Below are 529916 nucleotides of genomic sequence, written 5' to 3'. Positions count from 1 at the left end.
AGATGGCGCTGTGCCATCACTACATTGAGCTGGAGGACTTTGAGCAATGGAAAGAGAGGGTTCAGCACAAAAACTATGTGTCTCAACCCGGAGAGAGACATCAAGGGCAACCCAGCGGACTTTTCCGGTGTGTGTCGGCCATCGCAGGAGCACACCACCATGAACACGGTGAATTATTCATGCCTGCACTGACACGGGAACCTATATCAGGTGTACCCTGTCATACCGGTCCCCACAGCAACCAGGAATGTGGATGAGACTTCAGAGGCAGGGCCAAGATGGCATATATACACTTAGATATGCATATGAATACACATGCGCTGCAATAACCTTTCAGGAAATCAATGCCACCGATGTAGAATTAAGTATTTCCGCTAGCCTCCCAGAAAATAAAGAAACATTATCTTATCTATCTTTTGTTAGACTGTGTGCCAAGAAAGAGGAAGCAAATGTTGCCACGCAACCAAAAACATCCGCTGCCCGTCTGAACACAGGAGCCTGCTGATGCTCCAAGGAAACCCCATGCAGGTGCTATTAACCATTCCAAGAAAACAGTCACACACAAACACAGATAAAATCTATTGTGAGCGAATTACAATGATTTCAGGTTCTTTTTATATATATCTGTGCACTCCGCTCACTGGTGTGAGGTAGTATAATGAAGATAGATGTCCCGCATACACGCTGTGAAGACTTTGTGACTGTGCAGTTGCTCTCATACATTAGGAAGAGGCAGGACTGAGTGTTAGTGTGTGACTCGCCTCCTGGCTGCAGGCCATTATCACACATCCCTCCGACGCCCAGCAGCCAGAGAGGGAAGCGCCGAGATAGGAAAAATGGAAAGAGGAGTTTTAAAACCTAATCAGATTGTACATTGGTCCCCAACCCTATTATTGCCTGATGTTGGCCAACCCACCGCTCTGTCAGATTAACTCAAGCTCCATCATCGACGCCACCCATCATATTCAAAATGATGTCATAACACTATTTATTAGCCTAAATAAAAAATGTTGTTCTTTCTTACAAGTTAGAAGGTTACCCTAAGGTACAGCTTGAAATGGCAAAAGAATAACCATGTAGCTGATGATTTTAGCTTGCTATGTCAACCGTATATCCATAACTTTATGCTTTTGTTTAACCGTTTTACTTTAAACTATTTAGGCCCAAGCCGAGTCAGTGTGACCTCAGGCTTACCCAATCAAATAAGGGAATCTTTCTTCTACATTTATATCACCTGGATGCAAGATGGCACGGTCTGCTTCACAATCCGCCTCGTTAAGATAAAATCCTACAGAGTGATGAAGACTGTGGACGTCGGAGATGATGGTGAAGCAGTCACTGAAGGGGCACTAAATATAAGAGTGTTCTGTCTGCACGAGGACATGTGAGATTATAAACTGGTTGGCGAGTGTTTGTTTACTGGTTTGGTTTTCTTTGGCTTTGTTTCAGTCTGCAAGTTAATTATGTCTTTTTTTTCACAGTTGCGCCTGCCAAATGCATGGAAGAGCCGATTATGTAAAGCCAGTGCTCATGATTAGGGTTGGGTACCGAAACCCGGTGCCAATATGGTACCGGTTCCAATACAACCGGTATTACCCGGACCGAAACGCAACGCACATTTCGGTGCTTCTTTCCGGTGCCTGAGCCGATTGAAATTGAAAAAAACTATTGTTTTGAACTTCTCTGGTGACTCCGCCCTGTCAGCAGGTTACGAGCCTCTCATATTTAACTCTGACAGCGGAGGCTGCGCCGTGTGTGACGGCGTGAGCCCGTGTCGAGCACACCAGCGTCAGGCTGGACGCGACGGGGAGACCGTCACCGGTCCCCCTGAACACGGGGAGACCGATGATGACGAGCAGCCGGAACTCAGATTAGTACCGTATCGTTGATTGCAAGTCTTGCATTCATAAAAGTAGGCCAAGAAATAATAAATTAGCCATTATAACCATGCTTAAGCTAGCGCTAGCTCGTAGCTAACACGAGCTACGAGCGTGACAGTCTGCTCGCAGATGTGTTGATGTACAGCGGTCCCGGCTGTATACCCGGTGTTACCGGGAATATAATGACGGAGGAATAAAGACCGTGGGGCGTCACTTTGTTTCAGTGTAACTCTCGCTGTCAGAAGCAACACATTATTTGTCACGTGTCATCTTCAGTCCCTCTGATTGGTTGTTCTCTTTGCCCATCAACACAGTGACAGGATTAACCCTATAAGGTCTGCACATGACAATACATATCACATCATATAATGGAGAACATATATTGTGTATGTTAACAGTCTGATATCCGTTGTGTGTCGGTGCTCCATGATAACGGCTTCTACAGGGAATATGGCCGAAGAGGTTTTTAATGTCCTCATTGTGCGTTTTAAAAAAAAGTATCGGTTCAGGCACCGTTTAGGCACCGGTATCGTTTTAAAAGTACCGGTTTAGCACCGGTATCGGAAAAAACCCAAACGATACCCATCCCTACTCATGATATGGTAATAACTATTTCTGAAGTTTCTTCTGTTGTTTTTCTGGACTATGTAAATGATTTTTACCCGTCTAAACATCGATCAACTAAAGCTTTTTCATTCACCTTTTATTTTGAGCAATTTTAAACGTAATCTTTTTTTTTATTAGCTTCATTTTTTAATTGTTCTTCTATTACTTTTAGCTATCTGACTGCTACTTAGTTTATGGTACGTCTATCTATTTGACCAGTGTAATAGTTGTTTCAGCTGTCTGTCCACTACTTGTCTTAGATATATTCAACACATTAGATACTTATTTCAATTACTTTTAGGTAACTATTACTCTCAACTTTAACATCTGTTGTGGGCAACAGCTTTTAATATGAGGATACATTTCAGAAACAAAATCTTAACTTCCATTTTTTAAAGAGTTTCGATGTACCCTGTCGAGCTCCCCTGGGAATCTTTTTTTTTTTTTTTTTTAATAGTCCACCGAGGAAATCATAGCGTGATGAGCCATGTCAGTGTGCAGGAGATATGAATAGACCAGCGTCCTCCCAACTGGGTTTCATAATGAGGTGCCTGAAGAGTTGGCAGGAGACAACGGAATCATTTAGCGAGCATGAAACAGAAGGACTTTCCCCTGTTTTCACACAACACACATCATTATTTTCCTTCTCTCCCCTGTTTTGATCTCCATCTCCCATCTCTCTACGTCTCAGATTGCTCCATTCATCCATTTTGCCCATCTGTCCTTGTCCTGAGTGAAGGACTCGAGGAGCCCATGTTGGTTTCTGACAAGAAAATTATTTCCCATGAGGTTGCTTTTGTCAGATAGGCAAACTGAAATGTTCACAACAAATACACTACACTTATTTCCCACATGTATTTAGGGTGTTGATTCATGGCTAATGCGTAGTTTCCAGTACATATAGCATGTATTTGCTTTTGTAGAACTTTCCTTTGAGATTGATGGTAAAGGAAACTAAGTCATAAACAAGTACACCTGATGTGATAGCAACATGCATTATTGTTTTTAATAAAGCTTCCCACTCCATGCCAGTTAAGCTACGTTTACCCTTCTCTGAGCTCTCTGCTGTCTATGGAAAGATAGATTTACAGACAATCACAGATATTAAACGGTTAAATGTGTGCTCATCAGTTGGGTTATTAAAGAATGGGCTTATAATTCAGATTGAAAGTGGAGACGAGGGTTTTTAAGCATCACTTGATCATTTTAAAGATTAGTTTAGTAAACCATACCATTTAAATGACATTCTGTAAATATAATGTGCACATTCTAAGTAATTAAAAACGTCACTTTTCATCATTTTACTGAAGTAATTACAATAAAAGACATTGCACATTAGGTGACATGTTAAATATTTGGACAACATTGATCTCAGAAGGACAGATGTGCATGGACATATGTGGACATATGTGGTCCCTATGTGTCTTGTGTTATTGACCATAATTAAAAGGTAGAAAGTCTTATTAAAAGAGGTCGATGCCCACAGGGGCTGTTAATCATACTTGTATTTGGTCGTAGATAATTTGTCAAAGAGACTGTTGAAGTCACAGAAGGATAACCTATTGTGGCGTCTTACATAATAAGGAGTTAGCGTTTGATCTTTAATAAAGCTGTGTGTGTAATGGGGCACTAATACAACCAGCACAGGGGTTTGAATCTGGCTCGAGCCGCTGTGCTCACTGCTAGTATCGTAATGTGCTTTGGATAAGCTTCCACCAACTGCCCACATATCTGACCTGATTTGACCTCAAGCTGTCAACAGAGGGGCTTAGAGAGCAACCTGTGTAGCCGCTCTCTCCGAAAGTGGACTTTTCAGAGGGATTTAAACACTTGCAAATTAAATATATCTTTCTGAGTATTGCATCATATTTCATCATTCAACAATGGCGGGGTGCAAGTAAAGCGTGTTGCTTAACAATCATCTGTTTGTAAGGCAACTACTCGCCTCCTCATCTGCTCAGGTCAGTGTCTTGAGTACGATAACGCAGCTTTACTGCCATAAGATACTTTTCGGGCAGTGGCCATTTAAATCGATAAGACACATGATCCCATGAAATATATATAGAAGATAAATGCTATCTTCCCAGAAATGGCAACAGTCAGAACCCGAGCATCCCCTAACCAGTGTATGATAAAGTAGTGGGTGTCACGAATTCCCCACCTTCCGAGTTAAATTCATCCTGCTTTCATGTTTCATTAACTCTCCTGTCATTCCAGATCCTGTCATCCTCACCTGATTGTGCCTCATTCCCTTCACCTGGTCCTCACGCCCTTCTCACCTGCAGCCCATCACCTCATTAGTCCCTCACTATTTAGCTCCCTCACTTCCACTTGTCCTCTGCCAGATTGTCTTGTGTGTCACCGCCAAACCTTCCAGCGTTATTAGAGTTGCTTCCTGACCTGCCTGTTACGACCCTATTTGCCTGTTTACCCGACTCAAGATTTTGCCTCCCCCTTTTTGGATTTGTTGCCCTGTTGGACTGACTACCTGGTTTTGACCCTGCCTGAAACACACAGTAAACTGCCTCCTCCTGCATTCCGGTATTTGTCGTGCTTTTGGGTTCCAGTACCTATAACCCTTACAGTGGGATTGGTAAGCTACTAGCCGGCCTCTACATGAGCTGTGCTATTATTGTAATGCTAACGGTAATTCAATTCTATTCAGTTTATTTTGTATAGCACCATATCACAAATTACAAATTTGCTTAAAGGGCTTTACACAGCGGTCACTGAAAGAGTCCAACCGATAGATGCTGTGGGGAAAGACGAGGAGGGGGACTGATGAGAGGGCGTTCACGTTCATTCTTTTATTTCATGACATGGATTAGTACCAACCGGTCGCCTAAATCTCAGAATTGGCGTTGCAAGATTAGAACCAAATGAATACGACAGAGGAGTCTTAGAGCTATTTTCAGCGATGAAACTGTTTAATGTGTTTCATCAAAGCAAAGTCATATGATTACCTTTGCATTGAAAATGCGGAAGGTAATGTTTTGATCGGCATTTATTTATTTATTTATTTGTATGCGTGTTATTCGCGTAACAAAAAAAGTTGTAAACCGAATCGCATGAAATTTGGTGGGATGATTGGTTATTATCCGGGGACCATTTGATTAGACATTAATTCAATTACAGGTTTAACTAGTTGTTTTTTTTAACGCATTTAACGCATGCGCAGAATGAGCTTCCAATCCGTCTGTTGTTGGTCGTCGGGACGAAAAAAGTCACTTGCAAAATGAGCTTCCAATACACTACTTCAATCTGAACTCTGTCCGCTCTCATGCAGACGGTCTGTTCATCGGTAACGATCCTTCCGCAGGTTCACCTACGGAAACCTTGTTACGACTTTTACTTCCTGTAGATCAGGGTCTCAACACGTCGATCGCGACCTGCCAGTCGATCGCGGCGTAGTGTCGGTAGATCGCATGACATTAAAGAGATTGGCCCGCCCCCTGACACGTTCTCTAGAGCACGTCTTTGTTCTTTTATTAAACTAAACGTCTGTTGTTGATCGTATCTCCACAGCAGCATGTCATTTCTGTCTCTTCGCGTTGCGTTAACACTTATCGATCTCCGTCTCGCGCGCCACAGAGCTCCGTGCGCGCGCATCGGGACCGAGCAAAAAAAAAGTCACTTGTCAATCATTAAACATTGAATGGGGTCAAATTGACCCGAAAGGTAACAGGAGGGTTAAACATTCTGTTTAGGATGAAGATGTATTAATGTTCCATATGGAAGAAAACTGCTAAATAACTGCTGAGTTGCAGCACCATTGTATAGAAGAATGTATAAATGTATATATCCGTCTTTTGTCATAAATCTCTATGTTCTCACAAAATATACCGAGAATATCGGTAATATGTGATTAATCATGATTAATCCACAAAAACCTGTGATTAACCCGATTAAAAATGTTAATCGTTTCACAGCCCTAAAATATACATATATTTACATAATTCATTCCATAATTCATTTCATAAAATTTAGTTTTACGGAAATGTATGAGCTTCTGGATTAGCTAACTGCATAGGGATATCTATTTCTGGGGCATTTTGCAGGGTTTAAGGCCCCGGCTGAAATCTTCCAAGAAGAGATGCTTCCTGAGCCAAGAAGATGTGTTTAATTGGAACTCCCGAGGTTCCTATCAGTGTTTCTGACAACAAGGATGCAAATCTGAAGCTTTCATCTTTGAGGTCAGATACATTTTTCCTTTTTTTTCCTGCACTTTTGATTTAATCCTTCTATACTCCATTTCCTGTCTCCTCACTGCAGGATATTTGACGGTGGTAAAACCTTATTATGCAAAGAAATCAAAATATTTAATCTAGCCAACAGAGAGGGGAGAGATTTGCTGATTTGCTTGTAGGCGTCGATAAACGCAAACAGTTTATAAAAGCGTTTACACGTTATGTATGATAAAGTGAGAGTCTTGGTGGGAGCATCAGTCCTGGTAAACCCACAGCAGGCTGTTATTTTTTGACAGTGAGATTCCTCAGACCATGCTTGGAGGCACACACACACACGCTGATTAGATCAAATTCATGTTACTGTTAATGTGACAGGCCACTAATGGCTCAATGTGGGTTTAATGAATCAAATCCAGCAGAATCATCCATCTCAAAATCTGCAGGGAGCGTAGTTGGACAGTGAAAACATTTTTTTTTTTCAAACAGGAAGATACACGAGATGGGAGGTTTTCATAGATACACTTATATGAAATAAGAACAGATTTATTTTCTACTGTCAAGGAAATATGTTCAAAGGCATGCGCAAGTGGACGTCATCAGTGGAGTGTGAACCAATCGTGAACATGTCAGTTTTCATACAATCACAGATAATAGGTTATTATCAATAATGTTATCGTGTGGAATTGATTTCTGTAGCTGTCCGGATTTAAGGACACAGGAAACAGGACATAGTAATATCTCCTTTGCTTTCGAGACAGTGTGAAGCACACAGATAATTGATGGACTGTATAGCGACACTGCCTTCACATCATATGTTGCCTCTACTGACTCAGCCCATCCTCCCTCCACCTCCTGAAGATGTATTCTGCTTTCTGCAGAATTAATGTTCTTCTATATGCAGAACAGATGGCATGCAATGCATTTTACAATCTCAATCTCAGTGCATGTGGGAATTTTATCATGATACAGTTTTGGGGAATTTATCAACATATCATTATCCCCAGAAGGGTTCCTATCCATCCGAAATGTTCTCCAGTAAATCCCTGCTGGATTAAATGAGATGGTAAGAATGAATGAGTGTTGTTCTGTTGTGTCTAAAGCACAAGGTAAGGAGCCTTCGTTGACTTTAAAATAGTTTAACTTTGCCTGGAGACAGTGGTGCCGTGATCCATCTATAATGTATCGGTGAGACAAGTGCACCTTGCAGTCATACTCCAGGGATGTTGGGAGCACCCAGAGGTGGTGACCCAGAGTTCATGGCAACTTCTAAATAGGGCTCTGTACATCAGCAGGGAGAGGTGAGAAGAGAGGGGCTTCATTGTAAAAGATCAGAAGAAAATCTCTGCATGTTGATATTATGATGTTAATTATATTCTCACTCGCAAACACAAACACAAGGAAGAGACGAGCAGAACCTCGGGAGGAACGTCTTTCTCTGTGGGCCGTCGGATGACTTGGCAGGAGGCCTTTTAATAGTCCTCAGGGTGGAAAAAAAAAGCAAGCAGACAAACAAACAAGCAATAACAGTGAGTCTTTATTTCCATGAGACAACTCCACTGGAATGAAAAAGGTCACAGGGCTACCTGTTTTATGGAGGAAGACGATGGCAACAACCCTGCCCAGTATTGATTGGACATAAGCGTCGAACAATATTGTTGCTGGAAAATTTATTTTATGTGTTTTATGGACATTTAGACTATATACAAATGTAATGCTATTAATGCTACTGTAATGTTATTTTAATTTGTGTGTAATGATTCCTTCTGTACACATGAGATCTATTGCACCTGTCCATCCTGGAGAGGGATCCTCCTCTGTTGCTCTCCTAGAATCAGAATAGAATAGAATCAGCTTTAATGGCCATGTAGGTTTGCACATACATGGAATTTGACTCCGGTTTCACTTTGCTCTTCCGTACTTATACACACACACAATATACAATAAGCGGGATAAATATAAAAGACATTAAAGACAGTAGTCAAAAAGTGCAGATAGTGCAGATGGAAGAGTCTGATTAATTGTTCATCAGGGTGACGGCCAGTGGAAAGAAGCTATTTCTGTGTCTGGTGGTTTGGGCGTACAGTGCTCTGTAGCGCCTACCAGAGGGCAGGAGTTGGAACAGCTTGTGTCCAGGGTGTGAAGGGTCTGCAGTGATCTTTCCTGCCCGCTTCCTGACTCTGGCGGTGTACAAGTCCAGAATGGAGGGGAGGCTGGAACCAATGGTTCTTTCTGCAGACCTGACGATCCGCTGTAGTCTGACTCTGTCCTGTTTGGTGGCCGATCCAAACCACACAGTGATGGAAGAGCAGAGGACAGACTGGATGATGGCGGAGTAAAAAAGGATCAGCAGCTCCTGAGGCAGGTTGAACTTCCTGAGCTGGCGCAGAAAGTACAGCCTCTGCTGGGCCTTTTTGCGGATGGTGTTAATGTTGGAGGCCCACTTCAGGTCCCGGGAGATTGTGGATCCCAGAAACTTGAAGGTCTCCACCGCAGGAACAGTGCTATTTTGTATGGTGAGCGGGGGTAGTGTTGGGGGGCTCCTCCTGAAGTCCACTGTCATCTCCACAGACTTGAGCTTGTTCAGCTCCAGGTGGTTCTGTCCACACCAGAGGACCAGCCATTCAACCTCCCGTCTGTACGCAGACTCGTCACCGTTCCTGATGAGGCCGATGACCGTTGTGTCGTCTGCGAACTTCAAGAGCTTAACAGACGGGTCCTCTGAGGTGCAGTCGTTGGTGTAGAGGGAGAAGGCTTCTTCCCTTTTTTCCCGTGAAAGGGTTGTTTGGGAGTTTTTCCTGATCCGATGTGAGGTTCTGGGACAGGGATGTCTATGTGTACAGATTGTAAAGCACTCTGAGGCAAATTTGTAATTTGTAAGAATGGGCTATACAAATAAAATAAACTGAATTAATGCGTGAACTTTATTTGACTGGTTTGCACTTGAAAACCATCTGGCTGTGGATATCAAGGAATCGAGTGAACTTGTCATAGCAGTTTAATCCTCTCGGGCTTACAAAGCTGATCTGCTGTGAAGATCAATTCCCTGGGGTGCAAAGGCCATCACTGACCTTGATGTAATACAGTTTAGTAACCCACCTTGGTACAGTGTCATGATCCTGATCATGAGGAAATCAGTGGCACTTTTCTGAACCGTTGACAGTTTAAATTCCTGCTTTTTTTTTTATGTGTAAAAGCACTTTTTCTTTATAAATGTTATCTCTTCTATTGGTTCAGCATTCTTATCAGAGTATCCAAACACATGGCGTAACTCTTTGTTATGAAAAAGCTCCCCCCACAGTAAAACTTTTAACCCACCGGAGCCCCTTATCAATTCTGCGGGGATGTTATATTTGTGTAGGAAGTTAGCATTGAACTGGTTCTCCCAATAAAAAAGCCAATGGAATTGTTTCATTGTCTTTTTGTAATAATTTTGGATAGAAAATAAACTGTGGCAAACACAGGATTATGATATTTACAGGTTTTTTTAAGCAAGATAATCTTAATGAATGAACACCACTTTTATCATTTACTAAGCTTGTGCACGCGTCAGAGTTAAGTTAAGTGCCAACGTTAGGGAATAAACAAACTACACACAGTCACATGAGTGTGAGTACAAGACTGTAGTCTCATTCAACCATTTGTTTGCCTTTTTTAAGACACGCAAAAGCCCCAATATTATTGAAAGAGGTTTTTACTGATGTAATTTCTATCTTGTATGACAAAATTCTCTTAAAGTAACATGATGCAACAATTGTACCTTAAAATAACAGCTTGAAAAAAATTGTGCCGCTACAATGACCTTTTAATATGGCGATTTGCACCTCCGCTATTGCCATCGGGGGTCTGTGGGGAAATAACTCCGCTATGTAGGATTCTGGGGCCGCCCGATCCGGGGCGGATGTACTTCGACCTGCTTTCTGGCAGTGATTACGCAATGTCATATAGTGCCAGTCCACGCTCGCAGCTACAGTATAAGGGCGAAGCAAGCGAAGTCTCTTGTAATGAATTACACGTTCCAATGTAAATTATGAATATGTAGCTTTTTGGTGTTGTCAACAATATTTTATTCGATCACACGTACTCCACATTCAAACATTTAGAAAACAACGTATATAGGCTGAAAACGCGATCGGTATTTCATCTAAACTAAATGTTGTCATTCTTTTGGTTATGTTAGCATTCATCTCCGATATCACAATGAATAAAACTATGCAGTCATATTTATGTAAAATCTTTGAATATTCTTACCTTATCGGTTGACATCATTTCTTGGTTTCTGACTTCGTCTGGTCATCAATACAAGTGTATGCGAGGCTGCATCTATCGTAACTGGGTATTTACGACACTGAAGTAAACATTAAATACCTCCAAAACTGAAGGGGGCGCTAAAAGGGATAAACTCCATTCTGGGGCTTTAAGCTTGTTTTAACCATATACCTTATTTGAGTTGAAGGAACCGGAATTTTAAAAAATCTCACTAAACGCTATTAGTTTTGCAGTTATCATACACCAATCTATTGGCCAAATGGACATTTTGACCCGATGATGGTGCTACAATGAAAGATGTTTCCCATAAATGTCCCAAAGCTTAGCAACTGTAACGAGGACTCTCTTGTTTCTCCAAATGCAGAAGTACCCGACATTTGACTCAAGTAAGGGTGATACTTACTTAATAGGTGGCAATTTTGATAAAGAACCGGAAATATGTTTACACATCTAAACAGCCGGGGTCCGTGCAGTCTGCCCGGAGGTTTTGAGTCAGCGGATTTGGGATGGCCGCTTAGTTTGCATCAGTCAACCGGGGTGGACTGTGACTGTCCTTAACTAAATTGAATGGCAATACATCGTTGTCAAGACATTTGACTCAAAATCACAAATGTCAGCCTCATCGAGGCACACGAGGAAAGGTCAGACAAACCAATGTCATGAGGCTTCATCATCTGGGATTCATGTCTGTGCAATATTTTTTGACAATCAATCTAAATTAGAAGATGACGGTGAATTTGTACCTGTCGATGAAAAGTCAGGAGATCACCAGTCAAGCAGATTCATCCTCTGGGTACCATGAATATCTGTAAAGAAATGTCATCGCAATCTATCCAATAGTTGTAGTCCATTTCAATCTGGACCAAAGTAGGGGGCCGACAAACGAACATTACCATCCATAAAGCCACGCCTCCAGCAAATGTACTTTTCTAAATGGTTTATAAAATACAGATCAACATCTCAAAAAGTAAACAAAAAAAGCTGTGTTTCCATGTGACATAAGATATATCACGCCATGCTATTCCTTTTAAATTCAGAACTAAACCTTCAGGCTGTAGCACATATCGTATTTCTGGCCGTGTTTGTGTGCTTTCTCCTTTCTCCTCGTGCAGCCTAATGAGGGAGACCACGTAATGTGCCCGAGCAGTATGCGGCATAACGATGGGAGCCGTCTGCTGTTCTGTGATACACTTTGAAAGGAGTCAGGCTTGTTTGTGTCAGCTGCCTCGTAGCTAAAATGGCCGTGCAGTTAATTACAGTGAGCAGAAGCTGGGCAACTAAGACAAGAATCAAATGCCAATGTTCACTCAATTTATTTGGGTTCTATTTTTAACCAATTTCTGGATAAAATATACAGTATTTATGCAGGTGTTCGTTGCTCGTCGGATCTGATTCCCGCTGAGCTGAGACCAGTGGGAATCAGTCAATCTGCTCGCCTGGCTCTACATGGAGAAGGTCATCAAGCTGAGAAGGGAATAGATGTCGCCCAGCTCATTGTGGAGCGGTTGCTATTCATAGTTTGTCATCAGAATACAAGTCCCTCAGCTATCCCTGCAGAGTGTATGTCAATGCAATATATCGGATATAAGGCAGCAGCCACTTTTCATATGTGGCTCGAGGTGTTTGTCAAATCGTTGAATTTACATAGACTCTACACCAGTTCCACACATTTTTTATTTATTCAATGTACATTGATACACACAGTGACAGTACCATGCGGGTAATAAAAATGCCTCTGGGTGAAATATTCTGTTCAGAATGGAAAGCTCCGGGCTAAGTTTCCTTAAATACACCTTCAGTCCAACATCAGCGTTTGCTCCATCTAAACACACACACACACACACAGTATACGGGTGTTTCTGGGAAGCGTAGTCCTAAGCCTTTCAGAGAAAGATGTTGCAAGTAGAACTATTGAGGCTGGGATAAGTACAAAAACATATTCTAACACAAACACTAGCGAGACTTCATGATACACGGGACGGGACAGAAATCCAGTATTCTCTCTATCTGTTTCCGTTACTCATTTATTGATACAGCAGTCAAATAATAAATTATAGTAATTATAATAATAGGATAATGAAAATTCACAGACATGTTATATGATAAACAGGCTATTGCATTCTCTCCCCCCTCCCTCAACCCCATCACAACCCCTTGGAGTTTCAACAGGTATGAATTTGTTTACATGCAAATGTCACACCGTCGTCAGCGTCGCGGCGCTCACTAGGACTTCTCGACGCGCTTCTTCTTCTGGAACTTCCTAAACTGGGACTGAATGGCGACGGCCGCCTTCTCGGTCTCCGGGTTTTCCATGTCAATGTCAAAGTCCTCTGGGACGTCCATCTTGGACGCATCTGGAAGGAAAAAGGAAATGATGGGTGTCACTCGTGGTACTGTACACAGGGTCAAGTCCCGCCTCCCTTGGACAGCATTGTCCAATCACAGCTTGGCAACTGTAACAAAGCACTGCAGGCCTTTTAATTCATTCTTTGATTTCTCCAAATGTGGAAGTGGTGTGAATAGGACTCTGTCATATTCATTGAATGTGTTGTAACTCTGTAATGATTCCTTCTGGTCACATGACATCTATTGCATCTGTCCATCCTGTTGCTCTCCTGAAGGTTTCTTCCCTTTTTTCCCCGCAAAAAAAGGGTCCTGGGACAGGGATGCCGTATATTTACAGATTGTAACGCCCTCTGTAATTTGTGAGAATGGATTAGACAAAATAAAATGAATTGAATTGAATAGATTGTTACTAAATAAATAGTTAATACAGCATTTGGTGTATTGTCTTTTTTAGCCTTTCCAAATAATTCAATTCAATTCAGTTTATTTGTATAGCCCAATTTCACAAAATACAAATTTGTCTCGGAGTGCTTTACAATCTGTACACATAGACATCCCTGCCCCAAAACCTCACATCGGATCAGGAAAAACTCCCAAATAACCATTCAGGGGGAAAAAAGGGAAGAAACCTTCAAGAGAGCAACAGAGGAGGATCCCTCTCCAGGATGGCCAGGTGCAATAGATGTAATGTGTACAGAAGGACAATGAATACAATCATGTGTTTGTGTGCTCCAATGCAGTGGTGCTGCATTAATGCATTAAAGGTATTTATTTATGTATGTATGTGTTCCTAAACTGCATTGAAGCTCCTTCTGGTTGAGACTATGAGTGAGAAGCCTTTTGTTTTCTCTCAAATCTTCCAAATAACTATGAATTCAGAGATTTTTTATAGGCCACCAGTTTCATTGTAAATTGTATATGCGCTGTGCAGGAATGGAAATATTGGAAAAACATGGATTTGATTTCATGGAGTGCGATATTGTTCCATATATGGTTTTGTAACATCTATCACTACATCTACTCGGCCGGTGCTCTCGGAAAATTAATTGATCGCCATTCTGGACATTGATACTGTCACAGTAAACCACCAGCTCTTCATTGGTGAGTTTGTAAAACAGTAACATGATGCAGTGATCAGTAACAGTTGCTCGGAGCTCCTAAACCCCACCCCTCATCATAATAGTGAAGCAGAGTTCCCATGGGGGAGCCCGAGCAGTTGTCTCCCGGGTTAAAGGCCAAAGCATGATGATCACCAGTTCTTAATCCCCTCTGAAGCTCAGCCAGCGCTGACCAACAACACACCATTATAATCCGAGTAAAAAACGCAGGTTGGGGTGTTTTTAATCCGCTGGTCAATGAAGTCCTGAGGAATACTGAAACAATTACTGAAACAATTAGGTCAGTTCATGGCTAAATTCTCTTTTCTAAGGAAATGTTGGTTCAATTAATTATTTGATGTAGCACAGGAACGTGCTGCTGAAATTGGGGCAACAGAGCTGTAGTCTGTAATGAAGCGGGTTATTCAGGACATCGAAAGGCCTCCACAAGCCGACATTCACCTGAGCAGGTTTCCCTGTGGCTGGAACGTACGTCTGCTTACGTCGCCACAAGTAACAATCAGATGATTAAGTCACACCTGCGTTGTTTATATATACCCTGAAGCTAACATGGAAATCTTTTCATCGGTTTATTTTTATTTTTTTAAGCCACATACCAGTATGCAGTGGCTCTCCCACTGAGATGAAACCAAATCACCAGTTAGCTGTTTCGGCCTTTTTATTTTTTAGAGTAAGGCTCCAGACTGCGACCAAATGGTCGCATTTTGCGCCTAAAATTAGACACAGTGCGAGTAAATTTTTCATCAACTCGCGCATGCGCGACCAGTAAATTAGCAGATTTCTTTTTTTTGTTATTAAATATTTTTGTTGCTTACAAACTTGTTCTACACTTCAGCCCACTATAGTTAGCGGTAATGCCTGAATGACTGGTTTGCTAACCGACATTAACTCCAGAAGAAGAAGAAAGGAGACGAAAACCGAAGAAGAAGAAGGCTGGCCTGTGTGTGAGGGGGGGGCTAATGTGTGAAAAGAGGCGCACCGCAACGGAGACGCAACGAGGGCGAGGGCCGCAGAGTGAGAGGTCCACGAGGGGATCCTCACCACCGAGCGGCGTCCCCGTCCCCCGAGTTGAATCTCTGGGTCAACTCAGCCGACTCTCACATGTCTGAGCCCCTAGAGACTGATGCTCACGGTAAACACATTCCATCAGGAGCGCGCGAGGATTTTGATAAAGTTAGCGGAAGGATTTAAGTGACAACATCCGGTTTTGCAAAGTTAGCGGAAAGAACCACGTGAAACAACATCCGTTTATCAAAATAAGATGTCGACAAATCATACACGAACATATAAAAGTAAACAATGAACTGATGTATCTTTATAGATAGTTTCTGAGATTTAGCTTAAATTATGCTAACATTAAAACATTTTTACTGGACCAAGGAAGAGTTTATAAAAATTAGTCAGTCTTTTGTATGTTAAGAAAAGTCCTGTATATAGATTTCCCCAAGAGTTCCAGGAAATGAATAATGCAGATGTGTTCCATACATATCTGAAATCCCCTACAATAGCAATCAAACTATTTTAATGTATCAATTAGGACATCCTAAATGTTTAAAGAAATCGGTAATTTCTTTAATGTTTGAGTTGCTTTATATATGTATTTCCTCATAGTCCTAGGCAATAATGCTACACAATAAATAGAATGCTTCAATCAACACCGTGATCGGTGATTGGTATTATCGGATCGGCAGATACTGATTTCAGTGATCGGTATTATCGGTGATCGGCAGATACTGATTTCAGTGATCGGAAACACTGGAGTTGATAAGCGTGTCTTGTCTGATCAATACACAACAGTGAGGTGCGTGAATGGACCGAGCGGCCAGCTGCTGATCACGCACTCAATAGCTCGACTGCATGAATAGAAGGTGCGCGCATAGCGCGCAAAAATTTTTTTTGGGAGCACCCAAGACCCATTTTGACCCAGGAAAAAGTGCGCCCCTAAATTTTCTGCTTGCGCCCCTAACATTTTAAGTTAGGAGCGACTGTGCTCCTAGTTAAAAAAGTTAGTCTGGAGCCCTGGTAACGCATTTTCCTTCCAAAGAACAGCATGGGAGCCATTTAATTGTTCTACCTTGCAACACCCCTGTGAAGGCTTGACCTGTTTGAGTTGGATCAGCAGAACAGTACTGTAGATAAACACACATGAGAGAGGAGAGGGGGGGGGGACTCATGTATTGACTGTGCAGCTAATCCTCGGCTTCCCTCGGGGCTGAGCTGGAGTACTTCTCTCTTGCTGTTCAAGGAGGAAACACTAACTGCTGTGTCAAGCCGAGCTTTGAATCCCTCATTAATTGATATTGAATTTCCCGACGCTCTAATGCCTGCTGCTTTCGTCCCGGCCGCATGAGCTATTGAGCTGTACGGTCCGGACATGCTCATAATCTCTGTAAGACATGCTTTTGACATATTCTTTTTGGGGGGAAATGACACACACGCAGGATGTTATCCGGTGCGACCTTCATGTGTTCGAGGGAATATTGTAATTGTGATGACAGGTGTGCAGCTTTACAAATGAAATAAACAAATACCACCTTTACACCTTGCACTAAAATGCATCCTTGACCACATGAGTGTTAAAGGTGTAAATGCATCCAAAACACACTGATCCAATGCATCCTGGGATGCATCGTGACCACATTGAACATGAACGTAAACGCTATTGCATTTTCGATCCACAAACGACAGCGACGTAGGCCTCGATACAAAATCGCTCGCGTTCAAAACCAGCGACGGAGCAGCTAACTGCATTCGCCAAATAGTGATTGACAGATGGCAGCCATCTTTTTGTTTTTGACCCACGCAAATGAGGAAGGAAGTGATATTTGGTTGTTTGGATTGGACAGAGCGATCCGGTCCCAATGTGGACACCGAAAAGACGTATTAATAATACTAGAGGTGAATTGAATCACGTTGAATCAAATCTACAAAATGCTTTTTAATGCAACGAATAAAAGTAAATTTTTTTGTTTAGTTTTTTCTAGTCAGAGACCTTTCTGACCATCTCTAGCAAACAGTGATACAGTTAAGAGTCAGTGTGCTTCAACACAAACTGCTTGTCAAATCGCCAGAGCGTCGTCTGAAACAGTTTTTCCTTATCAAATGGTCAAACTTCATATTTTAAAACCTAGTTTGGTTTGAGAATATCCCGGCTTTTCAATTCTAAAGAAACGGTTCCGATCAGCAATAAAGAAATTCTGCAGTGAGGATGTAACTACGGTAAATGAACAATACATCTTACAGTAATTGAATTAACAATACCACAAAGGGGGGCGTGGAGGCCGCGGCGTCCCCGTTGGCCTGAGCGTATCAGCAGAGTAATAATGAGAAATGTGATTTATGGTCAGTGTTCACCGGCATCACTCGTCAGCTGGCAGCCACACAGCTAGCGAGCGATTGTGAAACATGAATGTTAATCAGCTTATGCAAGCGTGACTTAAACTAATGCCACTGCGTCTGGAGGGAAACATTTAGTCTTATCAGCACTAATATTCTTAGTTTTCTGAAATAATTCAATTTTTTGGATCTGACAATGCAGCACATAGTAACTTTGGATTTCACGAGTTAGTGAAGATACTGATTACTTTGGCATCGATATAGTTTATCGCCAGTCATGTACAACTGTCGAAGGTGATCACTTTTAAAGCGGCGTTTCCTTTACTAATCAAGTCCAGTTTATTATTTGGGTGGAATCATTCATCAAAAATATTCATGTCATCCTCTTGATGAAAGGCTGTGAGTCCTGAGGACAGATTTTCATCAATTTCTTCCAAGACAAGAGGCAGTGGCTGAATGTGACAATGACGGATCATTCTCCTCAGTTTGAGGATTCATCTCCTCATCGACACACACACACACACACAGATTACAAATCTATTACCTCTGGCAGCCCTTTCTGTGTCCCTGTCTACACCTAATGGAAGTGTTATATCTGCTGTCAGAGTGCCTGTCTGGTCATCTTTGCTGGGCGTTCAGTGAGGAGGAGAAATACATTATTTATTTACGTGTTGGTGTGTGGCAAATAACTGGAATAGAAGCATACATGCGTCTCGGTTGTAGTAGGTTCAATACATTTACTTTCTTCAGACATGGCTTTCCTGCATGTTGCCAACTTTATCTCTAGTTCAGATGGAATGGGTTCAAAAGTGACATGATAAGACCGTCCTTGTTTGGCTGTCTTTCGAAATGGCTTTTAAAATGGCTTTTAAAAGCCGTTCTGAAGCCCAGTGAACGCTGGGACGTCTTATTGATTTCACTTCTTAAAACCAGTTGAGCCGTGAGAGGGATTTGTGGAGGCGGAGAACGAGAGGCATTAAAGAAGAACTTTTAGACCTTGAGACCAGAAAGACAGATTGTGGAAAGTAAAGTGAGACTCGAATTTTAAAGGGTTTTACACAGTATATGTGGTTATGTTTTTGGGCTTAAAATACTGCAGAGCTGCAGGTATTTCTCACTAAAATGTCCCTTGCTAAGTACATTTAAGGTGCATAAATATGATCCTTTAGAGCAGCGGTCCCCAACCTTTTTTGAGCCACGGACCGGTTCCGTGTCAGAAATTATTTTCACGGACCGGCAATATAAATGACGTAATAAATATGACGTCATACAATTATACGAAGGGCATAAAGTGCCAAAACTACAACTCATCATTACGCCGAATTAGTGTGAGCTTGTTTACCTGCAACGAGCCGCTAATGGAGACGGCGACACAGACGTGTGTTTGGTCCGCTGCTCCTAACCGAGTTCTGGTCGCTGTCATTAGAACACCGGCAGAGTTGTTGTGTGAAATGTCCCTTAAGGCCACCGTCATTTGCATCTCGAACACATTTTTTTCTAGCTCGGACGGGCTCGATACACCGGGTGGGTTTGTTTACAAATGGGTTGCAGGTCTATTCTTTTGCAGTCGGGTCTTTTGTGGTTGGAGTACCGCTCAAACTCTTCCACTCGGTCAACGTCTGAAACATGTATAATATTCCGCTGTTCACTCGCCCACACAGCAGCGACTTTATCGGCCAACTTGAAAACAGTTGTCATTTCCCTGAAGTGACAGAATTCATTGAGCAGGTTGAATATGTTTTAAGATTCTTTGTCACTGAATCAGAATCAGAATCAGAATTGTATTTATTGCCACTGTGCCGCCAGCAGAGGGTTCGGCGCGTGAGACTCGCCTGCAACGATAAACCCGAACTTTAAGACTCCTGAACGCGGCTTAGACGTACACACGGGTGTATCCGCTCCTTTTTCAAAATAATATATTTTTCCGACTGATTTAAAAAAAAAAAAATTTAAACTTTGTTTATTCACTTTTTTTCCGCGACCCGGTTCCAACCAAGCCGTGGACCGGGGGTTGGGGACCCCTGCTTTAGAGAGCCAACATCTGCACCAACAATCTTGATTATCAAGGAATCTTTTCATTTATTTATGAACAGCTACTTAAAGTTCACTAAATAACTTGACTGACTTTGGGTTCATCCGACAAAGAAGCAATTTTAAAATATTGTTTTCGTTTCTGGTGATGGGAATTTGTCATTGTCAAATTTTAAATTTGTGATTTTGGGCTATACAAAATAAACTGAATTAAATTGAACTTATCCGGAGTGAGTCAGTGCTGTTAGTCCATAACATGTAAGAAAAACATCCACCATTCAAAGCCGGACGGTCTGGAGACAAAAGAGAGAGAGAGAGTGTGTGTGTGTGTGTGTGTGTGTGTGTGATGAGCCTGCCACTGTTTGAAAGTCAGTGTGTGAGAGTAAAGCCCCTCAGGCATTGAAACGAAACACCTGAGGGGCAGCAAAGCGTGAGAGAGAGACCACGGCGATCAATACACATGAAGGACCGGTTCTGTATCGATTAGCACTGGGTGTTCGGCTTTTCACTCCATGTCAACTTTGAAATTGTCCTTGTCGAGGGAGCTTCTGTGTGACCTACTTGGATGTGGTCACACACAAAAAAAATAAAAAGCGTAGAATGTTCAAAGGCCTACAGAGGAAATGTGTTCAGCTCTTTCTAGCACTGAATATATCTGAAACGGCGACGCCGTGTGCGTTCACTCACAATGCCAAGACACATTCAATACGGCTATAATTGAGTACAGTGGAGCTAATTAAAACGTGTGTATAAATTGGGTCATCTTCACTTTTGAGAGCTTCTCGCAAACTAATTATAAAAGGATGACTTTGATCTCTCAGGTGAGTCTATTTGTCCAGTGGCTGTTTGAAACAGGGGTGGAGGCGCTGATAGTGTTTCCACATTGTTCCTGAACAATTCTTCGAAAGCTTAACAATTAACCATTTTTATCTGCGAACAAGCAGATGATTATTTCAGATTATGAAGGCGTCATAGCCACAGATTACAGAGTGCTGTAATGATCCTGTCAGTGTGGTTTGTTTGTCCAGTGTGATGTTGGAGGAAGCCCGCGCTGCCCCAGCTGTTGTAGTGACGGGGACAGTCTGTGTTCATAAGGTCAGTGGACATATGGAGAATATGGCTCGCATGCACAAACATCTGGACTCCAATCGCGTCGGACCAGTGTCACAGGAGATTATTTTTTAGGGGGAAAAGGACCGAGCCAGAAAGGGAGTATTATCAGTTTTGGAACGTAACAAACACACAATCTCTGGTAGCATGTAAGGACTGTACTCTGTGCGTTTCTTGAGTATTTTCCTTTTTCTCTCAAATAATCTTACAAGGCCAGACGCTAATAGAGTGGTGGAGGAGTCCTCAAAAACACAAAGGGATTTAGCATTGTACCAAATTTGTTTTCTTTTAGTGCGATTTTGGTCGGATGCCTGAACACACAAGGGATCATATGGTTATCATGTGTTCCATGATATGAAATACATGCGGAAACGCCACAAATTTTTGCCTGTCTTAAAAAGAGGTTACTGTTAGCAAGCGGTTCAATGAGATGAAACAATGGCATCACAGCCTTGTGTACACACTGTGGTTCCTGGCATAACATTAGCTTTCTACTGCAGCCAATTGGATTTATGCTTCAAAAACCATAAAAGTGGCATTTATTTATGAAAATGATTTTGCTGAATAAAACTTGTCAGTATCATATAAAGGTTTGTTTTTTCCTCTGAGCTTATTTTCCGCAATAAACCCAAGTCAAATTGAAAAATCTCATTGGCTTTTTGTCGAGGGAGCCGCTGTAACGTCTGTTGTTGGCCCACATAAATTCCCCCCTGCAGCACTTATAAGTGGAGTGGGTACAAAAACATTGAAGTGTCTGCCCCACAGTCTTGCTTTTACTGAAGTAATGGATGGAAACGTTTAAACATTTTAAATAAACATCAGCAACTGAACGCCTTCTGGAAAAAAAGGATGCTTCAATTGTATCCACTTTGATAAACATTGAATCTTGAGCTGTTATCTTTGCGATAAACACTTCCGTCCTCCAGCTTCTCTCTGAGCACCGCTATCTGGCACACAGGCTTCACTGCATGGCAGAGGTGCATCACTGTGGCATGTACTTGGACCTACTCGGTTCAAAATGTCTCTATGTGGCTGTCCTTCAGCCTGCAAGAGGTTGTCTCGAAAGACTCTGTGCGCTGGGGGAATGCAGAGTGGGCGAGAGTCAATAGCGGCGTTACTCTCTCTTCGCCCACTCTTAAGAGCGCTCCCTCTCGCCACATTGAGAGCCACACTTCAGACACGCTGGGAAAGCAGATTTTCCAGGCATCAAATTAATTGTCAAGGTCAGACAACAAAGGAAAGAGCAGCCTGTGGGTGTGTGTGTGTGTGTGTGTACTTTCCTTCTCTAGTTGTATTAAGTGAATAGAAAGGTGGACCTGAATCCTAAAGGCAGTGACACATTAGTCTCTGTGTTTTAGCTGCAGTGGCTGTGTGGCTTATACAACTTTAGTTCTTTATTCACAAATAATGTGTCATTTCTTTTCTAACTTGCTATCCAGGCAGATTACTGCCTGTTAACGACATACGTCGCAGGATTATGTCTTACTCTTTAAGATAGACAACATGGTTATTAGAGGTTTTTTTTATTCTCTCGCAAAGCTATAACTTTATTCCCTTCTACATTACAATTTTGGCAACAGTATTTTACTCTTGTAAAATATATTCCATTAGCTGTATAATACTTTGAATCTCAAGACACCAAAGTGACCCTCACGGCTCAAGTCTTTGCAATAATAATTACAAAACAATCTTTTTACTCTGTGTTTCTGTCAGATAAGATTTCTGATCTTTATGGATCAAACACTTCTGTACATTTGTAGAGGACTCAATTTAACGCTCTAACACTTTACACCACTGACCCGTTTTCTTTTTCCACAAGCACATTACGTATTAATTTATTGAATAAATCACAGAGCACACTATTTTATAAAATCCAAATGGCTCATTCTCAAAACGGCGAGGTGCTGAGTCAACGCGGCGCACCAAATCACGGACATGATTTAGAAGAGGTGAAAGCAGGGGAGATATTAGTTCTCTCGTTGAAGCCTTTATTTGCTTCCCTATGAAGGTTTAATGACAGAAAGCTCAACAATAAACATGATTTGTAACGCACTTAGTGCACAGAGCGGATCTTCATTTCCCCCAGGACAGAAGGGATGCAGGCGATCTCTGTCAGCTCAGGGGGGCAACCGGGGAGTTTACAGAAGCTGATCTTTTCCGTTTTGTCTCCTGGAGTCTGTATTACTTCACCCTGCTGAGTCAGGGCGTTAAAGCTGAGCGCGATCAGCAGCATCGCCAATAGATTTATAAGAAACATGTAACGGTGTGCAGAACCCCTGTGAGACACCAAACTGTGAGCAATGTTGATGTGCTATAAGGCACGATGTCATGCATGCTGATAAAAATTCTCCATTGCATTGTTCCGAACCTGAGTCATGACTGATGAAAAACTATGTGTGCAAGTAGAATAATTCACACCGATTTAGAGCTCATGCTGTGCTGACTGGAGGGCATTACATGTGACGAAACTGTCAAAAACCCTGTAAACCGACACAAATATTATATTTGATGAAGACAAATAAAACTAATTTATGTGCCTGTAATGAAATGTTCTCCGTGTCATGTAAACGATCACAAGACACCCTGAACTTACGTCAGATCATGATGAGATATGACACGGAAAGCCCTGAGGGGGGGTGGTGAGGGGGGTAGGGGGTACTCTGTTGAAGCTGTCCTTCAGACCCCCTTACTGTCAATCATGTGACATTGCCTTTTAAAGCTCATCCTGCGTACGCGAGCCCACATGTACTGTAAGCTGTGGCCCACTTCCCCTCCCCCGCTCACTTCCTGTCTGCGCATCAATCATTCTCCGTCTCTCTTTCTGCCGCACTGTCAGTCGCCAAGTTGTTTTTATATGAGTAAATGGTGCAAAAATTTGAGTTTAAAAGCTTAATTTAGAGGCTGATGAAATGTTTTGAGAGTAATAGTCACAATATATGACGTAAAGTGTGTGTTAGTCAACGTTTTTTCTTCTTTTTTTACCTTGTTCAGCAGATGTCTTGTTGTTGCCAGCAGCTGCTCCAGATCCTTGTCTCTGCAATGCACAAAAAAACAACAGAAAAACATGAATGAGATCTTTCGTTCTTTTCAAAGCACTTCAAAGTCCAACAAACTTCAGCAAAACAAGAGAAGATTTCCCACAATCCTTCCATCATATCCAAATGAATTGAATACGCTGCTCCTTGACCTTTACTAATTAAGCCTCGTCCTTCTGGATGTTCTGACATCTTCTGGGGGCTGAGCTGCCCCCTAATCTGCTCGCACGCTCTCTGAAGTCTCCACTCCGGAGTATTTTAGCCCGTGGGGTCCCCTTGTTCTGACCACATGAGCTGGACAAAGGAAACCCTGCAGGCTGAGGGCCCTGTGACAGTAAACATGACCAGCAGTAAAACAATGCCAGAGGTGTTGCGGTTTACTACAGTTTGGTACTGTGACACTTCAGAGGTCGGAAAAATATGAACATAAGAACAAAGGAAATGACCTTTATATATATACACTACCGTTCAAAAGTTTAGGGTCACTTAGAAATGTCTTTATTTTTCAAAGAAAAGCACTGTTTTTTCAATAAAGATAACATTAATCAAAAATACACACTATACATTGTTAATGTGGTAAATGACTATTCTAGGTGGAAACGTCTGGTTTCTAATGAAATATCTCCATAGGTGTATAGAGGCCCATTTCCATCAACTATCACTCCAGTGTTCTAATGGTACATTGTGTTTGCTAATCGCCTTAGAAGACTAATATCTGATTAGAAAACCCTTGTGCAATTATGTTAGCACAGCTGAAAACAGTTATGCTGGTGATATAAGCTATATAACTGGCCTTCCTTTGAGCTTGAAGTTTGAAGAACAAAATTAATACTTCAAATATTAATCATTATTTCTAACCTTGTCAATTTCTTGACTATATTTTCTTTTCAATTTTCAATTCATTTGATAAATAAAAGTGAGTTTTCATGGAAGACACGAAATTGTCTGGATGACCCCAAACTTTTGAACGGTAGTGTATATATGTGCTTATTTTGCCAACTAGAAGGAAATGAATAGCTTTAAAGTCAGAGAGCTGTCACAGCTGTCAAATGCATGATGTGTTTTACACTGTTTACATAAAAAAAGATTTACGCTTATTTACTTTCAGGAAAATAGTCCTTAAACCATGCATACTGACAAATAATCTTTAGTTATAAAGCTTAACATTCAAAAAGATTATTGTCTTTCACAATACAATAAAAGCCACAGAATGAATCCTAGTGTACTTTAATGGAGCGTAAACTCCATCTTAAATCATTTAAACCCTGAAACAAAGTACCCGCTCGCATCAAAACACGACTAAATGCTACTAAAATAAATAATATACGTTGATATAATACCCCCACATTATGTCTATGTGAAGCGTTTTTTTCAAAAAACTACTTATAGTCATTTACACATTAGAGACTGAAAATTCGTACAGATTAGTGGTGGTTCTACTTGGCCATATGGTCATAATCACATTCACTCTTATTTAAATTCACTCCACATCACAAGATACACAAGAGGAGGAGGGGGGGGGGGGGGGCAGACTGATGCAAATGAGAAAACCTCCTCCTGTGGAACCAAAAATAAGCAAACATCTCCTGTCCACAGTGGGAACTCTCCCCAGGTATTGTGCACTCTTGCATGCGATGATGCATCACGGTACTTAGCCAATTTAACACAATCATTACACCCTTACATACTAATGCAGCGACATTTATCTAAATGTCAACTTGCATTTTCCTCCAGCCATTAATTCCCCTGGTCCTATTCTGTATTCCAAACACTTGCTTTCCTCACATTAAACTGCAAATAGGCACTGATCTCTGGAGAAATAACCCAGGGTGGTTGTGTTAATATGTCTGTCTCCATGTGAGTGTGTAGAAATACATTTAACGCGAGAAGGATGAATACATTTCACCTCTTAATTGGACGTCTACCGTCTGACCCTCCTTAAACGAATGTTACTTGTTGTTGTGTTTTTAGAGAAATAAAAAAAGTTGACATTAGAATTTTAAAAAACAGGTTATATAGCATGTTTGAAATGAAATCCCTCGACTCTGCAAGGTTCAGGCAGGAGCCGACAGCATCAGAGGTGTGAAAAGGGTAAAGAAGATATTGTGTTGGAGAGGAGAACAGGAGTGACAAACCCATCACAATGAGCAGATTAGGGAAAGCTATTCTTAGAACCCGACTGTAGTGCAGCGTTAAACATGCGGCACAGAAAGAGGGAGAAGAGATATCACAGGGAGTGATGAAGGAGCCAGAGGGAGTACCGGAAGAAGCAAGAATGGATCGAGGATGGAAAGTTAGAAGGAAGAGACGTCTTTTGTGTCTTGTTAATCACAGTTTTAAGGTCGCACTGGGGAGACATGTTCTTCTGAAAAATAAACTTTTATGCTGCATTTTATTATTGCATGTGTGCATGATGTGCTCAATGTCATAGTCAGTAGAAAACAATCCTTCATTCAATGAATGTGAACTCTCTGACATGGCTATAAAAGGCGTTCTTACATTTAACATTGTATTTGTTATTATTATATTTATTTGTCTTAAATTTCCATTTTGGAAATGACACTTTTGCTCTTTTGCTAAAAAGTTCTGACCACTCTAATGTCTGTCTGTAGGCAGGTTTCCTGGGAAACCCATGCAAAACAAGTGAAACAACTATTTCGAGGTAAATATGTAAATATTCCCATTGGTGCTTAGCAAACCTGAAGGCATTAAATGATCCGCTTGTTTGTTTGCTGCTCCTCCATCAGCCCATTGCTAATTAATTCAGCATTAGCTCCCCTCGTTATAATGGATGTCCCCTCGGCCGTCGTTTGCGGCCGCCTTGGAGGCCCATTTATCTTCCCAACCACAACCAAAGAGCATCGGGGATTCAGTGGAAAAGAAAAAGTGCAAAAACCTCCAAACTCCGACACTCGGTCACTGCCACAAACTAAACATCCAGTAAGCAACACCACCGAGGAAACGCTCCCCTCCGGAAACCTACCAAATCTGATCGTGAGTTGGAATTGATGTCGTTAATACAAAATTAATTTTTATGATTTCTGTCTGAAAACCACATGATATTAGAGGACGTTGAACACTTGAGGGTCCCTTACATCCCCAATGCGTGTCACTTTGAACCTGGCTGTGTTTGTGTGGGGAAAATGAAATCACATCATCACAGTGTCACTCTCCTTATCATCAACCTGCACCGCTTACTGCCATCTGGGAGGCAGGTTGTCAGCTCGTGTTTTTGTATGCGCAGCCTGGGTGGGAGCTGTGGAGATGGGATTTATTTCTTGTTAATCCGTAGAAGGAACGGAGGATGAAGAGAGGAGAGCAGGATCAATACCTCTCTCTGCAGTTATCACGTACTGATACAACATTGGCATAGGGAAGATTAATGACCAGAATCAACTCTCTGGCTGTGGGGAAAAAAAGAAAAGAAAAAGAAAATGGGGAGAAAGAGGGAGTTAGGACTGCAGCAGTTCAACTTCCTCTCAGTTTCTAGAGCTAGTCACTAAAACCCTGACAAGCAATAGTTTGACATTTTGAAAACATGCTTGTTCCCTTTTGCAAATAGTCACACATCCTAAAATGTTGACTACCTCCTTTATGAAGAGATAGCTGGATAGAATATAATATATATATTTTATATATTTCCTCTATCATGGCTGAAATAGGAACATTGTGTAATATTACTATTCATATTTGAATTATCTTGTTAAAGCTTTGTTTTGCACATATAATTTTGTCTATAAGAAAGAAAGTTAAACGGTTGTATTTCAACAAGCGTTTCATATGGATTGATTTTCACATTTAGAGGTAAAGCACTGGGGAGTTGGCATGGTAACAAAACAGAGCGAAGGAAATGGTTCCATTTAAGTAACGCCTTGGAGATTTAGCGCCAGCTACTTTCACTGCAACCTTTTTATTATTCGTTGGCTCAAAGGTTTCCCGTCTGGTCGTGTCAGAAGGGTTTCCGTGCTTCAACAGCGGAGGAGTCGAGAAGGCATCGTGCTCTGCGTCTTCTTTTCTTCTTTGATGCCGGGGGGTAGAGCGACGGGCGGTAAGGGGGTTTCAAAGCACACCAGGCCTTTTGGTGGAAGAAATGCCTAATTTGAGGATGGTCTTTGATGGAATTCTGACATTTGCATAAAAGGAACCACACTTGAAGTGTGTAAAATATAGTTAGTCATGCTACGCTACAGTTTATGTTTACCTGTCGAGCTAATCGGGAGGATACCTGTTCCCCTTTTGATTTGTCTGTCAGGAAGAAAGAAAGAAAAGCACTGACGTGAAACGACTTATCAAATTGTTTTGTGGTGTTTCACATTGCAGTCACACAGCCGGGTTCTCAGAGCACCGTTTAGTTTCTCCCTGTTACTAATCCCAGTTCAAAGAGGCGAGCTGAGTCTCTCCATCAGCCTCTTGTAATGGCCGTGAAATGAAGTGGCGCTGCTCCACTGCTACAGCACCAGCTGGGGGAGAGCAGGGAAACCAGTGTGTCCACGCTGCACTGCATCAGTACTCTCTGCAAGCTAAACTGACCTCAAGCTCATCGGGTTCACTTACTTATGTTTGCCTTTGGAGATGTTATGTTGATGTGAAATTGTAGCACTGTTGCAACAAGATTAATATTGTAATAAACACAGAGAACAGCTGCAAAGGTTGTATTGGCTTTTGAATGATTTAAACATTCCCAGAGGCCCAAAAGAAGATTAAAAGGCATGACAAACCAGCCTGGTCCATCTAGGCAGGCAAAAGATGCCTAGATTAGATGCTTTGATTATATTTCCATTGTTTTGGATCACGTGTATATGTGGTCTTTTATCTATCTATTCAAATCTAAACTTATTTGACTTTTACGTCAGTCTAGAGCAGGGATTCCCAAAGTGTGGTGCGCGCACCCCTGGGGGTGCGTGAGCTGCCTCTAGGGCAGACATGGGCAAACTACGGCCCGCGGGCCACATCCGGCCCGTTAGGCTTTTTAATCCGGCCCGCCGAATTTGTCCAAATCGCGACTTTGTTTACTTCCGGTGTGCGTTGGCGCGGAAAGTACTCGTCACACAAAACCCTTCACCATGATTTGTCAATCCGTTTGTCTGTCAACATTTTGCGAAAAAAAACAACCAATGAACACTCAGTAAATCACAAGGGACCCGCCCACCACACAGGTGGGGCTCATTTAGAAACAGCCGCAGTGATTTTGCTGAGCAGCACGGAGCCTGGAGGAGGAACACGCAGCCAGAAGAGAGCCACTTGGACCGGGTAAGAGTCTTTACTACACACACGTTACGTGTCACGGTGTCCGTCCCGGTGTCCGTAACTTGTGCGCGGTGCTGACTAGTCTTGTATTTTACAGAGAGGATTCACCAGCGCCTGCAGCTCCACCTGCCCGGCCAGCAGAGAGGTCTCGTGACACGATGACATGATGTTATTATAGTGAAGCCATATTGTAAATAGTCTGTCAATAGTTGTGTTCTGTTTTCTATTTCACAACATGTATATAATGTAGAATTTTTATTTTTAATGTACAATACATATTTATTTAAAAAAAAAATGAATGGTCATTTTTATTTGCACACACCCCATGCAACTTTATCTGCAATATGAAGTCATTTCTCAGTCCCATCTTTATCATTTTGGTGAATGTGTGTCATTTTTACTAAAAAAACGTTAATACAAAATTTGGTTTTCCTCATTTATTCATTTCAGTTTATTTGTAGAGCCCAATTTCACAAATTACAAATTTGTCTCCGAGTGCTTTACAATCTGTGCATATAGACATCCCTGACCTTTGACCTTTGACCTCACATCGGATCAGGAACAACAGGAGGATCCCTCTCCAGGATGGACAGGTGCAATTACATGTATCTAGCATTGTATTCAGATATTTCACTGCTTTTGTGAACCTATGACCTTTGGTAAACCAATTTCAAACACCAAAACAGTTCGTCCACATGAGTAAAGGTGTGTTTTCAGAAGAGATATGAATAATTTTTAAAAATCGAACTTCAATTGTCAGCTTTAGGGTCATATTTTCTCGAGTAAAGCGCTGTCGGTTTGTTTGTGACGGGGTTCATACACATGCTGACCAGATGACGCCGCACATCGCCCTCAATTTAAAGACCCCTTTCTAGTTTCTGCTGCAGGCAGGATATTTAATACAGTCTATCTCTCAGGACAATCCGTCCATTATTTTGCGGGGTTTAAAACAATTAGAAATTATTGAGCTTGAGTATTTCGTTGGGTAATAATTTGTTTTGAATGTTGAAAGTGAGCATTGATCTCTTTCCAGTAAATGTTGATTACTTTAACTTTGCACCTTAAGATAGATAGATATATACTTTATTAATCCCCAAGGGGAAATTTGTCGAGTCAGTAGCAGCAACACACAAGAATAAAAATAAAAAAAACACAAAATATAAGAAGGGTTAGGGTGATCTGGCAAGAGGTGAACTGTTGTAGAGCCTCATAGCCGTCGGCAGGAATGTTCTCCTGTATCTCTCCTTGTGGCAGCGGAGCGTGAGGAGACGTCTGGAGAAATTGAAATGTATAAAAAACAGACGCAATCTCCAGGTTTAATAAATTACATTGCGTGTCCAAATGCTCCTGGCCCGGCCCCTCTGTCACATTTTAGAACCGAATGTGGCCCGCAGGTCAAAAAGTTTGCCCACCCCTGCTCTAGGGGGTGCGCGAGAGGAAAAATGTAATGGCGGTCTAATGGTGTAATAATTAATATTAAACATTCTCAGGGCTCTCAAGTGTCACGCATTGAGCGTGAGACTCAGTGGCGTCCCTAGGCTAAAAAACCCGGGGCTAAAGCCCCGGATGTTTTTTAATTAGCCCCGAATGTTAATTTCAAAAAACAAAAACAAAAAGATTTGGCACACAAGTGGTTAACACTTCCAGGTCGCACGTGACGTCATTCACCCAAAACAGCGGAGTCAGGCTGGCAGCAGGCGCACGTAACAGCAAGCTGCTGTCTGAGAGTGTTTCTATGTCTACAAATTTCGCTGTATTCACTCCTCTGGGCTAAGCCCAGCGCCGCCGCTCCCATAACGCGCATCGCTCTGCCGTCATGTTCCTCTATCCTTACAATCCGTTCCACCGAATGTGCAATCATCCCTCATTTTAGTGTTGTTGTCCAATCACAGGTCATACTTCCGTTGTTTTGAGAAAATCTATCTTTCCCCAAAATATGTATTAAACTGAACATTTCTTTCTAGTTTATACTGTAATGTGGATAGAGGGGTGAATGACTTTGGATATAATGACTACGGTTGTAAAGCTCTATCCATCCATATTAAAAAAACAGAAGAGTTAGAAGTTTTAACACAACTTTAACACTGTCGATGTGGGCGCCGCTCGGCCGTGACAGTCACGATGCTACACTCAGAACTCTGCGGCGTTTAACTCGGCTTCAATGCAAGACGTGACTTGATGTCATTTTGTTTGTTGACCATGCTCTGCTCGGCGTAGGGGTGATGGGAAACTATAACACTCCCGAGGGCAGCGGTCAGAGGAGGAACCATCACGGCTGAGCAGCTCAGGGGCCGAGCCAAATGTAAACTGCAATAACAGCAGCTCGATGGGAGAGATTACTGGAGGGGGAAAGGGGAAAGACGCTATCCTCCCTCTGCAGATAAATGCACACATGAAAACACAAACGCTGGCCGACAAATCTGCACTTCTGTGGACACATCAGGACGTAGTGAAGTGAGCACGAACGCACCGCGAGAAGGAGGAACCAGTCGATAAGAAGCCGATCAAGCAGAAATAAAAACAGTAATTATAAGACGTTGAAACGGGAGATGGGGAGCAGAGACGCGTATGCTGTGCCTCTCATTAATCATGAACAGACTCCGGTACACAAGGTTAACAAACAGTGTTTTGAAGTGTGTGTGTGTGTGTGTGTGTGTGTGCCTATTTGGAAAATTACACACATAAACAGCAGAGCTACTGGAGAATACAACAAACAAAAAGGCAAACTCTTTTTGTGCCTCCAGGCTTTTCAATTTGGATACTAAGAAATAAACACACACACATAAATGTAGGCATACATCGTGAAGCAGAATAACAAAAGAGCACAGACTGTAAGCAGGTTGCAAATCGGAGAAATGTAAATATGTTTTTATCTCTGATTGGGCACATTCATGGGGGAGACGGAGAGGAGAGAGAGTGTGTGGAGGTTCAGAGAGAATCCTTGAAAACATCCACCTCCTTTTCATTCTGCTCAGAGAAAGCCTTTATTTCATTTATTCCAAGCCAAATCTCTTTATCTGCCCGACAGAATAAGTTGCTGGAAGCGAGCATTTTTATGTTGTGTGCTGTAAATAGTGACACAGATTAAACTAAAGTGTTCAGACTTCTTCTGTATCATTGGATGTCAAGAATAATGAGCATCCAAGCCCAAATATCAAGCCTGCACTCTCAAGTTCTGTCTCCATGTGGATATCCGCACAGACATGGAGCCTTATGCTGCTTTTCCATTTTAAATACAGATACATCTTATTTCTTATAGGTTTTTCTATGTTATGTTTCTTGAGCTTTGCACTGTTTTACATTACAAATACCTTCTATGTGCAAACCCACATGGCAATAAAACTAATTCCGATTCAGGTGCTTGTCTGCTTCTTCAACGATACTAGTGTTATCCTGCAATTAGCAATCAATGTAAAGAGTCAATGTTTATATAAGTAAACCTGTTAAGGAATAGTTAATTTTGAGAGATATTTATTGATGGTAACGACTTCCTGGAGTCTCTGCCGGTTTCCTGGGAAACTTGCAGTGCCGCCAAGACATTTTGCCGGTGGGCAGAATATATTTCCCCCCACGAGCAGTTCTTATACCAAAGCAAAGACAAAGTGTGACATATGTTCACCATAATATATAATATATGGTGAGCCACGCATGTGAGACATTGATTCTGTGGGAGATCCTCACAGTTAAAGTTAACATGCAGAACAAATGTCTTTGTTTGACTGATGCATACTGTAGCAGCATGTCAAGACCTATTGATTTAACTCCCTGAGGGATACATCATGCGGAGGCAAAGATGCCCTGTTTTCTTAACGGCGACTTCTTCGTATCATTTTAGGACAGCGCGTGCCTCTGCCGCCTCTGAGGCGACGTTCTGCTCTGTGGAAAAACCTGCACGGCTCACACTCAGTGCGTTTACATGATGGTATAATTCGAATCTTGCTTTAGTCGGACGATGCTATCTTTTGGGGGATCTGCTATTATCCCAATATACAGGACTGTCTCAGAAAATTAGAATATTAAAAGTAAGAAATTTCTTTTTTTTAAATAAAAAAAAAAAAAAAAATGTCATGCATTTCTGGATTCATACAAAAAAATCAAATATTGCAAGCCTTTTTTATTCTTTTTATTGCTGATTTTATATTACAGCTTAAGAAAACTTTAAAATCCTATCTCATAAAATTTGAATATTTCCTCAGACCAAGTTAAAAAAAAGATTTATAACAGCAAAACAAAATCAAACATTTGAAAATGTGTTTCCAGGTGTTTCGAGTTAATTAGGCGATTCAAGTGATTTGTTTAATACCCTACTAGTATACTTTTCATGATATTCTAATATTTAGAGATAGGATATTTGAGTTTTGTAAAGCCATAATCAGCAATATTAAAAGAAAAAAAAAAATAAATATTTCAGTTGATTTGTAATGAATCCAGAATGCATGACATTTTTTTTTTTTTATAATTTTATTGAAAATAAAGAACTTTATCACAATATTCTAATTTTCTGAGACAGTCCTGTACATGGCAGTGAGTAATTCGAATCATTGGCCGAAAGCATGTCATATCCGATACGATAGGTGGCGCTGTTTTCATTACAACTCGTGGTGATACAGCCATTTCCGCTTGACCTCTTCACCACTACCAACAACAAACAACAACAACAACATCAACATTTCGAGAAAAATGGCGAACAGAGAGCAAGGCGAAGCTACATCCCTCTATTATTCTGGTGTGGTGGCTCTTGTGTTCTCCATAGCGTTGTTTGTTTGTTTTCTGCCGGCCAGGCTCCCGGCAGTGACAACTTATCGTCTCTTTCGACTTCCGGGTCACGACATGGGAGGGAGGGAGGGAGGGAGGAGGGAGGAGGGCGGCGGGATCTCAAGCATGCACAAAGACGCAAAGTCCAGTTCCTAATCCAATTCACCGTTACATGCCGCGATAGTCGAATTATCAACTGGATCGGATCGAGTTATCCAGGGGTGTTAATCGGATCGTAGTCGGACCGCACATAGTCGAACAAAGGTGTTTACATGAAACGGATAATTCGATTTCAGTCCGACTCAGCCAGTTATTCGAATGCATGTAAACACGGTCATTGTTTCTCTTTTGCTCCTTTAACCTCCAGCTCTTCAGAAATCAGCCTGCTCATCCTCACCGTGCCGGCTGTGGGGATGTGTTTGTGTCTGTGTGTGCTCTTCACTACGAGTATTTCCGTGTGTACAGACCACTCATCTGTGTGAGCTCCATTGGCAGTTACATAAACCATACTGTCATAAAGGCTACAGGGCATACTAACACTAACACTGCCAAATCAGTTCTGGGTCAACAACTCACTGCTGCGAATTTTTTAGATTTTCTTTCGTTTGTTGGGTAGCCAGTACATGTCTGGGTACAAATGAAGAGAGAGACTCGTCTTGCCTTTGTAGTACAGGTCAGTAATTACCATGAAATATAATTCCTGAATTTCCTTTGGATGTTTTTTGTCCGACAAAACAGACAGTAGTTTGACCACAGTAATTCCAACATAAAGAAAGACAATTGAAAGGCCAATAGAAGCACGAATGAAGGTTAAATTGCATCTAAACTCCCAGTTTGGAAATGCATCTCCTTTGTATGCCAAATTCCATCGCTGCAGCCTCTGGCCCTGATGTGTTGCCACGCTAATGCTAATGCTAACGATGACACCATTCACAAAGTTAAGTTTGATTTTTTTCTCGATAAATCATTAATAAATGCTCTTGTCTTTTCCACAGTCTATTGAGGGGATGCACCTACTGTGGAACTTGTACAGAAATAATGCAGTGTTTCTGCACATGGCCCCTGTTAACCCCCATATGACGCCGGCATGAAACTGATGTGGTGTCTTTTACTTTCTCCAAGTCAAGTGCAGAGATATTTTCTCTCCTCAGCGGAGCCTTGGGGACACGTGGAGCGAATCAGCTGGGCGAGAGGAAGAGCAGCTGATTTGCCTGTCATAAACATCAGCTGTTTGACTGTGACTGGCGACGCTGCACCTTGGCACGGTCTTTGCCCGGCGAACCACGAGGCAGAGAAACTCAGCTGCACACTTCCAATTTCCTCTGTGGCAGCCATGACCCCTCCTGAGGTGAACAGTTGTCAGGCCTTGACGTTGAGGATCATACAAACACTTCTGCTTTCATAATACCTGTATTGTTGCAAAGCAGTTGCAGCTGTTTCTGTTTTCCTCAACCGTTATCAAGCCACCTCCACACGCCTGTCACTGTGCGAGACACGCTTCCAGTTGATCCGCTTCCTTTGATTTCCTTTGAGGCTCAGGGTGAGGAGGGCTTTTGGTAAAATGATGAGTTTCAAAAAAAGCAGGCCAGCTGTCATGCAACCAAGAAGTTGTCCCCAGGAAAGCTGTGATCAAACCACTCACACTAAACTCCTTTCCTCTTTTTTTAAATGTAACATTTTATTTGGGGGGATTTTTGCAATGCAGCAGTAAAACTCTCGGCTCACATAATGCGGTCGACACCAAGCCAAGAAGTACCGGTATACTAATGCCTTCATGTCCCAGAAAAGTCTGAAATCACAAAACTACAACAAGCCCCCGGAATGAAATCAAAAAACATTTGTTTCTTTTATATCAAAAAAGTAGGGGTGTCAGCGTTAACGCGTTAATCTATGAGATTAATTTGGCCGCGATTAACGCACTAAAATATTTTACCGCAATTAACGCAACTTTGTTTACTTCCGGTGTCGTTGAAGTTGTTGCACTCCTGTGAGTGTCAAGCCGCGGCAGTCCGCCTCCTTCCTCCCGTCTGCTCCTCCATATTCACAGAGAAGCAGAGGGCGACGTGTCGGTGACGCGGGGCGGAAGGTGCAGGTGACTTTTTTTTGTTGCTCCGCCCGATGCGCGCGCAGACACGCCGGCATGGAGCTCTGCGGCGCGCGAGACGGAGAGCCGAGAAGAGTGAACGACACGTGGAGACAGAATGACATGCTGCTGTAGAGACGATCAACAACAGACGTTTAGTTTAATAAAAGAACAAAGACGTCTTTAAGAAAATAACCTGACATTACTTCTGCTGTAATCTGGCGCTATCGAGAACATTACAGGGGGGCGGGGCCTCACCCTGATAGAATGGTGGGGGAAACACTGGGATGTGTCACATGCAAACGCCTTTAAAAGGTGAATTTACATTGTTTTGTAAAATCGAGAAAATGAGCCCAGCCTCCAGAGGGTTAACGTGACATTGTCAGTTAACAAGGCCACTGGTTCTGCTGTTCAATGTTAAAGATGCCAGGACCAATGGGGTCTCAAATACACCTTTGTTTACTAATCTGAATGTTTCACTGAAGAAACAATTTATCATCCACGATATTAAATACCTCGCTGGCACTTTATAGGTAGGAGCCTCTTTGAAAACACAGCTCTGTGTGAAGTTTTGTCTTTAAAAAAGAATACAATTAAACAAGTGTCTAAAATACACGCTGTCTGAAGGGATTACTCGTTCATTTAGAAGATTTAGTCTTTAGAAGAAAAAAAACTTTTAATCGCGATGAATGAATTTCAAAATGTGCGATTAATTAGTTAAATTTTTTTAATCGATTGACAGCCCTACTAAAAATACTTTGATGAACAGCTTTCTTCCACTGAGAGAAGCACTGAGGGGAAGAGAACGAGGAGGGAAGGGGGAAGAAACACATTACAGCTCCTCTTTAAATTATTTCTTCAAACTCTCGTCTGTTACACAATTTAATGAGCCTTGAAATTGGCGAGATTACGTTTGTTGGCGTTTCTTTCATTAGTGTGGGTGTCGCCAATCTCTGGGGATTGGTTTCCTCATTTTGGGATTGCTAAAGCGAGCTGCCACAGAATGCGTTGCAGTGATGAAAGGAGCAAAAAAAACTAGCCAGCAAGCCGGTAACTAGATGAGGGAGTTCCCAGTGATCAGCCGGTTCTGGTTCAATCAGCCAGCTGATTTACACAAGCTGTGCTGTGGGTGGCAGCGCTTCTAACGCTTAATCATGTGGTGAGAGCGAGAATCTGTTTGTCAATTAAATCACAATAAGAAACCATCAAGCCAACGAGTTGAGAGAGAAATGAAATAACGGTCGAGAGTATGCGTTGGAATGATACATCCAGGATGTCCAACTGATTCGGTAGTGAAAACAGGTTAAAAGATAAAGAAGCTGAAGCCTACAGATCCCAGTGTAAACATGAACCAGCACATCACCGAGAGATCGATACCAAGACAATGTCATTCAAATGAACACCGTTCCTGGAAAGCTGTGTAGGTCTTTGTTCATTGTTCCAATCATTTAAAAGCAAAAGCAGCATGTGAATCCATATAGTATAATATACTATATAGGTGGTAATATCATTATTGCTAATGTGTAAAACGTAACATTCTAGAAAAGTACATCTCCCTTCAACTTCTCCGGGTTACACGTCCCTCTATTATATAATGATTAACCACGTCATGCAGGAAAGACACAAAAGTATGGAACACAGATCATTGTTGGACCCTGGTCCGAGCTGGCAGATGCTACACTATGATTGGTCCATATGGGTTTGAGGGGCGGGACTTAGCGAAAGGTCAAAAAGTGTACAAAAATGAGTCGTACTCAACAGACTTCAAGCTTTTAGTTGATTTAAAGAAACAGTTAGACATTTTGCAGAGAGGTTGCCAGTAAGCAGCCCTTCGTTTATATTAATCTTATCTCAAAAACACTGGAACAAGGGGAAGAACATCTAGTTTGGCAGTGTCCAGAGGCATTGCTTGAGCCCAGTAAGACTCACATCGCGGCATCCTGGATCTGATTGTAGCCCGAAACCATCACTTTCATCGCTGCTGCAAAAATGTTTCTTCTTCTTCCTCATGAATAATTAGATTTCAATGCAAAAAAGGTGGAGTTGCTGTCCGGTGGCAGTTTCCTGTAGCTTCATGGCTTAATGGCTGCGTGGGATATTAAAGCCTCTCGCTATTCGTAGCAGATGAGAATGAGAAAATCAATATCATGTATCCTGAAAGCTTCTTACTTTGTTAATCTGTTATAGCTGATTCATAAGCATGACTGGCATAATGTGATGATTGACACTGACCGTTATTTAACTTGAAAGCTAAACCCAGAGAGACTCGTTTGTTTAGAGGCAGGCCAGCTTGTTGGCGGCCGACTCCGTTGCTCAGATCCAGTGCCGAGCAAACCATCATCTGAGAGGGGGGTCCACGTGATAGCGAGAGCCTTCGCTATACGTAACCAGGCGACCCAGATAACCTTCCAATGTGCATTTTGTGGGCCAAGCAGCAGGAGAGTAGCTTTGCAAATGAACTGAAAAAGACCACGGTGTTCAAATTTAGACCCTAATTATGAGGAATGATGAATCCGGCCCCGCGTGTGCTGTCCCACCGGAGACCGTCAAGTCGAAGGATCTCATTTCCAGGGAAGAGAAGAACCAAGCGTTTCTGATATGATAATAAAGTGAGAAATCAGCAGTGAATAGCTCAGTAATTTCACTGAAAGTAGAGTGGTGGAGGAAAATGAAGGGTAATAATAATACGGTTCATTAGTTCTTTTCTCGGGTTATTTTAAGACTTGGCAGTTTGCATAGTCCAAGAGTTCCATGACACACTCAATGGCCATTAGGAATTTTAAAAAGCCACAAATAACTGAAGCAGAAAGAACATAAGGCCAAACAGCCTCTTTCTGTTCTTCAAGCGTAGTACAAAGACAAATGAGTCACTGGTCTCTAAAACACCAGCTCATAGATGTTTAACAAACCGCGTTGATCCATGATCCGTACGGATCCCGCCCACGATTCGGTACTCATGTGAACCCTGTTTTAACTTCTCAATTTACCATTACAGTGTGAAATAAAGTTTCACTGCAGACCATTGTATAAATATGCGATCGGGAGATTGGCATTAATGCTTCTCGTCGCTCATCCCTGATAATGCTACATGGCGAACAACACATCTTTGCTGATATCAGCAGCACCAGAGCGAATAGCTCAATTACATGATGATGCACTCATGTTCTCATGCATTAATGCATTCATGTTCAATTCAGTCAAGGTAAGTATTGGGCGAAGGTAAATTGTTAATTATCATGATGTGTTTAATTGCAATCTTGTATAGTTGAGTTTTGGATGAGAAACTTGACTAAATATAGTTGTTAGAAAGATAATTTTTTCACAGCAGCATATCAATATAAGAGAGACTGGACGATGAGTTTGACTTCCTAACACTAGCTCTAAGCAGCTTATATAGAATACCATTAAAACTACAAATGCCAACATTTTGTTTTTCAATAAAATATAGATATATATATGATTTTAACAAAGTAAGAGGATAACCTATATAATTGTTGCCAGTTTGCACTGACTTTAGGGGCTGTGGTAATAATTAATATGTCTGCATCAGCCGATGTGGTTCAATTGTTCAAAACCGTGATGCAATATGAACTGTGAGTTTTGTGATACACATACCAGCTCAGGATCATGAACAGACCGTCAGGGTTTCACTGTAAGCTGCAGGAACACCATCAGACCGACTGCTCCAACTTCCCTCCACCTTTTCCTTTTTCTTATCAAACCATCGAACACAATTTTCCTGATAACGCCTCCTCTCGTGTTTGAATGTGGTTCTGAGGCACCGCCTTATGAAACCATTCCTCAAAAGCTGCTGTGAATTTCAAGTGACATCTGCAGAGGGCATGTGTTGGCTTTCAGCGTGTGCCCGCTCAGACGAGCGAGGTTTGTGACAGTCGCTTTGGGGAAATGCGTTGATTGAGAAGACCCGTGGGACATTAGGGTGCTGCAGCATCTGGGAAAGAAGAGTTTTGCTGATACTTTGAGCCGTAAATGAAACAACGTGTTCAATATTAGCTCAACATCTGTCCAAATACGCAGGTAAAGTTAAACTCGCAATGAACTGATTTGGAGTTTTTTGGTTTGTGTCTAAGTGTTTATCTGAAGTGGACCCAGAGGAGACATAAACAATAGCATGTATGGATCTAATGGGCACTCAGAGGGGAAGGTCAATCCCAAAGTTATCAAGATGCGACGACATATATGTTCGCTGCCAGGTCATGATTAATATCCGCTCCCTAAATCCATGTTTCACCTCGGTGCCAATTGCGACAAATCTCACAATGCCAGTTTGTCTCATTTTTGCCCCTTAGTTGAACATCCACAGAGACACTAACTTTAAGCAGCATGTGCTCTTTTCCACATTAGCTCCTTTTAGAAAAGGCGCACAGATGCTAGGCTCCATTTAGTCCCATAATGGGAAGGGCACAGAAAACCATCAATAACACTCCATCTTTTTATCCTCACCAGTCCAGCAACTGTTCCGATCTTTTCTGCGAGTGGCCATAAAATGAGATAAAGACCCCCCCCTGCCCACTGAGAGGAACATACTCGTGTTAAAATGAATGATGTCGTAATTTCAATTGGCTGATATGAGTTTTTATATCTAAATACCATCAATGTTTAAAGACCATAATTAAAAGCATTGATTGGTGCTACAAATGCTGAAAGTTTGCACAGGGCCTGTTCAAATTGGAGACACAATTGTACAAATCGAGAGCTCTAGCTTCTCCCTATTTCAGCTACTTCTACTTTGTGCTCTGCAGCCCATAATAGTCACTGACTGCATAAAGACACAGGACATAAAGCACCCAAATCTGCCAGGAGGAATGTTCACAATGTTCTGTGATGTCAAAGGCAGTTTGCTGATTTCAGACAACAGCCCTGCTGAAGAAGAAAGTCAACTGGAGCCTGTGTAAAATTGAGAATATAGAAGATTATTTAACCTGCAACTCTCCATTTCCAAGGGGGCCGTACAACTAACAATATATGTTCTTTGACATAAGAAACAGCTCCAAGGTAAAGATGTATCATGAGTTAGTAGAAAGCTAATTATTCATCATTCAGTCGATGCCAGTCTCCCGGTCTCTAACATCTGGTTGAATCTGTTTATTCTTGAGAGTAAGATATGGGCTTCTGCCACAATAACATCTCTACATGACCTTGGTTTAGGTATTACGCCGTATATGGCTGTGATTGTCAGCGCATCCCAAAAGCTGAAGGAGCAAATTGTCTTTTTGACTTACCAGAAAATATCACAAATAAGGCTCTACATCTCAGCTATGGTAACAAATCTCCGAGGAACAGTTTTGAATTTAATTTCCTTTCTTCAACACACGTGAATCTAAGAATAGACACTCCCTAACATTGTGATTCACCCTGAAAGCAGCTAAACGATAGATATATAAACAAAGGAAATATATATATACTACTGACTTAATTTTCAAAGAAACAATTTTTCAATAAATAAAATAAGATTAAATTAAATTACATTATCTCTACAACATTAATGTGTTAAAGTACGATTCTAGGGTGAGCGTCTGGTTGGTTTCTAAAATAATATCTAGGTGTAGAAGAGGCCCATTTACTATCACACCAGCAGTGTTGTTCATTGTGTTTTGTGTGTGCTCAGATCTTGACTAATATATGATAATAAAAACCCGATATTTATGTTACAGCACAGCAGAAAAGCTGGTGATTGGTGATATAAGCTCTACAACTGGCCTTCCTTTGAGTTTGAAGTTTTAGAACAAAATTAAAATACTAAAAATATTATTAATCATTTAACCAATTGTTGTGACTATATATATATTTATTCATTTGATAATAAAAAAAGTTTTTTTTGGAAGACACACGAAATTGTCTGGGTGATCCCAAACTTTTGAACGGTAGTGTACGAGCTCACTCCATGATATCTGAACCACTACTTTTTCAAAATCTAATACCATCCATACCATTTGTAAAATCCAATTTAACCAAAACAAATTAACAATAACAACACAGTCTAATTTAGAGCCTGATGGAGTGTATAGGGAGGGTAAAGTTACACATTTTAACAACTTTATAAAGGCTAACGATTGGCATGCAGACCCCCTGCAGTCCCCAGATCAGTTTGACAATGATATTGAGGGAGGTAAATTTGCAGCGTGCAGCAGGAACGTCGCTCTGCTAATTCCGCCCTTCCCCACCCATTCTGCTCGTAACACACACACACACACACGCTGGCACGCATCACTGTTGCTGAAGTGCATGATTTTCATGACGATGATGAGGCCTATTCTCACCGAGCAACGATGAGAAGGTGGGTTTAACACGGCGATGAGGCCTATTATCACATAATAACACGTTTTATGGTTGTCAAACTGTTCTTTCACATCCCAAACTGTTGTGGTACAATTTTTATGCTGATGTGAAGTATTAATGTTCAACAATAACATATAATGTTCGACCATTTTTTATTTATTTCAGTATGAATTGCCATTATTTTTTGCCCCTGAAAAGCCTAGACGGGAACTTAAAGAGGATTTTCTTCTCTTTTTTCTTGCATACACGTAGTTTAATCTGACATCAACTCATCCATCAACCACGGCATGAGCTCTGTAAACACCTTCCAAAAGCACTATCCTAAAGCAACATATTAAATACAGATCTCAATGTCTTTTATTGATACACCCAATGGCTATCCATGACACCTCGGATCAGGAACCTGTCATCCTTTTGTACACAGCTTGTGAATTTATGGCCGCATAATAATCAAGACGGCAACGACACATGCGTTAAAAAAAATGTTTTCATCCCATTCACTTAACCACCCAGTGTGTGATAGTTTCACTGTGCGTTCAGCACCAATCCAAGTGATTTATGAGGCTGCGGTGGAGTAAATTGCCATTTATATCTTGCTGTTGATAAAGATTGCGTTGGTTGATGGATTGTTTGTTGATTAGACTCACAAGGGAAACCTCATATGAATCAACAACAAGATAATAAACAGCTTAAAGTATTTTATTGCGGGTGTGATTGTTTTACAAAGGAACAAATGTAATTAATGTAACCGTTTAAGGTTGCTGTTAAAGCTTATTCTTTATCCAACGCGAGGGTCCAAGGAAAGAGGATGTCAAATTTGTGATATTTGGCTTTCGAAAAACATTGAATTCGAAATCGAATGTCTATATAAAATGTCTATATAAAATGTCATGGCATCCAATAGATGACTGTCCATCACATTAAAACTACTTTGACAGGACAAACATCTGTCGATGCATAATTCCATCAAAATGCCATTATTGCTCGTGCAGACGGTCCATTACAGTGACAGACTCACGGCAATAAAGCACAACTGGGTGAGTATTTATTTGTGCAAGTTGTAATCCTTTACAACGCCAAACCAATTGAACCCTGTGTACCATTAGGATGAGAAACAATCCCTTCGAGTGAGGTCCATCTGCCTGCTGGACAGCTAACAAGAATCTGGCTCAACAACATTGGAGGCTGCGATACAGCAGATCAACACAATCCACAATAGTCCCCTAATCCAGCAGTACATGCTCTAAAGCTGCTTAATATTTGATTTGAACGTAGGGACTAACCACTTCCTGTTGTAGGTTTACAAGCTGCAGAGAGCTGGACAGACTCATCATTTGACTTTTCGCAGCATGAATGCAGATTTCTACCTTCGGACACAACATACATTTCAGGGATTGAGCATCTCCTGCTATGTATGGTAAAAACCTGCTGAAGTCAGCTTTTGAATGGTATGGGGAACAAACTGAACGGTTAAGAGCGCACAGAGAGAAGAGAGCAAACAATTTCCATCGTCAACTCTCACATCTACCCCACATAATGACACCCAAATGAAAATGCATGCCCATTAAAAATGATGCATTCATCTGCAGTGGAGGATGCCTGAAGGCATTAAGATAGTAGATTTACTACAACGCCTCATGCATTTCCTGCCTAGTCTCATATAGCCAGACCTTCCTTTAGGGCTGTGTCAGCGCTAAAGGAAGGTCTGGCTCCACACATTATTATTCTGCTATAGGGGGAAAAACGCTCTGGCTTGTTTGTTTTTCTTTAAAGCACTCACTATCGTCTTGGACGTCACCAAGCAGAGGATGCAGCGACGGTGTCCTTGCTAAACGGCAAGCGTAAGAGGAGGAGAATGACGGATGAAATGGCGGCTAAAGCGGTTCAGATGAAGTGTTGAGTAGCATAAAACAATCCGTTCTGAGGACTGGGAAGGTGATGATGTGTGACGATGTCAGACCAGCATAAAGGAGACACTTGGAGGACAGATGGTCACTGCCTCAAAACATCTGATGGTATTTGCTGAAAGTCTTGTGTGAGGGGGAACATAATCATTTGCTCTCGAACAATAAACCCAAAGCGAGATCTATTGTGTTGAACTGAGTGAAGTTAGACTTTGCAAAGTAGACAAAGCTCTTTTAAACTATTCAGAGTTGCCTGATTTGTGCTAACTGTTAATGTGAGGATGACATCATCACATCACTAGTGGGGGTTATTTCAGTCTAAGTGCTTGGAGAAATTTCAATCTCTGCTTTAAAGTGGATTAACAGCTTTTCTTGTCAGATGTATGTTTCCTGTCCATGGGCTGTTGCATTTTAAAGTAAGGCATGGCTAATTCAGAATAGCTCCAATATTGCGTATGAATACTCACTGCAGTTACTGATATAACCAAAGGCCTTCTTTGTGGCATCCAAAGAAGCTGATACTTGTAGTTATGATCTGGCAGACCATCAAGGCTAGGTTTATGCAAATGTGTTAATTAAGCTAATTAACATTCCTATACATTCCCAGCTGGGGAAGCTTGTTCTAAAATGTTGCAGGTCATAAAGATTAATGGTGTGGAAAGAATTCCCATCGTTTCTCAAATGCAATGCACATACTCACAACTTTCTTTATATTAGCTGAAAAGACACCCACTACAATCAGTGTCGGTGCATTAAGTGGCCGCAGTACGTAACAATGCTCCTTTAATGTTAATTAGCACAGAGCAGAATATAGATCGGAGGTGTCGAGCTAAGGTCAATAATGTCTCAGAATATCTTGGACTTAATTCAGACATCATCTTCAAAGTTTGAACTGCTTCTTCTCCTGCTCAGCAACAATGCCGGAGCTGATGTGACCGTGACAGGAAACTAATTCTTGCCAAGAAACTGCAGTAACTAGTAATCCGCTGCTGTTGTATGAGCTTTTTGGGGCTTAAAAGCAGCTTAGTTGAGTCAGTGACTGAAGGTAAAAAAAACAGCCGGGTGTAGTTTTTGAGTCCTTTAACAAAATGTGAATTACCTGTGACCCCAAAGGAGGTCAAGCAAATGTCCCATGAAATGTGCAGTAACTCTTGACAGTGGCTTTTACAGTGCAACGTTACCTCACCTGTAGAAACCCCACTCACACCAACAGACAACTGTGAAACATCCGATGAGTTGTAGACTGGAAAATGTAAACCCTCACATTCATCTGGAGTGTTTTGAACAAATGACAGAATGTTGCCTCGTTGCAAAAGGTTGATGTTTCGGTAAGATTTACTTTGGGTTCGATTTACTTTTTTTTTTGAATGCTATGGGTCTTTTTAACAGCTGACATTTTGACATGTGTAACAAGTGTAATCAATATCATTAATCATTGCTGCATTACATTCAGGTGTGCCTTGTGGCTGGCTCACTGATCAGCCTCATGCTGCATTCATGTCATCAAAGTTAGACTCATTTTGAGCATCCGAATCAGAGGAAAAACCATCGGCCTCTGGCCTAGAATTGATATCTCGAGACCAATGACCATAGCCACGCCCACTTGGTGAAAAGAACAAGGGGCCGCAAACGACCAAAAGGCTAACAGCGGGGGTAACCATCTTGGAACATGTTTTTTTTCCGGTAACACTTTCCATTCTGTTGACATTGTGACATTACTTACACCTGTGTCAAGTATGTGAACGCAACACTACCGAGAAAAAGTGAAGACTGAAAGTCAAAAAAGTGAAGAGGACAGACTGTCATGATGGTTAGTAATCGTGTCAGTAGCTTAAACTCGACTGAGTTTTCAAAAAAAACTCACCAGATTCACCACCTGATAGTTTTTCATTCTCTCTTGTGCACTCGTTCATTGCTCCTCGACATGAACACAATGACCGCGATCGAAAGCTTTTGGGGACTTTGATTGTTCCTTTCTGAATTTTAAAGCTTTGGTTCATTTGCCTAGTGACAGATAAAGAAGCAGCAAAAGGTATTTAAAAAAAAGAGCTCAGATGAAGGGGTAAAACGGCGTGACAGTATTACCTTAGAGTCTTGTACTTGTTTTGAGCAGCTTTGTGTAGATAAAAAGAGGGACGAGGTGGAGGAGGGGAGAGTAAGGGCAGAGAGTGTGGTGTGGATGAGAGAGGGAACGCTGCAGTGCTGACCACTGCCAGACTCATCCATCCAGAACACGCTGAGCTGCTCTGCTTCAGTAACGGGCTTCAACTCAAGTTTGGCTCCCGAATTCTTTGATTGAGAACATCTTCACTCTGCACATTACTTGACATAACATAAACTAAGCAGAAAAATCATTGTACATCCTCTCCACTGCCTCCTCCTCCTCCTCACATCCGCACCGGGGCCATGTCCTCCTTACAATTACACCTCTTTTAATCAACAGGAGTTGGCAGCTTATCTTTACTTTGCACATTATTACCAAATAAAACAGCTCAGGTGGTTTTTCTGCCGTCAAGGGATTCAATTATTTAAAAGCCGTTGTGTGTGCACCCTGACTTCATCTTTTATTGAGGCGGCTGGTGAATGACTTGTTACAAACAGCTCACAGGGAAAGTACGCTGATGTCTGCCAGCGATCCATTTGAGGGAATGACAGACCGCATACCCACCAGACTGCAGGATAAAACTCAAACAGCGCTGCCTTTTTAACCTGAAGTCATTTAGATACTATCTTTTTATCCGGGTACCTGAGTTTGAAGTGCAAGGTCTGAGGAGGCTGGACGGCTGGAGCATACTGTACATGTACGCCTTAGTTTTCCCTACTTTATCACATGCACAGGGAAACACAAACCCAAATGTCCACCTACTCTTAAAAAGCTAATATCTAAATACGTGCACAAACAAGAATACTCCAACAACTGCAACTGCATTTAACGGCATGCTACTATTATAACGTGCAGAATACACTAGAAACTGCTTGGGCATCAAAGTAGAATTTATAGGCAAATTGAGTCATGTTCAATCTCCATTTTTTTCAAGATGCACAAGCAGTGGAAAGACTAAATGTAGCAGATTATGTTTTTATTTTAAAAAATGGATCACATTTGCTGAAAGGGCCGTTTGGCATTAGTTTCATTTACACTATTGTTAATAATTGAGATTGGATGTAAAGTGAATTTGAATTCACTCGCGTTACCTGACGATGTCCCACAATCTGCTGATCGTGCATCGCAAATATTTCAAACCCTGCCAACTGTCACTTGTAGGTGCAGACTCGTCTCAACCAACGTCTGTTGAGTAAAGACCAGAGCTTCATGCACTTTATAAAACATGGTCATTTGTTTTGGGTGCTCATATAAAAAGTCCCTCTATGGCGTGGATGACATTTTCTTAAACGTGCGTTATTAATGTCTTGCTCCCTCCACTTTCAACGCACAGAACTGTAACATATGTGACTGTACATGGCATCAGAGGGGAGCGAGCTGTGGGAAAACCTAACAACAGTTTTCCATTCCAAGCTGCCCCCCACCCCCCCTCCCCCTGTGGTCTTAGATCTCTGATTCTCTCTATTTATACTAGAATATAAACATCCACAAACAGGGTCCACTGTATGTATCCCTTCACTATATGATACTTTAAATAATTCACAAAGTAAAAAAGCTTCCCTTCTCTCACAATAGCTTCTAAACCCAAATATCGGCACATTGTTGCTGTCAAACCACGAAGAATAAAAATCCTTGATTGAACGTGAAGTATGTCTGGTACGCTGTAGTGGGGGAAAAAATACCGTTAGCTATCATAAATCTACTATAGTGCCACTTTAGGGGGAGGGGGAGAAGCCCGCGGCACATTGGTGCGCCCCTGGGGTTCCCAACACTTTGACCGAGCAGCTGAGCAGCATCTGACACTCTGTCATGATTTATATCCGCGCTGCAACAGTAAATGTCGGATCAGAAATCTCATCAGTTAACTCAAATCCGTCGGCAACAGCAGCTCGTCTGGTCGTTAAATCTCTCATAAATGATTTTTCCCTCCGCGCATTAGCGCGCGCATCGTGCGTAATTGGGTTAATCCCGACGAATTCTTTGTTTTTAAAAACACATACAATAATCCTACCTCGCTCATGATGGACGGTAGAGTGGAGGTTTTCTCGGCTGCTTCCAGTACGTGAGAGGCGGAGCGAGAAGTTTCAGCAACAGTGGTCTTTAAAAGAGTGGCTCGCCGCGGACTGAGAAGCTTTATAAAGTGTTAAGCCCAACTCCTCCGTGTCATCGCGTCACCAATAAACCAATAGGAGTGCCGTGGGCAAATGTGTCTCCCAAGTCACCACCCAACTCTTTCAAATATGCATACGCTGGGTAAACCCTTTTCATCAGAATCAGCCAAACGGAGCTCGTCTTCTCCGGTTGATGGGAGCGTTGGGAGGCATTTCTTTCACCAGTCATCATGCCATCATTATACATTCTTGTTTCACTAAGTGTACCATTGTGACTCCCACCTGAGTATGTGCACTAGTGCGTGGGTGTGCGCTTCATAACAAAAATCTCTAAATTAAAATGTGCTGCCTTTGTGTCTATTATTTCAAAAACGAGGATTTACAGTTTGCTTGTGGTGCATTACTATAGCATAATGTGCTTCTTTTAGTCCACTATAGTGTATATATAATGTGAATTACATTTTATTGCTATTTTAGTTCATGAAATGTGTTGTGATGTTTGCGAGTGCACTCCCCTCACATTTATTGTTAATTATATCAGTAAAGGTTGAAAGTGGTTTAATAAGCTAATTCGATTTTCTCTTGAGAATTCCCAAACAACAGCATGTTCAATGTATTGCATCAGAGAGACAGAGCGTTGCGTTATTTTTTGTACCTTTATTACATTTCTTACTATAAAGAAAAAGGGCTAGCCTTGTCAAATCTTGATGCTTCAATCTAACTGCATCCATTCCCTCATTGTCATCCCCTCCAACATCAATTTCACAAATTGAGGTAGCTAATTATCATTTGACCATAAATCCATTTGTAAAATTCAATACAAACGCAGTTTGTCAAATCGAGCATTCAAATCGCAAACGGCAACTTCACTCAAGCCAGAGAATCCTCCAACCGGTTCCTGCACGTCTGAATGGAAATGATTTCAGTCAAAGACGATCAGCACCAATATTCACAAAGCTCTGATGTGAATGTAACATGAAGGCTGCTCAGCTTCCTCACGGAGCGCCACTGGAGCATCAGTGAAGTCCCAAAGGATTCTGGGAGGAACCCGATTACAAATGAAGCCTAACTTCTCTGCTGCTCTGACCTGACCTCTGTGTCTCTGTCAATGCGCCTGACAAGCTGGAGCATATTTGCACTGAAAAACAGCTTCAGGGGTCCTGGATCTGAAAAAATAGTCCTTGTATCGCTCTGCTTAAGGAAGTTGTGTTGTTTTGCAGACCCTGCTGAAAGAGACGCAGCACAATATGTGATGCCTGCAGTGTAGCCAAGCGTACAGGACGACTGCAGGACAGGAACTGCAGAGAAGTTAGACACGCTGGTCAGCTCACACGTGAGGAAGTGGCTTGAACTCCTCCAGTGCCTCAATATTCAGGCATTGTGGCTGCACGCAATCAGGCGAGTCATTCTGGTGGCTATTTCCCTGACACTTGCACAGATTTGGAGTAGAAATATGTTTCCGTCTTTTTTCGCGGAAGAGACCTCTATGAATTTGGAAACTTCTTTCGTGGAGCGAAATTGTTCAATAGAGAATAGATTAGATGAGTCCATCTGGAGAAATGTGAGTTGGCTCGACCTTCGTTTGTAAAGTTGTAGCTTCAGGATGTTAATCGGGTCCATCTTGAGACGAGATGCTTGGCGACGAAACCAAACGCAACTAAAAGACTCATTGATCGGAGATGAGGAGATGGAAAAGAACGCAAGTGGTTTGGATCATGAGGTAGACGGCAGTGAAACATTTCAAACAGGCACATTGTCAGCCAGCAAGTGTCGGAGAGACACCAGACGGACATATTCGGGGAACAGCTGGTGATCCCACGGGAGACGGCGGATGCCACCTGAAGGCAAGACATGATGTTTAAGTCAGAGGAACAAATGATGGCACATAGAGGGGTCATGTAAAGGGGAATGTATGCTGGCAGTGCTCATGCATCATGCACCATGCCCATGCATGTATTCTAGAACAGCCAGCTGAATAAAAGAGTCCCCGATGAGATGACCCCGATGTAGACCAGCAGGCCTCTGCATCCAGGATCAGATAGAACAACTCTGCAGTCACTCATGTCAGGTTTGTCCACCATTCATGGGACCTGAACTGATAGGCTTAACGGCTACATGGAGTGTTACATTGCAGTCTCTTTTATGGTAAATGATGCAATTGTTTATTTTATTTTTACATAAAAATGCCGAATGGAAAATTAGCAAAATTCTGTAGTGGGTCTTGTAGGGCGCTCATTGCCTGTATGTGATTTTACAGTCTAAAAAAAGAAACTCAACATGCTGTGCAATGCATGTACAGCCTGTAGCTCTCCCTCCTGTGGCGTTGCAGCCAAGCCTCGCTCCACGCTGTGTAAACGCACAGCGACTGAGAGCTAAAGTCGTTATCGTCTTGATTTATTATATCGCACGGTTCTCTGCTCCTTTGATCTCTCTGCGAAATCTTTTCTGTCTGTGTCTTATGTCACATTCCACTGTGTATGTTTGGGATGACGTTTTGTTTTATTTCCATCAGGGTTGGGACTCGTGGATTATTCAGAAGAAACACCTTTATTCCGCTTTGTTGTGTCACTTGCGTTGAAGATACTCCTCCCTCAGAGAGTTGCACAGCATCTTCGTGTGTTTGAGTTGATGTGTTGCACACATGTATGTAAATGTATGCTAACTAGGCCTTTTGGAGACGTTTGCATAATATTTTTCAAAGATATACATTATTTAGCTGTTTCCTTTGAGACAGAGGAATCCATTTCATTGTAAATGTCACTATATTAACGATAGGCACCATATGTGATGTAATGCTGTCTAAAATTGCTTTTGCTCTTTTGTACTCAATGAACGCCTGGAGCCAAAACTGCTTTTTATTATTATTGATTTAAAATATTTCAACATAAACCCTTTGATAAGTACCGCCTTGTTTTACAGGGGGTCCCAAACTTCAAACTGCACTGAATACAAAGTACAAAAGTGGTGCCTCTGATCATAAAGATTCACATATTGTTATGCTTAATAATTATGAATGCTTGAAGTATTGAAATCAATGAGAAAGTGACCAGACTTCTCACTTGTTTTATTACCTCAGTAAACATTGTAAACATGATTTTATGTTCTCAATCTCTGTAGTTTAAAGTCTTCTTCGATACAGCAGATCGATTGTTCATTGTTCATTTCTAAGTTATGGTCCCATTTAGAGTAAAAAAAAGACCACTAAGTATGCTTTAGGCCGGGCTACCTTGTGATTGGCAGGTCGCTATCAGAGCCGTCTACAATATCACTCCTCCTCAGGCCAACCACTCCTTGTACAGTCTTTCGTCATAACATGAGGGGAGAGAGTGAGACAGATCCTGAAAGTGTGTTATCCTACAGCCAAAGCATGAAAGTTAACACACCTGGTGTTTGTTCAACAACATTACTATTCCATACCTCCTCAATAAAACATATTTATCAAAGGAGAACTGAAGTACATTTCAACCACAGATAGTTTTTCTTTTCATCTCTCGCTCTGCCTGAAGAAGCCAGCAGGTTGATTCGCAGGAACACAGAGAGTGACCCCCGTGGCGCTTCTTACCGCAGGGCAATGTGGATGGAAATAGAAGCCTTCACTGACCCAGTTGATACTGTATAAATATGAACAATATAGTTACCCAAAAGAATACACATTTATATCGCTTTCATCATCACTTTTATCATGACCATAATAGCACAAGCATTGTTTCACGATTTGAAGTAAAAAAAGTCGTCGGTGCTGTAGCTGAGCGTTTTTAAACACAAAGAGTGTATCACAGATATCAAAACCTGTATAGCTTGTTAATATATCAGATGCTATTTTTAAATTTGACAGTTACAGAAATGTATTGTAATTGCACTTTTACGGCATGGAAAATGTGTTTGACAGATAATATCTGACTATTTTATTTACCCTGAGGTGTATACTGTAAGTATATCAATTAAATTGCAATAAATTAACTATTAAAAATGATACGATCACGTATAATCTCATGCTTGAGCCGACTGAGATGGTCCGTTCATGAAGCCATTCTCTAATATAGTGACACGCTGACATAAGTCTCCCTCAGCACTGCGTCTGTTGGCCTCATAAGTCACAACAATTGTGCATCACTAGAATTTTCTAAAATAGTTGTACTGGAAAAGTTTCAGAGCCCGTTTTTTGTATTATTCACATCACATGCAGTCGGATTCCCCGTCGCCTTGAATCACTGAGTAGACTAGAGGCCCACACATTTGTCTTGGTGACACTGGTGCAGACTCGGTGACAGCCCGCTGAGTTTCCCAGCACACACAGCCGGAACAACAGGAGCTAAGTGTACAGTATAATTCACACTCACTGAGCACTGCAAGGGACAGATATCAGTGATGCACAGTCGAGCACTCGGGACAAAACCATCCACACATACACTTCCACCCTGCAGGACTACACAGCACTGTGTCCTAACGCAGTGTTCCATACAGTTAGATCATTTCTGCGGAGCGAAGTGATTTATCTTTTTATCCCTGTGATATTTCAGACTGCGCAGAAGGAAGCTGAGCATCAATTGCAGACTGCAGCCTGCAGTTACCCTGACCCCAGATATCTATCACACCAAGAAGAACATGCCCATGGTTTTCAAATACACACGGATAATATTGTTTTCTTTGACCGGCAACAATAAATAATATCCTTCCACATTAGCTTAAATATGTGCTGGATATTCTCTCCTCCACATTTTCCAGTCTTGTACATGTTGCCTTTGGGATTGGGATGAGCCAGATACCATCTGGGGAGAAGGAGATACTTTACAGCTTGGTCTAAGGGTTTCATGTGTGCAGCTAATTAAATGATTAACACATAAAAGTAAGAAATCTGCAAATGACGTTGGGGAGCGACGGACTTTGAGCTCGGTGCAATGTAATGACGGGTTGTTTACAACATTATGAAGAAGGGGAAAGGCAAAGAGAAGAGAACAATTGGTGCAAACAAGGTGACACTGAATGCAGTAAAGGAAACCAGCTTCCTCCAGGAACATGTCTGCACTCAGAAGGAGGAGAACAACCAGATCAGAGTGAGCAGATCAAAGATGCCTTTGAGAGGAAAGAAGTCCAGGTAGACTAGCAGGTGATGGGAGGAGGATAGTGAGCTACAGATCATATAGAATAGAGGAACAGGAGGAAGGGAATATGATGATTAGAAAGTCCAGGACTCAATGGGAGTATTGTGCAGAGGTGGACAGGTCTTGGTCAAACAGAGGACAGTGAGCTGCAGTTAGAAAGGAAAAATAAATGTGATTGACTGAGGATGAGGAGGACTTGGAGAGAAGAGGGAAAGTGAGTGCAGAAAGAGAAGAGTAAACTGGAAATGATGAGAAAGATGACAAGGTGAGCGCGGTTATAAGGAGAGCACAGCACTCAGGTGATCATTTTGCTCTTGGAATCTTGGTTCTTTGGACTTTGAAAACAACTTTCTTCAGAACTAGTACCTGAAAGTGAAATAAAATATAGTCTTTCTTTTTTCAAGAGCAAAATCCTCTGGAGCTTTTTCCTTTGCAAGACAAAGAGCAACAGTGGTGGTGGTTTTAGGTTGTAGGTTTTATTTACTTGTGTAGCTGAGACTGAACAAAAGAACTTAATTCTTCCCACAAACAACCCAGCATCTCTATGAATTACCTACATGTTAGCCAATGCTGTGCCAACGTTTAGTGCACATGCTGGTCGAAGAGTGTCCTATATGTGGTGCGGTTGATAGTAAAGGGGTGGAGATCGGGGTGGGTGATTAGTGGAGACTACGGAGTTCGCCTTCCGTCACTTAGGGGAGATAAATGTTCACGTTTTTATGATTAACCGTAACCATATTATCCTTTCCGAGGTGTATTATTTGCCTCATCCAAACCGTATGTTTGTCTTGGACGTAAAGATAGTTTTCATTGATCAAAATATGTGATTCTGAGGAATTGTCCGCAGTAGTTTGCAGAGCGTCACGATCCCACGTCCAGGTTCTGTTCCTTTAGCTTTTGTTCCACAATGTATTTTCTTTCTATAAAAAAACAAAGCTAAAGATGTTTCTACTTGTATACAGCTACCGAGCAGCATTGATTTTCAGAACTGTTTTATGTTTCTTCCTAACTTTGGGTCTGATAGTTTGTCTGGGAGCCGGGGGGCCTCTGCAGAGCGTGACGGTACAGAGGGGAGGAAGCCTCATTCCTCTTAGGTGTTTTGTTTGTAAGCCTGGAGCCGTCGGATCGCTCACATCCCTCTGCACGTTTGATTAAAGTACAACCACACAGCCGGCCCCATTCCAAGTGCTCTTATAATTCTGGTCAGGCATGGCCGGTTGTGTGGGTGCAATGTTAAAATGCTGCAATAGCACAAAGAAGTTTATGTGTAAAATTAATATACAGAGCATTCAAGGCGACAGTCCTTCCTCCGCCGCCTCCACCATCAAGGAGCGTGTCACACGTTGCTTCTCCGTGGTCTTTTAACTTTAATAAAAGGACAATAAATGTATGTAGCAATTGAAATTCAAACGGGCAAATGTGCTCAGTAATTGAGGGATGTTCTGCGAGGAAGTCTATACTTTTTGGACTCAGGCTACTAAGAGGCATGTTTTATAAAGAAGAAACTCCAGTTAAGCGGTAATAAAAGGTTCATGGGCTGCATTAATAGATCCGTGCGGTTGGGTTCAGTGTCTGGCTCAAGGACACTGCGACCTCCAGACAGGGAGTTTCTGCCCTCTTTCTGCCTCCTCTGTGCATTCAAGCATGACTACATACTATATGTGGCCTTCCATCACTGATTTGTGCGTAGCCCCCGCGCTCTTAAAACAAACAACGTGTCCAAAAAAAACTTGTTTTTCATAGCTGAGGTTGGCAACTTAATCAAATCCTGTGAGCACGGCCACCTCTGGAGAGACAGCGGCATAATGAAACCTCACAGGGAACACCTGACAGCTCCGCCTGCCTGTGATCCTCTTCTTTGTGCTCTGCAGCTATTGTCTCTCTCTCTCTCTCCTTCCTCCCTCTTTGTCTTCCTCTGTATGTCCTTGCTTTATAATCCCTTCCTCTGCTGGGCTCCCAACACGCTGTCACACTCGCTCGTCACTGTCCGTTCACGTGATGCTCATCGTCTCGGCGCAGCGGCATCTGCTGAGGCCGGGGTCCCGGAAACGCCGCTCCCCAGCAGGATGTGCCGAGCCATTTTTATAATAAGTGCTAGCTGCTGGGCATTGAAAGCCACGGAGCCAATCAGCCTCTCGACACACATCTCAGTGAAGACAAACGGGGGGAGAGCTAATGAGATGCATACTTTGTGTTTGTGAGAGGAGAAAACACGGATACACAAGATCAGTGCTGGAAGACATAAGGGACCAAAGAATGCTCTGTTATGGTAGATCACATAATTATTTTATTATTTATGTTCAAGACCAGAAAGAAAGAAAGTCTGAGTGTGCAGTTATATCCAACCAATATATATATATATATATATATATATATATATATATATATATATATATTCATATATATATATACATGACCGTTCAAAAGTTTGGGGTCATCCAGACAATTTTGTGTCTTCCATGAAAACTCACTTTTATTTATCAAATGAATTGAAAATTGAATAGAAAATATAGTCAAGACATTGACAAGGTTAGAAATAATGATTAATATTTGAAGTATTAATTTTGTTCTTCAAACTTCAAGCTCAAAGGAAGGCCAGTTGTATAGCTTATATCACCAGCATAACTGTTTTCAGCTGTGCTAACATAATTGCACAAGGGTTTTCTAATCAGACATTAGTCTTCTAAGGCGATTAGCAAACACAATGTACCATTAGAACACTGGAGTGATAGTTGATGGAAATGGGCCTCTATACACCTATGGAGATATTTCATTGGAAACCAGACGTTTCCACCTAGAATAGTCATTTACCACATTAACAATGTATTGTGTGTATTTTTGATTAATGTTATCTTTATTGAAAAAACAGTGCTTTTCTTTGAAAAATAAAGACATTTCTAAGTGACCCCAAACTTTTGAACGGTAGTGTATATATATATAGATATATATATATACAGTATATACTGTATGTATATATCTATATACTGTATATAGATATAGATATATATTCATGTTTGTAAGCCCATTTGCTTAGCTCAGCATTAACTCTGGAAAACAAGGAACCATGTCCAAAAGTGACAAAATGTAAGGCTCCCTAATAAATGCATTTTAATATGTTTGTTACATTTATAAAAAATAGAAAGAGACTGGGGTAGTGTGCTCGACTATTTCTTGGCTTCTTCCTTCAGCCCTCTTTTGGTTGTGCAATGGTTCCTTTGTGTCTTAGCACATAGAATTGCATCGTTAATGCGAGGCTTATAGGGAACCAATCCAAACATAAATGGGGTCATTATTCTATAGCTATTGCATTATGCAATCAACATGTACTTCATAATGATCTGTTAAGGTAAACACGTGTCCTTTTCCATTTGGAAGAAAAAAAAGCACCATCTGAGTATGAAAGTCTATTGTTACCTGATCCGACAACGTGGATGCTCAGGCGAAGTCACGTGGATATGAAGAAAAAACTGAACGCATGCGCATGTGCACACATGCTCACGTTGCTCCTTTCTTCACACACATGGGCCTGCACCTTCCTCGCCCTCTGCACATGCATTCTCCCGTCTGCGCAGCTCTCCAGATGCCATGCCCATTGGGGATCTCCAGCAGAGCGGAGACAGTTCATTGCATGTCTCAGCTCTGCACACTGCAGTTATTAGTGCCTGATACTAGGACTGTTGCCAGTCAAAGCATGATAGGCTGTCTTTGTGTCAGGCTCCAGCTGAACGTCGAACTGACTGACAGAGACAGCAAAGGAACTGGAACCCACTGACTCGATTGTCGTGGGAGGGAATTTAGCGTTATTTTGCATTTGGTGAGGTCTGGAGTCAATTTGTCATGCCTTGTCTGCGCTGCTGATCAATACCAACTGTTTTACATGCGCAGCGGGGCCAAACCAATGTGCACTGTCAGCACCTGCACTCAAAGAAATGACTCATTGGATGAACTCAATTAAATTGTTGGCATTACTGCTTTTTATTCATATTAGGGAGAAGCACATTGATGGTAATTGAAGTGATCTTCAACCAGTCCTTCTCATCATGAATATCAGCAGCAAATTAAGGAGGTTCGCGTTGTCATTTGATTTAAATGTATCAAACAATATTTAAATGTGTCACCTCTAAGAAGGGCTTGAATCGTTTTTTTGAGTGTAGAGAAAAGGATGAAGAGTCTGGAGAAGCCGAATGGGAGGGAAATCAAAATAACTAAGCATTAAAATTGCGGATTAAGCTAAAAAGACATATTCTTGGAATTAGTGAGCTTTATATGTGTTTGTTTAGGGTTTAGCTTCGAACATGCATAGCTAAGCTTTCCCCCTGTTTCCAGTGTGTATGCTAAGCTAAGCTAACCATCTTCTGTTGCTTCATTATTACCAGAAATAAGGTTGGTATTGATTTTCTCATCTCACTGTCAGCAAGAAAGAAAATGTATTTCTTCTTGTAGAAACTATTTCTTTAACTATTCGTAACATTTAATAAAATGTGTTATCCTCTTAAATGTTTGATCATAATTTGTGAGAATTGGTTCGGTTTTTCTTTCGTCTTCTAGTCACTTTTTTCTTTGCAGCAGTTAGCGAATGACTTTATGGATCTATATTAATTTCATAATTAAAGTAATTTCCATTTGGATTTATCATTGTTTATAACTGAGTCTGAGCCCGCCCAGTAATCAATAAAGCTGCTTGAATGCTTGAATTATGTCTGTTGCAGTTATTCACCTCTTTTTTTGTCTACTTTAATTATGTTTTTTCTGTAAACAAGTGTTGGTCAACATTTTCTGTTTTTAAATGGTCCGAAATATATTAATTGGTTTGACCGTCCGATTGAATCTGCAGCATGTAAATATGCCACAAATACACAAATAAGAAATATCTCAAATATTTCAAACAACATAATAAACTGGTGTTCGTTCTCAGTTTTTGCATTTTTCTGATCTATGGCTGTTGAATATATATATATAATATATATATATATTATATATATATATATACATACATATACAGTGCATCTGGAAAGTATTTGGATTAAATTCATTATTTTCCTCAACATTCTACACACAACACATAATGACAAAGAAAACTGTTTTTGCACATTTTTAAAGAACGAAAACATAACATGTACATAGTACATAGCACAGATGGGAGAAGAGGCTTTTAAAAGAGACAAGGGAGAAGCTTGATTGTTATTTATGCCTTCATCCTGTATAAATTACATAAAATATGACAGAGAGATATTGTCTCACCATATAGAGCAGTGACAAAGTCAATATCTCCAAAATAATTCGTGGAGCACTTTCATGCCAGGAACGTTTAAACACCTTTTACATTACGAGGACCACATTTATGGAGCTGTTAAAAGCAGCTGTTCCATTATGCAAAAGTATTTTTATCGTCTTCTCAGGCTGCACAAAAAACAGCAATTCTTTAAAATCCCAAACAACCAGAAACAGGCTGACAAACTGTAAACTGTTCCTTGATAAAGAAAAAAGATGTCAACTCCAAGCTGAGTCTGGAAATGTCAAGTTGAATTTGAAAGTAAAGTGACACATCGGAGGTAAAAACACACTCTGGTTTACTGCAGCTTTTATGTCACTTGAGAAGACAGATACAAAGTGTCTGCTAGCTCAGTGTTCCTTGGATAAAGGATGAGTCTCTGTTTATCGTATTTTCTCAACAGAGGGTGTAAAATCAAGCATGAAACATATATTTGTTATAGATCCAATCTGGAGGAGGTGTGCAATGACGTTGTTTCACACGGTCATCGGCTCAGCTGGGAAGGACAGAGATGCTGTTCTCTCATTAACTGTATAACGGAGAGAGAGAGAGAGAGATTTTTTAGATTTTTTAGAAAACCTTTATTCAAAAACTTTGAACCACAATAAACCAAATTATTTTCAACACACAAACATAAATGCAGCACCAATCCTGAAAAAAAAGAGAACGTCCATGATGCTCATGCTAGACACTAAACTAAAGTCCACTGAGGACAGGAAGTGCCTCCTGCCCTCCGTCTTGAGGCTGAAGCTCCTCCCAGTGCTGAGGCTCTGGCTCCAGGCTCTTTCTCTTCACTCAATCTCTCCTCTCGCCCTCCTCTCCTCGTCTTCCACCAGCAGCACCTTTCGGAGGTCGCACAGGATCTTTTTGAGCCTGTAGAACTCCTGTGGCGTGAAGGCTCCTCTCTCGTCCCTGCACGTCAGGAAAGTGGCGGACAGGAAGAACTTATCCCTGCAGAAGTGGTCCTCCACCTTGAAGTGGTCCTCCACCTTGACGTGCCACGTCTGCTTGGTCTTCCGGAGGAACTCTTTAATCTCCTCCACACTGTAGTGTGGATCAGAGTCGGAGTCTTCCTCCGAGCTGGACTCTGGCTCCGCCCCCTCTGTCCTGGACCTCCTTCTTCCCGCCGTCACCTTCTTTGCCTGTGGGTTCCCTCCGTCACCTCCTCCACACTTCCTCTTTAAACGGGGGACTCTGAGGCTCTCCTCCTCCGCCTCCATGTCCACCTCGCTGTCTGACAGCCTCACCTCCCTGACACCTGTCTCCCTCTCTCCCTCTGACTCCACCTTGTCTTCCTCTTCACCTTGTTGGGCCACCTCAGCCCCAGCCCCACCCTCTTCTCTCCTCTCTTCCTCACCCTGCTGTCCTGTGACCGTCTCTCCCTCGTCTCTCCTCTCCTCCTCACCTTCTTGGTCAGCACCAGCCCCTCCCTCTTCTCTCCTCCCTTCCTCTACCTCCTCACCCTGCTGGCCTGTGACCGTCTCCCCCTCTCCCTCCTCACCTTGCTGGACTGGACCAGTGCCCCCCTCCTCTTCCTCCTCCACAACCTGCTGGGCACCCCCCATCTCTGCCTGCTCTCTCCTCATCCTGCTGGGAGCCCCAGTTCCTGCCTGCTCCCTCTCCTCCCCTCTGGGTACCTGCAGTCCCTGGTTGTCCCCCCTGCTGTGCACCCCCCGTGCCCTCCGCCCCCCCCTGGCTCCGCCCCCGAGGAGCCGCCCTGCTGGTGTTCTGCTCAGCAGCTCTCCACCGGTGGCAGTCCCTGGCTATGTGCCCCTCTCGCCCACAAATGAAGCACCTCCCGTTCCCTGAGGAGATGTAGATGGGGTAGTTGTGCTCGGCCACCCTGATGAACACCCGGAGGCAGAGCTCTTCTCCCCTGTTGTTCAGGATCATAGAGAGATGCCTCCGGTGGGACCACACGTGCTTCATCCGGGAGGACTTCCACCCTGAGGGGATCTTCTTCAGCCGGGACACCACCTTCCCGTGCTTCACCAGCTCCTTTAAAAGCACCTCCTCTTTTATAAAAGGAGGCACGTTGGCCACAGTGACCCTGACCGACGGTGTGGCCAGCGGCGCCACCGGCACATACATGCCCCTGATCACCACCCCCAACACCACCACCTCGTTCACTTTTTCCACGCTGTCTAGGAACAGAACCACCGCTCCGTTCATACGGGCAGCGGACCTCACGCAGTCGTCTCCGACCACGTCGCCCACTGCCAGCCCCACCTCCTCCTCCGAGCACGGGAAACTCGGCGCCACCCTGATCCCGTGTGCCCGCGTGAGGAAGCTCAAGTCCTCCATGACTCTAGCTCCCCGCTAGCTGCCGGTTAGCTCGCCGCTAGCCGCACGCCACTAACGCGCACACAGACACACAAAACAACCTCTCCGTGAAAAACACACACTCACACAGACAGTCGGGTGAACCCACACACACTCACAACAAACATACCTGTTAACCCAGTCACTCTTTAGCGTGGAAAAAACCACCTTTAAACCAAACAACTCTCCTCTGCTCCGCAGCCACACGTCCTCTCACGCTGAGAGAGAGAGAGAGACCCAAATATGAAAAAAACTGAATTTTAGTGGTTTCTTCTGCAGCAAAGATGCAATCAGTGAAAAAAGTAGAGACAAGTATTTTAAATCAAATTAGTAGAATTGGATATACATGTCCAATGATATCAGAGAGAAGAAGGCAGGACTTTCCAGGAGAATAGATTTCCCAAGTCTCTCATTTGCTTTATTCAGATGTTTGAACTAGAATGCCACAGTGTGTAACTTCCCTAATTTACTGCTAAACTTACCACTGCTAAGGTTGCCACATGTTTTGGCAAGAAACCTCATATGGTCAATTTGTTCACCCTATCTCAGGGTGCATAGTCGACCTCGACTCACAGGGAGACTGAAAGTATGTCTCACGTTATACTGTAGACTAAAGAAAGCAAACTGAGTGGGTGTTAATATCTGATTAAGGTGCTGCACATTGTGTCTTATATCCTCCGAGATCCTTGAGTCTGCTTGTGTGTGATTTAGTTTCTCCCAATAAATCACGATGTGTCTTTATGAAGCTCCAGGAGATGTATAACCCCTAACCCCAGCACCCATCATCCATCACACACACACACACACATCCCTTCTTCTCACATGCAGCTGCTGTGGAAACATCTGTGGTCTTCGTTTTGTCTTGGCAGGCTCATGCGATGCTATTAGATCTGCAACGATTAGTCGGTGAATCGATCCTTAAAAAATGTATCGGCAACTATTTTGATAATCGATTTAGTTTTGAAAGGAATTCAATGGTAATCAAAGACGGAATCTTACTGCTTTTTCTTTTACATTTTGATTACATGTAATATACTCTCGATGGTATTTTCACGGTTATATTTCTTTTTTAAATGTTTTTATTGCTTAAAATAACCTGCAGATTGATGGATGATGAATTGCAAACGTTCCTAACTAGCAAGTGTTTGAAATAATGCAAATATCTGAAACGCCATCGTTTATTTCTATGGAGTGACATTAGCAATATTAGCATATGAGTTTCCTAACCCAGGAAATAAAGTTTAGTCCCCATGTAAAGAGGAATATCAATCCAACCGGTGCCATTGAGTGCATAAACCTAAAATACAATATCCAAAGAGAACAGTTCATTAATGAAAGAATGGAGCGGGCCCTCGGGCAAATGCTTTTCAGTTTTCAGCAAGTTTGTCAAACAAGTGCAAGATGCATGTCAAAAGCTGTTAGAGTGGAACATTAGCTGACTTTAAACAAATAGGGCTGCCACTGCAATATTCCCAAATGCCATCTGTTATGCAGTGAATACATTTGTCATGTTGCTGCCGTCGATCGGTGTGTTTTAAAAAGAGGAACCGCTCTATTGCCTCCTCATCGCCCACATGGTATGCACAATTTGATTTGATCATTGAAGAGAAAACAACAACAACACCACATTCATGAAGAGAAGAGAAAAGGAAAAGAAAAACGTCTCCTTGATTCATATTAAAACTAGAACGGGCACTCGGTAGAGCGCATACCTTCGCATATCACAAGATTGGGCATTAAATTATGAACATGTTGGCATTAGTTGCATGCCAATTGGATACAAATTGACCGTGCTAAGGTAAAAAGAAGATTTTGACCTTTTCATGACCTTGACCGTTGACCCGATCGATGCCAAAATCTAATCAAATGATCCCCGGATAATAACCAATCATCCCACCAAATTTCATGCGATTCGCTTTAATACTTTTTTAGTTATGCGAGGAACACGCATACAAATAAATAAATAAACTAGAATGGGCACTCGGTCGAGCGCATACCTTCGCATATCACAAGCTTGGGCATTGAATTATGAACATTTTGGCATTAGTTGCATGCCAATTGGACAAAAATGTATCGTGCTATGGTAAAAAAAAAAGATTTTGACCTTTCCTTGACCTTGACCTTTGACCCGATTGATCCCAAAATCTATCAAATGGTTCCCGGATAATAACCAATCATCCCACCAAATTTCATGTGATTCAAGAAGATTTTGACCTGTTCATGACCTTTGACCTTGACCGTTGACCCGATCGATCCCAAAATCTAATCAACTGGTCCCTGGATAATAACCAATCATCCCACCAAATTTCATGGGATTCGGTTCAATACTTTTTGAGTTCTGCGAATAACACGCATACAAATAAATAAATAAATACACGGCGATCAAAACATAACCTTCCGCATTTTCAATGCGAAGGTAATAAAACAATATGTTCATTCGTCAGGCACCCTGTGAGGCCGTTGGTCAGGATTATTTGATAATGACAGTCGAGATCTAAAGGGGATTTGCCTGCTTAAAGAAAATGAGTATGTCAGAAGTGAGAATGAAATAGATGAAACTATTAACACATTTAATGAAATTCTGTCAAATTACTTTTTGGGATCACATTATACGTCGAACACATCTTGAATGGCAATCTCAGTTTTATGGCTTACTCGAGGTTCCAGTCCTGACAGCAGAAAAACAGGCGTTCATGCAAAGCGCTACAAGCACTGCAGAGTCTGTGGGTGTTTAGAAACGATTAAACTTATCTGTGGGTTGGGGCAATGTTGAACTTCAGGACGTGGTGTCCAGGCAGAGGGCATTCAAGGGGATCATTCAGAAATGACTGCTGTGCCATTTGATAAAATGCTGCGGTGGACTAAGCTGTACGAGCATGTTGTGATGAAAGGAAAGCCTCTTGGGGGACCAACTTCATTCTCTATTTGCCCTTTCCCACCTGACACAGCCGCTCAGGAGCCAAACATACAACACGTGCAACAAACCTCAGCTCCATCCTCCTACTGTAAATGTGTCCCTCGAGACATATGTTTTAACAAATTATGCAATTAGCTTCTTCCGCATGTTCCTCGAGACATGCGAGCTAATTGCATAAATTGTTCAAACAATTCCAGGAAGTATTTCTAAATTGATGGCATGGAAATAGAACCCACACCTACACGCACACATGTGTGTGTGTGTGTGGGGGGGGGGGGCTGTGTGTCTTAGACACCATTGATGTTTGTTGCCTTTTACTATTTTGGGTGTAAGGCAGATGAAGTGTGGGCGGATTTCCTGCCCTTCATCTTCCCCTGCCCTCCCTAAGACCTCGCCAAGCAATCCAAAACAATGGCACTAACTACGAACATAGAGATAAAACAAAAGTAGAGCGACAAAGATAGATAGGTAGACAGAGAGAGAGAGAAAGACATTCAAAAAGGAAGATGTTTCCTGACCCTTAAGAAGACGTCGTTTGAATTTTTTAAGAACTCTTCAATTTAGTCGTAATGATCTGAAGTGTGTGGCATGCAAGTAAAAAGCTGTTTAGAATATTTAGCAGGGTTCATAAGTAAGCTGATTGTGCGAGGGACGCCCTGAACATGGCAGAAAAGAAGCCTCTGTGTTTCTGTGGGAATGCTTCACTGTACAGGTTGTCAGATTGAGCAACGAGTCAGTCCTGGATTTTACGAGCAGAGCTTTCTATCACAAGAGAGTTGGTGCGTAAGTCTTTTTGGGGGCCCGTTCAGTGACAGCTGGATATCATTCATCAGGACAGCACTATCAGGGGATGTGGTCTTGCAGAAGCGCTGACGTGCTGAACTGCTCGCCCCTCACTGCCAACGCTGTTGCCATCCGAGCACAGCCATGACAGATGGGCAGGTCTGGACACACACAAAAAATAGGGCCAGAAGAGTCAATGTCCCTTTGGGAGACACTCAAGGACTTTGTGTTGATTGGAAGTCTGACCTTATTCGGGACTGGTATCAATTCACCTTGCCACCTTGATCGAAACATCATTTATTTAGCGCCTCTCAGATAAGAGTTTCATCATTGTTTTAATCAGGTATATCAAACAGCAGGTTTGAGATTAGCTAATTGTTACTCCTGTAATTGACTTAACCCTTGTGTTGCCTTAGGGTCATTTTGACCCGAATCAATAATACACCCTCCCCCCGCTTTAGGATTAATTTGACCCCATTCAATGTTTAATGTCGGTGTTCTTTCGGTAGTCAACAAACAAACATAAAGTGCCTCACACTTAAACTTGGAAAACAATATTAATTCTAATAATTTTCTGGAGGTTTTTATTGCTGGCGTCAAATTGAACCCAAAGGGTAAAATATGTTAGTAAATATAAAGGTAACAGGAGGGTGAAACATTGAATCGGGTCAAAATGACCCAAAGGCGGGGGGAGGGTGTAATATTGATTCGGGTCAAAATGACCCTAAGGCAACACAAGGGTTAAGAGTCAAGATCTACCTTTTAAAATTCTATTCACTTTGAACATTTGTAGGAGAACATCATGGGGCAACACTTAATTGCTAATCATTTTCATATTTTCATATTTGCAACATTTGTTCCCGGTCAGCAAACTGAAATGCTAGATTTTTTTTTGTTGCAGATTTGAAAGGGGACACAGTGAGTAACACAATGAGTAACTGCATGGGATTAGAAATACCTCTGATAGATCCACTCAGCCAGGCGGCAGACTGTGGCCACCACTGATACCCACTTTCCATTTTCCTTTCTTTGTAATACTGACCAGTGAATAGCTCTTGGCGATGGTAATTAGTCCACCAATACCTTGCTGAGTTGCATTAAACAGCAAATAATAAAGGTTCCCTACACTAAAAAGGTTGTTTCAAGGACTTTAGCTTCAATTGCTGGTAATGACCCTCGACACATAATACAGTGGCACAGAGTTACTTTTGAAGGCCTTTAATTACGTGGGCGCCCCGTGGAACGGTGCTCTTGAAAGCATCGGTTTTCAATAATGCGAAGCCTCTTAATTTGGCATGACCAGGAGGGCCTATTCAATTCAAGTCAATCAACGCAGTGGCGTTCGGAAGCACATGAGCTTGTATGGTCTGCTATGCATTAATAGTTACATATTAATAAAGCCGATGATCAATTGCTCTCTTGTGTTCAATTATCGTATTCATGTTGCAGGAGGAACTGCAAAGTCCTTGTGCCTATGTGTATTCAGAAGCCAATGACAAGGGACGATTGTGTCGCCAAGTTTGTGTCGGCTCACTTGAGTCAAATGAGTCTTTAAGGTTTGATGTGCAGGACTCAAGAGCATTAATATAGCATCAATCAACCGTTTAAAATATACAAATATAAGAGTAGTATCTACTTGAGAAGAGAATGAAGTCGTTCGTCGTCTCTCTGTGTGTGTGTGTGTGGGTGTGTGTTGTGTGTTGTAATCTGAGCATCTCTATGCTTTATTTGCATAGCCGAGCCAGCTGTGTGTGTGTGTGTGTGTGTGTGTGTGTGTGTGTGTGTGTGTGTGTGTGTGTGTGTGTGTGTGTGTGTGTGTGTGTGTGTGTTCGTGCATGAGAGCCTTTCTGCTGCGCCTCATTGGCTAGCTAATGGCCACCACTCTGCCCTGCACTCATCAGGCACACCAACCCCACATCTTCGTCTCAGAGGCGTGGTGCCCACCCTCCGGTTGTTCCCCTCTAGTTAACTCTGTTAGCTGTGTTACCACTGTTGCCGTTGTTTAAACTATTAGCAGTGTTAGCTGCGGTCCGTTGGCTCAGCTGTCCCCATGTTGAGAGCCGCATGGATTAAAAAGATTTGCGATGAAGTCTTGAGCATCTTTAATCTAGAAACGAGCAAAAGAAGCCATGTCTTCGCCCATCCCTCCATTTAGCTTATATGTGGAACCACTAGGCTTATAACTATGAGCAACAGACAGATAAGGAAGTTGTGGTGGCTGGGGCGTGGTTACTCTCAGCTGCGGAGGGGAGTGGCTTAGGGAACAGGTGGCGGGAAGAGGCCGAATTGGTCTCATCTGCAGGGAATCAGATGATGTGTGTGTCTTCCCTACATTTGGTTTGATAGGGATATAGACAGGATACGAGAGAAACCCTAAATGTGCTTATCCTTTAGTGCTGGGTTGGGGAAACCCATATGAATTTGCCAGGAGCTTGTTACAGAAGTATAAAGAGTTTTGAAAGGTTTGGTCTTTTCATGGTGCAAAACATATATAACATTGCTGGCCTTTTTAACATATCTGTGAATATATGGTTTTCATTTCTTTTGAGGAGCAGACTCCTCTCTACTAGTTCAGTTACTGGACTGCTAATGGACCCTAACTAACGGGAAGTGGATAGCAGAATATAACAAGCCACTGGAGACACCATGCTGTACTCCAGAGGGCCATTAGGCAAAGTTTCCATTTATTTATCCATACACCACAAAAGAGTGCACAGGCTTCTTGCTAATTGCCAACTGAAAACTGTTGAGGAAGCTTGGGAGCTGCACCCTAGCAGCAGACTCTCATGTTGTCCCCGATGGTTGTGTTCCAATCTGTGATGCATGCGATGATGTCGGTAGGAGATACCCGGTGTTCTGACAGCTGGTCCCTTGCAGACCAAAGAAGTGTGTACATTGACGTAAGAGATCCTGAGATCCAGAGTGGCACTGGAGACTGATGTGAGGAGGAGATCGGCTTGTGACAGGCAGGAGAGGAGAAGAGAAGACAGCGACTGAGTGATAGGGACTCCAGAAGATTCAATTCAGTCTATTTTATATAGCCCAATATGACAAATTACGAATTTGCTTCAGAGGGCTTTTACCTTGCTGAGTTGCATTAAACAGTAAATAATAAGGGTTCCCTATACTAACAAGGTAACTTCAAGGATTTTAGCTTCAATTGCTGGTAATGGCCCTCGACTTTTAGAAGGCCTTTACTTAGATAGAAAGTCATTCCTCACTTTCACACCTTGATGGCTACAGCTGTGAAGGTGTGAAAGCGAGGACGCTTGTTTTGGCTTCGCTGTTGGAAAGACCGACACTGACTGGCCCTGGCTGGCTCTCTGAGCTTGAGATGCCTCCCAATGACAAGAGCGCACCGTTTTGTGGAGCGTCACTGACACCCATGGAGTGCCCTAAGTAACCCCCAGGGAAGGGGATGGTTAAACTGGAAAACAAAACACCAAAGAAGGTCATGTGATGGGCTTCTCGTTTTGCGCCTGTCTTTGTCAGGCCCACTGGAGGAAACCTAATTTATTTAATAGCCCGCTGCTTCGATGCCAGGCGTTTGGTGCATGAAAACAGAAGGCAGCACCGATGAACGCGTAGCGGGAGAGAGATAGAGGACAAACACTTTCCTCACATTCGCTGGCGTGATGTGAGTTCCAAAGTGAAGATCTGTGTCAGCCATCTGGTGAGAGAGAATAGTAGGAGACCATGTCAGCCAGCTATTTTCAATAATGCAAGCACACATGCTGTCGCCACATAGCTGACAATTCGAGGGAAGATTTCTGTGAAACGTCAACTTTTTGTGTGTTCTATTTTTATTTTATTTTTTTGTACCTGTAAATCTATTTATTTAGCCGGAGAGACAAGATAGAACTGGCTTCGACACAATGTCAGAACCAAAGCGAGCTTCGCATTTGAACGGCGCCTTGGTAAGTATTCAGTGTTAAATCCCTGTGAACAGCGGCACTAGTGTGGTGCACAAATGTGTCGTTTAACACATCAGTTTTCAGCCTGGTTCACAGCGCGGCTCTGTGGCATCAATCCACCACTTTGTTTCAGAATGAATAATGTCAACCACTATTTTGCACAGATTGCTGTGCAATTATGTACAGATACCACGAAGTTTTGAGTGAAAATTGGATCCACTTTCATGAAATTTGATACAGATTCATGTCCCTTCAGGATGAATTTCAATTCGGACATTTCCACCAGTCTCAACTGTACTCTGTCAGCATTGTACAATGCTACGATGATAACAAATGGTCCATGCTGAACATCAGCGCTTTAAAGTGCTCTGAGCATTTGGCTCAAAGCACTGTTGTCTACTTGGTTCTCAGTTGTCCTTGCAAGTTGTATTTTTCGCGATGACTAGTCTGGTAGTGGCTCATTATATCATATTCCTTAATAAATAGAACACTTTCCTACGTTGTGACAAGAAGGTGCGGCTGAAGCAAGTGATTGCATTTGTTCCTCTACGCCTCGTAACGTTACTCTACTGCTCGTTTTAGTCGCCGCTGCAAAACCTCACTTCGCCGAGGCCGCCGCTTGCCATTTAGAAGCTACAATGCTCGCCATGGCAACAGTACACATAAAAATGATTTGACCAGTTTCATTTGAATGGGAATGTCCGTGATCCTTCTTTTCTATTTTAATGATGACCTTTTGGCACGCTGATTTTGGCCCTCGGGCCTTATGTTTGACACCCCTACAGTAGACTCTGGTTTTGCTGGCTTCTGCCTGCATTTATTACTGAGCTTTGGCTCTGACCCCCCCCCCCCCCCCCCCCCCGTTGAGGGGATTAAGACAATTTCTCCTTCATACGTGGTTGTTTTTTATTATAAGAACATCTACAACTTCACAACTGAGTCCAGTGCAGACTGCGGTGGAAATGTATCATAAATGTAACTGAGCCACTGAACTCTGAAAGCAGAGTTCAGCTCATCTTGACCGAGCCTCAGCGGCTAAAATAGCTTGTCTTTATCTCTATCTCTGTCACCTCTCAGGGACGCCTGTCTGCAGGACGCCGGAAGGAAGGAGCAAGAGGTGGAGGGGGGATGAGGGGCAAACATTTCATCAATAATGATGACTGTATAAGACTATGTTGCACTATCTTTCTGGGTCCGACCTCCGACCCATTTGTGGAATGGAGCTCTGGTCATTCAATTGAATTATTCCAAGTTTCTGTTTAATAAATGCTTAAAGGCATTTAAGTGTTTCGACATCACACTTGTTTCCCCGAAGGCGATTGGAAAGGTCCATTCCCATTACACAGACGACTACATTCATTTTCAGCAGTGTTTGTATTTGCAGACATTTAACCGCCATGCCATTCTCTTATGGGCTTGGAGTCATATTCATCGAATCAAGGTTGCCGGCAGCATATATCACATCTAAAGCTGAAAGGGCGAATCAGACTTTGCATTGGCTTTCAGTAAAATGAAGGAGCATAAACTTCAGATTGCATGATTTTCCATTTCTTTTACAGCCGAGGTGACAAACAACACAAAAATAGAGTCACAGCCTCCTCCAGAAAAAGCTAGTTTTTTGTCAGATATTGTGACATTATGAAACAATGATAATAACCCCACGTTGTGAATAATTTAATAAACTTGCGTGGGATCAGCTCATTCACTGTCTGAAATGTGAAACACAATGCAAGGGTATTATTCTAAAACAACAGCAGTTTGTAAAAGAAAATCAAAATCTGGACATATTTCTTTCCCAGACACCAGCAATCGGCATGTCATCTTTTTAATGCATGCCAACTCCTTTTAATAACAGCGAGGCTGGTGAAACTATAGCGTCTCTGGCAGATTCATAAACCTCCATCTCCACTGCTCTACTCCCCTCCACCCTTTACGATTATAAAATGCAAATGTTATGTCACCCACTTCACACAGAGATAAATCTATTATTTCATGCATTACCGCAGAGAGCCTCACCACAACATCGTTCTCGTCGCAGCACCAATCACATCGTCTTAATTTACACCCCAGCCTATCCCATTGATACTCTATTTTATAACCATTTTCTTTCCATGGCTGGGAAATTCATTGTGTTTGAGATGCTTCCACATATTAAACATAAAAAGAGGCGTATCTGACATGGCTTTCCTGAACACAGGATTAGATTTTAATGATGTGAAATTTATATCAATCAACATGCCACAGCTCAGGGAGCACTTTAAATCATGCTTGTTTCTCCGACAATAATTATTGAGGAGACAAACCAAGAGTGCATTCGGTAACTGTCGGATTAAAACATTTTACAGCTTTCACACTTTCTAAATAATACTTTACATGAGAATTCTGGTTTATTACAACTTTTATCTTGTTTACTTCGTGGATAATATGTTATATATATATTAGGGCTGTCAGCGTTAACGCGTTAATCTATGCGATTAATTTGGCCGCGTTAACGCACTAAAATATTTTAACGCAATTAACGCTTTTTTTTTTTTTTTAAACCGCGGCAAACTGCGGTTTGACACTGTTTCCGTTTTTAAAACAATCATTTCTCCGCGAAAATAAGGAGCAGAAATCAGTTTAACTCGTGGATGAATCAGTTGGGTTTCCTCCTGCTCCTCCTTCCTCCCGTCTCCCCAGGGTTGCCAGGTCTGTGTGACAAAACCAGCCCAATGGCCAATCAAAACCAGCCCAAACCAGCCCAATGGCCAATAAAACAAGCCCAAAAAACAAGCCCAATATCAGAACTCAAAATATGCCTGTGCCAAACCATATACACTGCTTTTAAAGTCCAACAACATTGCTATCATTTCCAAATGTATTGTAATATCTACAAAGTAACAACAAATGGTTAGTATGCCAGCATTAAAAGCAGTTTTCCCGAAACAGTTATTTCACCTAGGTCCTAAAATGGCCTTGTGTAATTAGATACAGTATATTATCATAAATAAAATATAGCTCTGTGAAGGTGTAGACCAATTCACTGACGGACAAACTAACCTGTTGCTTTGTCTTGAGGCTTTCTCTTCCCTTTTCTCTCTTCCTCCCTGCCTGGACAACATGAATGTACTGTTTTTACTTCATATGCATTTACTGTAGTTAATGCAATACCTTATTTCAACTGAAACACCTTATGTTGCTTCACTATATTTTTATCATATACTTATAGTTCAACCAATGTACGCACTCGACAACTGGAGAACGGAGCAGCATTTCGAATGTGTTTCCCCGTTTTGCTGTGGTTTTGGAGATCACTGTGGTGCGCACGAATCTCGATTTTGCAGTACCGACAAAAAGCTTTGGTATCATCCCCAGCCACACGTTCTATCCATTCTTTAATTCCGTTTTCACTTTCCCATTCTTTCGTATAGTATTTAGCCCACTTACCGGGTGGCATGTTTCTCCAGTGTAGCTAGCTACACTAACTACCAGACCAGAGTTGGGATCGAGCGGGTCGCGGGAGACTGAGAGCGGCGAGAGCTTTAGGTGCGTGTGTGTATGTGGGCGTGTCCCATGTCCATGTGTGTACGTGCTGATCTGGAGTCAGTTTGGTAGGATTTGGGTAGAAATAAATTATTTCATTTAAAATATGGATTTTTATTTAAAGATATTCATGTAATTTGCATGCAAAATAGGTCTACCTGAACCAGCAGACAAGAAATTCAACCCGCGGCAACACTTCAAAAGTAGCCCAATTCCGCGGGAAAACCGCGGACCTGGCAACACTGCGTCTCCCCCTCTGATACACAGAGGAACGGAGGGGCGACGTGTCGGGTGACGCGGCGCGGAAAGAACGCGACACACGAAACCTTCAACGTGATTGGTCAATCCGTTTGTCTGTCAACATTTCGGGGGAAAAGAAACCAATGAACACTCAATCACAAAGGACCTCCCACCTCACAGGTCAGGCTCATTTAGCAGCCTGTCAGTCAGAGAACCAGAGAACACGGCGCGAGGACAATGAGGCTCATTTCGGAGCTGAGATTGTTCTGGAATGTTTGATGTATAACACGTGGGTATTTGTCACATGCAAAAGACTTTAAACAGTGAATTTAATTTATTTTGTCAAATGTATAAAATGCCCACAGCCTCCAGAGGGTTAACGTGACATATTTGAATGTCAGTCAGTTACCAAGGCCACTGGTTCTGCTGTGTTCAGTGTTAAAGATGACAGGACCAATGGGGTCTCAATATACTTCTTTTTTTTTTACTAATCTGATGTTTCACTGAAGAAACAATTTATCATCCACGATATTAAATACCTCGCTGGCATTGTATATGTAGGAGCCTCTTTGAAAACACAGCTCTGTGTGAAGTTTTGTCTTTAAAAGAATGAACTTTAACTTTTAACTTTTAATTGCGATTAACATGATTAATTAATCGCAATTTCAAAATGTGCGATTAATTAGTTAATTTTTAATCGATTGACAGCCCTAATATATATATATACAGTGTGGTGTAGTAACAAAGTAGAGTACTTCGTTACTACTTAAATAGTTTTTTGGGTATCTGTACTTTATTCTACTACTTATATTTCTGTTTACTTTACTTTTACTTCACTACATTTTGCAATGAAAACTTGTACTTTTACTCGATACATTTTGAAACAGTATCGTACTACGTTACGGAAAAAATAATCATGAGAAAGCACCAGGTTGGGGATCAGGGTCCCCTTGCCGTTTCTCTTCCCAGTGATGCCCAGGATGCTAGATGGCGAGGCGGCTACAGATACGACTCATTTCATGTGGAGCAGCAATGGGCTTCTCCGTTCAACACGGGGACCAAGATCAACGTCCGTGGCCATATTTGGCGAACTCTTTTCTTTTGAAAGTTTCTTCCACCGGATGAAGTGCCTCTGCCGCCGAAAAGCTACGGAGATACTGGCCTTCAAAAACACACCAACCTCAAGAAACACATTGAGGTAAATTAAGATGAATCCCATGAGCAACGTTAATGTTTAGTCATCATAAACCTGTTAAGATATCTAGCAGTGTTGTCCTCAGGATTGGAGTAAGTTATATCTTTGCAGAGGGGGAGGCAGGTGTCTGATTGTCCACGCATGTTGTATGTTAGGCTAACGTTCGCTAGCTATCGCCAATTAAAGAGACAATTGGCGTGAGTGGGGATCTCTAGAGAGTTAATGAGCTGAAGAAGTGTTGACAGTTGTGAGAATTTGTTGATTTGAGTCGTCTTAGCTATAATATAATGCTAATCATTACAGCATTATTATTATTATCATTATTTGTATTAATATTATAAGAGTGACGGTCCAGTAATGGCGACGATATTGATTTGGGACTGTTGTTGTGTTTAACTCCAGAGATACAAGTACATATTCACAAATCAACTCTGGATGCACGGACAGTGCATGAAACTAAATGTATAAACCTCAAATTAAAACAAACTATTTAGTACAAAACTGTTGGTTGGGGTCATGACATGTTAGGAAGTGTTATTAATTCTATCATGTCTATAATACTCTCACTTTATTTCAGGAATATTTCAAGCAGCACATGGAAGAACCCTCCTGCAGCTATGTGATGCCACCAGGTCCAGTTCATCTGATGAAGAGGACTTCTTCTCGTCATCTCAAGCGCATGACAGCAGCAAACAGCTGGATGGAGACGTGGATCATGTTGACTTGCTGAAATGCTTCCCAACTGTGTGCTGCTGTCTGTGAAGCTAGACACACTCTACCTGCACCATCAGGGCCTGTGAAGCTAGACACACTCTACCTGCATCAGGGCCTGTGAAGCTCTACCTGCATCAGGGCCTGTGAAGCTAGACACACTCTACCTGCATCAGGGCCTGTGAAGCCTGTGAAGCTAGACACACTCTACCTGCATCAGGGCCTGTGAAACCTGCACCAGGGCCTGTGAAGCTAGACACACTCTACCTGCATCAGGGCCTGTGAAGCTAGACACCTGTGAAGCTAGACACACTCTACCTGCACCATCAGGGTCTGTGAAGTAGACACACTCTACCTGCACCATCAGGGTCTGTGAAGCTAGACACACTCTACCTGCACCAGGGCGTGTGAAGCTAGACACACTCTACCTGCATCAGGTCAGACACAACACCTACCTCAATCAGGGCTGAAGCCAGACACACACTCCTGCTACCATGTGAACGGCTCTTCAGCATCAAGGGACCGCCTTTCAGCCCCAGAAGAGCCGAGACTGACATCTGTCCATTTGAAAATCAACTTCTTTGAAGATGAACAATACATTTTCACTTTAAAGTGATGATTTATATTTTGTAATTTCATAGTATTCATATATTGCTAAGTTCATCCATACTCCTTGTTCAAAACAAATAAACTTCTTAATTCTCAAAATTCTGACCCTTTGTTTTTTTTATTAACAGCATTTACTTTTACTTTTACTTTCAATACTTAAGTACATTTAATATCAGAAAATTACTTTTGATACTTAAGTACAAAAAAAATCAGATACTTTAATACTTTTACTCGAGTAGTATTCTCATAGGTGACTTTTACTTTTACTTGAGTAATTTTCCAGTCAAGTATCTTTACTTTTACTCAAGTATGACTTTTGGGTACTTTATACACCACTGTATATATATATATATATATATATATATAATGTATGTCTAGTTTTGGTCCAGATTACATGGCCTGCTCAAACTATATACTGTGTAGATGTAAGCCAAGAACATAAAGGAGCACACAACTTTATTGAACATTTTAAAAACAATGTTTACATTTTTTGAAGGATACATTAAAGTAAATATATTTTTGAAATAATGTGCTACATGCTTTTAGCTAATGTTATGTATAACATTAGCTAACAGTTTTACATACATGTAACACTGGTGAGGGGCCCCATCTGTAAATACTGAACTGTACAACAGTGTACATCATTGACACCATATTTTTATTTCAAACTGTGGTAATTCTCCTGACACTCTTGACGTTTTCCTCTGATAGACACACTTGGGGTGGGTCCTCACTGTGTGGAGACCGACTGCTGGTATACACGACATCAGGGACCTGGGACACACACCATTACATTTACGTTTTAGTGACGATACACAGAGATTCCTGTCCTGAAACCTTTCTCCAACAGCAGCAGTGACTTGTCCCTCCTCCATTCACTTGTGATACCAGGACATTAAACACATTATCAATACAGTATATATTCATAGCAATATAACAATATATTCCTCAGTTTCCTCCATGCCAGCATGAACTCCATGAGATCATCCCATTATTTAGACGATACAACACGATGATGATGATGAATGATGAAGGCGCCACTTTACTGCCCTATAAGCTAAAAATTAGTGTTGATGGCATTTTGTGGAGCTGTGCCAGAAAGCATGTTATTCCACATCCCTGTCTAACATCAAGCTGTCGACTGGGAGAACAGGGGAGGTGCAGCAGTATTACAGTGTGGCTTGTTCCCATCAATATGGGAGGATGTGAATGAATGGTTGCATTATTCAGCTGCAGTCAATATCTCTCTCTCTCTCCTATCTCTCTCTCCTATCTCTCTCTCCATCTCTCTCTCTCTCTCTCTCTCTTACCTTGTGAAAGCCGACAACATCCTCCTGCCTACGAGTTTCCACGATTAGCTCATTGATAACTGCATCTGCAGGGTGAAAAACAACAATTTAGCCTGATCTAACCTCGCAGTCCTCCTGACCAGCTACACATCCCACTTTGTACTTAAAGCTAACCTCAGCGAAAATAGAAAGAGCCGGTCAATTTAGTGTCTCATGGGTCTGTTACGTTTACCAAATAAATCCGGTGTCCAGAGTTTGAATCTATCTTTTGCTTCCGTCTGAAATAGAATAATTGCAAAAATGATTCTTCTTGATTTTGAAATCTGCATATTATCTAGTTCTTCGTTGCTCAACTGGCCATTTGCAAGCGCACCAAGTCTGCTGTGACTTAAAGGGATAGTCTTCATGTATACTTAAATATTACAGCTAACCGTTTTGCAATCCACGCTGCATGTTTTAGGGAACTTCATTTCGACTACTCCAGACATAATTTGGCTTCCTTACATTTCCAAAGAACATGAATATCCATTAACAGACTCTTGAATCGTGTAATCCATCACGGTGAACATGAAGCGTTACCTTTCGTCAAAGTAAATGATTGTTATGGAGAATCAATCTGCAGTGAAACGTCATTACAGGGCAATCATGATCTAACCTTGATAAAAGAATGAATACAGACTTTATGTTAAATGTGATGAATTACACAACTTTCACCACTTAGAATAGACGTTTGAAAGGGTATGAAAAACATATAGCAAAATGTGTTGAGTGATATTAAATAATGTATAACATGTACTGACCTCTATCAGAGATGTGTGTTATTGTCATGCCTCAGCTTGTCAGAATAAACTGAACTATTGCGTCTGTTCACTCAGACATTTGTGATGTGAGTAAACAGTAGTTGAGATGTACAATTATCATGGAGAACTATGTGTCCCTCTCTCACCTGTGGGGCCCTCACCAGAATATCCCACGTTGACCTTCCCTCCTGTCGCCTCAGCAACCGAGCTTCTCCCGCTCACTGATTGGTCGAACCTGCAAATGCTCAAACGAACGGTCCAATGGAAAAGATAACCTTTAGCTGAGAGAGGCTGTGCTTTTTGTGAACAGACAATTTTCTTTTCTCACAAAGCTGATGTACTATCGGGGGCCTCTGCATTGTTTTCATCATAACATACTTTGATGGATAACAAATGTACATCATCATTTTTCAGTGCATTTAGTTTGAGCCCACCAACATGCTCGGCTCTCACTTCAATGTGCTCAATGGGAAATGCTGACAACAGTAATGCGTAAAATATCTGCTTCTTAAATGACAACAATTTGAATCTTATTTAAGTTGTTACAAAATTTAATGACTATTTAATGCCTCTAATACATGCCTTCAATTTTATTTTATAATTAAAAACAGTAAAAGCCTATTTATTCTCAGTAAATAAATTGAAACATATTAATAAAGATTGCTGAGTCGTCATATTCGCTTATGCAAATTATAAATGGAGCTCAATACAGCCGTGACTCTACGTCTCTGCCTCTTTCCCAGATTATTGGCAGCTACTTTCTCCTCAAGCCGGTCACTCTCCTGGGATCTTAAAGTTATTTTTGTGAGTTTGGAAAGTGGAGAAAGTTCCAGGTTTTCATTGTTTGAAAACAGCCTTGTAAAGCAAGAGGTATTGAGAAAAAAAGAGCTCCTAAATCGTACCGTATTGCCTCCCGTGGGCTCGGTTCTGAAAGAAAATAAGGTTTACAGAATTATTATGAGCTGTTAGCCGCTGTTTTTATTATTGTCATTGACCACAGGACTATTGTGCTTGCTCACGACATCTGTATTGAGCTGTTAATGTCCCGCTGTTTATTATCTCTGGATTCTGCACTAATATCAGAGCCTCCAGTCACTTTGCTATTCAACGGTGAAAACTGGAGCTGAGTGCAGGGCTCCAGACTAACTTTTTTAACTAGGAGCACAGTGGCCCCTAACTTAAAATGTTAGGGGCGCAAGCAGAAAATTTAGGGGCGCACACAGGGTTTTCCTGGGTCCATCTATTCATGCAGTCGAGATATTGAGTGAGTGATCAGCAGCTGGCTGCTCTGCCATGATGCGCGCACACATCCGCGCACACGGGTAAGCACACTCCTCACTAGCACCCCCTCCCCCCGTTAACAACTCTTCTCGGCTCGCCCAAATTTTCTCTATGCAGGAAAAACCCTGCGCACAGTATAAATCGACTTGCAAAGTTTTCCCATCATTTCTACTGTATTACTGATACATAATTTCGACAATATACAATCTTATGCCTTTTTGCCTTCATGAACTGCAAAACATTCACAACAGAGAACTCTTCAGAAGTTACTGTATTGAGTTTAAACATATTTTAAGAAAAACATACCTTGAGCATGTGCATGTTGCACTTCGATGTGGCCAATCAAAACATTTGTTGGTTTCTAGAGATGCACCGATCAGGTTTTTGGTGCCGATCACCGATCACTGAAATCAGTATCTGCCGATCACAGATAATACCGATCACGGTGTCGATTGAAGCATTCTATTTTTTGTGTAGCATTATTGCTATGAGGACTATGAGGAAATACATATATAAAGCAACTCAAACATTAAAGAAATTACAGATTTCTTTAAACATTTAGGACTTTTACTTTGAAAAATGTCCTAATTGATACATTACAATTGTTTGATTGCTATTGTAGGGGATTTCAGATATGTATGGAACACATCTGCATCATTCATTTCCTGGAACTCTTGGGGAAATCTATATACAGGACTTTTCTTAACATACACAAGTCTGACTAATTTTTATAAACTCTTCCTTGGTCCAGTAAAAATGTTCTAATCTTAGCATATGTTAAGCTAAATCTCAGAAACGATCTCTAAAGATACAAAATCAGTTCATTGTTTACTTTTATATGTTCGTGTATGATTTGTCGACATCTTATTTTCAAAAACGGATGTTGTTTCACGTGGTTCTTTACGCTAACTTTGCAAAACCGGATGTTGTCACTTAAATCCTTCCGCTAACTTTCTCAAAACCCTCGCGCGCTCCCAATCGAATGTGTTTACCGTGAGCATCAGGCTCGAGTGGCAGACATGTGAGAGTCGGCTGAGTCGACCCAGAGATTCAACTCGGGGGACGGGGACGCCGCTCGGTGGTGAGGATCCCCTCTGACCTCTCACTCTGCGGCCAACGCCGGTCGCATTGTCTCCGTTGCGGTGCGCCTCTTTTCACACATTAGCCCCCCCCGCTCTCACACACAGGCCAGCCTTCTTCTTCGGTTTTCGTCTCCTTTCTTCTTCTTCTGGAGTTAATGTCGGTTAGCAAACCAGTCATTCAGGCATTATCGCTAACTGTAGTGGGCTGAAGTGTAGAACAAGTTTGTCAGCAACAAAAATATTTAATAACAAAAACAAAAAAAATCTGCTAATTTACTGGTCGCGCATGCGCGAGTTGATGAAAAATTTACTCGCACTGTGTCTAATTTTAGGCGCAAAATGCGACCATTTGGTCGCAGTCTGGAGCCCTGGAGTGTTAATGAGTTTTGTAACACTGCTTTGTGGTTGTCTTTGCCAAAGGTCCTGGCCACGGCGACAACACAACAATATAACCACGGTGCAGATGGCGCTCGCCTCAGGAGACATATAAACTGCTCATTTACAGGGAAAGAAATTGCCTTCGTCATTATATTTTAAATCCCTGCTGTCATGCTGGCCAAAGTCTCTGAGGGTGACTACATTAGATCCCCTATACTTTCCCCCCAAATTACAAAGCATGCATTACTCCCCATTGAGGTGGATTTCTCAAAGCAGAGCTTAGTGGCTTGGGGACATGCCACATCCCCTAACGCGTGCATCGCCCTCATGAAGTTAATTCAACTTATTTCCTCCATAAAAACTTTAAAGACGACGGTGAAGGCATCTTGAAGGCATCGCACGTTTCAGGTATACAAGATTGTCTGCCGGAGGAGAAAGGTCACACCTGCTTCTTGATAATCCTTTAGCTCTAAAACCATAGCCATGATTTGCAATAGTCCAGAATCAGTCAGGGGAATTACGTCGACTTCTAAACGAGTGATTTAGGGCCTCTTTTTGTTATCGCGCACAAACAGGCCTCTCCCGGCTGCGTGTTCTATAGAACGACGATCCCCTCGGCGATGGCGCTCCAGAAACCGCTCTGAAACATCCCTCGTTCCCTATTTTTATGACATCACACCACTTTACCTCCACAAATCTCTGCGGCGACACATATTATTATCATATTGCTTCATTTTGTACACATGCTATCTATTGCTTCTGGCCATCCGGGGAGAGGGGTCCTCCTCTGTTGCTCTCCTGAAGGTACGTTTTTTTCTATTTCTTGGGAGTTTTTCCTGATCCGATGTGAGATCCTGGGACAGGGATGTCGTATGTGTACAGACTGTAAAGCCCTCTGAGGCAAATTTGTAATTTGTGATATTGGGCTGTATAAAATAATCTGGATTGAATATTCCAGGTCAAGTTGTGAGCCCTAAAAAGAGTTGCTGTAAAACGGTGTGGTGGTTTAAAACCCTTATTACTGTAGATGGCTTTGTAGAATGTCCTAAACTATCCAATTCGTTACTGCCTTTGTCAACTTTAAACTTTAAAGACAAAAAATTTTAACACGTATGTCTTAAAGGAGTAGTTCCAACATTTTTCAAATTCTGTTACGTTGCAAATATTTAGCTCAATTTAGCAGTTCGCCTGGCTGTCTGAAGGTGACAAGATACGCCTGCTAACGCCCCGAAAGCTTATTGACCAACATGTATTGTCTCATTGGAATCAAAACTTAGGCGTAAAAAGGATAGATGAGATACAATATCTTAAATGAGTTTTGGAGGTATTCTAAACCCCCTTTCCCACTGGACAAAGAAAACCCTGACACCTACGAACGTCTGGCTTTTGTCTTTCGTGGGAAAGGTTGCAATCTGTATTCGTTCCCGGGACAAATGACTCTGCAGTAATTGCTCCAGCTCAGATCGACAGTGATGGAAACATTACACCTGGGAGGATATGCTAATGTTCACCCCTTTTCCAACTTATGCGACTCTTTGCTATGTCAGCCACAAATTATGTCCAAGCAGCGCTCAGACATCGTTCCACATTAGTCGGCACAAAGTTATGAAGAAAGGCTGAATAAGTGACCTAAGATCACATTAACATAATATTTTGACTGGCCGCCATGTTGCAAAATACTAAATTACATCCACTGAGCATATGTTATTGATGTTCCTGACCGTGAATAACTGTGACATGATGTTATACAGGGGTGTAATTATTTGGTGGCCCCAGAAAAACGCTGTCCTGCTTCACTGTTCATTCAATTTATTTCATAGAGCCAATATCACTTATTACGAAAAATCACCGCTTTACATCCTTTTTCTATTATTAGGAAAGTATACGTTTTGGCAGTGGCAGAAGAAGTGCCGACAACTTTCTTTCAGAAGTAAAGCTATTAACCTTTAATATTAAAACCATCAATATCGCACAGTAAAAGTCCTCAAATGTTTATTTGAAGAGTGACATAAAGGCATTATCAGCACAATGTTCTGTGAAGTAGTCTGTACACCACAGGCCGAGCATTCGGTCCATTCTGAAAGGGCTTGTTTTTGAACAGGCGCCTCACTAGTTTGTTTAAATCTACAGAACAAGCTGTGTCCAAAAGCTGAATGTGAAAACTGTGTAACATCTGGCAGGAACCAGGTGAGTCATAACCTTATGTTCCCCACGGCACAATACCTGCCAGTGCACCAACAGCTGTAATCCTTTACACACAGGTAGATAGCTTGTCCAAGGTCGCCACATTCCCTCTAAACAACTCAACAACTCTGCATGTCTCAATGGCCTTTTTCCATTGTTCCAGTCCTGGGTGTATGATAGAAACCCAGGACTGAATCATGGTCCCTTTATTCATCCAAGGGAGACTCGATTCAGTTACTTATTGTTTTTTTTCCCTATTGTCCTGCATCATCCTGCAACACTTTAATTAAATCCTGCAACAGTAGAGTAAAGACCACCAGTCCAGTAAAGTGGAAGTGCAGTTTCCTGGCTGGTATTTTATAGAAGACGTTATTGAAAGTACAATAGCACACAGGTCAAGCTTGATGAATATAATTCCTCCACGCCGGTGACAGCCATGGCCGGTCGTCGATCTGTGGGTACGGCCGTCCTATTTGTGCAAATGCAAAATTGCTGGATATGTCTGCTACGTCTAACAGAAATCTGAATTTGAGGGCCAAAGTCCACCGTAACCATATAAAACATTTTTGTCCAGAATACGAGAATGAATTTGCCAATTATGAAAATGTCCCACAATGGCTAATAGGAGGAAATGATGAAGCGATGACATTTTGGAAAGACGCGCGTGTAAAGGGCAACCTGAGGTGGTTATCCTAGTTCTATCCTCATTCGAAGAGCACAGGACAGATATGTATGTTGAAGCAGAAAGAAACATGCTACTTAATTTCAGTTAGACCCAGTAAAGTGACAGATGTATCTTCGCACTGTAAAACTGGTGAAATATCTGCTCAGACTCACCCCGGCAGTGTTTATTCTGGGTGAGCATGAATAGTCCTACTGACCAATGTGTCCCTTTTTTTCTGGGATTCAAACCCCCAACCTTGCAGTCATACAGTCCACATACTCTTGACAAGAAACGCTTTGTTGCTGACAACTAATGTTCTGCCTTTGTCATAAAATATATATATCGTGTGCCCTTGGGGAAGGCCAGCACGGGGCAGTGCCGAGTCACGGCGTGTAACCATCGTCTTCATTATGCTTTCATCACGCAGTTTCTGGACTGGAGAAGGTGCAGGGGGGGAGGTGACGATTGTCTTTCACCTGAAGCAATTTGAGGAAGCGAAAAGTGCATACTTGCTTGTCTCCTCTGTCTGAGCCAGAGGACGGTGGAGACGCAGAGCAGGAGGAGCAGCAGGAGAGCACAGAAGGAGGCCATTACTGCCACAGGGACCGTGCAGTCATCTCCCTCCTGCACCACCTCTGTAACTGAGGAGTAAAGGTCACGTCGGTGTTTTTGTAAAGAAGCGCTGAAGCAGTGTTGGTCCCTTGCAATTTAATTACAGCTTTGCAGACACAGTGTAAAGAAAGCTGTGTTCAATCTCCTGTTTTAATACGCCGCAGCATGCATGAGGGTGTTTGCCGAGGGAAGCTGCTCTGAGTGGATTTTCAAAAAAGAATATGTTAAAACTACGAATTGGAATTTTACAAAGAGGATAATGTAGTATTTCGGCGATGTGAGATGCAGTATTTTTCTGTTCCCCATAGCTCTTCGATATTAATGCTCAGTGATGATTCACGAGCTTCCCCCAAAAAGAGAAAGGAACCGAAAAAAACTAAAAGGAAAGAACAAAGTTAAACACAAAGAGAGAAAGATTTTAAAAAAGAGAGAGAGGAGGAATGTAGAGACAGATAAATAAACAAACACCTGTGCGTGTGTGTTATTTGATGTAAAACCTCTCACCCACTGTCAGACGGAGGCTGCTCCTCAGTGGTGTGGCGAGGGCCGACACAGAGGCTTGACAAGCCACATGAGAGCTCTTCACTGCCGTCACGCTGAGGTTGCTGGTTACGGTGAAGAGGCTCTTCCCGGGCTCTTCACTGCTGATGTTGTATTCCCCCTGGTTCACCTCCATGCCGATCCCCAGAGAGAGAGAGAGAGAGAGAGAGAGAGAGAGAGAGAGAGAGAGAGAGAGAGAGAGAGAAATATAATAATTCAGCTGCAAATATACCTTCTCTGCACAGGCACTACATGAGAGACTCTAATTCTTTTTCAGGGACACTTCCCTTCGGCAAAGCTTTGAGTTGTAAAGCTACGACGTGCGCTTGATGAGTGTTTTATTATATCAAATTATTTCCGCAGTTCTAAATAGTAAGAAGGTTGTATGCCCCTACCTTTTTGTCATTCACCTGCCATTGCAAAGTGGGTGGAGGGTACCATCCTGCTGCTTGGCATTCAAATAGGACCGACTGACCCTGAAAAGCCACCTTGTTATCCCCAAAGACTTTCACGCTGCCCGTTTCTGCAATCAGAATCACAAACTTTTTTTTATTTTGTATTATTTGTGCTTATGAATATTCCTGTACACATGCATGAGTCTGAGTACGTTTATGAACATCAACACCGGGTAGGAATCCATAAATTTCTATGCATGTTGTAGCATCTGCAATTCCCCCGCTCGATGACAAAAGAAGGATTTCATTCGTCCCGGGCGATTGATCGTGCGTCTCACAGTGTCAATTGACGAATCCTTCTCCTCTTTTCCCCTTCATCTCCTTCCCTGCCAGCCAAATAAGCCACTTACGGACCTGGGAGATACAGTATCTCATATGTGAAGTCCATTGTCTGGCAGAATGAAAGGAGCTGGATGCAACAGACAATTGCTACAGACAGAAAGATAATTACAGAGGCTTCGGTGCTTTGTCTCAGCGAATGACGTGTCTGTGCGGATTTAGGTTCAAATCCTCTGCTGTTTTGTTCGCATTATTGGTTCTCGCGTTTTACCCCGGGGCTTTTAAAAAAATTATTTGGTGTCATGAACATCGTACAATCCCATTCCAAAAAAGCGGACTACGGCTGTTCTAAGAGAATCTCTGTGCCATGGTATAAAGTTTGGCGAGGAACCAGCAGCCTCATTTGCACTGACGAATGAGGGGCTCCGAGCCATCGTGGCAGATTGATACATCTGAATAAAGAAAGGAACGACGTCAGCACTTTCTCCCAAAGATCCAATTTAAGTAATCCCTGAAATAAGGTTTCATAAGGTTGGTTAATCACTTTAGAGGAACTTTGAAGACTTTGGGCTGCTGTGTGAGGCCGAGAGCTTTCAGATAACTCTAATTCCAGTCATTTTTCAGCAGGGGTCCTCAGTGGGTAAATTACTGAGGGCCGTATTTACATGTCTGTCTGCAGGATTGCTGCGTAAGGACATGACTCTTGTCTTGCCTGAAAAGCATATCACACACATGTATGTGTGGGAGTGCATTCATTCCAACGAGGACCGGCTTCTTCTACTCTTCTGCTGTTCGCTCGCCTCTGATTTATATACAGCAGACTTTTCTGCAGCTCTAGCCTTCACTACAGACCCGTTGGTACTCAACAGTGCATGCAGCTGAATTGATTTGCTCAACTGAGAGGCGTGAGTGTGTGTGTATGTGTGTAGGTGTGTGTGTATCTGTGTGTGTGTGTGTGAGAGGAATAAGCTGAGAAGGAGCAGCGATAGAAAGCAGTATTGTCATATTTACATCATCTTCATATTGAACAATTAAAGCGGGCAGTGCGGATGATAATGGCGGACGGAGTCATCCAGTCCGCGGTGGATTTGTGGCTCCGTTCCAACAGTATAGTATATTTTAAACTGCAGTATACAAATCACAGGCAGAGTTGCTGACTGTTAACTGGGTGTGCCAGGATGTACAATTAATTCAGAGGCTGTGTCAGGCCATAGTGATCCTCTGCATCCCGCCTGCAGGGCCTGATTCACCATGCACTACTGTTAATGGCTGCATGTGTCGATGGGAATTTGTGGCGCTGGCAGCAATGGATGCTCTCTCCGTAATATATCGGAGGCGATGGGTCATTGGTTTTGTATCCTTGCGCTTTTTACAGAGAGAATGTTTACGCGCTGATTTCTTGTTTTTTTTGCTGAGTTTAGTTTGTGCATACTGCAGATGCAAACACGCTGAATGATGAGGTCACGAGAAGCACAGGTTTGCCGTGATAAGTTGTCGTCTCGTTTGAGGTGGGCCGCCTTCATGTGAGCAGAAACTGTGACTCGAGGGGTCAATATCTTCCCGGAGATGCATGCATGCGCCATTTTCCATCAAGCTGTCTTTAAACTTAAAACGGTTTGCTGGCTTTTCTGACCTCCCCAACAATCCTCAGATTTTTTTTTTTACATTCCTAATTAAAATGTTGGTGAATGGTATGGCCGATTTCAGTGAATTTGCTCTAACTTGCTTGTTTAGACATTTATTTAGTCCCACTTAGTCCAGATGCTACAGCTTGAGACATCAACATCATCAGAACTGCAGAGAGCCACTGATTCTTACAAAGTCCTGACTCTGAGGAGAGGAGCCAGCCTGTAAATCCTGACTGGCAGCCCTTTTGGTCCAATCAATTCCCATCCCGACACCACCCACACTGCCATCAACAATGTCACAGAGGCCATCAAACATTGGTTGACTGTACCCCTCCACACGGACCCAGAGCCCCCCTCCCCCCTTGATATACACCGTGATTGATCAGTGAGGCGCTTGTTCAGCTGCTTTTACAGAAAACTTTCATCCTTGAATCCCCACTTCAAGAAAATTCAAACAAAAGCGCTTCATTAGTGTCAACAACATTTTTGAGTAGAGACGACAATGTGTGTGTCTGCAGAATCAACGCACAAATACAACTTTAGTGTTGTCCCTTCATTTACCTCGTTTTTTCTTCTTTTTTTAAAACTCTCTTTTTTGCGTTGTCAAGGTTAAATTCAGTGTATTTCTGCACTCTCACACTGAAATAGTTGTATTTTAAACTTGCCATCTGCTTCCTCACCTTCACTGCTTTGTGTGTGTGTGTGTGTGTGTGTGTGTGTGTGTGTGTGTGTGTGTGTGTGTGTGTGTGTGTGTGTGTGTGTGTGTGGTGTGTGTGTGTGTGTGTGTGTGTGTGTGTGTGTACAAGATTCTGGTCTGCAACAATGGGAGTATTCCTTCCTACTGAGAGGTCTTGTGATGATCAAGGAAGAAGGAATCAAAGGAAGGAAGGAAGAAAGAAGGATCCTTCCTTCCATCCTTTGATTCCTTCTTTCCCTTGATTCCTTCCTTCCCTTGATTCCTTCCTATTCAAGGGAAGAAAGAAAGGAATGACTGAAGGGTCCCCGAGCTGGCTGCATAAAAAAAAACTTTTCAATTCTCTGCAGCAGAAAAAAACAGTTGCCTGCTCCCTTCCTGCCACACAATCTCACACACACACACACACACACACATGCATACCTTGTACAAACAGGCTTGCTGTTGTCCTGTCAATGCCCTGGAGGTCACAGGTCACTGGTCCCTGGTTGTGCCTCTCTGTGCTCTTCAGGACAAACACCCAGCTGTCTCCACGTGAGACGAGGCTTGTCTCGGCCGTCACATTCGGGTTGATGGAGGGCAGGACGCCAAACTCCTTGGAGATGGTGAGAACCGCCGTGCCGTTCAGCAGCCACAACATAACAGTCCACTGAGTGTCGGAGGTACTGCAGGTAAACCGGGCCTCGTCTCCTCGAAGGACGGTTAGTGTGCCGGGCGACAGCTTCATCAGACCTCTGACTACTGCAAGCCAAAGAAAGGCAGACATAAGTCACATCAGTCCCTTCCATGTGGAACTCAGTCTGAAACATATCAATAGTTTGAAATAGTTTGGCATGTTGGCAAAAGCGAATACTCGCTTTCTTGTTGAGGGTCCGATGAAATGATGGAAACTACTCTGACGCATAGTTATGCATTGAATATGGAGCTATGGAGCGAGCAGCCAGTTAGCTTAGCTTAGCACAAAGACTGGGGAAACGTGACAGAGTTCAAAGCTCTCTATAGTGAATTACATCCTGTTTGTTTAATTCATACAACAAAAATAACTGCGGATTATGAACTTCCTGGAGTCCCGTCGTCACTGTGAGGTTACCAGGCAACCAGCGGAGACTCAGTATTTCCAACAAACTAGTCCTTTAATGAAACCTAATAAGTTAAGTAGTATTAAAAAGCAATGTGAGGCCATTCAGAATTAAGATGCTGGCGATGGAAACTCACTCGTAGCACGGGAACACACAAGTGGTCTGTCATCCCGATTGACATTAGCACAAGAATGCAATTCTAGCAGGATAGGAAACATCACACACAAAGCACACAGATTCCTTCAAAAGTGATCTAAGACCAGATCAAACAAATGCATTTGAGACTTTTCATTTTACAGTCAGGGAGATGAATTGAAGTTGGTGCAGTAAAGCAAGCCCATAATTACGGTGGAAAATAAGTGATCAGTAAGTAGAGATAATCGCTTAGTTTGCACAAAGAACTCAAAACCTAGAGACCCCCAGTGTGTGTCACTTTCGAACACATTCCCCATTACATTTACGACATGGAGAGAGTGAGTAGTAAAAGAAGAAAGAAACAAAGAGAGAAAGAAAGAAAGCCTATGAGGCATGAAGAGATTTAAAAGCCTCCTTAAAACTGTTTCTTACTGTGCTGTCCAGATTGAAACGATGGTGGTTTGGACGGGGTGCATGGATGAGAGCAGACAGGATTTAGGGATGAATTACTCAGTAGGAGATTGTCAATGAATCTATGGCTGTTGGCAAAAAGCCACGGCATTATTCTGCAGGATAATCATTTCTACATGCAGAGAAGCCTAGAGGGCTTGATAAAACCACAGAGCATGCAGGATCCGACATTAAGCATCTGTATAGGACATTAGGCCTGAGAAATATGGAGGCCGGCCTCTGTGGCGCTTTCTTTTCATTGGAATTAGAGAATGGCAGTGTGAGGAGCATCATTCGTGCGTGCTCCTAATTGGGACCGTGAACCAGTAGCTCTGAACCCCCATGACCACTGTCTTCGTCTTAATGTTGACTCAGCGTTTTGTTACAAACAGATGCACAGCGCATCTGGTCTGCAGCATAAATAAATGTGTGTTGCAATTCTAATGCCACTGAAAAAAGATGTGATGTCCATATCAAGAAAACTAAACCAAACTAATCTGAAGACGAGAGATCATCAAGCCCTCTGCTATTAGGACCACCGCGGCACTGGAAGTGGCCGTTGTACACGCACATTACTGGCCTCTGTGACACGACTCCAATCGAACGAGCTGCTGTGTTTGTTTGCACTCTCACCTTGAATCCTGCATGAAAGTAGGAGCACGAGCAGATAAAAGAGGTCCATGTTTAATCAGTCGATCCAGTCAATCCATTGTTCAATGCTGAATGGACCGAAAACAAAAAATAATTGAATTATTTCCCACGGTTGATTATAATCTCAAGTCTTCAATGACGATGCTCCAGCTACTAAAGTCAGATTTTTTCCAAAAGAAAAACGTGTCAGAAAAATATACTTTCATTTTGTTAGATACAAATGATGTATTATTGCCTTCATTCTTAATTGTACTCATCCTTGTGTATTCATGTCATTTCAAACAACATTAAACTCAGTATTTGCTGACACCAAAATAAAGCAATGCAATAAAGTCCAACCAAGCTGAAGAGTGAAACTAAGTTACAGTAAATGTTATTGAATTGAGTTTGTTAATTAATTTGTCAATAGTTCTGCTGGGAGATCTGTGATTAAAAAGTTTTAAATGATAATCTTTTCCTTTCTCCCACTGTATGCATAACCCAGTTATATCGATGGCCAAGGTGCAAAACCTCCTATCTGCAAAATGATCCAGGGAAAATGGGGGGGAACCTTTTTTATTATGTATTGGGAATCCTTAACAAATATCATTCTGCAAGAAAACAAGGTTTCGTATTCTAAAAAAATATATTTTTTTCAGATAGGAGGTTTTGCCATTGATATATTGTATATAAGATGTGAAATAAAAAAACGTTCATATATTTTTTTGTATGCAACATGATCATCCATTTACTTTTTTCTTGTTTATTATAACCACCGGTGATAATAATACTAATAATATTAATAAACTTTATAAAACAATGCATTACATTGCAACTGTATTTTATCGTAGCCAGAGGTATGACATAATTTTTTGGTGTAACCCTGAATACAATTAATGAATTAAAACACAATTGAATTACTTTTGTAACTTGTTTTTCAAATAAAAAGCTCAGTCACTGGTTTGACATTTGTAGACAGTGAGACTTTAGAGGATGAAAAAGATTTGTTTTCATATAGCTGGAGATCATTTATCTATTGACAGACAGAATAATAAAAATAAGGAATTTACCTTGATAGGACAAGTTAATCCATGGAATTGACTCCCTGATCATTTTACAACAAATCATATTTTTGTCAAAGTAAAAGAGTTTCCGTTAAAATGTAATTCAGGTCAGAGTATGATTACTTGTTTAGAGACACAAAGTTACAGTCAAATCTCTGAGATCTTGAATGTGAATAACTTTCCACACTGCACCTGTCTCTCAACAATTTATTTCACAGCATAAAGCAGCTCCTGCTGAGTGAAGGTTAAATTGAATGAAATTTAAATTGTCATAAACGCCACAGTGTTTATCTGACTCACCTCGGTTTGGTGTCTCTATGCATCAGCGGCAAGTGTCCCACGCGGTGGATACATGTCAACAACGCTGCCTTTTTCTCATTCTCGCCGCTCAGCCATGTCACCCAAAACTGTCCTGTTAAATATTACCAAACGCAGTGCGAACTTTGCCCCCGTGCTACACACTGATATAAATATAGAGTGACTCAGACTGCAAACAATACCCCTTGAAAAGTCCCCAGTTCCCAGGGGGCCTCAGGCCTCCCTCCTCGTCAAATGGATGGCTTTGGGCGTGGGATGATGTCTCCGTGAGGTAAACATGCCCGATGGACAGTGTGAAGCTCTCCGTTTGCTTCAAGAACTTTTAGCCGTGCCAGCAGTGTGGCGCCGGGTGGCAATGTCTGTCTGTCCGTTATGTTTGTCAACCTCGTTGCTCCAGACTGAAATATCTCAACAACATTCATGTTCCACAGGAGATGAATCTGAATGACTGCATTGCTTCTAATGCAACTACGAGTTGACATTTTTGGCTTGTTTTAGTGAAATATTCTAATGAAACGGAATATGACATCTGAATGTCTTGTTGAATTGCTCAGACAAGGAGCACCCAGCCCACAAATAATCTTACTGGGTGGTCTTCTTTTAAACAGTTGATGCGGGAAATTAAATGTAGTGTAATGTCTTCATACACTCTGTCATCTTCATTGAATGTATTGTAACTGTAATGATTCCTTCTGTACACATGGCATCTATTGCTTCTGTCCATCCTGGAGAGGGATCCTCCTCTGTTGCTCTCCTGAAGCTTTCTTCCCTTTTTTCCCTGTGAAAGGGTTGTTTCTATTTCTTGGGAGTTTTTCCTGATCCGATGTGAGGTCAAAAGTCAGGGATGTCGTATGTGTACAGATTGTAAAACCCTCTGAGGCAAATTCATAATGTGTGATATTGGGCTATATAAAATAAACTGAATTGAATTAAAGTGCTTCATGCCCCTTACTCCCGTATCTGTCCATGTTGGATCTGTCCCCGTTGATTTATAAAGCTAAATACGGCATTAGCACGACAGCATCCAGCTAGCCAAACCTTCCGGATGTACCGATCTCTACAGAAGCTTCACGTAAGCGCTTCCCTTTTAGCCAATCTGTTGTCTTCTTGCGAGGTTGATCTGGGTCCAGCTGTAGTTTCTCCGCCAAAGCTCTTCTCTCAAACGGGTCTTGGAGGAAAGATGTTATCTGGTTTGGTATTCTTGGAAGAGAAGTGCTGGCGCTCGTACTCCCGTACTCTTGTCGCTAAAAAAAGCACCTGGCGAGAACACGCAGCTTTGGGCCAGACGACTTTGTCCCAAAGCTGAATCTATTTCAGGATGCTGATTGGCTGAATTGTATATCTTTAATCAGTATTCGGGTAAACTGCTTCTTAGACCCGCCTCTTCTGGGCCGAATCGATTCGACCCCAGCGCAGCTGAGACATCCAGACAGGCCGAGAGGACGTGCAGGATAAGAATATGTTTTTATAAATATTACTTGGTGTATTCCATGGGCTGCACGGTGGTGTAGTGGCTAGTACTGACGCCTCACAGCAAGAGGGCCATGGGTTCAATTCCCAGTCTGGGCGGTCCTTCTGTGTGGAGTTTGCATGTTCTCCTCGTGTCCGCGTGGGTTCTCTCCGGCTTCCTCCCACCGTCCAAAGAAATGCAGTCAGGTTAATTGATCTCTAAATTGCCTGTGTGAATGGTTGTCTGTCACTATGTGTACCCTGCGATGGACTGGCGGCCTGTCCAGGGTGTCCCCTGCCTTCGCCCTATGTCAGCTGGGACCGGCTCCAGCGCCCCGCGACCCCAATGAGGATCAGCGGGAATGGAATGTAAAAAAATATTCCATATGTCCAAAACACAATAAATACTGACAATTTGTATAATTTATTAAGATTATTATTATTTATTTATTTTAAGGTGGGGCCAGGCCCCGTGGCCCTCTATTGGCCAACTGCTGGTGTTAAAGCGCAGCTTCACAGAGTTGCCAGCATGACTTCAGACTCTTTGTCTTGTTTTAAGATTTTTTTGTCTTGTATGGCCTTTTACACTGTTTTCTTTTAATTTTGGAAATGAGGAACACAGATTTGTCAACACCAGTAAGCTGATTTTCTGTTCCCTGTTGAACTTTAATTGAATAAAGTCAATTCCCTCCTATTCTTGGTAACGCACAGCAGTGGTTAGATGACAGCCTATTGTACCCTGTTGACAATTCTTACATTGTAAAGTGCTCGCCAAATATATATTTCTATGGCGTCGTATGCCCCCCCCATCTTATTTTCCCGGGATTTCTTTGGGCAAGGCATTTGCTGTATGTTCCTGTTTGCCCCTGCGCTGCTCTCCCTTCACAATGATCCACTGATCTATAAATATGTCAACTATATGGACTTTAAAATGAAAATAGAACCACTGAGGTTTCGTTCTATACCAGTCTCGTTTATTGCATTTTCCATTGCATCCAAGACTTAGTCACATGTTTCACTCTTCATTCAACAAAGTGCATCGATTAGACAGCAGTATTGGCAGGAGTAAGGGCTGGTGGAGTAGTTTGCGGTCTGTGCGTTGTCTTTTCTCATGGGGCCATTAGAAGGCTTAATTTGCATTTATATATATTTACTTGGTGGAAGGAGTCAAGAAGGCACGACGTTGGTAAATCTGCTGAACACACTAGAGAGTGAGAAATAACCCTTGAATCTGAAGTAGGCCACAAGCCAAGGTATGCCAAGGTCATCTTTTTTGATAAGGGCGCTGTCTGTTTGAGTTAGACAACTAGAATCTCTAAAAGTAAAACATGAGAAATATGTTTGAGTCGAACAAAATAACAGTTTTGCCTTTTACAAAAGCTATTCATTACAAACAAACTGACACCACTATAGGCTACTCTGCACATTTTCATTGCAGTCTCTAAATGCGAAATATAAAAAGTAAGTCAACATTGCAGTCAAAGGGGAAGGAGGGTAGCGGGTAAGGGGGGGCGGGCAATGTGGGTTAGGACGTTTGGATGGCGCCTTCAAGCACATGACCGGCAGCAGTTTCCAGTGGGGTCCAGTGTGGCCTTGGGGAGAGGTGGAGGGGTTCAAGCGTCAGGGGTCAGGGGGAGACGTCGCGGGAGGCTCTTTCAGGCTGAAACGCAAGGCCAACAGGAAATCAAACGTGAGAAACAAGGTCACACATTTCCCAGTGGATAGTGGCAGAGACTGCCACCACGCCTGTGCCCGCTCCTCCTCCGGCACATCTGAAGCTCACTTAGCAGCTTCCTCTAACGCGGCGTGACAGGGGCTCGCAGGGGTGGGGACCTGAGAAACAAGGTCACACATTTCCAGCTGAGGGAGTAGGGAGACGAGGGTCTCCATTCCTTCAAAGCTCGCTCTGTGGCTCCTAATGCCCGACATGCAGAGAGGGACTAAAAGACACGCTTTGAAGATGAGGATTATTATTTTCATCCTCACCATCATCATCCCTGCCTCAGAGGAAGAACAAATAAAAGGGGGAATTGTGGAATGTTTTTGTTATGGCTCCAGATGATCCCCAGGCTTTTTGTGCGCTCACTGCAGATGGAGCCCGTAGTGGCCATAAATAAGCTGCTGCATTATTTGTTTTCCTCTGACTGAACACCTCAAAGTGCAAGTCACTGCGTTGCAATGAACACAATGCTTTAACGCTGCTTCATAGGCCTTTGATTTGATAGCAGGGTCAAAGAGGCACATAAAAGCAAAACACGGTTTAATTAATCTGAATTAAATGCCGAATAAAAAAGCAACACCAAGTGGACCTATTCGTGCTGTGCTACCAATTCACATAATGTGTCACTGCCCTCCAGTGGTAAAGCAAAAGCACCGACACAAAGCATTGAAGAAAGTGTCACGTTTTACCTGGATCGGAGCAAATCAGCATCAACGAGGTCACCTGGCTCTAACTACTCAGCCTCTTCCTCCTGGGTAAAAGAAAAAATCATGTATGAATAACAAATAGCAAAACAAATGACAGATGACACATGTAGAACATTCTCAAGAATTGTTTCAAATATATATGTTTTGAATTTCTTTCTGTAGAACTGCGACGTGATTATAGAGTCTCAAGCTTTATGAAAAATCTAATAATTCGGTACAACTTGGGGCAGCCTATGTCGCTTGTTGTGTCAATGTCTCGGGTCAGATCCATTGAGTGAATGCGGCTTTAAGGTCAGTGGATTTAAGAAAGAAATAAAAAAAGATTAAAGTTGGATCTGCTTAGTTTGTTGCACACATAAAAGAGACAATGATTCCTCTGAAAGATAATGTCATGATCTGGTGTTTTTGTGTCTTGTTTCCTGTCTTATTTTGAAGTCCCCGTCTCTCGTATCCTCTGTTTCCCTGCACTTCCTGTCCCTGTGATTGTCTGCCCTGTCGCTGATTGTTTCCTCCTGATTGCTAGCTCCACCTTCATTGTTTCCACCTGTGTCTCGTTCCCTTGTGTATTTAGTCTGTGTCTACCGCTTGTTCTTTGTCAGATAGTTTACGTCCCGTTGCCAGAGCAGTTTCATGGCAAAATATTTTTTTTTTAAATAAAAACCTTTTTGATTCTAACTTGAACTTTATTGAGAGTGCTGCTTTTGGGTCCGTGTTTTTTTCCTGAACACGACAGATGGTGTAAAAAGAAAAAAGCTTGTCTTTTCCCTTATTGCTCTCTAAGTTTTTTTTTTCCCCTGAAGGGTTATTTGGGAGTTTTTCCTGATCCGATGCGAGGTTTTGGGGCAGGGATGTCTATGTGTACAGATTGTAAAGCACTCCGAGACAAATTTGTAATTTGTGAAATTGGGCTATACAAATAAACTGAATTGAATTGAATTTAGTCGGAATAATCAAGACATCCTTTTAAAGGGTATTTGTGTCCCACACCGATCCATTCTCTTAAAGATGTTGGACTAAATGGATTTAACGGGTTGCAGTAATACTATGTGTTTCTTCCAAATCTTCTTCTTCCTCCTTTGACGTGTTGAGAAAAAAAAAGAGATGACAGGGGTCGTGTGAAGCCTCCCTCTGAACGAGGGCAAGGTGAGACTTCACGCGTTGGTGTTCGTAGGGAGGGTGAGTTAAAAATGGAGAAGAAGTAACCCGATTGAGGTGCGGCCGGCGGCACCGACAGCACGGGCGAGAGAAAGGGAGCTAATGACCAGACAAGCGTGGTGCTTAAGACGGCGCACCGTGAAAGATGATCTTTTTAAAATGTTTTATTTAAGTGTTATCCTCCTTGTGGCTTCAGGTCGATGCCTGCCCTCTTGAAGTAAACAACTCACAGGGACAAAGGGAGTCGAGTCATTTTCTATAGTCGGACGCCACAATCACTTAATTCCATCCCGTCGTACAAATTAAGATAGTGAGCCACAAACACTATCCCACAAACAGATCAGTGTGCCGCGGAAACTAATTAGGCTGCAGTTCATAGCCCTGTGGGTCATCTGATGTCACTAAATATCGTTCTTTTTTTTTTTTTTCTTCCCTCCTGGTGTTGCGAAACAACAAGAAGTGCTCCATCACATCCATCCTCTTTGGAACTTGTCGCATCCGCTTTGTTTCAACGTGTTCTTGGCAAAAAGAAACAAAAGGTATGACTTCTTCTTCAAAAAAAAAAAGGTCCCCCTGTCAGGTCAGGGTGTCTCCTCTCCGCACAGCATCACCAAACATGTCCACCTTATGCTCATGTGCAAACGGGCAGAGTTGAACAACGCATCAAATCTTTCCACCTGTTCTCAAGGCATCAAAACAAAAAGTAAAGACGTCTTGGCAGACTCTGAGACAAGGCCCAAATAAATGCTGTGTCCTTAATGCAACACTGAACTAACAACTACGACTGTGTGGTCAGATGCCGTTTGAAGTAACGCTCATCTGTGAGTCACATGTGCACTTGACTTCATGACATGCCTCGGATGGAGACAGCAGAATAGTTTGCCTCCACCTGTATTTTCTTTGTATGCAGTCCGATCGCACATATAAATATGATTCACACAATGCCAAACAGAATATATATACCTCTTGTACTTCAGCCTCTTCTTCTTCCTATGAAGGAAGTTTAGAAAATGAAACGTCACACAGAAAAAAGGAAGATCGACGTGATACGTAATGTGGAATACGCCGTCTGTATATGGACTTGTATTTTTGCTGCCAAACTAGATCCACATGTCATATTGCTCATGCTGCACACCACCAGGCACCTCCATGTAAAATAACCGACTAGATCCATGCAGCACACAGAGAGATAGAGAGAGAGACAAAATGAAGAGGAAGCAAAGTTCAAACCCTAAACTTGATACAGCCTAAAAAAAAATACAGGACGCGATGAACCACAGAAACAATCTCATTGCCTTGTTTGTCTTGCTCCTGCAAGAGAAGTGGGACGACAACCAAATAGATGGAAAGGTAAGGAGGAAAGAAGGCAAAGGCGAAGGAAAGAAGGCGAAGGAAAGAAGGCGAAGGAAAGCAGCTAAGCATACGTGACGGAAGATCAGGCAGAGGCTGGAATGTCTCAGAGAGGCGGAGCTCTTTTCACACAGCATATCAAACGGGGACATTTTATGATCTGGACATCTTTCTTTTTTTTAAATTCTGGAATCTGGTTAAGTCCGAAATTCTCTCGAAAAGTTAACCCAGAGTTTAAAGCAATACTGTGAGAAAAGTCGCTGAGTTGTTCACAAACTTAACCAAGAAACTTGCACGCTTAATACGCAGTGCGAGAAGTGATGTGTGATCCAATGCATATGTTTTGTTTCAGGAGTATGTGTTGCTTAATGGCCAACAAAGCCCTCACTGCTGCTTCTACAGCTGATTGCTGTGAGGACACTGTAAAAACAAATGAAGGCTCCAAAGAATCAATACTCTCTCATCCAGAGAGCATGGCGAGGCATTTAGCGAGTCAATCGAACTGAAACTGTAAAAGTGCGTGGGCGAAAAAACAGAGTGAAAGTAAAAAAAGAGTGAGAGACATATCTCCACAGCACCCCAAGAAGAGATGACATCCCCGTGTGTAAGTGCATGCCCAGATGTGTCTATGTGCTTGAGCTCGTGTGAATGCAAACAGGGATGCAGAAGAGGTGACACCTGTCAAGTCATGGCACACGGACTAGAATGCAGTATCAAGCTAATAGCGTATATATGAGTAAAGGAGCTTTAAATGAGTCAGTATATTGCATTTATTCTATTATTAGAATAACATTATTATCATAGTTTTCGAATGAAAGAGAACATTTGAAGGAATAGCTCGATAGTCTGGGAAGTGATGAAAGGAATCAATAAAGGAATGAGGATGGATTGGGGCAGGTTCAAGAAACATCACGTGAATCTACCTCAAGCTGTCGAAGCTCTTCTTCCTCCTAGAAGTAAATAACAGATAGCAGGTCAGCCGGCTGTGTGGGGAAGCAAAAGAGCACCACAGGCATGCGCTATAGAAAGGGTCTCATGATTTTAAATGGAGACTACACGGGATGGTTGAGGTTGTCAGGAGGCGGCTACAGAAACTGGGACGAAATGAGGAACAGGATGTAAGCAGAATGAGGGGGAAACCAATGGAGTAGAGTGACGAGGAGAGAGAAGATAGAAGGGGAAAGAAAAGGTGTATACAGATGAATGGGAACAGCAGGCCAAGCCAATCCCACCCAAAACCAGAGCAGCCTTCCCTGATCTCTGCCCCATCAAACCCACACTGCTGAGAACTATACGGAGGAGGAGAAAGAGGCGATCACCGACGCACAGTTACCTGTGACTGCAAATCCTCTTCCTCCTGAAGGGAGCAAACCAAGAGATGGACAAAAGGGCAAAGAAGGGGTCAAATGCCGTGCACGAGGAACAAGACTGCAGCAGGACCTCTGAAACGGATGCATCTACGTGAGTTGAGTGGATCGAGTGTGTCGATTTCAGTGGACCGGAACACAAACTGAAGAGACATGGCAATTCTTACATGCAGCTCCCTGGAGAAGAAGGGGGAGACTGTGTGTGACCTCAGTTCAAATCGGCAATAAGAACTCAATAAACCCCACATTACTAGGGCATATCAATCTGTAATGGTAAAGGCCAGGTGCCACACTGCTTTGTTAAAGTGGAATGTAGCATTGTTTTAAATGCAGACATGCCGCATAATAGTTGGTAAACCAAAGCCATAATGTCTTCTTTATATATTTTTGGTTGAGGCGGTTCAATTTGCTTGATGATCATGACGTGCATTCTCAACATGAGAGCCTGGCAAACAGCGGCTGAACTGAAGATATTAGTTTTTAGGGAATAAGAAAGAGTTTCAGGCATTCAAATGCTTGTGAACAGTCAGAGGGGTGCGTAAATAAGACACATTTAAAATATCTACTTCCCTTGTGAAGATAATGGGAGAGTTTACACTAAAAGCTGAGTATTATACAGTCATTTACAGTCAGTGGGTTTGAACCTCTGAATATGGCTAATCGTCTTCTATCTAACATCCTGGACATCAGAGGTTTGCATTGGATCAACTGAGACTAGCTCACATTGTAACAGTTTAGCTCCACGCCTTCCTATTTGTAATAGTTGTTTTCATCCTGTCACACCATCTCATCAATCCAACTCCCCTCACCTGCCTCTGATCACTCCCTCGTTAGTCCCTCATTACCTTCACCTGGTCCTCACGCCCTTCTCACCTGCAGCCCATCCCCTCATTAGTCCCTCACTATTTAGCTCCCTCACTTCCACTTATCCTCTGCCAGATTGTCTTGTATTTTCATGCCAAATTCTCCAGCGTTATTAGAGTATATTCCTGGCCTGCCTGTTCTGACCTCTGATTCTCTGCCCCGCCCCTTTTTGGACTTGTTTGCTTCTTCGACTGATCTCCCAGTTTTGACCCAGCCTGTTTCCAACCAAAGACAGTATTCTTTGTTACTCCTGTCTGAGTAGTGCTTTTGGGTCCACGCTAATAGCGTCATGACACACATTATTAAGGAAAGAGGATTAGATATTTCAAAAGATTTCACGGGAATATTATGAGTGTTAATAAGTTGGTTGTGAAATAATACAACTCATTTTGAAAACGGAAGAGAAACTCGCAGGAATTAACTCTTAAAGTCTCCGGTGAACATAAAATCGGCCCAATTTCTACTTTTTAATATCAAACTTGAGAAAATACTTTCACATTATTATTCATCCAGCTCCAGCAAATTCAAGTTAACAGACACCAAACAAATGCAGCTCATGTCAGTAATCATTATTTTAGCAACATTAACATCCACAGATCACTATAGAAGCAGACATCGGTGTGTAAACCTTTGATAGACCTACCTGTCCTTCGCCCTCCTCTTCTCGGGCCTGCTGATGGAAGAGATAAGGTGGTATTAGAGGGGTCAGACTGTGTCATATGGTAAATCCACACTACAACACAACAGCATCCACAGAGCAGGCTCATAGGACCAGAAACATGGGGTGTTTGCAGCACCCTGACAGACCTGGACCAGGACAGGTGACAGTGATATATGCAGTGAAATGTGGGGTGGAAGACAAAGTGGTGACGTCGTCAGCAAAAAACAAAGACGCATGGAGGAAAATAAACAACAAACTGGACAAATGGTTGCAGAGATAGAGCAGTGAAAGGGTAAATGGTCCCATGGTGCTGAATAAACGGTGAACAAGAAGAACGGTGAAGAGGAACGTTACACATTGTTGGACTGAACCCTGAGAGGGACTCGACAAGGAGATGCAGCACAAGGACGACAGGCACTCAAAAAAGAGGAAGAGAATGACATTAAAGGGACAGTAGAGATGCTGAGGGGAGGAGAAACAGAGCATTCCAGGAATGATGGGAAGGTGGAGGAGAAGACATTAAATTCATGGGGATGGAGGGAGAGGCCAAACTACGGGAGGTTGAATGGTAGCTGAGCGGCAATTACTGTGTCTTCTGTGACCTCGTCGGTTTCTTCCATCGTCTCCTCCTCCTCGTCTCCAAGGGCCTTTTCTCCTTCCGTGACTTCATCATCTCCTTCTGCTACCTCTTCCTCGCCACCCACGACTTCCTCCCCGTCCTCCTCCTCAGCTGCCTGCTCCTCCTCGCCGTGCGCATTCCCATTTCGCTCCTCCACCGGAACCTCCTTATTGTGAGGCAAGAACAACAACTGCTGGTCAAAACAAATGACTTGGGATGTTAATGGCACAGTTGTTCATGCACAGTCGTTCAGGCACTGGTTCGACGGTGGAAAGGACGTCCAGCTCGTCAGTTGGAGAGGTTCAGGAACTCAAAGGGTGGGTGTTAGTCAACCCTGGGAATAAAGGGGAGGAGGGGTAGAAGTGGGAGCAGTTAAAAGGTGGAGACCGGCGTGTCAGTGATTCCTTTACAAAAACATCAAGTTTGTTATGATCCATCGTGAATTGAAGAAAGCCTTTTTGTCACGTGGGAATCCGTCATTGCCTTAAAGGAATAGTTAGACAATACTTTGGTAGCGTGCCACAACTCTAGATGTGAGTTCAGAGAGCTTTTTAGGTCTTTGGAGAGAGCCAGGCTAGCTGTTTCCCCCTGTTTCCAGTCTTTGTGCTAAGCTACGCTAACCGGCTGATGGCTACAGCTTAACGTTTACCTTACAGACATGGGCAATAATATTCTCAGTCTCAGCGAATAAGTGCATTTCCCAAAATGTTGACCAGTAATAGAACCGGGCCAACATTCCTTCCTGCTGGGAAGAAAATGCACCTTTGTGGAATGTGCTGTGGAATAACAAAAGGCAGGTCATAGGTTCAGCTGAGCAAAACTCTTCAATTGTGTTTTTAGCGTTATCATACAAAAATATTCATCAATAACAAAATCTTCTTTAGTTACTTTAATTGACAAAGTAGAACATTATAAATATTGCGACTTATAATACTTAAATAGTATTCAATTTAAAATGGTTCATGCAGAATTTAGATTTAAATGAATGACGTATGTTCTTTGGTATCTTCAGAACTGGGCTCAAATTAAATTGTAGATATCTGAAATTGAAATTACAACATAGTGATGAGTCAGTTACTGTATCTGAAATATTGATATCAGTAATGAGAAACCCCATCTACATGAATGGCAAAAGTAGTTCAAAATGTAATTACAGATATCTAAAATTAAGTCGTGAGCAGTCAGAATATAGTTACAGATATCTTAAATTAGAGCTTTGCCTCGGCACATTGACATCGCAGGAACTGAGGACCAGCAGGGATTTTCATTTGGGAGGAAAATTGTTAATAAGTTACTAGAAATATAAAAAACACAGCATGCTTTTTTCTTTTTTTTAAGTACCAAACCACAATAATGAAACAAAAACGTCACACTTTACAAAGCAAATTAAACATACTCCACTCTGTTAAGTACTCATTGGCGACAGGAGTGTATAGGACCATGATGCTTCACACCTATGCGGCACAATGTCACAGCGATACGACAACTCAGCACTTTGTGTTATTGAGAAATAAAAATGCTCTCGCGTGCAGAACTCCAAAGGGTTATGAGTCAGTTGTGCCGACGGGGACGGCGAGAAGGAGGAGAGGAGATTAAGAGTGTGTTCAAATCGACAGGGATGGAGAGAAGTTACGCCGGGTGGAAAGGAAAAGTTGAGACACGGTGAAAAGAAACATGGGAATGGAAGTATCGAGGGCATTACTCTTGATTCATCAAGGCTCTTCTCTGCGTTAGTTTCCTCCGCATGGGTCCCGTTCTCCACAATGAGGGCCTTGCTGGCCTGTTCGGCCTCCTGTGTCAAGGAAATGATCAGGTTTTACAAAAGTGTATCACACAGAACCAGGACGTGAACTCTTTAGATCGGCAGCCAACATGTCCTCTCCGCTCAGAAAATAAAAGTCCACTGTATCAATCTCAACAAGTTTTAGGGTTCAATTTCAAACGCTTCATCAGTTACGGTACTTGTGCGTTTTGTTATAGGCATCAAGATCTGACAACATGATTGTGTACCTTACGTTATGCTTAAATTACTTCTGCTGTCTTGTAAGCCCATGTGGGCTTTATGCGTGATGTATGCGTGACATAGTAATAATACAAAAATCATCATCATATATATACACTGGTATTTTATATTAATTTCAACCCTGTCAGGCTTTAAAGTTGTTTAATTAGAAACTTTTTGGATATTCAATATATTGTTCAAGTGATTGATCAAGCAGAATTGCCAAATATATCACTGCAGTCAACATATTTCTGTCTTGTAGTGTTAGTTTGACAGGAAATTAAACATGAAGGCATCATTCTGAGCTCTGGGATATAGTGAAGGTCTATTTTTCACTATTTTCTTACAAATTAATTTAAACCTGTTGTATAATAATAACCTGATGATCGTTGGTTAATTCTGTTGATTGAATAGTTTTCGTGAGATTTTTTGCCAAATTGCCTCAATTGTTGTTGTTGTTCTCGTACTGACAATACAAAAATGTATATCTTTCTCTGACAGATGTCACATAATGTTGACTACAAACAGCTTGTGATGTATGGCACAAGGCCAAATTCTGTTCCACTCATTTTAAACCTGCTATTAAAAAAACAATATATAAGCTCTTTGATGAAACACACTGGATTTACAGTCTGGCACATGGGCAAATTCAATTTGATTATTTATGCCCAAAGAAGAGAAAAATGCAAATAGTTTCTAACCTTTGACCCGGGAGGAGGAGGCAGCCTTAGGAAGTCGTACACCATGTTGTCCTCTTTGGCGTCGAAGAATGTTTCATAATCCTGCGTGAAAACAAGAGAACGTTCTTTAAAAAACCCACAGCAGCATCTTAGTGGAGCAGGTATGTAATTACGAATACATTCAATCAATAGAATATTTTCTATGAGGACGTTTCTGTGTACACACCCCACAGTAGCTCTCTTCATTGAAGATCTGAGGGGGCAGCGGGATGCCGTTGGCGGGCTTCTTCTCCACGGGGACGTTCTGCCTCATCCACATGCGGTTCTCCTCGTTGCAGGCGATGTCCAGCTGAGTGTAGTCCACTTTGAGAGCCTCCAGGAAGCCGACCACATCTTGCTGCTTCTTCTTGATCTGGGGGAGGCACGAGAATGCATGAAAATCAACATCGACAACATGGCGGATGAGGAAAGGATGTAATATTAAACTTCAAAGATTGAAAGTTGGAGTGTTTCTGTTTTTATTAAGTGTGCACCACCTTTTCCGTTACCCTGTCCGACATAAAGCTAACTACAGTATATTTGATTAGTTGTTCAGGAACAAATGCCAAATATTTTGCCGCAGATTGGATATATTTGTATTTTGGACTGTTTGACAGGAAATTTAAAATAATAATAATAATGCATTTTATTTGTATGGCGCTTTAAAAGGTGCTCACGGCACTTAACATGGTAAAAACAGAAACAATAAAACCAATAACAAAATATAAACAAGAGGTTGCATAACAAGAAGAAACAAAACAAAAACATACGTAACTAGCAATATGAAGATATCATTTTGTTTTTTGGGATAAAACTATGGTCTAATTTTCATTATTTTCTCACAAATGAGACTAAACAATGAATCTACTAACTGTGTGGGGTCTGTATTTAGTAAGATACAAAGTAGACTAGATTGAGAGTGACATTTCTAGACAGAATATTGCACCTGGAAGAAAAAACAGACAAACATGAAGAGGACGAACCCCACGCAGCGTTTATTTACTGCGGTGAGACAGCACTGTTAGCCACCATGACATCCCTGAGCTGGTCCAAACTGCTTATTTAGCCGCTTATTTGTTTGCCAAAAGTAGATCTAGGATTAATCCACCCTCCCTGCTGTGGCCATAGAGTTTACCGCTTACAGCGAGGTACATCTCACCACAAACACTCCGGAAAAAGATCGTTTGTGAAGGTCAGAATCCACCCCAGTGCCGGTTATGTGGGCTGAAAGCGTCTCCATATCGGGGTCCGTGACAGAGAGAAAACTTTTGGGAGCCCATAATCTCCTCAATGCGCAAGCTCTGCGTGTGACTCACTTCGACTTGGGGGACAATTAAAAGTATTTAACCACCGCAGGGAGGGTAGAACAACTAAGCATCCATCATTTACGCATGCGAAAATAACACGCAAGTGACATTCATTTCGAGGTCCCGGCGCTCTTCGGTCACTGTGAGGGGGGTGTGGGGGGGAGTCCTGATCGGTGTTTAAGAAGTATCCCCAACCGAGGGAAAGTGGATAAGAACGGGGCGCGATACTCACCGCGGTGGATCCCGATGAAGAGGCGAGAAATACTTTGATAACCATGTTGTTGCAATGTGTTTCGTGGAGCAGGCTATTCAACTAGTATAGGCTCTTAAAGGAGCAGGCGGCCTCCTCTATTATTAGTGCTCACCCAGGACGGAGACATAGCACTGAGACACACACACACACACACGCCAACACACAAACAAACACACACCGCTGCGCCTATTTCGGTCTCCGGGCTCCATTAATGTTGGGTAGGCGGGTTGGCCCCTAGGGGCGCAGCGCCACACAGGCTGATTCAGCTGTCTGTCGGCGCAGGGGTCAGTGGAGTTCGCCCTCGGCTCCTCACTCAGTGCATATATGGACAGAATTAGCACTGGGCCCACAAAAATAGGCCTAATAAAAAAACTCATTATAATAATTATAATAATGCCGATATTATTTCAGTCTAGAAATATTAGGCCTTTTTAGCAGAAAAACAGGCAGGAACTAACTCCCGTCGTTAACACGTGGTGGTCGCGTCGCGCGTGATGCGCCGACACATCCATCCACACACAGGCGGGGGGGGGCATCAGAGGGAGGAGTTATGCTTGAACTCAACTGGTAGTTAGCGGCAGCATTGTTGTTGCAACCTGGCCGGCAGAAACAATTTATCGTCTCGACTTTCCGGTTCGGGGAGGGAGGAGGGAGAGGGAGGAGGAGGAGGAGGGGGCGGGCGGATCGGAGTATGCAGCAAAGACGCCGCAGTTGTTCAATTCAGGTCGAATTCAGTGCCGCGAGAGCGGAATATCAACTGATCGGACCGAGCTATCCAGGGGTGTGGACCGGGCGGACACTCGGACGCACAGTCGCGACTAAGGTGTTTGTAAAGCGGATAAATTTCAGTCAGAACTCGAAGGCAAATAACTGATTGCATGTAAACGCACTGACTGACCGGCACCACAGGCCGCCAGGCTTTGGTTTCCAAATGCAAGACCTCGGGCCCGTCTAGGGGGCCTGAGTGAGGGGCAAACATAAATTGTCTTTATTTTGTATATAAATATATATATAATCTAATATTATTTTGAAACTTTTCTGCAAGAATATTTTTTAAACCATTATTTCCGCTAGTTACCGTGACAACCGGTTTAAATAAAATAAAAAGGCCCCTCGTTGGTAAAATAATGAACCGTTAGCCTCATTAGCTCCTAGTTAACCTAGCTATTTGTACTGTTTCCACCGTCAGTGCACCAGGAGAGAAAGATTGTTTGCATTGAAGGTAGGCCTATCATACTCTACTTTTTCTCAGGAGACCAATTCGAAGTGTGTGGTGGTGAAAATGATCATCAAAGATACGTTTTCATTATCAAACTTTAAAACAGGAATTATGCATTGTTTTATTAAATGTAGCCTACTCAGAAAAAAACATTTAAGTTGGTTTATTACCACCCTCCACCCTACCCCCACCACAGCTTTGTTGGTTGTATAAACTGGTCAATGGTTTCCAACTTACATTTTCTTGTCTCTAAAATCACTGATTTCCTCAAATTGCTCGTCTTTTCTCAGAGCTGAGGAGCCCATAGACAAGCGATGCAGAGCCGGAGGCAGCAGGCCGTTGCTCACAAGGAGGAGGGGGACAGTGATGCTGCGAGATCCATAACTGACACATCCTGGTGGACCTCTCCATCCACACTGCGATGTGACTCGAACAGACCATACTACACATCTGACTCTGAAGACCAGGATGAGCGACTTAAAGACAAGGCCTCAGAAGGCCAGGCCTCAGACAAGTGGCCGGGATCGAACACACGGGGAAGAAAAAAAGGCATTTTATTTAACATGATTCACTACCTGTGTAATATATCTTGTGTTGTATATGTCTGAATAATATATGCATATATTGGATGCAATTCACAGAGTTTTTTCTTCTTCAGGTAAAAAAGCACAGAGGCCACAAAAGACAAACCACACTACAAACCGCCATATCCTGAAGCTGCCTCCCATCATCAAGCACCTGCAGGTTTCAGAGCCGAGGATCCTGTCGGCCGACCTGAACTGCATCCGGGAGCTGAAAAGCCAGGTGTGGGATCTGCAGCAGCAGCTGAGCGAAGCCAGGACTGAGAACAAGCTGTTGAAGAGGCTCCAGCATCGCCACACGATGGCACTGCAGCACTTCCAAGACTCAGAGGGCAGCGTCTCGCAGGTTGGTTGGTTTTTCTCTTTGCTAGAATCGAATTATTGCCACAAAAATGTCGATTTTAAAGTTAGATTGATATCATCTGTGTGAACCATTCATCCTACACCTGCTCTTGTTTGAGATCCAGATAAAAGCTGCTCATCGCTTCCTCTCTCCAGTCAGAAAATCTGTTTTTCACCCGTATTTCCAATTAATGTTTGTATTTTTATTTTGTTTAGCAATACAGCAATTATCTTATGATTCCTCTTCCCAGATCCTCACGAGCCACAGGAACGAGGCCCGAGTCCTGCAGGGGACGCTCCATGAGACCCGCAGCTGCCGCGACAATCTGGCAAGGCAGCTGAAAACCACAGAAAATAAGTTGCTCAGCATAAAGGACAGATACCTGCACCTACAGCTGCTCAGCCAGGATCACAGCCTGCTGGAGAGGGAGGACCTCACCTCAAGGCTGTGCAGGGCTTCTGCAGAGCTGGAACACAAGGACAAGAGGATACTGGTATGGAGCAACATGAGGGTGGGGAACTTGGGTAGTGGTGTTCAGAGTTCGATATGTGTGGGGTCGTCCGGTGAGACTCCAGATCTCCGAGCATCACCATCGGCCATAGCTTAGAAATACAGATTCAAACTCAACACTAATACATAAGGGCATATTAATGAGGAACAGAGATGTTTTTTATGATTTAATTCACATTGCTTCTTCTTGCACGCAATATTTTAGGACTTGGAGAGGTATCTTAAATTGTGCCAGGCCTCATTCCATCGTCAAATAGTCACTGAACAAAAGAAGATCAGCGAGGAGAGAAAGATATCCTGCAATCTGCAAGAGCACACCCATCAGCTGAACAGGGAAATTCAAGTAAGTTCAAGAGAGCTGTTGCCCAGGCGATGACCTTTACAGCATTAGACATACCCTAGTAGTCCTTGTTAATGTACAGTATTGCTCATTATGCAAGCTCCTGTGTGTGACGGTAGAAGCTCTGCAGTGGTGTGTATCCCATAATCACGATGTTTCGCATATTCCATTTGACATCAGAACCAAGCATTTGTTAAGATGTCTGGATCAATATTTTCCAGACGTCCACCTGTTAGTGAACCGCACTGGAGGCGTAATGCTCATTTTTGACGGTGTAATCCTCTTCAATGACACATGAAACCAAACGTTTTGAATTTTATTTTCCAGGCATATTTTGAAATACCTTAATGATTGCATTCGCTGCACATGTTGGAGAGAGATATTTCATACCAAACTTTAGAGTGTATATCTTTTGTTTCCCCTTTACAGGGGAGAGCGAGAGAACTGGAAACACACAATATTTACTCTCACAGGTTTTTAAAAGGACCTTCCAAAAAAGGTATACAAAACATAACACGCTACTCAAACTCAGTTTGGCTGTATCACATTGGTTGTGTCTCAGTTTTGTCCAAATTTTTTTTCCTTCTGATTTACAGTCCGTGAAAGCAAGATTGTTCAAACAGATGAATTAGTCCTTCTCCCCATTGTGGCCGTGAGTCATTTGGTGTTGGAACATACGGAGACTGAGGAGAAGCCGGAAGAGAGCTCCGTGAACTGGGTAGGATTTAAATATTAAGTTGTTTATTTTAAGTTTTATTTTACATCATACCATCTAACTCATTCTTCTACATTTACAAGAGGATAATTGTTGCCAAAGAACTGTGGGGTAACCTTTGACAACTACTGAGCACCAGACTAGAAATATCATTAAAGCTGCTTTTCATCAATTAAGAAATATCTCAAAGACGAGACATATGTTCAATTTGAACAAAACTGAAAAGAAAAATAAATCATTATACACACTCGTATATCATCACACCTGGATTACTGTAACCCGCTGTTTTACTTGATTTGAATCCCACAATTGCAATTGATCAAGAACTGCCCACTAAGTTTAGAAAACAATTTAACATTCTATTAATTATCACTGAGGTCATCTGTTTTCAAGCAAAAGATTATATGTATGCACTTCTAACTCCTTGCAGCACAGTCAGGCCCCTAAAATCAGCTGGCCTTTAGGTTCTTCCACTCAGCTCTGGAACAGCCTTCTTTCCGAGTGAGATCTGCAGATTAAAACTGCATCACATATTTCCTCTTTATGCTATTTGTATATTGTTTTATTTTAACTTGATTGGCATTACATGTTTGAATTGTTTTAATAGTTTTCATATGCACAGGACATTCTGATATTTGCATCCATATTTTAATACTTAATTAAATATTGACTTATTTCTGCATCCTTCCTTGTCACTTATGAATTGGTTTTATTATCCAAGTAGTGCAGGAATTTGCTCTCACTAATAGTCTGTATATCGTTTCAGTGTTGTTACAATCCAGTGCAGCAGTCTACGGTCATAGAACATCCAGAGAAAGAGGTTTCTGAAACCGCCTCATTAGAAGAGAATCTGCAAGAGGAAACAGGTGAGCATACAGACAAACGATGTGTGTGTCCTCAAACCACTTTCTCACACAAGACGACAAACACCATTGAGAGCACACTTAGTACGGGGTCTTTGTAATGTATTCAGTATTTATTCAAAGAAACTATAACAACAAATATGTTCTCAGACGCCGGTGAGCAGCGTAGTTGTTCAGAAGAGAGCCCAGAACATCAAACAGAGGGAGAGTGTGCCGGAAAAAAAGAGGCCCCAGAGGCGTTGGAAGAAGAGCAGAAACGAGAGGGACACGAGACGTCCTTCATTTCGGAACGGTCGCTGGATTTGGAGAGAACAGGACCCAAGCTCCCCAAAGACTCAATTACACCTCGACATCCACTCTAATGAGAACCTGCAGAGTGGAAGGCCTCTCTGCAGCAGTGCGGACTTTAAGTCCTTTTCAAAGTTCCGAGAGTCCAATCAAGATGGAGATCATAAGCAGTGGCATTCGTGAACTCCAGGAGAGGTGACGTAGGCAGCACTCGTGACGAGTAAAACATAGAAAGTGCGGGCTGATGAAGAGCCCTTTAGCTGAGTAAAGTCAATGATTTGGTGACATCAGAACTGAGGCCAATTATGTGAGATACACCTAAACTCTCCAGCTGCCACACAGGAAAAATGGAGAAGGACATTTCATCTGTCGTGTAATTCTCTAAATAAATGATCATTTGACCAAAAGCTACACACGGTACATTGTGATCCATCTACTTTGTTTTAGTGCGTCACAATTTTATGTCAAGTACAACTACCAGACTTGTTGCTTGCTTGTGAATTCCTAGATTAGTACATTACAATCTTTTCTTGATGTTTTATTTTCTTAAAAAAGGCATTTCAACATTTCAAAACCATTGTTTTGGTACAATTCAGTCAATATATTCTCAGAATTAACTTTAAATCGTCGTAACAAAAAGAACAAAAATGTTGCACTATGAATCAGCCGACGCCAAAATGCACTGCATTCTTACATGTTGACCTGAAATCAAACAACACAAAATGAAGCTTTCATCAACTGAATGTTGAGCAATAAGTTAGAGAACAAGTGTATTTAACTCGGCCGCAATTTCTAGCTGATGGCATGGAGACCCAGCGTAACCACTTTGTTGCAAACCACCAGCCAGCATGTGATTCCCACTCCACCTGAAATTAAAGAACAGTCAGTGAATTAATAGAGAAGGGAAAGTACAGCATACTGCAACCTATACACACAGAGAAAACAAAAACACCTACAACTAAAAAGGAAAGTAGTTTTATCATCAACACATACACAATTACTGTTAAAATATGAAAGGCAAACCGATTACCTGCAACGCCTGTTGGGAAGGCCACAAGGCGCTCAACTGGGGCAATCCATTTGCTTGGGACCACTGTCACTGGGTCAGCGTAATACTTCCATATCAAGGAGATCATCACAGCAGCCTAGCAAATAAAAGAAACATAATCAAGTATAAATAACTAAAGACTATTTGGTTAGCTTTTCTTCATCAGATACAATTTCCACTTTTAAAACTGTCAGGATTACGTACTTTGCAGTAAGTGACCTTCACTGGAGGTTTTGTATCAAATAGATGGTCCATGCTTACATGTCTGGTCCTAAAGTAGCTCTTTGAGTCTCTGTTACATTAGAATTATAATGTGCACCCACCTGCAGTATGTAGAAGACGATGTTCACCACCCATTTCATCTTCGCTTGTTGCGCTGTTCTTGATTTCACTGCAAACGTGAGGAAGGAACATAGCTGTTAAGACTTAAAAAACAGATTTTTGTGATGATGCATTCTTCTTTACGAGAAAGAGGAGGAATAATAACTCGTGTTGGAGAGGTGCCGACCACGGTGACAATGCAAGTGTAAAGGAAAATAGTTGCAAGATTTAATAGCCAATTGCTTAATTGTTTGATGTAAGCATTGAAATGTCAACATGACCATTCTGAATTTGTTTGACAATTTCCAGGAGCTCAATGAAATACAAAATGATGGATGAATGGAATGACAAACTGATCCGGCAGCTAATAGGGATGTTTTTTATTGAAATATTATTTCATGTAAATAGATGTTTAAATATATATATACACTATGAATTAAATCTTTTGGTCATTTTTAAGATTTCCTAAAAATACCTTTCTTTCAGTGGCGATCACCCCTTGATGAACACAAGTCGAGACTACAGGGATACTACGGTTTTGAGAGCCATAATCAGAGTAAAGCCATCATAAAATGGTGATGGTTTTCATTGTAGTCAATAAATGTACTCAATAAACATATACATTCCATTTTGTACTCACATAGAGTACAAAATGGAATGTATATTTTGGTGCTGGGAGATTTTTAAGTGTCAATGTAGAGTTAGGAGAAATACAATATAAAATCAGAAATGCCTTTGCTCTGCTGTCTCTGTCTATCATATTGAAATTCTGATTTTAGCCACTTCCTGTCTAGATAATCCTGAGGCTGCGTGTGAAGGACAGTACCAGGCGGCAGCTGTTCCCACTGAATACTCTGTATGTCATCCAGCGGCTGGTGATTTAGGTTCATCTGTGAACATTTATGGGGGTGGACTACATAGCAGGAACAGACACTAAACAAATGGCCCTAGCAATTAACACTTAGGTTATATCTAGTGTGTTGAGACCATCACAGAAATGTTGATTTATTGAGGTTCATATTTTGTAGTGTTGCTGTACATAGATGTCATGGATGTCTTTGTGTTCTTTTATTTTTATTCTGTGTCTCTCACCATGTGACTTCAGCTTGTCTGTCATCTTGTTGATTTTGCGCTCCAATCTGGCATATCTAGCAAACTCGTCCATCATGTTGATCGAGTCCTGCTCCTTCTTCATCTCCTGGACTTCAACCCTCATCTCACTCTCCTGCTCGGCATCTTTCTGCACCATCTTGGAGAGCTTGAAAGAAGGAACAAAAACATTATACTGAGTTAAATAAACTACCAGTTTAACTGGGGCGTGGGGCTACTATTCATGGGGTCAGAAACTCAGTCACACATTTCCTCAATGTTCCTGCAGGACAATTAATGGTTATTATGAGTGTATGTTTAACAACTAGAAAGCAGATTTCCATTGTGGTAAGGCATTGCTTTTTAGCAGTTAACGTTACACAGTTTCATTGGCTTTCTATCACCTTCCGAGGTTGGAAAAATGATAAAGCACACAATGTTCCCCTCTCATACGTATCAACTCAAACCAGGATCACGGTTAAACCCCACCCTCTTACTGTATTGTTTAAAGCTAACAGCTAGCTATAAGCTACAATAAGCTAAGCTGGCCAACAATAGTTGAGACTACACGACTCACACCAACACTCATGTCGGTTCTCAGTTTATAATGTGCCTTCAATGCGGACACTTAATATATTCAAAAATCCTACTTACGAGAGAGGATATGGTCGGCAGGAGGGTTTTCATGAGATTACACAGAAAAACCGAACCCAGCACAAGAAACCACGCATAGCCAGCCGCCATGTTTGTTCCTCCTCTGCTCCAGCCTCCTTGTTGCAGTTGCTGTACGAGGCTGAACAGTGATGTTGCATAATAATTAGGCAGTTCGGGTTATTCTATTTAATGGCTGTTTTTTTAAGCACGTCTGACGAACGCATTTGTTTGATGTTTGCGATGCAACGTTCGTTAGAACGGCGTGAAACCACAAATAAAAGAATGTGTGTTATGTTTGTTTGATATGTTTGTCATACGAGTTGGATGATTAAAAAAGGAAGCAGTGGTACAAACATGATTTGGTACGGTGTGATTCGTCTTCAGTGTATGTACAACTTGTATATGATGTCAGTGTGCATTGGGATTTATAAAAGAAAAGACACCACACACACAAACACACTTGGCATGCTTCTTTGAATATGTATTGTTTGTGCCTGTACCTTCTTACTTCGTATCTTTGTTGTCGTGCATTTGTCCTCTGGGACTGGGAACATTGCGATTAAAAAGTAAGAGCTGGTTTGGCCGACTGATTGGCACACGATCCTGCCCACACAGGTAAGATGTTGTGGTTCAAAAATGTGTTTCCTCGGTCCCAAAGCCAATCAGTGAAAGCGAGGGGCGGGGGATTGCTATCCCTGCTGGGTTGGTAGGATGAGGGATAAAATATACAGAGAGGGTCATCCAATCCGGTTAGAGCTAGTTCTAGTACTGGTCCGACGTTAATGTTAAGTTACAGACGACTCTGAAGGTGTAGGCTGAGGTGTACAGCTGACCCACATTTCATTTAGTTTTCCCAAACAGCGAAAGGCTGCGTTCTGTTATATAGATATATCTGTCTTTACAACCTCAGCAACAATGGGAAAGAAAAAAGTAAGTAAAAAAAACCCAGAACCGTGCACATTGTGTGAAACGTATTATATAACGCAACTGTATTATTTACAAATATTTTCAACTGCATTTCCGTGTTTTAAACAAAAGAAAGACGTATCTTTTTCACGGTGCATGCGCTTTAGTGTAACGTTATGAGTAATTGCTACATTGTGTCCATGTGCATGCATGAGGTCCGCCTTGTACTGTGGTCTCGTCTGTCGTGTCGACCCTGTTGATACAGGGAAGTGGCGCCTTTTTACTTAGTGCAGTGCAACGTTTTTTTTTTCATCGAACACTTTTGCATAAAAAACAAATGCGCCGTCTCTTCTAACGCGACGATTTAGCGGATGTTTTTCTAGGAACCCTAATCTGGTTTAGATTTAATAACATATTCGTCTGATATCAAACAAAGGGGTGTAACCACCGTCGATGAACAAGTTGCCATATCGAGGAAATGCTTTCCGTAGTTACCGCTGGATATACCGCACTCTCTGTATATGTTACTATTTCGGTACATGTAGAGGTGTTATCTTCATATTTGCAGATCACGCTTTTTGTATTTTTACTCTTAGCGAGTACTGTTAGGCTATTGCGCGTCACCCTTGAGTTGTCTTTATTTATTTATTTTCGCCACGGCCGCTAAAATTTCCTGAAAAAGACAGCGACACATCTGGTCGCTTTTAAAAAGAAAGCCCGTTTCTTAGGATTTTATTTAACAATTCTAAAGGTTTAGTCGAACTTGGCAACATAAATCGGTACCATTGCGTTTTTGGGTGTAATGGGAGCGCGCGTGGAGGTAGAGGAGGGGGTTCTTCCCGCTTCTCTCATCTATGATAAATTAGTACCTACAGCCACGCGCCTGCTCAAAAAGAATTCGGCCGTGCTTGGCGGGAAATAAACTATAAGCGGCAAAATATATAACGTAGAAACGTGTTATCGCTCCCCTCCCCACTTTAAGGTTGCATAATTTCTTTGTGGCTAGGGGAGAGAGGTGCCCATCCCCCCATGCGTTACACGCCCACATTAGCGCCGTCATGAATGGCTGTTGTTCATGCCTCTTTTTTTTTTTTACATATCTTTCTCTTCTTTCTTTCAGTCTGGCGCCACCGAAACGAGCACAGCGGTTAGTATCCACGTATTAACTCACACACTGAGACCATACTGGTCGTGACACAATGCATTAAGACAAAGAGATGGTCTCTGTTCCTACCGGGCGTCTTTGATATGACTCAGTGCAGCCAGTTTCAATCATGCAGACAGATTTTTAGGACTATAACGTCAATTAGTTGGTTTTAAATGGATTCAAAACCGCCTCAGTCTACGCGCTTCAAGGAGCTCCACCACCTCTAGGGGGCGCTAGTTATTTTAGAGCCCCCACAACCAATTGATCTCCTTCCAGTGCCCGGATTCTAAGTGAAAATTGCTCCTCACAAATTCTTTGGTGTCAACAATTCATAGTTGGCCTGTAGTATTTTGCGATAAAATCCCCCATTGCAATCTTTTACCTTTTGCCCCTGAGATGATGTTATACAGTTATGTGGCTTTACTGATGATTTCCCAGCATCTGAACTCCCAGTCAATCATGCACTATAAGGTGCCTTCTATGTACATGAGTGTATATAGTTTCATTAAGCTAATTTGCAAACACAATTTAACTTCATTAAAGCTGATGAATAAATGTTTATTCCCCCACATGCGCTGTCCTCATGCACCATAACTTCCCTCCTGTGTACATAGAGAAATATTAATTTAATCAAACATTTTATAAGGTGATGTGTATTTTTTAATTTTTTATTCTGTATCAAATGACCGAATTGTCTTGTTTGTATGTTCAGGAGCCACGGAGAAAATCCTTACGGTTGAAAGGGGTAAGTTCTGCCAAGACAATTTAATTGCCATCTGCATATTCTACGATTAATATGCTGACTTTTATGATGTAACACGTACCTAATTGTATGGTGTGTTTGTGTTACAGAGGGAAGACTCAGAAACTTTGCCAGAAAAGACAAAGGTAAGAAGATCATTATTTTTAAGGGCCCTGTAACCATCTGAAATGTTTACAATCTCTGAGCATTTGTCCGTGCGTTTTACACTGCTTGCGTTGTTGTTGTAGGCACCTTCCAAGGCGGCCACAAAAACGGCTAAAGCAGCAGCAAAGCCCAAGCCCAAGGGTAAAGCCAAGGCCGAGGAGAAGAAAGACGAACCCGAGGTTGAGAAGGAAGAGGCCGCTGCAGAAAACGGCGAGGAAAAATCTGAGAAGGTATTACCAGGCACTTGATTATGTATTACTGCCATGTGGAATTGGGACTAGAGCAATATTCAAAGATCATTTAAAAATGTTAATGTATGGTTTCTCCATTCTTCAGAAGGTTGTTGCAGCAGCAGAAGAGGCAGACGATGCTGAGGACAAGGCTGATGAGGACAACGAAGATGAAGAGGAGGAGGAAGATCAAGAAGCAGAGTAGTGACACCCCAACACACTCTTGCCAGGACTCCCTGTACCTCATTTCTTGTACAATGCAGAGAATATTTTTATCTACTATTTTCATAAGACAGTAATGTTTTTAGGCATCCGATTGCAAAAATCCACTTTTTTTTATACTACAAATTCCATTCAGTTTTATGGCTTCTCGGTCACTTTGTCGGTTTTTCTCTGTTCCGCGTTTCTCTGGCTTCTTATTTGGCCTCCTTAGTTTTTAGTTGTTCTGCATGACATGAAGTTGTGCTTATATCAGGAATTAAATGTTCAACTTCGGGGGAGTTTACCTGAGACATTTCCAAGGTGTCTTGAGGGATTTTGTAACCTGTACTGTTATGGAATTTAAAACATCGTAATACTATGTGTTTGATAGGGAATAGGATGATTACAAGTTTAAGAGTTGTGATCTATGCTAAGAAAGTCTTGTTCGCAATGCTCACTTCATGTTCACTAGTTCTGGACTTGTTTTGTTTTTATATGCTGTCAGTGATGGTACATCTGAGGATGGTTAGACTAATCCATGCTCTCTGTGCTCAAAACAAAATGCATTACAGAGCTTATCACTCTTTTTCTTCTCTTTTTTTTTTTTTGGATTACTGTATTTTCACCTCAGTCTACAAAATGTGTCCCACATATTTGTGGATATATACATTGCGGTTTTGGGATTTCTCTTCCAATGTACAGTTTCCTCGGTTTTTAAATAAGAAAAAATAAAATAAAAAAATGTTTTGTTTGTGAATCATAAAATGCCAATTAAAATGGGAATTCCTCTGACGTGCTTTTCTTAAATGATCCTGTGTCGTTTTATAGAGACTTGCTTGATTGTTGTTGAAGTGTTGCCACTTATAGCCATGTTGCGACAATCTGGGACCATTGTTGTGTTTGCATGTCCCCCCCACCTCTTGACTAATTTTCAGTCTCCGGGGTGAAAAAAGGTGCGCTATGACATTACATGTTTCATTTCCAGAATACTTTATAAGAGCACGACGGAAGACTGCTGTATTAGGTACATTAATATTGATTTTTTTTAAAAACTTTTATCGTGGACAAAATTAATAGGTTGACCAATGTGCAACATACAGTTTGCAATTTCACTGGTAGGTAAACTGAATTAGCAATATTTTAACTAATTTACTTGATTGTTAACATTGCCGAAATAAGGTGTTGAATGCATATTGTAATGAAGTAATATTAAACTCAACAATTCTGTGTTGGTTAAAGAAAAGATGTTGTCTTTAAAGCCATGAATTTGAGGGAACATGTTTCATAAATCCATGTGTAGCATCAACATTTTGGTTGAAATTAATGTACATGTGGCCCCATACGAAAATGTGTACCGTAACTTCGAATTAACTTTCCACTATTTTGTGCCGGGTATTTCATTGCAGAAACATTGGACCCAGGTTTGTTGTATGGTGTCTTGATTAAATACATTTAAAATGACTTAATTTAGGAGTATGCATCATGTAAGTTAATATTATATTATACAGTAAAGCTACGACCTTTGTGCCCTGCAGCAGGTCCTCGTTTCACCTGGTTGACCTGACTGCTTGGGATCTGCTGTCCTGGCCTATAGAATATCTGAAAACCAGTGGTGGAAGAAGTATTTGGATCAATTATATCGTAAAAGTAGCAATAGTTTGAACAAGTACTGTATGAAAATGTATGTACTCATAATGCAGAACTTCCTATTACAAAATAACACATTGTTTTGTCTGGATTCCAATTATTGATACATCACTTAAATATTACATCTGGTAGAGTTGGGGTTAATTTGTCTTCTGTTTCATATACTACCGGGTCATGTAAAAATATACAGCAGAATGTTTTGGTTGCCTTACATTTTATAATTAAGCACCCACAAAAGCGATTAAATAAAAATAGATCTATAAAGTATCATGAATGGGTACTCAAGTAAAGTAAAACTACCCCAAAAGTGTACTTTTACATAACTCGAGTAGTTATTTGCTTAGTTACATGTCACCAACAAAATAGGATTTAGGCAGTATAAATTCACCTTCGTGCTGATATTAAATAATTCACTCACTATTTAATTGTTGCTTTCACCCTTTGAATAGTGGTTTGATGATTTTACTAAATTTATAACGCTCATTTATCAATCAATAAATTTGAATAAAGAATTGGCAACCGTTGAGTATGACGTCATTTTCTGAACTCATTATCCTGGTAAAAAAAAAAGGGGCCGGCCGTTTGATCTGTGTACAATTGAAATTAAATTATTTTATTTTAAAGGTGGGATGTATACATCGTATCAACACTTGACTTCCATCAAATAATGTTATTATTGCGAGTCGTCGGGCCAACGTACACTTTTGTCTTTTGTTGAAAGTGCTCCTCCCTACCCCCTTTTTCCTGTGTTACTCCGCTGTGGCGGAAGTAAGTCGTATCGCTCGGGCCTCATCCTTCCAATGGCGACTGCAAACAGGCTGAATAGAAAGCGGGAGCAACCGTGGAGGGGGTCAGAGCTGTGTAACCGAAATTAAATAAATATATCATAGTCTCTGTAGTCACAAAGTTAGCCTAAAAAATTGTTTCGCCTCTCCAAATCACGGCCGATTCAATGGCCAAAAATCGGAACATTTCGCTCCTTGAGTCGGGTAAGCCGCAGAAAGTAAACCCGATTGATCGCTTGATTTCCAACGATATCGCTCGCGCTAATTGATACCCTAACTGCTTTTTCCTGACTGTTAACGTCTCCACTGTTCAATTTCAGAGCTCTATTACTTGATTTCTCGTTTCCTCACAACGGGTCCATGTCGGAGAGCGGCTGAGGTGAGCTGGTGGGCTTTTGACTAGCAACACTGCTATTTCAAAATAGTTAGACTTGCTAGTTTATAACGGAGTTAATAGAGGCAATCTAATCTGAATCTTGTAATCCACTGCAGGTTCTGGCGAGCGAACTACAGGACTATCAGGTGTGTATCCCGGCTGCCTCTGCTGCTGGTTAACCGCCAACGTTAGCCGATTTCCGTCGGTTTTGACTTAGTCTGGGCACAAAACTTGTCCACTTTTTTTTAAATACTTCTGGACGTCTCACTCTTTTGACAATATTTTTGTGTATCTTCTCGCTGTGTGTGCACGCTCGTGCTTTCTGTGGGGACTCCGCTTTACCAAACTGTGTTTTCGACAGCTCTTTCCCGGGAGATTGGACTGGCTGGGGAACCAGCACCCGAGAACATATGAAGATGTGGTGAGATTTAACTTTGTATCTGTTATTAGGCTCATTGTCAGCGGGTTGTTTTTGTCTTGTGACAGGGGGGACTCGGCGTCCATGCTCTGTTCTTGTTTACGGTCTTTGTTCTTTTTTCTGATGGACTACCGTTGGATTATCTTGATCTGGAGCGGTGGATGTGGTCGCAAGTCCTTCCCGCGGACTTAATTCGTCAGAGTGAACCGTGCGGTCGTTCAGAAAACTGAATTTGGATAGATGGTTTAATATTATTTAGCCCCGACTGTTGTACTGCAGAAAGGGTGGGTAGTTCGGCTCCTCGTTAGGTCGAGACAGCTCCACTGGCCAATCAGAGGCCGAGATGCGGTGTCTCTGCGTTATTTAGCTTGTGACCTGCACTGTGATTGGTCCATAAAAAGAGAATCCACGCCTCGGAATATGAGTCGAGAAGCACATGAAACAACCAAACTACCCTGTCCAACATATATTCGTACTAAACTGTTTAGGCCGTCTACAGTCCCTGCAATACTACCTACAACTAAAGACCACACCATGTCATATATATAGTAGAATTTAGCTACCTAGAATGATCTCAAATCAAGATGTTTTTTTGGTCGTTTTGCTATTTTTCATATGAAGAAAACTTAACCAGACTGATCAGGGCAGAATTCTACATTGCATAACATTCTGCAAAAAAAACATCTGCATTAGGGAGACTTTCAAATATTCTGGTTATTTATAAATATGTTTATTGAAATAAAATGCATCAGAAAGCAATGAGATATGTCGACCACAAGTTCTGACAGCCACAGATTACATCTTCAAAGTATTTGGATTTAAAAGAGGGCAGCAAATCCTTTCATTTAAGGTGGTTGTTTGAGATTTTAGTGACCTAATTGATTATCAAAATGGTTGTTTATTTGAACAATTGTTGTATTCAGTTTGATGTCACACCTTAGTGTTTTTTCTTCTTCTTTGACCTGTCAGGTCGCAGCCAACAGACATATTTCACCAGACCATTTGCTACAGATATGCAAGCAGATTGGACCAATCCTTGACAAAGAAGTGCCATCATGTGTCCCAGGTGTATACTCTCTCCTGGGGTCTGGAAAGCAGTCAATGCTTCGGACTGCAAAAGGTACCTCATCTTCAAGCCACATCCAAATATTATGTGGAATTTAAAATAAGCTTCTTTCCCCTCTCCATAGAAATGGACTATGTATTGGTAATTATACATGCTTCTTACACCGATAAACGATTTGTTTTGTCTCTCAGACTGCGGCACTGTGCGGTTTAATGCTTCGTCATATGCAGCCCTTCACCGGGGCAGACCACCAGAGAGGCCTTTCAGCTGCAAGAAACCTCCACACCTAGGTAAGTCTGGCCTCACTCAATATTCCTTTGGTGTGTATTTTTTTTTAAATAAATTAAATGGGCGTGCTGGAAACTGGTACATGTACTTGGCATGTAATTGCTCCCCCCAATTAACCCTCCATATTATGTGTGCTGATAAGTCTTGAGCGCATTCAAAATTCTGAATTCAAAATTGCTTTTCAAGGACTGTGGTCATACACTATGATTCACTGGGTATTTTTCTTTACCCTGACGGTTCAGTTTTAATTGGAAGGCATTTTTTGAGGCTGTCTTGATGCAGTCTGTTGCTCCCACATTGCTAGTTGTTATCATTTCAACAAGAGATTCGCAAGGAAATATTGGTATTTTTCCAATGCTTTAACTATACTTAAAAAGGTCTATTGAAAGACCATGCATTTACATGCTTGGTTAAGCCCAAGAATATATTTCCCGATATTCATTCCCATCACGTGATGATGATGATGCACCTTATCACATCAGATTAATTGTATCCCAAGCCCACATATATTTTTGTTGATTCCAGTCTTGTTGCACCCCTGTAATTTTCAACCCTATTTTCTGATGTTTGGCATCTTTTCATCAACAGTGAAGGTCCATCGAGGGAGAGAGCTTACAGGAGCGCAGCGCTTCAGCTCCATCAATCCTGTCAGCAACTATGAGCACATGCGGCTGCATAGGCGGATCCTAGGGCATCTGTCTGCAGTGTATTGTATCGCATTTGATCGCACCGGCCTCAGGATCTTCACAGTAAGATGGAACTTGTCAACATATCGCACTACTCGGGAAGAAACCGCTATTCAATGTGCAATGATGACAGTGTTTTTAACTTTGCCCTTGCTCTTCTGAAACACTGATTTGCACAGTGGGGAAAACGCAGAATTGTTAATACTGCACATTTATGAATTTGACCCTCAGCTGACTGTAACTGGACATACTTGATGTTATGATCAGATCCAAGTTATGTCATGGGGGAGTCCTCAAGTGCTTGCCACCATCTCCTTGATGTTTTCTAATATATCCTCAAGTAGAAATTGGTATTTTTCTTTGTCAGGGCTCAGATGACTGTCTGGTGAAGATTTGGTCTTCCTTTGATGGAAGGCTTCATTCGACACTGCGAGGACACTCTGCAGAGATCACGGACCTGGCGGTTAATTATGAGAACACACTAATTGCTGCGGGAAGCTGTGACAAGAGCATCCGTGTGTGGTGCCTTCGTACTTGTGCCCCTGTGGCTGTGCTGCAGGGGCACAGTGGATCCATTACCTCCCTACAGGTAAAGGGATCTCTTGTTTCTTTTTTTAATATACTGGCATTACTTAAAAGGCCAGTATATTATCATGACAAAGTTAACATGAATCAGGGACCATTACATCGGGTAATTCTGTGTAAATGTTTTTCAAAAGGTCCAATAAGATCATTATTTATTGTATCGCGCCTAAAAGATTGGGTCGCAGAATATGTTTTTGCTGCATTGACAATATTTGAAATAGCAGGAGTAGCAAAGTTGTTGTTTTATAGAAAAAAAATATGTTTTCATCAGTCTTTTATTCTTTCATTTTATTGCTATGACAACTTCCCATTCCCAAATCTTGACTGCAATATGCACATGATGCTGGGTGGATGGAAACATACTTCCTGTTACCATAGTCTACACTGTGGTCTCGTCGTCTGGTCAGGAAGGGTTCATATGTAACCCTCCCTGTAGAATCATGTTTTAAATTTAATATAATTTGTCGTTCAGATGGCTGATCTGTGACCGTCTTGTGTTCTCAGTTCGCGCCGTTTGCCAAGGGCTCAAAACGCTTCATGCTGTCCACTGGAACTGATGCCACCGTCTGCTTCTGGCAGTGGGACGTCAACAACTTCAACTTTAGGTGAGTGCTGCTTTTAATGTGATTTTGAAATGGTGACGTTCACAAATATTCAGCTGCAGTAATCAAGAAAATAAAAACCTCTGGAAAAACATGCACGGCGACGCAAATAAATATGTGTTCAGGTAAATTCATTTACATTGATCTGCTATTTTAAGGGAGCAAAGACTGATAATAGTGTATTCGTGATTTAAAGGAAACATTGACATTGCTGAGCAAACTGTTTCGCATGGTAAACTGAAGGTAAATGGTAGTTGTACATGGCAGTTCTTTTCATGGAAATGAGCAGTAGACCTCCTGCAAATGCTGGAAGACCAGTCAAACTGTATTGGTAGGATGACGGCATTCAAAGAGCCGGCTTTACTTTGACTTTCAAGCATATAGTTGTTTAGCAAGCAACCGGATAAACGTCTAAAACAAGTAGAATACTGACTTGACAGTTATCTTAAAGTTCCTTCAAGTGCGTTGATGAGTCACACCTGAAAAGGGAATGTGAGACGAGCCTCTTACCTGGCTGTTAGTCACTTCCGTCATCCTTAAATTGAAATGCCAGTTAGATGAGATGAGACGTACACTTTTTTATTTTTAGAATATGCCGGCAAGTTGAGACTAGATATAAAGGTGAGGGGTGGTGCTAGTGTTGTAAATGAATTTAACTGCTGGTTGCCATTGGACATGAATGGGCAAATGGTGCAGACAATTTTTGTAATTCTTTTTCAAGGACCACTGTACACAGATATTGTGTATTTTACTGTGCACTTTACTCTTTTAGTGAAATGTACTTTTCATGCCAGTAAAATATCGTCACTTGTCCAGTTCTGAATACAATTAGTAAAACATTTTATTTCTATCTTTCAAGTGATCGGCCACACAAATTCATAGAGCGGCCGAGACCAGGAGTTCAGACTGTGTGCTCCTCATTCAGTCCAGGTAATTACTAATTTTAGGTTGACTGATATGTTGAATACAAATACTGCGTTATTATTGTGATTATGTGTACTCTTTGTTTATTTAACCTGGATATTTGCTATTTCATGTATTAGAGCATACGTTTATAGAATTATCATCTAGCTAGCCACATTAACTACAAACACATCTTTTTTTCAGGTGGAATGTTCTTAGCAACAGGAAGTACTGATGACGTCATCCGAATATATTACTTGGGAGGCGGAAGTCCAGAGAAGATATCGGAGCTCCATGAGCACACGGTGAGAACCCTCTGAAAAGCCAAACATATACACAAACCTTCATCTGCATTATCTGATTAAAGGTATTAAAGATTCAACAATTACATGACACAGTTACTAATGATTACTCTCCCAATATTTCTGCTTTCTGTTCAGGACAAAGTTGATAGCATTCAATTCTGCCATTCGGGTGAAAGGTACAGTAAAATCATTCTTGATTTTTATTTATTTCTTTTCATAGTAGATATGCTGAATTACATTTCAACGGTGTATGAAGTGATGGTTCATAGTTTGGCGCTGTCCTGTCTCAGGTTTGTGAGTGGAAGCCGAGATGGAACGGCTCGGATCTGGAAGCTTCATCTGCGTCAGCAGTGGAGGTGCATCCTGCTCAACATGTCGGCCACTCTTCCAGGGTAAGGAGCAGTTTGCTGTCGTACACCAGTGTGCATTCTTAGTGTAGATTCCCCAATATCTGTGTCTCTTAAGAAGTAAGAGTGAGACAAGGATGGACACTTTCTCAGCAGCAGGATATGCAAGGACACGGTTCTCTGTAGGAAAGTATTTGGAAGATGTGCTGTATCATTTGCTCCATTGGTCGCCTCAAAGGGCTGTTGGAGCATGTACAAGTAAACCTGGTGCTCATGTAAGCTCAGGAATTCATTTTCCGAATGTTTTATTTATTCCCTTGTCAGATTGTATTAGTCTTAGCACAGGCGAGATGTCTCGCCTGTTTTGTCAAGCAGTTAATGGATTGTGAAGACATTTCTTCCTCCTATGGACTGAAATAGGTTTTTCTGCATGCAACATCATTATTTTTGGATTATTAAAAAAATGGCGATTGCTGAAAATCTTTGCCTGCTGATGTTAATAATTTAGTAAAATACAAAAATGTTGGACTAGTTTGCCATGATTTTTTAAAATTCATTAATCCCAGATTTAAATATACTTTTAGATAAATGGTTCAAATTAAGTGCCCTGGCTTTATATTTGTTTGGTCTGACAAAATGTAGAGCCTTTTTCTTACCTGGTTGTTGAATTTTAGGAAAATGAAGGCAGTGTGATCTGCCTGCTAAAACATTAAACTAACGAAATATATTTAAGCTGAGGATGGTGAAAATACTGGGAGGGGGTAACAAAATCATTTTAAAAACTATTTTGTTGGTACTCCCTGCTGTCGTGCTTCATGGACAAAATTGTATGCTGGATCCTCAACGTTGTATCTGTCTAGCAAAGCAATTTCCTGGACAAACATTGAGGCTTTATTTCAGTCAGTCATACAGAATCCGTATAAACATAATGTATTTGTGCAAATACAGTTCATTGATGAAATATAGATATCAGTCTAGCAATACTTTCAGCTACCGTCACTGTTTTTTAGAATGCAAGTCACCGAAATATTGTTTGCCGCCCAGAGCTTATCTGTCTGCCACGAGAGGAGCTAGAAAGGAGCCTCACTGGCAGTTTCTACAATTGGCTCGTCTGTCAAAAGCATTTTCACTGCCTTTCACATTTAATGGCCAGAAATACAAGCATGTATTCAGTTTGGTACCCTGTGTTAAATTAGCATCACATTGGTTTATTTGTTTGTATCGCGGAGGTCACATTCATATCATACTAAATGCTCCCTGTCTGGTCAAGTCAATTTTATTTATAAAGCCCATTATCACAAATGACAAATTAGCCTCAGGGTGCTTTACAATCTGTACAGTACACGGCACCCTCTGGTCTTTTCAACCCGGTCTTTGAAAAAAGAAAAACTCCCCAAACACACAACCTCAGGAAGAGAAACTGAGGAGAGATCCCTCTCCCAGGACGTACAGACGTAAAATGTTGTGTACGGAATAACCAAGATCATTAAAAGCACTAATCTAGACAATCCATATGACATATAAATACACAACTTCTTTTTTTTTTTTAAAAGGGATGGTTTCAAGGGAATGTCAAGCAACTTCTAATTGTTGCTAAGCATTTAGAGCCTGAACTACACAATCTCTGCTCCCCAAGTAGCCTGAAAAGAGAACAGGCTGCACACAACAATTAGAAACTATGTCAAGCACATCATTCACGCAGATGAGGAAATGAAACAAACGCACAGGGGGAGAGAGTCATCGGGAGAGACTGAATCTCCTGGAGGACGAGAACCAGATCCAGCATGTGGAATGAGACAGCGAGGAGAGAGGGAGGGGGAGGGAGATATCTCTGTGCAATGTTCGCGATTTGGATATTGTGAAAGAGAAAGTACATAAAATGGAAACAAAGAAAATTAATGGAAACATTAATTTAAATTAATTACATTTTAAATGCAGCATCAGATACAAGCAACTCATTATTGTCTTGTCATTTGGGTAATTAATCAACTGTAGCTCCATAAGGTGGTATGCTTTGAGATGTGCGTCAAATAGTGTGTAATATTTGATGTTTCTGTCTTTCAGTATTGAGCCAATGAGTGAAGAGGAAAGCTACTTCAAACCCAAAGTCACCATGGTGGCGTGGGATCGCCATGATATTACAGTCATCACGGCTGTTAACAACCATCTCCTCAAAGTGTGGAACTCCTACACAGGACAGCTGCTACATATCCTAAAAGTAATTGTGCACAGTGTTGTGTTTCTCATAGAGCAAAGTGGACATTGCAACCACAATATTTTACCTCCATTAATTGATTAATTTTCAAACCAGAGACTAACTTGAACATTGTTTTCAGGGCCATGAGGCTGAGGTGTTTGTCCTGGAGCCGCACCCTGTGGACCCGAGGATCATCCTGTCTGCCGGCCATGATGGGAACGTCTTCATATGGGATCTGCTGCGAGGGGCAAACACACAGCACTACTTCAACATGGTACACTGAGCACTATGGAAACATGGCATTTACAACAACAGTTCTGCAGCACGACGAACAAACAATTGGAGACCCACCATGACGCACATGTCAAAGATGGCAAAAAGCAATGCCGTTAAAAACAGACCTAGTTCAGTATTTGTCATCAGTTTACCCCGTTCTCAAAGTGTTTTTTCCTCATGAATCTTCTACTTCAGGCCTACAATATTTTGTATTTAAAAACCCCCACCTTCCATCCATTTCTGTACTGTTCAACTGCTGCATTTGTTTAGTTTCCCCTTCACAACGTGTGTTTTAAGGTCCTGCAGGATCTGAAAAGAAGAAAAAAAGCATTCAAGAAAGTTTCCCTGCCTAACGAGTTTCTGTACCTGGGGTGGTTTTGTGTTTCTCATCTAGATTGAGGGCCAGGGTCATGGAGCCGTTTTCGATTGCAAATTCACCCCTGATGGGCATCGTTTCGCTTGCACAGACTCCCATGGCCATCTGCTCATCTTCGGCTTCGGCAGTTCAAAGCCGTATGAGAAGGCAAGAGTACATCTCCGTTTAGATCTTGAGACAAACAATTGTAGCCAGATTAAATCTATTGTAATGCTGTTTTTGGGGATACCTGTTTTCAATTTAAATAGCATTAGCATTCTCCAGATTAAGACATTGTTATAGCCCTTGAATTTGAACTCTTTCAAATCTTGTATAGTCTAAAAACCTAACATTGGACATCCCAAAATAAGTGTCTAAATAATCCCACAAAATATGAAGATAACAAAAGCTGCAGGGTGAAGCCATAACTTGAACTTCCTCTGTCTCCCGGCCGCCACACAGCTTCCAGACCAGGTGTTCTTCCACACAGATTACCGACCGCTGATCCGGGACACAAACGGCTTTGTGCTAGACGAGCAGACGCAGCAGGCGCCCCATCTCATGCCCCCACCTTTCTTGGTGGATGTGGATGGAAACCCCCATCCACCAAGGTAGACATGATGACCTATCAGTTATACACCAGCTATTCAGTCTTCAGTTATTACGTACAGGTTTGGGTGTTCTAAATGTTTGTCCTCTGCAAATTCTCGATGCCTTAGGCCGTTCTGAAAAGCAATAGTAGGGTTGGGCAGGTAAAAAATGTTGGTTTGACTTGAAGCTAGTAACGATTAGAAATCTGTGGTCGATATAAATGCATGCAATGTTTCTCATGGTTAACATTGTTTAAATGTCTTTTCTTGATTTTCAGGTACCAGCGTTTAGTCCCGGGCCGAGAGAACATTGCTGCTCAACACCTGGTTCCTCAGCTGGGATACGTAGCCACCAGTAAGCAACCGGCCATAAGCAGGCCTTACATTGACTATAATAAGCTTGTTTAGTTTGCAGAGAAAAAAAAGAGGTCATTTTTTAATAAATAAATCACAAATGAATGTACTGGATTGAAGAACATCTGAACCGTATCTGTTGTGTCTTCAGAAGCCACAGTAAGTGTTTAACCTCTGCCACCATCACACTAATGCTCCCGGTATTGTTGTTTGTCGTCTTCAGGTGATGGCGAGGTCGTGGAGCAGGTGATCAGCCAGCAGACTGCAGAGCACGATGAAGTTTCGATACGGCGCAGCACCCTTTTGGACGAGGCCATCCGAAATCTGCAGCAACAACAAGACCGGCAGGGCACAGAGTTGGTAGTGGGAGCAGGACTAGAAGGGCAAGCTGAGGCACAGGGCCTTGCCTTGGCACCAGCACCGAGCACGCCACGTAGAGGTATCGATACGCCGCCAGTGTTTTTATCTCATTCTTTCGGGCATATTGATCCACGGAGCTGTTGGATGCTAGCTCTGTGATCTCTCGTTGCAGTGTCTGTGAATGATCGAGCGGACGTGCAGTCGCCCCCTAATGTGGGTCTGCGCCGCAGCGGACAGGTGGAGGGCGTCCGGCAGATGCACCAGAATGCTCCTCGCAGCCAGATGGCCACAGAGCGAGATCTGCAGGCCTGGAGACGCAGGGTGGTGGTGCCTGAGGTGGCACTCAGCAGCTACAGGTACCAGATATAACAATATCACCATCCTGAAGACGGGGCATGTGTATGCCTGGCAATGTCTGTACTGCTGTGGTGTTATATATTTAAGTAGAAATTGATTATTGTTCCCTCCATTTTAGATTGCATCAATATTTGAATTATACTCAATAGAATTCCAATTCATGTCATAAAAGCGTTTCCTCAAGCAACAGAGACTGGTTTACATACCTAATGAGATTTTACAGCATTTATTTTACTTGACATGTTGTGGCTGTTCCACTTCAATTTCATACAACATGGATCTCTTCGTCTTTTTTTTAGGATCCAGGAGCGACTTCGAGCAGCCAGAGGCGATGAGGAGGTGGTTCTGTATAATGCAAAGAAGAGGCGCATTATCTACAGCAGCTGTCGAGTAGGTTTCCATGTTGGACGTCTTCAATGGCAATTTGTGTATTGGGAATAATCATCAGGCAATGTGTACTGTATTTAGCAGGAAACGGCATATTCATTAAAAGTGTTGTGTAGGAATGTGTCAAAGTGATATCTATTACTGTGTCGGTTTTAAAAAGTGTTAATTTATTTATGTATAATCAAAGATCCACATAATTGCCGGTATTTTATTTTGTCTCTGTTCACAACTATTTCTGTACAAATCTCTGCACTGGTTTTGAGTTGGAATCTGTCCCTTTTTTAGGATGATTCAGACGACGAGCCTCACACTGCGAAGCGAGCACACGGCCGCAGTGACCCGCTGGAATTCTTTGACTTGTCATGCGAAGAGGGAGAGGAGACGGCAAGTTCAGAGGTACAAACTGAGATGTCACGTTCTTCGCTTTCCAGTGACGTTGCAAAATAAATTAAAATCCTTTACGAGTACCCGTGGTCTTTTCGGGGGGGATTGTAAGCAACTTCCTTTGTTGTTGATCTGTTCAGGACAATGAATTGGATGGCAGTGAAATGGATTCCTCCAATGATGAGGAAGAGTGGAAGAGTGACAGCTCAAGGTATATCGTCTTATAGACCGAGAATACTACTATTGGGGAGTCATCCTTAGAATTTGTTTTAACATGTTTTGAGTACCAGATAAAAAGGTTTTTCCTTAATCACAAAAATTATTATATAGATGGTAAAGTTTTTTTTCTTTCATGTTAAAATGTTGTATTACTCCTTTGTGTTGTCTTAGGTGGCAATCTCCACCCATCTGGTACCCCAAGCAGGTTAAAACAAATAATTTAAAAAACTATGTTTTTCTGCCTGTTTTCGTGTGTATCTAACTTAACATTGTAATCGCCACTTCTTTTTATTGGACAGCCACACGTCCAGCGAGTACTCGGACTGGACGGCAGATGCTGGTATCAACCTGAAGCCCTCCACCCCGTTGTCGTTACGGAAACGACTCCGAGTGCAGCGCAGAATCAGCAGCTCTGAAGATGAGGAGGAAGATAATGAGAATGAAGAGGAGGAGGAAGAGGATGAGAAGGAGAAGGAGAAGCAGCAGAGTGATGAAGAGAAAAAATCTGTCAAAAGCAAAGGGAAATCCAAGAAGGCAAAGTACAAGTTACCCAGGGTGAGTTATTGAACGCATTGTGTCCAGTACACACGGTAGCCGACCTCATCCTAACCTCTCGCTGTCTGAGTCCTAACTGGTCGATCATTTCCCAGACTTTGCTTCTGTCAGGGAGAAACATAGAGATGAATTTGGTCAGAAATATGATGAAACGGGCTCATAATTACCTTCAATGTTTTACAGCGTCCAAAAATCCGACCATCCATCAATAGAGAAGTGTCGAATGAGTTCAGACCTTCAACATGGATCACGGACGTCATTCACAGGAAGTCTCCTTTTGTTCCCCAAATGGGCGACGAGGTATGTACTTTACCTTGAGAGAGGCACTCTCCAAGAGCATAAAAGAGAAATTCCGCAAAGTTGGGGAATAATTTAGCCGTTAGAAATATTGACAGTTCAGATTGTTCTTTAATTTACAGCAGCTGTATCGGTCTATTGGTGGTTTAACACGATGTCAAGATCACGATTCTGTTTCTCATCTTGTAGAAAAGTTACTGTCTAAGCTCTGAATCTCTTGCCGTGTCAGGTGATCTACTTCCGGCAGGGACACGAGGCCTATGTGGATGCAGTGAACCGAAGTGAGCTTTACCCCATCAACGTCGACAAACAGCCCTGGAAGAAAATGGAGCTACGGGTAAGACTCGGGGCAAATACGAGGAGAATAACAAAAGTTTGTGTTCGAAGAGCTCGTAAAGCTTCAATGACGTCAAGAAAAAAGAACTCTTGGATACAGAATTTCAGTTGGTTTTGTTATTTAAACGTAGGTACCCATTATTTTGTGTTTTATGTTTTTCAAATGTCTTCTAGGACCAAGAGTTTGTGAAGATCACTGGGATCAAATACGAAGTCTGCCCTCCAACACTCTGCTGTCTGAAGCTGACTCTCATTGACCACGGCACTGGCAAAATATCAGACAAGTCGTTTTCTGTCAAGTAAGCAGCTCAGTTTTCACATATTGTTGCATTTATTAACCCAATTAGTACCCCAACACACTTAACCTGACTGCACATCATATGGAGATTATGATTCTGAAATGTATTCTAGTGAATGTCTTTATTTTTGTTGTGCCTTAGTGTTATGATCAGGACAAATATTTTGAGGATAAAAATCCGGTTCTGGCTTGACATGTTGGCTGAATTTCTGGTCCTGTAATTTGTTTGATCAAATCGATATCATTCATCTACATAATTTAGCATCTGTTTTACAAAGCCAACGTCTTAAAAATGTATTGCATTGTTCTCTTAAAGTGTGGTCCCGGTTTTATCGATCAATTCATTTAAATGTAGGACATTTTTACATCTCACATCTAGAATTTAACTATTATAATCTGCAAATATCTTTAATCGTATTACCAGGGCACCTCATGTAATAAGAACTTATTCTCCATGTGTCTCATGCACCATATTTGCACGGGGATAAGCAACGTCTGAATGTACTTTAATTTACTGAAATTATCCCTCAAATATGATATTAGCGCTCTTTGTAACATCCCAAAAAGCCAAACCAAATACGATGGACCTAAAAAAAATAGGCGATTGCAAATCTTTCTAAAGGACATGCATTGAGAACCTCTGGTTTAGTGTACTTCCGCATGAAAGTGATGTATATTTCTCCCCCAGGTATCACGACATGCCAGATGTGATAGATTTCCTCGTGTTGAGGCAAAGTTATGATGAGGCGCTTCGTAGAAACTGGCAACCAAGTAAGTTTGTGCATATTGTTAAAGATGGTAAATCCTAGCTTTAAAGACGAGTAGCATCCTCTTCATATCCATTTCAAACACAGAAGAAAGGTGCTACCAATTAGTAAATTTTTTATAACCGTCTACATTTCAAACTAATGAGTACATTTTACTCTCCAGATTTATTCTGAATTTCTGCATGTGTCTATGTATATATGTGTATATATATATAAATCGGTGAACATCTTCTCCTGTGCAGGTGACCGGTTTCGCTCCGTGATAGACGATGCCTGGTGGTTTGGTAGAATCGTCTGTCAGGAGCCCTACCAGGCGGAATACCCTGACAGTCTCTTCCAGTGCTTCAAAGTCAGGTGGGAAAACACACGTCATCATGATACAGGTCGCAAATATCAGCTAGTTTCTAGGACACACTGCTTTTGTCTGGGACTAGTCTGCCTGTCCCCTAGTGGTTATTAAGAGACATGACAGTTTATCATGTTTTTCACACTTTTCTTGTAATTACAGTAACATAATGTAATATTAGTTTTTAATTGAAAATAATCATCATATTTGAAGATTAATTGCACACTTAAACAAACACACTCTCTTGCGATGGGGAGGGAGGCGGAGGGCTGTAATTCTTCTGAGCAGTAGATCGATGAAATTGTGTGCCACATGCCATATTGCTATTTTTAAGCCACTTCGAGGCGTTTGTCATACGCGCAATATTGTTGGAAGTGTGATGGTTGACTTTGGTGTGCTTTCACCAGATGGGACAATGGGGAAACCGAAAAACTGAGTCCATGGGACGTCGAACCAATTCCAGATGATGGTAATTTAGACTTTCTTTTACCATCTTATTTATGTCACATGCATAATCACACAGACCTGTCCATTCACACAAAGTGGGGTTAATGGGGCCAATGCATATTGAATAAGTCTGTCTCTACCGTGCAGCTCAGCGGCCAGAGACGGAAGGAGGCGGTATCCCTGTGACTCCAGAGGAGACGAGCGAGCTGATGTACAAGCCTCTGCCTGGGGAGTGGGGGGAGAGGAGCCGAGACGCCGAGTGCGAGCGCATCGTCGCCGGCATCGACCAGCTCATCACCGTTGGTGTGTACGCACGTAAACAAGCTCTCTGTTGCTTGCTCTCAATCGCACACTTTCACACGTTTGGTCCCAATCCACTTGCATCATCTCCAGGTTTCCGTCAACAGCAAAATAATTTCTTCCCATCCATGCTTACCCACCTTCCCACTGTGTTTCTGCTATAGGAATTGCAGCTCCCTTCTCTGGTCCTGTGGACTTAGTCCAGTATCCCACTTACTGCACTGTAATCGCATATCCCACTGACCTGGGCACCATCAGCCTGCGACTCAGGAACAGATTTTACAGGTCAGTCCCACCAGTCTTTCCTCCTCCCTCCTTCCACCAAAGCAAAGGCAGTTTAAAGAAGAAATGTTGTTTGTGAAGACGCCGTGTATTTACTCGCCTCCATCCACAGGCACCTCTCGGCATTAATTTGGGATGCCAGGTATATTGCACATAACGCCCGCACTTTCAATGAGCCGAGGAGCAAGATTGCCCACTCTGCAAAGATCATCACGAATGTCCTCCAGAAATTTGTCAAGTACGTTTTACTCTGTAGAAACTAGTATTTTGTTTTGTGATCATCTAAATCATGTGAGACCCAAATAACAGGCACAGTGCCATTCAAATAGGTTGTCTTGCACAATAAATGGACACATTCTTCCTACTTTCCCCAGTAATCCCAGCTGCACAGATATCATGGAGATTTACAATGCTGTTGAGGAAATGGATGATGAGGATGAGGTAAGTCTAATTAAATCAGCTTGAGTCATTCTTATATTTGTTTGCTCTACCATGCATTTCTGTGAAATTACTATGTGTTAGTTTCAGGAAACTTAAATGAGTTAGTTGATTGTTAGAAATGAGTTTTTCCATTTTTAGTAATTCATCTTTGGTCCTCTTTGCAACTGAAAAAGTAATCTGGTTATTAATCAACCAAATAATACAAATTTGATTACTGCCTACAGGAAGAGGATACAGAAGCACCAGGAACATCCTCCAGACACAGACTGCGTCAGGTAAATAGACGAGATGCGAGAGAAAACATAACATAGGACTTTAACGTTCTTGATTAACATTCTTGATTAACATTGTTTTTTTTATTACATCAGTTTGAAACGCATGGTAAATGATTCAATAGCAGCAGATGGCATGATTTACATGTCATGATGATGTCCTCTCTTTCTCCTCTATCGCAGCGCACTGCAGAGGTGGTGCCTGACAGAGACGCCTGGAAGGAACAGTGCAAGTATCTGCTCAACTACATATTCGAGTGCGAGGACTCTGAACCGTTCAGGCAGCCTGTGAACCCTCAGAACTATCCAGTGAGTTAACACAACAAACTGAGGGCAACATCTTTATGTTTTGATGGAGTCTAAATCATGTTTTGTTTGCTTGTCCAGGACTACCATGACATCATTGATACACCAATGGACTTTGACACAGTAAAAAGAACCTTGTTTGAAGACCGCTATGAAAACCCTGTAGAGCTTTGCAAAGACACCCGGCTAATATTTGCAAACGCTAAAGCCTACACACCCAATAAACGTTCCAAGGTAAGTGGGCTTAATAGAAGAAGAAGAAGTAGTAGAAGAAATGCTTGTGGAAGAGATTTCACGATAACTGCTCTTTAATGTTTGACATTATCGTATAAATGTAATGTTTTGAATATGCTATTCTTGATTTTCTGTTTTTGTTATGTTTGAGTTTATCTTACTTACTTTTTCTCTTCTACTCTAGATTTACAGTATGACCTTGAGGATGTCTGCCTTCTTCGAGGAGAAAATCCGAACAATCATATCAGAGTACAAAACTGCCAACAAAAGCAGCGACAGGCTCCGCCGCAGTCAGAGATTCCGCAAGAAAATGCAGCAGCAGGATCCGTCTAATGCCTCATCAAGGTCTGTTTTGAGTTATGCTTCTTTTTTTTTTAGAACAATTGCTTACAATATTCTGATAGGAAATGTTTCCGGCGCCGTTGGAGCAGTCCGGGATGTTTAGAGTTTCCTGTTTATGTTGCGTTCTTTTTCTTTTTTTTCCACAAGTCAAAAGAAAGCTGCTGCAAAAACTCAGGAAAAAGTGGAGTCGACATCGGTGACCAAATCTACCTCAGCCAAAGTGTCTGTTCCTGAGAGAGCCAGGAGGAGTCGAAGGAGTCGAAGGGGCAGCTTAGGTCACAGCTCCTCTGACGATGACTCCGGCCCCAAAGCTGCTTCATCAACTCCAGGTACAAAGGAAACTTTGCCGCTTAGTCAGTTCCTTACAGTCGTCTCATCGTTACTGGGATTTCCATAACGAGTATAAAGCAGAAATAGTGGTTATTTCTTCCATGATGGATGGCGGAAAAGATAACCGTTTCCACGGAGTAAAGCCATGGAGATAAGCCCCTCTGAGGCGCGAATGACGCTCATGTGATTGGTTGAAAATGAGGGCGACATCTGATTGGCTACAGATAGGTCTACGTTGAAAAAAACGCATTTGCAAATCGAGCCACGGCAGGGGAGTCTCAAAAACTCGACAAACAAACACATTTTAATTTATTTATGTGTGCAATGAAATGTATTTGTGAAATTGTTCTGCGTGCATTTGTAAATTTAATATTTGTGACTTGTTCTGTGCACATTTGTGATAACCCCATAACGGCGCATACAAAACTTGGGAATCAATTAGTCTCGTTATTTCTGCTCTTTTTTTTTTCTCCAGCAAATCCGTAGTTCTCTAAAAATGCTGAGGGTTGTTTGTCCAATTATCTGGATTTGGTTTCTTCACTTATTGTATGTCACCTTGGATAAAGGCATCTGCCAACTGAATGTATGAAATGTATTTTAAAAAATGTATTTCAGAGTCTGACAGTGAGAGCGAGCTGAGTGAGTCAGAGGAGGAGAAAACTCCTGGATTCTTCAGGCACCGTCAACTCAGACGGAAAGCAAAGCTTACCAGAAGCAACCGTGCCAAGCAGAGGAAAAAAGGTCAGGAGTTACGCATTCCTGTTAAGATCCAGTTTTTAATCATGCTGTGTTTTACTGGGCCATTCTTAAGTTGTACATGTGGATTGTTGTTGCTAGTTGCAGAGAGCGACAGTGAAGAAGAGGAGGATAGTGAAGGTGAGATGTCCTCCCAGGCTTCACGTCGCCGCTACCCCAGCAGGGGCAAGAACAGCCGGAGCACACGGCTGATCAGAAACAGTGCCGGTGCGGACAGAAAGCGCACGGGTAAACACGACGACTGTCTTCAAAACATTACTCTGAGCAAACAAACATCACTCGACATCATTTTAAACATCTTTCCGCATTGGCTTGTTTTCAGTGGGCAGAGCCGAGATGAACGGTCACAGCGGCAGATCGTCTCGCAGAGAGAGACGTCGCCCCCGGGTCTCCGACAGAGCAACATCCCAGGGCTCTGACAGGGAAGATAAGATCACGGTTCGCAGGTCACTCAAGAGAAAGACGGCGAGCGCGGCTATGAATAAGATGAAACTCATTGAAGCATCGGATGAGGACTTTGAGGAGCAGGATGAGGAGGAAGAGCCCAGAAGGAGCAGCAGCCGCCTTCGCCACACTGGCAAACTCATTGAAGCATCGGATGAGGAGGAAGAGCCCAGAAGGAGCAGCAGCAGCCGCCTTTGGCACACTGGCAAACTCATTAAAGCATCGGATGAGGACTTCGAGGAGCAGGATGATGAGGAGGAAGAGCCCAGAAGGAGCAGCAGCTGCCTTCGCCACACCGGCAAACTCATTGAAGCATCGGATGAGGACTTCGAGGAGCAGGATGATGAGGAGCAGGATGATGAGGAGCAGGATGATGAGGAGGAAGAGCCCAGAAGGAGCAGCAGCCGCCTTCGGCAAACCGGCAAACTCATTGAAGCATCGGATGAGGACTTCGAGGAGCAGGATGATGAGGAGCAGGATGATGAGGAGGAAGAGCCCAGAAGGAGCAGCAGCCGCCTTCGCCACACTGGCAAACTCATTAAAGCATCGGATGAGGACTTCGAGGAGCAGGATGAGGAGGAAGAGCCCAAAAGGAGCAGCAGCCGCCTTCGCCACACCGGCAAGCGCACCGCAGTGATCCAGAGCAGCTCGGATTCTGATGACCAGCCATCAAGACGGGGTATGCAATTGCTGTTTTTAGTACTTTTATCATACAACACAAAATGTTAACCATGTTATTTAAATTCAGAAAGAGTTTAGGTAGCTTACAGGATACATTTTCTATATTCTGTCCTTGTTTCTCTAGGTTCTCGAACAACAAAGGAATCGGGAGGCGAGTCCAAGGACGGCGAGGATGGCAAAAGCAGTGATGCGTCATCCTCCTCCCAGAATCTGCAGAATGGAGACTCGGGGGCCAAAAAACAGAGGACGTTAAGACGAGCTGCTAAGAATAAGGGAAATGGTAAGAAATGTACCCATCGATCATAATTGGTTTTGAATTTCTTGTTGCCACTTGCTTGGAATTGTGATGAAGGATTCTCTAATAGTTTCCCTCCTCTTTTCCTCTGCAGATACTTTGTCCCATGTGAATGGACACAGTGTAAAACATCTCAAGTTTGACCACAACTCCGAGCAGGAGGAAGCTGCAGAGGAGAGTTCTGAAGAAGCTGAAGTTTCTGTGTCTCGGAAACCCTCCAGAAGCAGAGCAGCCACTCAAGCCAGAAAAAAGAGGATTACAAGTGAGGAGGAGGAGGAGGAGGAGGAGGAGGAGGAGGAGGAGGAGGAGGAGAAGAAAGAAGAGGAAGACGACGACGACACTGAACACAGGACCACGCGACACAAACTTCCCGTCAGCTCCGATGAAGAGGAGAAAGTCAGCTCTCAGAAACACCCACACCAAAATGGAAGCAATGTGGAGGATGCAATCCACAAGGACTCTAAGAAAAAGTGTAAAGTTTCACCGTCAAAAAGCCAAGACAAACAAAAATCTGCCTCAACTAATAAAGTGGATGTTGCTGAATCAGAGGAACTCGGTGATTCTCCAAAGAAATCCAGTCCGCGCAAGAAAAGACTGAAAAAAGCTGAAGTACGCAAAGCAGAAAGCCATCACTGGAGTGAGGAGTCGGAGGCTGAAATCAAGTCAACGAGGTCAACCAGAAACAAGACGACATCGAAAAGGCCTCGTGGCGTCACCTCCGCTTCAGAGAGTTCTGAGCAGGCCTGCAAACCCAAGAAGAAGAAGACGAGGAGGAAATGCTCCGCCGTCCCATCAGACGAAGGGTCGAATAAGTCCGACAATATATCAAACAGACGGCGGAATCTCCGAGCCCTCCCGAAAAAGAAATACAGCAGTGACAACTCTCTCTCTGAAGAAGAAGACTCTGCTTCTGCAAGCCAGCCTAAAGAGGGAAACGGGAACAAAACAGCCACAGCATCGAGGGAAGACCGGTACAAAACGAGGGAGTCGAACAGAACCTCACCTATTGAAGCCAGGAATCCGCTGTCTTCCACCAGAAAACGCATTTACACCTCCGATTCTGAAGATGAGAAGGTTGGAAAGAAAGAGCCAGTGTCCAAGAACCATAAAAACAGGAAGTCGGGCACCTCAAAGCGTCCCAAAAAGGAATCCAAACAAAAGGGTGGTAACCGCATCAAGGAAGACGCCTCGTTCCGGTCTGATTCTGGCGAGGGGGCCAAGCAGCAAGGCGTTGATCCTTTGAGGAGGAGGAAGAATGCGAAGAAGCCAAAACGTAAACGAAAGGAAAGCTACAGCAGCAGCAATCACAGTTCAGACTCGGAAAGCCAGCGTTCGTCTTCAGCCTCCGAGAACTCGTTTGCCAGCGGTCCAAAGAGGAGGAGTCGCAAGCGGTCCGGAGTTGGTGAGAGGACGGCGAGCCGCCGGCTCAAGCAACGCCGCCAGTGGTCCACTTCGGAAGAGGACGAGTACAGCAACAAGTTGTGCAGCAAGTCGCAGAAAAAGCGCGTGAACACTCGTAACCGGGGGAAGCGGACAGTAAGTTATCACGACAGCGAGTAAAGGACGTCGCAGCAGGACCTGGAGGAGGGACGGACATTAACTGGAGACCTTTAGAGACACTTGATGGCCACGTGATGGTAGTAGCACTGGAGTCCTCGAGAGCAAATGCTGTGAATCTGTTTCATTCAGGGATATTTATATTTTCTATGAAAAACATGTTTATAAATGTAATACAAATTCAAGCATTTGAAAAGCTGGTTTTCACAAGAATAAAGAGCAAAACACCACCTCCCACAGTGCTTGTTGTGATCTGGCCCACAGAGGCAACCATTCTGGGGAATCGTGTCCGCTTGGGTGCTCTTGAATATACCTCTGTTAAATGGCTTGCACTAAGATACACTGTAATGAGGTATTTAATACACTTTTGCATTAGAAACTCAGGGGTCAAATACGTTTACTGGAGTCTCAGACATGCAGTTGGTTTTTTGAACTTAAGGACAAGAGATAATTCCAGGTTGGCAGATGTCCAAGCACACTCACTGGGACAACGAATTCATGGTCAGACTTTGATTACAGAACTCCTTTGTAAATCCACACACTTAATGCTTTGACTGTATTTTAAGTTGATATGAGCCAAATGAACGAATATGTATTCTTTCCCCCCCCCCCCATACCATTTCTTTTTTCTTCTTTTATTGATTAGTTTTGTGTTGTTTTCTAGTGAATAGATGTAAATAGTTGATTGAAAATGACTGTGAAAGGTTTGCTGATCAGTCGGTATCAAAACGTTTATTTAAATTTGAGCTTTGTCATTTCTTTTTTGTTTGTACATTTAACTACATTGTCTTGCCAGATGTCACAAATTGGTACCTTTTTGCCAAGTACATGGGAACAAAAGTACTTACTGCGGAAAAACTGTGATTTCTCATATTGGGAAGACCTTTTTATTGTTATCCTGTGTTATCTACTTTCAGTATTAAATTGATTTTCAGAGATGACTTAAAGCATTTTGCCAGTCACATGGTTTAGTTTTTTAGGATGGGGAGGTTTCTAAATACAGTCGCTTTATGACATTTTGCTTAATGTTTTTCATACTACACCTTTAATAAATCGGGTTCACAGGAAAACTGTTAATGCAATGTGGTTGTGGAGTGCAATGAATGAGTTATTCCTCATATTAATAAAGACATCATTTCAAGGTGTATGATGAGTTTGGCTTTATTTTATCCAATGAATCCAATCATGTCTCATAGGGTCATTGGACCCTATGAGCAGGGATGGATTAACCAACGGGCCTACCGGGCCCAGGCCCAGGGGCCCATGAGCTCAGGGGGCCCCTGGGCCTGGGCCTCCGCGCGTGACGTCGCTGTGATTAACATTGTATTGATATGAATATGATGATATGACACGATGCGCCGTATGCCGGTATATGCTAGGCTTAAGTCATTCATGTCAGTAACAGGGCCCCAATAGTCCTACTGAGGGATGGATTACCGAACGAGCCTGCCGGCACCAGGGGCCCATGAGCTCAGGGGCCCCGTGAGCTCAGGGGGCCCATGAGCTCAGGGGCCCATGAGCTCAGACGTCACGCGCGGAGGCTCAGGCCCAGGGGCCCATGAGCTCAGGGGGCCCCTAAGCCAGAGCCTCTGCGTGAAGTAGCTGTTATTAACTTTGTATTGATATGATGATATGACACGATGCGCCATAGCCGGTATATGCTAGGCTTAAGTCATTCATGTCATGGTCATATAATTCGCGTTATGTTGTCTGCTCAGCTCCGGTATCGTTGTTCCATACGGACTGTTTTGTTAGCGATGTTTTTTTTAACAATTTTTTTTTGCGGGTGTGGGGGGGGGGGGGCCTTGACACGTCCAGGCCCAGGGGCCCGTGGTTTCTTAATCCGTCCATGCCTATGAGACGGCATAGATCCTATCTGCCTGATGGATCATCGAGGTCTGGGTCGTGGAATTCCTGCTGCCAACTACGCCACTGCCCTGTTGAGACTCCGCCCACTCCTCTACCTCCACCTGCCTGATAGATCGTGGAGGTCTCCATCGTGGAATATGCCTACTATGAACTATTCATACACTCTGTCATATTCATATGTACAAAGATAAGGCTGAGGCTCTCCTGTAAATGAGTCCATGGCAGCGCCCCGGTTTGAATGACTTCCGCATCCAGCGCCACGAGAGCAGCAGCAGCCAATTAGATCCAACAGCGGAGCAGCTCAGCGCTGATTGGCTCTCACAACGCAGCGTTCTGGTTCTGTGCTGTGACGTCGCTAGTGACGTCACAGAGCACCGTTGTATATAGAGCAGACTCGAGCGCTGTTTTGTGGTCTACTTGAGGATCTGGGAGAGTCCTGGGGACCAGAATATGGTAACCAGGATGTGTACCCTAGGTACTCGTAGACTGATTTAGAGCAGGCTCAAGCACATATATATATATGTGAATGTGATGTATACACATGTACATACATAACTACATGGTGAACTAATCTTACATCAGGTTGTTCAGCTGTAGTAAGACGACATTGAAGGCCTAGGTAGAAAATGCACGGCCCGCCACTGTATTCATTGAATGTATTTTAACCCTAAATCTGTCCTTCTGTACACATGACATCTATTGCACCTGTCCATCCTGGAGAGGGATCCTCCTCTGTTGCTCTCCTGAAGGTTGCTTCCCTTTTTTCCCCGTGAAGGGTTGTTTGGGAGTTTTTCCTGATCCGATGCGAGGTTTTGGGAAAGGGATGTCTATGTGTACAGATTGTAAAGCACTCCGAGGCAAATTTTTAACCCTTGTGTTGCCTTCGGGTCAATTTGACCCGATTCAATGTTTCACCCTCCTGTTACCTTTATATTTACTAACATGTTTTACCCTTGAGGTCAATATGACCCCAGCTATTAAAATCTCCAGAAAATTATTAGAATTAATATTGTTTTCCAAGTTTAAGTGTGAGGTACTTTATGTTTGTTTGTTGACTCCCGAAAGAACACCCACATTAAACATTGAATCGGGTCAAATTGACCCGAAGGCGACAGGAGGGTTAATTTGTGAAATTGGGCTATAGCCTACAAATAAACTGAATCGAATTGAATATTCAGTAAATAGATTCCATCTCTCTGTTGATTCATTCACAGGTATAAGCTTAAACGGTAAGAAAAGCAATAAAAGGTAATGGTATTATTTGTAAAACATGTCTAGTAGAGACATAATTCAATTGCGTCAAATTATTATCCAAGCTCAGGATGAAAATATTGTATTTTCTCCAAGGAGTTTGTCAAGAATCAAATAAATAGTTCACTATTTTGAGAAATATGCTTAAAGGCAGTATGCTTGTTCTCAATATAATATTTTTTTTTAAATGTATTCCAGATGAAGTAAAAGGCTATTGATTTCTTTATTTTACTTAATTTATCAGTGTCTCTTGTCATCTGAATATGCTGTGTTCATATATGTATTATACAGCATATAACTATCCAGGTAACAGTGAGATTTAATGCCGTATTTTTGATGCAAGCTATTAACCTGCTTTTATTGTGTCGGGGTTTCAATAATAAGTACCTACGGTCGCTTCTGTGTGACGCCATCACGTTAATAGTTTTCAGTCGCTGGTCGCACTTTCGACATACGTGACTTATCAATTTTGTAAATTATTGTGACTCATCAACATAACAAAAATGCAATACTGTTACAAATCATATAAACCGTGTCGGAATATTATATTTGGTATGAAGATGGCGTTTTTATTATTTATTTATAATTTTTAAAAATGACGAAAATACGTCCTGCGACAGTCACTTAGATTGTCTTAGATTATGCTAACATGTGAGCAGTTGTGTCAGTTGGCTTGACAGTTACACCTCTCAACAGCTCTTGGCACATAACAACAATTCAGTGAGGCTAAACATTAAAGAGAAACGTTTCGACCCGATTAACGTTCTTTGCATTAGTTTATTTTTATTTCCAGCTTTTGAAAAAAGTCTAACGTTTGAGCTACAGTTTAGCATGTCCTCTGTCCGCCACTGAGACTTCACCAGGAAAGCAGATTTAGTACAAAATGTCTGCGTGTAAACGGTTACTTCACTTTGTGAAGCACCGGAGCCTTTGGACGCATGTTCGGAGAAACGTCACAACATGGTCTCCCGTAGGAGCCGCTTTCAATGCCACACATCACAAACGACCGAACGTGTTGGAGAAAAACGTGGTTTGTAACCGTCTTAAATATCGTCTGCTAAGTTGCAACACCGCTACACGAGTGCGCATAGCTTCAATGAAATAATGTAAATAGAGACTGCATCGGTTCATGGTAAAAACAAAAAAACCGTCATCTCTGTGTGTGTTTGACCTCTGGCTGCAGGGTTTGTTTGGGGTGCCAGAGCTCAGCTGTCCTGAAGGCTTCCAGGCCGCCACCAAAACGGCTCTGAAGAACACAGCGCGTCTGGTGGAAAGAGCTTGCTCCTGTCCTCCAGGGGTCGAGACAGTCGAGTCCTTTGACCAACTCTCAGATGGTTTGTGTAAAGTGGCTGATCTGGTGAGTGCAACACCCCAAATGTGCCTTGTGCATGTTTAAAAGCATCTTAAACTGTGCTGCTCCTCGACTTCTGTGCTGAGCATCATGTGCTGAAATGCCTCCAGTGTTATCTGAAGAGCTGTAAGCCAGCAGTAAATGTTCTCGCTCTTACAGGCAGACTTCGTGAAAGTAGCACATCCAGATCCGGCGTTTCGCGAGGCTGCAGAGAAGGCCTGCATAGAGATCGGCACAGTTGTGGAGAAGTAAGTGGCACCTTAGCGAAAAGTCTTTCAAAGCAGCATTCGACCTCCTTTTCTCTACCTCCTTCTGTTTCATGGATTGTGGAGGTCTGGATCGTGGTCCATGCCTATTACGAATTATTCATACGTTCTGTCATATTCATTGAATGTGTCGTAACTCTGTAATGATTCCTTCAGTACACATGGCATATATTGATTCTGTCTATCTGGGGAGAGGGATCCTCCTCTGTTGCTCTCCTGATGGTTTCTTCCCTTTTTTCCCCCGTGAAAGTATTTTTTTCTATATTTTCTAGGAGTTTTTCCGATGTGAGGTCCTGGGACAGGGATGTCGTATGTGTACAGATTGTAAAAGCCCTCTGAGGCACATTTGGAATTTGTGATATTGGGCTGTATAAAATAAACTGAATTGAGTTGAATTTAATTACAATTAGGCACCCGCGCACATCTCTGTTGTGATCTAAAGGACAAACTTGTGCAACAGGAAGATAACGCTGGTCGTTAATACACATTGTTATGCAGTTGTCAGTTGAGACAGATACAGTTCATTTGATGATGTTTACGTTCTCGACATTTGTGTGTTTCAGGCTGAACACCAACGTTGAGCTTTGCAAGAGTCTGAAAATATTGCTGGAGAGCCCGGATATTGTGGCTCAGCTGGACCCCGATACGAGGTAATTTTACCGGCGTCTTATTCAGTATATGGTTGTAGGATTACTTGTTTATCTCTGTCCATAATTACACTAATGTTTATTGATAATATCCTGTAGCATGATGTCAAGTTATTGATTTTATTTCTGCCTTTTTTCAGACGAGTGGCAGAGCTGTTCATGTTCGACTTTAAAATCAGTGGAATTCATCTGGATGACAAACTGGTGAGATGGTTATGTTACGTGGGAACACACAAGTTATCAATCATGTGTGATGACGACATGTTTTAATATACCCCTCCCCTGTGCAGTGTAATTTAGTAAACTTGCTGCTTTTGTTTCTCTCTGCAGAGGAAAGAGGCCGTCGCCCTCCACGTAAAGCTGTTGGATCTAAACAACAAGTTTATCGTCGGCTCTCACCTGCCGAACAGAATTGCGAGCTCTGCTATTCCTGAGCATCTGCACTCGCACTTTGCAGAAGAAGGAAGCTTCGTCCAAATTGGGGGATTACATGCAGATTCCTCCAATGACCTGGTATGTGCTTCAGTTGGTCTGGGTCACCAGAACATGTCTTGCTTTTGCTCAGCAGGTGGCACTGTTGCCTTATATTAGATTAAGGGAATTTTGAAAATTGTTTTAGCCAATACTTTCTTGATTTAATAAGTAAAAAAAATATAGAAGCTTTCGAAATACACAAGAATTTAAAAGCATTTCTTTCATGAAATATCGGCTCCTCCCTCCTGTCAGTATTTGCCGGAGGTAGATCTACAATAACCTCTCGCTTAAAGTTACTAACTTTAATGTGAAAGATTTCCATATTTATATTTAGTTCAGATCTTTATGTTACAAAAATAGTCTTTATTCATGTTAACAGATTTTCTCTAATCTTAATATCATTTTAGTTATGTTTCTCATAAAGGAGGCTAAAAGCACCATCCAGACAAATAGAAGAGCGAGATGTGATACAGAAATATATTAAGTCCAAACACAGTCCAATGATCTCTGAACTGTAACTCTTGATGTGCAGATCGTGTTTGTCTTCTTCTCCACGTTTGTTTATATATTGCTTAATATTATGTCCCTTCATGAGTTTTGCTCTTTATTCTCATCCACTTGTAGGTGCGAGAAATTGCCTTCAGGATTTACCTTTATCCAAATGCAGATTTGATGGAGTGTCTGGACGAGCTGCTGAAATGCAGATACAAACTGGCCCAACTGGTGGGCTACGACTCCTACGGACACAGAGCCCTCAAGGGAACCATGGCCAAGACCCCCGGTTAATATGTCTCTTTGATTCAGCATCAGTAGAACTCATGAGTAGTCAGTGCTGCAACTGTGTGGTTGTCATTATTATTTCAGTATTCTCTATACAGTAATTGGTAATAATATTAATATGACGAGCTACAAAAGTTCACTTCATTTTTATTTCTGTTTGTAGAGACGGTGATGAGCTTTCTTCAGTTGTTAACAGACAAGCTGTCAGACAGGTACGGTTTTTGTCAAAGATGTGAAAAGATGCTTCCCTTTTATAATTCACTATATGATATGAGATGATATGATATGATATTCCTTTATTTGTCCCACAGTGGGGAAATTTCAAAAATCACAGCAGCGGTGCACATCAGAGCATCAATGAAAATAAATATAAAACACAAAACAAAATTCAAAATTCTAATACTAAATATACAGGGGTATATACAAATATAGTAGTATACTATATATACATACATATACTATGGTAGTATACACATATACCATATAACTATAAGTTGGGGCCTGACGCTCAGCAGTCCATGTTACCTGAACTGAGAGATCCACAGATGTATTCACTCTGGACGATATTGATTTGATTAGTTATTGTCACGTTTCCGCCGTTTATTCACATTCCTGTTCTATACATTCTGTGTGCTCCATGTGACACTGTCCTAGGCAACCTCATCACGCGCATGTGAGGATCCTCTGTTCTTGTTCTAGTTCACCCTTCCAGGCTGTAAAAGTTGTACTGGGTGCTTCATCTCTCCGGAGCTCTACTGTCCTACAGCTGTCACTTGTAAAAATGGAACAGTTTATCCACTAAAGAAATCGTAGTCGTCTGAGATCGAAACAACTGATTGGTTGACGTAAGAGTGGGCAGCTCACGTCTTTTGGTTTGGCACCTTCAACATCTCCACCCATCCATGCACCGCTTTCATTGCTGATCTACTTGGTTGGAGTTGGTGAGCTCGGGCTCTGTTGTGGCTTTCTGCATCTTCACTGCACATGTTCCAGTCCATCCGTTTGTGGGTGTGTACGCTTTTAGAATAATGTACATCAGCTCACACTGTAATGTACATCAGTCCTGTCTGAAGATGCTGATTTTGTGGGAGAATTTGGTTTGGTAGGTGAGGAGGAACCAGGAATCCTGTTGTATCTGCAGATTGGCAGCTTTGGTAGTCAGTGCTACAGCTCACGCTTTGTTTGGTTTCACGCCCTCTCAGTTTAATGGATTGTTTGGACTCCCTCTGTCACATTGTCTGAGTCGGCATGCGTAATCCTCAACAGCCCAAAAATATGCAAGTCGGGTGCACCTGAGACTCTAAACTACCCTCATGTACGAATGTGAGCCCGTGGGCGTGGTAGCCAGTCCATGGTGTTTCCCTGCCTTCAGCCAAATGCATGCTGGGATAGGTTTCTCCTCCCCACCCTTTGACCCTGAGTGGAGGTACATGGGTAAAGACTGGAATGAATGCCTCAAGCCAATCAGCTCTTAACTGTTTCTCTCTTTTATGTCACAGAACAGCCAAAGACTTTACGATGATGGGGAACATGAAGAAGAAACTCAACCCTCACAATTCTGTGAGTGATGTCTTTTATAAATTTTTTGGTTTTGGTTTCACAACATATTCTTCACAAACACGGATATTTTCTAGCAGATATTAGACAATTACTTTTATTATTTGCCAAATGATTTTAAGCTGGTTGTTGTTTTCCATTTTCTTCTCTTTTAGATTGACTGTAATTCAGTGTAGTTGATTCTCGGTGTAATTTGACATCGCATGTAAATAAAATACTAATTTCATAGGAGCTCATGCCATGGGATCATCCGTACCTCAGTGGCGTCTTGCGTGCTGAAAAGTGAGTAGTATCTTATGAAACTTACTATTCAGCCTGCTGTCATTTGATAAAGTAGTCTTGATCCTTATCTTTGGGATTGTTTTCAGATGTTTGTAATTCCATATTACACCGAGGCGTGAGCTGTTCTGGGGTCCCGGCTCATCCTCGGGTGTCTGATGTTACACAGGGTGTTAGGAGAGAAGTTTAGCCTGTTTTCTTTTTTAGTGTTTGTAGCTGTGGCAGTTTGGACCATTTAATGTTTATGCCCTGAATCCCAGTGTTTGTTTTGGGCTCAGCATTAAATTAGACACAGCGACATTATGACCACATTTGTCTTACTCTTTAGTCTGTAGCTAATTAGACTTTAATGACAACCAATGCACCAAATATGGTTATTGTAAAACTTAGCCTGTCCCCTTTTGTTTTTTAAAGAATCTTAAACATCTTAAAGTTACAGTAATAATAATAATAAAATAAAAATGGCATTTATTTAAATTCTTCTCTCTTTCCAAAAAATATGAATGTGACAAAATATTTTTTCCCAGAGTTCTCCAGCAGCACAAATTAAATATCTGAAGAAGTTTCGAAGTTTGGTCAATGGTGCTGGAACAGTACAATTAATGGTTTAGTCATTCTCGGGCTCCATCTGGATCAGTCAAAGAGTTGCAGCTGTTTCCAACAGCTGGTAATATGTCGTAATAGTTTTGCCCTTGGTACTGAAACGCTTATTTTTATGCCTTTTTTTTATATGAGAAAGATCCAATACAGAGATAACTCATTTGCACAGTGATCATCTTTGGCAGGGAAACTCCATCTTAAAACTCCAAGATGCCTTATTGCCATTGAGTGTCTCCAAGCCGAACAGATATCTCTGTTCCTTAATTAACCCCCCCACCGTCTCCGGAGACTAATAACACGACAGGCCAGACGTTCCGGAGAAGTTTTGAATAAATCTTTATTGCAGACATTATGGATCCCTCATGTGTCCTTTGGATTTAAGCGGCCAACAAATCGTCTGCGTAACCATGTGTCGGGGACTGTTCCCAGGGCTCCTGCAGGAGGGGATCTGCTCGCTTGTCCTCCCCTCGGCAACGCTGCCATACATCTCTAATCTTTTTGGACTCTGCTAGTTAGCAGAACATTCCTGAAGAAACTCAGGATTGCATGAAAAAGTGGTTTCTCCCTCTGAGCTGTTTCTGTTACACACAATGTTACACACACACACACACACACATACACACACATCAGCCCAAAAGCATAGGACTTTTAAACTATCTGGTTGTGTTTGTCACACAATTTCTTTGAATACAATCTGTTTGTTCTGGCTTGTTTTGCTCATGGCAGGTACAACACAGAGCCCAGTCTGTACAGTCCATATTTTTCTCTGGGCGCCTGTATGGAGGGGCTGAACAACCTCTTCTCTCAGCTCTACGGCGTCTCCCTGGTGTCCGAACACGCCAGTGCCGGAGAGGTCTGGAGCGAGGATGTCCGCAAACTGGTAAATCTCACTTATGGAACAAAATGGCTGTGATTAAACATCTGTTAAAACATAGACGGCTTTCAACCATTTGATACCCATGGGGTGTTTTTCAAAGATCAAAGTGTCTAATGTGTCTTTTATATATGTGTGTGTGTGTGTGTTCTCAGGCTGTGGTACACGAGACAGAGGGATTACTGGGATATATCTACTGTGACTTTTTCCAACGGCAGGATAAACCTCATCAGGTGTGTATACACACATCTACAATGTCTTTACAGATTGTTAATAATTTCTCCTCAGGAAATATTGATTTTTATTTTTTACAATTGATTCTGACAAAATGTAGTAGAAGGTTATCGGACAAATCAAACGTATAACTCAATATATTACATAATATTGATAGCTAAATAATTAAATAGATTTTTTGTTATTGGACGTCCAATTAGTTGATTTAAAATGTTAGATTTTTTCCCGTTGATCACAATACAAATGATCATTAAATGCCGGAAATGAAAAGACAATGTTGCAATCAGTATTATTTTCTTTATTAAATCAGTAATTAAATATGCAACTACATGATTAATTTTTCAAATCAATATAACCTCCTCCTCCTCCTCCTCCACCCAGGACTGTCACTTCACCATCCGCGGTGGCCGCCAGTGCCAGGAAACGGGTCAGTACCAGATCCCGGTCGTGGTGCTGATGTTGAGTCTGCCCCACCCGACCAAGAGAGCCCCCACCCTGCTCACCCCCGGCATGATGGAGAACCTCTTCCATGAGATGGGACACGCCATGCACTCCATGCTGGGACGCACTCGCTACCAGCATGTGACTGGTGAGCCCAGAGCAGTGACCATGTGCAACGTACTAACTTGTTCTTGAATTTACATCTAAATTATAAGTAGGATAAAAGAATATGGTGGTTGTACACGTGTATTTAAACTGGTTACCTGGCAGAGGATTTGGCATATTAAAAATAGAGGGTAAATCTGATAGCGTGAGCCCAGATGAGCGCTTTAGATTATGCTTGGCAAGCAACGCTGTCGGTCTGTTTCTCTTGTCGGATACAGATGATGGATTTCTTCTCCAGTAATTCAAGATCCCAAAGATATTTATTTGGCACTAATAGCGGTATCTTTTCGCACAACTTCAGGCTGTTTTCTTGATGGACACCATGTTTACAGATGTTTAGACAGGCGACTTCAATCACAATTCTGCATGTAAACTCACGGCGGTTCCATCACCTGTAACTTTAATCCTATCTGCTTCTTTTTTTGTTTGTGCCCTCTTTAAAGTTTTTTTTGTATTCCACTTGCTATTCCATTTAAACACCTGTTGATGGTTAAAATGACATACGGTACCGAGCACATTGGATTTGCGTGTCGGGTCGATTCGGTAATGACTTGGCCAGACGTCCCTTTTGTTTAAATGTTTGTTCTTGTCTCTAAGCTCTGACATCCTCTCCTCCAGGAACCAGATGTGCGACTGACTTCGCTGAAGTCCCGTCCATCCTCATGGAGTACTTTGCCACTGACTATAGAGTCATCGGCAAGTTCGCACGCCACTATGAAACTGGACAGGTACACCTCAACCCTCAGAATACAGATCGTCTTGAACCACTAAAATAGTACTCAATAGTTGGAGAAAGATGTGTTCCAATACATCGGGATTTTACTAATATATTACCGGCTTAATGTTTTGGCTTATAGCTGCGATATTATTTATGAGTCACATCTGCAGTTATCATGCCGACTTTGATCCATGACTGAAAGGATGGACTTGGATGAGATGAAAGGACGTCTTACTGTCTGTTTTGTTACTGTCTGTTTCATTGTCTGACAGTCTCTCCCTGAGAATATGGTGGCTCGCCTGTGTGAGTCAAAGAAGGTGTGCGGAGCCGCAGACACCCAGATGCAGGTATAATGGCCAAACACACATACACACACACACACACACACACACACACACCTGAAAGTCTGTTTCACTTTTACAAGACTACACAACTGCAGAAATACTGCGTGATCGATGATTCATCAAGTGCAAAAGCCTCCAGTCCGTTTTTGATGTAGTTTATCGCAAACATTTAACAGCATCTGCTTGTTTTTTCAACTTTGTATAATTAAAAAAATGATATTTTATTATTTATATTAATCATATTATATTATATTTATTCATTATTAAACCATATTACCTAAGTTTTCCTTATACGCTGCTGGTTTGACGAACAGGGATGACACTTAAACTACTTTAAATTATTGTCATTGATATGATAGTAATAATATAGAAAGTTGAAAAACAAATTTTTTGGCCCCTATTTGTATGGAAAACTCTATTTATTTTTCTTTTAATACTTGGTTTGTAGGTGCAGGACTGATTGTGTTTTTTTTCCTGGGCAGATCTTCTATGCTGTCTTGGACCAGATCTACCACAGCCAACCTCAGAACCACAGCACCACAGACATCCTGAAGGAGATGCAGCAGAAGTTCTACGGCTTGCCTTATACGGAAAATACGGTACATATCCTGCTGTCTCTGTGCCGTTTAACACACTGTCTTTAACAGTGTCTCTTTTAATACTGTGTCTTTAGATCCAATACAGTCTTTGAGGTTTGATAATTTGGGGAAAGTTCTGTGCGGTCCCTCCCCTCACTGCTCACTTGATCTCAGCACAGAAACAACACAAACGTGGTCCTTTTTAGCTCTCTTTCTCCTTCTCTTTCCTTTCTCTCTGGTTTTATATATCGTTTACCATCAGCGTTTATGGGATTAAAGCCTCTTTTTTTTTTTAAAGCCCTGCTAAAATAACAAAGCGGAGGTAAACTATGAATGAGCTCTCCCTGGGGGAAATATTTGAAACTCTTCCTTTAATGAAAGCTCTCCATTTCCCCCACTTTTGCAGCTGTGGCCGAGTGGGTGAGGCAAGGAGGGAGAAGTCATAATTTAGCCACGAATGGCCTTCATAAAGTCTTTATTCTGGGCTATAATTATGTGGGCTGCCATCAGGAATAGAGATTTCAGAACTGCTGTATATTCTCCCAAAAGTCCGAGTCACAGGGGCCCTCCCACTCTTCTGCTTGTCTCCTGCTTTGTAGCTCCCGCTCCAGAGATCTGGGTTCATGTCATATAGTCTCTTCAACTTTTCGAACCACACTGAAAGAGCTAACAGACACTTCGCCTCCGTGTGCACAGCTCACCACAGGCGGATCGGTTTCCTCATTTGAACTCGCAGAAACTGAGGATGATTAGGTCATCATTGGATCAGAGCAAGTGGAAGCAGATTTGTTTAGACCCGTCAATGACAGACTCTACTTAAAACCTGTTTCTCCAGCGGTCCTCATGGAAACACGGCTCAGGAGAAGTTTCCACAGCAAAGTGAACATTTGAGTGGCTAATAGGTTACGGAGAGCGCAGATTATAAACATTAGGGTGATGCTGACATGTGTATAGTTTATAGAGCAGGGCTATCATTTCCCAATGTGTGCCGAGAGAAAGAGGATCGCCTGTAAGTAACACAGACCACATGCTCACCCTTGAGCCGAAGATAATATTTGGAAATAAATGGCAGAAAGCAAGATGTTCTGCCTGCTGTGTTGACATTTCTTTAATCTCGCATGGTCTCATTTTTTAAATAAATGAGCAGTGTTTTTAAGTAGAAATGTGAATGCACCATGAACTAAACGCCACTAAAGTGTTTTATCTCACAGAGTTAGAAGCCTGCGCTGACTTTGTCTCCCTTTCTGAATGTCATGATCAAAGGGATATCTCGCTGACATGTCATCCACTCTCGCTCGGATGTTGACATTAATCATTTGATGTGAGGCAACGGGGTTGGGAACAGAAAGGAGCGTCTGAAAAACATCTCTGTGCAACGTTTGATGAAGTGTTTAAAGCGTCTCGTCAAAGACTCGAGACACGACACCAAACGGCTCTTCATCAGCGTTTTAAAATGTGTTTCCAGAATACGAGCGGCCACAAACCCGAGAAGTCAAAGAGTCTTCAAATGAAACGCTGGCTCTCGCATAGATTTCAAACTCGAGCCACAAAAAAGTCAAATTTCATTATTTTAGATTAACTTTAGACAAAAATATTTTTGTCACAGTGTGTAAATGAGCTTTAACACCGAAGGCACCGCATCGCTGCTGCGTCCAGCTGACGAAGCAAACTTTAACTTTGAGCTTGTCGGCGCTTTCCGGAGCCAGAACCGCCCCCAGGAGATCTTTTTACTCTAGTTAAAGTCCAGAGGAGCTCGTCAAGTCGACACTTCCAAGCGTAATCTTTTTTAATGCTGTCGGATCGCCCAGCTGTTTTTAAAATGTATGACACTTTCAAAGCCAGTCACATCATTTTGAAGGTGTTTATGTCACAGGAAAGTGTACGTTATATACAGAATCTTAAGTTTTCTTTTTCCTTCAAGCAGTTGGCTTTTTGTTTTTGGAAACGTTTTCCACTTAGTATTTTAATTTAGTCCTGGTTTCATCACAATGACTTTAAACTGCTTTATAGACACGGTTAATCCATTTTATCACGTTTTTATACAATAATAGCAGAATCATTTCAAGGATTCATTATATACCTCCTACCTCGGACGTATTTTATAATAAAAGATGACAATTTAACTATATTACCCTGTTGGTATAATCCAAAACTGATGAAACGGACCGTTGAGGATTTCTTCTTCATAATGTATGTATGCCATGACTTATAAAGTATGAACTCTGGTATGAACCTTGGAAATTAGATCTCAATGAGACTGCTATAGTACGTTTTTATAGTATCTATGGATCACGTATTAATTGAAAGGATTTTCTCATTCTTATGAGCCCACAGAGAATTATAACCTGACCCGGGTCCCCTCAGCTCTTTTTAAGGCCAGCAAAGTTACAGTTTGAGATCATCCAGCAGCTACAGAGCCGGATTCATGCGTCTGGAGATTAAATAAAGGATATTTATAATTGCAGAGTGAATATTGGACAAACAGGACTGAGAATAAATGCTAATGATATTTACAATCGACTGTACATTTGCAATCATTAAATAACAAGTTCGCCCTAGCGACTCGTTGATAATGTCACTGTGTGTGTGTGTGTGTGTGTGTGTGTGTGTGTGTGTGTGTGTGTGTGTGTGTGTGTGTGTGTGTGTGTGTGTGTGTGTGTGTGTGTGTGTGTGTGTGTGTGTGTGTGTGTGTGTGTGTGTGTGTGTGTGTGTGTGTGTGTGTGTGTGTGTGTGTGTGTGTGTGTGTGTGTGGTGTTTCTCGGCGTTTGAGTGTAAATCATAAACATGTGTGAGGTGGAGGGGGAGGAGTCTGCGATCTGTTATGATTTTGTTAACTATGGCAGCTGCTGTCTTTCCTGAATGTTTGAGTGGTTGCCAGTTGAATTCCCCCCGACGTCCCCGTGTGCTGAGATCATAAGAGGGCTCGTCTTTATAGATATGAGGAAGCCCCCTCAGGCAGAAGAGAGGAGACGGGGGCTTCCTCCCATTTAGAAATTTCCGTGTTTTGTCCTTTTTTTAAGAGAAGGAGCTGTCATGACGTGATTTATTGTTTTGTTATCGAGGTTTTTGGAGGAGAAGCTTTGTTTATTCCAACAATATAATGGCATCAATAAAGATGAAGAAGGCGGCTTAAAAGATGGAACTTGTGTTTGACCTATTTTTCAGCAGACATTTAATACTTGTGAGATTTATCTTTTGTTTATAATCTGCTTCGGTTTAGTTTTAGTGCCAACATAAAACTTGACAGAAGGTTGACATTCACAAATGTAAGGCTTTTAGTTTAGTTTTTATGTTTCAATCTTCGGAGATCAGGATATTTTGTTTTTGTCTTGTCTCAACCGTTTTTTACGAGCGGAAATATGTAACCCTTTAAAGGCCGCGATGTCGTCCTCTGCCACACTGCTGCCTCACCACACACACACACACACACACACTGCTGCCTCACCACACACACACACACACACACACACACACACACACACACACTGCTGCCTCACCACACACACACTGCTGCCTCACCACACACACACACACACACACACTGCTGCCTCACCACACACACACACACACTGCTGCCTCACCACACACACACTGCTGCCTCACCACACACACACACTGCTGCCTCACCACACACACACACACACACTGCTGCCTCACCACACACACACTGCTGCCTCACCACACACACACACACACACACACACACTGCTGCCTCACCACACACACACTGCTGCCTCACCACACACACACACTGCTGCCTCACCACACACACACTGCTGCCTCACCACACGCACCGCTACCTCAACACACACACACACACACACACACACACTGCTGCCTCACCACACGCACCGCTACCTCAACACACACACACACACACACACACACACTGCTGCCTCACCACACACACACTGCTGCCTCACCACACACACACACACTGCTGCCTCACCACACACACACACACACACTGCTGCCTCACCACACGCACCGCTACCTCAACACACACACACACACACTGCTGCCTCACCACACACACACACACACTGCTGCCTCACCACACACACACACACACTGCTGCCTCACCACACACACACACACACACACACACACACACTGCTGCCTCACCACACACACACTGCTGCCTCACCACACACAATGCTGCCTCACCACACACACACTGCTGCCTCACCACACACACCGCTACCTCAACACACACACACACACACACACTGCTGCCTCACCACACACAATGCTGCCTCACCACACACACACTGCTGCCTCACCACACACACCGCTACCTCAACACACACACACACACACACTGCTGCCTCACCACACACACCGCTACCTCAACACACACACACACACACACTGCTGCCTCACCACACGCACCGCTACCTCAACACACACACACACACACTGCTGCCTCCCCTCAGTAGTGCTTCATCCAGTTGGCTAGAAGTAGAACCTGTTGACATCTAGATTATTTTAAGATGCCCCGTCTGTAAAGTTGATAATGTTGAGGCTTAATTTGTCTACATTTTTTCCCTCCGTAGGCGTGGCAGCTGAGATTCAGCCACCTGATTGGCTACGGAGCCAAGTACTACTCCTACCTCATGTCCCGCGCCGTGGCCTCAATGGTGTGGAAACAGTGCTTCGTCCAGGATCCTTTAAATAGGTGAGACCGCAGAATATCAAATGTTCAACTTCACTCTAACACATGTGCTCATATCCTCAACGCAAATGGGGATTTTCTATCTAAATAACTGGTTCATCGTCTGAGATTTTGGTACGTTTGAGGCAAATTAAATGTATTCCTTAAAGAAATGTATTCAAACCGATTCTCCTGGCAAAGAAGACATAAATAATTGTAACCTAATAGCATTGGAGACTCTTTGAGATGAGCTTTAGCATTCAAAGAGGCGCAAAAGCATAATCCAGTATTGCATTTAGGGCGCTGAGACAAACGCCTTCGGTCACGCCGTCTCTTCCTGTATACGTTAAAGTCTCCGTCGTCTGACATCGACGTCATGATATGAAACTCACGCCGACTTGGCAGGTTTTCGATGTAATTCACAGACGTGTCTGCATCTGGACGAAGACAAACGAAGCCTCGGTCGACCCCCACTTTTCCGTCTCTCCGTCTTCCTGGCCTCCTTTTCCCCCTGACATTGTTTGAGTTCCACCTGTAGCTGTCAGCTCTCTGTTTCCTGTCACCTGTGTGTTGCGAACAGGCAGCTTAGGAGACGTGAACCCTGGGCTCCGAGTGGCCGTGGTGGAATTCAGGTGTCTGTAACCGTATCGCTTTCTCTCCCGTGTTTATGCTTGCTCTGCTCGCGTTCTCCTCCTCAGGGACATGGGTGAGCGTTACCGCCGGCAGATGCTGGCCCACGGAGGAGCCAAGGAGCCCATGCTGATGGTGGAAGGTAACTTACCATTTTTCTTTCACAAAATGTTTCAAGAATATTTTTTATATTTACCTGTAAATTCTACAACCCTCATTATTTTAATACCAGTTTATCTGAACATCACTTTTTTGGTCTCAGTTCTCCTTCTACCATTTTTCAGCTTTCTACTCACCTTTTGACCTCGTATAAGACACTTTCTCTTCTCCAGGAGAATTTAGCTAATTTGTAGCATCTTCAAAAAGTTTTAAAATTCCCCTGAGTGCATCTCCAGGTTTCCTTTTGGTTTAGGAATCAGTGTCAATCCGTTAACTTCCAGTATCAACACAAAAAAAGGTTTTGCATATTTAGTCTTACATGCTGTTGTATTTCGTTTGACAGCCTGGAGAGTCAACGGCTCTCTTGCCTCACGTGGGGTAGAAAAACATCCTTCAAAGACAACATACTAATTTACGAGATCACAATTTTAGTGGGAAACGCATAAAAAGTTCAATGAAAGTCATTTTTTGTTTGTTTACCAGTTCATTTTCAAATTTGTTATAAAATATAAAGAAATGACATGATACATTAATATTTGAAAAACGATACATGAAAACAGGAAATCTTGTTATATATTTGAGCACCATGAGAGAACCCTAGGAAGGATTATCAATCTCTAGCACAAACTAGTGCACACAAGTATTCATATATTAATAGTAAGATTGACATGGTTACATTATAGTCCTTAAACCTCCCCAGTAAAGATGCTATTGAGCATCACGTGAGGGAGTTGGAGCTTATTCATCCTACAGAAGAAGCTGTGAGTCCATTATTCAGGTTGTAGTTTTTTTTTCTCACTTGTTACCTTCGCATTGAAAATGCAGAAGGTAATGGTTTGATCGCCGTGTATTTGTATGCGTGCGTGCGTGCGTGTTATTCGCATCAGTCAAAAAGTATTAAACCGAATCGCATGAAATTTGGTGGGATGATTGGTTATTATCCGGGGACCATTTGATTAGATTTTGGGATCAATCGGGTCAAAGGTCAAGGTCTAGGTCAAGAAAAGGTCAAAATCTTCTTTTTACCATTTATATCCAATTGGCATGCAACTAATGCCAACATTTTCATAATTGAATGCCCAATCTTTTGATATGCGAAGGTATGCGTTCTACCGAGTGCCCGTTCTAGTTCACAGCTGTTTGACTCGCTCTGTGCTTGAGCCCCCACAATAGCACCTATTCACCAATTTGACATACCCAACGTTTATTATCTTTGTTTACAACAAGCAACCCAGAGACACAGCAGTCCTGCTGTTCTATAAATCGTTGATTCCGCTCCCTCTGGCAACCTCACGCTGCTCAAAGACAAAATGCTCCTTTTTAGATATATATTTTTTTTAGCACAGATAAACTCCAGAAGGCAGGAAATACAGACATGGATGATTATGGGTTCGAACCAAAACAACTGCTGACTGAGCAGGGTTAAAACCCAGACCGGGACATTCAACTTTGCGTTTAACCAACATCGTTCCGCCGTGCAAGCAGCGTGACCAGAGACGGCTTCGTCAGTCCGTTGGTCTACCACGTTGCTGCCAACGGAAACTTCTCAGCTATTAGATGTGCTGTGAATATTCTTTTTTATGTCCCAGCCTAAATTTGAATAACTTTGGCGTATCTTTTCAACCAGTGTGCTTTGCTCGGTTGCCAGTTAATAAACGCATAACAGACATTCAGGTATGCGCTCTACCGAGTGCCCGTTCTAGTTCAGTATGCTGTCATTGGGACACGTCTCATGTGAGGATGTAGTGCACAGCCGCTCAGCATGTCTGTAGACTGTTGATGCTGCGTCTGCTTGTCACCAGCTAACGGAAGTTCTTTAGGTTGTGTCATTTTAGCAGAAGCTGTAGTTTTCGTGGAATACTACGCATGACGGGCTAAACAAACTACTTCCTCCCGTCTCTCTTCCCTTCCTCCTCCCCTGCTCGAGCAGTCACTGTGGCATGTCTGGACAGGACAAAAGAGAAGGAGAGAGGAGAGGGATTAGTAATATCAGGTGACATTTGGGAGTGTACTGTAAATCTCCCTCAGGGTCACCTCCTCGCTCCTCCTTCACTGTCTCTGTGACGGCTCCAACCAGCTTCTGAAATTACAGCCTCCAACAGATCAAATCCTTGTTATTAGATCAACTTCCCAATTAACTGTTGTTGAACTGACACTATTTGTTTTTATGGCTCCCTTTTGAAGTGAATGCGACACTAATTATAGGCCAAGGCCCTGTGTGCAGAATAGTTATCAGGGTCATATTGATCCCTCCGGCTGTCATTCACAGTCATAAGTCATTTTACAAGCCTGCTATAAAAATGTCTGCTTGGGGGGAATAATACCTAACACAATAAGAACACAAAATGATTTCATTTTGCAACAGGAAATAGATCAAATTAAGAGCCTTGGAATTGTTACATGCTATTTCTAGTCTCACATTTTAGTCTACTCTACAAGTGCAATTGTGATAATCATTGGAAACCCATCTCTCTCTTTTTTTGTAATCATATTATATTTTCCATGTCTGGAGAAACGCTCAAACAAAGAATTTAAAAAACCTCATATTTTAAAAGAGACTGATCCAGCCGCCTCGCCATTCTGATGGTGACATGTGTCATCATAATTTACCTTTTAAGGTCATGAAAGCCGCAGTCAAGAGTTCCAAGAGGACATCAGTGCATGTGCTGAAAACATTTAGCTTTTCTCGCCACTTTTCCCTGCGGGGTTGAGAGGTTCATAGCAACCATCTTGAATTCCTATTGGGGGATGGAAAACGGTTTTGAATGGCAACAGCCCTTCTTTTTTTTATATTTCAAATGCATCTTTAGGCCAGAAGAGAGCAGAAGGCTCGGAGAAGGACTCAGAATCCAGATCCGACCCATTTCAAACAAAGACTCCTGTAGATGGAGGCGTGTGTCACACTGCGTTGCGACCCCCCCACTTCAGGCGTGGTGGCGGACGGGGAACCGGAGCGGACCCAGCAAGGCTAGTCAGAGGCCAGTCTTTATCCCCACTACTGGATGTTTCCCAGGAAACGTGGAAACCCGGCATTAAATCCAGAGCCGCGGCGTGAACTGCCTCGGTAAGGGCAGAACGAGACGAGAAAGGGAAGGAGGGAGTGAAAGGGGATCGACTGGCTGAACTGAACCTCGGCTCCGGCCACAGAGACGGCTTTCATGGCCCAGACTGTTCCCATAAGCAAGCCTCAGAAAATGGATCTGCTACGGCTCAGTAGCCGAGCTCTTTGTGTGAGGGCAGCGTGGCCGAGCGGCTCGAACGACCGCTCGCACAGCCGCTAATAAACCCCAAGAGCACGGTGGTCCGCACAGTCCCACGGGCACTCTGGGGACAATGATGTATCGTTCGGAGGAGGCCAGAGGAGAGAAACTTCACAGCTAAGATGTGAAGCTGCGAAATACACAATTTATAGCCCTTCCATAAAAGCTGACATGATTTGCGATGGAAATTATCCTCAGTGTCTCGTCCTTGATTTACTGATGGTGAGTTTGCCTTTTGATGACACCAGTGCTGTGAAGAACATAGCAATGCAGAGCGTTAAAGCCTTTTAAGGCGGTCATATCGTGAAAGACTCTCTTTTTGAATAGATTTGGGCATCTGGAGTGACGACCCACCCACAAACTGCGAAATGAGACAACCCGGTCCGTTTGGTTGTTTAGTTGTTGGCTTCCTTCATCAGAAAACATTCGACAAGCCATTCAGGTTTGGCTCTCCCTCCTCATGCGGGCTCATTAGAATACACAGCCCACGACCTGAGAACCACCTTTGCAGTGATGCTCTACATTCTTCTCGCATGAAATCAGAGCAAACGTGAACAATCGGCTTTTTATTTTACGAGGCTTCGAGAGGCGAGCGCTAAGGCTGAGCTTCTGAGCCGGGCCGGGTGCACGTTTATTCAGCTTTATGCATGTATATAGTCATAAATTTCAGTTTTTGGACCGAATCAAGTTTTGGCTTGAAGAGTCAGAGGAGAACATGAATATCTGAACCACATTTTATGGCAATGCATGAATCCAAAAGTTGTTGACATGTGTGACTTAAAACCACAAACGTGATACATCTCGAGGGAGCGGAGGGAATTCTGTACAGGCATCACCTAAATCAGTGGGATTAATCCTCTGGGGAAGATGATGTCAGCAATAAATTGGTGGACCGACCAACATTTTGCATAAACATCAAAAATCCAAGGTGCATACTTTTTCAATTGCGTTTCACAGATGTTGCATTTAGTTCCAGATTGATTTCCTGCATGTTTCAGTGGGAAACATTTTCTCACGTTAAGTTTTGTGCAGACTATCCTCCACAACATCGCAGGTTCTTTTTCTTCGGCGGAGGCACCCCCTCGACAAAGAGCCTCCTGTGCGGCGTTTGTCATCGCCCTTGTCTCGCTCACTCTCTGGACCCCGTCTTTAAGTGCCGTTTGTAGAAAAAGGCTTCCTGAACTTCAAAGGAGTAATTACAGGGGCGGCGAGCCCGAGTTTGCCTCCGGGTTTTGACAGAAGCAACCGCTCTCTTCACACCTCGACATGTTTGAAACGGTCAAAGCGGCAGCCGAACACCTTCGGAGGCAGCCGGCAACACGTTGGGCGACGTGTGAGCGTCGGCTCTCGAGCGACTTAAAGCCCCGCGCGGATTTGTTCATCGGCACGCGGAGGCCGTGACTCGTCACTGCACGCTGCCGCTCGCTCCCTTTGTGGTGTCCTGCTGCTCCCCGGCGAGTGGATTTAATAGGCCTGTAAAAGCAACCAATTAAATCATGAAAGAAGCGAAACGCGGCCGAGCCCAAGGGACTGGGATCGATCGTATAAAACTGCCGCTTTCAGCTCAGCCCTCCGATTGGTCGAAGACACTGAACAACTGTGCTGATCAGTGCTCTGATAGCAGAGCAGCAGAAATATATTGGTTTCTGTAGAAACTATTATTATTATTATTACTATTATAATATGTTGGTTTCTGCACTACTCCAAAGGGGGTGGTTGTTGTTGTTGTTTACTCTGAATGACTAATGATCCAAACCTTCAACCCATGTTCTAGATTCCCCCCCCCCCCTCAAATGGGTAAACTTTTTAGTGAATCTGTTCTTAGAAAAATGTATCTCAGCAGCCACTTTACCCCCATTTTCAGAAGAAGAAGAAAGCGAGCTGGGCGGTAACGCCGATGTTTGATGATTTCAAAGCAGCAGGAGCTGCAGGCTGGGCAACAATTTAGAAAGATCGGGACTGAATTCTTGTCCCCAGAGCCGTCATTACCGAGGCTCAGAGCTGGTCTTCGCTGGTCTACCTGTGCTGCAAGCTGCAGCGTCTTTTGAGGATTAGAGGGTAACGGTAACGGATTTAAATATTCACCCAAAATGCCCATGTCAAGTCGTTTTGCTATTAAAGCAGGTGGCAGGAGTGGGAAAGCCGAGAGGTACGTTTTCAACACGCCGACAATACAAAATGAGATTTAATTCCTCCGGTCTGTAGTGAGGGAATGGCTATTTGGGACGAGGAGAGGCCGTGAAAGTCGAGCCAAAAGAAAAGTGACTCTGTGACTCGACTGTTCCCACAGCCTGGAGCACGAGGCCGTCCAGAGGCCCGACTGCAGACCGCGGTGAAGAAAGGCCCGGTGTTTTTCTTTTAAACACTTTGTTTGTTTGCGCGTCTCTTCAACACCTGCCCAAACTCTGCCGGCCAAGTTGCCCCCCCCCCCGGCCCCGGGTTGACCGTAACGGGTAGAAGCCCGGTTCCTCAATGGCCGCGCCGCTGCCATTGTGAATGGAAATGGAAACTCTTAAATACGAGATGACTCACAAGGCAGAGCCTCTGTCCCGAGGCTCTGCGAACAATGGACACAAAGCGAAGCCTGTGTTTGGTTTGGCGCTGCGTTTCCTCGCCGCGTCGCCAAGAGTGAGTTTTATTGGTCTGCCCGCTGTCAACCGCTTCAGCATCGGAACTCAAAGAGACGGGAACTACTTCTCACCAAACGAGCTCTGTGGACCGTCCAGTGTGTTTTCTGGAAGAAACACATGGCTGTTGAATTAGTTCAAATGAATATCAAAAACCTTGAACGACCCGCTGTCTCGTCACACGGCATTCAGCTGCCTCAGAGCTCCATTTAGTGGGCCACGCAGGAACTAAAGTCATTAGATGTTACTTTAATATCCAAATGTGTTCATGAATTCTCATAAATACAAAAAAACTTCAACGCCAAATTGGAATCCATAATTTCGATAAGCTTTTGAAAATCCCCACGTCATCAAGTAGGGACACATGTTTTGCCACTAGTCGCTAATAGGGTAAGCAGAAGAATATGTTTATATCTGACAGAGGAATAACACTTAATACAGACCAGTATATATTTATTCAACTTTTTTTTCCCCCGTCATGTTATGTATAAAAAATGTTCTGTATCAGAAGTGAGCGCTCCGTTCCATAAAGTTGAGACGCCCTCGTGTCGTGGTCCCTCTGGACGGGCCGCTCCATCCGTTTACTTTAGCGCTCACCTTTCTTCTTCTTCTCCTGCTCCGTGTGCTGACGGGACCCCGGTGGTCTGTTATGTCTGACTTGGCCCCGCCTCCTTGTGTGCATCTCTAAAAAGAAAGCAGCTTCTCAGATCTCGGATCGCTCCTCCGCGGCGTTGTTGTGACGTTGAGGTTATCGCTGCATTCCTCTCCGACTCTCCCAGGGATGTGGGCTGAGAAAAGACTCACTCCTCACTCCTCGCCCGGCCATTGTCGCGCCTCTCTTCATCTCCCGCCGGTCGCCGGGTGAGACGCGGGCGCTGACACCAGAGCTGTTGGTGATGAGAAGCCGGCGAGGGCGCCATTGTTTACCTGACTAGCCCCTTTCATGATCGCACCTCCCTTTGGATCTCTAACTTTCTCTCTCTCTCTCTCTCTCTAGCTCTCTCTCTCTCTCTCTCTCTCTCTCTCTCTCTCTCTCTCTCTCTCTCTCTCTCTCCTCCCCCTCCGCCTCTCTCATCACTCCTGTCATGTTAACATTGCTTGTCAAACACAGTAACTTAGACCCCATTAGATCCCCCTGTGGACAAACAGTCAGGAAATGACATCTATGAGAGGAAGTGCCGGTGTGCGGCGAGTTCGATTTAGTGGCCGAGCATGATGTCGGAACGCGGTTGCCGTGGTTTCACTGGTTTGTGTGGTGGTGTAAACCAGTGAAACCACTGGGGAGATGGGCGCCATTCGATCCCTTTGTGCTTCAAAGACTGACCTCTGACCTTTGTGTCAAGTTTGGGGGGGGGGGGTATAAATGCAGGGATTAGTAAAAGATGTCACTGACATGTAATTATTCTCTTAATATTGACCAAGTAAAAAGCGGATCACATTAAATTTTCTTGATAATCGAGAGAATTGTTTTTCTTTTCGTGTCACATCACTGTCACGTAAATGTGTAACGTGAAAGTGATCACACTAGAAAGACATCACCTGAGCGTGTTGGTTTTATTACCTCACGGCTCTTTAATTGAAGGATTTTTTTTTTATGGCATACTAACTTATTTTACAATGTTTATTTATTTATTTGTATGACCGACTGTGCGACTGACATTTTTCTGGCATGCATGAAACCATTTTTCTTTTTACATTCTTCACAATTATTTATTGCATACGTTATTGACATTTATGTGACTTTTAATGACTTTTTATGGCATGCTTTGTATTTTGAGCACATTTATGACTTTGTATGGCATGCTATTCTTTATGATGTTCCTATGGCACACTTAGATATATTTTTTCTTGCACTTTTATGATCATTTTAATGAAGTGTTCATGGCAGAATAGATCATAAAGTCAGCCGTGGCTGCAGGCTTCATGTTCCGGGTCCATCCTGCTTTTTCTCGTGAACCTTTTCTTGTCTCAAGCCTGGAAGGGAATTTCTTCAAATTTGGCAAAGATGTCCGCCTGGACTCCAGGATGATGAGAACGTGATGGTCAGAGTTCACTGTGACCTCACACACACACACACACACATGTTTTGGGCCTTTACTCAATTATTGAGTGTGTTGATGGTGACAATTTCACACAAATGGCTAATAGTGTTTGTTTTTACTTTTCTTTACTGCTATATGCTATGACCTTTTTTCTATGGCATACATAGTTCATGTAACGGTCCAGTCCTATAATGGTCTAGTCCTATAATGGTCTAGTCCAGACATGGGCAAACTACGGCCCGCGGGCCACATCCGGCCCGTTAGGCTTTTTAATCCGGCCCGCCGAACTTGTCCAAATCGCAACTGTGTTTACTTCCGGTGTGCGTTGGCGCGGAAAGTACTCGTCACACAAAACCCTTCACCATGATTTGTCAATCAGTTTGTCTGTCAACATTTTTCGAAAATAACAACCAATGAACACTCAGTAAATCACAAGGGACCCGCCCACCACACAGGTGAGACTCATTTAGAAACAGCTGCAGTGATTTTGGCGAGCAGCGCAGAGCCTGGAGGAGGAGCTGCGGAGCCACGAGGAGGAACACGCAGCCAGAAGAGAGCCACTTGGACCGGGTAAGAGTCTTTACCACACGTTACGTGTCACGGTGTCCGTCCCGGTGTCCGTAACTTGTGCGCGGTGCTGACTAGTCTTGAATTTTACAGAGAGGATTCACCAGCGCCTGCAGCTCCACCTGCAGCTCCACCTGCAGCTCCACCTGCCCGGCCAGCAGAGAGGTCTCGTGACACGATGACATGATGTTATTATAGTGAAGCCATATTGTAAATAGTCTGTCAATAGTTGTGTTCTGTTGTCTATTTCACAACATGTATATAATGTGGATTTTTTTTTTTTATGTACTATACATATTTATAAAATAAAAAAATGTAATGGTCATTTTTTATTTGCACACACCCCATGAAACTTTATCTGCAATATGAAGTCATTTCTCAGTCCCATCTTTATCATTTTGGTGAATGTGTGACAGACCACATAATTTTTACTAAAAAAACGTTAATACAAAATTTGGTTTTCCTCATTTAATTCAATTCAGTTTATTTGTAATTACAAATTTGTCTCGGAGTGCTTTACAATCTGTACATATAGACATCCCTGACCTTTGACCTCACATCGGATCAGGAACAACTCCCAAATAACCCTTCAGGGGGAAAAGGGAAGAAACCTTCAGGAGAGAACAGAGGAGGATCCCTCTCCAGGATGGACAGGTGCAATTACATGTATCTAGCATTGTATTCAGATATTTCACTGCTTTTGTGAACCTATGACCTTTGGTAAACCAATTTCAAACACCAAAACAGTTCGTCCACATGAGTAAAGGTGTGTTTTCAGAAGAGATATGAATTTTTTTTTTAGATCGAACTTCAATTGTCAGCTTTAGGGTCATATTTTCTCGAGTAAAGCACTGTCAGTCTGTTTGTGACGGGTTCATACACATGCTGACCAGATGACGCTGCACATCGCCCTCAATTTAAAGACCCCTTTCTAGTTTCTGCTGCAGGCAGGATATTTAATACAGTCTGTCTCTTAGGACAATCCGTCCATTATTTTGCGGGGTTTAAAACAATTAGAAATTATTGAGCTTGAGTATTTCGTTGGGTAATAATTTGTTTTGAATGTTGAAAGTGATTCCATTGATCTCTTTCCAGTCAATGTTTTTACTTTAACTTTGCACCTTAAATTGAAATGTATAAAAAACAGACGCAATTTCCAGGTTTAATAAATTACATTGCATGTCCAAATGCTCCTGACCCGGCCCCTCTGTCACATTTTAGAACCGATTGTGGCCCGCAGGTCAAAAAGTTTGCCCACCCCTGGTCTAGTCCTATACTAGAATATAGAATATACACTAGAATAGAATATACACTTTTATTAATCCCCAAGGGGAAATTAGTTCTCTGCATTTAACCCATCCTTAGTTATTAAGGGAGAGTGCGCCGCGCGCCAACTGGGGTTCAGTGCCTTGCCTTGCTCACTCGACTTGCAACTACTTGGGGAGAATGGGGAGGAACCCACAACCCCCTGCGGTTGCAGGACGGCCCTCTTACCCCACTGAGCTAAAGCCGCCCCCCAAAAGAGGTGCAGCAGATACAGCGACACCTCCTGCAGCCCTTTGAATTAGAACGGCCGTTTATGGCTGGAAATCATCTGTGTGTGTGTGTGTGTGTGTATGTGTATGTGTATGTGTATGTGTGTGTGTCTGTGTCTGTGTCTGTGTGTGTGTGTGTGTGTGTGTGTGTGTGTGTGTGTGTGTGTGTACTGGTTTTATACACACACACACTGCAGAACTTCTACAATCCTCAAATTACTCTTTGTGTGTGTGTGTATTCATGCATGCCTGTGTGGACATGCTTGTGTTTGAGTGAGTGTGTGTGTGCGTTGGAGGTGACCCATGCAGGAAGGAGGGGGAGGGGCCTGTTTACATTGGCAGCTCCACAAGGGGAAATGAACGGAGTTCAAAGCGGCCGTGCAGCTGAATTGTAAAGCGAGCGAGGGAGTCCTCCACGCATGAGCTGGACACAGACGGGTCCTCAAAACACAGACGGACATTCCCAGCACTCGCTCACAGGCTGCACACACACATTTTGCTCTGCAGCACGAGTCATGGTGTAACCAGAGTGTGTGTGTGTGTGTGTGTGTGTGTGTGTATGTGTGTGCATCGCCCCTATAGAGCACTATGAAATGCACAGCATACCTTTTTGTTTTGTTTAAGGCTGAAATTGAAGATGTTGAGAACTTCCTCGCTGCTGCATGTCGGTTCACATCTCCATCTGTTGGAGAAACGAGCGGCGCCGATACCTTTTTGAATTTCTGTGCCGGTTTACACTTCTTCTTCTCGGTATCGGGAGAATGTACGAGAAGAAAAGCAAGAAGTCCCACATCTCTATGTATTCGATGTATTATTATACGTTGCGCTGATTGCACATCAAATATCGAGATCCGCACGTTAAGAATATAACCATCCTTAAAACGCATTGTGCGTGTGATGATGGCGTCGCAGAACCGGAGCACGAGTCTCCGGAGCGGCCGCCCGTATCCAAGAACTTAATTAGATTTGAGCTAAATTTGGGGATAAAAAAAAATAGCCCTTGCTTCAAAGGATTTTCTTTAAAATGTTGTTGTTTTTACTTCTAACTGCTCCCTTGAGTAAAGCCGCTGCAGTGACCTCAGCAGCTTGAATGTTGCAGAAAGCGGCACTTTTCCTGTCAGAATGAGGCGAGAGGAATGGAAAGAGAAAACCAGTTCATCACAGTGCCCCGCCAGGTTGTTTTTTCCTTCCCAGAGACAGATGTGCATTAGACACACACACACACACACAGACATGCACACACACTTACCTTTAAACCCTGCTGCTTGGTGTGTGTGTGTGACAGGGATGCTGCAGAGACAGCCCACCATGGAGGACTTTGTGGATGCGCTGGTGTCCGAGCTCAACCTGAACTTTGAAACCTTCCTCATGGACTCTGAGAGCTGAACGATGCCTCCTGGCGCCATGGAAACCGACTTGAAGCTCGACGAGGCAAAGACGTGAAACACTAGCGGAGCGCACGGACGGCGGACCGAGAGGACAACGATGTGGCAGTCGCGCGCATTCTTGCTCTTTATGTTGTCGGGGAATGAATTAACATTTTATAAATTGCTATTTTCTTGTTTTAAAGTCACATTGACTTGTTTTGATGTATTTGGTTAATTCTGATGTCAATATGAGATCATGTGGTGAGAATCCAAAAGTTTTGATAATCTTTGAATATTATTGCAGATTATAATGAACTGTGTTACATTCACAGACACGTTCCCGATGCTCTGGACTCTCTTGTGTCACTGTTCCTCTTGTTAAAAAAAACATCTTGAGTTTGCAAATTGTTTTCCTTATTTTTAGTCGCACTGAGCGTTGTTTGAAAATGAACAGAACCAATGAGCTCTGTAATGTAACAAGCTGCCATATTTTTCTCTTAGGTTCCCTAATTTTCTGGTTATCATTCATCTGCATTTATCTTATTAATTTCATGGCTAATATCCGGTCTTAGCCGGTTTCAGGAGTATTCTAATTTCTTGATTAAAGAGTGAGGAATAATACTTAATATGTTCTTCCTTTCATGTGGTCATTGTTTAGACTTTACATCAATACCGCTCTGTGAGGGTGAGGAGGAGGAGGAGGAGGAGGAAGAATGTTTGGCGTTCTTGAGGTCAGAGAGAAATTCAGCTTGTAAAATAATAAGAATAATAATAAAGCTTGTATTACAAACTCAGGGCATCAGTTTAAATCCAGGGTAGCTCTACAAAAGTCAAGGGATGCAATTAATAATTGCTTTTTTGATTGATCTTTTAAAAATATTTTTCCTGAATTAGCAATTATCAATTTTTCTGTTTATCCATTTATTGTTTCAGCTCTATATTTGCATCATGGCAAATAAAGCCAGGATATGTCAGGGCATTTATTGTGTTTTACATCCCCCCCCCCTACCTTATGAATTGCAATCCCAAATCGCTTGATTCAAAGAATGAATACAAACAGCAGTAGCAGCCATCTTTGAATCGAGCCTATTAATTAATCCTCAACCAAAATTACACTACACCTCATTTGAAAGCCTTGTTCTTAGTCTTTCACATCCAACCTGGAAAACACTACAGCCAATTCGATTTGTGATTCTGTACCGGCCACCAGGTCCATATTCAGAGTTTATATCTGAATTCTCAGAATTTATATCAAGTTTGGTTCTTAAAACCGATAAAGTTATTATTGTTGGAGATTTTAATATCCATGTGGATGTTGATAATGATTGCCTTAGTGCTGCATTCATCTCCTTGTTGGACTCGATTGGCTTCTGTCAGAGAGTACAGAAACCCACTCACAGCTTTGGCCACACGCTTGATCTTGTTCTTACTTATGGCGTTGACATTGAGCATTTGAACGTCTTCCCACAGAATCCTCTTCTGTCAGACCACAACCTCATAACTTTTGAATTTATACTACCGGAGTGTACTCCGTTAGTCAAAAGTTTTTACATTAGATGTCTAACTGATAGTGCTGTAGCTAAATTTAAAGCGATTCCTTCTGTATTTGATTCGATACCACGTCTCAATATAACAGAGGACTCCTGGTCTAACTTTAGTCCGTCCCAGATTGATCATCTTGTTGACAGTGCCATAGGCTCTCTGAGAATGACACTGGACTCGATAGCCCTCTGAAGAAGAAGACAGTGAGGAAGAGGAGGTTTGCTCCCTGGTATAACCCTCAGACCCGCAAACTGAAGCAAACGTCACGAAAGCTTGAACGCATATGGCGTTCAACTAATCTCGAAGAATCCCGCTTAGTTTGGCGAGATAGTCTTAAAACATATAAGAAGGCCCTCCGTAATGCCAGAGCAGCCTATTACTCATCAATAATAGAAAAAAATAAACACAACCCCAGGTTTCTCTTCAGCACTGTAGCCAGGCTGACAGAGAGTCACAACTCTGTGGAGCCGAGCATTCCTATAAACCTTAGTGGTAATGACTTTATGAACTTCTTTAATGAAAAGATTTTAACTATTAGGGACAAGATTAATAATCTCTTGCCCATAACCAGTGCCAATCTGTCCTCAAGTGGAATGGCCTTGGAAACCGCTGTATGCCCTGGTGTATATTTGAGGATTTTCTCCTATCAACCGTGACCAATTATTTTCAACGGTTTCTACTTGAACACGTCTACCTGTCTCTTGGACCCCATCCCGACGAGGCTGCTTAAAGACGTTTTGCCTTTAATTGGCGGCTCTCTATTAGATATTATCAATGTGTCTCTGCTAACAGGCCACGTACCACACTCCTTCAAGGTGGCTGTTATTAAACCTCTCCTGAAGAAGCCCACTCTGGATCCAGAGGTATTGGCTAACTACAGACCGATCTCTAACCTCCCTTCCTCTCCAAGATCCTTGAGAAAGTGGTCGCAAATCAGTTGTGCGACTTTCTACATCATAATAGTTTATTTGAGAAATTTCAATCAGGATTTAGAAAACACCACAGCACCGAGACGGCACTGGTGAAAATTACAAATGACCTCTTAATGGCAGCAGATAAAGGACTCCTCTCTGTCCTGGTCTTGTTAGACCTTAGTGCTGCATTCGACACCATTGACCATGACATCCTGTTACAGAGACTGGAGCAGTCGATTGGCATTTCAGGCACGGCATTAATTTGGTTTAAATCCTATTTATCAGATCGATCTCAGTTTGTATTTGTAAACGATGACGCCTCGATAACCACCAACGTTAATCACGGAGTTCCACAAGGTTCTGTGCTTGGACCAATTTTATTTACCTTATACATGCTTCCTTTGGGCAATATTATCAGGAAACACTCCATAAACTTTCATTGTTATGCAGATGACACTCAACTATATTTATCGATAAAACCAGAGGAGAGCAACCAACTCTGTAAAATTCAAGCATGTCTTAAAGACATAAAAACATGGATGACCTGCAACTTCTTGATGTTAAACTCAGACAAAACCGAAGTAATTTTAATCGGCCCTGAGCACCTCAGAGATCAATTATCTGGTGATGTGGATTCTGTAGACGGCATTGCCCTGGCATCCAACACCACTGTAAAGAATCTTGGCGTTATCTTTGATCGACTTGTCCTTTAACTCCCACGTAAAGCAAATCTCAAGGACTGCATTCTTTCATCTACGTAATATTTCAAAAATCAGGCACATCTTGTCTCAAAAGATGCAGAAAAATTGGTTCACGCGTTCGTTACTTGAGACTGGATTACTGCAACTCCTTATTAGCAGGCTGCTCTAATAAATCTCTTAGGTCCCTCCAGTTGATCCAGAATGCTGCAGCTCGTGTTCTCACTAAAACTAAGAAAAGAGATCACATCACTCCTGCACTAGCTGCTCTGCACTGGCTCCCAGTAAAATCAAGAATCACTTTTAAAATTCTTCTCTTAACCTACAAAGCCTTGATTGGTGATGCTCCATCATATCTTAAGGAGCTTGTCGTACCATATTGCCCCACTAGAGAGCTACGCTCACTAAATGCGGGACTACTTGTAGTTCCTAGAGTCTTAAAAGTAGAATGGGAGCCAGAGCCTTTAGTTATCAAGCTCCTCTTTTATGGAACCAGCTTCCAATTTCAGTCCGGGAGGCAGACACAGTCACCTCGTTTAAGAGTAGACTTAAGACCTTCCTCTTTGACAGAGCTTATAGTTAGGGCTGAATCAGGTTTGCCCTGGTCCAGCCCCTTGATATGCTGCTATAGGCTTATAGCTGCCGGGGGACGTTTTAGGATGCACTGAGTACCTATCTCCTCTTTTTCTCTCCTTAAGGATGAATTTTCATCTCTCAATCACACGTTACTAACTCTGCTTTCTCCCGGAAGTCCTTTTGACTTTACGTCTCATGGGGTCATCGGACCCTATGAGACGGCATAGATCCTATCTGCCTGATGGATCGTCTGGGTCGTGGAATTCCTGCTCATGACTACGCCACTGTCCTGTTGAGACTCCGCCCTCCTCCTCCCCACCGCCATCTGCCTGATGGATCGTGGAGGTCTCCATCGTGGAATATGCCTACTATGAACTATTCATACACTCTGTCATATTCATTGAATGTATTTTAACTCTAAATCTGTCCTTCTGTACACATTACATCTATTGCATCTGTCCATCCTAGGAGAGGGATCCTCCTCTGTTGCTCTCCTCCAGGTTTCTTCCCTTTTTTTCCCCCTGAAGGGTTATTTGGGAGTTTTTCCTGGTCCGATGTGAGGTTTTGGGGCAGGGATGTCTATGTGTACAGATTGTAAAGCACTCCGAGACAAATTTGTAATTTGTGAAATTGGGCTATACAAATAAACTGAATTGAATTGAAACACATTCCTGGATATGTAAACTTGTTCAAGTGGTTTAATTACAAAAACAATATTTGGAAGTGACCAATCACAACCAACAACACTTAACTGTGGAAAGTAAAGCAAACATACTGTCAGTCATGTCTATGTTACAAAAATATGTACCTATTTAATATTTTACAGTATCTACAACAAATCTATCACTGACGTTCCTGGTTTTAACTTGCTCCGTATGATCAAGATTGTCTTCAATGTGCAACATAATAACTTTTCTTCACACCTCCAACGTGTCACCTTTACACACAAAATCTTCATAACACCACCCGGTCGTTCAGTGGTGCGGTTCATGTTCTCCTCCATGTGCATATGAATATGAATATGAAGGACTTTCTGGAGGCAGAGGCTCACTTTGATTCACTTTGATTGACGGTGAAAAAAAGGGTGAACTTCATTGGATTTCACCCTCTGGGCCAGCGAGTTCACATTCTTTGTGTGTGTGTGTGTGTGCGTGTGCATGTTTGTGTATCTCCGTCCCCTTTGCCCTCGTGCTTTGATTTCCCTCAGCAGCGCTTTTTGTTTGCATTCATGCACATAATAATAATTCTATTCGGACCCCTCGACGCGAGACGCTGACGCCCCGCGGCGTTCTCAAAGAGGGCGGTGCGACCGCACACTTGAGAGAAGCTGCTGCTCATCTGAGGGAGCGGGGAGGGGGGGGGGGGTAGGAGAGTAATCTCATCTGGGATCTGGCCGCGGCTGTTTGTCGACTCCAGGGCGGAACATGAGCCGAAGAAATCCGTGTCATCCTGGAAAGAGAGCAGGAAGAGGATCGCCGACACGGCGATTAGTCACAAATCCATCGAGAGCCGAGCGGCTGAGAGCAGATAGTGTTGTGACATCAAAGTTGTGGCGTCTCTTGTTTCTTGGACCAGCTGCTCTTAAAAGCCACAGTGTGTGCGAACCAAATGCGATCGCAATACATACGAAGGTCCTCACTTCACGTGAAAATGACCAAAAAAATGCCGTCGCGGTTAAGAGTACGTCGTGAAGCAAGCGAGAATGTCAGAGAATAATACGTCATCATAAAAGAGTCAGAGGATGTCGCAAAGAAATGTGAAAGCATACTGTTCCATAAAAATGTAACACAAATATCCTAGGTGAGTGAATAAAGTGAGAAACGGCATAGAATAGTAGGTCGAGAAATGCCATAACAAAGTGATTAAAGTGTCAGTATAGTTTGTCGTAAAACATTTAATTGAATGTCATAGTATGCCACAACGAAATGTCATAAAATCATAAGAATGTCATGGGATAGTTGTATGGAATTCATTTCATAAATAGTCTTTTTTTGCGGTTTGCTCTCCTGCGTGACAAATTATCCGAGGATCGTTTATCAGTTCGCTTTGAGGCAGATCATTTGAAGTGCCAAGGGCGTGTCCTCGCACACTTAGCGTACTATTCATGAGCAAAACTGATTCATATCCACAGAAGTAATGAGCAAACTCAGGAGGAATGTGTGAAGTCCTCTTTCATTAATATCTAGTCATAGTTTTTTTGGGGGGGGGGGGGGGGGGGGTTTGCACAAGAGCAATATGACATCTCACCTTTCTGGCTCGATGCGTCTGTCACAGCTTCGCCGGAGCTCTTTCTGGTCATCTCGGGCGAAGGCGACCTTGACTTGCGACCCTCCCCTTCGTCGTCTTCTTCTTCCTCCGCCTCCGGTCTCCCGGCGGGCTCCGAGCTCTCCTCCTCATCGCGACGTGTGTTTCTGGGGAGCGTCACGGAGAAGGCTGCGGTGAGCGGCGTGCACGTGTGTTCGCGGCCACGCCCGCGTTTGTGCGCGGCGGCGCCCTCGGTGAGTTCTCGACGCTTCAAAGAATCTAATTAGCCACGATAAATTATGTCTCCGGCACCTAGAATTGCCAGAGGAATGAGAACGCTGTTGACGTGAAGTGCTTTCATCTTCCTTTTATGATCAGCCTATGAACACAAAGTGCGCGCCTTACTTTACATGTTGGTGCAGAATAATCCTCGACACACAATAATCATCTCCTATATGCTGAGCCATGTGTGACCACAGTGTGGTGCAGTAGATACACGTGTTCACATAACACTGTTATGCGCCTGTATTATGGAGTATGTCAACTGCAGCTGGTCAGTCGATGCTGGTGATTGTGCTCTTTGACCTCTGATCTCACCTCCCACTCCTCTTCAAATGAGAGAGAGAGAGAGCTTTAACATCTTTGAAATGTCCTTCGTTATGTTGATCTTAATGAGCGTGGATGTGTCCCTCACCGGTCACTGAGGCTCGTCTGGGACTGGAAGGGACTGGCGTCCAGGCTGCGGCCCAGACTGCAGCTCTCGTCACAGCACAGCGATGGGATCAGGTGGACCGGTCCTGAACATCACACACACACACACACACACACACACATGTACAATTTTACAAATAGTTCACCCACCTGCCATCACCTGCTAGTCTAACAGGCACAATGAGGCCACGATACAGTTTACCACCGACGTTATAATACAATGCTTTCCGTATTCTCGTCAGCCGTTTGATCGGCTTCGGCTGTCGTACAAAATGTCTTCAGTCCGAAGAAACAACGTACCGCAGGTGTGTCCGGGGCCGAGGCGACACTGGCAGCAGGCCCTCCTCTGGGGAAGGTCTTGGAGCCATCGGGGGTCCAGGCAGGACAGCTCTGCTCCCCCATAGGGACAGTCCTGGATCCTCAGAGAGGCAGCTGAGGAAACACGCTGCACGTTGACTCAACCCACTCAACATATAATATGAATAACCATGAATCAAGCCTTCACAAAGGATGAATGATTTATAAAAGCTTTATTAATGGTTATTAAATTGTTTATTTATGCTTAATAGAGCAGTTACACACCATGGTAAGGAATACATTTTGGGTTGCCAGGTTGTGAAAAATCCAGCATTTATAACTGCTTTATTACCAAGCAGAAGGGACAAAAACAGGGTTTTCACGACCTAAAAAAACACACCAAATGTGGCCATTTATAAAACGTGTCTTCATATAAGTTGGTTGAAACGCTCCACTCCTGTTAATAATAACAGAAACCAGCGTGTGTTTGTGTGTTTTTGTAATTGCTGCAGTTGAAATCCTCCCAGCTACTTTCTTTGACTAAACTTACATTCTCTCTCGTGTGTTGGGAAATAACTCGCTACCCTCGGGTCCATGAGGCCGATTAAAATTATTTTGTATAATTTTAAAAACGCAACTGTGTCGGCGTTTTCATGCAGCTTGGGTGAAGGGTACGGAGCATGTCGGGACTGAGTGAAAAATATTTAACTTGTGCATTCCCCTTACAGCGGTACGTTGAGAAGAAGCACACAACCGCGAACGCCTTAGTAACGCCTTAGTAACGCCCTGGTAACGCCATAGTAACGCCTTAGTAACGCCTTAGTAACTAACAAAGTACTCGTCGTTGTATGCGAGCTTGACGGGGGAACGTGATGTCATTATTTCTTTGCCCTGGGACGTTTCAAATACTCGAAAACGCTTTTGGCCTCCGGAATGATGCTCATTCTACAAGTTCCCACAAATATGCAACATCAGGGTTTAAGAAGGCTCAACACTGGTGATCACAACTGACACGAAGTGGCACTCTGTTTGTGTTGTAAACAAAAGAAGCGAATAAATCACGCTGGCCCAGCTATATATAAATCTTTTTAAGTGGCACTCATAATTTAACGTGCATATATTTAGCTCCTGCGCAACAGTCTACTAAAAAATGTACCGCTCAGTACATCTCAAAACACATTTGAACTTGTTATCACGATGTGTATCTTTTGGTCTTTCTAAGAACAGAATATGTTTCAAAATACATTTGTGGTAGTCCTGAAGAGAGAACAATTTGTATTCGAGATTCTGTGTCGCTGTGTATTAAATTACCAGCCCCTGAGGAGGAGGGTGGGGGATGGGGGTCAAAGTGCGATGCTCGCCGCATAGAACCACACGCAACCCCGGCTGGTGTCCAAAAAGTCTCAATAGTGTTTAAATGTGAATCTAAACCTTAGGGCCTCTGCATTGGTCCAAAGACGGCATACATTTGTTTCAAAGCACCACTCGCTGGTGAATTGTTTTAAAGAACCCCCTAAAGCTCTTCTCGGCGTCCACCAAACACACGGGGTTGATTCGTATGTGCAGATGTGTGGTGTTCTCACCGCTGGGCTTCTTCTCCAGCAGCTGTCTCTTGCAGTAGATGACACACAGGACCAGCAGGGCCAGCAGCACGGTGGCCAGCGCGCTGCAGATGACCGCGGCCAGGGCCATGTCCCGCAGGCTGGTCACCACCGAGGGCAGCGGCACCAAGTTCACGCGCCCGCTGCCTGTGGAGAAGACGGAGGGGGAGATGTGAAATACAGCTGTGGATGTAAAAAATATATATATGTTGATTGATTCTTTGACACGTGTGCACCTTATTTTGTGGTATTAGACCCCGAGCAATCACACAAACTCTCAAAATATCAGTTTGGCGACTTCGTATTATTCGGCGCCCCTCAGCCAATCAGAATCTGGTAACGTGAGACAAATGATTCCTTTTGGCGCCTCGAGCCCTTCACCTCTTTGCCGAAGCCTAATGAAATACGCAGAGGAGTTCAAAGAGAAAACGCCCGCGGTGGGTTTGCCCTTTATCTGCCTCTGTCTCGCTCCCCACAGAAGATGATTTACAGACATCCCCCAGGCTCCCTCACATGCGAGTCACACAGCCCTGAAATCAAGAGGCTGACATGCTAGTTAGGCTTCTAAAATGGTTTCGATAGCAGTGTGTGTGTGGGTGGGGGAGGGGAGGTGACGCTCCTGTGTGTCACTGTGTTTGTTGTGGTGAGTTACATGTATGTGCACGTGCACCAATTTCGGGATTCAGTTCTCGCTCTGCCCGAGGAGGAAACGGGACATCGCGGCGGGCTCCGCCTCCCGGACCCTCACATGATCACTCATGGAGAGACTCTTCATACAAGTTACCACAAATACAGAACATTGGGCTTTAATATCGCTTAACGCGGGATATAAACGAAAGACAGATGGAGGGGCTTTAAAAAATTGGCATTCGCAACATGTTTTTATTCTTTCTGTAACAGTTTAGCTCCATACCTTCCTTTTTTATCAGTTGTTTTCATCCTGTCTCACTAACGATCATATCATTCCAGATCCTGCTTCCCATCTCGTCAGTCCAACTCCCTTCACCTGCCTCTGATCACTCCCTCGTTAGTCCCTCATTACCTTCACCTGGTCTTCATGCCCATCTCACCTGTTGCCCATTCCCTCATTAGTCCCCGTCTACTTAAGTTCCCTCACTTGCACTTGTCCTCTGCCAGATTGTTTTGTGTTCTTCTTGACCAAGACCTCCAGCATTACTAAGTGTATTTATCTGTTCCCGTCTGTTTTGTTCCTGCCGGTACTTGGAGTAAAGTTAATTATTTTCCAGTTCTGTCTCCTGAGTCGTGCATTTGGGTCCACCTTAATGCTCCCGTGACACTTTCAAGCACTCGGATATAAAGGCCACAAATCTGTGTGATCCAAATCTTGTTCAGAAGTAGCAAAGTACAAATTAAACTTTCAATTGTTCGTTCACAAACTGGATGTAATTTTCTTGCACAGTGATGAACACAACTGAGTTACTTGCAATTTCAGACATCCTGTGCGATACCTGGAATATCAGGGCGCAGTGGGAGCCGCGTCGCTGCCATGGCGACCTCCACTCTGGTTTAAAGAGGGAGTTGGAGAAGAAACAGCAGCACACCTGAATTCTCAAGTTGAGTGACATTTCTCTCTGAGTTCATGTAGATGTAGATTAACATAACTGTCTATTATCAGCAATACAATAAAAATATTTCTTGATTAATGTCTGTATGATTGGGAGGGTTATTGGAGAGCAATGTGTGTGTGTGTGTGTTGAGGGATTGTTAATGAATAGAGCAAATATAATGAATTACTTTTTGTTTGAGAAAATCTTTTTCAGTAAGCGATGCTGATTGTTTTGTCAGAGCATGAATCACCTTTTCATATCCAAGAGCTCTTTGTTGTGCACGGTAAACATCACTTTAGCTTTGGGCAGTTTTTTTTAATTTCGCCAGATAGGGGATAAGGGTATTTTAACATTCCTTCTAATGGAAAAAAACTATTATTATAATAACTCAAAGCAGCACTTTGAAGCTTAGTTTGACCCAGCGAGCAAAATAAAGGATCATTTTTAAATAAGCACAAAGTACATAATGTCAAAAACATGACTTATTGCCAAATATCAGATCCTAAAAACTGTAACACAAGCTCAAATCACTGCTCCCAATCTCAATAATTATCTGTTTACATCAGAGCATTTGTATCGCTGTTAGTTTTTATGGGAATCCTACAAATCACACTGAACGACAAAGTATCATCTGTGAAAAATTAAATCACAGTAGAGACATAGAGGCCCCTTCTCACTATCAAAAATAATATACCGTATATAAAACAATTAATGTATTACAGCAAACAATATTTAATATCTTATGACAGTGTAATAACACAATATATTATTTTCAAGTGTGAGACTCATATGGAATTGTCATAGCAGAGATTACCATAATAATCGGCATGTGCAAAGACACTGCAGTGTATTGGTAATGTTTAAACAACATCGAACCATTGTGTTTACATTTGGTCTTCATTGTCAAGGTCAAACTCAACTCATCCAAGGTGAGCATCATCACTGGGCCAACACAAAGGCGGCCTGTTATCAGAGGCCCCGCAGCTGCAGCAAACACCGATAAACAGTGGTCCATTGAAGAGGCTTCACCTGCTGATTTTATCTCCACACAAAGCAGACCAATAAACCGCAGCCTTTCATGCTCTGCCTGCCTGTTGACTTAATGGGATGCCACATACTCCAAATAAAAGGGGCACTTCCTTACACCTCACAGGGATCTTTGACTTTAGTTGGTATAAACCCGTTCAAGAGGCTCTTTAGAAGAACTGCTCCCTTCTTTTCGCAGAACTCTGAATACAAGAATGAGAAAATAAATAAATATGTTTGCGTCGTCTGGTGCGCTTCACAGAGAAGAGCTACGGAAACAATGTTTTCTATTGACTTTAAAGACATTTATAATGGTTCAAACCAGCAATCGTGATATGAGAAACAATGACTCCTCTGAATCAGTATACATTACTGTGCATTAAGAGGCTTAAAATAGCTCTGCAGATGTGGCGTCTCTAGCCAGTTCTATTACAGTAACTTAGACATATTCCAAAATGTAATTCAGTCGATATGAAATTATGATAAACTGCTGCTGCCCACTACGTTTTTCTACGGATTACATTTGGAAATATAACAGCTTTGCTTGAATTTATGCCATCTCCAAAGCGTCTGATCACCTGTTATTCCCATTAATGTTTGATCATTAACACAGTTTATGTTATGAGTTCGAGAGTCTGTTTTAAATTGGCTTCTCTAGCTGCAAATATATTCTAGATAGGATCGTTTAGTGCATTTCTGGCAGTATTATTAAAGGAGGTACACCAGACAACATATTACATGACTATTTTAAAGTGTCTGCTGGAATGATTTACTATTGTTCAAAAGCATGACTCCCAAGGGGTTGTGTTTGTGGTAAAACATAATATTTCATCGCTTCTTGTAATGTGACAACATCGTATGTATTGATGTGAGGGGCTTTAATATTTGCCTAATAATGGCAAAACTGATCCACAATCAGATCATAATTCTCACTTCTGTCATCTGAGTACGATAGAATTGCTCGAGTTTGAATCGCTGGCAGGCGACTGTTGTAAGGAATGTGCTTTTTTCCTTCTGTGGTAAGAACTGATTGAATGAACCTCTGAAGTTAGTGAACATGCTGCAAGAGTGAGTACAGATGACGCCTTTCTTCATGTTAATTGATGGAGAGTTGAGGTTAGCAGAAGGGACAGAGGTTTATTGGATTATGTTCATGGTAAGCAGCAAATAACTGAATTTTTAAAAAACATTTCCTTTGAGGAAGAAGGGATATCCTGGATCAAATCTAACTGATGCTTTAAAACCACACTACTGTTTCTCTTTTAACTGAACAAAAAACGATAAGATGCCTATCTACTTTGTGTAGATCCAGTTGGAAATAGTAATAAGGACAATACAGGTATACGCTAAGTGTACGTGCAAATATCCCTCAATTTGGATCTCCACCAAGTCCCGAGGGAAATATCTGTCTCGTCAGCAGATAAAGGCTCCGCTGACGACCGATTCATCAAGCGAAAGTGAACCAAAACATTACAGCTGCGGGCCGTGAAACCAAAACAATATGCCGAAAGACAACACGATCTCCTGTATAGCTGAGGGGAAACTGCAAAGTCAGGTGATGCTTTTTTTTCCCCGCAGGTTTCGTCACCACGAGCAGATGAAACGCATTAAAGAGGCCGAAGGAATCCATAAAACACAATCTTGTTTTTCACTCGGTTCCAAAAAGCCACTGGGGGGAAGGAAGGGGGGGGGGGTTAAAATGTACAGTCCTCCCCAGACGGCGACTGCCTCCCCTGCACAGATGCACCGTCGCCCCGGGCCAGTGCGGCCTAATAGAATGAGCTCCCCTTCAAGTTTTCACCACCCTCCTCAAGATAACGCTGGCGGGAGGGAGCAGGACTTTCAGGCATTTGTAAACGCTCCACTGAGAGTCCCTTTAAGGGCCTAACTACCGGCTATGTTCTCAGACACAATGGCCATTTTGTTCCGCCTCCTCTCGTATCAAAAAGGGAAGCTGCGCTGATCGACCAATGAGGAGGCAGGCCGGTTGTCCCAAGGCCGGCGGTTCATCACACAACGCTGCAACAATGTACGATAAATATATAGAGATGGAAAAAATACACGAAATAAATAAACTATGGAAGATCTGACGCTCTGATGAAATCAGATTCTTTACATTTGGAGCGTGTGAGCGAACACATTTATTTTTATTTTTTAAATGGTCTGATATCCTCGAGCTGTCTCCATAACACAGAGGTGCTAACCCTGGCTGGGACTCCTCTGATGCACACGCTGCCAACAAGTCTCCTCAGAAACAGCTGCAGCCTCCTCCACCAGAAGGAAGTCACACTCAATTACTAAAGGTACAAGTTCACCCGCCTGTTGGTTTTATATACGTGGAAACCTGTGCTTAACTACTTCTAATGGCCGGAAGACGCGCGTTAATTGGATCTGTAGCCTACTGGAATGCGAGTCCTGCTTTGTGAGAAATACTGTAAAACACCTCCTCTCTCCTTTTTGCATAATGGATAATATCACGGTAATACTAATATTATGGGCAATGGGGGTTGGTGCAAACCAAAATCAATTGTGCTGCTTGAAAAGCATTTAACAGTTTACTCTGGTACTAAAACAAGTCGTGTTTCTAGTGTAAACAGGGCAGTTTTTTTACTATTGAGACGGGTTTTCTCCAGAAATATCAATAGAGGTATTGTTCGAGGAAGCCGGTTAATTTAATTCCAACTGAGTGCCAAAACTGATTGACATTATGAGCCATCATAATCCAGTGTTGGCAAATCCAGTATTATGTTAGTATCCATTTCAGCTTTTCAACTGCTCAGCTTGTAAATCCAACATTTATTTGCACATATAGCATTGCTGCTTGACTCCCTGGGACTTAGTGAATGAACTTTGGCTTGCTCCACCCTTTAAAGTCTGTAGTTCTGGTTACACCAAAGACCTTGTGCTGGCATGTCTTGTGTGTGTGTGTGTGTGTGTAGGCTTTGTTGTGGCACAGCAACCTGGCTTTTGGTTTTGATAGCATTTGGCTATGAGTTTAATAGTGTGCTGTAGCTGGTAATGTTTGCTTTTAGACTACTATTGTATCCCTCTTGTTTCATCTTAAAACATCACCTATTGTGGGCTGGGATGAATAGCCTGTATTCATGGAAACATTAAACAGAATGTCCCACTGATGTTTCGGCCAACTGTTCGAAGAGGTGAAAGAAAGGAAAGGTGCTTACAGTGAGGCTCATATGGAGGTGGAGGGTCCCCACAGGGTATGCACTCCATATCTTGAAAACCACTTAATTTTGTCTTCCTGTAATATCTGTTGAAGACACAAAATGACATGTTTTAACATTGAAAATGTCATAAAAAAAGGAGCAATAAAACCCAGTTCATCGCGTTGAGACATTTTAAAGTTATGACAACCCCTCCCCACCCCCCACCACAAAAAAAATATATGTGTGGTGGAGATGTGTCTGTACTCTCACCCCGACAGACAGTCGCCGCACACAGCGTTGCTGGTGGTGGAACAGTTGTCCTTCTGGAAGCGGTTGATGAGTCCACAGTCCAGACAGGGTTTGCATTTCTGCAGACTCCGATCCTCCTTGAAGCGACCGCTCCGGCAGGGCACGCACCGGGCATCCTCTCCATAACCAAAGCCACATTCCTGGGGGGATTAACAGGAGAAATACACCGGTTAAGAGGTGGGGTCGGTGGCTGGGAGAGATGTGCAGCTGGTGAAAAGAGGGCTTGAGTATGGACTACCGGGGGTCTGGAATTCAAGAATGATCTTGGCTCGCGGGATCAAAAGATAACAATGGCCGGCCTCTTTTGAGAGTCCATTTTACACTGGCAATAATCTCCCTGACTCTCTTAGTATGAATGAGCGGCCTTCCGCTGCGAGAGACAGAAAGGCCAGGCATTTGAATGATAAAGGCCGGAGGGGACACCCACTGTTGTATTATTGCAAGTTTATTGCTGCGTTTGTGTGCGACCCCCCCCCCCCCCCTCCAAGCAGACTCCTTGAGGGTCCCGTTGATTGAGAGGCTGGCAAGCAAAGGAAAGTGAGGGGGCGAGGATTATGGAGAGGTATCTGGAGAAAATAAGATGAATACTCTTTTTGTCACAGCTTCCTACGACCGTGTGACTGATCTAATGCTGGACCGTCTTTTGATGATTTATTCACCTGAAACCAGCAACAAAATAGAAAAATAGTGGTTTTTTATGTTTTCTTTGACTAAAATATAAAGTCTGGACAGAAGATGAAATATGTATTGTGTGTGTGTGAGTTATTTAGATTTCACACACAGATTAACTCTTTTTCACAATTGTTTTCATGTTATATACAGCAACTGTCAATGTAGCAGAAACCTGGTTTAGTCTAGAAGCATATTAAAAATAAATTAAAGGTATTAATAATGTAATTATGTATTGCCAATGTTAGTCATGTTTTGTCTCTTTCCTAATTGGTTCTCTGTGTTGCTATGTTGAAAAACTGGTGAGCTCAATGACAAAGTGATATTTGATTTACATGACAGCTGAGTGAAAAGACCCCAAAGGGATGACATCATACATTGATCATTCATTATCAGCTCCACAGCAGCTGCCCTCCTGTTGTTCAGCATTGCCCCACTGCAACCCAAAGCCAGAAGGATAGACAGGGAGGAGGGAGAGAGGGGAGGGGAGGGGGGGGGGGTGTACTCATATATCATTAAAGTGAAGGCCAGCTCCAAACAGGGCTTCTCTCTTCTCTTCTCTCATCGCCCGTGTCCCATTTCACTGCCGGGGCATGTGGTCCTGCTGGAATGTGGGCACAAGAGTCCGATATGGGGGTTGGGTTCTGGGGGAAGCAGGCTGGCAAGAAATAAAAAGGGAAAGGCAAAAGATGCGATCGTGTGATGGCACCACGGAGTCGGGGACAGAAGATGAGGATTTCAGTCCTTCCAGCCAAACACATGTGAGCCTGACACTGAACCCTCGGGCCAGGCCGGGCCCCGAGGTGGACAAGCTGGGGCTGGACTATTGCAGCTGTTGTTATGAACCCCCCCATAAAAGGCCTTACACTCCAGCAGAGCAGGCAACAGTGGAGGTGTGGGGGATGGGGGGGAGGGGGTGGACAGAGGGAGGGAAAGGAAGAGACAGAGGAAGAGTGAGAAACAGACAGGGGGTGGTTGGAAAAAAAAAATTTTTTTTAAAAGGGCAAAGGCGGAATAAAGAAGATTCGGCCTCCCACTGCTGCAAGCCACAGTATTGCCTGTCTGAGGGGAATGAAGCTCAGACTGAGCCATGGGAGGCTGGACAACGACCACTCTACCCCAATAGTCCTTAAGAAAGGGCGGTAGGCCCAGCCACTGCAGGGTACCTCACAGTAGTTCTGTGATCCACTTCCACATGAAGGAAGGGGCCCAGCGATGATTCGTATCCTCTGAGCCCAGCACTGGCACAAGCTCTGCCGGCGGGGCACCGCATGGCAGGATGGCGGCTGATGTCACGTAGACACGAGCAAAAAAAAAACGAAAGCAAACTAGAGGCAGCTTCTGCATCTTTGATCCAGGCAGCACAGATTATCAAGGAGGGATCTCTTTGTTTTTGTATCCCTGCTTAGAGAGCTGAACCGAGCTGACATCCTGCACCCACTGAGTCTACTGTCGCAGCAGAGAGAAAGACTGCTGTCTACAGGTCCGTGGTAATCTGTGATGTTTATGTTAATATTATATGAAAACACAATGTATAAAACTACAAACAATATAAAAAAAATAGGATATATTTGTTCGATATATGTGCATTAACCCTCCCTGAAAAGACAGTATATCCAGGGTGTGTAGAAGATGCAAGAATTACAAAAATATCACAAAACACACGCAGGCAAGTTAGTTCTCTACATCCATTTTTTTAAGATTATGTGTATATTATTCAGATGAATGGGATCCTACGAAAAATCGGTAGTATTTGAACATTCAAGTGTGCCGCTACCTCCATGTACTTTTACATTTATTTCGAGTCAAAGCCACCACCACCCCCCCCCCCCCCCCAAAAAGCAGAAGCATCCAAATTCCCTGCCCTATCTCCTGATCTAGTTTGGGTGAGACTGCCAAGCATAACAGCAGTGTGGAGGGGAGGGGGGTGGGGAGGGGAGCGGCGTGAGAAGGGAGAGCTGGCTGGGACCTGAAGCATGTTCAGACAGAGAGATATTTCTGAGATTAGGAGGGAATCACTAGGGGGGGGGGGGCGGCCAGTCATCTGATCTGCTCATGAAACAGCGCTGAAAATAATGCATGTTAGTTAAGGCTGTACTCTGTCTGGGGAAAAAGACTTAAAAGAGTCTTGCTCTCTCTACGACATTTTCTTTTTGTTTACTGCCTGGATTCTTTAGACACCAAAGATAGTGCAGCAGCCACTGATGTCTAGCAACTCTGCTGCTTATGCCCCTCCTTTGTCTCTCTTTAGCCAGGACCTTCCGTGAGCCCTTTGCCCCGGGAGTGTAGCCGAAGGAAATGTTACACTCTCGCTACATTCTTGACACATCAAAGTTGTGTTCCTGTCTCTTTGGTTTTTAATGCCGCTGGCAATTTGCCAGCATGTACTTGAAGGTAATTCACTCCTTCCCCTTCATGCTTGACAACACAAGAGACTATGAATGAAAACCTAGGATGAAACATGTCAAAAATAATAATAACTGGTTTTCAGTGCCATTCCCTCTGTGTGGGTGGTTATTTTAGCTACAGTTGGTGTGAAGGGGCTAATTGATGTTTGTCAGCTCGCCAAAGAGTGGCTTCCAGAGGCAAACTTCCAGAGCAAACTGGGTCACATTCCTCTGGGATCTCTATGGCAGCTGCACAGAGTGACTCCAAAAGTCTGCTTCCCTCCCAACATCCAACCAGAATATGGACAGATTGTCTTGGTTACGCAGCGCTCAGACCAGAAGTTGTTTCTCTGGGAAACTCTCTCTGAGTGCTGGCCTAGGCTGCCACTGTGAGCCGGCGTCCCGCTACCTTCAGAGAAAGAATGAGGCAGCCAATTATTAACCAGGACCCCAGGGTGGCCAGCAGCATTCATGCCTGTTGAGCTGGTTGAGGAACACAAGGACTACTGAAGCGTATTACCAACCACAGAGTGCATGTCTGTGTGCACTGAGATTAAAGGGAACTGGACTTAAATACATGTGTGCAACAGATGTCAGGTTTTTTTCATCAGTACTCAAAGATGTAGTGGAGTGTAAACCCAACGAAAGTCTGTTTACCAGCCTTTTGTATTCACGGAATAGTCAAAGCTTACTTACTGAAATTAGGTTATCAAAATCTCCTGCTAAAGCTGTTTAGCTTACAGTCTTTTCTTGTTTTCTTGGGCCCATCAATATTGTTTGACTATATAAATAGCAGGCATATCCTAATATGCATTTGGTTACTGGTTTATTAGGTACACCTAGTTAGTCGAATACAACAGCCCTGCTATAGATCGTACCTTATAATTTTCAGTATTCTTTAAACTGTTTTGGTTCAACTTCATGGTTGCTTTGTGGGCTGTTGAACCGTATTGCATGACATTGAAGTATGTCTCCAATATTTAGTCGACCATTATCGATATAAATGAGGTGTAACACCTCATTTATATCGATAATGGTCGACTGCTGCTCAGTGGTTGATGCTCTGTGTATTACTTCAACAATTTTGAAAGACCTGTCAATCACTTTGGGAGTAACGCCAGGTTCCAATCAGATGTTTTACATCTTGGTGAACGGGGTGATTACTTCCTGTGTGTGTGTGTGTGTGTGTGTGTGTGTGTGCCTTTAAACTTTTTAAAAAGAGAAGAAATCTGCCGAATTGCTGGATACTGTTTAACTTACCACCAATATAATTTAACTTGCGTGAGGAATGTTATGCAATCACGTCTTTTTGGACAGTGCAGAAGCGACGTGCCTGCTGGCGTTTACAAGACACTTTTATATACTGAAACAAGGAAAACTGCACGGGTAGAATTATCAAATCATTTTATGTAATAACATTTTGCTAACTGCTATATAATACACACATGTAATTGTTAGGTTTGAGAGCTTTTGTTGTGTAACATATTTACAGTTAAATGAATCATAAATGTGAAAGGGTTTCTGAGTTTGCTTGCCACAAACTGATTCAGTTGTGACACTCCGCTCACCTGTACATCAATGCCTACACATGCAAAAGGAGGTGCGTAGCTACTGCCTGCCAGAAGAAAGTCTTAGCGTGAACCATTGAGGCCTGTTTGTACAAAGCACACAAAAACCTGTGGCTAAGGTGGTGGAAAAAACGGTATTCCCAGTCAAAAGAGCAGCAAGCTTAGGCATGGCTTGCTTCAAACAGTGGAGACAATAAGTTGGACGGGTTTCAATGGGAAAAACAATGGCAGCCATTCAGCTGCAGAAGGTCAAAAGTATGGGTGTGACTGATTCAAGAGGGGTCGGTGTTTTACAAAAGCTAATAACGACTTGGCTGTCCTCTGCTTGAAAGAGAGGAAGTAATAAATAATGTTGGTTCCCTGAATAAAATACACTTTTCTAAACAGTGTCAATTTTTTTCACGCACGAACCCAACAGCTTTCTTTTTTTTGTTACCACAGGAATAACCCCCCAACGTGTTATGGATCCCTTGTGATACCACGCTTTCCTTTTCCTGCATAAACAAACCAACAATATTTTTTTTTCTTTTTCAACAGCTTCACGAAAACGATGCCCCTGAGAGAGCCCAGAACTTGAGAACGATCATCTCTTCTTTTCTTTTTTTGAACTAAAGGAAATTCATGCAAGTGAATAAAAAGACATGAAGTCCAAAACTATTCTGTTCCAACCTTTGATAGCTCCTTTCCGGCATCACACTGCTTGCAGGGTTTACAGTTCCCGAACCGGTCCCTGTACTCCTGTTCCCTGCATTCTCTGGTCTCCTCCTCGGCACCCACAGAAATCTGAGAAGGACAGGCATTTAGTGAAAGTTAGAGATTCTTCTATGTCATCACCGCTTTCATCTATGACAGAAAAAGCAGATTGAATCAACAGCTATGCGTCATAATCTCGATTGAAACTGTTAAAGGGGGATCAACCCATACCTCGGACTCTTCTTGAAAACAAGTCTGATACTGGTACTATTGGGATGAGATTAGATGAAACTTTAATGAGCACCATGGGTAAACAGCCCAGTTGCAGCAGCAGCATCTAAGTCACTAGCAACAATCCTGGGATTGCCAAATAAACAGACACAAGAACGTAGATAGCGAATATAATCAGTGCAGTGGACCGAGGTCAAATGACACTCGGCATTGTCAGAGTGTCACCAGCAAAGACTTCGCAGATCAAACAGTGAGCAGTTGCCATTTAAATACTGGCATGTGCCGTGCAGTTCAAGTTCATGTGTGCAAATTTGTGCAAAAATGAGTTTGCATCTGCAGCTCACTTTTGGAGAAGTTTTAGTTTTTTCCTTGGAGAGTTTTCTCAGTTTTCATAGAGAATGCGATGACATTCAGTTGAACGTTTTTAGGAAAAAGCCAGCAAGAGGAATTTTAGTTGAGACACTATTTCTTATTGGTCCAAAATAAACTAGAACAGTAGAACAGAGTCAGATTGAAATGGAGCATATAATGTACTTGCTTACCAGAGTTGAATATATGGCGTGCACAGTGAGTAGAAGTGGGAAGGTATGTCGAAGAATCCAGACCATTTTGAGGAGCCACTTTTTGCCTGCAGCTGAAAAAGACAGACATTTAGTATATTATGATTTCCTCGTCTCTATAATACACACTTAAAAACTAACCAACAAGCAAAAATATACTTGTTGTTTGGTACGTTTTTTTAAGTAAAACGATTTTGTTTGTTTTGATTATTCCTACCAATACAGGCAAGTTCACATTTGTTTAATTAACCTCTTAAACCTCACTGACTGGTGGGTCGGTCAATACGACCGCGCTGTGCAGCCAGTCTTTATTCAAACCCACCGAAATTATATTTCATATTCGAGTGCACCACAACGTTTCCGAAGAGATAAAACATGTCAGGCTGAAGGTTATGGAAAATGTGAAGAAAATGATTCACAACAGGTCTAAAACATTTCCATTTGGATGTCAAACCATTAAGTCATGGGTTGTACTTGTGCTAAGCCACTCACTGTCAACATCAATGTAGCTCGGGTGAAGATTTACAACAACCATATATACATATGAAATAGTGTGTATGTCACAGTGTGGAATAAGTTTCCAACAATAAAACTACCGTAGTTAAGGGTTATTAATAAATGAATGGGGGAGGTTAAACACATCTAAAAACAAATGTTTCTCAAATAAAGCATTATAGGCTGTGTGTTACTACTTAGATGTTTTTTTTTTAAAGCTACACGTGCAAAATTATAGCAGAGTTGCAGCAAGTTGATGCTGTTTGAATTAAAGTCACAACCGGAGCTGCGACCTTTCAGCACTTTGAAGCTCAGAAAGCTTTCATGGCTTTATGTGGGGACAACTTTCTCATTAGGAGCGTGACATAAAAGCGACTTAAAGTCTCAAACACCTATAATATTGTCACCATGTCATCTCAAAACATGCACATGTCCATGCAGCGACAGGCTGAGCGTTACGCGCAGAGAGTCGGCTGTCTGCAGTTTACCAACTCGTGACTTTAAAGCGACATCATTGTCAGTTTCTCTTTCTCTTGTACCACTGTGTAACGTAACTTCGAGACTAGAGGTGTAACGCCTTGTAACGTTATTCTGACATGAACCAGAGGCTTGTTCGTATTGTCAAGTGCGACAAAACGACAGTTAATGTTAGGTGTGAATGTCCAAAAAACTAACAAAAGCGCTTCTTACCTGCTCAAAAATATATCGAGAAAAAGAAGACAATTTAAAAATGTGAAAAAAGACCCAGTTCAATGAAGTACAGGTTGTTAAAAGTTGAAAAGCTTACCGGTGAGAGGTGTGGTGTGTGTTTCCCGCACCAGTCCGCTCACCATGTCAGCGCTGCAGCTCCAGCCCAACACAACACAGAGCGGCGGCGGCGGCGGCGGCAGCGCGAGGACTACAGAGCGGCCAGATCAAAGTCGGCATAGAGAGAGAGAGAGAGAGAGAGAGAGAGAGAGAGAGAGGGGGGATGGAGAAAGAGAGGGGGGTGGCCTTTATGGACCTGAAGCGCGTGTATCTGATCTGTGATCAGCCTGCCTACGTCAAAGAGCCGATATCCCACAGAGAGCCAAACGCACAACGCGGACTGAACTCCGTTTATAGCAGCGTTTCCTTTAAACTGGTTTAAATTGAGTCGATGGAAATGATGAAGTAGGTTGTTTTAGCAAATGTCGAATCGGAAGATGACGACTTTCTCTCTCTGTGGTTTATTTAATGGCTGTTTTAGTGCAGTCAGTCTTCTGAATGTTGAGCACCAGCCAAGTGGCTCCCAAACTGTGGTTTAGGGACTTTCAGATGGTCCTTCAGTGTCCCTGCCGGTCCCCACTGACAAGCTGAACCTCATCTGCTACTTTGAGTGACTGGACCAATAACGACACACAACAACTGCTCTAGAGTATATAGATATTCAAACTTTTCTCTTTGAAACGAAACTCCTCTTGACATGCGATGCCGGTTTGTACTCTAATCTTCCTGTCTATTTGGAGGTTGTCGACATTAAATTATTTGGGAAGCTTTCATCTCTGAACTGCAGATGTCATGACATCAGTGGGCCGCTCCAGGATTGGCTGAACCTCGCCTGACTTGTTAACCTATCTTCTGGGGAAGAGCAGGTTCAATGTCAAGTTACTGATTTTGTCTGCATGCTGGAAAATAGATACTTCATTCATGGATACAAATTATTCCATGCATTTGATTTTTTTGTTTTACCTCATCAATTTTTTGTGTTGTTTAATACAAATTGTATATATATATATATATATATATTAAAAATATATAAATAAAAATGTATGTATATATATACACATATATATATATCTATAATGTGTATTAAACAACGTACTATAAATCCCACAGAGTAAAATGTACTTAATAAATATATATTATATATATATACTATATATATGAAATATATACATTATTTAGAATTCAGTAAAACATCACTTTTCTTAGCAAAAATACTTTTAATATAAATGTACAAGAAAATGACAACATTATTCGACCTATATTATTATATTGAACTACCGTAAGTCTTTCTAACATTTAAGTTTCCGACAATTCTAAGATTTACTTAATTTTCTAAAAACATTAGTTGATATGACAATAATTTGAGAAGAAACTTCAACTTATTTGACAAAGGCCATGTTTACACAAAATGTACATGATCATATCCACCTCTTGCAGAGTGTGCAGTGTGCAAAACCTGTGTGTGTCGGCATCAAGGCAAAGACACAGAGGACAAAAGTTCAGCACTGCAGCAAAGGTGGCCAATTATGGTACATGTCTGGGCATGTTGTGTATATCAATTCCAGGAAATCAGTGTCTTTGGAAATGCAATTAGCTATTACTTTCTTGCCTATTTTGGAATATACATTTACCAAATGCTTAATGCGTCTGACGCAGCATGGCAGAAATATTTTAATAATTCACAAGCCTGAGTTAGTAGTCTGTCATACTTTTTTTAGCTCCTCTGTTATTTTTATTATTTTTTATGAAATCATTAAAAAAAATAGTTTCACATTGTAGCAGTCACTTGAGAATATTGTAAATGTATTCTTTTGATGTGTATTCTGTATGTATTAATGTCCACTGTGTTGAGGTTCAATCTGTAGACCATTGATCTGCATTTCACTGTGACATGAGTCCTCTAGTTGTGAGAGCTTTGTACTGCAGTCAAAGTGTGTAGCAGGAGACTCAAGCTTTGCTGTTGTCTCCATCTACTGGGATGTTGGTGTCATGGTTTAATAGTTCATATTTATTGCTGCTGAACGTTGTTTGTGTTTACTGACATGCTATAAAGGGTCTATTGAGCAATTTCCTCATTAACGAGCTTCTACGCATAATTGCCCCATATTCTTATGACACTTAGTTACAGCTACATATACTAAAGTCCCACCTTTGTATATATTTGACACTGCACATATGTTTTGCACTCTAACAGAAACATAGTGTAGTCCTATACTTATACCCATATATCTATTACTTGTATATAGAGCCAATATTTCTCACAGTAGTGTGCAACATCTAACAATAAATACAAATATATTATATATTTGAAGTATATAGTTTATTTGTATTACTGTTTTATACACGGTCAAGATTGCTACCCAATTTAGTTGTACTTTCAGCAACGCAAAACAAAGAGTGTTAGCAAGTGGAATTTAATTATATTCTATTATATTTATAGAATTTACAGTTTACTCATTGAGATAATATTTTATTCAAAAGTGTGATATCAGATTTTCTCACATGCCACATTCTATGAGAGTTCTTATTCTAGTCTATTCTACTGACTCCATTTAACTAAACTACAGTCTATAATTCCATTGTGTGCCCACTATATTTACTATCCAACATAAAACGTCTCCAATTTTCGATAAAGGAACAAAAAGAGAGTTCATGCATGAACCACTACACCAACTTTCTGCCAGCTATCCCACAATGCAATGCGGCTATTATTTTAAATGTGAAAGTTTCCATCGTGCGCCTCAACAGCTGTCATCGATGACGCAACAATGATAATTAAGTGTCCAAAATCTCAGTATGATGAATAAGTAAATAGTGGACAGTCATAAACTGCACACTGTGACTATATTATATATTATATTCTAATCGTGGACTGCACAAATCACTCGATGTGATTTAATAATAATAATACAAATAATAATAATAATACAAATAATGATAATAATAATGAAGATAATAATAATGAACTTTATTTGTAACGCACTTTTCATTCAAAGTAATCTAGGAGTGCCACATGGAGGCAGTATACATAAAACAAATTATAACAAATAAAAACATGACTGTTAAATTATAAAGTAGCCTATTATTTAACATGTGTGTGCACTTAACAACTATAATTGTCTTAGGGAAGTAGCGTTAAATTGTATTGGCCCATCCCATATTTGCTGGGGCATGTCCCGTCCGAGCTCTATACCGCAGCTGTCGCTTTAAGAGACCCGTGCGTTGAAACCTGCAGTATGAAACTGTCAAGCGGTGTTCACGACTGTTAACTATATCGCATCTCAAGACGTAATCCATTCAAACTACCACCTCGGTGCTGTTCGGGTCGGGTGCCGTGCAATTGATGCTGTCATTTGAAGGAACGTGGATGCGGTGCTGAGGACAGGACTGAGATGCTGCGCCAGCCTGCTGGTTTCCTCATGTAAGTATCCTCTCGCTCTCCAATGCGGCAGTAAGATGCAAGCTATACCGGGGTGATAGAGCAGTGGGAATGTTTCGATTTTTTTGTAATAATTATATTTTGAGAGTAAAAACAATGATTTTTGTAAGTTGGACGTATAGCCTTTTTTTTATTTGGGTGTTTTTGTGTTGTGTTCTGAAAATAGTCGCCTGATGGTGTGCTTCAGATCTTTGTGTGCAAAGGACAGTGCGTAGATTTGGGAAACCCAAGATGTCATTCAGAGCAGTTTATATTATAAGGTGCTGAGTCCTTGACTTTGAGGTGATGATGTCACTTTTCTCCATAATGCCCCCCCCCCCCCCCCCCCAAAAACGTGACATCACATTGAACGATGTTATCAAAACATTAGAGCTACTGTGTGCATTAGATAGCCAATGTCAGACCATCCTTTGAATAGCAGCTACCAACGCCACCCAACATGGACAGTGTGACTTAATACATTGTCTGATGCAGTGTGAATTGTTTTATTCGGATACAACCATAGGGCCTTCACAAAATGTGTCTGATGAGCTGAGATGTCGTTGTTGGATGAAGTTGATATGCGCATATTGGTCTGCAGTGTGCTGGCGTCTGACTACAAGTCCCAGAGTTCACTGGAATAAGCCGCTCAGGCTAATCAAAGTAATGCAGCTGCAAGCAATCACTTGTGGGGATATGTTATTTAGAAGTCACTTCATCACGCTTGACAACCTGCATTGTCATATTCACAGAGAGCAGGGATGTAGCCTACACTTGATGGTGTCTTTTACCCGTAATTACACATCAACAGCAAATGTAAAAGCAAAACAATAAAAGCCCTTAAACTGCTTCCATCTGCACACGCAACAGGAGTGCTGATGCAAGAACAGTATCAAATTCCCCTCAAGTGTTGTTGGTGAACAGTAAGGAACATTCTACATGTCCTCTGGATTTGTACATGTCAAACTGTTGCTGGCCAGTAATAATAATAATAATAATATATACTTTATGACAGTGATTTTCAGCCTATGAGTTATTCTGCCCTCAAGTGCTTTAAAAAGAATGAATTCATATTTGAACTCAATCAATCAACCTGACCTCTTCCGCACAGATGCTCATTGTTTTAACGAAGGGTTCCAGACGGCACACATTTTGGAAGAACTCCAACTGCCAGTCACTCACGTGTCAATAGTTTTACTTTCGGAACACCGGGCTATAGGACAGAGTGAGAGCTCTTTGACTCCTCGCAGTCTCTGTAGACGTGCCTTTAACTGAGCTCAAGATGAAATGGCACCACGTGCACGCTAGTGTGCAGACATATCTATATACACATTGATACATAAGTAAGCTATTGCGCATGCGCGAAATAAAATGCGATTAGTGTTACAGAAGTTGCAGAAGCCTATAAAATACGAAATAAACATCTCAACTAAACTATATTGGGTAGTTTCCGCGATAAAAAATAGCGGAAGGCAAAGAGTAGTTTCAGAAACAGACCGAGAGAGCCCGACGGGATTTCTGACGACCGGAAGTAAACCGGCAGGGAGTCCTCTCGCTGCATCTTTCGCTCTCAAGCGCATTGTAATTCATTATTATTAGAACATCGCCTTTGAAGGAGTTAGTATGTTGTTGGGAAGGGGGGTAATTAACCAAGTCGCTTTCTATTGTTGTTATTATTTCCAGGAACCCAGCCTGTCGTGATATGCATCAGCTTTTTGAGAGGACCGCTAACCGGCGCGCGCTGGGCAGACTCAAGTGAGTGGGGGTTTGTCCGTAAAGAAGCTAAACACCGGCGATACACGGTTAAAAGAAAGCCTCTTAGCACCACATTTAAAGCCACATATTGATGAGATTAGTCTTCTCGTATCGTATGCATCACCTAAGCAAGGATGTTATGTATGTATCACACAGTTGTACCGAACATGCAGGTGTTTTTGAGAAAAATAACGTTTTATTTTTTGCGACAGTCGTTGAAAGGGTGGAGTAGTCCTGCGCAGAAGATAGTCCAATGTGTGTGTATGTGCCGGGACACACCGCAGCAACGAGATGACCAGCTGTCCAGACCCATGGTGAGTAGGGCGTTCACTGTAAAATAAAAAAACTGGCAACATTACGCGCACGTTACACGTTTGCACACTTCAGGTTCTCCATAACAACATGGTCCATGCTCACTGATGTATTGTGTCAGTCTGTGTCTTCCATCACACCATAACTCACTGCTGGTCCAGTAGTGTTTAGTATGGGCTGCTTTTCAAACATCCTGGGCACACAGCTCAGTGAATGCACCACGGAGGACTTGGCTTTGTGAGTCCAGTGCCCTGCTGCTGAATAAGCAAGAATACTTTTGCTTTCTTGCTTTTACTAACTTGTGCATTTACCTTACTTAAGTAAAACATCTTTATTGTCGCATTAAATAGTGTAAAGGTCCATTTGGAGGGGGAGGTAGCCCAAGTAATGGTCAACAAAACGACCGAGGAAGGGCTACTGATGGGAAGCAGCACTGCTCTTTTGAGGGAATCAATGAACACATTTTAAAAGGATTTACCTCACCCTCTAGTTAGTACTTCAGTGTAGTGAGGTCCCTTTCGGTAAAGGTCTACATGTTAATGTTCTAAAAATGTAAATATAGAGCCTAATACAGAGCTTAAATGGCACTAATGGACCATTAACAGATGGACCTGGTGAGGGTTGAATTCTCACATTTCTTCCTAACCTGAACCTGGATCAATAATGACTGTAAGCAAGACTTTCACGTCCTCTGGAGTTTAGATCAAATTTGATCTTTGACCTGCCTTTCTCTGCTTTTAACCTACATTGATGTAGTCAATGCATGCATAATGGAGTGCTCTTAAAATACATTTAAAAAATCAAGGTGTTCCATTTCAATTTTGAGAAAAACCTTTAAAATCAATGTTTTACATGAACGGCTGACTGCATCTGCAGACTTTTAAACTAAAGTGCAAAAGCATTCAATCATTTGGGAGTCCTGGTAGCTTAGCGGTCAAGACACGTACCATAGAACTGCAACATCCCCTGTTGGGTTAAGGTTAGGCAACACTTGTTGTTACTAATTTCACAGCTCTACCTACACCTCAAACAAATGTATCATGACATTTCCTACAACATTTCTGGTTCTATTTTTTTTAGGTTGCCACGGGTGACAGTTCGTCATGAGTACATTGGCTTGAGGTCCTACCAGGTCTCTCCCCTCACATCTGTGGAAGATGTCAAACAGTTGCTGTACGAGGAAACAAACCTGCCTGTCAAAGAGCAACGACTGACCCACAATGGGAGACTGGTATGTTTTTTTTACCCTGTAACAACAGAGTAATATACTACTAACACATACTAAAATGTGCAGCTGATAGGTAGGAATGGCATAGCCAATTCATCACAACACAAATTAACCAAATGATCTCGCAAAATGGTTATTAGTTGATAATATTGAAAGATGTCATAAGTGGTCATAAGATGTGTGTGTGTGTGGGAGGCTAATGTTTTACATTTCTGGGCTACTTGTTCATTGTTTCAGTATGTACTGGAAGGCATTGCTAAACTTCTTAAGTCACAGAAATACTGCATGACGGTAGATCAAAGAATCACTTTGTAAAGTAGCGTTGCCTTTTAGTCCAAACCAAAGGCAAAACACAGAACTCTTGTTTTTCTAATTGACCATAATATAGTTTGTAGTTAAGTTGGGATCCTGTCCCAGTCAGTGATGGGTAAATGTTTTACATTGTTGTCATTCTTTGTTGCAAGAACATGTTATAAAACTGTATAATTTTAACTCTTCCAGTTTGTAGATTGTAATTATCACATTAATTACAATTCTTCTTGACTATTTGGTTTACTTGCTGTCCAAACAAAGAGAAAAACAACTTCTGAGGATTCTTTCTCTAATGGTAGATAATTGCCAGCAGCAGAAAACAGATGTATTTTAATGACCCCGTGCCATTAAGGCAGGACATTGACCTAAACCACTAACAGTGCCTCCATTGTTGAGACGCCACGAGCCGAGTTCCCCTTACATGTTTAATTTGTTGTTGCTGTAAACATTTAATGTAATCCTTTTGGTGTTGCTGAATCTTATGATTTGAGTTAAGTGATGGTCATAATTATCTATCTATCGATCCATCTTATCTCATCTTTACTGCAGTTTTGTGTTAGTTTCCTATAGAGTAACTAACTAAAAAACATTATCAACTCAAATGACTGCAGTCAAATGATCTGACTTCCACTGAAGGCGACATAACGAGGCGCCTCATCGTCCCAGTGTATAGAACAAAATGCCTTCTTAGCATAGAATCAAAAGCTAATATACATTTCAAGAGTAACTCTCAACATTTATGATTTATTATTACTCCTTCTACCCTAAAGTGGTATATTTGTAGAAATACAATAAAAAATACATGTCAATTCTTTATACTGTTTTATAAATTAGCATAAACTTGCTTACAATAAAAGTCTCATTTTGGATTAAACAGATTTAATTAATTAATTGTATTAATGTGTCACTTTTGTGCCAGATAAATGTTCTGCATATCAGTGTATGGCCTAACATCACGAATGTACCCCCTCTGTCTTGGGGATTAACAGCTGATGGAAAGTGCCAGGTGGTGGTTAGTGTTGTGCAGCCCCCTCTGAACTCATATGCAGAAATTAGCTGCAAGCCACACCCACACACTAATACCGCATGCCTTCCTGTCCGGCCTGATGCAATTGAAATGCTCAGGGGTCTGATGGAGGAGGCCCTGTGCCAGAAACTGTACTTAGCAGAGGAGTGGTAGACCTTTTAGGAGAAACATAAACGGAAATTGAGTTTATTATCTGTTTCAAAAGCATTCTTCAATGTAAATGCCTCTCTGGCAGTCCTGCCGAATTAAATAAAACATTCAGTACAGTTGCCAAATGAGGTAAAACACTACCATGCATTACGCTGCTATTTATTCAACCAAAGCACCCTGTTCTCTAGATGAACGCTGAATGCACTAAGCATAATCATTTGAATATTAAATGATATTACTGATTGATTCTAAGTCTGAGTATGTTCTGTGTGTGCACATTTCTGCTCATATTAATGTCTTTCTTGCACGTCTTTGACCAATTCAGACAAGACCACAGCTCCCCTTCTCTTACGTGTGAGCTCTCCGTTATCCCACATTAAATATTTGAACCCTGCATCCTTAAATGTACAAATGATCATTGCACAATGCAGGGACCATGATGAGGATGATGACAGAGATTTGCTCATGGGAAGCTCTGTTTGCCGGACGGCTGAGCGAGACTGCTGAGCGAGCGCAGTCAGGTCACAGTGTCACCTTGAAAAGCCTCAAACGGCAGCGGCAGCAGTATGATGCCCGGTGCCAGCTGTGGCTCCCTACTGCATCGATTCTGAATGATGCACCAGGCAAAGATCGTCTGTCACACTAACGTGTGCAATAATGACTGTTTGCTGGTTGGTGAGAGACTGATGATGTTGCATTCGTTTTTAAGAGAGGACAACTGTAAGACTGTTAATAGTTGTCGTCAAAAAATAGTCAGTTCCAGTAGGCTTTTTAATGAGGGCATTGAGTGATAAAATAGTTTATGGCAGATGTAATATGTTGATCATTCATTATATCTTTCAGAATAATATTTCTCTGAGACACAGTGAAGCAATGACACTGATTAAAGTGCTTTTAATTTAGTCTTTGTTGAGTCAGTACCTGACCTGCTGTGCCATTTTCTCCATTCCATAGACTAGACCATTCAAATGTTTTCCTCAATAAAACACATCTTTGTTGTTGTACATTAAATTATGCGTCGTCTCCACATCTCCCCTTCTTAGCTCGATGACAGCGTGCAGATCCGTAACTTGGTGCCTGCTGGAAGCCCAGAAGTATCTGTCACACTCGAGGGAAGAGGCCTTAAAGGGGGAGGTAGGACTAAAACCACCACATCTCTGCAAAAATAAACACATTTAACAGTAAGGCTTACCCAGCGTGGCTTTTTACAGGGAGATTTGGACAGACTACACCACCGCTAGTCGATTTTCTGAAAGATATTCTGAGCAGGTACCCTGAAGGTGGACAGATACTAAAAGTAAGTGTCATGCTACATTATATTTAACAGACATCAATTACATTTAGCATTAACTTGTGGATGTTAGCCTGATGCAATTCCCTCAAACAAGAAAAAACAATAGAGTTTTTATTCTTAGTACAATTGCCCACTTGTTGTTGTATTAACAGGATATGGTCGAGATTATCTCTCAGCAAAGGCGGAAGTCAATAACACTGATGTCATGTGATTTGTAGCAAGAATATTTCAAGCTTGTACAGAAATATTGGGCATAGTTTTATTTTGGCTTTACTTGCTGGTAGTATATAATAACATGCATTGTATAAATAGTGCCTGGGTGAAGGGCTTAGGTACCGCTGGGGCCATCCTCTAATAATGTGGTAATTTGACTGCAAGGTGTTTTGGATCAAATATCCATGAACGAATATGATGTCACTGCATATTACCTTTCTCAAAGAAGAAATGCCTTCCTAAATTCATATATTTGTTGTGTTCTATTTCGTAGGAGTTGATTCAAAATGCAGAGGATGCTGGAGCCACAGAAGTCAAGTTCATGTACGATGAGACAGAGTATGGAGTGGAGTCACTGTGGTCACCTGACATGGCTCAGCATCAAGGTTAGTAGTTACACTTTATACAGCCCTTAAATTGGCATGAATCGTTCCTGCTTACCATAAGTATCATTTAGCAGGTGCTCGGTAGATTATCCTCTGCACCAACCTCTATTCAATTAAATTAAATTCAGTTTATTTTGTATAGTCCTTTATCACAAAATACAAATTTGCCTCAGAGGGCTTTATAGTCTGTACACATACGGCATCCCTGTCCCAGGACCTCACATCGGATCAGGAAAAACTCCCAAGAAATAGAAAAAACCCTTTCACAGGGGAAAAAAAGGGAAGAAACCTTCAGGAGAGCAACAGAGGAGGATCCCTCTCCAGGATGGACCGAAGCAATAGATGTCATGTGTACAGAAGGAAGCCTCTCTGTACACAAAGAAAAGAACAGAAACACCGTTGTTACAGGGATTGTTTAAATACCCTTTACGCTGTACCTTTACTGTATATGTATTTTAGGTTGTTATGAAGGGGTTTTCACTCATCGTATTGCAGGGACGGCGTTGTATGTCTACAATGATGCCGTGTTCACCGTGGAAGACTGGAATGGAATTCAGGAAATTGCGAGGAGCAGGAAGAGAGAGGATCCTTTGAAAGTCGGACGATTTGGGATTGGCTTCAATTCTGTGTACCATATTACAGGCGAGTACTGAACAACGTTCTGCAAGATTACTGTCAAGATGCATTGTAATTTATCTCGAGTTTTACAACAGAATCAAATCAGAAAAAATGACAACCAGCAATTCTTCACATGATAGAAAAGACAGTAATAACAAGATTGTGAACGTTTCCAAGTCTTCTAAATATATTCCAAATTCAGAGCATATCTATTATTGACACAGCTCTCAAGATGTAGCAGCTGACGGAGTTAACTGTGTTACAGAGCTTACTGCCGAATGAGCCCAGTGTCCCAGTGTGATGGCCAGGATGTCTAGCGATAAGTTAGAAATTAAATCCTGGTGTACAATTACTTCAAGATATTAAAAAGAGACAACTTTTTGAAAGAAAGCTATTTTATTTGAAATGTTAAAATAAGGTAGGGATGCAACAGAGTATTATTTTTCCACTTGATAATTTGTTCTATGAAACATGACAAAAATATAATAATGGTCCATCACAATTTCATCACAAAGAGTCCAGGGTGACCTCTTCAAATGTCTTGTTTTTCCTCTCCAAAAAAATAGTGTTAAAATGATATAATACATACAAACAAGCACAAAATCCTTACATTGGAAAAGCTGGAACGGGTTTAATTTTTGTTTGAAAAATGACCTGAAATGACACTGTTAATCGGTGCAACTGGAAATGAAAAAGCGCTTGTATTTATATAGAATTAACAACATATGTAATTGCTATTTGTTATATTGATGTTTGTGATTGTTCTTCTTACTGCCTAGATGCTCCCAGCATATTCAGTGGGGACCAGATTGCCATGCTGGACCCTCATCAGACCCTGTTTGGTGTGCATGAGTCTGGGCAGTGTTGGAACTTGAAGACGGACATGAAGGAGGTCACAGAACTTGCTGACCAGTTCACTCCCTACATTGGGATGTTTGGGAGCTCTGAGAAAACCATTGAGGAAGGCAACTTTCCTGGAACATTGTTCCGCTTCCCGCTTCGCCTGAAACCTTCCCAGCTCAGTGCCAACATTTACAACAAAGAAAAGGTTTTGGAGCTCTTTGAGTCTTTCAAAGCAGACGCAGACACAGTGCTCCTCTTCCTCAAGAGTGTTCAGAAGATCTCCTTGCATGTGCGCGAGTCCGACGGTACAGAGCGCATGTTGTTTCAGGTCACAGCGACAGAGAATACAGATTTTAAGTTAGAAAGACCAAACGCACTGAAGACACTGGATCAGGCTATAGACGGCTACAGCAATGGGGTTCCCAGTTCTACCGTCACGTGTGTCACTTACCAGGTCAACATAGAGACTCAGGATGAAAAGGCTAAAGAGACTCAGAGAATGACGTGGCTGGTTTGTAATGGAGTTGGGGGCAGAGGAATGTGTACCGAGTTGGACTCTCTGGCCGATGATTTGAAGTTCATGCCATCCATTGGAATTGCTTTGCCTCTTACTGTGATCAACAAAGAAGACAAAGGTGCCACAGCAGGCTTCTCAGGACGAGCTTTTTGCTTCCTTCCGCTTCCCCCTGGCGAGGAGAGTGAGACGGGGCTTCCAGTGCATGTCAGTGGCTTCTTCGGCCTCACAGACAACCGCAGGAGTATCAAGTGGCGCGAGGTAGACCAGTGGAGGGATCCAGCGGCCTTGTGGAATGAGCTGCTAATAATCACCGTCATTCCTCAGGCTTACTTCACGCTCATCACCGAGGCCATCACAAGGGTACAGAAAAAGGACCACGACTTTCCATTGTCCCCGACAGGGACCTATGGGGCCTGGCCAGATCCGAAGCGGGTTAAGTCCCGCTGGAAACCCATCCTCCAGCCACTGTTTCATGACTTGCTCCAGCAGCAGGTCATCTATTCCCTCAGTGAGAGCTGGATTCGCGTGGACCAGGCTGTGTTCTCAGAGCTAGAAACAGACGAGGACATTTCAGACACTGTGATCAACTACCTCCAAAGCTCAGGAACGCAGGTGGCAAAGGTGCCCGCTGCCGCGGACTTTGTCTTGGCTGCCTGCATGACGGAGTCCACTGAAGTCAAGAAAGTGACTCCATCTTTTTTGCGGCAGGTGATCAGGAAGTACAAACACAAAGGTCCCGCACAGGAGAAGTTGCTGCTGCTGGAGTTTGCGCTTAGTGACGGCAATTACAGCGACCTCATTGGACTGGAGCTCCTGCCACTGCAAGATGAGACATTTACAATCTTTTCGTCTACTCTCAGTGAGAAAGATTCCATTTACATTGCATCTGAAGAATACCCCAGGTAGATTTCAAATGATAATGTATTTTCATGACCAAATTGTTGCAATTATTGTCTGAATATACTCAGCCTCTACTCAATGTACAATTATCGTGACTTGAAAAATAATTGTGTTAGGTGAAACATTGTATTTCTACTTGAAATGAAGAGCAGTTCATTTTTATATTTTGTCATTTAGGCTGGATTTAAACAGCTGCACCAGCCTGTAGGATTAGTTTTCCATCAAAGTCACAGTAGAAGTGTTAGTCATGCATCTCTCTATGTGAAGTGTAGATCACTGTAAATGGCTTTAGTGAGGTGACTGCAATTTACAAAGACCAGTTTTAAGATGAAACACGATGCAAATATGTGGAGGAATATTCAAGGTTGGGGCTGATTGGGTGATAAAGCTAGGGGCTGTGCTTCTGCTTTTTATAATCAGAGAATGATTACATGGACATTCAAACAGAAATTAAATGAGAGAAAAAGTGCAAAGTATGGAGTCGAATGATTAGATCAATGACAGCATCAAGTGTTGCATATGGAAAAGATTCAACATTAAAACCAATGTTCTCCTTTTTTCTCCTTTTGCTTCGTCCTAAGATCCCTGTATCCAGGACTTGAGGGTCGGTTCCTATTGGATAGTATTAAACCTTTAGTATTGGACACCTTGAAGGAAGCAGCCAAAAGCAGAGGTAATTTACCATACATTTTACACATTAATAACCTTGGTCCCAAACATTGATTATATTGGAAACATATTTTGAGCAAGTTATTTGTAATCTTAAAAATAGCAATATGGCATATATATATATATATATATATATGTATACAGTATGTCTTATGCATATATGTATATGTATGATTAGTTTGACAGATTTCTGGGGCCCTGTACCATGTCTAGTTTATAATGAAGCATAAACGTTATTGTGATGACTTTGCCATGTTGTAGCAACGCTTGATCACTTTACTCTCCTACAATGCTGAGTAACAGCTTTGTCCTTTAAAGATGTAATTTATCATTTACCGATAGTAATTTTGACTCCTATCCATTTTTGTACAGTTATTACCGGTGTCTACAGAAATCTTTAGTCTGCGGGCCACCCCTGTTGATTAACCCTTGTGTTGCCTTAGGGTCATTTTGACCCGAATCAATATTACACCCTCCCCCCGCCTTTGGGTCATTTTGACCCGATTCAATGTTTCGCCCTCCTGTTACCTTTATATTTACTAACATATTTTACCCTTTGGGTTCAATTTGACGCCAGCAATTAAAACCTCCAGAAAATTATTAGAATTAATATTGTTTTCCAAGTTTAAGTGTGAGGCACTTTATGTTTGTTTGTTGACTACCGAAAGAACACCAACATTAAACATTGAATGGGGTCAAATTAATCCTAAGGCGGGGGGAGGGTGTAATATTGATTCGGGTCAAAATGACCCTAAGGCAACACAAGGGTTAAGTAAAAGTAACACTTTGGACTTAATCAAATCCTCTGACCTCCCCCTCTCCACCCATGTGTCACTCTTTCATACTCACTCTCAGCAACAACTATTTTCCCAAACTGTACATTAGGTTGAGACAGGATAAAACAATACATCATTCTATGCTGATGCTGAAAGACATAATCATTTTTTGTATTCACATAAAACAGAGAAACAGATTAAATTAATCTCAGAACTCTAAGAAATGTGCCACTTTAATTACAGTACAACAATATCTTTGGGGGTGTTCAGGTAGGAATTTTGATTTGTGTCAAATATAACCTAATAACAACAACAATAGCCTTGACTAATGCATGACTGTAAATATGCACCACATGCAGTCAGAAAAACTCAGATTTACAGCATTTTATGACTTGCAGTGTTTTTCTAGGTATGCATGTTTTTGAGAAATGGTTTCCCCTAGTTTTAACAAAGTTAAGTATATTAAACATTGAACTGTGTGTGTGAGTGTATGTGTGTGTGTGTGTGTGTGTGTGTGTGTTTGTGTGTGTGTGGACAGAACAATATGTGTTGCAATATACGTCTTAACTTAAGTGAAACGTGAATTTGTTTCTGCAGTGTGCTCAGAAACTAATTTAGTGGACATCTTCAGAATGCTGCATCGTGCAAGAACAACAACAAAAAACGAACTTTGTCAGCTTTGATAGTTAACATTTGATTGTAAAATACTAACTGAGGCTAATTTAATTGTCCTTGTTCTTTGAACAGGAAGACCCTGCACCCAGCTACAAATGCTGAACTCTGAACGATCAGCTCGACTCATCAAGGAGATCCTATCGACAGCCTGGCCTACTAGAGACTTGATTGTCCAATGGGAACCTGGAAACAGAGAGTTGAAACATCCTCCAGTTTCCTGGCTGAAGTTGATTTGGAAGCATCTCTATATACATTTTGCTGATGACCTAAGTACCTTTGAAGACATGCCTTTGATCCCACTTGTGCCACTTGAGGAAAGCATGGACGTAGTTAAGCTTCTACGTCTCAAAACTCCATCCCCCATAATTCTTGTGGATGAGGAAGAGGTGCCCCTTTCTGAAAACCTTCTTGACATCATGGAAAGGCTTGGAGCAGTAGTGATTAAAAAGCTGGATTCATGTTTGCAGCACCCTCTGCTGAAGAAGTTCATCCATCCTTCCTCTCCTAGTCTGCTTCTGCAAATTATGGATAGATTACCAACACAACGATTATCTGGCCTAGTCTCTTCTTTCTCAGTCAAAGAGAAGATTTTGCTCAGAAACTTCCTTGCGGGACTGTCTGACATTACAGAGAGGGAAAAGTATACCCTGCTGGAGCTTTCCATCTTTGAGAAAGTGGGGACCTGCTCTGAAGGTACCTCAGCATTCACATCACTGAGAGGAGCTAGAGCTTTACATCACAGAGCAAAGTATCCACCAGATGTGAAATTATCCATAAATCTTGTGGGTTGCTGTGACGAAGAATCAATCCGCCTCATCAAGATGCTGAATGTACAACAACTGAAAACAACTGAATGTTTGAAGACGATTATTCAGGATATTGAGCGGGGGTTCTACACAACAGATGACATAACCACAGTCATGCTTTGGGCACTTAAACATCTGGCCTTTCTAAAAAATGAAAACTCAACTGTAATACGATGGCTTTCTGCTCTTACATTTATTCAGTTGCCTTGTGGAAAGTCAGTCAAAGCCTCAGATCTGTTTGATCCTGAGCTGGAGATTCTACAGAGTCTGTTCTACATGGAAGAGAAAATCAGGTTTCCCACAAGTACATTTACGTCGTCTCCTGATATTCTTCATTCACTCAGACAACTGGGACTAAGAAATGAAGTACAGCTCAGTGAAAAAGATGTACTCAAAGTGGCAAAGAAAATAGAGGAGTTACAAAGCAGCAAGGAGCCAGAATGGGAATTCCTAATCAAAAAGGCGAAAACACTCCTGCAAATACTTAACAAACAAACCAAGTTGGTCAAATCAGCTGATGCTCAGACGTCATTGCTAAAACTGAAATGGGTACCTGTCTGCAAAGAAAGACCTCTAACGTATCCAAAATCCCTTGCTTGGGTTGGGGATAATCTCAATATCTTCTATTTGTCAGAGATGTGCGACATATCCCATGCAGTGCTTGTGGGATCTTCAGTAGCACTGGTTGAACACACATCTGCAGGTATGAAGAAGGCATTGAAACTAACCATAGAGCCTCAGGTGGATCAAGTATTACAGCACCTTAAAGCAGTGAATGACTGGCATAAATCTCAAGCATTCACCACAGAGGATTGGTATCAATTCCAGCAGATCTTGTTTGAGATATACGGTTTCATGCAGGCTCATATTGAGGACGCAAGAGAAGCAATGAAATCACTTCCCTTTGATTGGGTCTGGACGGGGAAGACATTCTCATCACCTGGCCAGACAGTCCTAAAGCCCCTCCCTGATCTAGACTTACAGCCTTACCTGTACTCCTTGCCCAAGACAATAAGAAAGTTTCACAAGCTGTTCAAGTTTTGTGGTTCAGTTGAAGAAGTTGTGTCAAGCCATGTGTTTGAAGTAATCAGCACCATCCAAAAAAGATGTGAAGGAGAGATTTCCAAGGAGGAAAGCAAACATGATATTCTACTTTTAGTCAACATCCTGAGATGGCTGAACAACAATCAGATAACTGTAGATACTAACATGCATGTGCCGATTCTTTGTTACAAAGACCCAAGCAAATTAGTGTTGAAGCCCATTCATGAATGCACCTACTGTGACATCAAAGTTGATGATTTGAATGACTTACTTGAGGATGCATCAGAGCCTATTATATTAGTCCACGATGACATCCCGATGAAAACCGCTGAGTGGTTGAAGGTGCCATGTTTAAGCACAAGGTTGATAAATCCAGAAAACCTTGGCTTTGAACAATCAGGCCAACGAGAACCTCTAACAGTGAGGATAAAGAACATCTTGGAGGAATATCCATCTGTCGCAGACATTTTTAAAGAGCTCCTCCAGAATGCTGATGATGCAAGTGCAACAGAATGCAGTTTCCTGATTGACATGAGAACAAACGCTGATATTCGAGAGAATCTCCTTGACACCGGCATGAATGTTTGCCACGGCCCCTCCTTGTGGTCTTTCAACAGCTCTGTATTCTCAGACACTGACTTTCTGAACATCACAAGATTAGGTGGATCTTTGAAGAGATGTGAAGCGGATAAAGTGGGCAAGTTTGGCCTCGGCTTCAACTCAGTTTATCACATCACTGATATCCCCATCATAATGAGCAGAGAGTTCATGATCATGTTTGATCCGAACATCAATCACATCAGCAAGCACATCAGAGACAGTTCAAATCCAGGGATTAAAATCAACTGGAGCAAACAACAGAAAAGGCTGAGAAAATTTCCCAACCAGTTCAAACCTTTCATCAATGTCTTCAATTGCCAGCTTCCTCTAGCTCAGGACTCCCCATACAAGTACAACGGAACTCTGTTCAGACTCCCTTTCAGAACAGAGCAGGAAGCATCAGTAAGTGAAATCAGTAGTCTGTATTACAACATCACAGACATCTATTCCCTGGTTGATGAGTTCAGCATATGTGGCCATCGGTTCATTCTGTTTACTCAGCATGTTGGAAGTATGGTCTTGAAATACTTGAAATATGAGGAACCAAATCCAGCAGCAGCACAAGATGTCGTCACCATCAATAAAAGTGTGTGGACATCCAAATCCTCATACGGACCTCTGAGTATCCTAAAATCTGCAGCAAAAGTTATGAAGAAAGTTGCAAGCACCAACAGGGTCCCTGCGGATGTTCCCAAGTCTGGCTGCATCATACGCGTTTTGGTGGAGGAGTTTCACAACGTGTTCAAACGAATCGTCGATCTCCATTCACCACTGTTCAGAGGTTCGGAGGAAGATCCTAACCAGTACTTTGAGATGGCTGCTAAAGGACTTCAGACAAGACGACTCACAGAGGAAATGCCTGTAAAAGCAGTTGAGGTCACCAACTGGCTCATTTGCTCTTGCATGGATGTAACTGAGGCACTCAAGTTTTCCCTTAGTGATAGTGGAAAAAGACTCGGACTAGTGCCTTGTGGTGGAGTGGCTGTTCTGCTCTCAGAAGAGGAGAATCGCAAATGGAAAGTTAAGACAAATACCACATCAATTGGAGAAGTGTTTTGTTACTTACCTCTCAGAATCAAAACAGGCTTACCAGTCCACATTAATGGCTGCTTTGCTGTGACCTCTAACCGAAAAGAGATCTGGAAGACAGACATCAAAGGACAGTGGAACTCTGTGTTCATGAGACATGTTATTGTCCAGGCTTATTTAGCTGCCCTCACAATGCTACGTTCAATGGCTGAAAGTGGAGAACTGCTTGACTACAGCTATTATGCTGCATGGCCAGATCCAAGTCAGGTGCATGATGACTTCACACTGGTCAGCCAGGGTGTCTACCAAGAAATAGCCAAAGGAGGTGACGGCGAGCATGCAATGGTTTTCTCAGATGGCAACAACTGGGTGTCAATCAAATACGTCAGATTCCTTGATGATGCCTTACTCTGTAGGCCAGACATTGGTCCTGCTGCTTTCAAGATATTCTTGAAATATCTCAAGCAGAGTGGCTCAGAAGATCTCTGTGCTGTTGAGCTGCCTGACTGGGTGAATGAGGGATTCGATGATGCTGGATGTAGAGGAAAGTTGATGGAAAACACCCTGACTGAGAAGCAGTTCTTTTCAGATGTCTTTTTCCCTCACATCCAGGAAATCGACAGAGAGCTTCGAGATCCCCTGGTGCATTATGTCTTGAATGAAAAACTTGAAGATTTTGCCTCAATCCTCAAGGTTACTCCATGTATCCCATGCTGTGGCCCCAAGAAGGAACTGGTTTTACCTTCCAGACTCATTCACCCAGAGGGAAGAGTTGCTAAGCTCTACAACAATGATGATGGAAGATTTCCTGAAGGCACTTCTAAAGACTACCTAAACCCTGTGTGCTTAGTGAAGCTAGTGCAGTTAGGCATGGTCAAAGATGATCTGTCATGGGAGGACCTGATTGAACGTGCTCAATCTGTTATCCATCTTAATGAAAATGATCACACAGCTGCATGCTATCGTAGCAGTATAGTGTTGAGTCTCATTGATGAGAAACTGAAGATGAGTGATCCTGGAGCAGCTGAGCTCTTGGAAAAGCTACACGACACCAAATTCCTTCCATTCCTGACAAGACCTGCAGGCTTTTCACTGCCATGGCATGGGAACAACTTTTCCCCAACAACAATGTTCTCTGCTAAAGAACTTTTCACAACTGAACATCAGGAAACAGTGTGTCTGATGAAGCCTATCCTGAATGAGAATTCTCCATCTTTCAAAGGTTGTGGTGCCATGTCATTGGCTGTGAAAGACTGCCTTGGTCTGATAAGAAAGCCATCAGTTGAACTGGTCATCAGTCAACTCAATAAACTGTCTCAATCGTTTGATGGTGTCACATTGTATCAGGAGAACATAACAAATGCCTGTTACAAGTTCCTTCATGAGGAAATGCTACAAGATAAGAAGGCAAAAGACCAAATAACGGAGGAACTGAAAGAGTTCAATTCCATCTTGGTGGAGAACACATATGTCAATCCTTCCAAGGTTGCATTCCACCTGAATTTTGATGCAGCTCCACATCTTTATCAGCTCCCAAACAAATACAGAAACAGCTGCCGTGAGGTCTTTGAAAATGTTGGGGTACAGCCAAGCTTCACAGTCGAGGATTTCTCAACTGTTCTTGAAACCGTGAAGGAAGAATGTGGGAGAAGGGTACTCACCGAGGAGAACTTCCAGTTGTGTCGCAGAATAATTAGTGAGGGAATATGGAGCTTGATACGAGACAAAAACCAAGAGTACTGCCAAGCACATTTTGGTGGGATTCTATTACCCGACTCTAATATGACATTGCAGCCATCAAAATCGCTTTGCTACAATGACTGCCCTTGGATCAAAGTCAGAGACACTTCTGTGAAGTACTGTCACGGAGACATTCCAAGAGAGGTCGCTGTGAAATTAGGAGCAGTCCCAAAACGCCACAAAGCCTTGGAGAGGTATGCCTCAAATATCTGCTTCACTCCACTTGGGACTGAGTTTGGACAGAAAGAAAAACTCACAAGCAGAATCAAAAGCATTCTCAATGCTTATCCATCAGAAAAAGAAATGCTAAAAGAGCTGCTGCAAAATGCAGATGATGCCAAAGCTACTGAAATTTACTTTGTTTTTGATCCAAGGATACATCCCACAGACAGAATCTTTGATGATAAATGGATCCCAATGCAAGGCCCTGCCCTCTGTGTATATAACAACCAGCCTTTCACAGAGGATGATGTCAGAGGTATACAGAATCTCGGACGAGGAACAAAAGAGGCCAATCCAGGCAAAACCGGTCAATACGGGATAGGATTCAACTCTGTCTATCACATCACTGATTGCCCGTCATTCATCTCAAACAATGACATTCTGTGCATCTTTGATCCACATGCACAGTATGCACCTGGGGCTACATCCATGAGTCCTGGAAGAATGTTTAGAGACTTGGACTCTGATTTCAGATCTCAGTTTTCAGATGTTCTAAGTCTTTACTTGGGAGTCCATTTTAAGTTAGAACGCAGTACGATGTTCAGATTTCCCATCCGCTCTAAGGATATGACAAAGATATCAGAGATCAGTTCTGTCCCGGCGTCAGACAGAATGGTGCAAAACCTTCTGGACAAGCTAAAAACCGATGGTGCAGAGCTTCTGATGTTCCTCAATCACATGGAGAAAATATCAATCTGTGAAATTGATAATGCATCTGGAGCACTAAAAGTACTCTATTCTGTGACAGCTAAAATAACAGATGGTGATCGGCTGAAACGCAAACAGTTTCATGCTTCAGTCATTGATAGTGTGACCAAAAAGAAGCAGCTCACTGCTATCCCAGTTCAACAGATAACCTACACAATGGACATAGAGGACAATGATGGGAATTTGACCACATGGATGATCTGCAACCGATCTGGATTTCCCAACATTGAAAATGTCTCAAAAGCTGTGATCTCAGCTCACAAAAATGAAGACATAACTCTTTTTCCACGTGGAGGGGTAGCTGCATGTGTAAGCCACAACTACAAAAAACCCCACCGAGCTTTCTGCTTTCTGCCCCTTTCACTGGAGACTGGCTTGCCTTTTCATGTCAATGGGCACTTTGCCCTAGACTCTGCAAGAAGAAACCTGTGGAGAGATGACAATGGAGTGGGGGTTAGAAGTGACTGGAATAACAATTTGATGACATCACTGATAGCCCCTGCCTGTGTGGAATTGCTGATTCAGCTGAAGCGTCGATACTTCCCAGGTCCTGATCCCACCATAACTGTACTACAAGGAACACCGCTTCATGTTGTTAAAGATACATTGCGAAAATATCTGTTCTTCTTCCCAGTCAATAGACTTGATATACAGCCAGATTGGTACTGCCTGGTTAAAGCAGTTTACAACTGTATCCATGCTGACATGAAGCGTCTGCTACCAGTAGTCAGAGCAGCACACATGGACAACTCGGACATGCACTCTGTCGTTTACATTTCATGGGTGAATACATCCACTACAAACAAAGGCAGAGCCTTTTTTGATAATCTGCTTCAAGATGAACTTCAGCACTTGAAAAACACAGAGTACAACATCACCTCAAGGAAATCGGTGGCTGAAAATGTTTACAGGCTGAAAACCTTGCTTCTGGATATTGGTTTCAACCTGGTTCACAGCTGCGATGAGACAGCAAATCTCTACTTCTGTTTGGAAGATGCAGGGATACCAGTCAGTTATGTGACACCAGAGGATGTCCACAACTTTCTTCACACTTTCTCATCACCAGACACATTTTGCCATGTTGGAAAACTCCCCTGTCGTCTCCAACAGTCAAACTACAAGCTAGTTCATAACTTAAAGCTTCTAGTCGACTACTGCTTCAAAGATAGGGAAGTGGATGAAGTCACAATTGAGGGTTTGCCTCTGTTGATAACAATGGACACTATGCTTCAGGTGTTTGATTCCAAGAGACCAAAGTTCCTGACAACACACCATGAGCTGATCTCATCAAGAAAAGACATGTTCATGAATACACTGTACATCAGGTACAGCAACATCCTTTTGAAGGCAGGAGCTGCAAAGATATTTGACATCAGCTGCTTTGGTGAGCTACTAGGGTCTGTTCTTCCAAGAGAGTATCGAACAAAGATCCCTGTTAAGTGGAGAGACACATTTGCAAGTGAATCTTGGCTGAAAAGTGTGTGGAACTTTATCGGTGAAAATATCGCTGTTAAAGAGGATCAGCTGGACATCAAACCCAGTTTTGACACAGTACTTGACATTTTAAAAGAATGGGCTTTGCTACCTGGAATCAAATTCATGGCAAGAGACAAGATTGTTGTTCCTGAGCAGGATGTGCTTTTACCTTTGAGTTTGATGAACATAGCCATATTTCCACATGGCCAAAATGACAAAGTCTTTCACACCCTAATGAAAGCTGGGTGCATTCAGCTTGCCGTGAACAAAATTTGTGTCAAAGAGAATCCCATCATGCCTTTTCTGGCACAACACACGGCAAACATTGAAAATCCATCAAGTATTCTGAAGGCTGTAGAGTACATTATCCAGACATCTGCATTTAAAGCAGTAAACCTCACTGACAAGGACTTTGAGGCTCTTCTATTGTATTTCAACTGCAACCTATCTAACCTCACACACCAGGATGCACAGATCTTAAAACTCCTCCCATGTTTTAAATCAGTTAGTGGGAGATACATCAGCCTTGCAAACTATGGTACAAATTATGTCCTTGCAAAAAGCATCCCCACTGCTGACATCGAAAAATGGGCTCACACAGCCTCCTTGGCCTTTCTTGCTGACAATCAGCAGCTGAAAGACCTGTACACATTTCTTGGCTGCGTGCCAATTGATGACTTGGAAATCTACCTTCAACATCTCCTTCCAAAGTTTGAGAGTCTTTCCTATGATGCCAAAGTTGAACACATTGTCTACTTGAAAGAGAGACTTTTGTCAATGGAAGAATCATGCGAGATGAAAAGTCAGCTCTATGAGAAATTGGAGGGACTGTTGTTCATCTATGACTACTCAAACAGACTCCGGCCCACCAAGTTTTTCTATGATGAAACAGCGAAGGTGTTCGAAGTTATGCTACCCGCAAAGTCATTCATACCAAGTGACTTTTTTAAGAAAGTTGAGCAGGTGTCAAAACCCAAGAATGGGACATTGTTGCTCACCTCATGGATAACCTTTCTGCGGAATATTGGTCTCAAGCACGAGGTGTCACAGCAACAAGTTCTTCAGTTTTCAAAAGAGGTCAGCATCAAAGCCCAAACAGAGAGCTGGTCCAAAGAAAAAGTGCAAACCATTGTCGATGTACTCTTGAACCACATTTTCAAAGAGAGAACAGACCTGTTCCAGGGTACTTTTCTCAAGGAGCTCTCAATGATAGCATTCCTGTGTCCCGAGAGAGCCCCCAAAGAACTCATCAAGCTTCATTCGCAGTATCAAGAGATGAGTGGTACATTTCCTCTGATTCGTTTCAGTGGGTCCCAGGTAAATCCCAAATTCAAGCAAACAGATATCATGCACTTGCTTTGGACGTCTTGCCCAATTCTACCCGAGAAAGCTACACCATCAAGCATAAAGGACCAGGAGGAGAACACTCTCCCTGGACAGGAACAACTTGACCATGTGCTGAACATATTAGGAGTCAACTTGGATCCACCGTTGGAGAAAGTCTTAAGCAACTGCAAAAACATCTGCAACATATCCAATCCCGATGATGAAATGGTGAAAACAAGGAATAAAGTTTTAAGGTCCACCTACGAGTTTCTCAATGCAGATAAAAGAGATTTCCGTTACCAACTTCGTGGGGTGGCTGTTGTCATGGTTGAAGATGGCTGGAAATTGCTGAAACCTGAGGAGGTTGTTATTAATTTGGAAAATGAATCTGACTTCAAGCCATACTTGTACAAATTACCACTTGAACTTGGTATCTTTCATCAACTGTTCAAACTTCTTGGTACAGAAGACGTTGTGTCAATCAAACAGTATGTTGAAGTGCTGTGGAGAATTTTCAGGAGTTCAGAGGGCAAGCAGCTTGATCCAAATGAAATGAGAACTGTGAAGAGAGTTGTTTCAGGATTGTTCAAGTCCCTCCAAAATGATCCAGTTGAAATTTGCAAAGATCTCGAAGGTCTCAGAGATTTGACATTTTATATGCCAAGTCATGACGGTAGATTAGCAAAATCCAATAGCTTGGTGTTTGATGATGCCCCACACTACAAGAGCAGAATTCAGGGTAATGTTGGAGTTCAGATGCTTGTGGACATGAGCCAGTGCTATCTGGGCAAAGATCACTCCTTCCACACAAAGCTGATCATGCTACTCCCACAGAAACTAAGGCCTAGACTGTTGAGTAGCATTCTTGAAGAGCAACTTGATGAGGATTCTCCAAGAATGTGCCAGTTTGGAGCTCTTTGTTCTCTTCAAGGCCGCCTTCAGCTTTTGCTGTCATCAGAGCAGTTCATCACAGGACTGATCAGAATAATGAAACATGAGAATGACAATGCATACCTTGTGAATGAGGAAAAAGCCATACGCCTCTGCAAAGCTCTTTGTGAAGGGTTAAAGGTTTCTTGTTTTGAGAAACTCCAAACAACATTAAGAGTAAAAGGATGTAGCCCCATCCTAAACAGTCGCAGTGAAACACTTGCCTTCCTCAAGAGGTATGGTACAGCGGTGATTCACCTCTACATCCAGCATTCAGACAGCAAAGACATTAATTTCCTCCTGGCACTGGCAATGACATTGAAGACTGCTACAGACAATTTGATTTCTGACACATCCTATCTGATTGCCATGCTGGGTTGCAATGACATCTATAGAATCACAGAAAAGCTGGACAACCTTGGGGTTAAGTACGACTCAACAGAGCCTTCGAAACTTGAGCTGCCGCTACCTGGAACCCCCATACCAGCTGAGATACATCACACACTCCTCATGGATCCCATGAATGTATTTTATCCAGGAGAGTATGTGGGTTACCTTGTCGACTCCGAGGGTGGAGACATCTATGGGTCCTACAAGCCTACCTACACATATGCCATCATTGTTCAAGAAGTAGACAAAGATGAGGAAAACACAAGTTTCCTTGGAAAATGCTTCCAGATTGACATTGGTTACAGCGAGTACAAAATTGTGAGTTCCCTTGACTTGTACAAATTCTCGAGACAAGATGAAAGTAACCATACGCAAGACACCAGTGCCCCATCAACTCCTACAAGCCCAAACAGTCGTTCACCTGGCCCACGAATGGTCCCTCCTGCTTTTTCTGGAAAGGAAAACCTTCGACCCCCAACTCAGAAGCAGTCTCCAAAAAAGATCAAGCTTCATACATTGCCTGAGATCCTAAAAGAAGTGACCTTAGTAGTTGAACAAGCTTGGAAGCTTTCTGAGATTGAGAGAAAGAAGATAATCCGCCGATTGTATCTCAAGTGGCATCCAGACAAAAATTCTGAGAATTTAGACATTGCCACAGAAGTCTTCAAGCACTTGCAGAACGAGATCAACAGGATGGAGAAACAAACTTTGGCTGATCAGCAAAATACAGAGAGAGCTTCCAGGAGATCGTTCTCCACGTCATCATCCCGCTTCCAGTCAGAGAAGTTCTCATATCAAAGGTTTTATTCTTCGTGGAACCAAGAAGCAACAAATCACAAATCAGAAAGGCAACAGTTCAGGGAACATTATCCAAGCTATGCAGGTTCATCACATTCTCACCGTTTCTTTGTGCCTCCTACTTTCAAGACGGTTGGAAACCCAGTGGAAGCCCGCAGATGGCTGAGACAAGCAAGAGCAAACTACTCTGCTGCTCGGAATGATCTCCATAAAAATGCCAATGAGTGGGTCTGTTTCAAATGCTACCTAGCCACAAAACTTGCACTGATAGCTGCCGACTATGCAGTCAGAGGAAAGTCAGACAAAGATGTGAAACCAACTGCTGTGGCTCAAAAAGTGGAGGAGTACAACTCACAGTTGAAAGGCCTTACAAATGATGTTCAGATCCTGGAAGGATATGGTGTGGACAGCCTTAGAACCCGCTATCCCGATCTCCTGCCGTTTCCACAGATACCCAACGACAGATACACATCTGAGGTGGCAATGAGAGTGATGGAATGTACCGCACGGATCATCATAAAGCTCGAAACCTTTGTGCAGCAAAAAACATAATACTGGTGTTAAAGACAATGGAACTACAGTTTGCATATATCCTCTACTGAATAGAGGGCAGCAATGGTGGTGTGCAATTCAGATCAAGTTTATCATTTTGAATAAGATTGAAGTATCTAGCTGGCAGTTCATGGTACATATACAGTTTCTAAATGTGATCGTGCTGTGGCCCATTCACAGTAAATAAATGAATAGCTCCCATAACCTTTTAGGCCATCTCAATATACATTTGTTGTAATATGTGTCCAAATAAATCTGCATTTGCTGTAAATACAAATACATGTTGTTTACCAAAGTCACCACATTGAATATATTTGCTCTGAGTTAGATTAACACCTATGCTGCTTTTTTTAACTTTCTTTTATAAATATAAAATATATAAAGATATATTTTCTTGCCACAGAAAACAAGTTGAGTGTACTGAAAGGATGTGCTTATAATTAAATTAAATGTCAAATACTGTCATGCAACTAGTCAAATACTGTCATGCAACTAGTAATACTATTTGGAAGATCTCATCAAGGAAAGGAAATCGCAAACATGTTTGTAAATCTTTTTTTGTATTGTTATAGTGGATTTCATGTCATTTCTGTAAAAGGTTGTACATTTTCTGTGACATAACCAGTTGTGACATAACAGTTACAACTGTAGAGCACTGTCGAGTCACCCCGGCTACTCGGGAGATTCCAACTGTGAATGAAAACCTCTTTAAATGCAATATCTTTTTTTCTTTCATTGTCTTGTTATGGCTATGTTTCATGTCTGTTGTGCTCAAAACTAACATTTGATAACTGTTGATACATCAGTACCTGTTCATCTGAACTTTGTGTACTCTGGGACTCAAATCTGCTTTTTTCCCTACATTTTTGGAATCGGACAGTGAGCTCAGTTGCAGCTCAACTTTTTAGCAAGAATACACAGATACAAATACAGAGCCATATATGTGGGTATAACCATAAACAAGTTAACCTTTGCAAGCATGAACCCATGTTCATACATTTTCAGTCATTTTAACTTTTCCAGTTTAGGTAACAGCAGCAAAAATACTTGTGTGTCCAACTGCATCATTTGCTTGCTTTTTCCTTTGATTTGAAGAACTATACACAGACCACATATTGTAAATTACATTTTCCAACAAAATTAAAAATGTGCTTCTTGGTATTTGTTGTCCTATTACACTTTCAGCTCGAGGTGTCTCAGCTGAGGGTGTCTGTGTCCTTGAATAAACAGTTAAGAACCATGTGTATCACACATGTTGATGTCCACTGTGCCACAGGAAGGCTAAATAAATGACCCTTAAATAAATTGCGTCAGCTATTTTTTTCTAGGTTTATAAAAGACGGCACATTTTAATTTTGTCTAGAATTTAAGCAATTTTGGCACTTTTAAATTAGTGTCTCTTAAACATGACATGTTAGCTCAAGTTTGAAAGCAAAAGAGCCCCAAACATTTGTTCCTGTAAGTGGAGACATTTGAATTCAATATACTCTGATTAGTGTTATTGGCATGGGAAAGTCAAAGCTGCCCGTTGTTTTATTTTAGAAATGCAGTCCAGTTATGTAATGGTGTCGTTTTAGAGCCGAAACAAATATTTTTTAATGTTTCTTATTTTATATAGTCTGAACTATTTTAAGAAAACATTGGATTTGAAAATATTTGCATTGTTATACTGAAACAAAGGTAAAACCTGTGCTGCTATACTGGGATGCACTAATAATATCAGAATGCAGCTCTCTTGGAAGTCAATTTTGTGTATATAAAATAAACTGAATACTGTGGTACTGCAGGGCTTTTCCACTAGAGTGCATGAGAGAGCCTATAAACATGTTAAGAAATGATCAAAACTGTTTCCATCCCCACATTATAGCTTTAGTGCACAGAAGAACCCAAGAGTGGACATTATGAAAATGATAAAATATATTAAAAGCCAGCCAGTCGCTTGGTGCCTTTTTGTTCATAAGATTGAACACAAAACGTGAGACCAGTCCACAGAAAAACAAGTCTGAGAAAAAAAGAGCTCCGACAGATACATCATAGAATAGCACAAAGTTTATTCAACATACAAAAATAAATACACATTACACACTATCAAAAAATGCTAGAAAATGTGAGAATTGCAAATCATCTACTTAGAAATTGTAATAACAAAATTGTGAGATAATACTTATGCAGTCTTGCAGTTAAAATAATGAGAAATTCAATGCATCCATTAGACAATATTGCCTTCTTTGATGTAATGAAAAGAGAATCTTAAGCTCACGGACGCAAATGTAGTCCATCACCCTCATGCATATTGTGTAAAAAAATAAGGCATTTGACTTAAAAGCAACACTTAAATGCCACCATTGTTTTCAAATCAAACTACCAGAACAAAAACAGAATCATAAACTACCCATAATTACATTTAGTCCATGAGAAATGTTGAGTTTTTGCTTCCATGTTAAAGTTTCCGGTCATAGACCCTTGACTGTAAATGAGGTTACGCATGATCTAAGGCATGATTACATGCTTAAGTGGGGCTTAAAATTATAAAGGCCAAAACAAATATATGTGTAGTAAATAAAATCTAAATATACTTGCACACACACATTATACCGCACTAGAAACACTTCATGGTACCATAAACACTTTTTATTCTCAAATCTTAAAAAGTCTGAGGCCTCGTGTTTTACTCAAATAAAATAAGAAAACTCTGAAGTGACAATGACAAGATATTTACCAACATTTCACAAAATGTCCCCCCCCCCCCAATTAAATAAAGACATGCTGAACACCAAGACAAGCACAATCATACACACCAAGGGCTTGGACCCAGGAGGGCACAGGTAGACCAAAATAACATTCATCTGCATTTGAGAAAACGTGTCTTATTCCAAACCCTTGATATGAGTCAATTTATTTATTGCACCACAAGATAATATTGCATAGGATGTAAGCCGTTACCAGCTCCTCATTGCCCAGCCATGATACTGTGTGTGTGTAAAAAAAAACCTCTTTACAAAGCTCTGATGCTAATACATTTGGAAAGATGAGTTTCAGCTAAATGGTTAGAAGATCATAAATGCCACTAAAAGGATGCATTTCATGACATCTCCTACATGTACGCCAGCAGGCATTTGTATTTTTACAGGCCTCGATGTGCCAGTGGGATCTTATCTCTGCGATCATCAGAGACCCACTGTGGTATAAAGATTTTAAAAGGAAAAGAATCTCCAGGCCAAATATAAACAGTTGTGCTTGCTGCCTCCCAGAAGATCTACAGAGATGAAAAAAACGATGACCTCGTCACAGTCTTTTTAGCAGTCCTGATACTCGCTGCAAGTGGAGGTGACCCCAGCCTTAGACAGGAAGAGCTTGCCGCTGGGACAAACGCAGACCTCATGGAGACCATCAGCATTTCCAGAAACCCCTCCTTCGCTCTTGGGCAAGCTCGGCATGCGCACCGTCTCAGCATCCAGCACCAGCTGCACAGCGTGGCGGGCAAGGACAATACACACACACACACACAGATCAAAATAAATACTAAGGACAAGTTCAGTGCAGATTCAAAGCCAGTGTTCTTCCCTACTGCAAGAAAATAGCAAAGAGGTTGTTTTAATACCCCGTAATAAAATGGTCATAAATGCACCGCTTTAGGTCAAATCAGTGCCTGTGATACAAATGCTTTATTTTGCCACTATCCCCAAAACTCTCTAAACACGGAAACTACAAATCACGACACCACTCGCCGACCTACAGTGCTCAAAAGGTTAATGAGGTTCATAAAGAACTTCTCATGCACACAAATAAGATTGACTGAAAGCCTGACGTATAATGTCAGTGTGTTGAGCTCTCTCGGAGCAATCTGGAAGGTATTTTGGACCAAAAACGTCAAACAAATGGAAAATACAGAGCTACTGTCAAATTGCACTGGAGTGAGGCTCACTTGGATGAAAAGCTCCCAGGTGTGACTGATTGATTAGAGGAGCGTGAAGCAGCATAAAAGCATACTGTAGATATTCATTTGGTAATCCAAAAGAAAAGCCAAAAAAACAGAACTTGAAGTTGATATGTTGAAGACTGAGAAGAGAACATTGCTTTTCTTACCAGTCCTATAGTCGACTGCAGAATGACGTCCATGTTCGAAGCAGCTTCAATGTTGCCGGCCAGCGCTTTGAAATAAACTCCTTTTGGCGCCTCCAGAGTGAGCGAGCGAGTCGGAGACTCCAGCCTAAAACAAAACAGCTCAGCATTACAAGTACATGCTTAATGTTTATCTGTCCTCGTATATATTTATAAGACTACTAAAAATATCCTCTTTTAGTTTCATTTCACATGCAGCTCAGTCAAGACATGCTGAGAACGGTGAAATTATAGGCCGACGTATATGTGGAACATGGCTAGATGTATATTACTTCAGTGGATGTCATGCATAAAGGACTTGACTCCGTTCTGAATATCTTCCTTCAGAATTTTAGTCAAAATGCATTCTCCCGTAAGATGACACGTACAAGATGGCCACATTGCTCACCTCAGGTCTTTCAAAAGTTCAGATTTCAGCAGGGGCACCTCCACTGAATGCTGGAACAGAGCTCCTTCAGGCCCTGATGGAGAGAACGAGTGTATCAAGGTGTGTGAAAGAATCTCCTGCAGTCCGAGGGTCCGATGCACACACACACACACACCTGTAGACTGATTCTATAGCCGTGTCATATTTTAAATAAATACGCTCAGAGCTTTTCATTGCTGAAATGCACGTTGCCCTGCATTTCCAAAACACCACTTGTCTGCCATCTAGCATTTTAAAATAGACTCAAATATGTTCAACTCCTGAAGATTGGTATCTCATGAACAACACGCAAAGAATCTGCAGCATTTGAACGGTTACATTTCTGGTCCCGATAGAAGCGTGACCCCTCGGGATGTCGGTCAGTCCATCGCTTTGGTCCAGACGGAAATATCTGAACTATTAATTCATGGTCCCAAAAGGATGAATACTGATTTAAGGGACCCCCTGGTTTTAGATCAAGTCAGATATTTGGCTTTTAGTGAAATATCAACCACTGAATATGTGACGTACTTTGTGTTTTGTTATAAATTGTGACGTGTGGTTTAGATTAAAATCAGCATGTGAGCGTTGCCATTAAGCTCAAAGCCTCGCTGAGCATCAGTCCAGCTGCTAGGCAGGCTGCAGACTTGTTTCCACTGTGCGTTACTTCAATTTGTGAAGCCGTAAAAAAAAAAAAAAATGGCCTTGGGTATAATTTAGCAATCAGCTCACACTGGCGATGACATCCTTCAACATTAATCAGCCACACAGAGTGTGGTCAGTGACCCACAACATAATCATTACACACATACACACAAAGACAGTAGGAGGGAGCAGGACAGAGAGGACAATCAGGGGTGGCGCAGTGTGATAATCGCCTGTTATTCTTAACCATTAACACTTTATGTGTAATATTACAACACGTGTGTGGTACTGAGGTGTGAGATGTATTTTGTTGCTTCAAAATCGCACATGAAAAAAATATTTTTTAGGAGAATCTTAATGTGATGGATCTCACCAACAAGACATTAATGCATGCTCAGGTGTAGATAACCGAGCTCTTGACATTTCATTTATATGAAATTGTGCTTTTGAGTATATCTAGAGATATCCATGCAGTCAACAGAATGACATGAATGATTATGAAAATGGCTGCATCCGTCTTTGTCCTCCGTCGCTGGATTGTCTCACAGATATCCGCCATCGCACCACATTACTCCTATTGTGTTCAGATCTGTCGTCCATGTTGTTGTTTTTTCCAAATCTGAAAAAACATTTCCGCCAAGAGGAGTGCGATCTTTCCAAGGAAGAAGCAGCAGGTGTTTGTATACCTGTGACTCGTAGTTTGTCTGGTCCAATCACAGCCTGGTCGCCATCTGCGCTGAACAGCATGTCGTCATTGAGGGAGCTAATGAGCAGATTTCGAGTGTATCCCTGAGCCTCCGTTGGACCTGCAACAACAAAAACAAGCAAGCATACCTGAAGGGGTTTGGAAATATTACAATCCAAAATCATATCTCTCTCTCGCGCTCCTCCTCACACTCATCATATCTGCAGCGCTTAGAGAATATAATAAAGCAGAGTCAGGCATTGCTACGTGAAAATTTCAACCACCTCACAGACGGTGGGGGAAAAAAAGGGGGTAAACAACCACTTTATGAAAATAAATGTGGAATCCGTGTCACCACAGTACGGCTCAAACTGATGTAGTGAAGGGTTAAGTCGAATAACCTCGGACACATTAACGCTCTCAGCCCTGGGAGAGACCATTCTTAAGCAGGTCGATCAGTCAGTGAGATATTTAACTTCAGCACCTACAACTGTGAACCGGCATGTTCCCCTTTTCACGGCTTAATGATCAAAGACACGGAGCGGCACTGTGGAACGCCGCAATTAGGTGGGTCATTTGTTGGCCTTTTAATTATAACAAAAGACCCCAACATTGGCGAGACATAAAGGACACACAAATACGATCCTCTGAGTGTAATGTAGAACGACCCAGAAGCCACGGCAGAGAGACAGGAATTGTGCATTTAATGGATTTTAAATGGAAATCGAAGAGATTATAAATGGAAAGACTGCTTCTTGTCACTGTAAATGTTGGATGAGGAATCGTCGCAGGACAAGTGCATGAATGACTTTACTATTGCCCTCATACATCAATGGGATACTCTGGGAGGCCCGAGAGCTTCATGTGTCCTTGTGTGTACACGTGTCTTCTTTCAGGCTCTTACCCACAGATATCCTCCCTGTGACGTCACCGTTTTCATTGCGGGCGTTAAGCGAAACATTTTCCGATGAGTGCACGAGAAGCGAAGAGTCCTGAAAAAATAAAAAAATATACATTTTAGCATGGTTTGTTTATTCAACTGATACTGTACATTTACAACAAGACACTTTTTTTTCTTTACATGGAGCTTAATTATGTGAAAGAATAGGTAGAATTGGACAACTTTATACAAGTTTGATCAGAGTAACAATCACTTTTTGCTTTAACGTGAATAAAACTCATAATCATCACACTTGACACAAATATATCCTGCAAAACAAACCATGTACATTTATATGGTATGTGTTTTTTTAACAAACGTATGAAAAACCTTTAAAGAATCGTTTTTAAATGACATTAAAAAATAATTCACTGGTCCTATGCAGCTGTAAGGGAATTCCGTGAACAATGAAATCCTGAATCTCATTAGAACTCCATTGGCTACATTAGAGAAAGTGGCAGTCCATGAATGAGGAATACATTACCTTTTTAATGAGGCCTATAAAGAAAAAAGAATGCAAAAAAAATTGCTGCTAAAAGCAAGAAAAGACATAACATGTAAACAACTGCAGTAAAGTGTTCCCATCTGCTCCTAAGCGGGTAGACCGTAAACTACTTCCCACCGCTAATATCCCCGAGGTTAATGGGGAGCTCGCTGCACACCATGTGCGCCGAGTGGGAAAGCTAAATCCAGTTTGTTTTGACACATCTCCCAAAAAGAGTCGTCAGAAATATGCAATTCACTCACTACAGATGAATCATAAACGCTCGAATTACATTTAAACGCTGACCGTACGTTTACTCTGCACAGACCCAACTCACAATCAGGTTTGAATGTGGTAAACAGTGAGATGCAATAATGGGAAGGCTGTCAGGCTACTTGACAACCACAAGTGTGAGAATGAGCAGGAAAAAGATAGGCGGAGGAGAGCAGAGGGCAAACGGGGAAATGCAAAGTAGAATGTGGAGCAAAAAGAAAAGTGCAAATTCCTGATTATCCTACTTCTCTGGAGTGGATCTCCTGAGCGTAGACGGGGAAAAGAAACTCGGACTCGCCATCCTGCAGCTTGACCCCGTCCGGGTTCACCTGGAGGAGGCCCATCCCTTCCTACATCCAAAACAAAGAAACATGGATCCAGGTCAATGTTCAACAAGGCAGGTTAAAAAAAAAACACCCCCAAAAAAACAGGGAAATAAGAATGTGCAAGTGAAGCAGAAATATTGGCCGTAAATCAGCTGAACCGCTTTATCTGCCAAGTAAGAATCAAACATATGGCAGGTTAGGGTATTATAAGTTTAGATATTTTCATCCAACCACAATGTGAATTGGACTCAAATAGACCGTAGATTCAGCTGTGCAGGCAATTCAGGAATCCATGGTTTCCATCTGGACTTGACACAACATGAACTTCCTTGTTTCCAATTATCAGTTAATTATAGCTAATACTGCTGCTAATCTGAGATATCATGTTCAGGACCATTTGGGTCAATGTGATGGATACACAATAAAAATAAAAACAAAAATTGAAAGTGACGACATAAACACAGAAGATAAAAAGAGGTCTGGGCAGGAGATCGACATGAGAATAGATACCGTCTTATTTTTGGATATCGTAATATGGCAAGAGTGTTGCCTTTTCTTGGTTTTAAAGGCTGTATTACAGTAAAGTGATGTAATTTACTAAACCTCCAAGACTACCCTGATATTTACCTTTACGTCAACATTATTAATGGTTATTTATCGATAAATCTCATTGTGTAAATGTTTTGCGAAAGCACCAATAGTCAACCCTGCTATACAGTGGGTACGGAAAGTATTCAGACCCCTTTACATTCTTTGTTTTATTGCAGCCATTTGCTAAAATCAAAAAAGTTCATTTCATTTCTCATTAAAGTTCACTCAGCACCCCATCTTGACAGAAAAAAACAGAAATGTAGAAATTTACTAAAAAAAGAAAAAATGAAAATGTCTACCTTTCTGTTGAGTTACTGGGACAAAAATAGCGATATTTGATTTTCTCCATGTCGCCCAGTTCCAGAAGGAAAGGGGGAAAAAGAACGGAATGAAAGCTATTCGTAGTGCCGAGGCCCGTCATGCGTACCGTGTTGAACCGCATCACCCTGACGATCCAGATGGTGAGGGCAAAGTTCACCACCAGAATGATGATGAGCAGCAGGACAAACAGGTAGAGGCAGCGCTTCCTCCAGCCGTAGATGCCGATCTTGTAGACGTTGTCGGGCACCGGCCTGGGCGAGCTGCTGCCCTGGGTGGTGGTGACATACTGCTCCCGCACCATCTGCCGACTGGGCGCATCACATGGGGGTACACGGACAGCAGACGCAGATGTTAAAGACACACACGCTTCACTTTTTCAAGCTGTTCAGACAGATTGGAAAACAACACGTCACAGAGTTGGTGTTGTCTGGGGTCAGGGAAACGGCAACTATTAATACAGAAAATACGTAAGCTCTTACGTTGACGAAAACCAACACTGTATCTCAGTTAGAGCTGCAATCACTGCTTTTTCCAACACAGCAGGTACGGAACACGAGCATTTATACTTCACGTTTCCATCAACTCTTATGGGAAATATCAAAGTTGCTGAATGCTGCACTGTCTCCAGCAGCTTGTCAACTAAAATGTTAACGCCATGAGCCGGAAAAGCTAAAAATATTAGCTGAAAGTCATTTTCCCGATTGGAGGACAAGTCACAACACCACTTTGACTTCATTCATCGCTTCTTGCTTTCCAGTTGAAAGAGGTGCGTTTGTAGCCTATTACATAGCCATGAAAAATGGTTTTGAATATGGTTTTGAGCATTAATTCAGACAATATCTGAAATAAATTTGAAAAAGCAACTGATCTTTCCGATGATTTTGATCTGAGGTTGACTTCCATCTCTGACAAGCAGCTTTTACACATCCTGTACAATGTAAATGCACACATGTTCGGGTCAAGCCTTTCCTTTTAGTTGTGTACCTCCATCCATACAACGTCCAGTTCATCAATCATGAGCTCATGCACAGACCCGCTGGACATCTGGCTCTTTGCACCAATGGAAAACTTGACAGAACTTCCAGACGTTTTCTTTCGGAGGGAGTTTTCATTTTTCCTCGGAAAGGAAACTGCCACGTACTTTCTGGCTACGCAGCAGCAGGCCATCAGTGACACAAACCAAGGAGATGGAAGTGGGCATATTTCCCACCACAGCAAGTATTACAATTCAATTCAATTCAGTTTATTTGTATAGCCCAATTTCACAAATTACAAATTTGTCTCGGAGTGCTTTACAATCTGTACACATAGACATCCCTGCCCCAAAACCTCACATCGGACCAGGAAAAACTCCCAAATAACCCTTCAGGGGGAAAAAAAGGGAAGAAACCTGGAGGAGAGCAACAGAGGAGGATCCCTCTCCTAGGATGGACAGATGCAATAGATGTAATGTGTACAGAAGGACAGATTTAGAGTTAAAATACATTCAATGAATATGACAGAGTGTATGAATAGTTCATAGTAGGCATATTCCACGATGGAGACCTCCACGATCCATCAGGCAGATGGCGGTGGGGAGGAGGAGGGCGGAGTCTCAACAGGACAGTGGCGTAGTCATGAGCAGGAATTCCACGACCCAGACGATCCATCAGGCAGATAGGATCTATGCCGTCTCATAGGGTCCGAAGACCCCATGAGACGTAAAGTCAAAAGGACTTCCGTGGGGAAAGCAGAGTTAGTAACGTGTGAGTGAGAGATGAAAATTCATCCTTAAGGTGAGAAAAAGAGGAGATAGATACTCAGTGCATCCTAAAACGTCCCCCGACAGCTATAAGCCTATAGCAGCATATCAAGGGGCTGGACCAGGGCAAACCTGATTCAGCCCTAACTATAAGCTCTGTCAAAGAGGAAGGTCTTAAGTCTACTCTTAAACGAGGTGACTGTGTCTGCCTCCCGGACTGAAATTGGAAGCTGGTTCCATAAAAGAGGAGCTTGATAACTAAAGGCTCTGGCTCCCATTCTACTTTTTAAGACTCTAGGAACTACAAGTAGTCCCGCATTTAGTGAGCGAGCTCTAGTGGGGCAATATGGTACGACAAGCTCCTTAAGATATGATGGAGCATCACCAATCAAGGCTTTGTAGGTTAAGAGAAGAATTTTAAAAGTGATTCTTGATTTTACTGGGAGCCAGTGCAGAGCAGCTAGTGCAGGAGTGATGTGATCTCTTTCTTAGTTTTAGTGAGAACACGAGCTGCAGCATTCTGGATCAACTGAGGGACCTAAGAGATTTATTAGAGCAGCCTGCTAATAAGGAGTTGCAGTAATCCAGTCTCAAGTAACGAACGCTGAACCAATTTTTCTGCATCTTTTGAGACAAGATGTGCCTGATTTTTGAAATATTACGTAGATGAAAGAATGCAGTCCTTGAGATTTGCTTTACGTGGGAGTTAAAGGACAAGTCCCGATCAAAGATAACGCCAAGATTCTTTACAGTGGTGTTGGATGCCAGGGCAATGCCGTCTACAGAATCCACATCACCAGATAATTGATCTCTGAGGTGCTCAGGGCCGATTAAAATTACTTCGGTTTTGTCTGAGTTTAACATCAAGAAGTTGCAGGTCATCCATGTTTTTATGTCTTTAAGACATGCTTGAATTTTACAGAGTTGGTTGCTCTCCTCTGGTTTTATCGATAAATATAGTTGAGTGTCATCTGCATAACAATGAAAGTTTATGGAGTGTTTCCTGATAATATTGCCCAAAGGAAGCATGTATAAGGTAAATAAAATTGGTCCAAGCACAGAACCTTGTGGAACTCCGTGATTAACGTTGGTGGTTATCGAGGCGTCATCGTTTACAAATACAAACTGAGATCGATCTGATAAATAGGATTTAAACCAAATTAGTGCCGTGCCTGAAATGCCAATCGACTGCTCCAGTCTCTGTAACAGGATGTCATGGTCAATGGTGTCGAATGCAGCACTAAGGTCTAACAAGACCAGGACAGAGAGGAGTCCTTTATCTGCTGCCATTAAGAGGTCATTTGTAATTTTCACCAGTGCCGCCTCGGTGCTGTGGTGTTTTCTAAATCCTGATTGAAATTTCTCAAATAAACTATTATGATGTAGAAAGTCGCACAACTGATTTGCGACAACTTTCTCAAGGATCTTGGAGAGGAAGGGAGGTTAGAGATCGGTCTGTAGTTAGCCAATACCTCTGGATCCAGAGTGGGCTTCTTCAGGAGAGGTTTAATAACAGCCACCTTGAAGGAGTGTGGTACGTGGCCTGTTAGCAGAGACACATTGATAATATCTAATAGAGAGCCGCCAATTAAAGGCAAAACGTCTTTAAGCAGCCTCGACGGGATGGGGTCCAAGAGACAGGTAGACGTGTTCGAAGTAGAAACCGTTGAAAATAATTGGTCACGGTTGATAGGAGAAAATCCCTCCAAATATACACCAGGGCATACAGCGGTTTCCAAGGCCATTCCACTTGAGGACAGATTGGCACTGGTTATGGGCAAGAGATTATTAATCTTGTCCCTAATAGTTAAAATCTTTTCATTAAAGAAGTTCATAAAGTCATTACCACTAAGGTTTATAGGAATGCTCGGCTCCACAGAGCTGTGACTCTCTGTCAGCCTGGCTACAGTGCTGAAGAGAAACCTGGGGTTGTTTTTATTTTTTTCTATTATTGATGAGTAATAGGCTGCTCTGGCATTACGGAGATTTGTGTATTCAGCTCACGAGAGGGCAAGCGGAGCTCCGACTGCTGGAAAGCAGGACCCCTGAGCAAACCCCTTCGTCAGCACATTTAGACCATCTGACAACAAGGAACCTCAGGGACAGATTTCACAACGACACCGTTGGTGTGTGTGTGTGTGTGTGTGTGTGTGTGTCTGTGTGTACAGAGGAGAATAATCTGCATTAATAACCTGACACAAGATGCAGAGAAAGCTGCTTTTGTCCGAGGACAGGGCCTGGAGAAAATGCAGTCGGTTGAAGATTATTATGAGTTAATAGAAAAAACACCCTCAACCGGCAGAAGCAAAGACAGACTTCAGCTTTTCCAAGCAACAAACTCCTCTTCAATACTTAATACTTGCCACATATAAAAACGTCATAGGAAGAGTTATCCAAACAAAGCCGTGGAGGTCGTCTAAGCCGTGTTCATCCAGCAGCTGATTTACATATGAGACAGATGTTGCATCTTACTGCCACAGTAAAGGTGGTTTCCATCATGTTAAGGAGACACTTTTCAAACCATTTGACATTAACAGATGTTCAGCCGGGCGCATCATCACGCTGCGACTCTCATGTGAAGGGGCTGCAAGCTGGGGGGGAGGGGGGGGGGGGGCCCGACAGACTCCGCATACAGTATGAACAAACTGAAATAAGCTGCGTTTCTGGAAATAATGGAGGTAAATATTCCGCCCTCTCAGCAAGTGGTGATGAATATAAAAAGCCAACGTGCTCGCTGCTGGGGTCTGAGCTCCGGGAGATATTTTAGAGAGCTAGATCATAAAAAGCCTATAGTTTCCACAGCTCGTTGTGTTGCCGTAAACACAGGGAGGAGATGCGTTTTCATAAAACGGCTGAGTGTTTTTCTATGACCGAACCCGCCTCTCCACAGGACCCGTCACGCGGCCTGCAAGCCCAGCTGTGATGAATGGCCCTTATTTCACGACCAAACTAATTAAATTTCTCTGAATAAAGGAGATGGAGGGTGGTGAGGGGGGGATGACTGTGTCTTCTCCACAAGGGAGAGGAGATCAAAGGTTGCCGAGTAGTAAGTTATGTAAATGGTCATTTTCCCTCATTTAAATGTATCAAGCACACTGGAGTAGGAGTTATGATGACACATTGAACGGAGAAGAGAAAGAGTAAAGTAAAAGGTGTCCTCCATTGAGGCTCAAAAGAGGACCAAGACGAATTAGAGTCTGTTACATTGACCGATTCCAATATCCCCACACTAAACCCATTAACAACCACAGATCATTTGCATGTTAGCATGTTGATCAGCCCACTCTGCACTTTGGGCAAATGAGTGGTGAGGGTGGAAGAGCTCGGGGTTTCTTCATTATGGTGTTAATGGATTTAAATTAAACCCAGTCTAATGACTTCAAATGAAGGCACTAAATGGACGCTGTACTCCAGCGGCAGTGGGAAGAGGAAGCACTTTTGAAGCTCGCTCTTCAGAGGCGTCTTCCAGCTCCAGTTTCAGAGTAACCGCCGGCTCCTCAGCCACAAACTGCTCCTTCCATAGCAACCCAAATAAAAACACTCCCCGAACGGTCTCCCTGCTCACGTGCCAGGAATGCTCAATTTATGGACTTTGATCGGAAAGACGGTTCGACCTTCTCGAGGAAAACAGTTTTCATCGGGCCCGTGTCTTTTTCAGGGCTCCTGGTGAGAAACTGGTTGTTTTAAATGAGATCTCAAACAAATATGGATTCGATACCACGAGAGACTAAAATGCAAGTTTCCAAAAGACACTGCAGACCTCAAACGGAGTCCCTTGCTCCCGAAATCGAAGAGCACTTCTCACCCTTTCAATTAACCTTAAACAAGTGATGCTCCTTGCTTGGCTCGGTCTCCGCCCCTGACCTCTGAGAGGACGAGAGACCGGATCCACAGAGTCCGGCAGTAATTTAGAATCCAGGTTTCCCTCTAAGCAGAAACCAAATGCCAAAGGTTTCAGAGAGTTCGTAAAGCTCAAATTGTGGAGAGCGCTCCCCGAGGAATGCTCAGGAGTTGTGTGTGTGTGGAGCGAGGAGCGATGGAAAGCCGAGCACAGGGCTGAAGTTTGTGTCGAGAGGAGATGGCGTCGTGTCTCCACTTTGATGCCTTAACTTCTAAAAATAGGACTCGGCATTGTGAACTATATTTAAAAAGGCAGCACAGGACGGACACACACAAAGACACACACACACACACACTACATGGGTATAACCAAAGGAAAATGAGAAGACATTGTACTGCACACAAAGCATGAGTGAGGTGCTCTTTTGCGAAGGTTATTTTTGTATTCCAATCTTTCTGGCCATGTACGGTAAAACCGCAGACATCCGGCAACCTGAAACACTTTTCCCCTAAACTACAAAAGTGGTCCACGGCACATTGTGAGACACAAAGAAGAAGAAGAGAAAAAAGAAAACACATTGAGCGACCCAGTGCACTACAGTGAAAGGGTTTGCCTTTATAAAAAAAACATTAAGAGGAAGTTCTGAAAGAAACAAAATGACGGTATTTGTGAAAGAGTACTCACCGTTGTGTGAGCGTCTGGGCACAGCGGTCCTCTTTCCTACGGCAAGCGGAGCTCGAGCTGGTAAGAGCAGCTTGAGAAGCAGCAGCGCTTGAGCCACTCACTCGTCTGTCAGCCGCTCAACAGCTGCGTGCCATAAATCCAGCTCCCGGTGCAGCCCGGCTCATCGCCACGAGACGGCGCTCCCACCACGACTCCCTCTGCCTTTTCCAGTCTCCCTAAGAGAGAGATACAGAAACAGAGGAGAGAGGGAGTGTGTGGGGGGGGAAGTTAACCCATCAGTGGAGAGGTTCAATCTCTCTCATGCAGAAACCGTCCGTGATGAACACAGGCAGGTGTTTGCCATGCGGTCACTTTCTACTGGCCAACCCACGGTTCGGTGCGGTCTAATTTGAGACTTCAGTCATGGCTTTCAACATAAAGTTAAGCTGTTCTTTCAGATAGCTCCGCTGGGTGACAGGCGGCCGGATGGGGGGAGGGGGACCTTGAGGAGGGCAGTTGGTAATTCAGACTGGCAGAAGAGACCGGCAGCGAATACAGCATATTAATAGAAAGGAGGAGGCGGGGGGGATCAAGGGTCTGAGTTTTTTGCCGTCGCAAAATAGTGAATTTTCAGAACCGTTGATATGTATTCAAGGTAAAAGATTCAAGGTAATCATTTACTGCTTAAATAAATGTTTCATTCAATTATCAACTGACACAAACTAGCTCAGGGGTTGCGTCAGGAGGCGAGACGTCAGCTTCGAAAAAAAGGTCAACGCAAATAATGGAAACAAGCACGTCGGCAATGAAAAGAGAGAGTGTGGCATGCGTGTTGTGGAGGTGCAAAACAAATACGATGAAGAGTGGATGTCAAGTGCAGGAAGGAAGAGAGCGAACAAATTGACCCGATTGTTTAGCTCAAGGGCCCAGGCGACACTAATCAGCTGACAACCCTCACATGTCAGACAGCCGACTGCCGAGGTTGACCAAAACGAGGTTCCACCTTGAGATCTGAAAAACACCAACGGCAAGAATAGAAGACAGAAACAGCAAAACACACCTTTCTTACAGTCTCAAAATATAAATATATAGTTCCCTTTCCACTAGAACGGCGTTGAGACACATTCCCATATGGATAGTGACAACATACCTCCAGCATCCATCTTACCAGAACCGGTCCCCCACCCAGCAACCTCTGATCCAGTAAATTGGCAAATAATTTACCACATGACTGAAATAGTGGACGGCAAGTTTCCAAATGAACATTCAAAATACAAGAACTGCTCCCACCCGAAAAAGCCAGATGTGTTTTCACCAGTGCGTGCCTGGGTGGCATGTTTGCTGCGGATATGTTGACGGTGCAAAAAAATAAACTACAACAATGCAGAGCGGCTGTCAGCTGAAACACTTGAGTTCTTAGACCAGCTCTTACAGCTGAAGGGCCCAGGTGAGCCTAATCAGCTGACCACCCTGCTTGTCAGACAATTGATTGGTTGACCAGGACATCAGTGGGAGGGGCGTCACATATCATACTCCTGACTTCCCCTAATGTGGTCATTTGACAGGTAAAGTAATGTAAATATTAGCATGTATTCTCACTCAACTTAAAATATTAAAGTGTTCTGTTTAAGTGGCTCTATGGGGGTTCTATAAGGTAACTATGAAGAGGACACCCACCCATCCCCAGGAAAAGTTGCTTGATTGATCACATTGATGAAGACTTGCTAGACATTTGTTATTATTATTGTTATTTTAAATAACGAAGTTGTCCTGGGGATGACAGTCAGGACAATTTCCTTCCAGTCACTCCCGTGAACACCTCTTTATTCTTAATATTTAACATCTAATTTCACATGTCACATTAACACAGATTACACTTAAACACACACTTACAGTATGTTGTCCACAGCACTGTTATGTGTGTGCACTATATTTTATCTTATATTGTACATGTAATGGTTACATTATTGCACTATGTTGACTGTTGATTTTTTTTGTTTTGTTTGTCTATCTAATGTACACACCAGCCGCCAAGTCAAATTATTCGTGTGTCCAACACACGTAGCAAATAAATGTTTCTGATTCTGATTTATTGTTGGTGACAGGTGAAGGAGTCCATCAATTACATGATGATATTCCTCACTGAAGAGAGACACATATAGCTGAAAGAAAATGTATTGTAAGCCAAAGAACAGTAGCTGTAAAAAATATACTAATAATAATTCCTTCATATTTGGGGATACAATTATTATTCATATCTTTTGAACTTTTCACAATATGGAACATAAGAAGGCTGTACAGGTGTTTATTTGTTGTAATTAGCTGATTAGACTAATTCTTCTCAGGTTTAAATTGGGCAGAGCTATACTGTGAACATAGTATTTATTCTGCAGAAGAAATTGTCTCTATTTCAAATCGCATTAATTTTCTTTTTACTTTGAGTAAAATGAAGCAAACGAGCAAGTGCCAAACGATGCAGTTCTTCAAATGGCCACCAGGGGCTCAATCCCCTCAGACACCCACGTTTAAACAACACTACACAGCGTAAACAAACGTTTTTACAGCCTATTTTTTATCTTAATAGCTTATTTCCCTTTTCATGGTAACTGTTGAGTGGTTGAATTTGTGCATAACTTACCCGTTATTGTATTAAGGCTTCAAGTTCTGCATAATTACGGATACCTTGAGTGACGAGTGGCTGCGAACGAGGTCGCTAGCTGCTAGTCTGCGTCACCGTGAACTTTGACCCCGTTGCTCAGACGTAGGCTGTGCACAGGCGTGTTGGTCAGAGAAGCGAGAGAACCATGCTGGATATTTTCATGGCATAGACATGGATATCAATCACACCCGAGTTGGTCCTTGTATAACATGTCAACAGGTCTGCTGTGGGAAATCAGATATGGGTAGTTGACAAATAAGGGTGAAACAGTATTTCTTTTTAATAAATTCTGAGGATTACAGTTGTATGAAATTATAATGTTCAAATGCTGAATTTTTCTAAACTGCTAGTGTTCCGTTTTTGTTGTTGTATAATTTCATTCTTTTTGAAGCTTTTCTTATACAATTTGTCCTGCGGTGTGACATGTCACAAACATTTTACTATTATTGATTTCAAGTACAAATTAGGTACATTTAAAGTTTAAGAAGTACTCTTTCAGAATGTTCATTAGAATTCTGCATATGATTATTTTTCACAGCTATGCGTCACATTGTTCTATTAGTGTCCGTGTAAACCAGGACTGTCGCAGAGATGCAGCAAAACAAAATGACCTTAAAACAAGTAAATAAATTATTTCAGCCATCCATCTAATTAATTGCCAAAGCTCTGGACACCCAGTGACTCACACAGGTGATTTATTTGGTCTGATTGGATACCTTGTCAGGATTTAGATCATGGCCTGTACTTGGGATGATTGTTATCTGTTGGCTTTGTTGCACCTTTTAGAGCACGGTCCAGAAAATAACAGGCTTGCGTTAACCTTCCGTTCACTTCCCTTCTATGCAAGTGAAGGAGCGATATGAACCGCTGCTTCCTGTGGCAAAACAAACTAATTCAGTGTTTTCTGAGCCAGCCGGGCATCTTCATTGTGCAGTTTAAAGGGTTAAACGGATAGGGTGCAGCATGTACATGTACACGCACGGCCAATAAAAGGTGATTCTGAAATAAATCTACCACTAACTGATTAAAAGACAAACCAGAGCCCAGAAAATAGACACCTATAAATAACGTGTGACTGTTCTGCAAAAAAAGAATCTCCAAATAAAAACGGGCAATAATGTTTGTGTTCACACGGTGATGCTGGCGGAGCTGATGGGTGGCAGAGCCAACCGGTTGTTTTGCTGTAGTGCTGAGCATTGACAAAGGGCCGTCTGGCTGCATCAATCACAGGACCCCCGCGTTGCCCCGAGCAACCGTCTTAGTGTGGATAGCTTCACATCATATCTCATAACCTCTGCCCGCCCGTGGCTTTTAACGGACAAATGGTCGATGTTTGATAAATCGCTTGCGGCAAGCAAGACAATATCCAGTCTAGTGAAGACGTCGCCATGAACTTATTGGATGACAAACACGAGGTACATGCAGCAGAAATGACTTTCATTAGCAAATGAGGTGTGAACGCATTCCGTGTTATTCAGGAGTGTGATAGCCAGACACCAATTTTAAGCAATTGCCTAACCAGCTTTACGTTTTTTAAACATCCCAACCATTATTTTTGTATTCCGTTTCGGTTTCCACAAGGATATAAATTCCCAGGCACATTAAGGACACTCAACGTTAAAGTATGTACATTAAAAGGTTTGATCATAGAAGTTTCCAAAAATAAAGCCCTTTGATTTTTGTACATTATTGAAGCCACGTTTCAGAGAAAACAGTTCTCTACATTTTGGACAGCGCTTGGATCCAGAGCACCTGCTTTGTTTTACAAGCATTCTTTTCACGGCATGTTCTCAAATGCTACTTAATGTCACAAGAATTGTAACCCACCCTAAGATGCAGACAGAGCATCAGACCAAGGACCAGCTCCAGTTTAAGACCAGTACAAATACATACAATAGTACCGTATTCATGCCAGACATGCAACCTTCCAGATAGCTTTTCAGAGAAAGAACATTGCTGACTGGGGACCAAATGAAATAATAATTGTGCCGCGAGTGTTTTAACATCGAACCATTTTAAGTGTTATGTTAATCCAAATGTAGGTCATTTTCCTGGCTGAAACTTTAAACATCATTCTACACACAAATTCCTGAATTAATTTTGACCACGTAAAACACTTTGTTGTACAAATAACCAAACAGTTAATCCAGTTACTGACACATGAACAGCAGATGTGATTTCGTCTTTACAGTTTTTATTCACCTTTTATTACAAACAGCTCATCAGAAGAAACACAGGATAACCTGCAAGACAGAGAAGGACGCGGTCAGAGGATGCGAAAACAACCACAAAATGCAGGGGGGAAAACCTGCAGATCTTTGGTTTCTGGTGTACCTGATTATGCCTTTTCTGCCTTCTCGGCCTTCTCTGCTTTCTCTGCTTTGTCGGCCTTCTCTGGTTTCTCTGCTGCTTTCTCTGCTGCTGTTTTCTCTGCTCCCTCCTCATCTCCACCCTTGGTGTTACGGGTGTAAATAAGCTGTGCTCTGTGTTTGGACACCAGTTTGATCATACCTGGAAGACAACGCAGAACCATGTTATGCAAGAATATTCTCTTTAGTATGAAATGTTCATTTATTCGAGTTGCCCTGCAGTAGAACTCACTCGACCAGTCAATTTGTTCATACAGTAAAATTAAATAAAAGTATAAGTATCTAATGTATTTTGTTGATTTGAATACAAGCCATATGCATTTCAGCTACAGAGTTGATGCAACAACTATTATGACCACAGTCTCTAGAGACGACTGGAAAAGAACTCCTGCCGTTCAAGAACAAATTATTTTTGGCACCATACAGAGAAGTGTCAAATATTACTGTAGCTTCCCTGAAAATGATGTTGCCTTTTGTGTGGGACAATTAATATGCATTAAATTATCAGAACAAAGCCAGTCAGTGAAAACTTGTTTCTTTCACATAGATTAATGCAGTTTTCAACTCTTTATATAGCCTTCAAGCTGCGTAGATTTTGTGCCTGTGAGACAATGTCACTGAAACGCAATGGGTAACCCAATTCATTACAGATTGTAAAGTCCTGAGGCACATTTGTAATTTGTGAGAATGGGCTATACAAAATAAACTGAATTGAATTAAAATGTCCTTTTCCAATACATTTTGCAACACTGTACTTTTGAATTCCAACAGACAGCAAACCCTTATTGTGTTACAGGTTTCATATAGAAAAGACACTGAACCAAGTTTACCATGTTATCTCAAGGGGTTGCATGACGTTTGATGAGAAGCAAGAATGTTCTACATTCAATGTTGTGCCTTTTGCAATTTGTACTTTTACATCTCTCTTGAGCAGACGAGTGATGGATTTCATAAGAAATGACAAAAACAATGTTGGGGCTATGATTAGTGGTGTTAGCAGTAGACATCATTCATGTAAATCAGTCATTTGGGAACAAATGATTGAACTGCCAGAAAAATGCGTTAGCATGGATACGTAGTGCGAGTGCATTTATATATGTTAAGACAAAGCCAATGAGCAGCGCAGTCGACAGGGATATTGATGACATGAGCTTAATGTTGCGTCACAATATTGTAGATGACAAAAACATGTTATTGTTGCTTTTCAGACTTTCTGCATTTAAATCAGAAAACATTCTGGCAGATGAGATTAATAAAGAGGCTGAAGGAAGCAAGCTCAGCTCTAATGTTCAACTTCTCAGCTACTTTTCCACAATTAAGTTTTTACAGCGACAAAAAACATTTTTAACTTATGCAGACATTTAATAACTAAAATAATTTTGCTTGCCAAAAACTAAAACTCATCAAAACTTCCAGTAACAATGAAAGCAACTGCTTAAATGTTGCCGTTAGATTCTTCAACAACATGTGCAAGATTATTTTGACTTTTCCTAACCTTACATTGCCCTCATCACTCAGATGAGGATGGGTATTTAAGTTTTTATATCTAAAGAATAGCGATGCTGAAAGTGTAGGCATTGAAGTCTCTAAAAATGTCACCTATACGAAAACAGTAAGAACCATAAAGTAGAGTACGGTGCAAACAACACCTGAGACACGTATGACTTAAACAGCAATCAAGGCAATCTCTTAATATCTACAAACTTAATATATTATTTGGAAGGAGGTACTTGGTGTAGTCCAGTGTGCACTACAGCGGCAGAAACAATCATATTCACCTTTAGAAAGCAGCTCCTGGAGAGCGTTCCTGGCCAGAGAGCCACGGATCTTCAGCCTCTCAGACACAACAGCTGGGGTGATGAGCTTGTAGTTTGGGACTTCTTTGTACAACTTCTCGTAGGTTGCCTTGTCGAAGAGTACCAGGTTGTTGAGCTTATCCCTAACCTTTCCCTTGGACCACTTCTGCTCAAATCACACAAATAGTTTCATTGATTAGGAAAGCACTGTAGTATGCCTGATCAAGTTATTCAGATACATCACATGTAAAGCGACAATTCTATACGAGGAACCACTGCATTACCTTCTTCTTGGCTTTTCCTCCGGACTTGTTGACTGGGTCCTTGTCCTTTTTGGACTTCCCAGCGTCCTTCTTCTTATCCTGCTTGGGAGGCTAAAACAAAAACAAAAAAGCACGTTATTATCCCTTCACACCGTCTCACACTGGGGCTGATGTCACACGTGGAACATGTCAGCATAAGCTTAACATGTGTGAATTAAAACACAAGCATGCTTATGAGAGAAGAACTGCTCAGCTGATTGACAGAGCTAAGTCTGCGGTTAGCATTAACACTCCTAGCCGGCATTGGATGGCCTGGTCTCCGGCCTGAGAAAGCGTTACATGCTCGCAATTGTCATTGGTAGGTATCATTGTTCTAATAAGACACATTGTGTGTATTCATTGTAAACGACAACGGGGTAAATATATTTACATATTCAAAACTTAAGGGATTGTCAGCGATAACTGTGTCCGGCTCATTTTCACCAGTTTCACATGAAAGCATGGAGTTAGCACGCTAGCTAGCACACTAGCACACTAGCTAACCGCTAAATGAGTCTAAATCCGACACGTTAATCGTTGACTCGCGCGCTCTGGTTACATCGTATGGACGCAGAGTGCAATCGTTAAATAATCCGAATAACTACAACTCGACATTAGTGACGGAAATGTGGACCATTTTTTTATTTGCTTCTTCAAAAGGTGTAATAACCGTCCTCACCATGTTTCCTCGTCAAGATGTCGGTGCGAAAGGAAGTCCACCCGTGCAAGAGCCCCTTAGACAACCTGTACATGCGGAAATGGAAGAGGGAGTTATGGGAAACTGAGTTCTACCATGTTATATTGTTTGGGTTGTTATTAGCTCACCGTATTCAAATGTATAGTGTTACCGAGATGTTTGAGTTTAATAATTATTTAAAAGTAATAATAAAAAATAAAATAAGTATGATAATTTGTATTTTGTTGCTGTTCTTTCACGGCGTCAGGGTCACGTGAGACGTGTCAGTTCGGCAGGAAGTTGCCAAGATGGTGATCTTCAGTGTGTATGTGGTGAACAAGGCTGGAGGTTTAATTTACCAATACGATAATTATGTCCCGCGAGCGGAGGGCGAGAAGACGTTCAGCTACCCTCTGGACTTTGTGCTCAAGCATCACGACGAAAAGGTCGTCGTGTCTTTCGGACAGCGGGACGGAATCCGAGGTGACGTACTGTAGAGGAACGCTCGCTCAACTCCGTAGCTAACGTGACTTCAGCTCCGTTTACTCGAAGTGGTTCCCACTCGTTCAGCTTTTTACTGAGCTTCTGTTTGAACTGTATTTTCTGAAACGTCATGTGTGCGCGCGTTGTCTTTTCTCCAGTGGGCCACGCAGTGCTGTCCATCAATGGGGCCGATGTGATCGGCAAGAACACAGCAGATGGGAAGGACACCATGGAATATTTAAAGGATCCCGCAAACTATCCGGTGTCTATTCGCTTCGGGCGGGCACGCCTGAGCTCCAACGAGAAGCTGATGCTGGCATCCATGTTCCACTCGTAAGTAATATCCACGATGACCAGAGTTCTCTGCTTCTGGTGTGTTTCTGACACTGCCGAGTACCAATCACATCCCAGTGCTATTCCCTCCACCCTCCCCAAAAGATGAAGATCATTCCTCTATGTCTACAGCAACAGGGGACTATAACTACAGCTCATATCTATTAGTGGGGACGTTCAAAGAGCAACATCCTTTTTAGGCTTGTGCAAGTTTAAATTGAGGGAAAAAAGGCTCCACTTATTTTCAATTTAGTTTATTTTGTATAGCTCATCATCACAATTTACAAATTTGCCTCAGAGGGCTTTCCAAGCTGTACACATACGACATCCCTGTCCCAGGACCTCACGCCGGATCAGGAAAAACTCCCAAGATTTAACGTGCATGCTTCCGCATCTCTTCACCAAACCACTTCACCTCCAGTTTGCTCCATGCTTAAAACTGCTACTGGACCAGGTTGACCATTTATTGTGATGCATGAGGTCGATATTTGAGTCTGCTTACTGAAGATCATTTTGGCACCATTCGGTATCCGTGGTTCCCTGTCATGCATGACTTAGCCTCTCTGTGTTTTCCCCCAGGTTGTTTGCTATAGGTTCACAGCTGTCTCCTGACGTTGGCAGTTCAGGGATTGAGATGTTGGAAACGGATGTCTTCAAACTCCACTGCTTCCAGACTCTCACAGGTCAGTAGCGTGTTACTGGAGGTGAATTCAAGACCTGTGCAATGATTTTTGTTGTCAGTAAGCAGACAGTGAAATTAAGTCCCACTAAAAACATCTACCCACTCAGTATCCTATTTTTTTTTGACATTCGACAGTTATGTCAAATGGATATCTTTCTCATTGCTTTTTTCTCTGCTTTTCTTCCAGGGATAAAGTTTATCGTGTTGGTGGACCCTCGGCAATCTGGTATTGATGCGCTATTGAGGAAGATTTATGAGATCTATTCAGATTTTGCGCTCAAGAACCCGTTTTATTCTCTGGAAATGCCGATCAGGTAAATACGAGAGAATCAGGATGATGTCGCTTTCCATTCTTTTTTATATGTGTCTGTACTTGTTGCTTATCAAATGTCGAACACTCACACATCCTATTGCTTGCATCCTCTGATGTCACTCTAAATGTGTGATTTTCAGGTGTGAACTCTTTGACCAGCATCTGAAAGGTGCACTGGAGATCGCAGAGAAAGCGGGGAACTTTGGAGCCGGACCTTGAACCAGAGAAGACTAGATATAATGTGCGATTATTTCCAACCACAACACGGTCACTGACTTCATATGGACCCCCCAAAAAAAGTGGATTTTCTGTTTTTTTTCCCAAGTTGGTATCGGACTGTCAGTTAACACATTGTAAATACATTGTTCTGTAAATACTTGAAGATGAATTACATACTGTTTCACATATTTGTTTTTTTTGCTGCATCTATATTGACATAAGTGATTAAACTGTATTCTTTGCATTAAGCATAAATTATGAAACAACAAAGTTATCATTTATTCAAGAAATTGAATACAACACATTTTGCTTTCTATTTAAAATCTTACTCCGTTTTAAGATTGAATATAAGAAAGATTTTTTTTAAACACATTATATATTATACCAGTTTAAACCAGGATCCAGTTGTGTGCTCTTATAATTAGAATCCTTAAGTGTCTTAAAGAGAGGAGACCTTTCTCTAGATGTGTTGTTGCCACAAATATAATGTGCAGTAATTTACATTCTGTTATTGATGCCATGTCTGCAGGGTGTAAATACGGCACCTTTCAAACAATACATATATTTATTCATTTTCAAGAAAAGGCACTCAATGTCTCGGGGCTTAATTTCTGTTCATGTCATGTCAGAAAGTACAAAGGTAAAAAAAGGAAGATCAAGTTAGAACAATATTAAAATATAATAATGGCTTACGTATCTAGTTTTGGTCCGGGTGCAAAAAATGAGGTGTGATGCTTTATTCGGCCTTCTTGGACACGTGACCCATCTTGGAGGGGATGTTGCGCAGTAAGAAGAATCCAACCGTGGCGATGCCACAGGTGATCTCCGATACCCAGAAGGCCATTTCCCAGCCGTGGTGCTTGGCAATGGTGCTGAATGGAAGTCCAGACAGGAAGCCACCAACTGAGGAGAAGACGAGTATATCTTTCTTACTATATATAAACTAAACCAAGTCAACAGTATCACTGAGAAACTATTTGTATTGTATTATTAGTGTCACGGCCGTATTTCAGCCTCCACATGTGCAGTTGATGCACACTGTGATGATTCTGAAATGAATACCACTCAACTTACTGTTAGCCATCAGGGCCACAATGGCGTGTGACGTCCCGCAGTAGTTGGACGGAGCGCTCTCATTGGCTATAACTCCGAATAACGCTATGGGTCCATAAGCCGAGAAACCGAAAGTGGCGCCCAAGCAGAGTATCCACACCTGAACGTACAGACGAGAGGCACAGTCGGGAGGTTTATACGAGTTTAAGAATCTCTTCAGTCATTCCTTGTTGGGATGTCCGTGTTGGACCAGATACCTTGGAGCTGTCAGGAGTAACTGTGACTCTGAACAGGAACATGGACACACACATTCCAGCCATCATGCAGATCAGGATGAAATGGCGAGGGTTGCCATAGAGTCTCTTGCCTTGCTGTACAAGATAAGGAAAACAATTCTGGTTATACTGGTTTATCGTGTTGTTAAATTCCATTTCCACTCAATCATAAATTGGAGAGCCAAAAATCTGAGATCATTTATTGTCATTCATGGGGCTGAATGACAGAGATTCGATGTTGGCGAAGTCATCACACGTTTAGCCTCTGCGTGCTAAGTGTCAGTAAACCCCTTTTCACAGTCCTCCGTGCTTATCGGCGACATACGTGACATTATTTGTTTGTTGTGGAGGCCGAAAAGCGGATGCCCGATTGGCATCTTACAAAAATTAAACCGACAAGAAGATATATTGTAGAAATATGAGGGAAGACCAAGGCAAGCCAGGAATAATCAGCATGTCGGTTAGTTATCATCAACTTCCCTGACATGTCCACTACCTCCATAGACCTCCTTTTCTATTATCACCATTGTCTTTCTTGACCAGAGGGTACATTAGTAGTGGTGCACATAACTGAATGAACCCCTTAGGGCGGTAGGTGTATTTATAGGATAACCACATACATTTTTACATTAAAAAACAAATATGGGCCATATTGTGGGAAACGGTTTATAATCAATACCCTTTGCTTATGACAAAAAAAAGTATTGAAAAATGATTGATATCTGTCCTGTATGCCAACTCACTCTGGCCACCGCCTTGTCAGAAAGGTAACCTGCTGTGAGACTGCCCAACAGGCCTCCGAGCTCCAGCGCACTCATGTAGGAGCTGCCTATGAAAAAGAATATCGTGATTCGCAAGAAATAATATCATCTGACGAAAACTGAGTTGTGAGTATATTTCCCAGCATAAATTGGGGGGCGTCTACTCCACGCGATCGTCCATACCCATAAGTGTAGACTGGCCCTTGTCCTGAATGAGAAATAGCTGGGCCCAGTCGGTGCAGGCGGTCTTCACCCCGAACACCACCAGGTAGCACACGGACAGCAGCCACAGGTAGGGCGACAGCAGGAACTCGGACAGGGTGCTTTCATAACTGGAGGATCCTGAACAGGAAGCAGGCAGGGGACGGAGTATTATGCGACACCGAAGGATCTCCGCTGCTAATCGGGTGAATTAAACATTCAAACGTTGCCTCTTTCTCACATTGCCTGTGTACAAATGGCACAAGAGGGGCACACTGGGTACAGAGTCCACAGAGTCACAGCGACCTTTCGTCGCAACATAAGAGGCACATGCTGTGGTGCAAAAACACACACACACACACACACATGTGGGCAATGCACCGCCACGTATTAAGTATATGTTCTGCCCGTACAAAAATAATAAATAAATCAAAAGTTATTTTGAATCATTCAAGTAAAGTGTCACCTCCTTTGCTCTTCTTGGCTGCTGCCTCGATGTTGGGCAGGCCCACATCCCGAGGCTCATTCTTGATGAGCAGCAGGCAGAAAAAGGAGGCCACCACGCAAATCATCCCGGACACGAACAGGATCGCCCTCCAGCCGTAACTCTCGGCCAGCACCGTGGCAATGATGGGGCCCAAGCTGCCGGCCAGATTCATGCTGCAGGAGAGGATTGCCCACCATGTGCCGAACTGAGAAGGTTCGAACCACTGACGGCAGAGGAGAGGGAAGGAGGATGTGAAATATACAGGAGGGATGGAATTATTTAACCAGTGCAATCTTCTGAATTGACAGCAGGTAATAACTGCATGGCGGTCATGTGACACAGTTGCCATGTTGCACGATGGCGACAAAAGAAGTGAGGTCAAACGAGAGGAGGCGCTTCTCACTGTGCATACATTAGAGGACTGGTTTCACCGTGGCTTACAGGCATTGCAAACAACCTCTGGTAAATATTGAATATACACACAAAATGTATTGAGGTAAACATTATGAGTGTTTTCTTACAAAGAGAGCACAGCCCCTTAAAACACATTTTCTCAGTTCAATCCAATCAGGATATATAACACTCTTATGTTTGTGTATTTCATGCATCTGATGTGGAATGTGTTTCTGCCGATACTTGAACCCCATCATGGTGCCTGATTGTTTTGTTCCCTTCTAAATACAGGAGAAGAAAAAGAAACATCTCGAATCGGATGTCCGTATGCTGCGGCGCGGACACAGCGGCCCGATGCCGAGGTACCTTGCGCAGCACCCTGCCGCAGGGAGGCCAGCCGAGGCCTTGCCCCAGGCCGTTGAGAAACCACAGGCCAGAGAAGACGGCGACGGTGGAGGACCAGGAGAAGACCACGTTGATGCCTCCCACCATGCACAGGCCAATGGAGAAGAGCCAGCGGGCGCTGATCTGGTCCGAAAGCACGCCACTGATGAATTTACTGATCGCGTAGGCCAAAGACTGACTACTGGTGATCATGCCTAAGCAAAGGAAGAGCAGTGAGAGAGAAGTTTTACACGCTGCAGATTAAGACGTGATCAAAAAATATATTTCGGACAGGTATTGCTAGACCTCTGTAAAGCAGCCGTCTACCAAGAAACATCACTGGGCCATAGTGTGTGTGGATGAGTCCATGTCAACAGCATGTATGGAAGGGTTGTAATGTTGACATTTTGGGTGTGAATAATTCATCCATCTTGAGATTTTACAACATGTTTAAAATTTGTTCTCATTTTCATGAAAAATGCTTCCGTACAGCATTAATTATGACTGATATTCATTTGCATGTAGACAATGTGGAAAATATGCAACAATCAGGCATACGCATTGGTGATAAAGAGTCTCATACCCAGGTCATCCTTATCCAGCTTAATTTCTTGCATGAGTGTAGGCATCACAAAGGAGAACGTCTTTCTGTTGAAGTAGTACAGCGTGTAGCCGACAAACATGGCCAGAAATATAGTGCCTCGGTAGTATCCATAACTTGCTGTCGCCATGGCTGCAGATTTAGTCCCGTTAAAGAATATATATCTATATATATATATAATAGAGGACCAATCCAGAGAGAAAGGAGCAGGCTCCTGTCGTTTGACAGACTTCTTGACAGTGAACTTTGCGACAGGATCCACTGTTCAGACTCGGCTGCTTACAAGTGGAGATGTGCTCGCAATCAGTGAGAGGTTAATGGTCAACTTTTCTGACCCGGAGCTGATTTAATCTGGGTTGCTACCATGTGCTGCTGGCCAGCCAGAGGGACTGGAGAGGGACATCAATCCGATTGAGAGCTGTTGCTTTCTTCAGGCACCTATTTATAAAACAAAAAAAGGGGGTCCTTCTACTTGAACAATGACCCTGGAGTTCTTTTTTCATCCGTTGCCGTTTCTTCATCTGAGGATGTTGTGGAAGGAGTGCTCATATCGATGCGGTTAATGATTTACTGTGGAGTCCAATAGTCACAGCAGACCAGGGGTGTGTGAACTGTGGCGATCGTCAACAGGCAAAAGATCTATCAGAGAAATAGTGGGGTTGGAAAATGTGTAGAAAGTTGCATAAGAGGTACAAAGTCACTGGGATTAAGACATGACATATAACTGCACACATGAATACAATACTTGTCTGTCTAAAGTAAAGATAAAAACGACATAGTTACTGCATAGTTAGTGTGTCAAATACGAGGCGATCGAACTCCACCAAACCAGTCTCGAGTGGAAGCGAACAGCCCTCTGCCTCTGGAGGTCTGACACGTACCAAGTAACGTTGCCTCGGTTTTCATAAAAGTGATGTTTTTCTATGAAACAACAACCAAAAATAACATTTAACGTTACATACTGACTTGGCCAACTTTCCATCACGAGTACGTGCAACGTTGTTTTAGGTTCGTCATGGAACACGCGTTGTGCATGTGGTTCCATGTGACTACCCGTAGGCTGTTTTTTCATTCTTTTTATTTTATTCCACGTATTCGTTATAGAAGATCCTGTAAAGTTATTGTCATGATATACCATCTCATAATTATGACTTACTATCTTTTGAGATAGTAAGTCATTATTATCACGACAGTATCTTTATTTGTTTATCACGGTGTTAAAAATGCGCTTGCATAATTCTTAGACTGTGAGTCTAAGCTAGACAATTAATATGGTCAGACAGACATTCACAACTTTGTGAAGTGATGTTAATTAATTAAATACTATTTTTACTTTTTTTTTTTATTCTAACATATTATTTGTAGTACCGCTATCAGCAGGAATAGGGGTATCATAAATAGGTCTACTGCGAATTTACACTATTCTGAGTTTAGCTATTCTTGTCCAATCCTGTTATTCTTAGGTTATATGGAATATACACTATTTAATTCCGATGTACTGGATGATACTCGAGATGCTCGCGCGGGCATGTATCTCCATGGTAACAGACAACAAACATCTCCAAACTATCAACAAGAAGTCGTCCGGTTGACGAATAAGCTCGTTTTACAACAAAAACACGTGAAGCGTCGTCCGCTCCAACACCAACAACCGAGGACCATGGTACGTTTAAGGTCAATTTGGGAGTTCATTTAGGAGACCCATTTTTTTTTTTCAATTAATAGTGAACGGCTATGTATTCACGCATGTGTGGTAATGTCTCTCCCGGTTTAGAGGCGGGGATCCGACTCCACCAAGTCAAGGAGCAGCACTTATACCCGAGGCTACCGCAGGCTGGCCCCCACCTCCCAGGTGGATGAAACCCTGTTTGGGAGCCCAAAACCCGTGAGTTATAATATAATAGTGCTATGACCTCAGGATTATAGCTGATTTGTTAAACACCTGTTACTGAGTGTTATGTGTTGCAAGCACATATCCTGTAGGAATGTCCAGTGACAGGTGAGGGGGTCAGTTCAAGTTTTTGTGTGCCACTTCTGACATTTTTTTTATTGTATATGCGGAGTCAGTGGAACCAGATATTAGAAAGTATGGAAGAAATCGTGGAACCCTAACCACTGACTATATCTGGCAGGCTGCAGGTGCCAATTGTATTCCCTATTTGCAAGGCGTCAAAGATCAGAAGGTAAGCTTGGGGTGTTGAGAGATGATGCTAACAAAACTCTGTCCCCATATCAACACAGTTGGATAAACGTGAACACTCGGCCTCCAAGGCTTCAAAGAATCCATCCAGGACTATTCAAATAGTCACCAAAGATCTCATTCGCAACATCAGGTATAGGCTAACACTCACTGATGAACTCCAAACACTCAACTTGCCTTTGGGGCTATGGAACTCCTATGAAAAGATTAATGAATATTTAAGGAGCTACATTTAAATAAAAAATTATATTAAGAACATTTTAGGAGCTGGCCACTATGCTGAGCAAGTACTGTGTATTTACTTTCTAATGAATCCCTATAAAGCAGAGCTATTGTATATCACAGAGATAAATAATGAATGTCACATTGTAAAGGGGCTCACATTTCAGTGTTTATGTAGCAATCCCCCAAAAAACATAAACCAATTATTGTCACTATTACAGGATCCCATTGAAGGATCCTTCAGGGGATTCTGTCATTCTGCCATCAGCTGGGTTTCAGCGGATCACCTCAATGACTAAAGTTCTCACCAAGGAGGAGCAGCAGGGCCTGAGGGAGGCCCATCAGAGGAAGAAAGAGGAGGAAATGGTAGGAAGCACTCCAATCAATATTATTCTGAAACATTTGAATTCACTCTTTTTTAATTGTTTATATACCTCTCATCCAGAGAGCTGCAAAGGAAAGGAAGAGTAAAATCTATGAGGCCGACCTCTCACGTAAGGAGAATCAGGCCCTGACCGAGCTGGAGCTCGAGGCCCGGGACCGCGCGCAGCGCCTGGTGGAGCGGGCCAACGCCTTAAAGATGGAGGAAGAGATCGAGATCAAAAAGCTCAACAATGTAAGAAGCGGCTGTGGACATGAAAGGGGACCCGTCGACTCGGCGCTGCTGCCAATGAATCGTATTGATGTCGTCGAATACTTGTGTGTGATACCCTCAGCTGATCCTGGCCGCTCAGTGTCAAGCTACACGGGACGTCCAGATGGATGAGAAGAAACAGATCCAGGCCGAGCTGTCAGAGGAGGAGAAACGTGTGGATGCCATGATGGAAGTGGAGCGCCGCAGGGCCTTGGAGACCGTGGAGCAGATTGATGAGCTGCGCAGAAAGCAGCGGATCGGGTGAGGGGGAGCTCTACTGAGAGACGCAGACAAAATCATTCACGTTTGGATTTTTTTTAAAGACCCTTTTACCGCGCTGTAGTGAAGCGAAAGAGTGCTTTGAATTCCCTTGACCAATACAAATCACCCACTTCTATTTAATGAGTCCCATTCGTAATGGGCAGTAAAGGGAACAGAGCTTTAGTGAAGCTCTTGTGTCGTTGTGCCCGTGTTGCATCACAGGGGAATGCAGAACATTTGCAACCAGATCCAGCAACATCTGATTGATAAGCAAATGCAAGACGCAATGAAAGAGCAGGAGAAGGAGCAGGCGCAGGAGAAACAGGAGAAAATGAACCTGGAAGACCTCAAGGTGCGACCACAGCGCCGTGCGGCTAGAGAACCCCCAACGAGAGCATCCAGGAGTCAAACACCATCTGGACGGTACAGCTGGAGTCCGTTTCTTCTCCGACTGGTTGTCTTCTTCTTTCGCAGGCCATGGAGAACAAACGGGAGGAGCAGCAGCACCTGCATGAGGAGGTCATGCGCATCAACACCGAGACCATGCAGGCCAAGGAGCAGAGGAGAGAGGAGGAGAAGCTGGCCGACATGAGAAACATGGAATACATGCGAAACAAAATGGTGAGGAGGAAGGCCGGTGACCTCCATAGGTGGAGATAGTGGCAACTCTTCAGCGGCCAGCAGCGACGACAAATAGTCAAACAGGAATACACGGAGAGTTCATACCCATTAAGTTAATCTTTGATTTATTATGTCTTGTGTCTTTCACATGTCATGTATGACCTCGTGTGACCTCTGCAGAAGCGAGAGGCAGAATATGAGGCGGAGCAGAAGCGTGTCAAGGAGGAGAAGGAGTTGGAGATTGCCAGTCTGAGGACCCGGCAAGAAAAGGCGAAAGACTACAAGTCAGAGCAGGTGAGCAATAAAACAGCCTGCTGCCATAAGAAGGTGATGCCTGCTGAATATAATCCTATAAACGGATTATTAAAAAAAGGCACTTGTTGACATGTTGGTGCATTGAAGGATGACCTCCGCGTGAGAAGGAACCAAGAGGCCTCCGACCGGGAATGGAGGAGGAAAGAGAAAGAGCTCAGTGCAAAGAAAGCGCAGGAGAAAGAGACAATGAGGGCGGCTCGGACGGAGCAGGTCCACCGCAAGGAGCACCTGCTGTCGATGGAGGCCGGCCGGGAGAAGGCGGAGTTCGAGAGGGTGCTGAAGTGAGAAACTCATTTCCCCATCACCTCACAGAGTCCGAGCAAAAAGCAGAACGCCGCCGACCCGCAGTGAAGACGGTTCATCTTCTCCACCTTTCTCTCGGCGCAGGGTGCAGCACGACGCGATCGTCCGACAGGAGGAGGACGAGAAGAAGCAGCGGCAGAAGGCACGCAGCCACGCGGTCGCCATCCGAAGTCAGGTGGAGGAGCGGGAGCGGTCGGCCGAGGCCAAGCGCAGGGAGACCTTCAAGGAGGCCAACCAGTTCGTGGAGGAGGCGCGGCAGAGGAGAGTGCGCCTCGACGAGATCAAAGAGAAGAAGCTGAAGGAGCTCAAGTAAGTACCGGGGGGGGGGGTCAGTGGGCCGATATCATGACCGTCTTGAATTAATCTGAATAAGCGTGTGTTTGTCGACGCGCAGGGCGACGGGGCTCTCGGACAGATACTGCCGTGAGGTGGAGCGCAAGGCCTGCGCACTCTGATCCACTCCCAGGCTCTCATTTAAGCACGAAGAACATGCGTCATGTCCTAATGTAACAGAAGCATCAATAAAACAAAAGGTTTCCAATACACTTTGATGGCTTTGTACTCTTTTGATCATTGGTCCACGTTGGAGTAGTTGATGTTAAAGTGGAAACACTTTCCTACTTTCTCTCACACACCGATCAGGAGACAGGGTTCAGTTTTTAGTTTTTATTTCGGATAGTATTTCCCTTTCAGTTGAGTCATATTCTTCCACTTATCAATGACAGATCCCCTTAATTATTAATATGCATGACAACAGAAAGGAATTCAACTTATGTTAGGATGACACTTTACACACACAGCATGTAAGGAAGTTAAGTACATCAAGGTAAATACAGGTTCTTATTTCTGACCATTCTTGACTAAGAACTGGATGTACTGAGGCCGGATTTCTTCGTCATAACCATCTAAACACACAACCTACAGGAGTGTTCATGGATCGGATCAAGTTGTGATCAGGATGCCGAAAAGGTTCCACGGACCCGTCTTCGTCCTCCGCCTCCTCCTTTGTTCTCGCCACTACGCATCCACAGAGGAGGGAAACGGGACAGGAGAGTGGGTGGAGGACAGTATGGGCGGGGCATCCGTCTAAAAGGTTTCAATTCTTGTTCACATCTGTACACGCAGAAAAAGTAATGGTGACCGAGGGAAACACTACAACACCTGGCATACGCGGCCCTCACACGAGGAGGGTTCAGAGTAAACACACACAGGACGGTTAAGGGCCCTGGGGGGGGGGAGTCGGGGGGAGTCGTGGTCCCATCCTTACACAGATAGTCTCACACAAGCACTGTACACGGCACACAAGGTCACCTAAATACATGGAGCCGATGAAAGAGAGCTAACACCTAGGGGGGTGGAATGGAGAGTCCCGTACTGGCCGAGAGGGGGGTTAAAATTCTTATTTAGACAGTCAGGTCACACACACACACACACTAACACATTCGCACAAACACACCCTCATCCACACAGTGACATACGTCATTTCAAACTCCATAAAGCTACACGCCTTTGCAGAATATACTATCATTACTTAGTGTTGCTAGCTATAGCCATTGAAATGGCAATATATGTTCAAATATTATATGTAACCTTTTTTTCCTCCGAATATACAACGATGAAATGCATTATACAGACAAACGAGACACAGTTCACATGTTCAGTACATCAAAAAGTAAGAGCTTCTCTACATCAACTTCTTCACGAGTGCAAAATCCAATGCTCCTCCACCTACTTCAAAGGTTCGTCGCTGAGCTTTAGCAAGTCCACTTCTGCACAAACGATAAAAAAACACATGACAATAACAAACAGAAATATTTCTAAATAACTAATCATAAATATGGAATGTGAAAAAAACAACAACATGTGGTCCAATTTCTTTTCAAACGATACAAATAAACGTCCTTCAATGCAAGTTAAATGTTTTCTCTTATAACGGGACAACATAATACAAAAATAGTGCTCAGAACGAGAGAGTGGGCAGTTGCTTGCTTGTGGGCCCCAGTTGTGAGTAGAGGACCATAGGAAGCTGGTGAGGAACACAGAGAGTAGGACAGAAGGGAGGGAAGGGGTTGGGCCAGGTTGTGGTGGGGGTGTTCACATGCCGTAACCGAAGCTGGGCTGTGGGGGCTGGCTGTAGCCCGGTGCTGCGGGGTAGCCGTAGCTGTAGGGCTGCTGAGGGGGCACGGCCACGTTGGGCCCTGCCGTGAGCATCAGCTGGGATGCGCCTGCGACACAAGAATCGGGGAGTTCAACCAGCGACCGGCGGTCAAAGTATTCCCTCTCCCGTTTTCCATCACAGCAAACACAATACAATTTTACCGTAAACAATCGGTTGAGACTCGGTCTCCTGCTCCTCCTGTTTCCTCAGGGACTCGGAGGCTTCGAGTTTGTCGACCTATGGAAGACACAACAGCGGGGACGCGTCAGGCTTCAGGTACACCGTTGGAAGACGGGCAGAGGGGGGGGGGGCTGAGACACCCAGTTGGTAAAAAAAAAAAAAACTGACCTCTGGGTTATTTCACTGGCTGACGGATGGGACCATTCCTGACAGGCGAAGACGAATACAGTCCAGATTTAAATACAAACAGGCCTAATGTGTTGGGGAGGCCCTCTACAAGGCAACAGGGGCCACTACGACTAGAGAGCTACCGGCTACTCTATCGAGCGTGGCTACAGCAGCCTATCAGATAAGACGTCCACTTCTTTGTGGAACCAATGAGGGATTAGGAGGGGGAGACAAAACCACGACTGCGCAATAATGGTCCCACCATCCAGCCACCCAAATCATCTACTCGAACATGTTGGAAGTGCAGAGTATGTAGAGAACCAACCCCTCACCAGTACCAAGAGACCGACCCAGACCTCTGGGCAGAACAGCTGCACAGACCGAGACGCAACTTGGTTATTAACCTTCGGTAGCGATCACATATTGGCATTTCTCTTCCGAAATAATGATGACATAAACTGGAACGAAATCTACTCAATACTTGATTCTGAAAGTCCAAGCAGTAAATATTTCCATCCTTGATGCTAATGAAATATGAGTAAAACTTATTTTTCATGTGTGTTTGCTCTCTTATTTGTAGACTTTAATACAAATTAAACATTGATGCACACTTCACTCTCCTCCTTGGACATTCAAAGTACTCAAAGAAATGTTCATTTAAAAAGTGATTTTTTAAAATTGTTGTAGTACATGAATGTACACAAACAATATTTGAATGTATTTCTTGAAAATGCACTGAATTACATACATTTACCAAGTTTATACACTACAGTGTAAATAATTAATGTTTAAATATCATCTAATGATTATTTACATTATCGATTAATCGGACAACTAATTTGATCATTAATGGATTAACTATAGTCTACAGAAACTGGTGAAAAATGGCCATCAACATCCCGAGGCAGGCGATGTCATCAAAAAGCATGTTTTGTCCAAAAGTCTAAAAACCTACGTATTCAATGTATTATCACATAAGGAAAATAACAATGAATTAACTGATCAACCAAATAGCTGGCTAATTGTTTTGCCTGCAGAGCACTATAAAAAAAGACTTTACGGGGAAGAATAAACATTGTGCGAACGTTTGTTGTCCAGTTTGCTTATTCTATCATTTCCAACAGCTCTAGCCTACAGAATCAACTTGATAAAACCTTTTTGCTTTCCGTTGGTGTTTTAGTATTTGCAGAGCAGCCCAGAGGCAGACAGCGACGGGAGAAGGACTAAAAGACAATTTAAAAAAGTTATGCAGCCAGCAAAAAGCTTCAGATATTACCCCCCGGCTATTTCAGTGTGCAGCTTGAATAAAGATGAAATCAGTTCGGGACGACGCTAAATGATGCGCCCTTCCCTCAGACGGCGGTTTTGGGTTTGGTCCTCTACATACCGTCTGCTTTACTACGACAGTCAATCTGGTTAAGCAGGCTGTTTCGAGAAAAGCCAGGCTCTTGATTCGTTTCAGAGGAGGAGGGTCGAGAGACATGCTGAAGCGGCAGTCGAGTTATTTTCTTCTTGAGGAGAGTGCATGAGAGAAAAAGACAGAAGCAGAGAGCATCGTGGGGGGAGTGTGAAAAGAGGGGGGCGGGGATGGTTTTGGACAGCCAATTCAAGGTTTCCAAAAGCAGGCACAGCCAACAACAATGTCTCCTAGTCTGGCCCGAATGCTGTTAAGGCTGAGTCTACCACGGGAGGGGGGAAATGCATGCTTTTTGTTTTAAATATCGTTGTCCCCCTCCCCAAAAAACACAACTAAACAGATTAGCTCTCAAAAGCTCAAGCAGTTTGTTCCTTGAAGAGACCAAACTTTACAGTAGCAAAGGATACGCAGAGAGACCCAGAAAAATACCCCTCCTAATATGCCTGTGCTCATGTTGATGTTCCTATGACACGGAAATATATTCAATAGTACTGACAAATATGGAAAAGGTCTCAGACAGAACGGTTATTTCATTTAAATAAGAAAATATAAAAAACACTACATTACTCTTCTACTCATGAGATTGGGTTTTACACCGAGCTGCAGTCTACGGCTCAAATACAGACGCAAACATATCTTCGCTCCTCTTAAAAGAAAAAAAGACACAATCAAGAATTATGAATTAGATATGCCTAGACATGTCTCCAAGGTGAAAACATGCGCTTCCTGAAATGATCCGAGGCCAAGGCAGGACGGCGCTAGCGGCAGACTGCAGCCGAGCGCTGGAACGAGTTTAACGTTAGGATTTGTCTACAAGGTCTGGCGAGAGAAAAAAAGGACCCGACCGCCGCAGGTGAAGTTGTTATCCAGAGTGGCGCTCTTCACCCACTCCTGAGGAGAGCCGACGGGCATGCTGGCTTCAGTGGATGGCTCGGTGCGTTTAAAAAGGATAATGATTTAGGATGGCGCACAAGAATTATCACGGGACCCTGCTGTCCCCCCTCCTCCCCCCCACCCCTGGCTCTGTGGCATCTTTCAGCTCATCGTTTGGGTTTTTCTGGCTCGCAGCTTAGTGTCTCAGTTCACTCATAGCAGCTCTACTTCACCAGATAAACTTAGGAGGGGATGATGCTATGTCAGGGTTATGTTAAACGTTTGTTTCCTGCTGACGAAATATGAAAACTCTCGCTGCAAGCTTAACGGCCTCGCCAACGGCTCGTAGCTAAGGGCAAGTAAATAAATAACAATTAAAGTCTAACTGCATTTTTACTAGAAAAGTATAGGAACTGAGATCCTGAGCCAATGCTGGCGGACGGTTACTGTATTGACATGCATGACCCGGTTTGGGCACATGGCAGCAACATGCGCCCATTTGAACAAAAACTAAATGTTTACGGCGATCTCCAATTAAATTTCTCAGTGGGTGAATACGATCAGAATTTACTCCTGGTGACGTAGATGTAATGGAATAGTCCCATCCCTTTTGGAGAAGTGGATTTGCACACCACCTCATGCTACCCAGTTTGTCCCCATCTAATTCGACAACTGTTTGAATCCCTGACACCAGCAAAGCCAGCAGAGCCAGCAGGGCCCTGAGGGATGGGTGTGAAGAGCCCCGCTCCGGGTCGGTCGGTGGTCTAGTGGAGATGGGGGAGTTCACAATCAGAAGCAGCAGAGTGACATGGGGGAGAGGGGTCATGCAGTTTTGGCTAATTCCACTGCTCCAAACTACAGGCTACAGGACAGAGGAGAGGGGTCAAAAAGAATGATTAGAAAATGGATTCGACTTTCACCTTTTCCTTTATCGCATCAACCTGGAAAGGAAATTCAGAGAGGCAACTTAAGGAGGAAAAAAAACAAATGAAAGTCTCCCAAAATAGAACTTGACAGAGAGAGAAGAGCAAACACAGGGCTTGTCACTTCAAGAAAACACAAAAAAATCCAGAGAGACAGATGCAGGTCATAACGCCACTTTTGATACAAATGCAGACTTGAGATGGAGAAATCTCCCTTTGTTGCTTTTCTACAGAATAAAATAAATAAATACACGTTAACTAATCAGGCCCACAGTAAAGTTAACACTTAAACAATATGGACTACACAATGTATAGTATTTAATATATAAAACAAAAACTTGAGGGTGCAGTTTTAATCTGGTGGGGTTTTCCACCACAGGCACCAAAAAGTGGAACCCAACAGCTGATTTGACCAACTCATAAATTTGGTTTGTAAAACCCACCAACTTGGCATTTCAAGTCTTTTAAATAAATGCAACAAATATTTTACAAATGCTTCACTCAGGTCTGCTGCCTGTTACGAAAGCAATAGGTGGGTCATTTGTTTTGAATGCCATGTAACAGAGATCAATGGCAGAATGAGCAACACAGCAGTTATGAATCTCTCCTGGAACACATTTGTATGGAAAAGCAGCTTGAATGGAGGGAAACCCAAATGAAAAGGAAAACACCAGTGGTGAAGCATATGAAGAGGAACATGAATGGAGGAAAGAATAGGCAGTATTGGGAGGGGGTTTCTCTTCGATTTTGTCTGGAGGGAGAGGGGGGGGCAGTGTGACACTTCCTAAAGTTAAACAGTATTTGCAAACACACTTTAGCAACTTGTGGTGCCTTTTAGATGTGTGAAAACTGATCACTGGAAAATTGATTGAAAATTACATTTTTCATTTCTGTCTGTGTCACACAATCTGAAGGTCTCCACAGATACCTTTGCAAATACTTTATAAATATTCACACCTGACAGGAGAAAAAAAAATGAAAAGTCTAATCCTGCCCATCTACCTCCTAATGATCTTCTTGTCACTGTATAAACCTGCTCACAAAGCCATCTACCTTCTCTTGATACACCACACACACACTGGTTACCTACGGCCAACCCACCTTAGAGAGATACTCCCTCATGACCTGGATGAAGTATGGCATGGAGAAGTCCATGATGTTGTGTCGCCAGGCGGTCTCCAGCACCACGTCGGGCCGCAGCAGGTCGTAGCAGGTGAATAGGCAGGCCGCAAAACACTCCTTCTTGTCCTCATTCAGGAACCAAGCCAGAAGCTCCTCTGCCAGCTCGATGTCTTTGGACTCCGATGCGTACTGCATGGCATCCTGCAGAGAAGAAAGCACACGTGCGTTTCAATAAATTGACTCAGAACCACATCTGCCGTTTTTTCATTCGAGATTCATACGGCTCAGAAGAGCTGGCGTTTGTATTGAAAGTTATCATTTGTTTAAGTGGCCAAGCACCTTGTAGAGCTTGTCCTTCTTGCAGAGCTCCACACTCTGTTTCCAGCGGTTGTTGCCCTTGAAGAGGTAGGCGGCAATCCTCCTGAACTCAATCAAGTCGTGCTTCTCCAGGCCCTGGGCCAGTGAGATGTTGTCAAAGTTGTCATAGGCGTCGATGGAAGCTCGCAGTGCCTAGATAAAAGAGGGGGGGGGGGGGGGGGATTATAAAATGACACTGCTGGAAAAAAACTTATCCTGCCCGTAAAAATTAACTGCGATCTCAATGTAACCGACATCTAAAAACATAGATGACCATGCCATCTGCATGTTTATATTAAAATATCCTACCGCATAGTCTTCCTCGACGATGAAGAGGTTGTTCAGTGCCTCATTGACCGACTTGTTGTTGTGAGTCTGGACAGACCTCAGGTAAGGCTTAACCAGAGGCAGCTGTTTCACCTGAACAGAAAACCAGAAGAATAAATCGTCTTTGTCCATTTCTTTAGGTCACTATCATTTATCGTTCTCTCCCAAAACCAGGAACGACTTCAAAGGGGAACAGTCACTCGTAACTTTACACTACTGATACACAAAAGCATTCATTTCCATCGTCTGAAAATATTTCATAAATATATTCGATGCAACTCATTTATTTAGTATTTTAAAGAAAAAAAGATTGGACCAGAACCTTGCTGAAGAAGTTGACAGCGCGCGAGTGGTCAAGTCTTGGAGAGAGGACGATGAGCAGGTCGTTCAGTAACAATGGTTTGAACTCCAGGTAAAACTGAACGGCCTTGTAGTACAACTCCACATTGGCCACCTACAGAGAAAAGCACACGCATCCTGAAGTTGAACAGTTACAAATAAAAGATACGATAATAATAGCTCAGTATTGGGCTTTGGCTCTGTAGTTAATATAACTTGTTACCAGATAGAAAAACTGCCATCACTAATACTAATATTTGAATTGTTAATTATTGGTAAGTTTACCTTGGTGACAATGTCTTTGAACTGGCCCTCCTTCCAGGCATCAGATGGGTGGTTCATCATGGTGATGATGGCGTTGTCGTACTCCTCGTACTTTTCGTAGAGGAACACCAGCTCTCCCCAGAGGTGGGCCTGCTCTGCTGCCCTGAGGACCTGTTACACACACAAAACACATTTGAATATGAGTTTGTGAGGACATACATTTATGTTAGTTCTTAAAAACAGCCCATGCGGAGAGAGAGAGACCAATAAGCCAGTATCACAGCTAACGGTCACCATAAAGGCTGACGGACACAACCGTTGTCAAACGAAACAAGCCGTGCTTCTACAAAACAGTAGAAGGATGTCACACGTTTGAGTTGTATAAATGACAATAAAACGATGTCGCTGTTGTTCTCCTCGCCTACCTTTGGAATGTTGACGCGGGACCAGAAGAGCTCCAGGTGCTCCCTCATCTTCTGGGGCTTGAATTTGGAGTAGAGGATGGCCAGCTCGGTGAACATGCCCATGTGAGCACGCTCCAGTCCCAGGGCGGCCTCCAGCATGGTGATCAGCTCCTCAAAGTAACCGCGGTCCTGGAGGGTACAGATGGACTCTTTGAAATAATCACTTTATTTTAGAAATTTCAAATAAAGGAATATCAAATCAAATCAAATCTGATTCCACAGTGTACTTCCCCCAGTTACCTGGTAGTAGTTGATGAGTTCCTCCAGTTCATCGGCGTGGACGACGATGTGCAGCCCACACATTTGGGCAAGACGGAACTCTTTCCCATCTACACACGCAAAGCACACCTGGAAGAGAATAAATCAAACAAAGCGTTTAATAAAAGGCGTGTGGACAGTACACTTATCACAGTATGTCTTAAGCGTAGCGGTTTGCTTGAATTCAGTCCAACATGCAACATCTGACTCTTTACTATTCAAAAAGGACTTTCTCTCTGTGAAGAGTTGGAAAAGAAACGGCAGTGTCATCCCTCACCTCTTTCCAGGTGCGAGTGCTGTTGGCCTTGCGAGCTCCGTCCACAGCTGCTTGGTACTCTCCCAGGTGCACCAGCGTGGAGGCCAGACGGCCAAAGTTGGACACGTTGTTGTAAAGCAGTTTGGCCGCGTCGTACATCTTGTCGTCATAGCAACGATCACCCACCTGAAGGAAAATTGAAGGGAAAGAAAACCAGCGAGATCAGCAAAGTAGGAACTGTGAACCGATAAAAGAGAATTAAGTGGCAACAACTGTGTATGTGAGTGTGTGTTGTATGTCTGCATGATTGCCAGGACATACTTGCTGAATGTGAGCATTATTGGGTCCATTGATGAACTCTTCCAGCTCAGCCAAGCGGTTGGTCTTGGCCAGGGCAAAGATCAGCTCCGTTTCTACGTATGACTCACGGGCCTTCTTACGGGCCATCTGCAGAAACTTCACCAGGTCCTCCCAATTTCCTGCACACAACAATCAACTCTGATCAGTTTCATAAGCACATCTATCTACTGTTTATTTACCAAAACTATCAAACGTCTTTTTAAAATAATTTTTGGGGGGAATTTATTAAAAAAATGCTCTGATCTAAGCATCAAATGGGCTCAGACAATATACAGTTATTCTTACCACTTTGGGCTGCAGCTTGTCCCACCTCCATGTACGCAGAGGGGTCATCAGCCTTGATGTAAGAGTCAATGGCTTCTTTGACGAGGCCCTTCTGAAGCTGGGCCTTCGCCAGCTGACTCCACACCGGTGGCTCATTGCAGCGCTCAGCAAACTCATAAGCTCTGTCCAGGTTACCGATGTGCTCAATCAGAACCTGGACAGAATGAGACAATTCAGAACATGCAATGTCAAGCACAATAACACAATTCTGGCTTTTGCTCAAGGATGAGGCTCCTGAATAACAGGGCCAGCTTGAAACTGTACACCGACAATATTAAAGCTTTCGGGTTCATGTCTTGAGTTTTTAAAATGCCTGAAAGCCAAGCAGTGATCCACTGACCTGCACAGCAGAGGTGTTGACGTCAAATTTTTTGAAAATAGCAAAGGCCTCCTCAAAGAGCTCATTGCTGATGGCGATGTTTGCGATGTCTGGGGCATCGTAGTTGTCCAGACGGTTGATGTACTCCATGACACGAGTCCGGTCAGCTTTAATGGCCGTCAGGATGAGCAGATTCTGGAGGTTTCTGAAAAAACAACAAATAAAGTCTTATTTTCTATGTGGCAAAATAAACTAAATGCATTTCTAACTTGTGTTTTTTAAATTTATATTTCCACAATTAAAACAGCTTTTACACATTTTTAAAAAAGGACATATTTGGGATGTACAGGTAACATCAAGCCTCTCTCACCTGTGCTCGCTAAAGACAGAGTTATCCAGGACAATCTTCTCCAGAAGCTCGATGAGCTCATTGGGAAGGTCAGCGGTCATGAAGGCTTTGACTGTGACGGACACCTCCTCTGGATCCTGAGTCTCAGACAAGGCTGTCTGGACCACCTGCAACAGACATGATGCACTTCAGCTAATGTTTGAAATAAATGTTTCAAAAATATATAGTATATAACAAAACCGGTAGATGCGAAAAACAATGAAAACTACAAGATGAAAATTGTTAACTGGATACAATAGGAATGTTAGCTTTGTTTTACTGTATAATATGAAAGCGAAGTCTGCAATGCCAGCTGCTTTTTGGATCAAAGATTTAAGTACTTTTATTCATGTGGTATAATTTAATCTGAGTACAAGGGGCCGGACCTGGTCAATGAGTTGTCTTCTGTAATTGTTGGTCTCCAGCAGCACGCTCGCCCACAGCTCAGGGTTCTTGCGACGCACAAGGTAGCGGGACAGACTCTTGAACAGCGAGTTCTCATTGCACACCTGAAGCAGAATATAAAACAGAAATGTCTTGTAAACAGAAAGAGCAACAAAACACGCAACTTATTATATTCATCATGAAGCATGGCTAACCACAGTCGATAAGAATTAGCACAGTCATTTACAACGGAATCATCATACCTCACAAAACCACCCTTATAGTTGCTTTCCATGAAAGCATGATTTCAGTTCAACTCACATGAATCAGTTCCTGGTCACACTGTCCTCTTTCATAGGCCACGCAGGCCAGGTGGGGGTCTCTTTTCTCACAGTACTTGCCCACCACACGGCTGTCATAGAAGGGGTTCTCCCTCAGGAATCGCTCTGGGTTGTTGTTGCTGTCGATGTAGATCTTGGCCAGGGCATTGTGGGTAGCAGGCTCCTCACATCCTTCATGAATACGAGCCTCTAACCAAGGCAGCAGCAGCTTCAGTCTAGAGAAAGATACAGTTAGGGCTTCCCTGCACTCTAGTAAAGTGTGAAGACTCCATGTGACTCCCCTATAAAGTTCAATCAGTCCCTCTCTTCTTACCGATTTCTTTTCTCCACTTCAGCCACCAGTTCATCTGTGGAGAACTGCCCTCTAACCACCAGAATCAGGTTCTTAATCACATCCTCAGCACAATCCACATCCAGTAACCCACCAATGACTACCGGCAGACGGCTCGGGTTCACCTGGGGAAAAAACAACCAGAAAAGTTAAACATATTCAAGGATGCATAGCAATAGTTTGTTTCAAATGGAGTGAGGAGGCTCAATGTCTAAAGCATTCATTGCATCAGTATAACAAATATAGTGGAGAGAGGAACAAGATACAGTATGCAGTTATTACTAAGTGTAACCCTTTTAATGTAATTTGACTTAAATGTTTATTATTTTATTGTTCTGGATTTTATAACATTTCCACCAAGGTGAAATGTAATTAAGTACCTTCTGCACGTAGATCTCAATGTATTTCTGCAGGCTGTTGCGGTACAGGTACAGCACCAGATCATGGACAAAATCAAAGCGGTCACACACAATGATCAAAGGCAGCTGGTCAGTCAGCTTGGCTTCCTGTAGAGATAAACATTTAAAATGGTATTGTCTTATAAATGCTGGCTTTGTTGAACGACAGTCTGGATAAATTAGTGGTAGAAAGGCTAGATTATTTTAGAGTGAAATGTCTATTCTGGTCCACTTCTGACCTTGAGGAAGTTCTTCACACGTTCAGGGTCGTAGCAGTTACTTTCTCGACAGATCCTCTCCACCTCTTTGATCTGGCCTGTCTTGCAGGCGGCCTGGATATATTTGAAATGCACCTCTGGATCCTGGCTGAAGTTCACAATAGAACCCAAGAAATAGAACAAACCTGAAAGACAAAAAATAGATTTAAAATCAACCGGAGAAACTAACCAACTACTGTTTTTTTTATGTGCTTGGCTCTCAGTATATTCCCAGCTTACCCTCAAAGCTCTTGAATGACTCAAACAGTTCAGTGAGGGACTGAGTGGAGAGCTGTTCATGATACTTGGAGGCGACCTGCACACAGATCTGCAGGTTCTGGCGGATGTTAGCAGACAGCATGGCCCTCAGACACTCCAGAGAGTCTTCCACCGACAAGGAGCCAAAGAAATTCACCAACCACTGCAGAGACAAACAGAAAAACAAGTTTACGGTCACATTTTCGTTCGTACTAGTATTGTTATTGTGTTCGATGGTCTGCGTCGTACCTCTGGGTTAAGAAGGTGTGTGTGCACCACAGCACGCTTAATATCATACAGGTCAGTATAATGCTCCAGCGCCCTCTGCAGGAGACCGGCCTTCTCACACAGCTGTGCCACATGAGCACGATCATAGTGGGTGAACATCTGATTGCCCAGGATGGCATCTGCAACCTGCAAGACATGCCACAGAGTCAAGACATTTGGACATAGTTTGAAGCTATTGGGACTGGAAACATTGCACATAGGCAAAGGGAAATTAGATATTTGAGTAAAAGGGGAAAAATACACTTTTTTTAAAGAAGAAAGAAACCCTTCTGGGTTAGTTTCCAAAAGCATGAATTTAAAAAGTTTACAAAATATAACCGTACATATCATCGATTTGTAACCGAACAAAGTTGCATTCTGTTAGTGGACGTCTGTCTACCAAATTAAATTGTGGCGTTCCAATTCTAGAGCAGGTCAAATGTATGTACCTGTGGTGCGTGCACCAAATTCATCTCCAGCAGGCGTGTCTGCAGTGGTCCCTCCATGGGTCTGTTATTCTTGAGGGCATCTAGGAGGAAGGATGTGCACTGCTGGATCAGGTTGTACTCCATGAACACATCAACAATCTGGAGACACAAAAGAGAAACATGATCAGAGATAATAATAAATAATAATAATCATTTATTTTATATAGCGCTTCTCAAGGCATGCCGACATCCCGAAGTCGCTTTACAGAGTCCAGTAGTCACACACACAGTCATCCCGGTGGTGGTAAGCTACATCAGTAGCCACAGCTATTGAACTCCTCTCAAAAAGACTGTATGTTTGTTTGAAAGTTGGGTGTAGAGCAGTAGCTCCATTTCCTGTCACATCAGACCATTCTTTAAAGTGCAATTAGTGATCACAATGTTTGGACCTACTACACAAGACTACTGTTACTGTTACTCTTGGTGAAAACCACTTATTTGATATTTATTCCAATCTGACATATAGGTTATGTGCTTCTTTTTTACCTGTGTAATGTCCGCAAGTGGTTCTTCATCCTGAACCAGCATCTGAGAGAACTGAAGGCCCTGTTCTGGGCTGATCCGCATTACATTCCTAAGCAGAAAGATCCAGTCTGGAGTATAGCCCACCTACAGAGACAACAGATATTTAGGCATAAAGGTCCTTCATCTTTACAAAACACACAGATTACAACATGGCAAAATAGTATTTTGGAGGCTCAAACACTTTCTCTGTACCACAATAGCCTAATATATTAGAAGATAAACTAAGACAACAAAGTCAAACATTGTCACAAACCTTCTTGGCATAGAGGACGATCTTCTGGAATTGTCCAGTCTCTGCAAAGCACTGAATGACCTTATTGGGGACGTTGGCTCTGAGGTAGACACTGAGGGCAAGAGTAGGATCTACAGACTTCACCAAGTCTCCAAGCTCCTCAGAGCACTCCAGCTGTAAACAAACAACATTTTTTTAAATATCCCCATGTACATGATAAACATTAGGAACCTAGTTACAGTGTTCTTTTTGCGCAGGTGTTCATGACATGATGGGTGAAAAAGATCTGAAGATGAGAAAGATTTTCCACTGGACACATACCTTGTCCTCTTTCAACCATTTCTCTAGGAGTTGCTTGCGGCCCTGTTGGAGGACGGGCCTGCACAGCTCCAGAGACTCAAATTTGTTCAGTTGGCCTTGGTCCAGCAAGATGCCAAAGTATTGGAGCAAGGGAGACGTCTGGCCTGGTTGGGCAGGAACACTCTGGAAGCGACGGATGGTGTCTGGGGTCCGCAGGATACCCTAGACAAGAAGGTCGGACGGATAGACAACATAATGAAGAGACAGTGGGAAGATTCCATTTGAGAACATAATTGAGTGCAGTAAACACAAGATGTATAAACTTCAGAAGCACTGAAAGAGTGCATCCAAAAGAAATGTCAACTAACTTAGTATGCATATATAAAGTGAGTTTGTATTATTTATACAAGATGCTTATGTTCATAGTAAACGACATAAATCTGCTCAATCTTAACAGTCTACGCTTGGATTAATTCAGTGGTTCTCAAACAGTTTCTGCCACGCCCCACTTTGGAGGAAGAAAAATGTTCCCCAACAGAATTGTAAACAAATGTTCCATGCTGAATTTGTATTGAAGTAATGTTTTGTGATTCCTCCATCTGTGCTTCTATAAATAGGATTAAGAAAATTGCAATCACTCCATTAGACAAAAACAAATACAATATGCAATCACTTTATTAGATGCAATTAACCTGTTTTGAACCGAATATATTTTCAAGATAACAATAAAGTGCAACCTGTGAAAAACAAAAAAAGTTTTGTTAAAACGGGTTTGCAGGCTTTATACGGCCACTCTTCAGTCATACTCAATGTTGAGTTTAGATCTGTATTTTGCTTTGAACGTAAACAATTACACGAAGGTACAGGCATTTCGCCATGTGTTTATTAATGACTTAGTTTTATGACTGTGTACTTTTGTAATATGTGAAATTCTCAATATAGTTCTTGAAGTAAAAAAGAATTAGGTATTTTCCCCTGCGCCCCACCTGTAAAACAACTGCGCCCCACTAGAGGGGCGTGCTCAGTTTGAGAAATAAAGGATTCATTGAATAGTGAATAACGTCACTGTTTGACCCTGCTCCGAGTGCATGGTGGCACCCTGGCAGTACCTTGGGTGCATTGGCCGCCACCTTGGCAGCCTCGGAATAGTTTCCCGCTGCAAAGAGGGTGTTGAACTTGCGGGCAAACAGCTCCTCAGCACCGGCAAGGTTGTTGCGGACCGCCATGCGGAGGGCCAGGTCTGGGTTCTGGAGCACATTGGTGATGTAGGGAATGATGTTTTCCTCCTCCACGCACACGGACAACACCTAGAAAAGCACATTTGCATGCTTTATTAGCTGCACACAACAGAAAATACCAAATGGATTGGTTTTAAAACAATGCAGGGTCTATGTTACAGTTTTGTGTTTTTGATTCCTCAGTCCATTAAAAAAAAAACACTACGGCAAAGGAAACATACATGTACTCCATTCAAAGTGAATGGAAAAACTATACATTATCTGCAATAATTTGACACCTTCCTGTAAAGAGAGCCCTCATAATTGACAGTGAAATCTTGGCAGGTTCTTCGTACACATATGCTAATATACATGTATTACACCCCAAGACATGTACTTGTCATAATCTTAAATCACAGAGGGATTGGCGCATTTAGTGTTACATTTTGTATGCGTGTGTGTGCGCAAAGCACTGAGCTGTACAAAATAAACCTGAAGGTAAGAGCCAAGAGCAATAACAGGATTAGACTGTGTAGTCTGCTTGGCCAAGCTTAGCCCCCCTGCTGTGCGTGTCACATGCTGCCTTACACTGAAGATGCTGCTACAGCCGGTTATTTTCAGAGATTTCCTCAGTCAATATCACAAGACAACACCCAAGGACCCACGATGATAGAAAAAATTGCTCTCATAAAAAAAAGGGAAAGTGCATCACCAACAAATGTCTGCAATAGTGATCGGTACCAAAACCTGGTATTAAACCGGCATCGCTCCATTTCAGACCAGAGTACTGATAAGCGCAGACGTAGTGGCTCGGATTTCAGTACTTTGTATCGTTCTTGTGTAATTTATTACCACGCTGCAGCGCCTCTGGCTGAGCTACTTCACCTACAAACGTATTAACATGTTATAAACATGGAGGAAAGCGATATTTCAACCTGCTTTTTCCACAATCTCTCATCCACCACTAAATACTCAAGCGCCACACACTGGCTCGGACAATTGCAAATTGTTACAAAACATAAACTAAAACAAAAGCTGCCTGTATGCTGTCAAACTCGTTAGCTTAATTTCACATAGTCAAATTCTTGTAAATGTATATGCTGGCTGAGACAAGGCAGCCCCTGCCTCTACCTGCAGGCAGCAGAGGAAGTTTAAGAGAAATGACTGTCAATATTGCAATGTTTTATAAATATATAGAGGGCCAGAGTGTGTACATTAGAGTACCTGTCCTTTCCTGTTGACTCCAATGATACCAGCAGTGGGCTCATGGGGTGCAGTGACAAAAATGGTCTCCCCGCTGATCCTGTTCATGTAGATACAAGTTCCAGTCTCAAGGTCATACAGGTGGATGTAGCCATATTTGGTGATGAGAAAGACTACATCTTGCTTGGAACTGATCTAGAGTTACAGGAAGAGAAATATGGTTAGAACATGAAAATCAGCAAAAGGATAATTATCAAAATAGCCTTCAGCAAGACATCGAGTCAAAAGCTAATTAGGTATTACCAGAGCCCAGTCTGACAACGATGGGCAGTTAAATAGTCACATTTCAACACAGTGGGTGGGTACCAGGTCCATGTTTTAACTGCAGTTAAATAGTATCTCAAATCGTAAAGAATCTAATACAAGTTTAGAAAAATATTTTTGCAGACAATGGCAGTAATGACGCAAGTAGATAGTGTCGTTTCCCACCAGAGGAGGGAATCTTGTTTAGAGAACAAAGACAAAACAGGCTCGACATGTCTCTTCAGTAGTAGAAGTTGTACCTGCATAGCAACAGGGAAGTCATTTTGAGCTTCTGGGGGAAAGAAAACATCCACAGCTTTCTTTGGAAATGGCTGGTTCCCAGTCGGCGGAGTCCCCACTTCAATGATATGCAGCTAGAAGTAAAAAGACACTTCAGGTTACAAAAGCCTCTGGAAAGCTTTTTAAAAATCCAGTAAATGTAATTTAGATTCCACATGATCCAAAATGCTAATTGATTTCCATTTTTCAAATGAGTCTATCCTAAACATTATTTTTTACAGCTAGTAGCCAGAGACTTGGCAGTGCAAGTAAATCATACCTTTCCTCCCGCCTGTCCTCGCACAGCAAAGCAGAACAGGGTTGACTCTTCAGTGTTGCCCTCCATCTTGAACTGTGCAAAGCCAGCGGCATGTCCCTCAATGGGCTGAGACACCTTCCTGTCCACCGAGTACAGCTGCATGGCTCCGACGACGCGGTTTTGCTGAAGAGGAGAGACAACCCGCAAGTTAACAGTTGACAGCTTATGCTGGCAGCCAAGCTCGCTCAAACTGTGATTGGAGAAAAACGTGATTCAGCGCGAAACTTCCACGTCAGGATCAATTGAAAGAGACACAGCTACAGTCAATGGTCAAAGAAACTGGAGGGGTTAGCATTCAAATGTGTGCAGACTTAGAAAAATCCCAATTCAAATCTATTGAGTCTAGACACAGAGGAATGCAGATCACCGTAAAAAAAAATACGGCTTCCCAAAACACTTGGAGCCCAATTTTACCGCTGTGGTCACTTGAGCTTAAGCTTTTCTGGACTGGAACACGAATACAAAATTAAAGCGCCAACAGTATTCTCCCCTGTAGTGCAACATCAATAGAAGTTTTGATAATTATTTGTCTTTTGGGGGCAAAACGGTTTGAAATGTAAATAATGCATGTCATTATTGTAGAAAAGGACAAAAACATTAATATAATATGGATTCTACACTTTGTTTTATAAGGCATTATATTGACAAGATAATTCTTCTACTAAGTAAGACCATGTAGTAAGATTGTTGCAACGCTGTTTTTAAGTTTAATAAATGTTTCCTGACAGCCGGACAAATAGTGTGTTCACAATATTTTGTCAAACTAATTACCTGTGCTGAAATACCAATGAGCAGCAACCACTTCTGTTTGGCGTCAGTGCGGTAGTTTATGATCTGGCAGCCTGCCAGGCTGGAGTGACGGTCAAAGACTTTGATTGGCTGAGAGTCACCCTCCATGCTCCAATGGTAGACGGCATTGTCTGTGACCAAGGCAACGGTGTTGAGGGAGATCCACTTCCAGAAGGTCACGTCATCAGTCATTGTGTGAGCCTTCATCTTGCTCTTCATCTCGATGTTGAAGATCTGCAGGGTCTTTGCCGCTGAAAATTGACATCATATTTAACGCACAGTGACGTATATGAATGCTGCGACCCCCGCCCAAAAAAACCATTCAAAATAATAATAGTTGAACGAAAAGAGATCCAAAATCAGTTAGTGAATAAAGCTACCACACACACAGTACACATACCAACTTCCAATTGCTGGAGAACCGTTGGTAGTCAGGGTTTGGGTTGAGAAACACCAAAAGGACCAAACAAAAAGCCAACAAAAGTCTTAAGGCTGACCCAAATACTTTGAAGCTTCGACCGTAGCCTTGTGGTAATGGTTGTACAAATCAGTATTCGAATTAATCATGTTTTTGTAATTTTGTTTTTTTCTCTTGCTCACTCTGACCGGGTTTATTTTGGCACGCATGTGAACGAACCCCCAGATGAATTACAAATTTTAACCACCATAGCGTCAAGTAAGGTTTTCGGATGATATCCAGTAGAAATATGCGATGGGGAGATTGGCATTGAGGTGCGCATCCCTGGTAATGCTCCATGTGAACAACACTGTGTTGACATCGACAGAAGGTAAGCCAGTAACGATGGCAGCACTTGTGCTAAGAGCCAATATTGAGTTACAATATAGTTTGGAGCAAGAAACTTTAATGAATACAGTTCTTAGGAGATGTTTCCACAGCAATATGAAACTGATATTAGGAGAGGGAATTATGACCTCTTAAAACTAATCAGTTTAACTTGAACAGATTCACTTCATTTCTTTTTTTAAATAATCAATTAAAACTGTTTTTGTTTTCTAATCATTCGATCACGATAGATGACTTTAACAAAAAACATATTTTTTGATTCTTCACATGGACTTTGGAAGGGTTGAAATGATTTTTGGGATGGTGAATAAATACTCTAAAAAGGTTATACTTGCTGATCTGAGCCGCAGCTCAAAAACTGTAATACGTTTAGAACCGTGAGTTTTATGAACCGTCCCTAGTGTAGATGGTGTGTGTGTGTGTGTGTGTGTGTGCGTGTGTGTGTAGTCCCTGGTGCTGAAACACATCAGAGGAGATTAACAGCCAGACAGTCTCTCCAAAGCAACGACTTATATTTTCAGCCTGTCGGCCTTGGCTACGATATACATGTTAATTGCTACATATACAGGACTGTCTCAGAAAATTAGAATATTGTGATGAAGTTCTTTATTTTCTGTAATGCAATTAAAAAAACAAAAATGTCATGCATTCTGGATTCTTTACAAATCAACTGAAATATTGCAAGCCTTTTATTCTGATTTATTGCTGATTATGGCTTACAGCTTAAGAAAACTCAAATATCCTATCTCTAAATATTAGAATATCATGAAAAAGTATACTAGTAGGGTATTAAACAAATCACTTGAATTGTCTAATTAACTCAAAACACCTGCAAGGGTTTCCTGAGCCTTGACAAACACTCAGCTGTTATAAATCTTTTTTTTAACTTGGTCTGAGGAAATATTAAAATTTTATGAGATAGGATTTTAGAGTTTTCTTAAGCTGTAAGCCATAATCAGCAATATTAAAAGAATAAAAGGCTTGCAATATTTCAGTTGATTTGTAATGAATCCAGAATGCATGACATTTGTTTTTTTAATTGCATTAGAGAAAATAAAGAACTTTATCACAATATTCTAATTTTCTGAGACAGTCCTGTAGGTAAATCTTTCTTCTGGGCTATCGGTGTAATTTATGTGATGCGGTTATTGTACATTTTAGCGGTTTATGTTTCAATAAAGAAGTCTTGTCATCTCGAAAAACCAACAACAAAGTTAATGACTAAATCGTCCACGAGAAAAAAATACTCGATCGATCTGATTTTTCGTTTCTCTCACGAAATGAGTGACGGGTGAGACGCAAATGCTAATAAAGAGAAGTAGCTTCGAAACCTCAATGGTATCTGGGACAGCCCTAATCAGTGTCAAAACAAGAGGCAACACCAACAAAAGGGCAACCACTGTTGGATCTGCATTCAGTTAGGTCTGATGCAATAAACTATGAAATGAAACTCATTCAGTTGAGGCTGAATATGCAAACATTGTGTGATAATGTGAAGTGAAAACTCACATTACCAAGACTGTGTTCAGACTGAATGAGGCCACTGTGCTGACACAGTGAGGCAGGGCGGCAAAACAAGTTGTACGTGGCTCAACTTTTTCCACACTATGCAAGGTCATAAGGCCAGCACTACTTTGGCCGAGTCCAGGCGTTGCAGTGTTTTGCTGTCCGATTAGCCTTTAAACTCATGGATTGAATACTCAAACTCAATTTTGTGGATCTATTTTCATCCTCCCAGCAGCCAAAGGACGCCAGGATCAATAACGCAGTGCTATTTTAGGTCTGGATGTTTGTTTCTGAGAGATTTTACTACTACTAGGCTTTCTGTGCTTCTCAACTGGATCAACATTGACTTTCCATATTGTTTTGGTGCAATGGTCCAATGCTCGACTGATCATTCCAACCAAAACCAGGTCTATTAGGAACCAACGTCTGCAGAACAACATGGTTCCCAGTGAAAGTCTAAATGAGGCCTGTGCCCAGTCCTCCACCCACACTACCTACTGGAGAAATATAAAACTCCAGGCATGTTGTTATAGCTCTTAAGGGATTCACATCAAAATGTAATCCTAAAATGAGGGATGTGGGAATTTGGGTTGGGTCTGAATGCAGATTAGCATAAGACGACCACAAAGAACACAAACAGATGTGATGATGGGAAGGATGCTTAACGGATGTACTCACACCCAGCCTCATTGCTTTCTAGTCTCACTGAAGGAAACACACAGCAATTCATGGGCCCAAAACATATATTTAGATTAAATCAGGCCCAAGCTAGTCCCAACTAACCTAATCCCCATAGCTGTTAACACAGTGAAAATGTGGACAGGGACATTTCTCAACAAATACTTTGATAGGACTTGGAAAAAATACACGACCTGCCGACATGAAATACAGTGCACGTTACTTTGAGAATAAGCACACCGCACAAATACGACACTTGAAACACAACATATTCAATACATACTGAAGCACTTTTATAAGCCTACTCCTTTGACATATCGACCAAACACAGACAAAAGGAGGAAAGTAACCAAAAGAAAGCACCACATTTGGCCTATATCTCTGCGGTTTCCTGGGGCTAGTGGTAAGACTGGCCCTGACCCTGCGACTCTAGTTGCATGCTAAGCCATACAATGTAAAAGAACCAAATATAGCTCAGTTCTGGCTTAACCACTCTCAAGCTTGCTCGTTCTCTTTCTCTTATGGAAGCTGGAATATACCTAGGTACGGTAAACTATTAGGTTGTGCCTTTCCACTCGCTCTTTAATTGAAAAAGTATATATCATTTCCATTTACTCATGATAAGCAACTGTGCATCTCTCCTCATTATTCTGTTTTACTACACGCCACTGTGTCAAAACCATAAAAATAGTAATCACAACAAAGTCCAACGCTAGCTGAGCATATACTTGAAATAAGTAGAGAAACAAAAGAAAAAAAGGTAGGAATACGTTGTCCTCCGCTGACTGACATATTTCTCTAGACAGCAAATACATAACGACCTACTATTTATTAATTTGCTTGAATATACGATGGTTTAAATTACTATATATATTTTTTAAACATGTTTTAGCCCTTTTACGACATATATACATACTAGACATTACTACCAACCATTTTCCAACGCACATAATAATTTGTAAAATTTCTGAATATTCAAGTGGTTGCCATTAATGCCAGGATTTGTTGGTCATGGAATTCTAAAATTCAATTAATAAAAGACAATTTCTTTAAAAAGACACAATCCTGGCATAGATGTGTATTCTATGATTGTGACTGACTGAATTGTATTATTGAGAGCTTAAATGAAGAGGCAGTCAAGCCCTTCAGGTTTGCCGTTAGTCAGTCACCTTCTGGAAGGCTTTCACCTCCAAGTCAGTATATTCATTAAACGATGTGTCAGAAAAGGGTCAGATGTAATATAATGTACAGCAAATGGAACAAACACACACAGAAAAAAGAAAAAACACAAAAAGGAAAAAGATAGTCCTTTAAGCTGCCCTCTTAATTGTTCTAGGCTTGCTTGTGTTCTTATAAATCCAAACATACATTAAAATTGTTAACTGTGCAAACATTTAAAGACACTGCCAACAATAATACACTTTGACAACTCATGATATGTAAAATTCAACTCACCGTCTGCAAACATAAGAAAGCAGTAGGAAATGAAAAAAAGAGCAAAAACAAGCAAAATAGACAAAGCATTCATGACAGCATGACATTTTACTACCACCAGTACTACGGCTACCTTTCTTTAAAATATCAATTCCTTGTACATTTGAATTTGTTACACTGTACTTTAGTTACTCAACCTTTTTTTGACTAACAGAAATGGGGTGGTCTACATATGAACATCAAAATGAAAAGCAGACTGTGAAAGCTACATAACTGACTGACAACACAAACAAAATGTACACAAATGACCCAATATATTAGAAACGCCCCATAGCAAGGTATGTGACCGGCCAAACCTTTAACGGTTAAATCCTTCAGTCTTAGTGCTTTCAGAAACCTAGTGCCCTCCTCTCTATGTCACAAAAAGAACTATCTGCTGAAAGTGCTCGATATGCAGTTCAGCTCAAGCTTACCTTTAAGGGCAATAACTTTGCTGGCAGGGTTCATGATGGCGCTGTCTGCAGAGATAGGCCTGCGGATTGGATTGTTGGGGTCGGCCATATCGATGATGACGACCTGGGCCTGCTCCCCCACTTTCTCTCTTATGCAGATGAACTTGTCGGACTCCATGGTTAGAGTGCTGAATCCAATGTTGGCTGGGTTGATGCCCAGGTTCTGGAGCTGAGATAAGAACACATGACTTGTTTTAGTAGCAGCCCCTGGCCAACACGGTTTATACGACAAGAGAATGGCAAAGAAGAAACATTAAAGTGCAATACTTAGTTACATTGTGGTCTTTAATGTCTTTTTTATACGTTGCTTGTTTATTTGTATGTTATATGTACGAGGAGAGCAATGTGTAACCGTAGTAAAATTACATGTATGCGTACACACACATGGCCAATAAAGCCTGATAATGTATTGCGCACCGATATATAGGAGGAATCATCATCTATAAATCCTTTCAAGTCACACTTGGTAAATTACAGATAAAGAGGGGAAATAAAAATCAAACTAATTTTCTTATTACAAGTATGATGATAAGCTCAGGACTTTCAGTGTATTTGTTTCAAAGATGACGGTTACCGTTTTCTTTTCCGTTTTTTAAATATGCAATCAAAACACAACGTGTCGACAATGTAACATAAACAGTTGCTAGATTATTAGGCAACTATTAATTTTGTATTTATGTTGTACACTGCGTCTTCATCAGTTAGTGTAGGCTAAATAACAGACAACTCTGTAACATAATAAAGATACTTTTTGTTCTCATAATAATAAATCTGGAGCCCAGATGTACTAATGGAGATCGACTGAACAGACTAATCCGGCTCCAGATGTTTTAGAAAATCACAACGACACGCGTAAAGTGAGAGGGGACATTATGCAATTGTCAAAAGAACGGGAGGACCACCTGCTTCCCCTCCGTCAGCTGGACGAAGAGGCATCGTGTCACGGGCAGAACCCCCTCAGGGGTAACCGGAGTCTCTCCCTTTCGCTGTGATCGTGTCTCCCCGCAGCTGGCCGCGGACCGTAAGATGCTGGCGTTAGCTCGCCGGAGTGCATCCCCACGAGGGGCCGTGTGACATTATTCTACCGGAGTCACCCGGGGGATTCACGTTGATGTCAACCAGGTCGACTGAATACAAAGCTGACGTTGCGATTAACCAGATGACGCGACTCGCACATCCCTCACGACACAAACACATGATTAGCGTTAGCATGTAATGGCTGTTTGCTAACCTAAGTGAAGTTAATGCACAGGTCAACGGGACAAGAACCGGTCCCCACGGGTCAGGGAAGCGGTCTAATAAAAATAATACATGTACCCCCCCCCCCGGTCGTCGTTGACCGTTAACGTCGGGCAGACGACAGCATCCATGCAATGAATGAGTTCGCTCGGCTGCCGACTAAACGGGGGAGGGGAGGTCATTCATTCGCTGCGGGTCTTGACGTTCGCCGCTAGCTCGGTTAGCGAGCTGTCAAACGACCCGTTAGGGCGCCGGAGAGCCGCAAATAAAATGTGAATGTCGGTGTTCGCGCAGCCACAATGTTTGCCCACGTACCTGCAGGTGCTCCTGAAAGCGGATAGGTAGGATCTGCGCCATGGTGGTTTCCTCGAGGTTCTCCAGTTTCACGGAATCCTGAGCGGTGCAGCTAACGGCTAGCTAGCTAGGCAGTAGCACCGCGCTAGCTACGACCTCCTCAATGAACGTGTAGGTCGGAGCCAGTCGGTGAAAACACGAGGAAAAAAAACACGAGGACAAAAAGGTTATATGTGATGCTGTTAAGCGTGTTTCCGAAATCTGGCGTCAGCGGGAAATGTTCGTGGCGTTCTGCCTGCTGTACGGCATCGATGGATGGCAGTGGCTTCGGCTGATCTTCTGTCCAAAACCCGCAATGGCGGCGGAAACGGCTCAGAGCCTCTTCTCCATCCGGAAGCGCCAAACGAGCTCAGGAAGACACTGGCTGCCTGCGTCGAGGATGGGATTGATGAAGCCGAGTTTAAAACAATTAATTAACGAATTGTAGTAATTCTTCATTAAACCAAGCCCTAAACAGCCGGTGTACGTCAGTTCCGTCAAGTGTGTAAACCATAAATAAATAAAAAATAATGACAGCATATTGGTAAAGCTTTAGTGCAACTATTGACACAGCAGAGATAATGTTTGTTTGTGGTGCATACAAGCAACATGATGAAAGTTAATTGAACCATGCCATTCAAATGTTCGACTTCACATGGCAGATAGTCAGCTTGCAAATATTTATTGTCATATTCAGTCATGAACCACAGAGTTGAACATTTGGTCACTCAAATGTATTTCATAACATTTCGAAGCCAGTTTGTGCAAAATTTCATTCTGAATTCAAAGAAATCTTACAACAGAATGCAAAAAGATGACTCGAGACAAAGTAATGCATTTCTAGAGCAGCTGTATTCGACTATAAAGGCATTTCTAATCCAGTGTCTCTAAGCTGTTTTCTTTTTATTTCAGTGTAAAAAGCCTAGACTATTAGAAAAAAGAAACAGTAAACCCCAAATAACATCTCATAAGCAAACAATCATTGACAAAAAAAAAAGACAAATCCCCATTCACCAGTCATTTCAATTAAAATAGAAACACCATTTAATTTCCTGCTAACATTTTCCCTCAAAAGAAATATATATTTTTCCTTATGTATATATTTATATATTTATTCTCAAGGCAGTTGGTCATGGCCAAATTAATTGACCTCATCATGGCCATTTTTCTTGTTTCAAAGTTAGATAACATAGCTAGAATGGAAGAAATTAACTAGCAGAAGCACAGTGTAGGACCACTGCACTGGCAAATATCTAATTTTTGAGTGAGAGGGAATAGTCTGTCAAGGCAGTGTGGCACACAGACACACTTCCTCTGGAACAAGTGCAATGCAAAGAGAAAACATTTCTCACACATCATAAAACTACAACACACTCTCGTCTTTCACAGCACTCCGGTTGTCCATCAGATTCCCTTTGCTTGTCTCCTCTTCCTCGAACGTCTCCATCTTGCAACAGTGAAGGCTTGTGTTGTGCTGTTTTAGTTCTTAGCCATCGGAGCAGGAGCTGGATGTCCACTTGATGGAGCGACACTGCAGGCGTCGCGGAGTTCGGGTCCATCCGTGATCATTATTGTTTTTCCACATCCAACTAGCTTTAGAGACATAAACATACTAGCAGATGTCTAAATGCAACTATCTGTAGCAGTGTTTGAGGTCGAACAAGTTTTTGCCAACTGAGAAAAAGAGAAAAATGATCCCAGCATGCCAGCATCTTGCCATTACAGTAAAAATGTGACTAAATACATTGTCCCTGAATACTGAAGACTGCTCTATCAGTAAATGGTGCGTCTGATAGAAGGGAGAAGAGACAAGTAGCAGGATTTCTGCAGATAAGAGGGATATGATGAGTGTACACAATGACGAATTGGAAAAGCAACTGTGGCTGTAGCTTTGCGCTCCGAATTGGTTCAGACAAACATAACACAGAGGACACAAGGGGACGGGATGAATGAACAGGGAGGGGGACTGGATAGGTGGGATCACCGTCGCAATGTTTGGCCGTGATCGTCAAACGTGCCGGATGGCATGGGGAGGGTTACCATTTACATGAAGTGAATATGCATGATGTACACATAAGCACGTATGCTCACATGCATTTGTGTAAGAGAGGAAAGAAAAAAAGAGAAAATGTGTAGGAGAAAAAAGAAGAAGAAAATCCCTGGGCTACATGGGAGGGTGCAGTGGAAGAGAGGTCCCAACAGTCCTCAACGACCTCCATCTGTCTCCATCCCTCTGTTACACCTGACACTCGGCAGAACTATGTGCTTCTCTTTTGCAGCTCCTGAATGAAGGCTGTGGAAGGAGAAACAAGCGTCACATACCCCAAAATACTGTATACAAATTGTTTGGAATTTCGAAGAGAGCACAAAGAAATCTCACCTCCAATAATTTCCTCCTTAACTTTTTGTAGTTCTTTACGAACCTCTTCCAGAATCTCCTGCAGGATATTGATGGACAAATAGATCGTCAGTCATGGCGCAACAGGTAAACACTCTTACTACTCAGAACAGGTTTACTGAAATAATGTGGCTACTGTGAATCCATGCAGTAGATCTGGAAGATCAGATTTCTTTCCCACCCCTTATTTTAACCCGCTTACTGGACTAGAGCAAGCCGCCTGTAAATGCACTATCTCACTCATTCCGGTTCCACTCTTTTCATGAAAAATGTGTGTTGCCAGGCTGATGGGAAATTCACCTGTTTCATTTTCTCCAAATCCGAGTCTTCCATAACACCGGCATCGTTACCGTTGTTCCCTGCAGGCTTCGGCCTGTAAGAAGACAAGAAGCAGACGAATGCAGACAACTGTTCACGTTTGTTTTTCTTCGGCAGAAAAAAAAAAAGGCAAGAAGGTCCACGGCACTGCGTTGACAAGCCAACTGTCCACCAGTAGCAGAACCAGAGGGATGAAGGAATAGTCAGTAGAATGTTGCAGAAATATCCACAACACACCCAACGATCCAATGAAGTTAACACATCTAAGCTAATTACCTTTCTGAAGTGACGTCAACCTTTAGGATGTTAATGATTCAGAAAGAAATGTCACGGATATTAAAGTGGACAAGAGGACAGCATCAACCCCAGCGCACAGAGGTGACATTTAATAAGCATTGATCACACCGGCAGGCTTCTATCTTGTGATTCAGTTTTCAGAGGTAACACACCCGGCTGCTACACCTACAAGTCCCTTGGGTGCATGTCAATCTGATCCATTAGATGGTGCTGCTATCGACTGGAAAATATGCTACAGCAGTACGTAGGTTTGCAGCGGTGCTGCGCTAACCTGAAGAGAAAAGAAAAGGGGGACTAAGCTTGTGAGTGAACGGGGCAGCATGTATACCTGACACCTTGGGACAATGAGGGGGTGGAGTCCATGCTCTTGCGGATGGAGTTATTCCTGTTAGTGAGACACACACATACACCTTCCTCTTAGAATTGAAATGGAAGACATTCTCTCGCACGCACAACCTCACTGATGGAGAACCCCGGTTAGGGTGAGTTTTAACACGAGACACCAACACCTGAGGGGTAACTGATTTATTGATGACGGCCGCATGGCAATAACGGAATCCTGGATTACCTGGTCATAGTGGAGGATTTCTCCCACGGTCTTCTCAGGGTGTCTGAGAAGGAAAATTTATAAAAACATCAGTTGTTGAAGTTTACTTTGTGCTACGTAAACCTAATATCAGATTAAATGTCAGTGGCATGCAAGAGATGAAATTGTTCAGTTCTCACCGCCTTGACTTTGAGGCTCTGAATCATCCTGAGTTTAAAAGAAAGACAGAAACCTTGTAAGAGTGCGTCATTATCAACATAAATAATGTGATGGCAGATTCTTACATTCTCTTGTGTCTTCACAGAGGGCTTATCTCCAGTGTCTGTAACTTTTCTCCTGATGTATAGAGGAATCACTTTAAATTATACCACGTACACTTCAATAAATAGGGAATTTCTAAAAGTTGCACAATATATGCTGCACTTTAAATGTGAGTATTAGTCAAAGTAGAAAAGTCTTAAATGACGATAAAACCATAAGTAGTATATTGTGTCGTGTAATGGTGTATATTTCATCCTACTTTAAACTTTTGACGTCACACACCTTCGTGCCAAAATGGCACTCATTTCCCCCATCAAACCCCCTCCACCTCCTCCTCCTCCTCCTCCTCCTCCACTGGAGGAGGTACTGCTGCGGTTGGGGTCAGATCTGCCTATTGGAGTTGCAGGAGCTCCGTCCTCCTGCTGAGGGCAGCAAATAGCAAACACAGACTGAAGAGTTAAGCAGACATCTGTCGGCACCATGACTCAATAAACACTGACGGATGCAGGTTACATTGCTACAAGAGCAGGAGCAACTCCGAGATTGGATCGATAGAATTCTATTTGAGAACCACATAATGGATTTAACTAAAGTCCAGCTTACTTTGCCTTAAAAAGCAGTTACAAAGTAACAAGACTGTCCAAAACCCACTGGTGTATAACCCTGTTGGGTCATTTACTCACCTTTGATACTTTGCGAAGTTTAGCTCCTGCTATGGCAGCAGCCAGGCCCCCTCCTCCAAATCCCCCACTATCACCATCATCTCCTCCTCCTCCCCCTCCTCCTCCTCCTCCTCCTCCCCCTCCTCCACTACTACTAAGACTACTATTACTGCCACCTCCTACTCCCCCTTGGAGGGGGGGCGGGGGTGGGGCCGGAGGAGGCGGTGGTGCAGGTGGTGCAGGGATGCCACCAGACAGAGGAGGGGCAGGGGGTGGAGGAGGTGCAGGTGGAGCAGGTGGAGCAGGTGGAGGAGCAGGGCATTGAGGGGGCATTGGTGGAGGTGGAGGAACAGTAGAGACTAAAACACAGAAAGGGACCGTCAGTAAGCATTACCAAACTATTTATCAATAACAACGCGTCTAGGATGCTGCGATGCATGTGCGTCGTGTCAGTTAAGCTCTCAAACAGTTGACGATCTTGACTGATGAAATAGTCGACAATCCAAACAGTGGTCCTAAATTGTAAAAGGTGGCCGATTTAAAGTTCCAGAAACGGTCCGAATTTCTGGGCCAAATTGTCACAATGCGACTCGTGCCCCAATGTCTGGAAATGATGCAGAATCAACTGGCCAACAAAATGTAAAACTAAACATATATATATTAGATATTTGTTGTCTTCATTTACTTCGCAGCACAATGATAAACTAAGCCTTAATTGCATCTGACAAACTTTAAAATTGGTATCATGCAGTCAGACACAGATTAGTGATAAGGGGTCTGTAACGCCACTGTCAATGCAACGTAGGGGGGGGCTTAAGAAATGCAGTACACTTCACAATAACACTCAAAGACTGAGCTGTATCGTGGCGAAGTACAGTTATGTGGAGCAGCCCAGGTGCTTCCTGACCTGCAGCAGCTTGTCTTTCCCTCTCCAGTCTCTCTTTTTCCTGCCGCTCCCGCTCCTGTCTCTCTCTCTCCTGGCGCTCTCGTTCCTGCTGTTCCAGCTTCTGCTGCTCCAGCTTCTGCTGCTCCAACTTCTGCTGCTCCAACCTTCGCACAAACAAAAACACATCCGTCAGCGTCCAATATATGGAGACAAAATACAATCGTGTGGTGAACAGGACAGATAAACAAAGCAGACAGATACTATGTGTAATGTGGGTGTTGTGATGAGACAGGCTAAAACCATGAGATTGAGTGAATGATATAAGAGCAAGCATAATGGGCCAGCTCCCAGAACATTTCCCAAATTTATGCAGAAACATCTTGTAGATTATTTGATTAATTAAATATCCATTGTGTTCAAATAACTCAATCTAATTATAGTACGTGGCACTAGTGCAAAGAGCTATAAATCAGTATTTGTTTTCAAAATACCGGCTTCGGTAAAAGAATGAGAGGTGGAATTTCAGAGCTTCTGATTAGCCTATCACTGAAAAAGTCCACAGCTGGACACGGTGGCCTAATGCGAGTGGCCGCTCTCTCACCCCCCTCACATACAATGTGCACCAACTCAAACATGGTCCAAAAACACACACACAATGGGAGTGTCGCTGTGATTTAAAGCACAGCTGATCCACTTAGGCAGAGTGCCCAGGAAAAGGGGGGAAGGGAGATCACGTCCTTACGTTTTTCAGATTTCTTCGAGAGTCATTTGACACTGGTGAATAATATTGTGAATCTATCAGACTTGAAAGCATTAATGAAAAATAATATCTGTATTTCAAAGGGTTTAAAAGCTGCTGAATGTCATCAGCCACTGGGACAGCTTGTAACTTGACAGACAGTCCCTCTATCACAAGTCCTCCCCTACTGTGCAACATATTACCTTTTATACTCAAATGAGATTAAAAGCTTAATGCCTCGGCATGACACCACTAAGGGTCACGAGGGAGACGCAGATAGATGGATGCAGAGAAGCTGAGGTTGATGCGAGGTGTCCGCCTTGCTGTTTTTTTAACCTTTGACCTACAGGAGATGACGGAGGGTTGACTGTCAGGCTAATGCCATCAAATCCTCTATATCTGCGTGTGTTCAAACAGGACGACACCAAAGCCAAGACAGCTTGACTTGCTATTGAATGTTATGCAACTAAACCCAGAGGATAGTTTGTGTCCGTTCGAAACATAAAATTCACGTGACCTTACAGGGCAGCCAACTTGTCAACATGGGAAAATAACGTGAAAAGAAAATCTCCTTTTGAAACAAATGTTGACATGAATCCAGCCTGCAAACCCAGAAGAAACCGTGTCATGTTGTGAGGGCTAACAGCTGGATACATGACATTTTGGTTTCGCTGAAATCAGGCCCGAAAGACATTCAAGTTGATTCCTAATTAAATGTGGCAAGCGGATTATTAAAATCAGCAGAGAAAAATAAAAAGGCAGGTTCCAGTTAGAGGAAGCCTGAAGGTACCTTCTCTGTTGTTCGAGCTCTTCTGGAGTGGGTCCATTTGAAACTGAGCGGGGAAGGGTTGAATAGCCTGCCAAATCACAGCACAGAAAACATTTTTTAATGAAAATGAAAAAGATTAAAGAACGTGCATACATGGCTGGGAATTTTTAACACTCGATTTCTGATTTGCATTTTATGACACTCTTTGACTTGTAATGTAACTGTTCATGTGCTTTTATTGGTGTACACACCTTTTCTACCCCTTCAGTTGAGTGTGCAAAGTCTGAGTATGGTGTAGACAGACATACTACAGATGGACCAAAAAGGGTGATGTAACCAAGATATTTTATAGTCATTAATTTGCACTGTGTTTACCACGCTACAGCAGAGCTCTTAAAATGTTTATTTAGTTCATGGCGAAACAAACCAAAATATGTAAAGGATCAGATTTGATCGAAATAGCCAGCTGGTATTAACAAACAGAAAGCCTCAGACTAAAAAATTATATATATATTTTTTTTTTAAAGGAAAAAAAACATACCTATTCTTATTATGTTTTTGCCCAAATTAAATTCATCGAATTATTGCGGAATAATTATGGACCAGATTTAATCTTCATTAGTCGAGACCAAACTGTTTTGCAGCATAATACAAATGTATAAAACACCTTTCTAATCCCGGGAGCATTTTATTTGCCTTTTTTCATGGACTCGAAGTTGAATTTCAAGTCGCTACGGATTCTGATGGAACTGCGAATCTAGTGCGAACTCATTTACCTGCGTCTGCCATGGAGGTGAGCACATCCAGAGCATGAGCCATGCTACTGGCAAAGAGAGTGGCGTCCTCTTTGCTGCCAAAGTTGAGCCCCCACACCTGCCGGGCATCCCGCCACTGGTGGAAATTGTGTGTGGCCTGGTTATACTTGAGACCTTTCACAATTGGACAGTTTATAACCACCTGGGGAGCAAAGAGGACAGATGATCAATAAAAGGATTATTTTGGGAGCAAGGGGGAATTTGTACTTTTGTGGCTTTTTGTCCACATTCAAACAAACGGCATGAAGAAATAAAAAGGATAGTTTCTGGAAGCTTCAGAGAAAAAACAAACAAATCCACATCCCCATTTAATGAAAAATTATAGTGTCCGTCATATTGTGCACCCAGCAGGTGGCGTAAAGCCTATGAAGCACGAGGGGAAAGAATTTCCGCGTTTGAGCGCTGCCTGAATGTGCTGACGCGCCATTTCTCTATTTGTTTAACAGCCTCTGGATTCCACAGAGCAGAGAGGAGGAGAGGAGACCCTGTCAGGGTGAATATCATAGCAAGAGCAACATGCGCTGAAAAGAGAGGAGCGTTCAGCTGCCACTGCAGACAGTGTGGCATTCCTTAACTCTCCACAATCCTGTCTCAAAAAGGCAAGAAAAAGGTTATGGCCAGAAAAACTACAATTAGAAGGAAAAAAGTGAATTAAAAGCTGCATGTTTTAAAAAGGCTGAATGCTTGCAAAACAACCATAACACTACTATTCGCCTTTCAATTAAGTTAAATCATACAATTAGGCTGGGACACATAAAACTAATTGAAAAGATGAGCGTAAAAACAACTTAAAGTTACTCTCCATACAGGCAGACAGATAAGGAACATTAGGAGACATTGAAGGAAAGAGAGATAGAGGACACAGACATCCTAAATTCTCTCCTATTATCTTCTCATCAAGCACCACCCAAAACCACGTTGCATGTCTCCATTCGACACAAATATAGAGTCCTCATTGGGTGTCAGGCTTCTTCCTAAATTGTCACAGGAAATGGTTGAACGGGCTAACTCTCTCAGGAAACATCATCCCCTTTAAGACCCATCTCTGGGGAACACTTTGGAGTCCTGAATGTTTAAAGAAGGAGCGAGACACGGAGGCAGCAGGGAGAGCAGGGGCGTAGTCGGGAATAGACCCACCCAAACTCAGTTTACCCACCTTTATCCGGCGATATCTGGTGAGTCATAATCTGGTGATAACAACAAGGAAAGCCGCTTTGTTCTCCTTGTCCAACATGCCGATAGATTGTCAAGTCTGAAGAACCTCTTCTCACTAAGCCAACGTCCTTCCAAACTGTAACAGTAAATGTTCAGTACGTACTGTACGTCTTGATAGATTATTCGTAACGGTCCAACCATTCCTAATTAATGTCGTTAGTTTTTACACATATCAATATTATAATATAATTCAAACAAGCCAAGTAAACTGGATGTTGTATGAAACCAGGTTGTTGGTTAAATGGCAGCACAGTACTGCGTAGTTTCAAATGGCCAACACTGGAAATCATCACAGTACACATTCAAAACAAGAAGCTCATCTATAAGCTCTCTACCATTTTCCAGCTTCCTCTAAAGCATTTGCAGAATTGCTCTCATTTCAAAACGGCACAAAAAAACAAGACAGCAACAACCTCACTCTCCTTATATTCAAGGATCAAGGTAGTTTATTTGTGCCTAGACCAACAGTCCAGACACATTGGAATTGTTTTGCAGGGCTCTCCGAGTCAACAGAGGTACAAACACACTATAATAACAATAGTGTATTATAGTGTACTATATATAATAATAACATATTTTAAAATAAATAAATATTGAGATTAACATTTTAATTAAACGTACCAGTAGAGGTGATGTACCCCTGCCTCTGCTGAAACTGTGAAACCGTAAACTCTGGTGCGATAGTTCAGTCACCAGCTATTTGTAATATAGAGCTGGCCGTACATGCTCGAACAGCCTGAGCTGGAACACGGTCCAGGCCGTCATATATGCAGAATAAATGATTGCCAAAATAAATAAAAAATAATGAAGCTATAGAGAATAAGGCCTTCTTAGGTACGGCGGTTTAAATGATATGCAGAGTAAACGTTCTCTACCTGGTTACTAAACTATAACAGATGATGATGTGAATGAATGGGCACGTCCCAAGATAGACCGTCTCACACTTGCTTACTTACTCATATACCCCGAGGAACTTACAGGAGACCACAGACGCCCGCGAGCCACAGGGCAGACGCAGATAGATGAGCTACACGCACACGAAGCGACATAGACCGACACTTCAAGAGAAGCGAGCGGACGCACCTGCTGGTCCGTCTGCATCTTGCGTCCCACTATCCGGAAGGCATTGGTGGAAGGGTTGTGATAGATCTGGACTCTGCTGAAGGCCTGCGGTCCAGCGCCCGCCGGCAGCCACTTCTTATTGCCATCGTCATAGATCATCACAGTGGCCCGAGCCTGGCAAATACTCGACTCGCTGAAAGACAAAAAAGGGAGCCATACAAAAAGAGAACATTGATTATAATCAAGAAAAACAACATTTGAGAGGATAAAAGGTCACAATAAAAAACAAATCGCACTTGGGATGGTACGATTTATAATCTTTTTTTCCAAAAAGAAAAACGGTACTGGCAACCAAGTGTAACATTGAAGACAACAAACTTAAAAGACAAGTTCTTTGTAATAAAGGCTCCGAGACGTGCATCATTTTTGTCTGCCTGTCAAAGCCCACGCAACACAAAACATCCCCTGGAAGTAGCCTTGTAGAGGATGTGTTGGCACAAAAGAATGTACATCAGAACAGGAAGTACTGGCAACCGCAAAAAACATTGCCACAAAAATGAAACGGGAATTAGCAACAGTGACTCAGCTGACAAATGATATTGCCAACGATCTTTGTGGTCGCTAACACAAACATGGTTTTAAGGTTTACAGAGATTAAAAGAGCTCCACGGGTTATTATCTCATGTCTTTTCTATTTTGCCGCGAGAGAGGGACAAGTTACGACCTTGGATTGAAGTTTTAGGGAATACACTTGAGGGTAAAAGAGCTGCAACGATTGTGCCATTGTAACATTTAAAGTCACACAGATGACAGGCCAACCAAAGACGATGTAAAAAAACGTTTATTGGAAAGAGGAACCGCAAAAAAAGGAAACATACACCGGATGTATCACAGGAGTATAGTTTGTTAACATGTTGAGTGTTGCTGATGGCGAGTTTCTGAAAGTCATACCGGTTCTGACCATAGAGAACTACGCCACGCAAAGATTAGGGCCCCCTTTACCTTACCCTACCCAAAACAAAGTGAAAGACTGAGAGGGGTGTTTGAGAGGAGAAAGACGAGTTTGATGCCAAACAAGATGGAAGGCGAGACAACAATGGAGGCCGGCAAAGGCGGGAAGTTGTGCGGCGCTCCGTATAAAGAGACGACGCGTCGGCATCTTCCACCTGCTCTGCATCAACCTCCACCTCCACACTTCGCGAGAAAGCATAAGCGGTTTGATCGGTGACACGGCGTGAATTTATAGCTTTGTGCAGGCGGAATGCACACGAGTTACAGCACTTTCAGGAATGCAGATGCAAGTGAGCTCATACCTGTTTGCAACGAGATCTGAAAGATAAAAATCACCAAAACGGTCATTGTGGAGGAGAACACCACAAGTTACTCGACACCACCACAAACGGAGCCTAAACAAATTTCTCATACACGTACGAGTTATAAACAAATTTGGAACAAGTAGGGAGGCGGAGTGGAACACACGCACACAGTAACAAATGTCACTGGCGGTGTTTGTTTTTATAACCAATCCTCCCCTTCTTCTCCTTTCCCCCCCCCCAGTGCTCTAACCATTGTCCCTAATCCATCTATCTCCCCCCCCCCCCCCTCCATCTGTCTCGCCCTCGATACAATCTGCTACTTGGAGTGACAAAGCACCAAAGCCACAACCTACTTCCTGTTGCCAGCACTGCCAAATAAGGACCGCCACAGCCTGAACAATCGATATCGCGCCCGCACATATTAAGTCAGAATTTTTTTCTTTTTTACGTACTTCACATTTCACAACACTTCAGATAGCTCTGGGGTGGCTGTCAATCATAGAAGTGTATTATATGAACTTCAAAACATCTCCGCAATCGAGTCATGTGCCACACGTCTCCTAACTGAGCCCCAGTGAATGCTTTCAAAGTAACTTCCTCTGCTCTCTGCTTTCTTCACTGCGGCTAGAGATGGTTGCGGAAGTTCTGCACTTTATTTTTAAGTCTATGTGAAATGAGGTAGATGAGTTGGTTGGTTTCGGCCCATTGCCGATCTGTTGTATCTGCGCGTACGTTGCATCACAGAAATGGCAAAGAAATGTTTGGGATCATGTAGAACAACTTTGTCAACAACTTTTTTCCACACAATTATGATCTTTGATTCTCGGTCTGTCAAAGTCACATCCCAACGGGTGGTTACCGTTAATATCTCAGATATGTGGTTTTCAGATTTGAATGAACTTAAAGGACAGGGAACACAGACGGGAACTAAGGCACAATACTATTTTGACAAACGACGAATAAGAAATATATCTGCGAGGGAGAGAAAGCACTCTGGAAATGGGCTGAACATTGACAGTGGCCTTAAAGCAACACTTAAAAGCCATCAATCACCTTGAGCAGGCTGGAACCGCCTCAGGTTGGACGAATAAATAATGCAGCTTTCTCCGATCTCACCAAATCATCTGCATCGGGCCTGCTGTTCAAGTGCGGGGCAGCGAGGGCTTATCGGAACTGAGAGGGGACAGAGATTTCGGACTGGGAAGTGGATGCATATTTTATGGCCGAGAAAGCCAGTGCTCGGGAGCGAGCAGATGCATTATTGATAGAACTACGGACATCGAGGCGCTAAAAGCGTGCGGCACAAGACGAGAAATGGTCAACACAGGCACCCGTCAACCTGCAGGGTGTGTGTGCCTGTGTTGACCACCTCCACTGGGTATAACGTGGCTGCAGAAGACCCACCGGACTGAGTTTGAGCACTGGAATAAACCAGGGCGGGCGCGATTCCTGTCCTTCCCCAGATGAAGACCACCAGTTCAGTGGTGAAGACATGGACGCCGGCTGTGGAGCCAAGTCAACTGGTCGCTCAGTGGGCTTAAGAGGTTTTCTCTTAAGCACAAATGGGTCACTGGCTGATGCTCTGGGAGGGATCGGAGGCACCAGAAACCACACTAATAAAACAGAAGACTTCAGCAAAGGATTAACCAAGAAGATATATACAGGGTTCTTACACATTTTGACCAATGGATTTCCATGACTTTTCCAGGACTTTAAACCAAATTTCCACGACTCAACTGAAATCTCGGTATAAACAATTTAAAGAATTTTGTATTAAAAAAAAAGAGAATTCCAAAGCATACAGTTTACCTTAAATGAAACAAATGAATGAGACAATAGTTTGATTAAAAGAATAAACATTTCTATTCATGTTTATTCCTTTAAACACTAATATAAATGTTTATTCTTTATGTGCAAATCCATCTGTTTATATTAATTATTTCAAACTTGGCATAAATGAACATGTGAATATACCAACATTTCCATGACTTTTCCAGGCCTGGAAATTACCATTTTAAAATTCCATGACTTCCAGGTTTTCCATGACCGTACGAACCCTGTATATATATTTTTTCAAACACAAAGCAGACAGAACCCCCCCATCATCACAGGCAGAGTGAGTTCCTCATCCTTCTGTGGTTGCTCAGGGGTTAACAGGAAGCTGCAGTGAACAGCCGGGGCACACGCTCTCTTAGACATGTCTGTATAAGGCTGTGCTCTCAGAGCTTTTCCCCAAATGTGCTGGCAAGTAGTCAGGCCCAGTGGCTCCGTCTCTTTCCTCCTCCTCCATTTACCTGACCCTCCCACCACGCTACTCTGCCACTCTTCTCTACTTCCCTCACCATTCTCTCCAACTCATCTCAAATAATGTATGCAAGTTCCGCTCTCTGCCGAGGGATGTCTCTTTGGTGGCATTCTCACGGAGACACTCCAGTTCTCATCGCCCACGACATACAGTCATCAGCCCTGCAGACACACTGAAGTGACACGGAGTAGAGTGATATAATTTGTCGCTGCCTTCAATCCTGGCTCACTGTCCCTCCTGATTCCTCAGACTTCTCTCTCCTCCAGGAGTTCATAATACCTCTCTTTGAAAGACTTTTTTTTGTTTTGCCCTCACAACTACAAAGATTTTTTTTTTTTAATGATGTTCAGGTCTTGCCTCCAGGAATAAGTATCATTCTCTGTGTTAAAAAAGAAGAAAAAGACAGCAGGGATGACATAAAGCTGCAGGAGTAACTCATGCCCAACAATTGACAAGCAAGTGCAATAAACAATATCACGTCTCACCAACAGAAGGTTGGTTTTCCTCACAGCTTTCATCATTGACTCATGGCCAATGAAACGTAAGATGAGACATTTGAAATTAGTAAACTATCGATGAACAACCAGTGATTCATTCCATATTCTTCTGCTTCTCCTACGGTTCAACGCCATATTCAAACCAGACAGCGACTAACAATAAGTCACTTAATAGTCTGTGCTTAACCAGACCACTTCCCCCCCTCTCTTTCACAGCCTCTGAAAACAGAGACCACATTTTACAGGCAATAGTCAAACAAGCACCCATTTTATAGTGTGCTGAAGAACAATGTTTTTCCAGTAATAATATACAGGTAATTTCAGATGTCTTTTTGAAGGTTATGGTAACCTGAAAACTATTTACGAGCAGATAAAAACTAATCCGTCCTCTCTGAAGATGTTTTTCTCTGTATTTGAAACCTGAGCTTATATAAGATTGAAACTTGTTCTGGTGGTGTGTGTGTATGAGTATATCTAAATATATTTTTAGATTTTTTTAACTGAGAACGCATGTGAAACGTTCCCTTTCCACCACAGAACATGTCGACATATGCGGCTAAAGTCACGTTCCAGACAGAAACACAAACTGCAAACAGAAGTGAGAAAAGGAAGCGCTGCGTGTGCGTCGAGCGTGACATCGGAACATTTGCTCGTTAGTTACTTCCATGTTGCGAGAAACCAAACGTTCCTTTGAAATCAGGGCTTGGCTTTCTCATTGTGCAAACACGCCGGGCTGAGGTCATGATGTCGGTAAAGCACTCGACATCAGATGCCGAGTGGGACATAGAAGGACCGGACAACGGCCGGTTGACGTGGTCATCCGACAGTGCGCCGTCCAAAAAACCACCTTCACGGAACGTAAACAGACTCGGGGAGAGACTCTGAAATTAACCCCGGTGAACAACGTGCATCTCGTGAAACTTTTGTTCGTATCTCATGTCAATATTGAGTGGCTATCATTGACTGTAAAAGTAGGTATGAGATAAGCTTTCAAACTGCAAAGTGCAGTACCTGTCCAGCTGTCCCATAAATGTTAATATGTAGCCCGACGCCCAGATTCAAGAACATACTTCCCTTTGATGCAGCTTCTTTTCTTCAAATATAATAAACACAATATCTAAAACACAAATTCTTCTCACGGTTTTCTTCGAGCTGAAACACATAACAGTTTAAAACTGTATAACCTATAACAAGGAAATTAAAGAACTTAAAATCAGGGGTCAAGCAGGACTTTGAGGTGTGACTGAAATATATTCTTGAATTTTAGTCAGTGAGTTGTTTTCCTTGATCATCCTACCCATTACAGTAAAGGCTAAATAAAAGCATTTAGAGACTATGGTTCGAGCTAGCGTCGCCTTATTCCACTGTAAACGTCACCCCCCTCTTTTCTTTGTCGCTCTCCTCATGCCCGTTTCTTTTCACACATCCATCCATCCATCCACATCCGCTTATTCCGGGGTCGGGTCGCGGGGGCAGCAGACCCAGCAGGTTGACCCAGACTTCCCTCTCGCCCGCAACACTTTCCAGCTCATTCTGGGGGATCCCGAGGCGTTCCCAGGCCAGCCGGGAGATGTAATCTCTCCAGCGTGTCCTGGGTCTTCCGCGGGGTCTCCTCCCAGTAGGACGTGCCTGGAAAACCTCTAACGGGAGGCGTCCAGGAGGCATCCGAATCAGATGCCCGAACCACCTCAGCTGACTCCTTTCGATGCGAAGGAGTAGCGGCTCGACTCCAAGCTCCCTCCTGATGTCCGAGCTCCTTACCCTATCTCTAAGGCTGAGCCCGGCCACCCTACGGAGGAAACTCATTTCGGCCGCTTGTATTCGCAACCTCGTTCTTTCGGTCACTACCCAAAGTTCGTGACCATAGGTGAAGATTGGAACGTAGAACGACCAGTAAATTGAGAGCTTCGCCTTTTGGCTCAGCTCTCTCTTCGCCAAGACAGACCGGTCCAGCGCCTGTTTTACTGCTGCAGCCGCACCGATCCGCCTGTCGATCTCCCGCTCCATCTTACCCTCACTCGTGAACAAGACCCCGAGATACTTGAACTCCTTCGCTTGGGGCAGGCACTCTGTCCCCGCCTGGAGGGAGCAATCCACCGGTTTCCGGCAGAGCACCATGGCCTCAGATTTGGCGGTGCTGACTCTCATCCCTGCCGCTTCACACTCGGCAGCAAAACGCCCCAGTGAGTGCCGGAGGTCATGGTCTGAGGATGCTAACAGGACCACATCATCTGCAAACAGAAGAGAGGCGATCCCAAGACCCCCAAACCTGACCTGCTCCACCCCCCGGCTGCGCCTAGATATCCTGTCCATGAAAATCACAAACAGGACCGGTGATGAAGGGCAGCCCTGGCGGAGACCAACACCCACCGGGAACGTGTCTGACTTACTGCCGAGGATGCGAACACAGCTCCTACTGCAGGCGTACAGAGACCGGATAGCCCGTAGCAACAGGTCCGGAACCCCATACCCCCGCAGCACCCCCCACAACAATTCCCGAGGGACCGGTCGAAAGCTTTCTCCAAGTCTACAAAACACATGAAGACTGGTTGGGCAAACTCCCAGGACCCCTCGAGGACCCTTGCGAGGGTAAAGAGCTGGTCCACAGTTCCACGACCGGGACGGAATCCGCACTGCTGGTCTTGAATCCGAGGTTCGACCAGCTGTCGGAGCCTCCTTTCCAGTACCCTGGCATAAACTTTCCCAGGGAGGCTGAGAAGTGTGATTCCATGATAGTTCGAGCACACTCCAGGGTTTTTCCTGGGTCAAAATGGGTCTTCGGTGCTCCCAAAAAAATGTTTTGCGCGCTGTGCGCGCACCATCTATTCATGCACGTCGGGCTGTTTAGTGAGTGATCAGCAGCTGGCCGGCCGCTCTGTCATGTCGCGCACCTCACAGTTGCGTATTGATCAGACAAGAAGACACGCTTATCAACTCCAGTGTTTCCCCTACCATTATAACAGGGGGAAATCTGACCACCCGTCACCCTGTAATTTTCGTCTACCCCCCCCCCCCCTCCCAACACTTCTCGGCTCGCGCGACAGAGCGATGCGCGCGCCGGCATCGAAGCTCTGCCGTGATGCGCGCACATATCCGCACACACAGGTGAGCACACTCTCACTCGCGCCAGAGCTCCGATGCCGGCGCGCGCCTCGCTCAGCCGTGATGCGCGCAAACAGGTGAGCACACCTCAGTGTTAAATTAAGCTCAGGGCACCAACATGGCTAGCGGCACTAGTCCCGCCCCCCTGAAGCTGTAAACCTAGGGGAAACACTGAACCAGGGGCGTCTCTAGGATTTGGATACATCTGGGGCTTAGCCAATGCAGCTTAGATAGGAAAGTGACCCACGGCGAGCGTTGTCGACGGGGGGGGGGGGGGGAAGGGTTCTAGTGAGAGTGTGCTCACCTGTGTGCGCGGATGTGTCGGCGCGTATCACAGCAGAGCGATGCGCGTTATAGGAGCGGCGGCGCTGGGCTTAGCCCAGAGGAGTGAAGCAGCGAAATTTGTAGACATAGAAACACTCTCAGACAGCAGCTTGCTGTTACGTGCGCCTGCTGCCAGCCTGACTCCGCTGTTTTGGGTGAATGACGTCACGTGCGACCTGGAAGTGTTAACCACTTGTGTGCCAAATTTTTTTTTTTTTTGAAATTAGCCTAGGGACGCCACTGCACTGAACTCCATTACTATTGATCAAAACAGAACGAGGGTTCGGCTGTAGCCTCCTTGAAACATACTATTGAGAACATATTCGCTGACATGCACGTGATGAACACATTTGTTTTTGTTTTTTTCATCGCAGACTTTTTTTTGCCTTAGGCGCTCGGGATTTGTCATAGGCGCTCGGGAAAACGGCGTAGGCGCGCGCCCAAATTTTCTCTATGCAGGAAAAACCCTGCACTCTCCGGTCCCCCTTTTTAAAAATGGGAACCACCACCCCGGTCTGCCAGTCCAAGGGCACTGTTCCTGACCCCCACGCGACATTGAAGAGGCGTGTCAGCCAAGACAGCCCAACAATGTCCAGCGCCTTCAGCATCTCAGGGCGGATCTCATCCACCCCCAGCGCCTTGCCACCAAGGAGCTTTTTAACAACCTTAGCGGTACCAAGTCCACTTATGAGCCACCTTATGTTCGAACATGGTGTTCGTTACAGACAAGCCGTGGCTAGCACATAAGTCCAATAACAGAACACCGCTCGGGTTCAGATCGGGCAAGCCGTTCCTCCCAATCACTCTTTGTCATTGCCCACGTGAGCATTGAAGTCTCCCAGGAGAACTATGGAGTCGGCAGGCGGTGCCCTCTCCAGGACCCCTCCCACCGACTCCAAGAAGGCCGGATACTCTGAACTGCGGTTTGGTGCATAAGCACAAACCACAGTCAGAGCTTTACTCCCCGCAACCCGTAGGCGCAGGGAGGCGACCCTCTCGTTCTCCGGGGCAAACTCCAACACAGCAGCGCTCAGCCGGGGGCTTGTGAGTATCCCCACTCCCGCCCGGCGCCTCTCACCCTGGGCAACTCCAGAAAAAACACATATCTTTGTTTAAATAAAGTCAGACAGCTTCAGCTAAAACTCCACCACTAAGAAACAAAACCTCAGCATTCTTCGAGTGCTGACTCACGCTTTGTCTGGCATCGCTTATCCAGCATTGTGGAAAAGTTAAATAGACGGTTGGCCAAGAACCTTCATTTTGTTGTGCGACCACTTCGAGAGTGGAGATGAATTCCTTCCTGCTTCTGAGAGAGCACTACTGGTCCACTCAATGCCCATATTTGGAACCATCTCACCTCTGTCCTCCTCTCTGAGCTCAATTCCTTTTACAGGTTGGAGCACATCCTCCTCGACTTGGGCCGAGGAGGAGGCAGGCCCACTTTTCTCGAGAAGAACAATTCACTGAGGAAAATCGCTCTCTCACCCCCTCTCAGCTGTCCCGACTTGTACCGTTTTACATACACATTAGAGCCAAAATGTCTCAACTCGAGCCCAAAGATCATATTACCGGCCTCGCACTGACGTCGAGTGGCACGGGTGTGGATGTAGACCTGTCTACTTTGCAAATAGTGGCTACTTGGATGACAGTCGTACAATGTATTGCACCAACAAAGCCAAGTCCATCGGCAGAACACCAGGTTTTTGGGCTGAGCGCTTGTGAAGATTTAAAAAAAAGAAAAATTCTGTCTCTCAAAGCTTTGCCGCCATCAACAAATGAGGCCTGTTAATTGATATCTCAGCAACCCTCAGCTGATCCTTTTCACTAACAAGGCAAACAACAATGAAGACAGCCATATACATGTGTGCATGTATGTATACACGCATGCATAAAAAATAAACTGGCATATCAGTAACAATATGTATCCTGTTACTGACCAGAGGTGCGGAAACGTCTCAATCCGAAGATGCTTTGCAGACTAGAAGGACTCTGCATTGATGCAGTGACAAAACCTAATCAGGAGTTTGGTTTCACTTCAGCTCAGTGAGAGTCTTTAATGTGCTTAGCCGTCGTTTATTGTCTTTGACGCTTGCTTCACTCCTTTCTCTCGCTTCTTTCTCTGATCTCCCATTACACTGAGGGCGAGGCTTACACACACAAAAAACAACGGGCAAGCACGTTTTTTGTATGGTCTGGCTCACACAGATACCGGTACTGAAAAGATCCAGCATTTTATAATAAAGATCAAATAAAAAAGGGAGATAAGCTTTATCGGCTGGTATTAATTCTTTAAAAAGTAGCCGTGTCCAGTCGTATAGACTATAAAGGACTCGGTTGTTGAGATGCATCGTTGATAAGTGTCAGGATTGAATCGACTCGTGAGGAGAGCGAGGATTCACACCTCTATTTCTGACTGAAACTATGTACAAATAAAACATTTAAATAACATCCAATAAACATTCAGGATCATATTCACCAACGACTGAGCATTAACTTTGTTTTTAAACAGATAAATCTTTAATAAAAAGGGTTGTCTTCCTTTGGCCACTCGATTGACCTCAATACCAAGCCTCTGAATTTAACGTCATTCGAATAGACCAGACTGCCACCGGATTAAAGAGAGATGCAGAGGGAGCTTCACGAAGAATCCAGGAAAGCAGAAAACATTTCTATAAACCACATTTTATGCATCGCTAATCATGAAGAAAAAGAAGAAGAAAAAACAAGTGTCACCCATGCTGAAAATGTCTTCAGTCTTTTTAACTGAAGAACTCAAAACAGGTTCCCCTTTTAAGCCTGTCCTTTTCCGTTTGGTTATAAACAGAAAACCAGAGTGGAAGTGGTGCCTAATGATAATGTAAGTAAACTGCTGCCCAGCAAAGCATCTGCTGGATTTCCTCTAATACCGTTTTATCTAATACAGCCTTTGTGTATCGGCAATCGCCATCATAAAGTTAAGATCCGAGGACCTAATAGAGAGTAATGTTTAAGATATCTGACAGCATACAGCAGTTTTTATACAAACTGGCATCCATTACACTCCATTAAGCAGTGGACCCCTGATGGACTGGACATATCCCTGTGCCATTAGCGGTGCTGCTGACCATCCAATATATCACAACAGCATTTCTGCCCACAATAAGCTTTGGTTTCACTACGTTGTTAGACCCAGGCTCTCCATCAGCTGGGATGATGTCACTCAGTCTGGCTAATGCAAAAAGACCACAGGGTTCGCAGCCGTCTCTTTAACGTCATCAATGTAGAGCTGCGATTTCCGCTTGATTTCACACTGAAGACGGCTAGAAGTGAAGTCATACAGAAATATAAATGCTCATAATTATCCTGCTTTCAGACCTCTGAAACGGCTCTAATTTTTTGGGGCGAGTTTTATATCTGCTATTGTTCCCACTGAGGGAGACAATCATCCACTTAGAAAGGAAGAACTGTGAATTGTTGCTGCAGTCATAAAAATAATAAAAATTGTATCTGAAAAATGGATACAGGCGTGGATGAGATCAAGACAGTTGTATGTCAACTCACAGATACAACAACTCTTCAAATCAACAGATTTCTGAAGATAACGTTTTTAGTACCCGCTCCCAACGCTTCTGTTGTGACAGAAAGTGACCACAGCTGACAGAGACATTAGTTGCTCCAGTCAAGCAAAAATATTATTCTCTCACAACAATGGAGAAATCAGCATTAGACAGTTCACCTTCAACGGCAAAACCCCCTTAGCATTCGGCCCAGAATTACTTATTAAGGCCAGTTGGAATCACAACAAATATCCTGAGACTATGTGCTAAGAGTCAAGAAACATGACCATCAGGTATTGTATTTATTGCATCCGCCTTCACCACTCATTCCAATCAGGATATGTTATTCATGAAAGGTTGCTTGTGAGTTTCTGGGAAATGTAAAGCATCTTCCAATTGGCTGTTTGTCCGACTATCCGGAACTAAAAGTTTGTAAATACACAATTATGTAATATATAAAATTGATAAATTATAAAAATTGTTTTCACGGAATTTATTCAATTATACAAGCAAGCGATTTACACAATTTCCCCACCAAATAACTGAATTTCCTGCGACAAAAAAGATCAACATCCGTTTCAAACCACCGAGCTCAGTGAACAGCTACTTAATATGGGTGAGACAGGAACCGAGAAGCTAGTCGGGGTAAAGGTCAAGCTTAAAATAAGTGATCACAGTAGAAACAACACCATACATAGAGAGAACACAACAACCTAGCACAATTAAAGAAGAAGAAAAACGCCGGTAGCACAGAGGAAACTGGATTTGTCACCACGTAAACACTGGTAGGTTTTGTATGTTGCGCAACTCCTGTAGCAAAGCGTCTAATCCACAGGGCAGGCCGGCATAATGGCCTATTTATGAGTGCAAGGGGTGGGAGGAACCCGAGGGGTAAATTGGTTCTGGGGAGGGGGTTGCAGCGATTGGGTGCTGTGGGAGACAAACTCACAAGAACATTTCAATAATGTGTGCAGCGAGGCAGCATACGGGCTTTGTGATCATTTAGACACGCAGTCACACCAACTGTACACCGCTGTCCAAGTGCATATCAATATGCAACTCTTCACTGATGCATGACAATAAAAGTCATTATTCTTAATCCATTTATATATATATATATATAAGCATTCCGACAAGCACACCGCAATTACATCAGATTGTCATTGCGTGTGATGCGCGGGGTTAAGCGTGGATATTCGGAGCTCTTTGGATGAGGGCCGAACATAAAAAGGGCCGTTTTATTTCCACACTGAAAGTGCAAGAATTTCAGGTATGCACAATGTCTCCAGCGTTTTGGGCTACAGTTTGCCAAAAGAGAATGAAAGTGAAACAGGAACGTGTCTGACCAACGACCTTAGCAGTTTTACACAGCAGTATTTCTACGCTTAATATTTTGAATTTGAAAACAGATTCAAGGGAGTAATATTGACTTTGTACTCCGCACTGATATCAGACTTTAAAAAGAAAACATAGAAACCCTGAGCGTGCAAAGGATTTAGTACAACAAGTAGGAGCATGAATAATTAGCCTCTCACAACACCAGACCCACTGTAATGAACATTACGCAACACCACGGGCATGAAAGTGCTCCTATCGCAACACCAATGAGTTGCATCACGTTATCCTTACACGGACACACGCGCAATAACATTGCTAAATGCCTTAAATAACCGCTACCGGCCTGTTGGGACATGAGGTCAAGCCTGTGAACATTTGGTAAGAGGAGGAGGAAGAGATGACGGCAAAACTGCAAAGAGCAGCGTTCGAGCTGCATTCCTTTCCATTTACTGCCAAGAAGCTGGAGCCAAGACACAAAGGAGACATAGGGTGAGGTGGGGAGGGGAGGGGGGGGGGGGGAGGCCATTTCCCTGCTTTTAAGGCTGATCAATAAAAAGGCTCACGCATGAGTGGACGGAGAGGAGCGGAAGAGCTCAGTTCGGCATCGCTTCCAGACACAGCGAGCTTCCAAACTGAGCGCAGGGATCTCGTGAGAGTGCAAACAGCGCGGCGAGCAAAGTCGGTTCACCTGTCTGCTTGCGTCACACCCACTAATACTCGAGCCCGAGGCAGCATTACCGCTGGTGTCGAACAGGACGGGTCTTTCAGCCACAGAGACCCAGCCAGTGAGCCATGGTGGGAGTCGCCTCCGACAACAACAGTGAATCATTACGGTGATGGATGCACTTCCTGTGCCACCTAACAAAGGGTGAAGACAGCCTGAAGCGCTGATAGTGTTCGTAGCATCTATTTTCATTGTTCCACGAAGGTGGTTAGAGGAGATGTCGCAATTTCCCCAACTGGGTCAAACGGTTGAACTTTTGACTGCACTTTTGTGTCAACATTCTCATACCACAGGGATAAATGACAATGAACATGAGTGGGGCTGCATTCCATTCTTTAACTCTTATACAAGGCGACATTAGCCATTCACGCCACAATGGAGCAGAATATAGACAAAAGTAAAAACCTACAATTATCAAAACGCACGCCGCCCGTCAGAGAAGATGCACTTTGAAGTGCAGGATGAATATAGACAAAAAGGCTCTTCGCTTCAACATCGACACTGTTTGGTGCATTCTAGTCGCTGCAGTGGCTTGTGGTTGGCGAAGTTGTTCTTTTTTTAAGGGCAGCTAAGCAATACGACAATAAAGCAGTTTGCATATCTTGAGGGTTCACTGGTAATGTTGAAGATTAATGATTTCTGGTCTACTCGCCCCAAACCAATTTGCCCAAAGTCATTTATTACCACGATACAAATGGTTTAATCAAATGACCTCACATCTAAATAAATTGTCCTTTTGTATCCGTCATGCTTCTCAAACTTGGGGGGAAAATGGTTGAAGTTTGGCACATATATATATATATATGTTTGTGTCCTAAAATAACTAATGCTGAACATCCCAAAAGAAAAATAGATTCTACTTATTCTATTATTTAACTTTGCTCTGCCAGCCTAAATTTCATATACGCCCGCCTATGCATTCAGTAAAGTATGTCAACACGGTAATCTTTGCTGATCCTTGCAATAACTTAATTAACGGTCTCATCAGCAGGGAACTTTTTAATGCTTTACTGTGATTGTAGCCGGATTGCAGGCAGCTGAGGTGCCGCCTGTTCCTGCTGTAATCAAAGTGGCTATGCAGAAATATGTGCAAAACAAATACAAACACTGGACCAACCAATGTGCCGAGCTGAGATAAATTGTTTCAGAGCAGTAGGTTTGAGATAAAGAACTCGTCACACAGGTTATCAGCCCGGCACCAAAACATTCAAATGACAAAAAGTGAGCAACTTGATAAAAGTGTATCGCTGCTCCGTTTAAATGTGAAGCAGTGAGGACAAATGTATTTGTTTATTAAAAATCCCAGTGTGGAGCGGTGACTTCGATGCATGCAATTGCCAACTGCACAGGCTGTGACAGGATGTGGAATTTGTGGACAGGAGCTTTCCACTGAGAAAATGTGGTTCCCGGTGTGAACCTCTGTTCCTAAAGACAGAGAAATACAGCCGGAGTGGGCGACTGTGGAATGCAGGACATGATATATAAACAGCAAGTGCATTACGGGCAGCAGGGTGGCTGAGTGGTCATTGTACCTTTGAAGGAGCACCCACCCCCAAATATAGAGGAGAACTTCCGATGCCGAAGTGCCTTTGAACAAGATACTGAATTACTTTCTCGTTTTCAAAAAAAATCACCCTGACCTCTGACCTTAGGTACGAGTACACCGCTGTACACTTTTGTAGTTTTGTATCATCGGTACTTTTTGCTCGACAGTAGTTGCGTTTGGCCAAAAGAGTTAAAAACCCGTGTTTTGTTTTCGTCTAATCTGAACCGGCTCAACAGCCTCGGAAGCCACACTGTTCACCACGCGTATACTTTGAGTTATCCACCGGCAACGGTCCCGTAAAAACCTGCTACACGTCGTCATGTAGTTGAAACGACGCAACAACAAAACAGCCAGAAGCTCGAGTTATTTCAGAATGGGGGGTGGGGGGGGGGCACACACACACGATTCAATGTGTTGGAAACAACTGGCGGTTAAAGAGGTATTATTGGGTCCGGGTTGAACAGTCGCCTTTGTAAAAACCAGTGGCCGAAACACAAAATGTAGCCTGGGAACAAAATGCAGATGAAGGGATTTGAGCCGTGTTACCCACCTCATTGTTCGGCCAGAGTGGAGATGCTCTCCTCGTAGGCAAGTTTGGCCGACTTCAGGGCTGAGGCCCGGCGAAAAAAGTCAAACTAGTGGAATAAAAAACGAGGAAAATCGGCGGAAAAAAGGGCGCATCTACACCCGCAAACGGGGTAGCAACTAGCGGTGTAAAGAAAGCACACCTCGACGATTTCCTGGTTGAGTGAAGCGGGAGAGGAGGCGGAGGAGGAGGCGGAGGGGGAGTAGATATACAGTAGTGAAGCGGGCTTGTCAACTCCAATCACTGTCCCACATTGGTGTCTACGAGCTGAAGAGGGGAAGTCGAGAATAAGTAATCTACACACACAGACAAAAAGCTGAACTTCTCTTTTCACACTTTGCGTTGGTTTTGCGCGATGTTTCTGGAGGTTACACCCGTGTGTCTGCGCCCGACTTTTCTCCGCTCCCTCGCTCGGTCGGTAAGTCCGTGTGGATTCATTGGAGTCTGGCCCACCCCGCCAGGTTCAAAGTAGGATACAATCTCGTGGTGCATTCAAGGACGGCTCGTAAAAGCCAAACCTTCAGGAGCGTACAGAGAAGTTACAATCTGAAACGAGAAAAGTAACAAAAACTCAAACACTGTGCCGATCGATACAATGTTGTTTAGTCTGTTCTCTACCTGTTACTCTGTGACTACATTGCATAGAGGTGCTTTTTACGACTGACTTGTAGTCAGTAGTTGATCATTATCTTGAGGATGAACAGTTGAACAGTTTACATAGCCTGTAAACCAGTTTATAAACTATGGTCCATTGTTAAACTGCCTAATAATGCATCAAATAGTTCAAATGAACTTAATCTTGACCAGCCGCTACAATGAAATGATGCTGACACGTTAATGTATCTACAGCGATCCGACAAGGGCCATACTTTTTTAATTATCCTGCTTTATGTAACTGCCAGTACTTCCAATTAAGTAAAAGTGTGGATCTAGCACATTTACTTAGAATATAGGTTATCATTGAGATATTGCTACTTTTATAATGACTGGTAATAACAAAGTACTTTAATACTTTAATAACAATGCTAAATACATTCATGTTAACAAATGTAACATTAATTATTAAAGTGAGTTAAAGATTTGAGGACTGGATTACCCATTTAATCATGAAGTAGTTCCACATATTCTCATATTTTAGGCAACGTATCACATGTGATTTCTATTGATGTATAAGTACGTCAATAAACTATGCTTTGAGGGCAGATGTCATAGTGCTGGAGTCTATAATAATGAATAAATTACAAATGGCATCCAATAGATAATCAGCGTGTACAATGAAGCAAAAGTAAATCTTTTTTTGTTTTATGTTCTCGAGTCCAAAGTTAATACATCATCACCTCAAAGGCATGGGGTATTATTTTGGTTTGGATCCTGGAGCTAAATACAACAATAAGCCATATGCCAGAGAGGTCACATGAAACAGGCTCCTATTTTGCTCACTAAAAACAAAAACACTGCAAATCAGATAAAGTGGTATTTACAGTACTGTTCTAGTTCTTATCTTTGGTGGTTGTTATATTACATTTCCAATAGCACTTGAAGGCAGCATCTCATCCATGCCAGGGCCAAGCCCTCCACCTCACCCTACTGGCTGGCAGGGTAACGTCAGGTTTCTATTTAGGCCTTAGTAGTTATTCCATAAAGACTTTTTGAAGCATTTAATCCCTAATGTTTCTGTAATAACTACAAATAAACAGCTTTAAGTCAAAAGATTGAGAACAGAACAATATTTTATAGAAATATTTTATAAGCTATTTTAAAGTAATATTTTCTAATTTTATTAACAACGAAAGGAGAGTTTGATGCCTCTCTTGGCCCAGTTTTCAACACTGAGATAGTGCACACAATAAAAGCACTCCATCCTAATGGGGACAGAAGCGGAAGAGAGGATGAGAAAGGAATGCATTACATCTGCATGGCATGTGTAAACATCCAGAAAGCCAATATGCCTTTAGCCCCCCCACCCCTACACACACACACACACACACGGACATACACACTTAGACATACGAGCTGACAGCTCCGAGCAACTGTAAGTCTGGTATTTGTTTTTAGCCATGTGTTCCCTGTTAACTCTGCTGTCTACCAGAGCTCAAACAAGTAAACCTCCGTTTCCCCACTCATTGTTGTAGAAATTAACACCAGATCGTGTGTGAGCTTGTGCTCTAACATGTGTGGAGGTGCTTGTGTGATTCACTCTGTCTAAAAAGCTGGTCACGTTCCAAGAAAGTAACTCATAAAGAATTAGAAACATTCATGCAGTATTTGTAAGTTCCTCCTGTGCTCCTCGCCTGGAGGCCACAGCTTTATTTCCACAGCTTGACGTCAGTTTATTCAATGCTGTCCACAGCTTGCAGCCTAACCCAGGACCTGTTGAACATCATTGCCACTTGGAGAAACAATAGGCGTACAGGGGCACTGTTAAAGGTTTAAACTGCGTGAGAGATTGTGTTGCCAATTCAATTCAGTTTATTTTGTTTAGCCCATTCTCACAAATTACAAATTTGCCTCAGCGGGCTTTTACAATCTGTACATATAGACAATCTGTACGTATAAGTTGTAAGTGTGAGATGAAGAAACTGAACAATAGAAAAAGGGGGAACAAGCTGATGGCTAAGCACAAAGCAGCAAGATTTGGACAAAGTGCATATTTTTGGTTAACCAGGCTGAATTAGGTCTCCATATGTATCTCCCTGTGGGAGGCCATTAAACAGACTGCACTTCTCCTACATCTTACATCAGAGAGACTTGTTGAAGCATATACTGTCCCGAGGCAGCGTCTGAAAGACTCAGTCTCCACTGCAGGTTGAATGGCGGAGGAATAAAGAGAATTACTCAAATAAACTTCAATCGAGGGAACAAAGACGCAGTCTGAATCCTGAGGTTGGCAGCAGCTAGCCAGACAGGGATTAACAGTGATAAACAATTTTTCGAAGAGTCATTGTCTGCTCGTACTTTTTGTAGGGAACACAATGAGCACAGAGAACAAGTGTTACTCTGACTCTTTTCTCTCTCCATCTCTTTTTGAGAGCGAGGGCATGCGACTGGAGGAGGGTCAAATAAAGAAGCCAGACACAACTGTTCACTAAGAGGTCTGGGCTGGAGGCCAGTTTAGCAAAGGGCAGCAGAAGGATTTAAGAAAGAGTCTAAATTACATGACCTTGAATCTTGGCCCTGAACTCCTCATAGAGCAAATCAGAGCAGTAATGCACTGACGAATGAGGCTACATCGGGCGAAGGAAGTGTTCTTTATAGCCTTTACTTAACCCTTTGTTTATTTTTTTTTGACGAAACAATATTCCCTCCCCCGCCTTAGGATTAATTTGACCCCATTCAATGTTTAATGTCGGTGTTCTTCGGTAGTCAACAAACAAACATAAAGCCTCACTTTAAACTTGGAAAAAATAATAATTCTAATAATTTTCTTCTGGGTTTAATTGCTGGCGTCAAAATGAACCCAAAGGGTAAAATATGTTAGTAAATATAAAGGTAACAGGAAAGTGTGAATTCGGGTCAAATGAAACAAACCAAAGGAGGGGAGGGTGTATTGATGGGGGGTCAAAATGACCCTAAGGCAACACAAGGGTTAAGTAAAAGTTCTAATACCGCATACTCTTACAATTAAAATGTTACTCAACCTATGTGATTTTATCAGGTACAATATTTAATGTTGGATTTGGTTGAGGTGGAGCTTATTTTTAAACTATTTTGCATCAGGCTGCAAAGATTTATGAAAATTGTATTAAAAAAATAAATAGTGAAAACGGTGATGCATTTACCCAGAGCCCTGAGTGAAACTATCAAATACTGAAACCATTATTCAAATCATTAAATATAAATGTATATGTCAATCAATTAATAAGTCAATTAACTAATTGTTTCAGCTGTGTGGGTTACTTTCTTTTTTTAAGAAAACATCACGATTTCTAAGTTTGTTTTTGTCTGTGAACATTTGAATTGGTTGTCAAATATAAAAGGGTAATATTTCCACCTGAATTTTAGTCGATGTAGAGAATTCCATAAAATGTAAAATTCAAGTCAAGTAAAAATTCAAGTGAGGAATGCAACATTAAACACAATATTTTTCTGAATTCAGAACTTAAACTTCTGTTATAATTTCAGTATCCGAGCAATTTGCTTCATACATGGAAGACACATCTGCAAAATATCAAATTAAGAAAGCCCCTAGAGCTTATTTGCACGTTACATCAGATATCTTTATCTGCATCAGATTAGATGATGCTTTCAATATCCATTCAATGTGTTTCAGTTGTCAGGACAGGCTGTATGTTTAATTAAAATGGCTTGGCAGTGAAGCTCATGCTTGGTCTATGTTGGAAAATTATGTGCAATACCTTTTCCATCCACTAGGTGGCAATATGACCTTAATATAGCACACACAAACGTGTGTGGAACCATTTCTTCGAATTGTGCTGATATCTTGGCCAAGTCTCCCTGGAAAAGAGTCACATTAGATAAAATAATTAAAGATAACATTTAAAAAATAAAACAATTAAACGTTTTTTTGTATTGCTTATTAAAATATCAGCTGTGTTTGTTTCAAATCAGTCCCTTTTGGTATATATGAACATAAAAAAAAGAATTTCAAAAGAAAAATTGCATTATTCCATTGATGTGCACCAAGATCATGTTCTACCTAATAGCTTGAATATAGGGGTTCAGATAACATTACAAAACTGTACATTGTTATATGACACAATTCACACATTTTATACACGTCATTCAATTCAATTCAGTTGATAATTATTTTCACACACAGACACATGTGGTTTAATTTAAATATATTAGAGCTGTTCCCTAAGGATAATGGAAAGTTTAAACATCTCCAGTGTCATGACAGCTGAAAATAAATCCATCTGCTGATGAGATCCATGCAATGTAACGTCTTCAACAATGAACTGTCACGCTCAATGTTTTATTTCTTTTTATGTTTTTGAATTTAATAATAAAGGGATATAAAATGTACAGATTTGTAAAAATTAAATGTGGAATTTGCGTTTCAAAGAATATTTTTGAAAACATTTTAAGATAATAAAAGAAAAGTTAAAATAAGCTTGAACGTAGCTTAACAGCAGCCCTCTGCTTCAAAATACTGAGGATGGACCGAATGCAGAGGTCACATTTAATGTATTAGTATATATAGCTCGTAACAAAGTTTAAGTATAAAGTAAAATGTCTCATGTGTGGGGTTTTGCTGGATGTATGACCTATAAAAATCCTGACCTGACTCTGGCCCTGCAAGTCCTGGAGCATCACCAGACATATTAGATAGAAAAGAATAGATTAATGGAGCCTAAAAAAAATCCTCATCATATCCAGGTACATTTTTTATATGGAAATATAATATAAATGTAATTTTCCAAAAGCTGCAGGCTCGAGTTTGTCCCTCTTGTTTGTTAAATAGTCCCCGGGTCTACATGCAGCAGCCCATACACCTGATCCCTCTTGTTTTGGCTGCTCCGACTGTGTCCTTGCACTTGCTGTCATTCACACTTAAAGAGAGATGAGTGAAGGCACGCAGTGTTTGTGTGTTTACGGAGCTGATACCCTCTTTTCCTCCAACCTCTCGTCTTCTCTCCCCGCCTGCATGGCCTGGCGGCTTTGACACCCCGGACCGTGGCTCTGCTGAGAAAACAAACTGCGGCTGCTTCGGTTACCGGGGGCCCGGTCGATGCGCTGCAAAGGTGTCGCGTTGCCCGGAGGCTCGAGTATCGATGCATGGCCGATTGCTATCATAATCACACTTCCCCCCTCTTATCGCTTACCTACTGAATAAAACATCTGCCTTCCTGCTCGTGAATCCCTTCCCCTGCCCAAAATCTGGAGGAAAGAGACTTCTCGAAGTGTCTTTTGGGGGTGAGTTCCGTAACATGAGAAAAGTGCACGATGATACCCAACAAATGAGGTCCCCAAAGTTGTTTTTATCTCAGGCATCTCCAAATAGACCCAGCGGCTATTTGACAGGGCTTTGTCCCGGGATGCTTCAACTGTGACGGAAATCATTTGGAGATATGACTTCATCCAAAGTAACCGAAAGATAGATGGACTTTTCTTGAAGTCAAGAAAGCCTCATTTTGAAATTATACTAAACTCTCTTACACATCATCCATGAAACCTTTAAAAAACAATGTTACAGAGCCAAATCTTTATGTGGGCATCCTCTGGTGCTCAATTAGCTTGATATGCCTATCACTAAGTCTTTATAAAAAGGGCCTGATAAGTTGTCAACATGGTCCTGCACCACTATATTTGTAATTCAGCATTAATAGGTGGCTTTATTTTAAAGGCCTGAACGACAAAACACATCGCCATCCAAACTTTGGAGACATACGTACTGATTATATGTAGAATGGTTGCATAAATGTTGCACTGATTGTATATTTACACGACATGTCACCCAAAGGATCACTTTCCATAAGGAGTATGGATTTGTCTTCCAGCCAAAGGTCAGCCATATTCCCCTAAAGCAAGAGATCTTCAGCTTGTAACGGTAACATGCGGTTGAGGAGCACAATAATCGCCTCTTTCTTTGTTATAATGGGTGTCTACGCGTTTGTACTTTAATGTTAATTGCAACTGAATTGATGGAGTTTACATTTCACATTCTACATCATTAAAAAAAAGGCATCATGCAAATATGACTTTGCTGTGAGGACAGGCTGCTGCAAAAGATTGCAGAGGTTTTGTTCTGTAAAACATTCAACCACAAATAATATATAGTTTCTTATTGAATATTAATGTAAGTATGAGGTGTCTACATCTTTTACTGGGCAGAGAAATGACGATACATTGCGACATAAGTCGTGCTATTGTTTATCTCATAAAATCAGTCTGTAGAAACAAACTGTTACACGTTGAAAACAAATATAGACAAACGAGAAGCTGCGATTATAATTGCTAAATCTAGCCTGGACTTTACAGCTGGACAACATCTGGCTAACAGCAAGGAGGAGGAAGAACAGGCAGACTAACCATGTTCAGTAGATAGAAAGATTTTTTTAAAGAGCACACGCAATACAATATTTAGAGATTAAAATGACATCAATGTGTAAACTATAAGCAGTTGAGTCATCAGCAGCCGCTGCGTTTCTTCTCGCCTCGGGCTGCCAGTTTACACGTTGCAGTTTTCCGGTCGTTGCAACACGAGCTCTCCTAAACTTTTGATACAAATCCAGAATTGCCTGGAGCAGCCGTGCAATAGGTACCACTGTACGTTAGTCACAGAAGAGTCATACAAGTTCAGTGTTCACACATCCTCCTGATGTCTCACTCCTCGTCTCCCCCCCCCACACACATATATTTATATTAGAGCTATTCCCTTAAATTAGATTTTAAATAAGGGAATGTAAGATGCTTTTTGACACAAAGTATTGCAATTATATGACATGTATCTTTAAACCAATGGGGACTTTGATGTGGATTAAAAAAATACGAATCTGACATTATACACTTTTGTTGTTGTTGATGTACTCAAACAATCAAAATCCTGTCGATTTGAGAGCACCAAAGAGCGAGAGGTTAGGCGCCAACTGTTCGAGAGAAGTAAGGCGAGAATCTCCGTTAAGCTATTAAGACAATTAACAAAGTGGTCAGAAGGGGCTGAGCGGAGCGGCCGAGGGGAACGGCCTGAAATGGGAGCGAGACGAGGGTGTGAAGTGACAGTCAGCACATCTGGTCTCATCAATAATGCAGCGGGCCTTTAAACGGCAGTTTGTCGCATATTGAGCGCCGTGGACTGAAATCAAGCCCGACACCTAAGCTGCTGTCAGGGGAGAGTGAACGGGTGACAGCGGGAGGAGGGCAAGGATACCCAGGGACATTTCTCCAACACATTCAGCGGGCAATAGAGATAAAAAAAACTAAATCAAACCAGCCTGAAATGGGTTCAATGTAGGAGGAACTTGGAAGCCGAAAAAATAGATAACGTCACACTTGAATCTATCCAACACTTTTATTATTAAAATGAAAAAATGCAGGGGACTTCTGTTGACAACACAAAGGCAGGTATTCTTGTGACTAAATGCCCCTCTCCCCCCAAAAAACACACGGACATCATTTTTGACACACTTTGTATCTTACCCATTAGCGACTGCAGTGATCCATCAACAAAACAAACAGGTTTCCATTAGTTTGAGTCCACCATCTTCAAACCATTCAACAACAAATAAAGAAAAGAGGGCTCTGTGGCCGATCCAGCTGGACGCCCACAAAGAGTTTATTTTCCTGTGATCAGAGGATTTCTCAGCACGATGATGACAGAATCCCCTCTGAGGAACATTTTGGAAATGTAGCGGTCCTTATTCACAGGCTTAGACTTCTTCTTTCCCTTCCCGCTCTTGGGAACTTCCGTCCACATCTCCTTCACATTCTCCAAGACCATGTTGCAGTGCCTGAAACGACAGTGAGCATCGGGAAAACATTGAGACATAGTATTGCAGATTTTTTTTAAACATAAATAAACGGGCCTTTCGTGTAAAACACTCGCCTGAATGATGATTTAAGAGAAATGTTTTCTTGTTGGAAGCAGAGGGAACAAATTAAGAATGATTGATTTAAGAATCATTAATATTAAGGTAAATCTGAAATTTAAATATTTTACTGAAATACAGATGAAATATATATAACGTGTACAAACGTCATGGATACAATTATCATCATAAAGTGTCAATTTACTAAGAGAATTTTGTGTTTTTTCTACAGTGACGACGTTTTCTTCCACCAGCTGTCTCATGGTCTTTAAGTCGGTCCAGGATCCTCCTCTGGTGCTTTAAACAGTGTAACTTCATCTACTGTGCACTAACGGTGTTGACCTCCTCCCGTGTTCGTCCTTTACAAAGATGTTTTTTTGCGACTGACTTCATGCAAGGACCTCTCCAAATGTTCTGTCAAAGTAGAGCACAACTGATGACTCTTGGCTTGTGATGAAACAACTATTCAGATTAAAGAAACTCATGTGCTACTCCATTTTGAATAAGTGCCGTTCATCCAGCTGAAACTAGCAATTTATCCCAAGTTTACCCAGTTAAGAGCAGAAGGTGAATCCAACATGAAACACTCATTCGACCAAAACTCACATGAAATGAAAGATAATTGCAATGTATTTAACAACAAGGACTAGGGATGGGACGATATATTAATATAACTTTATAATTGATCACAATAAAAAACACACAATAAGTTGATCATGGTGAATTCTATTATTGAGAATATTGTCACTTTGGTGCCTTAAGAAGCTTTCTAGCTCACTTGCATGGTAGAGAAGTGAAAAATTCCACCCGAGTAAATAATTACAGGAATTATCATGAGACAATTGTTTTTATTTTGCAGGGGGACCTGGTGATATACGATTTCTTAATTAAAGATAATTAAAGACACTAAAAATAATCGTGATAAAAAATTATATAATATATTGTACGGTAAATTAATTTCAGTATGTTTAAGGCTATTGTATTTTTAAGCACATTTAATGATTTTTGTGATTTGGTAAATCACAATTATTTTAGCCAAGATAAAGGTGACATGGAACTTTCATATCTACTGTGCCTTAGAACGTGAGGTTTTTTCCTTTACTGTCGTTTTTATTGAGATGACAAGTATCCAATATTAACTGATCAGTTTTGATAGGCAACATTTCATGTTCATTTCTATCTCAAAGTATCTGATTTATTAAAAAAAGGACCATGAACATAACTGGTTTTGGGGAGCAGGGAAAAAAACAGAACATAAACGTGAATTATACAGTATTAATCTCATATCCCACTTGGAAAAAACAAATAAGCCAGTGACTGAGCTCCGTACCTGTCAAACGCCTTGACTCTTCCGAGCAGCTTCTTGTTGTTACGACAGTTAATGAGGACCTGAGTGTTGTTCTTGACGGACTGGGTCAGCACCGACAGGGGGCCGGTGTTGAACTCCTCTTCCTCTCGTTTCTGGAGCTCCTCAGGGGTCATCTCGGACTTGGGCTTGGTTAACAGACTCCTGAAAAAAAAAGATTTAAAAATATGAATGGTAGGCAAGCATCCGTTTTTGCTGTATCATTTTCTTGGAATTCATTGCCCGATAGTTTTCCCCCCTTTTATATCTAATAGGTTGTATGGCAGAACAAAATAAAACCAAAGTAAAATGCAAGTTAAACTTTATACAACATGTGTTGCCACAATTATCATATATTATCAGGCACGTGCACAGACATTTTGGGGGGCAGGTGCTCAAACCACAAAAAAAGGACACCCAATGCCAAAAAAAAATCTGACAGAGTTGAAGCATTAGCAGCAATACACTGATGATGCTGTCCTCGACCTGCGTTTCCTCTGGGCAGCATCAGACCGCTCGCTTACATTTTCTTTATGAATAAAGATGAATTATTATATAGCAACAACAGTACAAGCGTTCTGATTGGCTAATGGGTCGCCATGCCAGCCACGTATTGCCCTCCTCGCTGGTCTGATACGGATCCGTATTGCCCTCTTACGTCATTTTCAAAATGAGCGATATTGATAGACATCAACAGCCAAGAGCAGTGGTCCTCAAACTAAGGCCCGCGGGCCGGATACGGCCCGCCTCCACATTTGGCCCGGCCCTCTGAACAAGAGAGGCTGTATGATTTTTTTTCAGTCTGGCCACGCAAATCCTAGACTAGCCCGTTAAATAGAACGGAATAAGAATTCTCTCTCCCTCTCTCTTTTCTCTCTCTCTCCCTCTCTCTATTCCCTAAACATAACTAACGTCAGTAAACAGCTGGACGAGGCTTTGAAATCACGGAGTTGTTTGTTTATTTTTTTAGGAAACGTCGGACAAGCTGTGACGTCATGTTTTCAGCAGCGCTAATGTTGTGGTTGATTTATCACAAAACAACGTCAGGGGACAAACACCGTCATGACCTGTGTGTCTGGTGCTGCGCGTCAGAGGAGAAGGAGGTGCAGCCGTTTGGTTGGCGCGAGAAGCACTGCGCGGAGGAGGAAGTGAAGGAGGGAGGGGCGCGGCGGGGGGGGGGGGGCAGTGGAGGGGGGGCTCGTGAGCGCCGAGGAGCAGGTCGGGGCGAAATTCTCACAATAACTCAAATAAATGCCCCGTCGGAGATTAAAACACATTTTGGGGGACTTGATGACAGAACGAGTAACTTTTATTCTTAAATACGGATGAATAAAAAAAATGTGTCTCTAGCAAAAAGGGCACTTTACTCATCCAGGGCAAAGGGGCTGGTGCTTGAGCACCACGAGGGCTCTATCTGTGAACGTGCCTGTATATTAACATGAAAAACGTGTGACACATTAATTACGGAAATATTTCAATAAAACAATTGAACCGTTTATTTCCCTGCAATTAACTGTGGAAGTTATTTTACTTAATGGCGATATGGAACGCAGTATGTGTCTCAAGAATGAAAACAAGAAGATTAACGTCGCCTCTTCTAGACTTAAAATTCACTTTAAAGCGATAGCAAAATAACTGATGAAAAGCTAGACGGCGCATGCGCGAACACTGCAACGTTAGCGGTCGGTATTAGCATTTGGCTATGCTACCGATGCTATTCTGACGAGCTACTTTTATATTTCGATTCATAAGAGTGAAATAAAAGAACGGATTAGGCATTTTATTATTAAACTATGAGTAAGATAGTTGTGACACAGCTGGTCGGAAGTATGCTTGGTATCTAAAAGGCATACAAAGGGGGTTTCAACTCTAGCTAACTCTAAACATGCTAACATGCTGAGCAATTTAGCTCTCGAGCTTCTGGATGCTGCGACTCAGACTTCGGGCGTTGTGACTGAAAACCGACCACCGTCGCAACGACTGATTCATCATTAGAGATACTTACATGGTTGTTGATTTATAAAAACAAAAGTCTTCTGAGATCGTGTCGGGTTCGAGTCCACCGGGTGTCTTCACTTCGTATCTGCAACGATTCTGCTACACTCGCGTGGATAGAGCTACTTCCGGGTCAACGAGTACGCACTTCACAGTTTTGTAATAACTTCCGGGTTACGAAAGTCCACTGTACAATCAGGCCAACATCTGAACAGAATACTCCTGTAACCTTTTGAGGTACTTGTAGTCTAGTATATACACTTTATTCTACATTATAGTTCACGTAAAATTTCATAGACAAGGATTATAAATGTATGCCCAATTATAGCTTAAAATGCATTAATGCATCAGTTATAATAACCATAACGCAGAGTTGGTTCATCTGCTAACAATTTTCTTATAATGCGTAGACTACTTTTGTGTGTGTGTGTGTGTGTGTGTGTGTGTGTGTGTGTGTTTAATTACCTCTTACAGCAGGTGTGAAGAGGGAGGGACTGCTCTGCAGAATGAGATAGAAAAGAGGATCATATCCGCACTACATTTTTTAGGATTCTGATTGTGTATTGTGCTGTTTTAGGATGTGGTATTCATATCATGCAACATAAACCACAAAGGCTCTTACTGTTAAATTGTCACAGGGAAAGAGGCAGGGAGCAGCCAAAGTGAGACCAGACTCAAACAGATAACTCTTTGTTTAGTTTAACACAACGAGAACCAGGGGAAAGTGTGTGTGTGTGTGTGTGTGTGTGTGTGTGTGAGAGAGAGAGGGATGTATAGGCTACATTATCTACACAGCAGCAATGAGACATAAGATTGGCTTTCTGGCAAGAGACAGGCAGACGCCTGGGGGTGTATAACCCACCCCTTGTTTCATTGGCAGATACCTGTGGAAGCCGCTTGCTGCAGATAATGGCAGCCTGTGTTCTGTTGAGAAAGGTGAGTATGTAGGATTACTTTCCAGAGCTGTACTGCATCTTTATAAAGCACACCTTGCTCTGCCAAAAGATTAACAATCTCAAACTGTGGAGCAACGGGCCTGTAAAATAAGCAATGTTTGGCAATGGCCTGTGATGGGATTTTCCCAATTAGGAGAGCAGAGATTACAGTAATCTATACAACCAATAAAACAGACGGGGAAGAGATCGCTCAGAAAACACAGTGTGTAAGATTACATATACACTTTATTCGTATCATGGCCAAATATATTGCTTTCTTGAGTGACTGGAAATTGGCCAAGCAATCGATTGGCTCTGTTTGATTCTGTTTGATTCCGAATTTATTATTTCAGGTGCATTTTGACACATTTCACTGTTTTTTGTTTAGGATGTTAGAGTCTTCTATATGAAGATCGTTGTCTATTTCAATTTGCAAAACGTATTGGTCCTATAATCTGATTTTGATAAGCAATTATAAGAAAACAAATCCCTGATATAAAGAAAGGACTATCCTCTGACGAAATATATAACTTATTTTATATTATTATTTATTATTATGTCAAAATTACATTTAATCTTACAAGGGAATAATTCAATTAAATATAAATATCATTAAAAAAAGCCTTGATCTCCGACAACAATGCACTTCCTTTCAACTCATTTCAGTCACCTTTTTATTATAACGCAAACTGTTTCACTTTATTGGTGGCAATATTTCACGTAAACATGGGCTCAGTGAACACAATAAGACCAGAAACATGGTAAACGTCTTTCTTCATGATCAGATCCTAATCCAACTGTCAAGTGAAAGCATACTCTGTATTAGCAGGGTGATTTATCTCTGTTATCTGTAGAGCTGTCAAAAAAAGAGATGCTTATTTATTACAACAGCAAACATCTTCTCATTCCTGCCCCAGGGTACAACTCATCTTAGCATTATAAACCTGTTGATAGCTCTGCATGTCCTCTGTTTTCTGCGACCACAATTACTCATGCAAGTAATGAAAAATATTACTATCTTCGTATCTGGAGTGTGAGTTTTCCAGCATTGATGTTACCTGAACCTGATCCAGCCCATGCAGTCTGCATTAACCGCAGGCGGTTCGTGAATGTGACCGGTCCCAGTCCCGGGAAGGTGACGGGCTGTGTGGGGTCTCTACAGAGAGACTCTTTTGTCCCACGGAGGCAGCCGTCCAGAAAGCAGCTGTAATCTTTATCCGCATACATCTATTTCCTTATGAATGTACATATCTGGATGACTGCAGAGGTGAGGGAAAGTTGAACAGGAAGGGAAGTCAGCGGCGGGTGAAACACAAGAAAGATCAATAAGATCAGCGGGACTGTAAATGTCATGTCTGTTGAAGTTACATCACAGTCTGCGATTGCGAACAAGGAATGCTTCAGGTGCACATTTGAACTGATATACAAAAACATTAGCGGATCACAGCGTGTCCATGAAGAGACCTCCTTTTCCGACACTTCACAAATTATTCAAAATAATTGAACAAGTCCATCCTCCTTGGTGTGGGGGCTCCAATCTCCAGAGTGAAACATTTAATAATAGCACAACTAAGAACAATCAACCACAGTAGATTTTAATGAGGTGAAAATAGAACACAATTAGAAATGCATTATTTATCGTTTAATTACCTGTAGGCTAATTAAAATAGTAATGCCTTTTTTAAATCAAAGTTGAAGACAATAAATGCATTAGATTTAAACGTGTTTAAAAAAAATACATAATACCTTTATATATTTCAGAACGAGTTCACCTCAGTGGAATACAAATATTTGTAAGAAGTTTGCTGGAACTAAATCAGAACTTCATTAACAGTCTTGATCAACATGCTCGGGAATTAAATAAGACATAATGATGAATTTGTTTTTAATTTAATTTATTTCTAGAATGACATTTTATGGTATTTTGTTGGTAAATGATATTAGGCCTAAAACTCTGACATGCGCTCAAACATCACTCAATTTATATATTGGCAAGTGCATATATGTGGAAATAAATAATGAGTAAAGTTGACATCATTGTTTCTAAAACAGGAATAGTCTCAGTTAACAGTGGCAATTTATTACATAAAAAACAAGTTTCATTTGACCATGTCCTTAATACTGACTCATTTTAAAATAACAAACCAATGCGCAAATACATATTGTTACACAATTTTGGAAATGGCTTTGTGTGCGAGAAGCCTTTGTGAAAATATCAGCGTCTGTGAGACTCGAACTCGTTGTTTATGCTTCACACGCTTTGTGGCGATGAAGAGATAAACACTTCCAATTTCAATCAAGATACCTGTCAATGTAATACAAAGACATTCTTGGGGAAATATTGCGGGATTTATTTCACGAACCAGGCCTTTCATGAACTAAACAAATTCCAATCTGCAGCTTTTAACGCTCTGGCCTTTTATTCAACGTTTTTGATCTCAACTCAGACATCTTGTAAACTGCGCACTGTGACTGTTACTCTATTTTTCTGTATTCCAAGACGAAGGTGGGCTTGAACTGACTTGAGGGCAGTAATTTGGAAAGTCATGACAGAACCCCCCGAGGTCTGAGTGGCCGTACTTGGATAGGAATGGTCCCGGAGACGTCTTGAACGTGGCGCACTCCTCTTGGCACGGACTAAACGTCGCCGCACACGGTATTTGGTGAGAGTAAAAGTAGCTGGCCTGTCCGGAGATCATGTTAAAAGAGTACGGATCCGACAGCGGCAGGGTGCATGCAGGGATGGATGTGGAGAAAGCGGTGCAGGCGGTGCCAATCTGATGGCGTCGCGATTGCGCGCAACTGAGCCCGATGTAAGACATCTCCTGGTGCGTCTGCACGAACCGGTCGGCGTCTGCAACACGTGTCGCACTCAATCGGGACCGCTGTGAAACCATCGACGTGGCGTGGTTTGGGAAGCGAGGGTGAGCACTCAAATAAGTCCCTGCGCCAAGGTTAGTGCGCACTGGCGCTTGGAGAGGCAGAAACGGCGGCACCGGCCAGTAAAATGAACCCGCTGAGGCCAAGGTCACGCTGGTTGCAGTGCCGGAGGACATCAGACGACCTCCTCCCCTTTTTAGTGCATTCTTTGTTCTGGAGCCAGATGAGACCCTTCTCCGGAGTTTCCCTGATGTCCCGCCGATGAAGACGTCCTCACTGCAGGGGTCCAGCATCCAGTAGTTGCCTTTACCCGGGTCATCATAGTGGCGCGGCACTTTCACGAAACACTTGTTCAGACTCAAGTTGTGCCTTATTGAATTTTGCCACCCTTGTCTGTTCTGCCGGTAGTATGGGAAGTTGGCCATGATGAACTCGTAGATGCCGTTGAGCGTGAGCCGTCGTCCCGGGCTCTGGCGGATCGCCATCATGATGAGCGCGTTATAACTAAAAGGAGGTTTCTCAGGTTTTACGCTTTCTTCTGCTGCACCGCTTTTCTTTGATTCGCCATTATTGCCTTCTCGTTTTCCATTTGAAGTCACAGTTTTGATTTCTCCTTTGGTGCGCAGTTTGGGGGTTTCGGAGTTCTTTCCTTTGCCAGAGTTTGCCTCTGTACTGGTGTTCTCGGGATGTGCGGAGCGCAGTTTCTGGCACGGAGAAGTTGACGTGTCCCCCATCACTCCATCTCCTCTCAACAGCAGGCTGCTGATGCTGAATGAGGACTTGTGGAAAAAACGCTCCGAAGTTTTCAAGTCCTCCATCCTAAAAAGGTGGAAGCCACACGTAAAATCCTCAGAGGCGCCGCTGAGCAGAGCAGAGCGCGTCACGGAACTCACAGAGCGAAGATGCGCTGATTCAAAGGGGGGAAGAGCCAATATAGACGCACTGGCTGGACAGCGGGACAACAAATGCGCACGATCAGCTCAGCGCTTAGTTACCTACAACAAGTGGAGCATCACGTTGAAGGGAGGGGGGCGTGACAAAAGGCGTTTGAACCCGGGATGAAAAGCTGTCACTCCGAGTGACTGATGGGTGAACTCTCGGGTTTAATTATATCACATCCGTGACTCATGAAACTCAACTCTCCCACACGGGCCTTGCCCTCTGGGCGGACCTCACCTCTCGTTGTGTCTATTCTTCTCTGTGCACATCCGCTGACACCACCATTTGTCAAGAATGCTATGGAGTAAGAGGTGTAACGATCGTGTCGGTAAAAGGCCTAAAGCAACAGAGTGAAACGCGAGAACAGAACATGTTGGATATTTGTTGTTGTTGGGATAATCGGGAACGGGGATTCCACCTTACCTGTTATTGCCAAATACAAATGTGTCTCAATGCTGTGAAACACGTTGGCTGCTCTTATTTTGAAATCACTTGGGTAACTTCCCCAAATGAACTTGTTTCAAATTTCATTTAGGGATTTTCCATATAAATGCAAGCAAAGTGGATTCAGGATTATTATGAGTGTTGGTCTGTGTGGCTGAGAGAGAGAGGGAGAGAGAGAGACTTACTGAAGGGCAGTTAATACAAAGTGAATACTTAACAAGTAAAAAGACAACTAAAGATACACTCAGTGGCACTATACACACTTTACACTCAGGTGTCAGGAGTAACACTCCGGCTTATAACTGCACAATTGATAAAGGATCCGAAAGGGATGCAAACTGGCCTGCACTGTAAAATGTAATAGTAAAGTTTTCTTAAACAAATTAGTGAGCTTTACTCATTTCTGCTTACTTTGTTGACCTTACTTTAAGAAACTTAGTAAAGAACACTTTTTGGTGAGTGAAGTGATTACACTTATTATCTCAAGTAAGCTTTACTTTAAAAAAATGAGTGAGGCGGACTCGGAAGAAACTCGGGCGCACTCGGCAGCACTCGGCTCGAATACGCATGCGCAGTCGACCACTGAAGACGTTCTTTGGCGGAGACGGATTGGCGGCAGCGAGAAGGCAGTGCAGGTGTGCGAGTTACTTTAAGGTAAGTTTCAGCGTCTCAATAACGTTTTGCCGTTCATGTCCTTAGTAAACATCGTCGTATCTTCGCCATATTGTTCATATGTATATTCGTAGTTGAATGTTAACTTTACGAAGCGTTTAATGTGAGCTAGCTAGACCGTCAAAACCAGGGGTCCCCAAACTTTTTCCTAAGAGGGCCACATAACGTTTGCCTTGTCTGCTGGAGGGCCAGCCGGGGGGGAGGGGGGGGGGAGTTCAAGACCCAGAGGGGGAAAAGTGTCGCGACAGAAACTTGAATATCTGCAACAAGTCACACCTGGGGTAAGTTTCTCGAAGCAGTCATTTTTCTTTATGTGGTTAATAAAGTAGTGTCACAGCATTGCATGCAGAGCTGTCAAATGATTGTCCTTTAACACTTGTGAATTGTGTGTGTTTAAAATATTTTTTTAGAGTACAGATGTGACTGGGAGGTGAACAGCATCCTCCGTGGCTCAACCGTCATCCTTGGAGATGACAACGCAGACTTCTTCAAGAATTTGTAAGAAGACTTTAGTCAAAATTATTTAATTCCACACCACAGGATGCCCAATCTGTCTCATGTGTTCTGCCTGTTAATCTTTTGGTATTGGCTACTTCTCTTCCAATCAGTGCTTCTATACTTATTGATTCACTTATCCCTGATTGGGGCCCTTTTAGTGGGATCTCCCGTCTTTCCAGTCGGGTCCAGTTGCAGCTCTCTAGTCGCCCCATTCAAAACCCAAAGGCCTTCAAAATAAAGAATTACAAATCATATCACACCTAAATGGGTATCTGTACACCTTCACATGTCTGCATGATGGTAGAGGGGTTCTACTAATATCTCCTGTTACCAAAAAAGGGTTTTCACTTGTAACATTATCGCTATTTCTGTGTTGCTTTTGGGCAATATGCTCGCTCGACTGCCACAGGAGGTTCAGGAGCAGCCAATATGATGCAGGTGTGACGGCTGAAGATGGTAGGTACCTGTTCAGCCTCCTGTGGTAGGAGCACATTTCCCAGAAGCAGCAGTGACAAAGAAATGTGGATGTTTACCACGAATATGGTTGGTTGCCCACGTATTAAACTTTGGTCTTTCTTTATTGAAGGTGTGAGTTTAGGATGGCGTGAAGCTTCGACTTGACCCTATGGAAACACAGCAGATGCCACCAAAGGGTCCTGATCGGGGTTTGTTGTGATGCAACTGCATCAACCTGTTCTCAGGCCCTTCTACATTCTGTTGTTTACATTTGCTCTATTATTGTTGTTCCATTCCAATATCATCCCTATTTGTAAATATGATAATTCATATTCTTTATTATTAGCTTTTGCAATCATTCAGTGAATCACATGATCAATGAATTTATCATCGCACTCACTCCTGACCATCTTTCACTTGATTATCTAATAATATCAAAATCCAAGTAACCATTGTGTGTTCTACCATAGAAATGCAACGTGAAATTTGACATGTAATTGTGTTTTTTATGCTGCTCTTGTTATTAGGACTCTGATGACCTTCTGGACGTGTCCCACACCTCCATTGGGACCCTGACGGTGCTGAAGACATCGTGGCCTCCTCACTCACTGGACTTGGAGTCTTCAACTACTGCCATCGTTTTGGGAGGAACAGTCGTGATGGGTGACCGTGATAATCTTCCCCGTGCCGTGTGGCTACTCTTCGGACTTATTTACCCCTGAATTTAGAGTATCCTCAACGAGTGAGGAACACCTTCTGAATTTATTCATAGAGTGCTTCTCTCACTTGGACCAAAAACCCTAAAATACAATCACTCAAAAATCTACTGATGCCGTAATGGACTGTGTTCATGATGTGCAGTCAGGCCCGAGAACTTCACCCTTCTATCACCAATAGAACTCTTTTATAGAAAATGTCTATTTTTGTTGTTTTTCTGTAGTGAAATTGAGCAAATGCCGAAAACGCTGTGTTCATCATATTTCTGCGTTACAAAACCTAATCTGGCAACATGTTCAGCGTTTTAAGCACGTTGTTTGAGTTTTAAAACATGTGTTCTTCTAAATAAACTTTGTCTTCCATTGTAACTGTTCTCCTTCTTTTGTTTCAACAATTTAGTTTTTAGTTCAGCTTACTTGATCATTTTAAGGCAATCGGTTTCCTCACTATTTCTAAGTCGTGGGATCTCATTGACTCGTAAAGTTAACTAGTTCTTATTAGTACTGTTTACTTAATATAACCTGGATCTTTTAAATTGTCTTTTTTAAGTTAACCTAACTAATAATTGTTAAGTTAACTATACTAATGTTTACTGCAATTACATGAGTTGCCTAAACTTAGTTTCTTTTAGCTTTAAGAACTTAAAATTATTGAGCTACTTTACTTAGAAATGTTGAGGCAATCGGTTTCCTCACCTTTTTCAAGTAAAGTCAACTTATTACATACTTAAAGATTTTTAAGTTACCTTCACTCGTATCTTTTAAGTTGTCTGAACTGACATACGAGTTGATTTAACTTATGTTTACTCAGTTGCCGAAACTCATTTATTTTTAGTTTTAATTTAAGAACTTTATTATTGAGCTACTTTACTTAGAAAATTTGAGGCAATCGGTTTCCTCACCTTTTTCAAGTAAAGTTAACTTATTACATTTTACAGTGTGGGGAGGAGCCTTGTGTTGTTGCATTCTGTGACATGGCCTATATCAAAGCTCTCACACACTTATTTTCACCCAAAGCTTTTGAACACACTGGATTTGCTCCCTAATGCTGAAGCTAAATGTCTTCCCTTTCATCAACAGTGAGACAGCTGAAGGAAGAAATCAAACATTGCATCATACTGGGAGTAAATAGCTCGTTCATACGTTTCACTTAAATCTTTTATTTCCATTGATAGCTTTCTCAGGGATCCTGCAGCATATTGGTCATACTCAAATCGGAGGGAATAAAAAGGGAATATTCTGAGAATCTCTGGTAAATCAAAATTCACAAACATATTTTGATTATCTTGTATTTTTTTTAAAGGTCACTTTTATTGAAACATGTAGATTGCTTTCTGAGTGGTCAAAGAAGCAATCAGTCCATTTAATTTTTACATAAATAAAAAAAGAAAGAAAAAAACCTTCAAAATGAAGTAAACCCGGACATATATATCTAAACACATCAGCCATACTGCATCCTGACACTAACATATTGGCCTTCACCAGATAGTGAGTGGCATGTGCTCACATTTTCCCACATAGCACTTCTATCAAGATATGGACACTTCTTATCAATCAACTGTTACGCTGGGTCTTTTACAGTTCACATGCCAGACATCAGACGTGCCGACCGGAGCTGCACATATAATCTGTTATTATACCTTCTCTTAGTCTATCTGATAGGGGACTCCCTGCTAATCCCTGCTTTGCACAAGTGAGCACTTGTTGGGAATGTTTCAGGCACTGCAGAAAGCGTACATTGTTGTCTCAACACTTGTAATCCCCTTGGTTCTTCCTCTCGGTTTAATATTTGATATCATGTCTTTGGTTGTTATCACAGTGATTTTTCACTGAGGACATTTAGAAAACACGGGGCTTGCAAAGACACATTTGCAGGCCCACAGTTTAGCAAAGTATATTTCATCAATATCTGATGTAAGTAAGCAGCAAGCGCCACTCTAACGGAGTCCTCTGTGGGAGAGGATGAGCGAAAAAGAGAAATCATCACACCAGTAAAATAAAATAAATGGGATAGCCACAATATTGCTGATAACATTGCATTTATTAACAAAGCATCAGCACAGGGTTAAACCCATGTGAACGTGAAGCTTACACCCCTTGTCCATTAATACCAATATCATGCATATAGTATTCTTAAGTAAAATGTATTGCCAAACATATTAATATTGCACTTATAACTCAAGAGTAGCACGGTGACATATTGATAGAATGTAATCTAATAAGTAAGAGCTACTGGGACCATTTTTTACCTTAAGTGAATGTAAGTGCATTGACTTACATCCATTGTGCACTTCACCCCGTATGATGGCTCCCTCTGCTGGAACAGGCTGTGAAACTCCAAACCTTCCCCGAGTTCAGAGGACAGCCGAGATTTATTTTAAAAAATGTAAAAGAAATGAAAAGGTTAAAAGAAAAAATGTATTGGACCATTAGTTTTCAAGATATTAAGTTATTGTTCATCCTTTCATCCTGATTATTCCAAATCTGTGATTTGATTGAACTGGTGAAGGTTTGTGTGCCATCAAAGCATGGACGGATTAAGAAACCACGGGCCCCTGGGCCTGGACGTGTCAAGCCCCCCCCCCTGCAAAAAACAAACAAACATCGCTAACAAAACAGTCCGTATGGAACAACGATACCGGAGCTGAGCAGACAACATAACGCAAATTATATGATAGCAGGGACTTCGGTTATATGTATTCAACGAATAACTTTTGTAATCGTTACAACCACACGGCTCAAAGTGGAAATAACATCATAGGGAGACCACACCGAGTTAAGGTTTGAATTCAAAAGATAATTTATTAAATTCTTAAATTAACTATTTACAAAAATCTGTAACTGAGAAGCAAGAAAAGGTAAAGCTAAACATGTAGTGCAGATCAGCATAGTGTATGTGTAGTGCAAAAGCCCCCTGAGCTCACGGGCCCCTGGTGCCGGCAGGCTCGTTCGGTAATCCATCCCTCAGTAGGACTATTGGGGCCCTGTTACTGACATGAATGACTTAAGCCTAGCATATACCGGCTACGGCGCATCGTGTCATATCATCATATTCATATCAATACAATGTTAACTAGAACGGGCACTCGGTAGAGCGCATACCTTCGCATATCACAAGATTGGGCATTGAATTATGAACATTTTGGCATTAGTTGCATGCCAATTGGACAAAAATGTATCGTGCTATGGTAAAAAAAAGATTTTGACCTTTCCATGACCTTTGACCTTGACCTTTGACCCGATTGATCCCAAAATCTAATCAAATGGTCCCCGGATAATAACCAATCATCCCACCAAATTCCATGTGATTCAAGAAGATTTGACCTGTTCATGACCTTTGACCTTGACCTTTGACCCGATCGATCACAAAATCTAATCAACTGGTCCCCGGATAATAAACAATCATCCCACCAAATTTCATGCGATTCGGTTCAATACTTTTTGAGTTTTGCGAATAACACGCATACAAATAAATAAATAAATAAATACACGGCGATCAAAACATAACCTTCCGGCATTTTCAATGCGAAGGTAATAACAGCGACGTCACGCGCGGAGGCTCTGGCTTAGGGGCCCCCTGAGCTCATGGGCCCCTGGGCCTGGTAGGCCCGTTCGTTAATCCATCCCTGCATCAAAGCGATTGGCAACCCTTGAGCTGTGGCAGGGCAGCATACAGTTGACCTCCTGGACATTCCGTCCGGCCCACATCTCGGTGCCCAACCACGGAAAACTTTGGGATTAGAAAGCACTCACGAACTCCGGACTGCAGCAGCCGTTTGACAGACGACAGCGCCTCTGTGCTCGGCGTTTCAACTGAAAATAAAGCAACGTCACATTATCATATCGGACTCCATAACACCATTCTGAAGGTTTTTCTGATATTGCCTAGACATGTGATGCATGTGCTCTTCTTATTGCACAATAAAAAATGTTTGTTGCACATACCATTAAAATTACCCATGAAGGCAATCCCCACTGAGTCATGATTGCTGCCTTTGGCGTGTGCCCCTACCACACCCCAGCCGCGGCCCTCATACACTGTACCGTCTTCTCCGACAAGAAAACTGAAGCACACAGAAAGGATGGTTGAGGATCCTCTATCGAAGAACTAAATCCCCTCCAGTGCACGCACGTCCATCTCTTGAAACATGACATTCCCCGACTGTCCAAGCGACTCACTTATACCCGATGTCGTCGAAGCCTCTTTCCTTCACATGGGTTCTCTGAATGCTGGCAAGGCGGCTCTTGCACTCTTTCTCGTTGTTGCATCTTGGGAGGGCGGTGTGGTGTATGATAGCTCTCTGGGCAGAGCCCTTCAGGGTCTCCTTACTTTTAGGGGCAGTGGCTCCCCACTGCTGCCTTGAAACAATGTTCACTAAAAAGCAATTGAAGAAAAATCAAAAGCATAATTACAATGAATGACTTGGTGGACGCCATCAAATGTTACTTGCAGGGACAATTAAAACACGACTTGCAAGTGTAAAGTAATCAGTGTTTTCTTACCTGTTTGGGCCATATCTCCCAGGCACACAGGTGTCTTTGAATGCAGCGGACTGGGCTCCAACCTTATGTAGAAGCCTGTATCAGGAGGCGTGGTTACGGCAAGTACACCTTCCTTAATCTTCCATGTGGATGTATCAGCACACAGATTATGTGCCAACTAGTCATGTTGGCCAATAATAATCTACTTCCCAAAGGGGTTGTGTGGAATATACGCAGTTGAAAAAGAAGGAAGTGCAATCGACACGCTCAATATTCCACATTGAGACGGGAAACCGGTGACCTTTTCTTTCCCGCAAACGAGGCATGACTGCTTCATGTGAAGTTTTATGGTGGAAACCAGTTGCACCAGTTTTACATCATGTGTGTGTGTGTGTGTGTTTAGAGTGGGAGGAAACAAGGAGCGGTATAATCCTGTATACACGAGTCACAGAACAGATGGCCATGCTACCAAACGCATGGGTGTGTCTAATAATGTTAGTATTCATTAAATACTCAGTCATTTAAAACAACTAGTTCTTTTAATCTAACAAAACACATTTAAAAAAAGACAAATGCTATAAAAAAAAGTATTAATACATTATATTCACAAGATGGTGTCTGATCAACTGCAGGCAATCAAACAAAGACAATTTCAGGGTCGACAAAAATGAGCAGCTCTGCTGTTTGACAAAAGAAACCCACAGTCATAGTCAAGAAAGAACTCCATCTGAGCTGCAGCGTTTTGTGAACAGCAACACTGTCGAGGAAAATGTGAGCCCTCGTCATCATCACTGGCTTTACTCTGTCCATCTGTGTCCACAGTGAGGGGCCGTGCAGACGTAGTACAGTCTCATCGCGTCCTGTCAGGAGAAACACAATAACATATTAGAATTTAGATCTTCTATTCAGTTTCTTATAAATCAAGAAAAGGTATTTCCTCACTGAAAAAGCTTGTAATCATTTCCCTAGACAAACCACGTTAAAACTACAGGTCATGTATTGTATGTTGAAAAGATGACTGTAGTTACCTCAGCCTTCATACTGTGAGACTGGAAGAACACTGCCTCCTTGTGACCGCATCTGGGTGGACATGGTTGGAGAACATGGTTGGAAATCTATAACGCCTTATGTCACAACCCCTCATTACATAATCAGGGGTCAAGTCCAAAAGGACGTTTCCTGGCCCAGTTCAAGAAGGGAAAGTGCTGACGTGAATGTGTTGCTGGTGAAGAAAGTCGATCATCCATCTAGGCAAATTTTAAGAATTATTCTCAGAACATGGCTGGTGAAAAAAGGGGCAAAATTCCCACTAAATATTCAGAAAATAGTGAGAATGAGAAACCAGTTTCTCTCCGTTTCTGTAGTGGGATAGTTTGTTCGTACATTATGCACGATAAAGTTTATAAAAGCTTGTTGCAGTGAATTTCCAATGAAGGAGACATATTTTTGCTCTTTGGTGGTTCAAAAATTAAATAAAATCCACGAAAACAAAGTTGGCTTTCTGTCCCGAATACTGAATTTTGCGCCACTCTAACAACACAATAAATATTCACTTAAAATAAAAGATATGAACAATTAGGGGCCCCAGAGGTCGATTAACTCTGGGAAAACTTACTTGGGACAGGGGTGGTCCTCTGTCCTCGGAAGGGTTGGATCCTGAGATACATCAGCAATGATTTGTGTCAACTCACTGGAGAAAGAGAAAGAGAGAAGCAAGATACTGGATGACTTACCAACTATTAGCCGTCAAGTGACTGAGGTTACATACGGAAAATATGCAATGTAATGCTTTACTGTCTCGGGCATTACCAACGTTGACCTATTACAAATGTTTAGACCTCTGTGTTCTTACTCCACATTTATTTTGACCATTGTAAACGTCTGAATGTGCACAATTAAAATCAAGGGATTCTCTTTAAATTACTTAGGAAGATTCCATTAAATGTCAGGACATCCGTACTGGAAAAGTGTCTGGAGAATGCATTTAACTTGATGTGTAAGACCATGTTTGCATTGGTTGAGGGCTAAGAAGATGTCGTGGATGCAAAACAAGCAGGAAACACCACACACAAACTCCATCTTTTAAGCCTATTTCTCACAGAGAACACACCCAGAGTTAAGGACACAGCGTGCACCCAAAAATTAAGTCCTTAGTTCTTCATTCAGCCCTGTGTTGTCTTGTACTTACTCAACCTCGTGGGTGATCTTGTTGACATAGATGCAGCTGTTGTCCGCTTCTTGTTGGTAGTCACAGTTTCTGCACTGTGTGTTGAGTATAATAAAAAGACAACATGTTGTTATTATTATTAAACGGGAACAATGGGCATTTATGCTCATTGCCTCACTGCATCTATCTCAATAAAAGAAGCAACAATCCTATCACAGGACTGGGGTTTTGAGACTGTACAGGCATGTATAATATCACTACGGTAATCCATGTTTTCAGAGACACGAATTGCTGCAGTGGTCAACTTTGAGATTGAAGAAACTTCGTAACTTTTCATTTTTAATATGGTCAACCGTGGATGACCTCAGGTCCTGCTGTTACCCAGCTCAGGTCCCAGATACTTACCGCATAGAGCAGGATCCGGTTCTCCTTGTCTTCTTTCGGGTACAACATGTTGTTACTGGAAAACAATCTTTAGTTTAGTGGTACATCCAGACTTTCCCCCCCATTAAAATAACGTTGTGTTAACGTGCGTCAAGCTATCTAGCTCGTGTTACTTATAAATACCCTATTTGGCCGCAAACTCACCATTCTTGACAAAACCGTATCCCCACAAATCCAGGCTCGTATGCTGCAGTTTCTAAATCCATTGGGGTAAACAATATAGGTTGAAGATAAACGTGACAAATAATAAATGCGACACTTCTTCCCCCGCCGCTTCCTTCCACTCGTTTGAAAACAGACCGTTTGCGCATGCGTGTGCTAGAAAAATATATGACGGTTTCCGAGACAGCGCCACCAGGTGTGGGGAGGACTGACACAAAAAGCTTTGAGGCGCTCGTATTTCTATTTGCCATACAGTAGTCTATTATATTATTATTATTCATATTTAGTTCATTTTCAATAAGATATTTCATTTATTGATGAAAAACCACAAGGAAACATTAATTCTGATTCACCCAATAATACATACTCTGAAGTTGTATTGGCTTGTTGATATAGTGTTGATATTGTGTTGATATAGTGTTGATATGTGTTGATATTGTGATGATATAGTGTTGATATAGCGTTGATATAGTGTTGATATAGTGTTGATATTGTGATGAGATATTGATTCCTTCGACAATGATTAATAATACAGGTGCTTATGTGAGAGCTGTGATTATATTGGAGAGTGTTAAAATGCAGTGAGCGCTGGTTGAGTTCAAGGCGGTGCAGAATATATCTCATGCAAAGGGACTGGTGCTCTGCAGAATGACCTTTGACCTCAGACAAATGTGTTTTAACTCGATTGTCTGCAGCAAAAAGCTGAACGCCAACATTTGTCTTTACTTCTTTCCAGCAGCGCAGCCTCACTTACCTTTATCCCCAAGGCTGCTGATTCATCAGTATTATTATATGTTCCTGAACTTGTATTACCATCATCACAGAGAGTACCTTTACCAACCACTTCTTTGAAATGATTTGTATTATGTTCCCGTGGTTCAGTTCCACATGCAGGTTTTACCTGAACATTTCCATCACGTCAGCTTTTAATTCACTGAATCATACTGTAGCTTAGGTGTTTTTAGTCATTGGAAAAATGCCATTGAAAGCGTTAATCGCCATCAAGCGAGTACAGCACAGCATTATGCTGTAACAACAAATGCATTGGAGAAAACGCCAGTCAGCAGGCAAGGCACTGTCTAATTAAAATTCAGATTTTTATTTAAAAACTGGTAAAAGTTGTTTTTATATATATATTGGATATATATTATGATGTTACTGTATATTGGCATTTTAGCAGAAAATTTCTTAATCATTTATTTAATATTATTATTTATTTGGTGCAGAATACTGTTTTGTATTCAAACTAAGTTTGTATTACGGTTATTGTTTAAATCAGTTACACAAATGTTAATATATTTCCAATAAAGGTTTGATTTTACCGTCATGTATGTTGTGCATATCTTTAAGTTTAATACACGTGTTTTTAAACAAAATAATCAAGAGACAGGAAAATACTTTAGTGCAGGGAACAATTTAAGATTTATTGGACAGCCAATGGCTGATGTTCTTCCAATAAAATACATCCATCCATCCATCCATTAGGGTCGCGTGGACAAACAAATACAATTACAGGTAAATACAATACAATACAATACAATGACAGAAGAAAACAATACAATACAATACAATAAAATGGCAATGAATATGAAGTACAATACAGTGGAAGATCGTTTCATAATACAATAAAATGGAAGATGTATTTCAAATGCATCACAGTACAAGATTAAACCAAAAAATACAATACAATACAAGAGAAGATGCATTTGAAATACAATACAGTGAAAGATCTTTTACAATACAAAAAAATGGAAGATGTATTTCAAATTCAATGCCATATCACCACGGCCGATCACATACCATTCAGCCGGCCCCCGCTACATACCAGCACAGTTGCCACCACCACGCACAGACAATCACAGAGCGCCTATCCGACATACATTGTGGTTTAATGGACCATGTTAATGTGGCTAACCGGCATGGCTCACGTGGTCACTAACGGGACTGGTGCTAGCCTGCTAAAAGAGGGAAAGAAAAAAAAAAGCTACCAAACGTCGTTCAAGCACATCTACACGCCCATTCAAAAGAACCCATTCGGGAGTTCACGCCAGGCAATCAGATCAGAGCTCGTCTCCTCGGCCGTCGCGCCCGAAGACCACGCGAACATTTTTCTGTCCCGGTGGGAAGCGCGTATCGAGGGAGACGCCACAGGCGAGGACCGTGTCGGCGATCGGGGCTCTGATACAACCTCGTCTACACCTGAGCTGATCGCGGTCCATCCAGCAATGATGATCCATAGCAGATCCAGACGGACACTATCGCCCGGTAACGGAAGCAGCCCCATAGGTCTCCCAAACTAAAACCATATACCCACCAGTCCTAAAAGCATTTCATCCGTGGCAGATGATGTTGGTGGACTAATCCAATCCATCCGAACGCCTGCATTGCCGGTCCATGGAGTAAACAGGGTCTTGATAGTGGCAACAGGGAGGAAGTACAAGGCAGAGGTGGAGGGCGGTGGAGGAAGCCAAGGACCAGAGGAGCGCACAGCAGGTCCCCAGGGGGAGCACAGACCATCCACACACCAGGCGCCGCTGGGCTTATGGTGATCGCATTCCGCTATGAGCGGACCCTGCTTATTTATGCAGCGTGTTTGAGGTTAGCAACACAGCGCAGCTCGGCGGCTACAACAACAAGCGAAGGGCAGGCGGTGAGAGGAGCCCACCAAGACACCGCACAACACAAGTTCTGGTGTAGCACAGGATGAACACACACCACAACACAGTGAACACCGCAGACAGGGCAGGTTGAGGTGGCATATCAGGAAAGCTGCAGGTCCAGATGGTAAGCAGCTAGCACCTGAAGACCTTGTGCAATTCACCTGCCTCAGTGGTCTCGCGGGTCCCCGACGCCCTCCCGGCTGATCTCGTATTGTTGTCCTCTCAAGAAGCTGACACATGTATGACCAGTTCCCCCACCCTCTGCTCACCTCGTATCATGTGTATGAATTGAGAGGCTGGTGGCCCGCGCATACCTTGCCTGATTCCCCCTTAGGCTGATAAGGCTGGCCTTTCCTCCTTCCCTCCAACAGATCCGATCTGCAGTTTGCTTCCTCTCCCCACATCTGCACAGAATTTTCTCATCTGGACAGCACTAGGGGGGGGATCTTCAGAGCCCCCATGGGGGGCTGGAGATCAACACCATCACACCATAGTCCTCCAGAAACACCATAGCCCCTCTAGACTGGCCGGCAAGCTGATTGAGCTGGGACTCCTGACCCCTGTGTGCCCCAGGTGGTCCTCCTGACCGCCCACCACAAATCCTCATCCCTGACACACATGCACCAGGGTTGCGCCCTACCTCCACCCTGTCCCCCGGCTGCACATCCTCAGCCCCTCAGTCTGCTCTCCACCACACACAATGTTTGCGGATGACACAGTGGTGGTCACCATCAACAAGCTATGCGACAGTGTCCTGGGCCTGATCTCCCACAAATGATCTGATCTCAGGTGCTGGTGCCAGGACAACAGTCTCATCATGAATGCCACCACACAGCCCTCATCATTGTGTTTAGGAGGGTAGTGACACTGACGGACTCACCACTCAACACCAACGGGAGCGGAGTGACCACCAGGAGGGGTAAGGGGATAAATACCTGAGAGGGTGGTGTGACTACCTGATGAGAGCACATCAAACACAGACACTTGGAAAGGCAAGGCACACTCTGGTGAGAGAAAAAGCCAGGCAGCGCCTCACAACCCAGGCAGCTGAGGAGGATCCTTCAGTCCAGGACTCTGAGCTGTAGAGACACCTGACAGGGAAAGGGGCGTTTTGCTTCTTTGGCAAATCTGCAGGAAGGAGGGCTCAGGCTCCAGAGAGACAGGCTCTGCAGAGTGAGAGACTACACTCTGGCCTGCAGGATTCACACCACCCAGGACCAGGACACAGGCAACCAGAGACCAGAGGCAGAAAAGGATCCCAGGACAACAACAGACTGTTTCAGTAGACTGTTGTCAGGCAGCAGCTGCGGTCAGTCACTGTGGCAAGAACAGAGAGAGAGGAGAGAGAGAGAGACGAGTTTTTTCAGTCATCAGGACTGTGAACTCAGGACCCAGGACACCCCCCACATAGACCCCCCCTCTTAGGCACACACACACACACACACACACACACACACACACACAACAACTGTAAATTTGTTGTTGTTTTTTTTATTGTAAACTTGTTGCTTGTTAACATTCCCGTTGAGCATGAGCATTTGCCACTTTCATTTCACTGCACACCCTGTGTGTGTATGTGACAAATAAAACATCTTGAATCTTGAATCTTGAAATGTAAGATCTATTGCAAATACACTGGCTGATGTAATTGCAAGAACATACAATGGCAATGAATATGAAGTACAATACAGTGGAAGATCGTTTCATAATACAGTAAAATGGAAGATGTATTTCAAATACATCACAGTACAAGATTAAACAAGAACATACAATACAATACAAATACAAAACATTAAAATATAAACATCCGGTCCATCCTGGGAGTCGATGTTCCTTCTTGGGGCTCTCCTGTCAGGTCCTGGGCTGTTCGGGCTGTTGCATGAAACAAAAAGTAGTTTGAATCTTTGAATCTTGAGACTACCACAGTAAATCATTCATACAGGGAAGTGATGCACCACCTACCTTATATGAGACATCCTCCAAAGCCCTCTTCGTCTCACGTCGTGGCTAATGTGCAGAATGAGTCTGAAAGAGGGAATTTGTTGATACACTTACATAAAGCTAAATAACACGTACATTAAATGTATCATGTAGTTGAATCAAAGGATATTCAAATCCCAATGTGTAAAATGATAAACACTTAGTTAAATAATGTATGTTATTACTGCCCCTGATTTCAAATGAAGTGGCATTTATCTTGTTTTTGTGGAACACCTGAACACATTGCTACCATTGTACATTGTGTCTGTTAGCATACTGAATAGTTACATTGTTAGCTTTTACAGTTATGGAGAGGCTGAGAAAAAAGGCCGAGAGATGGATGACAATCACGGTTTGCATTTTTTTTTTAAACATCGGTTCAGGGCCGGTTTACGCACCTGTATGTTTTAAAAGTACCAGTTTAGCACCGGTATCGGAAACAAGTATCAACTGACTCTAATTTATATGTGAAATTAACCGTAAGTAAACATTAAAATGATTTTAAATGTACATTGTGAGCAGCAGTTTGACCATGACATTTTAGAAACTATTTCAATGAGTTTGTCCTTCGACAACAAATACATCCACACATTAATCAACATACCATTTGGGCTCTTAACTTCTGCAAGTTCAGCATCTTTATTCAGAATAGCGGTCTGAAGACGTGTGGTTGAGTGTCTTGGCTGGTGTCAAGGTCAAAGTGAAGTTAAATGTAAAGCGGTTTACATGAAGGAGTTTGATGGAACATGATGACATCACAAGGCTCTGGGACAGGGATGTCTATGTGTACATATTGTAAAGCCGTCTGAGGCTAATTTGTGAGAATGGGCTATACGAAATAAACTGAATTGGATTGAAAAGCATCACCTGTGGGACTCATATTCAATTGGAGAAAAAACAATTACACAAATAATCTAAATACAACCTTCAAAGACACAAATTGTCTTTAGTGAACATACCTGAGCAGGATTGTATTAAATATCAAGAAACCACTTGTTCACACTTTATAAAGTTTCCCCCAAAAATGTGATTTTGTGCAAAAAAGGGTTTATTTAATTATAAATGTAATAGTTCTTGGTGTATTCTGATTGCACCTCTCAGCCGGGCTGATAAAATAAAATGAATCAGCCTCCTAAGCAGGACTGGTTAATACAATGCTTAATTGTGGTGCTCATACTGTTGTTATTCAGCTAGTGTTTGTGTGTCTGGTGGAAACATGCTGCATTATATTTCACTTTTTTAAGTCAACACAATCAATTTGATGTTAAAATATTGTGGCAACACGGGGGACTTGGAGGCAAGATTTTGAACAAAATCAAGAGATCCAGAGACAGTGGTAGAGTAACATAAAGTGACCTTTAATAAAACGGAGAGGGAAAAGGGGGGATGGGTGTACAGAGTCAACAAACGGTTCCTCCTGGTCGGGGTCTTTGGCCTTCGGTCTCACGCCTGGCGTGACACGGCTCCTTTCTCCTGTGTGGGCCGAGCAGAGGAGAGTGTCCATCCTGGAGAGGGATCCTCCTCTGTTGCTCTCCTGAAGGTCCCTTCCCTTTTTTCCCTGTGAAATGTTTTTTCTATTTTTTTTCCTGATCCGATGTGAGAGGTCAAAGGTCAGGGATGTCGTATGTGAACAGACTGTAAAGGCCCTCTGAGGCAAATTTAGATTAATGCCACCAAAAAAGAAAAGCGATATCCAAAGTGTCTTCACCACCCAGAGGAGAGGCTACGTATAGCTATCAAGTAGCCCAGGTCGTTAGTTAACATTAGCTGGTAACGTCAGACGGCTAACTACCCACACAGTGCGTACCGGCGTCATTTTGAAATGCATTCAGGAAACTCATAAATCCAGAGCAGATGTAGTGGAAGCTGAGGAAGCAGCAGCTGGACCATCAGAACTTAAACTGATTGTGTTGACGTGTATCATCATGTCTGACGGTGTCATCATTGTCTACCTGCTTAATGTGAATTATTATGATGTTAAAACATGCATGTGCAGACGAGGTTAAGTTATCTTTGCTCTTTAGGGAGCAGTCAGTTTAAGCCACAGAGTGACTGTCATGAAGTGAGTGCAGCAGTGTCCTGGACATGGGGAGTGACCAGTACCAGCCTGATCCGAAGTTCATCCAAGTCCAGCGCCTTCAGCACAAGAAGTTACGCTTTCAGGCAAAGTGGTTCAGTCAGTATCTGTGGCTGCACTCCAGCCCTACATTGGAAAAGGTACTTTGTTTTGAGTGTGTCAAAGCATACACACCATCAAAAAGACCACTCTGGAGAAAAAGAAAGACCCAGCTTCTGCTTAAAGGGTACCTGTAGTGCCAAACAATATGTAGCCAGATCAAAAGATAATGTGTTTCTAAAGGTTATTCATGCACTGACGGTCCAGTATTCAATAACAATACGTAGTTTAGGCTGTTCAAAGTCCTCAACTCCGACATGCGACAGTGCACTGGAGCTTGAATATGTCGCGGGTGGTGTGACGTCAGATCGTTGATAGATCGACAGCCAGCCACAGCGGATGTGTTCAGATACCAATGTAAACAACGTTGAGCGCTCGCAAACAAATGCTGAGAGATTGATAATATGGACGATGAAAGATTGTCTGATTCAGCAACTGGATACTTGTTTGAACCTTTAAAAGCAGACTATCCCCATTTAGTGAATTGTGACAGCGATGATAGCGATGATTCTGATGAAGTTGATGCCAACGGACCGCCGGTCCAGATGCTTCACCGTGCGGACCGTGCACGCAAGTCGGCGGACGTTTGGTGCAGTTGTGGGAAATGTGTGCCACAAAAAACAGACATAGAGTGCATTTGTTGTAAAGAGCACGAACTTATGTCCGATGATATAGCAGGGCTCTCAAGTTTTGAAGACAGGCAAGCGTGAGATTTCCATCAGCACCCGATACAGCTGACTGTTGCGCGCGCCGGCATCGAGCCGAAAAGAGTTGTCGACGGGGGGGGGGGTGCTAGTGACTATTTCTACTCAACAATCGATCGGCGTATTGAGCACCCTGCATTCAAGCATTAAGTAGCCGAGAGGTTTTTTCAGCGTGAGGAATTAGATGTGGCGGGAGTGCGTGAGATAAGACCGAAATGCGTGAGTCTCACGCTCAATGCGTGAGACTTGAGAGCCCTGATATAGTGTCATTAGACCTCATCTGCTTCACACAAAAGAGTGAGCTTGATAGCTACATCGCGGATAAGCCAGCGCTGGAGATGTCTTTCATTGATGCAATGATCGGCCGACATGTTCGGGGGTGCTAGTGACTTTTTCTTTGCTCCGTCCGTCCCTATGCGCGCAAACCGGTGTCGGGAGCTCCGCGGCGCACGAGACGGCGGGCAGAGGACTGTCAGCGCAACACGTTGAGACAGAAATGACATGCTGCTGCTGTAATGTGGCGCTATAGAGAAAGTGACAGGGGGGCGGGCCAATTTTTTTTAATGTCATGCGATCTACCAATACTACGCCGCGATCGACTGGCAGGTCGCCGCGATCGACGTATTGAGCACCCCTGATATAGATTGTGTAATTCTTGAGGCCACCGATCTATCCCAAGAAGCAACGCGTGTAGAAGTGGCTCCGGATTGGCTGAATTCCTTTCAACGACTCTACGTCATAGTTAGCTTTGAGCTGGAGTAAATAACTAGCAAAATGGCTGCGCCCACGGACTCGGAATGTTGACAAAGAAATGTAAATCCTCGGGCTATGCGTGACTTGTTGACAATAGCGGCGGGGTAAATATGATTTATTTGATGCGCCGAATGGATGTAGCACGTTGTTGTTTTGCACTACAGGTACCCTTTAAGGCTGTTTTTCACTGTCAAACATAAAAGAAATATCAACTTTTTTATATTTTTAAAGGGCTATTTAGGTAGTCAACAAACAAACATAAAGTACCTCACACTTAAACTTGGGAAACAATATTAATTCTAATAATTTTCTGGAGGTTTTAATTGCTGGGGTCAAATTGACCCCGAGGGTAAAATATGTTAGTAAATGTGAAGGTAACAGGAGGGTTAAGTGGTAATCTTTAAGCTTTCAGTCCTGGTTTCTTTAGAATTCCGACCAGTGTGCATACTTCCATCTTTTGGAGACAGACTGTCCAGCATTTGTTCCCCGGGTCTGTTTTCGCACGCACGCACGCACGCACGCACGCACGCACGCACGCACGCACACACACACGCACACACACACACACACACAGCTCCCAGGATCACTAAGCCTCTCAAACTCCTCCACCGCGATAAGGTGGCGATTCACAGAGAAGATCCTAATTTATAATCTAATTTAATCTAATTAGAATTTTTTAAATGTAATTTTAAGTTTTGAGAAGATCCTAATTTATAATCTAATTTAATCTAATTTGAATTTGAATTTTTTTTACTGTAATTTTAAATTTTGAGAAGATCCTAATTTATAATCTAATTTAATCTAATTTGAATTTTGTTACTTTAATTTTAAGTTTTGAGAAGATCCTAATTTATAATCTAATTTAATCTAATTTGAATTTGAATTTTTTAAATGTAATTTAAAGTTTTGAGAAGATCCTAATTTATAATCTAATTTATTTGAATTAGAATTCTTTCAATGTAATTGTAAATTTTGAGAGATCCTAATTTTTAATCTAATTTGAATTTGAATTTTTTAAATGTAATTTAAGTTTTGAGAAGATCCTAATTCATAATCTAATTTAATCTAATTTGAATTTGAATTCTTTTAATGTAATTTAAATTGAGAAGATCCTAATTTATAATTTTATTTAATCTAACTTGAATTTGAATTTGAATTCTTTTAATGTAATTAAAATGTTGAGAAGATCCTAATTTAAAAACTAATTTAATCTAATTTGAATTTGAATTATTTTAATGTTGAAATTGAAACTGAACCGCTCTTAGTCTGGACTCTCCCCCGAGACCTGTTGACCTTGGGAGCCCCTAGCAGGGGCCCCGGACCACACAGCTCCCAGGATCACTAAGCCTCTCAAACTCCTCCACCGCGATAAGGTGGCGATTCACAGAGAAGATCCTAATTTATAATCTAATTTAATCTAATTTGAATTTTTTAAATGTAATTTTAAGTTTTGAGAAGATCCTAATTTATAATCTAATTTAATCTAATTTGAATTTTAATTTTTAAAATGTATTTTACGTTTTGAGAAGATCCTAATTTATAATTTTATTTGAATTTGAATTATTTTAATGTAATTTATGTTTTGAGAAGATCCTAATTTATAATTTTATTTAATCTAATTTAATTTGGATTAGAATTTTTTAAATGTAATTTACGTTTTGAGAAGATCTTAATTTATAATCTAATTTAATCTAATTTGAATTTGAATTTTTTAAATGTAATTTTAAATTTTGAGAAGATCCTAATTCATCATCTAATTTAATCTAATTTGAATTTCAATTTGAATTTTTAAATGTAATTTTAAGTTTTGAGAAGATCCTAATTTATAATCTAATTTAATCTAATTTGAATTTGAATTTGAATTCTTTTAATATTGAAATTGAAACTGAACCGCTCTTAGTCTGGACTCTCCCCCGAGACCTGTTGACCTTGGGAGCCCCTAGCTCCCAGGATCACTAAGCCTCTCAAACTCCTCCACCACGTTAAGGTGGCGATTCACAGAGAAGATCCTAATTTATAATCTAATTTAATCTAATTTGAATTTTTAAAATGTAATTTTAAGTTTTGAGAAGATCCTAATTTATAATCTAATTTAATCTAATTTGAATTTTTTTAATGTAATTTTAAGTTTTGAGAAGATCCTAATTTATAATCCATTTAAATCTAATTTGAATTTGAATTCTTTTAATGTAATTTAAGTTTTGAGAAGATCTTAATCTAAAAACTAATTTAAATTTCAATTTGAATTTTTTAAATGTAATTTTAAATTTTGAGAAGATCCTAATTTATAATCTAATTTAATCTAATTTGAATTTGAATTTTTTTCATGCAATTTTAAGTTTTGAGAAGATCCTAATTTATAATCTAATTTAATCTAATTTGAATTTCAATTTGAATTTTTTCATGTAATTTTAAATTTTGAGAAGATCCTAATTTATAATCTAATTTAATCTAATTTGAATTTGAATTTGAATTATTTTAATGTAATTTTAAATTGTGCGAAGATCCTAATTTATAATCTAATTCAATCTAATTTGAATTTGAATTTGTTTAATGTAATTTTAAGTTTTGAGAAGATCCTAATTTATAATCTAATTTAATCTAATTTGAATTTGAATTTTTTAATGTAATTTTAAGTTTTGAGAAGATCCTAATTTATAATCTTATTTAATCTAATTTGAATTTGAATTTGAATTCTTTTAATATTGAAATTGAAACTGAACCGCTCTTAGTCTCCACCAATCCCCTTTGACCTGGAGGGAGCCTTGCCCAGGCCCCGGACCACACAGCTCCCAGGATCACTAAGCCTCTCAAACTCCTCCACCACATTAAGGTGGCGATTCACAGAGAAGATCCTAATTTATAATCTAATTTAATCTAATTTGAATTTTTTAAATGTAATTTTAAGTTTTGAGAAGATCCTAATTTATAATCTAATTTAATCTAATTTGAATTTGAATTTGAATTTTTAAAATGTATTTTACGTTTTGAGAAGATCCTAATTTATAATTTTATTTGAATTAGAATTATTTTAATGTAATTTATGTTTTGAGAAGATCCTAATTTATAATTTTATTTAATCTAATTTAATTTGGATTAGAATTTTTTAAATGTAATTTACGTTTTGAGAAGATCCTAATTTATAATCTAATTTAATCTAATTTGAATTTGAATTTTTTTAATGTAATTTTAAATTTTGAGAAGATCCTAATTCATCATCTAATTTAATCTAATTTGAATTTCAATTTGAATTTTTAAATGTAATTTTAAGTTTTGAGAAGATCCTAATTTATAATCTAATTTAATCTAATTTGAATTTGAATTTGAATTCTTTAATATAATTGAAATTGGCGATTCACAGAGAAGATCCTAATTTATAATCTAATTTAATCTAATTTGAATTTTTTAAATGTAATTTTAAGTTTTGAGAAGATCCTAATTTATAATCTAATTTGAATTTGAATTTGAATTTTTTAAATGTAATTTTAAGTTTTGAGAAGATCCTAATTTATAATCCATTTTAATCTAATTTGAATTTGAATTATTTTAATGTAATTTAAGTTTTGAGAAGATCCTAATTTAAAAACTAATTTAAATTTCAATTTGAATTTTTTAAATGTAATTTTAAATTTTGAGAAGATCCTAATTTATAATCTAATTTAATCTAATTTGAATTTGAATTTTTTTCATGCAATTTTAAGTTTTGAGAAGATCCTAATTTATAATCTAATTTAATCTAATTTGAATTTCAATTTGAATTTTTTTATGTAATTTTACATTTTGAGAAGATCCTAATTTATAATCTAATTTAATCTAATTTGAATTTCAATTTGAATTATTTTAATGTAATTTTAAATTTTGAGAAGATCCTAATTTATAATCTAATTCAATCTAATTTGAATTTGAATTTGTTTAATGTAATTTTAAGTTTTGAGAAGATCCTAATTTATAATCTAATTTAATCTAATTTGAATTTGAATTTTTTAATGTAATTTAAAGTTTTGAGAAGATCCTAATTTATAATCTAATTTGAATTTGAATTTGAATTTTTTATTGTAATTTAAAGTTTTGAGAACCGGATCAACCGGAGAAAAAACCCAACACAAGCATGGGATGTGCAAACTCCACACCTGTGTTGTACTGGTTTGATCTAATCTAATTTGAATTTGAATTTGTAAAATTTAATTTTAAGTTTTGAGAACCGGATCAACCGGAGAAAAAAACCCAACACAAGCATGGGATGTGCAAACTCCACACCTGTGTTGTACTGGTTTGATCTAATCTAATTTGAATTTGAATTTGTAAAATTTAATTTTAAGTTTTGAGAACCGGATCAACCGGAGAAAAAACCCAACACAAGCATGGGATGTGCAAACTCCACACCTGTGTTGTACTGGTTTGATCTAATCTAATTTGAATTTGAATTTGTAAAATTTAATTTTAAGTTTTGAGAACCGGATCAACCGGAGAAAAAACCCAACACAAGCATGGGATGTGCAAACTCCACACCTGTGTTGTACTGGTTTGATCTAATCTAATTTGAATTTGAATTCAGGGGGAACAGGGGTCGGCCTTTGCGTTTGATGTTGGGACAACCCAAGCAACCGGAGAAAAAACCCAACTGAAGCATGGGACGTGTAATCTATACACGGGGCTCCAGGGTCGGCCATGCCGACGGGGAAATGTGATGTTGGGACAACCGGATCAACCGGAGAAAAAACCCAACTGAAGCATGGGACGTGCAATCTATACACGGGACTCCAGGGTCGGCCATGCCGACGGGGAAATGTGATGTTGGGACAACCGGATCAACCGGAGAAAAAACCCAACTGAAGCATGGGACGTGTAATCTATACACGGGACTCCAGGGTCGGCCATGCCGACGGGGAAATGTGATGTTGGGACAACCGGATCAACCGGAGAAAAAACCCAACTGAAGCATGGGACGGTAATCTATACACGGGGCTCCAGGGTCGGCTATGCCGACGGGGAAATTTGATGTTGGGACAACCGGATCAACCGGAGAAAAAACCCAACTGAAGCATGGGACGGTAATCTATACACCTTACAAGTCGTGGCTGGGACTTTTCCTCTAGCGTGTTTCTTGTCCTCCGGCTCGTCTGAAAAACCGAAGGAATCTTTTCCGCAAGGAGAGTTTTTCGGGCCTTTGGACCACTTTTGTTTCTTCCAGGGTGCATTTCATTGTGTTGATTGCCTGGAGGAGATCGTCCCTTTCTTCTTGCCTTTGGAGCTGTTGGCGGTTGTTTTCAGCCAAAGACTCGGTCAGTGCAGCCTGCAGCTGATCGTTTGTCTCTCTTTGCTGAGCCAGGTGCATTGCTACGTCTTCCTGGCTCTTCTTTCGCAACTGAATTGTCTGGACCAGGTTCATGATGGTCTCCCTGTTGCCCTCCTTTTGCACCTGAAGGCCTCCTCCAAATGCTTTAATTTGTGGCGGTCTCGGATTCAGTGACCTTTACTAAAGATAGTTGAAACTCTAGTTTATTGAGCTCTTTAACTAGCTTGAGCCCAGACACCCTCTGAAGAGTCTCATTTAGTTTGGCCTTCTTTTCTAAAACCTCCACTTGGATTCGTAGAATCACATTGTCTTTCCTCAAGAGCAGCTGGTGGGTGCTATCTTCTACTTTCTCCTCAAGGTCCTTCATGGGTTCTGGTACCTGCAATTGGACCTGCTCAGGTGCAGCAGCCTCCTTCTCTTCCGGCCATTTAGCTACCAGTTGTTGGGGCATGATGCAGTGGCAGTATTCTTCTCCTCGGCGATGTTGTCGGCAAAGGAGCATCTTTAGGTTTACTGGGCTCAGCTTTCTTCTGGGTAGCCAGTCTACCTGCTTGTTCACCCTCAGGAGCTCTCTGAGCCACTTGTTGTGGGCGCTCTCCGACTTTGACTGGGAGAATTGACTTCTGCAGGCACTGTTCCCTTAGATCTGTTGGGTTATTTCTCTTTTCAGGAGAATTGAAATCTGGAGGCAGAGAAATCCACTTCTTCCTGCGATCATTGGAAATCGTGTTTTCACTGAGCTTTTCAAAGTTTTTGAACCAAGAATCCTTCTGGAGAGCCTCATTCGGGTTGGCCTTGTTTTCTAAAACCTTCACTTGAATTCTTGGAAAAGGATTATCTCTCCCGAAGACCATCACTTGAAGGTCCTTCATGGGTTCTGGTACCTTCAATTGAACCTGCTTAGGTGCAGCAGCCTCCTTATCTTGAAGGTCCTTCATGGGTTCTGGGACCTCCAATTGAACCTGCTCAGGTGCAGCAGCCTCCTTCTCTTCAAGGTCATTGGTGGGTTCTGGGACCTCCAATAAAACCTGCTCAGGTGCAGCAGCCTCCTGCTCTTCAAGGTCATTGGTGGGTTCTGGGACCTCCAATTGAACCTGCTCAGGTGCAGCAGCCTCCTTGTCTTCAATGTCATGTGTGGGTTCTGGGACCTCCAATACAACCTGTTCAGGTGCAGCAGCCTCCTTCTCTTCAATGTCATTGGTGGGTTCTGGGACCTCCAATAAAACCTGTTCAGGTGCAGCAGCCTCCTGCTCTTCAAGGTCATTGGTGGGTTCTGGGACCTCCAATTGAACCTGCTCAGGTGCAGCAGCCTCCTTGTCTTCAATGTCATGTGTGGGTTCTGGGACCTCCAATAAAACCTGTTCAGGTGCAGCAGCCTCCTTCTCTCCAATGTCATTGGTGGGTTCTGGGACCTCCAATAAAACCTGTTTAGGTGCAGCAGCCTCCTGCTCTTCAAGGTCATTGGTGGGTTCTGGGACCTCCAATTGAACCTGCTCAGGTGCAGCAGCCTCCTTGTCTTCAATGTCATGTGTGGGTTCTGGGACCTCCAATAAAACCTGTTCAGGTGCAGCAGCCTCCTTCTCTTCAAGGTCATTGGTGGGTTCTGGGACCTCCAATAAAACCTGTTCAGGTGCAGCAGCCTCCTGCTCTTCAAGGTCATTGGTGGGTTCTGGGACCTCCAATTGAACCTGCTCAGGTGCAGCAGCCTCCATGTCTTCAATGTCATGTGTGGGTTCTGGGACCTCCAATAAAACCTGTTCAGGTGCAGCAGCCTCCTTCTCTTCAATGTCATTGGTGGGTTCTGGGACCTCCAATAAAACCTGTTCAGGTGCAGCAGCCTCCTGCTCTTCAAGGTCATTGGTGGGTTCTGGGACCTCCAATTGAACCTGCTCAGGTGCAGCAGCCTCCTTGTCTTCAATGTCATGCGTGGGTTCTGGGACCTCCAATAAAACCTGTTCAGGTGCAGCAGCCTCCTTCTCTTCAAGGTCATTGGTGGGTTCTGGGACCTCCAATAAAACCTGTTCAGGTGCAGCAGCCTCCTGCTCTTCAAGGTCATTGGTGGGTTCTGGGACCTCCAATTGAACCTGCTCAGGTGCAGCAGCCTCCTTGTCTTCAATGTCATGTGTGGGTTCTGGGACCTCCAATAAAACCTGTTCAGGTGCAGCAGCCTCCTTCTCTTCAAGGTCATTGGTGGGTTCTGGGACCTCCAATAAAACCTGTTCAGGTGCAGCAGCCTCCTGCTCTTCAAGGTCATTGGTGGGTTCTGGGACCTCCAATTGAACCTGCTCAGATACAGCAGCCTCCTCTTCCAGTCGTTTAAGTTTTGCTGCCTCTTTTCGTTGTTTTCGGTTGAGTGGCAGTATTTCCGGTATTATCGGCAAAGGAGCCTCTTGAGGTTTAGTATCCTCAGCTCGAACCTGCTCAGGTGCAGCAGCCTCTTTCTTTTCAAGGTCCTTAATGGGTTCTGGGACCTCCAATTGAACCTGTTCAGGTGCAGCAGCCTCCTTTTCTTCAAGGTCATTGGTGGGGTTTGAGACCTCCAATTGAACCTGCTCAGGTGCAGCAGCCTCCTGCTCTTCAAGGTCATTGGTGGGTTCTGGGACCTCCAATTGAACCTGCTCAGATGCAGCAGCCTCCTGCTCTTCAAGGTCATTGGTGGATTCTAGGATCTCGACTTGAATCTGCCCAGCAGCCTCCACTTCCAGCCATTCAAGTTGAGCTGCCTCCTGTCTTCGTTGTTTTCCTTTTGGTGGCAGTACTTCTTCAGGTTTAGTGGCCTCAGCTCTCTGCTTGCCATGTCTACTGGTTTGTTTACCCTCAGGAGTTTTATTGTTGCACTTCTTCTTTGCCAGTTTCTGGTCTTTCTTGCTCTTCAATTGAACCTGCTCAGGTGCAGCAGCCTCCTGCTCTTCAAGGTCATTGGTGGGTTCTGGGACCTCCACTTGAATCTGCCCAGCAGCCTCCACTTCCAGCCATTCAAGTTCAGCTGCCTCCTGTCTTCGTTGTTTTCCTTTTGGTGGCAGTACTTCTACAGGTTTAGTGGCCTCATCACTCTGCTTGCCATGTCTACTGGTTTGTTTACCTTCAGGATTTTTATTGTTGCACTTCTTCTTTGCCAGTTTCTGGTCTTTCTTGCTCTTCAATTGAACCTGCTCAGGTGCAGCATCCTCCTGCTCTTCAATGTCAATCGTGGGTTCTGAGACCTCCAATTGAACCTGCACAGATGCAAAATCCTTCTTTTCTTTACGGTAATGCGTGGGTTCATTGACCTGCAATTGAACCTGCTTAGATGCAGCAGCCTTCTTCTCTGCAAGGTAATGCATGGGGTCTTTGATCTTCAATTGAACCTGCTCAGATGCAAAATCCTTCTTTTCTTTATGGTAATGCGTGGGTTTATTGACCTGCAATTTAACCTGCTTAGATGCAGCAGCCTCCTCTTCCAGCCGTAAAATGTTAGCTAGCTCCTCTCTTCGTTGTTTTCGGTTGAGTGGAAGTATTTCCGGTATTATCGGCAAAGGAGCTTCTTCATGTTTAGTGGCCTCAGCTCTTGGCTTGCCATGTCTACTGGCTTGTTTACCATCGGGAGTTTTATTGTTGCACTTCTTCTTGCAAGGAGTGGTGATCTTGCTCTCCGAGTCAGTGACGGCGTTCTCTTCTTCTCTTCTCATCTTCTTTGCCAGTTTCTGGTCTTGCTTGCTGTTGAAGTTACTCATTTTATAACTCTTTGTGTTCTCAGTGTGCATGTGTAAGAACAACGTGCTCTCTGTGAAGCAAGAAATCCGGAAAGTACGGTTCACAAAAGACACCCCCTAATATAGTTTCAGAGATCAAGGTCACTTGAAAGGAGTGACGTCAATCGTTCTGACGTCAGCCGTCTCACGCGCGCTGTCTCTCTCTCGCTCTTTCTCTCTCGCGCGCGCTGTCTCTCTCTTGCTCTTTCTCTCTCGCGCTCTCGCTCTTTTTCTCTCGCGCTCTCTGTAATATGCACGTTATGTTTCACAGTCAAATCGTGAACACGACAGAAAGTTGTGGAACCCCTTTGATAGTTGTACATGTGCACCCTTAATATGAACTCTTTCATAACACTTCGTTCTTCTGTTTACATTGTTTTCTTCAGCCTGCATACAGCGCCTGCCTTTGACACGCCCCCTCTTAAAGAGACAGCGCTCTCTTCCAAGGAACAACGAGCACTGTCCTCCCGTCACAGTTAGTATGTGCACAACACAGGAATTACCTTAAACACAAATTATAAGAAATGGACACCGTTGAATTACATTAGTAAGATATATGAAATAACATGTCAGGGTGCTAAACCCTCCCCCACGAAAATAATACAATATCCAACATTAGTTTAACGACCAAATAACCCTTTTAAACCTCAAGAGATGAGGACTGCCTAGTAAACAGTTACACAATCGTACATATGTCAATAGCTACACATAACTACTTATTTAAGCAACTATTTATTTTCTTGTGGTTGTATTGTCTTCATAGGTACTTTCGTAGGCCTTCCAAGTCCATTGAATCCTTGTTACATTGTAACACCATCTGTTTTTTGCAAATAACCTTGTGTTTTTTCAGTTTTCAAAAATTGATTTTTCCATTATTGTGACTTACTGCAACTGTATTACTTGACAGGTATCATTGAAACAAATATGAATACTCAAATTAGAATTTGCTGTTTTTTTGGATGAACTCAAACACTTTAATTTCCATTTCCTACTTTCTCAGGTGAGCAGAAATAGATTTCCCTAACTCATTACAGGCAAGGATACATCTTGGTTGGCGTGCCCTTGTAGAACATCTGAGTCTCTCAGGTTCATAGTCGTCCTCTGAAGAAACTGTATCCTCTTCATCGACTTGGTGTTCTGGTTCTGGTATTTCCTCAGAATCTGAGTGTTTACTCATCTCCTGCTCCTGAAGCACTCACTACTCTCTTTGACCTCTGTCCTGGGCAGTGTCCTCTTCCTCTTGTGGCTGGCTCCTTTCGTTCTGAGTGGTTCTTTCAGCCCGAGTTTCTACTCTGGACAGTCATCTGGTTGTGGACTTGAAGACTGGGGCTTGAGGGTTAAGGTGAGTCTTTTCACGATGTCCAGCCACCCACTGAGTATATTCTTCCTCGCTTGAACTCTCAGAGTCTCCATGGTAAGTCTGAGCGTTTACTCTTGGTTTTGGCCTGTTGTCCTTTTCTCTCTTCTGGTCTTCATTTCTTAGTTTATGATATTTGGTTCAGTATCCATCAGTAAGGTAAGGCCAAGGTAACCGGAGATTTCTGTGGAGGGTTACATGTTCTTTAAATATATTTTTAAGACGCAGTATGCAATTCTCTCTCATGTTTTCTCGTCTTCAAAATGTATCCAGGCGACCAAACAACTCCAATACGTTGATTTAAAAAAAGGATTTATTTAATTAGAAAGTCATTTTATAGTCCTTCAAAAATATTTATTACGTGTGTGTGTGTGTGTGTACTTATTGTGGATTTAAAGATAGCAGGGATGTACACACCCACTTCTTTTCCACACACACACACACACACACACACACACACACACACACACAAACACGCTGGCCTGTGATACAATCTCTTTTGGATAGCAGAGCTTTAATTACAAGGAGGATTGTCTCTGGTCCTGCTGGTTCTGTGGTGACACTAAAATCCCTGAAGTATACTCATCTCCTATAATCCTAATCTTGTTTGTTCCTACACACTCCGCTCTCTCCGTCTCTCTCTGGCTGTTGTGCTTACCTGTTGCCTTTTCTATTAGTATCTCTTCAGCTGCTCTTTTGGCATCCACCTTCTTCTCATACATGTGGTTTGGACATTGTGTTATACATACCTCCACTTTATTCGAGCCACGATATAACCCAGATCATTTAGAATACATCGGGAATGATCCATATGCAGAGCTGCTTTCCCACACACACATACAGGCAAAGTATATGTGGGTGCACTTTCTCTATCTTTATTTTCATTCACTTCAGTCATTCATCTTCCATCCGTTTTCCCTCTCCATGCTCTTCAAGTGTAACGTCACTGCTTCTTCTCTTCTTATCTCGTGCCTCCTTATCAGTTTGTTTAGTCTCACTCTTTTTTTATTTTGCCTTTCCTGTTTTTTTTAACACAAGCTTATTGGATAATCAATACAAAGGTAAGGTGGAGGAATGATGGAGGATGGGGAGGAATGCTGAGAAGGACGGGCAGAGGAGAAGGAGGAGGCGATGACCCAGATAATGCAATGAAGTGAATCAAAATGAGCCTCCTCTTCTCACACAGACCTCCGCTTCACGCCCAGCCGCACCTTCCTCGTTCCCTGCAGCGGTCACAACATCATTTGCTCCTACAATAAAAAATGGTGTTCATGGTACTTCAAGATTGCCAGGGCTCCTTGAGATATGGGTTGCATTAAGGTGCTCTATATCTCCACCCATCGTGCACCTCTTTTCCTCCTCTGGAGTCTCTTCTGACGTTCACCATCACCACCCCCCCATCCCCACGCGAACAGACACCTCCATCTGCTTCCACACCCCTACCCCCACACCTCATCTCCCAGGAGAGGTGGGGAACAGAACAAAACATGGGAGCAAGGAGATGTAAGGTCAGGTCTTCTCCTGCGAGGAACAGAGAGACACACACAAATGCATCATTCATAATGCACTATGTCACCTATCCAATTCCTCAGCCTATACATATTCACACAGGAACACAGCAAAATCAGCAGAGCCAAATTAACACTCTCAGATTTGATTTTAACACTTTTGAAGACTGCATAAGGGTCCACACCACAAAGTGTTAATTTCACTCTTTTTGGAGAGTTAGTACTTTAACACCAATTTCGTGTTATTATTGACTCTTTTGGGAGTTTAAATTTAACTCTTCGTAACACTCAGTTGTGTTAGTTTTTTTTAACACTTGTATGTAGTGTTAATAATTAACTCTCTCAAGGGATGGTTTATTAACTACACAAGTGTCACTCCCATTTTAACTCTATAAGGTGTCAATGTGTTTTTTTTCCTAGAAATACTTGCAAATTAAAGTTTGTTAAAGGGAAAGGGACATGATAGTTTTAAAACATATTTATTTTAAAACCAGTGCATCACATACACATTTTACAATGCTTTTCAAAACATTCAACAATATGGAACAATGTATGCTCTGTCACTCTCATTCGAGTAGTTTATCAAAAGGTCTAACATATGGCAGTTTGTCAAGACCAATCAGAACACGTTCACTGCTTTGCTCCTCTTTACAATATGCATGGAAATGGTCATCAAAGTACATCGATGTTGTACACCGTGGTTTGAATGAGGGTGTAGAAACTGGAAAGAGCTTCGTTGTAGGAGATGCTGAAGACATAGTGAGCTTTGAATAACACACCAACAGCAGCCACCGATGTCCGAGCGTTGAAGGGGACATCTTTCTGGGCCACAATGATGAAGAATCTTTCGATGTTCTTCTTTTGCTCACAGATGCAAAGGAGGAAGGCCTGTCTCGCATCAACTTTCTCCAGGAATGTAGTGATGCTGGCTCCTTCCTGTTGTTTGAATAAAATAGATTCATATATTTAGCATAATAAGCAGTTAGATGGATATATTATATCAACCTGCAACTCACACTTCTTTTTTGCGATCAAATGTTTTTATTTAGCATAATCACACAGGATGGCGGAACACCAACACATGGTGCCCTTTCAAATTACAAACAATATGCTGAGACCAAAGGAGTCTCTCAGAACCATAAAGCAGAGGAAAGAGGGGGGGGGGACGACATAAATATACACACAACACAAGAGACAGAAAGACAAATAACATTGATAGGGACCAAGGACATGTTCAATTAGAAGTAAGGGGCGATAGCACACATCTACAGCATATTTTTCAAAGATTCAGCAATGTTGACCCAAGTGTCCAAAGTCTTTTCTTATGCTCCAATTATGCGAGCTGTTGAGATCTCCATATCTACAACATCCAAAAAGGAAAGCATCCATGTTCGAATAGACAAGTCATGAGGTGGTTTCCAACGGGTTGCAATCATTCTCTTAGCAGCTGTAAGTCCAGCAAATGCAACACGCATTTGGATTTTAGAGAGCTGAAAGTCTGAATCAAAAACATTTAGAATCAAAACACTGAGAGTGACAGGCACAGTAACATTAATCAAGACAGATAACTTGGATGCAATATTGTTCCAAAACTGACAAACAGGGGAGCAATCCCAGAACATGTGAAGATATGTTCCTTGAGTGTTTAGTGGGCAGAAAGTGCATAAAGGACTGGTAATTATTTTCATGTGATGCATTTTCTCAGGGGTGAGATACGTCCGATGAATGAAATTGTAGTGAATTTGCTGATGGTCTGGATTGCGTGATACTTCTGAGATATTAGACCATACATCATGCCAGTCAAAATCAGTGACCAAGTCTGGGCAATCACGTTCCCAGACCCTCTCAATAGGAAGGCTGAGGCGGCCAGGTGTCACCAAAAACTGATAGAGCTTAGATACCATACCGCTGGTTTTTGCCTGCATTGTAAATAATTTCCGGATAGGATGGATGGGCAAAGCTCCCTGCCAGGGGACACCATATGCCTTGAGTGCTGATCTTAATTGAAGGTAAAAGAAAAATGAGGAACGTGGTAGACTGAATGCATTTTGTAAGTCAGTAAAAGATAACAAGCCAGTCTCGTTAAAAATGTCTTTTAGATAATGAACCCCCCTCTGTTCCCAATGCGGAGCTGTTATAGGCCTCCCACCAATCACGAGTGCTTTATTGTTGAATAGTGGAGAAAGTGTATGCCAATTCAATTCAATTCAATTCAGTTTATTTGTATAGCCCAATTTCACAAATTACAAATTTGTCTCGGAGTGCTTTACAATCTGTACACATAGACATCCCTGCCCCAAAACCTCGCATCGGACCAGGAAAAACTCCCAAATAATCCTTCAGGGGGGGAAAAAATGGAAGAAACCTGCAGGAGAGCAACAGAGGAGGATCCCTCTCCAGGATGGACAGGTGCAATAGATGTAATGTGTACAGAAGGACAGATTTAGAGTTAAAATACATTCAATGAATATGACAGAGTGTATGAATAGTTCATAGTAGGCATATTCCACGATGGAGACCTCCACGATCCATCAGGCAGATGGCGGTGGGGAGGAGGAGTGGGCGGAGTCTCAACAGTGGGCGGAGTCTCAACAGGACAGTGGCGTAGTCAGGAGCAGGAATTCCACGACCCAGACCTCGATGATCCATCAGGCAGATAGGATCTATGCCGTCTCATAGGGTCCGATGACCCCATGAGACGTGAAGTCAAAAGGACTCCGGGAGAAAGCAGAGTTAGTAACGTGTGATTGAGAGATGAAAATTCATCCTTAAGGAGAGAAAAAGAGGAGATAGGTGCTCAGTGCATCCTAAAACGTCCCCGGCAGCTATAAGCCTATAGCAGCATATCAAGGGCTGGACCAGGTTAACCTGATTCAGCCCTAACTATAAGCTCTGTCAAAGAGGAAAGTCTTAAGTCTACTCTTAAACGAGGTGACTGTGTCTGCCTCCCGGACTGAAGGTGGAAGCTGGTTCCATAAAAGAGGAGCTTGATAACTAAAGGCTCTGGCTCCCATTCTACTTTTTAAGACTCTAGGAACTACAAGTAGTCCCGCATTTAGTGAGCGTAGCTCTAGTGGGCAATATGGTACTACAAGCTCCTTAAGATATGATGGTGCATCACCAATCAAGGCTTTGTACGTTAAGAGAAGAATTTTAAAAGTGATTCTTGATTTTACTGGGAGCCAGTGCAGAGCAGCTAGTGCAGGAGTGATGTGATCTCTTTTCTTAGTTTTAGTGAGAACACGAGCTGCAGCATTCTGGATCAACTGGAGGGACCTAAGAGATTTATTAGAGCAGCCTGATAATAAGGAGTTGCAGTAATCCAGTCTCGAAGTAACGAACGCGTGAGCCAATTTTTCTGCATCTTTTTGAGACAAGATGTGCCTGATTTTTGAAATATTACGTAGATGAAAGAATGCAGTCCTTGAGATTTGTTTTACGTGGGAGTTAAAGGACAAGTCCCGATCAAAGATAACGCCAAGATTCTTTACAGTGGTGTTGGATGCCAGGGCAATGCCGTCTACAGAATCCACATCACCAGATAATTGATCTCTGAGGTGCTCAGGGCCGATTAAAATTACTATCATGTTGACTGTCAGCGTACACTGCTGATGTCAGCAACTACTCATACATATCTACATGCTGTATATTTATAGCAAACGTTGCTTATGATAGTGCTTCAAGTCATTTCATTTTTAACAAAGGAGAAAAAACATCGTCCAGAAGTTTGAAACGTGCCTTTATTAACTGGTAATTTATGGAAAAGCAAACGGTAAAGTGTGATGCATTCTTTCACATTTGGTGCTGGTCCACTGACCAAAACCCAGAGCACATCCTGGTCACCATGGCCTAAACCGTTTAACCGGGCCACTTCCCTGTATTTCTGTGCAAATATGAGCTTGGGCAGGACTTCCAACTCTCATGTTAAAGAAGAAAGATCACCTTTGTTCGGTATTTGGCAAACAGACCGAGCCAATGTTGGCTGAAGCTTCAGGATGCAGACTTGTGACAGGAGGGTAAACAAAGAACTCGTCTCATCATTGTCTATTGATGACTTGTGTATTAAAGAATTTACTTTAATGACAATTGTTGCTGTTTTAAGAGGCTGTCATCTATAAGCTCATAGGTATAGTTTATATTCAGCAGTGGTTAAACACTAGTTCGAAAAAAGTGCATGTGTGACGATGTTTGAGATGCATTTATTTTAACATATCGAGTGCTTTTTAAGGGTCAAAAGGTGCATTTAGTTTTCTTAGTAGGTGCATCAATATTAATGTAAGTTTTCCAGCACATTTATACTTAACTTTTCACTTGCCAGTCAGACGTGAGACATGCAACAATCCGTCCTCCATCTCCCCGCAGTGAGCGACGGAGAGGCTCTTTCAGAGATCTCAGGGCCGTTCTCAGCGGCAGACGTGGCGGCCGACTGCTCCGGCGGCCCGCTGAAGGAGCCTCTGATGTGGGTGATCTCCTACGCCCTGATGGCGGTCTGCGCGGCGGTCCTCATCATCCTGTTGCTCCTGCTGGTCCTGCCCTGGCGACGCAGGAACCGCGCCGGAGAGATCACCGACGAGTCCTCTCTGGTCCGGCACCGCATCAAGTGACTGAGGGGAAAGGGGTGGGCGGACGGGCCGGACAGCCGGCAGCGCCCATCCACAGCGCAGCAGAGCGGGGTGAGGCACCAAACAGTGACACGCGCCTTCGAATGTCTGACTAATTCCAGTCTGCAATCAATGGCTTGGCCCGTGGAGATGGACACAGACAGATCAACCACCTCTTGACAGGATAATCCACCCCAAAAACTCTTCCTCAAAACGTCTATCGGTGACGGATTTACGGTGCCAAATTCTTGTTGAACGGTGACTATTGCTTATTCCCCCCATCATGTCATGTGTGACACAGGGGAAGACATTCAGCTTAGTAGTAGAAGGAGAAGCGATGCTTTTTCTCCACTGACTGGTGAGGCAGTAACGTGATGTCGCTACAGAGCAGTTCTTAGTCATGGGGATGAATTCATTTTTCTCGACTATTAGTATTGCTCTCCGCGAAACGACAGACACAGACAGAGGGGTGAACCAAAGTATAAAAGACTAAACAGCACACCAGAAATGACGCATGACTGTATCACAATAGCGAAGGGTGGAATCTTCCTTATTGACGCTCACAGGACAGCAGGTGGAGAGGACCTTGATTAAACTCCGGTGCCTTCTTTTAACAATATAAATGTTACTGATTTCCTTTCCAGGCAAACTGTATTATTCATGTCCAGATACGACCTCTGAAGATGTCCCTTTCCAGTCCAATCCGTGAAGGAATGTCTCTCGTGCCTTCTTGTAGTTTGATGTTGACCTCCTTTACGGAGTCACATTGCCGCCTGTGCATGTTGAAGTTATGGGGAGAAGCTGCTCAAACGATCACTGATGATGGGAAGAGGTTCCACGCGTTGACAGTGGCTGTCGTGCCTTTTTTAAGCTCTGCTCACTGTGAATACAAAATGATAGACAGTATCATCAGTTTGAGACTTACTCTGCTGAATTGCACTTTGTTTCTTAAGTCAATCAATATTTCACAATCTGTTATGCAATTTGTTGAAATAATTTAATCTTACTTATTCTATATGTCAAAGTTTATAATTAATTATCTTTGATGCGATTGTATTATTCCAAATGTTTGCCTTTTAGACACTAGATATTCAAGGGTACATATTTATGACTCCATATTTTATACAAACACTAAATCTGACACATTGGACGCACATGTTCATTCGGGGTATTCTGGGTACCTGTGGACGACAGTCGGCTTGAAAATCTGAACGACTTGTTGGCAACACAAAGTTGTCAAGCGTTGTGTTAGAGTATCAGTGTTAAAACTGCACAAATGTGTCACTGTCTGCCTAAATGTAGAATTGACAAATTGAAGCTACACTTGAATCTTTGAAGTGTATTTCTTTCTGTGCCAAAATTGTACTGTGGACCAAATCAAAGAGGTAAATCTTTTTAAATAAAGAAATGTGTGTTTTTGTGAAAATGATCCAGTTGCATGTGACCTGTGGTTTTATGTTGATTTATTGATATCACTTTAAATTAAACGAAACACTTCAACCGTATTTACAAAGAATATAATAAAGACTTTCATACAAATGTATCCTGATCAAACAGCTACTGTCACGAGACGAAAAGAAAACATTGTTTATTCGAGCTTCTTATGTGAATTTGAGCATCAAAAGTAAAATTGTAATTAAGAAAACACAGAACAGTAATATGTAGAAAATACATCATGTAACTAAGATCAATATTGTTGAGGAATTAACACAAACATCTCCGATGGTTATTCTTTGGTCTTGTCATCTTGATGCTTCTGTAAAGAAAATCAAAATTTAACACGTTTTTATTTCATAATTGAAATAACTCATTAATTCATAATAACAGCCGTAATTCAAATGAATTGCTCACTGCAATAATACAACTCGTGTCGGTTTCATCCCTGTCCTCCAGCATGAGTCGAGCAGTATTATTACTCGGAGCAGCAGACGGATAAACCTTCTTATTGCAGCTGGTCTTCCAAGCAGATTACATCAAATGCTACAAATTATCCCTCCACGGAAATACTCTGCATTGATTACAATCTGATTTTGTTTAACTGCCTTTCCAAGTGCAACCTTTCGCTGTTTCTTTACCCGCATCTGTTGGTAGATCCAGTCCATAAAATAGGTGACGTTGCCATAAACAGCTGGTTTGTTCTGCTCAGGGCAGTGTTCTCCCCAAACGGCGTCCCCGATGAGCCACCACACTCCGCCCTTCAGGGACACCAGAGGGCCGCCGCTGTCAGTCTGAGGAACACAATGGATTGATATTTAATATGAACTACACACTGGAAGATGCAACACTTATCAAAAATCCCACATTACAGATTAAGAGCATTACAATTATCACAACATCTCTTTTAGTGAAATTTTAACACAATCAATGCTTTTCATGCCGTCTCAGACACATTTAAGGTCCTTCAAGGCAAAGATCGCTACGGTCCACAAATAAAGCATGATTTCATGGTCAGCTGCCAACTCTAACTTTACATTCATTGTTCAATCAACTGTATGAGCAGTTTGTTGTAAGTCAAAACTTTTACCACGTACAGAACATAATGCAGGTCTTGTTGGACTAGGCCTCAAAGCGAGTTACATAAGAGCATGAAAATGTGTCTTTAAAGTGCAGGAACTGCTCAATTTAACCCAGAAGATATCTCATCATAAAGAGTGTCTGTTGCTGCCTGGGTGCACTTTCATTTCTTTGACTACATTGTTCTATAGGGTCACATCTCTATTTAAAGAATGTATTTACACATATGTAGAAATATGTACCCACTGCAACTGTCTCGAACTTACGACGAAACGAAAATAATTGTGACATTTTAATGTGTATCATTGTCTCATAAATACAAAACATTGAACATTTTATTCCAGCATTTAAATCATTGTGGCTTGTCTCACATGGCACACGTTGGCTACCGCCTCCGTCTCTCTGGCGCATAACATGTCCTGTGATATCCTGCCATCGTGAGCGCTGGAGCTGTTGCAGTATGAGGCGTTTATGAGAGAGACCTGAGCCTCCATCAGGTGTACAGAGCCAGAGTCTGTCAAAATAAAATAATGACCGTTCACCTTCATTCAATGTGATTTAGGTATTTGTTCATATATCATATGTAAAAAAAAGAAAGACATAGTTGAATATTATATTAGATTCAAATCATCTTTGTCTTTACACTCTGTGACATTAAAGCGATGCATCAATATGTATGGCCCTGCTGATGCCCCGCCCACTCCTCTCTACCTCCATCTGCCTGATGGATCACGGAGGTCTGGATCGTGGTCCATGCCTACTACCAACTATTCATACACTCTGTCATACTCATTGAATGTGTTGTAACTGTAATGATTCCTTCTGTACACATGACGTCTACTGCTTCTGTCCATCCTGGAGAGGGATCCTCCTCTGTTGCTCTCCTGAAGGTTTCTTCCCTTTTTTTCCCTGTTAAAGGTTTTTTTCTATTTCTTTGGGAGTTTTTCCTGATCCGATGTGAGGTCCTGGGACAGGGATGTCGTATGTGTACAGATTGTAAAGCACTCTGAGGCAAATTTGTGATATTGGGCTACACAAAAGAAACTGAATTGAATTTAAATTGAATATGTAGAATTAAAAAAATTATATATTCTGGGAATTCAGAATGCAGTACTTGTCACAGAGTATTTATACACTGTAGTATTACAACTTTTATTGAAACATAATATCACTGTGAATCACTAGCATTGAGCACGGAGTGACACATTTCCAGTCTCTGGTGCCATCCAGTGGTCAACAGACAGCAGTGAATACTGTTGCTTTACACACTTCTAAAGTCAAAATATGACTTTGGTAAATTGCTTTAAATTTCTAATATCTTTAAAAAGTCCTGAATCACAACACATAACCACGTGTGAGCATAACTGTCTCACCTCCATTGGCGGTGCGACTGAATCGTGTTATCCATCCCTTCTGAGGAGCAGCGATGTCTACGCCAACATTTGGGAGGCACACAGGTCGGATATTACTGGAGGCTACCGAAGGAAAGAAGTATGTCTGTTGTCATTTATCAGCTGGTTTCCACAAAGAAAATGTATTGAGTTCACAGAACTAAAAATAATGCAGTCTAATTCAGCAGTCCTGCAATAAATCCTCCTTCATGAAAGTTTAAATGTTCACTTCTTTGTTGAAACTGATACCTAATAAACTGGCAGCTGAGGGTTTATAAGAGATATACAATAGAATAACTGACTACACAAAGACTACCCTGTGTTTTTATTGTACTCAGCATTCATCTTTTTATCGTTGTGTATGTAAATGTGCCTTTAAACACCTGTGATGGCCAGAGGTTTAGAGAGCCTCATGAGAGCTATGTCATTCCTGCGAGTGACCCAGTTGAAGCCTTCGTGGGCTTCCACGCGGCTCACAGAGTATGCAGGGTTGAACAGAGTGTCGAGTGGATCCACGATGCCAGCGTACACGGCCCAGTCCTCGGGGCTGGAGGCCCTGCAGAGGACACACAGCAGAGAGTAGAGTCCAGCCGGATCGGGCCACTCATGCGGATCCAGGAAGTGTGACGCAGAGGCCTCACCTGGCCACACAGTGTGCTGCAGTGACTATCCAGTAGGGGGAGATGATGGCTCCTCCACAGCGATGGGAGCCCGCAACCTGCAGGCTGACCTGCCACGGCCAGGCCCCTGGAGAGGCCCGCTGGCCCCCAGAGGCCCTGCTGGAGTTCACCCTGCTCCCACAATCTGAGGGCAAAACTGCTGTTAGAGAGGCTTCGTTGCACCGCTACGGGGCCGATAGAAGCACTAAAGACATGCTTCCTTTGGGCAATATTATCAGGAAACACTCCATAAACTTTCATTGTTATGCAGATGATACTCAATTATATTTATCGATAAAACCAGAGGAGAGCAACCAACTCGGTAAAATTCAAGCATGTCTTAAAGACATAAAAACATGGATGACCTGCACCTTCTTGATGTTAAACTCAGACAAAACCGAAGTAATTTTAATCGGCCCTGAGCACCTCAGAGATCAATTATCTGGTGATGTGGTTTCTGTAGATGGCATTGCCCTGGCATCCAACACCACTGTAAAGAATCTTGGCGTTATCTTTGATCGGGACTTGTCCTTTAACTCCCACGTAAAGCAAATCTCAAGGACTGCATTCTTTCATCTACGTAATATTTCAAAAATCAGGCACATCTTGTCTCAAAAAGATGCAGACAAATTGGTTCACGCGTTCGTTACTTGAGACTGGATTACTGCAACTCCTTATTATCAGGCTGCTCTAATAAATCTCTTAGGTCCCTCCAGTTGATCCAGAATGCTGCAGCTCGTGTTCTCACTAAAACTAAGAAAAGAGATCACATCACTCCTGTATTAGCTGCTCTGCACTGGCTCCCAGTAAAATCAAGAATCACTTTTAAAATTCTTCTCTTAACGTACAAAGCCTTGATTGGTGATGCACCATCATATCTTAAGGAGCTTGTAGTACCATATTGCCCCACTAGAGAGCTACGCTCACTAAATGCAGGACTACTTGTAGTTCCTAGAGTCTTAAAAAGTAGAATGGGAGCCAGAGCCTTCAATTATCAAGCTCCTCTTTTATGGAACCAGCTTCCAATTTCAGTCCGGGAGGCAGACACAGTCACCTCGTTTAAGAGTAGACTTAAGACCTTCCTCTTTGACAGAGCTTATAGTTAGGGCTGAATCAGGTTCACCTGGTCCAGCCCCTTGATATGCTGCTATAGGCCTATAGCTGCCGGGGGACGTTTTAGGATGCACTGAGCACCTATCTCCTCTTTTTTCTCTCCTAAAGGATGAATTTTCATCTCTCAATCACACGTTACTAACTCTGCTTTCTCCCCGGAGTCCTTTTGACTTCACGTCTCATGGGGTCATCGGACCCTATGAGACGGCATAGATCCCATCTGCCTGATGGATCATCGAGGTCTGGGTCGTGGAATTCCTGCACCTGACTACGCCACTGTCCTGTTGAGACTCCGCCCACTGTTGAGACTCCGCCCACTCCTCCTCCCCACCGCCATCTGCCTGATGGATCGTGGAGGTCTCCATCGTGGAATATGCCTACTATGAACTATTCATACACTCTGTCATATTCATTGAATGTATTTTAACTCTAAATCTGTCCTTCTGTACACATTACATCTATTGCATCTGTCCATCCTGGAGAGGGATCCTCCTCTGTTGCTCTCCTGAAGGTTTCTTCCCTTTTTCCCCCTGAAGGGTTATTTGGGAGTTTTTCCTGGTCCGATGTGAGGTTTTGGGGCAGGGATGTCTATGTGTACAGATTGTAAAGCACTCCGAGACAAATTTGTAATTTGTGAAATTGGGCTATACAAATAAACTGAATTGAATTAAAGATACAGAACATGAGCTGAAAGATCTTATCATCATAGTCTTGTTATGTGGACAATGGTGTGGCCTTTTTTAAATTGAACAACAAACGTGTATTGATTAAAATGTAAACAAATAACAGTATCTTAAATGAAGATCATCATTTTAAACAGCGAAAGACAAATCATAAAGCCTTGGATCTTTTTGATGTCACCTTTGCATTTCATTTGATTTATGCACACGACATAGAGGAGACAAAAGGCACTCGGAGATGCTAGTTTTAGGAGAAATGATATGCAGGCAAGTCTTAGGTTTATAGTGTGAAAATCCAAAACCTTTAAGTGCAGCAAATAATCAACTAAAATGCAGAACCAGTACCAGCTACCACTTTCACTTCATAGCAATAACATACCAGTACAATGCAAAGTCACCGCCCGGTTGTTGGGACAGGTGTTGCTGCAGATGGCAAAAGAACAGACATTTGAGGTGTAATTCGGTCCATGTTGATTTAGCATGAACACATTGACACGGGTTCCTCCAGTTCACTCACCTGAGCACCAGCTGTTTCAGTATGGACGCCTCAGGGTTGAAGGCAGGCTTGGCTATTAAGTACCCATCATTTGAATCAATCTGCCGTTGGCCTGATTTAAAATAAGTGCCCCTGTCAAACCACACAACGGAAAAATATAAAAACACACAAATCCTTCACCTGTCAGACTGGAGTGAAAACAATTAGTGAAGGAGCGTCTCACCGGCTGAAGCCGACCTGCTGGCAGCTCGCCCTCCCCTGCTGGTCGGTCCAGCCGTGAGAACAAACAGTCCTCCAGTTTCTGCTCTGAGTCGAGTAGATCTGGAGCAGGAAGTTGGAGCCATGCAGCCTCACTAAGCACAAACAGGGAGGCTGTTACACAACATATCACTGGACAAGAACAACACGGTTCTCTTTGGAATCTGGAGTAGAGTTGGAGAAGTTTGGTGCTTTAAAAAACTCCTAAGAAGTCTCTTAAAGTTCCTTTTATGACACCTTTTATAAAACTACTATCGACAATAATGATGGCCTCTAATTTAAATGATGTGGAACTACAGGACAATGTGTTCATGGGACGTTAACAGTGACGCACCCAGATCTTAGATATCATCTCTAATCTAAGCCTGACGAGGTGAAAGGAAAAACAATACATCACGGGGTTCCTTTTAGCTGTAAAAGATGTGTAGCTTGATTTGATAAAAGGCCAATGAAAAGATGAACAGGTGTTTTTTCTGCACTTGGGGCCCCTGGACGAGCTCGTTTACCGCAGTTGGCTTCATCCTGGCCTGAACGACAGTCTGTCACCCCGTCACACCACTGGGACTCCCACACACAGCTCCCATCGCCACACTGCAGCCCGTGCGCACAGGACGAGGAGTCTGAGGCGACGACAGACGAGAATCAACTCACAGATCGTCTGTAAGGGCATCAGGGCGAGTACGGTGGCCCGCGGGGATCAAACCTGCACTCACAGTAGTAAGCCAGGAGGACTCCCGCCACCAGCAGGAGGAGCAGCAGGCAGATCACAGCAGCCACAGTGAACTTCACACACCTTTGTTTTTCACCTGACAGGACCCCCCCCCCCCACACACACACACACATGCACACACACACATAAATGCATCTCTATGGAAGTGCTGTTGTTGTATGAGGCTGACATTTATAGTAATATAGTATAGATAATGACAGTAATGAGTTGATCACATGTATTTATGTATCTCTAACATACATTTGGATAGTTTATTTACATTTTTGCACATTTGGTACAAACTGTAAACATTCAAATTAAAATGCATACCATACTGTGACACGCGTGTTGCCGTCACCAGTAGGTTCCCCCCCCCCTAAGCACCAAGAAGGACTGAGCAGCCAGAGGGATAGTTGGTAATCATGTTTATTTCCATGGCAGACTGTGTTTCTGCTCTCCACCCTGACTCCCGATCTGCTGTCCAGCCAGCTCCTTTATGGAGACAGCCTCAGATACACCAACACATGTCATCAGCTGGACTGATTACCACTCTGATTAGCAATTAGTCCAGCTGATGACAATCAGACACCGTTCCCTGAACCACACCCCCGCTCCACCCACTCAGCAGCCGAGCCTACACACCCCCACTGCCACATACCTCCACCGCCCGACTTAGGCCGGGCAACATCCGCCTAACCTACTCCCTCCCCCATGAGAGCGGGAGAGGAAGTCGGCCACGACCATCTGTGTCCCCGGCCTATGGATCACCTTGAAATTAAAAGGCTGTAAAGCCAGATACCACCGAGTGATTCGGGCGTTGGTATCTTTCATGCGGTGGAGCCATTGAGCGGGCGTGGTCCGACCAGAGGGTGAATGAGCGTCCCAGGAGGTAGTAGCGCAGGGAGTCGACCACCCACCGGATGGCGAGGCACTCCTTCTCCACCGTGCTGTACCTGCCCTCCCTCTCCGACAGCTTGCGGCTGATGTACAGCACGGGGCGGTCAAACCCCTCCACCTGCTGGGACAAAACGGCCCCCAGCCCTCTGTTCGACGCATCAGTCTGCAGAGTAAAAGGGAGAGAGAAGTTAGGTGTGTGAAGGAGTGGTTCCCCACAGAGAGCTTGCTTTACCTCCTCAAACACCAACTGGCACCGCTCCGTCCACTGGACCGGATCTGAGGCACCTTTCCGGGTCAGGTCAGTCATGGGGCTGGTCAGCTCCGCAAAGTTCGGGATGAACCGCCTGTACAGCCCGCCAGCCCCAAAAACTGCCTCACCTCTTTTTTAGTCTTGGGCCGCGGACAGGCTGCGATGGCGGCGGTCTTGTCCACCTGAGGGCGCACCTGCCCGGCGCCCAAGTGGTACCCCAGATACCGTACCTCCCTCCGTCCAACTGCACACTTCCCCGGGTTGGCCGTAAGCCCCGCCTGCCTCAGGGACTCCAGCACCGCGCCGACCCGCTGCACATGCTCCGCCCAGGTGGTGCTGTGTATGATCACATCATCCAGGTAGGCGGCAGCATATGCAGCGTGCGGACGCAGCACCCGGTCCATGAGGCGCTGAAAGGTGGCTGGGGCCCCCAACAACCCAAAGGGAAGCGTGGTGAATTGGTATAACCCAAACGGAGTGGAGAAGGCCGTTTTTTCCTTAGACTCTGGCGACAGAGGAATCTGCCAGTAGCCCTTGGTTAAATCCAGTGTCGTAAAGAAACACGCAGTGCCCAGTCGGTCCAGGAGCTCGCCGACCGGGGCATTGGGTAAGCATCGAACCGTGACACCTCGTTCACCCTGCGATAGTCCACGCAGAACCGAATAGACCCATCCTTCTTGACCACAAGAACAATGGGACTACACCAGGCACTGTGGGACTCTTCTATTACCCCCATCTCCAGCATTGCAGCCAATTCCCGCTGAACCACCTTTCTCTTGTGTTCAGGTAACCTGTAGGGTCGTAACCGCACTGTCACGCCCGGAGGAGTCTCGATCTCGTGCTCTATGAGGTTGGTGCGTCCTGGAAGGAGAGAGAACACATCCGCAAACTGCTTTTGCAACCGGGCAATGTCTGTTTTCTGGGTCCCGGAGAGACGGTCTTCACAAAGGAGCGAGGCCGGATTGGTGGATTTTGGGACCTCAGGCCCCAGCTCCTCTCTCAGATACCGAGGACACCAGAGAAACAGACTCCGCCTCCCTCCATGCCTTTAGGAGGTTGAGGTGGTAAATCTGTGTAGCTCCGCCCCTATCAGAACGCACCACCTCATAGTCGACATCCCCCACTCGCCGTGTGACCACAAAGGGCCCTTGCCACTTGGCGAGGAGTTTAGAGCTGGAAGAAGGAAGCAATACAAGTACCTTCTCTCCGGTGTGAATTGTCTCAGCCTGGCACCTCTGTTGTACAGCCGCTGCTGACGCTCCTGGGCCTGGAGCAAATGCTCACGTGACAGCTGACCCAGGGTGTGGAGCTTTGCTCGCAGGTCCAGGACGTGTTGGATCTCGTTTTACTGGTGCTCGGCCCTCCTCCCAGTTTTCTTTAATGAGGTCGAGCACCCCATGGAGTCCTGCCGAACAACAGTTCAAAGGAGAAAATCCGTGGAGGCCTGGGGAACCTCCGCACTGCAAACAACAGAGCGTCAAGCCATTTATCCCAATTACGTTCATCGTCATTAATAAATTTACGGATCATGGACTTCAAAGTCTTATTCAGACGCTCCACCAGACCGCCGGTCTGTGGGTGGTACACGCTGGTCCGAATAGACTTGATGCCCAGTAACCCGTAAAGTTCTCTCAGTGTTCTTGACATGAACTGGGTGCCCTGGTCAGTCAGAATCTCTTCGGGATTCCGACTCGGAGATGACCTGAAACAGCGCCTGTGCGACACTCTTTGCAGAAATGCTGCGCAAGGGCACCGCCTCCGGTATCGTGTTGCGTAATCCACGAAGACTAACACAAAGCGATATCCGCGTGCACTCCGGTGAAATGGCCCGATGAGGTCCATAGCGATTCGCTCAAATGGAACCTCCATTAATGGCAGAGGCGCAAAGGTGCCCTCGGAATGGCCGGAGGGTTTACCAATTGACAGTCCGGCAGGACGACACCAACGGCGCACATCCGCCCGGATGCCCGGCCAATAGAATCGGGTCATTATCCGGTCCAGAGTTTTATCATATCCCATGTGACCAGCCATCGGGTTATAATGAGCCGCCTGGAAAACCATTTCCCGGCGGCTCTTCGGCACCAGCAACTGGGTGCTTTCCTGCCCTGTGTGAGTGTCACGGCTCACTCTGTACAGCCTGTCCCTGATCAATGTGAAGTGCGGATAGGTCTGCGCTGCGTCAGGGCGCACCAGCTGACCATCAATTCGTATCACTTGGTCAAAGGCTGAGCGTAGAGTATCATCCCGAGACTGCTCGAGTGGAAAATCTTCCATGGAGTGAAACTCGGGAGCCGGAGGAGTCGCCATAGGAGGCTCCCCTGGTTCCCCCTCCTCGTCTGCAGTGTCGGACAACCTCGCGTCACCGCTGAGCACGGCGCACACACCGCATGACCCTGTCTGCCGTGAACGCACCCGCAGCCTTCCCCATTAACATGTCAAAGCCCGCCAATCGATTCCCAAGATTAAGGGTGCGTAAGGCGGAGCTAACCGCAACCTTCACGTTATGCTTTTCCCCGTATCTAATCTCCGCTGACACTATGGGATACCGTGAATGTCCCCATGCACACACCTTATCTTCACCCACAATGCCTCCACCAATGCCCTGGTCGAACCAGGCTCTGGTGGATCATAGACTGTGTACAGCCGGAATCCACCATTGCCTGATGTATACCCCTGATTCTTACTGCACGCTGCACGCCGCTCCCGGACCTGGGAGGGTGTTGGAGAGCCGCAACCCGGATCACCTGGCCCACCTCCATCAGCGGACACTCCCGCCGGATGTGTCCGGGCTGTCTGCACCTCCAACACGCCTGCCCTGGTGTTTGAGGGACTACCTGTGGGTTGGGAAGGGTGCCGTGTTTACTGGGGCCGGTATGGGTTGCGTCAGGGCCCGCATCGGCCTGGCCGGAGCCCGGCGCTGTCCCCTGGCCGGGTGCACCGCCAGGTGGTCCTCCGCCCGTGTGATGGCGGCCTCCAGCGACGTGGGCCGTGACATCGACCCACTCTGCTGTTCTGGTCGGTAGCCCTCCATGAACCGCTCCACGACGGCCTTCTCCACCACCGCCGCGCCTTCCGTGCTCCCGGCTGCAGCCACCTCGTCCGGCGTCCCTCAGCCGCTGCGCGACGCAAACGGCCGGTCGTCGGGCCCCATCGTGGCCTCGCGAAACCTCCGCCGGTGATCCTCCGAGTCAGACCCAGCCGATCCATCACCGCCTTCGCATGTCCACGTAACTTTGGCGTGCTGCTGGGAAGCCCAGGCCGCAGTCTGCGCCTCCCCGGTGAGCAGGGGCAGGAGGCGAATCGCCCACTCCCCCGCTGGCCAGCCGCATGCCTCCGCCACCGTCTCAAAAGTCTCCAGGAACGACTGCGGGTCGTCCCCTGCCGTCATTTTTTGGAGTTCCACCCCCACCAAGGGGGAAGCTACAGGTGTGGCCGCCGCTGTCTGGGCGGCGAGCCGTTCCAGGGCGCGCGTCTGCTCCTCTGCCTGGGCCAGGAGCTTCCCCAGTGTCTGCCGGCCTGCCTCCGCCTGGTCCTGCACCATCGCTGCTATCCTCCCCAGCATCTGCCCCAGCTGAATCCATGGCTGTTCTGGGCAGTAGGGGCGAGATCCCCCTAGCGACGCTGGCACTCAGTGGCACCTCAGTGGCAAGTCTGTGGCAAGTGCCGCTCGGTGCCAGTACTCAGCGACAACTCACTGGCACCTCACTGGCAACTCACTGGCACCTCACTGGCACCTCACTGGCAAGTCTGTGGCAAGTGCCACAGACTTGCATAGATAATGTATTTTTTTAGACTTACTTAAAATATGCAATACGATATTGCTGTACAATACTGCTGTACTATATTGAATATTGTTTTGCTACTACTACGTTTCACTGTAATATATAACACTTATATACCATGATATGTATAATGTACCGCCTTCTTTAATAATAAAAATATATAATTATTTTTTACCATGTCATACTGTTATACCTCCATGAAATTCTCCTTTGAGGAGATGCCACTGTTAGTCTAAAGTTTAAGCACTGGCACTCAGTGACACTTGCCGGCACTTGCCATCAGTTGCCAGCAGTTGCCAGCAGTTGCCAGCAGATGCCACTACTAGTCGTGCCACTACTAGTTAAAAGTGCCACTACTAGTTAAAAGTGCCACTACTAGTCAAAAGTGCCAGCAGTGAGTCAGTCGAGTCTATTTAGTGACAAGCTTCACTGAAGTGCCCGGACAGCGGAAGAAATCACTTTCATGATCACAAAATGGAGGAGCTGCGGTTTAGCTAGATAGATAGATAGCTAAAATAGCTAGATACACAGATGGATGTGTGTGTATATATAAAAAAGACACTAATTAATATATATATATATTAATTAGTGTCTTTTGTAGACACTACTGACAATATGCAATAAGATAGTGCTGTACATTACTGCTGTACTATATTTAATATTGTTTTGCTACTACTACGTTTCACTTCGTAATCTATTACACTTATATACCATGATATTGTAACGTCTCGGACGTTATGGCACTGATGACACGGAGACGGACGACGTTATTAATCCTCCCTTTATTGGGCATCCACCAACACATACAGCGTGTTCCTCTCAGCTTAGCAGGTCGAAAGTCAACAACAACGGTTCCCGTCAACCACCCTTAACTCCCGTTTTCCGACAGGTTAACCCCGCCTCCCCTCTACTCCGCCAATCACAGGCACGCCTCGACCAGCATGCACGGTGCCACACTTTGATTGACAGCCACTTCACAGGGTCGCTACAATATATTACGAAGTGAAACGTAGTAGAAGCAAAACAATATTAAATATAGTACAGCAGTAATGTACAGCACTATCGCATATTGTAAGTAAGTGTCTACAAAAAGACACTATATATATATATATATATATCCATCTGTGTATCTAGCTATTTTAGCTATCTATCTATCTATCTATCTATCTATCTATCTAGCTAAACCGCAGCTCCTCCATTCTGTGATCATGAAAGTGATTTCTTCCGCTGTCCGGGCACTTCAGTGAAGCTTGTCACTAAATCGTCGCAGACTCGCACCGCGGCCGACCCTCCGCCTGCTGGCACTTTTGACTAGTAGTGGCACTTTTAACTAGTAGTGGCACTTTTTAACTAGTAGTGGCACTTTTTGACTAGTAGTGGCATCTGCTGGCAACTGCTGGCAACTGATGGCAAGTGCCAGCAAGTGTCACTGAGTGCCAGTGCTTAAACTTTAGACTAACAGTGGCATCTCCTCAAAGGAGAATTTCATGGAGGTATAACAGTATGACATGGTAAAAAATAATTATATATTTTTATTATTAAAGAAAGGCGGTACATTATACATATCATGGTATATAAGTGTTATATATTACGAAGTGAAACGTAGTAGTAGCAAAACAATATTCAATATAGTACAGCAGTATTGTACAGCAATATCGTATTGCATATTTTAAGTAAGTCTAAAAAAATACATTATCTATGCAAGTCTGTGGCACTTGCCACAGACTTGCCACTGAGGTGCCAGTGAGTTGCCAGTGAGTTGCCAGTGAGGTGCCAGTGAGGTGCCAGTGAGTTGCCAGTGAGGTGCCAGTGATTGCACTCGCCCTCTCTCGTTCTGGGTGCTGCTGGATGCTCTCCATGTTCTTTGTTGTTGTTGCTTTTTTTTTTTTTTCCACACAAAAAAAAAAGAAAGGGTCCCACGTTTGGCTCCAGTGTGACACGCGTGTTGCCGTCACCAGTAGGTTCCCCCCCCCCTAAGCACCAAGAAGGACTGAGCAGCCAGAGGGATAGTTGGTAATCATGTTTATTTCCATGGCAGACTGTGTTTCTGCTCTCCACCCTGACTCCCGATCTGCTGTCCAGCCAGCTCCTTTATGGAGACAGCCTCAGATACACCAACACACGTCATCAGCTGGACTGATTACCACTCTGATTAGCAATTAGTCCAGCTGATGACAATCAGACACCGTTCCCTGAACCACACCCCCGCTCCACCCACTCAGCAGCCGAGCCTACACATCCCCCACTGCCACACATACATTGTATTTTGCTTGCTAAACAGCATTTCAAATCCTGCACAAAGATCCTATTTTAGAAACATGTGAAGAGTGTTGAACAGGAGACCGGCCTACTTCTGTGTTTGAGACCGGAGTGGTTGATTTCAGGTGGAGGTTTCGAAGCCACACAATGAACATACTGAGGCTTCACATCTGAGCGGCTGAGTGGAGGAAGTTTCCGCTCCCCGTCGTCACGGATGAAACAAGGACCTGAGTCCAGGTACTGTCAGTAAAGCACAAGTGATGAGACAAGGACCTGAGTCCAGGTACTGTCAGTAAAGCACAAGTGATGAGACAAGAGAGAAGCTTTCATTCTCTGGCTGCTTGTAGGATAGAGAATTACAAAAAGAAGCCTAAAATATAAACGCACATGTGAGATTGTTCAGATTTTCAAATACAAAATAATACGTATTTTATTTACTCATATTTAGAAACTTATATTTTCATTACTGGCATTATTGAACTAAAACTAATTCAAACTGACGCATATAAATTGAAAACTTACCAGATTCGTGGCCATTCTCTGTTCAATCAAAAATATCTGACAATCAACTGATTATTAAAAAAATGTCTTCCTGTGATATTTTCAATCATCAAACTTGCATGTTATTAATCTGGCCGATATCAGTGTCCACTCCGAGAGTTATTGAAGGTTCTTCCCAGCACTGCTCTGATCCAGTATCTCCTCCGTTCTCCCATCAGTGATGAAACACAGATCTTGTATGACGGTGCGAGTTGCCACTCCCCGCTCTTCACTGGCATCGGCTTAAAAGTTCCCCCCTGAGCACACAACAGGCACAAAAAGGATGACTGCCCCGTCTAAACATCCCACAAAGTGTTTTCTGCCGAGCTGTCAGCGTGCTGAGCGATCGCCGTGACACGGAGTGTGCCATGGAAAGGTACTCCACTTTAACTGTATACAGGCAAACACATTAGGCCTCAGTACCTGAGCCAATGATTGATAGGACATGCAGTTATTTCTGAAAAATAACATGTGATTAATTAGCAGTCAGTCCAATTTAATTAACTGAGATCATTTTGAACAAACGTTTTATTTTATTTTAGTTTCTCACCTGTAAACACCAAGACGTACATTATTAGCTGGTCACTGTCTGTGATATGCTGGTCTAACTTGTTTGTTTAAGACAATAATTACGGCGCCAGTCATGGAAAACCCGCTACTGCCCCCTACTGGCGAACACAAGTATCGCCCTGGAGCTACTTCATGTAAAAGCAGGAAAAGGAGGTGAAATAATGATGATGGGGGCAAGGTACTAACACACTACTAGGGCTGCAACAACGAATCGATAAAATCGATTAAAATCGATTATTAAAATAGTTGGCAACGAATTTCATTATCGATTCGTTGTGTCGCGCGATTATTACGGCGCTCAATAAGTCACGGAGTGTAAACAAAGTTGAGTTGAGCGCAGAGCGCCGCAGGGGAAACAAGAGCGGAGCAGAGAGACGAAACGCTGCGTTGTGAGAGCCAATCAGCGCTGAGCTGCTCCTCTGTTGATGAATCTAATTGGCTGCTGCTGCTCACGTGGCGCTGGATGCGGAAGTCATTCACGTAGTCGGAGACATTCACGGAGCTAAGTGCGCCTACGGGTGACGTTATGAACCCAGACACCAGGGCGCTACATGTCACGACGTGTGTGGCATTTCCACAAGAGTATAACGTAGAAAACGTGGTTATTTATTCCGTGGCGGATAGCGGAAAATATTTTTCCACGGAGAAAGGCAACGGAGATAAACCACGCCGCCACTCGTTGTGTGCGCTGCGCGTGCAGACAGCATTTAACGGAGCAGAAGATGTAGCGGAGTAACATTCAAGCTAACCTAACTTCCCAAACGCTGTGGACATCTGAACGCTGATTGGCCGAGACGCGACACGTCCCATCAAAGATGTTTTATTGCGAAGAGCACCTCTCTACATTTTTTTCCGCGTCTCACTGCAATCTCAACGGCAGCGGGCCAAGTGAAAAAAATAATAAATCGTAACGCGTCTCTGATATTGTTCAGGGGGCCGGTCCACATGGGGACCACTGCTCAGGAGAGGAGAGCTGTCAGTCTGTTTGTGATGGTTCATCCACATGCTGACCAGTGAACAGGTTCATCCACATGCTGACCAGTGAACAGGTTCATCACCATGGTCACCAGTGAACAGGTTCATCACCATGGTGACCAGTGGGTCTCCAGGACCTTTCCATGACTTTAAACCAAATGTCCATGATTAAACATTTTGTGAAAACTCTGTCTATATGTGACAAAGTGAGAAGAGGACTCTCTCGTCTATCAACACCCACAAGGCAACAGGTCCAGACAACATCCCTGGTCGTGTGCTGAAGGACTGCGCAGAGGAGCTTAAGGACGTCTTCACGGATGTCTTTAATACTTCTCTGAGACAAGCTGTTGTTCCATCATGCTTCAAGGTAACCACCATCATACCTGTGCCAAAGAAATCCACTCCGTCCTGCTTCAACGACTATCGTCCAGTGGCACTGACCCCCATAATCATGAAGTGCTTTGAACGACTAGTCATGTCGCATATCAAATCCATTCTCCCCCCCACTCTGGACCCTTTCCAGTTTGCATACCGGGCCAAACGGTCCACGGAGGATGCAATCTGCTCTGCTCTCCACCCAGCCCTCACCCACCTGGACAAAAGACTCCTATGTAAGAATGCTGTTCATAGACTTTAGCTCAGCATTCAACACAATCATCCCACAACAACTAATCTGCAAACTTGACCAGCTGGGGCTCAACACCTCGCTGTGTAACTGGCTGCTGGACTTCCTGAGTGAGAGGCCACAAGCAGTACGTGTTGGCAACAACACCTCGAGCAGCATCACACTCAGCACAGGGGCCCCTCAGGGCTGTGTGCTCAGTCCCCTGCTCTTCACCTTGCTGACTCACGACTGCAAAACCAGCTACAGCACCAATCACATGGTCAAGTTTGCAGACGACACAACATTGATAGGTCTCATCACCAAGGATGACGAGACCCTCTACAGGAGGGAGGTCAACCTTCTGACCACGTGGTGCGGAGTCAACAACCTCCTGCTCAACAACAGCAAGACCAAAGAGATCGTTGTTGACTTCCGGAAAGGCCACACCCATCACTGACCATCAACGGTGCGGACATTGAGCAGGTCAGCAGCACCAAATTCCTGGGGGTGGAAATCAGTGAGGACCTCTCGTGGACAGCCAACACTACATCGCTGGCAAAGAAAGCACAGAGGCGCCTCTACTTCCTCCGGAAACTGAGGAAAGCAGGGAGCCCCCCATCCATCATGTGCACCTTCTACCGCGGCACCATCGAGAGCATCCTGACCAACTGCATCACTGTGTGGGGCGGAAGCTGCACAGACCACAGCAGAAACGCCCTGCAGCGCATAGTGAAGGCAGCTGGAAGGATCATGGGTGCCTCACTCCCCCCACTCCCATCCCTGCAGGACATATACAACACCCGCCTCACCCGCAAAGCGACCTCGATTGTGAGTGACCCCTGCCACCCCTCACACGGTCTCTTCAGCCTCCTGCCCTCTGGGAGGAGATACCGAGCCTCCGGCTCACACCACCAGGCTGTCCAACAGCTTCATCCACCAGGCTGTCAGGAAGCTGAACTCTCTCCCATCCTCCCACTCCGTCCTCTTTCAGACTCACATGTCTGAATGCTGCTAGCACAATTTATGTTGTCTATATGTTTACATGTTTCTTACTATTTTTGCACTTTATGTTGTCTATATGTTCACATGTTTTTTACTATTTTTGCACTCTATGTTGTCTATATGTTGCACAATTCACTTTATGTTGGACAGAAGAGAAACGCAATTTCGATCTTCTGTATGTTTGCACATATGGAAACTTGACAAATAAAACTGACTGACTTTAAACTAACAATGAGAATTCCAAAGCATACCGTATATATACCGTGTAAATTAACATTTGAATAAAACAAATTTTCATTACTTTTCCAAATATTTTGGGATTTTATTTTTTTAATTACTTTTCTAGGCCTGCTAATAGCCATTTAAAAATTCCATGACTTTTCCAGGTTTTCCATGACCGTACGAAACCTGTTTTGAATAAAGGGTTGAAAATTAAAGTTGTATTTTTATCCGATTAATCGATAAAATAATCAATCGATTATCAAAATAATCGTTAGTTGCAGCCCTACACACTACAATACAATAACAAATCTGATAACAATATTTGCCCTTAAAATAGCCATGGTGCCACTTATGTATATATGTACTTATGTGTGTGCATATATATGTATGTATATATATATATATGAATATATATAAATATATACTTATGTGTGTGTGTATCTATGTATGTATGTACATCTATGTATATATGTTTACCATTTTAATTCCCTTTTACACCAAGTCCATTGTTCCTGCGAAGACTCGCAGCAGAAGACGCTACGCCAGGTTCACGAACTCTGGACCGGACTCTGGCAACAGGAATTCAGCCAGTAAACCACATGGGGACCCCACTGGACCACTGCCAGGGGGACTTGGGACCACTAAGGACCAGTGGAGGGCTGAACAGGAGCCGGAGCGAGCTGCATAAAATTCATAATACAATACAGCAAAAAAAAGTAATAAGAAAGTCGTAACAAAGCCATCGAATCGTTGGGAAAAAAAAGTGATAAACAAGTTAAGAGCATATATGTAAAAAAAAGAACAAATATAGTACATCCTAAAAAGTCATAGAAAAGCTTTAGTAAAGTTCACCATAAAGGCATCAACAAATCAACATTAATTAATTAATTGAAAAGTAATAATTCAGTAAGTCAAAGTAGTCAGAAAAAAGAGTATCTCATTATAACTCAGAAAATAAATTATAGTTTAAGTTTGAATTTAAAATGTTTGCTTTCAATATTCAACATCAAACACACCACAGAGATGTTGTCTCAGTTTGTATAACATTCATTTTGCTGCATATCTAGAGAAGAGGAAGAGGGAGAATAATTATTAACAAGCGACACAACAGAGAGTTACATGTATAATACACAACAATATCCTTAAAACCAATGTAACGATTGAGAACCTGTGACCCACAAGAAGAGGAGGCGGCGCCTCTATTTCTGTGTTTCCCCTTTTCTTTTGGGACAAAGCTGAAGCCTCTTCAGTCGTCGTGCACCTGCAACCGTCGACACCAAGGGTCCCCAAACTTTTTCCTGTGAGGGCCACATAACTTTTCCCTTCTCGGATTGGGGCCGGGGTCAGTTTGTAACAGAAAAAGTGTGACGATCGCAGGGGTGCCTAAATGTAAACATGTATTGTTTTCCAGAAAGCCACATAACCAAATATTAATAACCTTTTCTGGGATCTTCACACGTTCTATTTGACAGCGGCTAGTCTAGGATTTGCGTGGCCAGACTGAAACATAATAATAATGCGTCTCTGGTATTGTTCAGGGGGCCGGGCCAAATGTGCGGCCCGCGGGCCTTAGTTTGGGGACCACTGGTCTACACAATGAAAAAGTAGTGAAACTGAAACTAACTTTCCCCGGATAAGGCTCACCATACATTCATAAGGCGTGCGTTCGTGGTGAAGTCATTGGCAAAACTTAATAACTTCATATGACAATCAAAAAGGTAGTAAAACATTCACATCCCATGGGCTAAAATACAGAAAAAAAAGCTCACTTTACATATACATGTCGGGCTCATCTCAGCACCACAGTTCATTGGTCTTTTTAAATTCCATTTTCAGGAACAAAAAAAAAGTTTCCCCAAGAATCGGTGCAAGCAATCTGCCAAATTGAATTGATGCTCTATCAAAGTGCAAATGGCAGGAGAAATGAATAATTAAAAAGACAAAAATGTTAATCTCTTTGTGTTTAGTCTGAAAATTAACAGCCTTTCAATTGCAGATGGCCCAAAGAGGAATATATACGTAACCAAGGAACTTGTTCCACCGTGTTATATTCTGTAGCTCATTTGCATAGTATCCATTGCTTTTATTAAACTATGTAGGGACAGTATTCCTGGCTCAATCGAAGAGCAAGACGCCTGTACTGATTGCGCAGAGGAGACGAAGAAAATGTCTTCACAAAAAATTTAACCAGCGTGAGTGCAGTTTAGAGGAATATATAAGAGCCTACACCCAGGCCTGCCAGCCGGGGAAGAGTCTGCTGAGGTTTTTGGGGTCCATGGCTTGTTGGATGAGCAGGTTCACCTGCCCTCCCACGCTGAGCACCCTGCCCTCCTCCACCCCCTTCAGCTTATCCTGCAGCCTCAGCAGCACCCGCTTCGCCACTTTGTTGACGTTTTGACTGTCGCTGCAGGAGGAAGAGTACGAAGACGATGAGACAGAAGCGAGACTCCAAAAGATTACAATCAGTTTTCATCATGTACTGTCGCACCTGGATTTACGGTGGTTGTCTACGTCATCCCCCCCCATGGTGGAGGCCAGCGTAGCATTGAGCTCCTGCTGTTCGTCGAGCTGCAGGTAGAAGGCCTTCAGCGGGTTCATGGTCCAGTCAAACAAAGGGTCATACAGCAGCACCTGTACACGCACACACGCACACACGCACACACACACACACACACACTTCAGGTTGAAGAAATCCCACGTGATTCAAGCGCGTGACCCGTGATCTCACCTCGACAATAGTCAGCAGAGCTTCTTGGGAGCTCCTCATCACCTCCATCGTCTTCTCACAACATCTGACCAGAGAAAACAGGTGGAGATCATAACATTTCTAGATTCATCCGGGTGTCTCTGAAGGCACCACGAACCAACGTTTAAAAAATGTAAGAGAGTACATTTTATTTACACTCTTGTGACAGGAATTTAAAATAGCGGAAACCAATCTTAAAATGTCTGTTGTGTTTTGGAGAATAGTGAGGAGCAGGCACGTGCACAGACATTTTGGGGGGCAGGTGCTCAAACCCAAAAAAAGGGCACCCAATGCTAAAAAAAAATTCTGACAGAGTTGAAGCATTAGCAGCAATACACTGATGATGCAATACATCCTCGACCTGCGTTTCCTCTGGGCAGCATCAGACCACTAGCTTACATTTTCTTCATGAATAAAGATGAATTATTATATAGCAACAGTACAAGCGTTCTGATTGGCTAATGGGTCGTCATGCCAGCCACGTATTGCCCTCCTGGTTTGATACGGATCCGTATTGCCCTCTTACGTCATTTTCAAAATGAGCGATATTGATAGACATCAACAGCCAAGAGCAGTGGTCCTCAAACTACGGCCCGCCTCCACATTTGACCCGGCCCTCTGAACAAGAGAGGCCTTATGATTTGTTTTTCAGTCTGGCCACGCAAATCCTAGACTAGCCCATGTTAAATAGAACTGAATAAGAATTCTCTCTCTTTTCTCTCTCCTCTCTCTCTTCTTTCTCTTCCTCTCTCTATTCTCTAAACATAACTAAAGTCAGAAAACAGCTGGACGAGGCTTTGAAATCACGTTTAGGAAACGTCGGACCAGTTGTGACATCATGTTTTCAGCAGCGCTAATGTTGTGGTTGATCACAAAACAACGTCAGGGGACAAACACCGTCATGACCTGTGTGGTTGATGCTGCGGGTCAGAGGAGAAGGAGGTGCACCCGTTTGGTGGCGCGAGGAGCACTGCGCGGAGGAGGAAGTGGAGGAGGGAGGAGCGCGGCTGGGGGAGGGAGGGGGGGCTCGTGAGCGCCGCGGAGCGGGTCGGGGCGAAATTCTCACAAGAACTCAAATAAATGCCCCGTCGGATATTAAAACACATTTGGGGGGGACTTGATGACAGAGAGTAACTTTTATTCTTAAATACGGATGAATTAAAAAAAAAATTATCCAGCAAAAAGGGCACTTTACTCATCCAGGGCAAAGGGGCTGGTGCTTGAGCACCACTAGGGGTCTATCTGTGCACGTGCCTGGTGAGGAGCAATGTCGAGTGTGTACACTCGACAAATGAACCTCACAAAAATGAAACTATGATGAAAAGAAACACGATGTGGCAGTATTCTCAGGTTAGCCTTCCCATTCGCCTTTGTTGATGAATGTTTGACAATATCAGAACAGACATGACCTCCTCCTCCCTCCACATCCTCCTCCTCCTCCTCCTCCTCCTCACCTCCTGAAAACCCCCTCCACTCCAGTGATGCCCATCCCATCCACGATGTCTCTGGACAGCCTGAAGGGGACAGTCTCGGGGGTGGGGAGGATCTTCCCCTGCTCAAAGGCCACACCTGAACACCAACAGCAATGAGAAGGAAATAAGCAGCGAGAAAGAGAGAGAGAGAGAGGTCTTGGGATGCATGTCACACCATTTATTCATGATGTCTTGATCTTTGAATTCAGAGCTTTAAAGCATTACAATGCTGTGTGCATTTTATGGCAAGAGTCCATATCTGATTACATTTATTGCCAAATCATAAATGCATCAAACTCCTCTCGATGCAGGATGGAACCCTTTTTCTGAAATGAAGAAAGAACTACATATGTCTCGGTACATAAATGACAATGAATTTACCCAGATCGATGTGCACCAGTTCGGCAGTCTGCTCATCAACCAGAATATTGTTGTTGTGTCTGTCACCCAGGCCCACGATGTAGCCAACTGCGGGCACAAAACAGGAACAGTTGGCAATTCATTGGTTGAATTCAAAAGCGCTTTCTACACCACTAATGGTTATAATGAAATGAATTAATAACAGTGTTATATATCTGTGTCATAATTTGTGCTGTGGCCCCTTTTTAAGATGCCATGGGCTGAAGACGAGCCCTGGGGTGAACATGACACTGGGTGTACCTATAGAAGAAGGGGTGAACATGACACTGGGTGTACCTATAGAAGAAGGGGTGAACATGACACTGGGTGTACCTATAGAAGGGGTGAACATGACACTGGGTGTACCTATAGAAGAAGGGGTGAACATGACACTGGGTGTACCTATAGAAGAAGGGGTGAACATGACACTGGGTGTACCTATAGAAGAAGTGGCCACACTGCGAGTGTAAGCCAGCCGTTTCTCCATCCACATGGCGGGGTCCAGGAATCGCTCCATGCAGAAATACCTGAAGACCGGACGGAAGTTCTTGCACACCTCGCTGTAGGCCTGGAGCTTCCCATCGAACGCCAGACTCTGAGCCTCCTGCAGTTGCACCAAAACCAATTAACATACACAAAGAAAGAAATAGACAAGTTGAGGCGCAGCTGACAACACGGTGAGCCAACAGTACCATCATCTTCTTGTGGCAGGCCAGGTTGGTCGGGTCCCGAGGTCGGAAGCGTTTGTGGGCTCCTTTAATGGGATCCAGCAGAAAATCCCCGATCGGCACAGTGCCCGAACACCACTCCAACACGCCGCTACGCTGTGTGAACGGCACCACCTGCGGATGAAGAAGAGAGAAAGAAAGCAGCATTGAAGGAAATAAGGGAATTACAGGGCAACGACAGAAAGATCAAACATCGAAGAAAAAGATTCCACCTGATTTATTATGTCCTCGTTGAATTAAAGAGCAAAACGCTTAAAGACAAGATTTGTTTACAAAAAAAAAGAAAGAAGATGAGATGTGTCTAACCTTGTATCGTCTGATGTTGAGCTTCCTCTTGCGGGTGTCCGTGTTGCGCTGCAGCAGCATGGAGCACATGCTGAACACCTGCTGCATCACCGCGTCCTGCCGCAGGTCGTCTCGACCCTGGTAACAGAGAGAGGCCAAAGGTCACCGGAGAACATGCCGTGTACCGCGGCGCCGAGAGCTTCTGCACTCTACGGTTAGAACAACTGTTTTTAGTCTTCAAAACACCAGAAAGGCTCAAGACGGACGCAGTAATGTGAAACTCATCATGACGCATGGTTGCGTAAGATATCCCTAAATATTACACCTTTTTTCTCCATGTGACATAAACAAGGATGAACATTGATAGAAAAGTAGAACTGAGGTTAAAGATCGGGGTGGGTGGGGGGACTGCTCCATGACTCTCCCAAAGTGTCTCAGTGGTGACTTATTAGCCGTCAAGTGGCTGACAAGTGTTACCGCAAACACAAACATGCGCTCACACACACACAATGTCCCCTAAAGAATGTCCTCATTACAAAGGTGTCGGAGGAATATAACAAACTGTGTATTTGCCCTGGTACAAAAACCAGATGAATCATTACTAAAGTGAAATGGAAAAGAACTTGAGTTAAAAGTGAGCAGGTTCTCTGTCAGGGCCGACGGCAACCACACATGACAGCGGCTTCAGCTTCAAAGAGAAGGGATTTGTTTAGTCGAGAACACACACACACACACACTAAATGTGTTTAATTAATGGACTTTTCAGCCAGGCTTACTCTAGTTTTAATGATATAAAAACATGCTTTCTTTCTTTCACACACACCTTGACCAGTTGTTTCCTGCTCTTGCCGTCGGAGCCGACACAGTCGATGATCTTGGGCAGGTTGGCTCCTCCGGCCAGGTGATACTGGGGCATGAAGGATCTGACAGTCACCAGGTTGTCATAGCAACCAGATGGATCCACCTATTTGCACAATGAAACCACACTTGTTATTTCACAACACACTTTTACCTGACATGTCATTCGCTTTTTTCACATTTAAAAAGTGCATTTCAACAGGAAATCCATTGTATAAAGTTACATTCAACAAGAATATTAGTCAAATAAAATCCACTCTGCTAATCAAATAAAAGTATCCCCTGTAATAGGAACCCCTTTGCATGCATACATGTGTCAACTACAGGAATGACATCACAAAGATGAGTCGAGAAGTTTGATCATTATTTACCTTGATCTCCATTGTGGGGATGGCAACCTCATCCAGGTTTTTTATTTGCAGGATGGGCTGATCAGCAGGGATGGGAATAGCCTCTGTCATGAAAAGAGCACACAAAGGATGACTCAACATCTCGATCTTTAATACACACATTGAGAGGTAAGAACAAGAAGTGTTTCCCCCCCAATTTCACTCTAATCAAACAGAAATAGCAAACTAAATGCCATTTGAAATGTGATACATGTTGGAATTTCAAGGACAGCTCTCCTTAAATCCTTGAAAAGCCGTCCAGTGTGAGTGTTTATGTACGCCACTGTGCTCCGACCACTCACTCTTCTCCGTCTTGTGCTCGCTGGCGTCCATATAAGCCAGATTGATGTAGGCTTCACACAGGCGCTCGAGCCCTCGTATCATCGTGCCTCTCTGTTTCCTGATCACACTGATGATCTTCTGGGCCACGGCAGACCGCTCCTGCACCAGAACCAAAACCTCACTTGTAAAGACAGAACTGGCGGTGTTTGGAAAAAATATATTTGGGGAGGTGACTGAAGGAGGAGGGGGCATTTTATACTAAACTTGACTAAAACTAGCGATAAAAACATGATGAATATCTTGATTTGATCCAAGAGAGCTCTTTAAATTGTTATTTGATTAAACCTACTCGTGTATTTTCACTTGAAATAGAGAACAATCTAATGAAAGTCTCACCAGGTCGAACGGTGATGGCTGCTGGGGAGCGCTCTTAGACAGTCGAGGCATGCAAAAGGTCTCATCTTTGTTGGCGTTCACCAGGCCGAGGATGATGAAGAGTGTGTGATGAGGGTGCTCCAGAGATGCCCGGCAGATCAGCTGTGAGGAGAGAAAACAAATAAAGCAGCAGCTTAAAAAAAAAGATGATCCATTTTCTGCATCTGTGTTTGATACAAAGTTGGATTTTTCTGGTATTGAGTGACACCAGTTAGACACTAAAGTCATCATTGAGAAACGTCAGATTGCTGCATCTTGCAAGAGATCAATAATATACAGCTGTTAATTTGTTTTTGTTTTTTAAAGTGTTGCATTACGTCGCTGAGGACATCATGGAAGCCTGTATCCTCGCTAATGCCAGTAGCCATCTTGGTTCCCATGCGAGCAGCCAGCTGATACATGAGAGGCAGAAACTTGTAGGAAGGGATCCGCTTCCCCTTTTTCTGGAACACAAAATAAGGGAAATGTAAAGCACTGGGCCTCCTTTTATGATATGATATATGATATTCCTTTAATTACAGAGGCATTCTAGTCCCAAAATCAAACGTGAAGCGATTCAGATGTGTTTTAACCAACCTTCATGATGTCGTTTACGGCCTTATCGCCGGCATTCTGCAGCCACAGCGAAGCCAGGCGAAACACCCAGGTGTCATGCTCCTCCCCTTCCTCCAGACACTGGATGTAATTCTCCACAGCTTTACACAGGAAACGCTGTCTGTCGGCCCGCAGGTTGGACAGGGCCTTCTCATCCAGCTCCAGCTCTTTCTCCACCTTCACTGTGTACCTGTGAAGTCAGAGGAAGAGCCCGTCCATCTAGTCAGCCATCTACCGCTTTGTATTCATTATTCACGTAAAATGTTAAATCTTTGCAGAGGAAGGATCCAACTGTGGAGGATCCAAGTGGGAAAAAGCTAACAGAGCACGCACCTGTTGGAAGTCAATTTGTGCTCCTTTATCAAGTCCACTTCTTCTTTTGCCTTCTCCAGCAGCGCCTGCTTGTTCTCAAACTCAGAGGAGTTCATGTACTTGTCGATGCTCTGGTACTGAGCGTCAGAGAAGCGGGCCAGAGACAGGAAGGCCTCAGTGCGCTGACTCTGCAGCCTGGAGTCCTGCACTCCGGATTCCTCCTCGATCACCTCCACCGCCTGAAGAGACAGCACAGGAGACTTTTATGGCTTCTCTGTCAAAAGCTAGTTTGTGTCAAAATAATACCGACATTGAAGCGTCAACTGTGAAAGAAAAATATATATTTTATATACATATACAGGACTGTCTCAGAAAATTAGAATATTGTGATAAAGTTCTTTATTTTCTGTAATGCAATTAAAAAAACAAAAATGTCATGCATTCTGGATTCATTACAAATCAACTGAAATATTGCAAGCCTTTTATTCTTTTAATATTGCTGATTATGGCTTACAGCTTAAGAAAACTCTAAAATCCTATCTCATAAAATTTGAATATTTCCTCAGACCAAGTAAAGAAAAAGATTTATAACAGCAAAACAAAATCAAACATTTGAAAATGTCCATTAATGCACTCAGTACTTGGTTGGGAATCCTTTTGCACGGATTACTGCATCAATGCGGCGTGGCATGGAGGCAATCAGCCTGTGGCATTGCTGAGGGTTTATGGATGCCCAGGATGCTTCAATAGCGGCCTTTAGCTCATTTGCATTGTTGGGTCTGGTGTCTTTCAGCTTCTTCTTCATAATACCCCACAAATTCTCTATGGGGTTCAGGTCAGGGTAATTGGCAGGCCAATCGAGGACAGTAATGCCATGGTCAGTACACCAGTTACTGGTGGTTTTGGCACTGTGGGCAGGTGCCAGATCATGCTGGAAAATGAAATCCTCATCTCCATAGAGCTTTTCAGCAGACGGAAGCATGTAGTGCTCTAAAATCTCTTGGTACACAGCTGCATTTACTCTGGACTTGATGAAACACAGTGGACCAACACCAGCAGCTGACATGGCTCACCAAACCATCACTGACTGTGGGAACTTCACACTGGATTTCAAGCAACTTGGATTTTGCGCCTCCAGCCTTTCTCCAGACTCTGGCGCCTTGACTTCCAAATGAAATACAACACTTGCTTTCGTCTGAAAAGAGGACTTTGGACCACTCTGCAACTGTCCAGTGCTTCTTTTCCATAGCCCAAGTCAAACGCTTCTTCCATTGTCTTGAGTTCAGAAGTGGCTTGACCATGGGAATACGGCTATTGTAGCCCATTTGCCGGACACGTCTGTGAACAGTGGCTTTTGATACCTGGACTCCAGCTTCAGTCCACTGTCTTTGAAGCTCCCCCAAATTCTGGAATGCTGTTAAGGCTGCGGTCATCTCTCTTGGTTGTGCAGCGTTTCCTGCCACATTTCCCCCTTCCAACAGACTTTTTGTGGATGTGCTTTGAAACTGCACTCTGTGAACAGCTTGCTCTTTGAGAAACTTCTTTTTGTGTCTTACCCTCCTGATGGAGGGTGTCAATGATGGTCCTCTGGACAGCAGTCAGATCAGCAGTCTTCCCCATACTTGTGATTTAGTTTACTGAACCAAGCTGAGTGTTTTTCAAGGCTCAGGAAACCCTTGCAGGTGTTTCGAGTTAATTAGACGATTCAAGTGATTTGTTTAATACCCTACTAGTATACTTTTTCATGATATTCTAATATTTAGATAGGATATTTGAGTTTTCTTAAGCTGTAAGCCATAATCAGCAATATTAAAAGAATAAAAGGCTTGCAATATTTCAGTTGATTTGTAATGAATCCAGAATGCATGACATTTTTGTTTTTTAAATTGCATTACAGAAAATAAAGAACTTTATCACAATATTCTAATTTTCTGAGACAGTCCTGTATATGTCAATGTAAAAAAATATTTTAAAAGCCAAAGAAACATCACATGAATCTGCCGTAGCTCGAGGACATAAACTGTTAAGTTGAAGAAGTTATGTCCTTGGAACTACTCTTAAATCCATCTGGACATAAATGATGGGGAACAAACATGTGTGTACTTCAAGGTGTTAAAGAAATCTATCACGTTACAGATATTAGATATTTTGAGACATTTAGATTTCTGTTTTGCCGCCTTTTTCCACTTTCCATGATCTATGGACATCACTTTCTGTCCATCTTCCTCTTACCCGCTCCATGTATTTCTCCAGTATTACTCCGGGGCTTTCCAGGCAAGTCTCAGCCAGCCAATTACCACACAGCCTGAGGCACTCAGTGTAGACCGGGACCCGAGCAGGACTCAAGTCCACCTGGCCAACCAAAAAAAACAAAACACAGAATAGTTCAATGGTGTCCCTTGACATTTTGGATTTTAATTATTTTAATTAATCTCATGCATGACGATGAACACGTTGCTATTTATAAAATCAATCTTACTGTGTTGCACTCGTTGCAATGTGAAAAATAGTCTCAGTGGACAGCGTAATAATAACATGCAAAGATGTTCCAGAATTAAAGTGATGTTTTTTTTAATAGACGCTAAATATCCTGTCTGTGTGTTTAGGTCTGACCTTGTCCTCAAGGTTGTGTATCATCTGTCTCAACAGGCCCAGGGCAAGTCCCTGCTCCCCTTTTGCCCAGAACACCTGGGCCTCTTCCAGTTGCCATAACACAGAGGGTAAATCCAAGGAGCCTTCACCGCCATGCTGCTTCATCTGGAAGACTGCCCGCTCTGCGAGCTGGACAGGAAAAACAACAGAGTATTTTGTTGTTAAAATAAAACACAAAGACGCACATGCACACGCACACGCACACACACACACTACCTGCGTATTCCCAGCCTTTCGAGCCAGCCGACAGAGCTCCATGAGGTGGTCAGAGAGCACAGAGCTGAGGTAGTGGGTGCTGTCGGGGTCCCTCACCCTGGATATCAGGGTGTGGTGGGCCACAGTGCGGACGGCCAGTATGGGCTCCACCAAAGAAAAGTCACTGTCAGCGAGCAGCTGGGAGTGCTGTCGCCACTCGCTGCAAACCTCCCTCAGAGTCACATCCGAGAAGGGCCTGATATTAAAAGTACATCACATAAATCCTCAAGACTCCTTCCTGTATGCATGACGTTGTTCCTCATGTTTGACCGCTCATATCACCTCGCAAAAAGCCGCTTCACACTCTCCAGCTCCCTGATGATCTGCAGGTTCCTGAGAGACGGGTACAGAGAAGACACAGCCTCCAGACTGCCTCTGCACAGCTCCTCCACATCTGCACCCCTGTGGAAACGCACAAGCACATAGATGGGTGGATTCTTCTACAAGTGGGAAAACTGAATTAGAGTAAGAAATGGAAATTGCAAATCATTACCTGGCCTGTTTCATTGTTTCATCAAATATGGAGAATTCTTCATCCCTTAGCGCTTGCAGGGAACAAAACAGTGATTCGTGGAAGCTGGGTTTGGAATTTTCACTCCTGATATAACAAATTAGATTCAGAGGGGGGGGGGGGAGGTATTAGGTGAGAGACTGCCTCTGCTTCTCTGGTGGGTTACAGTTGTGTTTTGTGTAGCAGGCACCACACTCCAAGCTGTATGTGTGTGTGTGTGTTTCGCCTCACCTCTCCGACAGCTCACAGTCCCACTGTGTGTTCCTCCAGGCGGCCTGGAAGCGGAGCTCTCTCAGCTCCGCTCCCCACTCCACCCCTTCACTCTCCAGACCCCTCATGTAGGTGGCAAGGATGCTGCTCAGACCAAAGTTCTGCAGGCCCTGTTGGTGCAAACGTAACAACTCAAGAGGCTGCATTACATATCTGAAATAAGAAATACAAATTCCCCATCGTTATGTTACCTCCACGATTCCCACTTGACGAGTGACCTCAGGCAGAGGAGTGTGAAGGTCATACGAAGTCAGGGCCTTGCCCCACATAGCCTCATGCTCATAGGTTCGAATCCTATAAATGAGTGTGACACACGATCTTTGTATTTCTGATCATGATTAAAACACTGCAGGGAACAAGTGACAATGTGAAAGTGATGCAGTTCTCATTAATCAACTTATTGATTACCTTATCAGTGGACTGGTCATCGTCTCCCCGCCGCAGCCATACAGACTATCAGGCTCTCCGATGCTGCGATACACCTCAATCAGCAGCTCCTACAAAAAAAATGTAATAGAGAGTGGAAATAAATCCCTCATCACTCATGACAGAATGAATATATATTGGATTGCAGACTATTTTACAGCCATTTACACTGTTGTGCCCAACCCCTGTAACAAGTAATGCATTACGATGCTCCGCCCACTCCTCCTCCCTACCTCCATCTGCCTGATGGATCACGGAGGTCTGGATCGTGGTCCATGACTACTACCAACTATTCCTACACTCTGTCATACTCATTGAATGTGTTGTAACTCTGTCATGATTCCTTCTGTACACATGACATCTATTGCACCTGTCCATCCTGGAGAGGGATCCTCCTCTGTTGCTCTCCTGAAGGTTTCTTCCCTTTTTTCCCCGTGAAAGGGTTCTTTCTATTTTTTGGGAGTTTTTCCTGATCCGATGTGAGGTCCTGGGACAGGGATGTCGTCTGTGTAGATTGTAAAACCCTCTGAGGCAAATTTGGAATTTGTGATAATGGGCTATACAAAATAAACTGAATTGAATTGAAAAGTGTTGTGCATTTGTCACAAGTGTTGAAGTCATTGGTCATGAAACTTGGTCTCACAACAATCTAACTTTAACTACTTCAGGGGGCATTCTTCAGAAATACTTCAGGAAAAAAAAATATGAATAAGCAATTTCTTTGTGTTGTTGATTTAGATTAGGGCTGTGAAACGATTAAACATTTTAATCGGATTAATCACAGGTTTTTGTGGATTAATCATGATTAATCACATATTACCGATATTCTCGGTATATTTTGTGAGAACATAGAGATTTATGACAAAAGACGGATATATACACTTATACATTCTTCTATACAATGGTGCTGCAACTCCAGCAGTTATTTAGCAGTTTTCTTCCATATGGAACATTAATACATCTTCATCCTAAACAGAATGTTTAACCCTCCTGTTACCTTTCGGGTCAATTTGACCCCATTCAATGTTTAATGTCGGTGTTCTTTGGGGTCAATTTGACCCCAGGCTGTTTTTCACTGTGTCAAACATATCAGAAATATCAACTTTTTTATTTATTTAAAGGGCTATTTAGGTAGTCAACAAACAAACATAAAGTACCTCACACTTAAACTTGGGAAGCAATATTAATTCTAATAATTTTCTGGAGGTTTTACTTGCTGGGGTCAAATTGACCCCGAGGATAAAATATGTTAGTAAATGTAAAGGTAACAGGAGGGTTAAACAGAGCATTTTTCTCTTGTTTGTCAACCATTAACTCCACCATGATACAATCTAAAGGTGGACAGATTGACAAGTGACTTTTTTTTTGCTCGGTCCCGATGCGCGCGCACGGAGCTCTGTGGCACGCCAGACGGAGATCGATAAGTGTTAACGTAGAGACAGAAATGACATGCTGCTGTGGAGATACGATCAACAACAGACGTTTAGTTTAATAAAAGAACAAAGACGTGCTCTAGAGAACATGTCAGGGGCGGCCAATCTTTTAATGTCATGCGATCTACCGACACTACGCCGCGATCGACTGGCAGGTCGCGATCGACGTGTTGAGACCCTGATCTACAGGAAGTAAAAGTCGTAACAAGGTTTCCGGAGGTGAACCTGCGGAAGGATCATTACCGATGAACAGCACGTCTGCATGAGAGCGGACAGAGTTCAGATTGAAGTGGTGGATTGGAAGCTCATTTTGCAAGTGACTTTTTTTTCGTCCCAACGACCAACAACAGACGGATTGGAAGCTCATTCTGCGCATGCGTTAAATGCGTAAAAAAAAAAAAACTAGTTAAACCTGTAATTGGATTAACTGAGTTAACCCGTTATTTTTCACAGCACTAATTTAGATACAAACTTGTTAAATGAAAAACTGACCTGCAGGCTGATATTGGTGTCCTCCATACTCTTCTTAGTGAGGCTGGAGACGGTGACGTTCTGGCTGTTCTCTTCAAAATTGAGCATACGTGTTGCTCTGGAGTTGGTTCTGAAGATGTGGTAAATGCACGGATAAAATAAAAGGATCATTTGATAAAACTCTCAAAATGCTTATTACATTGAACCTTTAGATGTAGTTTTTTAGTAGCTTTAAAAAAAGGGTTTACATATTGATTTTAAGTAGAGAACCAATTTATAATGCGAATGAAAAATAAATGTGTCTCAATCATGAACAATGTTTACAAGTTGCATACCGTCGACTTTCCTCCATGTTAGCTTTGATCTTATCCACATAGAGCTCAGTGTACAGCAGAGCCGTGAAATGAGCCGAGCAGGACTGAGCGGCTTTGGCTACCTCCAGGTAGTTCAGCTCCAGCCAGGAGTTTGAGTCACACACCGTGCCACAGGAGCTGCTGGAAGGAGGATACAGTGTTTATTTCAAAGACACCGTTTGTCAGTTTACATGAAAAAAGACTTGAATCAGAGTCAGAGCAGGTCCAAATGGGAAAATGCAGAATCCCTGAACATCCGACACATATTTAATTACAATAACAAACCTATCAGCTTCCAGTGGCCTCGGTTGGTGTCGCAGATAGTCAACAACAGCAAGCATTGTACGCAGAGAGGTCTTGTCGTACAAGCCCTGACTGGCAGCATCTGACTCTGTGAAGAATTATACACTTCAATCACAAACATATCTAAAAACATATCATAGGATACACTGAGCACCTATTTCCTCTTCTCTCTCTCCTTATGGATGAATGTTAATATCTCCATTGCACATTATTAACTCTGCTTCCTCTCTGGAGTCCTTGTGACTTCACATCTCATAGGGTCCATTGGATCTGATGCCATGGCCCTGCTGATGCCCCGCCCACTCCTCTCTACCTCCATCTGCCTGATGGATCATGGAGGTCTGGATCGTGGTCCATGCCTACTACCAACTATTCATACACTCTGTTATACTCATAGAATGTGTTGTAACTCTGTCATGATTCCTTCTGTACACATGACATATATTGCTTCTGTCCATTTTGGAGAGGGGTCCTCCTCTGTTGCTCTCCTAAAGGTTTCTTCCCTTTTTTCCCTGTGAAAGGATTTTTTCTATTTCTTGGGAGTTTTTCCTGATCCGATGTGATGTCTTGGGACAGGGATGTCGTATGTGTACAGCTTGTGTCACGACGCTATTAGAGTGGACCCAAAAGCACGACTCAGACAGGAGTCACAAAGAATACTGTCTTTGGTTGGAAACAGGCTGGGTCAAAACCGGGAGATCAGTCGAAGAAGCAAACAAGTCCAAAAAGGGGCAGGGCAGAGAATCAGAGGTCAGGGCAGGCAGGTCAGGAATATACTCTAATAACGCTGGAGAACTTGGCACGAAAACACAAGACAATCTAGCAGAGGACAAGTGGAAGTGAGGGAGCTAAATAGTGAGGGACTAATGAGGGGATGGGCTGCAGGTGAGAAGGGCGTGAGGACCAGGTGAAGGGAATGAGGGACTAACGAGGGAGTGATCAGAGGCAGGTGAGGGGAGTTGGATTGATGAGATGGTGTGACAGGATGAAAACAACTATTACAAAAAGGAAGGCGTGGAGCTAAACTGTTACAGATTGTAAAGCCCTCTGAGGCATATTTGTAATTTGTGATATTGGGCTATATAAAATAATCTGAATTGAATTGAAAACCACCTCCTGAACGTGAGCGGATGAAGAGACATATTGGAGCTGTATTGTTTGTCATACTCTCAAGCTTACCGCAGTCAGAGTTGAGAGGCGTGGCAGAGCGACTGGCAGCCTGAGCGCTTCTGGAACAAAAGCTGAAGAAGTCCCGAATGTGGGAGGAGAGCAACTCCCTCCACAAACCATTAGTGTCTTCCAGAAGGATGGAGTGAATGATGAGCGGCAGCAGCCTCTGACAGCAGTCCACCCTCACCTGGAGACATACCGAGGACACACGGCGCGGTTAGAGCCGGAGCTCTGGGTTCAAAATAAAACTGGTTGATGGACAGTATGAGACGAAATGTGCACCACAAATGCGACAAAATGCTCTTAAGAACAAAAAAACAATCCAAGATGCTGAAACTGTCAGCACATAGAACTCCATTCAAACGGTGTGTGTGTGTGTGTGTGTGTGTGTGTAGGCAGGGTGAGAGGTCTTCAGCTAACATCCGTGGGCTCACCAGACACAGCGGCCGTGACAGCAGCAGAGCTTCTCTCCTGACTCCTCCACTGTCGAGCAGGGAGGTGCACAGAGCATTCAGCCAGGCCTTGTGGCCGCCCGCCCGGGGAATCCAGAACTCCTCACTCACCAGATTCTTCCTGGCCTCCAAACTCACCTCATCACTCACAACTTCCACCTGGTTGAGGAAAGTCAAGGATAAAGCGTCAGACACAGATGTTACCGAAAACCCATTCATACACGTGAGGGAGATACATTGGTGTACAACTGGAGAACAAAGTGTTGAAAAGGGGTTGTTCTGTTCTGTAAATTGGTATAACCCACCTTCTCCTTGGCCTTTCTAAAGGGGTTGAGGTAGGTCAGCATGGGGTCTCTGTTGTCTTTGTGCTGCTCCCAGAAATCGACTCCAGACTGAGTGGCGAGGATGCTCTTCACACACTGAGCGGCGGCCTGCCTCACCTCGATACTGGCAGAGGATCGCGGCACAAAAAACACAGTAAATATAAACACAAGCCGCTCCCGACTCCATAGTCGTGGACAACAAATGTTTGATCACTGAGATTTCGGCGTCTAGTACCGCTGTTGAGTGAGTGCGTCGTTCATGCAGTTGAGGACGATGTAAAGACACTGTGACTCGGTGGAAGTGAAGAGAGACACGGCCTTTTCATACAGGGGGTCTCTGCCATGAAGCAAGGCGATGGTGGAGAAATCCACAGGACCCATTTCTCCCAGACAGCTGCCTGCTGCCTCTGCAGGAACATATTTGTGTTTGTACTTATGACAAACGACTAATAGAACGCAGGTTACTGTCGCTGTAGGAGTTATTTGATTTCATACCGAGAATGTCGGCTCCTCCCGGGTGGTTGGCTGCTAGCTTACAGAGCTGCAGTAGACTGAGAACCAGCTTCACCAGCACACTGTCAGTGGGTTCAGCTACAGGAAGGACAAAGAGAAGGGCAGAACTAGCTTCTTAGACATTTCACATGCCAACACGTTTTTATTCACAGACCATTTTGCCTCATCTGGCATCGTACCGCGGCACTCTTTGAGCAGCTCTCTGATCTGCTCCTTGTTGTCATGCAGCTGTCTGGTCAGCTCCTTCAGCCCCTCCAGTCTGGTCAGAGGTAAGGAGTCACAGGACGTCACTGAGAGAAAGTGGACTATCTCCTGTGAAAGCGAAACATGGAGGATGTATGTCAGCAAAGACATTTCTAATTGTTCATTTTCATTGATAACCATGACATTTCCCACCCAGTGAGTCACTGAGAAATCAGAGCTACAAATGCAGTATACATGGTTATTAGTGATCCCGTTACCTGTCTCAGTGTGAAGCTCCCAGTGTTGTATTTGAGCTTATGCTGTACAGAGCGCAGCTCTCGGAATTCAGGGAGGTCAGGAAAAGGCTCCAACCTGCTGATGGCCCCTTTTAACTTCTGCTGATTTTCTATCACGAGAAACTGCAGCAGACTGTTCACCTAGAGGGCCAGAGAGGAGTAACGTGGAAGTTAGGAGGCAGATATTTCTGTCAAACAGTGCAAAGGGCAGCACAGTAATACACGTCTTAAGAGGAGTTTGGGGAGGGAACAAACTGTCATTAAGTCTAAAAATCCAGGAAACGTCAACTTTTTGTCTGGATGCAAAAGTCCCACATTCTACAGTTTGTAATTTTAAACTGCACTTCTCTGTGGATGTAAAAACTCCCTAAAAGGGTAACATATTTCGAAACAGAACCCAAATGTTCATGTGTGAAGGAAGTGGGCCTTTTTTCCACTGTGTAACCTTCCTGCATGTGGCAGTTTTTCTTAATGAATGCCTTCTTCAATACACACGTCTATTGCATTTGCCTTTATTTACATATTATTTCCTCTGCTAAAATGCAAAACAGAAAACTCCTGTATTTTGACTCCCGGTTGCTTACCTGCTGTGAGATGGCGGGCCGGCTTTTCACCTGAGCTGTGAGAGTCCCAACAATGACCTGTAGGTGGCAGTCCAGAGCATCATCACAGAACTCCAGAGCTGCCCGACACACAGAGGTCAACAGGTCGCAGCACAGAGAGAGGCTCCGGTTCGAAACCTCATCACATTTAACTGGTCTGAGGGTGAGAGAAAAACAAACTTGTTATCGTGAGTGGCTTGTGTCTGCACAGCATGGCTGATACTGGGCCTGTGCTACCTGGGAGTGTTTTTTGTGCACCAACCTGCTGTTGAGATGGTGAATGAGTGTGTAGATGACGTCCCTGAGAACAAAGGCCCAGGCTCCCCCGAGGCCGTCCTTCACCTCCCCGAGCAGCAGGTTGACAAACAGGTGATACATGAGGAGGATGCGATGGCGCTCATAGCTGTTGGTCGTCTCTGCCGCTCTTTCACAAACTGCCAGTAGAATCCTATGGATAGAAATCTAAAGCACGAAGAAAGGACGACCAACAGGTTACAGGCTACTGAAAACTATTTCAGAGCAAAGCAACGTTGGTCAATGAAACCACATAAGGGACAACTTGCATGTCTTACTGGAGTTTTTGAAAGAATGGCCACCACAGTCTTGTGGTTTGCACTGTGGCACTTGCTGAGGTAGTCCAGTGTAGTTTTAATGACATAAGAGCTGAAGTATGGCGGGTTTGGTACCGGGTCCAGTTCCCTGAGGGCCGTTAAACAATTATTTTTGTCATAAATCTTTTTCTTTACATTTTGATTGAGACGACAACTTTTATCAACTTCCAGGGTGAATGGTAAAACAAATGAACGAATGAATACAATGGACTAATATGAGGAAAGCATGGTGCATAAGAACAACCATTACCCTATAAAGCGTTTCAGGTCTCCTTGGCCCCCTTCAGCTCCACTTCCTTCATACAGAGTCATCAGCAGTTCGACCACTATGTCCGCCAGGTTACTGTGGATCAGGTTGTCAATTTGCTGCGGACACATGCACAAACATGTTGCACATCAGATGTACTGACACATTTAAGTCCACACCTGGTCCTGAGCATGACCTGTATTTACTTTCCCTTGCTGTCTGTTTTGAAAAGGTAATTATTGTCTTGATGTGATCAAATTATAAAAGCTGTGTTTACCTGTTTGCCCAGACAGTTGGCGTCTTTGAGCAGGTCGTACACTTTGTGAGCCTTCTCCCTCTGCTGCGTGACCTGTGAATCCTGGCCCGACAAGGCAAAGTACGGCAGGATGTTGACCATGATCTTGGGGAAACAGTCGGCCAACAACTCTTTCCAGTCCTTCTCAAGACACCTGCCGATAGACTTCACCTGCTCAAAGTCATCCAGGAAGACCAGGTGGGGGATTAACACCTGGTAGGAAGAGCTTCAAGGAGACACAAGACAACAGGTGTCGTTGGGATTGTATTATCGTCCGGGGGGGGAAAACGACATCAAACGGAGTTGTGACTTTAAATAACCGAAGATAAGTTCCTCACCTATAGAAATCTTTGACTGTGTCGTGGTCAAGGAGGGTGTAGGGGAAGGATCCAAGTGTGTAGCGATCGTCAGACTGTCTCTGCGCCAGCCACTCAGCTACCAGGTAGTACAGGTGAGAACTGACAAATGTTTTCACACTCCTGTAGCCCAGCGCTCGGGATCCACTGCACAGCATCTGTGACCGAGAAGAAGGACAGACATGATTCCTCTCACTCTGCTCTTTCTACATCTTGACGTTGTTTTAGAGAAACAGGCAGGCTTTTCAATCGTGTTTTGACTGACGCATAACGATAAGCTCAAGTATCAGACTAGTGATGCAAGGTGACCTTTATTTGTTGAGCAATTTAGACCCTGCTGTAATACGTTACACACTTCTTGCACAGACACTATTTTCATTGAATCAGTTTTTAAAAGCCTCGACATTGTTACCTTTTTGATGAGCTGTTCCTCTATACTATTCTCCTTGTAGGACTGGAAGAGGGCAAACAGGGACTGTTTCTCACAGACGGGGCTACAACAGAGCACGACAGACAAAGTCTTCAGCAGGGTGGCCTTGCGGTTAAACAACTCGTCCGTCTGATCTTCGGCAGAGCTGCTTCTCTGTGTATGATCACACAAGACACAAGAAGCATTAGGAAAGTCAACCAGAGGTGGAAAAACTCGCCACGCACGATACACTTTTCCTCAGGCACTTACCGGGGGCTTCATTCCTTCCTGAGCCTTCAGGTAAAGGTTCTCAAAAGCCGCCTGCTGGTGTTTCAGCGGCAGCATGTTCCTGTAATCTGGATGCTCTGGTCTCGTCTCCAGAAACAACCTGGAGACGCAGGAAAATAATGCCGACAATCCGATCTATGATTTACCATCTGTGTCGTGTGATGCACACCGATTACTAAAATGCATCCGTAAACATTGTCGCGGCTCCCGGCTTAAGTGTACCTCTCCACTGACATGGCGACCAGCATGCGGACTTGGTGGTGGGTGTCTGCGAGGTGAGAAGGAAGGATGACAGACACTGGGCGATCTTCGTCACCGTCAGGCCCTCCGATACTTAAGACCGCCCAATCACAACAAGGGTCAGCCTGTCAAGACAGGGGAGAAGACAACAAAAACAAAAGCAGATATAGAAAGCAACATTTATATTTTGACTACAAACAAGCTTAAAAATATATATATATAATATGGATATAGAAATGCTGTATTTCATGGTTGTGCAGATAAATAATAACTTAGCAATAGTATCCCCATAACCTGTGAGCGCTCACCTCCAGCAAGGCAACCAGACATCTCACTAACGCAGCTCGTACAGCTGCCGTGCAGTTTCCCGTTTGGCTCAAGGAACTGAAACACATTATAGTAATTGAGTTATCAGAAATCAGTTCCAATGTCGATACCACCAAACTATTTATTATGTTAGAAAAAGATTTTGTATTTGATCCTTGACAAATTTAAATTTCACACAATGGACTGCGATTGATATCTGAGCAAGAAGGTCAAATTTGAGGTGCAATGTTTTGATGAAGTGGTATGTCCTGATTGAATGCATACTGCATGTTACAGTACGCACTTTGCAGCTGCAGTACGTACTAAAGGAAAAATAACTTCACAGTGCAATAATTTTTTTATTTTTAACTTTTGACTGTTCTCCTGAGGCACATTTCACACTTGATCCTCCTCCTTCAAAGACATTTAATCTCTTGCAGACCAACCCTGCATCTGTTCATGCTGTAAAAATAGGCCGCTAACCAGAATGCAGACAACACTTTTAGCAGAAGTCCCTGAACATGTCTCATCTCCTCCGGCATGTGCTGGGTTTTCCTGAGGCACGAGATGGAGGGCAACAAACCCAGCAGTACAGCAGCACAAATCTCTTGGTCCTGACGGTACAGAGAACACAGGTCCCTGTAAACACAGCAGCAGCACAAACAAAACACATTAACTAAAACGCCATTATTTAATTTAGATTTATACAGACAGAAATGGATGCATTCGACAAGAAAACATTCATTTGTGTGGCAGAACAAGTTCCCTACGCGAGAGGACGGAGCAGAATATCGAATTCCTGCGGAGAGAGCGAGTCCTCAGCTGGAAGCTTCTTCAGCAGGACAAGATACTGGAAGAGAACCAGATGTTAATGTCCATCAGCTGAACCATCATTGCCGCTGCAACCACGCCTCTCCACAGCCTCCGCCACCCACCAGGTTGAGGTGCAGGGCTTTGCTGAAGTCCATCTGCTGCACCAGCAGCAGCAGTCTGCGCCGCACCTCCTGTGGTTTGAAAAGCAGACCGTGGACGTGCTGCATGGAGCCGCACTCACACAGGAGCTCCAAGACTGCGAGGAGGGCCACGTCCTGTTGGGCCAGATGATCCTCTGCTAACAGGCTTTTTGCACCTGACGTAGGAGAGAGACAAGATTCTCTTAACAGTCATCCTGTCAGGTTCTTGTGACGGGGTGAGGCTCAGGTGCAGAGTGACAGGCTGGACGCAATATAAATAACCAAAAAAAAGCACTCTTTAATGAGGCAAAACAGTTTACAAAAAACAAGGTCCAAAAGGGGCAGGCAGGGTCAACAGGCAGAACCAGGAACACGGACAGGACGACGGAAAAAGGACACGGAACTATAGACGACAATCCGACCGCAGACAAGGGAAAGACTGATACAATATATAGGGGGGGAAACAGGTGTACGACATCAGACAGTAACGAGACAAGAGTGGCTGAGGGCAGGTGCAGGGAATTAAACAATTAAGACAGAGAAGACACAGAGGAGACATCGGAGACACGGGACACAGGAGAAACAGAACAGGGTGTTACACATCCACTTATTTGGCTATGCTGGCGTCTGGTTCTAACGACACATCTAAACACTTTTTCTTTCAGCTGCCTACGTTTGCAGACTTGGCTTTACGAGTTGTCATCCATCAAGCACACTGGATCCCCCATACAAGTGAAAATTCAACCATGTTTTACTACAATGATAATATCAACAACAGGTGCTCAATGCTATGTAATCTAATTGACATAAAACAGTCTTTTAGGAAATAAGCTGATTTGTGTGGAAATGTTTTGCACAAGTCTCAATAAAAAAAAAATTAGAATCCCACACTGATAGAGAAAAAGGGATCCCTTACCTGGCCCACAGGAAGCCTCACTGTTGTCCCCCATCTGTCTGCGAGTCCCATTGGTGCTGCTGTGGGACTCGTTGCCCTCATCAAACAGGTCAATGTTGTCCCCTTGTTGGTTTCTGGTCACGTCCAAGTCATCATCCATATGATGGTCTTCATCCACAACATTGACTCTCTTAGAAACACTGCTTAACTGAGGGTACGAGGAAGTAAGAAGAATGTCAGCGTGTTGTTCCTGAAATGTAGATTGTCCCTTTATTATCCTCTTGAGTATGCTACATACTCAATATATGTCACTTACCAACAGTTTGCAGATCTCAGCCAGTTCACTGAGGAGACCGGTCGGCAGAATCATCATGAACAGACTGGAGGAGGTAGGACAAACATTATCCTGCAGAAGAAAGGACAAAGATGAACTCCAAACAAAGAGCTCTTGGACAGCATCCTTCATTTAAAATGTGTGAGTGAAGGAATGGCAATTAAGATTCATCTGTATGACCCACACCCTCCATGACAATGTCATGGGATTTGTCAAAATATGGAAACCGGTCTCAGACATGGTGGACCCCTCCGGGATGGATTTTGCCGAGCCAGATTAAAAACACTGGTACCGATGCTGACTTGATTTAATGATAACCTTAAAGATGTACTTATGTCAGACTGTTGATGTGCGAATCTGTTATTTGCTGTGATTTTGTATCTATTTTTTGGTCTGTTTTTTACTTGTCCTTTAGCTTTTTATTTCTCCTTTCCCTTTGTATTGTCTCCTTAAAGTCCTGTCTTGTTAATTTGTAAAATAAAAATATATATAAAAAACTAAAATAAAAAAATAATGATTCATCTGTATTATGTCAGCTTTGTGCATTCCGTCGAGAGGGTGGCTGACGTTGGGCAATATGGAGAAAGTCAAATACACCATATTTTTGACCAAATACCTCATTTGCGATATTGCAGGGATGAATTGATGCTTTTCGAAAAATATTTAGCCAATAGTATTTTTGATAAATAATCATCACTGATGTGGATATAATGACTAAATAGGCGAGGGCAAATGATAGAACGGCTTGGACAGTCAGGTCAGAAGACTTCAGAACTCTGAAAAGACAACACTTGCCAGATGACTATTACAATATCCAAAATCTAAGACAATCCCAGCCCTAACGCAGAGTTTTGTCACCTTGTTTGTTCTGCTGGCCGACCGTGTGCAGAGCTTCATGACGGATCTCAGAGTGCTAATGGTTCTTTCCTCAGTCATCTTCACTCTCACACTAGAAACAAACTCGCTGAAGTCTTGGGCCAGGGCCTGGCAACAGAAACACACCGACAACTTTCAATGCTTCTGTGTTCTGACATAATGTTTGAATGTTTAGGAATAATCACTGAGTGATGGAATGATGCACGATGACGATGCATCTGAACAATACCTTGGCTTTCGTGTAGAGTTGTGAGCGGCAGGCCTCCTCCTGAGTCATAAACCCAGTGGACACGTAACCTGCTAGAACTCCCGTCAGCAGACTGAAGCAGCGCACAAGACACTCTGGAGGCGTGGACTGAGACTGCGGTTGGGGGACGGGGGGGAATCAGAATATAAAACCAGTTGTCACTGTGTCAAATATACAGACACATAATCACACAAGCATTAACTTCCACTCACATCAGGAGAGTAGCAGTTGAGCAGGTTGTCAGCCACACAAAGCAGAGATTGCTCCAACTTGTTTCTGAGGCACAGGACGGCAGCGAATTTTCCGTGAGTCGAAGCCGTGGCCGCGGACTCGCCGGTGTCTCGCCTCGGTGAGGGCAGCGTGTTGAAGCTGAACTGCAGGTAAAGCCTCTCGATCTCTTCCAGGTTGCCTTTGGCGTTGGATGTTGTTTGTTCTTGAGAAAAAGCACTTAAATAGAAAAAGAAAAACTGAATGATGGAGCTGAATTAACAGCAATTAACACATGGATTGTACAAAAAGAAGGTGTTCGGTTGGAGGTCGGTCACAGTGTCCGTGATTTTGGTACTCAGAATACTCGGCCTGTCAGACCAGGATCCTTTCCCTCACCTTTCTACTCCTTCGGTACCCAGCAGACGCTTCAGGCCAGTTCTCGTGTCTTTCAAGGTCAGGGAGACCAAGATGTTCGCAATTAGGTTGTAAGGAAAGTCTCTGCACACAAAATCATAATGAAGCATACATTTACAGACCTTTATTTTAAAAGAAATAGCACCATCTTAACACAGAGAAATGAAAGTAATTTGTTTATTTTCTGTGCATCCTGTGGGAACACCAATTTGTAACTGGAGCTTTCCACTATTTAAAGATAAAAGCAGATAGTCTCAAGATATTACAATTCACCTCTTTAATGTTGCCTTGGTCATTTTGAATCAATATTACATCCTGCCGCTTCGGGTTAATTTGACCCCATTCAATGTGTTCTTTCGGTAGTCAACAAACAAACATAAAGTGCCTCTCACTTAAACTTGGAAAACAATATTAATTCTAATAATTTTCTGGAGGTTTTAATTGCTGGCGTCAAATTGAACCCAAAGGGTAAAATATGTTAGTAAATATAAAGGTAACAGGAGGGTGAAACATTGAATCGGGTCAAATGACCCAAAGGCGGAGGGTTAATATTTAATCGGGTCAAAAATGACCAAGGCAACACAAGGGTTAAATAAGCAAGTACTGAACCAGGATGAATTTATATACAGTTAAAGTCGGTAAAGACCTGCAGATGATGGGTGTGGTCTGAGCTGTTCTCCATCTCCTCGCCTGGTCGGTCATCAGCAGCCAAGCTATGAGGGTCTCCTTCAGGTTGGGTGTTGCAGAACCCTCTGTGACCCCCACAGTCCCTTGAGATGATACGTTTAGGGGTCGGCCAGCTCAGCAGGGCCTGGGCGAGGCAGAGAGCAGCCCTGTGGATAGAGAAACATGGGGCTACTAAATGCAAACACAAAAAACCACCCCATTCATTCTAACGACATTTTCAGTATGAACTACTACTGTTACATGTCAGGAAATGCGAAGACTCACTGAGACGGTTTACATGCTGATCCACAGAAGAGCTTCCAGAATTCTCTGTCCATATTGATGAGTCCACTGTGGACAATGGAGCTCAGCAGGTCCAGGCTGAGGTCTCTATCTGAGGTGAGCTGGCCCTCGATTGACAGGGCCCACGACCCCACAGCCGAGCCAGCTCCCTGTGGAGTTGGGCCCTTCCGGGTAGTAGGCCTGGCACCGGGCCACCTCCTCAGACAACGAGTACGTCGGCCCCGCTCTCCTCTCCGCTGCTCTGCTAGGAGCTGGTACAACACTGACAGCAGCGGGACCAGCTCCTGGCCGGGCACCATGGACGGGTACTTAGAGGTGAGCACTGCAGTGATCTGCAGCCTGAGAGGAAATCAGAGGGTTTGTGTATCAATATTATCAGAGAAACAACATGTTTCAGTGTGTTTCTTCCACAAAATACATACTCAGAACTAACTTATTTACCTTAAAACATTCTTATATTAATCGGAATAAGATTTCCTTGGGGAACCCGTGCTGGTGGTCCGGGAGCCTGAGGCGTGTTTCCCAGCCTCACGTGCTGCTTCCTGTCGGTCAGGAAGTCTGTGATCCACCTGCAGGTGGAGTCGGGCACGTGCAGCTGGGAGAGCTTGTCCTGCAGCAGGGACGGGATGATGGAATTGAAGGCAGAGCTGAAGTCCACAAACAGGATCCTGGCGAGGTTCCTCGGGAGTCCAGATGCTGGAGGATGTAGTGAAGGGCCATGTTGACTGCATCGTCTGCAGACCTGTTGGCTCTGTAGGCGAACTGCAGGGGGTCCAGGAGTGGGTCGGTGATGGTCTTGAGGTGTGACAGGACCAAGCGTTCAAAGGACTTCATGACCACAGAGGTCAGGGCGACGGGCCTGTAGTCATTGAGTCCTGTGATCTTGGGTTTTTGGGGGACGGGGATGATGGTGGAGGGCGTGAAGCAGGCGGGAGCGTGGCATGTCTCCAGGAGGTGTTGAAGATGTCGGTGAACACGGAGACAGCTGGTCAGCACAGTGCTTCAGGGTGGAGGGAGGCGGAGTCCGGGCCCGCTGCTGCGGGGTTCTGCTTTTTAAACAGCCTGTTGACGGCTCTCCAGGATGACGAGGCGTCGCTGAGTTGATGGAGGGTGCTCCAGAGGTGTGAGCCCTGATGGGCTGGGGAGGGTGGGCTGATGGTCTGTGGCTTGTTGGTGGGGCTGTGGGGATTGTCTCAGGACTGCTCCATTGTCTTTCAAAGCGGCAGTAGAACTCATTTAGCTGCTCTGCCAGAAGCACATTGTTCATGGAGTGGGGTGATTTGGGCTTGTAGTTGGTGATCTGCCTGAGCCCTCTCCAGACAGAAGCAGAGTCGTTTGCTGAGAGCTGCTGTTGCAGTTTCTCAGAGTACAGTCGTTTAGCATCTCTCACCGCCTTGCTAAACCTGTATTTGGACTCTGTGTACAGGTCCTTGTCCCCACTCCTGAATGCCTGGTCCTTCTGCAGTCTTAGCTTCCTGAGCTCCGCTGTGAACCAGGGTTTGTCGTTGTTATAACTCACCCTGGAGCTGGATGGAATACAGCTGTCCTCACAGAAGCTGATGTAGGAAGTTACAGCCTCTGTGTACTCATCCAGGCTGTTGGTAGCAGTCCTGAAGACATCCCAGTCAGTACAGTCAAAGCACGCCCGTAGATCCTCCAGAGCCTCACTGGTCCACTTCTTGAACTTCCTCACCACAGGTTTGCAGAGCTTTAGTCTCTGCCTGTATGAGGGAATCAGATGAACCATGACGTGGTCAGAGTTTCCCAGTGCAGCTCGAGGGACGGCGTGATAGGCCCTGCTGATTGTTGTGTAGCAGTGGTCCAGAATGCTCTTCTCTCTGGTAGGGCATTTAATTAACTGTCTATATTTAGGAGTTCGTGGCTGAGGTTTCCTTTGTTAAAATCCCGAGTACAATAACTAAAGAGTCCGGAAGGTCCGCTCCACACACCGTATCTGTTCGGCGAGGGTCCGCTGTGCTCGTGCACGCCCCTGCGGCGGCATGTAAACTCCGGCCAGGATGAATGAAGCGAACTCACGTGGGAGTAGATGGGTTTGCAGTGAATGATACATGTTACCAGGTCCGGCGAACAGTGCTGTAGAATCACCGTTACTGCGTCGCATCAGCCGTTGTTGAGGTAAAAGCAGATTCCTCCACCCTTTTTTTACCGGAGAGCTCCGTGACCCGGTCCGCTCGAACAGCTGGAAGCCAGCGAGCTGGAGCGCAGAGTCTGGTATCGAGCCACTAAGCCATGATTCCGTGAAACACAGGGCGGAGGATGAGGAGAAGTCTCTGTCTCCCCACCAGCAGCTGGAGTTCGTCCAGTTTGTTGCACAGTGAGCGGACGTTGGAGAAATATGCCCGGCAGCGCTGTCACGAGATCCCGTTTCCGTAGCCGCACAAGCGCCCGAACGTTTCCCTCTCCGCCGGCGTTTCACCACGTGGGCGAAGGTGAGCACACCTTTTACAAAAATGTCCAGTAACTCCACAGAAGTTAAAAACGTTGGAAGTAAATCCGCTGGAGTTGTTCCCCTGATGTTCAAGAGCTCTTCTCTGGTGAAAGAGCTCTGGGAATCCCAGCAGAAAACAGTATTTAAAACGAAAACAATAAAAAACATCGCGCACCAACACACCGAGGCGACCTTTCGCGGCGCCATCAGATGAACAAGACACATAATCACACAAGCATTAACTTCCACTCACATCAGGAGAGTAGCAGTTGAGCAGGTTGTCAGCCACACAAAGCAGAGATTGCTCCAACTTGTTTCTGAGGCACAGGACGGCAGCGAATTTTCCGTGAGTCGAAGCCGTGGCCGCGGACTCGCCGGTGTCTCGCCTCGGTGAGGGCAGCGTGTTGAAGCTGAACTGCAGGTAAAGCCTCTCGATCTCTTCCAGGTTGCCTTTGGCGTTGGATGTTGTTTGTTCTTGAGAAAAAGCACTTAAATAGAAAAAGAAAAACTGAATGATGGAGCTGAATTAACAGCAATTAACACATGGATTGTACAAAAAGAAGGTGTTCGGTTGGAGGTCGGTCACAGTGTCCGTGATTTTGGTACTCAGAATACTCGGCCTGTCAGACCAGGATCCTTTCCCTCACCTTTCTACTCCTTCGGTACCCAGCAGACGCTTCAGGCCAGTTCTCGTGTCTTTCAAGGTCAGGGAGACCAAGATGTTCGCTATTAGGTTGTAAGGAAAGTCTCTGCACACAAAATCATAATGAAGCATACATTTACAGACCTTTATTTTAAAAGAGAAATAGCACCATCTTAACACAGAGAAATGAAAGTAATTTGTTTATTTTCTGTGCATCCTGTGGGGAACACCAATTTGTAACTGGAGCTTTCCACTATTTAAAGATAAAAGCAGATAGTCTCAAGATATTACAATTCACCTCTTTAACCCTTGTGTTGCCTTCGGGTCATTTTGACCCGAATCAATATTACACCCTCCTGCCGCCTTCGGGTTAATTTGACCCCATTCAATGTGTTCTTTCGGTAGTCAACAAACAAACATAAAGTGCCTCACACTTAAACTTGGAAAACAATATTAATTCTAATAATTTTCTGGAGGTTTTAATTGCTGGCGTCAAATTGAACCCAAAGGGTAAAATATGTTAGTAAATATAAAGGTAACAGGAGGGTGAAACATTGAATCGGGTCAAAATGACCCAAAGGCGGGGGAGGGTTAAATATTTAATCGGGTCAAAATGACCCGAAGGCAACACAAGGGTTAAATAAGCAAGTACTGAACCAGGATGAATTTATATACAGTCAAAGTCGGTAAAGACCTGCAGATGATGGGGTGTGGTCTGGAGCTGTTCTCCATCTCCTCGCTCTGGTCGGTCATCAGCAGCCAAGCTATGAGGGTCTCCTTCAGGTTGGGTGTTGCAGAACCCTCTGTGACCCCCACATAGTCCCTTGAGATGATACGTTTAGGGGTCGGCCAGCTCAGCAGGGCCTGGGCGAGGCAGAGAGCAGCTCCCCTGTGGATAGAGAGAAACATGGGGCTACTAAATGCAAACACAAAAAACCACCCCCATTCATTCTAACGACACATTTTCAGTATGAACTACTACTGTTACATGTCGAGAAATGCCGAAGACTCACTGAGACGGTTTACATGCTGATCCACAGAAGAGCTTCCAGAATTCTCTGTCCATATTGATGAGTCCACCGTGGACAATGGAGCTCAGCAGGTCCAGGCTGAGGGTCTCTATCTGAGGTGAGCTGGCCCCTCGTATTGACAGGGCCCACACCCGACCCCACAGCCGAGCCAGCTCCGTCCTGTGGAGTTGGGCCCTTTCCGGGTAGTAGGCCTGGCACCGGGCCACCTCCCTCAGACAACGCAGTACGTACGGCCCCCGCTCTCCTCTCCGCTGCTCTGCTAGGAGCTGGTACAACACTGACAGCAGCGGGACCAGCTCCTGGCCGGGCACCATGGACGGGTACTTAGAGGTGAGCACTGCAGTGATCTGCAGCCTGAGAGGAAATCAGAGGGTTTGTGTATCAATATTATCAGAGAAACAACATGTTTCAGTGTGTTTCTTCCACAAAATACATACTCAGAACTAACTTATTTACCTTTAAAACATTCTTATATTAATCGGAATAAGATTTGCATACCATGGTATGATATCAAAGTCATTTTGCTGAGGCTGCAGATGTTCCCGGAGGACCTCCCAGCCCAGTTCAATGCGCCGTCGCTTGCTGGTGGGACTGCCCATGTGGGTGGATCTGAGGCAGGCCTGGGTCACCTCCATGGTATGGGTGTCATCGTCACCAGGGAACAGCTACATGCAGAAAACACGGGATGAATGTTATAGTCTCGACAACACAGCATTTTATACTCGCTAAATTGGCTAGGTATTAATTATATAAACATTGACATCAAAAGAAATTGTGATTTTCTGTTTCCATACTTGAGACTTGATCTGCGTTACCTGATGACAGATGTCAGCTGTGAGCTCAGTGAGATTGTCTTTGACAGCGATGTGTCGTGTCCCAGTGACGTACTTCCCTCTGCTGCCTATATTGCTAATTTCTTCGATTAAGGCTTCATACAGGTTGTACAGCAGACTGCGCCACCTGGTCCAGTCCTCAGCATGAGCACCTAAAATATGAGGGAGGAAACAACGCGGAAATGGTTGATAGTTCCAGGGCATACCTGTGGTTTAAATGGTTTAAGTTCATTACCGTTAAAGCACATATTGCGAACAATTATCCCAAAAAAAACACTTGTCCAGCTACTGGTTTTCAATGAGGTGACAGTATAAACTTGAATTTTATTGTGTTTGAGTTAATGCAATTAGTTCTCCTTCCAATATTTCCTTGGTGGCACAGTTTAAACTTTAAAGATTAAGTTCATCAAATGTCTTCCTCCATGTCTTGAACAATCATAATAATGGTATCAGCCTTGTATGGAACCATAGACAAGCCATTATAAAGCCTGTCGGCCACACAAGGTCAACTTACGGTGTCGCCACTGCGAGAAAATAGTTTAAAAAGAAAAAGGAACGACTACCCTACCTGTGTCTTGTGTCTTGGCTCCTTTGGGGTGGTGGACGCAAATCTGCAGGTTAAAGAACTCCACAATCTCCTCTTTGAGAGCCACACTGGGCCTCATCTCCGCCCAGACATACAGTAAAGAGGGCAGAAGCTCCTCTCCCAGGTGACACACCCTCATGCGACAGTTCATGGCCACGGATCTCAAGAAGATATTCAGTGCTGAGACGAGGTGTTCCAAAACAGTCAAGTGCTTCTCCTGTCTAGCAGGATCACAGGATTGGTTTTAGATATGTGTCTAGTTGATGTACAATTTGTCCTAAATATGGATTTTTAAGACAATAGCAAAATAGGCAGTTCAAAATGTTGAGTAAGAAAAAAACTCTTCACCTGGCATTTAGCAGTGCTTTGGAGAAGAAGCTGAACAGAGCGTTGTCGAATCCGTCGGTCTGCATGCAGCAGCCCTGCACCACCGTGTGGATCACTCTGCTCACCAACACACGGTTGATGGACTTGGACGAAGCATGAAACAAGTCGCAGTACAAGTTCAAAAGATCTAAGGATCACAAATATAAACAAAGGGAATTAAGTATTGAATTGAAGTAAACTGAAGTAAATAATATTGGTCATCAGTAATACAACTGGGTAATGTAAAGCAATAATAAAAGATTTGTGTTGTAGTTTTACATTCTCTGATCATTTTTCGCTTTCTATAAAATATATGTAGTTTAAATGGATATCCCACTGACTGTGCCACTGCTCCGGAGGGATGTCACACCAGTACTTGCGGACAGAGAGGATGTCCTTCACTAAGAGGCTGCTATAATTCTCTCCATAGGCTGAGCAGCTGTATGAATTCTGCAGGACGTCCATCACATGTTTCAGCATGTCACTGCACGTAAGACGAGGCCCGCCTGCAGATAGAGAGAAACACTTTAACTGCAGTCCCAACAATACAACAGTATGTGTTCCACTCAGATGAAGGAACAAAGGATGTTATGATCTTGGAGAACTAACCATCCACTAAAAAAAGTCAGCGTTCTTACGTTTGTTTGCGTTACGAATGAAGTATTTGATCAAGCTGCCTATTTCAGCCATCTTCTTCTGCCGCGTGGCCAGAGTAGTCGCAGTGACGTTGGATTTACTTGATTGCATGCTCTCCGTCTCCTTCTGGGCATAACGCTGCAAAGATCTGACATGGGGAAGAAAAATAATAACTGATTAGAAAGTGCTTACTCAGCAAAACCATCGCATCAGACGGATAACTGAACCTCTTACGACCCAAAGTTGCACAATATGGGATGAGAACAGATTACGTGGGAACAACTTTGAAAAAAATCCGCCATTGTGATGATAGAAAGATCAGATTTTATATGTTGTTACGTGCAGTAGTTCAAATTTCCATTTGATTAATGGATGCAGTGAGGTTATCAGAAGTCAGCTAGTATTCATTTGCGAGTGATGCAATGAAACAAAAGTGAAACTAGATAGATTGGTGGAAACAAGGCTTAAGTCAAATGTGCAATTGTACAACAACCCACATTACCTGAAAACAGTATCCCATGTGAGTTGCTTTGAGCCTTCAGCTTGAGGTCCGGAGGAACGATCCAACTCCTGTACAACATCTGGTCTTCGAAGGAGACTTCTTAAGCGTTCAGTTTCTTTCTGGGAGCAGGAAGAGAGGATAAGACTGTCAACGTTTAGGTATTCTACTGCACTTACTGGTTGAACTAGATTACAGTGAGGCTGACAACATCTTTGAACATTACATCTCCTTTAAAAGTAGTTCATATGCATGTGCGATTACCTTCCTCTCTGTGGCCTTGTCATTATCCAGCCCCTTGCAGCAGAGCAGGAGATCATGAAGAGCCAGACTCATTGTGCTTCACAGTGGATGGAGCACAGCTATCATTTAATAATAGATATGAGGCGAGATCCTGCAAGGGCAGGATGTTGACAAGAGATGTTGAACCTTGGTCCACATTAAACATACAAAAGCACTGCTATCCAACTACTGACTTTAAATGGCAGTTTAACTACCAACACTTAACTTAAATACATGCCATATCTCGCCATTACCTTAGCTGCAGTAGCAACAGCGACACTAGCAACACAACATTGACAAACTAGTTGTTGTTTTTAATTCGTTCATTCAACCGCTCTCCGTCCGTTCACAAACCTTTGATGGATGTGCTCACTTCAGACACAGAGCAGTGCAGATGTGTTCACTAAGGGAGGCACAACATTGCTGGATAAGCTCAAGACAACTTTTGCTTTGGCATCATGACGTGCGTGAACGGATAAACGCACGCAGCACACGCGGAAATCTCCCGCCCCTGCATGGGCAGTGGAGGGCTCCATCACTTCCTGGTTACCAGTGTGTCCGCTAAGTTTAGAGCCAACGGTCAAACAAGCGTAGTTTGGTCAGATGCAATATTATTGAGGTGTTATAAATCATATAGAAGTCATGTCCAATATGTTACACTTATAATGTGTATGTAGCAGGCTGCAGGGTGTAGTGGAGTTAGACGTTTCGGATTGGACTACAACTCCCAACACTCCAATCCGGACGTTAATTCAGAAGCTTCCGGGTTACGTGCTTGAGTTCCCCGCCTTTTGAGTAAGCGACAGTATCCCAGGACGTCGCCTTCACAATAATAACCACTGATGGCTTCCTTTTTTGACGCGGTATAGTAGATTTTTTGAGAGGTGTTTCTAACCATGTAGCAACCTAGCTCACTTTTTACTCTGAATATCGACTGACTGGTAGCCATGTTGCTCCCATCTGTCGTCGCTCGGCTTGTTTTGGGTAAGTCTCATCAGGGTTAGAAGTAGTGATGGTGAGATGAAGCCTCATGAGGCATCGAACCACTTCAGCCAATTGGTTCGAGAAAGGGTTCATTTCTCGAAGCTTCATGTGCTCACGACACCACCTACTGGCCAAGTGTATAATCACAGGCAGCTGTATCTGAACCACATCATGTGATGCATTGAATGTGTGTGTGTCTGTTATGGCTGTTGGGAATGACTGAATTACAAAAATGTATGACCAAATCATTTCTGTACATAAATTATCACATATGTGCATAATAAAATATGTTTTGAATGTATTCTGTGTGTTAATGTTCCCAAAATGGTAGTATCATATGATATGGCAGGTTGTGTAATAATGTTTTGTTATTATGTCACTTTAGGAAAATGGCATGGGCTTAAGCAGGCAGAGGACAGTGAAAGTACTCGTGGAACTAGGAAGAGGGGACTGAATATGCTTGTGTAACTTGGACAGTGATGTACAGGACAAGGGACATTTTATTCATTTTTATTCAGAAATAACAGTTTCTCAACAGTTCCATCTAATCACTTCTCCTTCTCTCCTCACTCTCCTAACTCTCCAAACTATTTCTCTCTCTAAACTCTCCAAACTCTCAACCAACAACCCACATGTTGAATGGAGCCTGAGGGGGTTCTATTGCTGTCAAACCTCTCGGCAAAATCTGAACCACTTCCCGAAGCAGTCACGTGGTACAGCCGGGCAGCGAGGCTTCGGACGTCATAATATTTGGCTCCTCCCCTAAATGAAGCAAGCCTCGATAAGCGCTTCGAGGAAACGCCCCCTCCATTACTCGACACACGCTTCGAAGCGTCGGCACATCTCGTAACAACACTAGTTAGAAGCAAAGCTCTAGCTGTACGTTAGCCAACACTTATACTCAATTAGCTTAACGTCAACTGTAAAAAGGTGGTTCAGTGCGTATGGCGGTTAACGGCTAACTAACGCATTGGTGCACTTGGGGGGGATTAGCGTAACTATCCAAACTGCTGTTTGAGGTTTGGTATCTCTTACTGCAGTGGTCGCCAACCCGTCGATCGCGATCGACCGGTCGATCTCGGAGACGTTCCCTGTCGATCTCCAAAATAAAATGAAAATAAATTCAGAAACACATTGTTCCTTGTTTTCGAACATTTTCTGAGGTGTCTTCTGAAATGTTTTCTTTCTGACTGGAAGATTGAGGTCAGAAAAGATCTCCGCCTGATTCATGAACGCCTGAAAACGGGTTCGCTTACACAGCCGTGTTGTCAGCTGTGCGCCCCGAAAGAGGGGAACGTACCACTACAGGTGGGGCGCAGGGGAAATGCAGAAAGACCTTTATTGATAACTTCACATATTACACAAGCTCAAAGTACACCGACATAAAACTAAGTCATCAATAAATACATGTTGAAATGCCTGTACCTTCGTGTACATGTTTACGTTACGGCGTTAACAGGTTACGCCTGCGCATGCGCGACAGCCGAGATTCTTGGCGACTTGCCAGGTCTTACCTCCGTGAGTTGGGCTTTTCTGCTGTTGTCCTTCAAAACAAAAGCTCAACATTGAGCTTTTTTTTCTTGTCTGATAGAGCAATCTGGTTTACTTGAAAGTGATTGTAATTGCATTTATTCTATTATTTGAAAAGGGACAGATGCAGGAGTCACACATGGTGATTCTCATATTTATTATAATGAAAATTATTTAAATCTGAGGATGTCTGTAGAGCTGATGTGAACATAATCACCAACGGTCTGAGTTCAGAACCAATCCCAGATGAGAAAACTTTCATGAATACCAATTTGGCCCCGAAAAACTTGTCAGTGGAGTTGAGAAAATCACCAAATCAAAGACCAGGAGCTGGATTACTGACAGACAGCTGACAGACTGCCTCAGACTGGCTGTCTGTGATTATGAACTAACTACAAGCTCACAGACAGAGTTCAGTCACTCCCATAACACTGACTGGAGTCACATGGCTTGATGGCATTATGATGAGAGCTGAACTTACATGAGTTGCACTGGCTGATCATGTTGTCAGTGTTGTGCTGTAATGTAAATAAATACAACATTTATATTGGTAGTTCATCCAGCTGCTCATTGCAAATGTGTTTTTTCTTGTTCATATTGTGTGCGGTTAACAAATATCTTACTTGTTATATTACACTTAAATTCTGTGTACCTGGTCTCATCAATTTGAACGCTGGACCAAAATGACAATTAGGCCAAATAAAAAGTTGTAAATCCAGTCTGGACAGTCGTTTTCTCTCAACGCCTCAAAGGTAGATCTTGCCGGTCATGAAGGCGGAGGTCAGGGATCTTGGGCTCAAAAAGGTTGGTGACCACTGTCTTACTGGATGTTGGTACATGTCTTTCCCCAGGGTACCTCCAAGAGGAGCGACTGTGCGCCACAACACAAGCTTTCATCCACGAGTGCCCAAACTTGAAAGAGTATGCCGAGCACTCCACGGAAGATGGGGCTATTCCCGCTTGTGTTTTTGTAAGTGCGCCTTTTGTCTGCGGCAGGCCCCTCTCTCAAACTATTTAGTGTTTATCATGCTCGTAAAAGGTACATCTGTGACTCCATGTTTGTCCCCCTTCCTCACAGTCCATCTTTGGGAAAGGCCTGACAACCATCTTAAACGAGTATGTAGCTGCCAAAACAAAAGGTGAGCGTATCTGATATGGGTACATTTACAAAACTCCAGCGTGTGTTACATATTCTAAATGTGTCATGCTTATGTTTCGTGTCACATTTCAATAGAGTCTTGTCATGAGGTACCTGCAGTGATGACCTCTTTGTGGAAAAAGCTGGATTTTACACTCAACCAGATCAAGTAAGGAGCTTCAAGTGACCACAATCTCAAATCTCTGATTTATATTCAATGCTGATATTGAGTTGGATCTTCAACACCAATAGTGTTACATTATTCTTCCATATCTTTTACTTAGGTCATTGCAGAATTCCCCTGCTATATCAGCAAATCAAAGAAGTAAGTCCCTTTATAAGTTTTTCCATTTTAACATATTTATTATAACCACTTTGCTTACAATACTTTTTTATTGACACTCATCCAAGCACATTTGACTCCGCGATTAAGATGTCTGCATTATGATTCCTACCCATCTAATGTATGTGTATGCAGTTGTACAAAAAATGTTTTCCTTAATTGGAAGCTCAGTGTGATTTCAGTGTTTTTTAATACATTGTTGAATACTAATCTCTCGAATGTTGATGTATTCTGCTGTTGGTATCTGTTATGGTTGTTGTCAATGGTAAAGTTTCCTGTTTAGTTTGTATATTTGCTGTCCAAGTTGTGTTTTTGCTCAGGTTTTTTTAACGCCTTTTATTTACTCGTCTCTGTTCATTGCAGTACGTTCACGCATTGGAGTGGCAAACATGGCTAGCACGTTGGAATGCTTCCGTTTTGGGTTGTCTTCGTCGGCTAACGGCCTGGTGATCGGCGCTACTGTGATGGAAGGCTTCTACGTGGTGTTCGACCGTGCCCAGCGGAGACTGGGCTTTGCGCTCAGCAGCTGTGCAGGTGAGGGTCCAAACGAGACTTGGACGAAGACGGAAAACGGTGTCCAAACTGTATCGCAGTCAGCAAATGGGCTCAGGTTGTCACCCTGATATTTAGATATTTATCAGCCTTATGATAAAATGTGTTTGGCCAATCTCAGCATGCTATTTTCAGTCCATGCTTGTGGAAGGAAGTGCCAAACTCAATTATTCACAGCAGAAAAGACGGAAGTTTGTACAAACAAGGCTGTGTTCAACATATGCTCTAAAATCACCAGAACACCTGATATCAATTCAATTCAGTTTATTTGTATAGCCCAATTTCACAAATTACAAATTTGTCTCGGTGTGCTTTACAATCTGTACACATAGACATCCCTGCCCCAAAACCTCACATCGGACCAGGAAAAACTCCCAAATAACCCTTCAGGGGGAAAAAAAGGGAAGAAACCTTCAGGAGAGCAACAGAGGAGGATCCCTCTCCAGGATGGACAGATGCAATAGATGTAATGTGTACAGAAGGACAGATTTAGAGTTAAAATACATTCAATGAATATGACAGAGTGTATGAATAGTTCATAGTAGGCATATTCCACGATCCATCAGGCAGATGGCGGTGGGGAGGAGGAGTGGGCGGAGTCTCAACAGTGGGCGGAGTCTCAACAGGACAGTGGCGTAGTCAGGAATTCCACGACCCAGACCTCGATGATCCATCAGACAGATAGGATCTATGTCGTCTCATAGGGTCCGATGACCCCATGAGACGTGAAGTCAAAAGGACTCCGGGGAGAAAGCAGAGTTAGTAACGTGTGATTGAGAGATGAAAATTCATCCTTAAGGAGAGAAAAAAAGAGGAGATAGGTGCTCAGTGCATCCTAAAACGTCCCCCGGCAGCTATAAGCCTATAGCAGCATATCAAGGGGCTGGACCAGGTGAACCTGATTCAGCCCTAAGCTCTGTCAAAGAGGAAGGTCTTAAGTCTACTCTTAAACGAGGTGACTGTGTCTGCCTCCCGGACTGAAATTGGAAGCTGGTTCCATAAAAGAGGAGCTTGATAACTAAAGGCTCTGGCTCCCATTCTACTTTTTAAGACTCTAGGAACTACAAGTAGTCCCGCATTTAGTGAGCGTAGCTCTCTAGTGGGGCAATATGGTACGACAAGCTCCTTAAGATATGATGGTGCATCACCAATCAAGGCTTTGTACGTTAAGAGAAGAATTTTAAAAGTGATTCTTGATTTTACTGGGAGCCAGTGCAGAGCAGCTAGTGCAGGAGTGATGTGATCTCTTTTCTTAGTTTTAGTGAGAACACGAGCTGCAGCATTCTGGATCAACTGGAGGGACCTAAGAGATTTATTAGAGCAGCCTGATAATAAGGAGTTGCAGTAATCCAGTCTCGAAGTAACGAACGCGTGAACCAATTGATGATCTATACATGAAGTATATCGTATATAAAAAAGCATTTACCAAGTTTGGCAGAGTTGTTATATTCCATGATGACTGTGAAAAAGATAATCAAAAGAAGAAAACTTTAATTTGAGTTCATCAATTAATATCCTACAGTACAATAAGTCATAGTCTAAAAAGTATTTATAGATCCTTTTGATGAGATTTAATTTGTGAAATCTGATACATACATAACAAATCTTTATATGCAACAAAGAGATCCGTACCTGTTGCTGCCTTACAGAAGAATGTTTTTTTCCCCCACCAGCTGGAAAACAGCATGCAGATAAATGATGTTGTTTTTCTGGTTGACAGAACGTCTCATGTTGAGGCAACATGCTGAGAGGTTATGCACAGATTCAGATTCTTAAAACAATATGTGATACTCACAATGGCAGTTTAGTGTAACCATAGAGCAGGCCTATTCAACTAGCGGCCCGCGGGCCGGATACGGCCCGTTTGAGTTTAACTATGGCCCGCAAGACTGCCTGCAAATCAGTATAGCTTGGTAAGAAAAAATAAAACTGACGGACACGCCTCTTTTATACATTGAGACATCTAACCCAGAGCCATTGAGTTTCACTGTTGCCTCAACCAAACCTGTATGGTTACATCTTTATGTTACGCACCCGTGTTGGTTGCCGTTGTTACACCCTTACTGGTTTTCAAACCTACTGGTTTCCCTGTGCGTGCGTGCGTTGTGTTCTCTTAACATCTGCAGCGGGGCTCTGTCTCGCTCACCAGATTCGTCACACATTCACAAACATATTGCTGGAGATCTTCAAGCCACCGTTCATATCCATTTGGGCGATTACGATTGTATGAGTGAGCAGTGCATCACAGCCACGTATGAAGAAATACATTTTCGAAAAAATAAAAAGATCGCCCGACCTGGTTTCGATCCCTTTCACGCAAAAGGAGTCTGCACTCAAAGACATGCAGTCTGTGCGCTGCACCACCAGATATTAGTTTCATCCCAAGTCATTTATATATTGGCGGCTGTAGCTCAGTGGGGTAAGAGGGCCGTCCTTCAACCGCAAGGTTGTGTGTTCGATCCCCGCTCTCCCCATTAGTTGCAAGTTGAAGTGTCCTTGAGCAAGGCACTGAACCCCCAGTTGCTTCCCGGGCGCTTCACCGCAGCCCACTGCTCCTTAATAACTAAGGATGGGTTAAATGCGGAGAACTAATTTCCCCTTGGGGATTAGTAAAAGTGTATATTATTATATTGATCCATTAAGTCACATTTCTTATGTTTTCATGGGAACAGTTTGGTTGAAGGGATCTGAAACAACTGGTTACCTTGAGCGGATATTTACACTTTGAAACATGTTTATAGTGATGCTTGTTCGCAACACTTTTGCCACACAATACCGACGCATTTTCGTTTGTGACTGTTTACCTGTGGAAATATACATTACTGTTTTTAATTTTTAGCCATTATTTGATCAATATTCTGTGCGGCCCTCACACCCCCCGTGTTTTTCTTATTCGGCCCACTTGCTACTGAAGTTGAATAGCCCTGCCATAGAGTAATAACACAATATTCATGTGGTGGGTTTGACATTGAGGAAGGAAGGGAGTGGTATTGGTGCAAAGATTGTCTCACAACTTAACAGACCACAGATGGATACAACTTCAGGATCTGCAGGTCAAAGTGTCGATGAAAATAATGTGCAGCGATGGAAGTTTTTGCAGGCTATTTGTGGTTGATTCAAACTCAGTTGAGTTACAGTGGAAAATGATACTTAGGCGATCATGTTTTATCAGCCGTCAAATTCTTCAAATTCTTCTTGCTTGTCCTCAGCAATAAGAGACTTCCTGTTTTCAAAGGGCGAGTTTAGTGATGGCATTCTGAATATTGCGTTATATGTGAAATTTGAGTTGTTTGTCAAAGTATGTGTATGTAATCTGTTAAAGACCATGAAATGATTTGAAATATCTAAACTCGATTTTCGTTCTCACATTTCTTTCAATTAATAATGATAAAATCGTGAACAAATTAAATCAATATTAATCATCTGAAACACAACACATGGCGGGATAAGAGAGGATTAGTGAGTAAACCTAAGCCAGAGGGGAGATTACAAGCAAAATGAAGCCATAAACAAACTGTTTATCAGTTGAAGTGCCTCTGCCTCCGTCTTTTACGTGTTTTCTTAGCACCATTTTGGTATTTTGGGTATTTCAAAATGCTCTGGGCAAGTATGTTTTTCTCCCAAACAAGTTTTGTTGGTTACACAAGTCGAGCTTTGACATGTTATGTATTGTTGTAAACATGATTCAGCTATGTGGTGATCATTTTGCATGAAATATGCATGAGTGTTTACCGTAGGTCTGTGCATGCCTGAGACAAAGGAGGCTCTCGTGAATAATATATAATCTACACTTTTTTGAAAAATTACTTCAAGGTCGAACATGCTTTCAGGTGCAATCTGCTTTTAATTTATATCAGCCTTGACCATAAACACATTCACTTAAATGTTCAGAAATGGCAAGAAAATTTAGACAAAATATGTTTGTCAATAGATGAGGCAGAAATTGAAAGTACAAATATAACGAGTATATATATAGATATGTAATATATCTGGAGCAGCAGCATGGCAGCGGCTGACAGGAAGAGGCTGAACAAGCGGATAAAGAAGGCCAGCAGCGTGCTGGGTGTCCTGTGGATACTGTGGAGGTGGTGGGGGACGGGAGGATGATGGCAAAGCTCTCGTCCCTGATGAACCACACCTCCCACCCCATGCATGACGCTCTCGCAGCTCTGCACAGCTCCTTCAGCCACCGGCTGATTCATCCCCGATGTCTGAGGGAGAGGAACCACAAGTCCTTCCTTCCTGCTGCTGTCAGGCTGCACAACACACTGCAGTAGATCGATGGAGATCCTGGCAAACTCTGCGCTCTCAGCACTTTACTTCATTTCCCCCCTGTGTATTTAGTATTACTATTTAGTTTTTTAGTATTGTGTTTTGGGGTTTTATATTTATTTTCATTGATGCTCTGATGTGCACCGCTGCTGTGAGTTTAGACATTTCCCCACTGTAGGACAAATAAAGGAATATATCATATCATATAAACAGACACAACAAAATAAAAATTAATAACCAAGTTCATAATGGATAGTATTTTTTAAAATCAAATTCAGTTATACATATATAATAATCACATAGCTGAACACATGTCACTCTATCTGTCACAGTTACCCTAAATGAAACCCGACAAAGACGGTATCGTTATCTTCCGTTGCAATGATCTCATGCCGACCACGACCCCATAGATTCACCCACACCGTGTCTCCCTCACACAGCTGCACGGTGCTACTGGTGCTGGCCACCTGGCTGCATTTATCTGGCAGACTAGTGTGATACACCGAAGCCAAACTCTCTCCATTCTTATATATGGCACACTGAGCCCGTCCGCACACGGACGCGTGCACCGTGAAGTGATAAAGTCCCTCCAGAGGGCAGGTGAAGAGGCCTGTATCAGGATTGTAGGCGTCTCCCTCGTTGGCCAGCACGTCCACGAGCATCAGGACCCCAGCGTGGTACGCTGTTCAGCTTGGCGGTGAAGGCCACCACTCTTGCTGTCGTGGGGGTCAGCAAAGCAGATTAGCCATTTGAACGCATAGATTGGCTGCTCAAGTCTGTAGCATATGGATTATTTCCCCCCCCCCGCAGATAAACAAAGGTTTACTTGGTGGTGGGACGTCAGGAACAAGGCTCTTTCCTTTTTTGGGGTCTTCTGGATTATGTTTGGCTCAAACAGCGACACACTGAGCCGTGAGATTCAGGATCAATACCTGTACTGTCTTGTTCCACTGATTGTACACACGAAAGGTGGAATGATGCAGACACTGAAGATAAGTGAAATGTTGCGGTCATTTTGCATATCATGTTATTTACTGGCTTCACCAGAGCCGTCATGCTCTCTGCACAGACTGCACACTCTCCCCATGACTAAAGAGGCCCGATGAACTTCTGTCCAAAATAAAAGTAATGGTTGCAATGTTGAGATACATGTTTTTTTATTATAATACAGTCATTGTAGCTTTTTACATTCTGTAAAAGTGCATTTGGACTGCAAATACTTAAAATTCCAGTTTACCAGACTTCCCACATACACCTGGAATAGTTTTACAGTCATAACAAGTAGTTTAGGAGACGGAGATTAACAGGTGACAATAAAAGCTGTGACTGGTATGTTCTTGCCATAATATGAATCTGTCAAAGGTACATTTTAATATGCTCACCACTCATACTAATAACCCTAGGAATGACCTTTAAGGGACTTGACTAAAACATGAATAAGTGGAGAGTTCCTTGCCTGCTTCAGCCTTGGGAAAGAGTGGTTTCTGAGCATTTTTGACGGAGGGGAAGGCGTGTGCAGTTTTTCTGGTTTGCAGAGCGCTGCTCTTTAATAAAGCTTGCAGGCTTTTGAAAAGCATTTTTTGTATCTAATCGTGAATCAATCGGTCTGAATCGATTGATCTTTCCATGTACATGGTGGAAGATGACAGACAGATGCAAACCTTTTCTTGTAACATCTGGCCTTCTTCACATGCCCACCAGCTGTCTTCGGCTTCCTGCTCATTAGCAACTAATCTGCATTGTGCATCGAGCACTTCACCGCCGCACAGCTGCAGCGCCTCTGGATAAACGCTGCATTTGACTCGGCTGACATATATTTTGATGTTGTGCAATTTAAATATGCAAACATGGGGCCATTTCATGCACATTTGAACAAATTCACAGGAAATTGATGATCTTCTAAACTTTAAAATAGTGTTGTGGTAATTTCCAATGTTTTTAGCAGAATATAGTGTACATATATGTATGTATATATATATATACATACATATACTGTATATACATATACACACACATACTGTATATATACAGTATATATATACATATATACATATTTTGTGTGTGTGTGTGTTGCACTAGCTCTGTCACCACCTTGTTACATATATAGTCGACTGATTGAGCCTACAGAGAGGATTACACACGGCTGTTAGCAGCACTCTGTCTGTTAGCCATAGTTGGAGCCTGTATATATATATATATATATATATATATTCCCCCGCCCCCGTTTCCCCAATCCTGAGCCCTTGATCCCTGGGCTAATTCCATGAATCGTCCAAATCTAAATCCACTGATGGAGCAACAGCAAACGCAGTCCACACAGAGAGAGAGAGAAAGAGAGAGAGAGAGAGGGAGAGAGAGAGACATGGGCTGGGGAAGAAATATAAATCCATCCTATCCTTGTCCATTTTGTGAGCATTTATGCTCCCCCACTGTGTTAATGCAGCGTACATCAATAGTGGGGTCATGTGGCAGCCGTGTGCCCTTTCCATGTCTCTTTACAGACGGACCAGCTCCCCAGTCTGCCAACTCCTCAAAGGGGACCGTCAAGCTCGGCTGACGTCACCCAACCAGCCTCTGTAATCGAAAGAGACGTTAATCCTGCTCCTATCCAAAGCCTGGCAGTTGGGTGGGGTGGGACCGGGAGGGATATTGAGCGAGACATGAGGAAGGAAGTTGGATACGGGGGACACAGGAACGCATGTGGACTTTGGGATAGCAGACTGACTCATCTCAAGGTGCTGTCTTAACTAAAAAAAAAAGAAGGAAATCAGGCACACAACCGTGTCCTGATCCTCCGCTTAACTTCCGGGACATCTGAGGGTTTCGGGACCCCCCCTACCCCTATCCAGGCTTCGCCCTGGAGGCCCAAAGCCTGGCTGAGGCCTCTGCGGAGGGGGAATGCTGTGGGGGCTGCTCACCTCCTCCTGCGCCCCCTCTAGTGTCACCTATACTCATTGTGGAGGAGACATGCTTCACCACCGTGGAGCTGTGCCAAGATGGAGAAGACATGTGCCGGACTTCAAGTGAGGGGTAAGAGGATGCTGACATGCGTGTGTGTGTGTGTGTGTGTGTGTGTGTGTGTGTGTGTGTGTGTGTGTGTGTGTTTCAGGCGCAAATAGTATTCACACTGGGTTTTTCCCAGTTTGAATGCACTCAACATGACACCTAGCCTGACCACAACTAAAGCTCACTCTTGATGCAGGCGAAGAGTGGAAGTGTGTATCTTCTGATGCGACCAGGCTAAGTCCAACAGAAAGGTGGGAGGAGTTAAACTCTGCCCAAACTCATCAGAGTAGTAAACAGTTTCATTGGAAGCTGTTTTGGGAATCGTACTATCAACATCACTTAAGGTTTGCTCAGTTGTGAGTGAACTAGACGTTTACATTTCTTCTGAGCATTTTAGCAATTTATCATCCATGTTGGCTTTAAAATCGATATCGCAAATGGCCATGGCTGATTTTGAAAAAGAGCAGTTTGCTAAAACACCCTGGCTTTATGGTTCATTTAGTAGAGCTGCCGCGAAGCTTTCAAGCCCATTAAATGGTGCAGGTTTTCTGTAATCCCGAGCATAGGTTTTAATCACGCAATGAGAGATGTGTAGAATAGGAAACCCTCATGATCTGCTGTAATGGGACCTCGGAATGTCTTCACCTCATTTCATTCATTGCATAAGAACAGCGTGTTGCAAGTAACATTGTCCTAATCAGGTTGTGGCCCATATATCTCACTATTATCCGTCTGAATGGATACGAAAGTGGTTGTAGAGAGACAAAAAAATCCAGTTGTTCATATTAGATTAGATTAGATATGTACTTCATTCACCCCCAGGGAGAATGTCTTTGAACATGTTTACAATATAGTACAATAAAATACAATAAAATAACAGGGCAGGACATATTACATTTAAGAATTTGAATCATAATGAAAATGAAAATAAAATATAAATGAAAGTGTATACAGTGAAGGTAACAGAAAAATAAGTGCTTAACACTTAATTTGCTATCAAGATTATTATTACAATTTCCTCTTTCTGTTCACACTAATCTTAGTGTGGGTGGTGGGGGGCGGAGTGTGTGTGTGTGTGTGTGTGTGTGTGTGTGGGGGGTGTAGAGGCATTTCATGTGTGTATATCCCTGATCATTGGAGATCATTGGGCTTGTGAATTGGGCTTGTGAATCGCCACCTTAACGTGGTGGAGGAGTTTGAGAGGCTCAGTGATCCCGGGAGCTATGTTGTCCGGGGCATTAGCCCCTGGTAGGGTCTCCCAAGGCAAACAGGTCTCGGGTGAGAGTCCAGACTAAGAGCGGTTCAAAAACCCTGATGAAAAGCAGCCCACGGACTTTAGTCACCTCGCCCGGACAAGGGAAACCGGGGCACCCTCCCGGAGCCAGACCCAGGAGGGGAGCTCGTCGGCGGCGTCTGGTGGCGGCCCGCCTATGGGGCCCGGTCGGGCTCAGCCCGAAGAAACGACATCGAGCAGCAACCCTGTGGACCCACCACCCGCAGGGACAATCATCGGGGTCGGGTGCTATGTAGACCGGGCGGCAGGCTGGGCAGGGGACCTGGGCGGGCCGATCGCCGGCGACATAGACTAGCTCTAGGGACGTGGGCGTCACCTCGCTAGCGGGGAAGGAGCCGGAGCTGGTGCGGGAGGTGGAGCAGTACCAACTAGATCTAGTTGGGCTCACCTCCACGCACAGCGTTGGCTCTGGAACCAAGCTCCTGGAGAAGGGTTGGACTCTCTTCTTTTCTGGAGTTGCTCAGGGTGAGGCACCGGGTGGGAGTGGGGATACTCACAAGCCCCCGACTGAGCGCTGCTGTGTTGGAGTTTCCCCGGAGGACGAGAGGGTCGCCTCCCTGCGCCTACGGGTTGCGGGGAGTAAAGCTCTGACTGTGGTTTGTGCTTATGCACCAAACCGCAGTTCAGAGTATCCGGCCTTCTTGGAGTCGGTCGGAGGGGTCCAGGAAAGGGTGCCGCCTGCCGACTCCATAGTTCCCCTGGGAGACTTCAACGCTCACGTGGGCAATGACAGAGAGACCTGGCGGGGGTGATTGGGAGGAACGGCTTGCCGATCTGAACCAGTGGTGTTCTGTTATTGGACTTCTGTGCTAGCCACTGCTTGTCTATAACGAACACCATGTTCGAACATAAGGTGGTTCATAAGTGTACTTGGTACCAGAACACCTTAGGCGGAGATCGATGATCGACTTTATAATCGTATCATCTGATCTGCGGCCGTATGTCTTGGACACTCGGGTGAAGAGAGGAGCAGAGCTGTCAACTGATCACCACCTGGTGGTGAGTTGGATCAGATGGCAGGGGGTCGGCCAGAGAGACCTGGCAAGCCCAAACGTGTAGTGCGGGTGAACTGGGAACGTCTGGTCGAGGACCCTGTCCGGGAGGTCTTCAACTCCCACCTCCGGATGAACTTCTCACACATCCCGAGGGAGGTTGGGGACATGCAATCCGAGTGGACCATGTTCAAAGCCTCTATTGTGGAAGCGGCCGACAGGAGCTGTGGTCGGAAGGTCATCGGTGCCTGTCGCGGGCGGCAACCCAACAACCCGGTGGTGGACACCGGGGGTCAGGGAAGCCGTCAAGCTGAAGAAGGAGGCCTACCGGGCCTGGCTGGCCCAGGGGTCTCCTGAAGCAGCTGACGGGTACCGGCAGGCCAGAAGGGCTGCAGCTGCGGTGGTCGCGGAAGCAAAAACTCGGGCATGGGAGGAGTTCGGGGAGGCCATGGAGAAGGACTTTCGGTCGGCCTCAAAGAGATTCTGGCAAACCGTCCGACGGCTCAGGAAGGGAAAGCAGGGTCTACCCCAGGCTGTTCTCAGCATGGGGGGGGAGCTGCTGACCCGGACAGGGGACATCGTCGGACGGTGGAAAGAATACTTTGAGGAACTCCTAAATCCGGCCAACATGTCCCCTCTAGAGGGGGCAGTGCCTGTAGACTTGGGGGGGGTCGCACCAATATCCCTGGCAGAGGCCGCTAAGGTTGTTAAAAAGCTCCTTGGTGGCAAGGCGCCGGGGGTGGATGAGATCCGCCCTGAGATGCTGAAGGCGCTGGACATTGTTGGGCTGTCTTGGCTGACACGCCTCTTCAATGTCGCATGGGGGTCAGGAACAGTGCCCTTGGACTGGCAGACCGGGGTGGTGGTTCCCATTTTCAAAAAGGGGGACCGGAGAGTGTGCTCGAACTATCGTGGAATCACACTTCTCAGCCTCCCTGGGAAAGTTTATGCCAGGGTACTGGAAAGGAGGCTCCGACCGCTGGTCGAACCTCAGATTCAAGACCAGCAGTGCGGATTCCGTCCCGGTCGTGGAACTGTGGACCAGCTCTTCACCCTCGCAAGGGTCCTCGAGGGGTCCTGGGAGTTTGCCCAACCAGTCTTCATGTGTTTTGTGGACTTGGAGAAGGCTTTCGACCGGGTCCCTCGGGAATTGTTGTGGGGGGTGCTGCGGGGGTATGGGGTTCCGGACCCGTTGCTACGGGCTATCCGGTCTCTGTACGCCTGCAGTAGGAGCTGTGTTCACATCCTCGGCAGTAAGTCAGACACGTTCCCGGTGGGTGTTGGTCTCCGCCAGGGCTGCCCTTTATCACCGGTCCTGTTTGTGATTTTCATGGACAGGATATCTAGGCGCAGCCTGGGGGTGGAGCAGGTCAGGTTTGGGGGTCTTGGGATCGCCTCTCTTCTGTTTGCAGATGATGTGGTCCTGTTAGCATCCTCAGACCATGACCTCCGGCACTCACTGGGGCGTCCTGCTGCCGAGTGTGAAGCGGCAGGGATGAGAGTCAGCACCGCCAAATCTGAGGCCATGGTGCTCTGCCGGAAACCGGTGGATTGCTCCCTCCAGGTGGGGACAGAGTGCCTGCCCCAAGCGAAGGAGTTCAAGTATCTCGGGGTCTTGTTCACGAGTGAGGGTAAGATGGAGCGGGAGATCGACAGGCGGATCGGTGCAGCTGCAGCAGTAAAACAGGCGCTGTACCGGTCTGTCTTGGTGAAGAGAGAGCTGAGCCGAAAGGCGAAGCTTTCAATTTACTGGTCGGTCTACGTTCCAATCCTCACCTATGGTCATGAACTTTGGGTAGTGACCGAAAGAACGAGGTCGCGAATACAAGCAGCCGAAATGAGTTTCCTCCGTAGGGTGGCCGGGCTCAGCCTTAGAGATAGGGTAAGGAGCTCGGACATCAGGAGGGAGCTTGGAGTCGAGCCGCTGCTCCTTCGCATCGAAAGGAGTCAGCTGAGGTGGTTCGGGCATCTGATTCGGATGCCTCCTGGACGCCTCCCGTTAGAGGTTTTCCAGGCACGTCCTACTGGGAGGAGACCCCGGGGAAGACCCAGGACACGCTGGAGAGATTATATCTCCCGGCTGGCCTGGGAACGCCTCGGGATCCCCCAGATTGAGCTGGAAAGTGTCGCGGGCGAGAGGGAAGTCTGGGTCAACCTGCTGGGTCTGCTGCCCCCGCGACCCGACCCCGGAATAAGCGGATGAGAATGGATGGATGGATGGATGGGCTTGTGGTCATTGCAGAAACTTTATTGTGACTGCATGTTTGCACCTGTGGACTGATTGTTGACCGAGCTGGAACGTGCAGGTGTTTAGAGGAAGTGTGTATGAGGGGGATTACATGGAGGTTAAGCTTCTTCATCATAAACGCTCTAAGTTTCCATCACAGGTGGCACACAAACAGCTTAGTGTGACACAGTTGTCAGAAGCATAATATCAGAAATTGAATTGTAGGGCTGCGCACATTCACAAGTGGGTCAAAAATGACAACATCCTCTCAGAGCTGATCCTATTTAGACGAGAACAGGGCGTCCTCGTTTTGGCGACCTGGCTTAGTGTTTCTTCATTTGTCACATCATACAATGAACTTGAGGATGTGGACAGAGACACTCAGCCTGGAATGTGTCACATGTGGCAGTCAGAAAGAAAAATCAGGGATGGTGGACAGACAGAGAGAGAGAGAGAGAGAGATTATCAGCTGATGCAATATTTTAAATGATCACTTGTTCAAACTCATTGTACTACACGCATCTCAAACTGGCCGACACGTGTGTGTACTCGCATGTATCTAAATGAAAGAAAGAAACCTAAAGAGGAAACGCTGTAAATCTTACAACAAGATCTACAGTCTTCAGAACAGGCGACATCAGCTTCATGAGGCGGCACTTTGCCACAGAAGTGTGTGAAAGGCAAATGTTCATTGGTATCAATGTATAGAACTACATAGTTTTAACCTGGAGATACAGTATATCACTATATTCTGCATTTAAAACATACCGTTCCAAACCACCATCTGTTATTTTCAATACGCATCATTTTCAGATGACCGTCCATTATGATATTAAGCCAGCTGTGACCATTAAAAGCTAAAAGCTAAAAACTTAAAAGCTAAAAGCTAATTCAGATCTTATCTCCTTTCATTTACGTGATTAACAAGCCATGCTTTGATTTGGACTCGGGGTTTATCGAGTGCAGCGTATACCGGCTTGCATACATGCTGATATATAATGATTCTGCTGCACTGTGTGAGTTTGACGTAGCGCGTGTGTAATGTGACTAACGCAATACCAAAATGTCCCCGACACAGGGTCTAAAAACAGAAATATTGGAGATTAGATCTCTCTCTCAAATGCAATGTAAGCAAGAATGAACAGATTGTGTCATTACACCGAGCCTCCGAATGACAGCAAGAGCAGGAGAGGGGGATGAAAAGAGGATTCGGAGAGATCCTCAGTCCTTCTTAATCCCCCGTCGGCTTTTCTGGAGACAATAAACAGATTTTTTTTTTTTTTTCAAGTTTCAAGTTTTTATTGTCACATCCCCTTTTATACAAGTATAATCGGTTCGTGAAATTCTTATGTGCAAAACACCCGACAGCAGTAGCAGACTAAAAAAAGAATAAGAATGAGAATAAACTATACAATATCCACACACAAAAAAGAAGAAAGTATTAACAATATATATATAAAACAGTGTAATAGAATATACATCATGACAATATATATATATAAAACAATGTAATAAAATATACACTTTTTTGAGACTATATATATATATGTATATACATACAATATATATATACAATATATATATATATAAACAATGTAATAAAATATACACCATGGCCATAGATATTCACAGAATATGTTCTGGTGTGTAGTGTTAATGAGGGTCTCAGTCCTTGTTCAGCAGCCTGATGGCCTGACTGAAGAAGCTGTCCCTCAGTCTGTTTGTGCGGCACTTGATACTGCGGTATCGCCTGCCTGACGGTAGAAGGGTGAACAGTTTGTGGTCGGGGTGGTTATTGTCTTCCAGCATCCGTTTTGCACTGGCCACGCACCGCTTGGTGTATATGTCCAGGATGGAGGAAGCTCACCTCCAACGATGTACTGTGCCGACCGCACCACCCTCTGTAGTGCCCTACGCTCCAGGGCGGTGCAGTTCCCGTACCAGACGGTGATGCAACCTGTCAGAACACTCTCGATGGTACTGGTGTAGAATGTTCTGAGGATGCGGGGGGCCATGTTGAATTTCCTCAGTCGCCTAAGGAAATACAGGCGTTGTTGGGCCCTTTTCACCACGTGAGTGGTGTGCGTGGTCCATGTGAGGTCCTCGGAGATGTGCACGCCGAGGAACTTGAAGCTGCTGACCCTCTCTACTGCAGGATGGATGTGTACACAGGCTCATGCCTGTAACTGAAACAAGTGACTACTTCACAGATACGTCGTGTAGACTGTGGACCAGACAATTTGATAATGGGAAAAACGATCAGGGCTTCAAAGAAAACAGAGGCGACTTTGATGTTTGGGGAAAAAAGTGTTGAGAAGAGAAGAAAAAAGAAAAACAGCACTTTTGTTGTGCTGGCCCCCGTGTAAGAAAACAAAAATATGAGCGACGGATGACATAATCTATTTTCGTATCAAACCCCTTTTGCGATAATCTGGAGTATGAGTGTGTTTCAATGTGTGTGTGTGTTAGGGGACTCACACACAGTCACATAATACACATATTGGCTTTGGCCAGAGACATGCAGGGCAGAACTTCTCTGACCAATCAGAAGCCTGGATGTCGGACACTGCGATACTGTATTTGTATGTGCGTGTGTGTGTGTCGGGGGGGTTGTTTCATAGAAAACCGATGGATTGATTTCATCCCATGCCACTCACTGACTGTCCCACTGTGGACCTCTGCTGTGCTGTGGGATGCGTGTAGTAAAGTCCCACCGACATGTAAGAGTGAGACAAACAAGGCCGTGTGTGTTGGCTGAATGTCCCGTGGCAGTTTTCCACATAGTTAGCTGTCAGTCACTGCAGTTTTTGAAGGGTTTATTGTATTATTCTACGGGGGAAAACATCTTTCACTTGGCATCCAAAGATATTCTATATTTAGTGTGGAAGATTTGAGTGTTTTTTTTCACAAGAATATGATCAATTAGAATGAGATCCTTTGTACAAAACTATGGGGGACCTTTGTTTCCAAAATAATTAAATATTTACTTAGGCAGGCTTCATATTGGCGAAAAGAGGCGAACGTCTCCACGGTGAGAATGTTGCTTGTTCCTTTCCAGTGTATGTTTGTTTCTATAGTCTCTGTTATGGCGTTGTTTCCTCTGCAGATACATGGAGGAGATGAGCGGAGATCCAAACTGTGAAGACATGCAAAAGAAGGACCAACGTTTGTCATTCCAGGTACGTTCCACCATCAGACTGCAACACAACATGCTAGACAGTCGTGACACAAATGCTGATACAAATGAGAATTAAAAGCCATTAAACACAATAAGTAGAGGAGCTGGTCCAGTATTGCGAATGTGTGTGTGTGTGTGTGAATTGATAAAAAAACTGTTAACACAAATGCGGTTTTAACGTGTTTATCTGTAAATTAAACTTACTTTTGGGTTGGACATTTCTACTCATCTCTTAATAAGCTCTCTCTCTCCCCCTTGTCCTGCAGATCTTCCCTGACCCCGTGGAGGTCATCCTGGACCCAGAGACCACCTTTAACAGGCTGGACCTCGAACACGTGAGGGAGCGTCTACCCTCCATCGTTGTGGAGCTCACGGAGGTGAACGAGGTGGAGAGCGGAGAGCTGCGCTGGCCTCCGGAGAACATGGACACGGAGGAAGAGGAGGAGGACCTGTTCTTGGAGCAGTGCATCCCCCTTGCCAACATTGCAGACTGGGGAGAAGAAGACAAGGAGGAGACGTCTGTTATACTGAACGAGCACCATGGCTTGACACTCATTGGTGAGTGGGACATTGTATCATACTCTCTGCTTTACACTCCAAATGATCTTTTCTCTGTTTGGATGACCTTCATTTGGAAGATTATAATGACTTTTAAAAGCCTCTAGAAGAAGTCATGAATATAAAAAATCGGAATAATCCCCCCAAAAAAACAAATGCTGTCGATGATCACACAGTCAGCACTTATGCCATCACACTTCTCTAATTTTAGTTGGAAAATGTGTGTGAGCATTCAGTGAGCTCATATTTCATGACCACCACCACCAAATAAGGAGCACTGTATGATAGGATGTTATATCACATATCTTCTTATCTTATATACACTACCGTTCAAAAGTTTGGGGTCATCCAGACAATTTTGTGTCTTCCATGAAAACTCACTTTTATTTATCAAATGAATTGAAAATTGAATAGAAAATATAGTCAAGACATTGACAAGGTTAGAAATAATGATTAATATTTGAAGTATTAATTTTGTTCTTCAAACTTCAAGCTCAAAGGAAGGCCAGTTGTATAGCTTATATCACCAGCATAACTGTTTTCAGCTGTGCTAACATAATTGCACAAGGGTTTTCTCATCAGATATTAGTCTTCTAAGGCGATTAGCAAACACAATGTACCATTAGAACACTGCAGTGATAGTTGATGGAAATGGGCCTCTATACACCTATGGAGATATTTCATTAGAAACCAGACGTTTCCACCTAGAATAGTCATTTACCACATTAACAATGTATAGTGTGTATTTTTGATTCATGTTATCTTTATTGAAAAAAGTGCTTTTCTTTGAAAAATAAAGACATTTCTAAGTGACTCCAAACTTTTGAACGGAAGTGTACGCATAACAACACCCTAAAAACAACAACCCAAATACCTTAATAACCTGATCACTGAGGAAAGCAAAAGCAAAACACCAAAGTCCATACTGAGTCTTTTCAGTATCCACATGCGATCCAGCTACCACTAAACCACTAAAGATTGGACAAAACACGAGTTGCATAACCAACAAGAACATGTTGAATTTCTTTACAAATGTGATTATCTGATAGATCTGATGTATTGTATTCTAAAGTTGTAATGTTTAAAGCTAATGAATTTGAAAACACATCCTATAGAGCTACATTTATAATCTTCTCTTCTCGAAGACTCTACGAGCTTCTCCTTTTTGCCTTTATTTTGAAAAAATACACTGAGGTTACATCGACAATAAGAGAGAAAAGTAGGCCGTGCTAACTTTGTGTCCCAGTTTCAGGAATATCATGTGTTAGTTGTTTGGTGTAAATGGTTCGAGAACATCGGATGAAGACAGTGTGCTTTCTGTCCCTGCAGACCTTCAGTCGGATGCTTTTAGAGATGACACCCCCACCCTTCCACCGAGCAGCGCTCCAGCCCTCAACTGACTAAACCTCGGCGACCCAGTGAGGAAACATCCTGCAGATCGGCCTGTGGCAACAACTATGACAACACAACCCAGAGTTTGACACTGACATGATACGGAGATTGAACAGAACGCCAACGTTGACGAAGAGGAAAACACAAATTATCCAAATATGTTTTCGAGGTCAAACACCAATAAACACGCTACACGCCGACTCCGACATTTCTGTTTACACGAATAGGAATATCCATGCATGAATATCTTGTCGGCATGGAAACAGAGACACAAAATACACAATCACACATTCTCATACGCAGAAGTCAACTTGCTGACGTCGGCAGCAGAGATTTGAGCAGTACTGAGTTCGCGTTTTCTTTTTTTACTACTTCTAAGTCAAACTTTTGCTGACGTTGTCTCTTTATGTTTCATTTCCCTTGCTGTCGCCTACCTTCTAAAGGCTCACTGATGTCATGAGGTAAAAGAGAACATCCTGCTCTGGCAACTGATTTTCTTTAGTCTGTGCTTGGTTAATTTATACGTCACTTCATCTCTGAACCATAATTAAACATATTTGTCATGGTCATCATTTTGACCCCAGAGGTGGCTTTTGAGGATTCATTTTGAGATGACCACATCCAAATGTTACTTATTCCTCCCCGTTCATTATGTGGGTGACACATGCTGACTATTGTTGGGCTCTTAAAATAAGAAATATCTATAATGTTACCAAAATCACGGTCTTGAACTTTGTTCATTTCTGGCGCACAGGAGTGAAATATTCATTAAATTGTCGGCCATGTTGAACCAAAAAAGACAGGCAGCTTGAGTTGCTATTCAGTAACAGTTGTAGACACCATTGAGAATGTAGTTCTGTTATGATACTCTCATTTGTGTTTAGGCTAATGCATATACTACTTATTTTTGGTTTCTGATGGGTTTTGTTACGTTTTTAAAATTAAAGTATAACATTTAATCTCATAAATCCACTAATATCTTTTAAACAGAAAAATGAAATCTCTGAAATTATTATCATTATTATTATTATCATTATAATTATCATTATTATTATTATTATTATTATTATTATTGTTAAAACTATCTACAAACTCTTCCAGACTGAATTATGTTTTCATTTGTGTAAGTCAATCCTTTTTAAAGTGGAATAGCAGCAGAACAAGAATAGATAAGAAACATCACGATACGTATACAAAGGGGGTATAAACACAAATACATATTTTTTGGGGGTTTAAATTCAACTGTTACCAAAGAAGATGTTCATTTTTTGAGGAGGGACATTTTGCAAGTCTGTATTTGTGTGTGTGTGTGCGTGTGTGTGCGTGTGTGTGTGTGTGTGTGTGTGTGTGTGTGTGAGAGCGTATAAAACCCACTTGAAAGCAGAACGGCTTCATAACTTCCTTCCAGGCCACTGAAACTGTAAGTTGTATTTCTTTTAATTGTCACTAGATTTGACATATTTATAACATTATTCAACTCATCATCTCAAATTGATCCTAAATTATGATTGTGTTTATGGACGTATCTATAGTTAATATTCTTTTTACATTAAACATTTGTCCCACACCAAATTAAATCACGTCCATCTACTTATAATGAAAATGTCAACGTGTTTTGTTGTAATGTTTGACAATTGTTTCTCAATTTACAGCTTAAACTAGCCATGGCTTCCTTTGAAGACTTTGAAAACCTCAACTTCACCTATTTACCCGACTATAATTACACAGACATCTCCGACAATTTGACGCCGGCGATTCAACCGATCCAGATCGCGGCTCTGGTCTTCTACGGCATCGGGTTCCTGCTGGGTGTGCCCGGTAACGCTGTGGTGGTGTGGGTGACGGGGTTCTGCATGCCCCGCTCTGTCACCTCCCTCTGGTTCCTCAACCTCGCGCTGGTCGACTTCCTGTGCTGCCTCTCCCTCCCGCTGCTCATGGTCCCTCTGGCCCATGACGACCACTGGCACTTTGGGCCTCTGGCCTGCACGTTAGTCAAAAGCCTGTTCCACCTGCTGATGTTCTGCAGCATCCTGCAGCTGGTTCTGATCAGTGTGGATCGATGGATGCTGGTCAGCCGACCCGTCTGGTGTCAGAACCACAGGCGGCCCAAGCGGGCTGCCTGCGGGTGTGTTGCCGTCTGGTGCTTGGCCCTGGTGGGCAGCATCCCCCAGTTTGTCTACATCAAGGAGATCAACGCCGGTGAAGACAAGCGAGAGTGCGTGACGGTGTACACTTACCTCAGCGCCTGGCTCGTCACGTCCTACCGCTTCCTGGTGGGATTCATCATCCCTCTCGTGGTGATCGTGGTCTGTCACTCGGTGGTCTATATGAGAGCAACGGGCGGGATGTCAAAAGGTCGCACCCGCTCCAAGCGCACGCTGAAGGTCATCGTCGCGGTGGTGCTGAGCTTCTTCCTGTGTTGGCTCCCACTGCACGTTGTGGACTTCCTCACATTGACGATCCCTCGGAGTTCCCCCCACAGACCCAAAGTGTACCTGGCACATGTTTTAACGCTGTGCCTGGCCTATTTCAACAGTTGCCTCAACCCGCTGCTCTATGTGTGTCTGGGCCGGGGCTTCAAGAAAAGCATGAACCGCTCCCTGCGCAGCGTGCTGCACTTCATCAGCGAGGACCCGACGACCAAGGTGAGCATCGCGAATACCGACACCCAGAGCTCGAGCAATGCGAAGGAGACCACTAACATCTGAGGCTGTGTTGACCACCGCGGTGCTGAACGTGGTCTTCAGAACACCATAACGTGGCATCACTGAGAATGAACCTTTTCAAACAAAGTCCATCTCAAGAAAAAGTGCATCTAACTCCATCTCAAGAACACACTTCAACGTTTGAACTCGTGAGCAGCCCAACCCTGTGGTTTTACAAGCTGTTATAGGAAAGAGTTTTGCTGATGCAGTTGAATGGAAGGCAAAGATGTTATCAGGACTGCCTCACGAAGGCAAATCAGGAACTATTTAGCTATATTTCCTGTGAACACTCATGTCTTACACAACAATAACGACGTATCATTTACGCTCCTCCGAAAGGATGATCTCAAGCCGTGTTTGAAGGCATTTCTGTTATAAATGATCTTTTTTTGTTGCTTTTTGTTTGTCATAATTCAAGGTTGTTGTTTTAAATCATTATTAAACTGTTCTTGTCATACTTCATTTTAAGACAAGGTATGTCCTCTTGCATAACAGGAGCCTACCATGCATAGACCACAAGAGGGAGCTACACTCTAAATCTCTGATGCTCAACGACCAAGGTGGATGGAGGTGGATGGAGGTGCATGTAGAACAGAGTGTGTGAAACCCTCAAGACAAATAGGACAATTTAGTAATGTTTGCGGTTTTGTCAAATAAATTAAAATACTCCACTTATACAGAAGTATATGAAATGTAAATGTATTATCTTCTTTCTTTCTTTTTTTACCACTTTCCTATACTGCATATGCATGTTAATTTATGATGTTTTAAAGGGGTCTTGTTGTGCCAGAGCAATTGAAGAATAAACAAAACTACCAAAGCTAAGAGAGAAAAAGCCTTTATTTACAAACTACATTCATTCCAAACAAGGCCACGTGATGGTATATACAGAAACACACATATTTACAAGAGTGTCCAATTCTGTGTCCCTATGTTTCAATTAATATGTGCACTTATACATACTGTATGTGCATGCATGCATATACACCGGCCCCTTACTATGGCCTCTATAACCCCATGTTTTACTCACAGACCTGTTGATGCTCATTGGTTCCTGTAGCAGTTTACAAAGAGGCTGAGTACCTGCGTAGAGATTAACACTCAGACCATCCCATTTTAAACTCACTCACTCCTGCCTTTCTCCTCTATAGGACACGAGATCACTGCGAGACAAGTCCTGACTCTAAAGCTTCAAGTTCTACCACACACGGAAGCCGTGTTTTTAGTAGTGCTTCATTTCATGGGTCTGTAGTTTCAGAATGATGACCTAATAATTCCCGGAAATCTGGTTCTGATTTGTTTAGAAAATAGAGACAGTGTTCAAATGAATAATTCATGAATTAATTAGTTCCAGGCTTATATTCAGTGCAGTAAAAATCAGATAACCTTGCACATTGTGAGCATGAACTTTCCAATCATGAAGGAATATTCTATTAATAATGTGAATCATTTCACACTTCTTTCCAGGAAACGTCCAAGAATATTACTGTCAAATTGTGGACCTGTCTTAATAGTTTGAATGTACCCATATTTCACATTTCTACATCATTTCTAGAGCTTTGGTGTTTGGCAAGACTTGAAGCTTTTGACAATGTTCCTATTTGTTGTGTAAACACCGTAAGAATGAATTACTCGATGAGGAATTGACTATCAGGCCGACCGGCGTCAAGACTTACAAACTGGCGTAACTATACATCACACCAACTAGAGCCGGACAAAGCCCGCTAGGCTGATGGCGGTCAACTCCAAGATCCATTTCACCAGGTGATCTTTAATCCTGTAAAAGTCTCTCATTACAAACGCACTGAAATTAGAGGTAGGTGGCATATCAAATCTGGATGGGTTAGTTAACAAATGATTGGTGACCGAGAGTAGCAGCCACAGTGTTGCTATGGCAATGGCTTTATAACCGTAGAAACGCTTCTGGGTTTCAACGAGTATTTCCTCATACGGTAGTCATGACTTTGAGGGAGCCGGAGCGGAATCGGAGGATCTTCTTTTTGAGCGCGTGGGAGGCTTTGATTTTGACGAAGGCCTTTGGTTGAGAGGGGGCGTTGGCAGCCGCCTGTGGTGAAGGTGAGGATGACGAGGAGGTGGAAGCGAGGCGTGGCGGCAGCTGCTGGGGCCACACAAGCCCCCCGCTCTCGTCCGAGTCGCTGGACAGCGAGCTGGAGGCCGGGGAGTACACCTCGCTCATGCTGGACTCGGACCCGGCGGGGGCGGGGGCGGCGTAGCCCCCCTCTCCGTGACAGAGAGGGGCTCTCTCCTGGAGGCCGGGGTGCCAGCGCTGGCTGTGCTGCTGCTGCTGGTAGTTCTGCTGTTGGGAATGGGGACAAGACTGACTGGGCCGAACTTTTCGCGGCGGCCGTCGGTGCGACGGCCCTGCTGCCGTCTCCCCTTCGTCCTGGCTGAGCTCCAGGTTGGAGCACCAACGGCGGCTCCCGTTGTCGCCCGCGTTGCCCGCCTTTCTTCCAGCGACTTGGCCTTGGTTCTGAGCGAGATCCCCTCTGCCTTGGTGCCTCTCGGTGGTGCTGTACCGGCGCTCTGGCAACACCCGCTGGCCCAGCAGGCTGTTTTCAGACTGGGAGCGACTGGCTTTACTGCTCGATTTCTTGGATCTCTGTCGCTCGTTGTGGCTCTTCTTCGAAGTTCTGGCCTTTGGGTGTTCAGGAGAGGTGACCACGCGATTGGGCTTCGGCTGGGCTTGCTCCGGGTTGTAGTGTCTGGGGGAGCGCAGAGGGGCATGGCAGGCGTGTCCAGGGATATACTGAGCACTGACTAAAGTGGGTTTGGGAAGAATAGGGAGTTGTGGATGAAAGTAATGCTGGGGGGATGGGGGTTCACAATAAATACCAATAGCCCCAGGACCGCCGTTGGGGTCCCGGGGGGGCAAAGGTGGCTGTAGCCTCTCGGCCAGGGAGTGTGGCCTGGACTGGGGGTGGGGCAGAGCAAGATAACAGTCTTCCTCCAAAGATGGGGCCTCTCCTCCACAGGCCTCCCCCTCCTGCAGGTCACAACCCCAGCCCTGGCCCTTAGGGTTTGCTGAAAGGTCAACGTGGGCCTGGAAGTGGGGGTCAGGAGAGTGTTGCTCTGTGGTAAGAGAAGGAGTTCTCCTGTGTAGGGAGCTGTGTCCGGAGGCACCGCAGTGCGGGGGCTCGGGGCTCAGGGTGGTGCGGGGCTGACACGGCCGCGGTGCGAGGGTGTGACGCTGGACGAGACTCAGGATGTAACCCTCGACCCTCAACGCCTGCTCGTAGTCCTCCTCGGTGACGTGACCCTCCGCCGGCGGCTGCTGCCAAGCCCCGCTGGCTCCGCTGCTGTCCCACTGCCAGAAGTCCACCGCTGCGCCTTCCTCGGCGATGCCCTCCAGAAGCGGGTACGGGGCAGAGAAAGAGCGGGGTAGGGTGGTGCGTAGGACTGGCACATCCAATTCTGCATTCATTATTAAGGGGTCTCCTAATAACAGAAATGATATAGTTGTAGGTCAAGGTGCAGGGGCATCGTTATTATACCACAAACAAACAAGACAATCTTCACTTCAGAATGCAAAGTCGGCCTCTACTCTACAAGACGTCAGGGGCTAAAAGCTTTGATTCACATCTGATCGATGCCTTTGGGCTGATTTCAAACATGTTTTTAGTTAATAGACTATTAGATCTTATGAAACAGTGTGCTTGTATGCCTCTGTCAGCATGTTCTTTCCACCTGATCCGCTCACTTCCTGCTGTATCGATGTTTTGTTGTTGTTAATGTCTCTGGATTATTTGCAAGACAATAGATACCAGAGAAGGATAACACATCTGCCGCCTTCTCTTGATGTGAGAATAAAGGAGAAGAAGAGACGATGACATGCTCCGTTTCTAACGGTTGATAGTGCAGAGAGTAAAATGACTCGCACAAAATGTGTGTTGCTTCACTTACGCACAGAACAAGAACATTTGATGTGTAGTTGTGCACCTCGGCTACTTTTTCTTACCCACAGACTTCGGCCTGTCGTTGGTGTGTGCCCACGGGGAGGCTGTCTCTGTGGGCTCGGTGGAACAAGACCTTCCTTTAGGCGATTGACCCTCACTCGACTCATAGAACCCTAGGAAATACAATTAGAGAAAGAGAGGGGGGGATGACTATAATCATTATATTTTATTGACTATCTCCTTCATCATAGTTCACTGATCATCACAGTTCTCGAACAATATGCTTCTTGATGCAGTGTCTCAACATACACTACCGTTCAAAAGTTTGGGGTCACTTAGAAATGTCTTTATTTTTCAAAGAAAAGCACTGTTTTTTCAATAAAGATAACATTAATCAAAAATACACACTATACATTGTTAATGTGGTAAATGACTATTCTAGGTGGAAACGTCTGGTTTCTAATGAAATATCTCCAGAGGTGTATAGAGGCTAATCACCTTAGAAGACTAATATCTGATTAGAAAACCCTTGTGCAATTATGTTAGCACAGCTGAAAACAGTTATGCTGGTGATATAAACTCTACAACTGGCCTTCCTTTGAGCTTGAAGTTTGAAGAACAAAATTAATACTTCAAATATTTATCATTATTTCTAACCTTGTCAATGTCTTGACTATATTTTCTATTCAATTTTCAATTCATTTGATAAATAAAAGTGAGTTTTCATGGAAGACACAAAATTGTCTGGATGATCCCAAACTTTTGAACGGTAGTGTATTTCCCAAACATATTTCCACCAAAACTAAATTACAAGCATCTGGAGTACGAACGGACAATAAGAGCATAAACAACAAACTCATTACAGGCGGATATCCAAATGCAAAGAGACAAAGAAACATGAGTTTCCGTGCGTAGATTTTGTGTTTAAAAAAAAGAACGAAATAAAATCCACCCTTTATTGAAATAAGCAAGAGCACATTTAAAAAGCTGTTAAAACTGTGGAAGTACCAGAACTGGGCCGACTGTCGCCTGCGTCTCCTTGGGCGCCATCATGGCAGCCATCCTCCGTGTCGATCCTCAGCTCTCCCACCTGCTGTTCCAGCGCCTGCATCAGGCCCCATGGAGAACTCTGAAGGGCACTCTGAAACACCAGCACACACACAGGCTGTTTGTTTTTGTTGCTGTGTGTATTTGATTGCTCTGTTGAGAATTACTTTTTAATTAGACACAAAGAAGAAACCATCAGTGATTTCAAAAAACAAAGGAAGAAGTTCTTTGCAATCAAATTACTCGTTTGCCCAAAACACAGCTGTGCGTCCTTCACGGTTGTGTTTGAATAGAATAGTAAAAAGTAATCATTTTAATAAAGTGTGTGTAAAATAGACGAGAATTCAGCGAGCAGAAGTTAAAAGTAGCAGTGACTTTATTTCCAAAGACGGACATTTCCATCTGATAAAAATAAAATGTTCATTGTAATTATGTTGTTTGTACAATGGCCCAAATGAGCAGAAACATGAAGAGCCACAACTCAGATGTAGATTCTACTCGACTGGTTGCTGAAATACAACCGAGGACTTCGCAGGTCACCACTGTGCAGCCGTATCTGACACTGGGCTCTTCCAGCTGAAGCAGTGATTCAGAACATGAATATTTCAATGCCTGTAAAGGTTAGGGGGAGGTCTTCCATGTGATTGATCACACACACACACACACACACACACACACACACACACACACACACACACACACACACACACACACACACACACACACACACACACACACACACACACACAAGACCTATAAAGGTTGGGGGAGGTCTGCCGTGTGATCGATCACACACACACACACACTCTTACACGCACAACTCAAGGCTCAAGGCCTCTAAAGGTTGGGGGAGGTCTGCCCGTTTGTGCGTGCGCACGCAAGCACACGCACACACGTACACACACACACACACACACACTTTGCGTCGATCTAATGTCAGCATCATCCGACACACATCCTGACATCTGCAGACAATTGCACGCAAGCTTGTCCACATGGATTTGACACACACACACACACACACACACACACACACACACACACACACACACACACACACACACACACACACACACACACACACACACACACACACACACACACACACACACACACACACACACACACACACACACATGATGACAATTACAATGACGTACATTCATTTCCTGAAGACTTAATTTTACAATAATTGCTACCAGCCCAAATCCGACCCTTTATCTGCATGTTGTCCCCATTTGTCCCAAAAAGGATTGTGAGACCCCACAATGTGACTGTGTTAGCAGATTGATGTCCCCACAAGATAGGTAGAACACATGCACACACACACACACCATTTTGTTTCAGATGATACCGTTGACACTCAAGGCTCATTAAGAGACTTCATTACCATAAGATTGAGCATGTCCTAGTCGCAGGGAGACACATTACAAACCTGCGATGATGGAGCACCTGTCAGAAAACTGCTACAGTCGTCTGCGCTCCCCGAGCACTGTCTTTGTACATTTGTGTGTCTGTGTCCATAAATTGCTGCCTATAAAAATTAAGAAAAAGTCCTTTGGTGTGCAAATCCACTGTTAAAAAAACAGTTTCTGCCCAGCACTTTGGTCCAGGGTGAAATATCTTATGTACTATGTGATGGATTTCCATGAATTAAAACAATTAATAATTCATGGTGCCTCGAGGGAAATGTCTACCGAATATGGTAACCCCTTGACCTTTCCTCGATTGCCACCACGAGGTTAATATGTATTCTAACATATCCATCAGGTCTGTGAGAATGTAGCCTAGAAGAAGGAATTAAAGAACTGCGATGCAGAGTGTTGAATCCTTAGAATACATTTAGCATTGAGGAAGCAGAAGAAGTCTGAACTGTAATCACTGAGGTCAATCTTCCACTTTCCCACTGGTGCCAACAGTTTTGTTTTTTGGAGACATGACGAAAGCCTGTGGATAGATTGCCGGTAGAATTTGCTACAGACATTCACATTCCAGTCAGGATTAACTAATTACTTCCGTGAACCCTGTTAGGTTGTAATAGTTTATTTTGATAACATCTGCAGAGGTCTTATGTTTTAAATTAATACATATAGAAAGATAATATAATAGAAAATATTAGGGAGAATATTGATATTGTTATTCATGTATTTTGAAGCATAGGGGTAATGTTTACTCTATGCAAATGTAAATGGCAAGAATTAATGTATATTGCATGAGAGTGACTGTATGTTCGTATTATAGATTGACGAGGCCGGTTGAATTCCGTGAAGTGACTTACAATAACAGGGACTTTTATTGTGAAGGTGACTTTAATGCGGACAATAACAAGACGGGACTCTTATTGTGAAAATACTTGTTTAGCGACTTGACCGGAAGTGACGTTTTGACCGGGGCCAGGGACATTGAGTATAAAACTCCGTGGATTAGAGAAATCGGGTCTCTTCCACAGGTATTCTCGAGGCCGGAAGGAGGGTGGAGGAGCCGATGAAGAGCACGATCGCGAGGCCTTGACTGTTTGTTTTACCCTTCCTGCCATTAAATGTTGATAACTTAATTCACGCGCGTCCGGAAGCCTGTTTCCCATCATTTGCGAAGTGCCCAGTTTCAGAACTACTTTACAACCCTCGACCCTTCTTCTACTGATATCATCAAATCAATATTTGCGCTGGTCCAAAACTGTGGTTTGTGACCAAATACTTGTCTTGAATGTTTGTTAGAAAATGCTAACACACTGAACGAGGATGATGCACATGGTCAAAATGTTACCTGCTTAACCTGCGGATGTTAGTATTTAGCTCAAAGAACCACTGTGACTATCGGTGCATCCAGCTAGCATATCCGTGGACTCTTGTTCATTAAAAGTCCCATTTGTCACATTTCTGGACCGAATACCATTTACATAACTCCCTCACCTCCGAGAACAGAGCATGTGCTTGTCTCTCGGTGCGCGATTTATCTCCTTAAAAACTACAATTTGTCAAGAGAAAAGCAAACGACGGGAAACGAGGTCTGGAGTGATGTTTTGGTCGGTGGGAGTTTGGGCTCCATTGTCCTGCAGATTAAACGCGCTCATAATGCAAATGCCTCTGAGGGGCAATTGACCCAAGCTAACCTACGCAACCCACACAACCTCTTCACCCCAAACACGGCCCTTTCTTTTGTCTCAACAAGAGTGCTTTTTGTCTGACTATAAACAAAGCATTAGCGTCACGACATCAATATGGTTTTGTGTGACAGAAGCAGAAGAGTGGGGAGCTTCGTTTGAGCGGATACCGGCGCAGAGTCGAGAAGTAGCTGGGAGGAGGGGAGTCGGATGGAAATCAATTCATCAATAATGATCATTTACATAATTGATTGCCTGCCGCCACTTTGTTGACCGTGCCGTCGTCTGCACGCGCACATACACTCCCGTTCAAAAGTTTGGAGTCATCCAGACAATTTTGTGTCGTCCATGAAAACTCACTTATTTATCAAATGAATTGAAAATTGAATAGAAAATATAGTCAAGACATTGACAAGGTTAGAAATAATGATTCATATTTGAAGTATTAATTTTGTTCTACAAACTTCAAGCTCAAAGGAAGGCCAGTTGTATAGCTTATATCACCAGCATAACTGTTTTCAGCTGTGCTAACATAATTGCACAAGGGTTTTCTAATCAGATATTAGTCTTCTAAGGCGATTAGCAAACACAATGTACCATTAGAACACTGGAGTGATAGTTGATGGAAATGGGCCTCTATACACCTATGGAGATATTTCATTAGAAACCAGACGTTTCCACCTAGAATAGTCATTTACCACATTAACAATGTATAGTGTGTATTTTTGATTAATGTTATCTTTATTGAAAAAACAGTGCTTTTCTTTGAAAAAATAAAGACATTTCTAAGTGACCCCAAACTTTTGAACTGTAGTGTGTATGTATACGCAGCCTGCGGACGCCATGGAGCTATTAGCCAATCACACCTTTGTGGATGAACAAACCAAGCAGACACCAGACAACATGGAGGAGTCGGGTCATACTGTCATCGGGACCATATTTATTGCAAGCCGGGCTTTTGATTGCACTCCATTATTAATGGTCTCCCACCGTCTCCTTGACACTGCACACTGTATGATTACTGTTTTACTGCATCCCTGGCTCCAGGCTGGTGGGGGGATGGGGGGCGCGGGGGTGAGGGACTCGCCTAGCCATTAAGATATTACAGCACATCAGGACCGCCTGCTCCTTCAATTAAAGAAATACTGACCGGCTGCGGCAGGTTATGTGAGTCCAGGACAGCCTAGTGTAAGATTATCGACTGATTGCCCAGGTTTCATCTTCAGCTACAGGCGAGCGTGGAGGAAAAAGTGAGAGACCGTTCGACACAAGAATCTCCAGGCCGGGTGGTGGAAACCAGCGTTTGATCGTAGGATAGAGGGCCAGTGTCGAGACTTTGAAATTCTGCCATCCAAAAAAGAAGAAAAAGAGACTTGATTTGGACCCTGGCTGTTGAAAGGAGGTTTTAAATCTGTAGATCTCTGAGGAGGCCAGGATATAAAAGTGCATGGAACAGGACACACGAGGCCTGGAGCAGCACTGCTGGACGCTCTATAATTGAAGCAATGTTGTGACTGGCTCCTTACAGAGAAGGCTGTGGGAGGCCTGAGACACACACACACACACACACACACACTAGACATCATGACGCCGGTCCCAGTGCTTGGCTAAACTACTGACCCCTTCTTTCTTTAAATAGACACACACTTTATAAATGCGTTATGTTAATATGGTGATTACATTTGAATGATGAATTATAAATTTGACAGAAGTTTACACGGAGGTGGGCCCAGTGTTTACATAAGCGCGGTGAATGGCGTCCATTTGCATGCTCCGTACGTGCACCGTGGCTTGTAGGCAGGGTGGGCCGGCTGTGAATGGAGTCTCTTCAGAGACCCAGCGATGCTCATGTGTGGCACCGGCTCAGAGTCCACTTCATGGCACGTCTGGAGACATCATGTTTGAGTCTGTGTGGACGTGTATATTCATACGTTTTCAGAGACTCATTCCCCTGATTGCAGGTCAGTGCAGGTGTGTACAAATTAAGATTATTAACGCACAGACATGTGGGTTCCCCCCTTTGTCTTCGTGTGTCGACAAAAAGCGGAAGGAAACCGTCCAGTGATCCACCGAGTAGACGACCCGCCCGATGGTCTCACTAATGATGTGCTGTAGTCTTCTCTTCACACAAGGCCACACACACACACACCCACACACCCACACACACACACACACACACACACACACACACACACACACACACACACACACACACACACACACACTGGTTTAGGCCCATGACGAAAGCAAAACATACTGAAGACGCATGCCCACAAATCCTAGGGGAAAGGGAAAGTACACACGAGACGAAATAAAACAGCAGATCAATCGAAGCTTCTAAAAAAAAGAAAAAAAGAATTAAACTCCTCCACACAGATGTGTGTAACACAGTCACACACACTTCATGCATTCTCTTCCACTCTCTTCAAACGCACGCAGTAGGGAGCATTGAGGGAGGTCAGAGCTTCATGCTTTCACAGCTGCTGTCTGGCGTCCCACAGCTGTCAACACCACGCACTGTGTACGGGAGGAAAGGCCTCCGTCCCGGCCTGTGGTCCGTCGTGTCCCGTGAACTGCGCATTTGGAGACTTTAACCTACATTGGAGATGAGATTGGGTGTTTGGCTGAGACGCAGATAGTGACCTGAGGACTCAATTTGAGACTTCAAAAACAGTGTATAAAAATTAAAAAAGAGGGGAGAAAAAAAAAAAGTATTCTCCGAGGAGTGCCCCGTGTAATTACTCGCACGCTTGGGTACGCGTAACAGTTCATAAACATCAACTTGCAGACGCGTTGCATGGTAAAAAATGAAAACGTATCCCAGCCATGCGCGTCGCTCCTCCAGCGGGTTTGGAGATGTGCTGCTTCCCGTCAGCGTGTGGACGAGACGCCGGGCTGACATGCGCTGACAGCTCCACCAGCACGGAGGGGGGGGGGGGATTCATAAGAGCAGTGCGCGTGCACACTGCACAGGAAAGACTTGACCCTGTAATACTCTTTCAGATTGGTTTATGAAATTAACTCCCCCCCCCCCCCTTCTCTCTATTTGGTTTGATGAAAACCAGTCCTCACATGATGAGTAATCATTCAGGCCAAAATAAATCACAGGGCCCATATATCATATCATGCCACATACCCACAGCCTTATCCTCTCACTGGGGCCTCGGTCCCAATCATTAGTATTCTGCTCCATATGCGCCTATTGTTAGACCCCCAGCAGAGGAGCAGGAGGGAGGAGAGAAGGAGGTGTGAAGAGGAGGCGGCTGATTAAATTTATTTTCCACCCTCTTTCATAATGGCTCCCCATTGTAGCAATGTTGAGACAGCCGCCGAACACAAACAACACACTCAGACCTCCAAAACAAATGTAATCAAGCAGCATAACGAGAAATGAAATGAAACGTACATACCATTAAAAAGAAAGAAAGAAGAAAAGAAAAAACCATGTATTTACAGCGCCGGGCTCAGTGATGCGTGAAACTTTCTGTGGGAGATGATTATGCTGTCACACATTATTCTTGGTTAACCCAGTTTGTTTTCTCACGTTGATCCTCACATGGGGGACATGTACTGTCGCAACTTCGCTCGAGCTCGACGTGAGAAAAAGCCACATCATCAATTATTTGGAAGCTTCTTATGACGTAAGAATAACAGCAACATACAAGCGGGATGTGCAATTAATTCCTTAATGATGCGCAGAGAGCAGAAATAAGAGCGTGTTAAGTAGTAAAGGCTTCATAAGTCCATGATGGGGGAACAATGGGCCATTAAATAGTCGCTGTGGGCTACAAACCGCGGCTGCTCCACCCCCTGATTTCGTTACCCAGAGGCAGACATCTCAGCCCGAAGCACAGAAGCGCGTTACATCCTTTCAAACACAGGGCCTATTAATCAAGTTGTCACTTTTCTTCCCTCAGATAGAGGTCAGCTCGACACAAAAGGCGCTGCCCAGACCGAGAGTCCATGTGACGGTCAAGCGGATTATTATACGGTGTAAAAAAAGAAAAGAAAACTGTCTGATAATTCAAAACTATGTGGGACTTTCTTCTTCTTCTTCTTCCCAAACACAAGGGGTGGGGTGATGTGCGGCGAGAACTCCGGAATAAAAAAAAACATGCACGAAAGAAAAGAAGAACAATAAAGACGCTCAAACTTCTTACCAGCTGGCGCCTCAGTGTCAAGTTTTCCTGGCCCCAGCTGCTGAAGCACGCCAGCTCTCCTCTGGAGCGGTCCTCGAGCAGAGGGTCTCCCAGAGCCAGCGCCCCCAGCACCAGGCACTCCTGCCGCTGCTTGCGGAGCTCCAGCTCGCACAGCCCGGTCAGACTCGCCTCCAGGCGCTCCTTAGTCCGACTGCGCTCCACAGTCACCGGGAACGAGAACGCGCGATGCATGGCCCCCGAAATCCAAGACTTTTATGTACAATAAAAAAAAGAAGAAATTCCACACCGCCCACTCCCCCCCCACCCACCCACCCGCTCTTCTTTCAGTGCTCTCTAATTGGCCCCAGATTTACGACGGCGTTCGCTGGCTATAAAGGGCCACGCTGCATCCCGGTACCTTGTGATAGTATGGCAGCTCTATGGGTGCTATACATTTTTTTCTCCTCCTTCGCAGCTGTCAAACGCCACACGGAGCCCCGCCCCTCTGCGACCAGCCACGGAGAGAGAAGTGGGAGTCTCCGCCCCCCCCCACCTCTCTTGGCAAATCCAATCTCAGCCTTCATTGGACGCGCGAGGCTGTAGGATTGCTGCGCGTGACGTTGTCCCATCCCCCTTGATTCATGACGGCGACGCGCCGACCTCACCACTCTCCCCCACCCCTCTCCCGGTCCTGGTCTGGGACTAATGGGCTGCTTCAGGGGACGGCTATTTATGGGAGTGGAGCGCCAGACTGGGATCTAAGTATCCCGAAAACGACTTAAAGCCACCATGTAGCAAAACATGAAAGAGTGCAACAATAACCGCACTGACCAAGTGGTGAAAGAAGCCGTACCAATAACCTTAATGTATAAACATACAGATGCTGCAACATGCAAGACGTTATGAAACGCAGCGCATGGGTTAATGGGCCTGTGTGACGTCACTGTGCTCCTTTGAGTTTGGATTTGAGACAATTGGTATGTTGTTACCTCATTCTCCAATCAGGACTCGAGTTATCGATCCCTCTTTGTCGCTGAGTTCAGGATGCTGAGAAATGTTGAACACTTTCATGTTTTGAAAATAAAAAAAATGACAAAGAAATGAAAAAAACTTGTTTTGGATTTTTTAAGTCAGTGACATATCCTATTTCATATGTTACTGTGCCCCTGGAAGAATTAGCATCTAAGATGTTCTCTCCAAAACAAAGACCAAAGCCAGATAAAGTGTTATATCTTCTACATTATCATCGCACGCATGTAGCATTTTGTTGTATCTATAATGGAAAGAAACACAACAACAAAGTTATAGGCAAAAGACTTAATTAGTACATAATGCATCCCAGTTGTCCCAGTCTCTTTATGATCAGCGACTGGCTTCATAGCTTTCACCAGTAATTCACTGGCAGTCTGTACAACAGAGACGGCAATAATGAAAAGAGGAGTTATGCAATAGTAATTAAAGTGAGACAACAGGAGGTGGGGGGTGGCATATAAAAACAACACATCTGCTGTGTAGGTACAGTAGGTTACGGCATAGGAGCGGCACCTAAATTAACTTTCAATAGTGTACATCAATATTTTAAAGTCTGTTGATTTTATTGGATGTATTTTAAAGTGCAATAAGGGATACATATTTCATCTCTGCGCCTCAAGCACTCTTCCCCTGTTCTACACTGGCACGCTGCCTGACGTCAACCACACCGGGCCGTTAAGGATATGGACTTAAAACATGATACTCGGAAAAATAAATGATGAAAGGAGTGTGATTTGTCAAAGAAAATACAACAAATACAAAAAATGTCCAAAAATTGCAACACCATTTGTATATTATATATATTTTTTATTCATACTCCCAATCTCTACTTCACATGAACCAGAAAGCCACTTTTATCTTCAGTCTCTATGAGGCAAAGTCATCAGCAAGTCAAAACCTACGCGCAGCGCAGGTTGGATTCTTTTGTGTGTGTGTGTGTGTGCACACTGCAGATATACACGACATATACTTACAGTATATTCATCTCATGTAGAAATTTCACTAAAAGTCTCTTTAGAGATCAGAACATTTTCTAAAAAAACAAAAAACAAAAAAAAAACTTACAGTAGAATTCTTTTTGAACAGAACTACACCAGTACACGTTTGTTTCAAGACATTTGCTATGAGTTTGATCAGTGGTCCTTTTCAGCAAGTTGGTGTGTGTGTGTGATCCCTGTGGCGGAGTGTTAACCAATGCCGGCAGCTATAGCGCTGCGTCTTATGGCACCGATGTCTCGCCGGCTGGGGGCCAATCGATGCCAAGTAATACGGTCAATGAAGAAGAGCACAACTCGTTTGTTGTCAGTGACAAAACACGGCGGCATCCACAACTCTCGGGGTCACCTCGGTGCCACAGCTGTGCAGCGATAGCAATCATACAATCATTCGTGTAACACAGGTAGCCGTGAAGACAGGTGTGACCTGCGAGAGGTTGTCGCTCAGATTAATTAAAGTCACATTTGTTGGACCCGGTACGAAACACGGAGCTGTCGACGATGGAGGTGAACAACACATTTGATTTGCATAATTGTGACGATTGAAGAAAAAAAATGAAATTGCGCTCCGCTGAGACGGTTCCTCGAAGGCTTGAGTGAAGATCGAATTTGGACCGAGTAGAATGTGCATTTTTACGGCGGTTCAATATTAAAATGTGTCGGCACATATATACGAAATTTCACTCAGCCATGACAGTGAAATACAAATTTGCAGCGTTCCCGAAGATTGAAATCAAGTCAATAAAAACAGAATTGGGGAGCACAACCAACCTCATCAAGCATTTACCGTGTCTCGATCAAAACAGTATGAGAATGTTTGATATTTTTTAAAACCCAAACTAATTTAATTCAAGCATCTGGAAAGAAAAAAAAGGAAAAATTCATTTCACATACACTTCGAAAAACAAACAATATAAAGCATTTCAATCACACTTTCATATATATATATATATATAAATATATATATGACATTTCTGTACCTTCACATACATGAAGCATAGCTTCAATATAATCTTTCAGTGTCATCAGGGTTGTGAAAGTGACTTCTATAAAACAGAAACCATTTCCACTCACATTCAGGGCTTAAGGTTCCCAAGCGTTATCATTACTCAGTGTATTCTTCAACTATAATATTCACACACACACAGCAGGGGTCCAGTGCTGAAGCTTTTCTGCTGCTCTCATTAAGTCAGTCAGTAACAGCCATGCAGGCACACAGTAAAGATACAATTTCCTCGTACTGATCACTCATTTTGCCATGCGCTGAAAGAGACAACAACGGGTCAGCCTTAGCTCGGGCTTTGGGGTTTTGACATTGAAAGAAATTTGCGTGCTGAATAGATTTACTATTCTAGTTGGGCAGAAGTCATTTGTGAGCAATGACAAACCGGCGGGGTTCAAATCAAGCCAGACTTTCTCATGATTTTGTAAATTGTCAATCCCAGTGTGATTGTCCAATCAACAACAAAAAACACCACATAAAGTTTCCTCAGCCCTGTAATCACCTCCAAACTAAATGGCTGCCATTTATTTCTTTAATTCTTCACCTGAAAAGGCCTTAAAGTGCTTAACTTTTTCTCTCTTTTTTATTTTAACACAAGGACATTTCTCTTATTTGGAAGTGTTTCCACCACGAAAGTCTCTCAGTGGACTCTGTTGACAAACTCTTAGGAGATGCTCTGTGCCGCACCAAACCCAGTTTAAACAACACCATCGTTCCTTCTACTTCTTTTTGGTTCAATTGAGTTGCGTAAAGTTCATTTTCATGCTTCCAAGACAGACACTTGAAATAGAAGAAGTGGGTTGAAGTAGGTGCCTTTATAGGAATAGCCCGAAGGTTTGGGAAAAACGCTTATTTCTAAGCCGAGTTATATGAGAAGATTTGATACCGTTCGAATATATGAACGCTACTTATAAAGCTAGAGTCAGGAGATGGTTAGCTTAGCATAAACAATGGGAAAAAGGCCAAATAGTTAGCCTGGATAGTCTGTACCCTCACTCAGTGGTTAGCTAAGCTAACTGGCGGTTAAACAGTAGAGCCATGAGATGGTTAGCTTAGCATAAACAATGGAAACAGGCTTCTGGCTGTAGCTCCACATTTAGCATCCAGACACGAGTGTTATAAACCTTCACCAAACCTTTGGCAAGAAAGTGAATTTGAAAACTTGAAAACTATAAGTTCCAGGAAAGGAGTCGTCAAGCCACTAATGTGGTTACGGGAACAAAGAGTTGCTTATAGAGGGCAAATGAAGAGTTCATCTCCAAAATGTTATATATCCATTTCCGAAAAAAATTAATCAAGTTCAAAATTTTTTGTGTTTATTCTGTCTTCTTCCGTTTGTAAACTGTGTATTTAAGCTACTTACTACGTGTCAAACACTGACATGAGTTGTCTAAGCAATCCATCATTTTTGTAAAAGTAGGTGTAACTTTTTTTAAAAATGTTGGATATGTCATTTTGGAACAAAACTCTTCAATCATAAACGGTACCCTGGCGGGGGCTGATGCAAGGCAGCATCCAAATGCATAAAAAAGGCAGTCTGGCTGCAGGAGCCAGAAAAGAAAAACATCAGAAACATACAAGTGTGGAATGGTAAAAATGTCACACTTGACAGCACACACTTGTGCATACACGCGTACACATGCATGCACTCACTCTTTTCACACTCTCTCTCTCGCTCTCTCACACAGTCACACGCACGCGCAAATATAATCGCGCAAATATAATCGCGCAAATGCAGAATCATCCTGCCACACTGGACATGTCACAGACATATCTGGCATGCATTTTGTTGTTGTTGAAGAAAACACTTTTTTGTTAGAAATTCTTGAAATGGTCTAGAGCTCTGATAATTTCTTTATTTACATAAATTAACAATAAATATAGGTAATGTTTATATATTTTGAAATATATATATATATATATATTAAATAATGAAATATTCTTATATATTTCAAATATGTTCATAGAATTCTTTCTAATTTGAAACCTTTTTTTTAAAGAGATATAGTCACAGTTTAGTAATAAAACATGTAAGGACACAGATCTCCCTATCGGTCTGGCTGCAGCACCCCCTTTAAAAAAAAAAAATGAATAGGTTGTGATCAAAGTCTGGCCTCTTTTCCCAGGCTGATACATTCTACTCCATTAGAAGGATGAGGAATGATGCAATGTGAGGTAGCCAGCAGTGTGGCAACTGATTCACTAAATTGTATGTGAGGTTAAAAATACTGGCTTAGGTCTCATCTGTCTTTAGATTCAACTTATAAATATTTCAGTCCGACAGGGAACCAGCCCTGCCGGAGAGCCCGCGGGCCAGGTTCAAACAAGGCAACGGGGACTTATCGGTGAAGCTGCGCTCCCAGCTGCAACGCGGCGGTTCCTTCTTGGTGGCGGAACGATTCAGTACTTTGATCACATGGAGGTTCGCTAAAGGGACGCTGCAGCGCGGACCTCTAGAGGGACGAATGGTTTGGAACAGTCTCCAGAGTGTAGACAGCACATTAAGACTCGAAAAGGACCCCCGCCCCCCCTCCCACCCCCCACTTTCTTCGACTCAACCACTCCTCGTCTTCTGTTCTTCTTTTCTTTTCTTTGTTGTGACACACATAAGACTGGAACTGGACCACATTAACACTGACTTGAGGGGCTAGCTAGGTTGTCTAAATGCATGCAGTAGCGTTCCTCCCTTCTCTCCGCGACTCTCTGGTCGCCATGGCTTACAGTAGGATGCACTTATAAGAGAGAAGAAGAAGAAGAAACGGTTCGTCCCACAGGTGTAGAGAAGGAGCACCTCGGCGATGTTGGGGACACCTCAGTCCTGTGTGTGAAAGGGGCACTTCCTGTCCGTGGTTCTAGGGGGGGGGGGGGGGGGGGGGGGTTCAACCTCTGTGCGCTGGAGACGAGCGCTGCTCTCTTGGTGTCGGTTCGACCAGCTCGCTGTCGGTCCCGCCTCCCCCGCTCCGTCCTCTCTTTCCGTCCTGCTGCTGTCCTCATACCGGTTCACAAACAACACAGGTGACACAGTGTATTGCACAGCATGCCCTCATGGCCTTGTTGGCGGCGTGTCAGTGATAGCGACTCCTCTTCTCCTCCGCCTCGGAGCTGTAGTCCTTGATACCAATGCCTCGCTGGAGGTTCAATAACGAGTCCTTCATCTGGAGAGGGGTAATACGAGTTAGCGCGTTTATCAACGACAGTGACGGTTCAATGATCTCTCTTCCATTAAAATAATGACATTCATAATCATTTTCCCATTTGTGCTGCAGACTTTGCTACCATTGGGCAACTTTTGGAAGTGGTGGTCATTGTGGATGGACGGTTATTCAAGGAGGTCAACATGTAAGCAAAAGATTCCTGGGATTTGTGTCAGATATAGAATCAAACTCCACTCATGCTCTCCAGGGTGGAGAGGCTCCTACCTCGAGGTCGCCTCATGCATATATATGTATTATTAGCTCTTGACGAGATACCTCCCATATTTCAGTACTCTGGCATCCCCAAGAGGGGGTTGCAAAAATGACTCTTATTCATGGCGTTATTTTGTTGTTTTGAATGATTCTTGAGGATAACCAGAAGAATGTAGACAATGCTGTATCATAGTGAGATATTTCAAGCACAACAGATTTGTGATGGTGGAATTTTTTTTTATCAGCAGTCTTAAACATGACAAGTAAATGTCTCTTTTTGCCATCTCACACCAATAGGCATTCGCTTCTTTCTAGAGTCACTGTTTTTGCATTGAAGCTCTAAAACCAAATTGCACCAGTTTGTCCACTGAACGTAGGAGCAATGGTCCAATCGCCTAACGAACCCACACCCTCCTGCACTTAGCAGACGAGGTGTGATTCCCTCTTCAACCTCTGGTGTTACAATGTGTAACAGGCTTTGTCTGTGCCATGTATCAAGTAGTTCAGGTTTACTGGCTCACAGGCGTCCTCTCTCAGCGGTGGAAGCCTTTTACGGAGCCACGATGGTGGATACTGTCAACAGTATCATGAAATGCTGCACTCAGCAAAAAGGCTCGCGAGCTAAAATAACCTGTTGTATGTTTATAGTGTGTTGGGTGTGTCCCTCACTGAATAACCAGTAAATACAGACTGTTCTGTTCCTATTTACATATGCACTGTCACCCATTACACAAACACACTCTCGGGGAGTTACACCCCGGTCCTGACATGAGTGTCAAAGTGTGTCTTCGCGTCCCGAGTACCTGGTCGAGCAGCACGACCGACGACTTGATAATCTCCCTCCACTTCTGCAGCTCGGCGTCATGGAAACGCTGCTGCGCCTCCAGGAGCTGGGCCCACTCCATCTGCGTCTGAGGCAGTTTACTGGGAAACGCACATGCACGCACATTAGTAACATCAGGGCGCAGCCACTCGAGCATGTCTTGCGTTCGGAGGGACTGCCAACAAGTTTCACTCGGCCCGGAGCAATTCAGGGGGTAATTTTAGAAGCTCCGTGTCACACACGTCAGCGGCCATATGGACGTGGTTTAGCGTGCGAGCGTGTCAATAACTGTATCTGTGGAGTTGTAACCGCCTTTTGGGCAAACAGCCAAACTGAACTCCATTCAGTCTCACCTCTGCCGTGACAGATAACGGTTTGTTTGTATTCTAAAATGTCAGAGATCGTATCTCTTAAGTAAATTAGTTCTGTCATAAAGATTCTTTGCTTCGTGTACACTTGTGTGTGTGTGTGTGTGTACCTTTCATGAAGCCGCAGACCTTGCCAGGTTGTTAGCGACTGTGCGGAGTACTCCAGCATCCACAGCTTGTAGAAGAGCATCATGTTGAGGAACACCAGCAGGACCAGGCTGAAGGAGGGCAAGAGGGAAAAGGGATCAGTCCTCCCCTTTGTGACTCATGCATGTTGTCTTTGAGGAGCTCATCTGTACATGGTTCATGACAATCTATGCTGGGAATACTTTTCAGCATATTCATCTGGCTATGCTGGCTAATCCCATTATGTACCTTAGACAGATCCTATGGATGGCAATGAGAGGAGAGGAGAGAGGGGTTACACTCAAGACACCGACAATGAGAGATTCATAAGAAAGCTAAAGTTGAACTGTAAATCGGACAAAAACTCCACAGAGCTTACTGGAGAGGAAAAAAGAAGACAAAAAAAGATAAATCATGGAACGTGACTCTGTTCTAACATATGTGAGATGAGCATGTGTTGAACGTATTGGCGTCCCTGCGGCCCAATAAACGAGCATCCCGGGGTGTGTTTGGTTATGAGTTGCGTACACGAAGCTGATGATGAGCAGCAATTTGGAGACGCTGTAGAGAGCGAGGCCCCCTGGCAGGTGATGGTGCTCTGGACTCTGGTGTCTGGTTTGCGTGGAGCCTGCCACTTGTTTGATCCTCTGAATCACTTCCTCGTCCGTCGGCGTGGTTACAGGGCTGAGCGCCTCGTCCAGATGCTGGCTGCGCATGTGGGGGAGCGGCCTCTTCTTCCGCCTCACCGTGGCGTTCTTCACCGCCTTGGCCTTCGGAGACAGCTGGTGGGACTCGGTCAGTAACTCCTCCAGCTTGGACAGCTCCAACTCTGAGGGGGGGAAGAAGACAGCTGTTACACATTTATAGATTCCCTTTGAGATTGCTCGACAAAAAAACTGAACATACTCCGTACATCATTGTGAAGTATCTGTTTAGTTTATCAGCTTCATTCCCATCTTCTCTCTCCTTAATAGTAGCACAACACAACTTTAAACGTGTGATTCAAAGTCCTACAGAACATATAACAAAATGTCACAACGGTCAGAAGAGACACACAAACGACACTCAAGTTTACCGAGGTGGCGGAAGTTCTGTTCTAGTCCGCTCCAGAAGTTCTTCTCTATGAAGCCTTTGACCAGCCCCCACGGCTGCTTCCTGTAGCGCAGCTCCGTCGATACCCTGAGAGGCGCACAGAAACACATTGATACACATGGATAGAATACAATAAGACATGGAACTGGAAATAGAAATATTAGATTGGGTAAAATTGAAAAGTTATGTTGTTGTTGACGTCTCGTTTGCCATGCGCGAGCGCCTCACCCACCGTAACCGACACTTGTTCTTGGCCACCCTGGTGAGCATGTAGCGGTTGAGGGTGTAGAAGTAATCGTGGTAGGGCACGTCGTGCGTGATGACCTCAGCATCGATGATGTAACACTCACTCTCCTGGCTGGCTTTGTACAGAGTCTGATCAAAGGAAGGAACCATCGTTGATTGTTAATCCTGAAACGTCGCCTCAAACATTTCTGAGACGCACGCGCTGACTGTACCTGTGTCTCGATGACCGTGGCCGTTTTGGGAGCCAGGGGGTTGGACAGCGAGATGGTGTACATGATCTCTCGAGTCTGGTTCCCAGCCTCCTCTTTCTTCCACGGGTGGTACACCACATCTGAACAGCAACGCCATGAGAGAGCTAATTAGCCGCGACCGCAGTGACCACATTTACTCCAGAGAGATCAGGGGGGGGGGGGGGGGGGTCATGGCGTAGAAGCATCAGAAAGTACTGACCTGAGAATCGCCTCTGTTCCATGAAGTCACTCATGAACTGCGACTCCGTGAAGAGGATCGCGTAGAGCTTGTCCACACTGAACTTGTAGATCTCATTGATGTGCTGCCTGCCATTCAGATCCTCGTGAAAGGCCTGCACTTCACCTAAGTGTCCAAGAAGAGACGGCAATTAAATTCAGAGGTGTGCTGACAGGTCTGTTGTCAAATCCTGTGACTCTCGTCATCTGTCGTCGTGCTGTGAAATCAGTCTCCACGAGGTTATGCGTTCATGTCAAACGGGAGCGCTTCATTCTGTTCTGTTCCGTTACCCTCGTCGTGCGTTTCGGACGAGTCACTGAGCTCAGTCGGGATGTCTTCGTTGAAGTCCAGAGACGGCGAGGGGACAGGACCACCAGGCCCGCTGGTATCAATGTTCCTCTCCTCCAACAAAAGGGGCAACGCGAGCAGCTCGCCGTCCGCGAGGCAGTCTGCATACTCTTCTGCTGGGAGGTCAAACTGGAGAAAGAAATCAGTTGAAAGCTGGTCACCGCTGTGCTCATTAAGCAAAAATGATTATGGCTCGTATTCCTTACTTTTAATAGTATGTATTACTTTTCAATGTGCTGTACTGTAGCTTCACATTGTGTGTATTTTGTGTTCTTCTCACCACATATAGTGTATATATTGTAGTGTGTCTTATTCTGTTGCTATTGTTTTACGTTTGTTATGGTCTGTCAAGGGACTACAGATGCACATTAGCTGTAGCTACAATCTGGTAGAGTGCATCAAATGGTGACATTTATGTTTTGACTCTACATCAGGGGTCGGGAACCTATGGCTCGCGAGCCATATATGGCTCTTCCGGTGACGGCATATGGCTCCCAGACAATTTTGAGTTGAAAAAACAAAAAATCTCCGCCCGCCCCCCTGTAATTTTTTCTATCGCGCCAGATTACAGCTGAAGTGATTTAAGGTCCTTTTCCTAAATACGTCTTTGTTCTTTTATTAAACTAAACGTCTGTTATTGATCGTCTCTACACAGCAGCATGTCACTCTGTCTCTACGTGTCGTGTTAACACTTCTCGGCTCGTCGTCTCGCGCGCCGCAGAGCTCCGATGCCGGCGTGTGCGCGGACATCGGGGCGGAGCAAAGAAAAAGTCCCCCCTGCATCATGCAGCACCAGAAGTCGCATTAAAAGCAAGACATATTTATTATACATTAAAAATACAATATGGCTCTCAATGAAATATATTTAGAAATATTTGGCTTTTATGCTCTCCCAGTCAAAAAGGTTCCTGACCCCTGCTCTACATGGTGCCTTTTAAATAAAGATAATAATAATAGAAAAGAAGAACAAGAGCATCAATCACATCAATACGGTTTCCCTGTCGAGGACATGTCCTGTCGTTCTTCTGACCCATATACAGTACCAGTCAGGTACTGTAGGTGTTGCAGTTGATTCAACATCTGTTAATGTACATATGTGTGTGTGTGTGTGTGTGTGTGTGTGTGTAACTTACTGTGATGGGGGCGTCATGGTTGCCTGGGCTGGGCATGGTGCTGTTTGGAACCATCTTCTTATGCAGTGGCAGAGGACTCCCCTCCGGCTTGGCCTCAACGCTGCTCTTCGACAAGTTGTCATTGTTGATCTCACTCTCTTCGATGGGAATCTCTTCACTGAACCTGCAGTTGGCCAGAGACCGTCACATTGAGTTACGCTCACCTCCTCTCACACTGTGAACGAGGTTCTTGCAAAACCTGTGTATATGTATCTGTGTGCATATGAAATCCTTGTTTTAAACTAGTCCACATGTGTGAGGACCGAGTAAAGATGATCTCCACTTCTCTTTACTAAGGGCCATGTCGACTGTCTCTCGTTCACAACGGCACAATCGTTTCCTCAAAGGCGAGATGACAGTTTAAACTTGAGACGCCGCGAGCGCTCTGTGGAGACCACACAGAGTCACACCACGGCTTTGTATTGATTTCACCTTGTGAATCCACTTCAGACATGAAGGGAAAACTGAAATCACAGAATGAACCGAGCCTTCAGAAGAATGCAATGTTTGATGTGCTGCATCTATTGCGTCTTTCGCGTGAAATCAAATGCTATAAATTGCGGCACGAATGAGCAGAGAAGCAGAGAAGGGTGTTCAATGTGTTCGTAGGTGATGCTTCTTAGGCGCTGCTTCTTACGGCTCGTGTTGGGCTCTCTAACTCATTTTGAAATTTCGGGCAATTCGGTAATCGACTGAAATGTGCTTATGTAGTAACCATAGTAACTGATGATGGAGCATCAATAGACTCACCCCATGGTGTTGAAGTCATCATCCGGGGGAACGTAGTCCTCGTCGTCGCTCGTGAGGCCGAGCTCGTTGCCGTAGCACTGATGAACAAAGTGCCAAAGTTCTTTGGGGCACAGCGGCTACGGATGAGAGGCGGCGGATGAGAAGACTCAGAAAAGTATGATGAGGAGAATTGTGAACAGAATCACAAACGAGCAGATGAGATGTTTGCTTACCTTGTCCAGCAGCGCATTCTGCCACAGTCTGAACATCATCATGTAGGTCCGGTCCCTGGCTCCGAAGGAGCTGAAAAAGTGCTGTGGAATATATATTCTTATTATGCACATTTCTATTCTAGATTACCTTTAATTTGTGGCAGTGATGTTGGACATTGATATCTTGCCAGCCAATATTCTCCGGTAACTGCTGTGAACCGACACACTTTGTCCCTCAAGGCTTCTCTCCTGTCCCATTAGGCGAAGACGATTGCACTTAAAACACATTTACTAGCGTAGCGTCTTTACTTTCTCATACAAGCGCCTGTATTTAGTCGTATTGTTTACCTTCTCGGTGTCTGTGCAGACCTGGATGGCATTGGGAATGAGGCGGGCAGTCTTCTCTTTTGTCATTGAGCAGATGTCCTTTAGCCGCACTGTCAGCTACACACACACACACACACACACACACACACAATTGGACATACACCCACACACACACATTCTAGTACCAAGCGTGAACCAATACTGCCAAAGTAAGATGCATGGGAATGCCCAGAGGTCGAGCATACCAGCGTTTCCCAGCGGAAGATGTTGCTATAGAAACAGATCCAGTTCTCGGAGAGGTAGAGTCGTCCCTGCAGGAGGATGTCCCGTTGAAGAGCACACGAGTAGTCTGGAGCATAAAGTGAAACCACACTCGTTAAGCGGGATGCAAAATGACGTCACAGGAAAAAATAAATAAAAGATCAGATATTAGAACGTGCTGATGTCCAATCGGATTCATGAAATAAACAGTTCTTTTGAAGGCGCTCTCTTCGCTGTCACAAAGAAAGCTCACTGCAGAGCATTTGAACATTTCCCCTTGTGTGTATATCTTGTTTATTAGCTGGGAGATCATCAGGAACAAACCATAAAGCTCAACTCATCCAACATGAACTTGGTTTTACCCTAAAAGTTCTATAATTCAATGAATTTTAGACAATCACTGTATTCATTAGAGTTGTGGAAATTCATGAACTCCGCTCCACTTGTGATATTATTATTGATCATATCAAAGAAGCTTAGATTGCTGGAACTGTTCATTACCAGAACAGAAGTTTCTATAAAATAAGTAGAGCATGATATTTACATGACACTCGGAATGTCCAAGTTGATGCTTGCGTCTCCTCTCTGTTTTGTAAGAATTAACCATTTTTCTATCGACTAATAACTGAGCTGCGTCAACTTACCCACAATGAGTCTCTCTGTGTCGGGCAGCTGCTTGAAGATTTTCCTAAAGTCTTCATTGCGCTGCTTGTATGTCGGGCTCAGCACCTGCAGTGACACGCAGAGTCAGAAACGCCACGCCGCACACTGCGCGCTCCTCAAACTCACAACACTCTCCATGCTCTCGGACGCTCGCACACAGGAGTCGCCGCAGCCCCGCCCACCCCCGCGAGTTCATTGTTTCCGTGAGCGTGTGAGACAACCTCGTAAATCCAGCCACAGGTCTGATCGCGGTGTCGGGTTCGCGCTCCTCATACCGTGGATTTTCACTCTGTGGGTGGTTTTTGACAGGCTCTGGAAATGGATGTGTCGGGAATGGCAAGCAGAGGTGTGTGGCCTGAATGGGCGTCTTGCTGATACTCAAGAACAAAAGTGCAATCCCACACCGTCAGCCCGCTGCAGATCATTCGATACACATGCTGCCACGACTGTGAGCATTTGCAATACGAGTCCCATTCGTCAGATTTGCATCCTCGTGTCTGACAATGAGGCTCTTGTCGACTGACAATAGGGGTATGACGACTGATGAGACCTCAAACGAAACTGTATAACCTGATGAAAAACAAAAGGTTCTCAGCACTGGGAAAGACATCCTCATTCAACACGATCCCACGTTTCTTTGCTGGGCTTCAGCCGTCTCGGTTATTTTCAGAGATGAATAAAATCTCCGAATGCGTGTGCCAAAACTGAGGGCTCTCTGTCTCCGTGTGCCAGATGCCAGGAAAGAAGGAAACAATGGCTGCCAATATGGTAACAAGACGTATGCCGAGACAAAACCTCTCTTCTCCGCCTTTGAGAAAGAACACCTTGTTCACATTAGAAATGCCTCCCTTGTAAAACAAAAAGCATTTGTAATGCAGGAATAATGTTTGGGAGCATCGGTTTTCTATTTGCCTCCGAGACAAAATGCGGTGATGAGAAACACTGCTCTGAAAACAGGAGTGACCCAAAATAATTGAAGGGAATTGGAATTGAATTAACTGCATCCATCATCATGTTTACATTGTTTAAAACCGTCATCCGTGACCAGAAACGACCAAAACGCACCGTCGTTGTTCCCAGTTCAGGTCACTCACGCCAAACAACAGGCCTCTGTGAGAATTTAAAAAGCTATGGCTCATAACCAAACCAGTTGTTCTTCAGTAGAAGGGAAGTACAGTATGCTTACAGTAGAACACAATAACAAACGTGTTTCAAAGCCTTAGAACTGTGAAGAGCTCAATAAGTATATCCAAATGCCAACATGTTCTTTACTATGCCACATCATTTTCCTCATTGGTCTCCTTGTGGTTTTCAGTGGAGGTCAACTTACAGCAGGGATCTCCTCAGTGGCCCACTCGGGGTTCTGGAGGTTGGAGGCAGCCCAGCCCCACTCCCAACCCCACTCCCCTCTAGCTGGACCATGCAGGAGCCACCCTGCCAGCGCCTCGTCCAGCTCCAGCACGGCCTCCCAGTCTGACATCGTGCAATCCTCATCCAGTTCCATATTCGCCCGCCCCAGATCCGTCTGGCGCCTGGATGGCAGCTTTTTTTCCCCAAATCGGGGGGCCCAGTGGGCTCTTCTGACGCCGGCGGACTGGTCACTTACAGTGGGTTTGGAAAATAAGAGCAGACAGAGACTCCAGATTCCAGGCGTTCGCAAGCTGCAGTATCCGCCCCGTTTTGGGTGCTGCTCCCTTTCAGCGCTGAGCGGTGGACACGGCACACTCCAGCCACATGATCCTTGTCTCTCTCTGTCTCTCTCTCTCTCTCTTCCTTTCACACACACAGGGAGAGGAGTTACGGCCGTTGCCCTCTAGTAACCCCAGCCAACAAGTCTTTATTATCATGCCTGTAGCTCTTTCCTTTTTTCCCTGCTAACTCCTCCTGGTAAGTGTGTGAGCCGAGTGCGTGTGTGTGTTTATTTGGAGGGCGATTTCCAGGTCAGAGTGCCTTGTAATTACTCAGTTTACGACCAGAAAAGAATGAAGTGACTTTGTTTGTATTAGCTCTCCACTCCGCAGAGTAACGGTGGAATAAAAAAGGAAGGAAAACCGGACTGAATAAAAGAGAGAAATGAATGTTTCCAGTTGTCTCGAGTCCGTCTCTCTGTCCGTCCGAGTGACTGGGTTACAGAAAACAGATGTGAGCATAACCCCCAGTTACCTCCGTCTGCAAAGCAACACCATCCATCAGCGTCTGCACTGGTTTGCGGTCCAGGTCCTACAACGTGGCCCGAACCAACACAATATGTCCTTGTATATCCGCCTCATGTGATCGTCCATTTCATGTCAGAATAGCTGCAGGCATCCAAACTAAAACGCCGCAAAAGGACAGATCAGCGCCGTTCCGATGGGATTGGAAGGCATGAGGCGTACCCCCGCCTTGGTATTGGGGTCAATCATGTATGTGTGATACTTGATCACCCTCTGTTACTCTTAGCAGGCACCAAAGATGCAGAGCTCGCCGCTCTTATTTTAGCAGCGCTTAAAAGCAAAACAATCCGTGTGCATATCCTCACGGTATTCTTAACTAAACATATTTCAAAAGTCAAGACTTTGGGGAGAGAGGAGGAGGGCTTTGTAATGTAGGTCCCAGCAGCAATGAAAAGAAAGAAAAAAGATGTTGCTCCGGCTTGCATTTTATTAACTCCTGCTGGATGTGTAGCCCACATACGAGCGCTGGAATTCAGCCACGACTTCCACCTCTCTCCTGCAGTTATTTCCCGGGCCTCACTTTAACCAGACACCGAGGGGATGCAGGAAAAATAAATGGGGAAGTGAACTTCAGCAGGGGGCCTCTTGGAAAACAGTGCTGGTCATTCAAGCTCCGCTCTTAAAAAGAGAAGCAAGAAAAAATAAAGGCCTTTACATCATGTGGCTGCAATTTCAGCAAAACGAGGGTTCATTACTCGTCCTTTATTTCCTGCTCACCCCGTTCCTTTTCTCCAATAAATCAAGCAGAGAATGAGGCCATTGTGACAGTGTGAGACTTGGGATGAGGTGGGGCTGCAGATACGCAGTGTTTATGGATTTGGTTAACTATTAACAGTGTACAAACAGTCGGAGATGAAGGAGACTGGTATTGTAAAGCAGGGTGGGGTTTTGGTGTTTTAAGGCCGATGGGGGCTCCGAGGTGTGCGAGTCTATCCTGTTAATAACACTCCCATCCTTTTAATGTGCTCATTTGAAAAGGTATGTGGCCGCGCATCGATCCGAGTGCAGCAATGGGAAAGGCCTGACGTACAAACTCAATTCCCTCACTGTCTAAAGTTCTAATCTCTAATCCTGCTAATTTGGCACGGAAGCGTTGCGACAAACTCGCGTGGATGCAAAGCGAATGAATGGCCGCTTATCCGAGGCCTGATGGCCACAGGCACTGGCCTCACATTAGGACGGGTGGGCTTTTCATCACTGTGGCTTCAGTGCCATGGGGGGGGGGGGGGGGGGGGGTCGTCATCGCCGTGCACACATACACACATGCACGCCCCGCCCGACATGCAGGTGCATGATGGGTACCACACCCACATACAGTCACAGCCAACTGATTTGTAGGCACCAATAGGACATCTGGTCTCACTCAATTGATTAAGCGTCAGTATTTATTGTGTGAGTAAGGATGAGTGTACAAGATGTCCGGAACACAGCTCTACTGGGATTAACCTTTTTTTAAAGGGTCAATTCACCATTGTTTTGAAATACTCTAAAGCTGAAATACTACTTATTCTTAAGTTTAGATTTTAAGTTTTCACTTATTCTAAAGGTCAAGACGGGTGTTGCTCTATATTTTTCCTACTGTCAACAACTCCCATTGAAAAAGACCAAAACCAATGATGCCTGGGTCCATCTCTTGATCTTTCTCCTACTCTATTAATGGAACCCAGCCATAAGCCCACTGGCTCCAACTGAAGACAAACATCTTTAGAAGCAGGCCGCACATTCATTTTTATAAAGGCAAAGTCATCCTATCAAACAGCTGGGAGCTGTAGTTTTGAGCAAATGTTACTCAAAGACACGTAAACAGGGTATTTGTTGGGGACTATTTTCAGCAGCGGATTAATACACAGGCTGCACTCGTGAGCATTTCCATAGCAGGATGGAGGTATGTGGGATCGAGTCAAGATAAACTACAGTGGCCATGTTCATGATAATGAGGGTAACGTCACACATGGCTCACTAGTTGTTTGGATAACATTCAGGATCGTTGCCATGGAGGAATAAACAATGTCAGGTTTAGGCTACAGACACACTACTTGTTAGCAGGATATAGTTGTTGCAGGATTTGGTCTTTTCATGGGATTTGTTGATAATAAAACTTATACTATCACCAGCTTTATCCTTTAAGGGAAAAATATGTTGTGACTTGATGGTAGGCGGCATCAGACGGGGGTTTACAAGAAGGTGATCTGCAGTCTTGCCGTGTCTTTGATGACAAGAGCAGATGGTCCTGGTATCTTGTACACGTGATGTATACATACCGTGCTGGTTGCCAACTGTCTGTCATTTGTCAACATGACATTTGCATCTGTTAATGAGAGCACCAGCGACTCCAGCGTGTCACTCGTGATGCTCCTTTCTAGGTAGCGGGGTCAGTAGTGGCTCACAAGAGCTGGCTGCATTAGAGAAGCTTTTAAGAAAGGTCTCTGGACTTTTTGGACCAAGCCTCCTTTTACGTCAACAGCGGTTCTCCATTTGCCTCATCTGCAGGACGGTCCCTGCATCTGCTGTTGATTGTCAAACGCGAGCCTCTTTGTTTGTGTTTAGGACATGGACACAGAAACAGGAGTCGGCAACAGAAGGGAAACATGCCACGCCCACAAGCGCCATGCTTCATTCCCCTGTTGTTCAAAGGCATTCAAGGCTCGTCCAGAGGCCTCTGTGGCGGTTTGTTGATTTGTTTAATACAGTGAGAAACTCAGTGGGCTTGTTACCACCTGTTGAGCACCAGAAATAGACGTTTGTGTGGTGACAGGCCTTTGATCGCCAGCTAAGGGACTGGTGAAACACAAATCCACAGCACATTTTTAACACCGCTAGAGGAGAATCACGCTGTAATTGAAACGGTGGCGCTTTAGTTTGACAGCTATTGAATGCGTGTCTACTTCAACGTGTCAAAGCACCGCCTCCAAAGTGCGCCTTTGCTATTAGGTGGTAACAACACTGATGGAAGGCAATGGCATGAGAGACAGGCAAGAGGGATGTCATCATTCCACCGGGGTGACGACCAGGACACAGAGCGCCAGAGAAAGAACGTTATTCGGGTTATGCACAATAATACAAGTCATGCTTACTCTCAGGATGTGTTGTCTTTCATGCTGGGGAGAGAGGGGGAAGAGTGTACACACAGGGAATACAACATAAATAAATAAATAAAATGGGAAGAAGTCCAATAAACACACTTCTTCTCGAGAAAGTGGGGTGAAAGTCCAACACTCTCGCTCTCTCTGTGGGCTTAACTAACACAACAGCAGCTTCTGATGGAAAAGTCGGTCGACCACAATCATTCAGGGCTTGTTCAGCAACTCACCGCATGGAAAAACAATTAGGCTGGAGCCAGAAATAGAGTGAGCCCGCCATCTTGTGGTGCATTATAAAACAGCACGTGGTATCTTTTACGATGAGGAAACTTTGGTAAAATGATGCCGTATTCTTTCCATGCTCTTGATTCTCTGCATCAGAAAGAGCCACCTGTTGCTCTTTGGAGCCCACGCTATTCACCTGTTAACCCCCGCACGGAGGACCAGTAACCCGAGCTGGTGACCCGTTAAACAAGGTCGAGGACGGCAACTTTCATCTCGTAAGCGGCAGCACTAAGAACAACCCAAAGAGACTTCCGGGAGTCATTCGCATGACGTGAACGCACAGCAACACACGTATACACCCATCAAAGCCTTCACACGTGTAGAGAATGTAGATAAAAACAAGGTGTGACTTACGTTGTACCAGCTTTGGCTCTTCTGCGGAAAGAGGAGAGAGAGGGAGAAAAGAGAGACAGAGGATGTATTTAAGTGTGTTTAACGGGTACGTGCTGCAGCAGGGCTCTGGGCTCACACACACATTCAGAGGGTGGAGTGCGATCGAGCTGATAGTAACACGTGACGGCAGGTCGCCAAGGTCAAACTGTGCCTCACGCTCTTTCCTGCCATGAATAACAGAACGTTCTCGACACTCTTTTGAAAGCCAAAGACCGACTGTTGGTGTTAACCGGGCTCGATTTTAAACCTCAAAGTGCTGAGGTTAATGCGGGGTGAAATTCTCTTTCAGTTTCGCTCACCGCGCCACTCAAATAAAGCTGATATTTACAGAACGGTGTTTGAATGAAACATTTATTGATTGATCAAATACAGGAATCTTTCAAAACAAAAGCCTATGGTAGGAAAAGCTGCTTCCTGTATTGGCAGAACTGAAAATAATTTCACTCTAAACATATACTGCATTCGTACATTAGATACACTGTTAAAATATGTTTCTATTTAACAGTCATGTGCAACAATATGTCCATCTCTCGCTCTTAAAAACAATCAGTCAGTCATCTATAATTTACCTGAAAGTTGTTCCATCAAAGATTGAAACTACCCCAAGAATTTTCGAGAAATGTGAGTTTTCAATGCAGTTAAACATTTCACAACCAATGGATTCAATTCTTCATGGACAACCAATTGATTGGGTTGCAGGTTGTATAACAGCAGAGGGCAGCACAGACGTATCTTAACCATGACTATGACGTCACAACATTTTCCAGCCACATAAACACTCTTTCTGTTCAGCCGATGAGCAAAAGTCTCAGAGGGGAAACATGCAGGTGACCATTCAGAGGGCGAGAGAATGAAGAGGGTATTCAGGGTAAGAAGAGGGAAGATAGAAGGTCAGAAAGTGATATCCAGTGTCTGATTCCAAGAGTACAAGAACTCAAAAGAGCGAAAAAGAACTGGCAACGTCATCTAACTTTCCAGTTTTTAGAAAGCAAGACCACTTTTAGATATTACTGCATTTGTGTGAAGTTGATCACAGTGATTATCATAATATGACCGAAGATTAAGTGATTTATTTTCGACCCGGTCTTAACTATGCCCACGATAATTTGCCTCAAGAGTTCATTGTACGTTTCTTTTTCAAAAACCCCGAACACATAAAATGTCTCTTTTGTGCCTCGGGCCGTCTGAGTTTTCTCTCCGGTTATCTGGTGTGTAAGCGGACAGGGAGCCGCGGTGGCGGGCCCGGCCGGCTGTGACGATAGCCGGGCTAATGTGGGCTAATCTGATTTGAAGGTGACAGAGACACGAGAGAGGAATTACTCCGAGACCACTGTCTGCATGAGTTGTGTGTGTGTGTGTGTGTGTGTGTGTGTGTGTGCCAGTGTCTGTGGCGTGGTGTGGCTGCACGCTAGTGGGGTTGAGAGATTTATGACAGCATTGTTTACATGGAGAGCGACTATTTAATGTGGCTGTGTCCGTTTGGAGAGAGAGAGAGAGAGAGAGAGAGAGACTATCCACCAGTTGAATAGAGTTTTGCTGGGACCTCCTCAGTGATTTACAGCAGTTTGAGTCTGTCTGAACTACATCACTTAGTTTAAATGTCACATCATACGGGAGGGGAGGGGAAGGGGTGGGGAGGGGGGGGGGCTATGAATTGCAAAAAATGGGATAGACAGGTTTGAAAGATTCAAGAAGCATCTTTGTTCTGGACATTTGTCACATCTGACACGTCTCTGCGGTTTTAAACCCCTGCCCTGTCATATCAAACAAATACCAGGGGAGCATCCGTTTAAAAAAAACGTTTAAATAAGATTTGAGTTTCAGATTACAGGCTTAAAAAAAGAGGGGGTTAAAAAAAGCAGAATCTTCACTATAAAGATATTTTGGAATTAATGATATCTCACAAAGCTCACAAATCACCGTGCTTCCACATTAATTCAGGGGATGGAAAGCATGGGAAAGGACACGAGGGACTGAAGCTATCAAAGGGGATCCTGCAGTCGCACAGCTACAGAGGAAGTGGAGGGCCGGGGGATTTAATGGGGGCCAGCAGGGGGATTGTCAATGGGTCAAATGAAAACAAGAAGAAATGCTTACTTTAATCAGCTTTAGTCTGTCATACTGGAAGGAAATTAAAAGAGAAAGCAAAACGTTAACCAAAGCAGTGAGCAACACGAACACAGAAAGGAACATGAGATGAGAGAGAAGATGCTGAGGTCCGATAAAACAACTCAGTAAATCATTGCCGTTGCCATGCGATAGTTTCAGAGGCCTGACGTTGCTGCTGAAGTTGACTCTTCACCTAGACGGCATGCTCTGTGAGACGCCTCAGTGGTTATCGTTGAGCCAACGTAACTATTACCGTCATATGGCTTCTGCTGCAGAGGGGCATGGAACCCCTTTCGCTGAATGCACTCTTGTATTGGGATTGCATTAGGGCCAGGCTGATCACGCTCACGTTGCCGGGGCGACCTCACGCCATGTCTGGGGTCATGTGACCGCTGCTGACCATAGAGGCTGATGTCCAAAGAGGCTGATGTAAGGGGGGTGGTGGTGGTGGGGGGGTTGAGGGGGACCATGGCACTGAAGCGAAAAGGGATGGAATCAATTGGGATTTGTGTGTGTGTGTGTGTGTGTGTGTGTGTGAGAGAGACAGATTGTGCAAACCTCCACGTCTCCCCATGTTTCCCATTTCTGCCGATATGTGTCGATAAAAGGAGACCCTGTGTACTGTATACTTTGCAATAAATTCGATGAGCATAAGCATCAATAAATAAATAACGGGATGAGGTCTGACAAGAAGCAAATCTGATGGATGAAGCAACAATATCGGTGAGGCACGAGGCAGGGGGGATGCTCTCATTATGGGCAGCTCAAATCGTGCTGGAGCTCTGGGACGCGATGCTCTGAGTTCATCCCTCTGCCGTTACACAACATGACGGATGTGAACGCTCTCATAACCAAAATGCAACAACGAGATACGCTTGGAAAGAGAGAGGGACGGGGCACAAGCCAAAGTGGAAAAGGGAAGAGGAAAAGATTATTTGCAGTGTTTTTTATTAGGAATTTGCGGCAGTTATCTTTTTTTTCATTCTTGGAATGTGCCAAAACCTCCACAATAAGGCTCCAGTTCGCCATCAAATGTGCAAACCTGTTTTTTAAACATGATTTCATTTATCTGAATTTTGATCGCAAAAAAAAGAAAAAGAAGCATATCCTGATTCTGCTATTCACATACAGCATATGAAGCCATACAGAAATATCTGAACATGGTATTAGGAATTTGCGACATTGCATATCACCAGGAAGGAAGAGAAAGGATGGGGGGGGGGGGGGGAGAAGAAGAAGAAGAAGAAGAAGAAATAGAAGAAGAGAGGGAGCGAGTGAGGTTGTGTGGGGTTGACTGTTTTTTTCAGAAATGTCCATCTGCTATGATTGTGGGTGCAGATGGGGCTTGTAACGGTTGCACAGGAACAAGCTGGGTTCAGGGTGTAAGCGTTGCAAACGGGGGGAGGGGGGGGGGGGGTTGGACATTTCCACAGAACAGCTCACAAGACAGGAGGTGGGGCAGAGGGGAGGGGTGGCCACAGAGATATTTGGAGGAACAGAAAAAAGAGTAATGCTTACTTTGGAAAGTCGCTTGTGAGACTAGCATGCAATCAGGAGAAGAACAAAGAAAAATCAGAGAGAAGAATGAAAATAGAAACAAAATCAACCGCCAGAAGAAAACAGCTGACAGTACCAACGGAAGAGCGGAACAGTCATTATCAGATGGCACACATTTTCATATGGCATGTAGCGGCAGAGATAGAGAGAGAGAGAGAGAGAGAGAGAGAGAGAGAGAGAGAGGTGTGCACACTGTGTCGTGGAGACAAAAGAGGCGATGAAAGAAAAAGAGAACAAAACAACACGTGATTCAGAACAGCAGAGACAGGTATGACGGTACATGAAGACGCCAGTGACATGGCTTGCTTCTAACATTTTGCCGAGCGGACAAAACATTCGAGCCACATGCTCCTTCCGGGAAACAACCTGCGAGACTCAATCCGTCTCTGAGTTCAGTTGTGAGTGGGGGGGGGAGATGCAGATGAGGAGGAGGACGGCAAGTACAACACCTGCACTCTTTTCACCTCTTCCTATCAGCGCCGATTGTTTCAAATATAGGAGCCTGAAGAGCATCAATCAATGCTGCCTGTATCCACTATTCAGTAACCAGGAAACCAAAGTAAGCTGTCCAACTCGCTCTTCATACAGCATTTCCTTTGCAAGTTCGGTCTTAAAACTATTCTTACATTAAGCATATTTGAAGAGTTTATGTTTGCTGTAATCATTCCTGGCCATCGAGAGAGATCTTTTCCTAATGCACTCACAATGTAGTGACGAGGAACAAAATAAATGGACTGTTGTATTTGTCCCCCGTCACTTACATTGGGTTCAAATGACGAAAAGTATCTCTTTATGGCCAATATCAGCCAAAAGACAAAATGATAGAGCAAAGCCAGTTACATTGTACCAGACTATTGTTTTAAGACGGACTTGAACACAAATGTGAACCTGTCCTTTAAACCCAAACACGCCATACCTGTCAACCGCATTCTTGGCAGAAAATATTTACACAGTGTCCAAACACACTCAGGAGAAAAATTGTATAAAGGGTTGGAAATGTCCCACTTGTGTTATCATAACCCGTCTATGCTTAAATCTGCTCACATCCATCTCACGGGCAAACGGCCTAAAAGGGTCCACAGCAAAACTCGCTCGACACAAGTAGTCTAGGAAGGAAGCACCTGGCTTGAGGTCGTATGTTAGGTACACAAACTCACCTTTCAGCAACGGGCCTGTCTTCATCAGAGTAATTGGGATGAAGACGTGCTGTTTGCTAGCAGCTGCACCATATATACTAAAATCCTATCTCATAAAATTTTAATATTAAAAAAGATTTATAACAGCTGAGTGTTTGTCAAGGCTCAGGAAACCCTTGCAGGTGTTTCAAGTGATTTGTTTAATAGATATTTGAGTTTGAAAATAAAGAACTTCATCACAATATTCTATATATATATATATATATATAACGCTGTGCACCAGAACGACTCCCTGCAGGCCCTGAATCATTGTCTCGACTGTTGAAGCACCTTTAATTAAGTTTGACCTCTAATGTTCCATTTCGATGAGCCTAAGAAATCCAATAGTGAGCAAATAAGCCAAGATCAACTAACTCAATGAAAAACAACTCCTTTAAATCACAGTTTTAGAAGCGGAGGAGAGTAAAAGATTAGGGAGTATGTGGGATGTCAAAATGAAAGGCTGGAATGGAGTGGAGGGTGCAATCTCTCCTGAGGGGGGAGAGTGATAGTTGCAGCTCACTAGTTACATGTCAGTACAGGTCAATAACAATCATAGACGGTGCGTTACGCGTTCAAATCGGTCTCAATATGAATGGAGACACACAGAGGAATTCACAGTTCAATGCACACAACAAAGTGTTATCGTTATCTATAAATATAAACAAATCCACATATAAAAAAAACATTCAACTATGTTTCTGATGCACACACAAACATTTATTGTTTTAAATACATGTAATATAAATCCAAAAAGATATAGGTAATTCAAAGGATTTGAAAATGTGATAAAAAATCATATTTGTATGTTTACTTAAATACAATTTGTTCTGAACAAATACGAAACATAGATATATTTGTGGATTTCTATTACATTTAGTTAAACGAAAACATATCTGCGTGTGCATTGGAAATATATTATAATAATAAATATTATATAAATAAGTGGATTTATTTATAATATAGCTATTTTTGTGTGTGTTTTTGTGGAGACAATCATTTATATATATATAAATTACAAAATACATTTGTGAATTATTCTGAGTGCATTTTATTAATAATGAGACTGATCTGAGCACATCCTGTGTCCCTACACTGGTAAAATAAAGCTGGGCCCAATCTGACGGGTTCATGCCGTCACAGTTTACAAATGAATGTGACGGCCAGAGTTTCCACATCATCTCCAGGATCATAAAGTCACTGATCACTATAAAATCAAGATTAGCACTCAGCTAATAACCTCATTTCACGGTTGTCTATCTGACGTGACACGTCATGCTCCTGCTAACAGTAAACATGTCGAGTTAGTGTTTCGCGTGCACTCTCTTATTCACGGTGTCCTCGAGCCTGACAGTGAATGCAACATAACATACTGGTGAACTGTGCAACCACACACACAAAAAGCTGTTATCGAGGATCAAATACACGACCGTTCAAAAGTTTAGGGTCACCCAGACAATTGTATGTTTTCCATGAAAAATCAGACTTTTATTTATCAAATGAATTGCAAAATGAATAGAAAATAGTCAAGACACTGACAAGGTTAGAAATATCGAAATATTAATTTAGTTCTTCTAGCTCAAAGGAAGGCCAGTTTTATAGCTTATCTCACCAGCATAACTGTTTTCAGCTGTGCTAACATAAAAAAGGATTTTCAAGTGTTTTCTACCCCTCCGTTAGTCTTATAAGGCGATAACACAATGTACCATGAGAACACTGGAAATGGGCCTGTATACCTTTGTAGATATTTCATTAAAAACCAGCCTAGAATAGTCATTTATATATTATTATTCTTATTATATATATTATTTAACACATTAACAATGTAAGGAGTGTATTCTGATTAATTTAATGTTATCTTCATTGAAAAAAACAGTGCTTTTCTTTGAAAGATAAGGACATTTCTAAGTGACCCCAAACTCTCGAACGGTAGCTCAGTCATCCCATTTAACAAGTATATAGAGCCGTAATGTGTGGCGCTTATGCTTTTGGTCAAGAGACAACTCCTTATAATTAACTTTACTCCATGTGTGTGTGTGTGTGTGTGAAATTGGCACCTCGTGTCAAACACTGATGCAGTTCACAACACCAGCTACTCTGTGAAAATGTTCAGAACAGCTCCGCGAGGCTGCGCGGTCGGTCACTACCGAGAGTCGACTCTTCTTCAGTGGAAAGGAACGCACCGCTGAGCGCTCATGAGCGAGCTGCGGTTGTCGAGACTAAACCCTGTGAGGCTACCCTTCTGTCGGTGAAACAGGTTCGGGGCAACTGGGCCCCGACAAGGAGGAAACGGGGAGCCTCTCACCTTGGAGTTCTTTCCCCCGCTTCTGGCTGACTGCAGGGAGTATGTTCTCTGGACGACCTGCTCGGGCGTGGAGGGGGATTTGTCAGAGGAGTGGTCGGAACCCTTCTCCACCATGTTCTCGCCCTCCTGGCTCTGTGGTGTGGGAGAGCGCGAGCGTTTACGCAGGACTGGTGAGCAGGCGGGCGTGCTCTTGTTTGAGTTACTGGCAGTGCTGAAAGAGAGGAGACGGAACGAGGGATGAGAACAAAATAATCACATTTTGCAACAAAGTGCTACGTCACAGACATCACACACGTGCTCCTTGAAATGTGCCGACGTGAAACACAAGGCGGCGGGGGGGGGGGGATAAGGTTCACGGATTAGTGTGAAGCGGCACAGTGTCTCCTCATGCTCGCATCATTTGAGGCCTAACAGGCTTGAAGCACCATGTGCTAACCCGGCTAATGACAGCTAAGCTTGTACAGGAAACAAATAACATGATCAACAACAGCGGCGGCGGCGGCAGCGGCGAGGAAAACAAATGTCATGCATGCCTTTAGGATCTTCTCACTGACGCCACACTTTAGAAGCAACAGGCCAAAGTTTGATTTCAAGCCAATCGAACAATGTCATCAAGAGACGTAGAGGCTTGAAAAACACATTAATTTGACAGTCTCAATGCCGACATTTAATGAGCCGGTCTTACATAAAAAAAATAAAAAAACAGTTTCCATGGCTGCAGAAATGCCGCCTAGGAGGAAATGACAAGGATCGAATGAGAAGAGATACAATGCCATTAGCAATACAATGCACAGCGCTCCAGCCGAGTGGGCGGGCCTCTGTCTCGAGACAGGTAGCTCATTTCCTTCCATCGTAAGATGCTATCGGGTAGCCTCTGTGATCCAGCTGGAGACAACCTCTTATCTTACACACACACACACACACACACACACACAAATGGCTCAGAAAGAAGCCTCCTCACAATGACAGAAGCGAACAAAAGGCCCTGAACGTGATCCGAGCGGCAGAGCGCCCGCCAGGCGCGGTTACTTGACTTGGCGTTATGCAAGCCATTACGTCACTGCCAGCCAGCGGCCGCTGTTAGTGCCCATGAATTACTGATCGACGGCTAGATTCGGGCCTGCGGTCCAGCTCACGGCGCTGAATCGTAGCGGCCAGCGTTGACAGCTCCTGTATGACTGTCAGTGGCGGCTGAACCAGTCGCTGGGTGATTTTAAAAAGCGAGGGCAACAAAGAGCCTTCGCATGGTGAGAGCTAATGCACGCCTGGTGTATTACGGTACCTCTGACATTGATTAGTCCCGACTGACCTGATTAGGAGGACGTTTTCAGGGAATTCTCCCTTTGAAAGATGTTCGCCGGTGAACATTATCTGTTTCAAGTCTACATCTACTGCTGCCACAGCAGGTGAATAACAGAGGTTTCAAACTGTAACCTCCAGGTTCCTATGATGCACCTTTCATGTGCTTGACAAATGAACCCGGCTCGCCCCCGTCAGTGTTCAGCCAGATTCTGTCACATCTCTGTCGGCAATCAATCAATCAATCGCCAATAAACAAAATCCACACAAGCATTACATACATGGTTGTGTTCCCCCCCCCCCCCCCCCCCCCCCGAAGGTTACTGTTTGTATTCCACAAGTGTATTATTTGTTTTATGCTGAAGGCATGTGTTTATTTGACGATACAAAAATTATAATTCTGAGTTCATTTGCAAAAACATAGAAATCCAAAAACAATACACCCGTGTTTTTGCATTTTTCTTTCAGTGCACAATAAAAAAACATGATTCATGACAATTAATAATATTCTTTGGGATATTTTGTTTGAATGATTGCAACCATTTTTTGGGGGGGGGGGGGGGGGGGGAGTAAATAATTAAAAAAACGCAAATATCTGTTTTTGCAAATGAACTTTTCACTGATATTTGGAAACAAGCACACTAAGAGAGGTACTTCGACTCAAACCAAATCAGGCGACAAAATTTTTTTTTTTTTGTGGGACATTTTGAATTTGACTGCTGATGTGAGATGAAAGGTGCTGTGGGGGGATTTGTCAGTACCAGTCAAGCGGAACCATTTGTCCACTTTGTCTTTGGCTCCAGTGTGAATGACACTGGCCCCCCGGTTCAGCTCAGCTCACATCACTGAACCATTTTGTACGATTGGCCACAGCTGATGATTTCATTATCGTATGCTGTGGGCTTCCTCTTATAATTATTGAATATTTGCTCGTGGCCGTTCTGAATGTCTTGTTCAAGATCATCGGTTCACTCTTTCAAGCAATGTTTTGGCCTCGTGAAATAGCGGCGTACTAAAAGGTACACACTGGAATGGCATTTTGTGTGTTTAATGTGCATTTTTCTGTCAGATTGACATATAGCATGCCAGTTAAAATGAATGCACAGGACATGCAGCTTGAATGAACACCATTGCAGAGATCTGGGGTTCATCTGTTGCTCTTCTACACTGTGTCCTTCTGCCTCCACTCTTCTCAGACATCAATAAGGATGGCAGTGCACTAAAAGTAGCTGCTTCGACTTGTTACTACCTGATTGGGTAATAAGACCCGAAGATGATTATCAGCAGGTGCCTGTGTGTTGTTGACAATTGGCATTGTTTACCAGGAAAGGTAGAGTCTAACAAGAGGATCCTCACTCTGTGTCTCAAATCAAAGTAGTAGTACAAATACAACAGATGGGGGGCATCAATAAAATATCTCCAAAAACTATTATGGATTCCAGCTTTAAGGAATGAGCAGCAAAGGATCCCCCCCCCCCCCCCCCCGACAATGATCCGGCGGTCATGGAGTCATTGACTGACATAATGGACACACCGTGTTCCCAACTGCCACCGCCACTACACATCTCTCCCGCAAACAAATGTATGAGCACCATACAAACGCACACGTAACCATGTGAAAGCACATTCAGAAGGTGAGCCAGTGGGGCTCTCTTCCATGCCATAGCCCAGTTTAGGTAATCCTGTCTCAGTCTACACACACATACACACTCCCTTCACACACTGCAAGATGGAGGTGGATAGGTGTAAGACTGGTAGGGTTTGGGCGACTGTGTGTCAGTGGTTAGCAGGTCCATCTTTCATTCAGGGGGTTGGCGGTTCAATCCCTGCCCTAGTCGATGTGTCCCTGAATTGCTCCCTGTAGCTGTGTCTAAGGTGTATGATTGTAACATGATTGTAAGTCACTTTGGATAAAAGCGTCAGCTAAATGACATGTAGTAGTAGTGTAGCGTTGAGGTTTAGGTCAGTCATGACAACTAAAGAGCGTCAATCTTTGAAAGTGCTATTACGTATCTACATAGTTTAACCAGTGTCATGGCCTCTGAGGCAAAAAGGGGTTGGGAGATACATCAAAAGCTCTTTAAAGGTTACCTGAGTAGCAAAGCCCAGAAAAAAACTAATAACTAGAGGATCATCACTCTGTACTTTCCCTTCGCTCAGAAAGAGACAGATTTTTTGTTGATACAGGAACCTCCACTTGTTGTTTTCAGCCCCATGAGGAATTCACGGCTCACCTCGCCTTTCCAGATACACGGCGGTAAACAATGGGAGCACCGTGGTCCGTCATCAACGCATGAATGACCGAGCCCCCGCTATATGTCCTTCACACACACCAGTTTGTTTTCTGAACCAGAATGGCGGTGTGGAGAGTGAACCTGCGGCTGCAGAGGAGCAGACAAAAGCTTCTCTCACGGACGCTTTTGTTCGTCGCTGCTTCGTGAGACGGAACCCTGAGAGTTTGACACGAAGCGTACATGAAACAGCACTATGAGTTCTTCAACTGTAGAACAATAGACACTAGCTATTCTCAACATATCAGCCACTAGTCATTTAGATACCATGAAGGAAAACCTGCCCCCGGGGTGCAGCAATAAGAAAAAGTACAACAACAACAACAACTAGAATGGGCACTCGGTAGAGCGCATACCTTCGCATATCACAAGATTGGGCATTGAATTATGAACATTTTGGCATTAGTTGCATGCCAATTGGACAAAAATGTATCGTGCTATGGTAAAAAAAGAGTTTGACCTTTCCATGACCTTGACCTTGACCTTGATTGATCCCAAAATCTAATCAAATGGTCCCCGGATAATAACCAATCATCCCACCAAATTTCATGCGATTCAAGAACATTTTGACCTGTTCATGACCCTTGACCTTTGACCCGATCGATCCCAAAATCTAATCAACTGGTCCCCGGATAAGAAACAATCATCCCACAATTTCATGCGATTCGGTTCAATACTTTTGAGTTCTGAAAGATTTTGACCTGTTCATGACCTTTGACCTTGACCTTGACCCGATCGATCCCAAAATCTAATCAACTGGTCCCCGATAAGAAACAATCATCCCACCAAATTTCATGCGATTCGTTTCAATACTTTTGAGTTCTGCGAAATATTTTGACCTGTTCATGACCTTTGACCTTTGACCCGATCGATCCCAAAATCTAATCAACTGGTCCCCGGATAATAAACAATCATCCCACCAAATTTCATGCGATTCGGTTCAATACTTTTTGAGTTCTGCGAAAGATTTTGACCTGTTCATGACCTTTGACCTTTGACCTTTGACCAGATCGATCCCAAAATCTAATCAACTGGTCCCCGGATAATAAACAATCATCCCACCAAATTTCATGCGATTCGGTTCAATACTTCTTGAGTTTCACGAATATAATATACAAATAAATAAATAAATAAATAAATAAATAAATACACGGCGATCAAAACATAACCTTCCGGCATTTTCAATGCGAAGGTAACAACAACACGCTGCTCTCTTCAACGTGAAAAGGCTTCCTGGAATTAGATCGATGAAAGCTTCACTTATGAAAACTGTTGTTTTCAGCGGCACTCGCACGAGCTTCTCCGTCGCACTGATGAAGTGACGTGAACACTGTGGTCCACATCTACCTTCCATGGTTCTCTGCAGCGAGAGAGCCGACAAACAATTTAACAATTAAAAAGGCAAATCTCTCAGAGCACCGCCCACGCATTTACAAAGCTCAAACAAAGCTTAGGATGGATATCGCTATAGCAACCGTGAACAGAGAGAGTGCTTTAAATATTCAGACTAAATATACTTCTGCAGCTCTGCTGGTTAGAGATGTGGTCTGAGCGGGAAACATAGCAGTGAGGCAAAGTGACAGAGTTACGGTCCCTCTGGACGTTTCTGCACTTATCTCTGTACTGTTCGATCCATAAATCCAATTTATGGATATTACCATCTAATAATAGCGTTCTGCAGCGGTCTGTAATATTTATTTTATTAATGAGTACGTGCAATATATTTTGCCTCGCTGAATTAGGGCCACACTAATTGAAGTTGTTATGACAAATTCCACGAATTATAATAAATACATAGTAATAATACCAGAAAACTTGACATTGCATATTAAAGAATACCAATAATGCTTTGTGGTATATAGCAGAACATTCGAATAAATTCTTGTCACCCAGTGAACATTATGGTCCACGATGCGGTGGTAGACAATACATCAAAGCCCATTTTCATCCCAAGGAACTGCATCTTGCATTTTAACACCCCACTTGATAATTAAAAGACTAAAATATGTCATGTGTGAGAGGTATTGGTCCCTGACTGAAGACCCCGACATGTCACTCAAACTAGGTTAAGTGAAATAAAATAAATGAAAGAGAAACAAGCAAGCTGCTTGCACCTCTTTGTTAGTCTTTTCCTGAAATAAGCTCTAAAGCTCTAAATCCAAGCGGCTCAAGCTGTCCGATCGCTCGGCTTCACAATAGAAACGGAGTTCCGGGCCTTTCTGAGCGCCGCGCTTGTTTTCACAGTTTTGCTGACCCTGGAAAAAACCCATCTGGCGGTGAGGAACACCACCGCTCACCAGCACACCAGTGCGCACGCACAGGAACAAACACAGAAGCCTGCATGCGAACACACAACACGCGGCCATGTACTGCACAAAAACACACTTGATGGCAAGATCACACACCTTATCTACCAAATACTACACACTCAATCACTCCCCCCACACCCACATCCCCCCCCACACACACCGCCATACCCCGGGTGAAAGACACAGTCCCTCAACACCGCGCCGTAGTAGCCCTCAAGGCAGCGGCAGCCCTCGTTGGCCACCGTCACACACTTAGGGCCGCTGATCTTCCCCGGCCAGCTCTGATCTCCTAATAACCAGCTTACGTCGCCCTAAACACCACCTGCCAAAGCAGAGGCGACGGTGCTCCGTCGAAATGGCACATGTTGATCTTGCAAAGCAGGGAAATTAATCGTCATGCGGGCTCCGTGTCGCTGCGTGCGAATGCAGCCAGGTCGGCAGCCTGTTGTTCCCGGCACTAACCTGGTCGTAGCCATGTAGAGAGCCCAGAGCTCGGCAATCAGCCCTTTTCAAATGGAGCCATTCACGCAACGGGAGTCGTGGATGAGGCACAGGAGGAAGGATGTGGAGGGGTAAGGAGTGGAGAGAGAGGGATGAGGGATACAGGTAAGGAGGGTGAACGCGTTCTGGAGCATGCCGGGAGGAAGAGGAGGAAGAGGCGGACGCAGCCGGGGGAGATGAAGAGAACGTATTTCCCCGGCAGGCGGTGAGAACAGGGGTTTCTCTCTCTGGAGGCTCCGTCTGTTTTCCTTCTTCTTCTTTCTCCTCCTATCGCTCACTCCTCTCCTCCATTGTCTAACTGAGGCCGATAAGCTCCCGCTTTCTCCAGCAGCCCGCACTTCTCCATTCCCCTTTCTTCCTCCGCTCGCCCAGCCGTTGGACCATCGGCGCCGTTACTGCATCCGCTAGTGCCCGAGCGAGGCTCCTCTCTCTCTCTCTCTCTCTCTCTCTCTCTCTCAGCTCCCCGTTCACAGGATTTCACAGCACCAGACTGACAATAGATATGAAGAATGTGCAAGCGGAGAGAAAGAGATAGAGAGACGGGGGGACAGGGGGGGGGGCTGTTTGCAACTGAGGAAAGAGATGGCTTTGCATTCCACCTCTACTTGGTGCTGGTGGACTGAGCCTGCTGCTCCCTCAATTATTCATGTGTTTCATGAATGGACGGGCAGACATGAGCGCCATTCAGGTCACTTTACAGCCATAGCTCCCTCTGAATCACATAATAAGCCACGGCAGGGTTTGAGGGAAACACATACTGTATCATGGTTCCACGTAGATGCAGTGGCAAATAATTCAATTAGCTTTTTCCTTTGAAAACAAAAAATCGATTAACAGTCGATAATCAGCAAAAATAAAGCTTTTTGGACATGAGACCTATTTAACATTTTTTTTTAATGTGGCTCCAGGATATCAAGAAATGGGTTCTCCTGAAATTCAAATATTGCAAAGCTTGTTGTATCTTGTTAATATCCAATCCATAATTACAGGGAAATCTCTGTTTCAAATATTAAATGACATTCTATGATTCCATTTTTCCCCGAGGTCTTGTTTGGCATGGTCTGATAAATGAAGATGAATGAAAGAAAATATGAAATATTATCCATTGTGCATCATTACCATCGATTTTTAACTTCCAATGAAACTATACTTGAAAGACACTTTTCATGGGAATATAATTGCAGTAACATATTAAACTGATATTTTATTCTATCGCAGTTCTAGTCATAACATTGGAGCATAACAACAACAAATCCAATGTGGCCCTTTTGACCGAAGACATTTTGTGGCGACGCAGAAGGAAAAGCACATGTGTAAATAATAAAGAATCAATGATGGCTGCATTCTATGTAGCTGCTTCAGTTTCGGGGCTCTGGTTTTGTGCCTGCTGGCTCACTGCCAAACAAATCGGGTTTCCATCCAAATGTAGCGCAACGCTTAATCACATCTCCCAAAAATGCAAGTTTCCAGTTTGTTTCCTCATAAATCAATTCTCCTCATGAGCTCTGCCCTCATCGCATGTTTTCTTGCACCACCATTTTTCATCTCTGAGGTGGAAGTTTAAGTGACACATCGTGATTTATAGTTCACACGTTTCATTCCGTTGCACATCGTTTTTATTGATACGCCAACTTTTCGTCCTCAGCCAAGCATAAGAACTTTTGTTGTGGTGCTTCACACACAACCAAACTAATTGGCGTTTACAAATGAAACACGATGACAGCTACAGTACTATCTACACGTCAACTCTCAAACAAACGGTACTACGGGAAAATAAGGGAGGTCATCTTGACCCATTCCCACATTCATACATAAAGATGACCACAGTCACCTCTGGAACTCTATAAAGACGCCGGCAGAGCCCTGAGCTGAGCTGCTGGAAACACTTGACCCGGGGGGGGCAGCAGCAAATGCTGGCGGCCTCTGTGGGAGCCGTGCTGTGGAACAAAGCGAGCTGATCCACTGAGCCGGACCACTGTGTGCCCAGATAAGCCCGCCTGGCCGGCCGGCCTCGCATCAACTGACCTACTTAGAGGGACCTCTGCTCTCTTTGTGGTTGCACCCAGGCGACATGCAGATGGTCAGATTGATTAACGGTATGTCGTGAACAGCCATGGGCACTTCCCTGTTGATTCACTCATAGTACTCATTAATGACTGACAGGCTCGAGTAGTTTCGATTCCCCCCAATTCATTGACGGCGCAACTGTAACCCGAAATAAACACTCAAATACTCAACAGATCTCTCCATCTTTTTTTGAGAGGAAAGCGTGCTGTTTACCGAGTTGTCACGGCAACATCAAAAGTGGCGGCGCCTGGCTGGGTCGGAAATATCTGTCAGACCGACTGTGTCTCGGCCGTGCAGTTGCCATGGCAGCCCGTCAAGCCGTTCATGTGCACGCCGACTTGAAGTGTTCCCAACTAGAGGGAGAAAGAGAGCGCTGCGGGAGGGCGTGTGCTTGTGTGTTTGTGTGTGTGTGTGAGCGGGGTGATGCTGAAGCATAAAGCATTAACACACACCATTAGTTACCTACGAAGCCCGGGAGTTTAAGTGCACTTTGCCGTGAACATGTCCGGAGTAAAAGGAGCGATCGGTGTCCCTGACAGCCGATATCTACATTTCACTCAGGGAGACGGTTTGAGGGGTCCGGACGCATATTTGTTGGTGTTGATCGCTGCGTGTCAGCATCGAAGAGAAATTATGAAATACAGAGAGAAACCACGGCGTCTCGTTACCTTTCCTGAAACTATTTAAATCCAATCCCACGAGCATAACTGGAGCGTTTGGCCCAGGCTTAATTAAGCTGCCTAATTATCCTCAATGTGTGGCAACCTAACGTGGGCCTGGACCAATTTTTTTTGGGGGCGGTCCTCATTGAAGCTGTGACCTGCTGTACCTCTGGGTCCAATAACCTGTTTTCACAGCAGCTATAATTAAACACCACTGATTTAAATTCTAGAGCACTACTCCGGCCCTGTGAGGTAATTCAAGGACTCGGTGGAGATGTCGGAGAGGGGCGGGAGGGGGTAGGAAACTGGCAACCGGATTAAGCCCCCGTGGGACACGTTGCCCCAGAGGCGGAAGGAAGCCGGCTGAGGGACAGAGAGCAGGTGAGGGAAGGGGGGAGAGAGAGTGTGTGTGATCTTTGTAAATTATGTCCCAGAATACATGCCCCATAGGACGCTTTGATGCTTTCAAGTTCTGTAAATCACTTCTACATCAACTAATTGCAGACCATTCCTTGTGTATATGTGTCTATGTGTGAGTTGTACAGTAACTATTTCTGTTTTGTGGAAAGTTTTCTCTTCAAGTCTCTGAATGGCACCTATTATCCCTTTGTGTCACTAATACACCCAGTGCTGACAGTGTGCAGGAATTTATGAACCTTTTATTTTTGTATACATATTTTCCTTTCTACCAGGTGTGCAGGTGTGCATTACCTAACACTGAGTATCGTCTACTCTACAAATATCCGTATAGCCTCCAGGTAGCAGGCAGAGGAGTGTGGTGGGGAATAGAGCATAATCAGCGATGACAAATGGCTTGTGGGTAGGATGCAGTAGAAAAAACAAAAAGAGGGGACCGGGGACAAGAGAGAGAGAAAGAGAGAGAGAGAAGAAAGAGAGAGAGTTAATAATAAGTTGTGGCCAGAAGGGAAACAATTCTGCGGTTTCTCTTCCCTGCAGGGCCCCTGCTGTGAACTCGGAAGTCCATTGTGGCCCAGTCTGATGGTGCAGTGCTTAATCTGGAAGGGTGCTGTTGGTTCCGAGCCCAGTACATTCCTAACGAACTCTTAGCTGTGGACATTAGGGTTTCCCAAGCAAGTGAAGGGGGCTTGATCATCCCTTCTTTTTTATCTAGATTTTAAATCTAGAGGATCAGCTGATCGACCAGCAGCTCACCTACGGTTAAATAAAGAAGAACCCTCCCTCTCTCATGCTTCACTTATTGAAATGAATCTTATTATTGGTGCTACGATTTTTTTTGAAAGTCAGTTTAAAATAGCCCGGGGAGACATTAGTGGCTCGGCAGTGGAAAGGTACACGGTATGCACGTGCGGATGTGAGGATCTGAGGCATCCCGTGCCTGGCGGACGTCGCAAGTTTCCCAAAGTCTTTGATGTTCGGTTTGTCTGCATGACAGCATGCAGTCTCAAAGGGTGAAGGCTGGAAGACTTCTCCACAGAGCTCCGACCGCAACACTGGGCAGCACGGTCACCTGCTCCAATCGGCAACGATGAATAAAATTTTAAAAAATCGACCGGACGAGTCGGTCGCAAAAAGACGCGCGCACGGGCATTTATGCGTGCGACGGCAGGCTTCTCCGCGGTGCCCCGTGCAGAGAGTGAGCTCCAGCTCAGGCCTGCCGTCTGGGCCTCGCTGTTGCTACAGCTGCTGCTGCCGCTGGCTGTGCGTGCACATCTGTGTGCAGGTTTAAGTCACACCAAATGTCGTATCGAGAGCAAACATCCCCACGTCGGGGGCTAGCCGCCACATCCGGAGCGATCTCACGCTCGCACGCACACACGGTCGGTCGTATGTGACCAACATACACCCGACAGGGCCGCCTGAAAATATATAATATATAATAAAAATGGGAAGAACAAATAATAAAACTTTACTGAGAGTGTACAAGAATCCTTGTATAGTTCCATCGAGTACCTGGATAAATAAACTGCTTCATCTGGTGGCAGCGACTGGTTTATAACACATTGAGGTACATTGAGGTCACACCGTTTGGCCTTAGAAGCAGATTGTCCCTGGGAGGACAGAATGCAGATCTAATATACACAAATAATCAGGGTGAGCTTGCTGCTGGATCCTCTCATTGATGAATTTACGATCACTTCTTCTTTCATTGACTCCTCCCTCTTTCAAGGTGGACTGAAACATGGCTGAAATAAAGAGTAATCTTTAAAACTCCCTTGTTACTAACGCAGTCTTGATAAAAAGGTAAAAAGCACAACATGACATTTTGTGGGGATATCGGATACAGTACAACTATACACGCATGTGCCATTATATAACATGACAACAACAACATGGCATGCAAACTATACCCAGCGAGCGAGCCAGACAACTACATGTGTCAGAGACTGTGGGAAGCCAGCAGATGGCTGTTTTCCGGTAAAGCAACCTGTGTGTATACAGTCTGCACTCAATTATTATCATGAAGCCCTGAGAGAAAACCTTCAAAGCTACAATCGACAGTCTCATGTAAAATAAAAATAAATTAAAAAAACGACTGGAGAACGAAGTCATATATTTGATTGGTATAAAAAAGCAGAGGAGAGAGGTTGTAAATGATAGAAGAACACAGACAAATATAGAAAGTGAAAAAGAGACCGAAAAAAAAGAAGAGATCCTCATGAAAGTGAAAAGGAAGGAAGCAGGACGCACGTTGCCGAAACTGCTCCCCTCCTGGTTTTTTTCCCTCCTGCAGTGCTATGTAATTCGTCTCTAAAAATATCAGGCAAGAGGAGGAGGAGGAGGAGCATAAACAAAAACAGGGGGGGGGGGGGAGGATGGATAGAGGAGAGAATGGAGAAAGTGCACACGCTGTGGTGAAACAGGTGAGGAAAAGGAAAAGTTTTCCTGGAAAAAACGCGGATCTGTTTGTCCATGTGAGGCACCGAGGGAACGGGGAAAACAAGCGGGGAGGTCGGCGGCAGCGGGAAAGTGTGGGGAAGACGGAGGGAGCATGTGCCGGCTCTCTTCCCGGCCGCCACGTGAGTGCCTCTCCTCAGCTGCTCTGCTCACACTGAGCCCGCCAGAGGGGAGCAAAGCCGGGTCGCCACAGCGGGAAGAATAACACACTGGACGCACACATGGTTATGTATCCAATGTGCCCTCTTTAAAAAGCACAGATATTTGACAGCGCAGCCTTGTCAACAGAGGACGTCGTCTTGGAGCCACAGGCGTCATGCACCTGGCCGGGTGGCGCTTTGCATAAACGACAGCCACACACAGGAGGGAAAAGAGAGAAAGAAAGAAACCGGCTCACATTTCCAATACGCAGTCTCACACACAAAGGGGAAAACCTGCGCTCTCCGTTCAGCCTTACCAGGCGAGCTTGAAGCCTTTCATTAGTACGGCGAGGAGTGTCTGACGTCCATAGCGTGCTGTGGGCACTGGGCTGCCCGTTCACACCGCCGCATGCTGACCGACAGCCTGCCGAAGCCTCCGCTCCCATCCACGGAGCGCAGAGCTGCACGGGGGATGGGGAGGGGGGACCGAAGGGAGCAGTGGACGCGGAGACAGATGGATGGTCGGGGGGGGGGGGGGACCAAAGTCTGGACGGACGATCCTCAGGCGCGCCCGCCTTCCTGCTACATCCCGCCGCTCGCACCGAGGTGCCGCAGTGCCGAGCGACTTGTGCCAGAAATTCCCACCTCCCCGAGGTTCTTCGGTTTCCCCCCCCCGCAAGAGAAGGAGGCGACCTGCGCCGCAGTGTTTCGAGAGCACACCCGCGAAGCACGCAGCAGAGCTGGCGACTGCAGACGACCGCCGACGTGGCCCGCCGCTCTTTCCTTTCTAACGCCGTGTCGTTTCTCTCATTGCGCTCGCACCGCCTCCCCCCCCTCCCCTCACACAGCGTCTCTGCCTGCTCGCTCAAACTCTCTCTCCGTCTCTCCCCTCGGTCTCCGCTGCGGATGAAGGCTGCGCTCGCTGTGCTCACAGGGAGCAGGCGCAGGCTCTCTATCCCCCCCCCCCTCCCCGTCCCTCCCCCCTCTTGTTCTCTCCGTTCTCTTCCCTAGATGGCTCCCTTTCTCTGTTTATCTCCATTGTAAGCCTCGCTGGCCCAGTGTGGAGGATACCCCCCCCCCACACACACACACACACCTCCACACTATGTATGAGAAGGGTATTACGTGGGGGTCAGGGGGACCTGCTGCGATTCCTTCCTCTTGTATTGTCCTCCAGCCCTGTTCAGTGTCAGCAGCTATCCCTGCTAATCTCTTAATGCATTGAGAGTTCTGGTCCTCCCCGTGTTTATAGCGGCGCGCTGTGTACGTGCTCTGCATGCATGATAAATCCGATGGACATTATGGTGACTCAGCTTGCTTAGTTGACTCCAGCATGTTTTATTACTGTAATAACCTGAGTTTCAAAATCTAACTGGGGCCTTAGATCAATCCTTTTCATCCGTTTCATTGGCCGACGCAGCGGGCCCGTCGAGCTCTGGATTAACAGCGATGTCAGCTGTGTCTCAATAGTCAGACGTCTGCCGTCTTTCATGTCGGGCTTTCCAAAAACCCAGAACCCCTGAGCAACCGTGCTGGGGAGGGATCCATCTGTGCGCTCGTCACGTAAGCCGCAAATGTCAGCATGCCCAGCTCACTTGGTAACAGACAGTAGACCCCTAATCTCAACCCTGACCACAATATTTAGTCACGGGTTCTGTAAAATAACTGAGTCACAATACTACCGTGTCAGAAATGAGAGTAACAATAGCAACTCTGTCTCTCAATCTAGCCAAACCACTTTTTAGCATCATATCAACCCGTTTTCAACCAACTTACAGACTTCGAGCTTGACACTTAAAGTCCCAGGCTAGAAAGAAGAGCAACACTTTGTTCAATGAGTCACTTTTCGTGTTGAATCTGGGACTCTTCGACGGTCGACGGTTGCTTTAAAAATATTCCAATACTCAAAAATACTTAAACATTATGTAAAATCAGCTCAACTACATGTGTAATGGCTTACACTTTAACGGTATTGCAGTAAGTGCACCACCAGTAGATGGTCCACTTTAAGTTTGTACGCATAAATCATCCACATGCTAACATCCACATCAAATGTTTTCTTCTAGATAGAGACCTGCACGTACATTTCCACCCCCCTATACCAGTCCCCTGTAGGCTATATATATATATATATTAGGGCTGTCAGCGTTAACGCGTTAATCTATGCGATTAATTTGGCCGCGTTAACGCACTAAAATATTTTAACGCAAGTAACGCACTTTTTTTTTTTTTTTTTTTTAAACCGCGGCAGTACGGTTTGACACTGTTTCCGTTTTTAAAACAATCATTTCTCCGCGAAAATAAGGAGCAGAAATCAGTTTAACTCGTGGATGAATCAGTCGGGTTTCCTCCTGCTCCTCCTTCCTCCCGTCTCCCCCTCTGATACACAGAGGAACAGAGGGGCGACGTGTCGGGTGACGCGGCGCGGAAAGAACGCGACACACGAAACCTTCAACGTGATTGGTCAAACCAATGAACACCAAGTAAATCACAAAGGACCTCCCACCTCACAGGTTAGGCTCATTTAGCAGCCTGTCAGTCAGACAACCAGAGGACACGGCGCGAGGACAATGAGGCTCATTTCAGAGCTGAGATTGTTCTGGAATGTTTGATGTATAACACGTGGGGGTGTGTCACATGCAAAAGACTTTAAACGGTGAATTTAATTTATTTTGTAAAATGTATAAAATGCCCCAGCCTCCAGAGGGTTAACGTGACATATGTGAATGTCAGTCAGTTACCAAGGCCACTGGTTCTGCTGTTCAGTGTTAAAGATGACAGGACCAATGGGGTCTCAATATATTTCTTTTTTTTTACTAATCTGATGTTTCACTGAAGAAACAATTTATCATCCACGATATTAAATACCTCGCTGGCACTGTATATGTAGGAGCCTCTTTGAAAACACAGCTCTGTGTGAAGTTTTGTCTTTAAAAAGAAGGGAAACACTTTTAACCCTTGTGTTGCCTTTGGGTCATTTTGACCCGATTAAATATTTAACCCTCCCCCGCCTTTGGGTCATTTTGACCCGATTCAAAACATATTTTACCCTTTGGGTTCAATTTGACGCCAGCAATTAAAACCTCCAGAAAATTATTAGAATTAATATTGTTTTCCAAGTTTAAGTGTGAGGCACTTTATGTTTGTTTGTTGACTACCGAAAGAACACCGACATTAAACATTGAATGGGGTCAAATTAACCCGAAGGCGGCAGGAGGGTGTAATATTGATTCGGGTCAAAATGACCCGAAGGCAACACAAGGGTTAAACGGTGAATTTAATTTTTTTTGTAAAATGTATAAAATGTCCTCAGCCTCCAGAGGGTTAACGTGACATATTTGAATGTCAGTCAGTTATCAAGGCCACTGGTTCTGCTGTGTTCAATGTTAAAGATGACAGGACCAATGGGGTCTCAATATACTTCTTTTTTTTTTTACTAATCTGATGTTTCACTGAAGAAACAATTTATCATCCACGATATTAAATACCTTGCTGGCACTTTATAGGTAGGAGCCTCTTTGAAAACACAGCTCTGTGTGAAGTTTTGTCTTTAAAAAGAATGAACTTTTAACTTTTAACTTTTAATTGCGATTAATCGCGATTAATTAATCGCAATTTCAAAATGTGCGATTAATTAGTTAATTTTTTTTAATCGATTGACAGCCCTAATATATATATATATTGTTATTTGAATTATGCATTGTAGGAATGTATGAGCCTTTTATTTAATGATTCACTTCAATAATTAAAAAGGCTGCTTTCAGTGACTATAAACATTTCTATGCGCGCAGGAATGTCACGACAGCAAATACCGTGGGACATTGAAGCAGCAAAACTAACTGCAGAAAAGAGAACTACATGTTTAGCTTCTGATATAATAGTAATATTAATAAAAAGTTAGCTCAGCATCTCTGCTCTCGGCATGAAAGCAACTAACCCTAACAACAGTTAGGTGGTTATTGAATCGCTAATTTAACATCGGGTTTTTCAATCCCATAAAAGTGTATAATAACACGCATTTCATCCAGAACCACAGACCCGGCCTCAGGCCTCAGGGGTCAGAGAGCCACCGAGCGTTCACTTTCATAGAAGCTGCCATCAAAAGGAATGACCGCAGGCAGCGGGTCAGGAGGCAGCACATTCTTCCCCTTTAATCCTTTTAAAGCCCTGCACATCACAACTCATTAAGTGTGGCTAATACCATGGCTGAGGCAAATCCAGAAACACACGCGCACACACTCACACACTCATGAAACCCCTTTATGGTTAAGACGTTATTAATTTGGTGACGGGTAATGCACGTGGTAATATGTTTAGTTAAGTATAGCTCAATATGAAGTCGTTGTTATTGTTATTGAGCTTAGCCTGCTGAGTCACTGAGCTTGTCAGGAGAGAGCAGGTGCATGACTTAAAAAAAAAAGAAAAAAGAAGAATTGCAGGAAGAGGATGCAGTTGCACTTGGGCTCTTGGTCTCATGTTCCCGTCACAGGTCGTGGGTCCCGTTCAGAACTGGGATCAGTAAACAGCTCTGAGTCGACGAGTAACTTTGGTGGTGTAAAAAGTACGCCGGCCGGTGCGCTACATATATTTCGCAGAGACTTCTGACCGATAGCATGCCAGGGAACGTAACACCTGTTACTGTCTTTCCAAAACGGCATCGGAGAGACTGAAAAGCCCCACTGTTATATATTGGGAACACTTTGGAACAGACACTGATGCCAAGGTAATCGGCATGGGCCCCTTTTTCAATGGGATTCAAAACAAAAGCATTAAGTAGCACAGATTCACGGAAACATGTTATAACTTTGTGAATGTGAGTTTTAGTTGGCATTGGTCCATTATTCCAAAGTAAATACCATACAACATGCACGTTTTTTTTTCCTTTTGAATATTTACACATGTGTATTTCGGGCTGTAGAGGGCTCCATAAAACATCCCATAACTAGCCATCGACTGCTGACTTTTAGAACTCAGAAAAAAATCATGATTTCTTTTATTATGAAAAACTGTCAGAGGGAAGAGGATCAGTGAGTGAGCCTCTAATTCTGCACCATTGGACAGGCACAGGCTCTCCCTGTATATTATTAGCCAGCCTCGTTTCTCCCACATTGCAACAAAAGTGGTAAGACTGCAGGGAGAGGAAAGGGAGGAGAGGAAAAGAGCCGGGGATGTAAGAGCTCTAATCCCTTCCCAGGTCAAGTAGTGAGGGATGTAGCCTGGGCTTCAGTCAAGCAAAAGGACAGGAAGTCGTCTCACACAGAGGTCATCTGGTGCCCACCTTGTCAAAGGCTTACTAAGAATGTCACTGAACCCCCCCCCCCCCCCCCGCCCCACCGGAAACAATACCTGCAGTCACGGTGCAGCATACTAATGCCAGCAATAAATCACATTGTTGGCGATGGTTCCCGGAAACATCCAGGACAGACGCAGAGTTCAGGCAGTATGATGTCATCTGCTGAGCATTTCTGCAATGGACGAGCAGTTCATCTCGACCTCGCCTCCTCTACTAATGTGGCTGATGCACCGAGGAGCATGCTTTATTCATACATATCCTTATTATTTCATAAATAAGAATGCATCAAAGCAGCCAGAGGGCTCATTGTGACATTTCATTACTTCTGCATCCCCAAAAAATACTGTTACACTACAAAATACAAATGAAATAGATGTGTTAAAGAAGTAGACATTAGCCTGTTATGTCCAATAATGCAACAGGAGGTTGTTTACCTCAGCTTTAACACACAGAGGCTGGCTACCCATTGCCTTTTGCTTAGTCAATTCACTTTAATTTCAAAACCATTAGGAAGAGAATATCACCATAACGCAAATAATACCATGCATGATTACTAAAAGACGGATTATATACATCAGGCCATACTTTTGGTCTCATTCGAGTGTTTTTGGGGCCTTTGAAGCCTGTCTCGCTTTATCTCGTGTCATCTTTCTAGCTGAGTGTGTGTGTGACTGTCATTTGACTCACTGTCTAGCCTGCTGAGGAGAAGCGCTACAGAGTGGTGCTGAATGGACAGCTCCTCTCGAGAAGAGTCACCCGCCAGAGACGTGCTCCTCTCACCGACGCCCCCTGCTGACCAAACAACGTCTGACGATCAGCCACTAACACCCACTGGCTTCAGGCACAAACAGGAATTGATTTACTTTCACATACACATTTAGTGATTCACCCGTATTTCTCCTGAATACATGTTCAATGTGCTTTTTATGCAAAGGTTTTAAAAAAGTAATGCAAAAAATGGAGGTTCAAACTCATAATTCATGGATTGAGTTACACCTTAACAGATAGTAGTCATTAACTATTAGTCAGCAAAACAGCTGTCAGGGGACTTTTTTTTTTTAACATTCCTTGAACCCTAAACTCGCCCAGAGATTTTTCATTTAACTCCAAGAACAGTATTGTCAGATAATCCGGATTAATCCCGTCACACTGCTTTGTGGGATTGGATGGCAGGGTGAGTTCGACTCTCCATTTGCCTGGCGTTCATCTCCCCTTAACACGCCATAGATTACGCATGTACCACGTTCCTACTCATGTTGCCCAAACCTCCCAGAGATTGATCTCTACTATCTGACCAGAGAGGGAACTGGGTGACCATGTGACGGGATGGCCGTTTGTTTTGTTGTGGAACATGTCGATCAATCTGACCGCTGGAGGCCACAGTGTGGAGACAGAGAGCAGAAATGCATTCGCAGCACTCGCACACGGGAATATCCCGTATGCACACACGTGCGACTATGCACACTATTTATGCAAATTATTATTCTAAAGAATTATTCAAGCATGGGAACTATGGTGTAAAACCTTCGCAAAAAAAAGAAATAGAACGACACAGATGTATTAACTTAATTCCAACACATTTAAATCAGTCTACAGGGAGAACATGTTTGTTGATGTTTGTGAACGAAGAGGAGGTGTGGATTGAAGACAGACGGCGTCGTAGTTCAGGTTTACACGTCTGATCAACAGAGTCACAGGCGACAGATCAGAATAAGGTTAAACAGATGTGAACATGGGACTGGGAGGCACAACAGAAACCGGCCCGGTAGGAAGCCCAAGTCAAATTAAATGGGATGCAGAACACACAGCAGCAGCAGACATCCCACTGAGGACAGAACAGACACTTTGCAGACCGCCAACGTCGATTGAAACATACAAGCCCAGGGAGGGAGAGGGGAAGTGATGCTGAACCACAAAATATGTTCGATTGCAAAACAAATTATAATTAAAGAGCAAGTGATTGATGTTGTGTTCAATTTCAGGTCAACCCAAAAAGTGATGGAGTAAAATACTGATGGCCTTCTGCGAGGCCGTCACGTGGCCCATGAATAAAAGAACAAAGCAAGGCACATGCTGACATTAAAGCCCTCCATTTCCTGTTTCTGCTGCAGCAGGCAAGATGAAAATAGGCCGAGGTTTCTTTTTTAAAAACCTCAAAAACACACAGACCGACACACAGACACTCATCATTACTAAACAAAGCAGAGCAAGAGAGAGAAGAGGTGGTGTAAAATGGAGTTTGGGATTATCTCTATTAAACCAACATATTTGTTTGGATCCCACTGATGAGAGTAAAGTCAGTGAGTAACTCCGCCTACCCCTCTGCATCGGGCTGCACTAACATGAAATGGACCAGAACCGGCCATAGAGGCGGACTGTGTTGGCCAGATGTGACCGATCCAGCCAGCAGTTATTCTGCATCTTTTTTGACATTGGTCTGCTCTGTTCATTTGATGCAGTGGGCTATCGCTACACAAACAATAACTCATAGCTTCTGCTAAAAGTCACCTTAAAAGGAGCATTGTATATACCTTCATCCTGAACTGTAGCTGTAGCTATTTTGCAGCACATCAATGAGTCATCACATCCATAACCCTGAGCGCCTCAAATACACAGTGGTTCTGTTCACAAAAAAGATGTCACGACTCGGAGGGATCGGGTTCTGCTGATATCCCCCCCGATCTGGTCCCCATTCAGTAGTGGAGGGTACACACTTGAGCTGCTAATGTATCGCTGCACTGACGGTCACACTCGTTTCTGTCAGTCACCTGGAGGAAGCTCTTTAACCACTGTAAATATGTTTAAAGCATTTGGTCTTTTCAGTCGTATTTTTTTTTTTTTTACAATTTAAGTTCAAATAAAAATCCATGAATATCTATATATCTATTAATCCAAATCAATAGAAAAATTGGTACAAATCTTCTTATCACTAAATTTAGTCGTATTTGTTTTTTTACAATTTAAGTTCAAACATAAATCCATGAATATATATGTATATATATATATTAATCCAAATTAATAGAAAAAATGTCACAAATCTTCTTAACACTAAATTTGAGGACCTTTAGGAGATTCCTGTGCAGTTTGTATATTTGCCAAGAAGCACACACACACACACACACAGAAATACTGACTTTCCATTTGCTTACCACCGCCATTATCACCCAAAAGGCCTTCAAGGACGTGACTTGAGCTATTTCGAGCATCACAAATGCTCAACGTCACTCATGGCGACAAGCGCCCGGCGAGGCCTCAGCCTTTCAAAACACCTCGGCTCTGCAGGGGTTAAATCTGCACAGCTCAAATTCCATGAATCAAAATCAAGACCCAGTGCTTCGTCCGCATCACACCGGTCGCTGTGGATGGAAACCTGAAGCCCTGGATAACATCCACAAGGTCAAACATTGGAGAGAAGGAAATTGTTCTCTACTGTCCTCAGATAGCAGCACGCCGTAGGTCTGTCTTACATGACTTCTAAATCCAAAAGATAATACTCAAGTGCTTCGTATTTACCAACCTGGCACTAACAGGACACAAATGCACAACTTTGGAACGTTATTACTGCCTTTTGATCTTTTATTCTTCACCATATCTTTTGTACTTGATAGACAAAATGCTGTGGGACTAATTGATTGATTTTCTGTCCCTAAGATTTAAAAGGATGCCTAAACCGGGCTCAGAATCCCCTCATCACAGCTCACGTGCCATGGAGCAATAAAGTGGTTGCTAAAATATGTATCCACTTTATGGATTCTTTGGAGGAAGTGACGCCAACCATCCATTCTCAAACCAACAAGTCACGTCTGTCAGAGGAAAGCATATCAATATGAAAACATGTATGAATGGGAGCATGTGTTTTCATCAATTGCACCCTCTCCAGCCACACTCACCCACTCAGAGCCCTCGTACTGTCCGGCCAAAACAAAGTTGCTGTGAATACTTTCAGGCTTGCTGCCTGAACCAGCTGGCATGATGTTTGCATCGACACAAATTATTATTTTCCATTCCATTTGTGGAAGTAATGGTACAATATCAATACTCAAATTAACACACGCAACTCAATGATGTCTAAAAAAAATGCAAGAACTGTAAATAGACTGCCCTAATCCTTAATCCTGCCTGTAGTTTGAAGACATAAGTGCTCTCTTAACACTCCTAAAACACTGAAATGTAATATGCGAGGAAACTATTGGGAAGATAATCGAGAAAGAGTTTTAGGGCGTTATAAACAACAGTTCTAATAAACACACTATTCAATGTTTAAACTCCAGCAATATAATATGATAGTTTCAATAATTTGGAGGACTCACTGTCGAGCTCCAAATTTAATTTCCCATTAATGCAACTGGATCATTCAAATTGCCAAAAATCCTGTTCGCAACGCCGGCTTTCTGCAATAAATGTGTCACTTCTGGGCCGATCATTATGACATCATCAGTCTTAATATCTCCTCCAGAGCTACCGAAGACATTATATGGCTCGTAGAACTTGTCATAACTAACTAACTAACTAACTAACCAACTGTGAAATCGGTGCCTATTAATTCACAGCAGAGTTTTACAGTTTCTCTCTCGTCTTGCCCTGGCAAGAAGGCAGCGAGCGCTCATATTCTAGCCACGACACGGCCGTAGTGGAATCGAAATGACGATGTCCCAACCTCTAACCCTGCGGTGCTCCGGCAGAGGACAACGCTGACAAGGCTTCAGTGAATGTTGCTTCAGCACTTTTGCTCCTGGATCTTCACCCACTGTGAAATCAGAAGACCAGAAGGAGCGGAGAGGCAGTCGAGGAAGGAACCAAACATCTCTCTCTCTCTCTTTTTGGGACGAGCCAGCGTGACATTCTGCGATGTGATAGTCACATGACTTAAAGACTACGAACATACGTTAAATAAAACATGGTGTATATACAGATGTAGAAATACACATTTAGTATGAGTTTAGGGACGTGAAGCTGTCATATACAGGCAACGCTCATGTGCTTGTTGAGTTATATCCTACCTTTGGGGTTTCCATATCAGTTTCTTCCACTTCTTTTGCTTGGCCTATCAGTGAGGGTAGAGAAGAGTGAATGAGAGGTTTCGGTAGAATATCTTTGCTTTTTCATGACGTGACTGTTCTGACGGCAAATAGCGCCAACTTTAAAATGCACTGACGTTGATGCCTCAGGTCCAGAAGACAAACAGAAATAGTCTGTACCCTTTGTTATACGGTGTGTTATTATATCTGGTCCTCGCAGAAGGTATGGAACTTTTTTTAATTTTTTGTTTCCTGGTTAGAACAAACAAAACACGCGTTACTTTCAAGAGGACCAGAACGCCCACTTTGAGTCTTCTCGGTACGCTTATTCAACAGTTACTTTGAGCCTTATTCCCGTCCAGACGATTCAAAACAAACGAGAAACGTTTCCGACCGACATTTTGCACAAAGCTACGTGCGTGTGGGTCTTTGTATGAAAAGCAAAGCAGTGTGTGGTTGGGCTGTCGCAGCTGTGACTCAGTGCCGAGCGCCCACATGTACCATGAATCACTGTGATCACAGGCCCTCGACCACTCCTCCATCTATTCAATCAATTCATTTCTGCCGTGGCACCTGATAATACATTTTCCTCTCCAGCCAAAGCAATCTCTTCCCACTCCTTTACCCCTGACCGAGCTCCTCGGCATCTATTCAGAAGTTCCCTTCGGCTGTGCAACGGCAACCACGGATCTTGTGCCCGTCAGAGAGGTCATGAAGTTTTACTTTTTCTCACACGGGGGGGGGGGGGGGGGGGGTGTTATTAAACTGAGGAATTTCCTTTTTTTGAGATTAAACACCCAAGATTTAGCATTTCGAGCCTAATGTCGCGCTGCTGCTCGATGTTGGCCCTGAGTGGCTGTTCTCTTACAAACGTAGGAAGCAGAGGAACAGAAGAAGCCCGCAGGAAGAACACTCCATGGCCCATTTGGAACTAACAGGGGAAAGCAATCATGTCTGCTGCGCTGGAAGGCAATGCAGACGAGACAGATTACGCCACTGATTAATGAAACCTAAGAAACGGACCTCCCATTGAAGACGGATGGATACATTTCAAAAAGGCAATCTGGCACTAAGAGTTTCATTTGACAGTGGATGTCTTTAGAGTTTAGCGTTGATCCTCCGTGGCCCTGCATTGTGCTCTTCATTTCAACAAGACAGATTGATCTCCATCCTACAACACATTTATATTTCAACCCTTGTGGATGTGCACCTGGATAAGAGTGCTTTTTTGCCGAAAAGATATATAAAATAGATTAAATGTTGGCCTGCTGGGGCAGACGTATAGACATTCGGCGCGATCAGTTGAATTGATTTGCCGATGAACATATGCGAATTACAGCGCGAGTCACCAGCGGCCGTGTGATAAAGTCCGGTTGGAGGCCGACACATGGCCCACTTGGATTGATCCATGGGGAGCGGCGTGCATTATGACTGGCTCTTCCCTGCTCCGTGTTCTCCTCATCATTGCCAACATACTGTTAGTGCCCCAATTTACTTTATTCTGAGTGGTGCAATGGAAGCTTCATTACCTCACAGACCACAAATCCCACCCCATGCAACCAATACTACATTCATTAAGACAGTAACTTAAGTGGGCTAAAGGACGGATGGATTGGAATCATTTGAGCTCCGATGGAGGACGGATACGGACAGAAGTCTCTAAATGTAGTTTGGTTCACGCCATGAAATGGAGTGCATATCTCCCGTCACTCTACAGTGAGGCAGATGTCCACCGAGCATGAAAACAAGATCTTTCACAAGAAGCAGGAAGTGGGCGTGCCAGTGACAGACAGGGGACTTAATGAATCACCTACAGCGAGGGACAACAACAGCTGGCCCAAAATACGGGCTGTGATTTGATAATGACTCAGGTTCAGACGTGTGAATATATTATTGGAAGTTTTTTTTTAGACAAGATTTTTTTCGGGAAACTGAGAAGGGTTTGATGACTCACTTTTGAAATAGTTATTATTATCAATCCATCCCAAAAGTCCGCAGACAAAGAACAATATTTTCAGTTTATATCTCCGAGTCAGTGTCTGAAGAAGCATCCTTCATTTCTTTGTTTTCTTCGAAATAATGTTGAATCACTTCAACACTGTCAGGAATAAAAAGTACATTTTACTTGGGTTTTAAATGATGTAAAATTGACTTATAAAGACGGATAAATGTTGACGGCAAAGAAAAGAAAAGTTGTGCATCATGGCCGTCTGTATGACCGACATGCCATTATTTGTATCACCATTTAAAAAAAGGGGAGCCCATTTCATAGAACCAATCTCTCTCTCGCTCTAATTTTTTTCCAAAAGCAATTTAGGGATTTTTTAAAGTAGTCTCTTCATAAAATAAGGAATCAATGGAAGCTACGAGCGCGGCCTTCGCTCCTTGATGACTCTCATTGGTGATTCGCGACGGGGCTGCGGAGATAGTTATGCGAGTGCAACACAGTAATACCTGCCGGGGAGTATTTATCACTGTGGTAACCTGAAGCAGCGCGAGGACTGCCCCGTGTCCCTGTCGACAGGCGCAGTAAATCGAACCAAATTGCCCCTAATGGACCTGGGGAGCAGAGATCACGGCGGAGATTTAGGAGGCCTTGAAGACAGCTGGAAAATCCCTCCTACTCAAACGCCTGTGTCTGTGCGAGAGGCGTTTATTAGAGGGAACACCGACGTACAGAGATTTGATCCACCACGCCCTGCATTCATCAGGTTAGGGTCAAACACATGTGCATATTAACAACTTTTGGCACATTTCTCCTGTTGGAATGAATTGCTGGAGAAAGGAAACGCTGACGGAGCATATTTGAACGCTGAAGTAGCAGAGAACAAATATATGCGGACACTCGGGAAGTCGCAGCTTTATGTATTGAATGTATAAGAACAGCTAAACAGCCGCCGTCACATTATTTTTATGTCGTAAAGGCCTTGTTGAATTTCTGAGGCAAGTCTGAATAATGTCCTTGACATTCAGAAGTCTGCTGTGGACGGAGAGCAAGCGGCTGCATTTTGGGCAGGAAAGGTCAAACAGAAAAGGGTACAGCTGAAGAAACAATAGCAGGGTCATTGTAGTCATGTGATCAGGGCAGTGGAAACTACATTCACACTTAATTCAGTAGATTGTCAGGAAGCCAATTCTGGATTGTAGAGTACAGAGAGCACTATAGGTGAAAATAAACCAGGGGGGGGGTTTTCTTTTAACTGTGCAAATCAGATTTGGATGTCAGTCATTTAATACTTGCCTGTATTGATATCTTTGGATACCATCTTATATTGTATATCTTGTATAAACATGTACATCTTGACAAATGCTATTGCAACACTTTCTTTACGTTTTCTAACATCAAAGGTTATCCATGGCCGACACATGAGTAACACATTTATTTCACGCGCATGCATCTCACCCGTTACGCGCGTCAGCTAATGAATGCGCCGAGAACTCGAGACGACGGAAGGAGAAAGTGCCGCAGCTAAAGAAAGGGAACAGAAATCAGACCTGACCTTATGTTTGTGCATGGTGAACAGGCTGACACCATCCTGGCCTCTCTCCTGGCTCTCATGGCCTCTCTTCAACCTCTGTCCCGCTGTTTCCGTGTCAGATTGTCATCTGTCCAGCATGCTTTGTCATCATCGCCGAGCCTCATGAAGTCCCCCTCGTCCTCCTCTCTTATGCGGCGCATCCAGAATCACTCAGAGACAAAGTCATGTCGCCGGCTCAGAGGCTGAAAGTTGCCAACAGAGGGGATGCAGACGACACTTGTTAAGCCCGAACGCCGGTTCAGATGCGGCAGGCTGTCCAGACTGGCCGAGCGCCGCTACCCTGCCGCCAGCGTGTCTCAACCGGTGTTCTCCTCCCTGCCCACAATTCCTCACAAGCCGCTAACCCAAACCGCCGTCTAAAAACACAGTGACTTTCAATTTTCGCTGTCCAGGTGGCTCACGGGCTCGCTTCCTACCGCATCACCTCACATCTGCTGAGCCACGGATGAGCAGTTGTACGAGGGAGGATGGGTCAGGGATGCGAGCGCTCTGATTGGCCGGCGGGCCATGGTGTGTGTGTGGGAAGGTCCCCTTTGGTAGGCTCCGTGCGAGCGGCTATGCTCGATAAGGGTGGTCCTTCACATCCTTTCCTCCTCTCCCTGCTCTATCAGCCTCCCTCCCCTGCTTTGCTCCCCCTCACTTTCTCTGTCCCTCCCCCTCCCCCTCCCCCTCCCCCTCCTCCTCCTCTGTCTGCGCGGCACGCTGCACGCAGGCACTCGCGGTCCTCGGCCGCCGCGCCGTCTTTGTGACGGGACCAATCAGCGATGCGGTGGCAGCACGCACACACACATGAATATGGAGAAGGGATGGCGACTACGTCACCAACACATAGCATCTTGCAGGCAACACCAACCCGCAAAGCCCATCACCCAAATTCACCACCAAAGATATATATTTAAAAAACACACACACACAAACACACACACTTGACAGGTGTGATACTACGGGGATCATTATGGAGGACTACAGAGAGGAATAAGATCGCTCTAGAATGAGACTAGATGGAAAACAATAATGTAGCAGATAAATCCATGTGAGGCCAATAAAGAGAAATAAATGAAGATTATTTGATGAAGAGATGACAAATATTATTGCAGGACGTATACTAGATTAGAACACATTATAAGGATGATTTTAGTGTAGTTTCTGACTTGAATTCAGCCTGGATTGGATGATAAATAAATATGTTACCTTGGCTTGTGTGAATTATGCTAGAATGTACTGATTTATCACAGTTTTATTTATGACTGTTTCCCCTTCCATTATATCAGGGTGGCGGCTCTCGGTATCGCGCACGGCGGAGCTCCGCCCCCGTGCGCACACAGGTGTGCTGCCTGTACAAGACTAATCTTGATAAGTAAGTAAATATAGTATATAAATAAATACATGACATTAATTGATAGATAGATACAATACAGTACATAGAGAGTGAAGAATGGCCTTTCTCAGTTTTCTTTTTTGCTTTTAGGAATGTTCTGTCGAATATGTAGAGGGCAGAAAGAGTTGTGAGAGGAAACCATCTCTAGATTCTTCCTGCCAGTCCGACAGAAAGGATGTTTGGCTCTTCAATGCTGATGATGATGATGATGATGCCATTTCAGGCAACACAGCTTCACACAGGCCCGGGGTGGGTAATCGGGAGAGTTCCCGGTGGGCCGCTTCATTTCTGGGCCGGTCGAGAATTTTATTTGTTGACATTTGTCACGTTAGTCCATCTTCTCTTAAAGTGGGTTAAACACGTTCAGCATTCTGACACCGCAGCCTCTGCATGGGTTGTACCATGCGAGGAAGTTCACCCCTCCCAAATAATAGAGTTGGTTCAGTCCATTATGGAACTCAACCAACTCAATTTGGGAGAGGAGAACTTCACCCCTCCAAAATAGAGTTGGTTCGGTCCTTAGCCGTCTTTTCCGAAAAGTTTTCTCAGCTACGGATAGCTGGGCCGGCCCGACCGCAACGATACGCGTCAGGGAGGATGGACGGGAGGAAGAGGGCAGGAGGGGATGAAAAAGCCAGGTTGGAAAAAAGAAAGGCATTGGAGGAGGATGCTGCCAAATGTGCCAAGCTTACAGATTTATTTTCAAGAGGACAAACACAAGTGGCAACTGGTAAAGAGAGACAAAGGCCTAATGATTAGCAACATAACTATTCGGCTAACGTTGTAGCCTTGATTAATATCATTGTAGCGTTGTCAACCTATTCTCAAGCAAAATATTAAATTGAATTAAAATATTAGCCTTTTTATATCACCCAAAATATGGCGATCCATAGACTTTGCAAATATTATGGAAATGTTGATATATACTATTGATATTGATATTGAAGTATGCAGTAATATCACTCTTAATTTTTCTTTGTAGCTTCGGAGCAGCAGACATTTGCAATGAGGAGGCCATGACTACAGGGACAGGTAGAGAGGATAACAGTGGACACTATATGAATTAAAGTTATATATTCTAAGAAAGAGCAGTACAGTACTTGATGAACCAATATGCGTTGTTTACTCAGAAGTGTGTGTAGTAAAGGAGTAAATCACCACTATATAAGACTCATGCAGAAAAATGATGATGACCATGACCATGACCATGACAATGACCATGACCATGATAATGACCATGACAATGACCATGACCATGATGATGACCATGACCATGACAATGACCATGACCATGACGGCCCCCATGAGGTCTCACTCCAACAAATCTGGCCTACTGCCTAATCTGAGTCTGACACCCCTGCGACGCCCTTCTGCCTTTTTTAATGTTGTGCATATTTTTTGTTAACTTCTCATCTTAAGTGGATTATTATTGTTGTATTTAACCGTTACATTATTTGTTGGACCATGGTATTAATAAAAGAACTACAGGATAGTAAGAGCTGAACTGTTGCTTCATTTATCCAATTTCCACTATACCATGAAAAAAGTGGGCTGGTCTTGAGCCTGAAATTCCCGGGCTGAAAAGTGGCCCCACTCCGGCCCTGGCTTCACATCATTTGAGCCCACAGTGGTCCTGGAGCATGAGGCTGTCGTGGAGCATTCAAGTGCTTGTACTGGCTAATAAAGCAGGAAATATATATATATATATTACATTGTAAGTACCCTAACCACACCAACTAGCTAATCTGTTGACTGCACCTATTTTTACAAGCTCAATGTAAGCTTCTTTTGTACATGTTTACCCAATTTTGTTTTGCGTTATGTGATCGCTATATTGACAATGAATTTGATTTTTCTCTTGCATAAAATGAGTTAAATAATTCATATACTGCATTTAATTGTAGAGTGTCTTTGAATGTGAACTTTTTTTTAGGTTGGCAAAAGCGCCAACTACACTAAAAAAAACGATTCAAGCCCTTCTTAGAGGTGACGCATTTAAATATTGTTTGATACATTTAAATAAATCAATTACAAAACGAAGATATCTATATTGAATGGGTGTAACACAAAATGTAGGAATACTTTAATTTATTAGATTTATTTAGGTTACACTCACAAAAACAATTCAAGCCCTTCTTAGAGGTGACACATTTAAATATTGTTTGATACATTTAAATAAATCAATTCCAAAAATAGATATTTATATTTAATGGGTGTAACACAAAATGTATGAATACTTTCATTTATTAGATTTATTTAGGTTAGATGGTGTGCATATCAACTCAAAATAAATGTGTTTTATTGAGGACTACCCTTTGCGCATGCGCCAGCTGAAAATCAGTTGTTTGCATGAGGTGAAGACACTTTTAGGGCTGTACGGTGGTGTAGTGGCTAGCGCTGTCGTCTCACAGCCAGAGGGCTGTGGGTTCAATTCCCAGTCGGGGTGTTCCTTCTGTGTGGAGTTTGCATGTTTTGTTAGTTAGTTAGTTTATATTTTGAGTTGGACAAACACAAATTAATTTAATTTAATGAATATAGTTATTTTATTTAAGATGTATTTGATACAAATGAGTTGGACTAACTTAATTACATTTTATTGCACTGATGTGCTAAATTTGAGTTGGAGTTGCAAATAATTATTGGATGGAAAACCTGCCAACAATTTAATTGAGTTCATCCAATGAGTCATTTCTTTGAGTGTCCAGGTGTTTGTGTTTGCGTCCCCCCCTCCCCCCCGGAAGCGGTAAACCGAGAGGGGGAATCACCGTTATCCTTTCCTTTTCTTGAAAGTCGTCCGGAACAAGAAACCTGTTCCGCTCGTCCATTTGCGAGTATCATTTTCTCAACATGTCGGACGCTCGCTTTCCTGGAACTCCTGCGCAAAGTAAAAAGGGAAGGATCGGATTATGCTGACATCCCCCACTGGAAGCCAACGGCTCAGACCACAGACGCTGATCGATAATCCGGCAATTGAGACGGCGGAAGAGCCACGCGGACGTGAGACACGAAGGCACAAGAGGCATCAAGTGAAAGGTGGGGGGATCTCGGCGGCAGCTCTCCGTGAAAGCCGCCATGAGGACGAGATCAGCTGCTGCCACATTGTTTGACTTATTTGATCTGCCGTGGAACACAGCAGAGCTCCTGTCTGCCATCGACAACTCTTCTTTTTAACAGATTCAAAAGGCACACGGTGTCCAGCCACTTTCTGCATGTATTATTTAAAGTTAGCTTTTTAACAAACTAAGTATCGATCGCTTGCAGTTTGTGTGACTCGTGGCCACTTATGAAAATACCTGCAGTGGAGTTTCATTTATTATCAAAATGATCAACTGAGAGTATGTCATACATCACATTTGCATTTTCATTGGCTGAAAGGCTGCTCGACAGTCACAGTTGACACTGATGCGTATTCATGCCGCCTGATTCATCGAACAGAGCTTTGCTCACTGTTAACACGGTTCTTACACATTTTGACCAATGGATTTCCATGACTTTCCATGACTTTTCCATGACTTTAAACCACATTTCCATGACCAAACTGAAATCTCGGTATAAACATGAAAAATGTGGAAAATGTTGCGTATTGAGAGCGTACGCCAGCTTATATTTTGAGCATCTTTCTTTAAAAAAACATATTAGTTATTTCAAACTTGGCGTGGATAAACATGTGATTATAACAAATTTCCATGACTTTTCCAAAACTTTTATGATTTAAGTTTTTTCCATGACTTTTCCAGGCCTGGAAATGACCATTTTAAAATTCCCATGACTTTTCCAAGTTTTCCATGACCGTACGAACCCTGTGTTAAATAAAAAGAGTCCTCACATTCAACAAAAGAAGCAGCTCTGTGTCGAGTTGGTTTCAGTGTAACTTCCCCCCTTGGTCGGAGCTTATTTCCACTGCAACCGAAAAAAGAAGAGGGGAAACCACGGCCACTTCCGGTGGTGGTGGGGAGGGGAGGAGGCGGGGGATTGCATGCGTTGCCTTTTACGATGAAGGTCAGTCCCAGTCCCCTCATAATTGACCTTGCAGGATTAGGCCAGATGTAAAACAGTAGATGGCATTTTCAACCATGCAATGCACTAAATTTGGTAATTTAGCTTAATACACACGTTTAAGTGCACAGTTACTCTTCCAGTTCACAGATTGTCTCCGATGACCCTCTCCCAATTTGATTGCACCCTGTCGGTCTCACTCATCCCACCCTCGAATGGAAGTTGTAACTGTCCCCCCAAAGGGAGCTGCTCAGTCGCCGCCAGTGTGAACAAAGTAGGGAAGAACTTTGTGTGTAATGTAATGTAAAGAGCAGCACAATCTGAAGTTCAGCAATACATATGAGCATTAGCATTATAAACAGCTTCTATCTATTATGAAAAATGGATAGAACTGCTCTGAATCATAATTTGAAAAATCCATAATCTATAAATGGGCAAATTGAATTTATTTTAAATGTTTAACCGTTAGACACTAGATGACTCTGACTTTGCTGAAAAGACCGCTCTCAGTGGAGTGTGCACTGAGGACTTCAGGTTCTCACATCACACTTGTGGAAGTTACAGACTGGAGAGAGATTTGCAACGGCAAGTTGTGACGTCACCAGCTCCGACCTGTGGATACACGTTTTAGACTCCGACGTCGACTGTCTCTCTTTATCAGACGAATGTGAAAACAGCCTCCGAGTGCCAAACTCTGGTCAAACATCGTTCTGCTCAGTGAAGGTCAAACCGCCATGTGAAGTCACACAAATCAAAAGGTGTGAGTGGACGCGGGACTAAAGATATTGCGAGATACAGTATGTCAGTGATGACAACACTCAAATCAATCCCAAAACACACTGCCACATATCACGGTCAACATCAGGACATAGACTGTTGTATGAAAGCTTGTTTTCATTCCATCTGCAAAGTCCAACTAAAGAATGAAACAAACTAGAGTTTAAACATTTAAATGTGCACAGCCGACAAAAAACCCTACTGGTTGTGTGTGGTGCAGAGACTCCGAGTGGTCTAAACCCGGCCTGCTCGTCACCCAACTCGCATGGCTGACCACTCAAAGCATACTAGACCAGACATACCTGAGTGCACACACACACACACACACACACACACACACACACACCAAAATAACTTTGTCCACTTAGCTCAGAAAATGTGCCACATGTACACCACTGCTCCCGCCTGATCACTGCATGCATGGTATAATGCACACACACACACACACACACACACACACACACACAACTAAATCAAAGCGCTTCTCAGGAATATAACTTCTCACAGTACACGTTTCTTACATAATGCACACTATAGAGTAATTGTTGAAATAATATACTTTGTTTGAAAATGCCACTCATCTAAACATTTAGTAAGAACATGCAATCCCCGATGTAATTGATGTAGATATCATTTCGAAAACTAACCCTTATTTTATAAAAAAGAAGAAACTCAAAAGGAGGAGATGTAAATATACACACACGGTATTTTATGATCACAATTTAGATTATATTACCTGTAGCATCAGAACTGAACTGTGATACTGAATCCATGCATGGAAGACCAGCTCTTTGTAACACCCCCTCCCAACATGTCTCCTGTGGTGAGTCCAACCATCCCTACCTATCACTCACCTCTTCAGCGTGGGCCGTGAACCCCTCTGCTTCAGGGCTGCCACAGCGGCCCTTGTGAGAGCAAAGGATCCAGTGTGTGTGTGTGTGTGTGTGTGTCCACGCCGCTGACCTGCCACCGGCTGGCCAGCTCAAAGACTAACAAGCTCCACAATGGTGTCCAACTCACAAAGCCCTGTTTGTGTCTGTTGTTGTTTGTCCAATAAAAGCAAACAATGGCATTCCGTGGCTTGCGACTGTATCCACTGCAGGCCTCTCCAAATGTAACGCGCATTCAGACACCTTGGCCGGCGGACAAAGCCGCGAGTCTGTGTCACATGGCCGGGTGTGCGGGCCGGGGGGCCAATGGGGTGACGGGCGGGGCCGCGGCTCCACGGCGAGCGCTCACGAGCTCACGAGCGCACGCCGCATGCTCACGCAAAGGGATCGCAAAGCAAGAGGATGCGGTGACCCGACTTACCCGATTTTGTCCGCTGCACTGTCAGACCTGCAGAGAGAAAAAAGAGAGGAGAGGGAAGTCAGTCATGGGGCCCTGAATCCACTGATCGGAGCTCAGTTTTATTCACTCTGATACACTATAGTACCAATTTGAATATCGCCAATGATAGTTATACAATATATACAATTTTTTTTACTGAGTATTACTTTATTTACCATTTGAAGCAGTATCCAAACAATGAATACAAGGTTTCGTGGCTCCCCGTATAATCAAAAATCACTTTTAAAATTCTTCTCCTAACCTACAAAGCCTTGATTGGTGATGCACCATCATATCTTAAGGAGCTTGTAGTACCATATTGCCCCACTAGAGAGCTGCGCTCACTAAATGCGGGGCTACTTGTAGTTCTTAGAGTCTTAAAAAGTAGGATGGGAGCCAGAGCCTTTAGTTATCAAGCTCCTCTTTTATGGAACCAGCTTCCACCTTCAGTCTGGGAGGCAGACACAGTCACCTCATGTAGTCAAAGTCAAAGTCAAAGTTTTATTTGTAAATTTTTCATATGTACAAACATACAGAAGATTGAAATTACGTTTCTCTTCTGTCCAACATAAAGTGAATTGAATTGTGCAACATAAAGTGAATTGCGCAACATATAGACAACATAAAGTGCATAGACAACATAAAGTGCATAGACAACATACATAAAGTGCATAGACAACATAAAGTGCAAAAATAGTAAAAGAACATGTAAACATATAGACAACAGAATGGAACTAGCAGCATTCAGACATGTGAGTCTGAAAGAGGACGGAGTGCTGAGGATGGGGAGAGAGTTCATCTTCCTGACAGCCTGGTGGATGAAGCTGTTGGACAGCCTGGTGTTGTGAGCCCGGAGGCTCCGGTATCTCCTCCCAGAGGGCAGGAGGCTGAAGAGACCGTGTGAGGGGTGGCAGGGGTCACTCACAATCGAGGTCGCTTTGCGGGTGAGGGGTGTTGTATATGTCCTGCAGGGATGGGAGGGGGGGGAGTGAGGCACCCATGATCCTTCCAGCTGCCTTCTACATGTAGAGTAGACTTAAGACTTTCCTCGTTGACAGTTTATAGTTATAGGGCTGAATCAGGTTCACCTGGTCCAGCCCCTTGATATGCTGCTATAGACTTATAGCTGCTGGGGGACGTTGTATGATACACTGAGCACCTATCTCCTCTTTTCTCTCTCTACTTATGAATGAATTTTCATCTCTCCATCACACATTATTAACTCTGCTTCCTCCCCGGAGTCCTTGTGACTTCACGTCTCGCAGGGCCACGGATGGGTCTGATGCCATTGGCCCTGCTGATGCCCCGCCCACTCCTCCTCTCTACCTCCATCTGCCTGATGGATCATGGAGGTCTGGATCGTGGTCCATGACGACTACCAACTATTCATACACTCTGTAATACTCATTGAATGTGTTTCTATAACTCTGTAATGATTCCTTCTGGTCACATGACATCTATTGCTTCGGTCCATCCTGGAGAGGGATCCTCCTCTGTTGCTCTCCTGAAGGTTTCTTCCCTCTTTTTCCCTGTGAAAGATTGTTTTTCTATTTCTGAAGCGATGTGAGGTCAAAGGTCAGGGATGTCGTATGTGTAGATTGTAAAGCCCTCTGAGGCAAATTAATAAATTTTGATATCGGGCTATACAAAATAAACTGAATTGAAATGAATTATTGCCTTTTTCATAAAAATGATCCAACCCAGTTGTAATCATAAATACTGATAAATTCAGTTTCATGTTTCATATAAAACGGGTAATACATATACACTAAGAAATGCACTGTAAATAATCCAGTTATGGGTGAGAGAAGAAACTGTAATCACAATATTCACGACAAATACACTTTCACATTGTTCTGTCGTACTATATTAAACCTGCTCATATACTGCTCCATTCCTCGAGCTCCCACTATTTCAAATGATTGAAAACAACCACACACCATTAGTATGCAGATGCCACATATGTATAACAATAATATCAGGGGACTACAGTTTCTTATCATCATTAAGTAATTGCATAAAACATCAGCAATTCTCCCTCCGCTCCCTCGGCGGTCCGGTGTATCATATAGTTGGGCTAAGGATAGCGGTGCGATACCGGGTGAAGAATGTGGCGCTTATTTAATAGGTTGGAGCCATTCTTAAGTGGGTTAGTTGCGTTAATAGCTCCAGGCTGTGGAAGCCGATGTGGATTAGCCCGCCCTCTCCGGCCTTGTTGTGAACTACAGTCAGCTGTTAGCTAGGCCCCGGCTGTCTTTTGCCCACACCGGCTGGTTGGGTAACGCACGAACTGCCAGTAAGTCTACAGCTAAGGATATGGTGCTGCGAGACACGTGATCACAGTTTCCCTGCTCACGGACACAGCGGCTGAGGCACACCCTGGAGATCGGGGCTTCATCACTGTCGGCGATGACGGAATTCTTCCACCGTCGTGCTCGAGGGGCCAGAAGCGGGAATCGTGGAGTCTTGTTTGAAGCTGCTGGCTAGGACCCTTGGAGATACAGTCAGATTAGAATACGCGGTGGTAATCTGGCGCCCGGGCCTTCACTCCAATTCACTAAAATTAATGGTAAATCAAAGAGTGTATGCAAGAGCGTTTAGCCGGAACCTTACACAAGTTAGCCCTCTCCCAAATTTGCAGACAGACGGGTGTATGGCCGAAAAATATCTCTGTTATCAGTGGCTGTCGGTGGTGTAGCCGTTAGCATTTGATTTGAACAACTGGAAGACTCTGTTTCTGTCCTGATCTGATGAGGAGAGCTGAATATGAAGAATATGTGAATGAGAATGATATTTCTGCGAAGTCATATTAATACTCACATTCAGCTTAGCAACCAGTCGAGGAGGTTTCAGATCCAGGAACGGGACATCGATCCTAGTTTTAATAAAGCTAAATTCATTACACCTCAGCAAATTTACCCTTGACATTTTCAGTAGTTGCTGAAAGTCTGTCCACGTACTTCAATTTGTAATTTTGTGAAGTAAATCGAAGAGGAGTTCCATACAATAATACTCACATTCCTCGAGGCATTGTTTCAACGGTGCAAGTGTTTATCTTTTTAAATGTGGTCATGTAATATTCAGAATTTAATCTATGCATGGATGTTGATAAGTTTTGCCTTAGTGTCTCATTCATCTCTATGTTGACTAACTTGGCTTCTGTCTAATTACAGAAACCCTCCACAGATGAATCTGTCTATTCAGAGTTATTTGTACTCATTCAGAATTTTGAGCATTTGAACGTCTCTTCCAGAAGTAGCACTCATCTTACAACGTTAATGTGTTAACGATTGCCAAGTTGTGCCACTCTCACACCTCACTTGGCTTGCTATTTCTTAGTCTTTCATCAACCCTGGAATGTAGCGAGCCAATTCAAGCGATTGGCGCTGACACCACCAGGATACCGTTCAGGTTATATCTGAATTCTTCTGTTTATCCAATTTGGTTCTTGACTTGAAAAGTTACTGGAGATTTTAATGTCAAGTTTCGGATGTTGATAGACGATGAGGAAGTGCTGCATCTCCTTGTTGGACTCCTCTGGCTATATCCAAGTACGAAACCACAGACAGCTTTGGCCACAGCTCGCGTAGTCCAGCTAAAGTTTGTACGAAGCATTGGGCATTCGAAAGTCTTCCCTGAGAATCCCACATAGTCCAGACCACAACCTCAGCCCTAGAAGAGCAGTAACAATACAGGTTCCGTTAGTCAAAAATTTCACTAACCCATCTATGCTGCTGTGGCTAAAGCTAAAAGCGATTCCTTCTGTATTTGATATCCTACTGCGTGACAATGCTTTGGAGACCTGGTCTAACTTTAGTTATAAGGGACAAGATTAATAATCTCTTGCCAATAAACATGCCAATCTGTCTCGATGGCCCCTCTGAAGAAGAAGACGGGTAGGAGGGGAGTTTGCTCCTGGTGCTAACCCTCATACCCATAGGCTGAAGCAAGCGTCGCGGTTCTACTATGTAGCGTTCAACTAATCGAAGAATCCCGGCTTAGAGGTAAAGAGGCTGCTTAAACACGTTTGCGGCCTCGTGTGCCAGTATTGGCTATTACTCATCAATCTGTATAAAAATACCAACAACACCGTGTTTCTCTTCAGCACTGTTAGTTCCTCTGGAAGTCACAGCCTCCCGGGCCCCACATGGCTATAACCAGACGCTGTCTTTCCTTCCCTTCTTTATAGAAAGATTTTAAGGTAGTGGGATCAGTTGTGCATCTGCCTTCACCCATAATATTAGTGTAGAAATTTCAATCAGGATTTAAACGCTCCTTTCCAGAAGTGTGTATACTTGGAGTGAATCTCCTATCAACCGTCTTAAATTATTTGGAAGACTTCTACCTGTCACTGGTCTTGTTGAACTTTAGTGCTGCATTCGACACTGTGACCATGATTTCCTTTAGAAAATTAAGCTGACTCGATGTGAGGCACTCAATGTATCCTGCTAACAGGCCGTGCCACACTCCTCGATCTCAGTTTGTATTAAACCTCGATAGAAGCCCTCTTCATCCAGAGGTGATGGCTAACTACAGGTTATCCTGCTTCCCTTCCTCTGATTTAATTTTATTTTACCTTACTTTAGGTAATTTTGGGCACTTTCACCATCAAAAACTTTATAAACGATTTCAATCAGGATTTAGCAACTCAACTAGCACCGGGGGAGCAACCTGTGCTGATTACAAATGACCTCATAATGGCACATGAAAAAGGATATTATCAGGAAAACACCTTGTTGAACCTCGAATTATGCAGATGACATTTAATCGGCCCTGAGCACCTCAGAGACTGGGAATCACGATTCTGGTTTCGAGAGACAGCATTGCCCTGGCATAAACATGATGACCCAGAATCTTGGCGTTTTGTATTTATGGGGATGGCTTCTTTAACCACTAACGTTAAAAACTTTCAATTGACAGGTTCTGCTCAGACCAATTTTATTCACCACCAGTGTTCTTCTGTGAACGTATTATCAGGAAACCTCCGTTCGTGCTTAGATTATTGTGATTGACAACTGCATCTATTTCCGATAAAACCAGAAATCAAAACATCTTCTATAAAATTTTGACAAAATTTAGCACATGATCACATTCTCGCACTTAACTTCTTGATGTTAAACTCCTGCAAAACACTGAAGTAATTTTAAAAAATCAATGACACAATAACTGCTAATCTGGTTCGTTGAATTCTGGAAGATGTGACTTGCACATCATGCTCTCTGTAAGCCCCATTGGCGTTAAGATTGCTCGGGACTTGTCTTTTAACTACACGTAAAACCTTCTCGGACTGCAGTCTTTCATCGTAATATTTCAAATGCTTATCTTTTGTCTTGTTTCAGATGCAGAAAAATTGGTTCATGGGTTACAGTCAGTTCCTAGAGTTCCAGTCTAAAAAATGAGTAGAGCTAAGTGTCATCTCTAAGCTACTAGTCAGGACAGAACTAATCATTCCTTGGCCTCCTGTGAGCCCCTTATGCGGGGCAGATAGCGTAGGATGCAGTTGTACCTACCCTCTTGATCTCTCCTCTCCCTTCTCCAGCATTGATCAATTCTCTCACTTATGTCTGCTTTCTCCTCTCCCGGCGCGACTTTCGTCTCATGTCTCATAAATGGCCTGAGCCACATGAAATCTATACACCTGATGGATCGTCTGGAGTGCATTGGGTCGTGCCTCCTTGGCTAATCCACTGTCACTGTGAGACTAGATCCCTCCTCCTCTCCCCACCCACCATCTGCCTGATGGATCGTGGAGAGTCTCCAAGTGGGAATATGCCTGCTATGAACTACATGGACTCGTCTGTCATATTCATTGAATGTATTTAACTCTAAATCTGTCCCTTCATTACACGTATTGCATCTGTGTCCTCTAGGAGGAGATCTCCTCCTCTGTCTCCTCTCAGTTCCTCTTCTTTTTTTCCCCCCAGGTTGTTTTTTGTTTTTCCTGGTGGTCCGTGAGTTTTTTTTGGGGCGGGGATGTTATGGTACAGATTGTAAAGCACTCCGAGACAAATTTGTAATTTGTGAAATTGGGCTATACAAATAAACTGAATTGAATTGAATTGAATGTGTCCTAACTTAAACAAAGTTAACCATGAAACAGTTCAGCACAGATAATAACAGAAATAATTGTTTTTGTGATCATAGAAAAGAGACACAAACCAAGCCAGATGTCTGGGTCTAATCATGGATACACTTCAATAACACACATGTAAACAGCTGCAGCTGTTCTCAGTCAGAACAGGAAGTGGATAACATCACTCCAGCGCTCAGATCTTTACACTGGGTCCCGTTTGTCGTAGAGTTGGAAAACAATTGAAAACACTGCAGTTGGTTTGTGAAGCGCTGAATGATTTCGGGTCAGAGCACGTTTCTGATCTACTGCTCCAGCTTCCGGAGGAGCGGCTTCAGTCTTTATGCACTTATGCATCATATCATCACAACACACTCCCAGAGAACTTGAGATTTACTCCAACTCTCAGTTCTGTTGAATCACTATGTAGTCATAGTGCATTGTAGCTGCACTGTAAACACGACTTTGTATTGTTGCTTTACTTTTTCATCTAACTTTTATTTTCCTCTTTTGAAATCCTATTTATGTGTCCCTTTTTTTTTCTTTTTCATCATGGTGATTTATTCCCATCTTGTCTTAATGCCCATTTCATGCTTTATGTGAAGCGCTTTGCATTACCCCGTTGTTCAGGGGTGCTATACACATACACCTGCCTCGTTAGCACCTGCTAGCAGGGGGAGGGGAAGAGAAGTGTCACGCCAGTAGTTCTATAAATATATACTCTACGCTGCAAAGGCATATGTCTCTGTGTGTAATCCGGATTCACAACTCACAAGCATGTGCTGCGTCATCTTCGCCGATGAGTCATATTTCACTGTCTTAGCACAGGCACACTGTCATATTACATAACTATCTGCGGTTCTAGTGGAGCTGAACTCGGCATGCGGAAAACACGGCAACGGCAGCGAATGAGCAAACTTGTCCTCAAGTCGCCATCAACCGAAGCCCGCCGGCTCTCTCTCTCTCTCTGAACCGGCGCGGAGAATGGGCTGATAATCTGGCCGGAGCAGCTACAAAAATAAACAAATAAATCACAGCTAGTGGCGCATATATGAGCCGGCAGCCCGCCGTCACTATCCCCCCCCCGGAGAATGCAGCTGCACGGAGCACCCGGGGCGAACTGCAGCACGCGAGACAGAAACGCCGAGCAGAAACCAGACCCGCCGGACACACAGGGGTCGGTGGAGGGGGCAGAGATGCAGCTGCTTTTACCTGCAGAGGAGACATGACATTCCGTGCCCTCTGATGCCGGCTACAGGACGCTGCTCTCCCTGCAGCTGCTGCAGACGCCCCCGTCACGAGCTACCGCCGGCACAGCGGAGGCAACGGCAGCCAGCAATCCCATAGGCTTGACAGGTACTGTTCCGAATTCGAGCGAGCGGAGACGCCGAGAGGAAGAAGAAGAAGAAAAAAGGGAGAAAAAAAGGGAAAAAAAGTGCGCGGGAGGGAGAGAGCCACGGAGCGAAGAGAGAGAGGAGAAGAGTGCAGAAGAGAGGGAAGGAGTGGAGGTGTAGTGATCAGTAACACAATGGGGGGGGGGGGGGGGGGGTATTACAAGGCTAGACCAAGAGGATTCCTATGCATCTTCTCTTTTCATCAGAGCATTCCTTCATCATTTCTTTAGATTAAAGTAGGCATTCCTGCAGCAATCTCTCTCTCTCTCTCCCTCTGTCTTTCTGAGCAAAGGGTTACATTTTCTGACTTGTTACACAAGAAGTCTGTTTTTGAGCTAATTCTAAACAAACAAATGAAAGCCTGCTCGAACCTGATAGGTCGATACTACTCAGACTACGAGCCAGAACACTTCCCAGACCGTCCCGCTTCCTATAGCATCTGCATATGAATGCAGTATTTGTTCATAGAGTTCTATTTAACCACACACATATTTGGCAGACGCTAAAAAAAGCTAATTTTGCTTCAAGGAAAGGGATTAGTTATTTTTGTAAGAAGGCTGTGGTTATCTGATGTACTGCTACACACCAAGAGCTGATACAAAGTCCTTTGTCCAACAATCTGTTTAAATGAGTTGGTCGACGACTATTTCAAATATTTATTTAGTCAAAAATAATGTATTGGCTGGTGGTGAAATAAGCTTAGATAAGATAGGATAACACTTTATTAGTCCCGCAGCGTAATATACAGGATAGTTTAAAGTGCAGACAAGAGACATCGTAAAAAATAAAGAAACAAGATCAAAAAAAGTGTTATAAATAAGCAAATAAGCAATAGAAAAAGTAATAAAAGTAATGGGACTATTCAATAACCATCTTGCTAGAAAAAGGAACCCAAAATATTTGAATCATAGTCCACCGACCCTAAAAATGGGGTTGCAGGACACAAACGAACCCGTCATGAGTGCAATGTACTTTCCTCGACTCTACTCTTCAAACTGTGTTTCATAAATGTGTTTAAGGTCAAAAAGACACCATACAAAGTTCCGTAATGCAGACAGTTCTACTTTCCTGACAGATTGTGTTCCTAATCTCCTGAGAGCGCTGACAGCGCTCATTGAGTTTCGTCCTGGCTGCATGGCTTTCCTCCAGGTTACACGCACACGCACACACACACACACACACAGATGATAAAGAGCTAAAGAGATGGTAATGACACAACTCAAACTGAGCTATGGGGAAGTAGAGACAGCGGTGTCGGAAGGCGTCGTGCTCTATTACACGGTTATTACAGAGGCCTGGAAAGGGGACTGCTCATTCACCCGCTGTTTTTGAAGTCCTCATTAAAAGTCACTGACACCGGTCAAACGCTTTTCCAAGAAGAGTTGAATTCTTGAATTTTGCAATTGGAACGAAAAAGAAGGAGATCAATGAAACGGATTCAAACTGGTGATGCATCAGTGCACCAGTATGAAGGAAGTGCCCCCTAGTGGGGAAGGCATGCAAGAACCTACACGTGAACTGGTTAACACAAGATAAGGCACAACAACGGAACTGTTTGTGCCCTGGCCTTGAATTCACTGTAACATAGCGATACAAAACAAGAGGTAATTAACAGTTTCAACATATGCTGTTTATCTCCAGCCTCCAGCTTACCGAATGACCAGGGTCAAATGTTTCCTGGATTCAATCCCATGATTTAGATCAGTGGTCCCCAAACTACGGCCCGCGGGCCGAATCCGGCCCGCCTCCCCATGTGGACCGGCCCCCTGAACAATACCAGAGACGCGTTCCGATTTATTATTTTTTTCACCTGGCCCGCTGCCGTTGAGATTGCAGTGAGACGCGGAGAAAATGTGGAGTGGTGCTCTTTGCAATAGAACATCTTTGATGGGACGTGTCGCGTCTCGGCCAATCAGCGTTCAGATGTCCACAGCGTTTGGGAAGTTAGGTTAGCTTGGATGTTAGTCCGCTACATCTGCTGCCGTCACGCTGCACGGTGTAGCAATACTAACAAAGTACCCGTACGTTCAAACGATGTGATTTAGCATATTTTAGTATCGATACTTCATTAAAAGAGCGATCAGAGCGCACGCGCTGCTTCGCTCCGTTAAATGCTGTCTGCACGTGCATGCACTCACAGCGAGTGGCGCGCGCATCCAGGATTTTTCCTGGGTCAAAATGAGTCTTGATTGCACCGTCTACTCGTGCAAGTCGGGCTGTTGAGTGAGTGATCAGCAGCTGGCCGCTCGGTCCATTCGCGCACCTCACAGTTGCGTATTGATCAGACAAGAAGACACGCTTATCTACTCCAGTGTTATCCCTACTATTATAACAGGGTGAAATCTCCACCCCCCACTCTGTAATTCCCCCCCCCATATTTTTAGTATCGATCCTACATTAAAAGAGCGATCAGAGCGCACGCGCTGCTCCGTTAAATGCTGTCTGCACGCGAGCGTGAGTGATGCGCGCGCACCACTGAGCCGTGATGCGCGCGCATAGGTGAGCACACTCACTTCTCACTAGCACCCCGGCTGGCCCTCCAGCAGACGAGGCAAACGTTATGTGGCCCTCACAGGAAAAAGTTTGGGGACCCCTGATTTAGAGTTTGAGTAACAGTTAAAATAGTGAAAAGAAAATCTCTCCGAAGAAGGAGGCCTATTCAGAGAAATCACACACACACACACACACACACACACACTGCTCACCTCTCCTCTCGGATTAATGGAGTCAAGAAACGAGTGCTGTCATCTTCATGGCTGCGCTGCTGGCTGCTCTGCTGGCTGCTGGCATGGCACATGAAAGAAAAGTGTGGCTGTCAATCATTCCAGCGGGAGCGGTCTCAAGAATCAGGGGTATTCATTCACTGCAAAGACACATCGGGACCCCGACAACCAGACGTACAAGGTGGAAAAAAGAATAATATCTCCTATTACTATTAATCTTTGATATTACATGTATCTGTCCTCTGCAGGGCAAAGACCTCAGATTCTGTCGTGGCTAACATCAGCTATCTAAGATCCTGCAAATTGAGCATTACATTCATAAATACTGTGAAATATACTGTATATGGCAACTTGTTCTTTTTGGAGTATCTCCTGTTCATGTACACTAGAGGGGGCTATATGACATGGGCTATGAAAAAGATACGGCTGCACTTAAGAATAATAGATTAGGAAGTGAATATATTTTAAGATAGAATCATGAACAGATAAGTGTCACCACTTTCCATTAAAAAAAGAAAAACATGTAGAGGTTCAAGTAAGTTATTTATTATCTAGTTACTTTCCCATTTCAGTATGATAATTAAAGATGCACTAACCAAAAGAAGAAAGAGATTATTTCCCTATTTAAAGAATCTTCCGTCATTCTTACAAAGACTTTGGCATTTAGGAATAAAGCCGGTCCGTTGGGAAGGATCTTTATGCACACGCGCTCACTCTGCAGAACGCTCTACACATGGGGGGAGGGGAACCCCGAATGTACGAAAAAGCAGATTTTGAGGGTTAAGATACTTTTTGATGTACTTTAGATGCACCCTGGAAATGTACTCAACATCTAAACTTGTGTCGATTTTTAAAATGCAGTTTTTCCATTTTATTTTTCACAAAATCTTTAAAGTGAGTACGATACACAATCAAAATGAAGCAGTGTGTCATTAAGTAAAAGCATTTTTTATACTGTAAATGAGTAGGGTGGAATCTAGTGCCTTTAATGTCGACAACATGTATGTTTCTGACTATAAAAAAGTCAGATTTCAAATGGAGCATGCAGTAGCTTTGGCGCATTTGCGATGGATACGCATGCAACTGATGCTATAGGCTGACGGGCCAAGCTAAGATCAATGGATTCATTCGGAAATGTGTCAACATGCCCTGAGCTCCACTCCCTCACAGCTCAGCCTCCCCTGCAGCCGGGGCAGTGCGTCGCTCAGAGGGGAAGCAGACGACCCAGCAGTCATTTGAGATGAAGTATGGTCCAACTCTGAATCCGCTAAGCATCTTCTCATTATCGTAGCCGCATGGCCGTTGGACATTCAGCCGTCATTAGTGTTAATGTGGATGTCTTGTGATGACTGGAGTTTGAAATACAACCAGAAGCAGTGACATCGTTAAGTTATCTTTTTTTTCCCCTTTTATGCGATGGATTGTCACTCGCTCTCATCCATGATGACGACACCGAGAGACTTGTTAAAAGTGCACGGATGCTTGTCTTTTTCTCTCCCTTCACTTTGTGTACAACAAGCCACTCGAGTTGCTCTCCATCATCTCACTGCTTCAAGGGCTGGTGGACTTATTGACACTTCTTCCAATGGAAGACAGCGACTCGTCCGATTCCTTGTTGTCATGAGCTGCTTTGTGCGAGGTCTGAAATATTAAAATGCCGGGATGAGGTGGAAGCAGTGAAGCCTGCAGAAAAAAATGCCGCACCGCCTCCTCAAAATAGCCCTGTTGCTATCGGCCTGCAGGACAGCAGATACTGTGCGCTTGCAAACACCTCCGCTGGTTCTCGACTCACAATCTTAAGATACACACGTTTGGCACACACACGACGGTGCACCCATCCTATTCTTCACAGAGAGTAAGACAGAAACGAGGCTGGAAGGACAAGATGAAGAGGCCGGCGTGACAGATCAGCAGTGATGTCGACCTGACAAAGAAGGATCTACTGACCAGACGCCGGGCTCCACTTTGAGCAAAGAGCAGAAACAGCCGTACAGCCTCAGGGTCAGACACCCCGCAGCCGCAAACGGTCACTGATTTATTGAAGGCGTACAATTTAACACGCCGTTAAACATTGTTCAGAATTCTCCAGACATGATAAACAGACCAGGAGCATCGGAATGACTATAAATGCTCCGCCATGTGTGTATATTAACTTGGTGAGCCCTGACCCTGAGGGTCAAAGTGCTGGGCAGCCATGAGTGTCATCCTGGCATCGAACACTCCAGGAACACGTTTGCAAGTTTGCAACATATATCCTCTCGTATTCATTAAATATGTGTGAGTGGAGATGTTTCGATACCATTTAAAAAAAAACTTCCTGATACCCCGACCTGTACGTGCACATCGGACCATTTCTGTAACTTTTGACAATCTGACAAGCAAACAATCACTTCACACCATGATTATTAATCAGCTGTGTAGAGGTGAAGGTCTTTAGTTCTTTTTTTGTGAACACTGAATTATATCCAAGAGGAACCCCTTATGAAAACATGACCTTATTTCCATATAAGAAATATATATTGCGTAAACTCTCTTTGAGAAGCAGCTGTGGTGGGTAAAATGTTTCAAATTGTGTGCTTCCACAACATATATACATCGGGTGTATTAAACTTTTACATTGTGTTATATTAGGCTTAAATGACATCTACAAAGATGATTGAGAGGGCACACACAGCTCTCTCCCTCAGACGAGGGTCAACAACGCCAGACAGAGATAGACCCAGCGGCCTTGTGCTGCTCCAGTCGTAACCGGTCGAAAGGAGACTGCAGAGCGAGGACCAGGAGGCTCAGACACAATAACGATAAGAGAGACGAAGGGGGAGACGTCAGCAAGAAACCTCCACATTCCTTAAAGTAACCTGCTTGGACTGGGACAGAGGTCACACTGAGGTCACACTGAGAGACGAGGACTAATACGTAATGAGGGAGTGGACGGAGGCGGCACCTGCATTGAGGCTGATGTATAAATAATGTCAATGTGTTTGTTCGGGGCTTGGGAAAGACAGATGTGGAGGGAGGTCGTTGTCTTTAATACTGGACCCAGACCAGGTTTATTTGTGAAACTGTTGGTTACAAATAAATCTCCGTGACGTGAACTCTGATCCAAACTCTCTGTGTCCTGTGGGTGTTTGATGACTGAGGTCCAGTGGGTGAGTCTCCTGTGGCGTCTCACCAGCAGTCAGATAGGAGAGAGATACAAGTTTATATGCATCAGGTTAAGAGATTAGTCAGAATGGACCAAAAAGGAAGAAATCCAGCCACAACACAGCTTTTCCCCGCAGCCTCTGAGCATCTATACATACTTTTCATTTCCTAAATAGTTGGACGACAAGCTGTGTGAACTGGTTCTTTTAGAGCATCATTTGGGCCTAAAACCAAAGGTCCCAGATCTTCACACCGGCTCCTCGTGGATCTTTAGGCTGCTTTGCTCTATGAACCTCTGGGTGGCCTTCGGGTACAGATACGTATCCTTTGGATTGTATGACGACAAGGAGCTACACCTATCAATACTCTAAACAATTGCTTTTAAAAACAAGAAATAGATGGAACTACATATTGTTTTTAGAGCCGCAACAATGTCACTATATAGTCATTAATATCTCACTGGAAAGTGGAAACCAATCTAACATGTCATTGAAATGAATAACATTCCAGAGTGAAGTTGATGAATGATGATAATCAACAACTAAGAACACAGAAATATCACTCAGACACATTCCTTCTGCTCTCTTGTCGGCTTTGTCTCAAACTAGGAAAACATAACGATTATCAGTTTCAGGTCATCGTAAACTAATGAAAACATAGTTTTTAATATTATATAACATTTCTGCCAATGCATAGCCCTCAATGTGTCACAATGTTCCTTTACATCAAATGTGGGTCTAATGTAGCCTGGACTGCAGCTACCATGTAGTTTGTATTCTCGTGTTTAATCCATTTCATGCCACTTTAACTGTTCACAATGTTCCTTTACATCAAATGTGGGTCTAATGTAGCCTGGACTGCAGCTACCATGTAGTTTGTATTCTCGTGTTTAATCCATTTCATGCCACTTTTTGCTTATTCAGCATTATAAACTGTAAATTACTGTTGAGGTGTGACACAGATAAACTGACACCTGCATTGCTGCAGGTGCAGCTCGATTCAGAACAGCAGCAGAATCGCACACGCTCGACTTTTGGTCATGCTGCTATTTTGTAACATAAGATATTAGGTTGTCAAAACAACTGGCCACAAGGCAACAGGGACACATTAATAGAGATACCCGTGAGGACAACCTGTGAGAATATGGTGTGCCCTCGCAGCTTAACATGAGAGAACCTTTGTCAATATTTAAGGGAAGAGTTACATTCAGACCTGGATTATTAATGTCACCGACACGTTGCTTTAAGCCTGTAGATATTGTCATACATGCAGCTCGTAACAAGCCCGCAGACCGAGGAGGAGGAGGTCGTAAACCGAGAAACGCTGATTCGACTATTCCGCACTCGGTGATGCCGGCGGGGTTACGCTCTCATCCCTCTGGAGAGACGATGCCTTCCACTCAGATAAAGATAACACATTGATGAAGTGAGTCATGAAGTGACTATATCTGGAGTAAAACACAGATTAGCACGTCAGTGGCACTTAAATAGCTCTTATTATGGTACTTTTGTAGTTCGACTATGTTGAGGAAATGTTACTTTCTGTATTCTTGTTGTTCTTAGTTTGTACTCTAGGTTGAATGCACTTATTGTAAGTCGCTTTGGATAAAAGCGTCTGCTAGATGACATGTAATGTAATGTAATGTAATGAAGTTGATTCTGTCTGCCGTCTTTCACAGAGTCTATGACACAGCAAAGGCGGCACACGGAAGAAGAAATACTACCAGCTCTTCCATAAAAAAAAGCTGTTCTCGTCTGATACATTTTCCCATGACAATAAATCAGGCAGAAGCTCTGGTTACTGTATGAACTCTGAAAATAGAAATTCAGAGGATGGAAATCTTTAGTTTTTTGGTATCGTGTAAATGTGTTTGCCTTTCAAGGCGCCTTATAAAATGAATGTATTATTATTATGATGTGTTTTATCTCACATTGTGTCGTTACCTGGTTATTTAAGGACAGTCAATTGAAAATGTTTGAGTTATTATTTTTAATACCTTTTGTCTACTACCCTTTTCCTGAAGCGGCGGGTCTTAAAGGGGCCGATAAACCAGCGTGTACAGCGGCCATGAAGCGGTCAGCTGTGCACTCCAGATCAGACCGGAGACATAACGACTTAAAAATGGGTGAGTAGTATCTGCTATCTTCAGACGTTGGTTCTTTATAAGCGGGAAACAGAATTGATATTACTGGAAAAGTAAGTTATTCCCCTCCAGCCAGCTGCCACCTTATTGATGGTTCTTGTCGTGGAATGAGGCGGTAATCGCTTAGATAATCATTTCCTCGTCCATTGCGGAGCTTTCCAATAAAAGAATAAGCAAATGACCATTTTTGACAGGCCAAGCAGAAACCCTGAACACAACATATTTTGTTCACTTTTATTAACAAGTGGGGCATGACATCTCCAAATAACTCTTTGAGTTGAACATATTTAAATAAAAAAGGGTCGATTTACTCTCTGAACTAGAAGAAGTGGTCAGCTGGTCTTCTAATGTCAGGGCAGAAGTTCAGCCGGTCACACTACACTTAGTCCAAAGCAGCTGAGTCATAAGAAAACACGCTAACACTCCACTGGCTAGGAACAGATGCAGGGAAATGCATGCTTCCGCTTTTCTTTTTCAAGGAGATAAGACCGAGGACAGATTGAATCCATTCACATACAAGGCTGCACATTTATAAAACGTAAGAATCTTAAGAAAAGCACTGTAACTATCTCTTGTATTGAACGCGTGTGCTCAAGCTGCTACATGCTGTGGATCAAACAGTCGCACTCTGAAGGGGGAAAGAAAAGTCACGCGACACACAAGTCTAAATACCTTCCAAAATATCCCAGACAAGGACTTGACTCTCTCTCACTGAGTGACGCAACACATTCATGGAGGGAGCAGGACGCCTTGAAGCAGGGTGGAGGTTTGAGGGGGAGAAGAGGGGAACAGGGCCCACACCAACCTGCTCTCACTGACTTGCTCCTTCTTCTGCCGAACCTTCAGCCACTTCCTCAGCAGGAAGCGCTTGCGTCGCGGCGAGGCGCTGGGCGTGGAGCAGCTGGACCAGGTAGAGAGAGCGTCCTCGTCGCTGGACGGCGTGATCTCGATGGAGGGCAGCTGGAGGTACTCCTTGGAGCCGCCGACGGTCAGCCTCCCGGCTTCGACCTCCCGCTCGCTGGGCACGTTCCTCGCGCGCCGCATCTTGAAGCGCTTGCGCCTCGGCGTCGGGGTCGAGGAGCTGGACCGCACGGAGCCGTCGGACGCGGCGCGGCGCCCTCCGTCCGCATACGACGGAGCGTCATTCGGGACGCTCACCTGAAGCGAAGGGGGCCTGAGAGTGCCGCTCATGGTCCGGAAAATAGCGCTCCGGAGTGCCAAAAAAAACCCCAGAATGCACTTGTGGGATTCTCGGTTGGCGAGAACGGTCAAACGCTGCAGCTCTGCAGCTCGAAGGGTCGTTGGCGACAGAAAAGTTGAGGCACACTTTAGAGCGGTGACGATCTTTGGTGGACCTCACACTCCCCCCTCCCCTTCCACACACCCTTCAGCTCGGCTTGTTTATTTTAAAAACCCTCTCCACGGGCCAGCCAATGGATTGAAAGACTGTGCTAGGAGGTCCTGATAGCAGCTATCTGGGGCCTGAGCGAGTCCTTCTGCTGCTCCTCAGCGGTCGGTTGATTTGTATCTGCTCAGCGGCTGGCTGACCGAAGAGCTGTCTTGTGGCAGTAAGTCTCTCAGCCTGGGGAGGAGAGGGCTGGATTAGATAACAACGGGGGCTTCTGTTCTGAGAGCAGGAGATGAAACATGTATAAGGTCTGACAGTGGGTGTAACACAACTCCTTTGCCGGTCCTCCCCGGGGACTGGCGGGCCGAGTTACACGCGCATCTCATTGGCTACGCTCCTGTGCAGAGCTGCCAGAGCCGTGAGCGCGGCTGCTACCGACTGCGAGCCCCTTGAATATCGGTGCTGATGCTGTGCAAAAGGCCCGGGAGGCTGTCCGTCGTCACCGTTGTGCTCATGTTAAAGTTGCTGCCGCAGAGGAAGCCCGACCCGGGTTCTGCCCATGGCGGAGGGCGAAGTCCGTCCTGCGCCGCCGTGCGCCGCCGTCTCCACGCAGTGAATGCCTACAGGTTATAGAGGGAGGTGATAGGACAGCAAGGTACAAGGCAAGGCTGAGGGTCATGATGACACACGCGCACACACACACACACACACGAGACAAAGAGACTCACGCTCACGTGACCGAATTGTGATCTACTTCACGAACAGTGCCTATTCACCACCGTGCACCGCCCCCTCCCTTTTCTCAATCACTAACACGTTCATCGCAGACCTTTAGACATTCTGTCACAATTCCACAAACAAAACCAGAGATAGCAGAAAAGCTCTCGGCATCACAGCCATTGATCCGCAATAGATATCGAGATGCTGGCTCACTGCTTTTCAGGTCAGAGGGCAAAAGAGCATACGCCACAGTGAGGGCACCGCATGACCAATCGGAAAACAAAAGAAACCTCTCATCGAATGTTTGACCTTGACTGAAGGGTCAATGTGCCGACTGCCGGTCTAATGAGAACACGTTGACATTTTGCTGAACGAGAAAAAAGAACTGTCAGTTTTGGAGGTGAAACTGTCAAGAAAACAGAAGAAATATAAAATAAACTGGGGCAAGCCATCCCAAAAGGAAGCAGTCAGAGTTGAGTGGGAGTCAAAAGTAAACACCACCATCTAGATTTACTAGCTTTTAGAATCACGAGAACAATTGCTCTGCGCTTTTGATTTCTTAGCTGGGAATCTAGGAGGAGAGAAACATATCGCAGGGGGAACTGTTATGTGCCATCTGAGATGGAAAAGAGCACAGACATATTATACAACCTAGTGCTGCAACTAAAAAAAATCATCATTTTAATCTTGTAATTAAAGCTAGGGAAAAAAGATTTCGACAAAGTTGTTAAATGGGTCCAAAAGGTTTAGCCAGGATGTTTCAGTGTCACATTTTAAAGTAAACACAAACACTTTAAAATATGCCGGAGTACTCTAAACTCTCCATGTGTTACGGTTTATTTGAATGACTTCAGCTGACAAGAAGTAAACTAGGTTGCCCAGCAATGCAATTCTGCTTAAGACAATCAATAGATTAGGAATGACACAAGCGTGGATGAGTTGTAACTGATCTTCAATCTGATCAAGCATTATCTCGACTGGAGACCTTTGCTGCTGCTCCCACTCAGAGAGGAACTCCACCGCTCACTAATCCGAGCCCAGAGGGAGCGGAAGCATGAAAAGGCCTTTTTTTTTTAAATGGGACAATTGAGAATCGGACCGAGTTTATCCAAGAGTGGGAAATGAAGAAGATACTGGAAAAGACGGAGACAAAGAAAACAGTTTTTCCGAGAGGGTTTTTAAATCTCCAGCCAAGCAGCTTAAGTCATTCTAAAACTAATATCTGGCATCCAAGTCTTTTCAAAGTCGATTTTGCTGAAATACAAGACAAAAATTACTTTCATCAATGTCCATTATAAATACAGTGTGAATGTTAAATTATGTAATACAAAATCCAAACTATGATTATAGCCAACGGATGGAAAACTAGAAAAGCAAAGTAATGTTATGTCGACAGAAGACGAATGGAGAATAGGACTACGCCATAAATTCTTCTCATGTTGAGGTCAACCAGCAACGACTCTGTCTACTCTGTCTTAATGCAGCCAAAGGAAAGCGCTGTGCCAACGGCTGCTTGTTTCAGTAGTGGCGTTTTGCGCAAAACAACCGGGGACCGACAGTCTAAGCAGCGTGCTCTAAAAATACAAAACCGGTACACGTCGATCATATAACGGAACGTGAGGTCTATGCGCCCTATTTTTGCGAGAGAGTTCTGGTCTCTGGCTACGACGCCTACAGGACTGCTTGAGTCAACGGACTGGGATGTGTGTGTGGACCGCACGGGAGGACGAGCCTTTATGAAGAAAGCTGCAAGGTGGGAGGAGACATGAGGGGCTCCCTGGAAGCCAATGAGCTGAACTGTTTCACAATGGGCTCCCACCTCCCCCTCTCTGGTGAGCTGTGGGTGTCGTGTGACGCTGGTCCACCTGGCGGGTGGTCAGTGATGTGAGACCCCACAGGAACTGGTGGAGGACAAGTACCTGGGCGTCTCCATCGACAGCCGGGATCGACTTTCCTGAGAAAGCTTCATCCTTCCAGCGTGTGATTTCCTGAGAAAGCCGATCCCTTCAGCGTGTGCAGCATGGTGGAGACGTTGAAGAAATCCCAGTCCATATTGACAACCGGACCACCTTGCTGCTACTGATGAATTAAAAAATTTTGGGGATTAATAAAGTATATCTATCATCAACATATCGGCGTAGACATACAGCTTTATAGAACCAAAGCTATGTATAAGAAGCATGACTGAGACTGCACGGTTACTTCTAGAACACCTTTTCAATAAGTTTGAAAATAGAAATCAGTGGGAGATGGGCCTTTATTCATCCCAGCAATAACCACGTGCTCGTCAGATAAAAGGCTTGAACAAGAACGAGCCACGGACGGGCAGATCGTTGCTTTCCTGCCGTCCACTGCAGATAAACCTGGAAATGCAAACATTGCTATTAGTGTAATAGAGATAGCGAGTCAAATATGAAGTGTTCCTATTGGTTCTCGGCGGCATGGATTCATTCGCAAATATTTGACTAAAATCAATTGGACTGTTTAAAGGTCAGAGCTCAAAGGCACAGGGAAGCTGTGCACTTCAGTGTGCAGATTCCCCTTCCCTGGTGAAATAAAACCGTTCAAGTTCTAACTTAAGAGAGGGATTTGCTGATTTTAGTGCCCTCAGAAACAGAACATGTTTCAACAATTTGAACTCACAAATGGTGTCAAACGTCCAGCAGGTAAAAGTCATTTGTGAGGTCACGGTGACTTTGAACCACCAAATTCTGAATCCGTTCATCCTGGAGTCCGGGCGTTCCTGAGGTATCACGTTCACGAGAACGAACCAGCAGCCACGGCCGTCGTGAAGCCATAAAAAGAAGTGTCATTACTGTAAGAGGATTGTCAAGACTCCTTAACAATCCAGCTGTTTGAAACTCCTTTTATAACACACGCGTACTAGAATGTTTTACCCGTGATGTTTAAACAATGTTACTAATGATGTGCTTGTATGTTACAAGAGAGAACCGATCAATCATAGATAATAATGGACTATTAATGTACTCAACTTGCATTATTAAATCATGATGAATTCCTTGCTTAGTATTCATTATGATAGCAAATGCACTCACACAGACACACACACACAGACACACACACAGACACACACACACACACACACACACACACACAGACCCACACACACACAGACACACAGACAGACACACAGACACACAGACACACACACACACACACACAGACACACACATGGACAAAGACACAGACACACATACACACACAGACACATACACACACACACAGACACACACACACACACACACAGACACACAGACACACACAGACACAGACACACACACACACACACACACAGACACACACACAGACACACACACACACACACAGACCCACAGACAGACACACAGACACACACACACACACAGACCCACACACACACAGACACACAGACAGACACACACACACACACACAGACCCACACACACACAGACAGACACACAGACACACACACAGACACACACAGACACACACACACACACATGGACAAAGACACAGACACACATACACACAGACACACATACACACACACAGACACACAGACACACACAGACACACACACACACACACAGACACACACACACACAGACACACAGGGACAAAGACACAGACACACATACACACACAGGGACACATACACACACACAGACACACAGACACACACATACACAAACCCAGAGGCTGAGTGTGGAGGTGGGGAGACGTCATGCATTAATTACGGCAAGACAGCGTTTCCGGTTCCAGTTTCAAACGTCCTCGCGGCCTCAGGTCGTTCTCTGGCATCGCTGAGCACGACCTGCGTGAGCAGGCGATGTCATGGCTGAGCCTACGGGCTCGAGGAGCTGGTCGCAGAGCGTCGTTTCGAGCCCACTGCCATGACTGCCATGAGATTGGTCCTGCATTGTTCTGCAGCTGGAGAAGCGTGTTGTTGCACCTGTGCCGTGTCAGTACGCGACAGACATACGCCAACGAGTGGGAGCCCAGCGGGGAGGACTCGGACGGCCTCGCCATCGCGTGCACCTTGCTGCGGACAGATGGACCCACCGCGGGGAAGCTTTGCTTTTACAGCTGAGACAGAGATCAGCGTTTTCCACCACGGCGACGGCTACACGGCACACAGCGGTCGGGTCTTACCGGCCGTGAAAGGTTCGGCTCTGTTGTCGCCCGCGCCTCTATTCTTAGCGCCGTGTCCCTGTCAGCGCAATGTCAAAGATGACGGAGGTACATGGGTGCCGACTAAACGGACACTCGTGAAATCAAAGTGCTTTTGATCAGTCAAATTTGATTTTGTGCTCGGGCCCAAAGCGGTGGAGCGAAGTATGAATGATGAAAATGTGATCATCCTTACCAATCATACAACACCTGTTTAGATTCAGGATAACAAACAACGGTGAGACACTTCTTTGTATTTGAGGAAATCTCAGGATACTTTTATAGCTAGGCGACTAACTAAGTGCAGACAATGATGGAGAGGTCACGGCCGAGGTCCAGAAGTCCTCTCTATTACCCCAAACGTTTTACACCAACAAGGGAAGTTTTGGAATGCGCCTTTGGTGTTAATAGCCAAACTAAAATGCACATTAATTAGGGTCATTACCTATTATCATGTGTTTTGCGGCATCTATCGTGACAAATGAACAACACGAGCAAGAAAGAATGTAATAAAAATGTTGGGAAGCTCTGCTCACATAACAGGCTTCCCTCCCCTTGCAGTGCGACTGCATACATCTTACTCCAGCCGCACTGGCATCCGACCGCCGAATGAAGGAACACGTTGTCCTGCAAAGGAACGGCAATGAAAACAGACAACTCTCCTTTTTAAGGTGCGTTCACACCAAAAGCGAAACTATTTTTTCGGGCGACCGAATCCCATGAAAAGTCAACGTACAGATGCGTGTGGCTGCGATAGACGCAATATTTTTACGGGCGACGCGATGTGGCCGACGTGTTTTCAGCGGCACAATTTTCGCCCCGAGTTGAAATATTTCAACTTTGAGGCGGTAATCTCGCAATTTGGGCCAATCGGCTCTTGAGTTCCGCTCTCGTAGCGCTGGAAGCGGAAGTCTTTCAGGCGTAACAGTAACTTCATCGGTGAAAGTGACCGAGCTGAGTGAGCCTACGGGTGATGTCATGAACCCAAACACGAGGGCGTTAGTGTGTGAGACGTCCACGACAAGTATAAAGCAGAACTAGCGGTTATTCTGGTGGATGAAGGAGATGATAACGGTCTTTACGGAGACGAGGCACGGAGATAAGCCCCGCCCCCCGCGGAGCGTCTCGACGCTCATGGCGAGAACACGGTGAATGGTCGAGCGAGTAAACTCACGCGTTTTGGGCGACGCGAAAAATAGTTTTACTTTTGGTGTGAACATTTTTTGTTTTGTTATTAAAGAACCACGTGAAACAACATCCGTTTTGAAAATAAGATGGTAAACAATGAACTGATTTAACATATGCTAAGATTAGAACATTTTACTGGACCAAGGAAGAGTTTATAAAAATTAGTCAGACTTGTGTATGTTAAGAAAAGTCCTGTATATAGATTTCCCAAGAGTTCCAGGAAATGAATGATGCAGATGTGTTCCATACATATCTGAAAAACCAACAAATGTTTAGCCCTGTGAACGCACCTTTAGAGGAGGCCGATTTAAGGAGATTGCGAGATTATTTACAGTCATTTACGATTTACATCTAAGTCCCGGCGACAAAGTGACAAGCGCACGCTGAAAGACGAGGCCTTCTCACAAATTTGGGTGAGGAAATATTTTTTTTGTTCGTGAGCCTCACAAACAAACTTCAACACCCAGTCACAATGTATTGTGATGTTCCCAAAGTGTAGCCTTCTTACATAATGAGAGCTGCCAGGCAATCCGATTTCCCGCAGTTCTCATCGCCAAAAAAAAAGGGCTGCCTCCTTCTTTGGTCCACGTCTATAGAGACTTTCTGTACTGATCAAAACCCGAGCATTCATCTCTTATTTAGACACCCAGCCTTCTAAAAATAGCCTGGTTACACTATGGAAACAGGCAGAGCTCTTTGGTGGAGTATAACACGGTTTGTCGTATCATGTGACCCATATTAGCTGAATATGAGTCAGAACTGTGACGAAAGGGAATCGAGATAAACAGAATCCACTGATTTCAAAATGATTGCATTGTCAATGAGGGTGTGGGGGAGGTTATGCGATTGAATGGTGCTGATCCTAAATGTCACATGCTCATCGAAACACACTCCCAATACTGTATGGATCCCCAGGGGATGTTTTTCAAAGCAAAGTCTAAAGTAAGAGCACTGACTGACAGGGAAGGAGATTCCAACAACATCAAATGAACCAGTAAAATTGTAATGGAATATAGGAAAGGACAGATATATTTTAGGGATGTCCGACGTTGAAAAACAACATGGGGGGGGGGGGGGAGCAGCAACTTGTGCAGTTTTTGACCAGTATCAACCCAAAAGAGCCGTAAAAAGCCATGCTGCCGTAAACGTAAGAAGTCAGAGAGGATTTAAAGCAGCCTCCACAAGTCTATAAATATGAAACCAGTTTATGCTTCTTAACAGCATTTTAGCCTTAAAGTTTGCAAGATTTGTCTGAATTAGGTCCGATTGGTTCCATTAGGTTTCAGTTTTATGACCGTAATTAGGAACCATTAAGCGACGGTAGCTAATGGGGTGGTGACAAGACACTTTTTCTGGACCGGTCATGCTCTGCCGTCTCTCACGTACGGTGTTGCTGATGTGAGTGATGAGTTCATGTGGCAGTCGGTTTCCATCCGGCTGCACAAACGCTGCACCAATCTTGTAGAGAAGGCAAAAAACTCCAGACTTTCTTCTTCTGGTTTAGATAATGCTCCAATATGATTACGTCAATGCAGTAAGATTGAAACCAGCGCAGTAAAAAATAATAGTCCCCAGCAGCTATAACAATGCTCTCCCATCTGAGGGTGTGAGACTGTGCCAATTTTTTAGATCCACGCTCACAACTCGCTTTCACAGCTCATTGATGGCTTCAAGCTGCACCGTTTGCTCACACACCTTGTTTTGTGTTGATTGTGAATGAAAAATATGCCACCGGCTGTTTACAGCAGCTGCTTTTTCAGTAACAGCACCAAGATGAAAAAAAGAGCCTTTAAAATTAAGACATTGTCAAATGTCAATACCAAGGAAACCCACATCTAGACCCCAGAGGATGCTCAACAGGAAAATAGCTCAGCCCACAAAAGCTACTTATTTTCTGGAACAGGTTTAATGATAATTAATAAAACAACCAAAAAACCCAACATGTGTCTAGTCCATTCAATATAAAGCAACAGACATATGTATAGGTACTATTTATGATAACAAAATAAAAAAGTCGTTATAGGTTGCAGGCCTATATTATAAGTTTAGAATGCACTCTGAGATGTCTATGATCTGGTTCACCCTAACAAAGCCTCTCACGCAGGAACATACTCATTACGACAACATAATCAACAAGTGTATGTCCAAAAAATCAACAGCCACTTCATTGACAAAACTACTGAGGTGAAAAAAACTGCAAGCAACAGCACCGTCTGTTCACCAACTGCCATTTCCTGTGGGGTTCAGGGGCATTTTCCCAGGCCCGAGGACCGCAAACAGCTGAGGGAGAGGAAGGGCCGTCGGAGACTGAGAGATGAGACTGTGAGATGCATCCAAAGTAATCTCATTCAGAGGGAGGGAGAGAGAGAGCGAGAGAGAGAGAGAGAGAGAGAGAGAGAGAGAGAGAGAGAGAGAGAGAGAGAGAGAGAGAGAGAGAGAGAGAGAGAGAGAGCTAGTCACAGTAACAGTTCAGAGAAGTGAGTGCTCTCATTGGGAGCATGTTGTTGTTGTTGTTTTTGTTGTTTTCTGGAGTGAGCTAAAGGCCCTTGCTGTAACTACATCTCCAGAACAGCGACACGTTCACGCGCTTCTTGGATCTCGATGTGCAAAAGGTGGCGGCGCCACAGGGTTTCTGAGTCGCAATGTGTTGGTTAAGAAATAGCTGTATCACTTCCGCTAACCATTTCCTAACACACGCACACACGCTGTTGTGAGAGTTTATTGCTAGCAGTACGTGTACTATGAAAGAGGCGGAAGTGAAAAGGATTCGACTTTGAGGCACACAGGATGTTCACGCAGTAACTCACAGAAGCTCCCGCTGTGACAAGCGGGGGAAACCAGCAGGTTCCGCTCGAGCGCCTCGGAAAAAATGTCCTCAACACGTGGTGTTCCGCGTGTGCTTCACGACAGACGTTTCCTCTGAAACAGCTGGACGCCACTCGCAGGACCAACCCACCGAGAGTCCGGTACCGTCACCAACCGCACGATGCTCATGTCATGATATCTCGGGAATGCTCAGTACAGGTAGATCTAATAATCAATACAAATAAGTCCTAATAGTTGTGAAAGCTTCTGAACCAGTCAGAGCTTGATTTGCGTTGTTTTTGTTCAGCCAGTATTGTAATTACCGAGCTACTGATTACTCTATGAGGGAAATTCTATGCCGCTGTCCCCTGTTCTTGACTATTATTACCATAAAAAGGAAATCCCAAATTTGCATCCAAGACAACCAGCGCCTCCAGAGCGTGCATGCCCCAGATCCCCGGCAATCGGGAGATTATTCAAATGTGACCGAAAGGCCAACTTCCTGAGCTCAAAGCAAAGTATGCATGAATATGTGGGAAGAACTCTTATGACCAGATGATTGTTGTCAAGTCAATGAAATAAAAAATAAAGAATATTCTTGTTTAAAACGAAAAACTCATCTCGAGAGAAGACAGAAAAGAGGATAGTGTGTGTTTTCACTCTGTGTTGCATTTACATGGCACACACACACACACATGCGACCCAACTCCTTTTTGTTCTTTGACTCTTTTACAAAACACATTTTGGGCTTAAACATCACACGAGCAAATGTGCACAAACTAAAAACAGGAGATGTGGTCAAAGTCAGGAACTATTTAAAGGGGACATATAATGCTCATGGGTCATACTTGTACTATGACACTTTTATTGAGGACCAAAGTGGAACATAATGTAATAACATGCTTGAATGGAAATGACTACTCTTTCACAAATAATTGTTATTACAACTTTCTTGTTGCAACTTTTTACTGGACACAGGACAGGCGAGTGCCTGTTGCTCCCGATGGGTTCAAACTTGGAACAAGTGGGACCACTGTTTGACTGGTGGCCCATATTGCACAGTAATAACTTACATTCCTGTTCCTGCTCTTTACAGCAACTTGGAAGTTAGTAAGTGCAATATATTCATCTGTGCGAAGTGGCGCGGCGCCTCTTCAACTTCTGGGAGGCTGGAGATCTTGAAGTCTGTCCCAAAGGTCCGTAGTCCCTGTCCCCCCAAGTGTCACTCACCTTCCCGCCCTGGACCCCGACTGTCGGTGCTCCCCAGGTCCTGGGTGAAGGTGCTGGAGAGCCGCAGGTGAAATCTCATGTGGCGGGGGAAATCTTTGCTGACCCTCTGCTACAGGTACCAGCCTCATGTGCCATGGACTACCTGCATCATCTGGCTCAGCCTGCTCATGATGGCACCTGATGTCAACACAGTCTGTGAGTCACTGTGACTTCTCCAGTGCATTTAACACCATCCAGCCACTGCTGCTGAAGGAGCGGTGGTGCGGTGAGCCCCGCGTCCACCATCTGCTCCTCTCTCCTGGATCACTGCAGGCAGACCACAGTTTGTCAGAATGGGCCTGTGGAGGTCTGGGTTGATGTTGCAGTGGTGAGAACTGTTCTGTGTCTCCTTCCTCTTCCCTTCACTGAGTCATACCACAGAGTGACTTCATGCCATCTCTGCAAGTCTGCTCTGATGATCTGAGATGCCTGATGATAATAGGGGGGGAGGAGGAGGGAGGGAGGAGGGTAGGGGGCAGGTGAGTGATGGGAGCGGAGAGTGGGGAAGGTGCTGCGTGACCACAAGAGGAGAAGGGTGGTGGACTTCAGGAGGAGGAGGCGACAGCACCTCTCCCTCTCCTGAGGGGTGGGGGTGGGTGTGGTGGACATGGTGGAGGAAGTACCTGCCTCCATCGCTGAACTGGAAGACCAGACATCAACGCAACGCTGTGAACCGCAACGCTGAGGGGATGAGTTTGTCTCTTTTTCCTGATCCTTCTTCGTCCGCAGCGTGTGCAGCAGTTATTCTGAGTAGTCTCACCGGTTTGGTTGGTGTGCTGCACTTTGCCATTGTCTGCTGGGGAGGCAACGCCGGGGGTGACCACCAGCCGTCTTCAACAACTGGGCTGAGAAGCTGGCGGCATCCCACTGGGCCAGCTGGAGCACCTGGTGAAGGTGGGAGGGAGGAAGTGAAGAAAGAACCTGTCATATTTGGACCCCGGACCACCCTCTCACCACCTCCCTACAGGGACAGAGGTCTCCTTTCTCTCCTCCGCTCCTCCGCTGCGAGGGAGAGAGGAGGGAGAACATTTCGGCCATGAGGCTATAGGCAACAGTTCACAGTTTGCCTCAGATCATCTAACCCTTCTTATATTTTTTTGTTTTTTTTTTTTTTATGTGTGTTGCTGCTACTGACTCGACAAATTTCCCCTTGGGGATTAATAAAGTATATATCTATCTATCTATCTCTATCTATAAGAAAACACTAAAATACAGCTAACACTTCTAAAAACAATAGAATACAAGAATAGACTACACATGACAAAGAAACAGATTAGTCATTCATGAATGCTAAAATTAATCTATAATGGACCGACTAGCAGCCAGGAGGAGGAGGTGGGCATCGAACCGCCGACCCCGCCTCTGCCACACACACAGCGATGTGGTCATCAGGATGGACGTTTTTAAAAGGCGCTGGGAACCCGTGTTCCACAGAGCAGGTGCAGACAAAGCGCGTGCATGTTTGAACAACCGTCTCCAACAGCCAACACACAGCGCGTTAGATGACGCGCAAGCAGCAGCATGTGCGTGAGAACCGACGCACAGCAACGCGCACCGGGAACCCTCCGCTTCACCGCGACGCAGCAGGTTCCGGTTCGAGTCCCTGTTGCCGTGTTGCGCTCAGCCTTCGGATGAATGATGAGAAGTGTCGCAATATTTGTCGCGAGCTTTAAAAAATAAAAATAGTTTAAACTACTTGCTAAGTTGACGTCGCGTCGGTGCAACACATGTATCAAACACAAGTGGGAGAAGGTCTGGCAACGCAGCAACAACCCGTGACAAGTCGGTTTCATGGAGGTGCAGCTTCTTCTTTTTTTTCCTTTTTTGCATTACCTTAGACTCCACTTCGCCAACTTCCCCAACCGTGTCCGTCCAGCCGACCCAGACACCCCGAGGGTAACTTCACATGCGGAACTCATCCATGGCGGCAGGTTGGGCACATCCTCCGGTTACTCCGTGTGACAAACTCAAATTGGTGCGTCTCGGGGGCGGAGACCTGCAGCCCGCCGCTGCACGGATGAGAGCCGCGGAGAGCAGACCACCGAGCGGTGACCTATCAGTGTCTGACCACACGCCGCCATTGGCCTCCCTCCTTTTAACCTCTTCGTGGCGCGAGAGCTGCGCGA

The 529916-nt window shown here is 43.4% G+C and overlaps 28 protein-coding genes and 3 long non-coding RNA genes across 110 annotated transcripts; 12 read left to right on the top strand and 19 right to left on the bottom strand.

Annotated features, from left to right (window-relative positions):
- Nucleotides 1-12595: 12595 nt before the first annotated feature.
- Nucleotides 12596-48389, bottom strand: pcp4b (Purkinje cell protein 4b). The gene is made up of 3 exons (XM_056441174.1): nucleotides 48320-48389; nucleotides 23863-23914; nucleotides 12596-13293 (listed from the first exon to the last, which is right to left on the bottom strand). The coding sequence occupies exons 1-3, from the start codon at nucleotides 48326-48328 to the stop codon at nucleotides 13163-13165; spliced, it is 192 nt and encodes a 63-aa protein (XP_056297149.1). The 5' UTR covers nucleotides 48329-48389; the 3' UTR covers nucleotides 12596-13162.
- A 21877-nt stretch (nucleotides 48390-70266) lies between these two features.
- Nucleotides 70267-72126, bottom strand: LOC130211197 (uncharacterized). The gene is made up of 2 exons (XR_008834964.1): nucleotides 71956-72126; nucleotides 70267-71819 (listed from the first exon to the last, which is right to left on the bottom strand). It is a non-coding gene; the product is annotated as an uncharacterized LOC130211197 (long non-coding RNA).
- Nucleotides 72127-75445: 3319 nt separating this feature from the next.
- Nucleotides 75446-91624, bottom strand: igsf5b (immunoglobulin superfamily, member 5b). Of its 5 annotated transcripts, none has more exons than XM_056441875.1 (11): nucleotides 90551-91617; nucleotides 89190-89275; nucleotides 88539-88645; nucleotides 87316-87633; nucleotides 84232-84359; nucleotides 83801-83966; nucleotides 83194-83325; nucleotides 77998-78022; nucleotides 77242-77330; nucleotides 76317-76381; nucleotides 75446-75780 (listed from the first exon to the last, which is right to left on the bottom strand). In XM_056441875.1, exons 2-11 carry the CDS (start codon nucleotides 89201-89203, stop codon nucleotides 75670-75672), a joined length of 1155 nt encoding a protein of 384 aa, XP_056297850.1. In that variant the 5' UTR covers nucleotides 89204-89275; nucleotides 90551-91617; the 3' UTR covers nucleotides 75446-75669. The 5 variants fall into 5 exon arrangements, with proteins under 5 accessions (XP_056297850.1, XP_056297851.1, XP_056297852.1 ...); XM_056441876.1 differs by lacking the exon at nucleotides 90551-91617 and adding an exon at nucleotides 90257-90527; XM_056441877.1 differs by lacking the exon at nucleotides 88539-88645 and having other exon boundaries at nucleotides 90551-91610.
- Nucleotides 91625-92969: 1345 nt separating this feature from the next.
- On the bottom strand, nucleotides 92970-104945 carry sh3bgr (SH3 domain binding glutamate-rich protein). Of its 34 annotated transcripts, none has more exons than XM_056441882.1 (11): nucleotides 104721-104944; nucleotides 103369-103554; nucleotides 103164-103244; nucleotides 102163-102252; nucleotides 100429-100626; nucleotides 99824-99853; nucleotides 98283-98306; nucleotides 97873-97899; nucleotides 96563-96589; nucleotides 94427-94488; nucleotides 92970-93850 (listed from the first exon to the last, which is right to left on the bottom strand). In XM_056441882.1, exons 1-10 carry the CDS (start codon nucleotides 104763-104765, stop codon nucleotides 94471-94473), a joined length of 726 nt encoding a protein of 241 aa, XP_056297857.1. In that variant the 5' UTR covers nucleotides 104766-104944; the 3' UTR covers nucleotides 92970-93850; nucleotides 94427-94470. The 34 variants fall into 34 exon arrangements, 30 of the variants coding, with proteins under 30 accessions (XP_056297857.1, XP_056297856.1, XP_056297858.1 ...); XM_056441881.1 differs by having other exon boundaries at nucleotides 92970-93677; nucleotides 104721-104943; XM_056441883.1 differs by having other exon boundaries at nucleotides 92970-93677; nucleotides 99824-99850; nucleotides 104721-104943.
- Nucleotides 104946-105900: 955 nt separating this feature from the next.
- On the top strand, nucleotides 105901-110029 carry LOC130211195 (lebercilin-like). The gene is given in 11 exon segments (XM_056441914.1): nucleotides 105901-105963; nucleotides 106251-106509; nucleotides 106619-106887; nucleotides 107135-107377; nucleotides 107600-107737; nucleotides 108164-108233; nucleotides 108331-108452; nucleotides 109216-109315; nucleotides 109436-109664; nucleotides 109666-109717; nucleotides 109719-110029. Coding segments are annotated over 10 exon segments (1539 nt in total). The 5' UTR covers nucleotides 105901-105963; nucleotides 106251-106274; the 3' UTR covers nucleotides 109800-110029.
- Nucleotides 110030-110122: 93 nt separating this feature from the next.
- get1 (guided entry of tail-anchored proteins factor 1) lies at nucleotides 110123-112822 on the bottom strand. The gene is made up of 5 exons (XM_056441913.1): nucleotides 112713-112822; nucleotides 112062-112227; nucleotides 110972-111039; nucleotides 110631-110745; nucleotides 110123-110466 (listed from the first exon to the last, which is right to left on the bottom strand). The coding sequence occupies exons 1-5, from the start codon at nucleotides 112800-112802 to the stop codon at nucleotides 110393-110395; spliced, it is 513 nt and encodes a 170-aa protein (XP_056297888.1). The 5' UTR covers nucleotides 112803-112822; the 3' UTR covers nucleotides 110123-110392.
- Nucleotides 112823-113492: 670 nt separating this feature from the next.
- On the top strand, nucleotides 113493-116895 carry LOC130210547 (non-histone chromosomal protein H6-like). The gene is made up of 6 exons (XM_056440964.1): nucleotides 113493-113642; nucleotides 114739-114765; nucleotides 115478-115510; nucleotides 115618-115653; nucleotides 115756-115902; nucleotides 116009-116895. Exons 1-6 carry the CDS (start codon nucleotides 113628-113630, stop codon nucleotides 116105-116107), a joined length of 357 nt encoding a protein of 118 aa, XP_056296939.1. The 5' UTR covers nucleotides 113493-113627; the 3' UTR covers nucleotides 116108-116895.
- A 1595-nt stretch (nucleotides 116896-118490) lies between these two features.
- On the top strand, nucleotides 118491-140021 carry brwd1 (bromodomain and WD repeat domain containing 1). Of its 2 annotated transcripts, XM_056441082.1 has the most exons (44): nucleotides 118512-118739; nucleotides 118856-118914; nucleotides 119028-119057; nucleotides 119273-119332; nucleotides 120299-120449; nucleotides 120587-120685; nucleotides 121272-121432; nucleotides 121737-121958; nucleotides 122459-122559; nucleotides 123416-123486; nucleotides 123664-123764; nucleotides 123900-123940; nucleotides 124055-124156; nucleotides 126176-126329; nucleotides 126448-126582; nucleotides 126979-127107; nucleotides 127402-127550; nucleotides 127808-127884; nucleotides 128107-128322; nucleotides 128416-128599; nucleotides 128900-128990; nucleotides 129273-129383; nucleotides 129512-129582; nucleotides 129890-130145; nucleotides 130329-130445; nucleotides 130672-130779; nucleotides 130953-131077; nucleotides 131765-131847; nucleotides 132086-132197; nucleotides 132597-132658; nucleotides 132784-132939; nucleotides 133101-133221; nucleotides 133331-133456; nucleotides 133593-133659; nucleotides 133884-133934; nucleotides 134115-134240; nucleotides 134319-134471; nucleotides 134656-134816; nucleotides 134961-135142; nucleotides 135759-135884; nucleotides 135981-136127; nucleotides 136222-137022; nucleotides 137149-137304; nucleotides 137414-140021. In XM_056441082.1, the coding sequence occupies exons 1-44, from the start codon at nucleotides 118703-118705 to the stop codon at nucleotides 138877-138879; spliced, it is 7254 nt and encodes a 2417-aa protein (XP_056297057.1). In that variant the 5' UTR covers nucleotides 118512-118702; the 3' UTR covers nucleotides 138880-140021. The 2 variants fall into 2 exon arrangements, with proteins under 2 accessions (XP_056297058.1, XP_056297057.1); XM_056441083.1 differs by lacking the exons at nucleotides 130329-130445; nucleotides 130672-130779; nucleotides 130953-131077; ... (15 more) ...; nucleotides 137149-137304; nucleotides 137414-140021 and adding an exon at nucleotides 129762-129795 and having other exon boundaries at nucleotides 118491-118739; nucleotides 129890-130099.
- A 2656-nt stretch (nucleotides 140022-142677) lies between these two features.
- LOC130210620 (mitochondrial intermediate peptidase-like) lies at nucleotides 142678-168771 on the top strand. Of its 2 annotated transcripts, none has more exons than XM_056441075.1 (19): nucleotides 142678-143023; nucleotides 143180-143353; nucleotides 143507-143595; nucleotides 144177-144263; nucleotides 144401-144464; nucleotides 144591-144773; nucleotides 145359-145515; nucleotides 145678-145726; nucleotides 147014-147074; nucleotides 147301-147353; nucleotides 148677-148830; nucleotides 148980-149057; nucleotides 149440-149647; nucleotides 150283-150392; nucleotides 150655-150729; nucleotides 151209-151325; nucleotides 155861-155982; nucleotides 156657-156730; nucleotides 168064-168771. In XM_056441075.1, the coding sequence occupies exons 1-19, from the start codon at nucleotides 142880-142882 to the stop codon at nucleotides 168162-168164; spliced, it is 2100 nt and encodes a 699-aa protein (XP_056297050.1). In that variant the 5' UTR covers nucleotides 142678-142879; the 3' UTR covers nucleotides 168165-168771. The 2 variants fall into 2 exon arrangements, with proteins under 2 accessions (XP_056297050.1, XP_056297049.1); XM_056441074.1 differs by having other exon boundaries at nucleotides 142678-143026.
- A 3776-nt stretch (nucleotides 168772-172547) lies between these two features.
- Nucleotides 172548-190271, bottom strand: LOC130211361 (tumor necrosis factor receptor superfamily member 19-like). 2 transcript variants are annotated; one of them, XM_056442109.1, is made up of 10 exons: nucleotides 190186-190271; nucleotides 188886-188977; nucleotides 188089-188202; nucleotides 182757-182935; nucleotides 182505-182590; nucleotides 176711-176875; nucleotides 175131-175262; nucleotides 174814-174916; nucleotides 174123-174286; nucleotides 172548-173324 (listed from the first exon to the last, which is right to left on the bottom strand). In XM_056442109.1, the coding sequence occupies exons 1-10, from the start codon at nucleotides 190229-190231 to the stop codon at nucleotides 173320-173322; spliced, it is 1086 nt and encodes a 361-aa protein (XP_056298084.1). In that variant the 5' UTR covers nucleotides 190232-190271; the 3' UTR covers nucleotides 172548-173319. The 2 variants fall into 2 exon arrangements, with proteins under 2 accessions (XP_056298084.1, XP_056298085.1); XM_056442110.1 differs by lacking the exon at nucleotides 190186-190271 and adding an exon at nucleotides 190089-190177.
- On the top strand, nucleotides 184499-188076 carry LOC130211364 (uncharacterized). The gene is made up of 2 exons (XR_008835014.1): nucleotides 184499-184947; nucleotides 187957-188076. It is a non-coding gene; the product is annotated as an uncharacterized LOC130211364 (long non-coding RNA).
- Nucleotides 190272-193479: 3208 nt separating the features above from the next.
- On the top strand, nucleotides 193480-218164 carry sacs (sacsin molecular chaperone). Of its 4 annotated transcripts, none has more exons than XM_056442105.1 (11): nucleotides 193480-193566; nucleotides 195247-195318; nucleotides 195531-195632; nucleotides 196711-196861; nucleotides 199391-199481; nucleotides 199559-199644; nucleotides 200129-200240; nucleotides 200736-200882; nucleotides 201638-203120; nucleotides 203700-203791; nucleotides 205311-218164. In XM_056442105.1, the coding sequence occupies exons 3-11, from the start codon at nucleotides 195610-195612 to the stop codon at nucleotides 216857-216859; spliced, it is 13734 nt and encodes a 4577-aa protein (XP_056298080.1). In that variant the 5' UTR covers nucleotides 193480-193566; nucleotides 195247-195318; nucleotides 195531-195609; the 3' UTR covers nucleotides 216860-218164. The 4 variants fall into 4 exon arrangements, with proteins under 4 accessions (XP_056298080.1, XP_056298081.1, XP_056298082.1 ...); XM_056442106.1 differs by lacking the exon at nucleotides 205311-218164 and adding an exon at nucleotides 204807-204898; XM_056442107.1 differs by lacking the exons at nucleotides 201638-203120; nucleotides 203700-203791; nucleotides 205311-218164 and having other exon boundaries at nucleotides 200510-200791.
- A 726-nt stretch (nucleotides 218165-218890) lies between these two features.
- Nucleotides 218891-232914, bottom strand: sgcg (sarcoglycan, gamma). 2 transcript variants are annotated; one of them, XM_056442112.1, is made up of 9 exons: nucleotides 232856-232914; nucleotides 231919-232133; nucleotides 225759-225960; nucleotides 224660-224764; nucleotides 223622-223709; nucleotides 222719-222838; nucleotides 221370-221442; nucleotides 220946-221069; nucleotides 218891-220323 (listed from the first exon to the last, which is right to left on the bottom strand). In XM_056442112.1, exons 3-9 carry the CDS (start codon nucleotides 225951-225953, stop codon nucleotides 220156-220158), a joined length of 873 nt encoding a protein of 290 aa, XP_056298087.1. In that variant the 5' UTR covers nucleotides 225954-225960; nucleotides 231919-232133; nucleotides 232856-232914; the 3' UTR covers nucleotides 218891-220155. The 2 variants fall into 2 exon arrangements, with proteins under 2 accessions (XP_056298087.1, XP_056298086.1); XM_056442111.1 differs by lacking the exon at nucleotides 232856-232914 and having other exon boundaries at nucleotides 231919-232180.
- A 3814-nt stretch (nucleotides 232915-236728) lies between these two features.
- On the bottom strand, nucleotides 236729-239721 carry rps25 (ribosomal protein S25). The gene is made up of 5 exons (XM_056440835.1): nucleotides 239703-239721; nucleotides 239006-239095; nucleotides 238704-238887; nucleotides 236891-237067; nucleotides 236729-236799 (listed from the first exon to the last, which is right to left on the bottom strand). The coding sequence occupies exons 1-4, from the start codon at nucleotides 239703-239705 to the stop codon at nucleotides 236895-236897; spliced, it is 450 nt and encodes a 149-aa protein (XP_056296810.1). The 5' UTR covers nucleotides 239706-239721; the 3' UTR covers nucleotides 236729-236799; nucleotides 236891-236894.
- A 271-nt stretch (nucleotides 239722-239992) lies between these two features.
- On the top strand, nucleotides 239993-241917 carry trappc4 (trafficking protein particle complex subunit 4). Its single transcript, XM_056440833.1, has 5 exons — nucleotides 239993-240182; nucleotides 240341-240515; nucleotides 241095-241198; nucleotides 241385-241511; nucleotides 241651-241917. Exons 1-5 carry the CDS (start codon nucleotides 240008-240010, stop codon nucleotides 241727-241729), a joined length of 660 nt encoding a protein of 219 aa, XP_056296808.1. The 5' UTR covers nucleotides 239993-240007; the 3' UTR covers nucleotides 241730-241917.
- On the bottom strand, nucleotides 241141-246915 carry slc37a4a (solute carrier family 37 member 4a). 4 transcript variants are annotated; one of them, XM_056440832.1, is made up of 9 exons: nucleotides 245867-246838; nucleotides 245266-245498; nucleotides 244486-244729; nucleotides 244002-244160; nucleotides 243801-243886; nucleotides 243040-243153; nucleotides 242804-242942; nucleotides 242423-242632; nucleotides 241141-241232 (listed from the first exon to the last, which is right to left on the bottom strand). In XM_056440832.1, the coding sequence occupies exons 1-8, from the start codon at nucleotides 246012-246014 to the stop codon at nucleotides 242466-242468; spliced, it is 1290 nt and encodes a 429-aa protein (XP_056296807.1). In that variant the 5' UTR covers nucleotides 246015-246838; the 3' UTR covers nucleotides 241141-241232; nucleotides 242423-242465. The 4 variants fall into 4 exon arrangements, with proteins under 4 accessions (XP_056296807.1, XP_056296806.1, XP_056296805.1 ...); XM_056440831.1 differs by lacking the exon at nucleotides 241141-241232 and adding an exon at nucleotides 246847-246915 and having other exon boundaries at nucleotides 241995-242632; nucleotides 245867-246523; XM_056440830.1 differs by lacking the exon at nucleotides 241141-241232 and having other exon boundaries at nucleotides 241995-242632; nucleotides 245867-246523; nucleotides 246668-246838.
- A 108-nt stretch (nucleotides 246916-247023) lies between these two features.
- cfap45 (cilia and flagella associated protein 45) lies at nucleotides 247024-250918 on the top strand. The gene is made up of 12 exons (XM_056440828.1): nucleotides 247024-247547; nucleotides 247659-247769; nucleotides 248126-248217; nucleotides 248528-248672; nucleotides 248752-248922; nucleotides 249023-249201; nucleotides 249424-249553; nucleotides 249676-249822; nucleotides 250003-250116; nucleotides 250225-250418; nucleotides 250525-250749; nucleotides 250835-250918. The coding sequence occupies exons 1-12, from the start codon at nucleotides 247353-247355 to the stop codon at nucleotides 250893-250895; spliced, it is 1764 nt and encodes a 587-aa protein (XP_056296803.1). The 5' UTR covers nucleotides 247024-247352; the 3' UTR covers nucleotides 250896-250918.
- Nucleotides 250919-251091: 173 nt separating this feature from the next.
- Nucleotides 251092-275650, bottom strand: LOC130210458 (clathrin heavy chain 1). 7 transcript variants are annotated; one of them, XM_056440781.1, is made up of 34 exons: nucleotides 275318-275650; nucleotides 273725-273932; nucleotides 268811-269079; nucleotides 268001-268162; nucleotides 267702-267815; nucleotides 267160-267333; nucleotides 265828-266025; nucleotides 264740-264940; nucleotides 264440-264592; nucleotides 264148-264270; nucleotides 263623-263760; nucleotides 263156-263320; nucleotides 262889-263069; nucleotides 262631-262794; nucleotides 262374-262499; nucleotides 261976-262118; nucleotides 261643-261877; nucleotides 261324-261446; nucleotides 260920-261065; nucleotides 260571-260754; nucleotides 260192-260384; nucleotides 259868-260025; nucleotides 259568-259732; nucleotides 259273-259380; nucleotides 258994-259161; nucleotides 258590-258739; nucleotides 258288-258419; nucleotides 257948-258058; nucleotides 257621-257791; nucleotides 257261-257482; nucleotides 256157-256177; nucleotides 252947-252984; nucleotides 252760-252835; nucleotides 252577-252665 (listed from the first exon to the last, which is right to left on the bottom strand). In XM_056440781.1, the coding sequence occupies exons 1-33, from the start codon at nucleotides 275357-275359 to the stop codon at nucleotides 252805-252807; spliced, it is 4917 nt and encodes a 1638-aa protein (XP_056296756.1). In that variant the 5' UTR covers nucleotides 275360-275650; the 3' UTR covers nucleotides 252577-252665; nucleotides 252760-252804. The 7 variants fall into 7 exon arrangements, 5 of the variants coding, with proteins under 5 accessions (XP_056296754.1, XP_056296755.1, XP_056296758.1 ...); XM_056440779.1 differs by lacking the exon at nucleotides 252947-252984 and having other exon boundaries at nucleotides 251092-252665; XR_008834812.1 differs by lacking the exon at nucleotides 252577-252665 and having other exon boundaries at nucleotides 252775-252835; nucleotides 252947-254454.
- A 351-nt stretch (nucleotides 275651-276001) lies between these two features.
- On the bottom strand, nucleotides 276002-301003 carry vaspb (vasodilator stimulated phosphoprotein b). 2 transcript variants are annotated; one of them, XM_056441512.1, is made up of 14 exons: nucleotides 300543-301003; nucleotides 285326-285497; nucleotides 282989-283169; nucleotides 282234-282300; nucleotides 280726-280868; nucleotides 279840-280177; nucleotides 279439-279578; nucleotides 279180-279231; nucleotides 279075-279102; nucleotides 278917-278959; nucleotides 278677-278733; nucleotides 278034-278106; nucleotides 277716-277773; nucleotides 276002-277628 (listed from the first exon to the last, which is right to left on the bottom strand). In XM_056441512.1, exons 1-14 carry the CDS (start codon nucleotides 300545-300547, stop codon nucleotides 277594-277596), a joined length of 1392 nt encoding a protein of 463 aa, XP_056297487.1. In that variant the 5' UTR covers nucleotides 300548-301003; the 3' UTR covers nucleotides 276002-277593. The 2 variants fall into 2 exon arrangements, with proteins under 2 accessions (XP_056297487.1, XP_056297488.1); XM_056441513.1 differs by lacking the exon at nucleotides 278677-278733.
- A 7528-nt stretch (nucleotides 301004-308531) lies between these two features.
- Nucleotides 308532-312532, bottom strand: snrpd2 (small nuclear ribonucleoprotein D2 polypeptide). Its single transcript, XM_056441006.1, has 3 exons — nucleotides 312418-312532; nucleotides 310398-310577; nucleotides 308532-308989 (listed from the first exon to the last, which is right to left on the bottom strand). Coding segments are annotated over exons 1-3 (357 nt in total). The 5' UTR covers nucleotides 312420-312532; the 3' UTR covers nucleotides 308532-308814.
- A 3290-nt stretch (nucleotides 312533-315822) lies between these two features.
- foxg1c (forkhead box G1c) lies at nucleotides 315823-317040 on the bottom strand. The gene has a single exon (XM_056440306.1). The coding sequence runs from the start codon at nucleotides 317038-317040 to the stop codon at nucleotides 315823-315825; it is 1218 nt and encodes a 405-aa protein (XP_056296281.1).
- Nucleotides 317041-318111: 1071 nt separating this feature from the next.
- LOC130210969 (uncharacterized) lies at nucleotides 318112-320316 on the top strand. The gene is made up of 4 exons (XR_008834897.1): nucleotides 318112-318259; nucleotides 318688-318775; nucleotides 319362-319440; nucleotides 319759-320316. It is a non-coding gene; the product is annotated as an uncharacterized LOC130210969 (long non-coding RNA).
- Nucleotides 320317-321967: 1651 nt separating this feature from the next.
- On the bottom strand, nucleotides 321968-324859 carry pglyrp5 (peptidoglycan recognition protein 5). The gene is made up of 4 exons (XM_056441917.1): nucleotides 324451-324859; nucleotides 324127-324322; nucleotides 323893-324011; nucleotides 321968-323760 (listed from the first exon to the last, which is right to left on the bottom strand). Exons 1-4 carry the CDS (start codon nucleotides 324461-324463, stop codon nucleotides 323579-323581), a joined length of 510 nt encoding a protein of 169 aa, XP_056297892.1. The 5' UTR covers nucleotides 324464-324859; the 3' UTR covers nucleotides 321968-323578.
- Nucleotides 324860-324949: 90 nt separating this feature from the next.
- Nucleotides 324950-327306, bottom strand: polr2i (RNA polymerase II subunit I). Of its 2 annotated transcripts, none has more exons than XM_056441918.1 (6): nucleotides 327185-327306; nucleotides 327002-327056; nucleotides 326618-326691; nucleotides 326045-326119; nucleotides 325458-325509; nucleotides 324950-325289 (listed from the first exon to the last, which is right to left on the bottom strand). In XM_056441918.1, exons 1-6 carry the CDS (start codon nucleotides 327244-327246, stop codon nucleotides 325227-325229), a joined length of 381 nt encoding a protein of 126 aa, XP_056297893.1. In that variant the 5' UTR covers nucleotides 327247-327306; the 3' UTR covers nucleotides 324950-325226. The 2 variants fall into 2 exon arrangements, with proteins under 2 accessions (XP_056297893.1, XP_056297894.1); XM_056441919.1 differs by having other exon boundaries at nucleotides 327002-327068; nucleotides 327185-327262.
- A 26069-nt stretch (nucleotides 327307-353375) lies between these two features.
- Nucleotides 353376-367702, bottom strand: LOC130210662 (transmembrane protease serine 2-like). Its single transcript, XM_056441144.1, has 13 exons — nucleotides 367499-367702; nucleotides 367084-367216; nucleotides 359793-359885; nucleotides 359586-359699; nucleotides 359045-359174; nucleotides 358843-358953; nucleotides 358705-358748; nucleotides 356515-356677; nucleotides 356257-356429; nucleotides 355856-355957; nucleotides 354854-354996; nucleotides 354044-354196; nucleotides 353376-353724 (listed from the first exon to the last, which is right to left on the bottom strand). The coding sequence occupies exons 1-13, from the start codon at nucleotides 367511-367513 to the stop codon at nucleotides 353695-353697; spliced, it is 1404 nt and encodes a 467-aa protein (XP_056297119.1). The 5' UTR covers nucleotides 367514-367702; the 3' UTR covers nucleotides 353376-353694.
- A 4007-nt stretch (nucleotides 367703-371709) lies between these two features.
- Nucleotides 371710-405039, bottom strand: LOC130210408 (serine-protein kinase ATM-like). 10 transcript variants are annotated; one of them, XM_056440678.1, is made up of 63 exons: nucleotides 404932-405039; nucleotides 404560-404689; nucleotides 404299-404417; nucleotides 403799-403944; nucleotides 403502-403666; nucleotides 403143-403308; nucleotides 402777-403015; nucleotides 402191-402360; nucleotides 401874-402040; nucleotides 401358-401729; nucleotides 401039-401233; nucleotides 400349-400450; nucleotides 399955-400189; nucleotides 395642-395773; nucleotides 395395-395520; nucleotides 394519-394608; nucleotides 394224-394410; nucleotides 393290-393483; nucleotides 393125-393204; nucleotides 392838-392993; nucleotides 392357-392432; nucleotides 392031-392173; nucleotides 391791-391908; nucleotides 391524-391694; nucleotides 391094-391269; nucleotides 390738-390981; nucleotides 390464-390579; nucleotides 390175-390301; nucleotides 389865-390064; nucleotides 389585-389759; nucleotides 388983-389141; nucleotides 388701-388833; nucleotides 388504-388599; nucleotides 388244-388415; nucleotides 387991-388132; nucleotides 387668-387844; nucleotides 387243-387420; nucleotides 386046-386151; nucleotides 385743-385901; nucleotides 385429-385537; nucleotides 383486-383574; nucleotides 383269-383371; nucleotides 383039-383187; nucleotides 382790-382894; nucleotides 382579-382698; nucleotides 382258-382492; nucleotides 382003-382170; nucleotides 381622-381741; nucleotides 379411-379628; nucleotides 379060-379267; nucleotides 378801-378926; nucleotides 378445-378585; nucleotides 378069-378207; nucleotides 377749-377831; nucleotides 377343-377483; nucleotides 376541-376657; nucleotides 376199-376348; nucleotides 375945-376110; nucleotides 375489-375575; nucleotides 375090-375204; nucleotides 373618-373681; nucleotides 373378-373520; nucleotides 371710-373293 (listed from the first exon to the last, which is right to left on the bottom strand). In XM_056440678.1, the coding sequence occupies exons 2-63, from the start codon at nucleotides 404629-404631 to the stop codon at nucleotides 373113-373115; spliced, it is 9258 nt and encodes a 3085-aa protein (XP_056296653.1). In that variant the 5' UTR covers nucleotides 404632-404689; nucleotides 404932-405039; the 3' UTR covers nucleotides 371710-373112. The 10 variants fall into 10 exon arrangements, with proteins under 10 accessions (XP_056296653.1, XP_056296643.1, XP_056296648.1 ...); XM_056440668.1 differs by lacking the exons at nucleotides 399955-400189; nucleotides 400349-400450 and adding exons at nucleotides 395872-396106; nucleotides 396266-396367; XM_056440673.1 differs by lacking the exons at nucleotides 399955-400189; nucleotides 400349-400450 and adding exons at nucleotides 395872-396106; nucleotides 396266-396367 and having other exon boundaries at nucleotides 385743-385898.
- Nucleotides 405040-405400: 361 nt separating this feature from the next.
- On the top strand, nucleotides 405401-415953 carry LOC130210721 (protein NPAT-like). Its single transcript, XM_056441206.1, has 7 exons — nucleotides 405401-405561; nucleotides 407943-408061; nucleotides 408170-408230; nucleotides 408326-408398; nucleotides 408514-408554; nucleotides 408936-409106; nucleotides 415898-415953. The coding sequence occupies exons 1-7, from the start codon at nucleotides 405525-405527 to the stop codon at nucleotides 415951-415953; spliced, it is 558 nt and encodes a 185-aa protein (XP_056297181.1). The 5' UTR covers nucleotides 405401-405524.
- A 98-nt stretch (nucleotides 415954-416051) lies between these two features.
- On the top strand, nucleotides 416052-426626 carry lbhl (LBH regulator of WNT signaling pathway, like). The gene is made up of 4 exons (XM_056441056.1): nucleotides 416052-416426; nucleotides 424022-424094; nucleotides 424360-424651; nucleotides 425981-426626. The coding sequence occupies exons 1-4, from the start codon at nucleotides 416404-416406 to the stop codon at nucleotides 426049-426051; spliced, it is 459 nt and encodes a 152-aa protein (XP_056297031.1). The 5' UTR covers nucleotides 416052-416403; the 3' UTR covers nucleotides 426052-426626.
- c5ar1 (complement C5a receptor 1) lies at nucleotides 426414-429573 on the top strand. 2 transcript variants are annotated; one of them, XM_056441055.1, is made up of 3 exons: nucleotides 426414-426504; nucleotides 427428-427463; nucleotides 427696-429573. In XM_056441055.1, the coding sequence occupies exon 3, from the start codon at nucleotides 427708-427710 to the stop codon at nucleotides 428749-428751; it is 1044 nt and encodes a 347-aa protein (XP_056297030.1). In that variant the 5' UTR covers nucleotides 426414-426504; nucleotides 427428-427463; nucleotides 427696-427707; the 3' UTR covers nucleotides 428752-429573. The 2 variants fall into 2 exon arrangements, with proteins under 2 accessions (XP_056297030.1, XP_056297029.1); XM_056441054.1 differs by having other exon boundaries at nucleotides 427428-429573.
- LOC130210605 (dapper homolog 3-like) lies at nucleotides 429571-441229 on the bottom strand. The gene is made up of 4 exons (XM_056441053.1): nucleotides 440973-441229; nucleotides 433671-433803; nucleotides 432725-432835; nucleotides 429571-432204 (listed from the first exon to the last, which is right to left on the bottom strand). Exons 1-4 carry the CDS (start codon nucleotides 441201-441203, stop codon nucleotides 430694-430696), a joined length of 1986 nt encoding a protein of 661 aa, XP_056297028.1. The 5' UTR covers nucleotides 441204-441229; the 3' UTR covers nucleotides 429571-430693.
- Nucleotides 441230-442769: 1540 nt separating this feature from the next.
- Nucleotides 442770-529668, bottom strand: LOC130210372 (protein Aster-B-like). 15 transcript variants are annotated; one of them, XM_056440577.1, is made up of 22 exons: nucleotides 529624-529668; nucleotides 500799-500825; nucleotides 467341-467551; nucleotides 463822-463842; nucleotides 462292-462315; nucleotides 460156-460176; nucleotides 459511-459534; nucleotides 454205-454289; nucleotides 453545-453648; nucleotides 453321-453416; nucleotides 452994-453074; nucleotides 452782-452897; nucleotides 451993-452155; nucleotides 450802-450988; nucleotides 450494-450637; nucleotides 450256-450374; nucleotides 450030-450172; nucleotides 449781-449884; nucleotides 449234-449534; nucleotides 448690-448797; nucleotides 448192-448312; nucleotides 442770-447136 (listed from the first exon to the last, which is right to left on the bottom strand). In XM_056440577.1, the coding sequence occupies exons 3-22, from the start codon at nucleotides 467452-467454 to the stop codon at nucleotides 447047-447049; spliced, it is 2166 nt and encodes a 721-aa protein (XP_056296552.1). In that variant the 5' UTR covers nucleotides 467455-467551; nucleotides 500799-500825; nucleotides 529624-529668; the 3' UTR covers nucleotides 442770-447046. The 15 variants fall into 15 exon arrangements, with proteins under 15 accessions (XP_056296552.1, XP_056296546.1, XP_056296553.1 ...); XM_056440571.1 differs by lacking the exon at nucleotides 529624-529668 and adding an exon at nucleotides 508099-508267; XM_056440578.1 differs by lacking the exons at nucleotides 500799-500825; nucleotides 529624-529668 and adding an exon at nucleotides 489780-489800.
- Between the last annotated feature and the right edge of the window lie 248 nt (nucleotides 529669-529916).

Source organism: Pseudoliparis swirei, chromosome 20 (genome assembly GCF_029220125.1).
Source record: "Pseudoliparis swirei isolate HS2019 ecotype Mariana Trench chromosome 20, NWPU_hadal_v1, whole genome shotgun sequence".
Classification (NCBI taxonomy): domain Eukaryota; kingdom Metazoa; phylum Chordata; class Actinopteri; order Perciformes; family Liparidae; genus Pseudoliparis; species Pseudoliparis swirei.
The sequence above is the reverse complement of the archived record's forward strand: the minus strand, read 5'-3'. Positions and strand labels throughout refer to the sequence as shown.

Coding starts and splice junctions, on each gene's coding strand:
- LOC130210372 (XM_056440571.1), bottom strand. CDS start 508,118: ATGTCATGTCTCCTCTGCAG. Junction 453,417..453,544: donor TCTTCCGCTGGGAAACGCTG/GTATGCTCGACC, acceptor GTGTGTGTGTAG/CTGACAGTGCGGCTAAAGGA. Junction 449,885..450,029: donor AAGAACAAGTGTCGGTTACG/GTGGGTGAGGCG, acceptor TGCGCCTCTCAG/GGTATCGACGGAGCTGCGCT.
- LOC130210605 (XM_056441053.1), bottom strand. CDS start 441,203: ATGCATCGCGCGTTCTCGTTCCCGGTGACTGTGGAGCGCAGTCGGACT. Junction 433,804..440,972: donor TGACACTGAGGCGCCAGCTG/GTAAGAAGTTTG, acceptor CTGGTGTTTCAG/AGTGCCCTTCAGAGTTCTCC. Junction 432,836..433,670: donor CGACAGTCGGCCCAGTTCTG/GTACTTCCACAG, acceptor TGTATTTCCTAG/GGTTCTATGAGTCGAGTGAG.
- igsf5b (XM_056441875.1), bottom strand. Junction 83,967..84,231: donor GGCAGGTGAATGACAAAAAG/GTAGGGGCATAC, acceptor ATCGGCATGGAG/GTGAACCAGGGGGAATACAA. Junction 76,382..77,241: donor TTCTGGTGAGGGCCCCACAG/GTGAGAGAGGGA, acceptor TTCACCCTGCAG/ATGCAGTTATCAATGAGCTA.
- rps25 (XM_056440835.1), bottom strand. Junction 238,888..239,005: donor GAGGAAAAGCCAAGAAGAAG/GTAATGCAGTGG, acceptor TGATTTGAGCAG/AAGTGGTCCAAGGGAAAGGT. Junction 237,068..238,703: donor CCAGGAGCTGCTTTCTAAAG/GTGAATATGATT, acceptor GTTGTCTTCCAG/GTATGATCAAACTGGTGTCC.
- get1 (XM_056441913.1), bottom strand. CDS start 112,802: ATGGCGGCTGGCTATGCGTGGTTTCTTGTGCTGGGTTCGGTTTTTCTG. Junction 111,040..112,061: donor AGACAAGCTGAAGTCACATG/GTGAGAGACACA, acceptor TCACGTTTGCAG/TGAAATCAAGAACAGCGCAA. Junction 110,467..110,630: donor CTTCCCAACAGGCGTTGCAG/GTAATCGGTTTG, acceptor CTTTAATTTCAG/GTGGAGTGGGAATCACATGC.
- foxg1c (XM_056440306.1), bottom strand. CDS start 317,040: ATGGAGGACTTGAAAACTTCGGAGCGTTTTTTCCACAAGTCCTCATTC.
- LOC130210408 (XM_056440678.1), bottom strand. CDS start 404,631: ATGAGTCTGGCTCTTCATGATCTCCTGCTCTGCTGCAAGGGGCTGGAT. Junction 394,411..394,518: donor CTGAGATCTGCAAACTGTTG/GTAAGTGACATA, acceptor TCGTACCCTCAG/TTAAGCAGTGTTTCTAAGAG. Junction 387,421..387,667: donor TGTCACGGCCGCTGTGTCTG/GTGAGCCCACGG, acceptor GTATGTCTCCAG/GTGAGGGTGGACTGCTGTCA.
- sh3bgr (XM_056441882.1), bottom strand. CDS start 104,765: ATGGTTATCAAAGTATTTCTCGCCTCTTCATCGGGATCCACCGCG. Junction 100,627..102,162: donor AGAGCCTTGATGAATCAAGA/GTAATGCCCTCG, acceptor CCTCACAATAAG/GAGGTTCCGGTGGAGGAGCG. Junction 98,307..99,823: donor AAGAGGAGGGCGAAGGACAG/GTAGGTCTATCA, acceptor TGCTCCCTTCAG/GAGGAAGAGGATTTGCAGTC.
- polr2i (XM_056441918.1), bottom strand. CDS start 327,246: ATGGATTTAGAAACTGCAGCATACGAGCCTGGATTTGTGGGGATACGG. Junction 326,120..326,617: donor AAGATCACCCACGAGGTTGA/GTAAGTACAAGA, acceptor CTCTTTCTCCAG/TGAGTTGACACAAATCATTG. Junction 325,510..326,044: donor GAGGACCACCCCTGTCCCAA/GTAAGTTTTCCC, acceptor ATGTCCACCCAG/ATGCGGTCACAAGGAGGCAG.
- LOC130210662 (XM_056441144.1), bottom strand. Junction 358,749..358,842: donor CTGAAACAGCTGGTGCTCAG/GTGAGTGAACTG, acceptor TGCCATCTGCAG/CAACACCTGTCCCAACAACC. Junction 354,197..354,853: donor CGGTAGCCAACGTGTGCCAT/GTGAGACAAGCC, acceptor TGTGTTCCTCAG/ACTGACAGCGGCGGCCCTCT.
- lbhl (XM_056441056.1), top strand. CDS start 416,404: ATGTGCCGGACTTCAAGTGAGGG. Junction 416,427..424,021: donor TGCCGGACTTCAAGTGAGGG/GTAAGAGGATGC, acceptor TTTCCTCTGCAG/ATACATGGAGGAGATGAGCG. Junction 424,095..424,359: donor ACCAACGTTTGTCATTCCAG/GTACGTTCCACC, acceptor CTTGTCCTGCAG/ATCTTCCCTGACCCCGTGGA.
- sacs (XM_056442105.1), top strand. CDS start 195,610: ATGACCAGCTGTCCAGACCCATG. Junction 200,241..200,735: donor TGACATGGCTCAGCATCAAG/GTTAGTAGTTAC, acceptor ATCGTATTGCAG/GGACGGCGTTGTATGTCTAC. Junction 203,792..205,310: donor GGAAGCAGCCAAAAGCAGAG/GTAATTTACCAT, acceptor TTCTTTGAACAG/GAAGACCCTGCACCCAGCTA.
- vaspb (XM_056441512.1), bottom strand. Junction 283,170..285,325: donor AGATGCAGACGGACCAGCAG/GTGCGTCCGCTC, acceptor TTTGCTCCCCAG/GTGGTTATAAACTGTCCAAT. Junction 280,869..282,233: donor GAGCTCGAACAACAGAGAAG/GTACCTTCAGGC, acceptor GTTTGTGCGAAG/GTTGGAGCAGCAGAAGTTGG.
- trappc4 (XM_056440833.1), top strand. CDS start 240,008: ATGGTGATCTTCAGTGTGTATGTGGTGAACAAGGCTGGAGGTTTAATT. Junction 240,516..241,094: donor CTGGCATCCATGTTCCACTC/GTAAGTAATATC, acceptor GTTTTCCCCCAG/GTTGTTTGCTATAGGTTCAC. Junction 241,512..241,650: donor TCTCTGGAAATGCCGATCAG/GTAAATACGAGA, acceptor TGTGATTTTCAG/GTGTGAACTCTTTGACCAGC.
- LOC130210620 (XM_056441074.1), top strand. CDS start 142,880: ATGTCTGCGTGTAAACGGTTACTTCACTTTGTGAAGCACCGGAGCCTT. Junction 149,058..149,439: donor GGCAGGATAAACCTCATCAG/GTGTGTATACAC, acceptor TCCTCCACCCAG/GACTGTCACTTCACCATCCG. Junction 150,393..150,654: donor GCCACTATGAAACTGGACAG/GTACACCTCAAC, acceptor ATTGTCTGACAG/TCTCTCCCTGAGAATATGGT.
- LOC130210721 (XM_056441206.1), top strand. CDS start 405,525: ATGTTGCTCCCATCTGTCGTCGCTCGGCTTGTTTTGG. Junction 405,562..407,942: donor CGTCGCTCGGCTTGTTTTGG/GTAAGTCTCATC, acceptor GTCTTTCCCCAG/GGTACCTCCAAGAGGAGCGA. Junction 408,062..408,169: donor CTATTCCCGCTTGTGTTTTT/GTAAGTGCGCCT, acceptor CCTTCCTCACAG/TCCATCTTTGGGAAAGGCCT.
- pcp4b (XM_056441174.1), bottom strand. Junction 13,294..23,862: donor CAAGACATCTGCTGAACAAG/GTAAAAAAAGAA, acceptor TTTTCCTTCCAG/ATGCGTCCAAGATGGACGTC.
- cfap45 (XM_056440828.1), top strand. CDS start 247,353: ATGGAATATACACTATTTAATTCCGATGTACTGGATGATACTCGAGAT. Junction 248,673..248,751: donor GGAAGAAAGAGGAGGAAATG/GTAGGAAGCACT, acceptor CCTCTCATCCAG/AGAGCTGCAAAGGAAAGGAA. Junction 249,202..249,423: donor CGCAGAAAGCAGCGGATCGG/GTGAGGGGGAGC, acceptor GTTGCATCACAG/GGGAATGCAGAACATTTGCA.
- slc37a4a (XM_056440831.1), bottom strand. CDS start 246,014: ATGGCGACAGCAAGTTATGGATACTACCGAGGCACTATATTTCTGGCC. Junction 245,499..245,866: donor GCTGGATAAGGATGACCTGG/GTATGAGACTCT, acceptor TCCTTTGCTTAG/GCATGATCACCAGTAGTCAG. Junction 244,730..245,265: donor GCGGCAGGGTGCTGCGCAAG/GTACCTCGGCAT, acceptor CTCTGCCGTCAG/TGGTTCGAACCTTCTCAGTT.
- c5ar1 (XM_056441055.1), top strand. CDS start 427,708: ATGGCTTCCTTTGAAGACTTTGAAAACCTCAACTTCACCTATTTACCC.
- brwd1 (XM_056441082.1), top strand. CDS start 118,703: ATGGCCAAAAATCGGAACATTTCGCTCCTTGAGTCGG. Junction 128,323..128,415: donor ACCGAGCACGCCACGTAGAG/GTATCGATACGC, acceptor CTCTCGTTGCAG/TGTCTGTGAATGATCGAGCG. Junction 137,305..137,413: donor TGCTAAGAATAAGGGAAATG/GTAAGAAATGTA, acceptor TTTCCTCTGCAG/ATACTTTGTCCCATGTGAAT.
- sgcg (XM_056442112.1), bottom strand. CDS start 225,953: ATGGTGCGGGAGCAGTATGTCACCACCACCCAGGGCAGCAGCTCGCCC. Junction 221,070..221,369: donor GAACTTTTGAAAGACCTGAG/GTGAGCAATGTG, acceptor GTTTTGTTTTAG/GCTGGAGTCTCCGACTCGCT. Junction 220,324..220,945: donor TGCAGTCGACTATAGGACTG/GTAAGAAAAGCA, acceptor CACGCTGTGCAG/CTGGTGCTGGATGCTGAGAC.
- snrpd2 (XM_056441006.1), bottom strand. Junction 308,990..310,397: donor AGAGTCAAGGCGTTTGACAG/GTACGGAGCTCA, acceptor CTGTCGTTTCAG/GCACTGCAACATGGTCTTGG.
- LOC130210458 (XM_056440779.1), bottom strand. CDS start 275,359: ATGGCGCAGATCCTACCTATCCGCTTTCAGGAGCACCTGCAG. Junction 261,878..261,975: donor GAAGTGGAGAAAAGAAATCG/GTAAGAAGAGAG, acceptor ATCTTTCTCTAG/ACTGAAGCTGCTGCTGCCTT. Junction 259,162..259,272: donor AACTCATCAACTACTACCAG/GTAACTGGGGGA, acceptor TGTACCCTCCAG/GACCGCGGTTACTTTGAGGA.
- pglyrp5 (XM_056441917.1), bottom strand. Junction 324,012..324,126: donor TTCGACGACATCGGGTATAA/GTGAGTCGCTTG, acceptor TGTGTGCTTCAG/TTTTCTTGTCGGAGAAGACG. Junction 323,761..323,892: donor CTTCATGGGTAATTTTAATG/GTATGTGCAACA, acceptor CTTTATTTTCAG/TTGAAACGCCGAGCACAGAG.
- LOC130210547 (XM_056440964.1), top strand. Junction 114,766..115,477: donor CCACCGAAACGAGCACAGCG/GTTAGTATCCAC, acceptor TTGTATGTTCAG/GAGCCACGGAGAAAATCCTT. Junction 115,654..115,755: donor CTTTGCCAGAAAAGACAAAG/GTAAGAAGATCA, acceptor TTGTTGTTGTAG/GCACCTTCCAAGGCGGCCAC.
- LOC130211361 (XM_056442109.1), bottom strand. CDS start 190,231: ATGGTGAGCGGACTGGTGCGGGAAACACACACCACACCTCTCACCG. Junction 175,263..176,710: donor GCTGGAGAAGAAGCCCAGCG/GTGAGAACACCA, acceptor GTGTTTCCTCAG/CTGCCTCTCTGAGGATCCAG. Junction 174,917..175,130: donor CGGCCCCGGACACACCTGCG/GTACGTTGTTTC, acceptor TGTGATGTTCAG/GACCGGTCCACCTGATCCCA.